The sequence below is a fragment of the Pogoniulus pusillus genome, chromosome 20 (assembly GCF_015220805.1).
Source record: "Pogoniulus pusillus isolate bPogPus1 chromosome 20, bPogPus1.pri, whole genome shotgun sequence".
In the NCBI taxonomy this organism is placed as follows: Eukaryota; Metazoa; Chordata; class Aves; order Piciformes; family Lybiidae; genus Pogoniulus; species Pogoniulus pusillus.
In genome coordinates this window covers 5,337,904-5,914,619 of record NC_087283.1, presented here as the reverse complement: position 1 = coordinate 5,914,619, position 576,716 = coordinate 5,337,904, and the positions used below count along the sequence as shown (strand labels likewise).

The 576,716-nt window shown below is 41.7% G+C and overlaps 1 protein-coding gene and 3 long non-coding RNA genes across 9 annotated transcripts; 2 read left to right on the top strand and 2 right to left on the bottom strand.

The window, feature by feature from the left end:
• Nucleotides 1-38,063: 38,063 nt before the first annotated feature.
• On the bottom strand, nt 38,064-87,798 carry LOC135184328 (uncharacterized). Its single transcript, XR_010305981.1, has 4 exons — nt 87,666-87,798; nt 80,956-81,079; nt 66,240-66,307; nt 38,064-38,173 (listed from the first exon to the last, which is right to left on the bottom strand). It is a non-coding gene; the product is annotated as an uncharacterized LOC135184328 (long non-coding RNA).
• A 52,041-nt stretch (nt 87,799-139,839) lies between these two features.
• On the top strand, nt 139,840-146,450 carry DYNLRB2 (dynein light chain roadblock-type 2). The gene is made up of 4 exons (XM_064159767.1): nt 139,840-140,055; nt 140,177-140,252; nt 144,078-144,245; nt 146,154-146,450. The coding sequence occupies exons 1-4, from the start codon at nt 140,047-140,049 to the stop codon at nt 146,195-146,197; spliced, it is 297 nt and encodes a 98-aa protein (XP_064015837.1). The 5' UTR covers nt 139,840-140,046; the 3' UTR covers nt 146,198-146,450.
• Nucleotides 146,451-152,069: 5,619 nt separating this feature from the next.
• LOC135184324 (uncharacterized) lies at nt 152,070-565,400 on the top strand. 6 transcript variants are annotated; one of them, XR_010305973.1, is made up of 10 exons: nt 152,070-152,131; nt 221,220-221,294; nt 303,122-303,208; nt 313,789-313,898; nt 327,482-327,607; nt 361,035-361,225; nt 425,531-425,623; nt 547,885-548,068; nt 564,185-564,234; nt 564,945-565,400. It is a non-coding gene; the product is annotated as an uncharacterized LOC135184324 (long non-coding RNA). The 6 variants fall into 6 exon arrangements; XR_010305974.1 differs by lacking the exon at nt 564,185-564,234; XR_010305975.1 differs by lacking the exons at nt 152,070-152,131; nt 564,945-565,400 and adding an exon at nt 207,105-207,204 and having other exon boundaries at nt 564,185-564,374.
• Nucleotides 433,776-436,234, bottom strand: LOC135184326 (uncharacterized). Its single transcript, XR_010305980.1, has 2 exons — nt 435,794-436,234; nt 433,776-434,685 (listed from the first exon to the last, which is right to left on the bottom strand). It is a non-coding gene; the product is annotated as an uncharacterized LOC135184326 (long non-coding RNA).
• Nucleotides 565,401-576,716: the final 11,316 nt, after the last annotated feature.

The following is a 576,716-nucleotide window of genomic DNA, read 5'->3' as shown; positions in this document are numbered from 1 at the left end:
CACCAGCAAGAAGTTCAGGACAGAGTTAAGGACTGTGCAAAGCAAAGTTGCAGAGGAGAGTAGTGAAGAAGAAAGAGACAAAGTTGCTTATGCAAGTGAATTTTATCCCTATCAGCAAGCGAATGGAAACCTATAGATTTATCTTTGTTATACTTTTTGCAGCCAACAGCCAATTATTTACCTTTTTACCTTTTTTTGTTTTCTATTCAGCATCTCTGGAAAGTCTATCTCTTGTTTACAGTTTGACACAAAAAACTAAGCTCAGCTTTAAAACGTAACAGAAGTAAAATACACTCAAAATAGAGCTCTGGTCCAAACCCTTCATAATGCTTAAAGCTCTCTGCTTCTCAGATAAGCTTTCAGTTTGTTTGTTTTTAAATGAATCATCATTTTTCCAAGGAAAGCCACCAATTTATGGGAAACTTGTATTTTTTTTTTTCCTTAGTAGAAACTCCCTCCTTTTAAAACCAGGTGCAGTCATCCATTTTATGGAAAAATGGAGGAAAGAAATCTTTTGCTTCCATTCTAGATATTGGAATGTCACCCTTGACTCAGGGAGTTAATTTGTGGTTCTCAGGGTACAGTGTTTCCTGTAACTTACTGGATCAGACCACTCCATCTCACAATGAGCAGAGGTCTGTCCCTTAATCCTGGTTTTCCTGTTTTCTCTTAACCTTCATCATCTATGAAAATTGTCCAGAGTCAATTCAGGAGCTTCTCCGAAGTGGTCTTACTTGTATCCAGCTGAAGGTCTTATGGCTTTTCAGTTTGCCAGTTCCAGCAATTATTTTCTGGTTTCTAGCCAAACAGTGATTCACACAGCTTATAAAGGTTTCATTCCACTTCTGTTTTCAGTTTCCAACTTTCTGGTGTTTTCCTGCAATTTCACTTCCAGAAGACCTACTCCTTTTTTCTTCCCTTATAAACTCCTGCTTCATTCCGTTGACCATCATTTGTCTACTTCTCCACCTCTTCCTTTCACGCAGTTAGAGCAGAGCTTTTCTGGACAGTTTAGATGCTGCTGCAGCTCATTTAATTCTTTGCTCTTGAAGATTTTTCACATTTATAATGGAATTTTAATTTGTCTAGAAGAATTTCTTCTTCCAACAGAAGACATTTTGACATGGAGCTGTCCTTTGATGCATGGTCCAAAGTATGCAAAAGAATGCAAAGTACAGCTCAGCTTTGCAAGATCTCTTTTACAAGGCCTTGGTACCCAGCAGTGAAGGTTGAAAGTAGTGTTCTTGAATAGCAGGACTACACTTCTTTACTTCTTCCCTCTGATTATGAAGCAGGGCTCACTCATATGCTAATGGCAACAAGGTGTTTTCAAGTAAAATGCAATGAATAATGATGCTTTTCTGTTCAGGAAACAGAACTGTTTTCTAGAATTGATAATGAGTCACAGAAGGTATTTTAATAAACACATCTGCTTCACTGTAGGACCAGAGCTTTTAAATGCTATGACCCTGCATTCTGAAGTAACATCTGATTGTCAAATAGAATTTTTACCATGAGCTAATTTTGCCACATTTTGTTGATGACTCAAAAGTGCAATATCAATCTCCCTTCCACAACCTGTGAGAAACACAATATAAGTAAACTGGTGAAGAGTGCTTATTTATACCAAACCATCTGACACTAAATTGCACAGTCTTTGGCAAAATAGCTGAACCTGACTCATTCTGAGTCTGTAAAACACTGAAAGAGATAAGTAGAGAAACAGCATGAAAACTTTAATCTGCTCTTTATATTCAGTGCTGAAAAGACATTTAAATAAATTAGTAAAGGAAGGAGTAACATTAGCTTATATTGCTGTATTAATAGCAAAATACGTTATTATTTATGATGCTTCTTGATATTTTGCTCCACCAAACACAGTTTTTTTTCCTAATGGTTTAAATTCCACCTACAAATGAAAATGGAAAGGGAAGTAGAGAGGGAAACTTAGCATTTATTGATGAAAATTTTTTTATATTTGTGTTTCTGCTGTCCAAATCTGCACTGATCTGTAGACCAAGCACAAGGGCTTAGTTGTAATTGATGTCCAGATGTTTAGTTGGATTTCCACACTACCATAAGCATAAGAATTCTTTAAAGAAGCCAGATATCTTCCTGGAGACATATATAAAGGAAGGTTTATTTAGTGTGTAAAAATTTTTTAGCTACAATTTTTTAAAATCCTTCTTCAAAGGCCTTTTTTTGTAGTCTCCCATACCAGTGTGCATGAATGATGGTGTGTAATTGTTGCCTGCTTATTAAACTGGAGTCTCTTTGAGTAGTGGTACCTTAAAGGCTGCATTCCTTCAGCTTTTTGCACTTCCAGAGTGTGCTGGTTTGAGCCTAGCTGGGATATTTTAGTGAATTAGATTATAGGCTGTGAAAAGGAAACAATGGTGATGTCTACTTCACTCATAGGCTTGCTGAGATGTATTAAAACAAGAACACAAACATAGATAACAGAGTTGCTCTCTGGCTTTGGGTGCCTCCCTTCTGTTCCTAACCTGCTGTCTAACTAATCCATGTGATTCCTAACCCCCAACCGATTCTCCAAACTCACCTTGAATGTAAGGCAAAGTCTGGGATAAGGTAGAGGGGTGGAAGGGAGATGGAAGGGTGGATGGAAGCCCCTCCTGGGAACTCAGGTTTCTGGGAGAGGTGTTGTGTTTCTGTATTACCTTTGTAACTTGTATATTTCTGTATCTATTGTAAATATCTGCTTGTATTTTTTGCTAAGCTGTAAGTATAAAGCTTCATTCTAATTTCCTGCTCGTCTGAGTCAAGCCTGGGTGATTTTTTAAGGGTGTGAGGGTGAGTAACACCTAAACCATCAGAGGAATTGTGATATGCAATAATTTTTCACCCTTTTGCCCAAGAAATATACGTGTGTTCAAATGTATATCTACTTATATATGTATTATAGTTCATGACTCTTCTCTCCAGTCTTAGAAAGGCAGGATTCATAGAAAAATCTGGATCCCTGTGAGATTTCCTGCTGTTTTGTGTCATTGGGAGAAAAGAAATGACAGAATGTTGCTCTGCCCATCATTATTTCTTGAAAGTAGGAGTTATTAAACCCAGAATCTTGTTCTGGAGGTCACAGTATTGAAGCCTGTTCTGGTACTCCAGCATTAATTTTAAAAAGGACAAACCTCTGCTACTGGCTCAGTGCCCCTGCATGTCCCATCTCTGTAATGACTCACCTCAGCTCTCCTTGTTGTAGTCAGATTGCATCACTGATGTGCTGGAATCAGACACTGCAACACGTGAGCTGACTGATAACAGACATTAGCCACAATTTACCTACAGGAGTTACTACTACTACAGTAGCTACCTACTACTTGCTAGTACCTTTGGTGCTTTAGCAGTTATTTCTTTGCAGTAAGCATTTGAATTTCAGCTGAACAAGAACCTAATGAAACGACTGATTTTGCTGAAAGATTTAGCTTAGGGCCTTGGGAAGCAGTAATACTTTATCAGACAGAGCAAATCATAGTATGAATTCAGTCCCCCACAGAATGACAGCAAACCAACCACAGGCAAGGGTTCCTGTGACTCAGGAGCTCTCCTCTCACTGTGAATTCCCTTTTTTTTGTGTACCAGAGTCTGGACTGAAAGTACAGTATTTTATGAATTTTTAAACAATGCATTCTTTTTGGATTGCAAAGAGTCACAGGAAAACTGACTTGTGTGTGATGAAACCCATTGGAATGATTTCCTTCCAAGGGGGATAAAAGCAATATGTGAGTGAGGAGAGCTTGTGGGTTTACTGGCATTAATTATATGGTAGTGATAGTTTGTGTGTGACAGAAGAGTGAAGTCATGTTTTGTCAGTGGCATTTGTATTATATTCTTTTTTTTTGGTTGGAGATACATGGGTGACAAAATGTTGATGTTCTTTATTGCTTGATTGCAACATTGATGTCATTAACATGCCGTTGTTATGCTAATGAGTTACTAGGGTTTGTGTCTCAGAGGTTTGTACACAAAGCATACACTGAATGGAGAAAATGTAGGAAGTGTTGTTGGAGTTGCTTCTGTCGTGTATGTGAGAAGCTGCTTTTCTTATACACTGATATATGTACATAGGTCACAAATTCATACAAGCATTGTGAGGTGCCCACTCGACCTGTGAATTTTTCCTGTGAGATGGAAAGAAGAATCCATGTGGCAATTTTTGGTAACAGAGTTTCCTTGAGGTTGCCATTGCATGTTAGTTTTCAGTAAATACATTTATTGCCAGACGAGTTAGATATTAATGAAATAAACTGGATGTCACTAGAAGAATTCTTAAGTCTTTCCTAATGTAGTGTTCTAAAGGGCCAGCCTTTGCAGGAAAGTTTCCACTGCAATGTCTACAAAGCACTGCTGTTCTGTATGCTGGTAGACTTCTGGAGATGGTAGACAGAGACACTGGATGTGGCCTACCTTGGGTGTAGTAACTTCAGCAAAATACTTACACTGCAGACCACTTCTTGGTTTGATTTCTTACCACCTTTAGAACTATGATCCTGATACCTAAAGAAGAGTACTGTAAATCAGCAGCCACTTTCATAATATTTTCAGTATTTCCAATGCTTGTTTGAAATATTGGCAATATAGGTTAATTAGCAAAACTCTGTAATTTGTACTACCTGGTGACATTCCTGAGTTATTTTGCTGAAGGTGATTTCCATTCTGAGATCACTGAAAGCAGATTACATCCAATGCCTGTAAGTTGGGCTGGAGCATCTCTTCTATGAAGACAGACTGAGAGAGTTGAGGCTGTTCAGCCTGGAGAAGAGAAGTCTTTGGGGACATGTAATAGCAGCCTTTCCAGTACCTTAAGAGAGCCTACAAGAAAGCTGCCAAGGGACTATTTACAAAGGTCTGTAGCAATAGGGCAAGGGGCAATGGTTTTAAAATACAGAACAAATTAAAACAGATTCAGCCTAGGCATTTAGGAAGAAGTTCTTTACTGTGAGGGTGGTGGAATGCTGGAACAGGTCGCCCAGGGAGGCCCCATCCATGGAGTCATTCAAGGCCAAGCTTGATGGGGCTCTGAGCAACCCGATCTAGTTGGGAATGTCCCTGCTTACTGTAGGGGGGTTGGACTAGATGACCTCTACAGATCACTTCCAAACCCCAGAGCATTCTATGATTCTATGACTCTGTTTCACTGCTAACATCAAAGATAACAAAAGTATATGAATTTTTCCTTCACTTTTGAAGAAGTGATTTAGTTGATAATGTGAATCCTAAACTGACTTTCCTGTTCTCTTGCGGCATTTTCATAGTATCTTCCCACCTACCATTTGACACTTTTTGGTCAGTCTCCTTATGATGCTCATATGCCACAGAAGAGAATCCTACAAATGCTCTTGAGGCAGGGATGGAACAGACTAAACAATGATTGACAACCTGATCAAAGAGGTTGGAGAAGATTTTTAACATTCTCATCAAGTACACGGCCACCTGCATGAAAAGGAGCAAGCACAGAGGAAATACAGCTTTCCTCATCTGCCACACACGTTGCTCAAGCATCCCATAGTCCAGCTGAAGCCCAGTGAATTCCAATCAGCAGTTACACTTTTCTCACTCTTCAAGGTGTTCATTGTGACGCTGCCTGAAATGCAAAGCAGTGGTGATAGAACAATGCTGTAACAGAAGATCAAACTCATTCTTTCCACTACATTAGTCTAATTTTTGTAATGTCCTCCCATGAGCATAGATTCTTCATGCACAGAGCAATGTTGGCATAAGTTATTAGCTCTCTGCCCCAATTTGTTTGTTCATCCTGGATAGTCAGAAAATGCATTAGTTTCAGACTAAAGTCTCTGCTTTCCAGTTTGATAACAGTAAACTGTGTTCTGTTTGATTTGGTTTGTGGAGGCTTTTTGGTGTTTTTTGTTTGTTTATTTGTTGTTTTTTCTTTGAGAATATTTGAGAGAAGAAGCTAAGTTGTTTTGAAATTTTAAATTATCTTGTCAAGAATAAGGGTTTAAGATCCATTTCAAATACACCATCACAAAATAGAATCATAGAATCAACCAGGTTGGAAGAGACCTCCAAGATCATCCAGTCCAACCTAGCATCCAGCCCTGTCCAATCAACTAGACCACGGCATTAAGTGCCTCATCCAGACTTCTCTTGAACACCTCCAGGGGCAATGACTCCACCACCTCCCTGGGCAGCCCATTCCAATGCCAATCACTCTCTCTGGCAAGAACTTCCTCCTAACATCCAGCCTAGATGTCCCCTGGCACAAGAGAAGCTGAGGGAGCTCGGAGTGTGCAGCTTGGAGAAGAGGAGGCTCATGAGTGACCTCATTGCTGTCTACCTGAAGGGAGGTTGTAGCCAGGTGGGGGTTGGTCTCTTCTGCTAGGCAACCAGCAACAGAACAAGGGGACACAGTCTCAAGTTGTCTAGTTGATTGGACAGGGCTGGGTGCTAGGTTGGACTGGATGATCTTGGACGTCTCTTCCAACCTGGTCGATTCTATGATTCTAAGGTTTCAATAAAAAAGAAAGAAGGATCTGCACTGTGAAGAGGTTGTTTATCTGGAATCTTCCAAAGAAAGATGGGAAAATCTTTGTACTTTAGTTTGTGGGGCAGTTTCTGGTGCAGGTTACTCCATATGATGGTTGTAGACTCAGTGACAGAGCATTCCATACCTTAGCTGAAACCCACCTCAAGAATGAATCACTTCTGTCTAGGTAAGCATACGTTGCCCATTGTGACACGAGAAGGACTGAAGATGTGAGTAGGAAAGCAAAACCAAAAACTTGCTGTTGGCTGGTAGAGCTGGGATGAATCAGCTGGGTGTGGAGAATTCCCTCTGACCTTACACCCAAGCACAATTTCTGATGAATTTCTGATGCATTTCTGATGTAAGGAGCTCTGTGAAGTTGTTGCTATGAGTGAATTACAGAGTTTGATCATGCAGAAGGCTTTCAAAACATGAAGAATCATTTTCAACTAAAATCTTGGTTTCAGTGCTGCATGGGAAAGACTGATAATAGGTTTTGGGTTTTGATTTAAGGTGTCTTTTTGGCATTACAGGAATCATAAATGCATGAATTATTTTTTAGCCTCATCTCCAGAGTCTTGCATGCAAACATTGCTCATATGAGATCAATTTTACCACTGTGGTTTTAGCTTGTTCTAGAACATGAATATTATTTATTTTATTCTCATTTTCTTCCATTTCCCTACTTTGAAACAACTGTTCCTGAACTGCTAATCACCTTTTCCCATCCCTTGGTAGGATTTTAGGAATTTTCCACTCTTTCTGTGAATGGTTTGGATTCTGAGGTGCTGTTGGTGCATTTTAATTTGTCCACGTTGTTATTATTATGGGGATACTTCAGTAGGGCTGTGTTTTTTTTGAGTTTTAAATAACAGCTACTTTTGTTGTTAATATTTAGAGAAGACGGTTTGACCTGTAAGGCTGACTTTTGTGATAATTTGACCTATAAGGCTGACTTTTGTGATAATTTGACCTGTAAGGCTGACTTTTGTGATAATTTCTGGAAAAGTGTGAACCATCTGCTAGGTAGTTTAAAGGAGGGGAGATGTCCATAGAATTTAGGGAAGCATGACTGAAGTGTGTAGATCTGTTCCTTAACTTTTTACACTTAACATATTATTTAATAGTGTGTATTTCCTATAAGGGAAAGCATACCTGAGCTTAAAATTCCTGAAGTTCATTATGAAAACAGGGGTTGCCAATTGGAAAGTGATTGAGTTACTGTAAGAAAGGTCAGCCTTTGGTACAGTTGGTTTTGCTTTGCAGGCTCTGCTAGCAGTAAAAGTCCTTCTCATCTGTTTTGCCTAATGCTTTTGTGCTTTGGAGAACGTAACCACGGTTTATGCAGTAATTGCCTTCTTTGGGATATTCCCAGTGTATGAAGTACATCGTGCACAAATAAGGGTTTTCACATGCTGAGAGGAAATTGGCAAATAGTTTGAATACATAATAGGAAATATACTAAGGTTTCCATTAACTGCTCCAATAGAAAAATGTTGCGGTGGTCAAATATTTGGCTATTAAAGAGCTGGCTAACAACAAGCAATGTGATTCTGCTAGATATGACATTTCTGTATAACTGATGAAAAAAAATATAAGCCTGCTCACCAGCAAGCATAGAGCATGGCATTTGCCAAAAAATAGTGGGTTTGATTTAACTTTGCTATCTTGCTGGTAGAAGAGACAGTGACTTCAGTGTTAGCAGAATGCATCCAGATATGGAATTCCCTAAAGAAAATTACCAGGAAAAAAACATCAACGCCTCTAAAAGATGCAGCTAGTGTAAAATTACTTTTAATATTAGACTAATTTTGTGATGAAAACTATTGAACTTGAGCAAGAGAATATGTTTTATAGATAATCCATTAATTATAAAAGGTCACAATAACTTTGTATTGTTGAAAATACCCTTAAAAGGGTTAAGGTAAGTAAAGCACTGAAGAGAAAAGTGGTGAAACAGTCAAATTCTCACACATACTGAGAATAATTGTATTAGCATTTCTAAAAATGAATAATTATGCAAGACCTACTCTTTTATATTGACTCTTCTGTAGTCCTACTGCTTGGAACTCACCTCAGTGGAGGAAGTTAAGTGGGCTCTTTCAAACTTATTCTGCACCAAAGCCCAAAGCCTCCATATAAATGTCATTGGCATTTATAAAACATGTGAAAATGAGTGTCCTTGTTAGCTGATACCTGGCACAATTTTTGGAATGGATGCTGACATTCTGGTTTGTAGATTCCATTATACAAAGGGCGTGGGGTTTGGCCACAGCTGGCTAGAAGAGAAATCCTTTGCTTTAGGAGGACTCCCTGCTGCGGCTTCAAAGCTGGAGCTCAGCCCAAGAGCTCTATCTTTACTGCTATCTGCTCTGTCTTCTGCACCAGGTAGATCTCTAATGAAGCCAAAGATGTGTTTCTGATCAATAGCTTCCTTACTGTGTTCCTAGGTCTCCAGTATAATTTTAAATCTATAAAAAAGGAAAAGCAGGGATCAGAACAGTATGTCTCCTGTGACCTCACGTGTTTGTCCAGTTATGAGTATTAAATGTCTTATCTGGAATTATAATGCCAAGGTTAAAATAATTTCTTCATGAAACAGTCCACTGTGATGAAGTAGAGTTGTTCAGGAGACAGATTGCTCTGAGAGTGGAAGATGATTAAGTGCAATTCACTTTGCATACTGCTCAGTTCAACATTGCTCAGTTGAGCTTTTTTCAGTGCTGGGTGGTCATTCTTCTAGTTGCTTGGTAAAGTGAGGGGATTGGAATCAAATTCCATGCCGGTCATAATTCTTATGATACAGCTCAGGACAGTGTTGGCCTTCTGGGCTGCAAATGCCCATGTTAAGTTTCTCTAGTTAAACATGCTTTAGAGTTGCTGGCTACTGTATTAATGTCTATTTGCAGAGAGAAAGATGCACAACTTACCTTAATATCCTTTATTGGAAATAAGTAGCAGAGTTTGTTTCGTCCTCCTGTTGACAGAATGAGATGGCTCCATTTGAAAGAGTGCCTCCTTTGGAGTCAGGCTTATCATTTATGCTAGTAGAAGATGTGTCCTTTTACTTGGCTGTTTGCTGTTGTAAATATTAACCTACAAGCACTTGGCAGCACAATGAGACTGTTCAGCTGACTGATGCAGAACTGATATCCTGCACTGAACATATGGAGAGTCATCCCGTATTTGAGGTACCTCATGGATTTTGCTGCCATTTAGCTTTATCAGCCTTTAAAATAATGAAATCATTATGCTTGCCAGAAAATGTCTGCATGGGCAAAGCTTGCTAACATTTCTAAATGCCTGCCTTCTTTTGTGGTTATATGCTGGGTCTTCTGGAAGACTGTGTATCCAAAGACTGTGCCCTTTGGATTTATAAAGTTGTGGAATAACTTCAGTATAATAATGTACTAGGTTTCTAGGAGCTGAGGAAAAATCAGATTAAATGTTGGAGGTGTTTTCTTTTCCTACCACAGGGTCATTGCTGCCCTTTATATGAAATGCAGGTGACCTCTATGCAGCTGCAGAGGATTTTGACCTTCAAACAGTATTTTCTCAACAATGACTAGGCACCTTCCTTTGTTTGTAATAGACTCATATAAAATGATCACCTTAATTAAAGGAAAACTGTATGCACTTGGCCTTCTACTTAATTTTGAGGACCCTTTTTTCCTTGTAGCTTGAAGGTACTGTGTTTTCTCTGATACTGCAGTATACTCTGTTTAGTAACCCTTTCCTTCAGATTGAAATTATTCATCAGAGTCAGAATTAGGGAGTGAAGATGGATTTCATAAATTCATTACAATTTCTTCCTCTAGATATGATTGCATACTTCTTTCTTAATGAAAAATTGGCTTCAAATTCCATCTACAGACACTGTTTCAATTGTAATTCATAATTGACAGCTATATATTGAAAGGAAAGGGAAAGGGAAAGGGAAAGGGAAAGGGAAAGGGAAAGGGAAAGGGAAAGGGAAAGGAACATTTAATATGATTGCAAAAGTCCCAAACTGGCCTAAGTCAGGAACAGATAGTCTTGGGGAAGGTCAGTGGCAGTGCCTACTAAAAGGGTAGTTTGGGATACTTTTTGCTGTCAGTACTTACCAGCCTTTTTGTGGAAAATTCATTTAATCAGACCTTTCTCTCTGTTGCCCTTGTGAGATTAAGATGTGGTAATTGGTCTGAAAGAGTAGATTAAATTTTGAGAGCTTACCAAATGAAGACATGGGAGGTGAATGTTATTGACACTACTAACAATGCCATTCTGGGCACTAGCTGCTAAAGAAGCTGTAATTTATTATTTAAGTTTCCTCAAAAGAAAATTAAGGAGTTTCCTGCATTCTTAGTTGCCGGTTTCTATATTAATTTTCAGAGCCATCCTCCTCTTTTACAAAATGCTGTCCTCCTACACAATTTACTTGTTTCACAATTGTATTGCACAGCAGATAAGTTTCCTGTGAATTGACAAATACTGCAGGTCTTTGGTGTAATTTAGAACACAGCCTGGAAACCTGAACTTTTAGCCTCTGGGAAGATTTGACTTTTTGTGGAGGAAAATTGTTTGCTGACTTTACCTTTGTTTGGCAGTCAGGTGGCCAAGTATAGGGTGTTAAAAACCTGGCAACTTTAGGAATTTATTATTTCACACATTTAATTGCATTTCTTTGTTTAACTGTGTTTTTGAAGAAAGTTTGCATTTGGGACTTTGAATAGGCAGCAACTAAAATCACAGAGGGATCTTGCAGGTCCCAAACTTATTTTCCTTTTAACTTAGAGCAGGGGTGTATCAGAAGTGTCAGCACTTAAAATCAGACATGCACGTCCTCTTCTGACCGGGAGAGGAGTCAAGGCTTCTGCCAGGTTGCCAGCCTGCACCAATGGTAGACTTTCCTTCTTCGCTGCACTGACTCAGCCGCGGGTTGGTGTGCTGGAGGAAGCTGGCGGAGCCAGTGGCGTGACCCAGCCTTCTATAATTAGATCCTGATGTAAACCACGGAGTTAAGCCCTAACTACTCAACTTTCATCAAACTGCTTTTGTCACTGCTTGGTGCGTGCTGCTCTATTGGGCAAGCAGGTATCGGAGCTAATCCTAAAAGTGCATTGTTATTTTTACAGTGACCTTTCTAAGTAACCTGAAAGTGGTCATTTGGATCAAATCAGGGCTGTTGGTAGTTCATTAGGCTCATGTCACTCTGCATTTACCTCCAAAACATTTAATCAAATACCCCCAGCACTTTTCAATGTACTTAATGTAACATAGGACAATTTCTCACTGAAAATAAAATCATAATGTGTTTTGTCTTTGGCATGAAAAAAAGAAAGAAAAGGAAATGCTTAGATATTCTGACTTTTTAAGGCTTGAAATGGCAAGGTCTGTCTTCACTGGAATGGTAAAATCACTGTTTAGTTGTCACTTCAGATTTTAAGTATCCTAGTAGTACTTCTAATGATGCTGTAGTTAGTTTGAAGTTGTTTGGTTGTTTTTTTTTTTTGTGGGAGTTGAAAAGCATGTAGCAAACCCATGCATTAGTTACAGGAATAGCTTAAAACTCATAGTATCCTGAAACTAAACCAAGCTATCCTGCACTTCCAAGCAGTTTGATGATTAAACTGAAGATTTAAAGAAGTAGAAAAAAATACAAAGCAATTCAGAAAGGAAGTAATTTGTATAACTAGCAAATATTTAAATAGAACAGGACTATTTCCTGCAGTGTAGGATTCTTTGCAGAGTGTTTCAAACAGTTGAACTCACAACAGGAAGTAATTTGCTGCTGAAAATAAGATCACATGAAACTCAGTGCCTATAGTGATAAAAGGGAAGTACTTAGCTTGGTAAAGCAGCTAGTTAATGTGAAGGCATCAGAGCGCTGTGTTTGGAATGTTAGAGGCAGAGAAGACATGATAGTCACATGTAACAAGCATTAAATGACCACAGGTCTCCCTGAACAGCAGATTACATGAAATGGCTGTTTGAAAACATCAGAATCTTTATGGTAGGTGCCTGAAAGTGTGAAACCAATTAAAGAAGGATGTTTTAGATCTCTGCACTGTCACACACAGAAGTAATTGATGACAGTGAATAAAATACTTTCTAAATTCCTATGCAGGCCAAGGTATTAGTATGGACCTTTAAGTAAAAAATTAAGCACCTTGAAAACCAATTTGCATAGTTCCTCTACAGTGACCATGGGAAGGAAGGTGTTTGATGATATCTGGTCATGCACTTGGAGGCAGTAAAGTGTGGTGCTTTTCACTTGAAGTATTGCCCTTTTGGGTGGTAAGTGGCAATCTTTTTCAGAGGTTGAGTTGAAAATTCAATTCTCAGTGTTAGACAATGCAGGATTAAAAATCTTCTGTTGATGCCCAACATCTTGTCAGCTGTATCAGCTACTACCTCTGTCTAGTTTATTAATCACTTTGCTGAAACAGGGAATTTTTGTAGACTGTATTTGATTTTGTGTCTGTTTGGGGGATTTTTATAATGTCACCCTTGAAGGACCTCTGAGGTGCCCAGGTGGCCAAGAAGGCCAATGGCATCCTGGCCTGTATCAGGAATAGTGTGGCCAGCAGGACCAGGGAAGTCATTTTGCCCCTGTAATCATCACCGATTAGGCCACACCTTGAGTGCTGTGTCTGGTTCTGGGTCCCTCAATTTAAGAAAGATGTTGAGATGCTTGGACATGTCCAGAGAAGGGCAACAAGGCTGTTGAGGAGGCTGGAGCCCTACGAGGAGTGGCTGAGGAAGCTAGGGTTGTTCAGCCTGGAGAAGAGGAGGCTCAGGGGGGACCTCATTGTTCTCTATAACTACCTGAAAGGAGGTTGTAGCCAGGCACTCAGTGACAGAACAAGAGGACACAGTCTCAAACTGCACCAGGGCACACTTAGGCTGGATGTTAGGAGGAAATTCTTCATGGAAAGAGTGATTGCCCATTGGAATGGGCTGCCTAGGGAGGCAGTGGAGTCATCATAGAATCATAGAATCATAGAATCATCCTTGAAGGTGTTTAAAAGGAGGCTGGATGGAGCACTTAGTGACATGGTTTAGTTAATTAGAAGGGTTACATGATAGGTTAGACTCGATGATCCTAGACATCTTTTCCAACCTGGTTAATTCTGTGATTTTGAGACTTTGAAGACTGAAGCTGCTGCGTGATCCTAAAATATTTAAAGCAGGATTGTTGCTTCTCCAAAGCAACTTCTTTTCATAGAATCATAGAATCTTTTCTTAGGTTCTATGTCCAAAATTAATAGGAATTGTTCAGCAGACTTTGATAGCCCCTGCATCTAATTTATCATAGAATCATTAAGGCTGGAAAAGACCTTTAAGATCATTAAGTCCAACTGAAACCCAACTAACATGGCCGCTAAACTATATTCTGAAGTGTCACCTTTCCATGCTTATTGCACACCTCCAAGGATGGTGACTCTACCACCTCCCTGGGCAGCCCATTCCAATACCTCACCACTCTCTCAGTAAAGAGATTTTTCCTAGTGTCCAATCTAAACCTCCCGTGGCACAACTCAAACCCATTTGCTCTCATCCTGTTGCTAGTTACCTGGGAGAAAAGATCAACACCAGCCTCACTACAACTTCCTTTCCGGTAGTTGTAGGAGATCCAAAAGATCTCCTCTCAGCCTTCTCTTCTCCATACTAATCTGACTCTCAGTCACTCATGTGATACCCTCAAAACCCCTCACCATCCTCATTGCTCTTCTCTGGACATGCTCCAGGACCTCTGTGTCTTTCCTATACTGTGGTGCCCAGAACTGAACACAGTACTCAAGCTGTGACCTCACCAGTGCTGAGGGCAGGGACACAATCACTTCCCTGCTCCAGCTGGATGCACCGGTTTTGGTAACAGACCAGGATGCCGTCGGCCTTCTTGGCCACCTGGGCAGACTGCTGCCTCATGTAAATTAGCTTAAATGAATAATGTTAGATATCTTGAGTACATCTTTTAAGGGATAATTCCTAGAAAATATTTACCCTTACATTTTAAGTCTCTGGTACTGCCAGGCAGCATTCATTGTCTTTAAAAGGTAGCTTGGCCATTCAATAGCTCTTCTGCTCTAATCTGCACTTGATTCACAAATATGACAGTGTGGCATTTTCCTGACACATATATCTGTGCTAACCTACCCTTTTAAATTTAGAAGAAAAGAAATTTAGTTCAAAGCCTCAGTGTTAAACTACTATTATAATCTAAACTTTAATTAAATCCTTGCTATATAAACATGACATTTTAATGCTGTCAGTAATAAAATAGTATTTTTTTAAGTAAGTCACTAGAAAGATATTCTAATGGTTGAGAGCTAATATGTGTTCCAGAGGGGAGAAATTATCTAGTTTTCAGGTGTAACAGTGGCATGATTTGTCAGGTTTTCTGTACTATGTCCAAATATGACCATAGATGCATAGAAATAATTTGCATTTCTAAATCAGTCATCAGTGCTTTCTCAGCTGAATTGTTGCTTATTGTCATGTGCTTTGCCTTGCCAGGAGTCACATGAAACACAAGTTCTATGAGAAGAGGCTGAGGGAGCTGGGGTTGTTTAGCCTGGAGAAGAGAAAGCTAAGGGGTGACCTCATTGCTGCCTACAACTACCTGAAGGGAGGTTGTAGCCAGGTGGGGGTTGGTGTCTTCTCCCAGGCAACCAGCAATAGAACAAGGGGACACAGTCTCAAGTTGTGCCAGGGCAGGTCTAGGCTGGATGTTAGGAGGAAGTTCTTGCCAGAGAGAGTGATTGGCATTGGAATGGGCTGCCCAGGGAGGTGGTGGAGTCACCATCCCTGGAGGTGTTCAGGAAGAGACTGGATGAGGCACTTAGTGCCATGGTCTAGTTGATTGAATAGAACTGGATGATGTTGGAGGTCTCTTCCAAGCTGGTTGATTCTATGATTCTATGATTCCTTCATCTCACCAAGATCAGTTGGGCTTTGATAATGAAGTCAGTTGGAATTACTTGACCCTTAATTTGTCTTTGTGAATAGCTGTCTCCAGACAGCTGTGCAGGGCTCTGTGACTGGTGGGAAATTTATCAGCTTTCTTGGGATGTTGCAGTGCCAATGTCCTGTATACCTGTGCAGTGCAGGATTGCATGGCTAGGAACTGATACCACTCCAGAAGATGACAATGTTGGTGAACTGCAACCCAGACATAAATATTTTGTGCAATTTAAGAAGTACAGCTCTTATTTGTTGCTTTGCCCCAGAGTCATAAAGCAACAGGCTGAAAAAAAATGCATTATGTAATTATTTAAATCCCAGTCTTCTTGTACAGTTGAGACTCTCAGTAAAGTGAAGATTACCAGTACCTAGCTGAAGCTGTGTTTCCCACACTGCTTGCTAATTTTGCATCTTCTTCTCAAAATCATAGTCTTCCAAATAACCTCCTTTAATCACAACATGCCATGTTGACACAAGTTACTTAGTAAACATGTCTTACCTCAACGTTTATGCATATTCATGTAAACACACCAAAAAAGGTGGTATAAAAGTTACTTCAGGATCTATGCAATCACATACCCACTGATAATTATACAACTGTTTATTCAGCTTTTAAAAGGAGAAAAAATCAGTTACCAAAGCAACTGCTATATTATGTGTTACTAATGCTATTTTTATGATAAAGAGCATTGGTGAGGCACACATGTATCAGTATCTTTTAGGAAGAAGCACACACTTTGCAAAGGGGAGAAAACATCAGAACTAATATAATCACTGGGTTTGTAACAATAGAAGCACATATCAGTTTGCTAAGGATTTCCTTGTAGTTCACAGGATCACAGGATGTGAGGGGTTGGAAGTGACCTCTGGAGAGCATTGAGTCCAACCTCGCAGCCAGAGGCAGGACCATAATCTAGTGCAGGTAGCACAGGAACACATCCAGACAGGTCTTGAAAGTCTCCAGAGAAAGAGACTCCACAACCTCTCTGGGGAGCCTGTTCCAGTGCTCCATGACCCTTACAGTAAAGAAGTTCTGCATGCTGAGGTGGAACTTCCTGTGCTGTAGTTTCTATCCATTGTCCCTTGTCCTATCAGAGGGTGCAACTGAGAAGAGCCTGTCCTCTCCCTCTTGACACCCAGCCAGTTGAGTTTTATCACAGTTTTTACAGTGTTGTAAAATATCTCACATGACTTTTAGGTAATATTAAGAAAATACCCCAAAGGATGTAATGATTGGTGACAACAAAGCCTCCATGAAATATGTTTGCCTCCAGGATGAGTCTGGTAGATCAAGCAGCATTTGCAACTGGAAGCCAAACATTTATGTCATTGCAGAAGAAGACTCAATAGAAATAAAAGCTGCTGGTGATAGCTTTCTTCCTTTCTTTTCTGCTCAGACAGTAGAACTCTCCCCTATCACTGCTCTGAGAGTTGAGAACATTTTGTGCTCTTGTATTCCTTTGCACAGAGCAAATGCTTGGGACAGAAGATGTTTGCATATCACTGTTATGGGCTGGACAACTACAATTCTGTGTCATAGTGGAAAATAATAGCACATGACATAAGCTTCATAGATCCTATTTGTCTTATGTGCATTCATAAGCAAGTTGCAGACTTTTTAAATGCCTGTTTCTACTCTTCCCTTTCTGGCAGTCCAAAATAATATGATCAGTTTAGAGCTGAGTTTTATTACTCATATTTTCACTTGTTTTCTGTTAACTGCCTGTCCATGAATGGGCTGACATTTACTTGATTCTAGCTGCACTTCAGAGTTGTTTACAAGATAATAGTTACCAGAATTGTCCTGGTCCATGGCTCACTATAACCACTGTATTGTGAGTGCCTAATGCTGATCAAAGTCCTTCAGATGAGATAAGTGATGTTAGCCTGAATATTATGATATGATTCAAATGCTTTTTGTAAACCTGTAGGGTTAGGAGTTTGAATGTAGCTTTCTGACACTGTTAGCTAAAGATCTGGTTTTAGAAGCCCCGGAAAGCTTATTTTGAAGAATGCCTCCAACATAATTGTTCCCTGCAAAACCTCATGCCTTAGAGCAGCTGAGACAAAAGGATAGTCAGACTAGAAGAGACTAGAGCTACTCTGATGGTCTAAATGATAGTTAAGACATTCTGAAACAAGCATTTTGCTCATGAGGAAAAAATGCATTATGTGTGATTTGCCCAAAGTCAGTCCTGCTTCCTGCCTGCAGAAAGTCTTGATGCACCTTTTTGAAAGACCAGACCATTGCATGACTCACTTAAATAATCACACATGTGATTTAATAGCTCAAGAAAAAAGATAATTTAAGAAGTGACCATTTAAGTGGTGCAATGTAGGAACCATCTTCCTGCCCAAAGGAAATTTTCTGTTTCTCATGTTGCGAGCTGAATAAGGCTTCAAATTGTCTGCTGTCCCATTTGAAGAATAACAGTAATGTCTGTGTCCATTGCTAATCCAGTGTTAGCCATTTCATCATTCAGGTGCAGTACCAGTGTCTCAAGTTCTTGATTCAGGGGAGATCATCTCTGGATAGATATTTTTGCAGGAGCATGAGCCATGGATTAGTGCATGCATCCTCTTTGTGGCTCAGCTTTGCAAAACACTGCAAGAGGACTTTCCTCTCTGCTATCAGGACTGAAGTGCAGAGCAGGCAACTCATCCAAGTCCGTGTAGAGCTCTCCATTTCCTCTAAAAATTGTACAAATCCTGTTGATCTCTGATGGAAAGTAAGTCTGAAACATTCAGAGGCACTTCATTGCATTTAGTATGCCTCTGCTGTAGTGGAAAGGGCTAATCTGTACCAAGAACCCCAGGAGTGCATCACTTCCAACAAAGAGATGAAGCCGAGAGAAAAGATGTGAAGAAAAATGCGTCTGTTTTAATTTGTCTTTATTCTCTCACTCTGGATACTAAGGGCTTTTCCTGGCTCCCTCTGCTGGCTATGAAGCTGGCTTAGCATTTTTTTTCCCCCACTACAGTATGGTTTTTTTTGCTGATTATAATAGCTATGGCAGGTCGTGTCTATCTCAGCCTCCCATCCCCCATTATCCTGCTCTACTCATTCTTCTGTGCTTAAATACACAATCATGTTTATGACTAATTCCTCTTCTCTCTTGTCAGATTATTCTGTGATTCATTCTTAAAACTGAATCCATCCTTAAAAAAAACACAACAACAAACAAATAATAAAGAAAGGAGCAAAAAAAGGAGAGGAAAGCCCCATGAAGTTCCTAAAATATTAAGCAGTAATTTCCAGTATGAACTTTTTTGCCAATGCTGAATTTAAATAATGAAAGAAAATAATAACAATGTAGCAGCAGAAGCTCCAGCCAGGAAACGTTTGTATTATGCTTTAGACAGTGCTTCCCTTGCAACCTCTTGAGGTTTGAAATGCTGCATCTGCTTTATAGTACTTAAGCAACTGTAGTACTTTGGCCTGACATAGAGTTTTCATCTCTAGAATATTTGAGGGTGAACTGATTCCATCTGACAGTTCTCCTGTAGAACAGGTAATAACTACTAGTGCACATAGATCTCAGAACATCCCCAATTCACACAAGGGGAGTCTAATCTGTTAAGATTAAGCAAAATATCAAGATAAAGATAAAAACAACCCTTTCTCACATATGACCTTTCAACTCTGAATTCCACCATCTAGAATCTAGTTTTCTAGATTGATCACAGCTGGTCAGTAGCACACCTAGAGTCATGAGACTTATGCATGATTTTGGTATCTGAATGAACAAAATAAGAGATTCATTTTAAAAGGCTGTTGAAAGAGCAGCTACATCAGCTGATCTTGCTTCTAGGCATTGAAGAACAATGAGCACAGAGGCCACTGCAGGAAGGACTGCATTAGTTGAGCGGGACAAAGCAGCTGAATACACCAACTGCCTCCATGCTGCTGGAGCAGAGCAGGCTAAGGGTATCTCTCAGTTAATCCCAGCCAAGTCACCACTTCTCTCCCAGGGGACCTGCTTCTGCCTATCTCTGTCTTTTCTGGGCTGGAACCCAGCTGAAGTCCTTTGTGTAGGAAACAAGCTTTTGGGCTAAATTTTTTGGTATGCCATTTTTAAAATGCCTTAGTGACTCAGCCCATATCCTGCAGGAATTCCTAATGAAAATGTTGCCTTCTACCTGCATTCCCAGAGTTAATGGGTAGATGTGGTGGTGGTAGGCAGAACATTCCATTAAGTTTCCTGCATTTCTCTTGCTGCTATAATATATGGATGCTGCAGGATCTTGTCTGTTTCTAGCCTCCCAGCTTCCCGCTGAGATGCTGTTATTACTTGGGTTAAAAGCTAAGTGGCTTTGTGCATGTACACACTCCAGTCAAATATACCATTGCTAATAATCTGTGAGGCGTGGATGGAAAAGCATTTCAGGTGTGTTAATGCAGAACTTCACCTAAACTGGTAACTCACATCTGGCCTTAGGAGATCTGCTGCAATCTGGGTTAAAATTTGCACTGTCTTATTCAGTTTAAATTGTTGTTCTCCTTGGACTTCTTGGGTTGTTTTAATCTTCATTACCAAATATAATAAACTGGTAAATAGAAACTTAACCTTGAAAGTGCTTCTTGAAAATTTCATGTAAAAAACTTTTCTACATGCAAGATTTTTTTAAAGTGAAAATTTAAAGTTCTCAATGCAGTAATTGGAATAAAAATTATCAAAATGCATAAAATTAAGGAAATAACCTAAGAATTCTATATTTTCATTTTACAAAAAGTCTACATTTGTAGTGATCAGAGTTGAGAGAGAGAAGACAGCAATTCTGACATGTTCTAGCTAACTTCTCTTTGAAGCATACTTTATATTCTGAGCTCTAAGTTCTCATGATATTATCAGCCATGTAAACTGATGCATGTGGTTTAACCCAGTCACACAAAGCCACAGAAACCTCCTGGTTGGAAAAGCCCCTCAGGATCACTAAATCCAATTTATAATCCTACTCTATAAGATTCATCTTAAACTATATCCCTAAGCACCCCATCCAAATGACCTTTAAATACATCCAAGGTTTGTGACTCAATCACCTCTCTGGTCAGCTCATTCCAGTCCCTGACCACTCTCTCAGTGAAAAACTTTTCTCTAATGTCCAATCTAAACCTACCCAGTCTCAGCTTGAGGCCATTCCCCCGTGTTCTGTCTCCAATTACCTGTGAGAAGAGACCAGCAGTAGCCTCTCCACAACGTCCCTTCAGGTAGCTGTAGGCACCAATGAGGTCTCCCCTCAGCCTCCTCTTTTTTGAGCTAACCATCCCCAGCACTCCTCATAAGATTTATTCTCCAGGCCCTCCACTGGCTTTATTGCCCTCCTCTGAACCTGCTCCAGCACCTCCACATCTCTCTTGTATTGTGATGCCCAAAACTGAACACAATACTCAAGATGTGGCCTCACCACAGCTAAGTACAAGAGGACAATTACCTCCCTGCTCCTGCTGGCCACAGCATTTTTAATACAAGCCAGGATGCCTTGGCTGCCTGAGCAAAGTTGGACATTTTGGACCAGTCATAAAATGTGAGATTTTGATCTGATCCTGCAGCCCATGGTTAAGGAGCTGGAGTGGAGTTAGCTCCACTGCAGCTGGTCTCCAGGCCAAATTCACTCAGAAGAGTTTTGAAAACATACATGGTGATGTTGAGACCTCTATGAGTTTGACTTTCAGAAAAAGAACTTGATCTCTAGATTTTCAACCAAGAGGACAGTGCCACCAGATCTAAATAATCACTCTCCTTCTTAAGTGACTCTAAGTTTTTCTTATCTGACCTTTCCCGGGAACATATCACTTAGCAGAGGAAGTGACTTTATGCAACAGAGTCCTCTAAACATAGAATAAATATCCTAAATTCATGCTGCTTGCACACCAGGACTGATTTTAACAACTCATTTGGAATTTGATAATTATCCATCTACGTCACACCATAAATCAAGTTGAAAATATCAAAGCAAACCCAAACTGTTTATCATTGAAGTTACCTAGATGAGTTGTTACTACTGTACCAATACTCATCCTTTGATAAGTTATCCACCACTCTCTCTGGTTGCCTTTACATGTTGATTTCAAGTATTTGCTGCAATAAGTTTTGCTGGAGGAGCTCTTTTGTTTCCAGAGCCAAGGTAATAGGATCCTGTCTACTTAGGTAATGAAAAACTGCAAATTCATGGCAATTTACATAGAGGCCATTCCCAGCAGCATCATAACTGGTGTGCCCTCCATACGATTTATTTCCTGAAAAGGTGAATAAAGAGCGATTTTGTGTTCGTATTTCATAGAGTGTTTCTAATGCATCCTTCCTGTGCCTCGAATTCCTTGCATTTTTTGAGCTTCTTATCATATTAAGAGCATTTCTGATGGAAACAAGATGGCTGATAGAGATCAAGGGTAAGAAGAGGCTGTCTCTTAGTAAAGTGACTTTGTCTATATGCATGTGTGGCTTTTGTCTTATAATTCATCTTCATTCAGAAGGGGGATCTCTTAAATCTTAAAATACAGCTCCTCCAGCTGCTGAGCTTTTTCTGCTCTTCAGGGTTTTTGTGTGTGATAGAGTTGTCTTTTCACCAAGGCTTCTCATGTGACAGATGATCTCCATGTATGGCCCTGCTGTTTAATGCAAAGCAAATGGGATAGCTTATCTAATGTGACAGGTACAGTCCTCTGTTGTCAAAGCTGTGACAGTACTGACCAGGATTATCTGGAAGAGCGGTCATCTCGATGTTACAGCATGGAAGGTGGGGGCCTCATGGATAAACTGCAGCAGTGCAATGATATATATGGCTGTTGAAGTGGAAAAGATGAGGCAGACTGCATGCTAATGTGATGTATAAAGACATCAGAAGCTGATGAATAAAATTAAGATAAAGGCTTTGGGGGTGTAGTGGGGGAGGTATGAAATCCATACCTCTTTGAAAAGCTGGTAGACATTATTTGCAGTTGAGTAGGCTGTAAGTTCATCTCTGTGCAGTTAGGCAGAGGTCTGTGTGAAGTGTTATTCAGCATTACTTGGGAATCAATGGAGGATCCTTCCAGTGCTTAGACTAATAGAGGCAAGTGACCAACTGGATGAGATATTTTCCTAAGTATAATTGTGAGCAAATGAACCAAACATGCCAATAATTTAAAAATTGGTTTATTACATGGCCACAGGGAATGCAGCATTGTCCAGCTTGAAATGAGAGTGGCCTCACAGGAGCTTTGATGGAACATGACATCTTGCCATTACAGCTGCAAGTTTCACAGGGACCTACAAGTGCTGCATTTATGACATTCCTTGGGGAATTAGCTATTGCAGGAAAGGCAAATAAATAGTAAACAAACAGTATCAGAGCTTTAATATGCCCAAATGTTGAACCTCAAAGGGTAATTTGTAGAACATGTTGATGTGGGTGCAAACCAATAGGATTTTGTAATTCATATGGTGAATGAGCTTTTCAATCACGGAAAAGGCAACTGGTGACTTGCTTCTAGGAACACGGCTAGAGAAAATCATCACTGATCTGTTTTCCACAACAGAAATCAGCAGAAAGCAAGAGCTGAACATGCTGATACATCTACTGCTGCATGGCAGAATACACTCTGTGCAAGCACAGCAACCCAATAGGTAGCCAAGTTTTATCAGGTGGCCCACTGTTTTCTTAAGTCCTCATCATCTAAGCTCATACAAAAATACAAATGCCAAAGGTTTTGTCTACAGGAAAGTTACCTAAATTCTTCTGTGGAAAAACCTGCAGTGTTCAATCCATCAGATGTCTTTCATGACACTTAAGTGAGTACTGCGATCCTGACATCCTTTTTCCAGTGGGTTGGATTGGCAATACTGCTATGGTTGAAGAGTGCTTCCAAAGAGCATCATTAGATACCAATGTAGAGACATTCCTGGATTGTAAAAGGAAAAGTCCATGTGGGATATTCAGACAAATGGTACTTCTGCCTGACCTGACTAGAATTTACTACATCACAAGCCACTCAACTTTTCTTGGAGAAGAAGGCTTTAAAAGGAGCCCCAGGATCCATGCTAGTGCTTCTCCCTCAGCCTGATCAAGCCTTGCTTATCTTTAGCAGCTGCTATTTCACTGTAGGTGAGGTCCTGGACAGGAGGAAAGTGTGGGTTGCAGCCACTGCCAGCTTACTCTTCTGCTAGTTAACTAATTTTACAGTAAAAACAATGTGATCATTAAATACAACTTCCTTATACCTTAGTGATTAGAACAATGTCAGTGAGCTGTGACTGTGCAGGGGAGCATCTGTAGGGTCTGAGAAAGAGAGATGAGATGAGATAGCTCTACTGTTTTTGGCACCAATTCTTGGTATTTCTTCCATTTGCAGACCCTCTGTGCCATTTTCTGATGACAAAACTAATCCCTGAGGGCACAATTGATATTAATGAGATGTAAATGACAGATGAGGTGACAGATGACAGTGTCATCAACCACAGAAATAAAGAACAGTATCATGAATAAGCACAAAACACTCACAGGACATGTAGTATTGTTTAACAGATTTTTAAATTTGATTTGATTTTTTTAAGGTAATGCATTGGAAAAAGAATAATCAGAGCATGAAATATTAGCATGAAATGACTCTGCCTATTCTAGCTCTTAGCAAACATTTTTTTTTCGAGATATGTATTGTATAGGATTGAGGAAGAGAAAGATGATTCATTTGTTTATTTAAGAGTGACAGTGAAAGAAGGTGTGTGGCAATGGAAAGCAGGTATGGAAAGCACTTTTTGTTTGTAGCAGAAAGGTTTAATGCTTTCATGGGTCACCAAATGAATAAAGGAAGAGAATGAAACATGGTATTTAGCAAAGGTCATGAAAGCTTCACTCTCGAAGCCTGTAGCATGTGTCTTGGTATGTTCAATAATCTTGAAGCCTGTTAGTGTATGAAATTTTCACCAGGATTTTTTTTTGTTGATGCTTACAGACTAATTCATTCTAATTTTTCAATAACTGAAACATGTAAAAGCTGCTCTCCAACTTCCTAGTGCCTGTAGGAGCCCAGACTTGATGAGCTGAGCTTGTGAGAATTGGCACATGGATAATTAATTTCCCCCCTCATTCTGGCCTAGATTTTCCACACATTTTGTCACAGTGGTTTTTGATCTTTTTTTTGTGGCTGATAGCCCTTTGGGTTTCTGCAGATTACTGGCTTCAACTCTGTGTGGCTGGAGTTGCCATTAACCCTCCCTCCTCTCCTCACCATGGTACTGCTGTCTGCAGAGAGCTTCATTTTGGAAGCACAGCTGGAAAAATTACCAGAAATTTAACTTGCTTTATTTAATGTGTGCTGTTCTGTCTCACTAGGGGATGAATCACAGAATCACAGAATTAACCAGGTTAGAAAAGACCTTCAAGATCATCGAGTCCAACCTATCACCTAACACCTTCTAATTCACTAAACCATGGCACTAAGTGTCTCATCCAGCTTCCTTTTAAACACCTCCAGGTGACTCCACCACCTCTGCAGGCAGCCCATTCCAAAGGCCAATCACTCTGTGAGGAACTTCTTGTGAGAGTCACTTCTTTCTGTGAGAGTCACTTCCCTAGAGGGATGTGAAGCAGGGCTTACCAGCTGAGCATAACCTCTGCAAGAGCAGTTCCATGGCTTTGGCTTAAAAGCAGGTTTACATCTGAGCTGTTTAGAGCATAGGTGGTGATTGCTCATGTGTGTCTGTTAGCATCTTCATAAGCTACCCTTAGCTACAGGTGGCACCAGTGACAGTACTGTTTGATGGGACTGTGATTCACCTGAGATCACCAGCAAGTTTCCAGTGGCTGTAGTGGGATTCTCACTCCCCTCCCATTACAGAATCACAGAATCATTGAGGCTAGAGAGACCTTTGAGATCATCAAGTCCATCCTAAGATCTAATGCCATGGCATCAGCTAAACCATGCCACCAAGTGCCACATCCAATCTATTCATAAAGACCTCCAGGGATGTTGACTCCACCATTTTCCTGGGCAGTCCATTCCAGTGCCTAATCACCCTTTCTGTGAGGAAATCTACTTTGTAGTAAAAACTAGAGAGCAAAAATAAATTAATAAAAGTGAAAAAAAAACAACCCCAAACAAACAAAAAACAAAATAGGAATTCTTTTGTCCCTGTCTTCTCTTATTCCTTTTCCTCTCATCTTGCCTATGGAGGATATTGCTTCCCATGAGTTGTGCAGTAGCTCTGTGGTCTTGGTTGTAGATGGTAAAGTAGTAAGCTGTTGTTACTAACAGCAGCAGCACCAAGCTTGTAGGATGCTCTTGTGTCGATGATACAATACATGGAAATATCATTTACATTCATTATTTTCTTCATCAGCAATGACTGTCTGCAGCACCTCAATGACACTTTTGGAACAGCTCCCTGCTTTTAGATGCTTAGCATTCTTTATTAAATTCCTCTTCAGCTGAGACTTCTGCGTGGTATCAGTTAATGTGAATTGTTTGGGAAGTACCAAGGTACATCTGGTTGCTCTATATATTTTTGTAGTGTGTGAGACACAGTAATTTTCTGTTGCATAAATAACTTGCAAAGTTCAGAATGGGGAAAAATTGATACAGTTGCTATCATGTAAGTTTGTGACTCAGTAGGATTTATTAAGGCCTTGTGAAGTTTGGACACCATTTGTGGCTCAGCAGAATCTCAGTTACTGCTTTTAGCCAAGGTGCTGCCATTCTGTTCTTTCTCCAAGAATGCCATCAGCTAGATCCCCCTCCTCTTCAGTCAGCTAGCTTGAATCAGCTGGATCAATGTCCTTTGGTGTAAGTAGGAGTTAGAGTAGGTTGGAGTTGCATAAATTGCTACATGTGGATGACAGTGGAAGATGGAGTTTTAATTTGCTTTGTATTTTTTTTTTCTTTTGAAAACTAAATAAAAAGATTTAAAAATACTACCTCATTAAAATAAAATATTTTAGTGTCAGAAAAAATGCAAACCATGGCTCATTAATCCTTGGTCTGCTGCTTGTCAGGATTCATTGTTTTTATTTGGCACTTGAAATTAAATCTGTATTACTTGCACTCACAGGTCACACCAAATATCTCTGATTGGACAACTGGAAACTTTTAGAGACTTGTTTCTGATGTGAATACTTCAATTAAAAATTCATAGTTCACTTTCCTGGGATGCTGTGCAACGTTCCTTTAGAATTTGGTGTTCCAATGGGCAATCTTCGTTTGATACAATATTCATGGGAAGTAATCACAGAAGGTTGCAATGCAGTCAGAGCAGATTTGTTTGAAAGTTCAGTGGCATTTGTTTGGGAGTCTTTGCTGAGTGCTTGTTCCTCACAGCACTGCGCTGTGGTAAATTCCCCCATTCTGCTATTCCTTGGCATGTTGAGCTACTCTTAGTTTGCTTATTCTGCTGTTACCATGTGTTACTCAGCATCCTGAAAAACAGTCCTTTAAAACTTGTAGGCTGAAGAGATTTGGCTTTTCTTGCAGTGTATGGAACAAAACCAGTTTGATTTGATAGGACAATATTTCACCAGGTAACCTGGTTCCTGATTCAGTTCATGCGTCTGTCACTCTGTGTGGATGGCAAAATGACTTGATTTAGTTGTCAGGGGTTGGATTAATTCCAGAGGCTTTGGTGTTAGTAATCAATTCGGGTGCAAGTATTTATCTAACCTGTGTTCTCTGGAAATCTCTTTTGGCAGGTGGAAGGAGGAGAATAGAGCAAAATACTCTGTTTTTTCAAAACATCCCTTGATCTTATGAAATTAGTTTTGAGAGAGTTTTGTTGTGAGCCTACAGAATGAAATTGGCAACTCATCCTCAGTTCCCTTAGGGTAATATCTTCAGTGATTTATGTAAAAGTCTGTGTAGCTGAATATATGGGGAGATTATTTTTGACATTCCTGGCTTGGAGGACTGATGCATTTTGAGTGGCTGGATACAGTAGTTCTCAGCTGGCACTGATTTCTCCCATGTAAGAAAAAACAATAGTTAATACATGTTTTCACATTTAATTATTTAAATTGTATTTCAGTTTAGTTTTTTAATCAGAAATATCATTTTCTTGCTACTTGAATTTAAGTGATTGTGAGCAGTTTCAATCACAGGTGTTTAAAGAACTCAGTAAAGTTGAAATAAATTAATAAAATGGAAAGATTTATTCTGTTTTTTCTTCTCTTCTGTAGGAACTCACTTGCCTCATGTGCTGGAGCCACAGAGATTTGGCTGGGAGAACCTGGAAGGACATTGAGGTAAAACCTGATTAAGTATCTAGAAATGATAGTATGGTTGCCTAAACCAAGGCTGAACTCCAGGGCATATTTATCTCTAGATGTGTGTTTATCTCTGAGACTAGGAACCAGATTATTTATTTGAAGCCAGTATTTAGGCACAGTACAGTTCTATATTTTTTTTCAATTAGTTGTTCCTTTTCTGTTTCCTTTTGAAATAAGTAGCATGGGACTTCCACCTTAACCAACAAAAATGATTCAGCATTTCAAAGCAGTGTTTTCATTCATACCACTATATGTGGTACACACAGGCATCTAGAAACTGCTCTGCCTATTGTCATTTGAAATTGTCTTGAAGCCTTCTTTTACTGGCTTGCTAGCTACATCATCCCCGTCCCTGATTCTTCAGAGACTCCTGTGCTCTCATTGGGTTGATTCCATGATCCCATTCACTTGGTGGAATTTCTAATAATGCCATCTGATTTCGTGTCCCAGTACCAGGTTTTTTCCCCTCTGACACTCATTTAATTTCCTTTTAATCACTATGTCATGAAAGGGGTCTTATAGCTGAGGAACAGCCTATTTCCTGCCCTCAGTGTGAATTCACCAGAGTTCTTTGGTCTTCTTTGACACCCACCTACTAATCCCACTCCTTTACTGTGGTTCCTTCCTCATGGAAATATCTCCTCGAACTGAATACTCAAACGTGCTCCAGGAGCTCTGCTCTCCTGGAGGAAAATAGCTGTAGCAGGGCCATGAATAAAACAGGCTCTGAGTTGAATGGAGTGGGTGCTTTTAGGAGAAAGCAGCATTGCAGTGCATTGCAGAACAGCACGATTTGTATGAGGTAGAAATGAGTCATTTAAAGCCATTCCTTGGTTTTGTTTTCTCTGAATTGAATGTAATTCTGAGCTGAGAGAAGAAATGTGACATAAACCTGGAAAGGAGACTCCTGATCATTGTGGCACTGCAGAGTTTCATGTGTGTGGCAGGCTTATGATATGGTTGCTTGACAGTTAGGAATAGGGTTTTCTTGGTTTGCCTACACACTTGAAACTGAACCAAGTCACTTTCCTGTTTTCTTAACACATGATCAGCAAACATAACTCTTGTTACACTACAGAAATAATTCCTGTAATACTGTCAGTTGTGCCCTGACATAATGTATCAGGGCACAGAGGATCATTTATTCAGTAGACATAAGCTGGTGGGGATGGAGAGGTATTCTAACAGCCTGGCACTGGCATACCAGATCTCTTTTCTCTGCTCTTGAAACAGAAGAAGCTGTGCTTGTAGGAGTGTTCTGGACAGGTAGTTTTTAGGTAGGATGGAATATTAGAAGAGATGCTGTTCTGTGTCTTGGAACAGAGAAAGTAGATATGGAGGAAGTAGAGAGACTTCCAAGGAAATGCTTCAGATGGGTTTGCATAATACCTATTTATTGGGGAGAAAGAAGTCCTAATGTTTCTTGCTCTTTCTCTTCAGTTGGAGTCGTTTTCACTTTCCAGTATCAACTGCACTGACCAGAGTAATGGATCAGCATTAGTGTAGCTGTCAGAGGAGTGCAGGATACAGGCAGCGTTTGCTAGATGGACTACAGCAGTTTGTACAGATACTAAGATAAGAACAGTTGCGAGAGTCTCCAGCTGTAATTGTGCTAGGCACTGCACAAATGACCAAGTGGAAGTAAAACAGGCTGTTTCAGACAACATGCCAAGGACAGAATTGCAAGGAGAAGGCAGCTTTCTCAGCTCCCATCTCCCTTGAACCACACTGTCCTTGCCTGTGAACAGTGACCGCAGAAATAAATGTCTGCAAAATACATGGTTCTCATACTTACATCTTTAGAACTGCTTGCAAAATAAGGCTTTTGAGATCCTAGTAGACAGACACACTCTTAATTTTAAACCAGAAACAGTTAAGATTCATTTTGCCAGTAGATTATTTGAGGGGATGATTTTGCTGTGAGTATCCTGGCTAGCAGTGAGGGCTGCAGCAATGCCTTTGAGCTCTTTTGGCATGAGTGTGTGTGTGCTGCCTGGACAACTCAGTTGGGATTTGCTGGCTTTTTGAGAGTGTATGTGAAGTCCTAAACCACTTGACCATGATTGGTTTGGTTATGTAATATCTAGAATAAATAAATCCATTACACCACACTGATTAGTTATTGATTTTTTAATATTGGGGTGCTGGTGTTCCCTTGGTGGTAAAGTTTGAGAAAGGAAAATGTGCACTTCTGACATTGTTTTATAGTTTTTAGAAAAGAGGCTAATGAAAATGAGTGGTATCTGGTGGTAACAGAAATATTAGTGTGCTGTTCAAGACAAGTTAAAACAGGGAAAGGGAAATGATAGCAGTGAGTCAGCCTTTCAGGGCAAATAACTAGTACAGACCTTTACTCTGGGTGACACTATCACAATGCACTCAACTAGAAAAGTACTCGACCAGAGGCCTTTTCTGAAGATGTCAGAGAGATAAAAATACTAAATGTAGTAACCATATATACTGAGAAGGATCAAGAGAAGAGCTAAGAAAAACTAAAGAGCTGAAAATCTAATTTCAGCTGTGAGGAAAATGTTGGACCCATAAATAAATTATAGCCATGGAGCATTTAGAACTGTAGAATTAATTATATAGCCTTGATAGAAGGCTGAGAGCAAGAGCCTGCTGTGAAGGCATTGCAGGCCTGATCAAGGCCAGTCCTGGCAATAGAACACTTAACTCAAAAAAATCCTGGGTTTGAGTGACACATGAAATGCTGTTGCAGAAACCTAGCCTGGAATTATGCAACCACACATACAAAGCAAAGCCATGTGCCAGAGGTCAGGTACATTTCATCAGGTAATTGATCAGTTAATCACACTAGCTTTATACACAACTGTTTTAAAAATCAGGCCTATTTCTATGGAAATGTTAAGTTCAGTGCTGTTCTGCTGACATGTTTTCATGTTTTTACTGTCTTTTCAGTCAAAATTGTGCTTCAGATTGGTCCTTATGAAACTAGTGTGGATTTATGTCTTGTGTGAACAAATTGCTTTTGGAATGTACCGCCAAGAGTTGGGGGATAAATGTAAAAGCTGATCTGTTCCAACCCATCTGAAGAGCAGAGTCATATTTTTTTGAGTTAATTATTTTCTATAAGCAGGAGAAGAAGTATTAAAAAAGAAAATACATAAGGTTTGCAAACTGGGTAAGATAATGTTTTTCCAAAGTGTGAATTCAGTTATGGTCTGTAGTAAGGAGTGTGATGTTAGAGATATAACTGATAGGTAATTTGTCAAGGATACAGTATTCACAGATTTGCTGAGACCTTCTTTCATCCTGCAAGTACAATATGTTCTGATGTAATTTTACTCAAGTGACCAATTTAAATTATAAGATTAGGAGCAAATAGTCATCTGTGGACAATATTGCTGTGTCATACTCCCAAAGCTGAGATCAGGGATGGGATGGTGGCAATGATGGTTAGTATAATGATGGTTCAGTTCTGCTTGTTTATTTGTGAGGAGGTTAAATGACCACAGACTGGCTGGTGTCCAGTGAAATGGGTGAAACAAGGATAGATGAGGGACAGACTCATCAGTGAATTTAAAAATAAATATGGGGTTTAGTTGAGCATACTGAAGGTGGCATCAAAGCTGATGTAACTCAGTTGTCCTCTTCCAGCATTTAGCAACATCCTGTGTTTGTCTGAAACCATTGTTGTGATTCTGTGACAAACTGCCACAAAGAAAATGCTGTAGGTTTTGTCTCTGCAGATAACTGGAACAATGCCATAGTGCTTTTTCTTTCCTTTTTGCTTGAGAGTTGGGAATCTTGAGAGTTGGAAGAGTAGAATGTTTGGATAGCAATTGCTGAGATTACATGCCAGTGCTCACAGCTAAAACCAATAATGAGTGGAAAGCATTTCTGGTTCTAACTGCAGGAGAACACCTAGTCTGAGATACACACTTGTGTACCGTGCCCTGCTCTGTGTTTTTCTCATTTTCTCAGCTCACATCTGTAAATAACTCTCAGCCTGTCCCTGTTGGTTCCCCAGCTGCTCTATCTCCCTTGGTGCTAATGTTAGAGACAGATGAATCTCACGAGGAGTGTGAGAAGGCTGGAGCAGAACTACTGCAGATGCCCACATAGCAGTTGGGATGTTCCAGGTGGTCACCAGCATCCTTCTGGCATCCAGAGAGTCTAGAAGTTCATTGAGATTATACAGGTTTACTGAGTATCCATCCTGAACATTGACAGATGGACAGATGTACTGCGTGCTCAATGGTAGATCATCTTCCTCTTCCTTCTTTGATAGCACTTCCTCTCTAAGATTTATCTTCTACTTGCTGGCTTCAGTAGCAAAATTCAAACTAGCTCAAGTGGGACAAGGTCAGTTCTCATGACAGGAGAGATTATTGCAATAGGGTGATGATAATCTGACATTTGGTGGTGTAGGTAATGATAGAATGGTATGTTCAGGGTGGTATTTACCTAGGAGCTCTCTCTGAGCTACTGCCTGATAACATTTTCCTCTGTGGATGTGGAATCATTCACATGCTACACATTTGCAGGCTGGTGGTCAGTAACCATGAGTGCCTGTTCCAGTCTGAGCAATGGGCAGTGCAAGAGCTGATGGTTAAATAAATATGGCTGTCAGGCTGGTCCTCAGCTCTTTGGGAAGTGGTCACTGTCCTGGTAACTGGATTAAAGACTCTCTGCAAGGACTTGGTCTTCAATACCGCAAGTGTCTTCTGGGTTGAAATGGAAATAATCTCTGAGAAAGGGAGCAGTCACAGGGAGCTTTATCTTGTTGATAGAAGGTGTATTTTGTGTGTGGAACCAGCTTAAAAAGAGGAGAAATTCCAACATAAAAAGGAGAGCAGAAGAAAAGGAGAGTTTGCAAATCAGAGATGAGATATACATAGGAGAGGAGATTCATGTGCTACAGAAATGCCAAGGTAAAAATGGTGCTTGAGCCCCCTTAGGCCAAGCAAAGCTGAGACATACTCACCAACACTGGCGGGTCCAAAACCATTAGGTTCAGTGATGGTTGCTGCACAGCTGATGTATGTGTGCAGAGTGAACGTGACACATCCCAGCTGGGACAGACATACTGCACATTTGCACGCAGCCTCGGTAACGTATGGGCAATGAAGTTGATGCAGTGATCTCTCTGCATATGCTGCTCAGCGTTCTGGTGGAGTGGCTGTTTGTTTGGGATACTCAGCCATCCAGCATTTGGACAAATCTATTCAGTCACTGCTCAAAGCAGCAGAGAGAGACATTTCCTGCTGTAAGCAACAGACTAGTCTCCACGGTAGGAGAGCTGGCAGGGCTGCTGAACGTGCCTGGATCCAATGCAGTTGGGACCCAAACACAGCTGTGTGTGAGCTCTACCAGAGAGAGACAACAATTTAACAACTCCCAAAGTTTACAACCTGCACAGAATAACAAGGCTGGGTATACAAAGCCTAGTCCTCTTAGCTGGGGAGGCTAGAGGGGAAACCAGACATTTGGATGAAGGTCAAATGGAGTAATAGTCCATTTATCCTTACAGGTACCTTTTATTCATTCACATTTTGTGCTTTCAGATTTAGTCCTTATCTTCTCTCACAAAATTGGCCATTCATCACTTCCAGCCCACCTGCTCCAGCTTTGCTCTTTCTTATTCCTTTCTTTCTGGTTTCCCCTTCCTCTGTGTGTATGTAGACTCCAGCTTCTCCTTTATAGTCCTATCCCACGAGGCAGTATTTCTGCAAGCTGCATTCCATACTTAACAGGATTTATTTTTTTCTTACTACCATGCTAGGAAGGTGAATCCCAGTGCAATTAGGGATACACATGTTGACAACTGGCTCTCATGGAAACTGCAAAGCTGGAAGTTTGCTACATCTGTGTTTTATTTTGAGCATTTTAGTATCTCATACAAGTTCCTGTGAAAAGTCAGGGTCTCAGTGCTTGTCTTTGAGTTTCAGGGACACGTGGAGTTGTTTGTGAGACTGAGTTCTGTAGTCAAAGTTCCTGGGTGAGTAAATAATATATCATTTAATAAAAGGTGAAGCAACATGGAGAGTAACCAAAAATAATAGCACAGAGCAAGTTTTCTGGTCTTCATCCAATAGAGAGTGAATGGGATTTTTTTCATTGCTTCAGTGGGCTTTTCAAGTCTATTGAGAATACTGTACAACTCCCCTCTTCAGACATCAGGCTCTATCACACATAGTGTGTAATGTGAGCTAATAATCATCACAAAAACCCACTGTGCTGAAGCCAAAGGCCAACGGAAAGCAGATGTCATGGAAGGCTCAAAGGTTATTCAGGTGTTATGTAGCTGGTGGAGGTACCTGGTTCATGTGTAAGACTCTCTCTTTAGCTGGGGTGGCTTCATTCCACAGAGTGCTCCTGAGATTGCAGTATTTCTTCAAGAATGTCAGGGTGTGATGAGTTCCCCAAATGTGAACTCAAATGGAAGGTGCTTGAAATGACTTAGCACTGCAGTGACATTGAAAAGATGCCCTCATTTTCTAGCTTCAGTGTTCTTCTTCATTAATGGAGACAAACCAGAAAATCTGTCAGAGTCATTAGCAACAAATTATTTTCCAAAGCATTTGCAAGATGCTAAATATCTTGAGATGTTTTTAGAGGCATAAGCAAATACTGAAAGCAAAGTAATGGAAATCAAACATTTCCTTGCTCATTCAAGATTAATGATGATGTCAGGGTTAATAACTGCCATATAAATACCCAGATAAATAAAACAGATGAGGCAAGTATTATCTGAGTATTTGCCTGGCTATCTGGCTTCCTCAAGTTCATTAATAATTGGCTTTTCAAAACCTCTTTCTGATTGACTTTAAGTTCACAGTATCATAGAATAATTTCAGGTGAAGAAATGTGTGGCTTTTTTGAATAGCTTACTTTCTTTCCACCAGATGCATGTGACACAGAATAATCACCCCCAGATCTGACATGCAAGAAATAGGAAGTAAAAAATGGACATGTTCAGTTTAATTAGTTTAGAACCTCTGCCTCTAAATGACTCCTATATCTTTTCTTGAGAAGAGGTAAGAGTTTAATAGAGGCATCTTCTTTCCAACCTCTTCTACAAGCTGGAAACCAGCATTGCCAATGTCTAAAGTAATGAGCCTGGAAGAAAGGGTTACTTACTTTTTAAAAGACAAGAAATAGCCAGTGGTAAGCAGAACTCTCCTGCTAAGCATTTTGCATACATTTTCTGTTTATTTAGCTGAAAATTTCAGTCTGGTAATCTTATCTTAGTGCCTGGAGATGCCTCTGCAGCATGATGTTCTAGGTAACAAAACCTTCCATGTGTGATTAGCTACATCTGCAGATAGCTCAGATCCTAGTCACTTTTGAATTTATGCTAACAGCATAAATAAACAGCCTTTCTTTTAGCTAGAATTGATGATGCTTTTGGAAGGTCACATTGCTGCTATTGAGAAACTTCTCAGGAGATAGAAAAAAAGTGTGCCAAAGAGTTTAAAATACTGCATATGTAGGAAAATGCTGATGCTGGGGTCTCAACATGCAAGCCATGCTAAAAAGCCCTCTTTAGGTGGTGTGTGCATGTGCTTGTGGATACACATGGATACAGAGGAGGTCATAGCTGGTACAAAGTAAAAGTACAAACAAAACTAAATTAGTTTCCCACAGTCAGACAATGACTCAGTGACAGAATGGATAAAAGAAACCACCAGCCCTGATGAACACAAACTGTGGCACAGGACTTCTACAGATGTAACAGCAAAGATAGCAGGGATGCAGATGAAAAGCGCCGGTCTGGTCTGCTCTTCTCCAGCTCACTTCAGCTGGGACTAAAAAATGCAGCAGAAGCATTCTGATGTTGCTCCTAGCCTTCCTGGTGGTCTAGAATTAGTATCTGTGAGTCACTGAGTCACCTCTCTGCATTTAACCTGTCCTGTGCTCCCCTTTCTGTACATGTGCATAACGAAATAATGGGAGAAGGAAAAAGATGGAGGAAGGAGAAGGAATGAGTGTCAGGGACAAGCCTCTCACTGCCACGTGCAATATACTTAAAGCCCCTCTAAGCTGCGGTAGAACTTCTGTAGTTCTTCTAATTACACAAAGCTGCAGTGTTTACAGATCATTACTCATATTTACATTAAAATAGGAAGTCTTACTTCAAACTACAGAACAGATTTTGTGGCTTTTAGATGGTACATTGAAGCATCAGGTACCATTTTGTAAACACAGCAGACTGGGTTTTTGCAGCGCCGAGAAGTGATTCACCCAGCACATCTTTCTGTTCTGCAGAGATTTTGCTGTAATTCATTTCATGATGTCTGTAAAATGTCACTAATAAAGAACTGGGAGGGTGAATTAAAACTGGAGTTTCAAAGAATCAACTCAGTAACAATTACTACTACCACTGAATTAATTCATATTAATATTTCATTAAAAGAAACCCTCTGCCTCTCATAGCTCCAGGTAACTTCTGCCACGAGGTGCTAAGTGGAAATAGCAGATCTTAATCAGCAGATGCGAGTGTTTCTTGTGGCATAAAATTAAGCTGTTCAGATAACATGGTGAGTGGTAACTTAGGAAATGTTATTCTTCTGACAAGTGGACAGTATTTAATAAGGTAAAAAAGTCGATCAAGTATCTTTCTTTTTAATGAAAAAACCCAATTCTATTTGCTACTTGATAGGACCAGGCTATAACTTCACAGTTTCTTCCAGTGTGAGTGCTGCTCCCAGTACAGGACCTAGTCCTGCTTCCTTTTCTTCTCCCAGAGAAGTGGTGAAACACCTCACCCCCACTTTCTGAAGCAACACATTTTCTTCTGGGCAGCTACCTTAGACAAGAAATGGAGACTTTGTTTTCCACCTTGCCAACTAAGTTGTAGCAGAGTACTTCTGGGTGAATACCCTCTACTTTCCCTCCACAGCTGTGGTTAAACCAAACTGGTGAGTGGTTCTGTCCTTTGGCATTGTGTGACAACCTCCTGAAGACCAGTGCGGATGCCCCTGCAGTAAGATACCGACTCAGGCTGCGTGGTGATGGCCAAGTGTTATTGAAGGGTCTATCAAATTGACCTCTCCATGGACTTTGTAACTTGACTGATACAATGCAAATTCAATTGTTAAAAATCTGATTTTGTTCCCTTCCAAACCAAACAGGCATACTGAAAATTAGTACATGGTACTAATTAGTACATAGAAAATCAGTACATAGTACTAGGGGTATATAGTACTAAGAGACTTGCTGCCTCTTTTCCTATGTCACCAACCCTTGCAGCAGATTATGCTGTCACCCTCTCAGATGTCTTGTCATGCCTTTCACCCATCTCTTTTGCTTTATCTGCTTGATAGCATCTCACCTGTCTTAAACACTTAGGCTGCAGCTTTTCCTGACAGTTGTGCCTGCTGCTTTTTGTAAGTTGTATCTGCTCATAGCTTCAGGATGAGTCTCTTCTGTCCACCAGCAGAACTGCTGTTTTATACATACTATTAACTCTTAAAAAACTATATCTCTCACCAATTGTCCTTCACACTTCTTCACCCATTTCCATTGCCCCTTTAAGGTTTTATTTTTGTGATATTTATGGCAAGATGGCATACAGATGCTCTGTCCTGCATATGTTTTTCTGCCCATTCTGTTTCTTCTTTATTGTACTGGATTTAATCAAGTATTGCTCCATTATTCATTCGTATTTTCCTCTGGTAAAATATGACTTCCTTTGCAAAATAAATTCTTGTCATTGTTGTTCTTTTGTGTTTGCTTTGTGTTGTTTTTTTTTTAATATTTTTGTGTGGGTTTTTTAATATTTTAAATTTTTTTAAAGTCTTGTGTTATCCTGCTGAAAATTCACTTTACTCGATGGAGAATTTTCTTTTTTTTAGTGAACTTTTTGCAGTTTCTTGAGCAAAAAAATCCAATACATTTCACTGAAAAGAAACTTCCTTTACAAAAAATAATGTGCCTCATTCAGTAACAGTATTTTCTGGTGTCCTGTATAGAAAAGTTTCATCAGTAAATAGATGTTGATTAATTGCACATTGTGAAACCATCCCTTTTCCCTCCAAGTTTAAATTAAGAATGGCTGCTTGGATCAGCAAGTTTAATCTCCTGCGTAACACAGGTCATACAACTCCCTTCTCTTTTGCTTCATATCCACTGACTTTTCTTATTGTTGGAAGGAGACCGTATGCCTTACAAAAACAGTGCTGGGAAATCCACCACAACATAGGTATGTGTGATGGTTTGGGTGTTACCCGCAACCCCCCCCCCCCCAACTTTGGAAATCACCCAGATTAGACCTATTCTTTTTCCAGTCTTTTAGCCAACCCCATAGAGCATTGGCTACCATCCCTGAGTTGGTGTAGTGGTAAAGGATAGGCCAGTTTTTGCATTCGGCCACATTAAGAGCAAGTTGGACAGCTTTTACCTCAGTGAACAGACTGGATTCCCCTTCTCCATCTCTCGCTTCAGTAGCTCTCCTGGTAGGACTCCAGACTGCTGACTTCCATCTTCGCTTGTTCCGGACAAGATGACAGGAACCCTCTGTGAACAAAGCATAGTTCTTTTCCTGATCAGAGAGATCACCATAGGGAGGAGCTTCTTCAGCACGGATTATTTTCTCCTCTGGAGGTTTGGTACAGTCTGTGCCTTCTGGCCAGTTGGTGATCACCTCCACCAGGTCAATCAAGATTACCCATTTGTGCTCATTGGGTTATCAAAGCAATCCATTTAGACCAGGTTGCATCTGTGGCATGATATGGTGATGAACCTTTGCCTTTGAACTGGCAATCAAGGAGCTAAAAGCAATTGTGACTCAGTTCCAATCACTTCAGAATCTGCTTTCACTCCTTCATAAGCTGCTAGTATCTCTTTCTCTGTTGGGGTGTAATTTGCCTCTGAACCTCTGTAGCTGCGTCTTCCAAGCTGTTACCTCTCATTGTGCTGAGAGCTGACATTCCTGGCAGGATGGAACTGCAGCTCCTCTTTTCTGAAATCTCAAACCTGTGCACTCTTGGTGTCTTCACTCACTTGAGTACCACCAGGTCCCTTCCTCCTCTCTCTGCAGCTCTAGGATAGCCATTTCTTTCTTTGTTGAATATGGACTGGCCAAGCTAAAAGAATTACATCCTCCAAATTATTTTCAGTTCTTGGAATACAGGGCAGTCAGAATGGTGGAGAGTGGTGACAGATCAACTAATGTCTCCTCATTTGGTTTGGGACCAGCATCATACCAGATAGTTTTCAGAGAGCAAACAATGGAAGGTAGCAGCCATCCACAAGCCTCCATGTAGCTCAGGCTTTGAGCTTCTTTGTAGCTGCTGTAATATGTATGTATAAGTACATACGTAGGATGGATGTGTTGTACTTATCTATGTGTTATACACACATACAAGTGTGTTAATTGTGCACACATTTGCATACATACCTCTATATATATATATGTCAAAATAGCCATTTATGGTAAAAGCAGTTTAAACCCCAGACTGGTGATAGTTAAAATCTTTGAGGATTGGTTATTCATGGAAAGCAGGTATGCTGCACACTGCAGCATCATAGAATCACAGAATGCATTCAGTTGGAAGGGACCTTTAAAGGTCATCTTATCCAATCCCCCTGCAGTAAGCAGGGATATCCCCAACTAGATTGGGCTGCTCCCCTTCAAACCTGACCTTTTATGTCTCCAGGCACAGGGCCTCCACCTATTCCAGTATTCCACCATGTTCATAGAACTCCTTCCTGCAGTTCAATCTAAATATACCCTTCTTTAGTCTGAAACCATTGCCCCTCATCCTAGTGCTATATGCTCTTGTAAACAGTCTCTCCTCAGCTTTCTTGTAGGCCTCTTTCAGGTACTGGGGAAAGATAGAAAGAACTCATTTTTGTAAACTCTGGAGAGTAGAGAGCTGGCTGATTGGGAAAGCTGTGGCTGGATCTTTAATTTGTCTTTGATATCATGGATATATAATAATTACACTTGAAAAGTGAAGAAACTAACTTTGTCAAAAGGAAATGCACACAGGTCCACATTCTTTAGTATTGAATGACACCTTTTATGTTTAGTTTTTTGCCTAATTACATGACAAAAGGGAGAAGGTATGTGTAAAACAGTAGTTTTAGTAGTAGTAATATGTCAGCGTGCTACAACAAATGCAGTCTTTCTAAATCTTGGACAATAAACTCCTGAAAACTACTTTTCTGTTAAAAAATGCTTTTAGAAATACAGCTGTAAATTAATAAAACCCCTCATGAATAGTCTCTTAATTAGGCAATATGGATAAAATAATTGAAATACAAGCATAGCAAAAATGGCAGCCTAAACATGAATAACCTGTGTAGCACTGCTGGAGAACTTTAAGCAAAGTTTTCTATTGAAAACCTCTCCAACCTCTCAACTTTATACCTAATTAAGGAAAATTAAATTTACCCTTTGGACTGTTTGTAGGTAACACTTATAATAAGTTTTATATTTAGCAGATGATAGTGCAGTTATGGTGGTCTCAGCCTGCCTAATAGAGCTGTAATAGGTACATTTTGTGTTTAATCAATATCAATGACTAATAGCCTCTCTTGATTAACTCCAGTGCCACCGTGGCTGGTTGTAGCTTGCACTGTAGGCATTGCTGTGTCTCGTTTGACAAAGATTAAGGTATTTGTCTTTAAATAATCTGATAGAGCTGGTTTTTTAATCAAGACTCTTTAAAGGTTTAGTGATGGCTTATTACACAGAACCACAGAATCCCATCTTTCTGATTCCTGGCTTCTCAGATGCTGGGTGCTATGGAGATGCCGGAGTGGCTGATGTATGCTGGTAACCCTTAGAAGTCTGCTTGCCATGATGCTGCATGGCTGAGCACGTAGATGGGCAGGAGCCTGGACAGGCTTCTGACAGAATTCAAAACCTCCTTGGCTGTCATCAAAGCTGTGCTGAATTTCTGGCTATGAAACATTTGAAGGTGGATTGCTTGGCACAGTCCAACCAGATGGTTTCAAAGCAGCATTGAGCAGAACTTGTTGAAGACTGTATAAAAGCTCAGTACAATTTTCAATAGCGAGAGTCTCCCTCTAAAAAGTCAGACCAAGACTTTGCTCATGCACACAAACACAGTGTAAAATACTGGCATATTTTAAATACAAAGATTTATTTTAGCCTGCCAGTGAGATTTTTGTCCAGTAGAGATTTTCAGAGTCCTTATTCACACTGACAGTGCTGTGTCCAAGAAGCAATACTTTCTTGCATAAGTGCATGTCTGTGGGCACGAGGCATTTATGGGCTGGCCAGGAGTAGCTGACTTAGCCTTGTTGTTAGGTTTGATTCTCATAATTAAATAGGAGGCAAACTTTGTTGATTTACCATTCTCCCTTTTCAGAGTGGTGAGGTATCACTGTCCAATCCCTGTCTTGAAAGCCCTGGCACTAGAGATCAAGTCAGCTGGCAGATCCAAAGATCACACAGTATCACACAGTATCACAGTATCACAGTATTATTAGGATTGGAAGAGACCTCACAGATCATCAAGTCCAACCCTTCACCACAGAGCTCAAGGCTAGACCATGGCACCAAGTGCCACGTCCAATCTTGCCTTGAACAGCCCCAACAGAGAACATGAAGCTGCTGGAAATCTGCCAGTGTTAGTGTCAGACCCATTCCTCTGCCTGAGTCTCAGCTGATTCTTCATGGATGGTGTGAGGATCGGGACAGCCAAATTTATAGGCACAGTTTTAAATTACTGCAATTCCTATGATCCATTCCTTGATCTTCAATTTAGCTGTAATGATTGATATACATTCTTCTTTCAAGAAATTATGCTTAATTTAGTGGAGGATGAAAGAGGAAGTCTTTGAGATTCTAGCTTCATAATCAGTTTAAGTGATGCTGTTAGCTGTCTTTCTAGTGTGGTGTCACTCACCTTATGGGAGTCAAGCCTGTGATGTGCTACCTTTGTGCTTCCTAGATTCCTGTCTAAGGCAGTCCTTCATATGACCGAAACGGCAGAACTGATACTCTGTAGCTGTCCTTGCCATTGCTGTTAGCAGCTACCACATCAGTGGAAGGAGCAGCATTATCTGGGTGAAATGTGAATGTCACAAGAATGGGCTGTGTCAGACCATCTTCTAGTTCACAGTTTTAGTATTCAGACAACATCCCAACAGAAGGCAGGCATCTTCCATAACAGAGCTGTTCCAGTTGAAGCAGAAATGCTGATGTCTTAGTGATGTTCCGAGGATGTTTCAACTCACATCTCTTACATTTGAACTTGGTTTTCCTCTTTGGTTCAAAGGCAAATCCAAGTTGAAATTTTTGATTAAAATATTGCTGAAACTCCACATCATTTCCAGTACTCTCTGGATGACGTAAAGCTCATGGCATCAGTAATTAATATGACTCCTCTTATTAGATTATTGAAGAACCAGAGAAGTTTGGTTTCATTTTATTTAGAACCTGTAGGAAATAACTTTGCTAAAGCACTTTTCATTGAAGCTCAGAGATAGTCAATGTGCTATTAAGCCATTTGTGGTTAGGTCTCTACAGTACAATAATGCATTCTGAGATAAGTAAGACTGAAGAGCCTTGGGTTTAATTCCTTGTTTCTTACAGATTTCATGTGTGATTTTGAGGAAATCACTTCCTCTTTTGATTCTTTCTGGAAAGTGGTGAGAACAGGTTTTCAACCCTCACAGGCATACTGTAAGGATATCAGATACTGTGGTGGTGATGGGGTTACAGAAGAATGTAAAGCAGACAGATGTGTTGCTGCTCTTCAGCAGAGAATAGCATACTCAGGCTTTCTATGGGACTGTGTGAATGTATTTCTTGCCTCCCCCTTTAATAAATAAATAATAGAAAAAGAACAATAGCTATACTGAATCTCTGCCTTTATTTGCATGCATTTGCAAAGTGGTCGCAGCTTGAAGGATAAAGCTATGAGAAGATGAAAGAGAGCAAGATTTAATGTGATTTGAATTCTGATAAAAGTGGACATGCCTCACATTCTCCTTCACCTCACTCCCAGTTGTCTCCTGTGGCAGTCTCCTAGCATTGAAATCTATTGATGAGAAGCACTGATACAGAGGCATATTAACAGATAAATCACAGGGCATAGCACAACACAGAATATAGTAACCAAACATTAAGCCCATTGCTAAGGAGAAGAATTCACTGAGAGCTAACTCTTAACAGTCAGTTTTAATGATCAAGATGGGATTTCTTCCAACCTGGTTAATTCTATGATTCTATGATTTGTTTATCGAGGAAGTTGGATCCCAGATCATCCAACCCACGGCTTCTCAAGTTACTTTAAATTGCAGACCATCTCTTATCAAAAGGTCCTGTGAACTAACTCACTTCAGTGCTTGCGGTTTTGAGCCCCACCTCTGACAGTCTCAGGTCCACAGATGTGCTATTTGCTCTCTGGCTGCAGAGAAAAATTATGATGCCTTCATCTACCAAGTGTCTTTACTTGACTTTGCTGATGTGGAGAAGATATAGCTGTATGCAACAGCTAGCTCTTGTGGTGACAGCTGGTTTGAGTTGGATGGTGGTTGAAGGCACCTAGGAATTGAACAAAAGGGGATGATGAATATAGAGGCAGTCATGAGGGATGGCTTGCTACAGTCACTTTCAGCTTGATCTTTTTGCTGTTAAACCTCACCTCCTGTGATACTCCTGTGTGTGTTGCACTGTGTATCCAAGTATCTCCCAAACACGTTCTTACTGGAAGCTGCCTTGTTTTTTCATACTTATCACTGGTGCTCAGTAGTCAGGCTGGAGTCTAATGAGTAAGCATTCTCCCTGTGCTGTGCTTTCTCTCCTCTGATGTTAGTAGTAAATATTTGTATGAATATGATTATTTGTACCTATGTTGCCAAACCAGAGGCGTGCTGGTGAGTGCTAGACCTCCCAGACACGAAGTATGCTGTCTGCACGTGGCAGCGGTGACAGCGGTGTCAAGAGTTGCAGATTTCATTCTGGTGAAGTAATACAAACTTACATTATTTTGTGTGAGATTACAAAGAAAGATTGGGGTGTTTTATTACACTGTCAATCAGCTGGCAGCCCAGCTCTCATCTGAGTAGCAAGCCCTCTCCCCTCTCTCTCTGCAAACAAAGCAAACAGAAAGCCACACAGTTTTTGAAGGTGTTTATCGTGAAATGCATGGAGCATGGCGACACCTCCAAATAGAACAGAAAAGACATGCCAAATCAGTTCTATTGTGAAGTAAAGAGAGCAGGTGGATTTCATGAATATATCTGTGTATTTACAGGGCATGGCAGAGTGTTCTAAAAATGAAGATGGGAGGAAATGAGTACAAAACAGGTGGCAATTGAATGGATTTCTTCAGAACAGAAGTTTTTATTGGAGAAACATACTAATTAGTTTCCCTAACCCATAGCTGTAGACACTGACTCTTCTGCTTATGGAATACACTGCAGATACTGGCTGAAAAAGAATACAGAACGAGCAGAGGCACTGATTAAAGGGTGCATTTTTCATTGACTAACTTTTCTGCCTGGAATATTCTCTTGTGTTACCTTGTTTTGTTTACCAGCGATTCTGGGGGCGGGGGAGGGTGGTGCATGGCATGCATGGGCAATTACTTTACACACTCATTTCAATCATAATCCATTCAGAATGATAAAAATGAAATCAAATGTAATTTATAATCTAGAACACTGCAGCTAGAGCTCTTTAAATACTCCAGCTGCAATGTGATTTGCCATAATCCCTTACAATCACTCAGGCTCTTTTAAAACCAAAACACATTTATCCATAAGTGACAATTACGTTTCCATTTTTCCTTCTGAAAATTGTGTATGTTGTTGTAGTTTATAGGGAGGAATCTTATGTATGTAATGATTGCACATCGAGCTGGGTTATTTGACTGGATGATCTTGGGGGTCTCTTCCAACCTGGTTGATTCTGTGATTCTATGATTCTATCCTGAACCTGTTCTGTAAACTGTTATTTGCTTTATGCTGCTAATTAATATGAAATACTGTGCCACTCATAGACAGCTTAAAAGAAGAACTTCAAATGGAGCTTAGTCAGTTGCAGTGCCTGTCTTGTTAATACCATCCTCCTGTGCTCCAAAATGACACTAAACAGTAATTCCACTATGTAAGTGTTGTGATATGAATGGCATTTCATTCTGTGTTCAGAAATCCCAAACCAGCAGGAGATGATTGTATAGCCTTCCTCTGCACAGAGAGAAGAATTCCCCTAAACCTGATGTGGAGTGTAATTTCTTAGTTATTGATCTGCTTTATTTCCAAAAAGAGTTGTGTCAGAATCCCAGTAGCCTGATGCTGAAATACAGCTGTAGCACATTTTTGAGCAAACTACTGGCAATACAGTTTCTGTTTTGCCCACAGAAGCTGATCTCTTCTGTGTGGTTAATTGCCATTATCTTGTCTCTATCTCTCACAATCAGCAATGTTTAGCTGTGTTTTTCCTGGTTTTGTAAAGCACTGCAGCATTATTCTCTTTGGCAAAGAACGTCTGGGTGTGCTGTGCCCAAAGTCGACAGTCCTTGGAAAGTGTAATTTCAGCAGGCTCTGGATCATGGCTCAGTATCTTTCTTTTCATGCTTTATGTCACCAGCTGAAAGGCCTGTTTGCTTCTGGTTGCAGTTCTCTGTCCTTCTTAAAGCAGCTTTATTTCTGGTCTGGTGTGCTTCTTAGTGTTGTGTGATCATGGCAAATTTCCCCTTGGAGGTTGGTTTGTCTTAGTTGCATGTTCAGGCAAGTTCCCTCTCCCTCCTCTCACTTTGACTGTGACTTCTTCAGGAAGAAAAATGTTTTGCATTTTATTTGGAGAGGAAAAAAAAACCCACTTGACCTTCTTCATGGAGTAAATGATTGCTTTCAGGGATATAGCAGTGGATCAGAGCTCCCCAGCTGGGCTTGAAAATGCCAGCATTGATGCAACGAGGAAAGCCCAATAGAGAAGTAAAGCAGAAACCACAAAGCTGGGAAAATACCAAGAAGTAGGAACTCAGCAGGAGGTAAAACAGGGCATGTTCTTGGTATTGCCAGCCTTCAAGAGATTAAAAATCTGGAGTTAGAGATTCCAAACCAATAATCTTTATTTCTGAAAAGACACTGATACCTTATTATTTTCTTTGATGTTTCAGATCTCTGCTGATTTCTAGTTTTCTAATCTTCAGAATTCTAGTGCATCAGAGGCATACTGTTCATGTGTCCACATACTTTGAGAGCTGGTTCTGGGGGGCTGCAGCTGGTCTCATCACTTACATCTGCTGCTCTGAAATATTCACCTTTATGAAGTCTAAATCAGACCTGTTCCCATGGGTGTTATGTTACATGTGCATAGCCCTGAGACTCTGGGACAGTTGTCTCCTAAACCCTTGCTCCTTCAAGCCTGTGATCATCCATCAGTCCAGTCCTTCATGCTTGTCTCTGAGTGTCTTTGGATTTTGTCTCCAGACTTAGGAAGGTCAGCTACAGAAGAGGCCCTTTTTTCCTGCCTTTTTCTGGCCTGTTCTTAAGAGAGGGCTTAGGAATAAAAAGCTTCACCTACCACTTTTGGTTGTCGACAAGGAGTGGAATAGACTTCTTGTCCCAGGAGGCATGGAGAAGTGGAGCAGGCAGACAAAAAGAAGGCTTGAGAAGACATGAATAGAGCTGCAGAGTAGTTAACTGTACAAAGAAGGAATGGGAAGCATCTAACATGTCTTTTAGATTCACACAGGCCAGCAGAACTCAGTTTACAGGGGAGCCTGACAGGAGACAGTCGAGAGCCAGGCTTTCTATACTTAAAAGCCTCAGGTGGGCTCTGAGTTAGTAGTGCTGCATTGAGCAAGGAAGAAGTAAAGAGGGGAAAGATGCTGGAGGGTGTACAGATTTGTGTTACTGTGGCTGAACACAACACCTGTCAAAATGGAGCTGATTCAAAACAAAACACACAGATAAAAACATAATAAAATTACTTTACCATTGCAAGCTGCTTAAATTTGATGTAATTCTATCTTCTAATTAGATCCAAGACTATTCTTAATGAATTTGATAATATTGAGATTGATTTTCTTTCTCTTATTCAGTTGGCCTTAATGCTGCTTTCTGCTCCATATTTGTTCATTGGTACATGTGTCTTTGGCAGAATGTAGCACAGCAGAAGATGGTAAGAATGAGAGTAGGAAAGGAGACAGAAATAAACTTCACCTGCTAATGTAAGTCATGTTTTCTGGCTTCCCACATGGTGTGCTTAACTTTCTAATTTGATCAGATTTTAGCAGTTTGAATATTGTATGAAATGGTTTGCCTGAAAACACGAGAGCGAAGTTAAGTGTAGGTATCATATAATTTGAACTAGTTCAGTCTAAAAACTCTGGTTTAGCTGATGACATTGAGGGGTTCTGTTATTTTTCAAGTTCTTTCTGTAGGAGAGTAAGGCAAGAGAATTGGGTTTAAATGATTTGGTGAAAACACTAGGTAAGTTAAAAGCAGCAGGCCTCCATGAGAGCCAGTGACATCCTGGCCTGGATCAGGAACAGTGTGGCCAGTAGGACAAAGGAGGTTATTCTTCCCCTGTACTCAACACTGGTCAGGCCACACCTTGAGTACTGGGTCCAGTTCTGGGCCCCTCAGTTCAAGAGAGATGTTGAGGTACTGGAACATACCCAGAGAAGGGCAACAAAGCTGGTGAGGGGCCTGGAGCACAGCCCTGTGAGGAGAGGCTGAGGGAGCTGGGGGTGTGCAGCCTGCAGAAGAGGAGGCTCAGGGGGGACCTCATTGCTGTCTACAACTACCTGAAGGGAGGCTGTAGCCAGGTGGGGGTTGGTCTCTACTGCCAGACAACCAGCAACAGAACAAGGGGACACAGTCTCAAGTTGTGCTGGGAGAGGTCTAGGCTGGATGTTAGGAGGAAGTTCTTGCCAGAGAGAATGATTGGCATTGGAATGGGCTGCCCAGGTAGGTGGTGGAGTCTCAGTGCCTGGAGGTGTTCAAGAAAAGACTGGATGAGGCACTTAGTGCCATGGTTTAGTTGACTGGATAGGGCTGGGTGCTGGGTTGGATTGGATGATCTTGGAGGTCTCTTCCAACCTGGTTGATTCTACAGTTCTGACTGGATACAGCTGGTAGAACCACATCTCAGTAAGCTGCCAGAATAAACTGAAGATGTCTGCTCAAATGATCTAGGGATTTTTGTGTCAATGATCTGTAGAACTTTGGTTGTTTGTACAAGCATGTTATTTGGCTGTGTACAGAAAACGTGGAAAATTGACTCTTTTAAGTGCAAGTATAACAATTTAATGCATGTGTTGATGTGTGGATGAATGAATGTCACCTTGAGGATTGTAGGCTACATGCCAAGTGTGAGAGGTTGGGTGCTGCAACATGTAGCCCTTGTGAAACACTTCACAACAGGATATTGGGAAGACTGAAGGAATCTATACAAACAAATTTCTGCTATCAAGATATCTCTACCTTTCCTGCTAGAGTAGTATATCACATTTTCTTTTGTTTCTTCCTATGTTTCAAAATCAATATTCTTTCTACAGTTTCACTTTTCTAATCTGGTGTATCTTATCTGCTGTCTTTGTGGAGCTGAAAAACAAATTCAGCACTGACCAGTATTTTGAATGAAGAGTTTTTTTTAAACAATATAGTTTTGGATGAGCATTGGAAAATAAGTACAGGTCATTTTATGAGTCAGTTTCAGGGTTCTCAATTTAGTCTGAGAAAAAAAAATCACATTGGTTTTCTCTGCATTTTTTTCCATAATACTTTAGTGACAGACACCTACAAAAGGCCATTGAGAAGGATTTTATTTGTGTTTTGTGCTGCTGTTATCCACTAGAGAAGCCCTAACAATTGCACCTGAGTTACAATAGGTGCTGTATAATCACTCCAAAAAAGGTAACACAGAGAGGACAAAGGAATGTTATTTTCATGATTTTGTGGATGGAAAGACAGGCACAAAGAGATTGTGGATTCCTCTGGGTCATACAAAAAATACGTGGTGGAGTTTAGAAACAGTCTGAGGCTGGCTTGAATTACAGCACAGTGCCTCAAGCCAACAGTCTTTGATTATTTGCAGCAAAAATATCAAGTTGAATTCATGTCATTGTTTTCCAAAAAATATTTAAGAGAGAACTCAGACAGAGGATGTACATTAAAACCAGAACAGAGGCAGAAAGCAGCAGGGGATTACATCCCCTGCCTTAAAATGTGGAAAATACTTCTCATTCATCACAGGTACAGAATTGTGCTCTCTGTGTGCATGCCATTTGTTTAGTAAACAGGGAACAAAAAGGGCTTTTAAAATATGTCTTCAAAGGCAGAATTCCATTGCTTTGCTACCAGTTCCTGCGTCCTACCACCTGGGTCACCAGACACATGGGTGAAGTGGGATGTCTTGGAAGAGGTGTCCACGACAGGGGAGCTCATGCAGGTATTGCATGTGGAAGGATCTGGGCTGAGTCAGCACAGGACTGAAGGTAGGCTAAAAAGCTCTACTCACAGGCTCAGTTATTAGCTCGGGCACAGCGTCAGACTGATATGGCTTTTGGACTTGAATCTCCACAACAGCCTTTGAGCAGGGGCTGGTGCCAGTGAGGCCATCTCTGCACTATGCTTCATTGTGCAGAACAGACACAGTTATAGCTTCTTGTCATCCCATGCCTTGGGTGAGTGACAGAGAGAGCAATATCTTCTGAGAGGTTAGGCCTAGTTTTGGCAATAAGCTTCTCGATCCTGAATTATTGCATATCTCCTACTTTTGGAGAGATGCTGAGCACTTACACCTTCAACTGAAGACAATAATGATGCAGGTGCTCAGTGCCTCTCAAGCCAATTTATTAATTTAATCAGTTCTTGCCAATTTTTAGCACTCAGCTTCCCAGGACTGCCTTCCTAGCATGTCTAGACTTATTCACAACCCACACCTTTGAAGATCATTAGCACTACTGACTAGACATGTGGGATTAGAGGTGGGTATTTAATGAGAATGCTCTTGTTTCTCCATGCCTTTTGGGGGCTGGGAGAAGACAGGATTTAGAAACCTGTATTTTAGAAGATGATCTGTGTAAAACCAGTCTCTCTACATACATTGAAGGGGTTTTCTGAAGACACTTATGTCTCGGTGCCCATGTATAAGACAAATTTAACAGAAAGTGACACCTAGGAGGTATAGGCTGGAAGTTCTTCACAGAGAGAGTGATTTGCCATTGGAATGGGCTGCCCAGGATGGTGATGGAATCACTCAAGAAAAGACTGGATAAGGCACTTAGTGCCATGGTCTAGTTGGTTGGATAGGGCTGGGTGCTAGGTTGGACTGGATGATCTCAGAGGTCTCTTCCAACCTGGTTGATTCTACGATTCTATGATTTAACGTGTTTTGGCTGACTAGCAGCTGACTTAAAGTATAGGAGCAAATTTGTTGGGACTTAAGGGATTTTAGAACCAGTTTTAGTAATTATGCAAAGTGTTTCTCCTTGGCTTCAGGATTAAGCCAGCTAAATCTGCCTTAAGATTTATTATAATTAGGTGGACTAATGCAAGAATGCTATTTTTGAACTGATCTCTGGTTGATACTTCAGATGCGACTGAATCAAGGCTAGGGTCGCTTCTTCAAGGACAATGTGGTCTCACTTATGTAAAAGCACAAGGAACAAGAATCAAGCAATAGGAAGCAGAGATGCTGAAAGATGGCTCTGCCAGAAGATTCTGTTTAACCTGAGGCATTCAGGAAACAAGGCTGCAAACCTTCCAGCCTGATCTCTTTTCAAAAACAGAGATGATTTTGGAAAGAGTTGTTTGTGAAACATTCTCTTGAGCATTTTCTAGCTCCATTTCTTTGAAACTTATTCTCAGAATGTATCTCCTGTCTTACTTGTCATTAGGAGAGCCCATACTGGTGAATAATACCTATGCTGCTTCTAGACAGGAAGACATAGCTGGCAGAAGTCTGATGAACTGAAAGACTTTTTTCATAAATGGGATACATTTTATATCCTATTCCTCCAGTGCTTTCAAATACCTATTCTGGAGGTTCCAGACTGACTGTGTTTGGGTTTTGTTTGAGCTTCTACACAGTGAATAAGCTATGGAGCAACCCATGATAAAATTTTAATGAGCAGTAGTCATACTATCCACAGGCATAGATCACACAGCCCACGTTAGTGGTTAGAACTACACACGTCTAAAACAGATGCCTTTTTCATCATTGTCTCCATGTTACTCTTCTCCAGGGATATAAAATAGCATTTAAGAATCCTCCCAAGGGTGCATTCGTGGAGCAGATAAGACAATTTCTTCAGCTAGATTGCAGCTGTAATTCTTTTCAATTGTAATTGCTGGCTGGAGAGGTGCCTGCAGGCCAGAGGGATGCTGTTCTTTACATTAGCTTCTTTGCAAAGAAAAGGAAATATAAACTTGATGATTGTTTCTAAGATTTTTTTCCAGGTGTCACCATGTGAGCTCAAAAAACCAAAGCATCTTAGTAAAATAGCAAATAAACAGCAACAATAATAAATCCACCATGGCTTACTCCTGTGACAGTCTCTTTAGGGCTGCATATTTGTGTTGGGAAGGCTGCCCCACATTTTAGATGCTTGTGTTGCATTCAACTGTTCCTCATCACAGTATGCTCTAGGTGAGATGATAGCAGTCTTTCTCCCTTAACTGCTCCTTTATTTCTGTGTTGCTTTGTTTTCATGGTGAAGAATGAAATATTCTCTCTCCAAACATTCTGCCATTTGGCAGGGACTGAGGAAGGAAGTGCTGTACCAAAGCAAATCTCTGCAAAAACTGCAGAGGACACAGTGGTTTTACTTCTTTGTCCTGAGAAAATCTATGGGATGATGGAGTCCTGCTGCAAGTCACTGTTCCAAAAAGTGGCCATTTGTGTAATGACAAGTGGCATCAAATAAATTAATGTTGTGTAATTTAACAGTATTTAACTTAGCAAAACTGTGGTGTGCCAGATCTACACTGCTGTAGATGCTGCTGCAAAGATCTGTGCCAGTCCTAAGCAGAGCTGAGGCAATGAGTGGTTAGTAAAACTCTTGCCAGTTACAATATTTATTGATTTTGCACTTGCTGAGGGGTAGCTCTGCAGCTTCTTGCTGCATCACACTGTTTTCAGGCAATCTGAAACCAGTTGCACGCTGCAGGACTTGCACTGAAGAGCCTTTTGTAATGTTGGATATTGAAAGGGGAAGGGCAAGACTGCTGTGCAGGCATACAATGCCTCATGAGAACCGTGTCCTGATGTGAAGGATTGACAACCCCTTTGGCTTTTCATGTTGTAAACCAGTGTCTGGATTCTGGGCTGTACAGGGGTATTTCCCTAGATCACTGCCACGTTGTTAGGCTAGAGGTAGGACTTGCTGGGTAGATTTATGTAGACTGTGTTAGGAGCTGATCAGAACTTCCTCTTCTGCTCATGGAGTGTGAAAGGATGTATGACACTTTCAGAAGTCCAAAAGGAAGCCCAGATTTAGGCTCCTTGATAAAAGGCACTTTTTCAAGAAAAGCCAAGGATTTCACATGATCACAGGATGTCAGGGGTTGGAAAGGACCCAAAGAGCCTAATCCCCTGCCAGAGCAGGACCATACAATCTAGCTCAGGTCACAGAGGAACACTTCCAGATGGGCCTTGAAAGTCTCCGGAGAAGGGAACTCCACAACCTCTCTGGGGAGCCTGTTCCAGTGCTCTGTGACCCTTATAGTAAACAAGTTCCCCCTTGTGTTGAGGTGGAACCTCCTGTGCTGCAGCTTACGCCCATTTGCTCCTTGTCCTATCCCAGGGAGCAAGTGAGCAGAGTCTATCCCACCCCATCCTGACACATCCTCAGATATTTATAAACATTTATTAGATCCCCTCTCAGTCTTCTCATCTCTAGACTAAACATCCCCAGGTCCCTCATCTGCCTCTTCTCATCAGGCAGTGTTACAGTCCCCTAATCATCCTCGTAGCTCTCCATTGGACTCTCTCAAGCAGATCCCTGCCCCTCTTAAACTGTTAAAATTTCTCTTTCCCCTTGCAGTCACCGAGCACTTCTGGCCCTCTGCCCAGTTTAAATTTGGGGTTAAAATATTTACACATTTCTATTTTTAATAATCTTTGTTCTTGTAATGACTTTTACAGTAGCTGGAAAAAAAAACAGCAACACAACAAAAATATCAAACCTCAAAGCTTTGGAGGAGATCAGTTTGAAATTGCTGATTTGACAAAAGCTGCTTTCCCATAAAGATGCATGATGTGAGTGTGGTTAAATCCAGAGGCCTTATCCTGGCATGAGAAGCAGAAGAGTGCACATGGCACATCCATTTCACTCACGGCCTGCGGCAGCCAACCACTGGCTCATTAATCCACAAATACATTTTCCCTGAAAAATGAGTCTATGTAAATTTTAGAACTCCAAAGTACAATTCACCTCTGAAACCAGCCTGAGCAGCTTGAGAAATTCACATTGGTAGCTTGAGGAATGAGGTGAGTCATCGTTCCTTAGAGAAGAGAATCTTTCTATACAGTTTTCTCTTGCAGTGGTGTTTTGACTTTTCATGGAAATCAGCAGTCATCTCGTTTCACATACAAGAGACTTCTTCAGGAAGGTCAGAGCTGTGAAACAAGTGTGAATTTAGCTCACAGAATGGTTCTGGGTGTGCCAAAATGAGGATTTTTTTACACCTGACAATATGGAATTGGTTCAGTTGCCTCTTAAGAGATCTTTATTTGCATGATCCCAAAGCAGTGGGCTGGTTTGCTGAGTGTAGTCTGGATTCCTAAAGACTTGTGAGTTAAAAAGAGTGATTAGAGGAAGACCCAGAGAATTAAGAAATGCACAATGACCACGAAACACGATGCTTTCTCAATCACTTTTTCTCTCAAGTAATTGTACATCATTCAGAACTGCCTCGAGCTGTCCATGTCCATAGCCAAGCCCCCTGGAGAATGATGCTGTTATACACAGTGAAATAGTGTTCAGTTGGCTCAACAGTTGTCTGGGTGATACTTTAAAAGGTGTGGAAAATGTCAGTGATACCCTGAGGAGCAGATGCAGTCTTATAACGTAGTGGGTGCCACATGGGTTCCTAGAGCCATCTTTAAATATGACATGAAATTGAGATCCTGCTCTCAATTCTATCAATCCTTCTATTGTAAGAAAAGTCAAAGTTTGAGATTAGGTAGTTGCTTCCTTTAGTTTACACCCTGCATAACTGATGAGGAGAGAAGGGAATAAAACAGGATAAAGAATAAAAGTATGAAACCACATTAATACAACTTAACATGAAATTTGTACCCTAAATTTTCAAGGAAAAGCTTAGCTATAGTCACCAATCCCTATTGATTTCATTGTGGGCTAGAGGAAATGGAAGGGATAAATTCCATACTGCTCTTTGGAGAATGGTAAGATTTTTATGTCAGCTGGATGTGAGGGGAAAGCAAAAAAGTCTCTACCCGTTTATACCAGCAGACAATGAAAAATGATTCTCCTTCAAGTAGATAACAACCTTACCTCATCTCAGCAATGGTCTGGAATGGCTTTTCATTATCTAGCTTACACATCTGAAAAATGAAAGGCAAGAAGAACAGAAACAGGAAACCAGCTCCTTTTGATGGATGCAGTCTCACTTCTAACAGCACTCTTGAAATTCACATTCTCAGACACATTTGCCCAATAATTTTCAGAGCACAGTCCTTGGGGGGATTTCCCAAATGACTGCTACATGCATTAGGAGGAACTAGCGCTTTTCTCCCTCTTCTCTTTCCTGAGGTACATATTTGTGTGCAGATGCTTTGCCCAGATCCTTAGATGCTAGATAGGCAAATACATACCACAGCTGAAATTTGCCCTGCAGTGACTCTCATCTCTCTGCAAACTGCCAGCAGAGCACCTTATGTTGTGGAAGGCCAATTTTAGGTCCTTAATGTGGTTCTTCTGCTGTACATAAGAATTTATGGAGATCATTCCACTGGGGTAAATTTTCTTTATTTGCAAACAGAACAGCTTCTAATTCCATTCCCAATGCAATTGCAAGCCATGCTTAAGAAAGGCTACACCACATACTGCTTTTATAGTTCAGAAAAGACTTGTGTCATCTTATCTTGCCTTTCATTATTTCTGCCTTCAATTGAACGCATGGCTGTGGCTTGGCACTGCCGCTCTCCCAGGTTGTGATGACAGGCAGTGTGATGGAATGGAGATATGAGGCTCCTAGGAGAGGCTTCTCTTTACAGTACAGACTCCAGGCTAATGGATCATCTCTCAGAAAATGTCTAAATAGTCCTGTGGCTTCTCTGACACTGGTCAAAATCCAGTGGAGGTACATGTTCACCCGAGGGATAAAAGAGGCAGTCAGAGCTATTCTTCAGCTCTGGGTACATCCCAGCAACATGATCTCTGTATTGGAACAAAGAAGGGGATGGGAAAATAACAGAAGAAAAACTTTCTAATAAATTATCTAAGTCTTTTGAGCTGCAAGAATAGCAAATGTGTAGGATTTGTGTGTGTGTGTGTCCCCATACTGCTATACTGCTCATTGCAGAACTGCAGAGAAGCCCTGCAGAGCTCTTCCTGTGCATCATTTAGTGCCTAAGTGCACCTTGATCTTGTTTAGGAGCTTGGAGTTCCTCTGAGTGCTAAAACTTTGAATTACTATTAGCTTTATTGACTTCAGACACAAGCTTTTAACATGTTTTCTGGTCTTCCATTCAAACTTAATTATTTAAATGCCTAACTTGTTTATAGCTTACAAACCCATTGTTTCGGGAACATTTTATTGAATAATAGGGCAAAACAGAGAAGAAGTTTATTTAAAACTGTGAAGATTTGGACTGTATCCAACTTCTGAGCTTAGTTTGCTTGCTTAGACAGAGGATCAGCAATAACATGCTTCAGGGTAAAATACTGTGACTTAACTGCATCTGTTGTGTGACTGATGATGCTCTAAGGTTTGACAAACATTGGCTCGTTGTCCTTTATTTCTTTAATGCTTCATGTGTTTTTCAAATCATATTAACAAATGTTGGTATCTGGAAGTTCAAGGACCACTTTTATGAAGCCTGTGAGATACCAGTGATGTATATATATATATTTAAGGAATGGTGTGGAAATCTTGAAATGATCTGAATTGCTGATCTGAAATGATTGTTGAAGGGTGTAAAATTATTGCAATTAATGCCACCCTTAATAGGTTTATGTAATGTTAGTGTTGTATGTGTGGAGCTGAGGCAACTTTTAGCTTTTGAATCAGAAGTATCATTAGGCATTTATAAGCTTCTAAGGTCTTCTGCATTCCTTTACCAACCTATTTTGTGTACTGTGCCTCCCGTGTTGCTGCCTGTTTGATGTGAATGATGCTATGAGAGAAAAGCATGACCTGCAAACAGTGACTACCAGGCTTAATGTTACAGTGGGTGTTGATATAATAGAGAGCAGGCTATTAAAAGAGTCTGGACAAGGTATGCTGAAAACACAGAACAATGAGAAAATGCACATGACACAAATGGTGATGTTTCCATGGAGTCATGTAGACTGCAAATGACAGATTTGATCTGCAGAGGCAGAAGGGTTCAAATGATTACAAATGTTAAATGCCTCCATTCCTGCAGATACCTATCCTGCCAAGCCTTCCAGATCAGGAGAAATTCCTTAAACTTCCCATGACAGATGGAACCTGCTGACACCTGGAGCAGTTCTGATGTATTTTGTGCTTGCTGTTGAGGATGGTGAGAAGAGGTCTTCACATCTACTGGTATGTTACAATATGCCTTAGTTTGCTGCTTTCTGTGTTGACAGAGAGAGATCAGAAGGGACAAATGACAGACTTCATTATCTCAGACGAGTGGCTGACAAGCTTGTGCAGGGCTTCCTGTGAGTCTTGCCCTTCCTCACAAACAGAAAATGCTGTAGCTGTGCCACTGTTTTCAGTTGGAGGAGAATTGGGATCCAACAGAGTGTGCGATCCATTAGACAGTTGTTAACGTGGCAAGTTCTGTAGCAACATTGAGCTTCTATTAGTCTCCTTGGGCACACAGTGTCTCTAATGGTAGAAGCCTAGGGAGACCTGGCTTTGAAGTGTCTGAAAAGTGACCATAAAAAAAGACATATTCCTCAATTTCACCACTTGAAAAACTTCCATTCTTAGGCTCCAAGAGCATAGTTACTGCCAACGTGACAGACATTAGGTGGCAAAACCACAGGCATACTGAGGTGTAGTGTAAGAGGCCCACAAAGAACACTGGCCTTGTTTGCAAGTAATGGAAAAGGTCAGTGCCAAAAGCAGCTCAAGTTAGAGTTACAGCAGGGAAAAGCTGGCAGAGAATCTGCTGACTCTTGTTTTACAGTGCTTAGCTAAGAAGCTTGGAATGATTGAGGATCACTTCCCAACACGATTGCAAGAATAAATGCTGTGGCCACAGGTGATAGTATAAATTCCACATTAGTGACAGTAGAGTAAGTCTTCTGCCCTGGCTGTATACCTGAGAATCATGAGGATCGAGGAGTCAAGGCTCTACAACTCAAAAATAAATAAGTGCCACCATGTTCCCAGCTAACAGGTTGAAAACCCATCCATTACTGAAAGTTCCTGTTGGAAGATTGCTGTGGATTCACTGCAACCACAGACCTTTCTTTCAGGTGGCTGTCCAGCACTCCACTGATAGAAATCTGGTCACAGTGTTTTTACATCACCTTGCTAAATACAGGTGTGATGTGAATGAGTATTCAGTGTTTTTTTTAATCTATAAACATTTCTATCACTCCAGTACAGAAATATCTCTCAATAGTAGTGACAGAATGTCACATCTTCCATGCCACGTCATCTTCCTTGCCAGCATATTGTGAGTTGAAACATGTCACAACTGAGTTTCCTCTTGGCAGGATTTATGTCACCTAATTTTAAATACCTACAGCAGAGATGTCAATGCAAGAGCGCATTATCCAACTCCCTCTGCAATCAGTGGAGGGAAATGGGCATTTTTAAGGCTGAGCTAATCAATAATTCCCCAAAGAAGGTGAGGGAAGATACCTTTTTTCATTTGTAGAGTCTCAGGGAATCGATATGCTGGATGTGAGAGAGTTTCCAGTCTTTGTGATGTATGCCTCAGGACTCTAATTCACTTGTTAGGTAGATGCAACTCTTTCAACATCAACATTAAACCCTCTCCCCAGAATTAATAACAATGGTATCATTATGCTATATAAGCAGGAGAATGCCTTGTTTATGTTTTCATTGCATTTAGAAGCACCCTTTCAAAGTAATGTGGATAAAACTGTATTATAAAATGAGCTGGTAGTTCTGCTTGTAAATATTTCTAAGGGCTGTTATGCTCTTTTTAAGGCTTAGGGTAAATAGACACTGCTATTAAAAAGGGAGCATCATGGTTAAACAGTGGAGCAAAAGGAGGCTTTTATAAATCAAAAAGCATCAGGCTCAAAATAAAAGGTGGAAAAAGAGCATAACCTTGGCTGGTTAAATATAAAGCCAGACCATATATATATATATACATATATATATATATATATATATATATAAACCCATGAGGCAGACCTAAGTAGCTTTTGAGGAACAACTTGCCAGAGAAGCTGCACAGCCAATAGTTGTGTAAAATACACATGCAAGAAAAAGGACATGGCAGAAAAGCTGAATGAATTATTTACATTGGTGTTTGATTTTTCCTTTATGGTGCCAAGACTGAAGCCCTGTCTTCTGCTCAGGTGCTGGTAGGAGAGATATTAGAATAAACAGGAATGAGAAACAGAACAGAGCTGAAATAAATGTCATTTTTCATTAGAAAGGGAACCGGTGCTGTCCTCCAGACATCTGGGTTGGGAATCTCTGCTGTTTAATATATTCATAGCTGAGCTAAGGAAATGACCAGGTGGAGTGAGCTGATCAGGCTTTCTGGTGATAAATTGTTTTTGAAGATGTTAGTCAAAATTGAAGCTGTGAAAAGCGTTCTGAGAATCGAATACAAACAGTTCCCTGAAAAGGCTGTCTTGACTCTCTGACTCAGTGGAAAATGCTAATAAAATACTGGGAATTGTTAGGAAGAAAATGAAAAAAAAACCCCCACACAAAAAAATTGCTCCAGGCCAGGGTGCATTTTGAATATGATGTGCAGTTCTATCAGCCTTAATCCTAAAAAGACAGTATGGAAGTAGGGAAGGCAGGGAGGGTATCAGGAATGCTCATGTATGAGTGGCCATGGAAGAGACTCTAACAGTCTGTCACTCTTTGGTGGGGAAAAAGGGTGCCCAGAAACGATGGGACAGGGTTTCCAATGGCAAGACAAAGGTGGAAAGAGCATTGAATGCTCTGAGTACAGCTCCTACCAGGTGTTGGATGAGGTGGTTGTGCTGCAGGCTGAGAGTGAACAAAAGGAAATTCTCATTTTGCACAGCACACAATTAAGTCATGGGATCCATCGCTACAGGATGTTTCCTATGCCAAAGTATATATACATTTAAAAAATGATTAGACAATTCATGAAAGAAAGGTCCATTGAGGGCTACTAAACAGGAAGATGCTGATGTAACCTCCAGCTCAGGAAGTCCCCGGACTGCAGATTGCCAGGAGCTGTGAAAGTTACTGGGGGAATGCTCTTAGAGTCTTTCTTTCTGCATCTGTTACTGGTCACTGCCCTCTGGGGAACAGGGAGCAAGCCGTGGTTATTTTTTGCTGTGGTTGTTGCATGCAGCTGGTGACACACTATATTTTGGAATCTGTGTCTTAGGATATTAAAACTGAAAGAAGAACTGAATTGAATTTTCTTTGTTCCTGCAGTTTGTCTATTTCATGCATTTCCCTCAGTTTTGGTGATGAAACTGGACCGCTCCATTCCCTTTCAGTTACAATGTGTTCAGTTCTCTAGTTCTCCAGTGCTACCAAAACTGTACAGACTGGGGATGCCTGATGTTCCTGGACAGTATTGCCAAAAAAGAGCAAAGAAACTACCAAAATATATGGAGCCAAACAAAATAATAAGGATATTTCTATTCATGTTGAGTTCTAGATTGGTCTTCTACTGATGTCTGCATTTGAAATGTCAGGAGTTAACTTTGGTTCCTTGTTCATATCTTAACCCAGCACCTATTTTATCACAATGCAAATGCCCATTCCTTGGGAATTCAGCACCTTTATGGGAGTTCAGTGCCTGTGTCCCTTTCTGGCAGGGGTTTTGAACTCTTCAACTGCAATTTCTCATAACAAATACAATAAGTATTCCTTCTCCCATGTTGGGAATTGTTCCTTAAAGGCAGACTTAGAGCAGGAAAGAGCAATTATAAGAGTTCTGGTTTGGGGAAAATCAATCTAAATATGAGTTACTCAGAATAAAACAAGTCCCCTTTGGTGGTAATAGCCAAGTGTAATCTTTCTATCAGATGGAAATGTAATGGGAAATCAATGACTGGACCACTCTTTGCTCTCTATATTTTGCTGCCACACTAATGGAATCCCTGAATTTACTCAGCCTATCTGCCAACTGCCATGTCCATGGAGGAGCAATGCAGCTGAGGAAATCTAACCCCAGAAGAGAAATATCAGATGTAGCACACTGGCACTTACACAGTCCATGGCATATTATGGAGATCTTAGGAATAGCTACCAATAACAAGCAAAAGAGCAAAGAATTAGTAACGACATAGTAAAGACAGACTTTTCATTGATGCAGAAAACAGAGAATTTCTTATTAAATGAAAACTTTACAGTTTTGTTGTTAGAACTGTGGGTTGATGTCTTGACAATATATCATTTTCCTTAAAAAGATGTTCAATTTAAACCAACATTTAGAGCATTAAATAGCAAATGTTGTACTTTCCATAGCAATATATTGTTTTTAACGCTTGTAAGCCAAGTAGTGTGCTGCTGAGGAATGCTGTGATCAGCTGAAAAGATCCCACTAGCTCACCTTAGCCCACACATTATCTTTTAGTAGATACTTCTATACTTAGATGGCTGAATAAATAAATAAATAGTCTCTTTGTTGGTACCATTTCAGTTCAAATATAGATGAAGTTGATATTTCAAGCTGAGGGCTTATGTATTTGAAAGGAATGGAACTGGGAGCACATTTGCTGTAGGAGTAAGTGTAACTCATTGTAGAAAAATAACTGTGGAGCTCAAGAGAGGTTGTGTCTTTGGGTAGTTTTTTAATTTTCCAAATTGCTGCAATTCTTTTACCTTTTTCCTATGATAAAGCTACCAGTACATTCATGTTCATTTTGATAAATTAGCAGCTACTCTTGTTTGTATTTTATGGTGCACCTCTTTGCTGCCAAAGGCCCATTTAAAAGCTCTCTAGGCTTCTCCTCTTTCCATTACTTCAGTTAGACATTTGTTTCAGGATGTCACTGATTATTAGAAATGGCCTTCGTATTTCTGCAACCTAATTACAATTAATACTAACATTGTCTTTTTGTTTAAACATCTTTTCTTCCTTTCTCATATTTATGGCTGGAAACAGTAGCTGCATGTTCTCAGCATTTGCTTTGCTTAGGTCAAAGAAGTCTTTAAGAATACTTAAGAACACCTTCAGAGGATCATTTGCCATGCCATCCCTCTAGGCAGTTTTTCCTTTTCCCCATTGTGAGTGTTTTGGGTTTTTACCTTCTTTTGAGAAACAGACAACAAAATTAACCATTGCCTAGATAAATTCTGTTCTCTGTTGTGTGCCTACAGAGCTGGTGTGTTCATCTGACTCCTGTGTAATGTATTTCTTCACATGGTTTTGCAGAAGAAGGTTGAAGTGCCTTCACTGCACTTTTCTCAAAGTTGTGTTTGAGTGCCCAGATAGTTCCTAGTTAACATGTTTCAGCTTTGTAGCAATTATGTAGTGACAATTAGCATTTCAGATATTTCTGTATAATCCTTTGACAGTCTCTGAAGTTTCTATGGAAAATAATGATTATGAGCCCATCAAAATAGCTTATAATTGCTTTCCTACATCTCTCTTCTTTTTTTTTTTTTTGAAGGAAAAAGTATAAAAAGCACCATGATGCATTATTCAAGCATACTTCTTTATATTCTAAACACAGAGTGATGTCCATCCTCTGAACTTCTGTTGTTCTCGTAGAATCATAGAATTGGTTTGGTTGGAAAAGATCTTTAAGACCATCAAGCCCCAACCATCAACCTAAGACCACCTAAGACCACCATGGCCATTAAACCATGTTGAGATACTGGAACGTGTCCAGAGAAAGGCGACAAAGCTGGTGAGAGGCCTGGAACACAAACCCTATGAGGAGAGGCTGAGGGAGCTGGGGTTGTTTAGCCTGCAGAAGAGGAGGCTCAGGGCAGACCTCATTGCAGTTTACAGCTACTGAAGGGAGGTTGTAACCAGGTGGGGGTTGGTCTCTTCTGCCAGGCAACCAGCAACAGAATGAGGGGACACAGTCTCAAGTTGTGCCGGGGGAGATATAGGCTGGATGTTAGGAGGAAGTTGTTGCCAGAGAGAGTGATTGGCATTGGAATGGGCTGCCCAGGGAGGTGGTGGAGGCACCATCCCTGGAGGTGTTCAAGAAAAGACTGGATGAGGCACTTAGTGCCATGGTCTAGTTGATTGGACAGGGCTGGGAGATAGGTTGGACTGGATGATCTTGGAGGTTTCTTCCAACTTTATTGATTCTATGATTCTATGTGTTTTGAACCCCTTCAGGGATGGTGATTCCACTACTTCCTTGGGTAGCCTTTCCAATGCCTGACTACTCTTTCAGGAAAGAAATTGTTCCTAATATCCAATCTAAACATTTCCTGGCAAAATTGCACAGACAACTGGGTTATCTCCAAAGTGTGTCCTGAGGCTGTTCTTGGTCTGCGCACTCAGTTGGCCAATAATCCCATATCAGTAGTATAGAATAGAATCACAGAATCATAGAATCAGCCAGGTTGGAAGAGACCCCCAAGAGTAATATGATCCTGAGTCATTTTTATCTCTTCTAGGTCATGCTCAAATCTTGGCTGCTCCACCTCATATTGCTATGGATTGGCCTTTTTTAGGGCAGGATGCCTGGCAGGGAGCACTGAATTGTGGGGTTTTGCTGCAGCCATGAAAACCTAGACTATGCCTGTGGAAACCAGAGAATCTATCAGTGTCAGGCTGGTCTGCAGTAGCCTTATTCAGCTCTGGGCCCTGTGCCAGATTTCATGTCATTTCATTGCTTCTTACTTGTAATAATAGCACTGCTGTGACCAATTCAGGAGGGTGGGAGTTATTTTTAAAGTACAGGCTGAAATTCTGCCACAGGATCAGAGACACTTTAGATGGTCAATTCTGTTATGTTGTGCCAAGTCAATCCTGGATTCTTAACCTTACCATGAAATTCCCCATAGTTGTTAGTTCATATGAGAAGAGCAATAAGTAATGATGAATTGTTTTAGTAGGCAATGTCTAGATAGTCATATTACTGATTTGCACTTTGCTATGCACAAGCAGAGGCCATCTCTTCTTTATGGCAGTGTTTTTCTTCAACTTGCCATGCCTATCCAAATTAAAAAAAACCCATAGGTATTTATATATGAATGTTTGGAGGTTCCCCAGACCAGGCCACAAACATTTCTTAGAAATAAGGTGGGAATATCCAATGTGAGGCTCTGCACCAGTAAGCATGAAGCCTGGCAATATTTCCATCAGTTTTGGAGAGAGCAAATGATGCAAGATTAAGTGATAGTAAGTGTAGTGCATATTTGGATTCCAGAAGAGATGGAAATATGATAGAGATATTTTAAGGTAAACATTGCTGAATTTTCAAGAAAAGCTTTGAACTTCTCTGGTATTTATTTATCTTTCTTCTGGACTTCTACCCAACATCTCTCCCTGTTACATGTGCTGTAAGGTGTTGAAACCCCACACACTCATGGAAAGGAGACTATTTTCTACCAAGTTATCAGGTTTTCAGTGCTTTCTCTGGAGTTATCTCTGGTAGCCTCGTGGTGTCCCTCTTACAAACTTCTATGGGACTTTCTCCATGTGGGAACTGGCCTTTATCTCAGCTGTTTGCTTTTTAATTCTCTTCACTTTTCTTTTATAGTGCTTGTTCCTCAGGTAGTTGCCTGAAATTCAGAGCTCCAGAGGGATGTTTGAACCTTTCCTTTAGTGAGCCCTCACAGTCACTGCATGAGGAAGTTTTCTTGCCTCAGATGAGTGCAATCTCCTTTCTGTAGCAGCACATAAGTGTCCTGAGCAGGTGAGGGCCCGGTGATGATGTCCACAGTGCAGTTCTGCTCCATGTGGCAGCTGAGCCAGCAGCCAGGTGTCATGCCACAGACCGCTTTGCTGACTGCATTGTGATCCTGCTGGAGCATAGCACAGAGAGCTGAAGTCAAGTAGTAGGTGGGGTGTTGCTTTACACAGTGAAGGAGTTACTGATATAATTTGTGGACAGAGCTTTAGCCAGATGTTATCTATGGTGTCAGAACTACAAAATGCAAGAAGCAGAGCTCTGCAGTAAGGGTTAATGCAGCCATACCAAAATCCTTGCTGACCTCGGGACAGCTGAGCAGGGACAGTCTCCTTGCACAGTCTGGAGCCACTCTGCTTCCTGAGCCTGCAGGGAAGGGAGGGGAGGGGACGGGAAGGGAACATGACTGCCAGCACCTTCTCCTGGGAGGCTGCCAAGAGGAAGGAGCTTTCATTTCTGTGGAAGGTTTGTCAGTTCCTAACCATTCCAGCCATCTTTCTGGGAACCACTGTGTTGCTTCCAGGCAGTCTCAGGAGGAGAAGCTGTGGATATCTTGGTCTGGGTTGTCCTCTTGGGAAACATGGCTAGTAGCTGCATGGAACTGTGTTGGACCCTAGTGAGAGTATCTATACTGAGATGCATAGCACTGATTTTATTTTGGGCTGTTCTTTTGTCCTTGGTTATGTTTTTACCCAATTCTTGCTGGTTTGTTCAGGGGAGAAAGTGGCCATGTGGTGACTGGAGTGAAACGGAACTCTGGCAGATCCTCACTTCCCTGGAGGGTGACAAGAAAGAGATCCTTGGGTCCTTATAGTCCAAAGTTGTGATTTATTAAAGTAAATTACTTCTTCTTCTTTTTTCATTAGTTTTTGAGTTATTTATTATTACACTTTAGCTCAGTTATCAAATTGGAAGCAAATGGTGGAAGAATGTAAATGAGAAAGAGTGAAGCTACTTCTCCTTGCCATGGCACTTCGTATACAATTTCTTTAAGCCCGAATGGCTAATCTTTCCATAATGAACTCGAGGATGTCTTTTCACATGAGTAGTTTCAGTGAGTTTAGTGAGATTTCATGCATTAATAGCTAAGTGAGATTTTACCTCTGAGAGCATCAAATCCTTTTGGAAAAATCCTATAAAGTTTAAGCAGAAAAGAAACCGAAGAATTTATAGCAAAATGACTCAAGCCTACAGAACCTAAGGGAAGGTTTTCATAGATCTTTTTAAACATCTGGTAACATTTTGCATTAATGTTTTGTTTACATGGGGTTAATAAACTGAGCAGCAGTAACAGGGATTACAGGGAAGTAAGCAATGTTTGGGGGAAGAGGCAGTAGAAATCACCCTTATTAGCAGTCTATTAAGCAGTTGCTCTCAAACAGTTGGTAACACTTTAAGAATGCTTTAATGGACATCTTAATCATTATTCTTCTATATAAAGTATTTAAAACTGGAGTCTCCACATAAAGCATGGCATGGTCATGTGTCCTGTTACATTTGAGTGCAGCAATAGGATATTTGTTCCCTTCTTTAGGGTTTCTCCAGTAAAATAGCTCCTCTTTCCTATTGTGTCTGCCAAATGTGTCAACCTAATCAAAAGAATGTGGTGTTTCTCAGGCTATAAACACACTAAACATCTTCTGTAGAACATTCTGCAGTCATGGCTTGGGCAACTGTCCTGTAACTCTGGCAGAGAAGGAGGCACACTACCTGTTTAATTACCTCATCTAGGTAATATAAATGAAAAGCTTCTAACTCAGTAAGACAGATGAGAAGTTAGATTTTTAAAGAGTTAAATAGTTTTTATTAGGAATAAACCTTCACTTCAGAATTTGACCCTTCATGGGGACACACGTGGTGCATTTCAAAGTGGGTAAGTGTAAACTAGGAAAAGCAAATGATCATGCTTCTAGAAAGTTGTTTGTCAGGGGGAATGAGTTTTGGTGAATTATTGTTCTGCTTGTGCAGAACTCACAGAACAAATACAGGGTTCTGAGTGCACAACTGCTGTTAGAAGAGCAAGACCTTGTTTTTCCTCTCTCTGTTACAAAAATGAGCAGATGTTAGGGCATACTTCTTGATTTTATGACAGAGATTTCTAAAGGCTAGCAATATGTATTGAAAACGTCATGATATCTGCTGGAGACTGATAAAGGAAATTAATGACATCTAGAATGATAAAGAAAAGTTTAAAAATGCTTGATTTAAAGCAGCAGTCATAAGAGGAAAATCAACATGCAGAACATTGATGTCTGATTCTTGAGGTGATGTATGGGTGTTGTTGTAAGTGATTAACAATGTGTGAGGAAAGGGAAACTTGATTTAAAACAACTGAGTGGGGAAACATTATATGAGCCACTAGGAAAAGAGGGAGAAATTCACTTTACTTTTGAAGTGCAGCAGTTCAGGCTACAATAATAAGAACTTTTCTCCAAAGAATGAAAATTCAAATACCTTACCTTTGATATCCTCTCCTTGAGCAGTAATTATGTGTGGTTTCTACAGAAATGCTCTTCTCAGAAGCAGTCTATGAATATAAGAAACTATCTTATTAATTTTTTCACTCTTTGTAATGTTTCTAATCATCATTAATGGCTTTCATTATTATTCAGTTATTCCATTTTAGAAAAGCCTGCTAGCTATGCCAAATCACAAGATCACAGGATCACAGGGTGTTAGGGGTTGGAAGGGACCTCTGGAGATCGTCACGTCCAACCTCCCTGCCAGAGCAGGACCATATAATCTAGCGCAGGTCTTGAGAGTCTCCAGAGAGGAAGACTCCCCAACCTCTCTGGGGAGCCTGTTCCAGTGCTCTGACCCTTACCATAAAGAAGTTCTTCCTCATGTTGGGGTGGCATGTCTTTTCCTGTAATTTCATAGGATCATAGAATCAACCAAGTTGGAAGAGACCTCCAGGATCATCCAGTCCAACCTAGCACCCAGCCCTATCCAGTCAACTAGACCATGGCACTAAGTGCCTCATCCACTCTTTTCTTGAACACCTCCAGGGACAGTGACTCCACCACCTTGCTGGGCAGCCCATTCCAATGGCAAATCACTCTCTCTGGGAAGAACTTCCTCCTAACATCCATTGCCCCTTGTCCTGTCACAGGACATAGCATGAGAAGAGGCTGTCCCTTCCTTCTTGACATGCAGCCTTCAGAGATTCATATACACTTATTAAATCTGCTCTCAGTCTTCTCTTCTCCAGGTCTCTCAGCAGGAACATGTGAGATTCTATGGGTTATTGCTTTGCCAGATTCTAGAACGCTAAGTGATGCTAAAATGAATTGTTAAGAGATTCAGACCACTTGATGACTGGCCAGTAACATCCCAGGGTGTACTTGCAAGCAAGAACATTTCAGTCACAGAATTATGAAATAGAGACTTGAAATTATATAAAACACTATTCTGGGCTTTATAGTTTTCCCCCAACTGTTTGGTGTGGTGCCCAAGCAATCTGTGATTAGCTTTGTCATAAAGACTAAATCCATGGGCTTATCTTTAAATTCTCCCCCACTTTCTAACCAGCATAGTTGTGGCAATTCCTTTATGAGATGAATTTTCATCTTCCCCACTCCCAAGCAGATACCCCATCTGGGGACCTGATTTAAATGGTTATCAGTGTCACCGAAACACACACTTGCCTTTTTTCTCACTGGCTGAGGATATGCTGTCCTTATTTGCTTAATAAATGGGCATTAAGGATCTTCATTTTTTATGCTTGCTGCACATTCATGTTTTATTATTATTTTATTCTTTCTATTTATAGATTTTACATTAACATTTGATGAATTTTCCACACAAATGGCAATGCTTGATGTAATTCATATCACTCTTAATATGTACAATTTGCATATATTATCCCAAGCAATGACCTAGTAAATGAATTAAATAAGCCTTGGTAATAAGAATGACATATCTGAGCCCATTTAGACAACAAAAGCCAATGCCTCACCAAAGCAGGGCAGTACTGAGAAAATACAGGCACCACTTCAGAATGCACTATATATTCTAATTCATCCCAGCCTCTGGTGCAAAGACACAAGTACCTTCAAAGAATGAACCAGTGACTGAAATAGACTAGTTAAGGGTAATATTTTCAGTTCTTCTGGTGAGCAAAATGTAATTGTAACACATTCTTGAAGAACAAATCCTCCAATGAGTTGTATGAGGTTTTTATTAACTTTGAACCTAAAAAACATTAATTATATCAATTATATAAAAGCAGCATTGAAATAATTATCATTGCTTGCTTTGTGAAAGCCATGTTGGGCTCTGAGCTATTCTTTCTGGAGGAGCTGCCACAAACCAACCATGTACGGAAAAGACTTGCAGACATTTAGAGTGATGGAGCAGGAGTGTTAAACAGTTTCTAGGTAGTTTCCTCTATGCCTGCTTTACCTGATAACATTCCTGCTGCCATCCATTACACTGGGTAACGTCACCCAGCTGGGATAGATGCATCTTCTGAAAGCTGCAATGGGATCCATTTGGATTGTGTAGCTTCCATATTATTGTATGACTTAATATTAGCAGAGAATTTATTCCTTTAGTGATAATTTGGTATTAATACCAATTTCAGATATTATTCAATCTCTCTGTTGTGGTCATGCTTTTTCTTTTTCTGTTCTCAGTGATTCAGATTTACTTTATTGGACTCAATTCTGGTTTCTCACAGGTTCTTACATTTGCTTCACAGGAGCTATTTGTGATTTACATTAATTTCATGCTATTGGAATTATTCCCAGTGATCTCATTGTGAGGGTTTTTTCCTGTCCTTACAATTGCTCTTTGCTTTCCCTCTGGCAGCTGTGGAAATCTTTGGCTTTGCCTACATAAATTAATGATTCAAACTAAATTTCTTTGTTTGGTGAGAAAGTTGTGCCTGTACAGTGAGGCCACATAGCTGGAGTACATGAGAAAATATGTCTGTATGTTTATGCCAGTATGATTTTATTTGGTGAAGTAACTTCAGTGTGATGTGCTATGTCTATTTTCATTAGACTACCAAACCTTCCAACACCACTCTGCACCTTCTCAGTTAGATCATTGACTGGCAAGACACATTTACTCACTACAAGTCATATCTGACAGGTGTGCCAATCTATTTCCCTCTGTGCTCTTGATCAAACTTAAACCAAAAATGCAACCAAGACAAAACAGGTAATAGCTCCCTCAGATTTTCAGGGGAACATCATGAACACCCTTTGAAAGCCAGCATGTTGGGTTTCTTACTAGTGCTCAGTTCCACATAAAGAGCCAGCTTGTATTTGAATCCAGTTCTTCTCAACCATCTAGATGGAGAGACAGCCTACTCTGGAAAGGAACAATCCCTAGCTATTTTACAGCAAAGGCAGAAGCTTTTCTGCAGCTAAAAAACCCATATGGAGGACACTCTACTGCCAAATTTCTATCTATGAAGTTGAATAGGATCCAGCATATGTGGCTCCCTTGATTACACTGCTGACCAAAATGTGCAAAGAGAAATGTGTTCTTTCAAATGGACAGCTCCTAAGACAATTTGGGCTTGAAGGCTTTTAAAATTCAAATTCCACCTGGACAGATGTAGTCATCAAGGGAAAAAACCCTGAGCTCTGCCATTTTCTGCTCCTGGTAAGAGGCACTACCCACCCAGAGTGTAAAGCATTTGCTGCATTCTGCATTAGCCAAATTCTCTAGCTCATTTAAAAGTGTAATTTAAGCCTCTCTTTTTTTATCCTTCACTATGCCTCTCTGATGACAAAACCAGTTTTCTTACTCCCAGCTGCTGGTAGGGTACATTCACTATACACTCCAGGGAAAGGTTTATGTTATATATTAGAACCCAGATCACTTGGTTGCAGGTAGCACCAAATTGCCCCATAAAGGTCAGCTCAATACAGGCTGCAAAACCTACCCAGGAAGCAGAGTGGATACCTGTGGGAAGCTGACCTTGACCCACACAGCAGCTGTAGTTGTACTCAGAGGAGGTAGCTTATAGCTGCATCTGTTCAGTCTCCATGCACACCTTTGCTCATACTTGACTAGGTCACTGCGATGAACAGCTGCTGTTATTGGAAAGCCCCAGCTAGTTTTGTCATCTCTGAACCCTTCTTACAGGATCTCTGAGCTGATGAAGAAAGCAATCCAGAATCAATGTCTTAACTAGAATTTAATAGACAGAAGGAAGGTAACCAGTTCCAGCAGCAGCCTAACACAATTAGGGAGCCTTTATGGGCAGTTTATTGCTGTCTCTGGTTTGGGAGAAGTCTGTACATGCCAGCAATGCCACAGAGTAATCCAAGACAAATTCAGATGACTTGGTAGCTCCAGCAGGGCATTTGTCACTGTGTGTACATTTTGTTGGTGTGAAGCATTTGGTTTAATAGTTGGTCTCACTCAGCTAACAAGCCCTGTCTGAACAGTGGCACCTTAAGTGTTTAAGCTTTGCATTGATTTTAGGCACTGATTTAAGATATGGAGAACATTGAGCCAGACAGGTACCTATTTCAGATCAGTGTGACAGCCAGCAGCAAACAGACTGACTGTGACTAAGGTGTAGTTCTTAGAAGAGGATCTTGAAAAGCTATTCCAGTGTCCTGGCCAGTTTAAAGATAGGGTGACACCATTCTCCTTTATAGCTACTCCAGTTAGAGTGTCAGGTGTATGGAAAGTCTTTGAGAATCAGTAGGATGTAGGCATTTAACCTGCTTAAGTACTTTTGTAAATCCCTTTGGACATCCACCTAAACTGTTAGGCAAGAGAGCTTTGCATTTTCAAAGGCAAAGTAAGGACATGAAGTAATTAATGCTCACAACATTGCTGTGGGCTGTACCATCTACATGGGAGAGGAGACAAATGAAGGAACTAAGGTTACATGGGGATGCAGAGAAAAATGGGATCTCTTGATAATCAACCCTGTGGTTATTTCCTTCCTGTTATTCTGCCTTACTGTTGCTTGTAGGTGATTAAAGTTGGATCCATAGACTTCCTGCACAGATGAAGTCTCAACTCTGACTCACCTGCCATCCTATTAATAAAATATAATAGAAAATGAGGACATACCCCTTGTGTTTTCTCAGGTTCCAATTGTTTCCAGAGGCCCAGACAGCATGGAAAAGTGTTAGTAATGCTCTAACACAGGACAAAATCTTTCACGAACCATGTGTCTTTGAAAGATTGGGTTTTGATGTGCTGTGCAAAAAAAGTTTTCTATTTTATAACCTTTTTCTTTCTTTCTTTTTTAAAAATACATTTTGAATCTACCTGACTCTGTTGACTAAATTTCTACAATAAGAATGTAAGTTTAAGGATTTAGGTGCAAAGAGAAGAGCAGCAGTTAGGTAGCAGGGTTTTTTTTTTAATGGAGAAGTGATTAGACAGGTGCCAGCTGGAAACAAGTTTTGAATCCCACTGTATTTCAGATCTGCATTGCAGCCTCAGTCAGCTATAGTCTGTTGGGTTTGGAGAAAGGCTGGAGAAAGACAATAGCCATTACTATATATATGTGCTCTGAGGAGTGGCTGCACTGGCCTGTGGCAGCCCCATGCATTGAGAGCAGATGCTAAGGCCTCTCTCCAGAGTTTGTAACGAAAGATTGACCAATAACTGCAGAGATCAATGGCTGCATTTTCCATGGTGGATGTTCTCCAGACACCATTAGTGAAGTCACTCAACAGCATGGGATACTGCTTAGCAGCCCTGATATGCCAAGTCACCAGTCAGATGGCTCTGGACTTCAGTGGAATATGCCAAGTGGCTGGCTAAGCTCTGCAAAATGTGGAGCCAAGACTGCTAAATTCCATGTGCCTCCAAGGCAGGCTTCAGTCACTGTAGGCACCTACATGGATCAAGACAGTGGGAGAAATCCCACTATAAAACTGAAATGCCAGCTGGAGATGCTATTGCAAACTGTAGAAAGCAAGCTGCATGGTGGTCATTCCTCAGCTTACAGCCATAAATGCCAGGTCCAGAAGCATCCCTAATCACTGTGCACTCCAGCTTAAGAATACAGTTGGATCTAAACCAGATTACATTAAAAAAGACTAAGCCAAAGACTATTCAGCAAGAAGTAAATTAAGTTTTCTTCTATTTTTGGGATGGACTATCAAGATACTTGACAGATTGAAATAAGCAAATAAAAGGCTTCTCCTTATAGAAGGGACACCAGAGTTTGGTATGTGTTCTGTGTAGTCTTGAGCTCAGCTTTAGTAGCTTAGTCAGAGCTGCATGAGTATTCGTTGTGCAAAGGTGTGAGCAAAGCTAGACAGAGTGGGAAATACAGTTAATACTTGTCCTGTCTTTTTCATGAGCAATTGATACCAACAGATACTTCATGAGTAGTTTTAAGTCATGGAAACTCTGTTCTTCCTGTCTCAGCTTAAAGAACACCCTAGATCATTTAGTGTGAATTATTCATTTTTAATAATTTGTCTGCCAAGCCTTTATTTGTTGGGCATTGTACATATGAATGGGCTGCCCAGGGAGGTGGTGGAGTTGCTGTCCCTGGAGGTGTTCAAGAAAAGACTGGCTGAGGCACTTACTGCCATGGTCTAGTTGACTGGATAGGGCTGGGTGATAGGTTGGACTGGATGATCTTGGAGGTCTCTTCCAACCTGGTTGATTCTATGTTCTATGAATAGAAGATAGTCACTGCCTTGAAGTATGACACTGAAGACAGAAGTGGTTGTACAGCCCAGGAGTAGCAGCAACAGAACTGAGTCCTAGTTCGTTGCTCTAAGCACAGGGTCAGGCTGTGTTTCCAGCCAGAAAGCTCAGAATTACTTTTTTTCTAATGAGTTATTCTCATATATTGCATATGTGATACTCCTCCGAGTTGAAACGTAGTCTGTAAGATTGAGGAGGTTGTTTTCCAGCTTTGCCAGTCTACTTTTACTGCTCCTTCAGTCTGGAAATTAATTTTCCCAAGGATTTTGCTTTGGACTAACTTCAGGTTCAGAAAGCTTAAATTTTAGATTGCTTCCCCTCCTCCCCCTTCCCCCCAGTTATCCCCAATTCCTGTGCTTTCCCATGTTGGACTTGCACTGGCCCAGGAGAACCAGAGGAAGCTGGCTTTTCCTGAGCCATCTGTGCAGCAGCAGTAGATAATAATGTCATCAGGACACTCATAGTATTGCAGTACCTTTCATCACTTAGGCAGTGTCTGTTCAATGTTCATCCTGTGCTGCGTTGTCAGCTCTAGGCACATGACCTCCTTGGACTCTAAGCACTTGCAGAATGTGATCAGGAAATAGCTTTGTGGTTTTCTTGATATGGTCATAATGTCTGCAAGTGCTCAGCAGCTTCTATTGGGGTGTCCTGAACAGAATTATTTGAAGGAGAGGTGGAATGACAGCACATTGCTTCCACTTCTTCATTTTGTTAGTGAAACAGAAATAGTGCCTTAGATGAAACCCTGACATCACCAATGTCAGTGACATCAGGATATACTGGATTAATCCTAACCACTTCCATGGGTGACATCTAGTAAGAGCTGATATCATACTATTTCTTAAGTGTTAGTAATTTGAATGTCTAAAAGTTTTTCCATCAAACCTGACATGAGGATGTCTCTGATTGAGATCTCTCATGCATAGTTGTGATTTCAAATGGACCTACTCGACCCTACTGCTGCATTGATAAGCAGCGGAGGAGAACTTTGAGAAAGTGATAGCTGATATCTGACAGCCACAACATTTGCAAACATTACATGAACAGACCCATATATTTTTCTGCCTGCCATTTCAGACCCATGAAACTTATCTGAAAGGTTAGGAGACAAGGGACTGAAAATGAATCTATTACACAATTGCTGCAGGGAATTGCTGAGCACAGTAATTAATTGCTGGTGTATTCATTTGCGGCAGGAGGAGCAGCAGAAGGAGAATATCTCATTGAATTTAGAATTGTATTTATTCATGTATGCACTGTGGTGCTACAGCACAATTATTATCTGACACGTTGGAAGCAGACTTGTGCTCTGTTAGTTGCTTGAGCTATGTGCTGTTATTGGGTGATCTGCTACAAAAATGCACAAAACATTTGTTTCAAGAGGTTCCTTTGGGATTGTAAATGATGCCTCATGGATCTCGGCCTGGCAATCTCAAAATCCAGCAAAAGACATAGGAAGATCAGCTTGGCATCGTGTATGGTTAGTCTACAGCCCCTAAAATGCTGGTGTGTCCACAGGGGAGGGAGGAGAAAATCTTGAGTTCACAGGTCAGCACTCTCTAACCAGGAGCTCTGGGTTTTTTTCTCTGTCTGGAAGGAGCCACGGGTGCAAGCCTGTCTGTGCTGCTTTCCAGTTTCCAGTGCAGTGTTGGCACCAATCCACAGGCAGCCACTCATCCAGCATTCCTGGCTAGAGGATCGTTTCAGCAGCTATATAATACATCAGCCAAAAGGAAGCAAGAAGGAAAAGGAAAATGGAGTTATGAAGTTAAAATCAAGAAAATAAAAATTCCAGGCTGCTGTAGTGTGGCAAGGATTGCTGGTGGGCTAATAGGTTTATTTGGTGAATCTGCTGCATGATTACTAATAAAACCTCACTAATCCTACTGGGAGATTTTTGCCTCTGGACTGTACGTTATTGTTTGCAAAAAGCTTGTGAAAGCTGACATTGTAACAGCTGATGTAAAGGTTTATACTTTGGATGGGTTTTAAATGAGTAAATATGCACTAAATGGTGAGTGTAGGCAGAGCCATAACAAGGACATGATGTGCGAGTGCCACATCCCAAGAATGAGAGGAATGCTGTGTGCTTTGCATGCCTTCAACCTATGCTGATGTAATCCCAACCCACCAACCTCAGCTGTGGAGAGCATTGTGGATGGAGCATGTGCACCATCTCTACCCAACGCAGCAAATGTAGCATCCAGAAAGAAATGGAATATAGCCAAACCTGTCACTTCAGAGCAGGGTGGGGGACCAGGCTCTTCCCAGCACACCTTCTGTTCAGAGTGTTGTGATGAAGAAGAGCATGGTCCTGTCCTGTTGCTGCAGTGAGCAGTGCCTTGCTCTGGAGGAGCCAAGCTGATGGCTTATAAGGTTGCTCTACACAAAGGGGTAGAAGAATCAGGTTTGGAAGTTCTTAAAAACAATCCAACTGCTTCCTCCAGTCTAAATGAATGTGAAGTTTTAACCTCTCTTTCCCATTGGTCCGATGAGAGAAACGATTGGAAGCGATGACAGGATTCTATTGCACTATTAATATGATGGATTCAAATTTGTGAGAAGAAGTGAACCTCATTCAGTGCTTTATTACTTTCAGAAATTCTAAAATCAATGCAAGATATGCCATAAGCATCATTCTTGGCAGGCACTCATTGAGGTAAACATATAACTCAAAGATAGCTTGAACTGAATTCTGACCAATTTAGCAAGTAATAAGCAAGGCAGTCTGTGATAAGAACATTAAAAAGAAGAGACAGTAACAGAGTTAGGAACAGATGGTAACCATAAATAATTTTGAAAGAATAATAATATTTTAAATTTATATATGATGTCTTTCAGTTGGGGAAATCCCACAATGCTTTACAAAACTGAATTTCAAAGACAAACTTAAACCCAACTGCAGCATTTCTGGTATGAAATATGCCAGTCATTGCAGAGTCCAAGCAATGCCAACTCATTTGGGACAAGAAGAGAAGAAGAATTTTGGTTCATTGCTACTGCAGCAAGACCCTGGCTTGATTTTTTTGTCTTTTCTTTCCTCTCTTCTAATCTATTTAATATATCACTGATCATAGTAGCTGGATATCTTGCCATAATACATCACTATTATCCAGACAGATCACTCTCCTTACTGTTAACATTATCAGATACAATATTGCTCTTAGAATCATAGAATCAAGCAGGTTGGAAGAGACCTCCAAGATCATCCAGTCCAACCTAGCACCCAGCCCTATCCAGTCAACTAGACCATGGCACTAAGTGCCTCATCCAGGCTTTTCTTGAACACTCCCAGGGACGGTGACTCCACCACATCCCTGGGCAGCCCATTCCAATGGCAAATCACTCTCTCTGTATTACAAACTCAAAACAAGCAGCAATTTGGCTTTATCCTATGCAAAAGTAAAAAAAAAAATTACATTCTCAGCAAAAATGTCTCCCAAGGCCAAGTAGTGACAGTACTTACTACATCCATGTGTGGGGCATATTAAGTCCTATGTCAGCCTAATTCTGAAACCTTTGTCTTTCCCTGCAGAACATAATTGCTCCTTCCAAGCGCTTACATAGATCAGCCTAACTTGAGGCAGTCTTCTGATCTCAGATAAACCCAGGCAATCTTTCTGGCTTTAGTGGAATTAGGCCAACATAAGTGAAACTAAAATTCACCCCATGCTATATGAGAGCTGATAGGTGTATAAGGCAGTGTGTGACGTCTGAAGGCTACAATGGAAAAGTGCTGGAGGACGATTGGGAAGAAGCAGAGGCTGTGTACACAGAGCAATGGAAACTATTCAAAGCAGCTCCAGCCCTGAATATTCTGTGCAGTCCCTTCAGAGGGAGAAAGATGTTACATGATAGCCTGGGTGTTTGAGTGGATAGCCTCTGTATTACAGAAATAACATAAACCAGAAAATGCTGGAATCTTCTGAGTGGCAAATGACACAATCTGTTTGCAGGAATGCTGAATACAAAGTGGGAAGTGATTTGGGGTAAAATTACTTCATCTTTAATACTTTCCTCTTCAGATCTGTAGGAATCATAGCATTTTCCCCTTCCAAGCTCACATCTTGGATAATGGCACCTGCATGGACTCTTTATGTCAGATGAGTTTTATATCAAGTTTGTGGTAACTGTCCTGGAGTGGTAGAACTGGTGCAGGGTACTGAAAATGGAGGGTTTCCTTGTAAAAGCAGATAAAAAGGTTGGTGGCAGAGCTTTACCTGAGATTAACTTTTTAACCCTTCTGAAAAGTTATCCTAGCTTGCACTCATTGAACATATGTAGCTCTCTAAAAGCGGGCTGGGTGTCATTTTCTTTGATGCATAGGATCCCTATGCTGGCACTCCGTGGTACCTGTGATGGCTTCCATGAGATGGTGCAGACCTCAGGTGTGAGCAGATCTGCCATGTGTGCGCAGAGAATAGTGACAGCCTGCCCCAGGAGGTAATGCAAAACCAGCACCTGTGTCACTATTTTCTGTGGTCAGAACTGCTCTTGGCAGAGCACTCAGCCTGCATTTTGATGCAGATGAAATTTGGATAACAAAATGAGCTGATGTGTTGTACAGTAGCACTCAAGGCTTGCTGGCATCTCCTGCAGTAAGAGTGAGTAGCAAGGTCAGTGGAGTGGACTTTGCTCAGTACTATTTGTTAACATGGACTGGGTAAAATCTTCTTTCCTGGCAGTTAGAATAACTCCTGCTGGTTTCACTGTATCCAGGCTCACTTCTACTGTTTTTCAGTCAAACCATGTGGTTTTAGGGTGGAAGGGATGTAGAGGAATGCAACTGCATTGTCACATGCAAAGCAAATATTAGCATTATTAGCATAGCTATAGCTTCAGGTTACTGAACAGTTGTCTTGAACATCATAAAAAAATAGAGTCTCATAGTTTATTGTGTGTAAATTACACATTGAAAAGTCACAGAACCACACAATCAGTCAGGGTTGGAAGGGACCACAAGGATCATCTAGTTCCAGTCCCCCTGCTATGGACAGGGACACCCTACCCCTGACCAGGTTGGCCAGAGCCTCCTTTAGGAGGCTTGCCCTTTAAGACCAGCCTGGCCTTAAACACCTCCAGGGATGGGGCCTCAACCACCTCCCTGGGCAACCCTTTCCAGGGTCTCACCACTCTCGTGGTGAAGAATTTCCTCCTCATGTTCAGTCTGAATCTACCCACTTCCAGCTTTTCTTCATAAGTCCACTCAATCCAGCACATACCTGCTTTTTGGGAAAGATGAGTGCTTGGTTTAACTGTGGCAATTTGTTCAGGAATCCCTGGACTGCAGCTTAGGTGACAGACTGCAACTCATACTTGCAGGACACGTGTATAAGCATGCACACCCCTACCTGCATGGGCTTATTACTGGTACCTGAGACTACTGCAATATTGAAAAGGTTCCTTAATTCTAGACCTGCTTCTGTGAGACACTGGGCAGTCTTGTGTTCATTTGGTTTTCATTTGGGATTTTGCAGCAGAGTGGATTAGTTTCCTGATTTTCTGCTTGCAGTTGCCTATCTGCAGTCTATCAGGCTGTGGTTCCAAGGTTAAATTAAAATGAAATTTAGAAATAGACAAGATTGCATGCATCAGAGTTGACACTCTTGTCAGGCTTCATATCCTTGAAGGCTGTCACCACTTCATATCCTGGAAGCTGGTGCCTTGAACTCTCCATATATGTATGTTCTGTACAGTAAGTCTGGTGGCCTGTCTGCCTCCTGATGAGCATGTGTCCATAGCTAGAAAGCCTGTCACTGTAACTGACATCCTTATCTGCAGCCTGCACAGGGGGCCTCAGTTTGGAGTGGACATGGAGATACAGCACATCTCTGTGCCACCAGCACAGAGACAGGGAGCTGGCACATTGTGACCTACTCCTGGATGCATCAGGCTTGAGAAATGTGGTCCAGGAAACACCCTCCTGGCCTTCTAAGAGTGGATTTGCATTCAGGAAGCTGCTTGTACGTGGAGTTATGTCTCTGCTAACATAACTGCACCCTACTGTGGAGATGTACTGCCTCAGGGTGACCCTATGTGCTATACTCCAGGATTCTGACTTCTTTGGAATGTTTCAGGGCTCAGTTTTTGTCTTTTCACCTGAGTTGAGGCAAGAGGGGAAAAAAAAAATATCTTTAGTTTATCCTCTGTTCTACCTTTCAGGCCTGTCAGTGCAGTAATATCCTCAAATATTACTAAACACACAAAACCTCCCAATTTACATAAATTTTAGTCCATCTTATAGGAATTGAGTCATTCATTAGCCTGTTAGTTGTGTTTCTTCCACATCCTTATCTTTGCCACACACACTTCCAGATTGCAGGACACAGGTTTGGAGGTCTGTCTACAGGTATGTCAACATTTCTGGCTGTTTTAAAAGCTCAGTACCTGCTGAAATGAAGAAAAAGGTCTGAACACTAAACACCCACTGATGCTAACTTAACCACTTTACATCCATTCCCTCTGGATGATTTCTATTTGCTGTCTTCTGGAGGGTGACCTTTTGTGTGCCTATCAGTGGCGAGACCACAGTGAGCTGGCTGACCACAGTAACTGCTGCACATCGCTCTGCTCGCTGCAGATTAGGAGCATGGGAGCTATCTCTGGCTTCTTTTGACTTCCTTTCCCCCCTGTTTCTCACTTGTAGAACAACTGAAGAAGAACAAGGCTGAGGTATTTCCTGAATGCTGCATTGTGCTTGGCCCTGCATGGTGCGCAGAGGAGGCAGGGAGAGAGGTTAAAAAGAGCCATTGGACTAGCTTGACTCTTATGTCAACCAACTGCTTAGAAAAGAGAGGGTCGACAGAGCCCAGGGCTTCAAAACAGTGAGGCTGGGGAGGCAGGGCTGGCAACCTTTCTAGCATCAGCCTGCAGAATAGTTGCTGCTCCATATGATTTCTGTTTCTGCCAGGAAATGTGCTCTTGACAGTAGGAAAAGCATTCTATAAATACTCTGTATTTATTATTTTGCTGCAACTTTTTCACTATGCTGAACTTAGATCAATAAAATCAGAATAAAGGAGGAAAAATATCAAAAAGATAAAAGCAACCCGGAGAGCTGTGCATTCCAGAATAAACACAGCACTCCTTAACTTGGTACAAGGCACTGTTTGTGCCTGGCTTCCCAACAGGGGTTCTTGCACATCCAGTAACTTTGTTTGTATTTTGTAAATTAGCAGATGGTTCTTTGATACAAAGGAGAAATTGTTCCCACATCAGACGAGTATCTCTTTCCCCCTCTCTGATATTAGATAAATCATAGAGGAAGTCACAACCACAATTCCTCAAAGTAAAGGGGAGATGGAGGAAAGAAAAAACCCTATGTGTATGTTAGCTATAAAGTACATTTGACACTGACTATAGTAAATCCAAGCAGGTAAGTGGATGTATTTTCATTTCCAACATGTCTGAGATGTGTACCAGGACATCTAGGGTACAGCCAGGTTGGCTTGTGTGATCCTTTTCACTGTTTCCTTCCCGGAGAGGCTGCCTGAATCTCATCAGTTGAGGAAATTACTCAGATAAGTGTGTCACTGCTTTAGCTGGGGAGTAGTTTTGTACTTTACATGTAACCATTTTATAGAATCACAGAATCATTTAGGTTGAAAAAGCTTCTTGAGATCATCCGGTCCAACTGTTGACCCAGCACTGCCAAATCCACCGCTAAGAGGTGTCCCTCAGCACCACATATTCGACATGTATTTAAAATACTTGCAGGGGTAGTGACTCCACCATAGTGACTGTCTGTTCCAGTGCTTGACAATCTTTTTAGTGAGGCACTTCTCCCAAGTATCTAACCTAAACCTCTGCTGACACAACTTGAGGCTGTTCCTCTTTGTCCTCTTTGTTCCTTGGGAAAAGAGACTGATCCCCTCCTTGCTGCAGCCTCCTCTCAGGTAGTTATGGAGAGGGAGAAGATGTCCCTGCAGACTCATGTTCGCTATACAACTCCAGTTCCTTCAACCATTCCACAGAGAACTTGCTCTCTAGACCCTTTGCCAGCTTCATTGCTCTTGTTGGAAGCTCCCCAGTGCCTCAATGTCAGGGTGGAGCGGGTGCCTCACTTGGCGATGTACGTAAGGCATAGTGCCTATTTACCAGAAGCTGGGCTTGATCTTGGCTGGAGCCTCAAGGAAGTAATTTCAGTAATGCAACAGCAATTCAGTAAGACATTTACAGACTAGATCTAGCTAAAGCATATTTCACATTGCTCCAACATCACCACCCCCTCCCCTCATTCCCTCTGCCTTTTAATTGCTAGCCTGGAAATTTTACTGCTGCAATAGTCAACTCTCCCCTTGTTTACTTGAAACCTTGTCTGTACAGATACTACAGTGATAAACTATCACATGTTTCTCCCTGCTTGTTTGTCTAAATTACACAGCAGAGAGACTGTTCTTTGGGACAGACCTTCTCTTTCTGACTTGTGTTTGTATAATACTTAGTATTATGAGTCTGTGGTTGAGCCATACAAGCATGACAGTTCTGTAAAGAAAATAACTCTGGAGATAAGATTCTATTTACCTGCTGCCCAGCATTTTTCCATGCAGGTCTTTGTCTAGAAGTCCTGCAGGAAAAAGAGATTCCTCTGCTGTTTCCAAGTCTTCTGTGCCCTTGTCATAGAATCATCCAGGTTGGAAGAGCCCTCCTGTTGCAAAAACCTGATTAGCTTGCTGTGGGAACATGATCAAGGCCCTCACAGATCAAAGGCAATACCACATGGACTCCAGACTATTCTATGTGAATTATGCCGGAGACCTTTATTAATCGTTTCAGCTCTCAATATATCCCCTCAGGGCACAAAGCACACGCCTACACATTAGCATAATTAGTCAAGGGCAACCCACTCCATCAGCATGAACCACACCTTGTTTTTCTCATTAATGAGGTGTCCATTATCTATCCTTTCTGAGATAAGGTAGCCAGCAGCTGGTCAGCATCTGCCTGTTATTATCCTTCTTCACTTTGCATTCCCACAACCTCCAAGATCGTCCAGTCCAACCTATCATCCAGCCCTGTCCAATCAACTAGACCATGGCACTAAGTGCCTCAGCCAGTCTTTTCTTGATCACCTCCAGGGACTGAGACTCCACCACCTCCCTGGGCATCCCATTCCAATGCCAATCATTCTCTCTGTGAAGAACTTCCTCCTAACATCCAGCCTAGACCTCCCCTGGCACAACTTGAGACTGTGTCCCCTTGTTCTATTGCTGGTTGCCTGGGAGAAGAACCCAACCCCCACCTGGCTACAGTCTCCCTTCAGGTAGTTGTAGACAGCAGTCTGGTCTCACTGAGCTGATTGACAGTACTCTGAAGATTCATCACTGGCTGCAGTGTACTGGGCCCAGTACTTGCAATGGTTCAGATCAAAAGAGAAAATGCTTTCTCTTTCTGAAGCTTTGTGGCCAATGTAGCTTGTGGCCAAAGGTAGAACAAATTATGGTGACTTTTCCCACAAACACTAGGTTGCAATTATGGAGAAAATCTGTGGAAGTACTCATGCACAGATTCAAAAGGTATGATTAAAGCAGAATGGATTTAATGCTCATTACAACTACTAATATTTAAAGCAGAAGGAAAAGAAATTGAGACAAAATTTGCATTATATATAGGAAAAAATATGTACCATGGAAAAAATACACATCAAATGCTAAACATGGGCACAAACCCAATCCTTCTGATTTTATAGTCATTGAGAGTGGCTCTGTTTACTTCCTGGGGACTCGAATGGGATCCAGTTCCACATCTAACTTTCTTAATTCGTGAATGCTCCTCTTGAAATTGATAATTTTTCTCCAATTAGGAATGTAAGACAGGTTTTGGGTAGTACAGCTCTCATGCTCAGTACTTCATCAGAGACATGATTTGAGAGAAAGCCCTTGCAAGGTAATGCCTGTGACTGACATGTGTGAATTTATAGTGATGCTTTCTTCTGTTTTCCAAAGATGACAGTCCTAGGACATATACAAGGAGATAGTTAACCTATCAAGAGCAGTATAAGGAGTCACCAATGTTCCCAGTGCTCTAAATGTTCTCAATGTAAATTAGAGTGTGCAGAGGAGATAAATCACACATTAGATTCATTTGTTCATTGTGACTGCTTGATGACTAACCCATCCATGGGTGCTTCTTTGTATTTATCACTGAGCATAACTGGGTAGTTATAGGTAGGAGGTAAATCAGATCTGAAAACTGAGAGCACACCTCTGCCCAGTGCAGCTCCATGTCCTTTGAGCAGTGCTGCTGGTTGAGGTGCTATGGTTTTGTGACAGTTTTCTCTCTGCTGAACATATCAACCCTTTTCACTGAATGCACTGTGTTCAGAGTTAAAACCTGGGGTCTGACTGTTCTTTTGACGTACAACTGTGAAACTCATTTTCTGCAACACAAAACCACGAACTGTGTGAAAATCTGCATTTTTCATCAATATTCATGTAATATTTATAATTATTTTAGTCTTGCTCACACACCTCCCTTGTTTTCTACTACTCAAACCAGCTTTTTGGTAATTAACTTGACTTTCAGTCCTCACGAGTGGCATCTCCTCTGAAGCCTGTTACAGACATTGTTCTAAATTGCATAATAAAATAATTGTTTAGAGCTGTGACACACTCAGCAAAATGGCTCCACTTCTGTTTGACAGGGTGAACGCCTATAAGCTTTTCAAAGCAACTGGTTTAGCACTCTTCATTTACAAAGAAGGAAGGGAGAGGAGAGAGAAGCGCTACTCTGAGAACAGCTTGTCTCGTGGTGACCTACTTTCTCCACCAATCTGCGTGCAGCCGGAGCTGCTGTTGTATTGACACTACATATCCAAGCTAAAGCAAACCCAGCAGAATTCATGGCCTTAGAGATTGGCTCTAGAGAAGACAAAAGGCCTTCTGGGTTTGTTATGACTCTTGGATGTGCAGGCACTGCAGGACTGAGATGGAGCAAGCTGATTTTCACAACCGAGTCTTGTACCTCCTCTTTCCTGTGAGATCTAAAGTAGATTATGCTCACGTAATGAGGCCACTTTGTGCCTAATCTCTCAGGTCAGGTACATTTATGTGTAAAGCAGATGTTGTTGGTCCAGGGAGAGTCTCCTCATCTGCATGGGGAACTTGGGCAAAGATCTGAATTTGCTCCTCATCAGCATTTTCTCTCTCCTGAAAAGGAAGTCAGGAAAACAAGAGAAAAGGGATGTGCCTAGGAGAAATGCTAGGGTGCCCATTTGTCATGCCTTTGGCTCCCTTTTAGCCCCTAGAGATTGCTTGCAGACAGTGCAAATCGGAGTAGCTGTAGAGCAAATCAGAACAGCTATGGAGCTGCCCTGTTCTCCTGCAGAGAGTTCTGTACAGAGCTACAGACTAGGAAATGGAAACTTTTATCTGCGTACCCATGCAGCGGTAAACACTTTGTTATCTGTTCTGTTTGGAAATTACTGGGTCATGAGGTTCAATTAATGATCTTTGGGTTTTGCTTCTCACTTGCTATCACTAATTTTTGAAAGGAAATATTTTTTAATGGGTTTCATGTGTGTAAGTCCTGTTGCAGAGAGTGGGAGGAGGCACTGTGAGTAAAAAAATACCTTGTGTTGATACTCATCATCACATCAGTTTGACTGTTTCAACCAATGTTTTCATGAAAGCTGATCTGTACCTCACAAAGCAACCACTCCTCCTTTGCCCCTGAAAGTCTCATGTCCTTTAATGGAAATTAACACAGTTTCATCTCTTAGCAGCTTGCTGCAGAAAGCTCCAGTAACGTCACTCTTCACCAAAACCTCCTCTTTATGACTGGTTTTAACTTAGAGCAAGAGCCCTGTTGATTCTGCCAAGGAGAAGGACCATAAACCTTTGTTTCCAAAACATGGCATTTCTTTTATACCATTCTGGAGGTTTCCTTCTGCAAGTCCTTTCTTTTGCATCTCCTCTGATGATAGTATTGTTTATAGGACAATGGCAAGATGCCTTAGGGTTTGGGTCCTAAAGAAAGAGAGTTGACCTGAGTTTAGTAGTACAAGTATAATGAATCAAACCAGAGCCTTTAAAAAGACCTAAATGAGGTCTAGTAGAAACTACTTATTGTTAGGTGAAATGTTTCTGGGACTTTCTTGTACCCTATTGCTGGAACCCTTGTGGGAAATTATAGGCCAGTGCAGAAGCTGAAGACATGAACTGCAGTAACTGCTGCACCTTGCCTTGCTCTGTGGCACGGCCATCCCACATCAGGACTGCCTTGTCGTGAGCTGGTTTAATCTGCTTTTAGAGTGGATTAAAGTGGACACTTGTAGGGTGGACTAAGAGAGTCCGTGGATAAAGCCAGTGTAGGACACCAGGTGCAGTTATTACACTGAACTTCTTCCCCACTGAGATCAGGGTGTTTTAAATTCACTTGATATAATGGATCCCACTCTTTCTAGGAGCATACATGTGGGTGAAAGTTTGGCATCTGCCATTCTGCTGAATTTGTGTTTTTGGGGAAGTGGTTTCTCTCTCCATCCCATTAAGATTTCTCTGCCACCACTACCTATTGCTAGATGTTTCTTGGCTACCTGAATTTGTTCTCTCATAAGCCACGTGGGCTACTGGGGCAGGAAGCTTCATAGGCTGCTTTCATTGTCATGCTGCTTGGTTTTCAGAGGCTTGGCTTCAAAGGGTTTGGTTTGCATTGAGCCTTTTGCTTTGGGAGCAGTGCTGAACCTCACTGCCTTCTGGAATCATGCATGTATGATCCAAAAGTTCCTGCACCTCTGAGCCATGGCAGCCAATGGAGAGCTCAAAGGTGGTAGGAGCTGCTCTTATTATGGTATTCAAAATCTTGAATATTTTTTATTAAACTGCCTGAACAAGTTGTTTGATTCCTCATTTGGCAGAATGCCTGTGTCACATAATTTCAATCAGGCAACAACAGCTTAAGCTACAATTCCTTTTGTGAGGTGACTTCCCAGTGATGTGCTATGGGAGTCTGGCAAAGCCAGAGTTGAAGAGGATGAAATTGTAGGTGTACAGGGTCAGTTTTACAGTTCAGAGAGAATTGCAGCCAAACAGACTGAATCCCTACACCTGCCATCTCTTTCATGCGTGTTACTGCTTCACATTTCCCTTAATTTAAATGAATTTTCTTTTAAGTTTTTGATATTTAAACTACTCTTGTAAACTACAGGGCCACAAACTGAGCATCACAAATTCTAGTCCTAGCTTTCCTTCATATCCATTTGGGGACGTCTGAGCTCGGGGAGCCAGGACACTGAAACAAGATCTGGGAGTACACATCTCTCCCTTTTCTATCTTTACATCTTTGGAAACCCACAGCTGAGGAAAAGCTTCAGGTTAAGGCAGCCAAACCAAATGGGTTTCTGTACTGAATGATCTAATTGCCAGGACTGTACTGTGATGAGTGTAGATATAGCCTGCAAAAGCCTTTGTGAATGTGTTCTGTCCTCCTGCTTCCATTTACTGTGCTGTGTAAATAGTTGTGTTCCTCAGTGACTAGCACAAGGATCAATTCCTTAACATCTGGAAAGAGATTTGAAAACCTAGAGCAATGATTTTATAATGATGCTCAATCAGTGCCTTTAATGTTAATGTCATTGTATGAATGTTCATTGACAAATTAAGGATGCATTTTAAAACTGCCTTAGAAAAGTCAGTAAAGATAAAGTCTTTGTTCATCAGTCTGCAGTTTATAATCCTGTTACAGCAATGTTCTGCCCTGTCTTTTATGGAAGTGTACTGGAGAGATGTGGTGCTTCAATGACTTCTCAATCAGCAAAGTTTACAACCTAGTTCTTTCCTAGCTCCACATGTTTGACTTGACTAGGGTGGTCTTACTTCTTCTAAAAGCACAATCAATGCCTTGCATTGTCAACACCACAGAGATAAATATGTGCATTGCACTTCCCTCAGAAGGAGCAGCACTTCCAGCAGGAGGAGAGCAAACAGACTTTCTTGCTGTTTTACTTGCAAGTGTATCCTCTAGGTCCCTTGGGAGGTTAATTTTTAAAACTTTTATCAACAGAAGACAAAACTGAGTTCATCAAGTGCCTTTTCAAAGCCTCAAATGAAACACAGGCTCCCATCCTGCTGATCAGGTCAGCTGCTGCATGGGGACTGCATAACCACTACCAGCCTGCTAACCTGCCCTGCTGGAAAGCTGCACTGCACTGCCTAAAATTGTCCATGGTCTGCTTGCACTGTCAAGCCTCAGCTGTTGTTTCAAGCAAGGGATATCTGTGTAGATATCTGGCTTCTGCCCAGAGCCCAGCATCAGGCATTATCAGGCTCTGGTTTTGGGGTGATGCACATGAATTACCCTGCATTGCCCTTCTGCCATGCTGAAGTTGTTCTGGACACTATAAAAGCTGAGGCCAAGTGCAGCTCCATGTAGCCACAGCTAAAACCATGCTAGAGATGTGCATTCTGCATGTAAAGTTATTAATTCCCTTAACCTCTCCAGTAAATCTCTTTCTGCCACAAGCACGCACTGATTGTTACTCCTCCCAAAGAGAGCTATGGGAGAGAATCAGTGTCAGCAAGGTTAAGTAACTCAGTCCATAATTGCAGGGACTTGTCCATAATTTCACATTCCCTGTGCAGAAAACGAAGGCTTTTCTTTCCCTCAGACCCTGTGGTTAAAGGCAGACAGGCTCTGGCCATTCTGTGCACATCTTCTAAGTGTAGTAGGCTCCTCATTTGACACAGATTTCCAAGCCAAGGTGATTAATGACTCATATATATTTATATATATGATGCTACAGTGATTCTTAAAATAAACAACATTCCTTGATTTGAAAATCCCAGGAGATGATTTTTAATTTCTCTAACCAGTCTGGGAATGTAAAAGACTTTCCTGCAGTGCCTTATTGATATAATTTGACCTTGCTCAGCAGTGAGGCTCCCTGATGGAGGTGTGTGTGGGGAGGAGGGGTGTGGGCACACATGCAAAGTGCTCTTACTATGCCTGTATTCAAATTCTAATTCCATATTCTTGTAAGAAGGATCTCACTGGGAACCAAAAATAGCACAGACAGAAAATATTCTTACAAGAAGATTGTCACACAAATAAGAACAGTTTCTCTTTAACCCATTCTCTTATCAGCTAAGCTCTCTGCAGGCTCCTGATCCTCCACTGGTGCTTTGCTTTAGCCATTGGCCAAGAATCAATTCATGAAAAGGACCAATTTAATAGTAACAAAATAACTCTGTAGCTGACAGCATGCCACCGAGCAGGATTAAATGAAGTGTGCTTACCTCGTTTAAACAAAATCCAGGTATTGCTTCAGCGATGGTAATCTGCCACCTTTGTAATAGGGGGTGTGTCTGAATGTTGGTGGCTCCTGCTGGGTCCTTTCTAGATTTGAACATCTTCTAATGCTCTGTTGCTTTCAACGAGCTAGCACAAAATGCATGTCTGACCCAAATTCTTCCTTCCAATCACAATTTCCTGTATAGAAAGAGAAGATGAATGAATGGTGATGCCTTTATTTTTATTACTGCAGCACCCACAAGCCTCACTTTGGGAAGAGACTGGGTTGTGCTAGGCATTATAACCACACAGAACCAAATGACTGTCTTTTCAGAAAGCCTATCCTCTAAGTACAGGAGGGAGTGGCAGAGGATATGGTAGAGGGTGCAGGGAAACCATGAATTTGCTTCTCCAAAGCTCCAGCGAGTGGTGCGACTTAGCAGAACCTACGCACCCCAGGTGGAAGCTGATCAATGCAGGAAATAGATCCATTGGAGAGGGTGCCCACAGGCTTGCAAAGTGGTGTCTTAGAGAAGGGGGAGGTGGCATGGCACTCAGAGAAGAAGAGGCAGAGGAGAGTTGATCCTATGGATCTCCTGGGTTTTGTGGCTCATTTTGGGGCAGATCCAGTCTGGAGAGTGTTACCGGCAGTCTGTGAGTGAGCCGATTGGTCAAGTCAGCTTTTTGCAGCAGTGTGTTAATTCCCCAGCTTCTGTGACAGACAGCTACAGATAAATAAAAGCTACCATCCTCTTCTTTTATTTGAATTTGTTTATAGACCATGGAGAAAAGCTGATGGTTGCATATTTACCATACAGCAGATGTTCATAGTTCTCAGGCACATCATCTGCCCAATTGCCCATGGCTTTGTCTATTCCAATTATTTTTCCCCATATGTACATATTGGGTCACATTCCAGCTCAGAGACAAAGAGAGTTTTATTTTTTGTTCCTCTCCACAACTACTGAGATCCTTTGGGCTTCTCACAGGGGCTGTCACATCCTGAAGAAGAGCCCTGAAAACATGCCCATGGCAGTAACCTGTGAGAGAATGATTGACAGGCTCTCATTCAGCAGGTCTGGTGATACCTTTGCTATGAAGCCTTCCATTTTGTGCATGATCCTCAGCTTGGCCTTGTTTCTGTAGCCCAGAAAGGCTGTTCTACCTTGGATGTTCCAGCAAGACTCCCTCATACTGGCTGTGAGAAAACTGGGAAGAACTGACCCATGAAGTTGCTGCACTGGCTAAAGAGGGTAGAGTGCATGGGCAGAGTCTGCAAACAGGAACAGTGCAGTGCTCAGTTCTGCCCAGACAAGAAAAAATGTGTTTACTGTCATAAGTAGCTGAAGAATTGCTGCCCTCCCTTCTTGTCTGTCATGATAACCTGAGATGGACCTGGCTTCTCTGTGATACAAGGTGTGTCTCTGTGCAATGCTGAGAATGAGTTGGGAGATGCACCTCCTTAAGGAAAGAAGATGGTGCTGAGGACCTGCCTGGTAATACCTTGGCTCTTTGTGAAGCAGGGTGACTGAACTGCCTTCCTGGGATCTGGAAACAGGCTCTAAATGTCCTGCTTGCATGCTGAGCTAGTGTGCTGCTCAGCTTCCCTTTCTGATTTGGTGTCCTTGGCAGAAACCTGTTCTGAGTTGCACCTGACTATGCCATTCCGGTGTAAGCGCAGCAAGATGTCTGGGGCCAGCTCCACTCGTAGCTGAGCCCTGAGTCACAGCAGCACTGTCCTGCAGGGAACTCGATGTCCCCTGAATGCAGAACAGTGCTGTGACATGTCGTGTGGAGCAGAGAAAACACAAGGACCTGGGAGCAGCCGCGTTTGACATTGGGGAGACGATCAGCCGGGCAGAGTGTAGCCAGCCTGGGATAATCAGCCATGCTGAGAGGCAAGGATAATTAGGCAGACACAGAGATACCCTGCAGATATCTTTGTGCAGCTCTTAACTATTCTTAGAAAAAACTTTTCCTAATAGATATCTGTTATGGAGCATATATATTGCTCCCTCTGAATTAAATGAATGCTCATGTTAGCTGTCACATATTCTTGTTTACTAGGTTGGAAGCTCCTATCGTATTCTCCTGAGCCTCCTCTTTTCCAGACCAAACTAATGGAGATGAAATTAATCTTAAGTTTTGGTAAAATATGGTATTCCAGATTGCACCTCTAGAAGTTTCACTGATGCTTAATGAAAAGGAATAATCACTTCTGATATCTGACGTGCACCAGTCTTATTAATATATCATTGAATGAGCTTCACCTTTTTTTTGTTGCAGTGTGTCACAGTGTTGAGTCATATTCCACCTGGGGTTCTCCATAATTCCCAGCACTCATTTTGCAGTACTCTTAGTTAACCACTCATCCCTTAGTTTTTATTTGTTTGTTTGATTGCTCCTTCCTTTGTTTAGTACTTTACACATGCCTCTATTGAATGTCTTGGCTTGATTTAAGACTGTTTATTCAATTTATCAAGGCAGTTCTGAATTCTGAAAGAGTCTTTCAAAGTATTTGTAACCTTCTCCAGCATCTGTGTCTTCTGCACTGCCCTTTCTATGAGCTGAGTCATTAGTAAGAGCACTGAGTCAACCTGGCTTCAGAACAGATCCTTAGGGGACCTTTCTCGATACATCCAGATACGCTCAGTACCTGTGGGAGGAAGAACTGCGGTTTGAGCATAAGCTGTGGTCTTTATTCGGCAGCAGCAAGGCATCAGGACGGTTCATGTAGCCATTTGAAGTGAAGCCTCAGCCTCGCAAAGGCAGAGCAGCAGGAAAATGCCCGTGTGCTTCGTCTGCGGAAGCTGTCCCATGCCTTCCCCCTGCCCGGCATACCAATGCCAGGCACTGCCCTTGCGCCGTGAATCCACACAGCATCTCAAAGCAGTTATAAATATACATCCTGCTGCAGTTGGAGAAGGAAGAAGAGGATGCAGATGGGTGAGAACTGTTCCAGTCAAGCTCGCGCTCTCACCCGGAGCATAATGAGATCAGAATGCAGGCAGGAATGTGTGGAGGAGTGGAGCTGGCAAGGATTCACCAGCCTGAATTATCCTAAGCCTATTCCATCCCTAATCAAACCTTTGTGTGTGTGTGTGCAAAGGTGCTTTATGGAGAGGTTTCTGTTTGAACACAGAATTGAAGCTCTTCTTACTACATGAGCAAATTGCAGTTGACAGGATTTTGCTCTTTGGGTGAGCTTTTGGTGTGTTGGGCTTCTTATCATAGCTATGGTTATTTCAGAGCACTTGGCATTTCTCTGCTATGTAGCCAATTTGCTGGATGCTGGAAAGTATGAAATTGGATCTTTAGAGGGATCCCAGATCATTTTCGATGCTAATATAAATCTGAAAAAACCCCAAAGCAACAACTCAAACCCCAAAGAGAAAAGGGAGTGGGCAGAGCAGGATCACATGAGTTATCCAGACTTGTTTACATCCTGATTTGCAAAAGATACAGCTGGCCCCAGTGTAACCTTGAAATCTACACAGGGAGAGGAAATACTATGTAAATGAGAACAGCCAAGACAAAACAGGCAGACAGAAGCTGGGTGTAGAGAACAAGCTGGGAAGGCAGGCTCTGCAGACACTTCTCTAGGAAGAAGAAATGTGCACGAATTCTCTTCTTCTTTTTTTTCCTTGGGATGTAAATGGCTGTGAAAAATGCTAAGAAAAAATGGCAAGACCAGAGCCATTTTCCATTGCACAAGAACAGCATGTTTTCCCACACCAACCATACTGCAAACCTTCCCCAGGAAGTCATGCCCTAAAGAGGATGGTTCAGAGTGCCCAGGATTGTGCTTTTCTGCCCAAGCTTTTTCTTTTTGTGGTTGTAATCTAAAAGGATGTTAAAAGATGACAGTGATGTCCTGGGGATCCTTACCATGGGTGCAAAGTAATGCATGTTGCTTATGTAATACTGATTAGCAGTGAATGAATGCTGGTAAGCAAGTCTTGTGCTAGCCTCCTGTGCTGGATAAAGAGGGAGAAGTGTACCAAAGGCTGTTGTTCATGCAGGAGTTTTCATCTGTGGTGAGGCCATGTGGTTCACTGTCTTCAGTTCTGCTCTGATACACATGTTTGTGTGGCTGAACCATGAAGAGACTGAGAAGCAGTTCTAGAGGAAAGATAATGTCATTTTTCCAGTGAGTTAAAAGCTTTCCATCCCACTCAGGTTTTTGTCTGGGCTTCCTACACACGCTCAGAAGATGCTTGTGTTGGCAGAGCTGGGGGGGAGGGGGGGCGCTGGCAAAAGTGGCCCAGCCTCCTGAGCTGGCAGAAGCACAACCTCCACTAGCACCGTGCTCCCACTCCTGAAGTTACAGCTGTGGCTCCGCCTCTTCATGCTCTCGGCGCTGCCTGGTTTGTGCTCTCATGGGCTGATGGTGCTGCGTTTCACAGAGCTGAACCACACGAGGACTTCTCCTACAAAGCCATCGTCTGCACTTCCAGCTCCCTCGCAGGATCTGGTGGCACAAAGGAGGCCGCTGGATGACAGCACCTGTGCGAGCACCCAGCTGCAGTTCGTCGCCGTGGCCCCTGAGCATGTCCAACAACGGCTACACCGGGCTGCTTGGTGCCTGTGGATGCAGCTTCCTCAGGCATGAGACCATGATAAGAGAATGTTCTTCCTTGCCTTGTTATTTGGAACTAATTTCAGGAGAGGGAAAGTGGTTCCCATGCTGACCTCTCTTGGTTACTGGACCCACAACACTGTTAATCTCTGGAAGGAAGGAATGCAGCAGTTGTGAGCAGTGTTTTAAGCTGGATGGAGTACAATTACCTTGCCTACTGTAGGCAAGGGCAGAGCCCAGCCATAAGTTTAGCTTGTGGCTAGAAACATGTTCACAAACAGCAAAGTTTAGGAGGGATCAATAAGATAAAATTGAAGCAACAGAGAGGTAAGTGCATGCCCCAGAATTGCCAGTGTTCTTCCTGAAATCTCCACGAGACAAGTTCTCAGCTCCATTGCTTGGCTGAAGTGACTATGGAGAGCTCTTACCTAGCATGAGCATTGTACCATTCCAGGAACAGCATTTTTCTTATGCCAAACAATGTCAAATTTCTTGCTCTTGAAGAAATGAGAGTTGTCCATGGAACAGTATTGACCTAAGCTGTTGCACTCAAAAGATTTCAAGCTTCAGATCATCCTGGCCTCACCAGGGGCTCTGTTCTTCAAGCCTTTCTCAATATGATGTGAAGAGTCTGTTTGGGGTCAAGTGCTATTCAGATGGAATAACGGTACCAGAATGTGTTCAGGTCATTGACAAATACCAAGTGTGTAATCATAGAATCATAGAATCAACCAGCTTGGAAGAGACCTCCAAGATCATCCAGTCCAACCTATCACCCAACCCTGTCCAATCAACTAGACCATGGCACTAAGTGCCTCATCCAGGCTTTTCTTGAACACCTCCAGAAACAGCGACTCCACCACCTCCCTGGGCAGCCCATTCCAATGCCAACCACTCTCTCTGAGAAGAACTTCCTGTTAACATCCAGCCTATACCTCCCCCGGCACAACTTGAGACTGTGTCCCCTTGTTCTGTTGCTGGTTGTCTGAGAGAACAGCCCAACCCCTCCTGGCTACAGCCTTCCTTCAGGTAGTTGTAGACAGCAATGAGATCTCCTCTGAGCCTCCTCTTCTCCAGGCTGCACACCCCCAGCTCCCTCAGCCTCTCCTCATAGGACTGTGCTCCAGGCTCCTCACCAGCTTTGTTGCCCTTCTCTGAACATGTTCCAGTACCTCAACATCTCTCTTGAGATGGCCCCTCCTGAATTGAGTGGCCCAGAACTGGATATCTGCTGGACTTGTTATAGCCCTTGGCTGCCTGCTGGCTCCTGGTTGCCCACACACGTATGCAGTGTACAGTGTTACTCTCCTTTGTCAGAATACAAACCTCTATTTAAGTCTGAAATGGCATTTTGATGTTATATATATATTCAAGCAAAATATGTTTCCTTGATTTAAATGCATCAATTGCAATCCTAGAAGGTTTCCTCAGCTACTGAAATGTGTGCTTGTGCAGGAGAAATGGGAAAGAAAAAGCAAGTCTGGGAAGAGGAATGACTCTTTTAAAGCAAAGGGAAGAACAGAAGTTAGGGAGATATTAAGGCAATCAGTGTTGTCCTTTATTCCATTCCACTGTAGGTCCATGAGGTTTCAGGAGCGTGTAGACAGGCAAAAACACAATTCCAGGGGAGTGTTGGTGGCCAGGCCTAGCTCTCACCTCCAGTGTTGCTCTGTAGCAGCACTAAATGTGAAAGGAAGCCAACTGAAAAACAAACATCTCTCCCCAGTGGAGACCACAGGGTTCAGTTAAGTCTGGAAATCTGGCCTTTTAATTCATTCTGGTTTAAAAGTTTGAGCATGTGGGAAATCTTTATTCCTACTTGCACAGAAATTTATGAAATAATTGGGAAATGTAACTTCTTAATATTTAATTTGCTTCTGATTAAAAGAAATTAGTTTCAACTACTGAGCAGTTTAGCAGACCTCTGCTGATTTTTGTATGGAAATATTTGCCTGACTTCTGTCTGTGAATTTGCATGAAAATAATAATTATTAAATCTTCTCCCATCTGTGTGCTTTTGATAAAGACATTTCTGATGTGAATAATCAGAAACTGAGTCACAGGATCACAGAATGACAGAATGGTCTGGGCTGGAAGGCACTTCCAAAGATCCAGCCCCCTCTGTAGTCAGCAGGGGCATCCTCAATTAGATCAGGTTGCCCAGTGCCCTGTTGAGCCTCACCTTGAATATCTCCAGGGATGAGGCCTTAAGCACCTTCCTGGGAAGCCTGTTTCAGTGTTACACTACCCTCATGATAAAGTACTTGTTCCTAACATCCAACCTAAATCTACTCTTCTTTAGTTTGAAGTCATTGCCCCTTGTCCTGTCACCACAGGCTTTTGTACTCAGTCTCTCTGCATCCTTCTTGTAGCTCCCCTTCATGTACTGGAAGGCTGCTATTAGGTCTCCCTAGAGACTTCTCTTCTCCAGGCTGAACAACTCCAGCTCCCTCAGCCTGCCTTTGTAGGGTGCTCCAACCCCCTGATCATTTTTGTCTCCCTCCTAATTAAATGCTAATGCATTAAGTGCAAGGTAGTCCATACGTCACAAACAATGTGTGGCTTGTGAAGTTAAAAGAGTAGAATGACAATGCCTGAGAATAGTTCAGATAGAAAATTTACTTTCAGCTTTTTGGAGCAACCAGGCAGAATCAGGAACTTAATTCAGCATTCACCTAAGCCTGTAGATGTTTAAGCTATGTCAATGTACAAAGCTTTTGGAGGTCTGTGCCTTTTAAACCTTTAGGGAAGAACAGAACTTCACAGAATCACAGAATCACAGAATTAGCCAGGCTGGAAAAGACCTCTAGGATCATCGAGTCCAACCTATCACCTAACTGTTCTAAGCCATGGCACTAAATGCCTCATCCAGCCTCCTCTTAAACCCCTCCAGGGATGGTGACTCCACCACCTCTCTGGGCAGCCTTTCCAATGCCAATCACTCTTGCTGTGAAGAATCCATCAGTTTCTTGGATATCATATGCATATGGGAGTCTGCCAGTCTCTTTCTGGTGTCTTTGGGTTTCTGCCTCATCTGTTACCTTTTTCAACTAAGCAATATATTGAGTATGTTTTTGATCTTGCAACAAATAAGATAACCATGACAAATTTAGGCAAACTAAGACTTCACATGTGGTTACATGCCACTTGTTTTGAATATCTTAGAAATATCTGTCACTTGTTGCATCCCCTTGGTTTTGAGGCAGCACTGAGATGATTTACGGTGATAACGATGTCACTGCAGAGCTAAAGGGAAAGACCTTTCTCTTGGCATGTGTGTAATGAAAAGTGTAGTGTTCTCCAGTGCTGAATGGCCAATGAATCAATATTTCCCCACTGTTTTTCAGCTGTGGTATGATAAAGTAGTCTTTCAGATGACTGATTTCACGTTTGGATTACTCATTTTCATCACACCTTTATCAGTAAGGCTTTAGTTATTGCTTTTTGTTTTCAGTACACAAACCTGGTAATCTGATAGAACTTTGGAGGCTTAAGTCTCATTCTATGAATACAGCTTTGGGCTAAAAATTATTTCTGGTTTGGACAGTTTCCATGTGATTTTCATTGTTTGGACCCACCACTAAATTATCTCAAAACACTGTACCATGGCTAATGGCTAAATAGGGTCTCTCAGAAGTGTTTAATTCTTAGGCAACGTTTATTCATACATGATTTAATAAGGCAGCACAAAACCTAAATGAATTTGAAAAATGCAAGTGGAAGGAGAAAATTATTTGCTTTCCAGACAGAAGCAGAAGGAGTATCTTTCTGACTGCCATTTTCTTTGCCTTCCCTGTGGCTCATCATATACCCCAGTGGAGAAGATAGAGTGGTGGTGACTCAGCTGCAGTGTTGAAAACCACCACAACCAGAGTTGCTTGGGAGAGGTATTTATTGCTCAGTAACTGTAGGGCTGAGCTGGAAGGAGACTGCAACTGAAATCAGGGCTTTTTGTGGTGCAGCCTGCTCAGACTTAGGCTAACAGGTACTGGCTGCCTCAAGTGCTAACAGGTGAAATGACATGGTAATTTATAGGTGGACAGACTTTCTTACCAGATGGGGGAGTCTAGAAGACCCTTAAAAGAGGCAGAAACAGGGATTTCTTATTTGTAAGCCATTGCTGCAAGACTGTCTTTTCCCACTAGTAAATCAAGGAACTAAGAAGGATGTAATTTTTGTCTGAATTCTAGTGTGTAAACAGGTTAAGTAAAGACTGTGTAGAACACACAGGCTCTGTCTGCACTACCATACTGACATTCCCCAGAACTGAGCTGGTGTTGAGCCAAGTGATTCAGGTTCTGCTTGGGCTGGAAGTAGAGCAGTACAGGTCACAGTGTGGGCTGCAAGATCTGAGATGCTGGTTAAGGGCTGTGCTAGCAGCCCAGCTCCTACAGTGTGGCATCTCTTGCAGGTGAGACCTACTTAATGGAAAGAAACCTGGAAAAGCCATAAGCAAACTCTTGACATAGTGCAATGGACCTTGCCTACAGCAAAGGGCAGGTTTGTGCTGCACTGGGTCTGCACCACCTGTATTGGCCAATACCATTATTGATGCCTTATATTAGCTAACACATCCTCATTGATTTCTGCTTCCCATGTTGAGAAAGACTTTTAAAATCTTCCATTATGTGTTTTGGTTTAGGACTGTAGTTGCACCTACACTTCTGCCCCCAAGATGCTGCGTGCCCAGGAGGTTGGGTCATGCCCACTCTCTCCCATCCAGAAGGAACATTCTGTGTATGTGTATTTCACTGTAGAGGAACAGCATGAGCAGGCAAACCCATAAAGAACTTAATTAGGTGAAGGATAAGTTCAAAAGAGGATATAACCCTCTAAAATGTAGACATAAACAGAGCTTGCCATGGGGTATGTGTGCCCTTCTGCTGCTGCTGCGGACACTGCAGAGGCAGTCCTTGGATTCTGTCTTAAAGACACTGTGGGACAGTGATCATAGATTGCAACAAGTTCTAAACTGCTCTGCTCTTTCAGGCTCTACAATTGGGCTTTGGCTGCTTTGGTTTTGTTTCAGTTTGATTTTTTCCTCTTGTGAAACAATAAGGTTTCGCTTTTACTTTGGACTTTAGCTCAAATTTATGTTGACCATTAGTCATAGCCAGAAATATATCTATAAATAAAAAGCAGACTGAAACTGTGCCCTCTCCTGCCTGCCAGTGTACTACATGCTACAATAAAATGCTTCTCCAGCAAGCTCTTGCTAAAGAGTCTGACTCATGTTTTCTGGTTAGGGAAATGGGAGTGGCATCCTGCAAGGGCAGCAAAGCCCATGCAGCTCCATGTGGTACAGTAAGTGTACAATATGGAAAGGAAAACACAGTTGTTTGCTTAGCTTTATGGCTGAGACATAATTAGTGTCCAATGGGTCAGAAGTATGGATTCTAAAATCATAGTATAAGTGAAATTCATGCTTTAATAAAGAAGTCTAATGTAATTTTTTTAGTGCAGGGCTACTAAAAAGCTCAACCCTCTAGTCCGATGACTGAAAAAGTGCAGACATGTGGAATATTCTTATAGTTTCCAGCTTGTTTTCATTCCAATGTGTTTAGAATAGCTCCATTTTATTTTAAATGTTTGTTTTCTTCTGGGAGTTATTCCTGGTTAATAATATTCCCCAAATTTTCTCATAAGCACAATCAAAATATTAAGATATTTAAATTCATTTAAGTATTTCAGTACCCATCTCAGAAAACAAAAAGCCAAAAAGCATGAATTCTGTCAATACATTTTAAGAGGAACAAAGGAACATTTGTGAGAATTCCTCCTGCAAAATTATAGTAATGACAAATGGCTTTTGTTAATTTTCTAGGAGTTGTTTTCTTTCTATGTTAGATTTTTGGTCAAGCTTCTTGCTGCAAGAAAAATATCCCAGAAAGATATGGTTCTTACTTTGACATCAGGATAGAAACTAGTTATCTAAAAGAAGAGCAACCGACCTCTTGCACTCAGGTTGCCTGATATCCACTATAAAGGTCTGAACATCTCTTTGAGCAGCATTACCAACTCCACAGCTTAGAGCAATCCCATATACTTAGCAAGGGAAAGGAACTCAAGAACAAAGAGAAAAGCAAGCCTCCAAGGTTACTTAGTGGCCTGTACTGGTCCAGTGCCCTTCCATTCAGATTTAACCGAGCTGTGAGATGTTTAAAACTCACCATTTCCCTTCTCTCTCAGGAGATCCTCAGGGAAATTCAGTCTACTAAGATCACTGAACTCTGCAGAGCCCAGCATATGTTGCCAGCAGTGCAGGAGCATTGTCCTGAGCATGCCTGGGAAGTCTGAGGAGGAGAGTAAGGTGACACCATCCTTCTTGTCTATCATCCCACGTTCATCTTACTCAGAATCTGGTCTTTTTATTCTGTAAGCCCACTTTTGGAGCACTGTATGAGCCAGGCACATGGTGCTAAAAACTTGGTACAATTATTTGAAGATAATAGCCTTCTCCTCTTGGGAGCTGATGCATATTTTGCCCTGCTCGCCAGTGATGGGAACCTGTTTGAGCAGTAAGGAATCAATACTCCTCATGGTATTCATTCACAACAGAGCGAGCGTGTTAGAAATTGCCTATGCCACAGATGTTTTCTTTAGTCTGAGTGTTTAAAAATTCAGTCCAGTAATTACTCTTTGGGAGATTCCACCCAGAAGTAAGAAGAATTTCAGGACTATGGTGATTACACAAGCTCTATTCATTTCCAAGCATGTGGATATTGTCATCTTGGACTATATGGTCACATTTTGTCTCTGACAGCCTGCCTGCCACAATGTGCAGGCTGGGTGCACAAGGGAGACAGATTAAGATTGCATGTGTGGCTGTGTATGTGACACTTGGAAAGTCTAAAATGGAATAGAAACACCATTGTTTGAATGTAGATTTTTGGATGCATACAAATAAGTTTCTGGCTTAGGTTCTTCTCTCAGGTGCTGAAGCACCTCTTGTAGTGAGGTGGGGATTGGCCTCTTCTCCCCAGCTTCAGGTGACAGAATGAGAGGAAATGGTCTGAAATTGTGCCAGGGGCAGGTTTAGGTTGGATATAAGAAAAAAAATTATTTAGTGAAAGAGTGCAGTAGGTTCCCAAGGAGATGGTGGAGTCATAATCCCTGAAGGTGTTCAAGAAATGTGTGTACATGACACGTGGGGACACGCTGTAATGGCTGTGCTGATCTTAAGTCGATGGTTGGACACAATGATCTTAGAGGTCTTTTCCTACCAATGCAATTCTATGATTCTCTGATTCTGTACTGCCTGTCCCATCATGGTGAAAGGAGAGATGGAGGAGAAGTGGGAATGACATGGTTTACAGCATTGTTGGACCAGCTGTAGTCAGACCTCACAAGTCTTCTTGTTTATTTTCACCTGCACTGCTGAGGAGGCTTTTGCATGCTCTAGAGCAGCCATAGAGCTGTGCACAATCTGTTACTGCTTTCTTCAAACCCCAATGATTCCCCTTCTCTATCACTTAATACAAGCTCAAGCAATACCCCACCTCGTGCCACAAAATGCATTACTAAGGTATGCAGTGGGGCAATTGTTCTGTTATTTTGATTGCATTAAGAAGCTGCACCTGGAATAAGCACAAAGATACAACAAATATTTCCTGTCCTCTGTTACCATGACTGTTGTCTGATTCATTAATGAAGATACACCATGGAAAAAGAAAAGAACATTGTCTGACCATATGGTGTCAGCTCCAAACAGGAAGTCTAAACCACAGTGATGTAGTGATATGACAAAACCCAAAAGCCTTTTACCACAAAGTGTGACTTCTTTTCTTCTTTTTTTTTTTGAAGAAGGTGCTCTTTATCCCAGAAACAACATAAGCATGACATGATGTGGCAGTTACCATGGCAACTAATTATTTTTTATTGAACAACAAGAATAAGCACAATAGCTCTGCAAAACCCAGCATATCTTGGCAAGCAAGTTAAAATATCCCAGGGCATTCTCAACATGTGCAGTTGTCATTTTTAGTTTGTTTTTTTCCCCCTTTTCCTTTCAGAGAGGGGTTTTTTTCATTATTATTATTATTACTATTTTTTGAATATGAACAAATGCATTTGATTCTGGGTCAGAAAAGGTATGTGACTTTCTCATCTGACTTCTTCCTTTACCAAAACCTCCTCTCGACATTGTGGTCATTTAAGTTACAATAGGAGATGTCTGCCTTGGTCATGCACTTGAATTGATGAGCCCACATTTTCAGAAGCTGCCTGAGTAAGGAGTGAAAGGTTGACAATTTTGCTGACAGGAGAACATGACAAGGAAAAGGGAACAGATGGGGGCCTTGAAAATACCATTCTCTAGAAGTATATGGAATCAATTTAATCCACAATAATAGTACAATGAAGAATCTTATTCTTTAATTACAAGGCTGAAAGAGGGATGGTTTTGATCCAGATATTATTGATTTAGTAGACTGTGGTTAATAAAGTAATTCAGAAATTGTAGTCTCTGATTCTGGCCTGGCTGAATTCAGCTGCACATTCTTTTATTTAGAGACCCTTTTAATAAATGGGAATGAACTTTAATGAACATCACTCTGAATGCAGGAGTCAAGGGCGATGTATTGATGCTACCAAAGTTGATGGAGCTTTTGCTGTGTTTGCACAGTGTTGCTCAGACAAAGAGGCAAGGAGAAAGACTATGACACTCTTCTTCCTTTGACATTCAGAAGTATGTAAGGTTGGGATAGATTACTTCAGAAATACTGATGTTTGCAATATTAAATACCACAGTGAGTGAAGATTCTCATCCTATGTTAGTCTGCATGTATATGATTCAGTTTTCGTAATGCACTATGCTAAATCCATACTCTCACTCCTCTAATTGCAGACCATCTTGAAGGCAAGTATAATATTAGCCTCAGTAGCAGTATTGCTGCTATAGTTTTAGTTAGGCATTCAGGCTCATCTGAGGACAAATCAGATATACTGCCAAAGCCAAAACATTTCAGCAATTTTTCCATCTCCATTTGATATATCACCATGAAAGAAGAAAATCTCCCATCTCAGTTCTACCATTTAGGATGGCCTTTTAACTGAGTATCACTGGTTTAATTCTAGCTTCAATTAGGAGGGGAATAAATCCCTCAACCTCAAAGTCAATATTTTAGTTTGGTTTGAGACAGGTCTACTAAACCAGTTAAGGTCAGCTTTAGTCTGGAGAGGCTGCAAAATTACAGGATCAAATGACAGGATGTACTGTGAAACTGAATTGCGTTAGAGGTTGCATAAACAGGATTAATATTGCTAAATATGGCTTAATATGAAGCAGTAAGAAATCAGAACGAACATGATTGAGAATCCACATCTGGAGTAAAATACAGCTTTGTGATGGGAAATTGAACAAGACCAGCCAACAAGAGCACCAAGTCTCACAAGACATGGTGCTCCTGTTGAAGAGGGTCTTCTTCTTTGAGTCATGGCTGTGGGTTAGGATGAATGGCCACTGAAAGGAACAGGACAGAATTTCTGTTGCTGCAGTGTTGCTGCTGGCTGTCTTCTCACTGAGACACAAGTGACACTTACTTGTTCACTGCTATTGAAGATCTAGTGCTTCCTTTTGTGCAGTTGAGTATAGAATCATAGAATCAGCCAGGTTGGAAGAGACCTCCAAGATCATCCAGTCCAACCTAGCACCCAGCCCTATCCAGTCAACTAGACCATGGCACTAAGTGCCTCATCCAGGCTTTTCTTCAACACCTCCAAGGATGGTGACTCCACCACCTCCCTGGGCAGCCCATTCCAATGCCAATCACTCTCTCTGTGAAGAACTTCCTCCTAACATCCAGCCTATACTTTCTCTGGCACAACTTGAGACTGTGTCTCCTTGTGCTGGTTGTCTGGGAGAACAGACCAATCCCCACCTGGCTACAACCTCCCTTCAGGTAGTTGTAGACAGCAATGAGGTCACCCCTGAGCATCCTCTTCTCTAGGCTAAACAACCCCAGCTCCCTCAGCCTCTCCTCATAGGGTTTGTGTTCCAGGCCTTTCATCAGCTTTGCTGCCCTTCTCTGGACACGTTTCAGCACCTCAACATCTCTCTTGAATTACCTACTTAAGTGCCCCATGCCAGTTCTGATTGAGATAAGTTAATTGTCCTGACCCAAAAACGCTCCTGAGAAGATCTGTCCAGCTGTGTTAGTGTGACTAAAATGTAAATTATGTACTGCTGATGTTGGTTAAGGCCAGTGGAGCCAGTTCCTGAATGTGGCACTTAGTCCCCAGCAAATGTCTGTTTGCTTCTGTGACCTGGGTACAGAGGCAGTAACTTCTGGGGAAGGAGAGAGGTGAGACAGCTTGTAGGGTTTTGGCCATGCTCGTGTCACTTCAGAACAAGTCACTCAAGTTTCCCACTAGTTTTGTCAATTGCAAGATTCTGGAGTTGTTAGTGAGTGTATGTAACGAGCACTTGAGTTCTCCCTGGTGGTAATGGAGAAGACCTGGTTAGGTGAGCATCAGGGCAGAAGGCAAGACTGGGAAGTTGTGCTAGCTGGAAAACTAAAATGCTGACCCCCCCTCTACCTGCAAGTACTTGTAAAATATATGTGACTAGTCGACTTTTCATTTGTAAATGCCTGTATTTAGGTATCACATCTTGATAAACACTGAATGTTAAAAGGCAGGAGTACATGGTCCTGTTGATCTGATTTCCTGTAGAAAAGCCTGGAGTGCTACAAACTGTTCTCAGAAAGTTGCCCAGTCCCTTCTGAAAACCATAAAGGGGTGGTGGCCTGCAGAGGAATACTGGTTTCATTCATTCATTCAGCATTTGGCAAACTGATGCAGGAGACACATAGTTCTGTGATGACAAACTGTAAAGATAAACTGGCCTTTGTGGGGTTTGCAGTGAGAAGGAAACGTTTGTTAGAAAGATGCCTGCTTTCTCAAGCTTTTTCATTTGCTTTCTGGCACTCTGTACCAGGTCCTCCAGACACTGTGAACGCAGCAATGCCTGGGGGAGTCTCTGAGAGCTGCAGTTGCGGCAGGAGGTGCAGGAGGCTGGGCTGTGAGGAGCTGTGTAACTGCAGGGACACACACCAGCTGAGAATGTAATTCCAAGTGCAGATTGATTTGGTCATAGCTCAAACAGAAATTTATTTTTATCATTGAAATAAAGCCATGCAGGCAGCAGATGCCAATGAGTTCACATCCTCAGTCATCACTCATGAGAGTAATCCCTATTCATGTGGGTGCACTAGGGAATGCAACTCTCAGGCAAGTACAGGTTGTGGGTCAGACTGTTATTGACTTCTTCACTTGCCTAACATGATTATGTTGTATCAAGGAGTGGGATGCTGACAGCATTCTTTCATTGCTGCTGTTGGAGGACAAGGACAATGGGCTGCAAATTAGAAGTTCAGGGCACATCAGTTATGTTATGTTTAAACATCATTTTGAAATGGAATAAAATGTGATGTAAAGTTATAAGGAAAGATACTTGACTGCCCAGTCACGTTTATATCATGCTGGCAGGGATGGGGCCTTAGAGGTGCTGGAGTGTGTCCAGAGAAGGGCAACAAAACTGGTGAGGGGCCTGGAACACAAACCCTATGAGGAGAGGCGGAGGGAGCTGGGGGTGTGGAGCCTGGAGAAGAGGAGGCTCAGGGGTGACCTCATTGCTGTCTCCAATTACCTGAAGGGAGGTTGTAGCCAGGTGGGGGTTGGTCTCTTCTCCCAGACAACCAGCAACAGAACAAGGGGACACAGTCTCAAGTTGTTCTGGGGAAAGTACAGGCTGGATGTTAGGAGGAAGTTCTTCACAGAGAGAGTGATTGGCATTGGAATGGGCTGCCCAGGGAGGTGGTGGAGTCGCAGTCCCTGGAGGTGTTCAAGAAAAGACTGGCTGGGGCACTTAGTGCCATGGTCTAATTGACTGGATAGGGCTGGGTGCTAGGTTGGACTGGATATCTTGGAGGTCTCTTCCAACCTGGCTGATTCTATGATTCTATATTGTGTTACGTTTATGCCCAACTCAATATTCTTTTACAGTACCACAAGTTTAAAGGTGCTTTTGTTGTAAATGAGAACCAAGAATTGAGATGTTTTTGCTGATGATTTTCTTAATGACTTTCTCCTTTACTGAGCTGCCAAGAACACGATATCCAGTGCTGTGTTACATACAGCTGACTTCCTTACAGATTGGTACCTGCCTTTGCATTTATCAGAAGAAATACTTGGCTTTATCACACAGACTTTTGGTTAGAGATTTCATTCTGTAACTAAGTGGCATGAACCTTATATCACACTTATCATTAGTGTAAGAAAATTTTAAGTGTCTGCCATTGCCTACAATTTTGTCAGAAGTCTGTGATACAGTTGTATTTTTCTGATGATAAATATGAAGCTATAGTTATGAAGGTAAGTGGTGTGTAGGAAATTACTGCACTCCTGCTGTAAGACCAAAAATACTGTGTCATCATACCACAGTTTTAAACAAAAATGCATCTCAGAATGTTGCAACAAAAGAAGGAAACTAGAGCAGCATCATGTAAGTCAAAGGTAAAATAATAACACAATACTTCTCAATGAAACATATTCTGTTTCCCTCCCAGCCTGGAATCTTCATTTACCACAAACTTCTCTCCCCTCCATATGATTTTACATGGGAAGCAGCAATAAGAAATGTAACTGAAGTATGGTAAAAGAAACAAGTGTGAGCTTTGGTGAATATATGCTCACATCTGCTTGAAAGGCTCCTTCCGACCCTTGCCACTGTATGATTCAGTGAAAACTCTGCTGAGTATTATTGTTTAGACCTGTTTGGCTAAACTGTGTTGTGGATATATCTATAGAACAGTGTAGTGGAAAATACCCTAACTAATGTTAACTACTTGCTCACATACCAGTAGCAGTCTAGCCATGGACACACTTAGCTCCAAGTACCTAATTAGCTGACACTGAGCTCCATGCTGCTTCAGGCAGAGCACTGTGGATGCACTGTGGATGCATTACCTACATCATTTAGTGGTAATTCAGGAAACTGCATAATTGCAGGAGTAATGGCAGTTGTAGGCTGTATCTTTTGACAGCCATGTATTTTCTGAAGCAAACCCCTTTCCTGAACAGGAGTAGAGGAAACTGTTGATTATCCCTGTAGAAGAGGCATTTGCTGCTAGGGAAGGAGCTCTTCATGCTCTCATACTTGAAAGTATCTCCATTAAAGCCTTCAGTTTTCTTTAGAGATCTATAAAGTAGCCCTTCTGGGCTTGTGTGTGATGTGAAACTTCCAGTTGTTTCTGATAAAGGCATTGAGTGCCCTCCAGCAAAAGTATGAACTGGCAGACAAATCTCATGTTGTTAGCACTTGCTTTACTTTTCAGGAACAATAACTAGGCACTCAGATACTGGGGTGATGACTATTCCAATCTGGATAAAGCAGCACAATGAATTGCCTCAGTAGCATGTTTTGAAGGAGTAGCTTTTCCTCCTACCCCTTGCCTCCTACTCTGAAGTTTGTAGGAGATCCTGTGTAGATTACAGCCAAAGCATGGTATGCACTGATTGTGCTGAGGGAATTTTCTCACAGGCAGCCAAAGGGTTCTTATTTCCCAAGTACACTTCTGTGGTGACTTGTGGACAATAGTGGAAAAAAAAATCCTCTTTCATCTGAACTCACTGGAGTCAAAGCAGTGAAAGATGCTGAGCAGTCTTGTTTCTGCCTTGTAGAGTACTTAACCATATGCACAGGTGGCAAATTTGTGTACAGTCCCCTTGACATCAATGGCTCTTGTACAGCTGTGCTTTGCAGCATCTAAGCCAGTGTATTTCCACCTAGCAGGAGCAGGCCTTTGGCATACAAATGCTTTTGCTACTACCTAAATATGAGTTAGGAAAGCCCACCACAGCTGGTCCATTTGTCACTTGAAGAGCCAGACAATGTGTGCAAAAAATGAGCTTCTGTCTGCAGTGAAGACCTGTGATACCGAGCAGTGTGAGTGGTGGCATAAACTCAGGTCCTCCTCAGAGGTGATGTGATTAGTGCAACTAATTAGTGATGGATCTAATATGTGGTAACATTCACATGGACAGACACCCCCTTTCCATAAGGCTCTTTGGGAACTAGTACTGGATTAATTTAGAAGATGATTATCATAATCAGAAAGACTTCTTGGACTGCAGAATTTGGCCTGCCAGCTGTAGTTTACAGATAGCATAGTATTAAATTGAAATGTCATTTAGTGGAGAAGCTCTCAAAAACAGCTTCTGAAGTTACAATGTTTGGGAGAGCAAAAGCCAGTCTAGAATAGTTATGTGGTCCATGTTGTAGATGGAGGTTCGAGGCTGACATGGTAGCCACCCATAAAATTTGTGCAATCCACAGAGACTCACTGCAGTAATCACATCCAAGTATGGTGTGCACACCTCTAGCCTTGTCCTCACATGGCAGTGGCAGTAGAGAGATTGCTCTTCCTGCTCTGTGCACTGTGCTTGGGATGAACTCCTCTGGCAGGTTAAGAGGCACATTCCCCCTGGTAGGCTCTATCTGGAACTTCCTCATTCCTTGCAGTGGGTCCATAAAGCATATCTGAGTCCTTAGCATCTCTTTGGTCTCCTATGAGCTGGGCAAGAAGGCATGGACTTGGCTACAAGCACAGGGTCAAACACAGAGGAGATGCTGTTTCAGTGTTAATCCTGTAGATGAGAGTTACAAACTAGAGAACATCCCACAGCTGTTGCACATTTGTAAAAGTAAGATACATTTAGAAATGCACACACAGATGTATAAAAATGCAATATTTATTTCATTAAGGACATTCATTGTCATCTTGAAGCACTGAACATCTAACGCAAAGCACTAAAGGAGGTTAGGAAAAGGAACTGTTAGTCCTAGTGTTGTTGAAGCATTTCTTATCATCTACTACTTCAAGCATTACAAAGGGTCAAGAGAAGAGCTCAGGATCAGCTGTATGCTTAGAATCTTCTTGGCAGGATGGAGTTGACTGAGCACTTTAGCTAAGCAAGGAGGGTGGGGGTGTCAACATGAAAAATTGGAAATGACGTATCTGGGCAGCCTTAATGAGACACATGCAGGCGTGGGTCAATTCTCTTGATGATATATCAAGCTCAGAGTCACATGGATCCAAACCCCAGTGTATATTGCTTGTGAGTGTGGAGTTTCAGATCGAGTTTAATTGCAGTTTAGCAACTTTTAGAACATTAAAGAGTAAGGCATGTTTCTACGTAGGCCTGGAACTGATAAAGCAAATGACTAAGATCAGTCTTCCCTTTCATTAGCATAGTTGTCTGTGTGATATGATACAGCAATAACATGTAAAAAAAACACCTCAGAGCATAAACATTGCACAAATTATAAATGAACAGAAGAAGACAATGTAATTATTTGCTCAGTTTACTCACACCTCTTTTCACACTCTGAAGGAAATAGGTAAAAGATAGTGAGAACAGAAATGTAAACTCTTGGAGGCCACAGCTGTAGTTAATACCCACAAAATCCTTACATTTCAGCACCTAGTAAAATGTTACAGGCTACTATGCTTTTTGTCATCAGTGCATGTCAACAGAGCATGTTAATGATGTGCAAACTTCTTACAACTAATAAGCAATTATCAGCCTATGAAGGAAGTTGTACAACACTGAGGAGAGTTTACTCATTTGGTAGACAAATGCATTGTCAGCCATTAGGTGTTGGTCCTAGAGAGAGTCCTTTGGAGAGGTCAACATACTTAGAACAATGAAATTTACCCCACTGCTGACAGAGATTAACCCCCAACCAGACTCTCTCAGTGATGGAAAGGCGCACCTGCTAGTTGAAAGACACAGTTCAGGGCTCCATAAATTCAACAGCAGCACTCATGCACTCTTTGGAATCAATGTTTGAATAAGCAATTGTCACATCTGCCACATCTGCCACTGCTGCATTGAGTAATTGAAAGCCATTCGTTTTAAGGGGCTCCACTGGCAACAGAGTCAATGTGCATTGATATGCTTTCTGTATTCAATAATGTGGCCAAGAGTCGATCTTCCTGGCTGATAAGTACAGCTGCAAGTTAAAATGAGATTATTTTCTTATGTTTAGTATATGCAATTTCACTTTTCATGGAAACTAGGTCCATATGCAAAGAAGGATAATGATAAAAGCATTAGAGAAACAGGTTCTGTTGACATATTTGCTAAATCTTTTGCTAAGGGTAAATTTAACAGCAGATCTTCCCTGGCACACTATGAGCAATAAAACAATTACTAGAAAGAGTGGCTCTTGTGTGATTCAAAAAGAAAATAAGAGCAGACGAAAAAAGCAGTAGGAAACCCCATGTGGGGAAAAAAAGCCTTGTGTTGTTGATACACTGAAGTGTTTCCTTCATGCTCTTGTGGAGATATGTTTAATTTGGGAACAGTGTTCCTCAGAATGGCTAAAACCCCTCTGCGGTCCATCTGTGTGCAGTCGCAGAGCAGCTCTGCCCAGGGGCAGGACAGCCAGGCTCTGCCGTCAGCTTCAGCAGAGCTCCTGGGCTGCAGAGCTCAGTAAAGCCTTCCCAGCTGAGCAGTGGCTCGTGGGGCTCTTGGTGGCTTGCCTCACCCAGCAGTCAGATGTGGAAACACCTCCAGTTGTTCTTGGCAGTTCCCTGTGTCCCTTGGCCAAAGCTGCAAGTCTCTGTTTTGCTTCTGATTCCCTCCCTGGCCTGCCCAGGCTACGCAGGCTGTCTGTGATCCCTTCTGCAAATCCTCTTGTACGTGTACCCTGGCTTCCTGACCCTTCTCTTGCCTTCTCAGCACGCTTTCTACTTACCCTTCAGCTCAGTAGTTTTGGGTTTCTTGGCCCAAAGTGGGAGCATGTTTTCCTCTTTAAGCCCTTGACTGGGCCAAACTCTTTTTTTGTCTTCTCTGGTTTTGGGCAGAGGTAGGTCTCCTTGTGTATCTGTGCTCTAGCCTGGCCTGATTGCCCATATCCTGCCAGCCACTCTGCAGTATTCTGTAAGATCAATGTGAGGACATAAAAGGATCTCTCTGAAGATCATTTCGAGCTTGTTATAAAAGTAGGCCATAAAACATGGTACCTTTGGACAGATGTGGCTGTGTCTATGCTGCTGGCTTAAATATTCCCCATATATAAAACATGGTTTATGCATTCCTAATACCACTAATGCTGCTGCAGTCACTGGTTACAAATGCACTTATCTCTTGTTAGTAGGGGTCAGGTGTAGTTTAAAGTCAGTCAGCAGCACTTTAGGGAAAATATTTTCAGGTATCTTTCTAAATGAGAAATGATTTCTCATATTGCTTTGTAATCTAAGTCTTCATATAATGTCCTATAATGATATAATACCCTCTAACTCCTCCAGTGTTGCATGCATGCACTCACATTTTCTGTAAATAATGGAAAGAAAAGCACCCAAAAAAGAGAGGAATCAGTTGCTCTCAATCAGCATCACTCTCACATGCTGCAAAGAGCTCCTGAGCAGAGGATCTGTCACCCAGCACAGTGAGTGTCTCCTATCACAATCATAAAACTTCATCACTATTTCAAGTGAGATTCAAGTGACATGTGGGAGTTGTGCAGGTGTTGCCCACAGATGGCTGTTTGTATTCATCTTCCTGAGCGCAGCTGCAGGTACAGAGGGAAGAGCTGGCTCTTGGGGAAGGCCCTTCCAGTGTGGTGGCAGAGCAGGCTGTCCTTGGCTTGCCTCCAGATGGGAACAACCTCTCAGGAGAGTGCTTTGGCTTCTGCACACACTGGACTGGGTGTATTTTGTTAAAGTGAAGCTTGCTTGGCTGTATGCCTTGTGCTAGGAAGCTCTCCTGTTCATTTTGATGGTCCAAGATCTTAAGATGATGTCTATGGAAATAAGGATTTTTTTGGTACTGGAGATCTTAATCTTGATCCTTATGTGTCTCTTCCAATTTGATACATTTTATGATTCTGTGATCTTTGTCATTGACCAAGATGACAGCTGAAGTTGGAGACTGCACACAGGACTATGTTGAATGCATCATGGATCAGGAGGACAGCAGCAATCATAAGTGGTGATCTGCCATGGATAACGCCACACAAGTCAAAATAACCAGAAACTGTGTCTGCATTGAGTCATCCATAAGATGAGGGTTTGATGTGCCAGATTTTGAAAGCATAAGCTGGAGGAAAACCATGCTCCCTATAGGCACAAATTAAGCTGTTTCACTCTGGCCCTGTGGCTCTGTTGTCATTTTTGTGCATTATTTGAGCAAGAGCCTGTTCTGACTCAGACTTTAATTTGTGAATGTGTTCTCAGTATTCCCCTGGTACAGCACAGCACATATAGACAGGTCTGTGCTACGAAGCAGAGTGACGACATGTAGCCCAAGTCCTTGCATTTAGGCTTTACATCTCTTTTTTACATGGTCATTTTCCCAAGATGGATTTTTTTTTCCAATGGAATAACATCAAAGTCCAGCCTAAGGTTTCTGTCATTATCTATATCTATAGAATATCACATGTATGCCGAGTGCAGGGGTTTCAGGGACTGGCATTTGGATTGGGTTGAAGTTTAATAATGCAAAATAGTAACTGAAAGCTAAATAATGCTGGAAGTAAAGAAAAAAATGGATTACTTTGAAGTATAATTATATTACATAAAAATAAAATGCCAGCACTAAGTAACATTCATGAATTAGGTTTACTAGATATAGCACTATGAACTGGAATTGCATGGCCAGCCTCAGAGGTGGATGCAATTCACAGCTCTGGTGAGCTGACTGCAGTGCTTTAGAGAACTGTCACTGCTGCTGTCCCACTCACCCCTCTTCAGGTCTCCATGTATCATCAGCAATGGTTTAAAGTAACACACTGGGCAATAAACTGCAGCATCTCAAGCATAACTACATCCCATTTGGCTGACATTAACCTCTGGCAGAAGGATGAGGCAGAGACCCAGAAACACTAATTTTTACACTGCCATTCCTAAATCTACTAGAGCCTGACTCACAAAGTTCTTTCATCTCTTTCTGACCATTGGAAAGCATCTAGGCACATGTAGGATGACTTGATATAGATGCTTAGGCCTTTGCAGCTCAATCTCAGAATAGATGACAAGAGACAAGAATATTGTGGATGAAATGTGCAGTAGACTTCAGAATCCAATGACATTGAGGGGCTGTTTTCAGCTGACTGCTGTGAATTTTAAATTCAATAATGTAAATATGTACTTTTTTTGAATATAAAATGCTCCAAGAAGTAAATAGAGTGTTTTGTGAAGAGCCAGACCTACATACTTGAAAGTGAGAACATTACCCATACTTATTCATACCATAGAAAGTAGTTAATGCTTTATCAAGGAAAAAGTTTGAGCTTATTAGTCTACAGAAAGATTTCTTTTACCAGCATAAACTGGATGGAAAAATATCTTAATAAGAAAAAGAGAAGATTCATTCCAGGGATTGGTGATGCTATGAGTTGTTATGCTCAGGGTAACACTTCAGGGAACTAATAGATAAACAACTTGGAAAACTGAAAGTTAAGAAATAATAATAATAATAACAACAATAAATATAATAAATAATCAATGCTTTAATGCAAAACCTGGTTTTGCATGTTGTTAGAATTAGGCCAGATCCTTCTATCTTTGGCTTTACAGTACTACTAGATGTCACACTTTTATCATGAATGATGAAATACTGATGTTTGTAGAAGCTCATCCTTTAAATAAGAATCTTAACTCTTGCTTTAGAAAACAGAGTTATTAAATACCCCCAACTTTAAATATTACCAGCATTTATACAAAGCCAGATAAATAAATCTAGAACCACACCACAGAACCTGACCAGTCATATTTATATTTCTTGGTAATTCACTAATCATATCTGAATCTTAGTATTAGATGATCAAGACAAAGATAAGATCACTAATTTCTGATGGTTATGTCCAAGTTCTGTGCTCAAACTGTGCTCAAACCAGTCCTGTTCAATATCTTTATTGATGATCTGGACCAGGGGATTGAGTCCAGCAACAATAAGTTTGCAGATGACACCAAGCTAGGAGCAGGTGTTGATCTGTTGGAAGGTAGGAGAGCCCTGCAAAGGGACCTTGGCAGGCTGCATGGGTGGACAGAGATGAGATTTAACAAGGCAAAGTTCAGGGGTTGGTCTCTTCTCCCAGGCAACCAGCAACAGAACAAGGGGACACAGTCTCAAGTTGTGCCGGGGGAAGTATAGGCTGGATGTCAGGAGGAAGTTCTTCCCAGAGAGAGTGATTTGCATTGGAATGGGCTGCCCAGGGAGGTGGTGGAGTCACCATCCCTTGAGGTATTCAAGAAATTTCTGGCTGAGGAACTTAGTGCCATGGTCTGGATAGGGCTGGGTGCTAGGTTGGACTGGATGAGCTTGGAGGTCTTTTCCAACCTGGTTGATTCTATGATTCTGTGATTCTATTTGATGGTGGGAGCAGCTGAACCTTGTAGCGAGCTGGGAATCTAAATGAAGGCTGTGATTTGTAGTCAAGATGAAGGAGGAGAGAGTGGAGATGCTAATGTACACAGCAACCAAACCAGGTGAGCAGGAGATCAAAGTCCACCTGAAGACAAGGAAATGGAGATGCCTGTGAAATGCCCAACCAATGCGAATAGCAACAGCAGAATGGGAGGCAAGGCCAAAGACAGACAGTCCCAAAATGTCAAAGTTCTCATGATTTTGAAGGGATTGGTTTGTGATTCTTATGGTACAGGGCAATGCTCTATTTAGGTGACCAGTTATGCTGTCCTCCAAGTCAGTATAAATGTCATTTTCTTAGGGGACAACATTAAACATTGCACAGTAGACTATGTCTATGACTGCTAGAATAGCTTCCTGCACCAACTATGATCTGAGGAAAATGCCCCTTTTCATATTTGCCTCTTACCTTTTGAGACAGACATTTCTTGTGCCTGAATGTTTTTATCCCTGCTTGTTTTATGTGTGGTGTAACTTGTCTGGAAGATGAGTGTTTCTCTCCTGATTGTCCATTGTCAATTTTAAATCTGAACAACACATGCAGAGCAATTTGTCCCTGCTTATGGCAGCAGATTGTCAAGAAGGATTATAAAGGATTGCAGTGGTTTATGTGGGAAGAGATATTCTACTGTTTAGGTGAAATTATTTTATTAGCTTAAGAAACTAATAATTCATAAATAATTGAAGCCTAAACTCAACCCTACAATTGGGTAAGGTTCACCATCATGAGAGATTGTTCTCTGCTTCAGTTTTGTTGCTGAGGGCTTGATAATGTACGGTGTAGCTATCAAAGGGCTGTCAAGCAAGATTTCTAACAGGCTGAGTGCATTGAGAGAAGAGTTAGTTAAAGTCTAAGCATGAGTGATAGTGTTTGCATAGTAAAGCAGTGATTATAGCACTGCTGGACTGTAAGGATATGACTAATGTTATACTGAGCTGGTAATGCTTATGAAGCTTGGAAAAAAAATGTACAACACAACTTATTTTTCTCTCATAAAAATAGCATTTGAAATCTACCCAGAGAAACTGAATGGGTTCTTGCATGAAGCCCTCCAGGGTAAAAAATACATGCCAAAGGCAGGCTGGAGGGAAGTAGAGTTGTTCATAAACATATTACTGCTGCTCAGCTTGGCTTCCACTATGTACTGAAGGTAGCTGCCAGAGGTTCTACTTGTTGGGTCTTCAGGGCATCCATTTGGCATTTCTGATCTGAACTGAACATTTGCCATCGCTCCTGAATCCTCAAGGATTTTTAATCTAGAGAGAGGTTAAATAGCAATTTTCAGGTGAAAAAGATGAGTTGATGACTTCTTTCCAGTGAGCCTTCTGTTGAGGAAAGGACCTTTTCCTCTTTCTCTGTGCTATTTATAGATTGTGATTGCTACCAGTAGTGAAAAGTAAATTTCTTGTAAAGAACTGTAAGCCTTAAAATGATGCTTCAAAAGTGTTACACCTGCATGACTTTCTTTGTCAACAGATTTGAGATCAGTGAGAGAAAGGAAAATGAAAAGTACTAAATAAAGGACCATTTATTGCCAATCAATATTTTGGCAGCCTTCTATTTGCTCCATAGTTTTATAGAAAAGTGGTTGGCTGCTTTATGTTTCTTTCTACACCTACCCTGACTTTCAAGTGCTGTTTAGGCAATTGGAGTAGTTAGTGAGCCCCTGCAATACAACTACTCTTGTTATTGGGTAGGTATAGATGAAGATGAGTCCTTTATGAAGATGGTGTGCTGGGAAGGAGAAAGTAGGAAATTGTGAAGCTTCACTGGTGAAGTGCAACAAGATTTTTCAAGTGTAGTTAATTTAATCTGTATCCCTTAAAGATAATGTCAGAGGAACTACTTGGGAGGCTGGCCCAGGTCAAAATTTCAACTCTTGTCAGGAGTGATGATGAGACTTGGATAAGATTTTGAACAACCTGGTCTTATGGAAACTGTCCTTGTCAACTGTCCTGTTGCTCTGGGATCTAATCAAGCAGAAACTCCTGGTGCATTTTTCCTAACTGGCATGCAAACCTATGAGGTGGAAGGTAAGATAGTGTCTGAAAGACATTTATAATGCAAGCATTGCTATCTAGAGTAGAGAAAATGCTATATACAAAGCACTTGTGGAGGTGAATTGCCAGCTATGCCTCAGCTTCTATAAGGAGACCATCCAGGAGGTCTCCTTGGAGAAAAGTTTTGAAATGTCTGGTGTGTTAAGACCTGTCTGATTTCCTCAGAAATGCTGTTTTCTTGACTTCTGATGGCTTGTGTGTGTGCCACACCTTTGAACCTTAAGACCAGGAAAGAGAGGAGAAATAGCATTTGCCTCTTGAATTTTGGTTTTGAAATAAAAGTGTGTTTTAAGTCAAGAATACCTCTTCAGGACAACATCATATCACAGGCAACTCGAGTTGGGTACAGATGTTCTTGGCATGTTGCTAATCTGAGAGCCTTCAGTTTATCATGGAGCTGGAGAGTCAGTGCTGAAATTCCCCAACCATCTGTATCAGAAAATTTATTTCAGATAGAGTTGTTAGTAGGGGTCCAGATTTAGATAGCCTTAAAACCTGACATCTAAAAGGTGTTATTTCAAGTATGTTCAGCAATTATGCCTCTGGAAAGCTTCATTCCTGCATCCTGTGATCATCTCGCTTACTTTGGTGGGATTTGAAGTTTAGTGCCATTTATTTATGTGTGGGTTTGGTTGTCTGACTTCTGTCTTTTCTTGGTAAATGCCCACAATAGAGAACTGCTCTTCCTTACCTCAAAGTGTTTTGCCATATGCTCACAACCTGCCTACAACCTGCCTACCTGGCCTTGAGTAATAGTTGCTCCTTAACCATTCTATCGCTCACAGAAATCACACAGAAACCTTCACGGTGGAAAAGACTCTCAGGATCATCAAGTCCAACCAATATCCCTGCTCTACAAGGCGCACCCTAAACCATATCCCCAAGCCACTATCAAGAGAGAATTATTACTGAGGATTCACACATGCATTCTGTTTCCCCCTCTGCACTTGATTTATCTTTGTATTGGTCATGAGCAATTTGAAAGAATTTTGGGGGGGATTGGTTGTATTTTTTTTCATCCAATCTCTTCAACTCTGAAATAAAAATATTAGATGGTGATAGCAATTAAAGGGAGAATCAATATCAAGATGAACTATTTTAAGTTCATTAGTAGATATTCAATGAGGTATTTTATATTAGGAGTAAAGAAGAAAAGTGTTTTCTTTTTTTGATCCCAGAAGAAATACACACCCTTTTCATTTTTATTTATCTTCATGCCAGACATATGTAATCCAATCTCTTCTGGAGGCAGAGCAATTCCTTTCTACAGCCCCTTATTCACTCCCAGATAAAGCAGCATGTAATAGAGTCCTTCCTTCATAGCATATTTAGTGTGCCAAAGATAATGTCAACTTGCAAACACAAGTGCCTTTAGAAGGATTGTTCTGAAGGAAAAAAATTAAATCCTGGTGCCTTTTAAAACACATTTATGGGAAGGCAACCAATGCATTAAGACTTACTTTTGTTTTAAAGTTTTGGCCTGGAGCTTCACTTCTATTTCGCTCCCAGATTGTACATGTAGAAATAGAGGAATGTACTAAGGGTTTACCCCCACTCCGAGTTTCTTTTGAGTTGAAGCAAAGATATGACCATCAGCACAGTGCCAGAGCCGTTGTATAGCATGGGAAGGTCAAAGCAGGAGTTAAAGGATGTTAAATATCCCATATCTGGTTCCTGGAGCATCGAGTGGGATTTGAGATACGGCTTTAAGGCTGTATTAGAGGAGGGAGAGCAGCCGCAGAGACAAAACTGCTATGTGCAGCGTGGTCAAAACCTCCCTTGGGAGAAGCTGTGTGCCTCTTACCTACAGCTTTCCCTTGGTGAGATCTGACTCCTCTGGGAGAAAAAGAGACATCTATGGAGGACTCAAAGGGAACAGTGCTCACCAGAATGGCTAAAATAATCTTCCCTGCGTGTTGTCCTTGAAAGCTTATCTAAACAAACAAACCCAGCCCTGAGTATCAGGGAAAATGCAAGTTAGGTAATGCTTTGGAACGCTGTTCTGGAGCTCTCTGTGGGTATCACAGCAGGATCAGATGCTATGTCTCCATGTCATTACATACTGTTAGTGTCCAGGGAGGTATTTTTGCCCAGAACCAAGCTGCCAAGAAGTCTGAAGGAGATATCCATTCCAAACACAGTGTTTTGTCATTAGTTCATACAAATCAGCACAGAAAATGAGCACTGACCTCACTTTGAGTGCTTTTGAGAATAGTCAACTACCTGGTGCACAAAGGAAAAACACCTGATTGTCAATGGTGTTGGAAAAAACAGTTTAAAGCAATTAATTTTTCAGGAGCAGACAGCAGCAGTTCTCCTCCTCCTCCTCCTCCTCCTCCTTCCCATGGAAGTGAAATACTCTAAATATTGTATGCAAGTGGAAGGCTCCATTCTACTCAACAATCAGAGGTACAAACTTGATATATAGAGGAGCAGACAAGTATCTCAGAGGTGGCTTCTAATCAGCCATAAATGCTTTATAACCTGCATAATGCAAGGAATATCAGTCTGGACCTTAATAGCTGCACTTGAAAGTGTGCACACTTAGTGCCATTGCACAATGCCAAACTCTATGTGCGTGTTACTCACTGATAGTAAAGATGAATGTCAATTAGTTACCCTCTGCACAATCTGACCCGTGCAGGACTTCAGCCAGCATCTGCCTGCAAAGAATGATCTACTCATGCCAGGCCAGTCTGTAGCACTGGAGCCTTTATTACCATGCAGATAATTACTATAAATTAATATAACTACTGCCATACAAAAAAGAAAAAATCAATCAGAACCTACTCTATGGCATTTTGGAAAGGCTGGATTTGAATAGCATGCATAATCAGTTTGGCTAATTAACTAGTGAATACCAATACAAAGGAAGGATGCAATGGGCCTCTTTTCCATTGGTACTGGGAGCCTTTTATATCAGTTGTTCAGCAGGGAGTTGTTGTTCAAAGTTGCTAAAAAGCACTCCAAACATATTGTAGTGGTTTGGGTGTTACCTGCCCCCCACACTTTGGAAATCACCCAGACTAGACTCAGCCAGCTCTGGAAATTGAATGAAGCTTATATTTACAGCTTAGCTCAATGTACAAGCAGATATTTACAGTATATACAGTTATAGACAGAATATACAAGGTAAAAGGTAATACAGAAACACAACTCCCCTCCCAGAAGCCTGAGTCCGCAGGAGGGGCTCCCAACTGCCCTTCCACCTTCTCCCACCCCTTTAGCCCAGACGTTGCCTTGTGCCCCAAGGAAAAGTGGAGGGTCGGCCAGGGAGGTTAAGAAGCAAGTGCATTAATCAGGGAAACGGTGGCTGAGGTTAGAGAGAGAAATGCCCAGAGTTCAGGCAGTGCCCCCAAGTGCAAATACCTTATCTATGTTTATACTCTTGCTCTTATACATCTCAGCAAGCCTATGAGTGAAGCAGACATCACCACTTGTTTCTCTTTCACAGCCTGTGATCTAATCCTTCTCACTAAAATGTTCTAGCTAGCTTCAAACTAGCACACATATCCCTGTGTTTTCATACAGCTGCTGCTCACTGGCAAGCTGAGCAACTGCTGTACAAATATCTGCAAGCACCTAGTCAGCATTGAAAATTAATCTGATGAGCCATATTCATGCCTCCTTTGGATTCTCTTTTCCAGGAGTACAATCAAGATGGTTTATTCTCTCCAGTATCAGGTGATAGAATGAGAGCAAATGGACTGAAATTGTGCCAGGGGAGATTTAAATTAGATATTATGGTGTGCTGGTTTGAGGCTAATTGGAATATTTTAATGAGAAAAATTAGATTACAGGCTGTGAAAAGAAAAACAATGGGGATGTCTAGTTCATTCATAGGTTAACTGAGACATATGAAAACAAGAACACAAGCATAAATAAGAGTCTGTGTGTCTCTCTCTGTCAGAGTCTGTGTTTTCTCCCTGTGCTTTTGTGGCTGTGTAAGCCAATTAATCATTTCTGCTTCTACCCCCCCTTGCCAATCCTCGCAGCTCACCTTGCATGTAAGGCATACCCTGGGACAAGGTAGAGGTGTGGAGAGAAGGTGGAAGGGTAGTTGGGAGTCTCTCCTGGGGACTCTGGTTTCTGGGAGGGCAGTTGTGTTTCTCTATTACCTTTAACTTGTATGTTTCTGTATATAGCTGTATATATTATAAGTATCTGCTTGTATATTGTGCTAAGCTGTAAATGTAAAGCTTCATTCCTTAACTAGGAATGAAATCTGGGTGATTTCATAAGGGGAGGTGGGTAACTCTCAAACTGGAAGAGTGGTCAGGTATTGGAATTGGTTGCCCAGGGGACTGGTGGAATCACCATCCTTGGAGGCATGAAAGAAACAAGTGGGCATGGCACTTTGGGATATGGTTGAATGGCCATGATGGATCTTAGGTTGAAGGTTGCACTTGATCTTAGAGGTCTCTTCCAACTGAAACAGTTCTGTGATCCTGTGATTCTAAGATGCCCATGGACACTGTTTGCATGTTCAAGTGTTTGTGGGGCTGGAGCTGTAAATTTGTGTGCTCTGATACTGATCAGGAAAGAGTGCTCCCTGGGTGCTTAAAGGTATCCACATCTCTTTGTCTCCTTGCAGATTTGGCTGGCTGAATTTTATGCTTTCAAAATACACACAGAAATTTTATCTTTCAATTAGTTTTCTATGAATATGTGTTTGTGTTTGGAAACTGACTCTAAAGCTGAGTGAAGTGTATTGCAGAGCTCTCCTGAGCTGCGTAGTGGAAAAGCATATTAGTCTATTGTTGTCATAGTTAATGAGGGACTTTTAGACAAGTTTCTGGAGTCACTAAATGACACTTAGAATTATCAGCCTTTGGTTATTTGCAATTGTGAAAATAAATGAATTGCATAAAGTGAGATAAATGCTGATTTATTTTTGGAATATAATGTGTTACAGTTGAAGGTCTGATTAGGGTCAATTTACACTAAGTCTGCTCTGAAACTATTATATAACTGAGGCAGAGTAGGTCACTATGTCCTGCTCTGCATACAAAAAGCTCCCAGACTCAGTGTCTAAAAATAAAGATCCAGCTAAACCAGACAAGCAGCTTGAGTCTAATATTGGGAAGACCATTTTGTGCTACCTTCTGCAAATAATTACTCTGGAGTCCAAGCGAGAAAGGAGCGCCCTATCACCTGGTGTATGCCACGCGTACAGAGGGAAAAGATGATCTTTTTGCATTCATGGTAGCATTAATAAATAACCATTCCCAGATCATTGTAAACTCCAGGGCTAAAATATGAGCCAGAGGAGTGGGCGACGTTAGGTTTTTATAGACTCATCCACTTACCTACCCTAGTTTGTGTTGCAGTGCCAGAAGACGAAGTAGCATGGTGTGGTTTATTTGTGAGATGCTGTTGCCCTAGTTACCAGCCTCATATCAGGGTTAAGGTTGACATTGTGGGCTCATTCCTTAATCTCAGCTCAGGTTGCTCACAAGGGAAAAGGCTTTAATGTTAACTGAGCCTGTCTTTGGCTTGGAGAGTTAGGCCTTTAACAATGCACTGGGGAATATTTCTTCTTTGCGGCTGTCATAGCTTGTCTGGGGAATGGGAAAGGCAATCTCATGGTGGGGGAGGGTGAACCTCGCTGCAGTGAGGCTTATTAAATTATGGAGGAGGGGATTATTGGTGGGAGCAGGGTTGTGGGCTCAAGCAGTCATCAGAGGAGCCTTTTGTGTTCTATCCTGGCAAAGGACAGGTTTTTGTTACAATCCCCTTCTACGCAGCTCGGATAAGACTGCTTGGTGGCGCGCGCCGTATGGCCGAGGAGGCTTTCACTGCAGCTGGAGTAACAGAAGAGGGTGCCGAGGTTGGCTGTGAGATGGCAGGGGTATGCAAATATACTCTCCTGCCTGGAAAGTGCAAGGAAAGATGAGTTTCAGAGCTGGTCTCACTCCCAGCTCTTCCAGTGGGGAATGGATTCAGGCTAAAATTGCCATCCTGGGTAGGCACTTGCTCTGCTGGAATTAACTTTGTAGCTCTGGAATTAGCTCTCTTAACTCTCAAATTAACTTTTTTTTCTATATAAAGTTCTCTGCAAGACACTTCTTATGCACCACTCAGAATCTGTGATAATCCAAGACATCATAATGTGTTGATGAGACTGAGCATCTGGGCCTGATCTGTAATGAAGTGCCTCTACATAGCCACATCACCTGGGTGACTTTTCAGGGAATCTGTATCACACTGATTCACAGAATGACAGGATCATTTTGGTTGGAAAAGACCTTTAAGGTCATTGAGTGCAGCCATTCTCTAACTCTACCAAGGCTTGTGCTAAAACCACATCTCTGTGACTTTTAAACATCTCCAGGCATGGGGATTAAACCACCTCCCTGGGGAGCCTGCCCCAGTGTCTGAGCAGTGAAGAAGTTTCTTCCAACAGGCCACTTCCTTTCATCCTATCACATGTTATCAGGGAGAAAAGACTAATGCTCAAATCAACTGCATTCCAGAATGTTGCTTTCTTTAAAGCTTGGCAGGGGGCAACAGGCATCCCAGCAGCAGCACTCTTCTCTTACAGTAGCCTAGTGACTGAGCCATAGCCAGGCTGTTGGAGCTTCCTTCTTTACCTGTGGAAGTCTGGATTTGTGTCTCACTTTTCTAAGTCTTAGTTATTAAACTAGACCATGTTGGAGGCAATGACACTAGAATCTAACCGAGAAAGGAAAAGCTAGGCTAAATTTTAGGGGCAAATTGCCCTATCAGAGAAAGGCACTAGAACAATCAGAGATCATTACTGCCCTGTGGGGCTGTGCTGTGCAGATCTTTCTTTTGGTATAAAAGATCCTTTGTGCTATCCTAGCTTATTCCATGAGCATTAATCAATGCTCATGGAACCATAACATCATTCTATAGCTAAACATATGGGAGATACAGGCCGCTAGGTGGGGAATGTTTAACTGAAAGAATCCATGGTCATGTCCTCAGCTCATCAAAGTGCCTTATTAATTTCTTTTTGAGACATTAATTTTACTAACCCACTGTTACTTGTTTTCAGTCATCCATTATAAGGAAGAGGATATTTGTATGCTACCATGACAGCTATTTCATACTTTTTACTGTTCTGTAAAGATAGTGCCATGAACAAATCACCTGAAGATAAGACCCTCTGTGCTTGATAACAGTTAGCCAGGGACCTATAAATCATCCATGCAATTGGTTTTTATAGATTCTTTTCCATATGCTAGTTTTAACTGTGGAGTTAAAGCTGTTTGCAGGGAACAGGTTGCAGACTGTGGCTGAAAGTGTAAGAGGGCAAACCTACTGGCTGTGGTCTTTGCACTCTGTGTTTACTTTCCTCCATCTCTCTTCCTTAACACATCCTTTAAGTTTACACATCAGGATAAGGTTTCCTGTCAGGCAAATGTAACCCAGCATCTGATAATTAACTTGTGTTTTGCTTCATACATCAGCAACCACAACCAATACTGGGCTGAAAACTGGAACTGTTGCTGACTGCTTTTGCAAGAGATGCTTGAGGCAGAAATGGAGCAGACTGATTATTGCACAGCTTTATTTGCTCCAGCTGCCCAGGCCTCCCTTTGGCAGCCTGCTTTTGTAGATTAAGGACCTGGTTTGCAGGGTGTATAAGTCATTGGAGCTGTGTTGAGTTCAGCAGAGGACCTTTCTCTTTCTTCCCCACATGCTTGTATGAGAGTTTGTACCCTTTTCCCCCTGTTTCTGTTCTTTCTCTTCAATAGACCAGAACTGTGAGGTCCCTTCTATGCTAGCCTTATGAGCTGAAGTAGGGACAGCATGCAAACAACATTGGAGGATGCCATTTGTACATGCAAAGTGGAGTAGCTACGTATTAGGTCTGTTATGCCGCTAATTAGCTGTGTGCATTCACAGCGACTGGGCACAGAACAGCACATACATTTCTTAAGATGTATTCAGAAAGTCAATACTGAATGCCTGCCTGACAGAGGGAGAAGCAGCAGGGCCAGGTTGGCTGAGCTGAATGAACTGAGCAGCCACAACGCATAGGGAGGTGAGAGTTGGTGCTTAGGAGCAGAGGAGATGCATTTGGCCCAGCCTGATTTACTTTGCACACTCCTAAATGCACTTTTCATGCCTTTTCTCTCAATATGATGTATAATTGTTGCAGATGGTGTCTAGGCTAATCCTTGATGAGAACTCTCTTAAGTTCCTAACAAATTTGAATCTGCAGCCACGTATCACATCAGGAGTGTTGAGGCATCTCTCTAACACACAAATGCAAAGGTGTGTGGCAGTGGATGGACAGAACTGAATCGATGCTAACATGCCACATTTTAATAACATCAAAGAATGAAAGCTTTCCTATTTGAATTATTAAGAGCAAACATAATTGATGAGTGTTATTACCACTAAGCACAGTTTTCTTACCTAAGTGCTATTAATAGGCCATCAGATAATGGGGTAGACAATAGAAAGGGATGCTACAGAGCCAGGACTTTCCACCGTGGAGTAGGTTAAATGAGGCAGGTGATAACAGCAGTAGCCCTTCTCTCTAAGACCACAGTAAAACTTGGCCACTGAGTAACTCTAATATTGGAAGAAACTCTCTCTGTTTTGACTCAGTACAAATTCTTACAAGGATAACACACCTTACTGCAGGAAAAAAAAGATCTGTGGTTTTCCTCCAAAACTAGGTGGCCACAACTCACCAGTTGTGAATATTCTCCCTGGACACTCTTAAACAGTAAGAATCAAGCAGATGAATTTCTGCCCACTTCAGCCTTAATGAACATCTGAGTGATATTAAGCCACTAACTGACTTGTACTGTAGGTCAATGAAGAAGTGAAATCTGCAGTTAATATCTGTTTAACTGTGTCTTGCTGAAAGCCTGCATCAGGCCAGGATGCTCTGAGGAGGCTGTGGTATTGCTGAGCAGCCTGCAAAAATAAAGAGTTTCATACATTTTAATATGACTTCATTGCTCTGGACACACAAACAACATCTGGCAAATGGTGCACAAGCAGTTACATGGATGACAGCCCATTTAGTATGGTAATAAAACACTGAGAAAATATCTGTACAGATCAATATTTTCCCTGGTAGGCCTCATTCTAAGTTTAATCTAAGATCTTGCTAATATATGTGAAGTGGTGGTTTGGATCTTCTGTTACAAAGGGAGTAAGTTCCTTCTTTCAAGGATGTTTACTTCAACCATAATAGCACTAGAAAAAAATGTGGCTTGTTTCAAGAAGCTTGCTACTCCCTTTATTAAAATATGCTTGCCATTTATTAAAAGAATCATTGAATCAACCAGGTTGGAAGAGATCTCCAAGATCATCTAATCCAACCTATCACCCAGCTCTAGCCAGTCATCTAGACCATGGCACTAAGTGCCTTAGCCAGTCTTTTTTTGAACACCTCCAGGGATGGTGACTCCACCACCTCCCTGGGCAGCCCATTCCAATGCAGATCTCTCCCTCTGTGAAGAACTTCCTCCTAACATCCAGCCTATACTTTCCCTGGCACAACTTGAGACTGTGTCCCCTTATTCTGTTGCTGGTTGCCTGGGAGGAGAACCGACCCTCACTTGGCTAAAGCCTCCCTTCAGGTAGTTGTAGACAGCAATGAGGTCACCCCTGAGCCTGCTCTTCTCCAGGCTGCACACCCCCAGCTCCCTCAGCCTCTCCTCACCAGTTATCTGGGGTGATCCCACTGAAGTCAGAGCTGCATTGAGATAATTTGGCCACCTTTTTTGCCTTGGGCATCTATTTCTTTCACTACTGCCCTACCACTGCCCTGTTGCTTTTTTAGAGTCTCCTGTCCACCTTCCTTACCATCTCCTTCCTGGGCAGGAGAAAGAGAAAACCTTAGGAAACCATTTACATGTGGAGCTTGTTCCGTCCTGCGCTTACTTCACAGTATCATCAAGGTTGGAAGAGACCTCACAGATCATCAAGTCCAACCCTTTACCACAGAGCTCAAGGCTAGACCATGGCACCAAGTGCCACGTCCAATCCTGCCTTGAACAGCCCCAGGGACGGCGACTCCACCACCTCCCCGGGCAGCCCATTCCAGTGTCCAATGACTCTCTCAGTGAAGAACTTTCTCCTCACCTCGAGCCTAAATTTTCCCTGGCACAGCCTGAGGCTGTGTCCTCTTGTTCTGGTGCTGGCCACCTGAGAGAAGAGAGCAACCTCCTCCTGGCCACAACCACCCCTCAGGTAGTTGGGCTCACATTGTTCTTTTCAGACCTTGGCTTTGGGCACTTAGAGTAACAAGAACCTTTTGTGCTAATTCTAGCAAACAGGTTTCATACTGAACCAGAGCAGAATGTGTGGACTGCATTCAAATCCGTGTGAAACATTGATCACACTTTTAACTGCAGTAATTCAGAGAACTGTGACTAAAGGAATTCTGTTTTTTTAAAGGATCATCACGGAGCAGTTCTCAGAAACATTCTCATCTCCCTCCAGCTGTAGTTAGTCCTGAGCAATTCCAGGGGCTTCAGTAGTGGAAGGTGGGTTTATACTGGAGCATCTGCTACCAGATTCTGGCTCATCAAATGCTTAAAACTCCTGCAATATTTGGATGTTGTCTGTGTAAACAAAGAGGCTTTGGAAGATCCACATCTGGAACACACCTGCTTTTGCCAAGGTGGCTCAAACTCTTTCCTGGGCATTTTATACTGGCACTTCTGCTGACAGGTTGTCTCTACTTCAGTTGCTTCGTTTTCTGTCTCATGCATGAGAAGATGGGATTCAGTCATTTGAGTTCATCTTTTCTCATCTCTGAAATTTAGTTCCCAAACCAATTGTCCTTGCATGCAGAGGATCACAGTGCTGTTTCTGTATTGTCCCTGCCATCTGTCTTTGCTGTGTGACACTTTTCTAGGCAAGATCTTTGCTCCTTTTTTTTATACCCATGAAACAGAAGGGTCCTCACTCGAGGAGGAGACACATGGCTCATGCCTGATGGACACCCTGGTCAGCGTTGAAAGTTCATGGTACTAACATTCAGGTCTATGTTTACATGAGAATGAGTGATTCTGTAAGCACAGCAATTGCATATACAAGCAAATGACTCGATGTGGGGTTTTGACCAATATCAAGCTGTGAATGCCCAGCATATAAATTCTAAACACTTGCAAGCAGCAGCTCCCAAATAACTATTTGTAGGAGGTATTTGGCAAAAGCATTTAAATAATGAATCTAGCTAAGATGATCATGATCTCCTTGCAGACAACACTTGCAGACAAGTGTAACTGTTATGAATTATTCAGCCAATTCTATTCAGAATGATATATATTTATTTTAGAACTAGAATTAATGATCCATAAGAGTAAGGATGAGACACACGAACAAAGGTCTATTCTGTGCTACTTCTTCTGAAAGATTAAAATGAAATGCAGACAGTCTGGAAACCACAGACCTCCTTTTAGAATTGTCTTCTCTGTTTACTGACAGTGACTTTTGCTGCTTGTTTACTGCAATTTACTTAGTTACAGCATAAGTTACACATGATTATCTCCTCAATATGACGCTAAGCTGACATCTGTCAAGTTTAAAAGTCGTAATGGGTGCCGTTAGTCATTGAGATGATCCAAAGGCACAATGATTGGTGTGACAACAAAACCACATAGGTTGTGTGTTTGTTATTGTTGTTGAGATTTGTTTTGTTTTTTAAGGCACAGGAATTTCTAAAGAGAGTTTTGGGGGGGCTCTACCTGCTCAGAAGTGAGACAATCTTAGCTCCCTAAAGGCTGGCAGAAGCAGAAGCAAGGGAACAGTGTGCAGCTGGTGTTCATGGAAACTGTTATCACGATAACATCAATTGACTAAGCAAAATACACTGTTTGTGTCCTTCTTGTTCCTTTGCTACAACACAGTGGCAAGTTTAAACTGTCTGCTATTTGTGTTAGAAACTTAATTTCTCATGGGTTTATAAATCAGCAGATGTTTCAAGCCATACCAAGCTGAAATTTCCTTCTGAATCCTCAGCTCTAATGCTAAGGAATATTCATAGAATCATAGAGTCTTTAAGGTTGGGAAAGACCTCTAAGATCATCAAGTCCAATTTTCTACCCAACACCTCCATGACCTCTGGATCTGTCCTGTAGTGCTGCATCTACTTATTTTTTTAACACCTCCAGGGATGGTGACTTTACCACTTCCTTGGGCAGCCTGTTCCAATGCTTCTAAGAACCTTTTCATTGCAGCCTGTTCTGATGCCTCTAAGAACCTTTTCATTGTTTAAAAGTAGTTAAAAATAAAAATTGAGTGCTTGAGATGCTTTTTAAATGTTCATTTAATGAAAAGGCACACAGTTAAAAGACTTTTAATTCAAGCTCTTAAAGACTTGAGGCAGCTCCCAGTGAAGCCAGAGAACAGATTTTCTTTGAGTTTAATAAGAAAATGGTCAGCAAGGCACCAGTTTGCCTTTGGTGCCTGGAACAACTGTGGGGAAGGTGTTATGGATGAGAGATTAGATTGCTTGAAGAATCACCATCAAAATGATGATCTCTAGTATATGTGTGTGCTTAACCTGAGTTTGTGAAAGTGCCACTTGAAGTTTGATGGCAAGGTTCACTTTATTACTTATTGCATGGAAAAAACATACAAAAGAAAACTGAGATAGAATTGATTCAGCATTAATTACACAGAGACCAGAGACAATATGGTAAAGGAGACCTTCCCATAGGGGCTGAACTCCCCTATGTACTCCAGACCCTGGACGAAGGAGAGGAAGCCTGGAAGAGGGAACGCTCCCCACTGGTCAGTGCAGGCTGGGTTAGGGATCAGTTACATAAATTAAACATTCACAAGTTCATGGGCCCTGATGGGATGCACCCAAGGGTGCTGAGAGAGCTGGCTGATATTATCTCTCTACCACTCCCCATCATCTTTGCCAAATTGTGGCAGACAGGAGAGGTGCCTGAGGACTGGAGGAGAGCCAGTGTCACTCCAGTCTTCAAAAAGGGCAAGAAAGAGGTGCCAGGGGACTATAGACCAGTCAGCATCACCTCCATCCCTGCAAAAATGATGAAGCATCTCCTGTTGGAGGGTATCTCAAGGTATTTGGAAGAGAAGAAGGTTATCAGGAGTAGTCAGCATGGATTTACCAAGGGGAAGTCATACTTAACTAACCTGATAGCATTTATAATGCCATAACTGAATGGGTAGATTCAGGGAAACCAGTGGATGTAATCTACCTTGACCTTAGCAATGCCTTTGACACCGTCTCTCATGACATTTTAGTGAGCAAGCTGAGGAAGTGTGGGATGGAAGAGTGGACAGTGAGGTGGGTAAGGAACTGGTTGCAAGATAAGAGTTCAGAGGGTGGTGATCAATGGTGCCAAGTCCAGCTGGACAGCTGTGACCAGTGGTGTCCCCCCGGGATCAGTGCTGGGGCTGGTACTGTTCAACATCTTCATCAATGACATTGATGAGGGCACAGACAGACAGAGTCTGCTCAGCAAGTTTGCTGATGACACCAAACTGGGAGGCTTGGCTGATCCAGATGAAGGCTGTGAAGCCACCCAGAGAGGCCTGGACAGACTGAGAGCTGGGCACAGAGGAACCAGATGAAGTTCAACAAGAACAAGTGCAGAGTCCTGCCTCTGGAGAGGAATAATAAACTGCACCAGTACAGGCTGTGGAGAGGGACCTGGGGGTCCTGGTGGATAGCAATGTGCCCTTGTGGCCAAGAAGGCCAGGGGGATCCTGGGGTGTATTAGGAAGAGTGTGTCCAGGAGATCAAGGGACAGATCTACTCTGCCCTGGTGAGACCTCATCTTGAATACTGTGTTCAGTTTTGGGCTCCCCAGTTGAAGAGGGACAGAGATCAGCTGGAGAGGGTCCAGCAGAGGGCTAAAATGATGATGAGGGGACTGGAGGGCATGGCTTATGAGGAGAGGCTGAGGGACCTGGGGCTTTTTAGCCTGGAGAAAAGAAGACTTAGAGGAGATTTGATAAATGTTTATAAGTATCTGAATGCTGGCCAGGAGTGGGGGGCAGGCTCTGCTCACTTACTCCCTGGGATAGGACAAGGAGCAATGAGTGTAAATTGCAGCACAGGAGGTTACACCTCAACAAAAGAGGGAACTTCTTTACTATGAGGGTCACAGAGAACTGGAACAGGCTTTCCAGAGAGGTTGTGTAGTCTCCTCTGCAGCCTTTCAAGGCCTGTCTGGATGTGTTCCTCTGTGATCTGTGTTAGGTAGGATTGTCCTGCTCTGGCAGGGGGGTTGGACTCGATGATCTCCTTGGGTCCCTTCCAACCCCTAACATCCTGTGATCCTGTAATCAAGTCATGAGGCTCAGAATATACCTTCTTGTTTTCTAAACTCCTGATGCAACTTAGCTGTGGCCAGACTCAATCTTAGTACCAGACTTGGCCAACAGTTTATGTGTAGTAGAAGAGATACAATGGGTAAGGAAAACATCCCATTGAGTCATGAGTTTTGGAAAGGACTCTCTTGCTTTCTAAACTCCTTCTCAGAGAGGAGTCTAGCTACAGCTGGATCCAGCCTTAGTCCCAGACTTGATCAGTGGTTTATGTCTAATGGATTTAGACATGGATTTCATTAGTATCAATTCAGCATGCTCTCAGTCACCTACTGGGGATCTGTCATGTATAAGAGGTCTCGCTGCCTTGGGTAAGGAAGGATCTTTCAGTCTCAGGTAAAGAATCTCAAACCATGAGAGGCAGCCCAGATTAAGGGGAGATCACCATCATGCAGCCACACTGCCTAGCAAGGGGAGCTCAAAGGAGGCTCACTTTGGCTATCACATTTATGGAATACAGTGGTTGGATTGTAGTCAAAAAGCATACAATAGGAAAGGTATACACATGATTCCTTGTATCTAAAGCTTTCTTTGTTCCTTGATAAAAGAGTCCTGGGGAGCAAAGTGCTATTCATTAATGGTGTGCTTGGTGTTCCAAGCTTATATGCATCAGTGCTTACTGAATCACTCTGCTCCTTTGTGGATTTTCCAGAGTTTTTGGCCCAGTTACAGCTCAGGCCTTTACTTCTTTGGAGCTCATCCCAAACTACAGTGAGTTTGGTTAAAGAGGGACTGAGTGCCTCTGTCACTGGAGGAGAGAGTCACAACAGTTCTCTGTCAGTGTTTGAAGCACAATGCTTTTCCAGACTTCCAGTTTGGCCAGCAACCCTTAGCACATCTGGCTCTACATAATGCATATCCTACATACAAACTACATATTCAGGTGGATGATGACAATTAGAGATAGGTTTAGGCCTAGGTTAGGTTATTAGGGTTAGGGTTTATTTAGGGTTAGGTTATTAGAGCTAGGCCATTAGGGATAGTGTTATGGTTGTGATCAGGCCAATAGGTTTAGGGTTATACTTAGGATTAGGGTTAGGGTTAGCATTAGGTTTAAGTTTAGGATTAAGGTTAGGACAGTACGGTTAGGCCATTTAGACCATTAGGGTTTGGTTTAGGTTTAGTGGTTAGGGTTGTTTGGGTCAGGGTTGTTAGGGTTTAGGGTTAGGTTTAGGATTGGGATTGAAAAGGGAGGCAGTGAGGGTGCAGTTCCACTCCCTTGCTTAGGCAGCTCTTTAGTAGGCGAGGAACGTCTCATACTCTTGAGAAATTGTGCCATGGGGAAATCGCTCACAGTTCACATGAGACCAATTACTTCATTGCAGAGATTGATCTTGAGTGTGGAAATCCTCGAGAATGGAGGTTAGGATGACACTTTCTGCTTAAAGTTGAGAGCACCTCACAGGGAAAGGAGGAGGAATGGCTGCTACGTTTTGTTGTGAAAGGTTTTGAGTTGCTGCATTCTGTGGTTTGGGAGACACAGGGAAGTGACATTTGAAGGCCTCGTGGATGCTGTGCACGTCATCGTTAGGGGTTGTGAAGTGAGCTAATTTAGAGAGCAGCAGCATATTCCTGTTGATTTCATCAACTCAAGGACACAAAGCACAGCAATGCTTGCTCCGTTGTCTGCCATCTAATGGCCAGACAAGAAAGCAAAGTAGCCTGGTTTCAGCCTACGGGTTAGGAATCCCTGGGGATTCTGGAGCTAAATATACACAAAAACAAAGAGAAAGGCAAGCTTTTGCTCACAGGTTTAAGAGTGTTACTCAGGGGCTTATGTTGCCGTCAAAAAACGGTGTGATGCCACCACAGAAAACTGCTGCAAAGCAGAAAAGAATTGCCAGCTTTGCCTGGAGAGAGTGTTTTTAAACATTGCCTATCTGAAAGCAAATACCAGTCTGTATATGGCTGGAAGTGCATAATTTAAGACTATTTCAATCTTCTTCTATTTACTTACTGAGCAAGTGAATAATTCAGCTCCTCCTTCTCTTCTCCGGCTCTCCCCTCCACTGGCACGCACAGCCCCAGCACATGCAGTATCTGAGATCTCCGGCTGGCAGGGAGTGTTAACACACACCTCTGCCTCTTCCTCTCGGGCAGGCCACAGTGGCACCTGCAATAACTGACACCACTTCCACGGCATGGAGAAAGTGCTTGAGGTAAATCTCTGCTAGAATAACAAAGAAGAGATGGGGAGATGTTCTGCTTTAATATCCGCTCCATCTTCCTTATCTATATTACAAACGCCTGCCACTAAGGGTGTGAGGAGAGCTGAAATTACCAAGCACCTTCTACATTCTTTTATCTCCTGGAGCAAAATTAATACTTACAAGCAGTAAAGGGTACTGAGAGAAGCACAGACCATGCCTTGTCTCTGCTGGTGCATTTGTTTAGGAAACCTGCTTTTTAATTTCATGTTATTTGAAATGCCTTTCTCTGCTCTGAGAAAATATCCTCTTTGGTTATTCTTTGTGAGACAGAAGCTGAAGATAGCAGGCTTGCTCACAAACCCCCCAGTTCGAATATGCTAATGCTAATTTAAGCATTCAGTTGCCAAATTTTCATGTCTGCATGTTTAATATTTGTATATGCATTTTTCCCTGTGCTTATCTGATCCACAGGCACACAGCAAATATTGTCTTTGAGCAGGATCTACAAGCAGAAGTCAAAAAAGACACTGTAGAATGGAATTCCTCTTCTTAAATATAGATCTGCCTTTCCCTGGAAATTTAGGGAACCTAATTCCATACCTAAATGGTTTATGAATTTTTTGGGGGCATTGATACTTTCAATCTAAATAATACAAATTAGAGCAATTTCTGACATGGCATCTGGCTGAAGTAATGGTGTGTGAGTGAATTCCTTTCTCCTTGTGGCTGTGCTTGCTCTGAATGCAAATGGTGCAAGTAGATGTTAACTCCTTCAACAGGAAATGATGATCAATGGAACACTTAAAAATAAATTTCTGAGTAATAAAAGTGACAATAGGAAAAAATTCATACCTTATCTTACAAAACATCAGCAGAGGAGGGAAAAGAGGTGAAAAGCTTAATTATGACTTGCTGAAAACAAGATCTGAAGTCTTTAAAATGTGTTTTCTGATGTTCTAACCCAGTGCAGAAGGTGAAATGTGTTACTTTAAGTGAGATACTGTGGGTGTGAAATACATGAAAGCCCAGTAAAACATCCCCACTTTGCAAAGAGAAACCTCTCTGTTAGCTCCCTACCATAGTGCTGACTTCACTGAGCTTCCAATGCATGATGTTTTGCAAGTCATAGCCAACAACTAGCAATTGGTAATGGTGCTTAGTCTTTTCAATAGGCCAGTGGCTTCAGAGCTGCTCCTTCTGCAAGCCACAACCTAGCTCATATCTTATCCTCACAGAGAACCTATGCTAAGCAGCCATGCATTGCACTAGTGCACTAGCACAGACACCTCTGCAACAAACGAGGGAACCCAACCCTGCTGGTAGCCAAGGGAGAATTACAGTGGTCTTATTAATGGATTGTGGTGGGGTGAATAAGTAGAAATTGTCTGTGGTTGCTCTCTTTCCCCAAAGGAAAGGAATAAAACTGGTTGAGAAAAATGCAGTGATGTTGTGTGGGTACTAAATTTTCTTGACTGTAACTTCTGTTTTGTGGTTTACTGAACCATGAGTCTTCCTTTTATTTCTGAAATGCTTTCAAACTGGAACACACAAGGGGAAAGTAAAGCTTGCATGAATGCAGAATCATTTCATTGAAGTCAGCAAACTTATTCTGCTGAAACACTGACAGAAAGAAGAAAACTAGTTCAGCAGACTGTTAGCCAAGACCAAAGATGGGTTTCTCATGTGAGACAGGTTATGGCAAGTATATTGTGAATAACACCCTGGGAAAGTCTGCTTGGAATATTCTACAATTAACAATAATCTGGAATTGTAAAGGTCATGGATTAGTCAATCTCATTTTTATTTAGATTATGGTTCAGCTATAAGCTTCTTTTAACAAAATGTCACAGCAAATAACATCTTTGCTTAACCAGTCTGCTTCTCACTTTTCCCCATCTATCTCTACGCTTTCACTTGCTTGGAGATAAGAGCATTTCCAGTTTCTTCTTCACAGTCCTGACACGTGCTGGCAGTCACACAGTTGGCCAATACTGAGATCTAGACTTACAGCCACGATTTTGTGCAGATGAAAGGGTAATTCCAGTGATGGGCCTTCTCTCTTATAAACCACTAATTAGTAAATTAGAAAGAAGCTGGCAGCTTTTCACAGCTGACACTAAGAATTCCTTACAGAAATGGTACAGCTTCATTACTAATTTAAGTATCTTATCATTATTTGTTATTTCTATTTGACTGTGTTGTGCAGGGGTATAGCCTGAACCAGAGATTGTCAGCTACTGTAAGACTCTCATGGCTCAGCAATCTTGTGGAAGATGGCTGTGAAATTTCCAGCTGGTATTAGCAGAAGAGTAGGTTTGAGTACTTAGTTCAGCAGTCACAACTGTATGGTAGGCATTGTACTTTAGTGTATAAGAAGGAATACACTGCTTCTAAGACCAGATTCTGTGGTAGCCTTCGGCAAACTTAGCAACAAGTTGGACAGCAGATAGATTCATTGGACAAATGCATGTTCCCCTTAGGATAGAGGGCAAGAGGGGGAAGGAATAATTTACTGGAACCCAGAGCCTTCTTTCCATGGCTGAAAAGTGATTTGAAATTGTTTAACTAGTGCTAATGAATGCATCCCTTGTTGTCATACTCTGCAGTCATCTTCATGGATGTAATTATGGAGTTTGTATACATAAAAGTACCAAAGAAAGCTGAATCTTTGCTTCTCTTCTAGCTTCTGTGATATCTGAGGTTCTTCAGTACAACGTTCTTCTCTGCATTCCTAGAGTGCTTTGAAAGTGCCATTAAATGCTACTCAAAAAGGGAAAAAGAAAAGAAAAATTACAGAAAATTCTCTTAGCCTGAACCTCTATTTAACTATTTCATTCCTTGAAGTCATGGCCTTTGAACAGTACTTTGTAAGCCTGTTGCCAGCTGGTAAATAATGCTGACTTCTAACAACATTCTAGTGCAGTTGTCTCCTGCCTCAGGATCTTTGAGATTTCTTTTCTGACCCAGCTGGCACAGACTCAGGCTGATGGCATCTTCTCTGTATTATTTTAACTGCTTGAGATAGAAGCAATTTCACTGATGCCAGTGGTGCAGAGCCAGGGCAACTAAAAGGGTACTCAGGGGAAAAACAGAGCTACACGTTTCTGGAAAAGAGGAAGAATCCTCCTACCTACAGCACCACCCAAAACAGAGCTGAGAGCCCCATAGTAGGATGTGGGCAGTTCTCCATAGTAGGATGTGGACAGTTATAACTCACGACCTCTTGTTATGCATCTACTGTGAAGAATTTTGACTTCAGTGTTGCCTTTAAAAATACTGTGCCCTGCTCGATGTACTCTTCAGAAATAAATCCTGAGTGCTTACATCATTATTTAAGGATAATTTGCAGAGATGGCTGAAAATTGCAAGTATTTGGACAAGCTGATTTTCTGCTTGGTTGCATTCTGAAGGAGAATTAACCTTTTTCCTCTCAATTTGTCCACAAAGCTCAAGGAATCAGTTCAGATCTCTCTGTGACCTTTACTTTCCTGCTAGTCACTGCAGTTTACACAGGGGTCTGTTTCTAGTCCCACTGTGTCCCCAAATGTGAATGTCCTGAAATTCTGAGACTCAAATCAATGCCATGATCTGAACAGATAAATGATGTACCTCTGCTGTTACACTTAATTACCTTAGGCCATTCTAGTCTCTCTCTCCAAGCATCAGTCTTCCTTCCTCCCATGGATACCGTGAAGTCCCGCAGTGAACCTTATTGTTATGACCTAATTTTTCTACAAACTGAGAGGTTTAATTTGTTCAAATGCCAGGCAAAGGGAACAGAAGCTTGGAATTCTCCTGGCTACTCTAATTTAGTTTCCTGAGGTTTGAAAAATCAATAGGGGAATTATCTTGCTGCCTCTAGATTGTAACTTAATAATTAAAGCATAATTAAAAGGATGACATCAGTCTACTTAGGAAAACTGCGGCTTTTTCCACAGGTCCACCTAAGAACCTACATCCTGCTGATTTGAGACTGAACTGGAATTGATTCCTCTTGCTAGGAAACCCCTTTGTTATGGGAAATGCTGCTGTCACCAGTTCCAAAAGCAAGTGAATAACTCTTAAAAAAACCAACATTAGCTCCTAACTGCAATTTCAGATGACTGAAACATTCTGCTGATCTGCCCTTTTCTGGTTCACCGTTATTAACACTTAGGACCAAACAGTTCAGAGAATCCAGCATGGTCCAAAAAAGCACCTCTCAAGAAGTTAACAGTAATTGGATGTGCTTTATATACATACCTACCTATGTGTGTGCCCATCATAAACATAATACTGCTGTATGCAAAGCCTTGTGTCACCAGTAAATCTGCTGTGCTCCTCACTACAGTGATGTTGGCAAGTACAACTAAGCTATGACGAAGCACACAGGGTGGTCATTCGTTTGTTGGCAGCAGGGGAATTTCATATTAGCATCTTAGTGCTCCCTAGGTGAACTGTGAACATCGTTAATGAATGCTGTCCACTTCAGACCACTTGGACATAATGTTTAACGCCACCTCCTCCCTCACAATTATACTCCCTTCATAGAATCCTGTCACAAGAATCCCCTTGCTAGACCTGACCAAATACAAAACCAGGCCAAATACAACTTTTCACAAGTGACAGCAGCTCTGCAGAACAGCGAAAGCTGCAAAATAGTATTGGCCATTTCTCACCCACGTTTCCTATTCATCCAAAGTATAGGCCAGCCATTGATTATCACAGTACTCCACCACTTTTGTGGCTTTACTGGGAGGTCCATCAGCGCAAAAAGATGATGTTCCGTTGCCCACCTGTGAAGTCCCATGTTGCCAGTATTCTCTACCATGCTGCCATCATGCCAGCTTCAAAATGAAAGCACTGGCTGGAGCAAAGTTCAGATTGTAACATGAGAGGCTTCCTGTTCTGGTTCTGCTTTCTGGGTTTGGGATGTTGGTCTTTTCTGCTGGGCAGGCTGCAGGCCAGAGAGTGGGGGAAGGTTGCTGGCTACTGATGCTGCCTATGCATTTTGCTGAGCTGTACTGCAAGCAGGTGCGCCAGGGGAAATTTCGGCTCGAGGTGAGGAGAAAGTTCTTCACTGAGAGAGTCATTAGGCACTGGAATGGGCTGCCTGGGGAGGTGGTGGAGTCGTCGTCCCTGGGGCAGTTCAAGGCAAGGTTGGATGTGGCACTTGGTGCCATGGTCTAGCCTTGGGCACTGTGGTAAAGGGTTGGACTAGATGATCTGTGAGGTCTCTTCCAACCTTGGTGATACTGTGATACTGTGATACTGTGATACTGTGATACTTGTGCACTGCGTTATCTCTTTATATTCCTTATCGCAATCCAGGGTTTTCTTGTGTGTCACTTTCCCACTTTCCTTCCTGTCTGTGTGGGGAAAGGGAGGCTTCCAAAAGCAGGTTGCAATAACCCAGGACACTAAATATTATGTCAAAATAATTACAGAATAATAATGAAGTCTTATTTTAGTTTTATTTTGTTATGTTTGTAAAGATTGTGTGCTAAGAACGGACTCTATGTTTTTAGCTACTATATCATGCTATCTGCTTCCACCTAAATTCCTTGTAGACTGTTTGGCTAGAAATAAAAGTATAGAAGAAAGAACCAGCTGTGCAGTCATCAACAGCATCACTACTGGTCCTGTATGAGTTCGTTCCACTTCACAGGCCAACAAAATGGAAAGCTTCCAGAGATACTCTGCAGCATGGGCAACAAAGCTATCAGAGTATCTGGCAGGCTTTTACAGTTATGTGTAATCAAGATTACTGGCTATAAAAAGCAAAGTTCTTCCTGAATTGAATTGATTTATGCTATTTCATAATGGCTGGCAGCAAATCAAGATTGTTTACAGCAGCACAGTGTAGCTCAAGTCCCTCAGGGTTCTCCACTTCCTACCTCTTCTTGGGTCTCAAGTCTGAAGCAGCAAGGAAGTAAAAAGAATCTTATGTACTCACCAGCAAAATCCTCTTCCTAGTTTCTGTACAGAGAATGACATCTTCTGTCATAGTGAGAGGGAAAAAAATCCTAACCAAAACCCAACAACAAAATTAGTTTATTTTCCACTCTTTCAGTTGACTTTCCCCCTCCTCAATCTTATCTATGGATGCAGAAATTAGCCCAAACACCAGAATACGAGTGCATGCACTGGGAGTTTAAGCTTCTCACTTGCCAGTCTAGTTCTGGGGGTAGGATCAACACTATTTCTTACAGTGTTATCTTATGGTGTGCTGGTTTTACTTGGACTGTAATAGCAAGGATCACATCTCTTAACCAGTGTTATCCTATGGGGTGCTGGTTTTACCTGGACTGTAATAGCAAGGATCACATCTCTTACAGTGTGTTATCCTATGGGGTGCTGGTTTTACCTGGACTGTAATAGCAAGGATCACATCTCTTACAGTGTGTTATCCTATGGGGTGCTGGTTTTACCTGGACTGTAATAGCAAGGATCACATCTCTTACAGTGTGTTATCCTATGGGGTGCTGGTTTTACCTGGACTGTAATAGCAAGGATCACATCTCTTAACAGTGTGTTATCCTATGGGGTGCTGGTTTTACCTGGACTGTAATAGCAAGGATCACATCTCTTACAGTGTGTTATCCTATGGGGTACTGGTTTTACTTGGACTGTAATAGCAAGGATCACATCTCTTACAGTGTGTTATCCTATGGGGTACTGGTTTTACTTGGACTGTAATAGCAAGGATCACTCCTGTGGCCAACAGCAGGACGTAGTTTATATTGTATAACCTATGTTTCCATTCAAGAGCATCTACTGCCTGTATTAAACCAAAATTACTCAGCAGATGTTCCAGCCAGATTCAATAATCATGCACTAGTGCTTTCAATTGTTCACAAAAATGAAAAAAAAAAAATCTCTAAAGATACCTCATACTCAGAAATTCAGGACACCATCCTTCTTATTGTTAGAAAACAGCACAGGTGTACCCATACAAACCTCACTGCTGGCTAAACTCTTCACAGGTGAACCACAACTCACACAGCTGAGGCAGTGACTCACAGCACCCATTATCAGCTCTGGGCACGGTGTTCCTCACTGCCTTCCATAGCACATCATAAAATGTTGGGTTAGCTCCTAAAATAGCAGCTTTTGGAATTAGCATACTGGTACTTCTGATCATTTCTCCCTTCCCTCATTAACCAGCCCTTAATTCAATTATACACTAATCTGAAGACACAGCAACCTCAGTGCTTCTGATTTATGCTGGCCTCTGCCAGTCTGAAACTCAATAAATGTCTAGAATAATATTGTTGCAGTAGATAGGACAATCCCACACAACAAAGTTATTTTCTCTCCAACACAGGACCATAAACCACATTAAATTAGGCGCTGATTGACTGCCACCAGTATCAAACACAATTAAGCCTTTAAAGAGCTGTAGATTAATAACTATTTTGTTAATTTGCTCTTCAGATCTATTAAAAAAAGGCGAGGGGAAGAGGGGGAAACTGCTGGCTTCCTAAAACACTACACATTGTAGGAAGGGTGATTCTATAACCAGTGTGGTAATTACAGGAGTTACAAGGATTCTTTTCTTTCTTCTCTGATGCTAATATTTCTAGAGTTCTCTCTAAACTTTCTTTCATTAGTTCCTAATGCAGTTGCACAAAATAAATACAGCATTTTCATCAGAAGAATATAAATGTGATGATTAAAATCAGCTCATATCAGGTCTAGCATCTTTCAAACTTTCAGTAATTGACCCTTGTAAGTAGAAGGAAGCAGTGAAAGTGTGGTGAAAAAATATTGTTCACAATATTAGCTAACTCTAAGCTCTCAGAGTCTTACAGGCATGGGTTCTCTTTTTATATATATATATATATATATATGTATGAGCATATTTGTAAGCATGTATGGGCTGGATGTTAGGAGGAAGTTCTTCACACAGAGAGTGATTGGCATTGGAATGGGCTGCCCAGGGAGGTGGTGGAGTCACCATCCCTGGAGGTGTTCAAGCGAGGCCTGGATGAGGCACTTAGTGCTATGGTCTGGTTGACTGGATAGGGCTGGGTGCTGGGTTGGACTGGATGATCTTGGAGGTCTCTTCCAACCTGCTTGATTCTGTGATTCTAAGGGTAAAAGTCACTTCAGTGACAAAATCCCAAGGAGCTTCCCATACAACTCAGAAGCCTCAGCGAGACTAACTCCCTTCTCTTAAAAGGCCATAAAATAGTGTGGGAGACTTCTGAATCTATGGCAGTGTTTAGTGTGTGCACGGAGAAGGCTTTTCGGACGTCTGGCACATGAAGTTTGTTCCCCGCCTCCTTAGGCAAGAAATAGACAGAGGCAGGTGACTTCGCTTGCACTACCGCATTGTACCGCTCGGTCTACTCCATTCGAGACGCCTGGCAAGCTAAGCAGCGCACCGCGCTCCGGTGGTGGCTCAGCTATTTATACTCCGAGATCACAGCACAGCTAGGCTGGAGAGCTTCCCCTGCAGACGAACGAGCTCTGCACACCCACACAGTGTGTGACACTCGTGACGAAACGCAGCAGGCAAGGCGACGGGCAGAAGCGAAACATTCCTCTCCAACGAGAGTGGCTGAACTGCTGTCTGGGATTTAGCCCCATCGTTAAAACCAACACAAACACCTCGCTGCCCCTGGGCCGCGCTCCAGGTGTCCCTGCCCGCTGCTCGCTGCCCGCTGCTCGCTGCCCGCTCAGGACGCGTCTCCCGCCTGCCTCTCGGCCGTCACCTGTAGGTCCCCGCACAAGCTTGGGAGCCGCAGTGAGGGTAGCGGCCGCAAGCCGCCGGCGGGCGGAGGAGCCACCGGCACCAGCCCTGCGGGGTCCGCCCTGCCGCGCCGCGGCGTCACTTCCTCCGCACCGCACCATAGCAACGGCGGCAGGGCCATGGCGGCGGTAATGGGGCTGCGCCCGCCGGGGAGCGGGGCGGCGGGGAGCGGCCGGGGCCGCTTCGGGCGCTGTGAGCCCGCCGGTGGCGGCAGGGTGTGTGGTGACCGTTGGTCCTTTCTCAGCACAGGCTGAAGTGGAGGAAACGCTAAAGAGGATTCAGGACCACAAGGGGGTTGTTGGAATGCTGCTTGTAAACGCCGAAGGTAAACCGTGCCCTGCTCTCTCCAAGGCACACGCTTGGTAGCAGCAGTGGCTGCGGTGGCTCTTGGACACGAAATGGCAGGTTCTGAGGTGCCAACACCATCTGCTTGCAATGGTTTTTGAAGGTGTGATGTCCAAGAGTGTTTGTTTCATCTGGGACATGAATGTTTGGGTTCTGTCAATTCCTTGGAGCTCTCCATATGAGCTGTCTTTTAATTCAAGCTGATGAAAGGGCAGAAAACCTCCAGGTCTTTGCAGAAGTCTTCTCTGAAGAAATAACTGGAAGTATCATAATCTTCACTGCATTTGTCATTTGTCCCCATACTTTCTTTTCAGAAACAGGTCTTAAACATCTCTTGGTAGGTTACACAGAATCACAGAATGATAGGTCAGAAGGGATCTCAGCCAGAGCAGGTTCTCCAGAGATGGAGGCTCCACTATCTGTCTGGGCAGCCTCTTCCAGTGCTCTACCACTCTTTAGATGGAATTTATGTTCAACTTTGTGCCTGTTGCCCTTGTCCTGCCACTAGGCACCACAGAAAAAGAGACTGTCTCCATCCTCCTGACACCCTCCCTTTCGGTATTCGTAAGCACTGATGAGATTCCTCCCTCCCCAGTCTTCTCTCTGAGCTAAAAAATCTGAAGTCCCACAGCCTTTCTTTGTGAGAGAGATGTTCTAGTCCCCTAATTGTCTTTGCATCCCTTTGCTGTACCTCCTCGAGCAGTTCTCTGAAATGAAGAACTCCTGGCACTAAGGTGGGGAAGGGTTATGCATTTTTTTAGTCCAAAAGTTCTGCATGTAGTGCAAGAAAGTTCACTAGCACATCACTCCCCCCTCATCTTCTGAAAAGTTGTGATGCAACAAAAACATCAGGAGAAAAGTATCTACTAAATAAAGATAGTTTTCTCCCGTGGGAGCCATGCCTTGGTCCTGTTAAATATTTGTAACTTCTCTTAATCATGCTGTGGTGTGTTGTCATAGGTTGAAAAGAAGTTTCATGTCATGGAACCTTAGAGTGTTTTGAATTGGCAAGGACCTTAATGATCACCTAGTTCCAGCCTTTCCTGCCATGGGCAGGAACAACTTCTACTAGACCAGGTTGCTCCGAACCCATCATGTAGTTGACATCCTTCCCTTTTACAGTCCTCCCAAAAATCTATTGTGCTAGCAGCATTTCAAGCAACAGGAGGCAAGAACAGTAAGAAGGAAGCCTAACTGTTATCTAGTCCTTGGAGATTGGAAACAATTTCATTTGTGTGCCTGGACAAGTTAAGTAAAATGTGCCTTTGTTCACAGAACAGATGATGCAGGTCAAGAGAGAAGTGTGTAGCCTGGCAGATAGAAACTGAAAAGCTGCTTTGTGCCTGCACGTGCTCGTGTCTAGATGTGGCTATTTGCTACTCTGAAACGCAGCCTGGTTTCAGAGCAAGCTCCATTTCAGCCATTTCACTTTTCTGTTTCAGTCAATAGAATGAGGCATTATCCAATGAGCTCTTGGACTAAATGGCAAATGAGAAATGAACAAAATCAAGCACTTGGATAACACAAATTCATCCTTTTTGTGCATGCACAATGATACATTTCTCAAGGGAAGACTACCAGTGTAGTCTAAGAGAAAAATAACCCAGTTTTCTTGTGTCCTGTTACTTGGAACAGTTGACTTGGCACAGTATTGGTCAAGTATGCTTTCCCACTCAGGTGTACCACTGCAGTCCATCTTAAGCTGTGGTCATTGTATGGTATGGATGGAAAGCTCTGCAGTTATGAAGAGCATGGGGTTTTAAATGCAGTTTTGGATTCCTTCTGTCTCAGTTTTTGTCTGCAAAGGAGGAAGAACATTCCACTTCTTTTTTTTTTTCAGACTTTAGACTCTTCATGGCAAGGGAAAAAGTCCCCATCTTGTCCTGTTCGAATTTTATCATCCTCACAAACCTGTAGAACGTGTGGCCAGACTGAAGCTGACAGACAAGACCAGTGCAGGAATTTTAGGTTTAGTTTATCATTTAGAAACATTTCAGCACCAGATGCCAGGTGTGAATACAAGGCAGTCTGTGCTCTGTGAGAGTGATTCAAGTTACCAAAAAATGAGGTCCACAAACCAAGCCTCAGGAGTGTAGTTTTGTAACATCTTCAAATATCCATAATTAGCACTGACCAATCTGTTTATTTCAGATCTTTCTGTAGAAACTTTCTTTTCTCTCTATGCTGAAATAGTTCAAACAGGTGTACAATTTTAATTGATCACAGTAAAAAAATACTTGAGCCAGTGGAGCAGTAGTTAGGTTTCTTGGGCTGCTCAGGTCCCCCTCTCTTCTTCACTAATATTAGCAGATTTTTTTTTTAGTATAGGTACACTGAGGTGTAATAATATGCAGATGAAATAGCAAATTAAAGACTCCTGACACAAACATTGCCTGTCATTTATTGTAATGCTCAGAGCTGATTTGTTCACTGAGACTTATGCTAGGTGTAGCACCTTGTTTATCTGGCAAAATCTCATAAACTTGCTGCCCTTCACAGCTGAGAATGATCAGACTGCAGGATTTCTAATGAAGGATTTATTTGCCTTTCTCTAATTTGGGTGGCAGAGGCAAGGAGAATTTGTCCTAAAGTAAGCACAGCTCAGCTTTAGTCTAAGGATGTCACTGGTGTCAACTAATTTTCATGTTTTTATTGGACCTTGGAGGATCATTTAACATTTACCATTTTCATTAAAAGTGCTGTGTTTGTTGAAGCAATCATTTAGATACAAGGTCATGTAAACCTGACACTAACTCATTGCTACTTTTAAGTGACTTAGTGTTTAATGCTGTGATTACACAGACAATCTCAGGCTTATGGTGATGAAGCACCATAACTGGTAAAGTGTTACAGAATGGAATCTGCCAGGTATTGAAGGGCTCTCAAAAGCAATTAGGCTCATGCAGAAATTTCATAAAGCAGAGCGATGTTTATTTGCTACTGATTAATATAAATTATGCTTTAAAAAGCATATAGATACCTGAAATCGTCATATTGGAGAAGTCCTGGTGGTCTGGTGGCATTCCCACTGACTGGAAAAGGTCAAATATAATACCCATTTTCAAAAAAGGGTATTATTAAAGAAAGACCCAATGAACTATAGGCCAATCACTCTCACCTCAGTGCCCGACAAGATAATGCAGCAGACTCTGGAGGCTCTGCTAGGGTCCATGGAAAACAAGGAGGTGCTCTTGTGAGACCCCAACCGGAGTACTGTGTCCAGCTCTGAAGCCCCCAGCACAAGGAGGACATGGATCTGTTGCAGAAGGCCCTGAAGATGATCAGAGGACTGGAACACCTCTCCTACAAGGACAGGCAGAGGGAAGCCATTAGGTCTGTTCAGCCTGGAGGACAGAAGGCTCCAGTGAGACCTTATAGCAGCCTTCCAGTACCTGAAAGGGGCCTACAGGAAGGCTGGAGAAGGGCTGTTTACAAAGGTGATAGGATAAGGGGCAATAGTTTTAAATGAACAGGGTAGATTTAGATTGGACATTAGTGTGAGGGTGGTGAGACACTGGAATGTGTTGTCCAGAGAAGGATGCTTGGAGGTGTTTTAAGACCAGGCTGGGTGATGCTTTGAGCAACCTGATTTAGAGCAAGGTGTCCCTGCCCATGGCAGTAGGGTTGGAACTAGGTGATCTGAGGTCCCTTCCAACTCAAGCCATTTTGTGACTTGAGGAAATCAGTGTAACTCCTGGTTCTGTTACAACCCAGAAAAACAGTGAAATCCTTGTTTTATCTCTCATGATCTGCTGTATATGAAGAATGTGCACTAAATGATTATTAGAAAATTAATTGTTTGCAGGAATTCCAGTAAGAACAAACCTTGATACCTCTACAACAGTCCAGTATACAGAGCATCTTCGTCAGCTCATCACACAAGCTTGGAGTGCAGTGAGAGATCTTGATCCTCAGAATGATCTCATCTGCCTTAGGATCAGAACAAAGAAACATGAAATTATAGTAGCTCCAGGTATATTTCCATGAAAATAACAATAGAACTGTGTGTCCTTTTCATCTTCTTTCAATTCTTCATGAATAAGGTTACCAGAGGAAAAATAAAATGTGTACTTGTTTTGAACTGAAGTGTTTGCAAATACAGCCATAGGTTAACCAGGTAACCAGGTGTGTTAGGGGTTTAGTGTACAGGGTTTATAGTGTTCAGGCATGCAGACAAGCAGATCTAGGTCTGATTAATGTTCTTGCTTCTGTTGGTGTTCCCACAGGAAAGCTGGACAAACATGTACACCAAGTAGTGTGTGTATACAGAGAATTAAAGACAGCAGATCCGTTGTAGCTCCAAACAAATGCAAACAGTTTTATTTCTGTTTTTTCTAGAAGATAATTTTTGCTTGGTGTGGCATCATCAATTCCTAGCCATAGGCAGGAATTGTGTCACAGACATGCAAACATGGTAACTGTGATACAGTTATTTTCTTTAAAACAGCCAACCAGTTTCTCACTCATGTTAAATGTAAGAGCATATGATTTGTTTAGTTGTGTTTCTGAAAGAGTAAACAAGACCAGATGAGCTATGGTGAAGCTGTGGTCAGTAGAAGGTGAATTAGACAATGTGGAAGTGATTGGTTGGTGCAAACTGAGAGGCTACTGCAAATGCAGGACTTCAACAGCAATAGCCAGTGAAGGCACACAGAACTGAGAGGAAGCTTCAGAGATGTCCTCAGTATAGCCACTATGGAGGAGATCAGTGCTGAGCTTGTAGCGATGGACAGCCTTCACTGGGGTGCTGCTCTGCTGCTGGCTTCGTAGCAGATGTGGAGCAGAGGTATGCTCTAAGTGTGCATTACCTCTCTTCACTGGAATTATTTGTAATGCTGCTATGAAACCAAAGCACTGTCATTAAGTTGTTAGCATTAGTCATCAGCTGATACCCAGATTCAGATTTTAGCTTGACTTCTATTTTGGAGTGTGAACCTAATGCATTTTTTAATAAGTTTGGGTGTTTTTTTTTACCCTCATTGATGTAAACTGCTGCACTTGATTCTTATTTTGCATTTGTCCTTCGGTTATAGTTCAGAGGTGATTTTTTTTTGACTGGTAACTATTAAAGCACGTTGACCTGAAAGTTGAGTGGCATAAAATGGGAAGCCTTTTTGCTAACAGAAATGACTTATTCCAAGGCTTGACTATATTTTACTATAATAGAAGGTGGCAAGTGAACCACCTGGGATTTATATTAAGTTGCTTTTGAATGAAAGTGACAATGCAGAAGTGTGGCCTTCTCCAAAGCAGATATGGCCCTACTAAATTCACTGGGTACTTTCACCAAATGTTTTATTTAAAACAGTTAATGTTAAATTCTGTCCAACTGAATTGTTTCCAGAACTTCCCCATGCTTTTAGAATTAGTAGGCAAAGTCTGGCATGCTTAGAGTTTATTCATAGTAGGAATCTATTCAGATCTTTTCTGCTTTTTTTTTCCCCATGTCTAAATAGGGTTCTCCATTTTGCATAAACTAGTCACTGAACTGAAAGAAAGTTCTCTGCACCTGCAGAAGAGGCTGCAGATGTCAGAAGTTTTGTATTCTAACAAGTGCTGGCTTCCAGGTGCCTGCCTTGTGACTTTTTTCATCTCGTTTAAATGTCTTTACAGCTTCTTGAAAGCAAGTCTACTGCTTACTAAATAGTTTTCATACAGTACAGTTAAGCTTGGTGACAGATTTACTTTTTTTAGCCTGCAGCCTCAGATTTTTGTACAAAGTGCTTACATTTCCTAAATGTTTCTAATATAAATGTCAGTGCTTTTACTTGTGTTTCATAAACAGATCAGAAGTTGGAGAGGAATAGATGAATAAAGAGTATTTATCAGGAACTAAGGTGAAATATTTTAACTAAGCACTTCTATATATTTTTCTTTGCAGAAAATGACTGTCTGCTGATCGTTATTCAGAACCCAGACAAATAGTCCTACTGTGGCAATATTTGTAGAGAGTGATGTAGTTCTACTTGTTAAACTAATATTGCTTGTTGACGCCTTGTGTGAAATTACTTAATCCTGTGCTTGATATTAAGTGTAACTCTCATAACTGAAATGGTACCAATTTAAAGTTGTCTCAGTTTCTGTTGGAGCAAATCATAATGCATGTATGAAAATAGTGTTTGTTTATCTTGTCACTCAGAATGGCAATAATAAAGCAAAATGCTTGAAGCTCTCTTTACTGGATGTTGAAGCCTGCACTCTAATGCAGAGCTACACTTAATTTGTTGGTAACAGCAAACAGTGATTTTTGTTGACTACATTAGAGTGCTATCTGGTAACTACCTAAGCCTTTGGATTCAACACACAAGCCACAAACCTTGGTGACGTGGGACAAAAAATGGATTAAAGCTCAGAATGTTTCCCAAGTCAGATCCATGTTTATGCACCACAGATCCAATCTGTGTTGCTGAGTGCCTTTAAAAGAGGTGCACTGATAAAGGCCACTGCAGGTTAAGCTACCTACAAATCCATGCTGTTTGGAAGACAGGCTGTGTCAGTGCCTTGATGAGTCCCATGGCTGCTGTGCCTTCCTGGCTGGGTACAGCACCCTTGTTCTGCCTAGCTGATTGCCTCAGCTGAAAGTAAACATGGCTAAAGCTTTCATGCCTGTCCTGCCAAGCTTTGTGTATGTGGAAGCAGTGTGACAATGCAGGAAGTCTGAGATGACCCCCTGCTTGAAAAAAAATGCAGTTGTACTACAAATCATCTCAGGTTATTTGATTATATAGACATATTATCAATGAATTATTTAAACTTTCAAAATTCAGATGTCTCCAGTTGGTCACAAGAATGTGATTTTTTCTAGATATAAGAAGGAAGAACAACAGATGTGTGGAGTGGCTCTGAGAATGAAAGGAGAAATGAATCTGTTGAATACTGCTCAGGGATCTTTGTAGTACATCATATGAATTGTGGTTGAGGTTATGAAACTGATAAATCACTGAGTGTCTCAGTGGATATGGAGTCAGCAATCTGCTGGATATTTGGGCTATGTTATGTATCATTCAAAACTTCCACAAAGGAGAGTAGCAAAACCTGGTGGTATGTTTTTCAGATCTCAGTGTTTGCTCTGACTCTGTGACTCTGCTGAACAGCTTAGAGAGGCTGTATTTCACTGAGCTACCTGGGAGAGATGGTCCCGCTCTTGGGATCTGAAGGTATCTGAACATTTGAGATCTAAGGGGCTGGCAGCCAAATTCCATGCCCTGGTAGTCGCAGTGGGGACCACAGAAGGTTCATTGGTGCTGCATATTGAGAGGAAACAAACCCAAAAGTTCAGAGGCCCAGAGTGATGGAAGTGAAGCACAGCAATCCAGCTGGGCAGGGCTGTTCAGAATATAAGGATATGTAAGCCAACAGGACATTGCAGTCAGTGTTCTGTACCACTGCAGGGTTATTAACTGTGCACTGGAAAACAGCCATTTTAACTTGTGTCTAGAGAAGCGATATGTTAGCATGGTAATGCTGGAAACCCCTGTGTTTGTTACCTTCCCTGCTTCTGCTGTGGTCATTTAAAAGTCCATCTATTTATTGCTATGTGCATTAGTGAACATTTATTCTCCCCATATCCTGTCATGTCAAATGCCTACCAAGTCAAAGCCTCAATTTTTCATTTTAGCACATACCCAAAACTATTGCTTAATTCCAACTGCTAATAATGGGTATTTGGGGCTAAGGGATTTGTTTCTGTAGTTTTCTCTAGCAGCATTAAATTCTGTGGAGGTTTTCCTGTGTAAGTTCACAAAGGTGCCAGAATTACCCTTCTCTGTTGTCAGAAGTAATACCAGTGTTGCAATTTCCAGCATCACTGAAAAACATCCCTTGGCCCACAGAACACAGTAGTGCATCACAAAGAGAAAAGCTCAGTGTCTGGCAACATTTTTGTCTTTCTGGTGCACGTATTAGTTCCCTTTACAGACTTTAATCCAATATTTATTAAGCAGCTGATGATTGCTGTAGCTTGATAAAGCACTTCAAGACATGCTTAAGCCAAATCATTAAAATTAAACACATGCTAAATCATTTTGCTGAGAAATGTTTTTATATGGGAAAAAAAAACTTTAAGCAGATGCATGTAGTTCTCCAAGGGTCAGATGCTGTGCACAAATTAGTTTCTTTCTCCTTTCCTAAGAGAGGCATAGCTGCAGCTAAGAGGACAAAGTTTGGCCTATTTATACTGGTGAGTGCAGTAAGAAATGCTGTGCAACCAAATGGGATGAGCTGTGCTTCTGCCAGCTGCTCATACCAGGGCAGTCTCTAATCAGATTTCCTTGAAAGCACAGTTTTGGCAACATCTTCACTAGGGAGGATAAATTGAAATACCCCATTTCATTCCCTGGTAATTTGTTCCTATTTTCTGTTTGCAAAGGCAAGCTGAAAGACTTAGGTCTTTCAGTAGGAAGTGGTAGTAATGACAGTCAAGTCTAACAGTCTTGGTAGAAGACTCTGGTCAGCACACTGATCTGGCCAGTGGTGGGCCATCGAAAAGGAACCCAGACAAAAGAAAGGGACATAAACTTTTAAGTTACTAGAGCACAACACAAGTGTTACACCAGGTTGTTTAAGCTGTCATTCATGTGAACCAGTGAAGATTGGACTGGATGATCTTGGAGGTCTCTTCCAACCTGGTTGATTCTATGATTTTTACTAGTTAATAATTAACTGGGAGGTTGAGGATAAAAAGTAGTATGAAAGAGATTAATTTCATAGATGATGGTTTTGTTATGGGAATGCTGAAAATGTCAGGAATGGCTTTAGTTCATTGAAAGGCAGTGCTCGGGTTGAGTTGTGTCATGCTGGTTAGGCAGTCAGCCAAGGAATAAATTATGTCAGTATCTTGTGTTTGTGGTCCTCAAAAGAAAACAGAAAGTTCTCAGAGAGAACACTTTTAAAGTGCCCTGGGCTTTCCTTAGTATACTGTATTTCAAAATGCATGGACCCTCATGGGACAACAGCCTTGGGCAGCTGATTGAGTCAGGGCAGTTGTTCATTCTGTGTTTTGCTCATCTGTCAATTAAATACCTTGAAATACTTCACTCTAACGCACTTTCTGTGAAGTTACTTGGCATATAGACATGGAATTGTCATTTAGTCCACATCATTTAGTTCACATCAGTTTAAGGGCAACAGGGATCTGCTCAATAGAGTCCAGTGGAGAGCTATGAGGATGATTAGGGGGCTGGAGCACTGCCTGATGGGGAGAGGCTGAGGGACCTGGGGCTGCTTAGTCTGGAGGAGAGAAGACTGAGAGGGGATCTAATAAATGTTTCCAAACATCTGAGGGCTGGGTGTCAGGATGGGGAGGACAGGTTCTGCTCACTCGCTCCCTGGGATAGGACAAGGAGCAAGGGACGGAAGCTGCAGCGCAGGAGCTTCCACCTGAACACAAGGGGGCGCTGCTGTAAGGGTCCCAGAGCGCTGGCACAGGCTGCCCAGAGAGGCTGTGGAGTCTTCTCTGACGCCTTCCCAGGCCTGTCTGGATGCATTCCTCTGTGACCTGAGCTAGATTGTGTGGTCCTGCTCTGGCAGGGGGGTTGGACTGGACGATCTGGCATCCTGTGATCCTGTCACACCTTCAGCAGCCCTGGATGGTAGGTTTTTCAGTTAGCCTTTCAGCCTAACTCGGGCTGTGTGCAGAACTGTGGCCTTGTGCCTCTCTGTGTGACTTTGATTCCTACGGGAAGGCTGGAGGGAAACTTTACCTGAGAGTGTCTTGCAGGAATGGTTTTAAGCCCAGAGTAGGTTGAGTCTGCATCTTAGGAAGAAGTTCTTCTGTACAAAGGTGGTGGGACTCTGGAATAGCCTTCCCGAGGATCTTGTGGATCCTCCCTCCCTGAGGCGTTCAAGGCCAGGCTGGATGAGGCCTTGAGCAGCTGAGTTGAGAGATGTTGTGCTTGCTCATGGCAGGGAGGTTGGGGTAGGTGATCTGTAAGGTCCCTTCCAACCTAAGCCTACGACTGTGTGAGTGTCCCGAGTTAGCACAGCCTGCTCTCACAAGGCCTCCTCTCCCCACAGGGGAGGGAATGTAGCACAAACCCAGGAGAGGTCCCTCAAGGCCTCATCCAGCCTGGCCTTGAACACCTCCAGGGAGGTTGTGGAGCACAGAAGCACCCAACGTGATCTTTGATCACGTTGGGTGCTTCTGTGCTCCACAACCTCCCTGGGCAACTTGTGCCAGTGTCTCACCACCCTCAACCTCTGCCAGTGTCTCACCACTCTCAACCTCTGCCAGTGTCTCACCACCCTCACTGTAAAGAACCCTTCCCCAATATCTAGTTTGAATCTCTCCTCTGCCAGTTTAAACCCATTCCCCCTCATCCTGTCATTAGAACACCTTGTAGATAGTCCCTCCCCAGCCTTCCTGTAGGCCTCTATCAGATACTGAAAGGCCACCATAAGGCCTCCTGGAAGCCTTCTCTTCTACAAGCTGAAGACCCCCAACACTTGTAGCTGGTTGTCATAGCAGAGGTGCAGCATGGTGGTGAATATCAGCAGCAGATTCAGCTCAGCCCATGACACTGAGGGAAAGAAAAGTACAAATTGCATTCAGGTATGCAAAAATGTGTTTAATGCAGACTGTAAGCCATGCTGTTAGCCAGTCACATATTGACCAGGGAACAAGAGCTAGTTTGGATTTCTCGCCCACAGACTCCATGCAGCTGATCACATTCTGATTATTCTCACTTCATTCTGAGCCTTCCAGTCCCTCAGGATCTGGCTCATTGTTTGACAGAAGTAAGCAAAGGACTGAACTTTGCTATCTCCAGAAGGCCTCAGGATTGGTAATATTGTTTTGTGGTAGTAGCAAAATTAAGTTGTGGGGCAAAGTGTACTGGGGCAAAAAGTAACCAAAGCGAGGGTGAGGTGTTTGTGGGTGGAAAAAACAATCATCAGGGCTCCAGAGTTGTAACTGTCCATCTCTTGCACTGAGCAATACCTTGTTGTCAGCACCTCCTTCTATGTGTGAACTAAAATGTCTAGTCACTGTTTTTCTAGTTAAAAACCTCTTCCCTCTCTCTGACTGAAAGCTGCCTTTGGTTCTGTTAGAAAGATGAAAATTAAGAGAAAAAACTGGGTAGAGTTAGTCATCCTTGCAGGGTTTTGAGCCAAACTGTAGGAGGGTCCTGCCTTTCTCCACCTGAACGCTCTTGTAACAAGCATGTGCCCTAGAGTAGAGGAGTTGAATATCAATGTAAATATATTGTTGTTATTTCTCTTACTCCCATAAATCCAAGGATCATGAACCAAGAAAGTATTTTAAAACACCTGTCCTGTGGGCATGTATGAAGCAATGTTGAAGTTACTCTGTAGATAAATGTGGAATGAAAGTTTGCTCAAAATAGTGGTTTGTTTGTTTTGTTTTGTTTTTGTTTTTGTTTTTGTTTTTGTTTTAATGAAGATTTAAGAGGAGTTTCCCAGGTTGGTTTTTTTTTTCCCGCTTCTTGTGTGAGGAATTTCTAGCTCAAATCCTCTAGATGGTGCCACAGCTACAGCTCTTCGCAGGGCACTCATGGTTAGGTTTTATGCCTTGCTTACTGAGATGCTACTTCAATCCTGTATTGTACAAAACGATTTACGACTTCAGCTCTGGTACTGTTTTCAGGTTTGTGTAGCATAGGTGGGTTACCTACAACTTTTCATTCGAGATACAGTAGTGCAGGAACTGTTGTGAGGTCGAATTATTCCCACATCACTTGAAACTATGCCTTCAGTGCTGACAAGGGCAGAAGTGGTCAGCTGTAGCCTGTGGTGCTGATTAAGTGATAGCAATAAGCCTCTTAAAACTCCCAGCAGATGTTGCTACTTTTGTATGCTAATGGAAACTTCAGGAGCCATTTTCTCTTCCTTCTGAGAGCAGATGTAAGTACATGAAAATTGCTTTCTTATATCCAAACCAAATTGATAATAACCTTGGTTTGATTGTAAGGCAGAAGGGGTAGAGGCACTGTGTTTGATGACTGAGGAAATGTTTTATGTTCTAACTTTACTTATACTGAAGTAGTTAAGCAAACTGTGAATTGCAAGTACATTGCTACCTGGGCTTAAGCCATGCACTCTGGCTTTCAGACTGGCATATCAGTCTGGTCCACTACATTGTCATCTCTGAGATGGCCACTCCCCTCTTGTTTGAGTGGGCCAAGATTAGTCAGAACAGGCATATCTGCTTGTTAATAGTAGTTCTGAGCTTTTAGTGACCTAATATGATGATTTGAGTGATCTGCTGTGAGTATACAGTAAAGAATTGTGCATCACAGAGTCTTGCCTTGGTGCCCACAAAGCAGTAATAGAGAAGAGCACACTGATGACTGAATTGTGTTGAGGTTAGAACTGCTGCTGACAGTGAAGGGTGTTTGTGATTAAGTTGTATGGAAACACTGGGCTCCAGAAGTGTGAAAACAGAGGAGCATAATCTGGGAAGGGGATTAACTACCCTGCCTTTGCTATAACTGAGCCATGTTTAGCTCAAGAGTGTAGAGTGTCTCCTTTGTAAGACTAAGAGCTTGACTATCTTTGCAAGACATTTGTCTGTTAAAGATATTTTCAGTCAATGTTAAGGGAGTAGACTGAGTCATGAAACTACCTTTACAAGCTTCATTTCACTTGGATGTTTGCATCCTTGAGGCCTATCTGGATGTGTTTCTCTGTGACCTGAGCTAGATTATATGGTCCTGCTCTGGCAGGGAGGGGGTTGGACTCCATGATCTCTGGGTCCCTTCCAACCCCTGACACCCTGTGAACACCTTGCATTTTAGACTCTTCTGTTAGCATTTTCTAATTAGTATATATTTTAAGTTGCTTTTTTGGACTTCTCTTTTGTGAGCTGAAATACTGATGTCCTCTCTACCTGACACTGTTAAAACATCAATTTTGTCTTTGTAGAGTAGAGATTTTGCCTACTGGCCAGGTTTCATTTTGGGTAGCAAGACTGTTCAAAGGCCAGCTCTAGTTTCTATTACATGTTGCAATAGTGATTCTGAGGTGACTCGTGACAGCAGCTAAAGTTCAGTGGTTTTACTTCCTGTCCTAGACATCTATTTATTGTTATTTGACCTCTTTAAAGTACAGCTGTCCTTCACTCCAGAAGGTAAGTGAACAACCACAGCATCTGTAGTTTGCGTAAGTATTTTTTGTATTACCAAGGCATTTCAGCTTGTGAGAGCTGAAGGCAAAACCACAAGCTTCTGTACCTCTTTGGGGCGACAATTGTGCATAGCCACATCCAAAAGTTCAATCAAGATAGCCAGAAACTAGTTGGTTCCCTGCCAGTCACCAGTTAGGTGAGGTACTGAAACAGGCTTTTTAACTATCTGAGAGCCCTTTTCAGTCTAATCCAGCTCCTTTTCCCCTCCTTGCTCTATTTTATTAACATTTTCTCCAAATAGAATGTCTCATTTCCTAAATGTGAGTTTTCACAACTTACTGACTAGAGGAATTTGTTTCCTTTGGGAAGCTCTCATCTTTAGAAAGTGACCTTTCTGAAACTGACAATTGTCAGAGTGGCTGAACAGGTCACAGGCAAGGCTAGTGTATCCTGATGAACTCTTGAGCTCAGTAGAAGGAGCAAAATGGGAAATGGAAGCACCAGAAGATGATGATTCTGTCCTGTGACAGGATAGAGTCTGGAACACAGGAAGTTCCACCTCAGCATGAGAAAAAGAATTCTTTACTGTAAGGGTGCTGAAGCACTGGAGTAAGCTGCCCAGAGAGGCTGTGGAGTCTCCTTCTCTGGAGATTTTCAAGACCCATCTGGATGCATTCTTGTGTGACCTGCCCTAGGTGATCCTGTTCTGACAGGGGTGTTGGAATTGAGCTCCAGAAGTCTCTTCCAACCCCTACCATTCTATAATTCTTTGATGTCCTTCCTTTTATCCTAACATATTCCCTGGATTTTATGCATTATCCAGGTTCAACTCTTCTATATTTGAGGCAGATTTCCCATCTTACAAGGATTGCCTTTAAACCTATGCGGTGCCTTGTGTTTAGCCTGACTTTTTCCCAATCTCTTCTTTTGTTGTTGTTTTACTTTGACACAATAAATATTTAAGAACTCTTTCTTTTAAATCAAAGTTTTCTCATCTCATGCAGTGAAACTGCACATGACTGAAGATTCCAAACCGTTGCCAGCTTCCTTAGGCACAGCAGCAATTGCAGGAAAATAAATGCAGTGGCAATTCAGCGTGGAACTGTCACCGCCATTTGTAAGTGATAGCGCAAGCGTACTGCTATTTACAGATCTTCAGCCTGCGATTCCTTGATCAAAGAAACAATCTGCCGTGGTCTGAATCTGTTTGACAGCATTTGTCAGTGTCTTCTTCCTCTCCTCTGACAAGTGAGTGTGAGCACTTGCAGCTTGTGCAGCCCAAGGGTTTATGCTGAATAAACTCTGCTTGGAGATTCATGTCAATATAATAAACAGTTTTGGTTCTAGACTTGAAATCCTTTTGGAAAAAAAATGCCAGTGGTGGCTGCCCAAGTAGTGTTAAAGGGACACTGGAGAGAGTCTTTCTTTCTCTCTCATCCACATTCCAGTAAAATGTTATTTCTGGTGCCAGGCTAAGCTCACTGGATGTAAATGAAGGTTTGGTTTCAGTGTGTTCACTGTGCAGGTAGGATGCAATGCAGGCGAGCAGGATGTAGTTGTTAGTCAATGTCGGTGTAGTTTCTGAAGAAATAGTAGTAGTAATAATAAAAAAAGTATAATTTTGTTCCTAAGCTGTATCAGATGGATATAATTTTATTTAGGAAACCATCTTTTGACTCTTTAGGCTGGCAAACTGTATTCACATGTTTACTCTGAGCTATGCCTTAATCCTGGGAAGTCTTAGAATGGTTCAAGTGTGCTGACTTGACTGGCTGTAGTTTTGAGTGAGTGAGAGTTGGGAACTGGCTTCAAGGACTGCCAGGACACCATCTCAGATATTGATCCTGGCATGTGCCTACTCAGCTGCCCACAGTGCCAGATAAACTCTGTAGCTTGGGTTGTCTAAAATATTTGATGCTGTACATCGAGCATGAGTCTTGTGAGGATTTTTTCCCTCTGCATACGGCGATGCAGCAATCGTTGTCCATGGCAGCACATTGCTGAGAAGTGTGATGACACAAGTCCCTTAACTGCAGAGTGGTGACATTGGTGCTTTAGGGATGATGCTTAAATAGTGTTTATTTGTCAAGCAAGACTGATGTGATGTGGAGCCATGAGGAGGTGAGTCTAAATTGCAAACCTAAGGAAGATAAGCAGGGAGGTGAGGCTGTAGTTTGGCCGCTGGACATGCGCCAGCAGTCAGTCAGTTCCTTGTTATGATCCCTTTGGGTGCACTCTGGCTCCTGATTGAAGTTGTTTCCTCTTGTGTAATCTCAAAAGCAGGTTTCTGTACCTCACCCCTCTCATCCTGCGTTATGCTGAGTCCCAGTGAGTGTTCTGTGGCACAGCTACCACCATGCCCCTCATGCCTTCAGTGTACTTGACTCCTTGACATGATGGAGATGAAACAGATGTGCAGTCCTCAGGAAAATCAATACTTTGAAGACAGTTCTTGCTGAGAATTTTGCAATTTCTGGGAAAGAACTATGTAGTGGTTCTTGCAGTTGACTGAAGTGCTTTGAAGTGACATTAGAAAGGGAGCCTTTTAGAATGCTTGCTATTTCATGAATTACATGCTTGATACATTTTTGTCTTTGGTTAGAAGTACCTTTTAGTTTGGATTTAATCAGCCAGTTGTGCCACAATGATGGAATCCTTTCCCTGGTCTAGTTCTTGCTAGAATGGGCACTACATTAAGTCTTAAGTGTCTTAACAACTTCAACCACATGCCAGGTTTTCTGGAAAGCAAACAAAAGAACTAAAATTGTAAACTTTTCATACATGTGTAGTTTAGTTAACCACTTTTTGGGAGAGTTAAGAGCTTTGAAGCAAACATGGATTTTTCTGTGAAGCCTTTTAAATCCTAGCTGGGGCTAAATGGACTGTAACAAGCTACATACTGAAGATAGTCTAGTACAGACCCTCCACTGCCCCATCATTTAGACCTTCAGAACCTCTTGCAGAAGTTGTAGTAATTGACTTTGTAGTTTATTAAGTACAACTGTTACCACTTGCAGGACATTTTCCTGCTCAGATTGTAGAGAATAGCATTTCTTTGGAGCTACCCAGAATATACCACTACTTTGAAAACAGTGTTGTGCTTGCTGTGGGATTTGGTGCTGTACTGAGGAAGGGAGGATAGTCATTTGAGACAGTCGAGCCATACAGTACTTGTAAGGCTGAAATCCCAGTCTCTTTGCTTTGTATTTTCCTGTTCTCTTCCCATTCAAATGGCAGCACTATCTGGTTTTGAGAATGGGTGCACATTTTTCTTCCAGGAGGGTAGCAAATTGATATTAATATTTATAATGCCTGAAGAGGACTGAATATGATGTAGTGGAGATGAACTGAAGATTGGTAGTGTTTGCTAATGCATACAGAAGCTCTTTGGTCAGAGCCTGATCCTGAGATCTGCCTTAATTTTTGAAGGCTAGATGGAGTATCAGCACTTCCACAGTGAATCAGAGCTGTGAGTACTACAAAGCAGCATCTTGTCTGACAAAATTCAGTATATTTTGGTTATTACAGGCAGGTGAAAGGTGTTTTGTTACATGGACATTGAAAAGTATCATTTTTCTGTGCTAGGAGTTCACCTCATGTTGGGGATCTTTAGTTCCTCAGCCTCCTGGAGAACCAGAAGGTCTTAGCTTGTTGATGATGTGTTAAGTGATACTGAACAAACGACTTCGTTGTGCCTCTGCCTTCCCTCCCCCTCTTTGCTCAGTTTTCCAGAGCACAGGCCTTCTGCTGTGTGCTTACTTAGTGTCTACTATGGTGGGGCCCTGATCTCCGTTTCTACCACTGTAGAGAGTAAAAATAATCCTCACAAATAGGGATGCAGGCTGGGAATTTCAAAAGGGCAGAAGAACGAGTCAGTTTTCATGGACTCTAAAAGTCAAAGCTTTATGCTCAGAGGCTTAAGGCAATTCTCTGAGATCAGTCCTGTTGCTGTTGGCTTCAGTGACGGAGGACAGCAGAACAGACTCCAGAAACCTTCCATTATATCAGTTTAGCTTTTTAGAAGTCACAAGGGAGATTTTTAGAGCAACAGATTGAGCCTCAGATAAGATTTCATGTTGTAATTACCAGTGGGATTTATTTGTCCAAATCTTTAAGCACTGAGTGGAGAAATGCACGTACATCCCTTAAGAAAATGTGGGCTCATTCTTCCTCTCTAAGCTAAGCAAAAAATAAGGTGACATGTAAGCATGAATGGGTAAAAAGATGAAGTTATTTATCCAAGCAAATATTCAGGTTTTCCCTGTACCTTTCTATAAATATTAGGAACAGTGTTAGAGAATAGCTGTAAAATTTGGAGGTTTTTAGGGTTTTCTAGCTGTAAGTGTAAGCTAAATTAAACTGATAGTTTTAATTAAATCTGAATTGGCTGTGGTATTACACCACTTGAAAAGCCACTGGAGACACTCGAGTTGCATTTAAACCCCAGCATTATAATTATTGATATCTACATTTATTATTGTGGTAACTGCACTTTAATGAATGTGTTGAGTACTAAACAAAGCTGCAAAATCTAAACAGCCTTTTAAGAGCATGTTCATTTCAGCTGCACTTAATTCCCTTGGTCACCCACTCTAGGGGATCTGGGGTACTAAAACTAAGCTTTAAATGGTGATCAGGAGAAAATGTAAAAGTTAAGGGACAAAAATGTAATACTTCCCCTTGAAGTGAGATAATTGTTTGCAGATGAAATCTTCTGGTTTTGTCTGCCTGCCACTGTGTCTAAGGTGCTGCTAATACTTTGCACGCTTACCAGTTTGTCTTGCAGTCTCTGATGTGTTTTCCCATGTGGTGTCCTAGAAAGAGGAAAGCACAGTTGGAGTCAAAATCAGGAGTTCTTAGGTGCAGCCTTATCTTGTCATCTGGTGGACTTAACTGTCTGACTTTTTTCAGCCCTGTGGAAACCGAATGCAGATGTGATGGCAGGTGTATGTTGTCATGTAGTCTGACCAGTGCAAAACAGGGTGAAATGCTCTGCTACCTCAGACACCTCTACTGCAATGCTTTGTTCCATAAGGGAGTGTTGTTGTGATCTCCTGTATTCATGAGGCTGCATCCAAGTCACTTTCATTGCTTGGGCCTCACTTGGGATTTTCAGGGCATGTTATTTACCTGGGAAAGAGTGGACTGTGTCCTGCTTTCTGTGTGGTTGACATCTCTGTATCTAGTTTCCTATTCAGCTCTCAGGAGTGGCAATGTTTTACCAAATTTAGGCAGGAAGGCTGGCACCGTTGTATGACTGCTGAATTGGCTGTGATCTCCTAGTTGAGATAAAATTCCCACATTCATTCTATGGGGTGTTAGACTGTTCCAGAGAAAAGACACCATCTCAAATGCAAAGCTGAAAAGCATTTAAGATTTTGTTGTAGTAAACTCTTGGAGAGAGGTTCTTGGCATAATTTGGTGATACAGCTTAGCTAGGAACCATCCTTGGGTAGTTGTAAGGACTGCCTCACTCTTCGGTTTCATGCGATCCTCTTCCTCAGATGCAAAACAAGCTGCAGTAAGGTCCCATAAGTGCCTTCATGGGAGACTTTCTCTGCAGTTGTAATCACCACTTGAGGATTCTGTTATGCTGCTTTGACCATACAGTGTACTGTAGAGGGACTGAGACAGGGGGAGAAGAGCTAACTGCAGGTTTTGGAGTAATTTCTGCAGAACCATATTGATTTCATCTCTATTAAATTTGTTGAGTTTTCCCATAAGGGCTCTTTAATTTAACTGTAGCTAAAAAATGCTGCACAAATTACCTAGCAAGAATGCTGTGGAGTTATAAGGCCTTCAGGCAGTCCCTTAAAGGCAAAGCAGTAAAGTTGGGTGAACTATTCACAGCCAGGAGTGGTTTTATTCAATGAGTTTACCACTTTGTCTGTTCACAGATTACTGACAAAAAGCCACGGAGTTTTTATGAATTTGTTCATTATCCCAAATTATTCAATGCCTGGTTTATGCAGTGCAGTTGTAGCTTCAGGGCTGCTGGCAGACTGATCCACACATACAGTTTGAATACCACTGTTTGTAACTTGTACAGAAAAGCCCTATAAAACTCAGTCGAGGCCTGGTGTTTTATTTCTGGGCACATCTATAAAACTTAGCAGAAAATTATATCCTAACCATAAAATTCTACAGCTTGGTTTAGAGTACTTACAATTTTCTAGTGATTTCTGTATGGTTTTAGTAGCATTTATGTAAACTTCTTTCATCACTCCAGTTTTCAGAGTTTCAGAAAGCAGAGAGTTCATAACATGGATGTATGCAAGTTTTTGGGAATTGTCTTTTTTAATTCTGAGATTGGTTACAGTGCATCATTGGACTCCTTTTTGCTATGAGAGTGTAGATGAGTATCTGACCCTACTTGCTTCTGTCCAGCATTAGTACTAAAATTAAAGCCAAGCCACATATGTTAGATGTCTTGGTCCTTTTGAGTGGAATTAAATATCCATGTCTGTGGTGACTCCTCAAGGAATAAGGTTTCATTAGTGAGAATCAAGCTCCATTCAAATTCCAAGATACCACTGACCTTTCTTTGGGTTCAGACATGCACTTTTGAAGCAGTAGGACACTTAGACTCTGCTAGAGACTGCAGCACCAGTGTTGTTCCGCTGAGATAAACAACTTTGGCTCTTTGCTTAAATGATATAGAAATCTCTTTTATTAGGCTCTGTTGACTTGGATTTGTTATATTCATACTACTTTTAGAACATGATCCCCACAGACTATTTTTAGTGTAACAAGAAAAGGTACAGGTCTGTAGAGAAGGAATTAAACCTCTGAAAAATTTGGTAGTCAAGGCCGTTACAAAGCCTTTGATTTGCAAGCCTGTGAGGACCTGGTACTTCACCTGCTGGCTTTCAAGGTATCTCCTTCTCATGCAGTAGTGACGTTATTAAATATCTCATCATCTCCTAGTACTGTAACCAGCATGGTTTTTGTAAACCTCCCTGGAAGCCCTGCCTGGGTAGGGAGCTGCATGTCACACACAGTCTGCCACTACGTCACCATATGAGAAGGACGAGTTGCAGGTTTTGCTGCTTTTCCTTCTCATACTTGCCAGTGTTTCCCACCTGAAATGCTAACTTCCAGTGAGCTGTTGAGTGGAAGTAGGATGTCAGACTACCTGCTACCTCTGTTGCTGTGGAACAGATGTCTTTAGCCAGCTATAAAAAGAAGGAAAGCGTCAGTAGATGACACTTCTATAGCGTGTCGGTGTTCCTGTAAGACGTAATAAAATATTCAGTGTTTGAACAGATGGCTCTAGCCACAATCCGTCTGAAGCCGTTATTTTAAGGATGTGGATTAGACTGGATTAATAGGCCACTAACTTGGCAGAACTGAGTTTTTTGGTGCTTTAACTTGTAGAGCTAGCTGTAATTTCCAGTGATTTAGCTGTGAGTTACACCATTTACAAAAGATGAAAATTGACTTCTAAAATATGGATTATTTTTTTTTTCCCCTTAATGAAAATTCTATTTCTAGATAATTCTAAGAACCTTAATTCTTTTAACTGCCAAACTGTTTCCTCTGGGCTAAACTTTGACAGATACTTAGGATTATCAGTTTAACATGTAATGGATAAAAGATGGTGAGAGGCTGTGGAAGAGAAAGCTGTTGTTAATGAACAGCAATTTTCAGCAGTGGGCTTTTCTTGATCCATCTGAAGATTTGCAAATCTTGACACCTGTGAAGGAAGTATTACTGGCCATGATAAATCATGCAGTCTTTAAATGCAGTACTTAGCAACACCAGGATTCTGATGAAGTTAACTGTGTCTTCTTGGTTGATAAGAAGGAATAGAGCTTGTGCTGCTGCCTCCAGAACCCATAACACAAAAAAAAAATACAAATTATGGTGTCTATTTCTTGATTTAGTTTTAGAAGCTGGCACATATTGCCTCAGTTCTTCTCCAGAATAAACTTGAAAATTGATTAGAAGGACCTGGCATGGTTACAGGAATCCTCCTTTCCATTTTAAAGAAACAAGGCATATGAAGGAAAACTAACATCTTTAATTAGCCTGTGCCATTAAACTGGAGAAATTCTGACTGGGAGCACCAGCATAAGTCTCTCATAGTAAAATTCTTCAGAAAATCCTTTTGAGAACTTTTTGGTTGTTGGCATACTCTCTGTGTGATCATTTCTCTGCTGTTCAGAGCGGGGCTGCAACACTGCTAGGAGGATAGGCTGAGAGAGCTGGGGTGATTCAGCCCAGAGAAGTGAAGACTCTGGGGGAACCTTATAGCTGCCTTACAATACCTGCAGGGATCCTACAGGAAGTCTGGAGAAGGACTTTTCTGAAGGGTGTCTAGGAGCAGGAAAAGGGGATGTGGCTTCAAGATATAGGCTGAATCTGAGGAAGAAGCTCTTTAGTATGAGGGTGATTAGACTCTGGAATATGTTGCCCAGGGAGACTGTGGATGCCTCCTCCCTGAAGGTGTTCAAGGCGAGGCTGGACGAGGCCTTGAGCAGCCAAGTCTAGTTGAGAGGTGTCCCTGCCCATGGTGGGGAGATTGCGGTAGATGACCTCTGAGGTCCCTTGCAACTTAAACCATTCTATGATTCTGTGTTCTATTATGACACAGGAAGTGAGATTCATCTTAAAGGGAGAATGCTTTTATGAAATACATTTTAACTTGCTGGAAAACAAGTTTAAGTGGATCAATTTCTTACCCACTACAATTAAAAAGAACTTTAAAGAGATTTCATTAGCCTTAATGCACACCGTTTTTAATAAAGTTACCTTTAAAATCTCAACAGTCACTATGCAATGCTATTTGAACTGTCACAGTTACCTTTTACACTTAGCATGGGCATAACTGCTGCATCTCACACCACAGTGGTGCCCATGTTCTTGAGAGCTGCTTTGTCATCCTTGAACCTGTTCTGTTTGAGTGTTTAACAGTTAGAGTGTACAGACATGTTTGCTAATCTGATAAATGGATGCAATAGAAATATGGTGCCTTTCCCATCACATGGTTGTGAGAACTTGCCTTAATTCATACTTAACAGTAAAATGGTTTCAGAGATACCAGTTCTGGGGTGGGAGGAGAAGTAGCCATGGCTCATTTACATGGTTGTACATAAAATAAAGTTTTACTGCGTAGTTAATGCTTCTGAAGTTTAATGTGTATTACCTTGGGAAGACTGCATAGACACTTGAAGAAAATCAATGAAATGACTTAATCTCAAATATTGATCTCTTGAGATCAGAAGATGATAATGCATAGCCAAAATATGGTTTCTCCATGACTGACCTCACCATTTCATCATTCCATATCTTATCCTGTGAGGGATTTACTGATTCTACTTTTGGTTTTAGGTATGACTAAATAAACTTCTTTCTTTTGCCTTCCTTGTTTTTGTTTGTTTTTTTTTTAATGGGGATGTTTAACAAGGCTGAGGTGTTTTGCAGTTTGTGCCTTTGCTGTATTAAGCTAATTGCAGACCTGTACTTGGCCTTGAGCCAGGCTTTAGTGAAATGTCTGGAAATAAATGTGTTCAAGACTAATATATTTCTGTCAGGGCAATCTTTTACCACTTGTTTTTTCCACAGTGTGTTTTGAACTACATCTCTACTACATGCTGCTTCAGGTATCCTAACCTGAAATCCTGGGGCTTGTTGAAATGTTTTAAAACCCTCCAGCTAAGCTGCCATTGTGATAATCTTACATTCTCTATCTGTGTATGTGTCCTTCAGTGCTCAAAAGTGACTTAAGGTGTCAGTGATAAGGATGTTTCATGTGTACTCAGCAAAGAATTCTATGTGCCAATCTGTAGGACTGCTCCAGAACACCAGTTAGTCATCTTGCAGTGCCTTAAATGTGTGAGATGCTGAGTGTTCAGTATTGTCAAGGGGTTACCAAAAGTGAAGAGTGTAGTAGGAAAAGTGCCAGTGCTTTGTTTTGCTATTTTTTTTTTTGAGTCCTTGAGGAAGATTATTTACAGTGTCCTTGTGTTCTCTTTAGCATCTCTACATGATCTTTTGATCAGTTTTGTCAAATTAATATGCCTTTTATTGAAGAGTGTCTTTCAGCCTGTGTTAATTTTATGGTAATGTGGAGCTCTTGGTGGGACTAGCAGACAGCACTTGGAAGCGATATAGAAGTACATTGAAAAGGTTGAAGACACCAACCCCTTCTTTGTCCCACCTCAATATGAGAAAAGAAAAATTCAGCACTTGGAAGGCATGATGGCAGGTCTTGAAGTACTCTTGTGAGTTATGACTGGTATTGCATAGCAGGAATGCCAGTGGGGACTGCCATCCTGCCAGCTCTGTCTGTAATAAAGAGCTTGTCGCAGGAGTGTGACATCGGCACAAAGGCGATCGCATTTTAACAGCACATCTGCAAGAGTGCAGCAGAAAACTGCCTTTATTGCCTTAGCCTTTTCCCTCTGCTTTCCACACGCCACCCAGCAAGACTTCTTGGTGTAGGATATATTTCACTTGAGAACCCAGCTTACGTATCTTCCATGAAAACACCACTGCTTCTGCCTCTGGGCTCAAGCACCACAAAAATGTAGGCTCCAGGAGTGGATCTGATAGAATAATTTTGGGGACCTGTGGCACTGAAAGGATATAGTGTGCAGCTAGCATCTGTGTCTGATTTAGGTTAGCTGAGCCCACAGCACCTCATCCTTTGGCTCTAGAGCTGGTTGACTCTATGTGGTCTCTTAACAGGTGCCTCCACTGGTAAAACCACTCACCAAAACTAGCTAACCCAAACCTCTAAGGGCCAGTCCTCCTCTCTGAACTGCTATGCTGACTGCTGAATTGATTCTCTTGTGTTCCCTCCTGCTGTGTGCTGGTATAAACAGGAAGATCAGGCCTTGTGTGTGTTCACTTGCATCTCTTGCTGGCTTTGGCTTCTTGTGTGCTAGCACAGTTTGTGAAATGTGTTATTGCTCTCCCCGGCTTCAGCTGCTGGCTGCTTGTTTTTGAAATAGAAACTGAGAAACAGTTCATCAGTCCATCACTTGCCATTCCAGTCTTTATTGGAAATTGAATCCTCCTTTTCCCTTCACCCATCAGCTATGGAACAAATCCAAATAGATTTTAACTCACCATTGTATCTTTCCTAAAAACCTGATCTATCTCTGCTGCCCTCTCATGTGCCTTTCTGGCTGTACAAATTGTTCTTTTCTCCTGAACTCTGTGACAATGGAATATTGTGAAGTTAAACTTTATTCCTCACAAAATTTCTAAGTAACTGTAACTGATTTATCCTGCACCTTTATTTATACCTTTCAGTGTCTTTCATCTTTGCCTTCTTGTCCTTTACCCATGTGGTTTTCTCTGGAAATCTCCCTGCTAAGGAAGTAAATTCCTGGTGAGAAATACTGAGCAGATTCTACCATCAATTTCCTCAGCTCCATACCTTAAAGAATCCTGACTCTGGGACTGGTTTCCAGAGGACTCTGTTTTTTTCCTTATGGACATAATTTGTCAGAAAAGCTTTGTTCCTATTTTGACACTGGAGTGATTAGTTAGCCAAGCTTTACTGGAGTGCTTAGTTAGCCAGGCTTTTCTCAAGTGCTCAACAGACATCAGAGAGTTCAGCTCTTTTATAACCAGCATTTCTGTACCCATCATGTGAAAACTTGGGCTCCTGTTTCTAACGGACTAGATGATGTAGATGGGGATGTATCTGGCAACTAGTAAGTGAGTCATCTTATAGAAATAACTTCTATCTAAGTTGACACCACCCCACTCAGAATATACTTGTGGTAATGCTTCCTGCAGAGAGACATGCTAAGCTTCTGGAAATGCCTGTTCATAGTGTGCCTCTTGGAGCTATTTATGGATATAGAATTAAGTTATATTTTCATTCATTTTGCAGTTTGGAAATCTCAGGCTTGGACATGGTTGGGAAATTGATTAGAGAAGTCCATGCAAGTTCCTTTTAAGTAAGGAAATGTTGATAGAAGATCTTCAGGAGTTACTTCAGTATCTGTTGTTTGCATTCAGGTTCTGCTTCAGGTCTGTGTGTCAGGCACTGAAGAAACATAATCAAGGAAAGCCGAAGAGCTTAAAATCTGAGTCACGCTTATGGTTTTCTTTTTCTCTAGTCTTTGTTAATTAGTAACATTCTTATGAATGTGAATCAGCATTAGAAATGTTTTCCTTAGTGACCAAAAGATATTGTTTATACTTAAATTTTTTTTTTCTGTTTAAAATCTTCCATTTCTTCAGAAAAGTGAAACCAACTTAGATGAAATAGTCCTGAGCTATAGGAAACTTTATTAAACAACCTTTTTGACATGGTTTCTGCTTATTCTCTTTCCTAAGTGCAGTTTTGAAGAGTTGTAATCATCAAAGATTTGCTGTTTATCAGGTAATGACATTTTATTCTGTTTTGAATAAAAGGAGAAGTCGCAGTCCTTCAGGGGGCTGAAGAAACAAGTTCATTTTCCAAGACAATTCAGAATCTTCTCACTTGCATATGTGAGCTCATGCCAGTTAGGAAAGCTACTACATAGTGTCAGTCAGTGTGAAAGAAGTTTCACTTCTCTATCTGTAAGCCTCTCAGGAAATGCTTGGACCTTCTCAAACTGGAAAAAGTATTCCCTGGAATACTTGACAGAGATCTGAGGTATGCTTGAAATCAAGACCTATCAAAGCAGAATCTGCCTCACATGGAGATGTTGAGGTTTGTATTCCTATAAGTATGATACATTGTTATGTGGCTTTTAAGGGTAGAAAAACTTAAGTGGCTGAGTTTTCTGTGGAGTTTTGTGTTCTTTCCATACTTTTTGGAAATTGACTGTTGAGGAAAAGGTACAGTCCAAAAAAGTTCAAACTGACACCAAATTCTCTACTTCAGAGTGTAAGACTGATATTTCCCCAAACAAACCTGACACAAGATGCCAAATGCAGAAGGTATTAATCATCTGAACCTTACCTCTGTGAGAAGCCATCTTCAAAGCAGAAAGGAGGAGAATTTTACCCTCTAGAGATAAATGACATATCGTAAATAGTGCGAGGCACTCAGATACTGTGATTATGAGTCCTGTAGAAATGCCTATAAATAATACTAAGAGATGCCCAGATACTACAGCTTACATAGAAAAATAAATAAACCACACAAAAATGTGACAAGAAGCAAGCTCCTCTCCCATATGAGGACACTTCACTTTCCTTTTCCACTTTCTATTCTAAGAGCAGGACATCTTGTGCAGGAACTAGATCCTCATCCTTAACTTGCGGTTCCTTGAGGAGTAATGAAATAAATCATCAAGTAAAAGCATCAAGAATGGAAAACATTTCAGGCATGTTTAGCTGAGTATCCTCTCCAAATTTTTAATCTACAAAGGAAAGAATTGCAGCTAAGTAGGAACTTGTGGAATCTAGACTTTGAGAGTGTTTGAATATGAGATTGCAGATTGTGTTATGGGAAATAACAGGCAGGATGTCTGCTGACTTCAGTGAAAGCATTAGACAAAGGTTTAATAAAGGTGCTCATAGCAATAATGCATGATCTTCTGGTGACCACCCCTCTTACCTGCTGGAGAGCTGTCATTCATTAGCAAGATCAATATTTACAGGAAAATGGCATTGATTGCAATTGCTCCTTTTTGTATAGATTTTTTTTTCCTCTGAGCAAGTTTGAGCTCTTCTAGTTCTGGTTAGTTTAAATGTCTCATCAAACATTTTGCTGTTAATACAATTTTTTTTCCTGAGAGGCTATAGGTCATTCTTGATAACATTTATATGATGAGCAGGTTCAGAAGCTTTGAAGCACACAGTTTGTGTTGGTGAGATCACTGAATTAGCCCAGTCTGTTTTGTGAGCCTCACCTGTGGGGAGATTGGGTTGCAATGTGGATACTTAAGAAAAACAACAGAAAAAAAGAGTGCTGCAGTGAAGATGATAATTTTTAAATTTCAAATATGATTTGAACAGAGATTTCTGTCTTTGCCAAGCCAAGTGTGGTGTGCTTCTTGGGGAACTCAAATCACACTCCTCAGCTTTGCCTTTTATAAAATGACCGATGCTTTGCAGTAGATTGCTATGGATTTTTTTTTCCAGTAGTCTTAGCAAGTCTCTTTATTTCTGTGTTCTGATAATCCACTGTTTCATTTGAAGAAAACATTAATATTTAATCAGCATTTAGAATGTTTTACATTGTCATTTGTAAATGAAGAACTAAGGAAATGACCAGTGCACAAATCCAGTTTCACTGCTCTTCTTGGTGTTCTGTATTTCTGGAGCATCTTGGAGGGTAGGATTCCTCTTAGATACTGCTCTGGAGCATCCCAAGAGCATGTGTTCCATATAGATATGGCACTTTTAAAACTGCTGACTTTTGCTTTTACTCCTCCAGCTTTAAAGGTGATGAGTCCCTTAGGTTTTGTAGAAGGCAGCAGGCATTTCTGAGAAGATTAAGTTTTTCTTTCAGTTGGAATTAAACTAGGTACAAGTGTAAAGTATACATGGGATTAGATTGGTTTTGTGGCACACTCACTGTGGGTTTCTTGTTCAGGATGCAGTGCTTAACCCATAGTCGTGTTCTTCCATTTTTGCACTCACTAGACAGCATAAAGAACAGAGAGCCTGTGCCCATTTGGTTTACAGGTGTGTAGTCTGGGTGGAAATTCAAGCGAGATGGGGAAATTAGAGCTTGCCAAGCTTTCAGAGCAGGTCTGTTTGCAACAACTTTGCTTCTAGAATCTGTCACCATCAGAGTAATCCAGCATCCTGTAGTCTATGGGTAAGCTACTGCTGCAAAGAACTTCTCTCCTGATCTTTATGTCCAAGATGGTAGGTGGTAATTCACTAAGGAGAACTAAGTGGTAGGTGGTAATTCACTAAGGAGAACTAAGTTTCCAGTTCTGAAGATCTGTTCCATCTTTCCAGAGTAATTGGTTCACTTCGACACTTTGTATGACTTGGTACTACTGAACAAAACTTATTGACTCCAAATACAACTCCTTGATCCTATATCTTAATCCTTTTTTTGTTGGAGATGACTGATGTCTATGGCAGTGCTCACATGCAATCTGTGGATCTTCTATCACCTGGTAAATTAATGAATGTTTTTCTCTTTCCATCTTTCACCTGACTTGGCTCCACTGTGTGCATGGAAGTTGACTTGCTGAGTCCTTTTCAGAAGTAATGAACAACTACAGGAATTTAGGCCAAGTACTGGAATTCAAGAATATTTTTGTATGCAGTTATTTAGGTACAGGGCACTTAAGGCTTGTTCACTGTTTCAAGTATCCAGTATGTGGTTTTTGAAAAACAAATAAAAAATGAAGCAACACTGGCTCACTGAAATATTAAATATTCTATTCCTATAAACTATGTCATAAATCAAGGGAGACTTTGAAAGCTGTAGTTTGCTAGCCTATAGATGGATTGATTGATTATACTTGTTTTAATTATATGTATAAATGTCAAGCAATTTCATTAGGAAGTAGTCTAGTGGGCATTTATTATGGCCAAATACCTACTTGGAGTAGCTTACAGGCTTAGAGCCATCATTCTGTGTCTAATGGGGACTGTCAGGGCCTTTGCCACAGACTCTTGCTGTATCTGTGTAGTGGAAGTGTCAGCTGAGCCATGGGTTCTCTGTAAGGTGACAGCAGATGCCTTTGAGGGGAATGAGGTCCCCAGGAGTGGGCCAGCTCTCTAGACCTATGTGTGTGCAGCTGTGCACAAACCTAATAATTACAAACACAGTGCGAGATCTTTGCTGTCATTTGCAAGTAGGGCTCCCACAGGTGATATTTGCATGCACTACTGATAGATGCGTGTGTGGGCCAAACAGGATAGCTTTGTGCTTCAGGTTTCTGCAAATGTGGTCTCATGCTAGGAAGCCTGAAAATGAAGTAATTTGTATGTTAAGTTGTTCTACTCTGTGGGTGTGTACAAATCTTGATTCGTGCTATTGTGAAATAAGCCATCAAGTTCAGGGGTTTAATGACACAGAGATTTCCTATGTAGTATTCTTTTTTTCTGAACTGCTTATTGTTAAGAGATGATGATATTTAGACATTGCTGGTTTTCTGCTCTAGTCCTCAGTTAAGAACAGTTCTTAAGTAAGGTTATTGCTGTTATCTGCTGAAGACTGAAAAGCCACGCTCCTATGAATTGTTCCCATCATTGGTTTCTAAGAGCAAGTAAAATTGCAATAGAAAGAAGTGTGGAGGTTCTTAATCTCTGATTAAAGATATTTCACTAGCTGGGTCAGACTGTCAAATTGCTTGAGTGATGCTGTAAAAACATGTGAAAGCCAGAGAAAAGGTTAAAAGATTTTCTGGAGTCTCTGCACATTGAATAATCATCAATTCTGTTACCAGAATGGCTCCTGAAATGTGCCTGTAGATGCTAGTGAGAACATGGTCTCTTCTCTAATTAAATTCTCATCTTTGCCCAAATTGTTGAAAGGGCAACTGTCTTAAACCTTTGAACTTTATTTGTAATACAAAGCTTCAATTAGATAAAAGACAATAATTAGCAAATCTTTTATCTTTGGGCATAATTAAATCTTTAAGGAAGGACATCTTAATCAATGACTTGTAATGACAAGTTCATAAATAAATTAATTCTTCCAATGAGTGCCTGGCAGAAATCAATGAGTGTTAAAAGAGATTCAGGATGAGGGGACACCACTTATAGAAACAGTGTAGCTCAATTACACTTGGTTTAGAGATTCTCCTCTATGAAGTATTAGCTTGTTCAAAGGATGAAGTATTATTTGAAGAGACATCATTAAAATATTAACCTCTAATTTTGTAATGCATTTTCTCTGGAATTCCATCTTCACATATATATATTTCACCATGGTTTATGATTAGCTTATTCCATAGGTTCTCTATCAAAATATATAGTCAGTTTGATTCTCTCCTTGTTGAGTCCTGGTGACAAGTCTTGTTACCAGAAGTTAAATTTGTTTGAACAGACTAGACTCATGCAGCCTCACTTCTAAGGATCTCCCACCTGAGTGCTAACATAAATAATTAAGCTCAACATGCTTCAGTATTCTTGTTCTAGAGATCCCTGCATTCCTCTTCTTCTAACATTCTCCACTCTAGCAAAGTCCAGAAGCATTAACTCAAAGGATTTCTATTGGTGTTGGAATGGTAAAATGAAGAAACAAAATGGGTTCACAATGAGATGTACTTTGTTTCTGAGAGCTCTGGAGTTGGAACCAGCTGACCTTTAAGGTCTTTTCCAACTCAACCCATTCTATGATTCTTTTGCTGGAGGGAGTGCAGCAGTGGCACAGCTGTTGCAGAGGAGTCAGAGGCAACTAGACTTCTAAAACATTACGAACAGTATTCCCAAATAGCATTAGTAAATAGAGCATTTTGTGTCCCATCTCCCACTTACACTGACTTTCTGGGTTTAGCTGCCTAAAAGTGGCAGCCCCTTTGCTCTATTTTGCTCATGTGGTGCTCTTACTAAATCCTGCTTCTTTCTTTGAGTATCGCATACAAGTTTGTGGATGTGATGTTTTGGTACAGCATTAGGTATCTCACTGCCTCCTTCCTCTCTCTTTAAAGTTGCATGGCAAATATTGCCAGCTGAGCTGCTTTGTTTTCTTGGGTTTTGCAACATTTTGAATTAGAGTATCTCTGAAAATAACTTTTTCCCCTCCAGTTCTAATGTTCATGTCTGAGGTGTGAAGATTTTACTTGTTTGCCTTGACCTTCCTTCTCTTTCCTTCCTCAGCCAGTAGTAGGAGTTTTGATACATGGGAGTGGAGAGCAAATGTTGTAGTTTTGTAATAAAAGGTTGTCACCATTGTACAAAGGGACTGCAAACTGACAGAGTAGTTCCTAAATCACTATTGTTGAAGTTCCCCTGGTTTTCAAGACAAGAATTCTGAATGAGCATTTTCTGCTGTGTATTTCTTTTCTCTGCATAGGATGGGCTCCCTTATTAACAAGTGCAAATTATCTTAAGCACACTGAATTTCTGCAGCAAGCCTGGACTGCCAGCAGGTTGGAGGCTTTAGTCCCCTGGCTGTAGTTCTTCCTAGCTGGGAGACCTGCAGTAGCTGAAAAGCTGCTCTTGTGTTTGGTTTGCCTGCCAGCCAGGAGGATGAGCTGTTTGGCCAACCTGTACGTATAGGTCTGGTCTAGTCACATCCAGTGTTGCTCCTCTCCATCTGGAAAATGAAGCAAAGCTAGACTAAACATGTGAAAACACCATGGTGGAGACAAGCTGGGAAAGAGAGCTTAGAGTGTTGCAGTGGAGGATCCAAGACATGTCAGAGCTTGAGGCTACAGAGATAGGGAAGGAAGGCAGAATAAGTAGAAATAGAGGAGAGGGCAGACAAAACCATGGAAAACTGGGCTGTGTTAGATTGCTGCTTTGATCTCTGCCTTTAATTTAGGAACCTAAAAACTTTCATATGTTTTACACAGCCCAGCAGTATTAATTACAGTTTCTCCTAGTGTAGCAATAAGCTGCACTGCAAATTTGTTTTGGTTTTATGTGGTGAAAATAGGCAGCTTCTAGAATGAATTTTTTTTCCTGTATTTTTTTCTTCTTGTCTAGGGCACTCAGTATCAGATGAAGTTGAAATGTTAGCAATTTCCGATCTGAAACTTAGTCAACAGCACAACAGATGGAAAGTTCTGTTCAGGTTATGAGTGTCCAGATCTGTCACTGATTAAAAGAGGGTAGCATATGCTGGTGACTAGTCTTGATAGATATCTCTCTACAACAGCAAGACAGATTTCCCATCCACATAATCCAGTAGCCCTGGCACTGACAGGCAGTGTCTGCTGCCCCTCATGCGTTGTGAAGATCAGTTGCTATCTGTGTGGAACTGCATTATAGCTCAGAGCATCTTTGGACAGATTTCTTCACAACCTGGATGCTTTCTGTTCTTCAGAAAGGTGATAGGAATCGAAACCTCTTGCCTCTTCAGATATATTCTGTCTTCAGAGCTGTCATCCAGGTTGTCAAAACTTATCCTTAGCAAGTTTCAGCTTTAAAGGTCCTCTTATCAACACCACAACACTCCTGCCTGTCCCATTACAGCTTGTCAATGAGAGTCTTTGCGTATTTAGTTTGAAGCATCCTAGGAATCTTTTGCTAAATTCCTTCAAAGGAATTTAAATAGTCCTAATGACCATATTACCTTACAGGCTTTTAAATGTTTCACCAGCTGCTTGATTCAATGCAGTATAAATTGTAAGCCTTTCTGCAGTAATCTCAGCATTTGTTTGGGAGTTAAATATTAGCAGATTTATTTTTTTTCTCTTGACAGTAGGCTCTTGCACCTGCTTAATTCTCTGCAGGGTTTGACAGAAGCAAATATCGCTTTCCTTTCAAGTGCTCTGTGTTTTGTTCTCTGTATGTGCTTTACATGAGGTCAGCTTGAAGAAGACCTAAAGTGATGGACCTCTGTACCTCTCGCAAACGCTTTCTGTCTCAGTAGCTATATTGCTTGGTGAAGTAGGTCCAAACTACATAGGGAATATTCCAGCTCAGGAGTGATTTTGAGGCAAACACTGATTGAGTGTGGTGTCTTTTATTGGGCTGTCTGTTTTTTCCAGCATGCTGATACTTTAGGTCATTCAAGAAGAGAGGAGAAAACAAGGGGGAAAAAAATTACAAATGAAAGGATCAAGTTAGTTTAGTCAGTCAGATGTGTGGGCTGAATATTAAAAGCAGGGTAAGTAGTTAAGCCAATGCTGCAGATATTTTAGGTATTTGTCATTTAAAGACAAAGATGGACTGCTCCCACGCATTTCAGAATGAATCACAAATGTATTTTTATCATTTATAATTATTTCCATCACAGAATAATAAAGAGATTTGGTGCCTGGGGTACTTAATGTTCTGTGATGGGTATTGTAATAGCTATTATAAGCGAAGGAAATACCCTAATAAGAAACAGTTTGCTGGTGTGCTGATCTAGTTGATTCTTATCACAGCACTCAGTAAAATAATAATTGAAAGATATGACAATGGAGATGTCTGATTAAACTGTTAAGCATGAGATAAAACTTGGGCAGAGTTAGATCACTTCAATTGTTGTTTTGTGTTTTTGGTTGGCTTTTTTCTTCCTTTTTGGCTTTGGTTTTGTTTTTTTTTTTAACCAAAACACTCTGGATGCCTACCATTTCTTCTTTTAAATGATACTAAATATAGCAGTTGCTGGATTAAAGTGCTCTGAATCTAAGTTTAAAAAATCCCAACAACTCCAAACATCTTAAATGTCCTTTAATAAATAAATATATGGGGATTTGAAACTGTGCTTTTCAAGGAGCATTTAAAATGTCTGTAGATTAAATTTTCTGAAGTAGGCATTTAAGTCATACAGAAAAAAGTAAGCTTCTAAGTAATTTTCCTACATCTCTTGGCATTTCCTCTCTAACCTCTTCTTTTGCTTCCCCCTCAATTTGGTGATGAAACTCTTTAGTCCATAGTACTTGGTGTCTTTTCTGCTGTATCTTCCTCAGCTTTTTCCTCCTTCCCTCTATATACCTGCATTCCTGAGCTTGTTAGGTTTGTCTGCTTGCTCATGGAACTTGATTTGGTGTGTCTCATGCAATATTACCTTTCTTCCTTGTACTTACACTTTCCTGAAGGATTTGTTTTATTACGCTTTTTTTTTTGCAAGCTCCAGTCCAGCAGAATTCTTCATTAGAATCCAGTCTCATTCTAGATGAAGCTACTCCTTTGCAGTTTTCTGGGATTCATGATCATGAATCCAACAGGAGAGCTGTATTTTGCTTTTTAACTGCCTGTCTTAGTAAGATTACTCTTTGTCACACCTATTATCTATTATATATTTCTCCCCCCCTTACATTTTATTATCTGGTAATTCGTATTTGTGTGCATTGGTTCTGGTTTTGCTGTGTGTTTTTGTGTAGTGCTCAATCTCTTCCATTCTATTTGGACTTAGTTTTTCAAAAGCAAATGCTACGTTTGCTTTGAGGAATTTTATGATTCTGAGCCTTCTCACTTCAGCTTCCCATATCCCAAAGATCTCCTACTAGCAGTCCTTACCATAATAACCCCTAAAATTCTGATTTGACTGGCAATGCACTTTAGTTTTTCCCAGTGGGTTAGTAAGGAACTGCATCACCCTGCTGTGAAAAACTGACCACAGCATTTCCAAAACTCGCTGCAACACGTGGGCCAGGTCATACTTGGTGCAGAGTTTTAAATGTCCACTGTTAAAAGTTTTCACAAGTTTTTTTCCACAAGTGTTTTGAACCAGTTTTCAGGGATTCCCTTCTGACGTTTTTCTTGAACTGTCAACTGCTGATATTATACTGAAAATTTGGTCTTGGTACTGGAAGGTTAGGTCTTGCCTGATACTGCAGTTAAAATAAGCTGTGAAGGTGAGAGAATCTGATCCAGAAAAAAAAAAACAACCTTATTTCTACTTAGAATCATAGAATCAACCAGATGGGAAGAGACCTCCAATATCATCCAGTCAAACCTATCACCCAACCCTGTCCAATCAAGTAGACCATGGCACTAAGTGCCTTATCCAGTCTTCTTGAACAGCTCCTTGGATGGCGACTCCACCACCTCCCTGGGCAGCCCTTTCCAATGCCAGTCACTCTCTCTGAAGAACATCCTCCTAAAAAATCCTGTTCACCTGGGTTTTCCAAAATTGGGAATGGTCTCAGAGTTTATTTGGTCTAAAGTGAGCATTGTAGAAACAGCTCTGTAAGTTTTTACTAAGTCTATTAATCAGAATAAATCCTGAGGGTTAACTTTCTTCTGAAGTCTCTTTTCACAATCTTTAATTCTCAGTCCTTTCCTCACCTTGAGGACCTTGGTTCTTAATAGCTTCTAGATACTTTGGATTTAGGGGGTGTGTGTGTACTTTGTTGTCATTCCTTCTAGAACTAAGGATTTCTGTCTCTGCAGTCAGGCTGTTGGGAGAGCTGAGCACTGAATGTACGAATGCCGGTGGTAGTCACTGCACCAGTGGCATCGCTTCTGATGAACATCAGGGAGTTACTTTCCTGCCAAGTCTTAACTGAGGACTCAGTTTTCATTTGTGAGTGCAAGGCTCTGGGGCTTTTCAGGGATGTCATGTGCTCTCATTTTCATTTGCCCAGGATGGGAAATCAGCACTGCATGGAAAGAGCAGCATATTTAGCATCCCACCCCCCTATTGCACTGGTGCCAATGTAGGGGAATCAGCTTAAATATATCCTCCTACTGACTACTGATGGACTGGTGCTAAATGTTTATTTTGGCTTAAAGGGACACTGTGGAGATGTAATCATAGGATGATTTTATTTCAGATTTTCCATTCATTTCTGGCTGACTTGCTTGGCTGTGTGTTTCAACAGATATATGTATATACGTGATTGTCCAGTGGTCTACAGACAAAAAATAACATGATTGCCTTTGCACATTATTAATATGCATTTACAAGTGAATAACTTAAACAGCTCATTGCAGATGATACTAAATAACTCTGAGTTAAGAAGACGTGGGGAAAAAAGCTGAATTTACTACAATTATTTATGGCTTTTGCTTGCTTTTTAAGGCTGCTTTCTGGCTTTAGGTGCATTCTTTGCTTTTGGCTCTCACAGTTGTGCAGTGGTACTGCAGGCTAGCAGTAAGTCATGAATACAGCAGAATGTCTTCTTTTTTAATGCCTACAAAAGTGTAGTATATTCTAGAAGAGAAGAACTGGTGGCTGGTTGGACGTGTAGCATTTTGCTGTTCTGCGATGGCCCTCTATATTACAACACCACCTTCTGGCCTTGTAAAGTTATTAGGGTTGGGTATATCATGCTTGTCTTTGGAACAGCAGGTTTTTTGAACATCAACAGCAAGGGTGGAAGAGAGGTTATCTTCTGTAACATTGAGAAGTCATGTTTCTCATGAGTTGGTGTGTTCATCTTCAAGCCGAGCATGGCAGTGAGCTGGACAACCTGCCAATACATCAGCCGCAGCTCTGCTTAGAAGGGTACAGGTCAAGATTCATAAAGCACATAAAGCCAGAAGGTTTTGACTTGAATTCTTCATTTAGGATCTAATTCTCTTAGCACTCATTCTCTTCAACATTGAGAATTGAAAAGTAAAGTTGAGACATCCGCATCTCTGTCTTTCTATAGAACACAATCAGACTGATCTGTCATAGTGAAAGAAGTCAGAGTCTCAGGTGACTGGCATACAAAGAGTATTCACCATAAGCAGATGGAGATTGTTAATTGTAATATTTACCACGGCAGGACCCTACCTTACTCAAGATTTGAGGCAGCATGAGGATAAATTTATTATCTGCATTACAAAATATGCACCTGTATAAGGAACCGTAACATTTAAAAGTAGAGCATGTAGGTGACAACAGTACTCTTGAGACTGAGAAGATGGAGGAACACCTGACTTCAAAAATACTTGATTCAATTTCAATTTTCTTTTTCAAGTGTTGATTATATCCTTGGCCATCTTGCAGTCCTTCTGCCTAGTTTCTGGTAGAAAAAACAGCCTGAGCACGTGGGAGGAAAGGATGAATTGAGAAGAAAACTCTCTCTTGTCTTTTCTTGGGCAAAGAATGTATCCATTCTCACTTTTGAGCCAACCAGCATTCTTTTCCTAACCATACTCTTCATGCAAGCAATAGTATGGCTACCACTTGGCTGCTCTATAATTGCGAGGTGATGATTGCATGATGCCAACTGAGCGGTAGAAATAAGGTTAGACAATGCTGAATTGAAAGGGAGTGGTAGGCTGATGCAATCTGCTTATTACCTTGTAGCTGGTGAAGTGAGGTAGCCTCCTTTGACAGACCTGGCTTCTTGGAAAAAAATGTTGTTGTGACTTTCCAAGTAATAAAGATATCAAGAGCTAGGTTTGGGAATGATTGCATTAAGTTTGCTTTTCAGTACAGCCCTGCTTCTTAGCCCCAAGTAGCGACACCCTGATAGAATCATAGAATCAACCAGGTTGGAAGAAACCTCCAAGATCATCCAGTCCAAACTATCGCCCAGCCCTATCCAGTCAACTAGACCATGGCACTAAATGCCTCATCCAGTCTTCTCTTGAACACCTCCAGGGATGGTGACTCCACCACCTCCCTGAACATGAAGGAAGCCAGAAGTTGCCAGAAGCAGAGACAGTAGCTTCTGCTTCAGGACTAGGTTTATTTTCAGATGTATTGCTAGTTCTTTGGGTTCCTCTCTGTGGCCAAATATGTTTTTATGGTATATTTTGAGTCAAGTTTAGTAGTTTGTTTTGCTACAAAATATTTCTGTACCAAGCACCATCTGAAAAGCTTCTAATGTTCTTATAGCTGTGCCTGTGAACTAGCTGCATGTCCAGCAAAAGGAAAGGAAGGGACTTGCTTTTGGAATTAAAAAAACCTCAACAACTAACCAACCAAAGGGGAAAAAAAAATCAAAACCAACCAAATGAAAAAACCCCAAACTAAAAAGTCCCCAAACAGAACCAACCAACCAAAAAACCCAAAGCAAAACCAACACCAAGCTCAGGGAGGAAAGATATGGACAGGACTAGATGCACATTCCCATCCCAGAGACCACAGGAGAACGTACAGGTGCTTATCTCTGAAGGAGGTGCTGATTTAAAGCCATGTATTTATGCATGTCCCAATCATCTTGGTATCCTATACTAACAGAGCTTGTGTATTAAGTACTTCCCTGCCACTTTGAAAGATCTAGAGGCCAGCTGAGCCGCTTTGGATTTGAAGCACTGGTAAACTTCATGAAACTTGATGCCTCTAAACCAACATATTAATCAAATTAGAATTTAGGAAAAAAACAGGACCCCAAAAAACCTAACCAAGAGTTGCTAGAATACATAAACTTTCAAGATCTGCAAACCTGAAGATCTCTGATTTTATGGGCTCAAGCCAGGCACAGATGCAGTTACTGCATCTGTTGAAGTGGGTCCAAGAATTCATTACTTGGGCATGAAATATGAGCACATAGTTTAGGTTGGGGATCACTGATTATAAAATTTACAGTTAACGCTACATCCAAGTCTAAATTTTGGGATTTGGCTCAAATATACTCCAACTCTAGCAATAGTACATAAATACTTCAGGAAGTGAGCTGGTGATAGAGCTGTAGTGCTGTAAGCTAAAATCCTGAGAGTGGGACTGCTGCCACAGACTTGAGTGGAGCCAGAAAGTATTTCCTCATCATTTTACATGATAATTAGGGTTGACCATGAAGTCAGGCCTCCATCTGTATCAAACCTTGGGGCCTACACAACAAAGCCAACCATGTATATGTGGCTCTTGTTACTCCAGAGTGGTTCTAAGATGAACCCCAGGTGCATAGTGGAGCACTCAGTTGCTAGAGGAACTGGTCAGTCTTTCAATCCTTGTATATATTTTGCAGGGAAGAGGGAAGGAAGCACAAAGTGTGTTTGGAGGTGGTTGATCTGGAAGTGGGCCATAGCAGAAGTTGACCTATCTGGAGGATTTCACATCTTCCAGGGCTTGGGCTGCTACAGAGAGCTGTGTGTTGGAGCTTATGATTGGTCTCACAAGCATGATGTTGGCCCTTGCTATCAGCAGTGTGTGCTGATAGTGGATAGTGCCTGAATGACTTGCGTGTGTGAGAAGCTGGTGGTGATGCTGCAAGAACAGCTTTAGCTGAGGTTGTCTGGGATCCTAGTTTAGTGTTATAGACCCTTGGCCTCACTGCCTCTTGCTTTCAGGCAGTCTCTTTGTCAGTGACTCCTGCAGCTGGACGAAAGCTGAATCTGCACACAACTGAGCTACATTTTCATGCTTCTTGTTGCTTTCTGAAAACCTCATAGGTTGTGACTTTTTTTTCCAACGAGTAACTAGAGATGTAAAAATCAACAAAGGAAACAGTAAATAGACTTCAGGGCAACCCGAGGGCCTTGGCTCCTACTGCAAAATATTAACGGCTGTAATTTGACCTCTTAGCCAATTAATTTTGGCCAGTGTAAAATTCCATACACTAAATCTGTTTACGATACTTCACTATTCTAGGCATCTGATACTGTGCCAAGACCTTAATATGTCTCTGAACAGAGGTCAAGTCATGGCCTTAAAATGAAGACTTGAAATATAAGCTGTGTGTGGGTGGGTAGCCTTATGTCCCGAAGGGACTTATGAGTGCCTTTTCTATTGCTGTACAGTCTGAAACTCTGGGAGCTTCTCTCTCTATTACCTCCTTGCATTTGTTAATCAAAATAAATCCATCTTTTCAGTTCAGAAACGAGCTCTCTTCCTTGCAATTTGTCTGTGTCTTTGGTTTTCACACATGGCTTTAATTAAGTGTGCTAGCAATTGTCTGTTGTCCGTGCTGTACATCTGTTGAAAAATTCATCTTAGACTTCTGTGATAAGTCTAAGTTAGATCCATCTTGTGCTTTGAGGTGAAACAGTTGTATCCTGGTCATTCTGCCTCTGCTATCATATCATGCTTTGGTTTTGTGTTGGGCCTGCATTTCCTTCTCTTTTGTGAATGCCAGTGAAGTTAACTCTTTTAATTAAACAAAATCTGTCCTGTTCTTCCTTCAATTTTGTGCAATACCAAGCTGTGCACAACTGGTATTTGGTTATGAATCAGGTGAACCAGTATGCTTAAACTCATGCTGTATGAGGAGGCACAACACCATGTTAGCAGTGCTGTACAAATGTGCATCTCACGGTAAAAGACTCAGGTTGAGTAAAGTCTTAATTGCATCAAATCCTGTTCAAGTTGCCTGACCTCTAGGTAGAGGGCTGGACAAGTGCTGTCTTTTTAAGAAGCAGTTACCATGTGTTTTATACCCTACTGAAGGAACAGTTTTCTGAGATACTCTGTACTTGTTTTATTGAAGTCTGCTGTTGGCATGTTCTGAACAGTCTTTTGTGCAAGTTTGAAATGTTGTGCACGGTAAGTTAAAGGTGTGCCAAATAGCCTGACTATAATGAAAGCATGAAGTGAGTGTCTGCTGTTCCCCAGACTTGGATATATGAACAACCATTTGCCTGAGACCTTGAGAGGCTTCTGTAAAAGGAAACAAAGCCCACCAAAATGATACAAGATGGTGTCCAAAATGTTTGAATCTTTAGATAATGAAGTAAAAATGTGTCTTCCTTCTTGTTGCTGTTTGGATTGTCTTCCAAAGTACTTCTGGTGTGTAAAAGTGCTGAAAACAAATGGTAATCCAACTGGAGTCACTCACTGCAGAATGCAGATGAAGGTTAACTCAAGGGTAGGAATGGCAGGTGACTGATAATTACCTGCCAAGGATTAGTGTGCCCCAGTTAAATGGCAAAAGAGTACATCCATCAGGGACTGGCCTAGATCTGCCTGTACAGCAGGTACAACTACTCCTCCAACAGCAACTGCTACAACTTTTTGTCCGTTGGACATTACAGAAGATATTGTTTGAACGATAAACTTTAAAGGCTTCTAATGAAGGATTCCAGCAATAAAACACCATGACCTAATATGAGGCAGTCAAAGGAATTTGAGAAACGTGGGATCATAGAATGGTTTAGGTTGGAAGGGATCTCAAAGATCATCTAGTTCCAACCCTCTGCCATAGGCAGGGGTACCTCCCACCAGAACAGGTTGCTCAAGGCCTCATTTAACCTGGCCTTGAATGTTGAGACGAAATCCTTGATTTGCTTAAACCTGCCTTTATTGGAATTCAGTGGAGTTAAACTGGTTTGACAGAACTTTAGCCCTTGACAGAAAGTAGGTTTTTCTTTGTGGGATGTGGGAGGATGGTAGAGAGGGATGGGAAGTAAAGACACCAAAATTAAAACAGCACAAGAACAAATTGCCTAGTCATTTCCATTTTGAGTTTACTTTGCCATTAAAACAAATGAGATTGTCTTTGTCTATGATATATAGCTCCCAGCTGATGTAAAGGGTATGAAAATAGTAAATGGCTTAAAGAAGAGAAACAATAGGGTTTTATATTATCTGAGGAGATTGTCTTTGTAAAGCTGTTCCCTGGGAACCGACAGGTGGTGGTGAATTTGGCATACCTTGTATACTTGAAAGAATAACATTTTTTAGAAGGAAATAAATTACAAAATCCTGTTGTTTCTTAAAGTGGAAAAAGTTAGTCAAATTTCCCTGAATCAAGCTACATAGTGTGGATGGAGCAGCAGCAGAATTAAAGCTGGATAAACTGAGTCACGTATCCTGTGGGAAACTGCCCTTGTGGTAAATCTGTTTGTTTTGGGGGTTATTTTCTAACCTGTCATGACAGAGCAGCAATGAAATTCAGTCTGGAGTCTGCAGTCTTGTACTTCTGAGGGGGTTTGGGAGGAGTGTTTGAGCTCAGCCGCATCTGTTAAAGATGCTTCTGCCTTGCTGAAGCATTGCTCATCGTGTCAAGGGACAAGACAGTTTGTCACATGAGGCCAGTTTCCCCCACCTTTATAACTTTCTCTGTGGTGGGGTGAGTGCAAAATGCAAGCCAAAACTCTGTTGAATAAGGCTGTACAAGGTATGGACTGTCCCAGTATTTCAGGATAAGATTTAATCAAATATTTTCTGTGGTGATGGTGTAGGAGGGGAGAGAGAGATTATGCTTCTTTCATTCACGTATTTTGAGCTTTCTACAGTTCTAGGGAAAGAAACTGGATTTTCTTAAGGTATTAGGCCATGAGGACACTACATTGGTGTCTGCTCTTTTTAACGTAGACGTTTTTTCTAAACAGCCCACCAGATGGTAGTGTTTCCTTGCTAATTAGAGCTGTAAATTCCTAGAAGCCACTACTGCTCGCATAGGTCACTCAAGGACTGCTCAATTTGTGGCAGAGCTGGAGAATTGTAAGTGAGGAGCAATGTTAGTTAACTAAGCAAAAAGGAAGGTGGGAAGCCCATCTGTAATCTTCAGCCAAGTGGAGCAGAGGCTCATGTCCCGTGTATTACAGATAAGCTGCTTGCCTGGAATCACAGGGCTATTGCAGGTGATTAAGGCAATAAGCTATGATAGCAAAAGTTCCCTTTCATCTGCAGTGCTTTTCAGAAACGGGCCACAAGTCTATTGTTTAACTGGGACAAAGCTTTGTGGGCAAGTGGACAGAGCACAGCGGTGAAAGATAATAGGTCAGCGTTAGCTGGTGGTGTCTAGTCTTGGGCAAGTCTCTTTGTTATGCTGTGCCATGCTTTTTCATGTGAGGACAAGATTACTGAAACATTGTCAGGGTCTTAAAGTCAACTAATATTATTTGGGAATGTCTGCTACTTCACCTGCATCTGGCTGCTTTTGCCTTTCTCAAGTAATGTTGGGCTCATTTTGCCTAAGTGTTTTGCAAATCTTCATTCTATTCATCCTTAGAATTGGGGAAAAAGGGTACTACACAATGTGAGATTTCACAGGGGTGTGAGAAAGTGATTTTAAAGACAGTCCTAATGGAGAACTGCATTTCTGGACAGAAAGCAATGGAGAAATACTGCACAGGGTGAGAGTATGTTTATCTTTTAAAATAATCTAGATCTGTGTATTTTCATTTGGTTTTGCTTTATTGGAATGCTCCTGCAAACTCTATCAGTTCTAGGACCTTCATGGATACAAAAGATATTTGAGATGGTATTTACAATTACTGTGCCTAAAGAGTTAAGGTGCAAGTCTGAATCTGTATGTGATCATCTGCTTGGAACAAGGGAAATAACTGGAACCCAACCTGTCTCAACATCTGGGTGTGAAAAATTCAGATGGGTAGTTTAAAATGAGCCATTCAAGCAGTGAGCTTCAAATTTAAAGAAGGTATTTGCAGATTTACGCTGTGTGGGGAAGGGGCTTGTATGCAGGGGAAAAAAGTTTCAGGTGATTTACCTAAAATGAAGTAAAAACAGGAGGAGACAGAAGTCTCACTTCTTCGGATGAGGTACTCTCATTGTCACAGACAGTGCCAGGGGATGTGTTTGATAAGACCTTGATTATTTTCCTAGAACAATATCATTCTGTCTAACATAGGTTGTCAGAAAATCTTGACCTTAACTCACCAGGGGAAAACCCCACAGTAGGTCTCTGTCTGTTGAGCTCCGAATCTCTCCCTTGCCCTTCTGACCTGTTCTTCCCCCATCCAGAATTTCCCCTCTCCTTTAACCCAGTTGACTTTTATTCTCTTGTCATGGTTCCTAAAAATCCTTTTTTGCCTGAGACACAGATGCTTTTGCACTGGAAATGCTTTCTGCACCTGTGAGCATACAGACTGTAATTTCTGAGCTCTGGGTCTGCACTGTGTGGATTTTCCTGTGCAGTGCTATGCAGGTGAAAGCAGAATCAAATCGGTATCACAACATCAAAATGGTTTGCTTTAAATGTGATGTATGCTTGTGAAGTAGCATCCCACAGCCTTTGAAGTGTGCTGCTAATTACAGAACAGCAAACTTGCTGCTGAGTTTGCTTTTAAAATCTACACTGGGGATGTTTAATATCACTTTAATGTCTGTTATGCATATGGGGATCCAAAAGGACACGTTTGGATACTTTCCAGGATCAACAGAAATGTTGCTCACAAGACTATGTGGCACTCTAAGATGTGCATAAATGGGCAAAATCTAGACCCTGGGACTGAACTCTTACAATGTTTCTGAATTCTGAAAAGATTCAAAACCAAATCAGCAGCAACTGTCCAGCAGAATGAGGTTGAGAAGTGAGCAGGGAAACTCAGCAGTGAGAACATGTAGCATAACTGGAACTCACTGCACTCCTAGTGGCTTCTGTATCAAGTTTCATATATTCTGGCTGTGATTACACAGAATAATTCTGTCTATGATACACTTTGTGCATCATTTTGAAACCACTGAAAAATGAGCTGATGGGTACTGAAGTCTTGCAGAACAGAGAGCTGATCCTCCTACCAAATGAGAACTAAATAACACTATGAGCATATCTGCCTTTAGGTTATTAGGAAGACTTTTTAGTTGTGTTTAAAGAATCTGGTTTCAAGCTGCAAATGGCTCCTATAAAATTTTACTGACATAACTAAAGGTTATCTTTTGGTTCTTAATTCCAGCACACCTCACCCTTTGAGTAATCATTTTGATTTTATCATGTTGTGAGTTTGTCATTCCTCATAGTTTTAAGATTTTGCCAGCATCTGTTTCAAAATGCTTAATCAATCCTTTGTTGGATGCATGTAGTTGGACGAGATTGGGTGATAGCTTGGACTGGATGATCTTGGAGGTCTCTTCCAAGCTGATTGATTCTATGATTCTAATAGAGAACATTTCACCTGAAAATTCAAATCCTTTGTTACTACTGCAGTGCTACTTTTGACACTATTGTTGTTCTTTAAAAGAAACACTGCAATACCAAGACCTTAGTTAGGAAACTAAGAGACGTTTTTTACTTGATTTGCTATTTTAAATGTTATCAGATCAATATTTATCCATGTTTTTTCCATTGGGCTACCCACGAATCATAGACGGTGGAAGTGTTAGATGTAACAAAAGACAGAGATAATCTCCACTAGACGAGCAGTGAATCTTGTTTTATCCTCTAATTTTCCAGTGTGTGTGAAGAACTCAAATTACTTAATTTTAAACGTTTTCAAAACGTTTTGCATGTTGCTGTTCAGGAGCTTCCAGTTCTGAGTAGGCCAGGCTGACATTTTGCTTTAGAGTTTAGTATGCATTGTTGAAACAAAGACACAAAGGAAATTGTAAGGGAAGATCCATAGATAAAATGCAGTAAGCAGTGAATACTGGACCTGTAGCTCATGTTTTGATTAAACCAAACATCCTGCATCACTGCAATGCCATATCTCTATTTTTTTTTTCCTTTGCACTTGAAAGCTCCTAATAAGAAGAAAGAAGTTGAACTGGTGTTGTTTTGTGTATCCTTTATTTGTTTGTGTGTTTAAATTATTTTTCTGGTGGGTTTTGGTTTGGGTCACTTCATTTTTCCTTTTGCTCTTCTTTTTTGTTGTTGTTTTGAAGTGCTCAGTTGATAAAGTATACTTTGATTCACACCCTCTCCCCCCCTTTTCTTTTCTCCTGTCAACATTAACCATCTGAATAGGACCAGAAAAAAAGAAAACAAACATCTTGTTTTCATTATTCTTTCTTTTTAATTCTATGCACATCTTTGACCTGTGACTCTACCTCTCATCCTCAAGTGGTGACTTGAGACTGACACTGACCAACAAGGTGTTTTTTTTTTCCTCCTGTGAATTCTGAGGAAGGGTATTGTGATGTTGCCTTCAGCTGCCTTCTTCCTGTCTGAATCGCTTTTCTCAGGGATGTACCTCTGTATGGTTTGCATGTGGAGCACACTATGATATCCACATAGCTCCTCAGGTGAACGAAAGAAGGAAGCGAAGTGTTAATATTTTGCTAACTTTACTTAAACCAGCAGTGACCTTAGAATAAGGGCACAGCAAGCACTGTCCCTGGCCAGGTTAAAATGACCCTTCTAGATAATTTTAAATCCAGAATTCCTTATCAGTGATAAAAGTTCTTAATAAATGCTATGAAGTGGTTTAGTGTTAATAAATCTGTGGATAAGGAAGGGTAGAGTCATCTAATAGTGGTAATAACAGGCAAATATTAATATAGTTCTGGAAATCTCTCATACAGACCTGCATCCCCACTAAAATAGGAGGGTATCTTGGAAAGGGAATTTACCATCATCTCTGCTTTGTGTTGTCTTCTTAGGGGGAGACAGCAAAAGAATTGCTGCTTCTCGTCCTGGGACTCTGTGTATGGTGAGGATCTCAGTTACTGCGCAAGCCAATTAAGCAGGGCTGCATTTGTGCGTGGGGAAGGGAAGGTGGGTGTGTGAAAGCAGGCTTTTGCAAAAGCACTCAGTTCCATTTTATTGTTCTGTCATCTTTGGACATACAGTTACAACCCAATGGGAAGTAATTGCTAAAGTTTCCACAGGAGGAGCAGAAAATGGAGGTTTAGTTGCCAGTGTTGGGGCGGGGGGAAATAAGAAATGTTGGTTTTCTTTTTCTCATAGGCTGTTTGAATAAGCAGATCGTGACCATTGTAGCTCATAACTCAAATTACACAGATCCTTTGCAAGAGTCAGCTGCGAGGAGGGACCCCAGGAGGAGCTGTGGTCAGGTCAGCTGGCAGAATTAATTTATGCTCATATCTGTCACAAAAAAAGTAAATGGCATTTGAATTTGATTCTGTCAAAACCTCTTGAGATTGATCAGTCAGAATTCAAGCACAATGGGAGAGCCAGTTTCCAGTCTCTCTTGCTGCCTTCCGACCCGCTGCTGTCAAAATGATCCTCCTTCTTCTTCGTGTTTTTCTTCGATGCAAGATGTCCATCACAGGCCTCTACCTTAGAAATACAGATTTTTTTATCAACTAACCCTCCTTTATTTTCAAATAAGTTCCAGCTGCTGTACACATTTGATTGGTGCTTTTCCCCAGCAACCTAATGCTCAGTTTGGAGTAATGGGAACACAAACCATTAATAAAAGATTAAAGAGAAAGCAAAACACCAGGATTTAAAATTCCAAACATATCTCTGTAGACTGCCTTTATAAAAGGCAGTTTCTTCAGCAGGCATTGAAATGCAATTCTTTCTGTGCATTAAATAATAAAATCAGACATGTGAACTTTGAGATTGCTGTGCTGCACAAAATGAACCTAGTTCTTTTCAAGTCCATGAAAGTAAGGGAAATCACATTTTGAGAACCAAGATCACACTTGAACACAATTGGAAAACTACAGCATGTTACCAAAACCTCATTAAGCTGTCATAGTCTCTTTTGTGCATTTCCTTTCCCAGTCTTTTTGATTGCCAAGATATTTATGTGTAAATACTCTTTTCTAACTCTATTCCCCCTTCTCCTTCTGTGATACTGTTTGTGACAACACGGCAGTTACCATGGGGATTGTGACGTGTGATGTCATAGACAGCAGTGTGACCTCGGTGAGCCAGTGAGTCTGGTGAAGGATGGAGATGGACAGAATAACTAAGGCAGCAAAATCAGAAAAGTATGCAGGAAAGATGAATGAATTTTAATAGGAATAAGCCACTAGTGTGTGGGGTTGGTTTTGCTCTTTCAGGTTCACAGTAGAATGCACGTCACGGCCATCCAAAGCTTTTCTTTTTCCGGCCTGAAGCTCACTGCTTCTGCTTTTGGAATAAAAGCTGTGTGATAGGTAGCGAAGGAGAGATCTTTCCTCTACCAGGGCAAGCAATATCAGGTAAGCTTAAAGTGAAAATTGTAACCCTACTCCAGCTTCCAGAAAAGGGAGCCTTAAATCAGACACTAGAACTGCTTAGCGTCTCTCTAATGCTTAACACATGGAAATGTTATTGAATCTTCACAACACCCCAACGTGAAAAGTAACCAAGTGCTGGTATCTTCAGTTAAAAGTTGGTGAATGTGTGATAGTCTAAACAGTAAATGAACTCTCATGAAGTGACTCATCAAATCATTGGCAGCAAAGGGGTAAAGATCCAGAAATTCCTATCTTTGTAGTCCCAGGTTTGTTTCACTGGATAAGATTTTCCCTTCCACTGAAAACACTGTTTTGAAGCTTGACCTGTTCAGTTAAACCATAGTCTCAACCATATCAGTATTACTGTATTTGTTTTAGAGACAGGTGAGCCTGGACTTAGAGCATAATCCATATTTGTTAAATGTGCAGAAGCCTATGCACAGGACTCATGCAAAGGTTTGGCAACAGATTTGTGAGCTGAATGGAGCTGATATGGGCTTACTCTTGTACATGTGGATGTCTGCAAATTCAGCATGGTCTAGACAAAGAATCCTTTTTTCCATCTAGAACCTTGAATCTCTCCCTCTTTTAGTGCATGCCATGTGTGCACCATGCCCTATATCACTTCAAGTGAAAAGAAAACTGGGGCCTGGGACTTCTGAGTCTCACTCAATGCTAACTGTAAAAGTGTATTTTATAGTGCAAATACTGACAAACTCAGATATCTAACTATAACATGATAATAAAGATATGCTTTACTGCATATCAGTGGGGGAACGAGGCTTGTAAAGGTACATACTTTGGCAAGGAAAAGGTGTTTTCCAGGTCAAAGTTGTTGCTCTAAAAAAGAATGCAGCAACAAAGTAACATAAATATTGAGCAGCTGACACCTTGAGTAGAAGTTATCAACTTGAAAGCTTAACTGCCAAGTTACTGTGTCTTGTGTTCATGTATCAAACATAATATATCTGCACGCTATTAATCTGATGTCAACAATATTGATCCTCTATGCGTGTAACTCCCATTGAGATCATTAGCAGATCTGTTTGTGAAAGGACTACAAGGCACTTGTATCACTAAACTGTATGAAGTTCATATTTGTTGGGAAGTATTTCACATGTGGAAGATGAGTAGAGTTTATTTTCCATCTATATGTCTTTTTTTCTTGGCCCGAATGTCTTTTGCTATCTACTTCCTCACTTTCTGTTCCTCCCAAGAGCAAAACAGAGGCTTATTTGCTGTAGTGACATCTCTGAAAATCTGCATGGCAGCATCACTGTTGCCTATGGAATAGTCATCATGTTCAATTTTGTTGATCCTGTATTTGTTTGCTGGAAAGCAAATCCATCTATTTATCTTCAAAGTCTATTTTCCCAGGTTTCTGTTGCTTAAAGAGCTCTATCCAACTAGAGCAGAGTCCTTGACTGCAAAAGCTTATGATATTAATGTTTTGCTCTGCTGTTCTAATGATCAGTGTGATGTTTTGAAAGTGTTCTGTCTTGTCAGCCCTGTTGTTTTTGCAGTCTGTGTTGATTTGGATGTCAGCTATGTTTCCAATAAACTTCTGAACTCTGAGTACTTTCTAGTGGGGAAGAAAAAAAGATGCTTTGTTTACCATGCTGTGAAAATTAAAGACCAAGGACTTTCAAAAATAGGAGCCTACAGTTAGGATCTTTTGTCTATGTTTAGATTTCTGAAGCTTGGCCTAATTAAAGAAAAAAAACCCAGCATCCAGGGGCTCCTATTTGGGGTCAGTACTCTCTGGACAGGCTTTCAGATACTCTGTGTGAGGAGGGTCTAGTCTTTAATACAGGTTTTGCTTATTTGCAGATTGTGAAGTACTTTTAAATTCAGGTTTACCTGGAGTTTTGGTTGAGTGGGGTGATACAGCACAGAACAAAATCACTACACAAACACAGCATAGTAACTGCATCCTGCTGCTGCATCTCAGCACAGGTATGATTCCCTTTGCTGGTCTCTGTGCTCCCTGTTGTGGTACTGAGTGTCTCTGGGACTGTCAGTTGAAGCCAGCTCAAGCTTGTTCTCTTCTTGAGAGTTCTCTTTTGTCGTTCAATCTTATACTCTGGGCTGAGACACATATGTGTTTGCTGTGCTGCTCTGGTTGGTTCAAGAGGACAATACTCTATTGATTATTTTAAGGAAGTCTGTTTGCCACTTGACACACTCAAATGTCTTTGTCTAAATCAAAGGCCACCCTCTGACTCGTTTGTGTTAAGTTCAGTTGCCTTGAAGAAAGCTGCTCTTCATTTTGAGCTTTGTGAGCACACCATCGTTGCCTGTCTTCTCTGAGCCACCACAGTAGAAGTTCATTGATTGATCACAACCTCAGTTTTCAGTGTGAAGTGGACTGTGGCAGTTCCTGCTGCTTTATAGTGTGCAGTTGGCATTTCAAGGACAACTCAATAGCAAAAACTGTAAATGTTGGCTGTGGACTTGGTTTGGATTGTACATCTGGTTTGTTCATGCTTGTGGTATTTGGGGAGCCTGGAAGGAGAGGAAGAATATTTCCTTGGCTAAAAATTGGTTTCTGTTTTGAAGAGAGCTCTTGCATATTTATTTGGAATAAAATTTCCCTTCTGTGTTTTTGGGCAAGAACATAACAAACCAGAAAAACAAACAAGCAGAACTCCAAAAGACATTGGAATGAATTACCTTCACTCTGATGAGCATCAGCTATGGAAGGAATTTTGGCATATGAAATTTGAAGTAAAGTTTCTGTGGTTGTATTTTTCAAGCAGGAACAAAGCAAACAGAATAAGTAGTTGGAACAAACTGTTTTGCTTTCATGTCAAGGGTGCCAGAGTGAAGGGAAAGAAACTTAAGATGCTTCTGACTGAAGATTGCATTTTCATTTATATATATGGAAAAGAAGATATTGGCTAATTCAACTTACAAGACAGAGATGAACACATACATTTAAAGCCTTGAAGGACTAGTGAAAGGTCAAATGTGTATTCTCAGTTCCTGGGCTGCAGCAGGATTTGAGATTTGTCAAGGTTTACTTGACCATCTCCAGCTCTTCAGGAGGTGCCTGTGTGCAGAAGAGAAACTCTCCTGATTTCTCTTCTGGATGTTTTCTGGAACTTTTGACTAAGGCAGCCCCTATGGCTTTAGCTGTCACAACAAAATTCACCTTTTGAGGAGGTGTATAGTAGAGAAATCCTTGTTCTGGACCCACTGGGCTGGAAATCATAGAATCAAACGGGTTGGAAGAGACCTCCAAGATCATCCATTCCAACCTAGCCCAAAGTCCTATCCAGTCATCTAGACCATGGAACTAAGTGCCTCATCCAGTCTTTTCTTGAACACCTCCAGGGACAGTGACTCAACCACCTCCCTGGGCAGCCCATTCCAATGGCAAATCACCTGCATCTTCTGCTGGTCCTGCATTGCTTTGGGACTTGCCCTGAGGAGCACCAGAGGTTGCAGTGTGGCATGGGCAAATCCCCAGAGCATTCCCCAGGATCTAACTCCTATGATGTATTACTATGACGTATTTACCTTTTGAAAAGTGTAAAATGAAATGGTGTAGAACATAATGGACATCTCCTGGATGTTTTAGTGTCTTTTTGTCTTTCTACTAGCAGCTGCAACCCAACTTGCACTTCGCTATTTTTAGTGTAGAGGTCAGTCTTAGAAATGTGTCCTCAAGTGCTCTCTGGCAAGCCCATGCAGCTGGCTGTGCCAAGGGGTAAGCTGGGTTTCCTAGAAGTTAATGAGAGCCTAAACGAGTCACCTAAAAGTCAGTACCTGAGATAGGAAAGCAGCTGTGGAGCCCAGACTGCTCCATCTCTTGCTATAAACAGTAGGCAATGCTCCCATTGCTAATATAAGCAAGAAGTTCAGAAACAAAGTGTGGCTATTAGCATAATCTCAAGAGTTTCCTAAGACTATCCCAGTTTAATACATTTTATTAATAATGAATTTATTTTTTAACTCCAGCACGTGCAGCTGCCATTTTGAGCATTAACCTTGGTCAGAATATGCCTGTTGGGGATGTTCCTGTTAATGAAGTAACTCGCTGCAGAGATGCCATAATATCCTGGCAATCTGCATACTCTCTGGCCAAAGTACTTAAAGTTTAAGCTTCTTCTTGAATATATTGGTTGGAAACATGCCGCTTTTAGAAGCTAGATATTTCTTATTGGATTTGATAGGAAATATAAATTGGGTTTGGAAAAGGGCTCACCCTTCAAGCCCTCGATTCTCCCTATTAAGATTTTCCTTGCAACTTGGCCTCTTTTAAACTCCCATCTCGTGCATACTCTTTTCTAATCTGATACCTCAGTGTACATATCTAAACATGATCAGTGACAGTTTTAGCTGCGGGGTGAGACTTTCTGTGACAAGGGCAGTGAGCTCTGATTTGAGACCATTCATTGCAAGTGACTTCAGCTGTCTCTTCAAGTGACATCCAGCTACTTGAGGAATGGAGGATGACGAAAGTTCTTTGGACAGAAAACTTTCACTGACAAGAAGGTGACAGGTCCTTGCACAGCTGGTCTCTGATATGCCTTGGAAGAGGCCTACATAGTTACTAATTTAAGTTTATCGGTGGCTGCAAGCATGGAGCAGACAAGTTCTTGTAGATTTGTAACTCATCTGCAGGAATGACAGGAGTTGGAGCTACACTTACGGTGCTTGCGTTGTTGTGTAACGTTTCCAATAGCCCATGTTTATTTAAAGTGCTAAGTAAACTGAACTGCAAGCTCCTCTCATTAATGCTTCTTAACGTGTAGCTGCACATGGTGTATTCTGTTAATTTGTTCATGTGTCTAAAGTGGACACTGACCTTTTTTAATGGTCTGTCAAGTCAGAGTAATGGGCTCTCTCAGGGCTGTCTATTTTCTACCTTTCTTTTTTTTCCCTCCCTGTCCTAATTTTCCACAGTATCTCCCATCAACTTTTCAACTCTAGTGGTGCTATTGAGAATGAAATCTCTTCATGCGTGGGAGGTGGGTGGCTGTTATTTTAAAGGGACCTCTTGCCTTGCTCTAGACAAACACATGCAACTCCTAAGTGGCTGTGCTGTGTGCTCACTATTGTTCCTGATGCCAGTAACACTGGAGGGGAATCCAGAAACCCTTCCAAACCAGCAGAGTGATGTGGTGGCCAGAACACACCCAAGCAAACTTTTTGCAGAGCATAAGGTGTAAAAGTGCTGACCACTCCACAAGCAGCTGTGATGCTGTTGGGTACCTTTGCTGTCACCTAGTTAGGAATGTGGGTGTTTTGATTCCTGCTCCACTTTGGCCTCTGTCGAGTTGTTATACTATGGGCACATACATATCTGTGTGTATGCAGCTTTGAGTATGGCCAGTGCCTGCTGTGATGAATCCACACCTGGGAAAAAAAGTGTCTGCTTTTTGAATATCAAGTGGCACTTGGAATAAAGTATGATGGAAACCTCAAAAATTTGAGGCTCTTGAGGCCAACCATAACCCAAAGAAATGAGGTGATTTGTTACCTTTGAATAATGCCATTAGGATAGATCTGATTTCAGAGGCTTTCCCAACATCACTTCTGACTCCTGTTCCCACCACCTACCCTTGCTCAGCTTGTTGTGTGGTTGTGCTCCAAGTGTCCAGGAATTGCTGTGTGGTGTTCTTGAAGAACGTTTCACTTACTTGGCTTGAGCCTGGCCAAGGAAATGGTCAGATTGACACAAGAAGGACAGTCACTTCCAGTGTGTGGCAGTGGAGGCGTGGGTCAGCCAAATGCATTAGGGTGCTGCTGACAGAAGAGCCATGCTAGAGTGCTATCTGAATGGGCTGTTAAAGGGAAGAGAGGAGAAGTGAGACATGTGAAGGAAGCAACGGAGAGCACAGCAACATAAACACTGGGTGGTCTTGAACTGAGCTCTGGGGGAAGTGTGGCCGTTTACACCGCTCAAAAACTTGTCCTCTTCTGTGTATGGGGAGTTTTTTTCACCTTATCAGTACAGTTTCAGCTTTCCAGTAAGGTCTTTACTTTCTGTGTCTATGGCCTGGTTTACATTTAAGATTTCAGAAATATAATCTGTTTCTCAGCAGTTGTGTTTAGTCCACAGCTGGTGTAAGTCAGCAGAGCTCAACTGATTGCACAGGAGTTACACTACTTGAGGCTTTGGCCCTTGGTAAATAAACACCAGCATGCATTATTGCACAGATTTGACCTCATTTGTTTTGGCTTTTTCCATTTCCCTGACACATCATTGAGCAAATTGTCACTAGAGCGAGGGACTAGGAGATTTGATAATTAAATATTGCATAGAGGATAATAAAGTGTGAGTAAAATTAGTTCTATGGTTCAACATACATGTCTTTTTATAGTGATTTCTTTGCTAGTTGGGAAAGATGAGCTCTGTGTAATGCCACATCAACAGTTTGCTGTAGAGTTAAAAGGACCAAGTGCACCTCTTATAAGATACTTTGTTGACAGTTAAAAAATTATGTATCTATTATTCATGCTGAGCAGTCTGACAGGTGGAATGTTGCCCTAACTTTCGCATGGCAGATGAGGAAATTGGGAAGCATTGCAGCTTGTAAAGGCGGTGGGCTTTGTTTAAAGGAACCCTGTCTTCTTGGGAGCCTGATTTGTGATACAACTGAGTTGCAGCTTGGTAGGCTCAGCACTACAATGGCAAAACTTGATTTCAGCAGGGCTGTAATTTGGCTTTCTCATTTACAACTAAGGTCACAGGTGCTGAAACTTGATGCAAGCAAGGAATTAATTTTTTTTGCTGTAAGTCACTCTCTGTGAAGGAATGAGTGATGATTGTCAGTGACTCATCTGCATGAGCTGATAAAACACAATGTTGTGAAGCCCCTTCCTGGAGGCTTGGCTTAGCATGATGTCATGTGAGAGATGCTCAGCAATGAAAGAAGAACGTTTGCAGGTGTCTGGGGCTCTTCTCTTCCTGAAGCCTCTATGCTGCTCTTTAATCAAAATTCCATAGATGCATAAATTAACAGTGTGTTGTGAGATGTCTGCTTTGCACTTGATGATTGCACTTTGCTTGCCATTGGAATGTGGTAGTTGTATACCAAAGGAAACTTGTTTCCCTTTAACAAAGATTACCTGTACATGAAAGATGTTGCAGGGAGCACATCTTACTTAGAAAGCTGACCATAGTGGAGGGTTCAGTCCTTCAATCATTAAGATCTGTGTGATTTTTGTTGTCCAGCTGCTCTTCTCTTGCTTTCAAGTGCACATCCCAGGCCTCTTCTGCAGCCACATTTGTCCTATGTTTCTAGGATATTAGTCAATATGCCTAATGCAGAGGTGCATGCCAGTGAGAATTTTTCACTTTAGCCTTGCAGTGTGGAGGAGTAAGATGCTGGAGACAACCCTAGAAATTAGTGGTAGCAGGGAAAGGATGTCCCATCTAGGTTTGATCTGAATAAAGCTTGAGGTGCACTCAGTTCCTGGGGGGGTAATACTCATTCTCAGCAATCTTGGGATTCTTCTGCAAGGAGCCAGGTAGCAATTCCATTTAAAGTGGATGCTCATCATAGAGGCAATGGCTTGGATTGTGCCTTGGGGATCAGAATCTGTCCTTTGACTTAGTGCTGAGCAAGCACATTTAAAAATAAAAGAAATGGAAGCAGATGAGTCCAGCTAATAAACTTTTTACTAACCTCTCTCATACTCTTTGCTCTCAAGCACACTTTTGAAACTGAGGTGACTCCTCTGAAAGTGTGGCAGGGTGTGCTGTGTTTCTCCCCATTGAGGTGGGCAGCCTGCTGTGGGGACATCAGAGCTTCTGGTGGTGTATGAGCATGTGCATGGAGATGCTCAGAACACTCTTTGCTGTACTTCATGTACCTCATGTAAAACCAGGTGCGCTCTACACCTGCACATTCCTTAGTCTCTCCAGGAGGATGAAGGCAGGTACAGAGCAATAAGGAAATACCTCTGTAAAGTGTTCATCTTGCTTGATACACTCTTTCATAGGCCCTAGGCCCTCAGGCTGGTTGGGTGTTGCAGTTAACTGTGGTGTCGTAGACCTGAATTCCCTGGGTTCCAAGGACAGGCCTAAGAAGGTAGATTGTGAAGGGAGCTGTTTAGTTAATCTGCACCATCCAATGGTTGCACATTGTATGCCTGTGAATGCTAACCCAAGACCTGTCTGTGGGTGAGCCAGAGAATGTTTCATGACTGCCTGTGCTAAAAAAGGCAGTGAGGAGAAGTGTGGCTGTGGTATTGCCCAGGACTGCATCAGGGCTCTGAAAAGTAGAACAAATTGTGCAGGACAGGGGAATAGCACAGTCTATATTTTTATCCCATCTGGCAGGACTCTTGGGAAGGGTTTGCATCCCTTCAGACCTAGTGTTCTGTCCGATGATGGCTGGAAGTCCCAAGCTGAGCCAACAACATTTCATCACTGTGTGATTTCTGTGGTGTGGAAGCAGAAGTGCCTGAGGCTTTGTATTTATCTGTGTCTGGTTTCTCAAGAACTCTAAGCATAGATTTATCTGTATAAGGAAATTAATTTCGTTCAAGGGAGAATCTGAAGCAGAATGCAGAAATTATTCTGGAATAAGGCAGGTTAAGTTGTTAGTTAAATCAGTTCTCTCCCCTGTGACAAATAGATCAAGAAGGTGGACAATTTATTGAGTAAATTGCCCAGAGATGTCTAACTTATTTGCAGCATCATTTTCACTCAAACCTGAGGAATGTGAGGCTAGATTTCAGCTGACTATATTGCATTCCACTCTAGAGCCAGAAACAGGATCCTCGCTGTTATAAATTGATTAATGAAGCTATTGTTATTTAGATGAGACCCTAAGGCTTGTAATGCCTGAGTTTTAGCATAAATGACCAACTGAGCCATTCTTTAGGAGGAGAGCTTTAGAAAGTCATTTGTCTAGTTCAGAAGCAGAAAATATAATGACTTGCATTGTTTTGGCGCTTTTCATTGTCTGCGTTGCCTCCCAAAATGACTGTGCCTGATTTACTTTTTTTTATCTCCTGCTGAACCTGTGTGGCATCACATTAGCATGGCACATGAAGATCCTGAGGTGAAAATAAATCCACAAAGATAAATATCAAACTTTGAGATGCTATTCCATGTAACTGAATGTTTATCTGAACTTCACACACGGCATCCAGTTAGATAATTTGCCCACAAGGCAGGTTTGTTTCATTTTTCACAATGTTCTGCTACTTGAGATTGTTTATTCACTGCAGCAGAGCTAGGGTCTAGCCTGACTTGTTAAGCAAGCACTGTGAGGTTAGATGCTGCAGTGCCATCTTTCATGGAAAACTCGGAGTGAGAAGTGATGAACCATTGCCCAGTCCATCGTGTTCCAGGACAGGCTAGAACAACTGGTGAGCATGCAACTGCAGAGGTAAGAGAAGAGTCCTCCCTTGTGGAATTATCTTTTTCCTTGGATCCCTTCTGCTTGCTCTGTAATAACCTTACACCAAAATTCTGAAACTCCTGATAGAATATTTTTTATTTATTAATTTTTTAGAAAGAAAAAAAGACCAAGATGAGGGTGAATGTATCTGCAGTTAACCTCCTGGATGTGTATTTAATTAGTAAAAGAGAGAGGATAAGATATTTATTCCACCAGTAAGCACAAAAACCTTATTTCAGGCTTCTAATTGAAGTTTAATAATTAGTATTAGATGCTCCTATGTTAGATGTTTCTTTACACTTAAGAATCATCACTATATGAATTCGCTTGGCAAGTGAAGCAGAGCTGATGTGCTGCATTAATTGCAGTACATCTTGAAAGGCACTGTCGCAGGAGTCCTGTTCCTTTCCACCTCTCTCTATGTGGAGTTAAACTGTCCACTGAAAATTTAGCAAACTTAAACTGCAGCCAAAGAAAACATCTGCTTTGGACATGACTTACTTGTATTTTCTAGCAGGAGGGCTCCATATATCAGTGCCTTGCCTTGTCTAATTTCATTAACGTGATCTTGTGTCCATCCTGTGGCAGTTTAATAGCCATTATTTGTGGCCTTCATCAAATAAAGCGTTGACCATAAATCCAACTTCACGTAAATGAAGATATAAATGTCAATCTGCATTACTCTGCAATATTTATTATTTTAATTAAACAAAACTGATTGTGACATTTATTAGCTCACAAGTTCCTTGTTAATGACAATGAATAGCAAAAAATCCTTTTGCTTAGTTTAGAATTTAAAAAAAAAAGCTGCTTATTTTTTTTATCACTCTTAGATATTTTCATAATGTTACTGTCTTAAGTCATCAGAGTTGGAAGTCTGTTTAGTACACAATGTTTGCGCTTCTTTTTGGGAGCTAAACTAGTTAGTGATGCCAAACATGACAGGAAGGAACAAATGTGTTAGGGAAATGAACATAGTGCTTTTGTTAATTACTTCAGAATACAAGTATTTACTTTTAACCAAGCCAATTACTTTCTTGTACTCTAGCAGAAATTCTCCACTCTGAAGTCAGGTATTCTAGGTTTATGCTTTTAGTACTCAAACTTTCTTCAATATGAGGACAACAGCCTGCATCCTAAATGATTTAATTTCCAAAGTGAAAGATACAAGATAATCTATAATTTTAAGATAGCAAAGTCCAATCCTGTGTAATTTAGCCCCAAATACAGAAATCCATTGCAAATTAGAGGCTCTTCTTATTTATTCTCCTTTGGTTCTTTTGTTCATTGTGCTTTTAATGTACCAAAAGAAAAGTACATGTTATTGTCATGGGATATAGGTAAAGATAATGGATCAAAGTCCATGGTTTGGATGCTGCCAGAATGCTTTAATGTGGCAAATTTTCTATGTCAATAAGAAGTGTAAGAATGAAGGTTTGGTGTTTTATATGTTCTTTCACTTATCGGGAGTCAGATTCCATCAAAACAGACATCACAGCAGCCCTGTCTAGGGCAGGAACAGCTTTTTTTATGTGAGAATGAAGTCATCAGTTTCTTACCAAATAGACTATTTCAAAAAGTATCTGCATAAAGGAGATGTTAACTCTTCTTTAGGAAGCAAAACAACTGAGCTACAGTTTATCTTTTTATATCAGAAAATAGCCATCCTGTTTCTAATGAAATCAGTGGGAAAATGCCAATTAACTCAGCTGGAAGTGTGGAAACATAGGAAATAGGGATTAAAATGAGAGCTCATCTTTCTTTGTATAAACTTCATTTGTATTTGTGTGTTTCTTCCCACAATGTTTCCCTGAAAATGAATGGAAATACTCTCATTGACTTAAAGGGAAACTGATTCAGATCTTCAAACCTCAGTTTTCAGAACAGTTTCAAATGTTTTCTACAGATCTCTATCACAGTGAGGCTTTCAGGCTTTCAAGCAGGAAAACACTAAACAGTCTGTATTTCAGGTCACTTTTAAGTAAAACTGTTTATAGTGTGCTTGTAACAAAGCTGGTCAGGAGGTTGCTGTCTGGATCAAATCCTATTGCTCAGCTCGAATTTAATTCCATTAAAGAGGAGAAAATACTGCTCTGGAGTTTATCCTTTTGGCCAGTATTAACCACATGTATTCATAACACTCTTTAATTACTAGATATTATCTTTTCAAGCTGAGTGCCCAGCACTATATGGCATGACATACAAGAAAAAGATTTAGCAAAAGCACAGCTGAGAAGCTGGTGCAGAAGAGGCTCTGGAATTGGAGTAAAAGACACTGCGTTTTTCAGGTACCGCTCTCCTGCATTTGTTTCCAGGCTTAGTTCCTGTAATTAAATTACCAAGAAAATGCTTTTTCCTTTACCAAAATCTAAAGCCCCTTAAGTAAAGCCAAGAATACTTCTGAAATGGAGTCTTGAAGTTAGCAGGTTTATTTTCAGCATCATTCTTTCAAAAAGTACTGAAAGCCTTTTCCCACCTGATTCTGTATGCAGCTGTGTAGGTATATTGCTACATAACACTGTGGTGTTCCTCCTGAGTTTACTGTCATGTATTTTCACTTAATTTTGTTTGTGAGAGCAATCTCTGCCTGTATAGATTTGTAGTATTTCTTTTAAGCTTTTCTAGCAGCATCGTGTTCCACGGGGGAGGTGAAAACACTCTCTTCTTTTCTTTTCTTGCAATGACATGAGATATGGCAAAGTCAAGATAACCACTGACACAGTGCTCCACTTACTGCTTCCTTCCAACCTGGTTTTGTGCTCTTGTTGGGTCAGGAGCTTGTGAGAGATTTTTACATTTGCACACAGAGAGAAATAATTTACTCTCCACATGCTGATCCTGACAACGAAGTTCCATTTGCAGCATCTGCCCTGATGCCTCATCTGAGTACTGCTTAGTCCTTTGCTCCAAAGTCTTGCTGGCTGTCAGATGAAAGTGACTTTTAGCCTGCTAGAAGTTCAGTACTTTGCAGCACGGTTGGTTTGCCCTGTTGAAACCCTGTAACACAGTCAAAATGAATTAACTTCTAGAGTTGTATTTTGATATTTGGTCATATTTGCTAGACAAGATCTTTGTCTTGTTATCATGTAAAATAGGAATTCTTGTTCTCTGAAGCTGCCTTGGATTACTTTTATGTTTTTTCTTCTATGTCAAGACTGCTGTGACTGCCTGAAACTCTCCTAGGCATCCTGAGTTTCATGGCCATTTCAGTGTCAGATTAGGTTGTGTAATTCTCTGATACCAAAATGGCTTAGAAGGATTCAGTAACTACTTGGCTTGTGCTCTAGAAATTGAAAGGAGTCTGTGCCATCCCTAAGTCTTACCAGTCTTCAGTCATTCTGATTTCTTGATTCCTTGTTCTAACATGAATTTCATTTCCTTCTGTGTTTGTTCTTCCCCTGGGAAATTAATCTGAGTTCTGACATGTGTTCTTGATCTTCTTTGTTGAATCTGAGGCAAATAATTGATGTTGTTCTTCATAGTGGCTATGCGTCCTGCCAATAAACTATACTTCATGCTGCTTTGAGGCATTGTCTTTTCTTCTATTGATAGTTCTTGCTTTTGCACCTAAAAATAAACTACCACTTTCCAAGAGAGTGGCATTTTGTTTCTTTCCACTTCTTGTGCTCTCTTCAGTTTGTATTTAGTGTTCTCTGCTGTGGCTGATTGACCCTCTCATTCCATGTGCATCTTTGCTGTGCAAAGTGAGAAGGAGTCTGGCCTTCTAGGCTCATTTTCTGAAGTGTCACTGATTTGTTCTGTTACTTTGGGCAAGTCACTTAATCTCACTGTGGTGCAGTTTATCCACTATAAAATAAGTCTAATAATCCTTGCCCGCTTTGCTGAGCCCTGAATCTTGTTTGCCTTCTTTACATGTGCAGTCCTAAGGGTATTATAAAGCTTCAATTATTAATGTTTGGAAAGTGCTTTGAGATCTTTGGATGGAAATCCCTGTATAATCATATTTAGCACTTAGCATTTCACAGCACAGTGCAGACGCTACGTAATCCTCGGAATACTCCTGTGAGACAGAATTACCTGTCAATACAATTATTATCCTCACTTTACTGGATAGTGAGGCAGAAGGATTAGGACCTAATCCTTCTTCTCTTCAAATAAATGGAAGCTCTTCTCTGGACTTTAGCAGGAGAAGGAAGAAGTCTTCTGTGCCGCATCAAGTTTTGAGCTCAGTCTGGCATACCAACCTACACTCAACCTCCTAGAGCCTCCTTCCTTTCTGTAGTACATAGTTTGGTATTTCCTGCTCATGTTACGTAGACTTACATGAATGATTTTTTAACCTTCCTCCTTAGAATTCTGGGGTTTGCCTTTTATATCATTTTATTGGTTTTGTGATTATGTGGTTTTATATCTTTCCAAGTGCCATTGAGTTGACTTCCTGATGCTGCATTTAACCCTGGGACATCTATTGCTGGTCATGTTTTTCCACATCGCCTTTGCAATCCTCTTCCCTCACTGATATACCCAGTTTTCATCTTGTGGCTATTGTACATACTACTCTATCATGCTTAAAATAATTTCATGGCTGTGATTATGCTAACCTGGCCTTTATTTCCTCACTGTTATTTCATTCCATTCCAATATTAGACAAGTCAGTCCTGTCTCACATTGCGTGGATGCTCAGGATCCACAGCCTTCCCCTGGAAATGCTAAACAAGGCGGTGCTAGAAAAAGACTACAGGAACAAGTCTTTAAAATGTGAATAAAAAATATTATAAGAAATCTCTTAAGTGAAGGGGATTTTGGTTGGGAGGCCATGGTAAGGTCATTCTTCACAGAAATAAGCTCAGCTCTAAAACTTGTTTGTCAAAAAAAGACAAATCAGTCTTTGAGTTGCATGATGCAAGCATGTAAGAGAAGAAATTCTTTCTTAACATCAGATAGTGACCACACTATTGAAGGATCACCAAAATGAGCAGAATATGGCCTAAAAGAATGAGACAAAACAGTTTATCATCTTTGAAAATGGTGTTTCTCATTGTGTTGGCTCCCTTTTGTTCAAGGGACCATTCTGGAGTATGCTACTGCTCAGTGTAAAGAAAGATGCTTCCATCCATACTGATTTGTTTCTGAAGACACTCTCAGTTTTGAGTAGAGTCTTGGTGCACCTGGAACTGGTGTCTGTGGAAGAGGATTCAAGGCTGGGGCTTGGTCGTAGCTGCTGATGGTCCCTCTTCCTTCTTCAGCTGAGAAGTTCTGTAAGACCTTCTTCCATAGCACCTCTGTGCAGTGCTGGCAAAGTCTTTTGGACAGAAGCCGGGTTCTGGGCATTGCCATAGGCTCTCAGGGGGACAGTAATAACTCTGGCCAAAGCAGTGTTAAGCTAATTAAATCCATCAGCAGTAGCACTGTATTTCTAGCAACTTCTTTGCTTGGAATGGCTATAATTGAGCATTAAAGGTAAAATCAATTCTGTAAGGGTAAATACTTTTGTAGTACTGTGACCATGACCTGTAAGATAACAACCTGACACTAATTTTTAGGGATCATATATTCACATATGCTGTCACTGTAGAGTGAGTAACACGATTGGAAGTAGGCCTGTGCATTTTTGAGAATGCATTTACAGTTTAACATGCTGTTACAAATGTAAGGAGCCTCCTTCTCTCTCCCTCTAATTTTTTTTTCACCAGCTTGACAGTTTTTCAAACATATTCACTGTCAGCCCTAACAACCTGTCAACAACTGCCATTATGTGAAAATTGCAAAGACTTGCTTGAGCACTGTGAAAACTGACAGACATGCCACAAGGATAAGTTCCTCAGAAAGAGAGGGCTAAAACTTTTGAAAGGTGCTTCAGCCCTTCCAAGGCAAAATGAACAGTCAGATATCAGGGAGAAAAAAATATACACTTGTCACATCTGATATCTATTTCTTTCCCCCACAAATTGAGGTGTATGTGAAAGAATAAAACATTGGTAAGTCACACAGTTTGTCCTAATCTGAGTTGGTGCCATTTTCCTCACTGTCAAGCATATATGCAAGAAAGGCCAAATTTATCCACTGTATAAATCCATTGTCTGTTTGACTGGTACAAATCCCAGGGAACTGGGATGGAATTCACCTTTAGAGAAAATCTTTCATAAAGGAAATATTCTTTTTTTTTTCCCAGTGTGTCATTTAGTGTAATGGAATTTAGTTATTCTACTGAACATTATAAATAAATATGCTCAGAAGTGATCCTGAAATGCTTTGAGCATCCTATAGGGCTCATTGTTTTGTTTTATGTGTGTTAAACAGCTACAGTTCTGCTGACACTCATGAGTTTATTGGCTTTTGAAATTGGTATAATAGTAAGCATCTGTGGTGAGCATCTGTGTTACCTGTTGAGCAGATTTGTGGACGAAGGACAGTGTTAGAGTGTGTCTATTCTGTGCACTTGTGCATTGTGTGTGAGTAATACAACCACTGAAATCATAACAATTCTATTACTTTATGATTGGAAAAGACACCTAAGATCATTGAGTCCAACTGTCAACCCAAGGATGCCATGGCCATTAAACCGTGCCCTGAGGTGCCACGTCCCCGTGTGTTGTCACCTTCAGGGATGGTGACTCCACCACCTCCCTGGGCAATCTATTCAAAAGCCTGACCACTCTTTCAGCAAAGAAATTTTTCATAATGTCTAACCTAAATCTCCTCTGGCACAATTTCAGGCCACGTCAATCTCTGGGATTCTGCTCTTCAAACAACTTGGGGAAAGGTGGCATCTGAACTCTTTAATAAAGCTCTTTAATAATGGCACTGGGAGATGTTCAGGATGGTCAAACAGCCTGAGAAATTCTCAAGCTATGAATTTCCTGACAGTTACTGTATCATTGTAGGCATTGTTCCTAAGTCATGAGCAGTCAAGAGCCACTGAAGATGCTGATTCTCAGCGTGTGGATTGCTCCTCTGGTGACTGTAACGGATGGGCTCTCAAGTTGTATCACTGTTACATCTATTTCTCATTTGAAGCCCCATATGACTTTAGTAGAAGGGCTGTGAACTGAACTTAATTAGAAAATTCATGTACAGTTAGCTTTGAAATGTTCCCCATGGTGCTGAGCTGCTGAAAGAGTTTTAAATCCTAAACTGCCTCCCTTTTTTTGTCATTTACCATCTGTCCCATGGGAACGTATTTGTACCTTGATTTATGCGTTGATTCTGGTGGGATTTCTGAACAAAAACCCATGTGAATATACCTGTTCCTTTTAAAGAGAAACAAACCCCCCCAACCCTCCAGTGACACTGAAGTTTCTTTTGCTGAATGTATATGAAATGGGGCACATATGACTATATGAAATCATAGGCATGACTTGTCTAGATTGCATAGGAAATCACAGCTAATCTTAGGGAAAATGGAGCTGTAAAATAAAGTAATGTTTATATTCTAGTTTCTAAGATTTGACTTTCATACATTTGAATGATCATAGGCTGGAACACCTATCCTGTGAGGACAGGCTGAGGGAGTTAGGGTAGTTCAGCCTGGAGAAGACTCTGGGGACACCCGATAGCAGCCTTCCGGTACCTGAAGGGGACTACAAGAAGGCTGCAGAGGGACCATTTACAAAGGCCTGCAATGACAGGATGAGGGACAGTGATTTGAAATCCAAGGGTATCTGTGGTCTGTGTTACATAGTATTGTCCTGGTCTTAGTATTGTCTTGCTCTGGCAGGGGAGTTGGACTCAATGATCTCCTGGGTTTCCCTTCCAACCCCTAATATCCTGTGAGATTTAGGCTGGATGTTAGGAGAAAGTTCTTTACCATGAGGTTGGTGGAACACTGGAACAGATTGCCCAGGGAGGTATTTGAGTCCCTATCCTTGGAGGTATTCGAAGTCAAGCTTGACAGGGCCTTGGGCAACCTAAATTAGGAGGATGTTCCTGCTCACTGCAGGGGGATTGGACTAGATGGCCTTTGGAAGTCCCTTCTGACCCAAACCATTCTATGAGGTCTACCGGGGGACTTCCATTGTCACTGAGTCCCAGAAGATGCTCAGCACCTTGCCAATTTACCCATCAGAAACTATTAGTGATAGTGACATGTTCTTGTGATGCAATGATGATTTTCAACCCTTTTGTAGCCACCATCTGTGGCCAAGGGTAATTAATTCAGTGCTTTCATCTGTATTTCCCACATGCAGGATAGCTTCCTGATACTTGTTTTTGGGAGCTGAGAGAATAAAGTGGGAGCTGAGGCTGCTGAGATCTTCCAGTGAGGAAGTAACAGTAATGCTTAGACAGGCATCCAAACAACCCAAATGTCCTATAAAAAAACCCCCAACACATCCAACTCAGAAACACGAACAAGAAACAGCTACATTCCCATTCCCTGATAAAATATGGCTAAGGTCTCTTTGGGTGCGTGGGCTTCTGTGATTGCCTGTGCTCATTACCAGCATTTTCATTGTTGAAAATGCTGTAATGCCAACTTAAAAAAGCCCTTCAAGAATCTGCTTATTAATAATCATCCTGCAGCACCTCATTTTGCCTATTGTCAACTTGAGTAAGAGGAGCTTCTCCTCTCTGTGTGTGTGTCTGTGTGTGTGTATATATATTTAACAGCTTCTCATTAGAAGATACTTAATTGTCCATTAACCTTAAGCTCAGAGCTGTGTCATACAGTGCATTGTGGTCACTTAGAACAATGTTTCCTGTAGGAGAAGACACCATAAGGGGCCTAAAATAACACAACTCTGAAAGATAAAGAACTTTTATATTTCTGTTTTAATGTCTTCTATTATTTCTTCCCCACACACACTTTTTTCATTGCAGTGTAAGTGTGCCAGGGTCTAGTTGACTGGATAGGGCTGGGTGATAGGTTGGACTGGATGATCTTGGAGGTCTCTTCCAACCTGGTTGATTCTATGATAATGCTCATGGCATAGTCTTTCTGGGTAGATATTCTTTGGGTTGAAAGGTTGAAAAGAATATTTCAAGCACTTAGCAGCACAATAAATGATGTTTAATACAATGCTTCTTTTTTCTTGTAACCTGTCATGTTCATTTTCTATAGAGACACAATCCTACTAGTTCTTTCCTTTCCTGAGCTACATAAGCAAAGGGTATCCTTTGATTTAATTCTTACCTGGTGATCTGATCCTGGGTCACAGATGAGCTTAAATGAAAACTGCAGTGATATTGAACTAATTGACTCTAAGCTGTGGCAACCTGTTGCAAGATTGCGGTGAGACCTGAAAAAGCACTCGAGTTGCTCCTCAAATCCTCTGGCTGCAAGGGGTTACCTTTGGTCTTTTCCCTCAATTTTGTTGTTGTTCTTAAGATGGAGATCATTCAGGTAATAGAGGGAACTGAAATAGGATCTGGCTTTTATTAAACAAGAGACTGCCTGTGTATTTCGAGCGTCTTTCAGTACTTGTGGGAATATGTAAGGTTATAAATCAGAGAGAGAAAACACTGTAGCACTTCAATAAAACATCCTGCTCTAGAGTGTCTGGGACAGAGAACATGAGCATTTCACTACTTTCATGGAATATAGTAAGTCACTCAGAAGACAAAGTGCTTGTAATTTCTTGTTCTAATGTGTAACATTCTCGGGCAGGATGCCAATCCAGGGCTGCTACCTAGAGGCAAAGGACCTGGCGCTTCGAAGTAATGTCCCTTCTCTGGAAAGCACTCAGGGTGGAATTCAAATCTTGCCCTGTATCAGGAATGTTCTTGGTTTTGCTATTCAGCATTCTGGAAAGTGATTTTTAAATATGTTAAAAAAAAAACAAAAAAAAAGCTGCCTTGGCCAAATTCTAAGTACTTTCCTCCTAACCTGCACTTCTTTCTAATCAATTTCTATGGTCCTACATTCATATGGACTTGTTCAATCCACAAAAATATTCCCACCACTCTCTTTAAAACTACCTGCAGGGTACAAGACCTGCCTAGGACCAGAAAAGGACTAATAAACATTTCCCAGAAGGACTTTTCATTTGCAGAAGACAGGTTTCAGTTGTCCATCTTGGCACATCTATGAAGAAATATTGATTCCAAGGATTCCGAAGACATCAGATGGTTTCAGGAAGGAAGGCTCATGTTTTTTTCATCCACCACCATTCCAGTTCATCTTTTTTAAACCCTGCTGTGACTCTGGAGTTCAGGCACCAAGCATTACTTGTCTGCCTCAGCCAGTCACTTTTGACATCAAGTGTACTTGATCTGGGACTGGTAGTTGACTTCAAACATTGTTCATGTGAATGGGTCTGGCAGCTGGGAGACTGCAAAAAAAAGTGCAAGAACAGTGATTCTTGTTTTCTGTCTTCAAAACAGATCTATTGTACTGTTTCTGCTGGCTGTTTTGAAGAATCTTGACTTTGAAGCTGGAGAGAAATCATTATCTAAGTTGCATTCATTTAAAGTTGAGGCCAGTGGTCTTGTAAGTGATCACTCTTATGAACCTACTCCGTGAAAGGGTGAGGAGAATGCTGCTTTATTATAAGGCCATTTAAATAAGAGGGGGAAAAAAGTCCATGCACTCTGACTGCACAGAGTATATTGCTTGTTGTCCCAGCTCCTAGCATTTGATTACAGAGCATAACTATTTCTTTCCTTTCTTCACCTCCTTTAGTTTGTGGCCTCATTCTCTCATTCCCTTAATGTTGCCACTGTTGAAAATACTTGAATTTTCTTCTTGTTGTTGTCAGGTAATTGTTTGGGCTTAGTTGCTTTTTTCTTGGTCCTGTTTTAAAGGACCTGTTTGAAGTTTTTCAGACCTAGAAATTGAACTGTCTTGATGTTTATTCTTTAAGAAAGAAATGACAACTCATGTTTGTTTGATTTTTAAATTTGGGTGGCAGATCTCCTTCTAACACTTGGATCTCACCTAAAGCTTTTTCCTAAGGGTGTGAAAATGCCTCTGATAAAAGGGAAATCCCATTGTCTCAATTAAATGCAGGGGAAACTGCAATGCTGAGTGTTTGGTTTGGAGAGAGAAAGTGGATCAGAGGAAGCACAGGCACAGAATGGTCAAGTGTAGTAGTATTCAGCCACGTTTGAGAACCGTTAACAGGGGGCAGTTTCCATGCTAAAATTGCATTAGGACCTGGACCATAGCCTGGTGATTACAGCTTGAAAACTTTTCTCTTCTGGGATTTGATTAAAACAATTCAGTAACAGAGGTCAAAGTGGCACTAGATTTGGGTAGACACTCAGGGCAGAGGGTAAGATCAGAGCAGGAATGGAAAGGGATAAGGTGGAAAGAATGTGGTCGTGTTAATTCAGTGCAGCTTCATACAGGCAGCACAAAGAGATTTATAGGAGTGTTTTTGAAAGGGAAAAGTGGGTATGATAAATGGGGAAAGTCAATGACAATTTGTGAAATTGCACCTTTGTGTGATAGTCTATCAGTAATTTCCTCTTGCTGTATTTGGATGGTTTTCCAGTAGCATCAAAAGAGATCGAATGGTGACCAACCCACCTTTCTGAACTGCTAATTTAGGAAAGTAACGAAAGACAGGGGCTGTTGTGTCTGAATCATCCCCCATAAAGGTCAGAAATTACTGCCCATTCTCTCTCTGCTCTAGCCAAAGGTCCTTGAGCTTTTTAGGAACGGTTAGCAAACCTCTTTCTTGGTGCGTTAGGAGCCCTGATAAAATTGTGAAAATGCCAGAACACAGAAGAAACAATCTCGAAAATGTCCCAGGCGACTGGGGACAGCTGAGTGTTGGTAACGGTGCTGCCCCCGCAGCAGCCAGCAGCGCCTGCAGCCCTCTCGGTTTGGGTGCCGGCTGGAGCAAGGTGCAGGAGAAGACTAACAGAAACTGGTGCGAGTTTCTTAAGACCACACAGCAGGTCAGAACACAGGCCCTAATGTCAGCACCTCTTCCTTTGGCCGTGCCTTCCCTCCAAGGTGATGGCTCTCAGCCTGCTGTGTGTATTGAGGCAAAAGCCCCTGATGCTCTGCAGCTCTCATTCACGTTTAAGGGGTGTGAAGGACTGTGTGTGGAGCACTGTGAATGCATCTGTCTTAGAGTGCTGCACTGTCAATCTGTTAAATGTGAGCAGTTTGGGGGTGAAATCAATGGAGATACTGATTCTGGTGCAATAATGAATGTATCCCTGCTCACTTTTGTTGATTGCCTATTGTGCCTCATCTGGGAAGAAGACTCAGCATGGGACTCTAGTTTTGATTTATTTCTTTTTATGGGTTGTTATACTGTGTGGAAGTTGATCTCTCTTTAAAACAAACAAACAAGCCAAAAATGTATCCTAAAGCAAAAGACTCTCCTCTAGGGAAAAAAAATGAGAATAGGCTGAGAGAACTGGAGGATGTTCAGTCTAGAGAGGAGAAGATTCTGGGAGGATGTAAAAGCTGCCTTCCAATACCTGAAGGCTTCCTACAGGAAGGCTGGAGAAGGACTTTTCATATGGATGTCTAGCAATAGGATGAGGGGGAATGGTTTCAAGATGAGGGAGAGTTGGGTTAGATTAGATCTTGGGAAGAAGTTCTTCAGTATGAGGGTGGTGATATTCTGGAATAGATTGCCCAGGGAGGCTGTAGATGCCTCCTCCCTAGGGATATTCAAGGCCTGTCTGGATGAGACCTTGAGCAGCCAAGTCTAGCTGGGAGGTGTCCTTTTTAATGGTGGGAAGGTTGGAGTAGATAATCTCTAAGGTTCCTTTTAACCTGAGCCATTCTGTGATCCTAATCTGTCTGATTAATGGATACAGAACTATGAATGTAACTCAGGCAGAAGTAGTAAGCTTTGTCTGGCCCAAACTGCGGTACAGTGCCAAGGAAGGAAATCTCAGAATCTCCAACCCTGAGACTGAGCAGAAGACAGGGTCTGACTGAACCCAGGAGACCTCAATACTCAAAGGTGCTTATTTATGTGCCATATGAAATAGGACTTTTTCAGGCTTTGAGGGACTCTGCTGGCTCAGCCCATATGGCGAGTGGCAGCCTTTCGTTTATGAACAACCACAGGAAAGTATTCCAATGCTCAGAAGCATATTGGGCAGCAAGGTCATAGGAGGAAGCCCAATATGCTATTAAACAGCTGTCTGGACTCCTGTTTACAGGAGAATGATGAGATTAAGAAAAGGTTTGTCTTTTTCTCCAGATATGTGCCATTTCAGGGTTTCCATAGACAGCCTGAGATCTGCTGTCTGGTCTGACAGACTTGCCTGTTTTGCTCTGTGTGGTTGGGGATGCTTTGGGGATGTGTTTATTTTAGCTTTTTAAACTTGCACTCATGACCTGTGAGGTGCCTGCTTGAGATAAGCTCCATTGCTTGTGCAGGGCCACTCAGCGAACTGAAGATGCACATCTAGGAGCTTTTTAACACCTGTGAAAGAGCTCATGTCCTCCTTCCCTTCTGTTACTGCAAGGACTTCACATGGAAGGAAGATCATCAGAAGAGCCATGTGGTGGCCAAAACTGGTTTCTGACCTCTCTGTGCTTTCCTCTTCAGAGCAGCTCTGAGTGAATAGGACAGCACAGAGAGGCATAGTAATAGGTGCATCTGCTGTGTCCTGGAGGCTACTCTTAGACATACTTTGGCTAAGTTTATGCATTGAGAACAGGGATTTTCCCCCAGCTGTAGTGCTGTTCCTGCAGGCAGGTGTTGATTACACATAAGTCTGGGGACCACAAACATTTTCTCCACCTGAAGTGGCTGGGAGTGTCGTCGCTTGCACTGATAGAGGCAGGATTGTTGTTCTGGTTGTTCCATGTATGCTTATAGTTGGTTATGTAAAATACTATTGCTAGTCCTACAAGTAAAAGCTGTAATTTGGTCACCATTAATGCTATAAGTTTGGATTTAAAAAACAAATCATACAAAAATTAGACATTGTTTGGAGAACCATTGTGCATTTTTCTATTTACCAGATTTCATCTTGGACCCCTCACATTTAAAGCATATCTCACTGGTAAAGAAAAGCTGAAATTCTTGACTGTCATAGGGCTCCAGGAGCTAAAACTTTAAGAATCATCCTCTATGGCAGAATCTCTTCCCCAGAAGCTGCAGAAATTGCTGAGGAATTATTTTGGGCATATGGTTGCTTCATTCCATTTCCCTTTTTATATTTTTCTAGTAATATCAGTATTGACCTCTGTGTTTTGTTGTTAGGAAAGTCTTAATTTGATTGAATATTACAATAAACAGAATGCCTAAAAGTAAGAACTCTATGAACAATGAATTTTTTTCAGGTCTTGATATTAAGAGAAGTCTATGCCCATATCAGCCAGTGATAAAAGCCTTCTCCCTACAGGGCACTTCCCCAGTTAGACCTATTTTTCCAAATGGATTATTTATTTTTGTTTTCATATTGGGCTTTGTTTGGGAGATACTTCTTGAGGATTTGTTCTGTCTCATCCCTTTCTTTTCTTTCCTTTCATAGAGTCAACCAGGTTGGAAGAGACCTCCCTTCCCTTTCTATTTTTGCTACAAACAGGGAGATAAGTAACCCTCAGAAATGTGGTAACTTCAGTTACTTGATTTTCAGAGACTTCCATCTCCCAGTGCTGCTTAAATGTCCCATGGAGGAGGCTCTATTGCTGTATATTTCAGTGTGGTTCAGGCATAGCCTCATGTCTTGGGGAGGCTGGGAGGGGACAAGGCAGACATAAGAGACAACAGAGTTTCTGAAAAATATTTTTGGGATGTTTGTCTGGATTATTTGTAGTTGGATTCCTGAAAGGTCTCCTACATGGTTCAAATACTAATGCTTGAGTTCTCATGTTCACTGAGTTTTCAGAAGCTCTGAGAGGACATTTTTTGGAGGGGGGGGGGGGGTGTGTGTGTGTCTTCAGGATATGTATGTTTCCAGAAGGACCTGGACAGGCTGGAGAGGTGGGCGCAAGCCAATCTCATGAGGTGCAACAAGACCAAGTGCAGGGTCCTGCATCTGGGTCAGGGCAATGCCAAGCACAAATCCAGGCTGGGCAGTGAGTGGCTGGAGAGCAGCCCTGAGGAGAGGGACTTAGGGGTGCTGGTGGATGAGAAGCTCAACATGAGCCAGCAGTGTGCACTTGCAGCCTCGAGGGCCAACCAGAGCCTGGGCTACATCAGGAGAAGTGTGGCCAGCAGGTTGAGGGAGGTGATTCTCCCCCTCTACTCCACTCTGCTGAGACCCCACCTGGAGTCCTGTGTCCAGTTCTGGACCACTCATTACAAGAAGGATGAGGACGTGCTGGAGCATGTCCAGAGAAGGGCCACTGGGATGATCAGAGGGCTGGAGCACCTCTCCTGTGAGGACAGACTGAAAGAGTTGGGGCTGTTCAGACTGGAGAAGAGGAGGCTCCGAGGTGACCTTATTGTGTCCTTTCAGTTTCTGAAGGGGGCCTATAAAAAAGCTGGGGAGGGACTTTTTAGGATATCAGGGAGTGACAGGACATGGAGGAATGGAGTGAAGCTGGAGATGGGTAGGTTGAGGCTGGATGTGAGGAGGAAATTCTTCACCATGAGAGTGGTGAGACCCTGGAATGGGTTGCCCAGGGAGGTGGTTGAGGCCCCATCCCTGGAGGTGTTTAAGGCCAGGTGGGATGGGGCTGTGGCCAGCCTGATCTAGGGTAGGGTTGGAACTAGATGATCCTTGTCCCTTCCAACCCTGACTGATTCTATGACTGTAGCCCTGGCTGTCCTTCAGTGGAATGTCTTACCCTGATTACTAAAATTAGTTTTGGAGAGAAAAAAAAAAGTAAATGTAGTGTATACCATACTTTAATGTTAAATTAAGCCAGCTTTTATAAATATCTAAGGCTGCAGGTATCAGCTTTTAATGTCATTGTGTAGCTAATCAAGACTTGTAAAGACAACTTTGCAACCAACACTCAATTTAGGGCAGAGTGGAAAAAAAACCAAACCCCAGTTTCTATCTTCCCAGTATTTTAGGACTGTAAAGAGCAGGACTCCAAAGGGAGATTGCAAAGGTCAAGGAAACAGTTAAAGCACAGTTTAAGACAGCAGTCGTGGTCTCCTTATTCTGTTTTTGTAACCTTGTATTTGCACTTATTTTTTCAGCTGCTTTGCTTTAGAATCCCTGAGATAAATAATAAGAGGTGTAGTAATATCCCTGCTGTTAAAACAGTATCAGCAAATAACCTATGTGAGCCCAATTCTTTCCACGTAGAAAATCCAAGGTTCAGAGGATAGCAAGTTTGTACAGCTCTGTCACTCATCACAGCAGTTCCTAGCTGTGTGCACCTAGAAAGATGGAATCTGCATCTGAGATGAGATCCTATTTGGGCCTGACAACACAACGTTTTTTCCCTCCTTTGGGGATCTCTGCAGTTTAAGTAAAGAAAGCAGAAGCAAAGTGCTCTGATGACCAGCAGTTGAAGTGTGGTAGAAATAATAAATGAATTAATACATGGATGCTGTGCTTCTCCAAGCAATGGCAGAATTCTGCTTTGGAGGCTGCACTGGGATTTAAAACCATCAGTGGACAGCCCTGAGTTTCAATGGATATTTTTTTAACCACTCTCTTTATTGACAGGCTGTCATAGTGTGAAAGGGGAAAGTAGAGAGCCATTGTTAACAGCAGCAAACCTTAAATACACTGCTGCCATGCTCTGGGTCACTACTACCTATCCGGTCCCTGCAGATTCTTGGAAAGAATGGAAATAAAATTCCATGTGATTTGGCTAAAGCTTGGGAACAGGTAGATCATCGTGGACTTGTGGAGCTCATTGCAGCCATTTATGAGGAAGAGATTGTTTTACAGCTCTGTGAGGAGGTAGGGGATGCTCTGTCAACAACTGAGAGAGCAAAGTCCTTGCTACGAGAAACTTAAGTTTCAGTCAATACTTTATCTGACAAACAGGATGTGCAGATGAAGTTAACCTTGTATGGATGGGTAGCTGGGAAGAAGAGGGTGGAAGTAATGGATAGAGAATTGACTAGGAAGGAAGGTAGGTGTTGAATTTCTTCAGCAAAAGCACACAATGGTCATGAAGAAACTTCTGGTTTTGTTGGCTTCCTGCATGCCTCAGAACAAGTGAGTTCTCAGAAAGAGTTTGATTAAGGCTTCAAGAGTCTCCAGGCAAGTTCAGGAGTGGTTTTGCAAACAGAATAGTGTAGGGAATGTGAGAAGATAGAGTTGGCAATATTTGGCACATTATATATAGGAGCCATGCAAGCCATGCTCTTTACTAGCAGCATTTACTAATATGCCTGGAGAACATGAAGAACAATTCTGCAGTCAATGTTCTGTAGTTCCAGTAATCAAGGAATGCCAAAGTTGGTAATGAAAAGTTCTATTAGTTCATTGCCCCCTATAAAGGGATATTTCCTTTGTTATGTATGATAGCAATTAGCTTTGCTTGCAAGGGGAGGAAGTATGGAACAGAAGAGATTTAAAATAGTGATGGAGAGCCCAGAGGTGGGAGGATGGGACCGCAACAGGGGATTGCGGGGACTGAGAGCAATGGTTTAGCACTTTCCAACTCCAAAACATTGCATAGATATTAACCAATTAATCTGCACAAATGAGCCATGAAAATGATCAGTGGCTTTGAAGTCCAAACAGAAGGAAATCATGTTTCAGCTGTAGCACTTAATGTTCATAGTCTTATGGCTTAGACAGGAGAGAGTTTGAGATTTCAAAGGGCTGCCATGACTTTGAGTATCCAGGACCATCGTTATGTTGCCCAGGGGTGTATGGCTGGAAGATCCTTTCACAGATGTAAGAGCAGGAAGGACTGCCTACTCTGACAGGTCACATAAGCTACCGAAACTCCTCCTTGTTTGAACTGAAAAGAATAGATTTTCTCCTGCTTTTTTGTTTTAAATAGGTAGTAAATGAGAGATCTTTAAAGATTGGAACAATCATTCCTACCTACATGGTTATAGAGCTGGGTTTTGTTGCACCTCTACTTGATTGAAAAAGCCAGAAATAGAAATACCCTGCCCTTGAACGTTTTCCAAATCTCTTTGGTACAACCCAGAAATATTTTGGATTCTCCTAGTATTTTTAAGTCAGTTTTTCAGTTGTTATTCTGTGGCTTATGCAGCAAATAACAGGTGTGTGTGTTTTCAATTCTGGGATTTACTCTTGGAGAAAAATAATTAATGCTGGCAGGAGTTTGATTGCATTAATTCACAAAAAGAAACACCCAAATGATAAATCCATAGTGGGAGAACTGCCCATATGTTACAGATTGGCTTAACATGGATGAGGCATTAAATAAACTAAGTCTGAAAAATAAAAACCTTATCAGCTTTATTAGCGTTGAACTCTGTGGCTTCCACTGGGGCTGACACACTTAATTAAAGATGCTCTGGTCTAATTAGGTTGCACATCAAAAATACAAATACAAGTTGGGTTTTTTAAAAGACCTGTCTGAGTTCCAATTCCCAACGTTGTGAATATTTTATTCAGTTAGTCTCCACCTAGAGCAAGTGCTTAGTGAACACAAAACTGCAGAAGCAGTGGTATTTAGATGTCGTTTGCCGAAGGAGGCTGGCTGGGATCCTGGATGTCTGTGTAGCTGAGGAGCACGGGTGTGGGCTAGGGAGAAAGATGACTTCATTTTGAATTGTAAATCGTTATCTGATTCTGTTTGACTGGCTTCATTCTATTGGTGACTAGCTCATGAAGAAATCCATTGCCTTCATTTGTTTTACTACCTGTGGGATTGATTCCCTGGGGGGTGCAGTCCAACCTCTACTGAGGTCAGTGGGAAGACTGCCATTGATTTAATAGAAGATGGTTCAGAATCAATAGAAGATGGTTCAGAATCAATAGGAGTGCTGCATGGCAAAATGGACATGTGCTCCTTCTTTCTGCCATCTTCAAACCCAGAATTCTTCTGTCTATTATGCAGGGTAGATCTGTGGTACATTCCCATGGCCTTCTCTCTGTGGGCAGGGTTCAGCATAGAAAGCTTTGATTTAGCCTCTCTAGCTCCAGTATATGATTCTCTTTTTGTTGGAGCTTTATGGATTTGTCAGTTTTTACTTCCACTTTTTTTTTTTTTTTTTGGAAGCTTTTTAAATTATTATCATTATTTATTTAATCTGTAGCTTTCCTTAATAGAAACTGCAGCCACATCTGACATGAATGGTTTCATATGCTCTTCTGTTCAGGACAGCAGACTTTGATTTAGCCCCTCTAGTTCCTATACATGGTTCTTTCTTCAGATGGATGTTGGAGCTTTATGGATTTGTCAGCTTTTTACTGCCACTTTTTTTTTTTTTGGCTAGTTTTTTGAACCTTTTTTATAATTATTTTTTCTTTAATTTGTAGTTTTCCTTAATAGAAATTGCAGCCACTTCTGACATGAGTGTTTTCATATGCTCTTATATTCAGGACAGCAGGTCTGAACTGAACTTCCCACCTATCAGCGATAATTTTCACTGCTGATGATGGTATTTGGGCAATTCCAAATCACAGTGAACAAAATGCCTCTATTTCTAATGCCTTTCTAACCAGATAATTATAGCTCAGCTAAACACACATTGGCTGGCAACAGGTATAAAAGAAGAGCATTTCTAAGCCTTTTCATTAGTGAAAACCACACACCCATACATAGCATTTACCATCCATCATTGACTTTTGGAGCTGTTTTGGTAGCTCTAAATGTGAAGTGACACCTAGACTGCCCTCAGTGACAGAAGAGTTGAGATGAGCAGCAAGAGGCCTGTGTCTCTCACTGATTTTAGTCAGATTGTGAAATCTGAACCTGTATGCTGGGAAGTGGCCACCTGGACAGAAATGGTTGGCCACAGTTTTAAGTCTGGCCTCATTTACAACTGTGAACACAACCATATTTCCCAAATATTATCCCTGTCACATCCTACTGTGGAGCTATTCTGTTTTTTTTTTTCACATTCAATGTTAACTAGATTTTTTTCTTGATGACTAGCAAGTGCAGAGACTAATTTCCTTTTGCAGTTTGCTGTAGCAGGGTTAGTTACTGGATTAGGATTCATTGAAAACTATTTCTTGGAGAAGAGAGACAGACAATTCTGATTTATTAAGAGTGACTTAGTGTTAAATAGAGTGCAACTCCAAGCTGCCTTGAGCCGTTTTGGCTTTGTTTCCTACTTTGCTCATTGTGTGTGTGTATTGGTGTGCATACAGCCTTACAAATTCAAATCTCACCCCAGAGCTGAAGAAAGCAGACCTGTCTCCTTGCTCAGTCAGTGATCTCTCTACACATACCTAAGTACTGTAAGTAGATGTGATGTCTTAGTGGCCTTTTCATAATTTCTGGTGAACAAGTCTACAGCAGTGATACAGATCCACAAGCCAGCTTCATGTCCTGGGCCCCATAAGCAAGAGTAATTTCAGGATCCACATTCTCTGTCATCTCCTGGGCTAGTGACATTAAGACAGTTGCAGTAGGCCCTTAGAATCATAGAATCAACCAGGTTGGAAGAGACCTCCAAGATCATCCAGTCCAACCTAGCACCCAGCCCTAGCCAGTCAACTAGACCATGGCACTAAGTGCCTCATCCAGTCTTTTCCTGAACACCTCCAGGGATGGTGCCTCCACCACCTCCCTGGGCAGCCCATTCCTCCGTGATGGCAGCAGTGAGCAGAGAAGAGATGTGCTGATACCAGGACTGCTCCTATTGAGACAGTGGTTACCGTATCTGGGTCTGGCCCAGATATAGCAACCCTGACACAGGGCAAAGACTACCTGTGTGGTTAGGTGATGGAACCTGCCAACCTATTTGCTATTGCTGCTTCTAAGATTGTTTTTTTTGTGCATAGCCCAGGCTGCTGATTTTATCTTTCTTGCATTGGATAGCAATGAGTGTAATCTGCAGTGTGATTTGTTACTTTTCTCAGTGCACTGCTGTCTTCAAGCTCTTGAGAAAGAAAAGGTTTGGTGCATAAATTGTGAACCATGACAGAAAATGTGGCCTTGTGTGTTTTACTGTTAGTATCAGCCATCTCAAAACGGAGTGGCAGCTTTATCAGTGGATATCTGGCAATTTTTTTTCAGATGGAGTTAGACATTTAGGAATAGATGCACCACTTTCTACTTTCTGAACATACATTTTGTTATGACACCTTACAGAGCTCATTTTAAACCCTGCTTCAGGGCAAAAATATTTATGGCACACTTTAAATAAAACATATTACATGTTTTGTACAAACATATGTATCATTGTCCCCCTAGCTGGAGCTGATATAATTCCTGACACCAAGTGCTATGCCTCATGCAAAATTCATGGCATGTCATTGCATAAGAATGAATGTATTCCTTTAAAATACAGGCTTTCTAGCTATGATAACCACTTGGTTTTCAGTTTCAGGAACCAAAATTCTTCCTTACAGTGTTTCAGTGAAACAACATGTCAGTGACAGCAGCCTCAGAGCCTAGGTGGTAGGCTGATGGTGGCTGTCTCCTGCAGATGCTCTTTATGGCTAAGTCAGTCATATTTTTGGGTCTATATTCAACATAAATCACCCCTTAGAGTAGCTGCACCCCTTAGAGCAAGCAGTGAATGCTTTTCTGACTCATGGATATGTGAGAACTGTTTTATTTAACAATAGCTTTCAATACTGGAACTTTTCAGTTTGTTTCTTATAGAGAGGAAAAATAGTTCTGTCAACAACATGCATGTGGTGGGACATTATTATCAAGTCATAATGTACTTGCAGCATGGACGTTAGAGGCATGGCTAAAATCTGCTTTGTGCATCTGCACAAGCATCGTGTAAAAGTGGGCCCCAAATTCATGGATGAATGAAATAAATAATGGGACACAGAGATGGCAAGGCAAAACCTGCTGATTTAGGGGTGGGGGGGATGCTAAAAAGAAAAAAACTAACCAAAAAAAAAAAGCCCCAAAACTTCAAGGGGTGGATGGATGGAAAATAGCTGAGTAGTGCCAGGTCTTGTCTTCTGACTAATACTGTAAAACACCTGCAGTGACCTGGGCTCCTTTGCTGGCTTCCTAGGAGTGAGAGGCAGCAGCCTCAGCTGGGAAGTGGTGGTCTCTGATCCAGTCTCTTGCCTGTGGAGCCAAGGAGCAGTGTTTAGGAGGTTCTTCTCTGGGCTCTCTCAGCTCCTTAGCAGCTTCATCTCTCTGGAGGGGGAGGTGCTGGACATTCTCCCCTAGAGGTGACTTAGAGGCCACAGAAGAATAAGATTACTTTTTGAACAGCTGAGGGGGCAATTAAAGCATAGCTTCAAAAAGGAAAATTTAGTTAAAAATTAAAGATTAGAAAGTAAGGAATAAAAAAGTTTAAAGGCAGTGTTCACAAACTGGCTGTGCTGTCTGCAGAGTGTGCATGGAGCTGCGTGGCAGCTCCTGCAGAGACCTGGCACACAGCTTTCTGCTGGGGGAAAGCAGCTTCCCCCGTGGCTGTGGTGAGGTCTGGCTGGCACCGTAACCCCTGCACGATGATTTCTGAGGCTGGTTTGTAGCACGTTGAAGGCCCAGTACTGTGACAGCTACCACCCCTTAAAACCATGCTGGGATGTGGATGAAGCAAGGCAAAGCCTATTATTGAGTCCTATTAGTTATAAAGCCTGGGGAGTGTTGTCTCTTGTATTAGCACTAACAACATCATCTGGTGCAGACGATCAGTGCTCTGCCACACCTGGCTCCGTCTCCCTGCCATTAAACCGATTAATACAACAAATGCTATTCCTCTAACAAATATGTGTCACTCCCATGGTTTTAACTGGTCTTTTGAGTTGTTTCCCAGTTTATGTTGTTTAGACAGACTGATTTAGACAGTTAAAAATCCACTTAGCCATGATACATTGTGGCTGCCTGACAGACGATAACATTGATATATATGACTAGATGAATGGCTAATTAGATTTTGGCAGCACTGTCGCAGGGGAAGTTTCCCCAAGTACTCCAGAGGAATTATATTTTATGCAACCTCTTGGAATAAAGGCCATTTGAAATTAAGTAGGTCCCCTCCAAAGGATGTTAAACTTCATGACATTTTTTTTTTCCCCCTGCTGGCCTTTGCCCTTGCAGTATCTGCCCTCTCAAATATACTCTTTGCTAATGTGACTTAAAGTGTATATTTCAAAAAGTACATAAAGCAGGTAAAAACAGCTGAAAAATGATAACTGAGCCTTGCCCTGAATGCTCTGTGTAAAATTAGTTGTAAGCATGGAAGCAGCAGTCATTTGATAGATCATTATTATTTATATAGTTGAGGGGAAATGTAATTTAGAACCAGAGAATGATTATATGCTTGCATAATAATATCAATATTCTGTAAATCTCAGCCTTTATGAACACTTCAAACTAACTATAGAACAGAAGAGACCATTAAGCAAATGGAAAAAAAAAAAAACTATTTCCAATAACATCTCCTTAAAATACTTCAGGTTAGTTTCAGAGCTGGAGAGGGGCTGCTCAGAGCTCTCCTAGTGCAATATAAATGTGAAATGAGAGGTCTGTGTAGCTCTTCTGCAGTTTAGAGATGTGCAAACCTGCAGTGAGAAGGGTATTAAAATCTACATCACTTGACTAAACACCTGGCGTGTGTCAAAGGGTTAGGTCTGGGCAGGCCACCGAATGAGTGACAGATGCTATTAGGCCTCTCCCTTCCCAAAGGGACAGAGAAAGGGAATAAGGGAGAGAGACTTAGAGTGGGAAAAAACCCAAACACAACAGCTAGAACAGCTTTAATGAAAGCATTAATAATAATGAAATAAAATGTGTGAAAGAAACAATATCAAACCAAACCACTCCTATTACCACTGATGCAGTGGGCAGTCACTAAGGAAGTCTCACACTGAACCTGTCAGTAGGTAAGAACCAGATGTAAGGACTGGATTCTGGAACTGGTTTCAGGAACTTGTGCTTCAAGATCAAAAGCAGAATGGACAGAGTCTTTGTGAGAAGGCAGTGAGCCTCTACTCGCTCGTGCCCTGGGCTAGAACAAGGGGCAATGGATGGAAACTGCAGCACGGGAAGTTCCACCTCATCATGAGCAAGGATTTCTTACTATAAGGGTCACAGAGCACTGGAACAGGCTCCCCAGAGAGCCTGGAGACATTCAAGTTCTGTCTGGATGTGTTCCTGTGTGACTACATTAGATTATGTGGTCCTGCTCTGGCAGGGAAGTTGGACTCCATGACCTCTGGAGGTCACTTCCAACTCCTAGCATCTTGTGATCCTGCGACCTAGTCTGCTCAGGCCTTTCTGTGGGTTTTCCTTTTCCAAGAAGTTAGTGTGGTACTTTCAAGAACAAAGGCAGAATGCATCCCATTGGTGTCCTGAGTGTTTGTGGTGCTCTATAAAGCCAGAGTTAGGCTGTGGCTTATTTTGGTATGCAAATAATACACATGAAATTGAAGTGGGAATTTACTGTTCCCATTCCATCTATATGAATTCCAAAAAATGAATGGCAACTGCAGCATTTGAGAAGACTGGCTCATCTCTCATGCCAGCAGCAAGCAATTCTGTACCAAACTATCCTTTCCACAAAATTGATCAACACATTTATTTCATTGCAGGAATGAGCTCTGTGGGCCTTGTAACATGGTGTGATCAGCTGAAGTACTAAAGACTCCAGAACTGCAAGAACGAAGGTAACTGCTTTGTTCTGGGTTACTTTGATTTTGTTGTTTTTGCTGTGATTGGTTGGTGCTTTTTCCACATTGTAGTTGTTTCCTAGCAGCAAATTTATCTGGAGGTGTGGTGGTCTGGGTGTTACCTCCCCCACACACACACTTATGAAATCACCCAGACTAGACTCAGATGGCTGGAAGTTAAGGAATGAAGCTGTATTTACAGCTTAGCACAATATACAAGCAGATATACACAAATGTTTACAGTTACATACAAGTTAAAAGTAATACAGAAACACCTCTCCCACAACAGAGTCCCCAGGAGAGTCCCTGACCCAAAACCTCCTCCCTCTTTCCTTCCTCTCAGAAATAACCAGATCAACCTATGTGTATCTTACATGATAAATCTGAAGATATCTGAGGTGAGATGTCAAAAAGATGACAAGGAGGTTAGAGGAAAAAGGGTTAGGTTGTATTAAAGAGTTAAGGCAGAGACAGCCACACAGACCCGCCAGAGAGAAGGCACAGCCAGAAGTGAGAGCTGTGTGAGAAGTGAGTGTCTTATCTATTGTCTTGGGTTCAAATGCAAGTTCCCAGAGACTCTTATAAATTTAGTAGACCCAATGACAATTTATAGAATTTATAGAGCGCCCTCCCCTCTTCCCCCTCCTTTCCCCAAAAGACAGGGAGAGAGATAAAGGTAGGGACACCCAAATAAATCAATCTCACTCGATTTGGAAGTTAAAAAAGGAAAAGTTTAACAATAACTTAGAAAAAAGGGATTGGAGGTAGGGGAGTTTACAAAGGATAAGGAAGGGAAAACAGCAAAATACAAACAGGGATGGATACAACCCGAGTAGTGTGATGGTGTCTCTGCCTCGTGGCTGCCACGTGTTGTGCTGGTATGCAGTATCAGTGTGTGTGTGATCATGAACGCAGGAAGAGAGAAAGAGCAAGAGAGAGAGACAGGGAGGTCCTGTCTCTTTTATACCACAGGAAGTGGGGGGAGTGGGCTAACCATCACCTGGAGTGTGGCCCACCCCTGAGGAGGGGCCAAGACCCCTAGGGTCAGGTTCAGGGTCACTCCCCCAGGAGTGTTAACCCTATACATCTATATTTTGACTAGTTGTTGTTCTCAGCAGAAGAATGGGCAATATATGTTTGTGGTTTTTGTCCTTCTCACAGCTAAGGATTTGATTTCTCTCAGTAAAATATTCCAGTTAGCCTCAAACCAGCACAGGAGGTGTTCTAGTTCATGGCATCTCCCCCTCTCTCTCTCTCTTTTTTCCCCCTTTTTTATAATGCATTTGGCTTTGTACTAGTATTTGGTGAGATTTCCTTAGCAAATTTGAGTGGAGGAGGTTTACTTAACCGCTGCTGTCATTTGTGAGAACAGCTTGGTTAAGATCAGCTTCTAGCACCCAAGCCAACAGAAGCTTTCTTAGCATGATCTTTAGGGGAGTACGCTCAGCACCTACTAGCTTAGTGCTGTCATAGTGAGCCTTGCCAAGAAGAAATACACCCTCCAGTACAGTTTCAGGTGACCATTTCTGGGATGTTTAGCTAATGTTCTACTCATGCCTCTCTGTCTCCCTCTCAAGCTCTAATTTTATTCACTTAGGCATTTAAGTTGCCTTTGAGGGTAGAAACTTACTTTTCCTTCACAACTCAAATTTGCCTTAAACAGTAAATCTGGTATCTTCTCTACTAAAGAAAAAGATAGGAGGCTGTTACCACTGGTGCTATTTATATCGTGCTAATAGATTTTAACCCTCTTACTGAGCACTGCTGATGGCTTAAAATAATGACTAGGCAATAAATTTTTACCAGGGACAGGTGTACAAATAGTACCAGAAAGAGAGCACTGCTCAGGGTCAGGCTATGAGAAGAATGGTGTCCCAGATTATAGTGCAAGATGAAACTGTTTCATATGCTGGTAAGACCTGACAACACATGGTTTTAGCTTTAGCCACTAAGACTTATTTGCTAGCACTAGGATCCACATGCATCTAACATTCAGATCTGTCTGAGTCATAGACATCTCATCTGTTTTCTAAACTGTCCATCTTAAGACAGGAGTGTCCCTAAGAACCATTGGCTTCAGTGGGAACCAAAGCTGAAGCCAGAAAAATCCTGGTCATGCACTAATTATTGCAAGCCCCTGCCATTTCCAAATCCTTCATGAGATTCATGGAAATGACTGTCATGGCTGTACCAGATGTGGGTAACGGGAAGACAATTAACCCTGACTTTAGTCTGAGACAGCATTGCTTTCTCCTGCAAATCAACCATGATGTCCACTGTTACACTGAATTATTTGACAGCAGTGTATCTTTCCATCAGTGGAGACAATGTTCATAAATGCTTTTCACTAGAGTATTATAAAACCCCAATGTTTTATTTTCCATCACTTAAGTTTTCAGCTCCACACTGGAGTTTTCTTCCTACAAAATGTCAGGTTTTATTTTTACCATTGGAAAAATGCCCACCCTTAGCCAGCTCTGATGTTCACACTGCAGCATCTACTTTACAGCAAATCACACCAGGTTATTTTTCAGTAAATGAATAAAGTGTATGGAACAGAGGGTGGAGAGCAGGTCAAGTTCACCTCAAAAATAAAAAGCCATGTTAAAAATGTGGGGGATGATTTTATAGTTTTTTTGAGTGTGAGCAAAAAGTTAGGTCCTTTTGAGCTAAGTTGTTCATCACCTCTTGAGATCACTACCCAAGCTTCAATTCCTGTCCCTGGGTAACACCCTACTAATATTTGCTGAGTTCATGCTGCCCATTTATGGAAGAATCCAGCAGCATTTGTTTGTTCAGCAGATAGAGATTTTGAGTTGTGCAGTCAAATGGGACCTATTACAGCCTTGCTAAACGATAGCTTTCAATATGATACAATCAAAACATTGTATACTTTTGCTGCAGATACAGGCTTTACAATGCCACTGCTATGTTTGAATAGTAGTCTTAAATACTTGTATTGCATACACTGCTTTCCCTTGGGACACCAGGCCTGTGAGATAATACATACAGTACTTCAGAATGTAATAAAACACTCATCAGCTGTCAAATGTAGAATTCACCTACCCTGTGCTCTAGTGTGGATTTATGCCATCTGATTTGGAGAAGCAATTAAAAACCTCTCAAGCCAGCAGTCAGATCATTTTATTCTGCACTTAGTTATCACAGTGTCAGAGACAGTCCTCCAATGGAAAAGATGTCAGTTTGGCAAAACATATAGTTTGCCTCTTGGAAGCTGCACTGCTTGTATGTCCTTCCAGATATCTTTTCTTTTGTTTGCTCTGTTATCACTGTACAAGAGTGAGCATCACATGACCAGTGTTTGATTTGATTATAATGTTTTCTCTCTGCTGGTTAAACTGTAAAGATAAGAGAATGCTCAGTCCAAGGTCTTGGATTTTAGCTGAGCAGCTAAGCTGTTCCTTCATTCTGCACTTCACACCTAAACAGCAAAGTATGAGCATGAAAAAGGAAGGGATCTTTGTCAGCAAATAGGGACTCCAATTGTAACTTCTGTCAGAGTACCTGGCTGTTATAGAATACCTTCTACTCAGTTCAAATGCCACACAGATACTTCCATTTTAAGCTTCTTAGCATTCTCATGCACTGAGGAAACATTACTTTCTCATCTTGCAGTGGGTGTACAGGAGAACAGAATGTGGAAGTGACAGAGTAGTTTCATTGCGTCTGGAGGATATCCTTGGAGTAGGCAGCTGGTACAGAAGACAAATGCTAGGATGTTTACATCAGACTCTGACTCCTTGTTTTGTTTAAGCAAGGTTGTAACTGGAAGTATAGGTGATGAGAAAACAGGTCTGTTCTGAGCAACTTGAGATGGAAAGACACAGCCAAGAAAAAAAGAGCTGCTTGAAGTGGCCTTACCAACTTTAATCCTCCTTTCCCATCACAGTCTGATTTGTCTTTTTTTTTCATTTCAGAAGACATTTTTCTTGAGGGGAAATTGGCAGGAAGAGAAAGAACAGGAAGGGTGCAGCTGTTTTCCTCCTTGGAGAACCATCTTGGCATCAATATAAGGGTGAAAAGAGGATGACAATAAAGCCTATCCTTATGGCTGGCGAGTGTTGGCAGTGTGGTGGTCAGGGGATGCTTTCCACATGTGTACGTGAGGACAGCAAGGATCCTAGAGCTTGTTTTTCTTCTGTGTGCAGCACAGCACGTTGGCCTAGATTTTATTGCTGTGACCTGAACTCATCTCTGTACCATAGGGGAAATACTTGCCGTGCTTTACAGATCTCAGAGACAGTCTCATTTTCTCAGCACAGAGCTAATATATCAAGCTAATTTACTGCTGTGGTGTGTTGCAAAGCCTATATAATATTGAGTAAACATTGTTGGCTTATACATTAACTGTAACTAAAACCCTGTGCAAACTTTATTCTGGCTTCAGGATTTTCCTTGAAGGAGTGACTAAGAAAAGAAGGGTAGAGGGGTTTTTTCTTAGTTGTTGGGGTTTTTTTTCCATGTTCTTTTTGCTGTGAGGAAACTCTACTCTTGAACTTGGCAGTCCTGTTAATTCTAGGTTAAGTGGCAGGCATGATTAGGAGCTTTCTGCATGGATCACTCAGTTGACTCCTTTTCTTTGTCAGAGTCCCTTAACTAATGTTTAATGTGGTTTCTTTTTCCTATTTGGTGTGCAAATATAACTGAAGAAAATAAGAATCTAGATGTCTGCCTGCTTTGAAAAATTAGTAGAGCTGCTCTGCCTTAGGATTATAATGTTTTGGATGATCTTCTAAAAAAAGAAACCAAATATTTAGTTCTTCAAATTTATGTGGGCTCCTTATCTGAGGATTGTAATGTGCTTTACCAGCAGGAATTAATTAGAAAATAAAGCACTCATGGAAGGAGTACCCTTTAAAAGAGAGACAGGGTACTAGCAAGATAGAATTTTATTTGGTGAAAATAAATACCAGGTTTTGTCAGTATATAGATTAAAATAACTGCAATTATTCTGCTTTAATGTCTTGGTTTTTTTTAACAAAAAGAACCAGTTGTTATGGTTCTCAGTGCTCCTTCTGTACAGACAAACAGACTGAAGTTGTAGCTCTTAAGTAACTAGCCTGGTATTGAATCAAAGGACGGATGAGCTATTTGGGAATTAGTAATCCTGGTTCTTAGAGCCCAACCTGCAAGTGCTTTCTGGATGCAAGGTGCAAAGATAATACTTAGTCATGCACCATTCATCTAATGGATGTCAGACTCATCAAGCAGTGAGTGAACTGGGGGATCTACTGAAGGTATTGATTTGATGCAGGCAGGACTGAGTGTAGCCAGGCTGCTCTGGTATTAGAGGTGATCTGCTGAAGGTACTGATGTGATGCAGGCAGGACTGAGTGTAGCCAGGCTGCTCTGGTATTAGAGGTGATCTGCTGAAGGTACTGATGTGATACAGGCAGGACTGAGTGTAGCCAGGCTGCTCTGGTATTAGAGGTGATCTGCTGAAGGTACTGATGTGATACAGGCAGGACTGAGTGTAGCCAGGCTGCTCTGGTATTAGAGGTGATCTGCTGAAGGTACTGATGTGATACAGGCAGGACTGAGTGTAGCCAGGCTGCTCTGGTATTAGAGGCGATCTGCTGAAGGTACTGATGTGATACAGGCAGGACTGAGTGTAGCCAGGCTGCTCTGGTATTAGAACAAAGCATTTGTATGGATTCTTGTTCAGATACCTTTGTAACCACTGGAGTAGTGAGGGGCTGCTGAGAGAAAACAGCAGGGGAAAGGATATGTGAAGGAAGCTCATAAAAGCAGCCTATCAGGAGAGGTGGTAGAAACACCATTGCTTTGGAAATGTAAGAGGAGAATGGTTGCTCTTGTAGAAAATGTACCTGAGGGAACCTGTCCTAGAAAAGTGTAGGCAACAATATTTTTCAGTGTGCGGTTCCTATGAAACTTTGTTCCCAGTGTCTGTGCTTCTATTATTTACAGCAACCATATGTTCTACTTTTACTGGGACTTTCCCAGGTTCTCATGTGATACTGTCCCAGTGTCCTGGGAGCATGAAATAACATTAATCAAAAAATGTGAGGGCTTTATTTGTATTCAGGGCATACTGCTCTGCTGTGTAAAATTCATGCTGACTTAACTGTGAACAAACTTTCCAGTAGATGAGTGTTAATCTTATTGAACAGAAGTAGGAAAAAGCAAAACATATTAGAGCTGTTGTTTTGCTCAAAGTGAATATTAATGTCACCTATTCTGTGTTTCATGATAAACTCTGGTGGTGCATCACCAGGAAAAATTCTCTCCCACGAGGAAGAGCCAAATGTTACTACAAAGATAGATTCTGACAGTAGGGACATCAACATTTATTCTTGAAAAACCATCTCTTGTGTCTTCAGCAGGAGCCTGGCAACCCCAGAGTGAGTCACTAAAAAGCATCCTAGTCTGTTTCTAAATTTGAATTACTTTTAATCACTCTAAATTCTACTGCATGGGGACAAAATATTGGTGGAAGGAATACTTAACTCTCAACTCACTTTCCTTTATGTTGTCTTCACAGGAGTTTGCTACTGCTGAGGCCTGATTTGAAAGTGTCACTGTCTGTAGAGTATGGGCTGTGATGCTCTTTGAGTTTCCCACAAAACAAAAGGTCATTTCTCACTGTTATTCTTGCACTAGTGAGGAGGGAGGCAAGCAGCCTCTGGATTGTTTTCTGTTTGTTCTTCAAAGAAAGCCAGTTGAATCATGTTTTTGTTTTCTATCCAGTACAGTCAAGAGGAGATTTTTTTACTGGAGGATAGGTAAACAAAAATAGGTTTCACAGAATCTCAATTTTATTTCTTTTTGAGATATGAGTCAGACTCGGACCTGAACTTTGGTATTTTTCTGTGTGCTACTTAATTTTCTGATTCAGCCTTATGTTCAGAATTCAACAGGGGATTGACAAAATCTATTCCTAGCTAAGCCAGGAACAACCCAGCTGTAAACCAAATCCTGGAAGAAAGATAGTTGTTAGTTTCAAATTCCATTACAAACTGCAAATTCACTGCATTCTTTCTAGATCTTGCTTTTGGAAACACTTATTATTTTGTAGGAAGGATATAGATAACATTTGAATTGTACAGACAACACTGAAACAAATACTGTACTTAGCAGCAAGGAAAGAGAGACGAAAATAGCTCATTACATGCAGCTATGACTCCGTTACATTTTCTCCACTGGGACTGCTGAATTTCAGAACAATGAGTTTCCTGTGCTTGGGAATCTAAGATTTCCTATGATTTTCTAAGATTTTTACAAAGTTCAGGGTTGATTCAAGTATTAATTATCATTTCCTTGCAGTGGAAAATGTTCATGTTGAATAGCTCACCCCAGTATCTCAGAACTCTTGATGGGTTGGAAAGGACGGTTGAAAAACTGAGACACCCAGCGATGGAGCTGGAGAGTAACCCATGTGTTCTCTTTCCCTGCCCGTGGTTTTACTCATTCAGCCACCATTCTGCTCATCATTTCATGATCAGCTAGCAACCTTTTTCAATGCCAATTGGATTTTTCAGATAAAGCCACTAGTTTCGATTGTGCAATAGAAATCAGCTTTCAATGGTATTTCAATTAACCTTGCTATTAAAGAAATTGCTTTTTGCCAGTACTCAATGGTTGGTTGCCATTCAGAGAACACATGAGTCCTTTAATACAATCTGTATCAAAAGCAAACCTGCATTTGCTGTCTTTACCCAAACTACGAGGAGCTGGTTCAGTTTTCCATACAGCTGATGGACAGCAGACTGAGCACAAGTGCACTGAGTATTTGGGTTAAAAGCTTTCAGACACTCTGCTATATTCTATTCCATTTGGCCATACTTCACGTGTATTGCACATCCTTTTCTTTTGTAGGTGATGTAAGTGATTTATTTAACCCACTGCTGGAAACAATCCCTGGATCCGAAGGTGCAGACGAGCACATAGTAAGACTGCACTGATGTCTCTAATCTTTTATTGCTGGTGGAGGTTACAGTGGGGCAGACTTGGTCAACTTCCTTTTCCAGCATGTTACTTGTTTTGGTGTGCAGTGCCAGGCTCGGTGCCAGTTTGTGTGCTGTCTGTGCTTAGCACAGGGAGGAAATAAACTCTGTTGGAGTCTTGCCAGAGGTTTTTAATTTCAAGTGGGGTGGTCCCCAGCAACCCTTGTTAAGAGCCACCTTGTTAAGATTTGCTGACGTACCTGTGCAGGGCATCATGACCACATAGTCTGGCAAGACTGTTTTTCTTGGAGCAGTGGAGGTTGGCTGCCTTCCCCTGAAACATTGTTCGTGGCTGTCTGAAGGCTTGGTGGCTCAGCAGCAAGCTGGGGTCACACAGCCCTTGGAGGAAGCACTGCCCACCTCAGATGGGGACATTTGTGCAACAGAGTTTCTGCTGCCTTGCACTGGTTAGTGCTGATGCATTCCAGAGGCATGAGGAAATCAGAAATCCTACATGTTGTCCCTGATAAAGTGACACTGCTATAGAAGTGACCTATAGGAAGTCAACACTATCAGTGCAAATCCAGGAAAATTATATGGCTGAACAGATGAACAAAGCATTTTGGCACAGATGCTGTGGTTTTTCCCAGCAGAAAAAAAGTTCTGAAGGGTGCAGGTGTTGGCTTTCATACCAGAGGATGGTTTTTGTAAGCACACTGTAAATTCTAATCATGCCTTGTAATGAGAGATAGTTGGGGTGTATTAAATATGGGGCCGCAGACTTGAGATGATTCCTTCCCTGTGCCCATCATTGTCTTTAGTATGGCATGAACCATCTGGTTTTTGTGGGGGTTTGGGGTTATGTTTGGTTTGGTTGGTATGTTTGTTTTCTTAAGGTAGGTGTTTTCTTTAGCAAAATACTGAATAATTGGGGTAAAGTGCCCCCCATGCCCATATTCTGCTATAGCCTGTAGCCTGACTTTTAAATACCCATATGTGCTTTGAAGAAAAGGAAGCACACAGGACCTGACCATAGGTTGTTAGGAGTTGGAAGGGACCCACAGAGAGATCATCAAGTCCAACCCCCCTGCCAGAGCAGGACCATACTTTGTAGCTCAGGTCACAGAGGAACCATCCAGGCCTTGAAGGTCTTCAGAGAAGGAGACTCCACAACCTCTTTGGGGAGCCTGTCCCAGTGCTCTGTGACCCTGATGTTAGACATTAACTCATGCGAGCCTCTGTTTGTAAACCACTTGCAACAAGGTTCAGTCTATGGTTGACTCTACCAAGACTGCACGTATGAGAAGAGAAAAATGCATGTGGAGATGGTGCACATCTTGCCTGTGAGCTTGTTCACACAGGCATCTGCTAACGTGGTTCAGATAGTGTCGAAGGGATTTCTAGTTGGCATCCAGCTAAGTGGAGTTTATCGGTTGTGTCTGAAGCAGTTAAATGTCATTATTTGTTTTCAGACAAGAAGCCAAGCTTTTTCTTTCTCATTCCTGAAGACCCCAAATGTTAAAAACATTCCAATCAGAAGAAGTGGGCTTTTCTGCTCTTTCCATCTTGACCTGGAATCTGAGCCAAAAGACCTTGCATGTATTTGAGAACTTGAATTAACTGAGAAGTAAAGACCAATCTGAAATTACAGCAGATGAGAGAATAGAGCACTAAAGAATATAATGAAATAATAAAAAAGAGACAGCCAAGTTGTCAGCAGCATAACAGTATTTTAGATAATCCCCTCTGGGCCATTTTCTTAACAGCAACCAGTTGTGTTTATCCAAAGATTAGTGCAGAGACTTTTGATTTTACAGTGCATGTTCCTCATTTACTTTAAAAAACCCAATATTTATATGCTTCTTTATATATCACTTAGTATTCCATGTGAAGCACAGAATACCACATCGCTTTAGGTTTTATTGACAGCACATTTAATGTTGGGGATGGGGCCTGAAGTACAGAGAAAGCAAAATTCTTTGGTCCTGTAGGCTGTGTAAATGAAGAGTGGAGCCAAATGTTTGGCTCCCAGGAAATGGGCCAAGCCTGGATACTCACAATGTCAACTTGCACTTAGAGTGCAGAGTTTAATATTTTAGCATGACTTTATTTTCAAAGAGGTTGTTTGCCATTTCAGCTGTGCTCACAAGACAAGAAATCAGCTGAATCAGTTAAAAATAAAACTCTTCCTCTGGCTCAGTGTGACAGTAGAGTTTTGCCCAAATAACAGTGTGGATCTACCGTGCTAGAAACAGGGAGATGGAGAATTGGAAGAAGATGGCTTTCACAATGCTGCCCAGTCCTGTTCCAAAAAGGAGGAAAGCATTTGCCAGCAATTGCAAACAGAGGCCTGGGTTCCAGCTTGCTCTTAAGACTTTTCTCTCATTTTAATAAATGCTTGAATAAAAATCACAGAAGTGAGCTGTCAAAATGGGTTATTAGGTTTGAATCTGATTTAACTTCAGTTAAACAGGAAAGTTGCATTAAAACAGTGGAAATCCTGAAGTAAGAGTGGCTTTATCTGAACTTCTTTCCTGGATCAAATCCTTGATCAATAGGAAACAGGTGTAAGCTAAAATGAAGCAGGAGTGTTCACACTGAGATTGGTCCAGGTTTAATTAAATTGATTTTCAGATCAATTTAAATTGAGCTGATGCAATTTGCCCTGTTATTTAAATTAGGCCTGCAGGAGTAGTCTTAGACGGAGGGCCTGTGGCCACTACCACTAAGAGTATCTGAATCAGGACCATTATTATTATTATTTACTGGAATCTGCTTCTCAATTAATATTTTTTTTTTCAAATTAGGGGGTAGCAGCCACAATAGGCCACTGGTGTTGGCTCCATTGGTAATGATACCATTTTTCTCCTTTTCATAATTGTCCTAGTATGAACTGTGCTATTTTAGCAGAAAGTGTTAATTATTTTATCAACAACTGGCAGACCCTGCTTCAATTTACTGGTTTCCCTTGAACCAAAACAAAGCTTACAGGCCCCGTTCCATGGCTCAGCTGCTGAATCTTCACTGAGAAACTTGGGAACCCCTTTCTCCTGAAACACTCTGTAAAGCTTTAAGCACTCTTTGAAGCTGAGTTGTATTAAATGATAGACAAAAAAAGCCCTCTGAAGAATTGGTGCTTAATTACAACTTAATTAGCATAATTATGCATGCTAATAGCATCTCAAATGAATAGCAGTTGTCAGGAGGTTGGGACCATCTGTAAGAGTGTCGGATTAATACATCATTTTTTATTTCTAACAACGCTGTAACTCTTTCCCTGAAAGTGATTTTCATTAATCAAGTTCATTTTTATTATATAGAAAATTTGGCATTTTTCATTATGGGCCATTATCCGTTTCCCCGTGCAGTCCTAATACAATACTAATGAGACCCCATGTGGCTACTCCACACTGACAATGGTGGTACAGGTGTATTATTATAATTGTTACAAACAGCACATTGTACCTCAGGACTAGTCGAGTTCTAATCTCAAGGTATCAGGGTTTCCACTCAGTACCTTCCCTTGGGCCCAGTACAATTTCCAGAGCTTTATGAAAAACATACATGTTTGTGGTTGTGAGGAAGCAGATTTAAAGACATAGGAGCGTGTTTGTTTTAGAGCTGGAAAACTTGCAAGTGGAGTAAGCTGCTTGGGAGATTTTCTTTCTTTTACTGGCTCCGCTAAGCTGTGAGCTTAAATGAAGTTGCTTGCTCCAAAGAGCAGCTGAGGGGGCTAGGGATGATGCAGTGAATACTCTGAAGGCATCGTACTCTGCACTGGTTAGACCGCACCTTGAGTACTGTGTTCAGTTCTGGGGCCCCCAGTTTAGGAGGGACATTGAGATGCTTGAGCGTGTCCAGAGAAGGGCGACGAGGCTGGGGAGAGGCCTTGAGCACAGCCCTACAAGGAGAGGCTGAGGGAGCTGGGATTGGTTAGCCTGGAGAAGAGGAGGCTCAGGGGTGACCTTATTGCTGTCTGCAACTACCTGAGGGGTGGTTGTGGCCAGGAGGAGGTTGCTCTCCTCTCAGGTGGCCAGCACCAGAACGAGAGGACACAGCCTCAAGCTACACCAGGGGAAATTTAGGCTCGAGGTGAGGAGAAAGTTCTTCACTGGACACTGGAATGGGCTGCCCGGGGAGGTGGTGGAGTCGCCGTCCCTGGGGCTGTACAAGGCAAGATTGGACGTGGTGCTTGGTGCCATGGTCTAGCCTTGAGCTCTGAGGTAAAGGGTTGGACTTGATGATCTATGAGGTCTCTTCCAACCTGCGATACTGTATTTGCTTGAAACTCGTTGTGAGAGTGTGAGATTGAATTCCTAAAGCATTATTCACTATCAAATTTAGTAAAACAAAGGGGCAGGAGAACACTCGTCCTGGCTGTCTGAGTGTCTGAGCAAGCAATATCTGTAGCCAAATAGTCAAGTAGCGGTACCCAGCATGTAAATGGAATGTGGCTTTTGAAAGTTTAGATCTTTTTGCTTTTAATCAGTTGCCCAGCCCCTGCTGTCAGACATGCTACTGGAAATCCAAAGCATGATGATTTAAGTCTATGGACTTAGTTCAGATTTACAGTGCAGCAGCTTAGTGCATAGCTGACCTTAACACTTGTGTTTTAGCTTTAACTAATTGGTTAATGTTTGCTTTGTGGAGTCAAAAAGCTCTGTGTAAACTCTAAGGATTATTTTTATTTAGTGGCCTGTTGGTATATTTGTGCCTAATGTTTATATATATTTTTTTTTCCCTCTGAATCCATTCTCGTTTTTTCAGATGAGAATTTCCCAAGGGATTTTTTTTTTCTCTTATTTTCTCCAAATTGCCTTCTGAAAATGAAAGACCTTCCAGTAAACTCTGATTTTCTTGTGATGATCTGACTATCAAATGAACGAGGCAGTTTTGGAAATGCATTTTTAAGGAGAGGGAGTGAAAGGGAGAGGAGAGGAGGACAATCAACAAAGCTGCTGTGCGTGTATTTATCAGGCTGCCAGTGGGAGCTGCACGGTTCAGACTGCACTTCTAATCAACCCTAAACAAAAGAACATTGAAAATAGCTCAACTGACACAGTCCTCATCATAACTCAGGACTCAGTGGCAGGCCCCAGTAAATCCTGCTCTCCTGTTGTTGTTTGTGAATGTTTTTGTGCATATAAACGCCACTTCAACACCTACCAGGGTTAGGCATCTCCATGGAACAACCCCATCAACTTTTCCCCCACTGTTCAATCAATCTAGGCTGGAGACAAATGCCTTGTGGATTAGGAACAGGTGGAGGTTGAGAAAATAAGGCTTGGCCAGGGCCGAATGAAGATTGCATGTAAATTAGCAGCATTAATATGTAAAACAAAAGCTCAGCAGAGAGTATTTGTCCTGGTGTACAGCTACTCAAAGCAGGAGGCAGACCCTGGGTGAAGACATCAGCAGTGCCTTAAGATTAAGCCTCTCTCCCAATGTCTAAAGTGCTTGAATGTCATTGTACACTGAAAACCCAAAGTAAACAAGAAAGATGGTATTTAAATAGGAGCTAGAAACTGCTAGGGTAGCACCACAATTCTTGTATCTTACTGCTCTGCTCCACAATCTCTGTTTCAGAGTCCTGGGCAGGGCAGTGAAAGTATTTCTGTGGTTCAATCCGGCCACATGGGATATAATCCTATTATTTCTAAGGTACCAGCACAGCCTTTCTCTGCTAACTCTCATTATCTGGGGTGCCTGGTTGCTACCTTAGCCTGGTAACCACTAGTTTGTTACTGTGAAAATCAAGAGAGATGATTCCATGCATGAACTCAACACTCAGACAGACACCAGTGGCGTCCACAGCAAGGTCATCTTTTAGCAAGTTAGAATCTGCATCTGCTCAGAACTCTTTGTGTGTGTCCCAGCACAGGGAAGCATGAGGATCTGACAGCTTACTCTGCCCTGAGCACATGCTCTCAGTACTGGACATCTTTTGTTCAGGGATTTTAGAGCAGGCTTAATTGTATTGCCTCGGATAATGTTTTCTGATGTCATTAAACATCTACTGGAGAACTAAGAATAGAACTTCAAAGTAATGTCACCTGTAACATTTGCACTCAGATTTGCTGAAGAGAAACGTTAATAATTGCTACAGTCCCAGTTACATTTAACTCTGTATTCTCTGAGAATGGCAAAAGGGTGAAGTACCTTAAAAAAACAACAACCCCAAAACCAAACAACTCACAAACCTCCCCCAGAATATTGAAAGACAGAAACAAGTATCAGGAAACAGTCTTCCTTCTTTTGCATTGACTTCCCCCAGTGTTGGGTTTAATCATGGATTTCTGTGGGAGAAGAAGATGTATATTAAGTTTTTGTGTCTAATTGTTCAAGTTTGACTGCTTTGTGCTCACGAACCTTCTCCACCAGTTGTGTCCTCTGCAGATTTGGAATATTATGCATCCACCAAATTGTGTACAGACTGCTATTGTATAGTCAGCACCTGACCACACAACAGAACCAGGAAATTATTACAACTTAATCTGCAATGTGGTTTGTCGAGTGAAAGAGTGCATCTGCGGCTTTGCAAATGCAGTTCTTATGTTGCTGCAAACTGTTGTGATATATAACATGTGGGAAGCACTATGTTATAGGCAATATATAGTACAGAGAGTAGATAATATGTAGTACAGATAGTAGATGTGCTGCAGAGGTGGTGAAGCCTGTCTGTGGAGCGATCTGTACCCTGAAGTGCTCTTGAGCAACTTGGATGGCACCTGCCTTTGATCTCTGGTGTCAGCCTGAGGGTGCTCTCATTGGAGCTGTGGCATCTCATGTCATTTGGCTTACTGCAGGGTAGTAGAGGGTGCGATGTTGCCTGTTGTGTCTGGGAGGAGGGAAAGGAGAGGAAGGAAAAGGAGACTGCCAAAGAACTTGGCTGTGTCTTAGGGAGATATGACTTATTTATCAGTTGGAGTGTTGCTAGCTGTTTGTTGGTTTGGGTTTTTTTCTGTTGGTGGTGGTGGATTTTTTTTTTTCCCCTGATGTCCTCTAAAAGATCCTGACCCTTAGCTCTAAAAGATAATCCTGGAAGAGTTTGTCTCTCCCCTCTTTCTGTGGTTCTTCCTAACCTTTTGCTCTCAGGCAAAATGCAGAGGGATTAATTTTCACTGAGAGCACAAAGTCTTATGTTGGGGGAAAAACAAACCAAAGCTTGAGAAGCCTGATGCTGCTGAAATCTTAGATGGCAAAACATCACTCTGCCCAGGCCTGCTGCAAGGGAGCAGCTTTCTCTGTTGTCATCTGTTAATTTGCTTGAGTTGGCTTCTATATGTGAAGCCCAGGGTATGCAATGACTACAGCAAAGAAGGGGTGCAGTGGTCCAGCTGCAATAAAGTCCTGGCACATGGGAGCTGGTTATTAGTTTGTAAGGAAAGAATCACAGGGTGGAGGTCATAAGTGGGAGCAAAATATGTGCTGCAGATGGCTGTCTGTTGACATTGCTATGGACAGATTATGCTTTCCGGAGACAAAAGACTAATCATAAACTGGATGTCCTGCCAGGAGAGTATATATACTTGAGTAATAGACTTGGACTATGGGGTTAGTCTCCAAGTTCATAGTAAGTATGTCTTTTCAAGAAATCTGTGGATTCTCAGATTCAGTATTTAGTTCATCATAAAAAGAACTCCAGGCCATGAAATTTGGGCTCGAGTCCAAAGTTTTGCCAGATTTAGCAGATTTGGAAACCAGCATTTCCCTTTCAAGCTGGACTTTCCTTGCTGATGGTGATTCTTAAAGCAAGAAATCATAGAATCAACCAGGTTGGAAGAGACCTCCAAGATCATCCAGGCCAACCTATCACCCAGACCTATCCAGTCAACTTGACCATGGCACTAAGTGCCTTATCCACTCTTTTCTTGAAGATCTCCAGGGACAGTGCCTCCACCACCTCCCTGGGCAGCCCATTCCAATGGGAAATCACTCTCTCTGTGAAGAACTTCCCCCTAACATCCAGCCTATACCTACCCCAGCACAACTTGAGACTGTGTCCCTGAAGACCCATCTGTTGTGCAGGATGTGTTTCTGAGGCACTGCTGTACTACCTTGTAGTTGAGTACTCTCACATGTGGTGTCTGTGAGCACCAGGTTGGTAGGGTCAGAAGAAAATGATGAGTAATACCTGTTCTCTTCCTTGCTGGAAACATAATTTTTGCTGGTCATGGGGACAAGAGAAGACCTTCCCAGGCAAAGGGTTTGGTAACCTCTTTGTTTTGCTCCATTCTTTTTCAACATCTGTGCTGAGATTTTCACCTGGTATGGTTTGACTCAGAGAGCCCTTAAAATGTGGCTTTTGGGCAAAACCCTGCTGTACATGATTCTATGCAATACTTGTCTAGCATTAGTGGTGTGTTTTAGCCAGCAGATCCCTGATACCGCCTTGGAAGTTCAAAAGGTTGCTCAAGTGTTTGAGTGCATTTGAAAGAGTTCTCCACAGCTGGGGAAAAGCACACTTGCTGGGTTTAAATAAAAGACCTTCTAGTTGTGTGTTTAACAGCACTCTTACTAATGCATAAAACTTCCATTGTTTCTTAATTTACTTGAAAGAGTTGTTTAGGCTCTTAATTGCCTTATAACAATATAGTGATAGTAAGTTAGATTTCAATCAACATACTCATGAATTGCCAGTATTTTAGCAATAAATTGCTAGCTAATAAACTTGGAGCTTCCTTTTGTAAATGCCAGCTAAGGGCCTAAACATTCCTTGCAGAGTTAATTGCACATTTAGTGCTCATGTAATTTTGAATTAATTACATGCCAAATGAATTTATGTTGTATGTACTTAATAATCCCTGGTAAGTGCCCTTTTAACAATCAGTTGGTATTTGGGATCCTATTTGTGTGAAAAAAATGACTTAGGAGACCAGGTCCTGATGTTTCTACCACAGGCTTACATACCAACTGCAGTCCATGGTGGTTGTATGGAATTCAGAACCAGAAGCTGCAGAATTAAATGGTGCGGGTGTGAATCCAGTGGGGGCTTGTGAAGATTTACTATATCTCAGCTTGATCTCAAAGTCAGGAGGTTGATGATCTATGAGGTCTCTTCCAACCTTGGTGATACTGTGATACTGTGAATCTATACAGGGTTCTGTGATCCAGACCCCACTGGGGTGAGCAAAATGCTTGGTGCTGGGTTTATTTTAGCTTTGGGCTGTATTGCAAATGCAGAACAACTCTGACAAGAGACAGTGCAGCGATGGTAAAAACCAGTGGCAAAACAGAGCAGCACCTAACACCCTGCCAAAATGGAAGAGAAAATCTGTACCAGACTGCTTATTCCAAACCTTTTGTAAAGTGTGGCTTTGTCAGCCTCGAATTAGTTAACCTATGAGGAAATTTACTTTCTTTCCTAGCTAAGTGTTTGATATGTGGCATTTTAAAAAGCATTAAGTCCGTCACTGCGAGTAGCACAGACCTACATTATAAACACAAGAAGCATGGATGCTTAGGTAAATAGACAGCTAAAGTCATTTCTCCATGTGAAAAATGTTCCCAGGATTGATCTTTTTTTAGGCCTTTTTGCTGCTAAAAAATTAGTCATCAAGACATTAACTCGAAACCTTGTGTATGTGTTGTCCTGGAGTTCTGGGAGCTTTGTTTTGCTCTTGACATGCTAGAAGGGGTGCACAATGCATTTTACCTTCCGCCTTGACACACAGAATCATAGAATCAACCAGGTTGGAAGAGACCTCCAAGATCATCCAGTCCAACCTAGCACCCAGCCCTATCCAGTCACCTAGACCATGGCGCTAAGTGCCTCATCCAGGCTTTTCTTGAACACCTCCAGGGATGGTGACTCCACCACCTCCCTGGGCAGCCCATTCCAATGCCAATCACTCTCTCTGTGAAGAACTTCCTCCTAACATCCAGCCTATACTTTCCTTGGCACAACTTGAGTCTATGTGTCCCCTTGTTCTATTGCTGGTTGCCTGGGAGAAGAGAACAACCCCCACCTGGCTACATTCTCCCTTCAGGTAGTTGGGTAGTTGTAGACAGGAATGAGGTCACCCCTGAGCCTCCTCTTCTGCAGGCTAAACAACCTCAGCTCCCTCAGCCTCTCCTCATAGGGTTTGTGTTCCAGGCCACTCACCAGCTTTGTTGCCCTTCTCTGGACATGTTCCAGCACCTCAACATCTCTCTTGAATTGAAGGGCCCAGAACTGGGCACAGTACTCAAGGTGTGTTGAGCACAGGGGCAGAACAACCTCCCTTGTCCCACTGGCCACACTGTTCCTGATGCAGGCCAGGATGCCATTGGCTCTCTTCGCTACCTGGGCACACTGCTGGCTCATCTTCAGCTACTACCTACCAGTACCCCCAGGTCCCTTTCCTCCTGGCTGCTCTCCAACCACTCTGTCCCCAGCTTATAGTGCTGCTCGGGGTGGTTGTGGCCGAAGTGCAGAACCCTGCACTTTGCTTTGTTAAATCTCATCCCATTGGCCTGTGCACATATGGGTGCTTTCAGGATTTTTGTTGGAGAAACAGCAACCTGCTGGAAGACTTTGCAACCTTTAGCATACAAATGGTAAAAATTTGATTGTTGACCTTTATTTGTTTTCTCCCTCCTCTGCAGATGACAGATCATGTAGTGCATTTTAATATGTAGAGAGTGCTCAGTAATAATATTTCAAGGAGATATGGCCATCAGACTGCAGTGATGTTCATGTGACAGGAATTCCCCTTCAGAATAGCTCACCAAATAGCAGGTTTTTGCCCTCTTTACATAGAGATAAAGGCTGAGCAACTTGGGAATACAAAGGCAGGTCAGAGGGAAGAGAAAAGGGCAACAGTAAAATGAAAAAGCAGTTCCTTAGGGCCCAAAGTGGAGTTCTGCATAAAACAGAATTGCAGAAGTTGTTCCAATGCTGTGAAAATGTCTGATTTACCTTGTTGTCAAGAGGTCAGGAAGGCAGGTTTACAAGCACCACATAACTGATGCAGCAGCATTACTAGAGATGTTCCTTCATTTTGTCCTGCTTGAATGTGCTCAGTGAAACTGTTACACTGGCAGACTTGAGGTATCTGGGAAAATGTCATCTTTAACCTTGCTGGATTCTGCAGCAGCATTACTAAAGCTGTTCCTTTGTCCTGCTTGAATGTGCTCAGTGAAACTGTTACACTGGCAGATTTGAGGTATCTGGGAAAATGTCATCTCTTACCTTGCTGGACTCTGCAATAACTGAAGTACAAATGTACTATCTTTCTGCTGGGAATATAGTTGCTGTGCTTTGAAGTGGATGCACATCAGACCGTGAGATGTTGGTGGCTGTGGCTGAGCAGCAGTATGCCATGTAGCAGTCATCTGTGCAGCATAATAGACTGTGCCACTAGTTAAGCATCCTGAGTGGCTCAAAGGTGGGAGCAAACTGCTAAAATCAGTGCTCGTGTGTTAATGCCAGCTCCAAAGCAAAGCCAGGATATCAGGGGTTGGATTTTGAGTAGGAGATCTCCCTCTACATGTGTGCAACTCCAGCAGTTACGAGTGAAGGAGGAGATGACCTCTTAATGGTCTCACAGCATACGTTTTTAATGAAATGGGTACATTTGGCTTAGCCTGCTCAGATACAGCCTCCATTAGAGCTCTGAGCTCAGACTCATGACCAGGATTGATTTTGCTTTTGCTGTACAACATGGAGAAGCAGGCATATTACATATATTAGTAACCACTTCTGCCCATCAGGGAAGCAATGTTGCCAACCCCAGATGCTCAAAGAACAGAAGATAGAGTGACAACAGTAATAACAAGCATAGAGTTCTGCTTCACTCTCACATTTGTAAGCATCTTCCTAACATTTTTCCTGTCTGAGTCTCTGTACTCAAGTGAAGTAGAAGTTAAGATCCTCTGGAGTTGAGCTGTTGTCTTGAGTCTCTCCTGAGATGCGTGAGAGAGTTGCAAACCTGATGCACTGTAGCTTTAATACTTTTTAGTCATTTTCCTAGAGGCTTGCTTTATATTCCACCTAAGTAAAGCTTATCAGTTAAAAAACACTGGGCACTAATCTCCAGGACCTTTTCCTAGCCTGCTTACTGTGGAGAGCAGGAAGACTTATCTGTCTGCTTGTCTCTGTCAAGTGCCCTGTGGAAGGACAGCTACCAGCCTCTCCTTAGGGTTGCTGTTTTCCTCTGAATGTTGCCTCCAGAGGTGATCATTAACTAGAGAATCTTCTTTATCAGAAATGCTATTCTTGCTGCATTTTCCAAAGAGGTAGGGTGGGAGTCCCATAGCTGGTGGGCTGTGTGTCTGTATATTACACAAGGTGCATTTTAAGCTGTAGAAAAATGTTTCTACAACCCTTATTTGCTGCTCTTGACAGCCATAGTTTTAGCTTTAAGGGTTTACTCTGTTTGTATGGAAAGAGTTTTAGAACACTAAAGCAATTTAGGTTTGGGACACAGTAAAATCCTTCCTAGAGAAGCTTTTCCATCTTCTTTTCCAGAAATGTGTTATTCCAAAGAGAAAAAAAATCTACTATACTTTCAGATGGGGAAAAAAATAATAGGAAAAATTCTGCCTAGGGTGTTGGGTTTTTTAAAAACAAAATGGTTCTTGTTCTGATATTTTCAGAATAAAACTGACTTCCCAAGCTGCCTTTTGTTAGTAGAAAAAGCAAACTGAGCAAAACCCACTTCAAAACCCCTACATTGGAAGAGAAAGTTGCATAAAAGGGCTAAATATTTTCCATCGTTCTCAAGTAAATTATTTTCTCTTTGTTTGCTTCATTCTGAAAAGTGACTCTCCCCAGAACTAATGCAATGACAAAGGTCAAAGAATTAACTAGTGCAGAGGGAAATTTAGGGAGAGAATAAAAAATGTAGGACAGGCAGTGAGGTGAGGAGATAAACAAAACTGTTCCCTGGATGGCAAAGGTTTTACAAAGGGCCTTGCATTAGTTGTTCTGGGGTTATGCATAGAGGTTTAAAGAGAACCCTGCCAAATAAACAAGAACACACTAGAGTATGGGCACTGGAGGAAGTTCCAAGTTGTAGTAATTATGCTTGCTGATGTAAAGATGAGGACATTTGGGTCAGGTTTAAAATGTAAACCTGGTTGAATATGCAAATACTCAAATACATTCTCATCTGGAAGCAAATGGAAGTGCTTACCACCTTACAGAACTGAAGGGCTTTGAAATGCACCACACTGGAGAAGCACCAGCTCGCTAACCTTCTGTACCTGAACCCCAGATAAGACAAAAATGGGAGTTTCAAAATCTCCAGTTCCACTTCATTACTGCTGTTTTCCTCAGTGGTTCTCCTTGTAAGTATGCTTGATGGTTTTGTTTTGGTACCTGGTCAGTGTCTAAAGGACTCGCTCTTTGGCTGGGCACATCTGTCACAAGTATTTTCTGTTCAGAAAGTCAAATTCTGCAGCCTGTGGAGAGGCTTTGCTTCGGTGGAGCTGTGCACAGTGTCTCCTTGGTGATTAATATAGATGTATTTGTTGTAAGAAGAGGAAGGAGACAAGTCCCTTTCCAGAAGCACTTCTTTGGGCAGGATCCTGTGTTACAGCAGTGTACACATGACTGTGCAATGCCTTGTCTGGTGTGGTCCCATCCCCAGCAGTTACAGGCTGTCTCTCACTTTCCTCATCAACCCCACAATTTAGCCAGTGTAGGTCTCCCAGGCACTTGGCAAGCAGAGGCAACTTTGGGTACTGCTCTGGATCTCGGGGACCTTGGATGTTTTCATTTTAAGGTCTAATCATTACAACCCCATGTATGAGCTGATCTCTCCTTGAAATCCTTGAGAAACCCCTCAACTTCCTTCTCACTGGCATGAGAAGAGCTTGCATGTATCATGTAATTCTCCTTTGCTAAATGGCCTAGAACAGCAAGGGATATCACTTCACAAAAGTACACTTAAAATTAACAAGGCAAGGTCCTGCCCACGAATTGCAAATGCCAGCCAGAGCCCCGGCTGCAGCTTCCTCGGCTACTCGAAGGATTGCTCTCTCTGTGTGTTAAGTTACTTGCATCATTAAGTGTTTGCAGGAACAGTCTGAATTTTTACATCAGCAGCCTTTATAATCTTGTTAGCCCTGACCCCTGGAGCTCTACTTTGTGTTCAGGTGTCAGGCTCAGTAATTTATCCGATGCAGGCACTTCATGACCCAGTTGTGTGATGTTCCAACTTTTCTCTGCTTAGTAAGAGCCGTTGCATGCAGCAAAATGGTCGAAAGGTGACAAGGGATGAACTCTTTGTATGCTGGATGCTTTCTGCTTCTTGCAGCCAGATCCAGACTGAGAGGAGCTGAGGGCTCTGCTGGCCTCTCAGGCTCCAGCTAACCTGGCATCTCCAGATGGTCTTGGAGTCAGACTTTTCCTGCTGAGGCTCACTGGTAGATCAGAGAGGACTAGGTCATTTTCTCCTGTATCGGTATGGAGGATTTTAGAGAAGTTGTTCCCTTGGTGCCTTCAGCTTGGGTTTCCAGTTTAAAAAGGACAGGAGAGTCCAGCAGAGGGCTACAAGGATGATTAGGGGACTAGAGATGAGGAAAGGCTGAGGGACCTGGGGCTGTTTAGTCTGGAGAAGAGAAGACTGAGAGGGGACCTCATAAATGTTTATAAATATCTAAGGGGTGGGTGTCAGGAGGGGGGGGACAGGCTCTGCTCACTTGCTCCCTGGCATAGGACAAGGAGCAAGGGATGGAAGCTGCAGCATAGGAGGTTCCACCTCAACACAAGGGGGAACTTCTTTACTGTAAGGGTCACAGAGCACTGGAACAGATTCCCCAGAGTGATTGTGGAGTCTCCTTCTCTGGAGACTTTCAAGGCCTGTCTGGATGCGTTCCTCTGTGACCTCAGCTAGATTGTATGGTCCTGCTCTGGCAGGGGGTTTGGACTCCATGATCTCTTTGGGTCCCTTCCAACCCCTGACATTCTGTGTTCCTGTGATTTCTAACACACCACATCTCTGTGCTTCTTTTGAATGTACTCCAGGCCAAACAGAATGGCCATGTATCTTAGTTAGAGGATGGAAACAAGCAGCAGCTCCCTTGTCCATGGAACGGCAGATTATAACCTCATGTACTTGTTTTGTCATCACTGCAAACTGCGCAGCTTTTTTGACCCAAAGATCACCATTTGCAGAACATTTGAGCAAAAAAAACTTGTATTTCAGATAATTTCCCTTTATTCATACTTGCAAAGTTTAGTTCTATAAAATAAGGCTTGGATTTATTAGTCAGGAATTATAGCCACTGATGTGGAGCTTTGAATTTTGAGGGTTTAAAGTTTCTCTTTTATTATTTTTACCAGCTTCATGCTTTTATCATTTTTTCTGTTTTTATTGTGGTAGTCTCTCTTTTAGTGGGCATCTCTCCTGCATCTCTTCCCAGTGACTTCTATTTTGGGGCCCATTTCTCCAAATTTGACAGATGACATGGTTAAACTCCTTGAACTTTTGCAAAAAACAGATGTGTGGGTATGCTCAGCCCTTGCTAGATGCAGGAGAATCCATTCCTGAGCTCACATTTGAGACCCAGGAGATGATAGAAGTTAACTGCCTTGAGTTCCAGAGCTCACAGGATCACTCGACTGAAAGTGTTCCTTTGGGACCTGTAATTCTCCAAAGCTTGCTTTGTGACAAAGCTTTTTGTGGCCTAAGAAAGAAGCCAAATGGAAAAATAAATCTTGTACTTTGTGAAATTATCATATAGATATGCATGAGGATGCAAGAAAGAAAGTATAAAAAGAAGAAAGTAGGGAAAATGCATTTTCACTCATTTAAAAATTAAAATAGAGGGGAAAAAATCATCTGGACGTTTTTCTGGTGGCAAGTACTTTTTTTCTGGTTTGCTGAGAAAGGGATAACTGAATTCACATTCACTGCAGACAGCTTCTTCCTCTGCTTTTGACATTTAACCCTATGCTAAGGGGCCCAGAGCCTGCTAAATCCACAGCCCCCACTGTTAGCACTAACACATCGTATCAAAATTCTTGACTTCTAGCAGCTGGGGATTAAAGCGAAGCAAAAGTTGGAGAGAATGAGTTTCTCCCCAGCTCTGCCTTTCCATTCCATTCCAGCCACACTTCCTGCATCCGCTATAAATATTTAAAGCAGCAGTAGCCAACGTTTAAAGATTGGGACGGAAGCAGAAATCTACCCCTGTCTGCGCCTGCCTCTGCAGCGCGGCAGCTCCGCGCAGCACATTCAGCCAGAGGTCGTCTGCATTCTTAATGAGGTCATCTGCCCTCTGCTTCCATGCGAAGCAACACGAAACTTCAGTGCGAGTTTTAATTGCTACCCGTGGTTTATAGCTTCGGATGAGTTGGAGAAAGCTTTGGAATAATGTGCCCCCAGCCTTGCCAGGCAATCGTGCTGATAGAAGAGGCTGTGATGAGTGAAAAGGCTGGAAAACGCTTCTCTGTTTCTACAGCCTCCATACAGTACATCCTGGTACAGTTTCTCAATCTGAAGTTTACTTTTTTCTCTTTTGGGTGCCTGCTACTTCTGGAGTGACAGCTTGAAAAAAGAAAGAGAGCAAATACTAGGAAGACAGAGTGTTTAAGGATAAGTTCCTAGCAAATTCAAGTGCTGAAAAAGGTGGAGCTCCTACCTAACGTTCCCAAACTGATTGATTTCCTCCCCCATTTTGAAACCCAGTGTCTCTTTTTCTTCTTGTAGAACACTTAGTGATTTTCTGAGAAGTTATTTTGGGCATAAGGATTTTGCTGAGGAGTTTAAGAAGTCTATGACCTCTCCTTCAATTTCTCAATAGCTGCTTTGGAGACAACAGGACTTTGAATTATGTGTGCATTGTGGCACTGGTTTAGAATAAACCAACAACTTGTCTTCCATGCACACTGAAGAAGCATTCCCACAAATAAGCACGAGTGTCTTGTTAAAACATTACCTGCTTTTGTCTTTGCTTAATGTCTTGGGATTCATTTATTTGAACATCTTGAAGGGGAAATCCTGCAGTGCTGCTTTGTTTTTTCCTCATCACTGATCAATGATTGGACAAGGAGGAGAAGAGAGTGAAGTGGAGAAGAGTGTGCATGTGTGCTGCAAAAGAATTGCTCTCATGCATGTGAGAGGTATTAGAAAGGAAACTACTGTTCTTAGAGGTTTTGCACTCCTTTTTAGTAAACCACTTAGAAATGAAAGACTGTTGTTTGAGTTCTGATGCCCTGGTATGTGAGGTATGAAATGGGACTGTTTGTGCCAAGAGAATGACATTTCCAGGTAGGTGTTGATCTGTTGGAGCATAGGAGAGCCCTGCAGAGGGACCTTGACACGCTGGATGGGTGGGCAGAGGCCAATGGGATGAGATTTAACAAAACCAAGTGCAGGGTTCTGCACTTTGGCCACAACAACCCCAAGCAGTGCTACAGGCTGAAGACAGAGTGGTTGGAGAGCAGCCAGGAGGAAAGGGACCTGGGGGTGCTGGTAGATAGTAGCTGAACATGAGCCAGCAGTGTGCCCAGGTAACGAAGAGGGCCAATGGCATCCTGGCCTGCATCAGGAACAGTGTGGCCAGTAGGACAAGGGAGATTGTTCTGCCCCTGTACTCAGCACTGGTCAGGTCACACCTTGAATCCTGTGTCCAGTTCTGGGTTCCTGAATTCAAGAGAGATGTTGAGATACTGGAATGTGTCCAGAGAAAGGCAACAAAGCTGGTGAGGGGCCTGGAACACAGCCCTCTGAGGAGAGGCTGAGGGAGCTGGGGGTATTTAGCCTGCAGGAGGCTCAGAGGTGATCTCATGGCTGTTTACAACTACCTGTAGAGAGGCTGTAGCCAGGTGGGGTTGATCTCTTCTTCCCAGACAACCAGCAGTAGAACAAGGGGACACAGTCTCAAGCTGTGCCAGGGGAGGAGGTATAGGCTGGATGTTAGGAGGAAGTTCTTCACAGAGAGAGTGATTGGCATGGGAATGGGCTGCCCAAGGAGGTGGTGGAGTCGCTGTCCCTGGTGGTGGTCAAGAAAAGACTGAATGAGGCACTTAGTGCTATGGTGTCCCAGGTTGAGGCTATAGGGTTATAGTTGATTGGATAGGGCTGGGTGCTAGGTTGGAGTGGATGATCTTGGAGGTCTTTTCCAACCTGGTTGATTCTATGATTCTATTCTTTGATAACCCAGATCCTTGTATGAAAGACATTTGGTGTCATACTTCTCATCCACAGTGCATACTTAGTAGGTGGTTTATTAGTACTTGTAAGTGGGTCTAAGATATCTATCCCTTAGGCCTTGGAAGAGCTCACATGTGGGCAGTATACAATACCCAGGTCTTAGAGCTTGATGAAAGTGAGCCTTGCTCTTGAAAGACTGTATTGACTCCTGTTGTGAACAGTGCTACTGTGATTTTATTCTGGATGAAGAGGCATCTGTAGTAACTCAGTGCAGCCTGAGAGAGGCTCCTTAGGACTTTTGAAGATGACATTTGGTTTGCAGCCAGAGTATCAGAGTTCCACCTAGAAACACACAAGCTCTTTTTTTTTTCTTCTTCCCCTAAAGGTCTCTTTGGGAAAGGATTGTACCATAAATGATGTGAAGCATTTCCTAGGGCATTTAGTAATATCTTTAAGAACCTGATTTGACCCCCTGAGAAGTCAATGGGAATTCTTTCTCTGACTTCAGGGTGCTTAAACAAGGTATTTTTTTTTCATGTTCTTTAAAAACACAAAATTTTCTGACTATTATTTGTATTATTTTTCCTTCTTTTCTTTCTCCCACTATAACCAGCTCCTCTCTGGTATTATTCTTTTAATCTCCATAGTGGGGGAAAAAAGAATCAGAAAAGGAAAAAAAAAAGTGCTGATAAGTGGAGAGTGGACAGCAGATACATCAGCTCTGTGATTACTCTACTATATTTGGACATTGAAATGGAGAAGTTGCTGCCAATTGCAGGCAGTCCAGGGGGACTGGTGAATTCTGTCAATGAATGTTGTTCGATTGCTTTTTTTACTAGCGGCTGTCGCTATCTTTTTGGACCTACTAACACCCAGGTCGATAACTGAAAGGCTCTGTGGAAACAGACATTTCCTCTGCTTCCCAAGTTGATAGCAGAGGTTATGTGTTATAAATCATGTGCCATTATGTGATGAATCCAGATCATAATCCAAAGGAGACATACAGCTGGTGTACTTTTCTAAGCTGCCCTACCTGGATTAATTATAGCATGTTTCGAATTGATGCTTTTCAGAAAGAAGAGCTGAGAGATAATTCCTCTTAGAAAAACATTTGACCCTTAGCCCTCAGTTGTGTTTTTAGAGCTGAATGTAAATCAAGTGGCATAGCTGTTCTGCAGAGAAAACCCTCAGATTGGCCCAGGATCCATCTCTGATTTTGGAGAATTCACCTAAATGTTTCATTCCGACCAAGTCAGAGGCTTTATTTAGGCCATCTATAAAGCCAGGTACATTTAATTCAGGGCAGGACTGGGAGTTTTTACCACAGTTCAGGAATATTTCTGCACCCACACACAAACCTCCATACCAAACTGCTTGTGCAGTTCTGTGGGCAAAGCTGATTGAATTAAACCTGAGTCCTTTCACACTGTCTGATACCAGGAGTTAATGAACTGTTGCCTGCGATGTTTAGTGCTGTGTGTAATCAGCCACTAATTGTAGAAACAACTGATTTCAGGGAGTTCATGGCAATTATGAAATGCTTCTAATGGCAGGGGTGTGCTGAAACAAAATCAAAAAGATATGCTTTTTTTCTGGAGCAATACAGCAGTGAAGTGGTTGGGGTTTCAGGGAGGAAATAAGGCTTCTCTTTGACATTTAGCAGAATCAGAAAGTTTATGTTAAAATATTTGTCTCAAAAAAGTCTGTGGTTGTTGCTTTGCAACTAATGCTCATCTAAAAATGTTTGGAGGGAATGGGGCTTGTTTTCAGTTTTTAAGGGCCACGAGGATGATCAGAAGGCTGGAGAACATCTCCAGTGAGGACAGGATGAGAGAGTTGCGGGGCTGTTCAGATTGGAGAAGCAAAGGCTCCAAGGAGACCTTATTGTAGCCTTTCAATAACTGAAATGAAGGGGGCCTACAAGACAGCTGGTGAGGGACTTTTTAGGGTGTCAGGTAGTGATAGGGCTGGGGGGAATGAATTCGAGCTGGAGGAGGGAAGATTTAGATTAGACCTTAGGAAGAAGTTCTACACCATAAGGGCGGCAAGACACCGGAACAGGTTGCCCAGGGAGGTGTCCCTGTCCCTAGATGTTTTTAAGGCCACACTGGATATGGCTCTGGGCAACCTGATCTAGTGGAAGGTGTCCCTGCCCATGGCAGGAGGCAGTTGGAACTAGATGATCCTTGAAGTCTCTTCCAACTCTGACAAATGTGTGATCCTGTGGATTTATGCTTCCAGCTCACCTGCTGGCACGTCAGAGTATTAACCTGGCACTGGGGGGAAGCGATGTGTTAATTTCCGTCCCTTTATGAGTCGATCGATAAACAAACTGTAATGTCACTATAAATCTTACAAAAACTGCCTGCTAAGAAGATGGGAACATTTTTATGCAGTTCCTGCTTTCAGCAGGTTGAGTAAAGGACAGCCCAGGAATATGCTAAGTCTGAATGCTAAGGTTGAATCAGCAACGTAATCAGTCAGAGTGGCGTTGCAAAATGAATATCACCATAGGATCTCTCTGTCTAGCCGTGCTGCCTGCTGACAGCACCTCAAAAAGGTGGCAAGGCAGCACATGCTGCCTGAGCTCCACTGGTGCCCTCTCTGCATCTGTTTGATACAGATTTATCACACTAACAGGCTAAATCTCACTAAGCTACAGAGAGCTTTTAAGACAATTATAGTGCAGTGTCCCCTTTCTGCAAGTCACAGTCGTAATCTCACTAAGCAGCAGTGGAAGAGTAAGTTGGATAATTAATCTGCAGTCTTTGCCTTTCATTCATAATGGCTTACTCACTTGCTTAAAAAAATGCAGTGCATCTCCTAGGTGGCTTGCCTTCTTAATGTAAATCCTTGATAGAGTATAGTTTGATCTCTGTTTTTTTTTGTTATGATTATGGGTAACTACACCTGTGCTCGCAGGCCTAAGGGCAGCTGAATACATGGGGCTGTGTGGTTGGTGTTTCCAGACCTGGGATCATAACTGGTTTATGCAGTTCTGGGTGAGGTGTTCAACAGCCTCCTGGTGTGCTGAAGTTTGCACATCCTAAAGAAAAGTGATATATGGGAACTTCCAGCTCAATGAGAAAAGCTTGGGCAAACCCCTTCTGTTTCCTATTCCTCACCAGCTTGAGCAAATTAGTGTTCAAACCCAGCCTGGAGGAGTTGTTGTCATTGGCAGTTTTAAGCACAATTCTCTGTCAGTGGAGATGTGGGCAAAGATACATTATGACCTTAGATTATCATGGTTAACCCAGTACTGCTTCACAGTTGGTTGCCACGTTGCAAAGCTTCTCTGTCCTGACCGCATGCAAAGCTTCATGCAATATCTTGCCAGTTAGCAGGAAGGACTTTTGCCTGAAACAGAATGCTATGGAGTCCCCCCACAAGACAATGTGCTTCCCTTTCAATAAGCTACATCAGAAGAGTAAATTTGTGAACTGATTCATACTGGGTTAACAGGAGACAAGTTAAAAACACTGAGCTGTTGATGGGTTTCTGTCAGCCTGCTAATGCAGGGACTCATATCCTAGCTGTTGTAAAAATTAGTAAGAGAAAGAGAAGAGCTCATAGGAACTGAGGGGCACTGTGCCTGTGCTATTTGTGTAGGCCAGTTGTGCACATGACTGATGCCCTTTTGTTGGCAGGCCTGGCTTTGCTGTGTCTTTCAGTTCTCTTGGGCAAGAGCTTTGTTGCGCAAAGTGCCGGCACAGCTATGACAGTTGCTAGAAGCTGATGGGGTGGTGCTCCCAGATTTTGAAGTGGGTTGTTGCATAATAACAATAAGCTGTATCCAAGAGCTTGTTCTTCTAGTAGCACTTGTAGAAAAGAAGAAAGAAAAGGGAGAAATGTATTTAAATCCTTGAATTGAGTTTATTTGGCATCCTTACAGACAACATCAGCATATGAAACCGGGCAAGAAATACATTAGGTATGTTCTAATGTAATTTCTCAGAGAAAATGAAAGCTTGTTGAAATCCTCCACTTTTATTCCTTTTTCTTCTTGAACTTACAGCAAGTCCTCAGCATTTGCAGTGTTGGCAGCTCCAAGCATCAGTTAATGTTTTCGAGGCTGCGTTTATCCAAACCGCTACTAATAATTTTATTAGACTTCCTGTGAAAATGTAATCAGTGAAGAAATGCAGAAAAACCCCAAACAAAACATGTCTTCTTGCTTCTGCACCACATAAAGCAGAGTCCTTCAACACACTAAAACTATTGGATTAGTTTATGGCTGCTGAACCCCTGGCCAGACTGGGTAGGGGACCCTGAGCTGTGTGTCGTTAGCCAGGGGTGGGTGTGTGCCAGCACTGGGTGCACAGGCACGTGGGCTTGTAGGACACTCAACAGCAGGTGTGGACACACAGATCAAAGGTGGTTTTCCCTTTTCTTGAGTCTCACTCATGCCTGACTAGCGCTGTGGAGCAGGGTTTGCAGGGGTGAAGGGGCTGGAGCCATGTCTTTGACGTGTGTGTGCATTTGCAGCTAGGCTGAGGTCAGAGCAGAAGAATGCTGCTGTAATTATGGCTGCAGGCAAGGGCTAAGCATAATGGGAATCAGGGTCTGGCTCAGCCAAAGATTTCCTGTATGATCCTGGTCAAGTCACTTAATTACTTTTGCCTCATTTCTCAGTTGTACAGTGTATATCCTAAGGCTTCAGTTACCTGCCTTGTCTATTTAAATCAAACTCCCTTTGAAGCTAGGACTGTACAATGAGACTTTATTGTTAATTGGAGTCTCTGGATGATAGTGCAATTGTGTGTAGTCTAATAACAACATTTTCCTGCTATTTGCATCAGCTTGGCTACTGAATCAGACCTCTGCAGTGCTCACAGTTTCATACTGCTCCTGTTGAATATCAGTGCACAAAACTTAATGCTGGCCCGTTAAACGTGGGCTAATCTCACTCAAGAGACTTATTGCTGAGTTCACTCAAGTCTAAGGCAGACTTCTCATTTATTATTTTCTGGGGCTGGGATTTCCCCCTAAATCCCTTCTTGTGCTGGAGAAATGGAACAGGAGGCCTGCTACCGTGCCTGCATGTGGTGTCTCTGCATCCCTGGCTGCAGGTGTGGTGCGTGCTCTAACGTGGGAACTGGTTGTCCAGCTCGGTTCCAAGCAGTTCTTTGGGTTCAGGGTTAGACCTGCACTCACAGTGGGAAACACTTCTGCTATCTAACAATTTGAGTCAAGGAGTTCAGAAGAAATTAAAGCAACCCTTGTTTTTTTCCCATTAAGAGTTAGTGTTCTCAAGGCTTTCTTGCAAAATAAGCACGTCAAGTTTCACTTGATTTTAAAAGAAACAAGCACACCACAAAATTAGTAAACTAACCTTTGCCATACAACTCTTTTTTTTTAGTGACATTTCAAACAGCATTTCATGATTTGGGATGAGCTGTCCTGACAGCAATTGGTGTTTTGTAACTGTAAATACTGCTGAAATCCAAGCTTATGTAAATATTTTCACATGGGACATAGACAACATCTAATGCAAAGTTTAGACTGATTCTGATGGCGATTGGATCTGCTAGAGTAACTCAGCCAGTGGTGCTGGGGTCTGTGGCAATGGGAACTGAAGAGAATGGTTAAGAATGGATTGTTTTCATAATTCTGAGTAGCAGAGTGCAGTAGGGGAGAAATCCAACCCTGTGTAAGGCCCTGCAGGAGGGCTGTGAACCTCATGTATCCCACTTAAACCCCTCAAAATGGGGCTTAAGTGGGGGAATTAATCAAAGAAATCAATAGAAGGTCAAATGGTGTTTGTTTAGCCCTGGAATAGGCAGGAGAAATAAAATAATTTGCAGTGGAAGTCTGTGAAGTTGAGTGGGTTTTGCTGACTTTCAGGATGAATCTGGCTGGGAACCCAAGTGAATAATGAGTAGAGACAGATTAAGAAAGCTTACAGTTTTTGTGGCTTTCAAGCCAAAGCCTCTATTTTTTTTTTTTCCAGCACTAAAAATGCATAGGAGTATTCAGGATCAACATTTCCTTTGTATTTTTCTGAATAGGAATATTTAATCCATCAGAGGAGCCACAGAATTCCTCATATTTGAGCATTTAAAGTGCGTATGTATACTCCTTTCCTCACCTCAAAAGGAGGAGGTGGAGTGGTTTTTTTTTATGGAAGAGAACCTGGAGAATGAGACCAGTTTTTGCCTGTTGTGAAATGCCCCATATCAGCCTGCATACACACTGGTTAGATTCTTAGCTGTTGTCTAATATCTGCTTCCTGCATCTGTTTAAACCATCGGAGAAAACTCTCGCAGTCTTTGGTGGTGGGTTAGCAGTTTCAGTCTGAAAATGGTATCCTGGAGTTTGCTATGGAGAAGATGGGATCTAAAGCTGCAGAAACTTTGTAGCTGCCCTTAATCTGTGAACTACTCTGCCTGCATTGTTGCTACTTCATGAGAACAGTTATGGTAAAGATTCTTCTATCTCTCTGTGTGTGCATACATAAAATATACATGTAGAAGCAGCTAAGAATTTGCCAGGTGCACCTTCTGTTAATAGCAGGAGAGCACATACTCCTTCAACACAGCCTTCAGAGAAAGGAGCTTAGCTACTCCTAAATAGTACCAGGAGTACATATGAAATAACACAAGTGAAAATCTAAGTGAATGTGAATTGAAGTGCATGTGTAATCCACTAAGAGCTGTGTAGTGCTGCCCCATGTGTTTATATGTGCACAGACTCATATCTAGACAGTATGACAGATTTCATTGCAGTTGTGACTTCCTAAGATCAAGCTGTGTGCAGAGGGAAAAGTGCAGCTCTCTGTTGCTAACTCTGAACTTTGGTTTATGAGGTTCCTGTTACAGCTGATGAGGGGAGGTCAGTGCCACTAGAGGATAAACCAAAGTGCCTGAACAGGTTAGGCTATTAACTTCTTTTTTTTAGCAGCTATATTAAGTGGTAAAAGTATTCTCTGAATTTCAGGTATGCTAGCAGTGGTCCTATTTATATCTGCATCATCTGAAAAGGTGGTCTGTCTGCTGCAGGATGAGATGGGCATATGGCAGGACTTCCATCTGCTAAGTTCACTAAACCCTTGACTTGACTGAACAAAGTACTTTAGTAAGTGTGATAAAGTTTGGAGTCTGTAGCTTGGAATTTATTCCTTCTCTCCAGTTACACTAATGTGCCTAATAAATTAACAAGGACAGGGATAACTGAAAGCCAAACAGGGAGCCACTGCTTCATGCAGTCTATTGATACCTGTAGGTGCTTTCGATGTTGGTAGTTTTGCTCCTGACTTGGACAGGGCCAGGATTTCCACTTCTGGAGCCCTCATTATAGGAAGGACATGAACCCAATGGAGCAGGTACAGAGGAGGGCCATGAAAATCACCAGAAGGTTGGAGCAGCTCTGCTACAAGGACAGGCTGAGGGAGCTGGGTTTGTTCAGTCTGGAGAGGAGGAGGCTCTGAGGGGACCTACTAGCAGCCTTCCAGCATCTGAAGGGGGCCTAAAGGAAGGATGAAGAGAAGCTGTTTACAAAGGCCTGCAGTGACAGGACAAGGGGCAATGTGTTCAAGCTTAAGAGCAGGCTTAGATTGGATGTTAGGAACAAGTTCTTTACTATGAGGGTGGTGGAGCATTGGAACAGATTGCCCAGGGAGGTGGTTGAGGCCCCTTCCCTGGAGACATTCAGGGTGAGGCTTGACCTCGTCCCCCTGGTCTAGTGAGGATGGCCTTGCTGACCACAGGGGGTCTGGACTAGGTGATATCTAAAGGTCCCTTCTGGGACCATTCTGTGATTCTCCTGAGGAAAGTGTTCCATGAATAAAAGCCAACTCGTGTGAGTAAGAGCATCTGGACTGACTTGTATGTGTCTTTAGACTCCCTTTCAACGCTATTTGGATGTCCCTAGACACAGAAGTGCCGCCGATGCCTTCATGTCCTTCTCAATTTGTGTAACACAAAACAATGGTTTCCACTGGCATTGTGTGATTTATGTTTCCATAATGCACAACTGCTGCTTTGACAGCCTGCAGAGAAGAGTTTCTTGGACACGGTAACACCGATAGAAAAATGCTCTCTCTGTTTAGACATCATGACTGTTTTCTTTTTCAAGTGAAAATTCTAGTGTCACATACAAATGTTACCTTTTCCCCTGATTATCTTGTACAAAGCTAATAGTTTTGGAACAGATACAGAGTTTTTTAATGCAATGCTATGGTTCTGGTTTATAGAAAAATGGATCAATTACCAAGGCAGGCTTCAAAGAGGGAGACTGCCCTAAGTTATAAATGGCTCAGTCGCTTAATTCTGTCATAATCCTATTTGATATATAGTTCTCAGTGCTGCTGAATCCTTTTAGGGCTCTTTGATCAAGTGAGTACTTTCAAATATGATGCCTCCTGTCATCTAACCCCCTAAAAATAACACAACTTGCCATTTAATTTCTGGAAACATTCGTTTTCTCTCCTTTTTTTGTGTGTGTGGTCATAGTAGTAGAGAAAACAAAAAGCCTGGCTTTCATATTAGCACATTTAAGGGGAGCAAGAAGGACTACCAGAAACAAGACTTTTATTTATCTATCAAAGGTCTGCTCTAGTATTCCTGCTGAGGCTGATGGCCTGATCTCTAGCAGAGACAGGAGCAGATCATTGGTGCTTCTGCATCTGTCGTTAGATGCTTGCGTTTTAGGCTTCACTGAGGACTTAATTGAGAATATCAGATGTATGAGACATGCCAGAATATCCCAGGAAACCTGTGGTTTCAGAAGTAATGAATGATTTGGCATTTATTTGGGCACATTTTACTGCATGTCTTGAAATTCAACTCTAAGGAGCAGGTCTCTATACAGTGCCTCAGGTCTGGCTTTTTTCAGCATCCTGATGAGTCTTTCCCAGCTCAGGTCATGGGACTCATTAGATGTGCATGTTTGACATGGATCCTTTTCTTCCTCCTCATTTTTAAAAGAACACCAGGGAATTGTTCAGTTACTAAGCCTGAGTTAATATTTTTTATGTTACGGCAGTCTGGTGCCAGAACTCCTGCTTTTCTGTTGGGCACTGCAACTGCTGGTCAAAATCCAGCCCTGTAAGGAGAAAAAATAATCCATGCAAATGGAAGATTTAATATTAGGCAATGAGAAGGTTTTTGTTTTTCTTCTTGTTTGTAATTGCTGCCACCAAGTTATATTCAGCATTGGTACTCTTTCCTTTTGAAACCAATATCCAACCAGATAGGCAAATCCATTGACTTAAAGGCAACTTGAGACTGAGGGGTTGTAGGATCAAATTGTCCAGCCTTGTGCAAGGTTTTCAGTTCTTCCAGTTGGAAGTTGGCAGCTCACTTCGCAGTTTCCTGTAGCAGGAGAAGCTTGTTCTGGGGGACCAGAATCCCAGGAGGCAAATGTAACTCATTGCACACAGGAACAGCTAGCTCAGCACCTCCTTTTTGCCCAGCCAGTCACATTTTCCAACAGATCATTTCTAACCTGGAAAGGGAAAACACTGGAGGAGTGAGCTTGAGGTGTCTTGCGAACCTCTTACCAATGTGAAATGGATTTGAACTTGTCACTCTTGGAAGCTAATGGAACTGTGGGCTCCACGGGGAGCCACGGTTTGGACTACGCACACCCAGCAGTGGCAGCCTGCAGCATTTGGCTTCTTTTCCATCTCCGCGCCTCAGCTCAAAAGCCAGTCTGCTCTTGGCTTTCTTACGTGACTGTGACCTGTCTTCCTGCAGGCATCTCCCTTCAAAGTGTAAAGAGGATAGTTTAAAGCTTCAATTTCATTGTAAATACTCCTAAAAGATAGATTAAATGTCTCTGTCTGTCCCTTAGAGCAGTTAGATTTGCATGCAGCCTTCCAAATGAAGTGATGAGGGCACACCAGCCAACTGCTGTCATGATGGAACTAGGCTGGCTTGTAAAGAGGTCTGCACAATGATGCAGCTGCCTGCAGCTGTAGAGGACTGGATGCTTTCTCCCATAGAAGTAGATTGTCCCAACCGATCCTGCATTGCTGTTTCAGACCAGCTCTCCTTGAGCATTTAACAAGTAGAACAGACCATCCCAGACATAATTCCAACCTGTTCAGATGTTATTCCGCTTCTGCCTACAGGTTATTGTATGTTCAGCTGGAAACCTGAGCATTTTGAACTCCTGAACCACCATCTGCTCAATCTATGCAGTCTGTTTATCAAAGGGTTTAAGTGCACTGCAAGGTCCAAATCATTTTATGGAGCCCTGCCAGCTGAAATGAAATATTAGTTACTGTATATTTTGAAAAACTATTGCTTTGTAGGCCAAAAGAGCTTGGAGATCTCAGCTGGTAATCAAAGAGCAATGTCCCATTTTTCATGGTCAGGGGCTCCACTGGTCTCCCAAGTACTTTAGAAACCTAACTGATGAATTAGCCAATGAAATTTAGATCTGAATTAAATCCAAAACACCATTGCTGAAGACCTGTGTCACCAACAGTGACAACCACTGCAGAAAGCCAACTCTTGTGAAAATATACACAGAAAGCATCTATGCAGGATACTTAGCTTCATGTTCTTTTAATCTTCTCTTAGAAAACAAAAGCTCAACTTGAGTGTGACCACACAAGCACTTCTTTCTAGGTAGAGATGTCCTAATCCGTCACCGTTAAGGTCGGAAGGGAGTTGCTATTGATTTCTGTAGGTTGAGTGCTGGGGCTCCTCTCATTCCCTCCCAGTCCACAGGGCAGATGACTGTGGATAAGAGGGAAAGCAAGCTTTAGCAGGCTTCACTCTTTAGTCCTGTAATGCAATTAGTGGCATTTAAATCTGATTTTGCCTCTTACTCAGTGCTCTTGCTTGACCCAGTGAAGTCTGTGTTCTGAGGTGTTGCATGCTGCTGGAATGGGCTGCTGAGCCTTAAACCTGGTCTTGCATCAAGTGAGGAACTTCCTCCTTTAGACATTTTGAGCTATCAGTGTGGCAGCTGTGGCTTGTGCCAGCTTGGGACTCATGAAAGCCACTTGTCTGAGGATGAGTCTGCTTGAAAGCGAGAGCAAGGCAGAGGTGAGCACTGTGTAGCTAAGGTGGAAAGTGCTTTCTCCAGCATCTTCCTAGTTTGACAGACCACATGTCCTGAAGTAAGCATCTCATGGTAGGTCCTGAGAGGTGAGGATTGGGCTAAATAAGGGAAATTGCAGCGCACTCTCCTGTTCTTGTGTGCTGCTTTTCACTGTGGCTAGCCAGCCCGGAGCATATGATGTCTTCTGCTGTGCATAGCCCTGCTGACCAGAATGTCTCTCCTGGAACTTGGCAGGACCTCTGCAAGACCGAGCCCTGGGGTTTGGAAAGAGGGGGAAGGGGAAAGCAGGATTACTCTTGAGATGAGCTCTGAGCACACAGCTGTCCTAGCTGAGACACTTGCCAGCCTTCTAAAATAAACCCACTCAAGCCACTCTTTTCTGATCAAAGAATGAAGTGGCTTAAGCTGGATAAAGCCTGTGTTGGTGACAGACTTCACGGCTAGGGCCAGCCCGTGCGTTTCCTTCATTTAGCAATGGCTTTTAAGGATTTTGATTTAATTCTTTGGGTCTTAAACATAAGCAGAAAATTCTTCTAGTTAATCATACATTTTTCTTTTAATTATGGAGTTTGGCAGCTTTAAAACAGAGCACCATCCCTGCAGTCTTCCCTGCAAAACCTTCTGTTAAAAAGTATTGTTCTCTCTTGCACTCCCTTTCCCCTGACTTTAGCGCAGGGTAGCTAAAGACACTGCAACAGAGAGCAGTTTGCTCGTTACTTTTCAAGGAGAAGTTGTTTCGAGTGAATATGTAACCTCCAGAGCCCCAGCACACATCTGATTTCCCCTCACCTCTGCTGTGACTCATCCCATGACATGGGACTATCGATAATATGTGTATCTTCTTACTGTACTGCTCAGTACATTCTCCTGTAGGTAGATCTGGTTGGAAGGCACTTGAAGTTTCCTTACACATCTCCACTTCCCCAAGGGATCAATGTCTTGATGGATCACATTCAAACACATTCAACATCTCACGGAGGGTGTGCGAAAGGACAACAGAATCACTTTCACTCTATCCATATCCATTTCCTACTGCACTCCCTGTTTTACAACTATTGGCATGCCAGGAGGGAACAGCATTTCTCAAGGGCAGAGGAGGTGGAAAACAGCCGCTGTCAGGGCACAGAAACTTCTGAACTGGGACAGCAAAGGCACGACCTTTTTCTGACTCCAAAGAGAAGTCAGCAGCGTTTATTGGTGGCGGCAGTGTGTCTGTGTGCCCACTGGGGTCGTGGTGGGCTGGGGATTTTTTAGCCTTTGCAAACAAGAGCAGATGCTTATTTTAAAGGAGGTGAGAGCTGCGGTTTCAGAGCAAGAATACTTCCCAAAATTTCTTGCTTTTGCACTACGGGAGTGAAGGGGACTAAGAATCCAGCCTTCTTGCATTTCACCCTCACTTTACAGTGGGGTCTGTATGCTTACCTTATAGAAACGCAGTGTGGTTTAGGTACCCTGCACCTGCTGTTTCAGGGAAGTGGAGTGGCTTCCTTGGAATTAAAAGGGGATTCTGACAGACCATAGCTCGGGAGTATCTGGCAGTTAACGGTCAATGATGAGTTTTTACTGCATGGGGAGGGAATTAAACCAAAGTCTTCCACACCCAAGATGAGAGCCCCAGGTGTTTGATTTCAAAGAGAGGAGGAAACACATCACTTCCTTGCAGCCTTGAGATGGAATATCAAGTCCCCATGAACATATCCTAGCAGAGTCTAGTTGAGATGATGGATTTTAGATCTGCCAAAAGGAACATTTGTCCTTGCTAAAGCAATTCACTTCAGTTCTGTGTGTTTGAGTGTGAATCCAGACTAGGCAAGTGCAAGCAGCATCCCATGAGGTACCCAGTTACTGATGGAACTTTCTACAACAGATTTTCCTACATTTTTATTCAAATACAAGGCATGATGTATGGAATTTTCTGAGAGGAAATTTCATCACTGTCACAGAAAAGAGTCATCCTCCATTGGGGAACACAAGTTAAATATTTAGTTTCCACTCAGACTGTTCAAGTTTGTGGTTTTCAGAGCCAAATCATGGGTTGGGTCTAGCTGACATGTAATCTGTCTCCACCCCTGCTGCCAGGGTGTCTTATGGGAGTTGTAGTTTTCTAGTCGTGCATGTACCAGAGTACCAAACTTCATAATGTAGAGAGCCTTAATCTTCCATGATCTTTAGCTGAACTAGTGCTTGTATCCCAGGAACCCCATGGCTGCCAGCTGGGCAAGGGGAATCTTTTAACTCAGGCTTAGTGTCTGTGTGCCAGAAAGGTTGCATTAAACAGGGAACAGCTGATTTTGCTCTGCAAAGACCTGCAGATTTCATAGCCTTGTAAAAGCAGGAACCAGATGTATATTTTAATGAAATTTAATGAATTCAATATTGGGCTGCCAGCAAGGGAGAGAAGCAAAGATGATAGGAACTGAAGTGAGGTATTTATTCGTTTCTTTGCAGAATTTATTGGGTCAAACCCAAGAAATATTTAAGCTGAGGTTTTCAAAAGGCTGTAGGTTCCCAGCTCCCATTGGCAGTCTGGAGCTCCAGGGCATACTCTTTCTTGAGTTTTATTTTTTTCTCTGCAAAACCTAAATGGCCTCAATGGATTCCACCCAATGGATTCTCTCCCCTTTCTTGTCCTTGAAATGCTATGTGTGCAGGGCTTGTATGTGGTGAGTAAATCTTTCTTCCCTGAGAAAGGTGTTTCGGATAATGCATAGCATTGTGCATAGTGCCCTTGATGTGCCAGTCCTGGAGCTTCTCAGATGATTCCTTAGCTTTAGAAAGTTGCCAGACAGAGATGTTTGTTTCTCCCATTTTACAAGTGGAAAACCAAGAAGCAGAACAAACCATGTGTTGATCAGGGGTGCAGGAAGGCATCAATGGAGTGTGATGTCACTAGGGAATTAGGGCTGGGTGTCAAGAGGGAGGGGACAGACTCTTCTCAGTTGTGCCCTGTGGTGTGATAAGGGGGCAATGGGTATAAACTACAGCACAGGAAGTTCCACTTCAACATGAGGAACAACTTCTTTACTGTAAGGGTCACAGAGCACTGGAACTAGCTCCCCAAAGCAATTTTGGGGTCTCCTTCTCTGCAGGCTTTCAAAACTCATCTGGATGCGTTCCTGCATGTGACCTGAGCTAGATTCTGTGGTCCTATTCTGGCAGGGGAGTAGGACTTGATGATCTCTGGAGGTCTCTTCCAACCTCTAACATCCTTTGATCACACAACTGGATCAGAATTTTTTTTTCACTTCTTGTCTTGGCATTGGCTTAAATTTATTTTATAGCAGTGATAGTGTTTCCATCAGCACACAGCTTGGGTTGCAATAGGTTCCATACAGATGAATGCAGAGGTGGTGCTTCTGCAAAGGCTTTGTAGCCTGGAAAGATGACTGCTTGCCATATTTGCCCAACTTAGACTTTTTTTTTTTCACTTTGCAAGTGATATTTGGTAAATATTTGTCCATTTGCCAATGTTTGTGCCTCTTGCAACCTTAAACCTTGTTACTGTTAGTGAACGTATCTGCCTTTCATGGCATCTTTTCATTTCATTCTTAGGATTCCATATATTTTTAACACCCTAAACATAAAATCTTCTTACTGCTGTCAATTCCACTGCCCCTTGTATCCTTTTACCTCTCACCAGTTTTATACAATTCTTACTTACTCATTTTTATTTGTAGTTTTCAATTCTCTTCCTCTTTTCACCCTTATTTGTTATCTATTTTATTTATACATACTTAGGATCCATAAATAGCTGCCTTTTCTTTTTTAATTTTACTCACTGGCTCTTTCTTTCCTAGTTGTGTCCTTCTCAGCTAATTAGGAATGCTCTCAGTATCAGTCACAACTTTCTGTTTTCATTCTGTCTGATACTCAGATGGCAAGACTGGGTTAGCCAATAACTTCACAAAAGCAGCCAGATCCAGGGCAAGTGAAGGGCCAGGATGAAAAAAGAATCTAAAAATGCCCTTGACATTTGACTCAACTCTTACTCCATCTGAATGCCCTAGGATGGTGGCTGACAAATTTCCACTTGTCCTTAGGATGACTGAGGTAGATATAAATAAACCACAACACGTGACCTAGCAAGGAGCATGAGGGGTTGAAATCCCATTCCAAATAATCAATCCCACTGCAATTTCCTAAGTAAGATTGGAGAAGGATAAGAGTCAGCTGTACTGAGCAGCAGTGATTAGCCTCTTTCACCCTCAATTGCCTAGGAATGGCAAGGTTGTATAAGTGACCAGCTGGGCAAAAGCATTGGAGGGAGGGGATGGACTGACAGTCTGGGTTTGGATTTAGGTGATAGAAAGGAGTTGGCTATGAACTACACAACTCTGGAGTTTCTGTGCAAATAGCTACTGGTTCATCACCTGCTCAGTGCAGAAATTTAGTGAATGACAATGGCATCCTCTTGCTCACCAATTGACTTTTCAGCTGTTCTGCCACACTGTTACAACAGCCATTGCTTGCTTTCTCAGAATGGGACCTTTGTGATCCTGTGTTGAGTCCTTGCAAGCAGAGTTAAAAGCACTCTTAGATTAGACCAAGACTAAGAGAAGCAGGGGACACCACAGCCTGATCTCTGGGGTGTTGCTGGCTCACCTTGTGGATAAGTAATATATGCTTTGGCTTGAGGAACAGGCTCACATTAGAGGACCTGGCAGCAGAGGAGCAGGTGAGCTGCTCGCCACAAATGAGTTCCCCTGGCAGCGCTGCATGGGGGATGTGTGCCTACTGCTGATGAGTACTTCGCCTGGCTTGAGCTCATTCTCTCAGGCTTTGCTTTTCTGAGCACTTAAAATCAATACAAATTAATAAAAAGAAACCCAGCAGCCCATAAACAACATTAGCTATGGAGCTGTTAAAATGCAAGCAGTCAAACTATATTTAATTCCCTTTCTCACATTAATGCTGTGCAAGGGTGCATACTTAAAATGCTGCTATTAGATTGGCAACAGATGTTGCTCAAAGGAAGCAAGAAAGGATTCTTATGGAGAGTTATTTTGGAGCAGGCTTCTTTGGGGCCATCTGAAGAAGTCACCACTTGGTGCAGAGTGACTGAGCTGCATGTGCACTTGGGCTTGACACTGGTCTCTTCCTCTAGGCCAACTGCATGAAGCAAGGCAGCTGAGCTGTGCAGGTACTCGGAGCAGAGCCATCTGGCATCTAGCTGTTAGGAACCACCTTCCCAGTTGTCAAAAAGGGAACTTAATCTCTTTATTGCTCTGAGATCCACTTGTTTCTGACTTGGGCCCTGTCTAGCTTCAAGATGGCATCATTGTAGCTCTTAGAAGTTCCCCAAAGATGTCCATGCTTGTGGTGGTTTGGGTGTTACCTGCCCCCCCCCCCCACACACACACACTTTGGAAATCACCCAGACTAGACTCAGCTGGCTCTGAAATTTGAATGAAGCTTTGTATTTACAGCTTAGCTCAATATACAAGCAGATATTTACAGTACATACAGTTATAGACAGAAATATACAAGGCAAAAGGTAATACAGAAACACAACAGCCCTCCCAGAAACCTCAGTCTCCAGGTGGGGCTCCCAACCACCCTACACCTTCTCTCCCTCCTCTCAACCTTACTCCAGTCCCAAGGAAGAATGGAGGTTTGGCCAGGGGGTTAGGAAGCAAAGTGGATTAATCAGAGAGGCGACAGAGAGGCTAGAGAGAAGTGCAGCTCAGGCAATGCCCTAAGAAGTGCCTTATCTATATTTGGATTCTTGTTCTTAAACATCTCAGCAAGCCTATGAGTGAAGTAGACATCACCCTTGTTTGTCTTTCACAGCCTGTAATCTAACCCTTCTCACCAAAACATTCTAGCTAGCTTCAAACTAGCACAGTGCTTCTGATAAAATAAATGTTTAATATTGAATGATGTATCCATGTCCTTTGGGAAGTGTATCCTCTCGTAGGGTTCATTTCAGCACAGTCTCTACTTCCAGTGTTACAACTTCTTCCTGCCTATGTGTGTCAGACTTGTCTGGTCTGACATAATTGCCCAGTTTTAATTATTTACGACTTTTGGCATAATCTAGGACACTGCTGAAGCATCTCCTTGCTGCTTTACTTCTGAATGAAATGCCATGGAATGATCCCCTTTCCAGTAATACGGCTTAGCCTGATGATTCAAGTTCCAGGGAGCTTCTGGAAGTGCAAGTCTCTCTATGACTCAGTTGCAGCAGCCAAAAACTGACTGGAAACACTCTTCCTTTGTGACAGAAAAGAAATACTACATTTCTGTGTAGACATGGAGTGGAGCATCTGCCCTGTAGCTTCAGTGTCACAGGGTTGGAGGGGGAAAGAGGAAGAAAGGAAGGATATGGATGTACTTCATACCGCTCTGTGGAGAGCTTCCACAAGTGCTTCACTTTGACACAAGATACTCATAATCTTGCTACCATATCCTAATTCAATCCTAATGTATCACAGTATCACCAAGGTTGGAAGAGACCTCATAGACCATCAAGTCCAACCCTTTACCACAGAGCTCAAGGCTAGACCATGGCACCAAGTGCCACATCCAATCCTGCCTTGAACAGCTTCAGGGACGGTGACTCCACCACCTCCCCGGGCAGTCCATTCCAGTATCTCAGTGAAGAACTTTCTCCTCATCTAGAGCCTAAATCTCCCCTGGCGTAGCTTGAGGCTGTGTCCTCTCGTTCTGGTGCTGTCTTGACTAGTTAGGACCTCCCTGTACAGAAGAGCTGTGTAGCCATCAGGGAGACACTGAGAACACCTATCAGGGCAGCAGATTGAAGCAGAAACCAGGTGTTCTAGTCAAGAGCCTATGTTTCAAGAGAGCATCCTTCCTTCTGCTTCAGATAGACAGACACATGCATATTTAGACCTCTCTTCTTCCTCTGTGTGTGCTATGTACATATGAACACACCTATGTACTACAGTCACCACACAGCCCTCTTCCTATTGTAATGTCATTTTAAACAGTTGTGATTATACAGCACCTTGTAAAGAATTAAGAAGTTCATAATTATTTATAAAGTTAATACTTCTAATGAAATGGTTGCACTTTGATGTCTGTATATGTTTTCTAAGCTAGGATGACCTATATTGTAGAGGTATTATGTATACTAGGTGATGCAGGGATTGGCTTGGGAATTACCCATGTTTAATGAACACTAAAATTAGAATTTGACTGAAATCCACATAAATGGCTCGACAGCAAGTTTGACTGCCCCTGGGGAGCTGTGGGCAGCTCCAATTTACCCACAGGCATTTTTGAAAGTGGTTTTTTTTGTTTTTTTTTTTTGAATCAGCATAGTGTGCTTTTTAGAGCAGAGAGTGCAGCTTGTACTTCAAACTCCTCTTCACCTTGTCCCCCATTTTGGTGTTGAAAAGCCTTCCACAAAAAATAGAACATGAAGTGTATTGCAGGTAATAGTATGTGCTACTCTGATGGTTTTTTGCATCAGCACTTCCAGCTGGAAGCCTTCTCCTCCCCCTACTCAGTAGTGTCCATTGGACTTGAGCTATTCTTAATTTCCAAATAGTTGGTCACTTCTGTAGGTGTGTGTGTGCTTTGGACAGTGCAAAGCCTGGTTTAGCTGGCTTATATCTTGCTGTCCACCACACTGCAACTCTAAAAGCATGCAACCACAGTGAAGCCTAGCTTTCAACAGTGAGGACTCTCTTTGTTTTCATGTTAGAGGCTTGTTCTCTAACTTTAGGGAGAGATAAATCTACCTGCTGTGCCTTTCTTTTACTGTAGGGAAAGAGTTTAATTATCCTTTAGGAGGTCTGCTTATATCATGACTCCACTTCCCAGTCACTGAAGGATAAAAGATTCCTGAAGGAATGATATACTGTACTTCTCACTTTGCACAAGCCTGGGAAAAAGGGCCACTCTTACTTGCCTGGCATCACCTTGAAAGTGTAGACAAGAATCATGTTATTTCTGTTCAGGGTCACCAGATGCAGACAGCCCTTTGCTACTTTTGCTTTGTCTCACATCTTGCTGTATGGCACCAAGCAGTGCCATATCCATGACTTTGGGGTGTCTGGTTGGTATATGGCAGGACCACAGACCCCACAGCTTTTGCTGCAGAGCCAGGCAGAGCTCATGGCCTCTTTAATTCCCAGCCCAGTTGTGCAAGTGGAAAAATCTTGCAATTAGAATTGTCGGCTGCAGGCAGGGTGAGAATTCTTCATGAGATTCAGGGAGAAAATTGCTGATTTGAGGAGCCAGCGTTCTTCCAGAGGAAATTTTAAGGAAAAGTAATGCCCCAGCTCAAAAGAGGAACACATCATCTTATTGATGGGTTCATCTGCATTTTGTCTTAAGAGACACTTATCTCCTTCTAGGCTGTACCTTGAAGGAAGTTGCAGGTAAAAGGAGAATGAAAACATTGATTTTGAGCTGCTTTGTTGGGGTCTGCGATGAGACGTGGCCTGCAAACAAGCCACTCCATCAGTGCTTTCTTAATTAGCATATTCTGGACTTGGGTTTTTTGCAGCTTCATGTTCCTAAGCCTGGGCTCCTAGCCCAGCTTTTTAAAACTTGTGTGCATTGTTGCCTTTTTTCCCCCCTTTCTTCCTTTCTTTCCCTCAGTTTTGTCTCACGTCATAGCTATCAGATGTTGGCTTGGCTGGGAACAGACAAGCCTTTTTATTTCTTTTGACTTCTTCTGCAGAGCTTGATGGGGAATTTACATAATCAATGAGGTAACCCTGTCACCCCAAACATGGAGTCTTTGAAGAGAATAGTTTTATGCAAATTAGTTATTGATGGTGTAATGATTAATTGGCCCCAAGCCTTTGTTAATATGCAATTGTTGTAGCGTAACATGCATTTGTAATTATTTTGGTTTGGTTCTTCAAAGGATTGGTGGGCATTTAATTGCTTGGAGCAACTGAAGAGCCAGAATATCAGAGAAGAAAACAAAGGGCTGGTTAAATAAGTTATCTGATAAAATGTTAGATTGCCTTTGTGGATATTGTGTTACAACAGTCAGGTTTGTAGGTGATAAAAATCAGCGCAACTCTTCGGAGGATATAGAACTCTCCTGACTTCCAGCAGCTGAGGCTGTGATTTGAAAGGTTCCTGAAGTCAGCTTTCAGTGTTGTATTTGGTGTTGGTCATCTGGGAGTTGGAGTGGTGAACTGTGTTGTTTATTGCTGTTGGCTATTATTATTAAAAAGAAACCACTTTGGTTCCAAAGGTTCCAATGAGTTAAAAGCAAGTGTTAGTGAGAAGCTACTTGGAAGAGCAAACCAATAAATATCTGAACTACTTCACATTCTCCAAGGTGCTTATCTGCTCCAGGTGGCTTTCCAGCTGGTTTGATAACTGCCATTCCTTTTGCCTCTGGAGCTGCATTTAGCAGGAAGGGCAGGAAAGTCTGTGTATTTGGAGGTTAAGACTTCTGCATCTCTACAAAAGTACTGAAGCTACTGACTGTGCCAGCTTTCTCTAGCATAAGAGTTTGCTACGTTTTCACTTTAAGAGTATTTTAAATTTAAGAAGGTTGTTGTTTTTTTTTTCCTATAAATGAATTTGGAGGGAATAGCAGAGAGTTCACCTAGGAACAGTGGACAAAAAGGAAGCAACTGAATATGATTAAGATGTTCTAAATATCAACTCTGTCAACAATTATATAAACTCCACAGAATTATTTAACTGTCGTTATATTATAGAGTTATTATACCTACATACCATGAGGATAAGTCTTGAAGATAAAAGCTAAAACATAGAATAGAGAATGGGAGGGAGTAGAGTGTTACAAATCCTGTTTGACAGACAGATAGCAAAATATTATTTGACTCAATAACAGCAAACAGAATTACTTAGGAAGGACATGTAATTTTTTTTCCCCTTTATTCCAGCAAATGAGACAGTGGGAGGACCACAAATGTTCTGTGGGTAGGACTTGGTTTAGCAATAGTGTACTGTTAGAAGGTTGAAGGTGCAGTCTTTTACACCCCTGTGTGTAAAATTGTTCTGGGGAGCAGATACAGCTCTTGCTTGATGATCTGGATGAGGGAATTGAGTCCACCATCAGTAAGTTTGCAGATGACACCAAACTCGGAGCATGTGTTGATCTGTTAGAGGGCAGGAGGGCTCTGCAGAGGGAGCTGGACAGGCTGGGCAGATGGGCATAGTCCAACGCCATGAGTTTTAACAAGGCCAAGTGCCAGGTTCTGCACTTTGACCACAACAACCCCATGCAGCACTACAGGCTGGGGACAGAGTGGCTGGAGAGCAGCCAGGCAGAGAGGGACCTGGGGGTACTGGTTGACAGCTGACTGAACATGAGCCGGCAGTGTGCCCGGCTAGCCAAGAATGCCAACGGCATCCTGGTCTGCATCAGGAATTGTGCAGCCACCAGGACCAGGGAAGTCCTTCTGCCTCTTTACTCAGCAGTGGTTAGGCCACATCTTGAGTACTGTGTCCAGTTCTGGGCCACTCAATTTAAGGTAGATGTTGAGATGCTTAAATGTGTCTAGAGAACAGCGACAAAGCTGGTGAGGGGGCTGGAGCACAGCCCTGTGAGGAGTGGCTGAGGGAGCTGGGGGTGCTCTGCCTGGAGAAGAGGAGGCTCATTGCTGTCTACAATTACCTGAAAGAAGTTCGTAGCTAGGCAGGACCTGGTCTCTTCTCCCAGGCACCCAGTGACAGAACAAGAGGACACAGCCTCAAACTATGCCAGGGCAGGTTTAGGCTGGACATTAGGAAGAAGTTCTTCACAGAAACAGTGATTGCCCATTGGAATGGGCTGCCTGGCTAAGTGGTGGAGTCACCATCCCTGGAGGTGTTTAAAAGGAGGCTGGATGAGGCACTTAGTGCCATGGTTTAGTTAATTAGAGGGGTCAGGTGATAGGTTGGACTCGATGATCCTAGTAGGATCATCAACCTGGTTGATTCTGTGATTAGTGCTCCAATTTTCTGAGGCTAAGGCCTACTAAGAACACCAACCTGATGCAGCATTTTTAGACCAAATGCAATATATATCTGTAAATTACATCCAGGAAAGGATATAATAAACATGTCTATCTCAGACCATAATCTGTAAAGAATCCACACTCCTGACTTAGAGATACTCCTGTACCTCTGAAAAAATGCTGTTGGAGTGCATCATGTCTTCTCAGTTTACACTGGTCCAGAAAAACTAATCCACAGTCTTTATTCTCTCTAACATTGCCCATATATTTAAAGTATAATATATCATTTAAAAGTGTATATTATGTATCCCTCAGAATGTTTGTAGAATAAATAAGAAATTTGCATGATAAAGCAGACAGACAATCCAGAGATGTTCTGGTCTCCTGCGTAAATTTGAATTTAAGCAGGTTTTGTTATGCATGTTACAGAAAAGTACACTGAAAGAAAAACTTTCTTTATTCTATCAATACCCCAGAACAGTTCTGGAAGTGTAAGCTTCATAAACTGCTTAACTTGTGTTTTCTTAATGCTCTTGTAGTTTAAAGAAGCTGAAATGTTTTCTTCTTCTTTAAAATCACGTTCTCTTCAACTTCACCCAACTTCAGGTTGCAGAATAAACTACCAAGTAAATGTTTTTCAGTGGAAACATGGAGACAGTATTTACTGTGTCAGTAAGGTACACTCAGCTTCAGTGCTGCAGATGGAATCAGAATGACAGCACCTCACCTGCCTGGAACATAAGGCACGAAGGTGCCAGCTCTGTCATCAATCTTTGGTTATATTTCATGAGAGCAAGGCTGTTGTCTGTGCTTAAGGCAGTCTAGAGAACTAGAGTAATTATTCAAACAAACCATCATCTCTTGCTTTCTGCTAAAAGGGCAGTGACAAGTTTCCATGCCAAATCAATCTCAAGATGAAACAACAGAGTCGTTATAATAAAAGGAGAAAGATAATCTAAAGAACTGATTGTGTGAAGGTGGCAAAGAGAAATGATCCTTTCTCTTCAGGCTCATAAGTATAGCAAATGTGTGCAGTGTGTGGTCAAATTGCTTAAAATGCCAGACTGTCGTCTCCCTGAGGCAGGCTGTTGTGTCTTTGTTGTTGTCACTGTAGCTATTAAAAGGCCTATATAGCCTGGGGAGCTAATGAAGACGAGAGCATTGTGAAGTTCATTGTGGCAAAGACCCACAATGGTAAGAAAAAGGATGAAACTGGGAGTGGGAAGTGAATTTTTCAACTGCAGTTTGGTGTGGGGCTTTTCCCCCCTTTGTTTTCAAATTCGCAGAACTGAAGTTACATAGCTGCTTTCATCACGTCCCACTGACCACTAAATGCTGCAGCATGGAGCTCGGAATGCTGTGATTGCTGAGCACTTTGTGGCTGCCTTAAAGAGCAAGATCCTGCTGCTCTGTGTAGAGCATTGCAGAGCAGTGGAAGCAGGAATGACCTCTCAGGTTCTGGGACCCCTGTGTGCTGCTTGGAGCAGAAAACAACGTTTGGAGCACTTTTAGTTCATTGTCGTTTTCCTGGTAGGTAGAAATCCAAAATGACTGATTTCATCCATGTTCCATGGAGAAATGGGAGGAACAGCAGTTCAGGCAATGGATACAGCACTAACAGCACATGTAGAGTGGATTACTTTAGCTTTTGAATAGGAGACATCCTCCTCAGGGCTACCTTTCACAAGCATAACAGTGTGAAAAGCTTGTGTTCTGTGCTGGGGTGTGCTGTATCCCTGTGCATTCTCATACAGCACTTTCTCCCTACTGGTTTCCCACTGCATAACATGAGGAGATTGAGAGTCCTTCAAGCTTAAACTGTCTCTAAATCTGGTAATTTACCCAGCTGTACACCTCACCTTTGGTGGCATCCCTAGGAACTGGAGTCAGTCCCTGTCTTTCACCACTGGCAAAGGGCTTGAGGAGCATTTGCTGTGGCAGGAAGCTCCCGGGGCAGAAGCACCCACTTGTTAAACACCAGTGCAGACTCTGCTGGGAACACAGAAGATGGGCACATCATTGTGGAGTCCGTCTGCAGTGATTTGCTATCGCTGGGGAGAAAAAAATGCACCTGGATCCATTATGGTGAACACAGGATAGGAGACTAAGCATTCAGTTTCTGATGGATGGCTGTGTACATGTGATAAATGTTAGAATGGTTGCAGTAATAATGACTGTGTGTTGTCCAAGAGGTTGCATTAATTTAGTGAGATTTGTAGTGGAGTCTGAGAAGACCTCCCTCTACACAGTGTCTTCAGCAGCCAACAGGCGCTGGAGGTGTAGGAGGGAGGAGGCAGCAGTGGGGGTCTGTCTTTTTTTACTTTGTAGACAATAAATTCTAGATCAAAGCAAAAACAAGCAATGCTATGTGTAATTTTTTAACAGAAACTCTATAAATATTCAGTGCTGCTGTTTGGCTACATTAAGAAATCTCTGAAAAATGCAGTCATTGCTAAATGTGTTCATTTGAGAGGTTTGCTGTTACAAATGTGAATCTTCAAAGGCCGTGAAACTTAACAATAGCTTCTCAGTATTAGACAGAGAGTTAATTATAACATCTATCACCCAAGCAAGGTAACTAAACCAAATCTGTATACCTCTTTAGTTTTCAGCTTGTTGAGTGAATGCTGTCAGAAGGAATTTGCCTCAGTGCATGTGCTTGATGATGTTATCAAAGTGTCTGTCAGGGAGAGCGCTTTAATGCTGTTCAGAGGCCTGAGCGAGCGCGCTGGGATTGGCAGAGACAGCGACAGAGGTGACTACGGTGGGTCCTGACAGTTTGAATACCGAGTTATATAGTGCAGTGACAAAGTGCTCAGTTTATTTAGACTGGGGACCACGATCTGCAGGAGACAAAGGAGAAGCAAAGAAAAGGTTAAGTTACCGAAATTTTAATTGAGCTCTGAGTGACTGTTTTTGAATAATTGGTTGTGTCAAAAAGTAATGATTACCGGCTTGGGAAGCTGCAGCCTTTCACCCTTAGGTCACTGCCTCAAATCTGGACTGTGCTGCTTGTAATGACTGATGTTCAATACTGGCTAATGTGAAATGAATTGCTGATCTCTGCCCAGCTTCCACTGGATAAGCATCTGCATCACCAACAGTGTGTGCTGGGAGTCTCAGCAGAGGAAGCACCCAGAAGTAATCTCCTGCTAAGAATTGGTTGTCTGGTGTGTGATACTTTGCACCATTGCTATAGTAGCTGTATTAACGCAGTGGAAAGATGAGAACTTTGCTTGTCAATGTTTCCTGCCTCTCAGCTTCTATGTGCATCCAGTGAAACCTCAGCAATCCTTCACGAACTGTAAGGAGCCCTTCACAGCGCTAACAGAACTACTGGCAACCAGGGCATCAGTATTAATCACTGAGAATTGCTCTCAAGGGTCTGGGCATGGTCATTTCACTCTGTATTTAAGAACAGTTTTGAGTCTTTGTCTTCCAGAGACAGGGAAATAAAAATAATAGGCACGGCACAGACAACATTAACCCACACTATCACTCCCCTAGCTGTGTTGTGAGGCATTTATTCTGCTTGTGGAGTTAGTGTGAGATGTCAGCAATGGCTGGAAGTCTCTCAGAACACACTGAATATTTCTTAATACACCTGTCTCTGTAGAGGCCCAGAGTCATTCCTCTTGAAAATATGCCATCCTGCAGGGAATGGCAGCTTGGAACCTGGATTTGCTACAGCGTCTCAGTAGCTCACAGCAATCCAGAAGGCACTGTGGTTTGCCATCTTACGTGAACAAGCAGTAGATGAAAAGTTCATTTGTGCCTCCTGAAATAAATTGTGGGATGGTACCTCTAGGCTACCAGAGTGTTTTCCATGAATGCAAGTTGGCCTTTTCAATGGTCCTAAAATGACTAGGGATTATTGGCAACTTTGGTCAAATTCCACATCTTCCAAATAGGCAACCCAGAAGAGGAAGACTCTTAAACTTTTAAGTTGATGTCTTTTGTTTCCAGTGAAACAGCTCTAGCAGCTGAAAGCCATTCCTGGCTTATGTGTCCTGGGAGAAATACCCTTCCCAACACACTTCTGTCGTTGATTTCAAAAGCAAAAGAGGTTTCTCCACCGTCTCAGCAGCCCTGGAAGGGACTTGGATTCGATGTCAGCTTCACGAGTTTGTGAAATCTTTTGTCTTACTACCTGAGTTATTTGGGAGCGAGTCACTACACTCGTCAGTGAGAATGGAGGAGGGTATCAGGATGCAGTTCTCTGATTTCCTATTCCACTGCCTTACCCAAACAGCTGGATCTCCACACAGGGTCTCGTGGGAATGGCGAAGGTTGTGAACCAAGCTGTTTAACTGGTTCGTGGGCCCTCTCCAGACACACTCCTGCCGAAAGCGCTGGCATTTGAATGAGAGAAGGTCTTGACATCTTAATTCTGGACCAGCAGATATCACTCCCCATGCAAATATAATTTCTTAGAGCGTGAGCAAGTAACATATGTCCAGCCCCCGCACTGTAGAAGCCCCAGGGAATGGGCAACTGAAGTCCAAAAGCCAAACATATTTCCTGATTAATTGGGCCCTTGAGGCTTTTAGGTGACATTAAAGAATCTGCCACTCATTTTCCCCCTTCTCACCTCTTCTTTTAGATAGTAATAAAATAACATAAAATCTGCTTTCAAGACCTCATTACAATGGGGCATATCATTCCAGATGCTTTGTACCTTCTGTGAGACCTCATCCTATAAGAGGCAGGATGTGCATCTTGAATGCCTACTTCAAGTCAGGAAGAACACAAGCTCAGTTGCTCTTCTTCTAGCCAGGTTTACTGGCTTACACGGCGTCCACCATGTTATGAAACTGATAGAATGAGGAGGCAGCTTTTGGAATACAAGGGCAGAATTGCAAAAGGAGCCTTTTTCTAAAGACAACTCATCTGCAGATTTAAGAGGTTAGTGGAGTGTTTTAAAAGTGTGTTTCTAACTCTCTGTGGCTCACTTCAGGGGTAACAACCTTGAGATATAAGTGCCTTGGCACTCAGAGGTCAGGGAGAGCAGCAGAGCAAACATTTCATCTCCTCTGGATCTACAGTGCACAGCATGAACGCAAGGCAGACTGCTGAGTGCCTTCCATCTTAGGTCAGCAGGGTGGTATGGGTGAGAGATAAATGACCTCAGCTTCAAGGATGCAAATGCCATCATTTTTGGGGTATTTTTCTTACATAATAGATCATTTTCTCTGTGTGGTCTGGCCCAGGGGTGGTGACTATCTAAGCAACTATTCCATGTTTGGAAAGAGTCCTATATTTTTAACTTGTAAAGGTGGCATGGTTGCTTCAGCCTCTGAGTGCTTGGCCTTTTCCCACCCAGGGTGAGCCAGTAAATCCTAGCAAGGTGTCAGCAAGGACCGCGTTTGTTTTTTCTCTGCTGCCTTTGCCATAAGATGCAATGAGGTTTTGCACCATGCATGTGAGGAGAAGTTCCTTCATGAGCATAACACCAGCAGGCACCGCCGAAGTGACAACCTCTTGGTATCCTTGTAAAATTCCACCCTGTTAAAAGGAAGTGGAGAGGAGATATATGGCTGTTAAAGTAAAACATAACTGCCTGTCAGGGGAAAGTAGTGACAACATGCACCGAAAGCTCTGCCACCTAATGCCTGTCAGCAGGAGTGGGTAGGTTTAACATCGCTCATATTCCTCAGCGAACGTCCCTGAATTGGCAGAGACAAGGATGGAGTTGACACGGGCAGGTTCTGTCAGCTCAAATCCAGAGGTGAACTGTGTGCATCCAAAACCTTCTCCTGACAGCTGCATTCAGGCTGTTTAGGAAGCAAGGAGCCACGGGAGGGCAGGGGAGATGCCAGTCGGAGCTTCACCTGCTCCCAAAGAGGCAGTGTCCGCTTTGAGCAGACAAAGAAAGGGGGCAGGGAGAGAGAAGGAACAACAAAAAACAATGCCTGTTATGTTTCATGTCAATGTTGCTGTCATTAGGTAGTCGGAAAGATTTCGAGCAGATAAACTCCCCTTTGGGATGGCAAACCGCCTTGGCAGCCAATTTTAGGCCTTGATTTGATTGATAAACTCTTTGTGACAAGGAAGGATAAAAGAGGCCCCTAGTTTGGTACATATAAATAGGAAATTAGCTGGCAAAGTTGTCAAAGATAATTAACTCTCTGATTCTGTGTGTCTATTCAGGTTGACATACTGAAATTATTTAGAAATGCACATGTCAACGCTCTGACAGAATTTGGTGCTGATCAGATAAACAGTTTTTGAGATGCCTGATTGTAAAATGATGTAAGAGCTTAGCTGGTGGTTTTATCATTATGCATTCTCTTAGCAGCAGCAGCAGGTATCAAACGGCAACACCATCCTTTAATGTGCTAGATTCAGAGATGGGGAGACACAGTTAAGCACACTGCTTCACAGCACTTAGCTCCCTTGTTTTGTTCCTTGCCCCTAGGTGAAAAAAAAAATAGCAATAATGTGCTAAATTCCTGGGTGTTCAGCTGCTCCTCATCCTTTCCCCAGGCACAATTGGAAGCAAAAAAGATAAGGGGCTGTGAGATAAGTGGTCTGAAAGCCATGGCATTTTGTTACTTCTTCGGAAGAGATAAACTACTCACTGCTATAATCCCAAACTCAAAGATTGGCAAGGTTAGGAAAGTGCAACAGAAAAAAAAAATCGGTGACTCTGAACAGCATCTTTTTAGTGGCTCCTATTAAAACAATGATGGAGAAAACCACATTTAGCATTGCAAACTCAGCATCTTGCCCACTGCTCCTTGTTCGCATCTTGTCTGGAGTGGCTGGTGTCGTGGTACAGTTGCAATGTGCATCTGGAGTGTACCTTCTGAATGGGATTTGATTTCTGTGTCCCATCAATGTCCTTGGAAAAGTTAAACTCCATGTGTGCGCCTGTGTTGTACAGCAGATGTGAAGGCTCTGTAGTCTTTCACAGTAACTTTGATTCCTTCTGAGATTTCTTCCATCTGAAAATGTTTTTTAGCCTTCAAAACCAGCTGTTCCTTGGCAGTGTGAAGATATGGGCACTGTAACGTCGGTATTGAACACAGTATTGATGAAACAGAGCTGGCTTTAGCTTTTCTTACAGCAGTAGGAGCTTTGTGCAGGTTGTAGGTAATGACTGGTGCCAGAAACCACCGTTACCCTGGATCTGTGAGTGAGCAGTATGGCAGCCTCTGGTCAACTCACTATGCCACTCTCAGAAGACTGGGATTTTAAAGCCTCCAGATCCTGAATTCAGGCTGGACACTTGCTGTCAAGTCTTGCAGTTTTCTGTCATATCTTGAAAACTGGCAGTCAGTCCAGGATTTTACCCTGGGATCTGACCCCTAGGTAGACATTTTTGCTTGTATGCTTGCCTTTCAAGCATCTTGTCCAAGGTATGACTTGGGAGGCAAAATGGAGAAGGAATTGGAAAGGGCATGAATAAAGGGCTGGAATGACACATCATTACATTTATCTAGAAGATAAAGGAGGCAATGCTGCAAACCCTTAGAAAAATAACAGGCATCTTACATGCATGCTCTCTGCCTTGTTTTGTTTGTAGTGTAAATAGCTGCCCCCATAACCTACTGTAGCTACCACTGTGTACCTCCTGTCCTTGTGTTTTTCCAACCACAGCCTTACAGACAGTGTGAACATGTGAGATGTCTCTGCCGCGCAGAAAGCATGAGCTGGCACATTCAAATCAGGTCTCTTGTGCCTCTGCCAAACCTGCTTTAATATACACAAGCCCTGCCTTTGATCATGTTGTCAATGAGGAGCTCCAGGATCTTCTAAAGACCTACCCCCAGAACATCCTTACATAACCTGCCAGGGAATTCACGAAGGATAGGCACAGGTTCTCTGCAACTCAATACTGATGAATACGCTGCTGTCCTCAGTGTCAGAATGGCAATGGCAGATGCATTATTCTTCCTGAGCGCCCTACAGTTCCCCTTTATCATATTTTACACTCATTTGTACCACCAACAATGTCTTGCCTCCCATCACTTGCACACCAAGAAGCTTTTTGTCTGTTTATAAATAGGGTCTCACTCGACATAACACAATTCATGATATCATTTCCTCATCCATAAGCATCTGCATGGTGTTCATTTCTGCATTTACATTCTGCAACTATCCTGTACAACTAGGCACCCCACAGGCCAGAAATGGGGCTGTAGCAGTAAGGTTTTATTTTCCCCTTTTTTCCTATTCATCTTAACAAGAGAGTTCAAGAATGATGAAGGTGTGTGGAGGTTAATAAGGGAATGGGTGCAGTTACCCATTCTAAGTGCAGTGACAGGCAAGTGCTTTATGAAAAGATGTCCTAAACACTGGTGCCTTTGCTTTATTATGTTCATCACATCTAATTCATACCTCCCAGCACATGGCAGTGGGGGTCTGTTCATAAAGAAACTGATATTCTCATGTATAATGCAGCATTACCTAATATTCCATATAGATATCTGTTGTAGGATAAGTTAGAGCTCATGCCCCTATGTTGTGTCATATCTGTCTTACAATGAGCTTGTAACTTATCTCAGTTGAAACCAAAGGAATAAACTGAGAGGAAATGCACTTCTCTCTTGAGTGGTTCTTGTTAGGGCTGAGTTGAAAGGTAGTATCTTACAGAGGCTCCATTTAGACACAATTTGATGATGAAGGCTCTGCTGCAGGCAACCTGGAAACATGAAATAGGGCTTTAATCATAACACTTCCACTTTGCTCCATTGGGAGCTGGTGGTGTGCAGCGCCATGGAGTGGCAACCTGCTTTTGTTGTGATGCCTGATATGGATTTATGTGCCTGGCCTTGGATATGCAGATTTGAAAACCAATGTCTGTGTGTACCAGAGCTACCTAGAAGCCAGAGATCTCATGGAAACACCTAGGGCTCCTCATGGATGACAATCTGGACATATGGCAACTCTCTGCCTCTGCAGCAAACAAGGCCAACAGCATCCTAGGCTGCATTAGGAGAGCATTGCCATCAAGTTGAGAGAAGTGGTTCTCAGCACTGCTGAGACACAGCCAGGGTCTTTGTCCAGACCTGGGTTTCCAGTACAAGAAAGACTTCGGAATACTGGAGATAGTCCAGTGAAGGGTTACAGAGATTATTAAGGGAGAGGCAAAGAGCTGAGCTGTTCTTCCTAGAGAAGGGAAAGCTCAAGTGATGTCTTGCCAGTTTATACCAGTATGAGATGTCAGATTAAAGGAGATGGAACCTGACTCTGCTCAGTGCTGCACAAGTTGACATAGAGGAAGTTCTGCTTTCTAAGATTCTTTTTTTAAACAGTCAAACACTGGAGCAGGTTACCTAGAGCATGAATGGAGTCTCCAGCATTGGAGATACTCAGAATACCACTGGATGTGATCCAGAGCAACCTGCTGTAACTGACCCTGCTTGAACAGGACTTGGGCTACGCTACGTCCAAATGTCTTTTTCAACCCCACTCTTCCGTGATCCTGTGAGTATTGCCCAAAGGACTGGAAATACAACTCACAGTATGGAGTTGTCTCTTGTGGAAAAGCATTTTTCTGAGGAGAAGTGCCTAGGTTATTATGTCCTGGAGCCGAAGTAACTTCCTCATAACTTGTTGGCAGATGTTTGACACATCTGTTTGCTTTAGACTTCCACCAAAAAGATATTTCGGTTCCTGCATCACATGTGTCAAATTCGGCTTCTGGGGAAATGTACAGATGTTCACACACAGCAAGGGAAAAAAACATGCCACAGGAGCATGTCATGGTCGTTGATACATCATACAGTGTTTTAACAAGGAAAATATGCTTCCTTTAATTAAAATGTTTTGCTCAGGCTTAAGATACATTGTGACTTCAACAGGCTTTTTTATGTGTGTGTGGTTAAATAACACATTGGATGTGTGTGTGTGTGTGTGCAGGCATGCTCAGATGCTACTTTTTCCATCTAGCTGTAAGAATGAGCCCAGTGTTGATGGTGAGGTTGTTGTGGGGATTTTCTTAGGAAACTGTATGCCAATACTTCTGTTGACTTTCATCTGCTGCTTCTTTGTGTGGCTTTGCTCAGGAAAGCAGTTAGAGTGCTTATGGAACAGTCTGCTGAGGAGTTAGAGGTGACAAATATCTGAAAACCAGTGTAAGTGCTGTGAGTGCCATGAGGGCTGGGAAGCAGTGGGGTATTCATGGAAATAAACAGGATGAGAAAGAGGTTGCTTGCTTGCCTTCAATTTGTCGTTCTTCTGGAGCTTGAAAAACAGTAGCTATTCCATTTGATTTCCATATGTTGGCCATATGATTGTGCCATCTGTGCATATCCTTTCCCCCTTTTCCCCATACTTGATTTCCAGGCAGAATTTCATATATTTCAAAGGTGCAGTGAATTTTATGTTAGTGGCTTTGGGAACTTGAGTCTTCTTTAACAGAGTATGTAATTTCTTTTTTTTTAAAGCTGGTTTCAGGCCTGACAACCTTCCTACCTGCTTTCCTCCTCTCCTTTAAGGCCAAGTTTTCTTTCTGCAGCAATAGAACAAGCGGACACAGTCTCAAATTGTGCTGGGGGAAGGAGAGGCTGGATGTTAGGAAGAAGTTCTTCACAGAGAGAGTGATTGGCATTGGAATGGGCTGCTCAGGGAGGTGGTGGAGTCACCATCCCTGGAGATATTTCAGAAATGTGTGGACATGGCTTTTGGGGACATGGTTTGATGGATGTGATGGTGTTAGGTCGATGGTTTGACTCAATGACTTTATATGTCTCTTCCAACCAGAACAATTCTATGATTCTATAAAATGTGTGTTCTTGAGTAATGTCAGCAGGCAGCCTCTGACTGTTCTGCTGCTGCAGCCACACTGTCATCTGAGGGCTTGTGGTCTTCGGTACATGAGGCCAAAGTAGTTCCAGCTGTGAATAATTCAGTCTTTAGGTACTGAGATGCCTACTACTGAGAAAGCGAAGGGCACCCTTGTGCTATCTGATTTCAGTATTATATGTGCCAAAAGCATGATACAATTCTAGGGAAACTGCTGTCCGTTTCCATGCTCCACAATCAGGACCCAAGTGTGAAACCCCTCTTTGACATAACTTGCAGCCATCAGCTGAAGCACACCTCACTACCTGAGATACAGCTAAATCCTGTTCCCCCGAAAAGACAAGTCTGGAGGGATTTGAGTTACCACACTGGTAACTTGGCACACACATTACCCTAAGAATTCTGACTCACATTATTGCAGAGGGAACAAAAAATCTCAGAGTTCAGGGCCCACATCTGCTCTGCAGCTGCAACATCAAATTTATCATCAGCTTTCGTGATGCAGGGTAAACTATGGCAATCCTGTCTTCTTAATTAATGAAAGGGCTTGGGACTATCTCTGCTTGAGAAAAGGAATGCAAGAATGGAAAAAGGGAATGACTATGGAATTTTTTTTTACAGAAGGAAAAAATGAGCCATAGTAGCAAAGAAAGAATAGAAAATAGAGGTTCCAAACTTCTTTTAGCTAACAGAATTACAAAATCAATGGATAAAAGGCAATTTGGTGGATCTAGTGATGATTTAGATTTTAGTAATGCATTTGATGTGGTCTCTCATGACATTCCTACTTGCAAAACAAGTTTACACATTGGTTTTGGTATAAACATTGTGTTGTAAGGACTGCAAACTGTCTGCAGGATAATTATTAACAGCAGCATACTGTGTTTTGGGGAGGTGTTTAGCAGAGATTGGCAACAAGATAGGACTGATGTTTATTCTTAGCTACTGGTACTGGGGGAAATCCATGCTAGTAACATTTTTAGATGGTAGACACTTGGGAGACTGGACAGTGAAGCTGCCCAGGTATGTCCAAATAGAGCTATAGAGGATGGGCATATGAACAGAAAGCAGCACGCAATGTGGAAACCAAAATGGTGGCACGTGAGGAAACCTCATTCCAAGGGAGAAGCCTAGAACATTTTGGTGACAGAGAGCTGAGATGACAAGAACGTGGAAAACCAAATGTAAATCTGTGGTGCAACAGCATGGCAATGAGAAAGACCCAATGGGGTGGTGAATAGAGGCAGGAATTTTTGGCTGAAGTTATAATGTTTCAAGACAGTGTGCTTTGTTTTGGATACCTCAAGACTCATCTGGGTAGAGACTGTAAGAAAATGATCAGGTTTATGCATCCATATGTGGATGTGTTTATGTGCATTTAAGTGATAGTGACTCAGTCTTTGAGAGCTGCTGAAACTGAGGGCAAGAATATGAATGGGTAGTGACTGCGTGTAGGAATGCGAGAGGCATAAACACCATGGCCTTGGAATTGAGGGACTGCTAAGAGTAATACAACTGAAACTATCAGCTAGAAAATTGAAGCAGGGTATTAATGAAAACATCCTGAATGAATGAGATAATTTAGACTGGAACGTTCTTCTCTGGGTCTTTTAGTTCAGTTTGGGGAACACACTCAGCGCAGCACTGTGGGGATGCAGTTCTGCCTTGGTACTGGAGGGTGGGTGGCTGAACTGTTTTGTAGGTTGTACAAGCTTCTCAAGTCTGCAAGATGCTGTGCTTCCTTGGTTTGTACTATTTGAAGTTTCCCAGAGCAAACCCTGTGACAACTGCAAGTGAAAATTCTCACCCTTTGGCCTGAGGCTTCTGTGAGTTACCTGCTTACCAACATTGCAGCATCTACGCTTTCAAAGGGCTGTGCAGTGGCTGAATGGTACAAAAGTGTGCGGGACAGTGTGGCCCTTCTGCACATGGGTGTGCACACTCAGAGGCTTACATGTCTGCTGTGTGCAGAAACACAGGGCTGTGCAGACAAGTCTGAGGGGGTGTGGACAGCCAGATTAATGTGAATTTGTGCGGTTCATTGCTTGTGCAGAGCTAGAACAATCAAATCTCTTCAGTTCACTCTGCTAACTGGATTGCTTATGACAAAATCACAGCTTTTTCTCCAACCCTTTTTAATCTCCATTTTGAAAAAAATTGGAAATGACATGGTAAAGTAAGACCAATTAACATTAACAATTGCAGTTTATTTGCTTCCACTGTTTTACAGCATGCAGTGTGGTAGAGCAGCATGCACTGCTGTTTTGGAGACATCAAAATAAATAAGTAAATAAATACATAACCCTGTGGGCTTACAGACTGAGTCGAAGAGCAGGAGATTATTCCTGGCACTGCACTCAGAAAAAAAATGTTGCCTTGGAAAACACCAGACACTGACAGTTTTGTATCAGGACAAAAATGGGAGAAGGTGGAATCTCTCCATTCACATTGTGCCAATTCAGCAGATGTTCAGATGATTCTGGAAGGTAAAAAGAAATGAATAGAGACTAGAAACTAAAATCCAGGATCCCTTGAGACAAAGGTTACTCTTTCTCCTCTTGTCAAGTCATCTTTCTATGTAGTGAGATTGGTTATCTAAGCATTTACATTTGTATTTTAGTGCTGTGTAGCACTTTTATATAGAGAAGATGCCACAACTCTTAATGAAGAGGGTATGTGTCATCATCTCAACTTTACAGGTAAGAAAACAGAAGCATACAAAGGTGCTAAGACTTGCTGGCAAAGGAGACAGTAAACCACAGCAGAGGAAAGTACCTGATAGATGATCCTGTGTGTTTACCTTTGGGCTATGTCATCTGTCATCTTAATGGTACCAACATTTTGGATTAGTTGCACTGGAAAAGCAGTGGACATAGGAAAAAAAAAAAAAAAGCAGAGGACTTAGGAGAAAAAAAACCCAGAAAAACCACAAAGCACTCTAGAAATCTGCCAACTAAAATCAAAACATCTAGTTAAAAAACTTCTAAGAAATAAATGTTGTCTTATTGTTCTCTGTGAGGGAAATGCTCTCAGTTACAGCTTTATAAATGCTAAGCTATGGCCACCCTCATTCTACAAATTAAAACCAGCTAAACTTGAGAGAAGCTACTAAGAAGAGTTAGTAAAAATACCAGTGATTATTCTAACATCTCTCATTCTTTTACCAAAACAAAATAACACAAGCTTGGAGACTGACTGCCTTCTATCATAAACATTAACATGCTGTGCTCGGACCTCTTGAGATCTGTCGAAAACCAAAATGTTTTGTCTCCACTTAGGTTTCTGCTAATGGATTTTCCATGCATCCCTTGTTTCAGTTTCTCTTACCATGTGTGGGACTCAGAGACTCTGCAGCTCTGGGCAATATTCCTTCCTGCTGCTACCTTAAAAACATCAAGGGACTGATTGCACATTACTTTTTTATTATCCAATTTATATTTTCAGAGGAGAAAGGAACACTGTTTTCTACCATTTTAACTTCATGTTCTGAGTGAAAAAATATACCAGACAAGGAAAGAGCAAGTTTGTCTTTCAACCTATGATGTGCTATGCGCTGATGTGTTTTAAGTGTGCTCATAATAGTGAATTTCATCCTTTATTGTGATAGTCTACTTGAATTGTATTTAATACTTTGATACCAAATCCTTGATGAGTATTCCACTGCACAGGTTTCTGTAAAATCAGTGAGGGAAAGGGGAAAAGAAGGGCAAAGAAAGGCAATCACTGCCAGGGGAACTTCAAATCTTACTGTAATCATTGTCCTTCCAGAAGACCAATCACAACATTTCTTCTTTCAACTCCTATACATTTCAGCTGATCAGTTTTCAAATAGTGCCCTTCCTGTTCTCAATTAATTTGTATTTAAGTATTACTTGTGTTTTAGAAGCTTCAAAGAGTAAGCAGAACACTGCCTACTCATATCATAGAATCATAGAATCAACCAGGTTGGAAGAGACCTCCAACATCATCCAGTCCAACCTAGCACCCAGCCCTATCCAGTCAACTAGACCATGGCACTAAGTGCCTCAGCCAGTCTTTTCTTGAAGACCTCCAGGGATGGTGCCTCCACCACCTCCCTGGGCAGCCCATTCCAATGGGAAATCACTCTCTCTGTAAAGAACTTCTTCCTAACATCCAGCCTATACCTACCCTGGCACAACTTGAGACTGTGTCCCTTTGTTCTATTGCTGTCTACACAGCACAAGTAACTGGACAAGAAGGTAACACAGTCTTTGTGAAACATGGAACAAATATTCTTCCTTCCTTAAAAGAAGAACAGGTCTTAACTGCTGCATCCTCACCTTCCTACAGCCATGCTAACTGTAGTGAAATTGCCTCTGATTTGCACCTGAGACAGCTCTTTGCAATCTTCAACACCCTTCCTTTGCGTGTTAAATTTTGAGTTAGAAACATGTTTTAAAATCTTTCGTTCTATTTGAATTTAGTATTTGCTTACCCACCATCTACCAGGAGTAAAAAGAGTAATTATGAGGTTTGTTTCAAATTGTTGCATCTTTTTACCTAAAAATATTCACACAACCTTTGCCAATTTTTCTTTAGTGCCATATAGTCTAGAAATTCAAACTTAGTCAAAAAGCAGCACAAAAACCACCCAGCTGCATTCTTGTGTAGACTCTTAAGCAACAATATTAGCTATTGTAAGACTCAACAGAATGAGTAGAGGTTGCAACATAGAGTGGAGGGAGTGGCTCACCCGTTTTAAGTTTGCCTGCCTCCCTGAAGTCAGGAGAGCTCAGACTTTGCACCACTTGACTCATCTGTCCCAGTACATTTTGACTTCAAATTTTGGTTGGTTTTTGTGGTATTGGTTTTGGGTTTGGTGGGTTGTTTAGGGTTTTTTTTTTGTGGGGGTGTGTTTTTGTTGTTGTTTTGTTGTTTTTTAAGAGAAATGGTTGACATGTGGCTGTCTGGCTTACATTGGAACTGGAGAGGGAGAGGCTCTGTTTTCCTTACAAGTAAAATACCTTCTGAAGCTTATACAAAATGTTTTAAAAGCAGTGCACAAATGAATAGAATAACACCCAAAAAAGTGGAATCAGATCTTCTATAAATGCTGCATGATAAAGTGCTTGTACATCAGATACAGTTATAATTACATGTATAACAGCAACATGTATCCCCTTTCTGGGAAGGTGAGGACTCTGGATAGGTGAAAGTTGTTCTTCTGTCCAAGGTGGAGCTTGAGAGCAATCTAGAAGCCTGGAGAGTTGAGCTGATGGTCTGGAAGTCCTGGTGCAGCTAAGGAAGCGTCTGGTCTCTAACTGACCCAGTTTTCACACTGACCACTTTGTGGAACATAGAGCCCCCATATAAAGGAGTTCTTCCTTGCTGGATTAAAAGTGCCACCTCCCTAGTGCTTTGCAGACCACTTCTTATTAGTTTTACCACTTATGCCTGCTGTTAAATATACACAAAAAGCCCCAACCTTCACTGAAGCTGTGAAATGCAGTGACACAGGAGGGTTTTTGGGTAGAAGATTCAGGTGGAAGTGGCATGAGTTGCCATAGCTACTATGTTTGGTACAGGCATGAACCTTATTTCATCTGACTTGTAATCTTGCTGTTGGTTTGGTTTGACTGTTTGGTATAGTTTTTATTCCTTGGTATAGTTTCATGGTTACTCTTGGATCTGCAGTTTTACCAGCAGGTACTGTACTCTGATTTAAAATATACAGAATATTTGCAGTGTGCAGAATGCTCTGTACTCTAGAAACTTTATACATCACTCTCTTTTACTGGGAAGGTTTGAGCCTGAGATTGTCACCAAGCAGAAGTGGAGAATATTACCAAGATAATTACCAAGTGGCTATTAATGCCACTCAATCAAATAGCACAGGTATATTTGTAGCATATTAATGGGAAGTTTTGCCAGTTGTACTTTAGTCTGATTTTTGCCTTACTCTCTGAGAAACCTTATGAGAATTAAAGGTTCTACTGGCATTTGTGCTAATCTGTGTAAGCAAGGATCCAAGAATCTGACCTTTAATACTACTAATAGTTTCTGGTGTAAAAACATGTCTTGTTCCAAAACCACAGCACCATTTACAAGATAACTGTAGGATGCTGCTCTATATGAGTTAGGTCATTTGAATCTATTCCTAAATACAGATTTTTTCCCCAGTATTTGGTTGTCATTGTTGTCAGCAGATACACACCTGACACCTTGTGCTCTGAGAGGAAAGCTGATCTACTTGGTTTTTTTCCTTTTTTTTTTTTTTCTTCCTATTTCAATGCCTTTTTGCAATAAATGAACAATGAGCTTTTCCTCAGACATCCAAGCCTAGCACTGTGGCACCCTGCTCACTGCTGTGAAAAGAACAAAAGCCAATAAGCAGTGGTGACAACCATGTAATCCAGTGTTTCACAACCCTCTATCGCAGGGAAAAAGCTGCATTCCAGTGCCACTCCAGCACAGGTGAATGTTTGCTCCTGTCTAAGGCTCAGCAGGAGGCAGAGATACTTTCAGGATGACTCTTATGCTTTGCTCTTTACCTGCAGTTATGGTCAGGCCCTGCAGTATACAGCCAGACAGAAAGGGACCTGGGGGTAATGGTAGATAGTAGCTAAACATGAGCCAGCAGTGTGCCCAGGTGGCCAAGAGAGCCAATGGCATCCTGGCCTGTACCAGGAACAGTGTGGCCAGTAGGATGAGGGAGGTTATTCTTCCCCTTTACTCAGCAGTGTTCAGGCCACACCTTGAGTACTTTGTCAAATTCTGGGCCCCTCAATTCAGGAGAGATGTTGAGATACTGGAATGTGTCCAGAGAAGGGCGATGAAGCTGGTGAGAGGCCTGGAGCACAGCCCTGTGAGGAGAGGCTGAGGGAGCTGGGGTTGTTTAGCCTGGAGAAGAGGAGGCTGAGAGGTGACCTCATTGCTGTCTACAACTACCTGAAGGGAGGCTGTAGCCAGGTGGGGGTTGGTCTCTTCTCCCAGGCAACCAGCAGTAGAACAAGGGGACACAGTCTCAAGTTGTGCCAGGGGAGGTCTAGGCTGGGAGTAAGTTCTTCACAGGGAGAGTGATTGGCATTGGAATGGGCTGCCCAGGGTGGTGGTGGAGTTGCCATCCATGTAGGTGTTCAAGAAGCAACTGGATGTGGCACTTAGTGCCATGGTCTAGTTGATTGGATACAGCTGGGTGATAGGTTGGACTGGATGATCTTGGAGGTCTCTTACAACCTGGTTGATTCTATTAATATCCAAATCAGAACAATAATAGTTTTTCTGATATTATTTCTCATTAGAGGGAGGAGAGAAGCATCAAGATCACTTTCTGGAGAGCACATACAAGGCATGTGTGACGTGTTGCTACTTAGAGTAGAGGGAACCTGGTTCTTCCTAGCTGTGCAGTCATTTGCTCTTGGAATAGAGCACAAGCCTACCTAACACCTTATGTTACCAGTCATGAAAAGCTCAGATGCAGGAAGAACAGATATAGAACCAGATCAAGAGAACTGATCAGGGTCTAATGCAGGAAACTGGTAGCAATTCTGATTTTTCTTGGGTTATACTAACACTGTTTCCATCTTATTTCAGTGATTCTGCTATTGGTGAAGTGTTTCATGGTTATGATTCTCTGCAATCCTTCTAGAACGTGGTGCCTTCCTCTCCATTAATCTTTTTTATTGTTTCCAAATTTCTTTTGCTGTCATTATCAGCACAAACCATTGAAGTGCAGCCCTCAGCCAACACCTTAAAATTACCCAAATAGCAGTGTGGACACCTGGTCTTTGAAAGGATGATGCCAGTTTCTCCTATGAGTCTAATTCTAGATGTTAATGCATTGATCCATAAGAAAAATGATCCCACATAGCAACTGCATGGTCAAAGCTGCCAAAGGGAGCAGTTAAGAGAAAGATGCACTGCATTAGCTTGGTGCTCAAAGTGCTGCGTAGCTGTGAGACATCTCAAACTCCTCTCTCTTTTCCATGTTGCTGAATTGCTGTTAGGTCTAACAGTTCTTCTTTGTATCAACCTATAAATACAGCTGTGTCTACTGGATTTTGCCCAAGGGCTCGTTCATCATAGTTTGCTAAATTTTAATCATGCTTATGTTTGCATTTGAGCGGAGTTCACATGTCCCATAAAGCCCTTAATCCTCAGTTTGCCATCCCAGGCAAAATGCCCAGTCTCAGCTGAGGCCTCCCTAGCAAACTGCTCTGACTCCATTGACTCCTCACCACATTCTCTAATGCATTATGGATCTGATAAGAGCTGTGCTACAGATCTACACTCCTTAGACCAGCAATATAAGCTGCTGTTGATACCCTTGGTTAAGAAATACTATACAAGCATTCTGTCAAGCAACTGAAATTCATCCATCTCTCCTGGCAATTTAAAGACAAGAAGTATCTCCCTATCAGTGTGCAGGCACGCTGACAGCTGGAAAATATTTTAGCACAACTGCATGGAAACACTGAGCTTGTTCAAAGAGGTTTGAAAAGCACATTGTAATTATTGTTTGACTCCTTTGTATACAGTGTTGCAAGATTACTCCCTTTTAAAAAAACCCAACAAATTAGCTGTGCAGTTTGCATCCAATTCCTGCATGCAATTACCATGATTACGTGTGCAGTTCACATAACAGCACACAGAAACTGTCAGAATTGTCCTCTTGGATATGCCAAGCGGAAGTGCTGTTGTCTTCAGCATGCACTGGTTTGGCAGCTGATTTGCAAGTCTGCCCCTACTTGTGGCCTGCTTTCCAGAGCAAAGGACTTGTTTCAATTGAGGTAAATGGCATCCCTCAGTCATTCCTTAAAGTTGACAATTATAGACTGAGGTTCGTTTTTTTTTTTCCTTTGACAAGGACAGATCTTCTCCTAGAGCAAATTATTCAGGGGCCTTTCATTTGTTGTTTCTCTTTGTTTTTCTTTTTTCTCTCTCCCCTACTTCCCCCTCCCCCCCTTTGGTGTATGGTAGTACAAAGGAATTCAGGACATGGCTCTTCAGGAAAGAAAAACTGAAATATCCTATGGGCAGCATTTTATTCGTGTGTAGTTCTATTCACAAAACGTTTCTTGAAACAGTTGCAGGCGTGCTTGTTAAGATTTACATGTGCTAAGTGCAGTAAACTGGAACTCTGACCACAACAAGTTTCAAAGTGAAAACATAGCCTCCTCATGCACAGTGCTCTGAGGGACATACATGCAGAAATTATGTGCCCAAACCCAGGAGCTGTCTCTGGAAACAGAGAAATTGTGAATATTATCACTTTTGAAGCTGTTAAAGAACCAAAACAAACCAGCTAATGACATTTTATAATTTCCACTCTGGTTTGCCTTTACTTTTATATTATAACTTAACAGCTTCAGGCTGCAGCAGACACTAAAACCCTTCAAAATATGAAAAGTAAGAAGAGAGAGCTTTCAGCTCAATTACATCTGAAACTCATGTGAAGGCAATCTATGGCTCAAAGAGAGACAAACTTCATCGACTTCACACCCCAGGCACACCAAGCCAGTGACAAAGTCAACACTGGAAATTAGGTCTTCTGGCTTTCAGTCTTTTGCTCTTACCACTGGCCAATATAATAAGATCTTTTTTCCTCCCATATATTATTATATTTCTATGTTCCTCTCCCTCTTTTTTTCATGTTCTTGTAAAAACTTTGGGAATTATTGATGACTTCTTGAATTCCCTTGGAAACCTTCTTACATCTGCTTATATACCAGCACCTTTTATGCTTACATCCCCTAGAATGTTCAAGCCATCATGATCTTCATCTATAGCTCCAAAGGGAACTGAGGGGGCTGGGACTTTTTAGCTTGGAGAAGAAAAGATGAAGGGCTGACCTGATTAACGTTTGTAAGTATGTAAGGGGTGAGTGCCAGGAAGATGGAGCCAGCCTCTTCTCAGTGATGCTCATTGACAGGACAATGGGCAATGGGTGGAAGCTGAGGCATAGGAGGTTCCATGCGAACCTGAGGAAGAATTTTTTCACTGTGAGGGTGGCAGAGCACTGGAACAGGCTGCCCAAGGAGGTTGTGGAGTCTCCCTCTCTGGAGGTACTCAAGAACCATCTGGATGCGTCCCAGTGTGATCTGCTCTAGGTGATCCTGGTCTGGCAGGAGGGCTGGACCAGATGATCTTTTGAGGTCCCTTCCAGCCCCAGAGCCTGGGGATATAGGTATCACAGTTAGAGCAAGCAAAATTTGAGTTTCTCAGTCAAGGTGGTACTGGATGAGGCTCCACCACTGAATGTGGTGAAGAAAGTACAAAACTGCAGAAATGCTTTCTGCCTGCTGATGCTGCTTTAAGAGCACTGGCAAAAATAGTGTGTCTATCGACTGAGCAAAAATGGAAGGGATTATTTTGGATCCTTTGAGTCATATACCAAAATTTTCACATGATCCTCTCTTAATATATCACATTCCTCAGATCTGAGGATGTGAGAGCTTTGCATCAGAGATGGGAATGGCTCCTCAGAGATCTCTCTGCTCCGCTGTGGGGCCATGCCAGTTTGTCCCTGACTGGGGACTCAGAAGGCCCTGGCAGTATGGCTTTTACACACAACTGTTGACAGCTTTCTTCCAAACCCTTGGTCTAACACGGCCTCGCTGGGTCACACAATGAAGCCTGCAAGCTGTATTTCATCTACTTCATACAGTGCAGCTAACACAGGTTGTCCTTTTGCAAAATGTGCTGTTGAGGAAAAAGAAGTTTGCAGTGATGCCATGTTCAGAACTTACTGTGTGACTATTTTCTTGGTAGCTAAAACAAGGCACAGAGCCTCTGAAGAAAATATTTATTAAGCCACAGATGGCAAAGCTGAGCTTCTGATTTCCCTAAATCCTTAAGAGGATTGTGGTAGAGCTTATAGGAGCATCTTAGTGGCTGGATGCTCAGCTTCTTATTAGATATGTCATACATACATCCACAGTGACTTGAGCAGAGAAAGTGTTTGCATTCCTGCTTTGCTAATTACACACCTTAAATTAGGGTAACAGATAAATACTTCTCCCCTTTGTTTTTGGTGATGGAGTTTTATTTTCATATATATATTTTCTAATGTTTGTGGCTGTCTCGTACAATATGGCAAATGGCAAACCTGTTTGGTATGTCTGGTTTATAGGTAGGACAAGGGAGGTTATTCTTCCCCTGTACTCAGCACTGGTCAGGCCACACCTTGAGTACTGTGTCCAGTTCTGGGCCCCTCAATTCAAGAAAGATGTTGAGGTGCTGGAACATGTCCAGAGAAGGGCAACAAAGCTGGTGAGGGGCCTGGAGCACAAATCCTACGAGGAGAGGTTGAGGGAGCTGGGGTTGTTTAGCCTGGAGAAGAGGAGGCTCAGGGGTGATCTTATTACTGTCAACAACTACCTGAAGGGGCATTGTAGCCAGGTGGGGGGTGGCCTCTTCTCCCAGGTAACCAGCAATAGAACAAGGGGACACAGTCTCAAGTTGTGCTGGGGATAGGCTGGATATTAGGAAGAAGTTCTTCACAGAGAGTGATTTCCCATTGGAATGGGCTGCCCAGGGAGGTGGTGGAGGCACCGTCCCTGGGGGTCTTCAAGAAAAGCCTGGATGAGGCACTTAGTGCCATGGTCTAGTTGATTGGATAGGGCTGGGTGATAGGTTGGACTGGATGATCTTGGAGGTCTCTTCCAACCTGGTTGATTCTATGAAGAGGCTATGAAGAGGTAATGCTGTATGTATTTTCCTCAATTCAATTACAAACTGTAGAGGAAGTGGTTATAGAAAGCTGAATGATCAGGATAGTCACACCTCTGTTTTGAACAAAGCATAGAAAAGCAGAGGATCATGCCAGGTAAGAACAGGGAAATAAAGGAAAGGATGTCATTACTTTTATTGATATGTCATCTTTCCTGAGATACTATTTTATGTGCCCTCCTTTGTTGGTCCCTACATTCTCTGAAATGTCTTTTGGTCTGTTTTTATTCATCATTATTTCTTCAGATTTTACACTAGTAGAGAGATGAGGACTGAAAACGTGATTGGGGAAGATCACAGTAATCTGTGTCCAATCTTGGCACAGACTGCATTTGAGTCCTGTCTCAGTTGTCTTCATCATGCTGTCTTACACACTTTTGAGAGTCTTCTATTTCTGCTGGTGTTGCTAATTCTGGCTTTTCAGCAATATGTGCTTGGCCCAGACGGTTGACAGCATGCTATGATTTTGTTGAATGCTTCTTCACTCAGACTGTGACTTTTCTAGAGAACTCAGATCAACTTTTCTAGTGAAAGATGTGAGGAGATGATGGTAAATGTAATTTTTAGAGAAAAAGTCAGTTTGTAGACGAGGGTAATTTGCACATTTCCTGAATCAAAGAAAATATGGACCAATGTGAGAAGTGAGGAAGAGAGAAAACATACAGCAGCCTTAGATGCTACCAAACTGAGCAGAAACAGTTATGCTTTTCTGCTGGACCATGTGTTTCCCAGGTTAGTTCTCAGTGCTGGTCTCTTGTTTTCCATACATAATTTTATTACTGAGAAAGAGTTTTTGAGCTATGTGCTGCCTGGAAAGGGGCTTAAAAGTTTGGCCAAATAAACCATTTTCACTTACTTAATTTCTGCAGCTTCAGGGAAAGAAAACTTTGTATATTGCTTGACAAAATTAACTGGATTATAGGCAAGTAACACTTGAGTTTACATTAGCATTAGCTTCACATCAAATTTGGAATAGTTTCCAAAGTGTTTCTAGCATCCAGCTCTAAGTAAAAGAGGCTGCTTCATAAGCAATCATGCACTGGATTTTTGACAAATTGCAGTTACTTTTTGAATTTCACCTTTTGCAATAGTTTCTCAGATGAATTTTGTGTTATCTCCTGAAAATTCTAACACCAACTTAAAGCATCTGTGCTCTTGTTTCTTCTGTATTCTGGGGAGATCAAATAACCAAACCATTGCAGGGATTTAGCACACTCTGGTTGTTCTGCTCCTAGAGACAGTCCAGTGCAGGTGCAGGGTGAATGACAACAAAAAAAAACAAGATCTTGGATGTAACAAGGAGTGAAGAAGACAGACAATGTGCACTGAGTGCTAGGAGGCTGGAGCCAGGATCTGCTTGGTAATGCCCGATGACAGGACAAGGGGCAATGGGTGGAAGCTGAGGTGTGGGAAGTTTCATGTAAACATGAGGATGTTTTCACTGCGAGCATGACAGAACACTGCAACAGGCTGCTGCCCTGGAGGTTGTGGAGTCTCCTTCTCTGGAGATGTTCAAAGCCCACCTGGACATGTTCCTGTGTGATCTGCTCTAGGTGATCCTGCACTGGCAGGAGGGTTGGTTGGACTGGATGATCTTTTGAGGTCCCTTCCAGCCCCTGACATTCTGTGATTCTGTGAGAACTAAAAAATTCAGCTGTGAGAATGCCTGTTTTTTAACTGCTGTGATACTAAACCAAACAGTAGCAGAGACAGTGAAAGTCATACATAGCTGAAATCAAGTGAGATGGTATAAAAGTAAGGTATACTATAAAAGGTTTAGGACCATTTTTCCACTCTACAACGGAGACACACCAACCAAACTGTAACTACGACAGAGGAAATATTAGTTTGTTAGTGGTAGATCAGACTTCCTAGTTCATGCAAAACAGAGAAATACAAAGGGGAAAGTTTTGGGTGTTGCCTTTAGGAATACATTCAGTTTTTCACTTGCTGAAAATCCACTGGAGAATGAGTCTGACTGCCCTGCCTCAGGTATCATCTAAAATACTTTGGCTGTGTGGAGAGGAAAGCAAGCACTGCAAGGCTCTGAATGGCACAAGAATGTTGTGGTTTCTGGTTAGCTCTGAATAAGCCATCAAGGATGAGTTGTTCCTTAATACACGATCGATTATGTCATGAGAAAATAGAGTATGCCAGGCAGAGATCATCTGCGATACAGGGCAACCATGCAGTTACCACATTGAACTGTGCTGTGAATGTGGGCTGCTTTGCCAGCTGAAGGGGAGAGGTGGTGGAATTGAAAGGCTGACTTGTGTGGTGGCAGACTTGTTCTGTTGAATAATCTGCACTGTAGAAAAACCTTGGAATATTTATTGGTGGTTGCAGTGATCTGGAATTGATAGGAGGATTCCTAGATCAGCTGCTTTTCAGCTTCACTTCGAGCTTTTTGTGGTTTTGGGCAACAGTGTTCCAGAACAGCTGGGTGAAAGCAGAGTGCAGATAGAAGTTTTGTCCCTGGCAAAGGTGCTGTTGCAGATCTGCTAGAGACTTTCCTCTCTAATTAAATGGGCGTCTTCCTTGACTTTGATCTTATGAGTCATTCGTGTAGAAACCACTTACGTTCTGCACAACATCTCTGAGTAAGTCCCTCAATTTATTTGTATCTGTAAGATGATTTAATACTAAGTTAATGATGTAGGGACCTATCTGATTCCCAGAAAAGCCAGTCAGAGACTCTCACTGTCCCCATCTAACCAACTGGGTATAATACCTACTTACATTTAAATAGCGTTTACATTTCAACAAAAGAATTTATATTGCTTTCTAATACCTTGGATACAGAACTCTTTGTAGATTAGTACCCCATAAATTGCTAATCCTTACTTTTAAAGATATCTTTCATTAGAAATGGAACAGAAAACAAAGGTACAAGTATAGATCTAAACTTTTGCTTTTTGATAGGTTCCAGATTTGGGTACCTTGAATATAAATTTCATGTCGTGCCTTTGGTCTCAGATTAAACAGAAAATAAGCCTATTTTCAGGTTTGAATTTGAACATATGGTAAATTCTTAGGAGACTGGTTGGCATGATGGGTTTGTGACACTGGAAGAAGGTCAAAATCAGAAAAGGTAATTTCCCTGATCTCTACTGAAAAAGAAGTAAAATTGATTTGTTGCTGATATTTTAGGGAGATTTGCTTCTAGAGGCAGCTGAGAAAAGCTAATTCAGCCAGAAAGTGTTCCTGTTTTCCAAGACAAATCTGTCTTTTATTCTGTGCTTTGCCTTTGCCTTCAGCAGGTGGGGAATTAGTAGCCAAGGAGCACAGGAGCTGCTCAGAAATTCTGTCCTTGACTTCAGAAGTCTAATGCATGGAAAATTAATTTCTGACTTGGGAACTGCTAGTTTATGTAACCACTGAGAGCTGCCTGCTTCATGAGGGAATCTGAAAAGAAACCTTGGGATATCTAGAAGAGCATCCTGTGCTGTGCTAAGCAGATCTGCTCACCTTGGCTGCTCGTGTCACCAAGGCATCAAGTTCCAAAGTGTGTAGTATCTGCCTTGCAGGAGTGGGTGCAGAGCTGTAGTGATGAAAGCTTGGCTTTCTGATAAACACATATGACAGCAAAGATAATAATTACTGCAGAGGCATCTGGTAGAGCACCTAGCTCACAGTGAGGACAGTACAGAGCCATACCACCCACGAGGGATCTCTCCGATGATAACTTAATTGAAAGGAGTTGCTCAAGCTTGTACCACACCTGGCACAGAGTTAGAAACTTCTGCTTCAGGTAATGTTTTAACAAGTTGTTTTATTTTTTCTCTTGTTACCTGAACCAGAAGATTCTGGTGCCTGCTTATTGCATAGATACATTTCAGGTTAGACACAAAACCTGTTTGTTTGTTTTCCCTTTGTTTTGTTTTTTAAACCTGGTTACATTCCTGTGCTCAGACATTTTCCACACTTCAGATCCCAATGCAAGCAGTAAGTGGGAGGATGCAGAGAAGAGCCACCACGACTGCACAGATGAGAGGTGGAGTGTTCTACTTCATTTCAAAGAACAGGAGTTATATCTGGTCAGCCAGGCTTTTATCCCAGCTCTAATTTGAATGGAAGAGTGTGTGTGTGTATATATATGTATGAACAAGATCATTCAAAGCTGGGCTCCTAAATCTAAATCCTAGGTGCTGCTTTATAACAAGGATCAAAAGCCTGCACTTCCTTATTGACTGTGATTTAAAGTTAAATACAAAAAGTAGCAGCCACAGCAATACCAAAGTGAAACAGAAAAATGCCCTTCCATGCTTTGCCAATCCTTCTCTTTCAGACACCCCTGCCTCTTCTTCTTTCCTCCAGAGGAGAAAATTGCAGCGTATCTGGGAGAATAACTAATTTAAGCTATTTTGGATGAAAATGAGAGCATCAATTCCTGTAATCAAGGATCTGCAAAGGACACTGAAGTTTCTAGTCTTAAGTATCTTGGGGGTGATAAGAGTGCACCTGAGGGATGGCAAAGGGCTCAGGTCCAGCCAGCACGGGTTTAGGAAGGGCAGATCCTGCCTCTCCAACCTGATCTCCTTCTATGATCAGGTGACCCGCTTGGTGGATGTGGGGAGGCCTGTGGATGTGGTCTATCTGGACTTCAGCAAGGCCTTTGACACTGTCCCCCACAGCAAACTGCTGGCTAAGCTGTCAGCCCGTGGCTTGGATGGCAACACTCTGTGCTGGGTTAGGAACTGGCTGGAGGGCCGAGCCCAGAGAGTGGTGGTGAATGGTGCCACATCCAGCTGGCGGCTGTCACTAGTGGTGTCCCTCAGGGATCAGTGCTGGGCCCCATCCTCTTTAACATCTTCATAGATGATCTGGAATGAGGGCATCGAGTCAGTCATCAGCAAGTTTGCAGATGACACCAAGCTGGGGGCAGATGTGACTGAGTTGGAGGGCAGAAGGGCTCTGCAGTGGGACCTTGACCACCTGCACAGATGGGCAGAGTCCAATGGGATGGGGTTCAATAGCTCCAAGTGCAGGGTGCTGCACTTTGGCCACAGCAACCCCATGCAGAGATACAGGCTGGGGTCGGAGTGGCTGGAGAGCAGCCAGAGAGGGATCTGGGGGTGCTGATTGATACCCACCTGAACATAAGCCAGCAGTGTGCCCAGGTGGCCAAGAGAGCCAGTGGCATCCTGGCCTGCATCAGGAATGGTGTGGTCAGCAGGAGCAGGGAGGTCATTCTGCCCCTGTACTCTGCACTGGTTAGACCACACCTTGAGTACTGTGTTCAGTTCTGGGCCCCCCAGTTTAGGAGGGACACTGAGATGCTTGAGCGTGTCCAGAGAAGGGCGACGAGGCTGGGGAGAGGCCTTGAGCACAGCCCTACGAGGAGAGGCTGAGGGAGCTGGGATTGGTTAGCCTGGAGAAGAGGAGGCTCAGGGGTGACCTTATTGGACGTGGCACTTGGTGCCATGGTCTGGCCTTGAGCTCTGTGGTAAAGGGTTGGACGTGATGATCTGTGGGGTCTCTTCCAACCCTGATGGTACTGTGACACTGTGAAGTAGGTGATGGGCAAGAGCTGGGACAGTTTGGGCGCTGGGCACGGTGTGTCTGTGGTGGCCTGAGATGTGTGTGCTGCAGCTGAGTTGTGGCTGGTCTGGTGTGATCTGGCTCTGCAGAGGGACCTGTGGCTGACAAGAGTCAGCAGTCTTTGCTCCACGTTTAGGACCCAACTGACTTCAGGTTTGGATTGGAGACAGATCACTGCATGAAACATAGGTCATGGTGTCCAGCAGGGAGGAAGAGTATTTTATGTCACTGCTGGTGACCCAAATAGAAGCTGTGGGAAGATCCCCAAGAAGTGAACTGATTTCTGCCCTGGTCTGGGGCCAGGGCTGGGGGACAGAAATGATATTGACTCCTCTGGGGAGTAAAACTAAAAGTGCTGCACAGTGATGGAAGCTTAAAGCAGATCCTGTTTTCAAGCCCACACGCACAGAAGGCACTGGGGTAGAATGAACACATTCACAAGCTAGGCCAAGGCTGTCAGAGACTCCTCCACCCCGTCCAGCCTCAGCAAGCCTGAGAGTAGGCCCAAAGTGCCCTCCGGGCGCAGGCCTGCAAGGCCTCAGCAGGCCGCATGACGCAGCTGGAAATTCGCTGCCGGCCAGGCGCAGCCTCCCCAGCAAGCGTGAGGTGAGCAGGGAGGGCGCTCTGCGCAGGGAGCAGGCACGGCAGGAGACAGAGCAGCGTCCCCCGGGCACTACGGAGCGAGAAACTGGGGATCTCATCAGGTTGTGTTGTGACAAACTAGGTGGCAGCCGGCCTTCAGTGCCTGTGGCAGATCTTAACGCAAGCCCTCTCTGCCTGCTGCTCACAGTTCGTAGCACTTCAGCCCTATCTTACCCTGCCTGCTCAGAAAAAGGCACAGGGCTGTCATCCTGGCATTCTCAGAACTGGCTCTCTCCTGCTGCCGAGAGCTCGGTGTGTGAGTTTCATCCAGGGATCTGCAACTTTGTAAAAAGCCCTCCCAGAGCACAGAAGAGTTCGCAGTGGTGTGGAGTGCAGACAGGTGAGCAGCTGAAGTGGGGACAGCAGAGAACCAGCGTTTGTCTTTATGCTGCTTTAAGAGGTCGTCAACCGACACAGCATACCCTGTGCTATGCACATGCTGGTGTTGCAGACATCCAGAGGCCAAAGTGATCTGAGCTACTGGCATGCTGCTGTTTTCCGAAATGGGGAATACCAGAGGATGTTTAAAGCAAATGTCCTCTGTTCCTTATCTACTACTTGTCCAAAATGAAATCGCAGACCTATTTCTTCAGAGGAGCAGGCAACATGGTTTCATTCAACAGACCCGGCAGTCTGCTGCCCAGCAAGCTGACTCAAAGGTAGGCTATACTCTGCCTAACCACTTTAGGGCAAGTTCAGCTCTGCTGAAAGCTTTTGGTTTTGAGCAGGGAGCCTCCAGCAATCCATTAAAACCCACTAAGCACAGAGACTGAGGGGGTCTGGCCGCAGCCCCTTGTGTGTTAAAGCTGCAAAATCTCCGAGTACAGTCCAGTTGGATGTAAACAGCATTCCTCTACTGGGGTGGCATTCAATACCTTCCTCCCTGCTGGGCCTCAAGATGTAGCCGAAACTTGTTTACTCTGTAATTTAGAGTTCATTGTAATCTAAATGGGAGTTTTTGCAATGCAAATAGGGCTGTACAGAATGTAATACATTTTATTTATCGCTACTGCTTAATGTGGCTGTATAACTTATCACTCATCACACAGACTGGATTGCAAAACACAATCTTTCAAACACACTTTAACTCTCAGATCATGATCGGTAAGGAGAATGTAGTGTGCTTTTAATATGCTCTTTCCCCCACAGTGTTTTAAGTGGCCTGCATAAACCCTATTTTGCAGAAATAGAGTCTGAGAAATTAAAAAAAAATTAAATCTTCACTCTTGTGCAAAAGGTGGCATCAAGTGGGAAAATGGGTCCTTTGATTTAGTTTCCTCTAGTGTCCTATTGTACTGGCTGGTACACATAAGTGGAGAATCCTCTTATGAACCCCCAAATTCAAGGTGTTTGAAGATAATCTCCCATAATGGTCTGATGTGGTCTTAAATAATTGCAGTTCAGCATAGCTAGAAGTGTCTGCTGGGTTCAATGACCTTTAGAGGTGGAGAAACTAGAATAGAGGTTCAGGAATAGCAATATTCATGTGAAGGAAGTGTCTTCTCTTTTTTTGGCCTGCAGGAGGTGTTCTGAGTTTGCTGATTCTATAATTTACAGCCTGTCATAAACCAATAGTCAGGCTCAATTAAAAAAAAAAAAAAAAAAAAAAAAAAAAAAAAAAAAAAAAAAGCACCCAGTGAAGTGGGATGAAGTGGTTAATGTTTGTTACGTACCCTGATGCTGGACCTTGATCTTCTGACAACACCCACCTTTCCCCAGGTGACATTGCAGATAAGTGATTCTCTTCAGCAAGGAAAACAAGTGGTGAAGTGATAAATGCTTCAGTCACTGTCAGTGGAATACCAGGCTTCTTGTGCAGGTCAGAGATTAGAAATACTTTATTACCTGGTTACAGTTCTAAATAAATATATTTAGACTATGTCTAAGAAGCCTGGTTCTGTGAGCATCACTAAACTACCTGGCTCCTTATGTACACCACTGCATTTAAGAGGACAGTGCCGCTGAAACAGATAACCCAGAGAGACTTGGAACTTCCATCCAAGGAGGCTTTCATGATTTGGCCAGATGAAGCCAAGTCTGATCTATGGCTGGCACCTGCCCTGCCCTGGAAAGAGGGTGGAACTAGATTGGAGCAATAGATTTCATCCAATCTGTCCAGCTTCTTCCAACTCTCTAACTTCAATAATGCTGTGATAAGTGCTGATGTATTCTAGGTCTTATGCAGAACTCAGCACCATCATATCTGAGACTCTGGTCTGTACTGCAAGGGCTGCAAAGGCAGTACTGTGCCAGGAGAAGCTGGTGCCTCAGGCATCTATTTAAGCTCCGATCCAGCACATGCACCTGGGTTCCTTCCCACAGTAAAAAGAGCAAGAGGATTAAGCTGTGATCAGTTTCTGGATTTTGGCCTAAAATGGAATTGAGGGCATAGTTGAAGAATATGAGGAGATGAAGGAACTTCTACCACTTCCACAGTTCAGATGCAGCCCAGGTGCCTGAGGACACTGCTGAATGTAGCCGGGTTTTGTCACAATAAGTTGTTTTTCAGCAATGCTGTAGTGGTGAGAGTGGTCACTATGAGAGAGTAGTGATGGAGTGAGACACTCAGAAATCAATGCGGCTATTTGGCAGACTGGAGTATCTGACAGAGTTGGAATTAGCAAAGCTGTTTTAGCATTTCCTCTGCCAGTATCCACTCTTGTAAATAAGAATTTTGGTTTTGTTGATACAATTGCAATCAGCAAAATCTTTTGTAGAAAGAGAGGTTCTGTGAATTGTGCATTTCTGCAGTGTTTTCTCTGATACCAGAAATTCAGACAGGACGTGACATATTGTACTGCCTTGACTTTCATTTAATTTGAGCAATATGGTAATATTGAAATAATGTAAAAGTGCTAGCAAGTAGTCTGCATTTGAATAGATTAGCTTAGGTCTCACCAGCAGCAGAAGTTGCATTTATGTAGATAAATGGTAGTATAAGAGCCACCATTACTGACTATTCCATAACATAAGTAGTTTTTCACGGTCTGTGTATAAGAGGCAGTGCTTTGGAACACTAGCAACAGCCTGATTTAGATTTTTTTTTTCTTGAGTAATCAAAACACCTAACAACTCCAAAAATAATAGTCACTGTGGAGTACCTGGTGGTAGCAGTAAAACTGTCAGCTTTGGAAATACCATTTGAGAACTTTCACAATTTATTTGCTGAATGATTAGGGGGACTGTCAGAACGTTCAAGACTTGGAAGTAAACTGTCCAGTGTTCAAAGCTACACTGCCTGACATAGGACCAGTTACACTGCAGCTGAATCCTTGGTGGTGTAAATATCTATCAGCTCTCAATTAAATAGGGATTGCTTTGTGACAGTGTTTTGCCCTACCTTTTAGATAAGTGAACCTATTGTTTTCAGTGCCAGAGCAACTACCAGTGTACAGGATGCTGCTCATAGCAAATTGCCTGTACCAGCTGTTTTCAAGGCACAAAGTATTGAACATCAAGAGGAAAGAAAATTCCTAATACTTCTTCCTCTAGCTGAGATGTATTGCTGTACAAGGGTCAGAAAAAGTACTCCTGGCTGAAGTGCAAGCAGGGAACAACCTAGCTCACCACAGCCAATGCCCAAGGGAGGTGTGTCTGGCACTGATAGCCTCTGACTCAAGTTTACTGTTGCTTTACTGTGGTACCATCTAGTAGCACTTCTGTGATCTTGGTTGAAAAGAGGCAGATTACCTTGACTGCTTCTCCGTCCTCTATTTTTATCCTGTAGCATGTGTCTAATGTAGTCATGAACTCAATTAAATATTTACAACCACATGCATGTGCACAAGGCAGTCTGGATTAAAACATAAACTGAAGAAGCTTTACAGTACTTTTTCAAAGAATCCAATTAAAAAAAAATGTTCTTTCCATCACAAAGATGCTATCAACCTAAAAAACATACTTTATATTCCCAGGACAGATCATTAATAGTATTTCAATCAAAATTTTATTATGATAATCCTAACCTGTTTAGTACTAGCCCTGCAGAGACTTTTATTGCTTTATCTGGATGAAATAATACAATGCCATCATCAAAAAAGGTAAAAAAAAGGAGATGTATTTGATACTGAGGTAGTTTAAAAGCATTTCAGCAGAGACAGCATACTAGGGGCGAGTGTTTTTTATAAAGCTGCTCTTTCTGAACACCAGTGTTTATGAAAGTCACATCCACTAAATCTGTGGGTTTTTCTCATGAATGTTTTATCTAATTCCAGCTTTGCTAGCATGTCAGAGGGTTGTGCTTTTGGTAGGTTTCCAGTTGTCTGGTAGAAATCCAGTTCTTCATTCATGGATGAAATCTGAACAAGATGGAGGATACTGCAATGAGTGGAATTACCTTTTGGCTTTGATGAGCTGCTCTGGAACTGGAGGGAAAAGCAAAATTCTGTTAAATATAATTTTCCCTCTTCAGTTTTATTTATTTCCTTTCCCTCCACTCCATTCTTGCACTTTTCTCTGGGTTCTTGGCAAATCCACAAGTGTTGTTAATGTTGCTCCTTGGCTGAACATTAAATGCATGTTTTTGAACACAACTGCTGACTCCTCCCTATCTTGCACCTCACTGACACACCTGGATTCTATTGACTCAGCACCTAGGACTGTACATGTTCTTAGAATATCCCAAGGGAAATCCCATCAAACTTCTTGTGTTCACATGACCTAATGATTGTTTGGAAGTGCCTGATCTTGTAGCTTCTTTCTTTTAACATCTGAGTTTTAAAATTCATGTATTTTGTTAGCATTGGGAGAGCATTACTCTGACCCAGGTAACTTGGTTTTGCCTAGGCATGAAACATTTTACTGGAAACTATGTCATCTTCATGTAAATACTGAGATATAGTTGGTCACTGGACCCTTGCCTTAAAGACAGAATACAAACAGTGGAAATACACCAACTTTTATCCCACAGTCATTATGTGTGATCCTCCATCAGTCATCCTTGTGCAAGGCGTGGTTATTTCAAGACAGGGATTTTCTTCCCACAGAGTTAAAAAGCAGAATATTATAGCTAAAAAACAAGGTTGTTTTATTAATTTAAACTGTGCTGTGAATAATATGAACAAGTGTAAAAAATCCCGCACGCAAACTAGTCAATACAGGATATTTTTATCTGCCATTGTAGTCTACGCTACTTCTTTACTAACCATCTTAAGCAAAAATATGCCAGACCATTTGGGTCTCAGCATAATGATGTTGTGATTTATTGCACTCCTCATTTCTGTCCTGCAGCAATTACCAGAAGAGCTGATAATGGTCTGCAATTTGTTTTCCAGAACTGGGAGAAGCTGCCAGTGAGAGCTGCTCACAGGGAAAGGCAATGGCTGTTTACCTGTGCTGCTTAGCCAGGCTGTGGAGGACAGGTCAGTGACAGTTGTCTCAGAGCACACCACGAATACCAACCCACTGAACTGATAGCAGCTGCGTCTTCCAAGATGGTGCAGTGAGACCCAGTAGTATAAAAACCTGACTTGGTATTAAGTTTCTGTATAGAATATGAAACCTGACTAAAATAATGTCTCTCCTCAGAGGTAATTAGTGATAGAACAAGAGGAAATGGGTGGGTTTGAACTAGATATTAGGAAAAAAAAATCACAGAAAGGGTGGTCAGGCATTGGAATGGGCTGCCCAGAGAGGTAGTTGAATTATCAACCCTGGATGTGTTTAAAAATAATTTTAAACACGTGATGCTTGGGGATATGGGTTAGGGTATACCTTGTAGAGTAGTGTTATTGGTTGGACTTGGTGATCCTGAGGGTCTTTCCAACCAGAATGTTTCTGTGATTCAGCAAATGGACAACATGTCTGACTTTCTCCTTTCTGGGTCACTCATACTGATTTAAGGCATGTCATTGATTGCATCAAGTGACAGACACCCCCCAACCCTCTGTTTTTAAGAGCTTACAGCCCTAGCTGTTGGTGCAGGTTCCCTATAATGGAATTTACTGTAAGCACTGATTATAGTTATAAGGAATCTTTATGGGTTAGAGATGCTTCCTGTTTCAAACTGGGTTTTTTTGATAACCTGGGAGTCAATGTATTGGGCCACAAAGATGACTGGGAAGCCTGCCACATGAGGAGAGGCTGAGACAATTTGGTTTGTTCTGCCTTGTGAAGAGGGCTTGGAGGAGACCTTATCCCTATGGTGGAGACTCTCTTTTTACAAAGAGTCACAAGAGCAAGATGAGGACTAATAGGTACAAGTTACAAAGTCAGTGGGATTCTCACTAAATTTTCGGTGACAACAGGAATATCAATGACTGCAGGCACTTGAATGCTCTTTCATTTTGGCAAGGAGGCATAAATATTTTCCCACCATCTTTCTCTCCACTATCACCAACTTTTTTCTTTACAGCTTATTTTGCTCCTAAACACTTCCAAAAGGTTATCCTGAAGTCACTTTTCAGCAAGTAACCAAAATAATCAGGTATTAATTATGGCGAAGAACAAGGTCCAAAGTATGATTTGTTATAATTCTTCAGTTCATTTAGAGTAAATAGGAACTTATCTGTGGGACTGCCTGGGTTTTTTACTTCAGTGCTATCTGGAAAGTAAAGCTCAAGATCTTAGAGGAAACTTTGTACCCACAATACTAGTTTAAACAGGTTTGTGGCCTTTGGCTTTTTAATCTTTTCCTTGGTTCACTGTTAGATTTGAGTGATTGCCGAGTAGCATAAAAGCCTGAAAATTGGATATTAATCTTGAAACTCTTCTTTGGATTCTTTTCCCAAGGAGGATGTTACACATTAAACATTGCCTATCCAGCTGGGCACAGAAGAATATTTTCCACTTTTATTTCAACACTCATTCTCAGTGTGAATGGAAGCAGCTCTGTACTTTGGAAGAGTACACAGCAGAGCTGCAAAGCAATATGAAAATGTAATTGTTTAAATGTCTGTATGGCTGTGTACCTATGCTAAGCCTTTCCAGTAAAATGTTCTGCAATTTATAATTCATAAAGCATATGCTTGTGTCTTCTTATTGTGGTTTCACAGAATAAGCTGTACATCACATGGTGAGAGATCATGATATTTAAATGTATCAACTGGCTTAACAGAAAATATTAATCATTTATCTACTCTGTTATTTTAGCCACTGTTACATTTCTACCATCCTTTTGAGGAAATGGCAGGCTGAGTAATGATTTCATGTAGGCTTGTAATGTAGAAAGTGGTTTAATTCTGAACAGATATATGTTAGTAGTTCTGTATTTTCTGGAGGAGAATCAAAAAACCCTCAATTTTCCTATTGAAGTGCAGCTCATTAGTCTTCTTGTGCTTTTGAAAACACCACCTTGCACACTAACCTTTCAGTCTTTTGCACATAGAGCTCCTGTTGGCTTAAGAATTGCACCAAGTGCTCAGCTGATATAAAGCCCAGACAAATACAATAAATTAGTAATACAACTGGTTCTTCCCATGTATGTATGCATGTAAAAAATAATGCTTGAGATTTATGCCTGGTGGTGCTTTTTATCTTCATCTGTGGCATATGGAGCAAGTTAGTAGTAGAACCAAACTGGTAATTTAACTAAATTTCTTTTATGCCTGTTTATGTAAGTGACCAAAAGTGGTGTTCCTATTCAGCCACAAATAGATGCAGTATCAAGGGTTTCTCGAGGATTACAGAGCCTTTGAACTTCTAGTTTAAGGGCAATAACCTCATTTTTCTTTTCTGAAAGACTCTAAAGAGAGCTATCAGTGATTCCAGTGCATTGAGTTTGGGCCCAAGTCAGACCCTTATAATTGCTATGAGTTGGCCACGCAGTACAGCCTGATGTCGCTCATAACTTGGGTAAACACCAAAAGTTCAGCAGGGAAACCTGTGGATATCTTGAAGGTGATGTCTTCATTTGGTGCAAGTCACAGAGTAGGTTTGATACAATTAGAGTTTCCTTCTTGATTTTTTTGAGCCTGTGCTGATCTACCCTATTTGGTCTGACTCTTTGCTCTTGACAGGCTTGCAAAGAGCAAAATGTATTTGCAAGTCTAATAATGTGGCTGAAACTGGTAATTACTATACATACTTTTGGAAGATCTATAATATAATTAGCAGCTGTTGTGAGTTGCAAGATGACAATAAGAGAAGATTTATGTGCTTCCTTTTAACTTAAGCATGGTTTACTTCAATAAATGCAATTCTGAGATAAGGGTAAATGCATATTGCATTGGCCAATCTTTCCTGTGACACTGAGCTATGTATTACCTCTTCCCTCCAATTATCCAAAATGATGTTGCTTTCCCTTTTTCTTTCTTTGATTGCCTCCTTAAGTGTTCTCTGCCTCCCTTGCCAGAACAGTGCAATTATCCCTACAGGTTAAACCTCTTGATTTTGGGCGGAGAAATTGTGTAAATGTGTTGCCAGTGTGGCGGCTCGGTGAACCAAATTTTCTGCCCTTACATAACTTCTTTCATTAAGACTCTCACCTGATAGCTGGAGGAAGCCTTGATTGTTTGAGTAAGAAAATGACTGAAACTAGTGAGCAAGACAGCTCTTACTGGCCTAGGCTGTATGGTCCCTCGCCGTCACTGTGCTGCCAAAGCTTGTTTCTGGTCTGTCTCTTTCTGTTTCTGATGTCCACAGCACAGAGACAATGTCCACTATATATAAGCCTTTGGGCAACCATTTTCCATCTCTTTAGACTCCATTAAGAAGAAACTGGCCTAAAGTACTAGGGAATGAACTGTGACCAGGGCCTTCCCAGTCCTTGAGACTCAAGGCAGAAGCCTAGCTGACAAGCTCTTTTTGTGATGTCTCAAAAACCCAGAGGATTCTCAGCTTTTAAAGGCCAGCTCCACCACAGCCAAGTGCACTTTCTGACAACATCTTAACAAAAAGTTCCATGAGAAGGCCCTCACCAAAATTTCATACCTTTCAGGCATCCTATCCTCAGCAGCACCAGTGACTTAAGCTCTCCTGCTGACGTTTAGGATTGCAGAGTTCGTTTCAGGGGTGTACACTCTCTGTTGAGGGTCTTTCTTGATTTCCACATCTCTAATATGGTGAAGACAGATTTACTCTATTGCCTTTCAAGCCTTCTGTGCTCAAAAGAGATTAAGATTTACATCTACTGCCCCCTCAGAGAAGGTGGAGTGAACATCAAAAGAGTAATGCAAGCTGAAGTATGACTGAAGCTGATAAAACCTCATTCTCTTGAAACATCCTTGTTACTGAGCTCATTGCATGAGGAATACATCTGTAACCCGCCAGCCTTTGGCTCAATTGTACTGATGCTGTGCAGTTCACTGAGTGGAAACAATACTAGATGCACTTATGATAAACTCTTTGTTGGACCTCTAATCTCTGCATGGCTATGCTTATTTGAAATGTGAAAGCAGCCTACGTGCTGTGCAGCACTATACATCTTGCTTAGGTAATAACTAAAATGCCAAAGAAAAGATCATGGCAATAATAATGGTGGTGATGATGATGATGATAAAAACAAAATGATGTAATTGGAAAATCTCTTGGGTTACCATTACTTAGTGTGAGCAATTTGGAGAAAAACACCCGGTTGCCAAATGTTGGATCAGGAAAAAGCTCCCAGACAGCAAAACTGGAGGCATAGTTATAATTTATGTAATAATGGAGGGTTTTGGGGTTTTTTTTGGGGGGGGGAAGAGAAAGATTTAAAGATCTAAAACATTAAAGTTGTCTGAAGGACAAAGAGAGCAAAATGATGATAATGTGGAGCTCTGGGTTTGACTTTTCAGAAGTGTAAGGGAAGTAAACACTTGCTGTTTCAGCCACTTATAAAAGCATCCTTGATTTTTTGATGAATGTTTCCCAAACACTACAATTTTACTCCCAGTTCAGAAATAATGTAACTGTTTTTCAGAGAGGGATTAGAGCTAATGAAAGCTTTTCTGATGATTTTGATAGGATTTTGAAAAAAAACTCAAAAGATAATAAGCTCTAACCACTATATTTTCTGGTTTGTTTGTGTAGCAGTAGCACTGCTTTCTCTAAAAATTGCAGGATGATTTGGGACTTCATCCAACTCATGCTGAAGTCTTTCCACTCAAATAGAATCCTTGGTGAAAAAAATTAGAGGTGATTACTCAGTAAATATAGCACATTGTCTGGTATGGCTCTTTCAGTTACTCCTGCATTTGTTCCAAAGCCTGGTAGAGGATGCTTAGGGGGAGTGCACGGTATTACAGGCTCTTGTTTCAATTCTATCCATTTTATTTTGCAGATTTGAAATATATTTTCTGATGTGAAAAAAAAAAAGGAGCAGGAAATTTATGAAAATGCAGGCCATGTCAACATAGTTCAATTTCTCCACTTGTCATCTTGTCTCAGTTCTAACTGGAAGAGCCTGAAGAAGGCCCTATGGCCAAGTTGTCAGCTCTAATCTCCCTTTCTGCTCTTAGTGGATATTTTATTAACACTTTTTAGGACTGTTTTTTATTTATTTTGCAGACTACATGCTGAGGCAGCAGCCAGTTTGCTTCTCTTCATCTTTCTTCTTGCTCTCTGCTGCATGAGAGAGAGGTTGGCTCTTCTGCCATCAGAGTCCACAAATCACAGCAAAAGGGATTGTTGCAGTTTTCATAAATGTGGTGTTACTTGAAAATTATAGACTGCAACTGCTTATTGCAGTTCTGTGCGATGGCTGTAAATTGGGCCCTGTATCTTCCTGGTGACAGTCATTCCGGCAACAGGCCTTTTAGGAAATTGGAAGGGAAATTAAACAAGAGCAAGGGGTAGCTTTCCTTTTATCTTTGACATGCCTTCCTGAAATCCTTATCTATCATATTCAGGCAGAGATGTTACTGAAATGGCAGTGGATTTAGATGTTGTCTGTTTCTGAAGCTACAGACTGCTTATTCTGTGTGTTCTTCGAGGCAGATCTGTTGGCAGGGTCTAGGTACACAATGAAATCATATGAACGATGGACATAGATGACATGGCACTAATGGAATGTAGAATTTCTCCATATTCACTGTTTGATCATTTTCAAAGCAGCATTTTAAAGGGCCTATGGTTAGGAACCTTAGAAAGGAAACATGTGCAGAGAAGGCTATGTGGTGGCTTCATTTCCTTTGCACGGGAGACAAATGGACTGAATGCTCTATTGTCCCCTTTGTTTGTTTTCTGGACCATGGATTCAAGCATGCAGGGGTAAACAACTCTACTTGCTTGGTTGCATTCCTTGCAGAATGGAGACAAGATCCATCATTGTCTGCTCATCTTATCCACTGGAGTAATTGCCTGAGCCAGTGCACAGGATGGTAGGTAGTGCACAGAAAACTAGTGAACTCTAATCCCATCTTCCTGTCCCATATGAGGAAGGGAAGTGCAAAGGCAAAATGTGTTTTGAGACTCAATGCCTTCTTGAGGCCATACATCTTACTCACCACTCTGTGTGCTGGGATGTGCCCAGTTCTAATCCAGCCCTGCAGTCTTGGCCTTCCTTCAAGTTTGGTTTGATGGGAAGAGCTCTTCACCTAAATTTACCTTTCTCTTCACCACAGAACTTGCCTGAAATGAACTCTGTGTTGACACTCATGCAAGCAAAAAACTCTGTGTCTGGAAAAGCCTTTTTATATCTGTTCTACAGAACAACACGTGTTAATTCTGGCTATGGCACATCCTCTAGACCCACACCTCTGACACACCCATTATAAAGAGAGTTTAAACAAGCACTTACCCTTAAGGGTGGGAGTGATGCTCAGTTTTATCACCTCACCACACCCTAGAAGCAGTTCTAGTTTCCTCCAGGCCTTGTTACAGCAATCAGGTTCTCTCCCTGTGTGCTCCAAGTGGCCTCTGAGCTGTGGTGTCTCACTTAGCAGTCTCTTGGTCCATTGTACTCTACTGCAAGAAAACAGTTGGGTATAAAAGCACCTTCTCATACAGGCTGGAACTGATGAATTTAACTCCCTCCTGCTTCTCCAACCAAACTGGAACCCTGACTGAAGCACCTGTGCCTCTTCAGCGCTCCTGGTGTCAGTGCCAGTGGAACACTGCTTTGCCTAAAACTCAGCATGACAAACCCTCAAATGTGCCTGGTGAGAACTGGCACAGATCTGTGGTTGCACTAACTGCTCTGCCAGGGCAAAGCTTTTCTCCCTCGCTATGCCGTGTTTAAACAGGCGTAAGCAAATTAAAAGGCACAGTTAAAAGCAGCGATTCCCTTATCTTTTCTATTAGTATTGCTTTTGATTATTCTGAATGATAGATCCCAGAAAGCAGATTCACTTTTGATCTTTAATACCACATGCTTACTCCTCACTAAGCCCGAACAAGGAAAACCTGTAACTCAATTCCACTTTTGTCTGTCCCCTCTTTGTTTTCATGTACAAGCACAGTGCCGCAATATTCAGGCTTTAGATGATGCCAAGGAAAATTGAAGTCCAAACCAAGAAGCTGCTTTCATTGTTTGTTTTTTTTAAAGCAAATACAGAAACCTTTCTGTTGATTATTTCATTTTTAATAAATCTAAACTTTGGGTCAATGCAACCTGACAGTGCTTAGCTAAATAAAAATGCAATAGTTATTGCAATGAGAGACAAACTTTAGATCAGACGAGGAGGAGTATTTGTCTAGGAAGAAGGAAAGTGTCTGAAGCAAGAGGATTTGAAGGTCTTACCAAGTTCCCACTGAAGTGGGTATAAATTTTATCAGTGCCTTTGAAGCAAATGGAATCAGACTGTAAATTAGTGATTCTGAATTACTTTATAATGCTTACTCAAATCTAGTGCTTCTAGCTAACTTCAGTTTTTAGCTGGAGAGCTAACTGGAGGGGTTATTTGGAGTTGCCTTAAACCTATATGCTGCTAAATGATTTACTGGATATCTAGATACCTATAATCCTAGAATTAGACCTACTGGGATATAAATCCCTGAAGCTCACAAGCAGTTGAATAAGAACTAACAGGAAAAAAGAAAAACCATCTAATCCTTTCCATGCTAAGGTATATAATAGCACAAAATTGGAAAAATCCATCTTCCACACTGAATAAAGAGTGATTACAAACGAAGGCAAGAACATTATCCAAAAATATTAGGAGCTGGCAAAGTACTGTGATGAAATAGAACAACAAACTATTCCTGAAAGGAAGGGAAACTACATAAATATTCAACTATGTGTTTTAAAGGCTCTGCACTGACACTAAGTAGAGCTGCTTTTGTAAGCACTTCCATTAAAATTCTTGGTGGACCTAATTCCATCCTTTTAGTACTAAGTTTTCTTTTTTTTATTTGGGATTGTGTGTGTGTGTGTGGTCAGGAGAGCATATACAAAGCTCTCATAAGGAGAGTGAAACCGTGGGCTGGATGCACTAAGGCCTGCAAAATTTTTCTGCCTTGTTGTGAGCAAATATGGACTGAATGGCCTGAGATGGAAGTTTAGCAGTCTGCCTCCAGGGCTGGAGAAAAATACCTGAGGACTTCATTGGCCTGAGAACCCAGCCCTGTTAGTACCCTTGTGGCTCTGCATTTTCTGCTGTAGGTGGGCTGATAATACAGTTCTTATTTTAGACAACCAAACTCGGGAGTGAGATCCACAGTTTTGGTTGTGTCACACAGGTGAATTGACCGCATATACTTTGCAGAGATAAATACAACTGTGAGTGAGTCATAGAGTCACAAAAACTGATTTGGAGGGACCTCTGCATGATTCAGTGCTGATGCAAAATGATGCATGAAACTGAAGGGAAGTTCAAGCTGATAGAATGGTCCTTTGCGCAGCTGTTGCTGAGAGGGGGCAAGTGATGTTCCTCTGATAGTGTGTGAGGCAGCATGCACAGCAGTATCTCTTAGAACAAGGGTTATTGTATTCACTGCAGTTATGGAAAGGAAGTAATATGCTTCCATCCTAATTCCTGAGATGTTCCTGGAAAAGCCAACTGATTAACTGTGGTACTTCCAGTGCCTTGGCTGGTCATTCTGAAATTGATTTCACAAATATTTCATGTCTGTCAGGTGAGCTGATGAGGCAGAGAAGAAATCTAAGAACAATTGATTCTACTCTTTCTCTGCTATATATCCTTATCACCTTAATATTGCAGAAGTCCATCTGCATCCCACAATTCTGAGGCTAAGTAATTAGAAGCAATTCCCTCCATAAGGAGACTTGCATGGAAATAATGACAAATACTGCTGGGTCTGGCCTTGCACCACTCTGCATAAATGTAATTTTGTACAAATAGTCACATTCATGTGTAACCAGTGGAGGTATTACTTTGATCATTGAACAGAACGAGCAGAGGCAGGTAATTAATTGTGGGCAGTGTTTGCCCAGTATTCACAAGTAGGAGCAGGTCATTGTTATTCTGCCTCTGGGGCTGTCTTTGCATAATTTCCTTTGTTTGGTAACACAATGCACATTCCAGGCGCCGGGGGAAGAGTCATAGATTCCTTTTATAGTGGAACCTGTGTGAATGTATTCAATGGCCAGTTTCTGCCCACTGACCTGAGTTGTGTATCGCTGCAGGAAGAGCAGTGGGCACCTGCCCATTTCAGGAGCTGGCGCTAAGCTTTCGCCAGATGTAGTATGCTAAAATCCTGCTCTTCCCAAACTGTTCCAAATATAAAGGCAGTTTCATGTGTGTTGCCCTTCAGCAGATGGTTTACGTTAGTGAGTTGTGGAGTCAGCATTTGCCTTGATAAATCTTACTCTACGGTAGACAATATTGAAATAGAGAAGTAACTGGGTTCATGGACCAGAGTTCCTTATGTACCCCACTGTGGCCTTAGTGTTATTCTTTAGAGACTATTTGGTGAGCCTGACGTGCAGCAAAGCCACTACTGACTCCAACCCTTCTGAAACTTGCTGATAGGTCAAAAGAAGTTCCTTAGAGGTTTTCTTTCTCTTGGAGATACATATTTTAAGTGCTTCTCCAACAAATACCAACTAGAGCAAAAGCAGATAAATGTTAAGCTTCCTTTGCATTCCACAAGAGGTCCCAGCTGGTCTTTCTCTTCCAGCAGCAACCCTGGGGCAGAAGGCAATGCTTTTTATTTCCTCTCACAGTATGCAAAACAAAACCTTAATAAGGCTTGACATAGCCATTCTTCTCCGTGTGTCATTCAGGGGGTTTTCCCTAAAAATCACATTAGATACTGGGTGGCCTAAAATTTTCTAAGTGCTTTGGCTGAAACTCTATTCAAAGTTTTATCACAGGGCTTTGCACGTGAATGAATTTCAACCATAGTTTCTGTTTCACCTCTATTACTGATTTTTAAGGCCAGCAGAAACCATTATAATAATCTTGGCTGACTCCCATAAGCCAGAGGGTTTTACTTAGTGATTCCTGCATTGAGCTTGTGGTAGAACTTTAGCACATGGTTTATAAATACTTTCAACCTTGATTTAAAAACTCAAGTGACAGGGAGATTGCCCTGGATAGTTTACTACCCATCCTAGCTTGTTCTTGTGGATCAATTATCTGGCCTACAGAATTTCAGCTGTAGAAGGAAAGGAAGCAAAATATAAGTGGTGTCTCCCTCCACAATCTCTGAATCACCTCAGGAGACTAAGAATTGCATACAGAGGGATTCATTTTTTCACAAACCAGTGCACAAAGATCTTCAGCATTTCAAAGAAATAGCATGTTAAAGCCAGACACCCTGAGAACTGAAGCTGTTGCTTTAAAGTACTTGTGGTGAAGTTCCTATATGTTACTAAAAGTGTAATTTTTCTGGCAGCTGAAGTATTTATTTATATATGTGGAGATTTGATTCTAGGAAACAGTGAAGCTGAAAGAAATTGATGCTGTTTAACATGCCAGTGCAGAACTAGAAGTTGACAATTTCCTTTCCAAGAAAAAAAACTTGTATTATGTGTACTGAAAAAGCAACTTTATTGACATTGGTTGTGCTGCAGTCAACCTCTGCCTCATTAGACCTGTAGCCTTGGTATGAAGTCAAGCCCCTTTGAGCTTGTCCTCCTGGAATTTTGTTGAGACCATTGCACTTACTTCTGTTTTGACAGATGGGGTCCCAACATTCAGATTCCAATTTCACATTGCATATTTTGCTCACTGTGGGAACATACGGCATGAATGTGGAGCAGCGGTCACATCTTTGCTCACTGCTTTTTTGGTAAGTAGCAATGCTGCAGGCAACACCCCCTTTTGCCTTCCTTATTGACTGGGACCACTGTGGAAGTGTTCACTTTGGTCACAGAGCGTGCTGAAGGGCTCCTTGGGTGGCATGCTTGAGCCATGAAAGAAACTCTGTGCTCTCATTGCTAATCGACTTTTGACTGTATAGAGGGCAGGGTACCAAAATGTTATGTAATATTAGACAAGTCCAGGTTAAGGTCCTGTGATAACGACATAAGTGCAGCCCATACCAGGAACTGCTCTCTTTAATTGGTGTTTTTTTAATGTCTTATCAAAGTTCAGAAGGGAAGCCTTTAGTTACATGCACAGGGAAGAAAACTTCATCATCTGGAGCCTAAGTTAATATTTGCATATTTATTTAAGACTTTGCTTGTGGATGCGGAGAATAATTGCATCAATAATAATTGATTAGCCATTAATATCTGTAACAGCTGTTAAGCCACTGTGAACTTGTAAATGGGATAACTGGTATAAAACTGACTGAGGGCAAATAGTCCTCAACAAACTATAGAGAACCACCAAGAGTCATCACAGGGTGTTAGGAGTTGGAAGGGACCTCTGGAGATCGAGTCCAACCCCCTCTGCCAGAGCAGGATTGTATAATCTAGTGCAAGTTGCACAGGAATGCATCTAGCAGGTCCTGAAAGTTGCCAGAGGAGACTTCATGACCTCCCTAGGGAGCCTGATCCAGTGCTCTGAGATCCTTACAATAAGAAGTTCTTTCTCATGTTGGGGTGGAAGTTCCTGTGCTGTAGTTTATATCCATTGCCCCCTGTCCTGTTACAGGGCAGGAGTGAGTAAAGGCTGTCCTTCCCTTCTTGTCACCCAGCCTTCAGATATTTATATTTGTTTATTAGATCCCTTCTCAGTCTTCTCCTCTCCAGAGTGTTCTCCTGCAGGTGCTGTTACTGCATTGGTATGACATGCAGAGCCCTTAAAAGGAAAGCCAAGTAGCAAAGTGATTTCCTAAATTTTCCCTGTATCAAATCATGCAACATTTGTGATTACAGGAAATGTGCTGAAAAAGTGTATGAGCCTCAATTTAACTGGACTATCCAAACTTGAACTGAAGTCAAATGTCTTGGTGCTTCATTAGCAAGAAATTAAAGGAAACAAATTACATCCTTTGTAGGTTTATCTTTCACTTAAGCATCCCATCTGTCAATAATTAGCAGATACTGGGACTAGAATGTTTCTGTGTCTTTAGTAAGGAGCATTTTACATTTCACGTAAAGCACTTGCTTTTAAAATACTGTCATTCTTTAATACAGTTGTTCCTATGCTTATATTAGAGACTGTCTGGATCACCATGAGGCTAATTAATTTTTCATCAGATGTAAATGTCAATATACATCTAGATTTATGTATGCAAAGGAGTCTCTAGGACAAAAAGAAAAAGAAACCAACAGATTAATCTTAGGTGGCTGGTAAAAGAAAAAAACCTCTTCATGTGAAAATAAGATATCAGAGGGAAAGAAATCCTCTCTGCTTTCAATTTCACGACTGATGTATGTCTTAGATTATGTAAGGGGAAGATTTTATTGCCTCTGACAGTGTCCACCGCTGGCAACAGAGAGACTTATCCTCAAGTGCCACAACAAAAGTCCCTTTGACACTAATGGGACCATGATTCTCCCCAGTGTGTGCTGGTTTGCGAGATACAAAGTGCAGCTCTTCTGCAGGTGTGATTCTCTCTGACCCATTCAAATGACAATAAGTGAGAACTGTCTCAAGGCTCCAATTATTTCCATCTGGTAAAGGAAGGATGCACTTGACACAGGTGTCTGCTGGCCTTTTCAACTCTAAATGGCCAACAGCCAACTGGCTCAATGGTAAGACTATTCACACAGGAAGAGGAAACTTCCCTCTGTGCACACTTCCTTTCACAGCTCATCCTCATGCCTCAAAGAACCTGTCTGAGATACTTGAACATGCTTCAGATTCTTCTGCTTATCTAGAGGAAAAAAAGGTGGATGCCCATATTTGCAGCCCATTTTATCTTAACCTAGAAGAACTAGCTACTATTTGCACTGAACTCTGAAATCAGTAGTCCCAGAGCAGCGTCCTCTAGTTCTAAGTGTTACATTGAATAAAGCCCAGCATGCTCTAGCTGTGCTTCTCAGGTTTTGTCCTTTCATTTATTTTCTTTCCTAACAGGGAAAAGCCATGAGCACAGGTGGCTGCTGTGGTTCTTTATTTCTGCTGATAGCTATTGACCTGCCAACTGGCTATTCTCTTGGTAATAGTAAACAGGTTCCTAATAGCTAAACTTCCTTCTATTTAAATTCTGTAGTCCAAAAAATAATCTAGTATTTTACTAGCCAGGGAACATATTATTAAACACATACATCATTCTTACCAGGCTGTACCTTTGTAAACCTAAGTAGTTTTTTAGTCAATATTTTAGCTTTTGTTGAATTTTTTTCCTCCTACAAATTTAGAGTTGGGACTCCAAATAATGGAAATTAAAAAGTGAATCAAGGAATCAGTATGTAAGTAGAAGGTCTGGTAGCTAGAAGCTACACACACTTTTGACAGTGTGTTTGAAGCTGCATGAGAGACTATCTGACAAGTAGCAGACTCCTTGCTGGTTAAGATAGACTCAGAAGTCAGGAGTTGGTTTCCAGGGGTCTATTTCTCTGGATTAGCTTGGTTTCGATGAGTTACAACACCTCGGGTTGTTTGGCTTTTTAAAATTCATTTTGTGCTATTTGCATTAGCTACATTGTAAAAATCCATTATACTTCCTCAGCTGTTAAACTCAAAGTCTTTCTGGAATCAGCTAGATGAGCTCTTGAGTTAGCTTATTATGAAGGTATCAGAACTTTCATATGTTAATTTGATCTGGGCAAGACCTCTTCTGGTATAGCCAAACCATATGGAATTTCTATCTCAGTCGGTACATGGGAAACCCCCAGGATATAGTAATGCTCTCATTGACTTTCTGAATCTTTATGAATGAGTGATAATGCTCATGGAGCTGACAGCCTGCTATCACAGGCTGGGCCGAAGTACAATCCAGCAGGCTCTGGTCAGGCTCTTGCACACTCTGCTCTGCCAGAGGACTTCAGTCTTCACCTACAACACCCTTGTTTTTCCATTACTAAGACTTTCCTGAACAGAGAGAGCCAAAGAGACATATTAACACATGCATACACTCCAGAAGGCACAGTATGTCTCTGTGACCAGGAAGCACACTTGTTATTTAACAATGGATAGAATTATCTATGCTTGTTTTTCACCTGAGTTAGTCTCAGCCACCTCAGTTAATACCATTTAGGCTACCAAATACTTCATAGAAGTGAACTGTAACTGGCTGGCACGCTCAGGCTTCCTTTCCCCACAATAATGGGAAAAGACAGCTTTACTTTTCCTTTCATTGCTTGATGTGGATATCACACAAATATGATCCTGTTCTATTGTGCTCTTTTAGAAAGGTCTGTGGGTTCAGCATCAATGGCCCCATACATCTGGACATACCTTTGCATAGCCAAAAATCCATGCCTTATTACAAGCACTAACTTCTACCACTCACATAACTGCTGCTTCTCTCCAGTGAAGGTATCATTTCCTTTGTTTTTCAACTATGTCCCTATTGTGGGAGGTGTATTTTCCTACCTTTATATCTACACACCCCTCTCAAACAAAAAAATAAGAAAATTAAAAAGAGGGGGGGGGAAAAAGGATTTTCTGAATTGTTTGGTTCTTGAACAAGTGTCTACAAATGAGTAGTCTCTTGTTTCTTAAGAGGGAAGTCATGTCAATGAAAGGCAGTAAACTAAATGGCATGAAAACCAAGTGGCCTAATCTAGGAATGAGATCTGAGTCAACACATGGTTGTTCTGTTGTTTTTTTTTTCTCTTTAGTAAATTGTAATACCAAAAAGCTGCACATTCTCAACCTTTCTTGTTTTCTGAAAAATTTAAATGTCTTTGGAAAGTTTCTTTTTTCTTTGTTCTTTGTCAAGAAGTATTTTTCACAATCCAAACTTTTTAGTAATTTCAGATACATTCCATGTAAAACTTAAAAAGTGTTATTTCTGGCTTTTTTAGTATAAATCCAAACCGTTCAGGCCACAGGAACTCTTCTTGTGAATAATGAATGCCAAAACCAATGTGGAGAAGTAAAGAAGAAAACAAACATGGACATAGTTGATTCTGGGATGGGAGGGCAGCAGTGGAGAAAGGGCACTACTCCAGAAATCTTACTCTTGCCAAGTCTCCCTGTAGCAGGGCTCTTCCTCATGAAGCCATCCATCCCATAGCACTGTTTTTCACTTCTTCTCTTGAAGGGATCATGCTGGGAGTGTCCCTCACAGCTGACTTGAGGAAAGTAAACTCAGCGTTAAGTTACATGGCTTCCACCTTAAAGCACACACCATGGAATTTGGGAGCTCTGTGGGGCACTCAGTGCTTCTTGTTAGCCTGTCCTTACATCTCAGCAGCAGCCTGGCCAACCCTTTGCTCTTTGTGCCTTTGCTATGCCCCAAACACCACAGGCACAAATAATTTTGGATAAGTCTGTGCTGTAGTTTGATTTAATAAATCCCTCTAATAAGTGCAACAAAAGAACAGAAAAGATCCTTTTGGTGGCTGAGCCAGCTTAAATGAGCAGAATGCTTTATAATTAACAGTCCAGTGGTTCACTTGGCATGCTTGGCTTTATAAAGGGCAGAGTGAAAAATACTTTATTCAGAAAAATCTTTCTTTTAAAGGAGTATAGAAATGCTGTTCTACCCACTGACCACCAGCAACCACCATAAGGCCATGGAGCTCTAGGTCACTCTCACAGGATGGTTGCCAATATTCCCTCAGCAAACTCTCTATCGATTGCATAAATACAGTACAGTACCCATGAGGTAGTGTTGACCTGTCACATAGTAAAGATGTGGCAAGCCCCATAATTCATTACCAGTTGGAAATAGAACATCATTGGAGAGATAAGGATAACAATGACTTTCCATCCAATGATAAATTACTAGCAGCTGCATTATTTTCCCTCACTTATATATGGCCCTCTTTATTGAATTTAGCTTGAGATAAATAAATGATCTGCCAGGAGCCTGGTTAATATTACTTCTCTGGGACCCATTTCAGACCCAACTAGGCTTTTGCTGATAATATCTTTAAGCTTTTCAGTAGGGAGAGACATAACATTTGTTTCTGACAAGAACCCTGTGTCGCCTTATCTGTTTCATTTGAGAGGCCGTCGACCTCAGCTTCTTTAGTTAAAATGAGAGCTTTACTGTAGAGGCTAAGTTCTTGAACTTGACTCTCTTCTTACAATGAGATTATATGTCCTGGTTGTAAATTGGAAGCAACACATGATATACAGTAATTCTTAGCATTTCCTGTTGATCGTAGGGTGCTATTCATTGCCCCCGCTTTTGAATCTTTCTCCGATTGGTTTGGAAAGGAATTCCTTCTTTTTTTTTTTTTTATATTAGTATTTTTCACTCCCCTATAATCTTGTGAGAAATATATAGAATCATGTTTGATCCGATCAATTCATGGCAAGAGGTCACAGACAAGGAGGAAGGGGGGGGGGGTTTGAATGAAACTGCGTTCCTGCTTGCACCACCATTGCAATAAGCTTAAGATAAGAGTAATTAGATTGACGAAGGAGGGAGGCATGTGGAAGAGATAGTCTTTTGCATATTTAAATGGAAATGCAGTCCTCCTGGTGCCACCTTTTCTGTATGAGCAAACAGAAGAACCAGGACTTTGAAGTTCATGAGAAAGACACTTAAGCAAGACCCCTTACTTCATCAAAGATTACCAGAGGGACCACCAGATAAAAGGAGATGTGTGGAAGAGACATCTCACATTCCTAAAAACTGATAAAGAAAACCCAACCTTTTCTTAGAACTTAGTAAATATGTAATAGAATAGGGTATAAAAAGAGAAAACTGAAGACAAAGGGTGTGCATTGGGGCAGATCAGAGTCTCCCCTCGTACCCAGGCCTGATTGCTTGATTCCTGCAACTCTATTAAAGCCTTAACTTGCATGAACGCCAGTTTATGCCTGTTATTTATGACAATCTGCAAACTTGTCAATGCCCATTTATATTTAACTTCATGCATTTGTTCCATTTGAACATGAGTGGTTTTTTTTCACAGTCTCTCTCTTCTCCTTCCACCTTAGAAAAGACACCTTAACAAACATATATTCACTCAATTAAAAAATAAAAAGGCTAGTCTGAGAACAAAAGATTAACTCTTTCTGTGAAGCAGGATGCCAAGGAAGGCACTTAAACTCCCCAAATTCTTTTTATTACCGTTAATAATTTATGCACTGTGTCAGGAATTCTGGCCCTTGCAGATACTGCTGGAAGAGATGAGACGGGGAGAGCATGGAGCAAAGGTGAGAGGCAGCAGACATAATCAGCCTGTGCTGCACTCCCACAGTAACTGTTTGGATGCTTTGAATGTGGTATTTTTGTTATTTCTGGGAAGCCCTATCATCAGGTTATAGATTAAAATCAGACAGTTGCCATTTTTCTTACAGTGTGAATTAGAGGAAATTAAACCCAACCACTTCTGATAAATCCTCTCATAAATAAACTAGCTGGCGGTGTTAAATGTGAGTCCAGCCACACTTTGATTCACAGTACGGAGAACAAAGAACAAGTTTTTTCTGTTTTAACACTCCATCATCATTACTGTTATTTACACTCTAGTAATGCCTAAAGGCTCCAGCTGAGTTTGGAGCCCCCACCTGCTAGATGCATAATCAGATTGTCTTGAAGAGTTTGCAGAAGGAATAAGGCATAATGAAAAGGGGGAAAATGGTTATACCTTCCTGCGCCTTTTCTTTTGCAGTCAAGAAACTAAGGCATAAAGGAGCAAAGCAGTTTGCTCAAGACAGTGAGGGGAAGTCTTTAGTAAGATTGGCAACTCCTAGAAGATCATCTCAGTTTCTGCCTGCTGCCCTGATGTAAGATCATTTTCTGCAGTGTTTTTAGGGGATCACCTGTCTCCTTTGTGCTTTCCCACTAGGCAAAAGTTAGAAGATAAAATGGGAATATGATAATAAATCTCTTTTATCTGATGTTGGAAGAATTCGTGGTTAGGAAAAAAGGCACACCCTAAATAGCATCTTGCATAGATTTGTGTAAGGGAAGATATAATCTGTGTGCATAGTAATGTTAATTTGAAAAATGTCTCATCTTGAAATAAGGGAAATTTGCCTTTTTATATAATAAGAGAAGTTTTGGCATGTACTGGCAGTTTCCCATGTCAAATCAGAAGTCAGAAAAGTCTTGCACAGCCTTTCCTGAGAGGCAGAATGATTAATATTTATTAAATCAGAAAATCAGGATAGTCATGTGACACACAGTCTGTGTCAGTTGGAACCACCTCTTGTTTATCTTGAGAGACTGACAGAATCTTCTTACCAATAATTATTAGCTAAACTCTTCAGAAATTAATTTCACATGCAATCACAAACACAGCCACAAGGGGAGAAAAAAGGTGGAGGATATCAAATACATTATTTGCTTGCAATGAATGATAATACATTTTCCACTTTTGCATTGCTGCCATTCTAATGTTTCCCCAAGTGCCCTGGAAGTATCAGGATGAGATTCACACACTCGCACAAAGCCCAATTAAAGAGGCTTCATGCAGAGCTTTCTGCAGAAGAGTGAATTAACTCTTGTGCCCTGGCGTATACATGATGTGTGAGCAATGGGAGAAGAGAAGGACTGCGACAGGATGCTTATGTTGTAATAGTCCCCAGAGCAAGCTGAGACAATGTTTCCAAAGGTTTCTGGTCACCATTTCTAGTAGCTTTGTCACCAGATTACTTTGCTCACCAGATCTGGGGGTCAGTCTCTTCTCCGACGCAACCAGCAACAGAACAAGGGGACACAGTCTCAAGTTGCGCCGGGGGAAGTATAGGCTGGATGTTAGGAGGAAGCTCTTCACAGAGAGAGTGATTGGCATTGGAATGGGCGGCACAGGGAGGTGATGGAGTCGCCATCCTGAGGTGCTCAAGGAAAGACTGTATGAGGCATGGTCTAGTTGATTGAACAGGGCTGGGTGCTAGGTTGGACTGGATGATCTTGGAGGTCTCTTCCAATCTGCTTGATTCTATGACTCTGTGATCCTCTATGTGACGGCCTACTTGGGCCTGGTGCTGCGTGGATTGCTTCTCAGAGGGGTGAAGTAGTCAGATGCCCCTCAGTTCTAGCCCAGCTATGGCACTGCAGCAGGAAGTGGCGATATATATCACTGGAAGAGTTTACTGTGGTGAATCATTCTTACTAACATCCTTGTGCAGCGGTGGGTAAATGCAGCTTCTCCATTTTTTGAGCCGAGAAACAAGAATGCTGAAGTAACTTGACCAGCCTCTAGGGAGGTTCAACTGGGAATTAAACCCATTTGAACTTCATTAACAGAGCACTCTTCCTTGCTAAGAAGTGACTGTTTTTTTCCTGTAGTATGGGCACTGACTCTCTGTTACTAGCCATGTGGCATTCATCTGTTGCTCTGTACTTTTTTTCACTGTGCTGTGGAGGACTCTTGATCCTTCTTGCCTTTTCCACAGGATTGCTTTTAATACACAAGCCATGCCTGTTACACAAAGTGATTTCTTCATCTACTGTGGAGCTACCAGAGAAGTTAGTGTTTAGTGTGCTGTTGAGAGGTTTTACAGCACTGCTGTCAGTACATCTTTGACAAGGATCTTCTGCAAACTCTGGCAGAGGAAGTGAAGCTTCTGTATCTCCCTCTAAATCTAGTTTGGTTCATCTGAACCACAGACTCCTTGCCTTTTGACACTTAAGTCAGCTCTGTCCACCTGTGTGCAGGAACACTGCAGTAACTTCCCTGTTAGTCATCATATGTCATCCTTACAGGTAATTGTACCCACACTTAACTCTTGTCTTTGGTGATTCTTATTATCTCTCCTGGAGTCACCACCTTTACAGCTGATTTGCAGTAACAGACCACCCCAGTGTTCTGCAGTTCACTTCAGTGTAAAGTGTGCCAGTTTAATGTGCCTTTTTCAGTGGTGGTTCAAGAACAGTGGTCAGGTGTTAATCTTTTGAAGTGCTACTATTCACAGGGGCCTGGGCCAAGGCCAACAACCCAGTTCATGTTAGCTGAGGAAGAAAACTGCCACTGACCTTGTCATAAATCAGCAGCCCTTGTCCCTATACCACCAGCTGTCCAGATCAGTCCTTTAAAGACCAATTATGTCTGCATTCTGGCTGCTGAAATTGTTTGGGGTTTTGTTATTTCAACTCTGTGGTCTCAGAGGAGCAAATTCCTCCATAATTTTGCTTTCTCATCAGCCAAAGGCACCACTCTGCGCTATGCAGTAAGAAAGCTGGAGGACAAGACTGTCTTTAAAGGAATAAGCCCTGCCTTTTCCATGTTGCATTCATCCAAGTTAAGCATGACTTCTTGCTTCTGTCATTCATCCTATTAAGAAAACCTCAGGCTGCCAAGTGCAACCTCATTTGCCAGTTTCCAAGGGATGGCAAGCGTTTATACCTGAATCATACACCCTGAAGGAAGGGCCTTATCTGATGTGGTACACCGGGCTTAATGGGCTGCTATATGCAGTTGCATCACCTTGGGTAAGAACTTCAACAGAGCTTCTTATAAATAGCACACCTGATGCTACATGCTTCATGCTGAAAGACACAGGTGCTTGTATTTACACATTTAACTGCTTTAAGAGCTTCTTTGGTGGTAGCATCTAATTGACCAATATTCTAAGCTGCTTTGACTCAGTTTGAAGTTCCAGCTCTGCAGCAAGGTTTTAGAGCAAATGCAGTCTGACCAGTTATTTTGGTCCCTCAGCCTTACTTGCGGGATGGAGATGTGTTTATGTGTTGATGATGTAAGAGTGAAGGAGGACTTTCTTCACTTGCAGCCATTGCTGCTGAACAAGTTGTTCTGATGATTTACCCAGAAAGCCCCAAGTGTCCTTATAACTGTAAAATCTCCTTTTATTTTTTTTCCCTTGAGCAGATGGGAGACTTAGATGGAAAGGAATAAAAACATAATTTGCCAGAACCCTCAATTAATCATAATCAAGTTTGTGCATGTTATACTCTACAAGGGTAACAACAATGAAACGCAGGGAGAAAAGGATGCTTTCCTCAGGCAGTTGTGAAGACATAAAAGCAATAAAGAAGCATACTTCAAAATAATGTGGAGATATATGACTGCACTAAATAAAAATGCTTCTTGAACGTACTGTAGAAATAAAGATGTTTAGTTAGATTTATCATTCTTGTTACAAATGCAAATCCATCCCCTGGACCATGCCATTGACTCTGAAAGCATCCAAGGGATGGCAAGGGCCCACTATTTTCTATAATTAATTAATCATTGTTTCATTTTCTAAGAGCTAGCTAGGTGATTCCTTCATTGTACCTCAAGGTATTAATATATGGAAGGCATTCATCCAAGAGACAGAGATTTTTGACTTTTACACTACATTTGAGCCATCTTTCAATTTGGTACAGTGAGAGGAGTGGTTTTTATAGTAGTTTGCATGAGTCATATCCAAGCCTGTGAAAATATGTTTTTTAAAACTAGTTTTACAAATAGCAACACATGTTAATTGAAAGCAGCCCCACTCCCCAGATCTTGACTTGATTGACTTGGAACATTCAAAACCAGTGAGATTCATTTCTGCAGCCTCGTTCAACCACGGCAATGAGCAAATGAAACAATTGTTTTATTTGTAAGAGGAGATTATCCCTTGAAGGCAGATAGAGGGATACTGCCTACAGAACCCCATTTGCAGGCACAAAGAGTGCTTAGTCAATTTTTGGCAGTAATACTGAAGCTATTACTTTTGGATATGAGTTCACCAATCTACACTGCTGTAGATTTCCAGTTAGTTCATGAAGGGCCTTTAAAATTACACACAGAGCTTCATTAATTGCCTCAGAAAAACAGCAAAAAAACATCAGGCCCTTAAAGTGTGTGCACACAGAATGGCCATTGATCTCAGTGAGTATTCCCCACTGGAGGACTGATCCTGTGTCCTGGGAAGGCAATCACAATTTTCCCAGTAGCTATGTCAGGCACTGCCTCAAAGTACAAGGACTTTTGCAGGATGAGGCCACATTAGCTGCTCTCTGGCTATCTCATCATCTATATACATAGCTTACATACACAGATGCATATATATAAAACTCTGACTCAGTGTGCTAAAGTGAAACAGCTATTGTTTTAACTCAAATTGGAGACCAGTAAAAGATCCCAAAGACTGAGTCTTTCAAGGTTCTTTTGTCCTTTCTCCATCTGGTAGTGTCTGAACACTTGTTCTCCAAACAGCTACCCAGAAAGAAGAATTTCCTATGCCTTCCTTACAAACAGCACAACTCCATGTGATCCTCCATCACAACAAATTGATTTATTTAAATAAAAATAATGATCTTCTTTCCTTTCTCTAGACCCAGCAGCAAAATCCCATGTAACCCTGATCAGCAAATTGATATAGTTATCTTCTTTTGCCCTCCTTCCTTGAACCCAAACAATACCACCCTGATCCTCAAGTAATAAGAAAATGATTTATGCAAACAAAAATAATTATCTTTCTTTGCTTTTCATCCTCTAACTGTATAATCTCAGCAGCTCCTTGTTTAACAAATTGATTTATTTAAATTAAGCAAATGGTGATCTCCTTTTGACCTCTGTAGAACATCTCTGTGGCAGACTCTTACCGCTGCCACCACCTTACTCATATGCTTAAAATATAACAGCACTTCTAAGTAACCTTGTTATTTTAGGATTATTCTGTTCAAAGCTCATGGAATTACTGTTACTGTGCCATCAAATCAGGACACATCTGAAAAATAATAAAAGTTAAATGTACTTTCCTCTGTATTTTTTATGTCAAGGACAGTTATTAATCTAATTTCCCAGGAGAAATCATAGAATGGTTTAGGTTGGAAGGGACCTCAAAGATCATCCAGTTCCAACCCCCTGCCACAGGCAGAAATACCTCCCACTAGAACAGGTTGCTCAAGGCTTCATCCAACCTGGCCTTAAGCACCTCGAGGGAGGGAGCATCCACAACCTCCCTGGGCAACCTATTCCAGTGTCTTACTACTAAGTCTAGGGAGGATGGCTGTATATGGTTTTTCTACACCAGTCTCTCCTATTGTGCTGCCCTTAAGGTTTTTTGCAGACAGAACTGTACCAAGGGAGGTCTAGGCTGGATGTTAGGAGGAAGTTCTTCACAGAGGAAGTGATTTGCCATTGGAATGGGCTGTCCAGGGAGGTGGTGCAGTTGCCATCCCTGGAGGTGTTCAGGAAAAGGCTGGATGAGGCACTTAGTGCCATGGTCTAGTTGACTGTCTAGGTCTGGGTGATAGGTTGGACTGGATGAGCTTGGAGGTCTCTTCCAAGCTACATGATTCTATGATTCTGTGTGCAGCCTCACCTAGAACACTGACTGAGCCATCTAGTGCTGGCCTGCTCTGTGACAAACACCAGGATCACAATCTCATAGAGGATTGAATTCATTATGTTTTAAGGATGTGTCAAACCATAACTGGTATTGTAAGGACTCTGGGCCTGGCAAAACTTTCACAGGCAAGAAAAGAGGCAGAGTCCTGTCTCAGAACCATTGGCATGATCTCTTTGTAAAAACATTGCCTGCTGGATAGTCCTAGAATTGCAGAATTGTTTCACTTGAGAAAGACCTAGAAGGTTATTGAGTCCAACCATCAACCTAACACCACCATGGTCATTAAACCATCTCAAAGTGCCAGGTCTAGATGTTTTGTAAACATTTCTGGGGATGTTGACTACACTACTTCTCTGGGCAGCCTGTTCCAGTGCCTGATCACTCTTTCAATAAAGATTTTTTTTTTTCCTAATACCTAAGAGAAGAGACCATCACCTACCTCACTGCAGTCTCCTTTCAGGTAGTTGTAGAGAGCAAGTAGGTCTCTTCCCAGCCTCCCTCCAGACAGAACAACTCCTGCTCCCTCAGTTGCTCCTCAGAAGACCTGTTCTCCAGGTCCTTCAGCAGCTGTGTTGGCCTCCTTTGGACATGCTTCCACAACTCAATGCCCTTCTCTTAGTAAGGGGGCTATAGGTATATTTCTGTGTATATTTTTTTACTGTACTGGTTTAATTTAAGATGGCATTTTCTGTGCTGTCCAACCAGTATCTCTGTTTTGTGCAGCTGCTACTTAAAACCAGTCATTTTGGCATTATGCAGAATGACATAATTATATCTCCCATAAGCAAAAGTGCAAATAGTCCCACTTAACACCTAATCATATGATATCTGTTGTGAAATGCTGGCAAAGGAGCCAATAGATATGACTCTTACTTTGCTATTAGCTCTGGTTCTTCAGAGGCAAGTACAGACTGCAGCTGGAATTTGGCATAGATAGAAGAGGTCTGGAGTGATAGTGGGAGCCTGAGTGTGTTGCATATAAAAACATTCTTCTTCAACCAGTTTCTATGGTGTGTAGTACTCTGAGCAGGACATTGGTGTTAACCAGTCTTCCAGATTTTTAGATGCTCTGCTTTTTTTCTGCAGTTAATTCACACTATGTGTCTGTTTTGGTTCCAGACCCACTTGTGTTCTCTGACAGAAGACAGTGACATGACATGAAAGATAGCACAAGGCTCTTATTGTTACATTCAATAATTGATTCTTCTGAATGGATTGTGACTTCCTAAAGGTCCCCAGAGAGAGGTAAGAATGATTGTACAGCATCATAAACCTTAGTTTCTTCCAAAGCCACAAAGTTTTCACTCACTCAAATCCTTCCCCTTCAAGGTCTAGCACTCTTTGTGACTCTCTGGAAATGCATGAGAAAATCATTAAGAGATGGGGTTTATTAACAGATCCTTTTCTTCTTTCTTTTTCAGTAATTTTAAATGAGTTTTGTAACGTTGAACACTGAATTGGGAATCACTAACTGAATATACTTAGTTGTGCTTATTTCTGTGATTGCCTCCAACTCTCCATAGGGAACCCAGCTGAAAGGGGAAACCCAGCCTTTTCTTTATTCTTTGTGAAATATACTTTTGGTTCTTCCCAAAGGCAAAATAATGGAGGGGTTTGTACCTGAACACCTTTGGGGATACAGTCTCAATATATTTGGATATTCGCTACAGAACATTCAGCTTGCTGGAGCTTTGAGCTCTGATCCTCACCTTGGATTACCTTTACTCTGGTCTTGCAAAAATCAAAGTAAAGTGAGACTCTGACTATAGGATTATGCAAAAATGTTCCCACAAAAGAAAGAATAATCTCATTCTGAAATTATACATGGAAGATTAGAGCTGCTGCCTTTTAAAGAATTTGGCCCTCTGTTGGCTTGCCAGAGCAGCAAGTATTTCTGCAGGTGGCTTGAAATTGGTAGAACATGAAATAGTGTCAATGGTACTGGTAAGAGGATTAAACAACAGTTGTGATGTTATTGAACGGTTTGCAGAGACCATATTAAACAGCCACAGCAGTCCACAGGTCAGCCCTGCAGTTCTTCCGCTAAGCAAACACAGATGTAGAGTTCCCTTTCATGGTCATCATTTCATGCCTTTGACATAAGTTAGACTCTAGAGACTAAATGGCATATTTATAGCCTAAACATTAAAGATTCCCCTTCTTTTTGGATTATTAGTAGACACTGATGTTTAAAGTGTTAGGAAAAGGAAAAAGCAGGAACTCAGGACACTGTGGATGGGCTCCAGTGCAATGCAAACACATAAGTGAAAAATTAAGCGGCTAGAATGTTCCCCAGTGAAACACTGGGGGCTTTTCCAGTTGCTGACAAAAATTCTCCTTAAAAATCCAGTTGGATTTAAATCTCTTTTTCTTTTGGGCTGATCTTCTCTGCGTCTTGCCAAAGCTGCCTATGAAGTTGCAGCGGTTGAATTTCACAAGGCGAGAGGAGTTCAGTTCATGTCAGCACTGCCAGGCCTCTGCGCTTGTTCAAAGTTTGTGCAAATCTGCAGGGACTACAAATTGGCTAGAAGAAATTGAGGGAACAGTCTGTCTTAGAATATTCCTCTTCCCTTTCTATTCCAACAGGAACTTTGACAGTTCTTTAACAGTTTCCTCGAGTTGTTTTTTTCATTTGTTTGTCTGAAACCAGGAGTCAGAAACAAAGTAAATAAATAAAGCAGATATGTGATAAGTGGAGACTTTCTTCATACACATATAATGCATGTTCTTATGTGTGTCTAGTGAGGATATGGTGGGACAGATTCTTCTTATTTGTCTGAATGGTTGTATCTTGTTTGATCCTTAAAACCTATGCAGTTTTCAAATAATTAACCTTACCCCTATTTATGATTTTATGTCAAGATAGAAGAGCTTTATGTAAAGGTTCTTGAGAAAGAATTCTTAGAGAAGGGAGAAGATAAATCAGCTGATAAATTACAGAGCCTTTGGTCAATAATGGTTGAATATGATGCAAATTTTAAGTGAAATTTGCAGCATGCAACTGCTCTGCATGTAGCCGCTTCTTCCTGCTAAAGGAAATAAACATGTAACCAGAGAGTGTAGCAATGAATTACATTCAACCTCAGAAATGCTTTAGCATGTCTTCAGAAGCAGCTGCCTGCTTCAGTGATGGATTATAACTTAACATGGGATCCCACAGGCATGGCAAGGTATTTATGTAGTGTTCTGATTGCTCAGACACTTGGAACAAATGTAGAGTCAGTGCTAACAGAAATCAGAGTATCACTCTCTCCCACTTTATTTCATTTATTTACATTTAGCAAGTGCTGGGATATTACAAACCACCAAGCGCAACTGTAGCTGGAATGTAGCTTCCAAAGCTTATTTACAGTAGCTCTTACTCACAATGGGTAATGGTATATTACTCCATAAGTAGTTCCATTGATTTCAGAGGGTCTGTTAGAGAGAGGTTCCATTCCTTGTATAGCTGAGTATCTCTCAGTCTTATCCCATGTTTAAAATGCAGAAAGAGCTCCTTTAGTGCTGTGTTCCTACATGCTTGAAGAGTTTGAAATAAGACCAACACCTCAACCTCACCAAAGAGCTGATAGAGGTGCAAAATACTGCTGAGGCTGGTGAGATGCTGGGTTTGCAATACTTCATTGCAGTGCTACGTGGCCTTCAGTTAGTGAAGAGCACGTGGATGTGCATTCTGTGTGCTGTTTTCAGCTCTGCACTTGAAATTCCAAAGAGAAAAGAAAAAGCTGAGGTTCACATCAGTAGCAAAGAACATCAGGTGATGTGGATTTAAAGAAAACATTAATCAATCCAGATTTGCTTGGAGCTGGGCCCAGGTTCACTCAACAGGTTGGTGAACCTTAGCAAATCCTTCTGTGAACCTGTTCTGTGTTTTGACTACGTAATGTGATATGAAATCATCTGAGTTTTGTGTGGTTTTGTTTTGCACATTTTGGAATGCTTGTGGGGCGAATCCAGGGAGAGACAGAGACGTTACATTTTGCATGGTACAGTAAGGTAAGCAGTATTTCACTCTTACTGACACTCCCTGATACCAGATTGAAGAATGGTTGAAGCTGTCAGCATAGTTTTAAAGAAGGGATGATCACTGTCTGTCAGTGTTCTTGTGTCTACAGTAGTCTTTATTTCAGAGCCAAGACATTGTATCCTAAATAACGATATCATGAGGTCTGAGCTGTTATTTTCCTTTTCCCTCTTCCTGGTAAATGTCAGATTTTTTACTGCATGGGCAGGTACTGGAGTTGTGAAGACTATGTTAGATTTCTTCGTGTGTACTGGTTTGGAGAAGTTATATAGTGCTAGATAAAAATAGGATTTTGTCTGTGGATGAACAACTTGTCTTTTAACTCCACTTGCTTTGTATCTGAATTCATAAATAGGTGTACCCAGTCTCCACAGGTGAATGTAAGGTATTTAAAATGCATCTACCCCAACGAGGTGACATTTTCTGTTCATTTTATTTCTGGTCTAAGATAGACCCCCAAAGCAAGATATGTGAGAATCTCAGCATAAGAAACAAAATCAGATCATTCATCAGAGGATGTAGTTTTTTTTCTTTCTGTTTCTGGGTAAACAACTGAATAATTTTCCTAGAGTTGGGACGTTGGAGAGAAAGGCTGGTGGGAGGATGTATTTGTTTTCCAGCACTGATTTACTGTCTTATCATTGAGATACAATTGTAGATCAGTCTTATGACAGGTAGCGTACAGGAAAAAAGAAGGGTTCACGGGCCATAGTTCAGAGAGTGTAGCTTCAGAGTTGTAGCATATATACTTGGTCAGACTAGATAATATAACTCTCTCCTCTGGCCTTAAACTTCAGGAATCCCTGAAGAAGGGAAAAAGCAAAGTCTCCAAGGGTAGTAAGAAAAAATATAACAGGCTGGAGGTGTCCTTTAATGCCCCTGAGGTTTTGCCTCCACTAACCCATCAAACAGCCTGTGGTACAGCCACTAATTGAATGGTCTTGTCAGTCCATTCGGAAGTACAGTAGGAAGGCAGAACAGTTTGCCAGTAATACTCAAACTGAAGCTGACATCTTTATTCTTCTGTGCAAGAGTTGTGTTTGCACCTGCTTGTATCATTGCAGTTTTCCACTAAGGTTGTCTCACTTATTTAACCTGACACACGGAGCACCCCTCAGAGGTCCTTGAGATTCAAAGCAGCATTGGAAGTGACAGCTCAGATAACGGAGATAATCATATCGGACCTTGTGGGACTGCACTGACTACCTTTTAATTGATAATTCCAAGTTTCTGTAATAAATTTATTTCTTAATTACACACCCTCATGTCATACATGGTCGCTAATGATTACCACTAGTTGAAGTTTGCAGCCTAGAAGGCATCCTCCTCCCTACTGTATAATCATGATCTTCCTTCCAAATTAAGATTTTCTCAGGAAGAAAATGAACAAAACCTGCACATTAAATCCAATTCCTTCCAAATAAAAGAAGGTAAATTTAGGGTACTAAATTAGGTGATTTTAATTAGCTGATCATTTCAGGAATATCATAAAACATTTAAATAACACTGAAGTTATGTATATTTAAGCAGTTTTATGGAGAATTAAAGTCTCAAATGATAAATTTAAAATGTAAATACAAAAGTTGATGGAGGAATGTTAATTGCTTTTCCTAAGTTTCTCACGTGGCCTGAGATGTTATGAGAGGTATCAAGAATTACATTCACAGGAATAAAGTGCCTAGTCCAAAGCTTATTAAGTCCTTGGAAATTTTCCATGGATTTTAGAAGTCATTGTATGAAAATAACAAATGCTTCTAAATGCCTAACTTCCAGTCCTGTGGAAGTCACTTATATGCCAAAATTATATATGTGATGTCGATATTCTAAAATAGCTGTAAATCTCTAGTTTAAGCTTCCTTTTAGAAGCCAGGAAATTTAAACTGACCTTAAGAACATACCCAGTTCCCTTTTAAGCAAATAAAATTACATTTACAGTAATGGACATTTTACACCATCAGATTAGTTTGCAGCTTACATAGCAGGAGAAGCTGCTGTGACTGGACAGCAACGCTGGATTATCATGGATATGAATTCTCACTTGCCTGTCCAGGCACTTACATGATTTTTGATTCAAATAGATCAAATTAAAACTTCATTTTACAGTTTGATAATAATCAAACACCTAATGTTTGAAACTAATGAACATAAGTTCAGGAGTAGGAAGGCTGGAAAGTCACGATGCATGCTTTTGTTTAAATTCCTCACTCTAATCCGCTTGGAAATTGATATCCCATTGGAAGAAGTAGCTCAGAAAGTGGACTGCAGCAGACTGTTTCCTTGGCTGCCTGAAACTATTTGGTCTTCTGGGAGAGTCTGGAAGAGGCATGGCTACATTTCTTTCAATGTCAGGATCTGGATGGAAGTGGTAGCCTTACATACAAGCCTTTTGCCCCATGTAGGCATCATATAGGTAATAGAGGTATCATGTTGCAGGAGCAGCTTTTCCACCAGTAGTAAGGTGGAAGTGGGGTTGGCATCACCTGCATCTCCTTGTGACTATATCCTTGTAAGTGGTATGTGTGAGAAGCAGATAGATTAAAAGCCTGCAGTTCCCATTGCCCAAGGAATGAATCAAGAAGAAACATTTTTTTCTCAAGAAGAGATTCACCTCCACCCCTGGAATGATTTATTTCAGAATGGAGAGTCAATTAGAAAGTGCAGCACTACTTTTTATTTGTTCAGTAGTGAGACAAGTTTCACTGCTGCTTTTTTTAAGTAAAAAGAAGTGCTGGTGCAGATGTATGAGCCTGTTCCATCAGCAGGTAGATGAGGTGAAGCAGTGCCCACCTGTCTGATGTCTCAGTGTTTGGCAGAGGTAATGCCTGACCTGAAGTGTTGTATAGAGCCACCACCAGCATTTCTGGGACAGGGATGTGTGTGTGCACTGATACTTTGTGTTACGGAGAAGCCGCCCTGGCTACGTGAGAGAAGGGATGAAGCTACTGTCTGGTTTTGTTTGTTTCTTTTCTTCAAAGCATGTAACATCCACCTTATGCAGAATCTGTGGCACGTGCTCTAGGATGTTGCTATGCCTCTGTTTCTTCAGCTGTTGGATGGGGATATTATTATGCTCTTGCTTTGGATGCTGAGAGGGTTAATTAATTATGTTTATGAAACCCTTTGAGATTCTCAGATGAAAGGTGGCTTTAGAATTGTTAGGTGTTATTATAAGAAAAAGGAATGATTTTATTGCTTCATGTTAATGGTTAACATCTGCACCACAAAACCTGCTTGATCACATAAAGATTCTGCTAAGCATTTAATCCTAATTTGCAGGCTGATGCATATTCATTTTATTTAGAAGATTAATTTAGTCATCAAAGGTTAATCTGCCTCGGGTTTGTAATTAGACAGAGCAGTGACTTGGCGTCTGTGGGCTCACCCAGGTTGCTCTGGGTTTTCTGAGTGGGCAGGGCTGTAACTGTCACCAGTTTTCACTTCCAAGTAGTGCTCAGAGAAGGCTTAGTTTTTGGAGTAGGTAAATGTTTAGTGGTAAAATCCTTGGCCAGTTTGCAGATTGAAAATGAAAGAAGCATGAGAATATGGAAAACCCACACAGCGAATCTCAGAATGCTGGTTTAATTCATCCCTGGCAGGTTTACTCAGTGAAATGTCAGGGGACTGAGCAAGGGGGTGTTAATTTTTGTGTATGAAAAATGATTACCAGATTTCACAATGCTTTGTGGATGAATCCTGTCCCTCTTTCAAAATGACTGATTAGCAGTATGCAGAAAGTTTCTGAAATGAAAAACTATAAGGCTTTCTGAGGAAAAGATCAGATTTTAACTTTCAGCTGATGCTAGGAGACACTGTTAGAAGGCTGTACACTGTGACCTGTAGCTGCTTGTCCCCCTGAAAATTAAACCTTTTGTGCTCAAGGTTGGCTCCTTTAATCAGAAGTCACTAAAGAGAATGTGGTCCTTGTGGAGAACAAAAATGATGTTTCCTTTGCAGGTACACCAGAAGGCATCTTTAATTACTGTTTATAGAGCTGGCTGTTAGTTAAGTGTGCTGGATTATTAGTGGCATGGCATTGTCTTTTGAAGTAAGGAAGAACAGTTGCTGCTTCTTTGTCATGTCTCCACCTTTTCCCTGTGGCAAAGTAGAGGAGGGTAGCACAAGAGGATATGTACTGCATGCTGCTGTGCTTCAGCAGCATTGTTAGACAAGGAGGTGGCTTTCAGCTGCAGACACAAATTGGGTGATGGGAGGCCAGTGTGACACAGAACGTGCTCATCCTCACTGTTCTAGTGTGCCTGTTAAAGTGCTGTCAGCAGAGATTGGGCTGTCAAAAGGCAGCTGTGTGACCTGGGATTCTAGTTCACACTGGGTTGGATGTGGGAAGTTCAGTGTGGTAGATAGGACTGAGAAAGGGCAGATCAAAATCTTGCAGAATGAAAATTTGTTTTTGAAATAGTGGTTTACCTCATGTGAAATCAATATGTGCTGCAAAGTAAGTACTGAAAATTAAAATCATGCTACTAGAAGTTAGTAAGTTGGCCAGAATTTTACATTTTGGTGCAGCTTGGCTTTGATTGAGTTCAGAATTCAGATTCCAGAGGGTTTTGCTCTTCTCCCTGCCACCCCACCCCTCCCAACCCTCCCCCCACCCCAGTTCTCACATCTCTATTATGATTTGCCAGTTTTCCTCTCCTCTTTCTGGTGCAGAACCTCAGAAGCATCCAAGAATGGATTCTGGAGACCATAAAGAGTTCTTAATTGAGAACAGCCCCAAATCAAGTTGAGTTTCAGCTTGACTATCAGCGTATAAATGAAACTCTTTTATTAAAGCATTGTATTTTAATTATGATGATGAACATAATGTGAAAAAGCTTTTAACACAGCAGTTATTTGGTTGATAGCTAAATTAATTTTGGAGGGATGATTACAGCTATGGCTAGTTGTCTTCTTTGCTTTCATTTCTACTTGATCTAATGACTCCTCACTGATTTTCATTTGGACTTGAGGTGAACTTCTAATTCATTTGCTAATCAGCTCACGCTGGTTGAGGCCTGTTATTGAAATCAAATTTGTTATTTCCAGTTTAAAAGGACAAAGAAGTTGATGTGTTGAAGGAAGCTGAAAATGTTTTTGGCTAATGATATGCAAAGCTAGGAGCTGTTTGCAGGGCATCTATTATTAGTCGACTGTAAGCATTTGTCCCTTTCTTCTTTGTAATGAAGATAATGAGCCATGCCTTGAGAGCACTGGTGACAATTCACTACAACTGAGGGGAAAAAAAAGCCCGAACAGCAAGAATATGTGGCACTCTAAGCAGATACTGAAAAACAATGTTAGTTACTGTTACGTGGTTCAAGCCCTTCCCTTCTAGCCAAGAGACTGAAAATGGAATTAAACACACACATCTGCCATAGATTTTAAGCTGTTTCTGCTGTTTTAGTTGTCTCCTTAACCCAAACCTTTAGTGTCTTCTCTTGCATCTTAATCCTGAGCTGATTTGTATGAATGCACGATAGGTACCACAAAAATGTGGGTTGTGAGCTTCATCTGTCATCCCTGATGCTGTATCATTGACTTCAGTGAGCTTCCAGAGGAATGAGTCTGGCCCACAAGAGGATGTGAACTGTCAAGAAGACAAACCTCTTTCTCATCCATCTGAAGTGTTTGTGGGAAAGAATGCCCTAAATATTTAGCAGGTTGTGTAATTTGAGAGGCAGTGCAGAGTTTTTTTTAATTTTATTTTTCTACCTACCTTTCCATTTTCTTTATTAAATAGAGGAGAACCTTGCCTTAGGCCCAGCGTGCTTATGACAGGGAAAAAATATCTGCCAGAATCTCCATTATTGCTCAGACCTGTATATATGGTTATTGCTCTTGTATTTGTAATAGCAAAAGGTGCCTATGCTTCTTATGAAAAATGATGTTCTCTGCACCTTCTCCAAACTCAGCACGATCTATAAAGAATCCAGGAGGGTTTCGGTTAATCAGGTTAATCAGCAGGGCCTATAGCAGGGGATCTGTAAGGACTGGACATGTGTGCAGTAGCTGGGCATTGCAGTGGCATGTTTGAGTGATGCAGCCCTAGGAATCGGGAAAAGCAGAGATGTTTTAAGTCAGTTTAGCTTCCTCTCCCTTGCACTGTTTGGGAGTCAGTGCAGTTGCACAGACAGCATCAGTCAAATCTATTACAGCCCACCCTAGTTTCTGCTGGACAGAATACTTAATGTGCAGCTTCAGAGCTGCTGGGAACTTTAGATGTTTCCACTAAGGTCCCCTGTTTCAGCACTGCTGAAAGGCAGCCAAACCACTTGCATCAACCACCAACAAGGATCTTGTCCCTTCGTATTTCAGCTGCAGGGAGCTGCAGTGAGTCAGGCTTGGGTGGAGAGGGGGAGATCCTCCACCCAGATTGCCAGCTCAAGCTTGCCGCTGGTTTATGTTGTAGTCTTAGGCAATGTGTTAAGTTCTGCTTCTGGAAGACCTCAGGGTTAAACTCTTACAGCTCACAACCATTACATATTAATGGCTGAGTGCTACCTGTTGCAGTGCTGTACGTACTAGGGCCCTGGGAGGACCCCTGTGTGTGTATGTTAACCAAAGTGTTTTACATTTGGTACGTAACAAGGCACAGCACAACGCTCATGAATAATGCTGAGTATGGGAATATTCTTGCTGCACTCAATGGGGCTGCTCATATGTGTGTGTAATGGCAAGTGCTCAGTCTGAGCCCCTCTGCAAAAAGTTCACAGCTATGCACTGCTGAATTTGCATAGTACTAACCATGAAAGTCAATATTTTAAGGCTGTTAGAGCAGTCTTCACATTCCTCCCTTGTGTGGGATAGTTCCGAAGTAGATTCTTGTTGTCCTAGGACCTTCCAGGCTGTAGGTCCCTGGTAGGGCTGTCTTTCTCTCAAGTAAGTATGGCAGCTCCAAGAGTTGTGTGCTGGTACCTTTGAAGGATGAGAAGTCAGCAACTCCGTTGGCTGGCAAGGCCTCTGCACAGGTGAGTGCTTCGTTTTCCCAGCAGAAAGGACTGTGCTTTCTGCCTTTGCCTTTGCCTGAGGGTGACTTGTCTTTATCAGTTACCCTGTGGGCACAGGAAGTGATATTGTATGAGAAATCATTTTGCAACCCTATTTCTACTAATCATTGCCACTCCTACCGTAATAACAGACAGATGCAATAGGCACGATTCATGTTTCTATTATTTTTCTGCTACAGTTTGCATGTGTTTTCCATTTAATTACAGTATATGAGTTTCATATCTCTCATTTTTTCCCCTCTTGCATTCAAAGTTGAATTTGATGTCTGTGATATATAGATAGGCCTGTGGTAAATTGTTTGATGCACTTTACACTCTTGGGCCTGAGTCTCTGCAGATCTCTTAAGTGCTCTGAACATTTTCTGGGTTTGCTGATGGCGCAATGGTATCTGAGATACTACTGTAGTAGTTTCTGCACACAGCAGAAGAGTAGCATTTAGGGCCTGTATTGATAGGATAAGGGGCAGTGGAGAACAGTAGATTTAGGTTGGACTTTAGGAGGAAGTTCTTTACCACGAGAGTAGTGGAACACTAAAACAGGTTGCCCAGAGAGATAGTTGAGGACACAGCCTTGGAGATATTCAAGATCAGGCTTGAGAAGGCTCTGAGCAACCTGGTCTAGAGGACCAGGTCTGCTCATTGCAGAAGAGTTAGATTAGATGACCTTTTGAGGTGCCTTTTCACCCAAACCTTTCTTTGATTCTGCATTTAATGAAACCCAACATAACAACAGCAACAACACCAAAACCAATCATAACCATAAAATGAGTGAATGCCTATTTAGTTCACACACAGCTCGTAAAGGTTTTGAAGGCTTGACATACTTTGAGTGAGTAAATAAATATAAATAAAGCAGATTATTTTTTAAAAATCTTTAAATGTGCATTACACTATCAAACTATACTGTTTGGAAAGAGCTGAGGTGTTTGGTTTCAACAGCTGCCCAAATACATATTTACACATACTTTTAGATATACACAAAGATATCTTTATGGCAACTTTTGGGCCCCACCAAACTTTATTAATCATTGTTTGAATGTAGCATTTTAGTTGCTTGAACACCACAAGTAGATGGGAGGCAGCTAATCACAGGGGAAAATGCTGATTTCTAGGGAGGAAAAATATGAAGATATTTTTGAACTTAAAGGTCAGGATATTTAAAGTCACTCACAACTTACTTATCCCACAACCAACAGTACCAAATCGTGTAAGAGTGGTGTGGGATGTATGGGATATATCTGTGTACTGAGTGGAGAGAGTTTTGTAGGTCATTATAGGCTTTTAGTACCTGGTTGTTCAACCAGGTGAATAAAGAGACGTTTCTCTTGATGGGCCTTTCTCCTGGGCAATTCCATATGGAGTTTGTACTAAGGCTGCTATCACTGAGGTGTGTTTCATTACTTGTGTGTCATCTATGAACTGCAGATATTTGGGGATGCCACCTTCCCTAGATCTGGAGTATTAGAGATTTAGAATATTAGTGTCCTAATTCCAATTCAGTTCATGAGGATCAGGATCTCTGGGCTGCTCCTGGCTTCGATGTTTAATGTGATGTTTAGTGTGATACTTGCAAGACCAAATTTCTTTACATAAGAAACTTCAGAGTAGGGACCTTACTTTCCTGCTTGCCTGTGATGTTATCAAGCAGTAATCCTTGTTAAGTAAGGATTAATGTTCAAACATGATCAAGCTGGTTAAATGTCTTTCTGGCTGCAGAGATCTGGCAGGCTCTCCCTCTGTCTGCCGCTGGATTATTGTATAGACCTCTTTAACATAAGCCAGTTTACCTGAGGGTCTGTGTGTGGGGTCACCAGCTTCTCCCACTAGCACTGAGGAACATGAGACACTGTCTTGGACTGAAATCTCACTTGCATCCAAGAACTATGCCCTACAAAAGCATCTTTTAGATGTAAAACTCTTGGAGCCAAGTTTTCTGACTATCTGCTGGAAAATTGTTCTGGATTTCACCAGCTTGTTTTATCACATGCTAGAGGGCTCCTGTATTAAGACTTGTCTTAAGCAATCCTCTTAGTGATCCTGTGAGAGGTGCTTGCATTTTAAATGAAGTCAACCTGTTGTCCATCTCTTATGGGCAACTTGATCAGGCCCCATGGGGCAAAGTTAATGAAATCTTGTAATATTCTGAAAAAACCCTTTACAAGCAGCACTCTTTACTTTTCAGTTGTGCTGCTGATTTGCAAAACTTTCTAGGCACTCCTCTGGCACTCAGATTTCTTTATCTGACTTGTTAGGAGTGAACATGGCCCTTAAGGACTCCTCTACTTTTGGAGTGTTGTCAATTTTACCAATTCAAAGAACGTCTTTGGATAGTTATCAGAAGCTGGAGCTGAAAGCATGTTTGCAATTACTGATGACATAGCTGTTTCTATTTGCTGCTCTCTCTTTTAATTCCAAAAAGTGATATTTTTTCATTTGGCAGTAGATATGAGAAAATATGTCACTGTGTATAATTACAAAATGCTGTTTATTTCTGTCTTGTAACCATGGGGGGTTAGTTGGTACAATACATTTGGTTCGTTCTTGGCTCACTCGTATGCATGACACACATTTAAATGTATTATTAATTATCATATTAATATCCATTCTTATGTTAATTTCCATGGGATCATATAATTCTACATGTCTCCAAATTGATATTCAAGTGTATATGGAAGCATGAAGGAAATAAACCAAAACACAAACGATTGAATGATTTACTGGGACTTGCCAGTGAGCCTTAAATAAAATCATGTTCCTTAGGTTTTTATCCAAGAGACCTGTTTCTTTTCAACAGACTTTAACCCCACCATGATATTTGCTACAAGACAAGATTCATTGCTGTGAATGGGCTTTGCACAAAGCTGCTTCAAGTGTTCCTTGTGCTTTCAACCAGATTCTAAATAGAAACCTGCAGTACTGATTTCCTAGGTTGCCTCTGCTGTCTCACCAGAGTAGTCTGACTGCACAGTGCACTAGGAAAACCACACAGTATTTCTGGTGGCTTGGATTTTTCACTTGATATATAACAAATACATGAATAATGGCTCTATCAGTATCTGTGAGTTTTTCAGTAGGTGACAGATTGTTTTGCAAGAGAAAATTCTACTAGAAACAGCAACTTGGACACAGGAAATGTTAGGGATAAGAGGCGAACCTCAACTTAAGTGCCTATTGCCCAGGGACTTAAAGGGCTTGATACAAGTGTTTTGTGCTCTGCTTCCTGTAAGCACAGACCATCCTTACCTGAAGACTGGTGAAACCAGTGGGAATGTTCAATTCCATGTGCCTGCATGAGAGAGAGTGCACATAACGCCTGGAAAGCTTGGGGTTTTCCCCAGAAAACAGGCCCATCCAACTCAAACCTCCCCATTTCTGAAATCACTTTTGTTTCAGAGGGACCGCACCTGCTGCAGCTTGCAGATTGTTGAGTTCTTTTATCTAATCCTGGTGAAGTTTTAAAAGGTTTCAGATACATTCATTATCCACTTTTACTTATCTTTGAGAACACACAGTGTTCAGGGAAGATAGAGGGTGCCTTTAGCTTCTTGATTTAGCTGGTGGTTGTCACTGCAGAGCAGTGTCATTGCAGGGCAATGTCATGAAACCAGGGTGGGGGTCACAGCCTTGACATTTTTATCATAATGTAAGAATAGCTCCCTGAAAAGTCCCTGCAGAGCAATATATTTCGAGGTCACTAAGCTTTACAATCATCTCAAAACATGCATGTAAATAAATTGTGTGGGCTTAGCTCTGCTGCCATTGACAGTTTTCCCCAGGTAAATGGCAGGGCTGCTGTGAAGAAAATTCCACTGAGTAAGAAGCACCACACCTGAACAGACTTAGAGTTACTCTTCTCAGCTGGGATTTAGTAGTTTTGGTTCTAGGTGGCAGCATAGTCCTTCTCAAACCCTCTGAGGTTCCTGGGGTACACCTATCCTCTGTAATTAACTGCAGAGATTCTGAGTTACTTCTGCATAGGCTGGCTCTGGAAGCAGCAGGGTCACATCAGGCTGTTTGAGAAGCAGAGCTAGTAAAGCAGGGACACTGCTGCACCCACAGGTCCCTGCTGCTTCTGGGGTGTGAGCTGGTACCTGTGTGAGGCTGTGGAGATGCATCTGCCTCTTCAGAGACAGCTTGTTTATTGTTTCAGAAGTTGCATGCTTTTCTGTGCTTCAGTTTCACTTGCTAGGGTAAGACTCTTGCACTTTTGGTCTAATAGTATGAGCACTTCAGAGCACAGATGGACAGTCATTTCTATATTACCTATGACAGTCAGCTCAGCTCTTGTGAGAGACACCATTATTCTACACTATTATTATTATTAACAACAACAACAAAGTGTATTCATAAACCATAAGGCCTTATTTTAGAATATCAGACCTCTTTGAACTCAGCCATTTAGAAGTCTGAGGACTAAATTAATGTATTGAAAATATGTTAGGATCTACTTGTTTTTAAGCAGAAATGAGTGTTTTATCTGGAAATAGTAATGGAAAGAAAACTGTGTGGTTCACTAAGGCATATCATTTAGACCTGATGATAGAATAATTGTTTTCCATCAAGCAAACCAAAGAAGAATCCATAATAAAATTTTACAAGTTAGCTGCCACCAAGAATAAACTCAAGAGCACTATATGAAATGAATCGAGTGTTTTAACTGAATCTTCTCTCAGGACAATAACTCTAATGTAGAGCCAAGGTCTGAGGAGGTCACCTGCAGAAAACCCTCCTGGGGCATTTCAGAGGAGAAAGGAAATATTCTTCTCCCTGTCAGGTTCACTTCTTGTCCTAATATGTCTGAGGATGTGCACTGAAAACGTAATACACAGCCACCATTCTGAAGCAGGTTTAGATAACAAGGGTCATTAAGAAATCTCTGAGGATGACAAACTTAACCCTGTGTGAACTCAAGGATCATATCCAGCTACTAATGTGAAGAATAGGTCTGGTTGATTGTAATTGTGACTGAACTAGAATGTCACTTACCATTAGAATCAATGTTGGTTACTTTAGATTACAGCATTTCTCTAAAAAAGTATGTGAAGGATCATAACTGGCATCTACTGAACCTGGTCTGTAGTGATTTTTCCAGTCCTCTGTGAAAGAACATCTGGATACCCATACCTCTCCAAACACCCTATCTAAGACTGCAGGAGCGGGGTGTGGCAATTCAGTGGAGGATCCCAAATTAAGATACCTATTGGGAAATGTCTACATTTGTCATCACAAATATGTTCCTAACTCCACAGCTTCTGCTAAGGCCGTTTGGGTAAGCCAGGGTGTATCAGGACTCTCTCTGAGTACAAGGGATGGTGCGTGCTTCCTGAAGCACCACAGTGCTCCTGGTTACACGGAACCCTGGCGTGTTCGGCTGCAAGCACAAGGGCAAGGTGCTCCAAGCACGTTGGTGGGAATTTTCCTGCTAGCTGTGTGCTGAATACAGCGGAGAGGGGCTGGCACTGCCCTGCCAGTGTGAAAGGTTCCTGGCTGCTGCCACCATGAAAATCATTTGCTGAGTGTTCTCAAAATGGCTTAATTTAAGTCTGCCTGTATCAAGCATAGAGGCCTCTGTGATTTCCCTTGTCCAAATCCCACACGCTGTCCTACAGGCATGCTCTTGAGCCTCAGCCCAAGTAAATTTTTATAGCTCCATTAACTGGGATGTCATCAATTTGAACAATTACAAATTACAATGATATTAAAGTATCCAAGCAGCACTTGCCAGAAGTCAGCAAGAATGGGAATTATCACATTCTTTGCTCTCCAGTCATGCTGGGGCTCTTGCTTGGTTTCTGTTCCCCATATCTTGCATCGGGGAGCCTGCTTATCAAAGGTCTGATTTGCATTTTTGCTTCCTTGAACTCCTAACATTACTCATACCAGTGAAGGAGCTTGGCTCAGCAGAGAGTTTTTAGTATATTTTGTTTACTTAAAGGGATTTAGGTTCTTACAGAAAACACTGTGTAGAGACAGACTAACTACAAGGATTACAGGTGAGGTTTTTTAGCTCCTCTTCTAACTCGGTTCAATTCAGTGAGGCTTTTTGGCTTGGTAAGGTGTGGAAGTTTTTTGTTCGTAGTAAAAGGGAAAAAAAAGATCCCTTGGGTATATTTCATGGATGAGAATGATAGAAAAGGAGCCTTCTTTACAGCAGGTTCAATTCTTTGTGCCCATTTGTCAGCAGTGTCCATCTCTGCACCTCTGAGTTACTGTCAAGGTGCTGTGTACAACAAAGCCATCTCCTCTCCCCTGGGATCAGGCAGAATTTTTGTCTCATTAGATTTTCTTCTTGGAAGCCTTTTTTGATTCGTGCTGATGAGATGAGCTAACTTTGTAGCTCTTCCCCTCCTCCCTCCCCTTCTTTTTTGCTCTTGTTTTTGGTCACGGGAAACATATTAATTTTCAGAGTAGTTCAAACTGGTAGTAACTAATTGAAGGCACTGTGCAGCATAGTGTCTTTGGGATGCTAATAGACAAATATTCACCAGGGAGGGATAAATTCAAGTCCTTGGGAAATGGGAAGCCCTACTTTTTGGAGGACTTGTGGTCTTGTGATGGAGTAGACTCAGACTAATTCTCTCAGTACGATAAATCAGTAGTGATTTCCTTGGACTAAAAAGGAGTTGCAAAGAGACAACACTAGTGACAGAAGAATCACTGCCCTTCTCTCTTAAGAACAGGCAGTTGGTTAAATTCCTCTGCTTCTCAGGTAGGGTGGAATGCCATGCAAGTGATCATTCAGTCTGTGGGGAGTGGGACACAATCAGGATGCTAATGTGCTGTGAGTGCAGCTGTTTCTTCCTTAGTGTCACTGTGGTTTGACTCACCTTTACTGCCAAAGTATTCATTCACTGCTTTTCATTTGTAACTCAAATCTATCCTACACACATTTGCAACTGAGGTTTGTAAGAGACAATTTTATGCTTGAAAAGGGAGAATTACTTTACAACTGTACCTGTTGTCTGTGCAAATGCTTGACATCCTTGCAAGATTTCCTTTCACTCTGTGCCTCCCGTTCTCTGTCAGTAAGAAACAGAACATGTATAGTTCTAAGTGCTGAAAAACAAACACTGCTGTGATATATTAGCTTCTTCCCTCCCTAACCAGTGTTCTAAATATGGCTCTACTTTGAAATTAAGTGCACTACAGAATATTCGGTTGCAGCACATTGCTGGCATACAGTTTATAAATTGTTAGTGTTTGGCAGCCCTTGGTTTTTTAATTCCTACTGATCACAAGTAGCTGGCACTAATCAGCTCCAATAGAGTTATGGTAGTGTGTACCTTCTTAAATGGCTGAAGTGGAGATATACATCTAAAACCCCCATATATAATAGCCACATGCCAGAAACACTTTACTTTGAGCAGGGTTTTTATTTTACTTTTTACATCTCTCACATTTTACATCTGGTTCAACAGTTCTGAAGGAAACTACATCTGATGTGATAGCAGGAGATCTATATCACACATCTCAAAACCTGCCAGAAATGCAATTTAAATATAGTTTTGGACAGAGTAAAAAAGTATTATTGGTATCAGATGTCTGGGCAGTGAGAAGTTGAGCTCCGTCTCGGCTTGGGTTTTTTTCATGCAGAAGGAAAGCATAAGGTGAAATCCTAGTTCTGCTATAGCTGGTGAGAGCTGTGCTGTTGATTTCAGTCATCACGAGTTTCACCTTGCAGCTATAAAGTAACTGCCAAGTTCAAGCCAAACCGTATAGTCTGAGCAGCAAAGGCAGACCTAATGCGGAGATGAGCAGGGCTTGGACTGGTTTGCCAGTGTGGATGTCATCTGTACCATGTCACAGACTTCAGAGAGATCATCTCCAGTGTTTGGATTCACCAGAAGTTTGGGAACAGAAGGCTGGTTCTGGTGTGCATCACTTCAATCCAGCTAGTTTTTGTGGTGCAAGTGTAGAAATGTCTGATGTTTCAGATAATCCAGTTCTAATCAGTAGGAGTTTTATGCCTTGGCCATCTGAGAGTGCATATACCAATTGAGCTGAACTTTATGCCAATTGAACTGAACTTTTGAAGTTCTAGGAGCCATTCATTGGTAATGGATGGAAAATGACCTGCTAGCTGCGTCTGTCACAAATTAGCACCTCCCAGGGCTGGCGTCTGAAGGGGCTGCCTGCACGTCGCCTGCACATGGCAGTGGGTTTAGTTGCTTGGAAATAAGATAGCCTGTACGTTCAAGAGGTATAATTTTAAGACTGTTGGTACTTGGGGTTTGCGGAAAAAAAAGGCCTCAATGATCCAGGACATTGAAACCTGCTAATAAGAGCTGTCAGTCAAAGGCTTGGAGAAGTATTTCTCCATTTATGTGTCAGTGATATGCCAAAGCACCTATGCTAGCAGTCCACATGCATTTCATTCTTGTGCTGGGTTTGTGAGATAGGTCATTGTGCAGAGTCTGGGGCTCTCTGAAGAGACAAACCAAGATTCATTTTGTTACTAAGATCGTAATTGTTATTATTTTAACACTCCGGAGCCCTAATGAAGGACAGGGGCCCCAGCGCGATAAGCTCCCTGAGAAGATGAGCTCCAGCTCTTGCTTTGAAGCACTCTATGTTTTTGTCTCATTACTTCTGATCATAATCCAGCACCAAAAGAAATCAAAAGCTGCCTCTGAATTCAGTGAGAGCTAAGGGCACACAAAAGCTCTCAGGAAATGTTCAGTGCATTGTCAGGATCAGGCCCATAATGTGTAACTCCAGCCTAGAAAACTCATTTCCTTTGAAGCTCAGTTGAGTGTTACTACTACACATCAGCATGTTGCACCACACAGAGTATATCAAATTTGATGTCATTTTTTTCGCCTTCCTTTTTCCCTGGGAACCTGTAAATATCCTTTGGTAGCAAGACCAGAGAGGAATAAATTCTCCTCAATGTATTTACAAATGTGAGAAGCTTTTCAAGTTGTATTTGCAATTCTCTTTCTTGCAATGACCTCTATTTTCATAATCCTTCATGGAATATCATGGTTTAAAGAGCTTTCTCTCCCTGCTGTTTTTGTTAAAAGGTTTTTGGTGTGATATTTGGAAAGTAAAATTCTGCATTTAAATGTTGTATTTTCACAGATATAAATGAAAGAGGCCATATTTATCTTTTTTTTCCTCTCTTCCCCTTTTCTCAGAACATCAGGCAATTCCACTGTTCTGCATGTATTGTTAACTAAACCGTGAGAGCATACAGCAGCTTTAATAGTAAAGCAATTGTGATTACATCTTGCTTGTAATTACATTTATTTCCTCACATATGTCCAAAAAGGCAAGCATTACTTTGGCCTGTAGAGGCATGTGCTAATGGCAGGAAAATCATCTGGCAGCTTGACAGCAAGGAAAATAGCTTACAGTCACTTAAAGTCTTTCATGTCATGGACACTTGCAAAGACTCTGAGCACTCAGTTCTTTGCACACATGCTTTTAAAATCGATTGCATTTTGAGAGAGAGGGAATTTGTTATGTGCTGTGGATTTGCATCTAAATAATCAAAATGCAGAGAGGTACAACTGGCAAGGTATGGGGATGTGCTCACAAGTATGAAAACCTCAGTGATGGACTGTACAGAAGTGATACACAAATAGCCATGGCCTCTATGCTGCACTTGGTGTTGGACTGGCAGGAGCATCTGCAGCTGTTTGTGGAAAAAAGGTGGGCAAGTAGAGACCCCTTGTCATAGGATGGGCTCTGAGACTCCCGTGTATGCCACATACATTGACTTAACTGACTCTGCATGTACTGGATGGTGTCATTGAGAATGACCTACGGGGTCATGAGTTGTTCCTGATAACACAAGGCTTTGCCAGCCCCTGTGTTTCTGACACAAGGTGGCCTCAGCAGGAAGTGTTCCTTGTGCTTTTTAGCAAAAGTCTGGCTTGAAGTTTTACTGATTTAAATCACATGCATATTTGCAGTGAAATCATACATGTAGTTTTGCTTTTAATTTCATCCAGAAAGTTTGCAAAGATCTTCAAAAGCTGTATATACCATTCAGCTGAGCAGTGGCTGTGTGGGGAGAGGATTTTACACTGTTCATATAGACCACAAAAGAGACCAAGCTGCAACAAGATCTTCTGAAATTAGAGGAGGCATATTTGCATCTTCATCCTGGTCTGCTTGCCTTCCTCTACTGTGACTATCAATCTTGACCAAGTTACTGGTTTTCCTTTGGATTGAGTGCTCAGCCAGCACAAGAAAGCTCTCAAAAGGCATGCCTTGATCCCGTTTTAGATCTTTCCCAGACTTGTGGGCATAGACAAGACATTTGATTGGCAATATTCATGGTCTCTATGGAAGCAAATTATGGCCAAAGCTGTAGAGAACATTACTGAAACTTTGTTCAGGAGCAGGTAAACACATGAATAAATGTTAATCTGCACACTCAGTTCAGAACTAATCACAGTCTTGCAAATGTGTCCAATTTGGTATTTTTCTTGCTTAGGTAGAGATGAGACATGGCATAAATCCTGTAGCTCGATGCCAGATGATGAAACAGGCAGACAGACACACAGACTGAGCTGAACTGGTATAAATACACCTAACTTCACTGACAGGGGCTGGCAGTGACTGTCACAGATACTAGATGAGGAATCAGCCCACTGTTTCCCTTTTTTTTGCTGAGTAATTAGGCTGGCCAGCCAGGGTAGCCAAACAAAAGCTCAAATGAAACTGATTCTGCCCTCCAGGCAGCGTGGACAAAGAAAGAGCAAAATAATAATAGAAGTTGTTTACTAGGTATGTTGCTGCTCTCTACAAGGGTAAGGCATTTTCCAGTGTTCTTGGGGCGATAAAGCTCCTAGCAAATGCTGGGCAGGCTTCTACTGCCATAGTTCTGATCTGCTTTATAGACATCTCTCATCCTTTAGCTGCTCACAATACAGGCGGTCATTAAACAGAATTTGTGAGGGTAGCTGAGAGCCACTATGAGGCTAAAACCCAGATTGTTAGGTTTTTGTTTGTTTATTTGTGTTTCTCTGGTTTTGGTTTTTGGGGGTTTTTTTTTGTGTGTGTGTGTGGTTTTTTTTTCTTTGGGTTTTGGCTACTTTGTAGCTTTACTGTGTTTATTGTTCCCTGTCTTTCAAACCTTCCATTGAGATAAAAACTTTAAATAGCAAGAGCACAGAGTTGCTCAACATCTTTTTCCAAAATTTCTTCTTCAAGCATTAGAAGCAACAGTAGGACTATTATTTACCATGGCAATGGCAGGAGAAGGAGGCAGAAGCAGAATTAGTATGGATACAGTAAGAAAAGTGCACGATCTGTGTTACACTACAGAAATGAGGCTTGTCTTCTGGCTAGAATTGAGGTCAAATTACAACATCTGAGCACTGAGTGAAGAAAAGCAGAAGGTTGGAATGGAGTTTTGGTCTGTTCCCCCGATAGAATTTAGGGAGTGCTGAGAAATCTGGCTTTAGATCTGTTTCTGGATTTGTATGCTGTGTCTCTAAGAGTTATGTTAGCTTTTTCCATTCTGCCATCTGAAAATGTTAATATTTAGGGGATTTTTTCATAAAACCAGCAACAACATGGAAAATATTAACAGGAAACATTTTAGATGCTGCAGGAAATTACAGCTGTGAAGAGTGTTTCATATTGTATTAGCTAAAGATCGAATGAGGCTTCTTCCCATACAAACTTTCAAATCCGTGAAAAGGAGAAATACCTTTGACTCCATGTACCTGCTTCTAAGCGGTGTGAAATCTGTGAGGAACTGGTGTTATTGCCTGCTTTGCTTCCACTGGCCAGGGAATCAGCAGATCTACTCACCTTTTAAGACAGCTGAGTTGCATGGTTCTGTGAACTGAATGCAGAGGACTACATGTACTCTGGTCACAGCTGACAACTTGCTATCCCTGCTGGAGCCCTCCACCGCCAGGGGTGTCGTCTGTGGGACACGTGTCTGGCAGGCAATCCCTGTTTGGTACTGCCTAAGATTCTGCCTTCTGAGATAGAGGATGGTCTCTCTGTCCTTTACATTAGAAAGGGCAGATGTTATTTCAGAGCTAGCCTTCTGATACAAGTGAACCTCCAGACCTGGCAAGTTTGGAGTAAGCAAGGAAGCTGCCTAAACAACTGGGTGAATGAAGCGATGCTGAACTTTGTTTTGTTAACTAGCTACCTTAAGTCTAGCCTGCTTCTTTCAATATTAAATTTGCAGTTTCGTAACTTATATCCCTGGAGCATTATTGTGACTCACATTGAGTGACTGGTTTACTCTCAGATCCTGCCCATGTTCCTACACATGTGGTTTATTTTCTGTCTTGGCTGACCTAGAGAGAACATTGCTGTTGGATGAGCCTTTCCGTGAGAAGACCTGGGCTTGCTTCGTTCTGGTCAGAAATCTCCCTAGACTTAATGCACAAAATTAGCTACAACAACCACAAAAGTTAAAATTACCTTATCTTGAGAGAAATCCTCTACTTCTGGAAATGCACAAAATCAGAGATAGTCCCTGCTGCCAGTGTGCCTATCTTGATGCCTGTGTGACTGCAGGGAGTCAGCAGCAGGGTGCCTGCGAACTCAAAAGCTTTGCTCCATTTGGAGCCTTGGACCCGCCACTGGCCTGGAGAAGTGCCCTAGCGATGTGGGAGTGTGTACCATTCTCATCAGGATCGCCTGCCCTCCCTGCATATCCACTTCCCACACCCACAGGATGGCATCAATTCCACATGCACTCGTATCCACAGAATTGCTGTGCTCTGCAGTCTGCAAGGGGTGCATACACCTGATCTGCCTGAAGCTAACAAATCCCCCTGTGCTTGGAAATACAGCAAACCTCAGAAGGGGGGAAAGTTCCCACTTCTGAGATGATCAGACTCTATAATACAGTTTCTTTTGAGCCATATTCTGTTGGGCAGACAGCTATTGATGTGGTCCCCGTTGTCACTTAGGTATTTGGTCTATTCATTATTTTCATTTATATTGTTTATGTAGAGCACCTAGGGGCCTGTGATAAGCAAATTTCACCAAATAAAATAAGCCAACTTTAGTAGGTCAATTAGCATTCTCCAAAGATCATGCATTTTAGCAGGGAGGTTTGCAGTTTACTGCTGTTGTCTGAGGAGAAAATGGAACATAGCCCCCTCCTCACTTCTACAGTGTCAAATATCAACTCTAAATTAGAATGTTACTTATTCTTACTGAAACTGGGAATTCATTGTATGAGGTGAGTAATCACAATGCCGTGCTCTGATTTCATTTCTGGAGATCATCCAATGAAAACAGCCTGGTTTTACCTACTGGGAAGAAATAGGCAAATACAGTCATGTCTGTAATATGTGTACACAGTATATCAGTACTTTCCAGGTTGCTTGCTAAATGCAGCTTAAGAATGTTCTAAGATACAGACAGGGAGATTTGTAATGAGACCTAGCCAATGTATTTCTAGTGTCCGCTTTTGCTTCATAGTGGCAAAATCAACGAAACTTAGGGGTACCAAAGTGTATAAGTAACACAGGCTGGTGGAAGTGGGTTTGATGGTGGATTTATTTTAGATTTAAACGTTATGAGCTTCTTTCTTTCCCTGTTACACAACTTCTAGCTGTTTTATTGCTCCCTTCCCTTCACTTAGCTGTCCTCTTGAAGGAGTCCTTTGAGATGCTTTTTTCTTCTGCTTAAATTTTCCTTGTTTTTTTTTCATGATGCCTACGTGTTTGAAGCTCTTTGCTTGTTCTAGTTATATTTTGGCTATGATTTTCTCACTACTGAAAGTCCCGACATAAAGCAAATTAATCTAGTAATATTGCCTTAGAGAGATTATATAGCATTTATATTTTGTGTGCCATGCTAATATCGTGTCTTTTATCTCAGTTTACTATGGTCAACCTGCTTAACATTGGCTATATAACTTTATAATTCCTCATGTGAGTAAGTGGTCTGTCTTTTACTCACGATTTCACTGACTTCTAGTACTAGACTTGACAGAACCTATAGATGTGTTTCTGATTGCGTAATTTGGATTTAAGCGTCTTGTCGTTGTCAACCAGAGCAAGCCATATGAGCTTTCGGTCTTCACAGTCTGCCTCAGGTCTACTCTTCCTCTGGACTGTATTTGTGATGCAAACCTTCCCAGGAAACAACCTCAGAAACTGAATTTTGTTTATTTCTTTTTCTGACTAAGCTTGTTCTGCCCAAAAGGACACAGAAGAGGTGTATGAGTAGGAAGAGTGTCTAAGAGAGAACAAAGAACAGTAGGATTGCTGCTGTCTGGACTCCTGTATTCAAGATTCATCATCCTGGGCAAATTCCAGATACACACAAAAGTAGGGTGTGGGAGACTATGATTAAACTGGTCTGCTGGAGATCAGAGATTTAGAGTCTAGAATTAGTGTAGGCTTGCCTTAGAGATTTCAGTGTAGGTGGTCATCAGGCCTGCATGTTAAAGAGAGCTTTATCTTAACTCAGGCACTGCAGAGGCGGCCAATAATTCTGAGGCCTTCAGCCCAGGTCCTGAAAGGTGTTTAGGTCTCTGACTGTAATTGACTTTGTTGTTTTCTGTAATGATGCAAGCATTAATTATTAATGAACCAGTGAATTTAGCAGAGTCCTTGTTGGTCAGAATAGAAGAAGAAGCTGAAGAAGGAAAGCCACTCTTGCAAAGAGTGTCCTGAATGGCTGTGTTAATGCGGCAGTGTGAAATATTAGTTTTTCCAAGAATAAGGATCGTGAATACCTAAAGCAGTTCTCACCCCAGCAAAGCCATTTGATTATTTTCTCTTGGTTGTTGATGTTCTTCATCAGCCTAGGCATACAATGACTATTTCTCTAAACCAGAACTTTTCCATTACAGTCAAGGATATTTCCGCTCCCTATCTCATTTGTTCACCAGTCATGCAAAAGGCATCATCTACTACATTGCAGTCCAAATATTCCGTCTCTAGTGAGAATGCATAAATTATCTTGATTTGTGATTGCTTTAGACTCTGGAAGCTTGTCCTTTGCTCGTGCCACAGAAATCATCTTTAAAGATATTGCATACTACATACAGGTTGAAAGGTCAGTTTTGGTGGTGGCTTCAGAACTTAATGATTTTCATCAGTGCTGAGAACCAAAACAAGAATATTGGATGTGTAACAACAAGCTAGAGCCTAGAAACATCAGCTATATCCAACTGCTAATACCATATTGATAGACTTTTAATCCCAGTATGTAAAATACTCAGCCCAAATCAAAACAAAACAAAGACCAAGCTACTACCCAAAATCTAGTGAGGGTTTATCTAATTTTTTTTTTCCTGGGATATAATAAATTAAACATAGTATGAAATGCAAAAAGGTTACATTGAGACATATAATATTTGAAAGTTTAATTCATTTTTCCAGTGTATAAGACACAAGGCTATTAAATTTTTAAAGCAGTGATCTCCTGAAGTCCCTACTTTATGAGGGCTTTCTTCATAAAGATAAATGGTTTCCTTGCCAAATCAAATGCAGATTTGAAACAAATTAAGTTAATGTTCAACAGTACAAGGTAGAATGGATGGGGGAACTGTTTTATTTTGCATTGTAATAACCATATACACCTAAATCAATAGCTGTGGAAAAAAAAGGCAATAATATCACGTAACTGCAGGAAATGAAATATAGTGAGATGAAGGGGGGAGCGGGCTGCAGAATGAAAGGATTTGTATTGGAATAATGACATTTCATTAAAAAGGGAAGGAGTGCTATTGAATGTAAGTCCATACCAGTAAATTCTATTTCTTCTAATAACGCTTGAGATGAGTTAAAGTTGCCCAAGTATTGTGATAAAGCATCTTGCTGGATTCCTTTCTTATATTATGCTGTAATTTTATGTTAAAAGAGAAATTTGAAATGTTAAAGAGGCAGTGCATGTTTTGTAAAATGCTTTCTATTTCTCCTAATGTTTCATTTAACTTGTTATATTATCCTCTGCTCCTACCATCTGAGCAGGAGGAAGTTTATCAGTTTCGTTCTTCTGTAAGCTTGTGTTAAAGAAACAAAACAAAACGTGAATCTGGCAGTAGTGAACAGTATAGGATTGAGAGTGCTGGGGATTAAAGCCCTCTATTTATCTGCAGCACAGGGCTCAGGCTGGTGAGTAACAAAGCAGACAGATAGCAGAATGAATCTGTTCTGTCTGCAGCACAGAGGATCAGATTCTCAGCTGGTGTAAGTCAGCAGCACCAGTGAGGGTACACTGGTTAACATTACTGGAAAAGACTGGCTGCAGTCTTCCTAAAGCATCTTAGAAAGAAATCCTGGTTCCCCTGGACTCAATGGCAAAAATTCCATTGATTTCAAGTAGATGGGAACTTTAACCTTGTTTTTTTTCAGTGTCACCCCTGAAAGCACAGAAAATATGTACTTCATTTTGGCTGTTTTCCTTGTTTCTTCCTTCTTTTGAGATTGCCCACAAAGGGACCGGCCCACTGACTGGGCAGCTGAGCAATGCATGTGTCTGCTAAGAGTTAAAATGATGCCACACCAGTTATGTCTCATGTGTCAGATCAAGAGCAGCTCACTGGATGGACAAATTCATTTTGTTCTTTTGCATGAAGAGTATCTGCCAAAAGTGTGTGGGCATCTCTATGAAACCTCTGCCAAGCAATCATCTGCAAAATCACTTGTAGTACTAAGACATGCATAGGATTGTAAGGAAAGTAAGATTGACAGTGTTGTAATACCTTTACATCAGTGATGCAAAGGTTTTGGATCCTGGATGTCAGACAGCTGTCTCAGAGCTCCTCCCCACCATCTCTCATATGATGTGTGCAGACAACATGCTATGGTTATTGGCCTTCTCAGCAGTTTTTGAACCCTTTCTTTTACAATACATGTGATAAAATTTCTGTGGCAGCAGGGTCTGTATCAGATAGCAGTGGAGCTAGAACTATATTTGTGTATTACAGAACAGAGGTTTTGGACTCAACTCTGCTTTACTGAGTCGCCCTTTGTTGGGGGCAGATTACTGAGGAGCCCATCATCGTGAGAACATGGTACCTCTTTGTATCAGTCTCATGTACACAGTATCAAGGCTTCTATTTCCTGTGGTGTATTTTTGCTAATTACAGAAATGAAGCAGTGCTTCATTTATGATTTCCTGGCCTCTTTATACAAAACTGCTATGGTCAGAAGTGTGTGAAAATTCAGGGAGCATTAGTGTAAAACTTGGCTTATCATTTAGGGCCTTAGAAATGGTGTCTTGTCACCACCTCATCATAGAAGACACATTTTTGTGCAGAGCTTGTGACTGACATTCTTTTCTGCAGGCATTTGAACATGCCCCTCTTCACAGTTAAAGGAAGAAGCCTGTACATACATGCACAGCTCTGTGTCCTCATGTCCCCGGTCCTATTCATGCCCTGCACAACCAGTCAGCTGTCCCTTTGTGCGAGCCAGTGGGGGGGCTTGCTTTGAATTATTTTTGTAGTGGTAATTAGCTGTGTGCTTGACTTGGTGGTTCATTTGTTTAAAAAAGAATGGGTCAAGCTTTCTCAAGCAAATTTCAGACCTCATTCAGTTTGAAGAGTCTCATCCCTAAGAGCACTCTAAAAAACATATGTAACCGTACTTGATGTTTTCTTTATGCTGCTTCAAAGTAAGATCCAGGGGGGAGCTTGCTGGAGAAAATCAGCTTTTCAGAGCCACATGTTCTGAGATCAGTGCCCATCCCTATCAGAAGGAATTGTTCAGTATCACTGAACATCCCATGGTTCCACTGGTCTTATATGAACGTCCCTTACCTGAGCACATCACAAGCTGCAGTTTTGATGCAAAAAGGTCTCTGTTTCATGACCATTATTTATAGGTCTCCTTTTATAAGTTCATCAGCTGAGGTGTCACTGTTTTTTACCAAGGGCAAATTGATTGCATCTAAGGGTTTGACTGTCTCCCACTCAGGAAAAGAGTGAAATTGATGCTCAGTGGAATGAAATATTTTGGTAAAAACTAACAAATGGCAATCACATATATCCAGGCTCTCATGTAAAATGCCATAGGGAGCTCCATTTTTGAACATGTACAAGTAATCAGGCTCTGATTTGTGCATTGCTATTGCATTTTCTGGTTGCTGTGTCTTCTGGGTAGGACACTTGGGATGTGATCCTTTCAAATTGGCTTTTAATTTTACGCCCCATGAAATTAATTATTGACAGGTCCTAGAATATGAGCCACTCTAACCAATTCTTCATGGATTCATCATGTACACTTAACCAGTAGAATTCAAAAGTCACACTGTACTATAAATTCTAGAAGTCATTTGGAGAACAGAAACAGTACTGCATAGTTTATCTAAATAACAAAGCCAGTTTTAGTGGTAAATGTTCACTGAACTTTCCAGCAACATCTTCTAGCATAAAAAAATTACTGTAGAAATTCTCAGAGAGTGAATTTAGGTAATGGTTAAATTCAAGAATTTCACTGTGCTGCAGGAACACTGGGGGAAAAAAGATGAAATATATTGAATAAAGATTTTATTGTGAGTTATTTGCTCAGCTCTGTAGCACCATCAATTTTTTCTCCCTATATAAAAATAATGAAGTCAATAAGCATGTTTAGGTGACCTCTGAGACTTACAAAAAGGATGTTATGAGATGGGTGAATACTGGATACAGTATTTCATTCTGATGCCGAACAGCTGTTGTGGTAGACAATGCTGGCATCCTATTTTTCACCATGGATACTAATGCAGATTGGGTTTTGGTTGTATGTATAGTCTATCATATTGCAGGATCATGAAGCTTGGTGACCAGTATGAGAGCCTGCACACAGATTTGCCCAGCCATTGCTGACGGACAGGTTTGTGGCTGGATTTGGCTGTGGCCTCTTTTCGTAACCCATTGGGCTGTGTTGTCGTGATCGTTTCAGCAGGCGTACAACAGACTTCTACTTGGAGTTCTTTCCCTTGGAAATACAGATTTTGTTCAGATGCATTTATGGACAACTGGACACTATGCTGACCCTGACACCAGAGTTGTTCATTGTTCCATCTCCTTTCCAAATGAACAATCCCAGCTTGCTGCACACCATGTCAGATACTAGCATGGGTTTGTTGTGGCACCAACTTGCCTGCACATGTTATGGGAGGTCTCCCATGAATCGCAGTGTGAAGAGGTGACACAGTGTGCTTTCCTTAGATGTGTGGTGCTCCCATGAAGTTGTCTGCCTTGGTACCTGCCTGGTCATCAGTGTTAAGTGCTCACAGAAACCAGAAAAATATTTTTCAAGGAAGCATACAAATTAGCACTTTAGGACTAATTCCTATGTAGATGTGCTGTTTGTACCAGTCGTGCCTTTTTCCTTTGCGGAATGATGAACAGAAGAGAAATGACTCATTAACATTAACAATTAACAATATGATGAGAATTTTGTGTTAGCTTAACTGCATTTTCTATGCATTTTCTCCGAGTTTAGTGTTTATTTCCTTTTTCAGTCCAACAGCTATTCAAAAGGAGGTGTACACCTTGTCAATTACTGCATGACCTCCTTTGTAAATTGACTGAGAGTGTGTGATTTGCCCTGGAGCATCTTTTTTAAGTAATTAGTGTAAATCAGTCAATAGATCTGTGTTAGCAACACCTTAAAAATTGCAGTAGTTTGAAAAATGTTGCACTCTATTGTATGTTACCTCTTTTAAGAGCCATTGGTTTAAAATGGGAGAAAATTACCTGTTTTCAAAAATAGATCAGTAGTACTTTGATTATGCAGCCTTTGATTTAGAGGGCTTTGTGCATTTGTTCAGCAGTCAACATGGTACCTGCAGTATTCTGCTTAAGTAAAAAGTACTTACAAGGTATTGATCCATAAACTGCACAGGCTGAAACTAAGGATATTGAAAGACTCCCTCCAGAACAGTTGCCCACACTCTGGGGTCTTCCAGTAGTTCTGCATGATATTTCCTTTACACACTGATCCTCTGCTATTGCTGAGCTCTGGTAGAGGTGATCCAAAGTCTTTCTTCTTAGTATGGGATGCAAGAGGAAGGTGCTAGTTGTAAACAGGGGAGTGAGCTGAGGAGGGTATTGGCTGCAGAAGGAGTTTGCTTAGGAGTGAGGGATTTGTTAGTCAAGACAAGTTCCAACATCCATTTTGGCATGTTAGTGAGTCACTCATGACTGCCAGACACCAGTGGCTCTTCAGCTTCTTGGATGCAGTCCCTTCATCCACAGTTCATGGATACTTCTCTTTCCTCAACCAGTTCTTGGCCTTGTGCTGAATTGTAGCTTGTGAAGTCCAGCCTTTTAATTTTTTTTTTTTCCTCAGGGGAGGGAGATATCATTTTAGTCTCTGCCTTTGTTAGATTTTGTGGTTTTGCAACTCTGTGTTTGTTTTCTTTTCAAAATAAGTCTGCCCTTCAAAACCACAGGGAGACTGACTCCAGTGAGACTGACTGCCATGAGAAGTGCTCTCAAAAGTACATCTAGGAGCCTTCATTCCTTCATATTAATATACTACAGTCCTCTTATGTTATTTGTATGAATAATTAAAAATGAATCTTTTCAGTACTTTAGAAAATTTGAGGAGCAAAACTGAAAATAGTCTTAGATCCTGAATAGATACAAGCTTTGGAAGTGCTGACCACTCTAAATCCATCATCCCCAAGATGACCCTTGCCTGATTGTCTAGCCATGCACAGCAAACAAGCTGTTTACAGCAAGAATGCCAGGGATTTATTTATTTATTTACTTAGAACACTGTAATTAAGCAGTCATAACAGCCCTTTAAATAAATACAGCTTGCATGTACATTTGAGCATGCACTTCTGGTGTTTGTTTAATTTTATTTCTTCTTCACCCCATTTTAACGTGATAGAAAATCTACAGCAGGCTTTCTGAATGCTTCCACTCCTCCAGCCTGTCACAGCCTGTGTGCTGTTCATCGGAGCCCTCCAGACTCAAGCTGGCAGGATGCCTAACGTTGTCACCCTCCTAGGAGAAGTGGGTTTAAACTGAAAAGCCAGCCATTTAGAAAGATGCATTGTCTTGCCCATCCCCAGATCAGAATCTTTTAAAGCAATTAAAACTTAATTGTGATCAGAAATCATGTATGTTTGACTCAGACACTGGCTGTGTAAAGTTCAACATTCCCTGGAGTCAGAGATGTGGCTGGTTTTACAGAGGAGCTCAGCATGCACCAATTCTTGTTGAGAACAACGGGGGTGCTTCTCCAAATGCCTTTGAAAATCTGATTATGTCACTTTATTTATTTATGTAGATTTCTGTATGCACAAATATATACAACATGCCCAGAAGCAGGCACGCACACATACATGACAGCTCTAGGGTCTGGATTTTCAAAGGCGCCTGGGAGAACTCAGTGAGAGATGGGTGCCTAATTAAAATTCATATCCTTCCTGCCTTTGGCATAACTTAAACCTACAGCTAAATTAATACCAAAACATGGCTAAAGGGCAGCAGGATAATTCAGTAAAACCCACAAGAAGCAAGCCAGGCAAATTAGCCTCCTTTCACCAGCCTTACATTTTCCCATTTCTTATTTTCGAAGATGGAGGGAAAATGACAGTGAATGCCAAATACTGGCATTTTAAATACTCTTTAAAATACTGCCCTTAGGTGGGATCCTTTAGGTTGTCTGGGGTCAGGACCTACCTCTGGTTATATATTTATAGAGACAGCAAAAGGAGTCTCATTTTTGCTGAGACTTCACTGTACTGTTGCACTGTTGTATGAAAACCATAGGCAGGTAACAGAGCACTTTGAGGTGCTTGTAAAGTCATCCTGTAAGCTGTAAAGTCATAGCAGAGACAGACTTGTCTTTCCCCTTCAATATACTGCCAAACAAATGTACAAACGAATAAACAACCCCCTTGGTTTCAGATTCCCCAGAATCTTGTTCCTTATCTACATGTCCAAAAAGAAGATGCTGCATTCTGGAAGATGATTTACCAAAGCAATAGTTTTTACGATAGCGCACAATACAGTTTACATTCCAGCCTTGGTCCCAGGAGGGAGGAGGGTACCCGAGTTCAGTGCCTAGCATCTCTGCTTTATCTAATGCATATTCTCTAGACAGCCCACCAGAGTAGAAAATGGAATACATCCATATGAAAGGCTTTTACACCACCATGAATCTTTGCTGCCCAGGATATATCTTCAACAGGTAGTTTGGAGAAAGTATAGAAGATGATAATTTTTCTTCTCTTGAGACTGCTGCCGGGAGGGAGGGATACGAACGCCACTATTTCCCAACCCGGGTGAGAGCCAAGTTCGTTTGTAAACTCAGAACAGAATTGCTTCTCCAACCACTGAATTTGAAAGAAAAGTGGCTGCAAATACATTTTGCAAGAGATGCCATCTCTCTCTGTGTTCCCTAGAAAAGGCTGAGAGGATTTGGCCCCTAGGGAATGCACAAGAGGATTTCTAATTCATGTGTCCTGCTCAGATTTAGTAAGACTGATTCAATCCTCCTGAGCTGATACTTGGGTATGCACAGAGATGGAAGTCGTGGTAAGGGGTGACACACACAGGTAGATGTGACTTTGGTGCCTCTGACTGGGTCTGTGGGACCCCTGGAAGAAGATGACTGCCTGGCTTGCAATTTTTGACTTCTCATAGATTCTGCTTGAGCGTGGGGCACTGAACCCTGATGGAGAACAGTTCAGAACTGCTAGGTCCAGATATTTTCTTCCCTGTTTGACGGTGGCTATGCTTCTCTCTGTGACCTGCTGCTTTATGGACTTAAAAAGAATTAATCCAAACCACTTTCTTTTCCATAACTGGTCAGGTTTGCTGTAGTTCTCTGACTTGTGCTCTCAGATGGTACTGACAGTGGAGAATGGATTTTTAATTAAAGGGAAAAAAAGGTATTAACAAATACCTTACATCAAAGCAACTGGTCTCTTACCTAACTCGCCCGGGATGCTTGCCCCTGCTAGGCTCCTGGACAAACACACTTCACCACTGTGATCTTAAGAGGCTGAAGTATCTCTCAGACAAGCTCATTCCTTAGACTTAATTAAAACCTAGTTCACTCCTTTATTCAATTTATGAGGCCTAGCCAGTAGGATTAAGCGATTACAGGCAAAAAGCCCCATTTGTGAAACACTCATAAGCTCAAGCTGCTAGACTGCTCAGTTGTACTCCATTAAATTAATAAGGAATGAATAGACTGATCCATTATGAATAAAGCTGTGGGGAGCCTCAGCATTGCCTCAGACTCTCTGCACACTCCTTAGAGAACATTTGTGCAAAATGATTATGTTCATATTCATTCAATTGGAATTCTATAAAAGTGGAATGCATAAATTACTCTAAAGATGGGGAGTTTATCTTAAACATTAACTATGTGTGTGAATTAATAAGACTATTATAAAACCATTAGCATTCAGTGTATTTACCTACGTATGCTGCATACCTAAACTAAATTCAACAATTGCTCCTAATTGCTATTCTTGTTGTGTGATCAAGCTGTGGTTCATTCTCCCTTGTAGTCATAATATTTATGAATTACAGTCTTTCCTGTTAAAGCTCCTGAGTCCATTTTCTTCCCCCTCTACCTTCACATTTGTTGCTGCAATTTTTGAGACTATAGTAAAGCACTGAGCCATTAATGTATGGGGAAGTGAAGGATCAACAGATGCTAACAGATGTTTTAAAATTACAGCAAAATTCAATAGCACCTGCAAGCATGCATGCTGTCAACCAAACCTTTGTCTTTTACAGAGTATCAGGTGAGGAAGGATGGCAGCAGCTCCTGGGAGAGCCTTCTCTGCATCTACCGCTCTTCTGCAAGGCCCAAGAGAATCCCGGTTTTGAAATACAGAGGGGAGCAGAACTCATCCAGCAGCCTTTGCCGTGTTGTGGACATGCACAGTCCGTTTCTTCTGGAAGAACTCGGTGGAGTGGCTTGAAAGGTAAAAAAAAAACAACAAAATGGAACAAACCCAGAAACCCAAGTGAGAGGGTGGGTTGGTGAAAGAAAACCAAACGGTAGAGAGTTTGGCAAACAAGGAGTTAAACCAGCTAACACAGGTTAGTGGATAAGGTTATGAAAGCAAGTTCCCAAACTGCGAGTAGCAGGGGTATGCTGCAGCATGAGAGAGGGGCTCAGGGCTCAGCTGCTGGGGCAGCCACTTTGAGCAGGCAACTTTTCCTCCTTCTTTTCCCTTTCTGTCCTTTGACAGAGTAACCAGAGCAGCAGGCTCTATGGGGTTATTTAGTTGGTTTGCCAGCGACTAGGCTGAAGTAAAGAGGGCTGCATTATTAGGACTGATTTGATGTGATCTCAGTGCCATGGCAAGGAGGGATATGGAGGCACGGTGTTATTTTCAGTGCTGTTCCTGAGTAGAGCAAGGAAGTTACGTGTTAACATAGGTTAGCTAGCACTTCTGACCTTCATTGTTCCCAGTGGAAACAGTGACAGTCTATTAGTCCTCCACAAGGGATATCACTGTCTCACAGCAGCTCTGAAAATCCCCCAGGACACTCCTGGAACAACAATAATTCAGCAAGAGTTCACACAACGTTAGAGCTCTGTGAAATGTTTGCAACAAATCTTGCCTGGATGGAGAGGGGGATGTGGTAGGAAGCAGGAGAGGAATTGGTTTGAACTTGACTGTGTTTGAGAGGAGACACTAACCTTGTAGGCAAGGTGGACCAGGTGGGTGTTTTGCAGTGGGAAAATCTTGCTAATTCATTTGAAATGAAATAGGCAAAAAGATGAAAAATGTGGAAATCTGTTTTTCAGCTCAATTTTACATCTGAATTAGATTATCAACCTCTAAATCTGAATTTTAAAATGAAAGACAAAAAAATTATACTAGGAGACTTATAGGAGCTAAATGCCCAAGAAGCTGATTTTCAGCTGAACTCTTAGGAAATGAAATGACAGAGTTTTAATGCAGCTTAGAGAAAGTAGTAGTTGAATTAAAGTATGATTGCCTTTGCTAAGTAACTCTATGCATGGGTAAATAAATCTGTACTTTTTGACACACTGAGTGGCTGCTAAAATCTCTTCATGGTTGTACTTTTAGAATAAAAGGGTAGGAGTGAAGAAACGCTTAGATTGGGTACTGGACTTCTTAGACCTGATCTCCTCATCTTCAGTTTCAGTATCTTTCTAGCAGGTTACACCTTTTAAATATTCCTGTACTCTTAGACCTTGTAAGATCTTTGTGTGGGGTGACTTGGCCTAAAATGAAGCACAGCCACTCAGTGTTTACAACAGGATGTGCCTGTGCACAGACATCCTGATCCAGGTACCCTAGGAGGACTCCAGAATTCAGTAAAGACACAGCATGGGGTAACCTCACCTTGCTGCTTTGGAGATCTTTCGATCGGGAGGCGTATCTCAAGACACAGTTACTTGATGTCACTAGGGCCCCTGGATGGCTTAATCCAGGCTTGATCGAAAGGATTAATAAATGAATTCTTGACTGAGCCTGCATGTGAAGTCTGTATTGGAGAAAGGCTTATTCTCTGGCCCAGCTCCAAGAGAAACTAATCATCATGAACTTCATGCAGATTTACGATTATTCTTGCTATAGAAAGGGTTTGCCAGCACTCTCTGGCAGTCATGAAAAGCCTGCAGAAAAGGAGAAAGCCAAACATACCCCGAACAAACATTGCGTACAGGTTTGTTTCCTTGAAACCCTTCCCTTGGATTTTCTACATTTTCATGGAAAAGTGATGCAAGAGCACTATCATGTGCTAGACCAGATAGAATCATTATACCCCTCTCAACTCCAGGAGACAGAAAGATCATACACTCTTATTTTTCAGGGGAGATGGTATCGCCAAATAAAGTGATAAGCCAGACAGTTACCCTGATAGCATGAAATATGTCCACTGGCTGCCTTCAGCACCGTAATCTTTCACGTTTAAACTATTTCTCAAAGTAGGGATTATTGAAATGCTGCTCTTCTGTGGCCCTCTCTTGGGTGATCTATGGATGCCTGCAGAAGTCAGTGAAAAAAAAACCCTATCATTTCTGCTTGTTCCTCAAAAGAAGTGTTAATAAAATCATATATCTATGAAATATCAGTACAGGTATATACATGTATTGGAAATACAGTACAATAGCAGGGCTGTAAAAGGGTTCTGTTTCATAATCAGGTTTCTAATAAATTCTTAGGATATGCAGGGAGGATAAAAAAAAAAGAGAGAAAAAGAAACCCCACAACCTGCTCATCCAGGATTTTGGCTTTTCTTTAAATTTTTTTATTAAAAGCCATCTGAAAATGCTTTTGTAATCTATTTCCAACGCTGCATTTGCAGATATGCTTGGATTTTTTTAGGTTTTATTCTACTCATAGGATTTTGCTAAACAGGACTGTGGAATAGTCGTTAAAATAAAACCCAAAGCTCTGTCCCAGAGTTTTTCCTTGGTGTTGAGATAGCTTTTTGCTTTTTCTTTTCGATGCTAAATTTTTCACGTTAAAATGTGATTTTCCTGCCTCTTACACAAAAAGGATACAATGAGGGGAAAAAGATAAGACAGGGGCTGCAGAATTCTTTCATATTATAAGGCGACAGACCAGTGGTCTGTAAGATCTGGTATCTATCCCAAAAGAAGATTAAAACCACTTGGCCAGCCAGGCAGTGCAAGATGGCAACAATTCTTCTGTGATCCTTGCACGTGATTAGTGTGTTTCTAGAACCATGGGGACTGTTAATCCTTGTGACTTAAGCTAAATAGTCTAGCTACAGATGTTACCACTTTGTAGATTCTGCATTATTTGGATCTCATTAATGTGTGACAAGGTTTATGAGCTACATGATGTGTGATGTGTGAATGGGTCTACAAGGACAGGGGAGTGCTTCCCACTTGTGGGGCTGTGTAAAGGCTGAGTTCATTCTGTGCGTATGTGGTAAGGGTGAGTGTAAATCTCCTTAACTCAGGAGAGTTAGGAAATTGCTTGCTTCTAGCCTGGCCTTTCTTTAGAGGCAAAATAGGGGGTGTGATTAAAGCACAGCAGTAGCTGATTTTACATTGCTGCTGCTAATACTCCAGCTGGTTGATGGTTCATGCTGATCTAGCTGTGCTGAGGCTACCAGATAGCACCTTTCTCCTGCATAAAACTCTTGTCCTGATGCTGACAGCGTTCTGTGTAGTGCAGAATAACTGCAGAAGTGTTGAATAATAACCAGTGGAGAGGAATCTGACAGGTAATTGAAATTGGAGGAGGGCAAGCATCTCTGAAATCAAGACTGTTGGGTCTCTCGGTCTAATGCTCAGTGAGATGCTACAGTGATGCATCTGTGAGGGGACAAGTCCCTCTGCACTGCTTGGGTCCCCTTGTCCAGGCAGTCATCCTTGCACTGGAAACTGTGGCAGATCTTCAGGTCTCAGATCACTGAAAGAGCAAATAGTAATTTAACCTCTGTTCCTCTGTCACAGACAACAAATACTTCATGTTAGTGTAGGTAATCCTAGCCTGGATATCATTTCTCCTTGATGTGAAATGTAGTATTAACTTTTTGAAAAACAGGTTTCATCCCAGGTAATAGTAGATACTATAGGTAATGCCAACATGAGTATATATGTTCTGGGATATCCCTTTTCCCCATGTTTCTCTGGTGTGCCTAGAACCACTGCTTCCACCATGACATGGAAACAGAAGGAACCATTGTATGTGGAGCTGATGACACATATCCTCACATATCCAGAATAGGCATTTATTTGTCAGGCAAAATGAAGCAAGGTGATGTTTCTAGTGTTGAGAGGCAGGAGAGACACTTACTTGTTCTGTTACCTTCTATAACCTTTTTGGGCAGTACAGATCACTTGCATTTCTTAAGATGCTTTGATAATATGTTCCTGTTCACCTTCCTCAAAGAGATTCCTTCCTTGTCTTAGTGAAGCAACAGGTAATGATATGGACATGCTTACTGGATTTGTCTTAGATGTTTGCATTCCAGTGTTAATGTATCATATAGATAACTTCCCCTTGAAAACAAGTAAAATGCCAACGAATAGCACCACCCATGCTTTAACATCACAGAGTCCCAAGGAGGAAACATCAGTAATAATGTTTGCTTTCTTGGATGTATACATTTAACTATATGATTAGCCTGGGAAACTATGCAAGGCGTAGAAAGTCAGACCAGTGGAATGAACCCCTCTCCGAAATGACAGTCCTCATGAATGCAGGCTGGGGCTGAGATAGAAGCATTTAATGAGCAAGAAGCCAGTAGGATTGTCCTTTTTTCTCTGTGACATTCACTCTAGTGCTTACTGAAATGCAGGTCAGTGGGAAGAGGGTATTCAGCCCTTTCCTACTAAAGTGGGGCTGGAGTGGCTCTTCTAATAAATCAGCTGCCCTATTCAAATATAATTCTCATGAAAACATAACCCTCCTAAGGCTGAGTGGACTGAAGGTCAATTTGATAATGAATGACAGCTGTATAACAATCTGAAGTTTTCCAAAGTTTGAATAGGGATAAGTGGCCTGTTAGGTAATTTTCCATTTTCTGTAGTATCTTGTCTGTTTTTTTGGCCAATTAGCCCTCTCTTTCCGTGTGATTCTTTGGCCAGTCTGCCTGTTAGAAACTCAGCATGTACTGAATTCTGCAAACCAGATGACCAGCTAACAGTAACTTTCCAGCTTCCATTGCATTTAGCTCTGACTTCCCATGGTAGCAGCAGGATGATCCTGGGTACCCAGCATGTCGCACCAGTCCCAGCGTGGTGACATTCTGTTGTCCTGTGGCTGTATCACGAATTAAATGTTGAAACTGCACTGTCTCTTTTGGTCTGCAAGCATATAATTCCAATGAGCAGTATCCCCCACAGGGTAATAAACTCTTTAATAACAGTAATGTAGCAACCACAATAATGAAAAAAGTGATTACATTCTACATAAAAATATAAAAGCTCATTTGATCCTAAGGTCCCCAGTGGCACATTACCTGGACTTCTATTTAAAATATAACATCACTTACATCTTATTCAGATCCTTTGTTAACACTAATATAAAACACCAGTAAAATTGTCATTGGAGGAATGTAATAAGGAGTGAGTATCACTCAGTGATCCATGTTGCTAATTCAGAGTCCTTCCATGCATCTAACTTAGAAAAAGCACAATATGCTCTGCTGTGATGTTTCATTACTGGACCCCACTTTGCAGTTGCAAGGCAGGTAAGAAGATCCCTTCTTTAGAAGTGTGGCTCTTTCCTCTCCTAAAATAGAAATGCTTCTACAGGCACAGAAGTTTCGTGAAATGCAAGAGTCCCTTCTTTGACTTGCTTTTTATTCATGATCGTTTCCTTGCAAATCCCACCCCTAACTCCAGGGTTCTAGAACGTGACACTAGGGGATTTTCATCCATGAGTATGTTAGGGGTTCTGAGAGCAGAAGGTGTCCAAGCCCCACTCTATGATCTACCTTTCTGTATTTCTCTTATATCCAGTTTTGGGAGAAAAGCAACCCTGCTTGATGTTGCTTGCCTCCCAGTGCAGATAGCACAGACGTTACTGAGCCTGTAGGCAGACTTCAAAAGAATGAATTCCAGCGGCAGTTTTTGCGCTGTCCCTTCTTGTAGTCTGTACGGATGAGCAGAAATATATTCAGACTTTTTCCATTTCCTCCTGTTTCTGTGCATAGCACATTATTTCTTACTGAAGGCTCTAGCCTGCCCATCATGTCCCTGAGGAATTAATCCCCTGAGCTGTAAGTAAGAACATATGGCAAGCCATTAGTCATCAGCCTATGCGATGGGCACCGTTTTGTTCTAGAAAGTCTGCTGGCCAAGATAGAGAGTGGAAGGATGGGGGTTTTGGTAGGAGCTACATTCTCAAACCAGAGGCAGATCTGCAGATTCAGGACGTGCACTAGCAGGTAAAGAGCATTAGCTAATCCTCCTGTGATGTCTAGCAGGGGCATTGTGGTGGACTTTGAGGTTGCTATGTGAAGTAAACTTCTGTCTCCTTCTGTATGGAAGCTTTCTGTGTTCTCAGAAGCCAAAGGTCTTCTTTCATTTCTAAGTGTGCAAATTGCTTTCTGTCAAATGCAAGCACACTGATTTAGGTAAAGAACACACTACTTCTCATTTTTCCAAGTGAACAAATGATTAGTCATCCCAGGAACTCCTTCAAAAATTTGTATGACCATTTGCCATCATCTGTACCTCTTCCTCGCATGACAGCGAGCCTCCAGCAATTGGTGAACACACAGAACCTGTCTTAGATGTTGCATCCCTCTCTAACCATGGTCTGACTACCACTGTTGGATCATATCCTCTTGTGTCATTAGATGTGTATGGTCAATCACTGCTCTAGGGCAAGGATTGCCTCTTGGTTTGAATATGCACGTAGGCATGTAATCCAACAGGACTGGTGTTCCTTAGCTGCTCATGCAAAACAACAACCTTATGGTAATCAGGGCGGTGGACTGCCTGAAATGGATGTGATACAAGGCAATGCCTTTTCACAACAGTGTCTGCCAAAGATCCTTTTACCTGCACAGAGGGTGAAGAGTCCTTACAAAGAGAAAAGTTGCATTGCAAACCTATCTACTTTTCTCTCCCCGGGAGCTGACTGCAGCATCAACTGAGGTTTTAAAACACCTTTGTTTTTGAAGTGAATGAGCCTTTAACACATAATATTGCATGCTTAGCCCTAGTGAATAGGAATTGAAGGGAGATGTGCTACTATGCTTGTTCTCTTACTAGTCATTGACTGGAAATGCTCACAAGAAGAACGAAAAGGACATTTGCCTTGTTAATACAATTTGTATTACATATTCATAAACCATTTTATAAAGCTCCCAAGGAAAAATTCAATTGTACTGAAAGCACATAATGGTAGAGCAGCCATACAGAAAACAGGCAGCATGTTACAGAATTAACTGCACAATGAATGAAATGCTATGTCTGTAATAAACCCATTCAGATATAAATTATGGGAGAGCAGATGAAATGTTTGTTAAGCAATAAAGCTTGCAACCGTACATGTGAAATTGAATGGGATTTATCATAAAATATTGTGGAGGATACAGGCTGAATATGTGTTACAAATTGACTGAATTAAAAATAATCCAAGGAAAGCAAGCTTTTGGGAGACTGAAGATTTTAGGAAATGAGTTCATAAGCTGTTTAGCTCTGACCCAAAGTCCCTTGGTGCCAAGAAAAAGAGAGGCAAGGAAATAAGAACAGAATAATTTCTTAGAGGACTGCAGTTATGTTGTCTTAATTTTAACCTCCTAAATTTTGTCGAATAACCAGACTCCCTGTTGAACAAACAGCATCTCACTGGAGCAGAGGGTAGGGAATTTGGTCCAGCAATGTTTGGTTAGTATGATTTACAGTGGAAGATTTTTTTTTTCTCCCCTGAACAATTTATCTCTGTTGTACTGAGGGCAGGATAGATGATATTTTGGTTGGACCTTAAAGAGATATGTGGTATGTTTTCCCAAAAGACCTTACCAGGTATCTCAATACAAACAACAGAGTTGCTAAAGAACACATTCTGTGGGATCCCACAGCAAGCTTGACTTCTCAAAATTATATAGCCTGTACTTTTGCTCTTGTTATTCCCAGCAATTGAAAATACTTACAGTTGTTATGTATTATACTTATGAACAACTACCAAAAATCACCCAAACCTAACTTAGGAGTACTTTTAAAATTCAAATAGCTGTTTATGGGAGAGGGGGATAAAATGTGAGTGGATAATTTTCAACCACCAATAACATTCATGGATATGGAAGTGTAGAGCAACCTAAAAAAAAGATAAAGAGAGAAATCAGACCTGCAAAGTCTGTCCTTGAGAAGATTAAGACCATTACCCATTTTCTTAAGCTTACCTAGATGCTTTTTAGGTCATCTGTGTCCTTTTCAAGCAGCGAAAAATGACAATTTCTCCAAGTATTTAAATGTATACAAAGAAGTCTGGAATCCAGAATACAAAGTAGTGTTTCTGTAGGGTCTTCACGATGTTTGCTCTGATTTACAGACGGAGGATCCTGCACGTAGGCTGAAGATGAGTGTAGCCAAGGGCCACAGCCATGGCTGACATGGTCTTTGTGTTTCTGCTGACCCTAAGATCCCCGTTGCTGCAGGTGTTTTTCACTGTGGTGACATTCTGATAGGGTTTGTCAGCCTGAAGGAGTAAATACGTAGCATCCCCCTGATCAAAACCACCTGGCTAACCAGTAGATTTCCTTTAATCTCTTTGACCATGCAACCTAACAGAATCCTTTTTTGGTTTGCCTCTGCTCCCTGTTTAATAAATAAAGGGATTCTCCTCCTCCTCAGAGCCACATGTAAAAAGCACTTTGAGTTCTTATCCAGCAGTGTTTTAATTTCAAGAGGTAATGCTGAGCCATTTCAATGGAATGGGAGCTGCTGGACTATTATTGCAGAGCTAAATATAAATAAATGAGGAGAAATAAATTCAGGTAGACTCCATTTTGCTTCCCTGCTGAAGGGATGTAGTTTCCCACGTATAAGAGATTCTGTGGATTTTTTATACCTTTTTTTTTTCCACTGGAAAAACCACATTGAGTACAAACATACATCAGCATCCCACAGTGTATCCAGAGGGGTGGTAATCTTACCCTTTTAAGAAACGTGGCATGTGCCCAGCATTTTTTGATTGCATTTTATTCTTAGGAATACAGGCTATGAAAGCCCTCTTCCCTACTGAGGAAGAAAAGCCTGTTAACTTGTCAGCCTGCATCTGAAAGGCCAAGGGTTCAAAGCTGCTCATCAGTGTTGGTTGACATTCCCCCTTAGTGCCTTTGGAAGTATCAAGTTTGCCAGCTATTGACTGCATTGCTGAGTTATCTGTTGTATAAGCACAATTTCCATAAAGGACATGAGGCCAGGGACACGTTCACCATGTATTTTAAGGCATGGTTGGTATGATTTTCTCCTTTCTTCTTTTCTCTAAAGATATTTCTCTCAAACAGTAAATTGTAGCAACATTATTGATTATGTTATGTTCATGGAACAGTGGCATCTATTTGGCTTTTAGTTTTGGGGGTTAGTTTGGTTTTGATTTTCTTAATGATTTACTCAGAGGGCAGAAGGAAGTAGAGGAGGTGGAATACTTTTGTCCCCTCGAGATGAGGGCTGCTTTCCAATCAAGATCAGTGACTTGACAATACAGGATCTATCAGCATGTTAGCAGACCAGGTAGAGCCCCCTGAACATGAAATCTTTCCCTGCACCTTCAGGAAGAGATTCAGGACTTTGTATGTGGACCTTAATATTGAAACACCATGTTTTTCTTTAGTTAACAACTAAATTCCCACATGATTTGAATAAATCTGAGGGACAATTCTCTAGGAGCACAAGAATTGTTAAGTCAGTTGAGGGGAAAAACATGCCATATATAACCTGCCCCAGGCAAAGAAAATGCATCGGGGTTTGAAATGTGGAACGCAGGCAACTCAGCAGAAAGTGAATTCTGGACACAAATGCAGCATTCAGCTGGTAGAACAACAGCCAGGATGTCTCAGGCAATTCTGTGCTTTGACTGTTTGTTTTGAAGTAATATCACTCAGTTGGGTAAATGTTATTTTTAGCTGCATATGCATAATTATCAGTGACTTCATATATCTGAGAGAGAATTGATTTTGATAAGAGGTCTACCTCCTGCACGTAGGCCAGGGTCCTGCCAAATTTGGTTTGCAAAATCAACAGTCATTATCTGGATGAGCCAATCATGGGAACTGGATATTATTGATAGACCTTCAAGGAAATATGTCAAAGTTAAGTAAAAATAAGTAAAGCATGAAATTAACATGAACATATTCTGGGTTTTTTCTCCCTAAAGTAGCAAAATCTAACCATCAGGATGCAACCAATGTGAAGGGTTTGTAAAGAAAAGCAATTCAACAGATCATTATACACAAGAGGAATATCAGGATAAACTCATCTGCAAAAACTAAAATTATTCTCTATCAAATATTTGTCTATTGCAGGATGCACAGACCCGAACCAAGCATTCTTCTAAGGTTCATCAAAGTATTATAGTAGCTTTTCTGCCATTCTGAAACAGATCCTATCCTAAGGTGCTCCCAGGTTTTGTGACACATTGTAATAGGAGGGCAAAGGACTCTTGTGACACTTACTCAATGTCCACTTAGTAGGTGGGAGAAACAGGGAGTGCTCAAGCTCATGTGTCCAGTATGTGTCATGCTTAAATGCTGAGTCCTGCATCTCTAGAAGAGTCTTGAGCACAGAAGGAGCTCTCAGCTTTCTGACTCAGGTGGAAGAGTGCTTTGTGTCTTCCTAAATGAAGGTCCAGATGATGGTCTGGATGGCTGACGGTGGCGTGGTGTGTGCCAGAAGCTCTCTGGCTTTATGAGGAGCGGTAGGTGCTCTGCGCCTGCATGTCTCTGCTTGTTTACTCAAACAATTTGGCTCCCAGAATTAGCAAATGCTTTTCAAGAATTTTGTCCAAACGGTTTGCTGCAGTGAGTCAGTAGCAGAGGTATGAATAAAGCCCAGGGCTCCTCTCTCCTGGCCCTGTGCACTAACCACCAAGACCATTTACTTTTCTAGCCAGGGCCAGAGTGAAGATGTGAAAATACCACAGGCAAAATTTTATTTACCTTTTTGTTTCTTTTAATTTTCCACTCAGTTTTGCAGACTCGGGAAGTTTGGTGAGCTCTCCATGTTGAGCAAGAGGATAATAGTGGCTTTGCTTTGGAGTTTTGCACTTTTAGGTGTATGAAAGAGGAGTCTTTCCTCTTGCTTTCCCCACTGACCTCTGCTGGAAGGCGAGTGGAGATGTGTTTTACTTCTCCTTTGAAGAAACTGGTGCAGAAGGAGGAGAGGGCAAGGAGAGCTCAGCCCATTGGGGTGCTGGCCTCAACCTCTTATTGGCAGAGACAGCAAAGAGGATGGGAAGAACGAGGAGGCCAGGAATAGCAAATGGTTGACAGCCATGGTCTGTGCTGTTGATTACATCCTCCGGTGACCCAGCGAGGGGCTCAACAGGCCAGTTGTGCCCAGCCATTAATGAAAGGCATGTCTGTAATTAATGGCAAAGGGCCCGACACAATAAAGGGTATGTCTGCTTTCTGCCGCGTGGAGCCCGCATGGGGCTGCAGAAGACGCCAAAGAAAATCAATGTTAAGCAGCATGTATGGATTTGTGCAGACCTATACAGTGCCAAAGTCCAGACATATTTCTCATGGAGCTGAGCCCTCATATGTTTTATTTATAATTGAATGCTAAAATTTATGAAGGAGATGCATGGCAGAAGGAGAACCCATAAGCTTGCCATTTCTTTCCTTAAAGCAGCAGCTACTAGATCTGGGAAAGAATTACACTGTCTTCCTTCTCTCTGACTCCCCAGCATGAAATGTAACATGATGGAAATTTTTTGTCACTCTGGAGTTTGTTCTCACAGAATGGCCTGCACAGCTGAGTTGCCTGTTGCTTATCGTGCAGCAAGTTGTTATCAAAAGCACTAACTGCCAATCATTTAATCTAAACTAATTCACCTCAGATGTTATTCATCAAGCATGCCACGTTACATTATAGACTTTCATAACTCAGCCACTTAAGGTATGGAAGAAATTAATTTTCTGTATTGTTTTCCATAAACCCAAATAAACAGCACTAGGTGTCTTTTTAAAGTCAATCAGAGGATTGATTTTAAGTCAAATTGTATTTCACAATAGTTCAAGCACTCACCACTAGAAGCTGTAAACTTGGCACTTTAAGTAGGGGTACTGTAATTTCAGAATGTCACATGCTTTAAACATTTGTATTGAGATTTAAACTATTGCCATACGAAAATAACAAGGAGTGTACATAAAAGTGTATTAAACATGACAGCAACATTAGCAGCCCTGTTTCGAGGCAGGAATGGTTTTAGGAGAATACATTATTTACTGGGCTCTTCTGTATTATTCCACCATGATGTCAGGATTACATTTTCCCTGAAACTGTGGATCAGGCTTTTCCTCTTCTGGCATCAGCCACATTTGTATTATAAAGCTCAAATGAGATAAGTTGCAGGACTTCTGCTGGCATGTGTTCAACCAGGACCAGCACTGCAGAGCTAGCAATACTTAACTGTGTTGTATTGGAAACCTAAAAGGTAAGAGACTGCCAGGGAAAGAACACAGGTTCCTGTAGTGGAGAACACCTTTACCATGAGGGTAGTGAAACACTGGAACAGGTTGCCTAGGGAGGTGGTTGAGGCCCTATCCCTGGAGATACTCAAGGTCAGGCTCGACAGGGCTCTGGGCAACCTGGTCTGGTTGAGGATGCCCCTGTTTACTGCAGAGGAGGTTGGACTAGATGACCTTTGGAGGTGCCTTCCAACTCAGGCACCTGAATTCTATGATTCCATTGACAGGAGAACCTTGAAATGCTTTGTTCTGTTAAACTGCCAAGAACAAATAAGAGTCTAAACTCACGCAAGATTCCTAGTTAAGGATCCAAAAGTTGCATCTATAGTTGCATGTATTTTCTTATTCATTTGAATTACTTAAATGGCCTGGTTCAGCAGAATGTGAGCTGAGAGTCTCAGGGAAACAGCTGTCACATGAGATGTCTAGTTAAATCTAGTTAAACAGTTAAATATTACCACTTTTATAAGGGAAAAAAAAAACCTCCACCTGACCCAAAGCATCTCACGTTTTCTTCAGCAAAAACATTTGTTTCCTCTTTTATCCCCTCCCTTTCTGGTGCCATAAATATGTCAGTTGTTTAAAAGATGTGACTGCCCTTATAAAAGTATCGAAGATAAGCTAGGCTGTAAAGGATTCAGGTTCATGAACTGTGTTTATACAGTCTATTGTTTAGTACTCATGAATAATTGATTCTTGTCCTTCCTGCACAAATATTCAATCAGATACCATTCAAATTGATAGCAGGTGTCTGATCTAGGGAAAAATGGCAATGTTCTTTGACTGGAGATGTGATTGTAATACAACTCAACTTCAGCCATGGAGTACAGGAGGGTCACACATTTCAAATGGGACCTATGCAGAGAGTTTCTAATTAAAACAAGGTACCATGTAATTGTCTGGTACGTTTTGGGTAAGCAACCATCCCAAAGCACATTTATTGCATTTTATTTTTATGTGTATGCACATGAAATGGAGAATGGACCACAATCTTTAAGAATTGCTTGTTCTGATGAGAGGTTAGATTAAGCTGAGAGAAGAATACAGTTCCCTATAGACTCGAATTCCATAAGATCCTCACTTTCCCAATATGAAAAAACTGGCTATGATTTCACCAGATCATGTGATGACCAGGGGACATGGAATAATTGTATTATGTGATATGAGACATAGAATAATTGTATTATGTGATATATTATTTAAGATCCAGAAAGAAGGTGTGTGTTCCTTAAAGCACAGATTCTTTTCATATGAGTTACAACTTTCCACTACTGGAAGCTTCCTGTAAGTCACTTTATATACTGCAGGAAAACAAAATGTGCATAGAAAGAGAGCAGGGATCAGGACCTGCTTGTGTATCCTTGAACCTTGGAGCAGTGCTCATTTCTTGCTCAGGGAGGTTTGTTGACGTGAGCAAAGTTATGCCTGATACGGAAAGAGTAGCTGCAGAGTGAATATAGATATAGAACTGGAATTTTGCTCCCAGGCACGTGAAAATAAGTCTGAGGAGTCAGAGGTCCAATATGTTCCAGCTAAAGTAAATATGAGTTCCGTCATCGAATAAACCAAGAGAGAAATCATTTCTGAGCTGATATTAGGAAATGCAGGATATATTCCCTGTGTAGTTAACTGATTCCAGTAGGAATTCTTTCGAAGAGCCATTGAGGAAATAGGTAAACAGCATTGGTTTTGTGTGCATGTGTGATTATCATGCTTGAAATGTTCATGTGGAAGGCCTCACCTTTAGGAAGGGCATGGAAGAGGGAAGTGGTGCACCACTGCTCATATGTTTTGCATCACGGACCCAAAGCACTGCACAGTGAAGAGGCGAAGTGCTTCTTCTCATTCTTCTTGTTGCCCAGTGCAAGGCTTTCCTTGCTGCATTCTGCAAGGGTGTTCTTAGAGGTACTTTTTTTGCTTTGTTGTGCCTCTTCCCACACACCATTGACCCCTTTAATTTTAATGCTCAAAGACAGAAAATTGGAAGCTCTGGAAAGTACTGTCCTCTTGCTGCCAGTGAAAACAGTTTTCCGTGCTCCTTTATTTACAGCACTTACTATTCTCATCCTCTTTTCTACCAGATATTGCTTTGTAGGTGTAAAAAAGTGGTTGTGTTGTATAGCATTCCTGTCCATTCAGTCTGCGGCCATACACACATGACTATCAACATGGAAAGACGATGTTTATAGGTGGGATGTTTTTAGACCACAAGCATTAGATTAATGGATGGTCAACCATGTCAGGATAAGAGGTTTTTATAGTCTTCTTGGATTTCTACATTTGAAGTGGGCAGCTGTTTGACAGCCTTTGGCTCACTAGCTCACATGTGTTTCCAGAAAGTTAATTCAGCCTTGGAGCATTAACTCTCATTGTTTCTCTGCATCTTAACTGCAGCAGAAAATTCTTGAATGGTATCAAGTACCCTCCCCCACATCTCACTTAAACATTCAAACCTGTCTTACAGTGCTCTGTGCACTTGTTGCATCCAGCCCTCCAACACACTGAAGTTTCACTAATGGGCATCTTTCTGCTTGAAGTGGGGAGAGGGGGTGAAGTGCTGCATCCCCTGTACTAACTGCCAGACCCATGGTGTGTTTCAGAGACCTTTGCTCTTGTCGATTGAAAAGCCCTTTTTGGGTTGCTTATTTGGGTAAAGTATTTCTGCTCTAGACTGGCATAAGATGTAAAGGTTCTCTTTTCTTTTTTGAATACTAAGCAACTGTCTGTTTCTGAAGGTTCAAACAAATACTACAGTTATGCACTGTCTGCTCAGCACTCTAGAGCACAAAACCTGGTGTTTTTAGGGAGTGCAGACCCTGAAGCCAGTAGCACACTAAAATGCTCAATCTGCCACAAATATTACCCTTCCCCTGACCTTCCTTCATTTTCCATGCTGGATTCCACTTCTGAATCTATTCATTTTGAACAGGCAGCAAAATCCTTCCCTGGAAGAGACAACACCAATACACCTTGCCAGCTGTAGCAGTTCGTAACGTATATGTTATTGAAATATTGGCAGTGGCCTCTGAAACCACAAACAGAATTAGTTATACCCAGAGAAACATATTTTCTTTCAGTGGCTCGAGTAGCCAACAATTACTAAAAATATCCTCCTCCTTTCTATCATTTCAGAAGATAAGGTAGTATTTAGTGCACAAGTGACAACACATGAATCAGCTCCTCACAAAGACTTCTTTTTCTCATGGTATGTTGAAAATACTCAGATTGGGCAGCATGCAAAGACAGCAATTTCTTTCTGGTTTTTATTAAGAGCAGTTAATGCTTGCTAAAGGTTTCAGGTTGCCTGCCTTTAACAGCCACTATTAAAGCTTCTCTTCAGCGAAGCACAAACTAGAAACCCATCCTGAAATCACTTTACTCGTGTGTATGACCTAAAGCACAGGAGTAACTGCAGTGATGTTTCTAGCCTACTACTAGAAACACGAGGAAGTGGTGGCAAGGCACCACATCTCAGGCTTGGGTTCTCAGTACTGTCTCCTCTTTCTTGGGCTACTGAAGGAGAGACAGCTGTGTCTTCTTAGTGTCCTTACTGTGATGCCCATGGGGGACTGCAGATAAGGATAATTGCCTTGCAACTCAGAAAATGCCATCTGCATCATTTTTTTCTTGCAATTTCTGCACTCCTGCTTAGGAGTGGTCCATAGCTTGTAAATTGTTGCTTGGATCAGTGTGCTTAAACATTTGAAGACTAGGGAGCTGTCAGATGTACAAGTTCTTGAGTGTTTGTGAAGTTGTTGATTAATTATATGTATCTGCAGTAATCAAGTGATAGTATGAAGGAGCAGCCAGGCTGGGAATCTGATGGAAGAGATCAGCTAGATAGAAGAAAGCATCTCAAATTACTGCAGAAATGAGACTAAAACCCTGAAGTCAAAGCTTTTGGAGATCAGGACTCTGCTGGTATTTCTTGGCTTGAAATTCTTCCCTTTTTGTTGTTGTTAGTAAGACTGGCTACGGTGGTGTGTTCCCTGCATTCCTTGCACTCCTTTGGTGAGGTACCACTTTATAGGGAAAGCAGCTGCTGGAAGGAGTGCTCTGCTCCTCATTGCTCTGTATCATGACCTCTCTGATTCCTTGATGCTGCACAGTCTGACATCTCTAGAAAACTCTCTTCTCCCCCTCTTCCCTGTTTTTCTGACAATTTAACTCCATGAGTTCTGCTCATTCTTTACTTTGATGTGTAGAGTCAGGAAGCATAACCAATTATGTGGGACAGATTTCACCTATAGCTTTGCCTAGAGTTGGAAGTTAGGCTGCTCTATACATTCTAATTGGATTTTTAACTGTTTAGTCCTCTAAGAATGTCTTAGAATGAGTCCAGGAATTTATTAGGAATGAAATAGCAGCATGGATTACTGTTCAGCAAACATTAAATGATGTTGTGAGAATTTTTGAAGATGAGGGAAGCTCCAAAGCATGGGAGAAATGTAAACATCGTACCTTTGTTTTTAAAAGGATTAAAAAGAAGGGATCAGGAATTCATAAACCAGTCAGACCAATAGCTATTCCTGGAAATATCCTGGAATCTGACTGTTCAGTTGATAAGAAGGTTGTAAAAGATAGTGAAGTGATTTGTTCTCAGCAAATCCATCTGATTTATTTCCCTGAAAGAATAACTAGCCTGGGGAAAGGGGAAAGATGTTGCTAAATTACCCTGATTTCAGCTTTTGTTTTCATGTCACATAATGTGCAAAAAAATAGAGAGGAAAAAAAGTCCAGTAGAGAGTGCACAGCTAAAAAACTGCTTTGGACACCATATTTTACATATCAAGAAAACATATTAAATTGAGTGGAGTGTGACAGGAAAATCTGAGATTTATAGAACATGATCTATGAAGAAAAGTTGTGGGAACTGATAAACCTACAGAGAAATCATCGTGATAGTCTTTCCAATATGAGAACGTTACACAAAGGCTGGTGCTCATTGTTCTGTCTTCACTTGAGGGAATTCAAAAGAAACCAATTTAATTTTCAGCCAAGATGCATTAGGATGACTGGGAGGAAAACTTTCTAATCACAGGGGGAATTGAGTAATGATGCAGACTTCATCAGAGGGTTTCCAGAACAGGGTAGACAGATGTTAAGGGGGGTCTGGCACGACTAACCTGGGGAGGTCCTATCCAGGCCTATGTTATTACCTGTGAAGAGTGACCCAGGGGGAAAGAGTATAAGCTACTGCCAAGAGACTATGCATGAAAGGTGGATTTATCAGATGATGATAAATAGCTCTTTCTTAGAGATGGGGGGATGATAATCTTTTCTACAAAAAACAAAGCTCTTTCATCATGAATTTATGATGCTACATATATTTTAATATATATAGGAAATCACAGTCTCCTCCAACCTGGTTGATTCTATCATTCTGTGACTCTGTGTTATAAAGATGTAGCATACCAGTGATAGTCTATCACAGGCTCTGTTTATGTATTGTGATAATAGCCCCAACTTCTTATTTTAAACATCAGCTCCATTGTGATCTAATAAAAGATTAGGGTTTTTTAAAGTAACTTTTATTAGACTCACATACAGTATTAGTTCAAGTACAAACCTTTGTAGGCCTCTTGAGAACTTACAATAATAGGACAGGAGAGAATGATGCAGAATTCATTTTAATTTGCTTGTCTTGGAATGTCCTTTGCTGTTTATATTACAAATTTCAATATACATCTCAGAGGATCAGAGCAAGTATAAATATCTATACCAATCTAAAAATGTACCATTTTTAGAACCTGTCATATATTTTCTGGTAAGGCAAGCTATTCATCATCTTCTAAGGACCATTTTTCTCAGAAATATGTAAAAATATATATACAGCTAATGTACAGGATCCCAAAAGCTGTAGTTGGGAACATAAATTAAGCCCGAAGTGCTCAATTTTAAATATGCTTTCCTTTTCTACAGCACTTGGCTGCCTGGATCACAGAGTCCTTTTAAATTTGAATGAGATGATTTTCACAGAGTTCTAAAGAAGGTGGTAGTTATTATTGGGTTTATGCCTGTTATTTCATAACATCATCCTCCAGAGAAAATGCTGGTATTAAGATTATTACTCACCTTGCTTCTGAAGCCCAAACTGAAAATCTGGTTATGTCTAAGGTCACTTAAAAGTTTATTCTCTTTCTTCCCTGCCTCCTTACCTTCCATCACTTTTAGTACTGATAAAGAGAAACGAAAAAAGCAACAGAGGCTAGCCTCTAAGCTCAATTTTCAGGGAAAGGCAACAGGCATTAGTTAATTCCTTCTGTCACAGCTGTGTCGTACACAGTCCATATTATCAGAAGGGAGCGTACTGCCGCCACGTTTGTATAAAGCATGTCTGTGTAGTGTGCCAGTGCTCGTGGAGACAATGCCATTTCAAATACCTGCTTAGGTGTCTAGTATTCTTAGCATGTAGAAGTGATATAGCTTGAGCTGCAAAGTACACTTTGTCTTTTGGACAGATAGGTTAGAGGCACCACAAACAACACTGCTGCTCTGATCCGTGCCTCCCTACTACCTAGAGTAGAACAATGTTAGTACCCCAAGTTTTGGTGCACAGACGTTTTAACAGTTCTTGATCACTCTTGGTAAGTCTTTAGGTAATTTTAGAATCATACCCAGACAACATGTGCTGAGGAATTACTCAGTTGTAGGATATTACTTTGGTGTGCTGCCACTTGCCTCTTCTAATTTCCACTTGCTCATGGGCGGTGACCTACTGCAGTCTCAGCTGAGATGACTTTATCAATAACAATAAGAAGAAACAATGAAATTAAGTATAAATTGTTAATGGAGATCAGGAGTGCTGAATTTTTAGCTCACCTACTTACACAGGTAAATATTGCCATATTTGAAAGCTTAAAAGAAAGAAACCTTTACTCAATACAAAACATTTTACATTTCCTTTAATAAAAGTGTTTGTTTCCACTTTTATCCCCTACCTTTTTTTTATGCCATAAAGGTCATCCTTGGTGCACCTGTTGAGAACCCCAGCAGCCAAAATGTATTAGAGCTGCCACTAAGTAAATTAAATTGACTAAAAACATGTCAAAAATGGCTGGCAGACCACTCCTGTTGGCTTATTTTATGCTGTGCCACAGATTTTAAACAGTTAAGAAAACCAATTAGCATCAAGCAAGCGTAGAATACCATTTTGTTCTGTAATTCTACCTGTCACTTTTTTATTTCCCATTTCATTCTCATCTTTCTTTATAATTGGATAGAAAAATACTAAGCTGTAAGTACTTGTGCGAAGAAAGATGAGAGGCAGACCCTGAATAGATCAGTGTGTGCATTAGAAGCTGTGCATTGTGGAAATCCAAAATCAGTTGGAAAGTGATGATTCAACCAATAATATACAGCATGATATATGGAATGAAATGGGAAGCTAGAAAGAGCTGAGTTGTGTAGCTTAACTGCTCTACTAGATGCTGTGTTTTACAGACCAATGCTTGAACATCTGTATCAGGCAGTTTCTATTGAGGAAACAGCAGTAGCCATAAAATGCTCAGCAATATATAACGATGAAGGTTTGGAGACAAGGACACCAGGTTATGTATTTCATTCTTTTGCTTTACTGAGGTCTTGAACAACAACAGAAAGCAGGCGGACAAGTGACCAAGGTAATGTCTCCTTTGACACAGATTGCATTGCAGCATTTTTAATAACTCGTTTTCCCAAGGGTGGGGTGATGGGAATGATTTCAATAGTCCCTGATTTTGGGGGTTTTGAATTTAAAAGATAGGCTCCCAAGTTGCTGAGAGTCACTTCTTGCACCCAAACCCTTGAGGAATTCAGCTTATGAGTAGGTGTTGGCTAGCTGTAAGGCAGCAATTGCCAATGGTTCTTGTTTTAGGACAATGATCTGGAAATGAGCAGATGGTGGTGATTGCAGAGGCATGGCTGAGTGGTGGAAAAGGGGTGGACAGGCACCCAGCTGCCCCACTTAGACATTTTCCAGCACACTATAGACAACATAATGGTGTGTAGCTGCCTGTCTTTTGCACAACTGGCTCCTTAGCACTGAATCTGTGGCTTAGTTCTCACTGGCTCAAAGGTTAAACCCTGGATGACTTCAGTGTCCATGGCCACTGCCACTCCAAAAACCTACATAATTTTTACTTTTTAGATTTTTTTTTTTTTATGTGAAAGAATAGGAAGGGAGAAGGCTCTGTTTACTTCTCTGCACTTTGAAATCCTCAAGGCACATAGCTGAAGGCGCTTGTTTACAGGCATTATATTCCAAATACACTTTGCTGTAAGTCATGTTTCCCTGGGAAGTGAAGTATTGTGGCATGAAGTTCTGTTGTTACAGCTTGTTCCTGCAGTGTGCAACTGGTAGATTTCTGATTTTTCAAGGAAGGAAAAGTCCTTATTTCTAATAGAAAATGAAAATAATATCCAACATTCTGTTTACAAATATTCAAGATTAAGAGGAGTGTGGTACCTGGGTCAAACAGAATAGGAGCATTTGGTAGATTCTTATTATGTCCTTGTACTTCTTTAATCAAATATTTTTCGTTCCCATTTCTGCAGTTTTACTTCTCCTTCAGTAACTTGCACTGCATGGTGAAGAGGAGAACTCTGTCCTGTCCCCATCTAAATACCACAGTTATTAAATCTACACAGCTGTACAATCAAAATTAGGTACATAATCACACAGCTCTACTATCAAAATCAGGTACATAATCATTAGTGAAAAAGAGATTTCAGAGTTGCAAGGATAATGCCTGAGTTATGGGGAAGTGGACACTTGAAAACTGAACAACTCCTTCAGCTTTGTGCACAACAAAGTCTCTGCTGCTCTGGGAGAAACAAAAAGCTTACACAGCTCTCCTGACAGAGATTCCCTGAATGGCAAAACACACAGTTCTTCAATAATGGTATGGAAAGCTGCATCAAAATTATGGGGTGGGTGTGCTCTATCCTGTGTGTGCCACAGAGCTGGTCTTCTGGCTGGAGGTTCAACAGTTTCTGAGAAGGCAGGTGGCAGATGAACTGGCTCATCCAGGGCTTGCTGTGGTGAGGATGGTGGTAGGGTGAACACATGGATAGTAAAGCAAGGTGTCACTGGCAGGATTCAGGAATGGAAGTCAACAGGGGAGTTGCTATTGTATTAAAAAATATTTTTTTATATATATGTATGTGTGCCTGTGTCCTATTACACAAATTAAAAGCCTGAATTCCCATCATATTCCTTCAGTTGCCTCTTGGCAAATAGGTATTATGTTTGCTATCAAAAAGTATATTTATTTTCATGGAACCAGAAAGATTTAGCAGAGTTAGAAGTATTTGAGTTGAACCTATGAGATTTTGCACCCCCTTCCCCTAAAGCTGTTTGGTAGTTGGGAGTGTCTTTCTGCATTTTCATCAGCCTTGATGTTGCCTTTGCATTCTGGCTTGCAAGTATCTCTGGATCATTTCTGCTTTATTTAGAGCACTGAATTTCTTCCTTCCCATCTATCCTTAAACTTCACCTCTGCCAGGGAGTTTCATGAGACTGAAGGAGGACATGCTTTCCCACCATCAGTGTGGAAACTGGTTTATCCCAAATCCATTTTTGCCTTTTCGCAAACCTCTCTTCTGGGGCTGAAAGGAACATCCAAATAATAAGTCCGCTCTTTGGGTGATAAGATTTCCCTCTCTGCCTTTTCTTGCACATTGAAAAGTCTAAGCAAATTAAAATGAATTAAAGATTATGAAAATGGACAGTAAGTTATGACCCACATCCAGATAGTCTGACTGCAGTTGGTCATATATTTTCAGAGGTGATTTGCTGCTTCTAGAATTTCTTTGTCTCCTTAGCCAGTAGTGTAAGAAAGGGAGGGACAGAGTGACATAGTTGTAGCTGTAACTCAATCAGTGTAATTAATGTTATTTTGTAAGCAGCTTCTCATTTGAAGAACTCAAAGGCTGGACTCCCATTTTAACCAAAGTGCATAAATGTTCCTCACTCAAGTGTATAAAGTCAGGAGGCAGCTAGCAGAGTTAAGGCTAAGAAGCAGAGTTAAGGCTAAGAATGTACTTCAGTGTTTTCCTGAACTGGGGAGCACTCTTTTCCCCTCATAATATAATATTTTGCACAACCCAAACATGTAGGTCAAGAGGCCAGAAAATTAACACAAGCTGTAACACTCTTGTAAAAGGGGTAGTGGGCAAAAGCAAAACCCAAACCCATTCATCTGGTTTAAATGATTTCCCTTCCCTCCATCCCCGCAATGATACAGAACAGCTGGTCGTGAAACCTGGCTGCATATTTGTTAAACAGGAATAGATTACTAAATCAAATTTGTTGACCAATTTTCAAATATGTGGCCTTGAGATATTAAAAAAAAAAAAAGGAAGAAAAAAGGTTTTCATTGCCTAAAGAGGTGGGGTAATGGGCCAGTGGTACGAACATCTCATAGTGGTGAGATTTGGCAGGGGGGAAGGGAATCTAATCGCTAACTTTCGTGTGAGTACCCAGCTGAAACCTCAGGGAATTTTATATAGTGCATGTTGTCAGTATTTTAATCATCCACAGCTGTCAAAACTCTTGTAACCCGCCTCTTCTATTTAAAATGTGTCTTCTAGGCATAAAATAATTAAAGGTGCAGGACCATAAGGTAGGCTCAGAGCCGCTGCAATGTGACAAAACTCCACATATGAAAGGCATTATTTCAGGAAGTTTTAAATATAAATTTTGTTTTGTCAGAAGGCTGCAGGGCACACATTTTCTATACTGTCAAGCTTGATAGTAACAATATTTATATTTCAAATAAAAAGATTAAATTGCAGTCTTATGTGTTTCTGGTTTTCACATAGTTTTTACCAGTGTATCATAGTGTTCCACATCAGTGTGTCATCGAAACTTTTTTTTTTGCTGACACCAGTTTTGCTTTATTGTAATATTAAGTCTTGTACTGTCAGTCCCTGAATTGAAATAATGAGGGCAGACAGTAGTTTAGTTGACTAGCCTGTATCTTCCCTTTCCTCACCCCCCTAAATAAACCTGAAAACAACACAAAATGACAATGAATTTGTTCAAAGAGGCAATTTTAAAGGCAGAGATTTGGAGGCTGTGAATGTGAAATGCCTGTGTGTGTGCACACATGTGCACTCATGGGTGCTTGTGCCATCTCCCCGTTCGCTCGGTGACGTCCTGCCATTCAGGACCTCACCTTGCAAACTCACATTCATGTGCTCACCAAATGCAGCTGCACTTTCCAAAAGGATTAAAGCTTAGTGTGAGAGTACAGATGTAAAAGGAGGGAAGGGCAGCATAATTTATGAATATTTTTATCTTCTCTGATTATTTATTTCTATTAAAAGAACTAGCCCAAAGAATGAGCTTTGAGCTGTCCGGTTGGCAAGCCTTCTGTGCCACTGCTTGTTAGCTGTTAGTTGTGAGCTTTCTGTTAATGCCCATGGGCCCTTCGTTCTTCTTCGTCGGGAGCTTTGCAGTCCCATGAGTTTGAGTCCTGGGGTTGGGATGGTGTCATCTGTCTAGCATCAGGGCTTGACAGAACAATGGGGAGAAATACGAAGAGATTCTGACTCAGGCTCTTGTTGGAACTGCCAATTGAAGTCACTTTACCCTGCCATCTGGGGCTGGGTTTGCTCCTTTTGGGTTGAAATGTGAGTGTCTCATCACAGCCCTTTTGTGGCAGTTTCAAACAGGCAAGGACTTTCTGTTTGAATTGCCCTGCTTTTACCCTCTACGTGGTGGTGAGGATTTTCTCCCCGGACTCCAATGGTGCTGTCTGCTGCATAACAAATTCTCTGATGATGGTGTGTTTGGTGAACTGGGTTAATCAGAAAAACAACTCAACACTAGGGTGTTACAGAACTACTCCAGAACTTAGATGCCATTGTCGTGGAGAAGTTCGTCTGGGTTTTGGGGGAATGAAATATGAGGCCGAATTTTAAAAGGGTTTAAATAATTTAATATCATATACACAAGGAATCCCCCCCCCCAAACTTATTTACAGCTACCCCACACAAGTTCTTTGTATGCAGTTCCGAGATTATATTACAGAATGTCTGTGTACAGCAAATTGGGAATTTAGCAAAGGTTTGAAAGGATTTAGGAAGGGAGTCTGTGGCATGAAAGTGCCACAGGTAAGCTATTGAGAGTTTATGCTGGCTTAAATCGGGTTTCTCAGTTACTCACTGGCTGGAGTCAGTTTTGATGGTCCCAAATATCATGGGTTTGAATAATTCAGGGGTTATTGAGGCACGCTGTCTGGAGCTTCCAGGGGCACAGTCAAGCTGGGAACGGCGGCTGGAGCGGCGGCTGGCCAGGAGCGCCTTAGTCAGCTTCCCTGGGCTGGTGCCGTGGGCCATAGTCATGCAGCGGCGGTGGTCCCCGAAAGCGGCTAGAAGCGGCTAGGAGCAGCAGATGAGTGGTAGAGGGTGGCCAGGAGCGAGAGGCAAGATGCAAGGTAGAGAGGTAGGTAGGTAGGTAGCAGGGACGCTGTATTGTCCCCTTTTATGAGTTTTGACCCCGCGATTGATGGCCCGTGGGCCACAATTCTGTCCAATGAGGGCTTGGCAACAGGCCAAAACACACCAAATAAGGTGCAGTCCAAGGGTCAGGTACCCCCAAATAAGGAGAGGGCTAGGGTGGATTCTCCACCCTAGGTGCGTGAGCTTATGTAACGTGTTTACTTCAACCTTCGAGGAGGCAGCCCAGAGTGGAAGGCACCAAGGCTATTGTGTCCCATTGTCCCCCTTAACTTGTTTACCCCAAGTATAGGCAGGGCAACACACTTTAGGGGGGACAACATGTCCGGGCATGAATCATAGAATCATAGAATCAACCAGGTTGGAAGAGACCTCCAAGCTCATCCAGTCCAACCTAGCACCCAGCCCTAGCCAGTCATCTAGACCATGGCACTGAATGCCTCATCCAGTCTTTTCTTGAACACCTCCAGGGATGGTGACTCTACCACCTCCCTGGGCAGCCCATTCCAATGTCAATCACTCTCTCTGGGAAGAACTTCCTCCTAACATCCAGCCTAGACTTTCCTCGGCACAACTTGAGTCTGTGTGTCCCCTTGTTCTGTTGCTGGTTGCTGGGGAGAAGAGACTATCCCCCACCTGGCTACAACCTCCCTTCAGGTAGTGGTTTAGGACTGATCCTAAACTGAGTCAAAGGTTGGACTGGATCATCTTTGAGGTCTCTTCCAAATGGATATTTTTTATGATTCTGTGACTGTATAAAGAACGTGAGGATAAAATGTACTTTTCAATAAGAAGATTGTATTCACTGAAGATCAGCCATGCCTTTTCCATGCATGAGCCCATGCTTCTGCACATCAAGCTCCTAAATGCTTTGCAAAAGAAACCAGCCTGCTGGGTTAATCAAAGTAGGAACAATAGGGGAAGATATTTAAAAGTAAAGTTATATACAAATTAAACACTTCTGTATGTAACAGAAGACAACAGGTGGCACTACCCATTCTATACTCAAAATCTGATCTTGCTTAACACCCCCAACCACTCTTGTGTTTTGTTTTTTTCAGTTTGAACTGATGGATATACAAATCAGGCCCTTGCAGCACACACATTTCCAATGAGGGAGCCCTACTCCACAGAAACATCTGGTTTCATTACACCAGGTAACACCTGCATGAAATTACATCTGTGCCGAAAGTCCTTTAACAGAATTTAGTAATTAAACTGAGCCAATCTAATCAAAGAAAGGCATGGAGAAGGTGATACTTGAAGTTTCATTCTCTGCCATGCAAATAACCTGCATTAGTATATTGGGTCTTTCAAGAAACAGTTAACATCAACAGCTTGCAGTTGAATAGATTTCATGTTAAAACCAGCCATCCATACTATATTCACAATATATATTCTGATCTTCCAAACAAACCTCCAGGGTGCTGTTTGGATTTATTGCACTTAATAGTATATTGTTTGGAGCCTGCAATGTGTGGGTCCAACCAAGTTTTACTAGGATATTCTGTTGCTCAATTTCCTTTCAATATGTAACCATGTCCTTTTCAAACTTTGCTTTAAACCCTTTTGCAGTTGATGGCTTCAGTAGAAAAACTTTACTCTGTGCCTTACTGACTGCCTTCTAAAGTGTTATGGCTAACCTTGAGCTGAGCACCAGCAAGGAGCTTCCTCAGTGCAGGGACGCACCTAAGGGCTCTGCTGTAGTTGGTTTCTCTGCATGTTCTCAATGTGAACTGCATGGTGTCTGAGTCTGGAACCATCTCAAAGTAGAGTTTCTGCCATTGTTTCTTGGTTGCCCTGTGATTCTCACAAAAGGAGATGGTTTCCCTGTCTTGGAGTAGATTCTGTGCTAGCCCTACAGACACTTCTGGCTTTGTATGCATGAGATTTTACCATCTGGCAGTGTCACCTGGAAGGCATAAATAAAGTCATTGTTTCATGGATTCTATCAGGGGGTGCCTATATTTCCCTTGACAGAAAGTGCAGAATAACAGATCCAGCAGAAATAATAATAATTAAAAAATTACTACTACTGTTAGGAACTGATAAAGAACAGCAAATCAACAGTCCTAGCTTTAGGATGAGTTCCATCAATTCTTTATGGAGCTGACTGACATTTTTTTCCCCATACTTTTTTTCTCTGAATGCTTACTTTTTGGCCAGAGTAAAGAATTTGAATGCTAAATTTTCATCTTGCTAATAACTGCCCTTGCCAAGATTAGTAAGTTTTCCAGATCTTCCCTGGAGAAAGAATAGTCCTTGGAGCATAGCTGGAAGTCAAGGACTCATCTTGGAAACCAGCTTTTTGGTAGATGGTTTCCCTGTCTGCTGTTGAACAGCATATTGCTAATCACCTGACCTTTGAACAAATGGAACTTATTTGTTCAGGGCACTTTCATCCATGTTAATCCAGATGTGCCTTTTAAAGCCATATTCCTCCTGTTCATTGATTGATGTTCTCAGAATCCCTTTTCCATGTATGTGCCCTCAAGGGTGGGCCACAGAGCAATGAGGGATTTGGCTGAGCCACAAGGGAGAGGTAAGCCTGAGAGCTGAAAGGTCATCTTGTCAGAAGTAGTCTCTTATTTGAAAGGGAAATGTTTTAGGCTGTTTGGCTCTGTTAATTGCTGCTGCTTTCTCTTGCTACAACTGAGGACCAAACAGATCTTTTCATGTAAGCTATGTTTAGAGGAGAGCCAGGAGCAAGGTGGAATCGTTCCACTTGCTCTTGGGAATTCACCTCATACGAAAGTTGATGTGCTTGTCCACTGTGAGTCCAACACGTACGGCATCTCTCTTGCACAAGATTCTCAACGTGAGGCCATTTGATGCTTCAGGGCCCCACAGCCACATGTTTGTATGAAATTGTGGCTTGCACAATATGCACAAAAGTCTTTCCCTCCTTCTCTAGCATCTGTAAATACAGTTGAGGCAGTGTTCCCTGGCTCTTCCCAAAGGCAAAACCCCAAAAGGTGAAAAAAGAGAAGGCAATAGCAGTAAACTTTCTGCAAAGCTTTCGTCTACCTAAGATTTAAGGGATTGACATTTGCATTACATTTTTTTCCCTGCTCAGTCCTCCTCATTAGCTGGATATCTTTATTCTCTAAATATTTACCACCTAAACCAAATTTACAGTTTAATTTGCTGCATAAAATCATTTATTGACTGATAAAGCTCATTACTAAGGCCTAGCCAAAGCCATAGCCTGCCACGACAGTTTTAATTCTTGTAGCAGCGGGCTACTGCGAGAGAAAAACAATCCTGTCATGTTAGCGGCAGGGGTCTAAATTATTCAAATACACTAAATCCTCCCAGAACAGTTCCCCTGCTCATAATTTGTCTTTTCTTGCCAACAATTAACTAGCAATATTCTAAGTTAACAATGCCAACTCTTTTGAAATCTCAAGGAAAATGGAAACATGTACATGCAACAAATGTTTTTAGAGGGGAATACATTAAAAGGCCAATGCTGGGAGGCTTGGAAGGAGCACAGTCAGCTAAATGGATTCACTGCTTTTTCTAGTTCAGAAAGAGCTTGCTGGATATTTGTGTGTGTACAAATGGGTTTGAGACTGAGTTTTGGTGTCAGGTGGCATAAATTCATGGCTAGTTAAACCTGCCAATGGTTCCTTACGTGTCAGTTCTGTTGAACTCAGAGATGAAGCATCCTCTTCCATCTCCTCACTTCAGAGCTTTTGCTCTCTTCATTATTATGAGTTATTGTAATAATTGAAATACTAATGGGCCCATCTTGGGACAAACTCATGTAATATGCTATGACTACAATGAAGAATGAGAGACATGTATGGAGGTTGCTGCTACAGATCATATTCAAGAAGCTGGAGGTCTGAATGTGGCTCATCTAGGGGTCTCAGAGAGCTGTTTCTAAGTCAGGCCACTGAATTTGGGCTGGTAGGTGGTCTTTCTACAAGTTTCTAGTTAGAACAACTTACAACATCAAGAAAAAATGAGGCTGTCTCAGCTGTGAGACTGCTTCAGTTGGTCTGTCACTGCTCGGTTTCAGTTCTCGGCATACTGCTGAATACGAACACAGTGATTTCCTAAGTTGTACTGTATTACTAGCTCTCTTAGGTGAAGGACCCTCTCCTGTGCCCATGAATTGCCACATGTATGAGCAGGAACACTGAGAAAAGATGAGTTTGAGATCACTCCTGTGATACAAAGAAGCTATGATTTCCTGTAATGAGCAAACAGTTTCATTCTGCAGAGGACAATCCAATTCAGATTTGTCCTTCTGTATGTGTGGCAACTTTAGCCCATATATCACAGTCAGTGATGGGCAGCAGTAAAGTCTTTAGCGTTTTGGTGTCTCATATAAATATTGCTTCTACCTAGCACTTTACATTGTTTCAGAACCATAAGTCCATATTTCCCTTGTCCCATTCATTTTTTGTCCTCATTTTTTGTGACAGTTCCAATGCAGAGTAACTTCTTGTGCAAGCCTTTAAAGTGAAAATGATGGCTCCAATTTGTGACCAAATAGCTTTGACATTGTCTGTACATTTACTTGAGTTTATAGAAGACTTTGGTTTTCTTCTTTAATCCTTTGATGTTAGAAAACTCTGAGAAACCAGTAGTTTGTTCTGGTGTGCCCTTAGTGACATCCTGAGTTCTCCTGTCATTTTTAAAACTTATATAGTTGTTGTTTAAAACTTATAGAGTTGTATTATTGCTTTTTTTAAAACTTATATGTCTTTTTATCCCTTCCTGCAGTCCATCAAGTACTTTAATGCTACAAATCTTAGATCTCTCAAAATGTACATAAAGATAGAATGAGGTTAAAATATCTTTTCAAAAATAGAGAGGATTGTGCATGATTTTCTGTTTATCATGATCAACATTTCACAAGATGTGGGCCATAGCTCCTCTGATGATAATCTGCAAAATGACTGACATTCCCCTGCACTTCCATACACTTGTAAAGATATCTGTGTTTCTACCCCACACCTTGGGTGGTGGTGAAGTGGGCAGAAGGGCCTGCTGGAATTCCTATGTCTTTATTTGATCCGGTATCTGCAGTGAGGATTGTATGGGCAAGACCAGAGTCATACTGTAGGAGATTATGTAAATGCTTTCTAAGTAGCCATAACCATTCCTATTTATAGGCCCATAAAAATGGAACTGGACTTTGGTGTTCATGCTCTAAATCATGTGCTCTGTTGCTAAAGATAAAAAAGACTTATCAGTAGGAGAGAGGCTCCTCTCCAGTTTGCATTGACAATGTCAGAAATGATCTCCACGATGCATACTCACTCGTGTTGCCTCCCTGGGTGCATGTGCTGAGATTCAGCCTGGGTACCTGGGAGCAGCAGTTGTAACAGTGCAGCCCTGAAGCTCCAGGCAATGTTAGGTGTGCATTTGTATTGCACAATTCTGCCACACTTGCTGTGTCTTGTTATGTTCTGCAGACATGCTACTGTTGCAACTAAATCCATCCATCATGTTTTAAACACATCTGTGACAGATGCTAACTTTTGCTTTTCAAGTGAAAGTAATTTTAAAGCATCATCTTTCTCTCATAGGAGTTATCTGTGTTCATGGAAGATTACTTTCCATCTTCATCTGTTTACCTTCCTTATGTACCATATACATTTGATGACTTTCATTTCACCTTTCTGGAATACATGTGGTGGTATTCCTTTCTCCTGTAACAGTTTTATGGTACAGATGAGTGGACCTTAGACATCTGTGAAACTTAGTACCTTGTTCAGCCATCTTAGATCAGAATTTATTAGAAGACATTGCATGCACAGTTTCTGATACAGTCTTCTGGATGAGAGTATATTGGGATACCCTCTAACTTCCAATCTCCTGAATTTCTCTTTCTATAGTACCTAAGTAATTTTCTTGTATTTATTTCTGCTTCTGTTGTCTCGTACTTCAGGACAGCCACCAGATTCTTTATTTTATCCCTGGATGAAAGGAAGCATCTGTATCACATGCATCTGAGTGTTTCACCTATGCAGTGTCATTGGCCTCCACCAAGTTTGGAACTGATTGATCGAATGCTTGCTGGTATGAATCTGGGAGACCACAGCAAGTTCAGTAGAGCTGTGCTGATTTACACAGCCTTGAAGACCTGGTGATGCAGTCCCAGACTGGTTGTTTCAGTCTCCTTTTGACCGTCTGCCCCTGGTTGTCATAGGCTAGAACGAAGCTGTGGGGAGCTTGACCTGTGCTTGTTTATTCCAAGTGTACCCACAACTGCAATAAAGCCTTGCTGCTCTGAACGTGCTGTCCCAGCTCCTCTGTGTGCATGAGGCTTGGAGACTGAAGCTGGTTAATTGTGGCAACTGTGGTTTTCTGGGACATCTAAGGGTTATGTCACTTTTCTAAAAGTCTCTTTGATCTTGAATCAAAAGAAGGGGGTGGGGGTTTAATGTCTTAACTGTGTGGCTTTTACAAATTAAAAACCTACTAGAAGCTGGTTATACAATATGTGCTTGTGTTTCTCTAAGACTGATGAGACCACCTTTGACTCTAAGCTGCTTTTTCTAGCAGTTCATCAGGAAAAGCCTGGTAACAAACAGTTAGGAAAAGCTAGAGGGAGCTTTTGAAATAAGAACTGTGCTTTTCTCTGTATTTTGAGAGCCAAGGCTTTAATTTACAATAGGCACAATAAAAGTAGAAATGAAGCAGCTATTGTGCTGGCTCACGTCAGTAAGCAGAGTAGTAGGAAGAAATAGGTTTTCATTCTGTCCTTGTCACTAAAATAATTCCAGTCTTAAGTTAGTTAGCATCTAGAATCTGAATCACATCCCACTGATTTGGCTAGAACTTTTGATTAAGCTGTCTGTGCCTTATCACCTTGTAACTGCATATGCATTTATAGAATCTTAGGACTTTTTTTCTCAGTTGTTTACACCTTCTACACTGTGTACTGTGAGCTGGAACCATATGGTTGAGAAGGTTTTCAATTTAATGGACCCTTTCTTCTAAATCAAATATACTTAAATATAGCAAATGTAAGCCTTTGGATTCTAATCCATCATATTTCTGTGTAGATTCTTGCAGACATCAAAATATCTCTGAAGTACATCTGAAAACTACTTGTCTCATTTATACAATGGATTTTGCTGTTTTGAAGCCAAGGGCTGAAATATCTAAACTATGTTTGTTTTTATCCTATTTGAAAATCAGGTTTTATAGCTCTAGTATCTGATAGAATAGGCATGAAAGAGAGCCTGTGCTGCCCCCATTGTGCTGTCACTGTCACAATTTTATGATAGCAGGAGCAAAGGCGTTGATGAACTCCTGTTTTCTGGAAAAATGTGTTGGATGTTTCAAGCAGTTTGAGAAATCTGAAAAAAGGCAAAAATAAGTAAGCCCTCCTTGAACAATGGTACTTATCACTGCCCCTATTGTCTGGATGAAACTAAAGAAAAAGCGTTGGTGGCACCCAGCTTTATTTAATTCTTTCTTCCTTTATTTTTTTTGGTGAAGAAATGAGATTTCTTATTGTGTATATTCATATGATAATATGCTAGGCTGCTCTGAGCATAACGGATCATCGCTGTTTGGGGGTAAGTCACTTGCCAAAATATCTGCATACAGGAAAGACATTAAAATACCATCACTTCATTTTATTTCATTTCCTTGTAGGTGCTGTACTCACAACCGTAGCATATATTTAATTTCTCTTGTGTACATATGACAGAAAGGTTGCATATTTCCAAAGCAACAAGTTCTTTGGTATGAGGAGTGTTTTGAGAGATAACACAGTTTTATGGGATCATATTTGCAGGGATGTACTTCCCCCCACACCCCCAAATTCTGTGAAAAGTCCATCTTTTCATCAAGTCTTTGGCTTAGCCACACAGAATCATTAGTTGGTAAAGGCAAATTTAAGCAGCTGGATTTAAAAAACCCAACAACAACAAAAACATACTTCAGAACCCAATGGCAACTAATATTCTTCTGAGCTCTTTTGGAAATGCAGCTGTTTATTTTAATAGCTAAGCAGGAGCAGTTTTGAAGATCTGCCTGGAACTTTGCTGCCTTTGCTAATGTGGGAAAGTAGATGACCTGGCTCTGCACCACTTATAATGCCAAAAACCTCCTGGTCTTCCACTGCTTGGGATCTGCAAGCACAAAGTAGTGTTGAGATAAATGCCTGAGAGCAACTACCATGATCTCATTTTGTCTCCATTCGTATGACATACACTTGTTGGCTCCTGAAATCCTGTTTGACTCAAGGCTACTGTATACATCTCACTTCTTTCATGTGAGCTTTTAAAAGGCTCATCTGATAAGGTCTGAGTTGCTTATGTGCACTTCTACTTTACTACACCTAAAGCTTAATTCTTTGTGTCCTAAATGGAACTTTCCTGCCGTTTAGTTTGAAAGATACTTTGTGAGGAAGTTGCTCTTCTGCTCCTGTTATTAAATATGTGTGATTCTTCAGGGGCACATCACAGAGATTCTAGTTTTTCTTGGGTTGAATTCTGCCCTCGGATACAAATGTACCATTCCCAGAGTGATCTGCAGAGAATTAATCTGTCATTAGCAATATTGGGTGTAGTGCATCTAATTCCCATGCACCACCCTGAAAATTTCCACCACCCCCACAAATGGAAAAGAAAAAGAGGACTATTCCATTTATTCTTTTTTATATGTAAATGAGACTTAAAATAATTGTTTGATAATGACATGGGGTTTTTGTTGTTGTTTGGAAATATCTCTTGACAATAATTTATCCTGCAATTATTGTTGCTTAGCCCTATCCTTATAATTAAGGCCAAGAAAGTGTTGTTCATCCCCTCATTAAATGTTTTCTCTTTCAGGATGCCTGACTCTCTTTAACACAGCCAAGAGCTGATAAAGCCACTTGTATGCAGAGCTGGCTGCCTGCAGATCTTTGATCTTTTTTTTTTCCTTCCCCTTCTTCAAGAATATGACTTTGTGAAGTAGTTGGTGCTGCAGTTTCAGTTTGTTGTTTTAAACAGTTCTTGCTATAAATACTCATTCACTTTGATTTCCAATTGCCCTCGTAAGACAATTGGTTTTTTGTTGGATTCCCACTGAATAGATAGCCTGCCTGCCTTATTCTTTTTTTTACATGTGATTAAAATATAACCTTCTTTTTAAGCTTTTTCACAGCTCACTTCTTTCTGAAAAGGAAAAATTTCAGACCTAACCAGCTCCAACAACTGAAGAATTCTTTGCACTTGTGTTATGCCTTTTCCTTGGTTTTAATGATGGAAAATGGGGTGAAGGAAGTGTCCTGACTGAGGCCATGCAGAAATCAGAAACATCTATCAAATCTTTCTTAGAATTATTTGACAGGCATCTCAGGTCATTCTGCTGTACTTTTCCTCCTTGATGCATTTTTTGCATTGAAAATAGTCCAGTTCCTAAAATCTATTTCTAGAACCTTTTCTGTTGTCTCAGATATCAGTGGCCATACTCCTGCAGAGATTCATCCCCCTGCGACCGCCTTTGTGCACCTTGAATGTGCTGTCATCACTGAGGGTAGCAATTGTGAAACCTTAGTTAAGGGTTGAGGAAGGGAAATCTTATATATTTTTTTAATGCACGTTCCTTAGAGGCCCTTATGACCTACCATCCCCAAAGGAAGCTGTAAATGTGTATCTGATATTGTAATGCACACCTTTCTCGGCTCTGTTTTTCATAGTGTTCTGTCTTAGGATGGATGACTTCCAGTTTCTTGGCTCTTTCAGAGCTAAAAATGGGGGGACAAAAGAAAAACCTCTTTGTGAAACTCTCCAGAGAAAGGGAGAAGGGTGCATTCTCTTGCTGTTCCCTGCCATACCATGCTATTCTTGATATATTCATGTTTCGTTTGTTTCATACCTTACCTGGTGGTTTTCATTCTGGAGCTCCTTTTTGTCCCTTTCTCCACCACTTCTCCCAGATGGAGCAAAGACCTTTACAGGTTTAAGGGACACACAAACAAGATGACTTGGATTAGGAAGAGGACAGTCCACAGTTGTGCAAACATCCCATTGTGTACAGAGATAGGGAGGCCTTGAACACATCCCACACAAGATGAGTACATATAAATTTGTGTGGGGAATGAAGTACACTCCTCTGGGACATTTCCACTTCTAGACAGTTTAATAACAGAAGCTGAGATTATTCCTTACACCTCTGCTCCAGTTTACCCCATGGTAAGATAAAGAAGCTCATGAATTAATAAGCCCATAGTGTTTCAAATATATTTGTTCTATTTATTTATCTTTATTTGAAAAGCGCCAATATAATACATCAGCAATCACTGAGTACTTTTCAGTGCTTTGAATAACCTTCATCTGTCTCATTAAAATTGCCTATCATAGGTTTAAGACCGTGAGTCATCCTTCAATTTTTAAAGGGGCTTCTCACCCACTGAAAGTTCACTTTCTGGTTCAGGGATTTTGATCAATTAAGGCCTAATAACTGGGTGGAGTGAAGGGATTGTTTTCGTAGTGACGATGCAGGTAGAGAAGCTCCCGAAACCAAAACTAACGGCAGGCATTCTTGTGCTAAGCCACTTAACTGATTAAAATGACCTAGTGATTCATTTAAGTAAGAGATTACTTGCTCAGGCTTGAAGTGCCTAGTAATAGTTGATCTTGACTATTTGTTTAATCTAATCTAAGTGAATTTCAGTGTTACCACAGGCAGATGAGTTTATACCAGGAAGACTGTTGTTCAAAATAGAAGTTAAAATAAAACCCCATACGTTTCCTTCTTATGCTAAGGTAGTCATCAGACAGAGAAAGCTTAGATGGTTCTTCTGCTTTGATACAATGCAGCCTTGGAGCTAGAGAATAAAGTGAGATCGTGGTGAAGAAAAGAGAGGTCGCTTGTTTTGTGCTGAAGGAAAGGAGTACCCTTACACCAGCTGCCTGTGATGTCACCACAGTCTCCGGGGACTGTGCAAGGTTAAGGCCTTTTATATGGCAGAGGTAATCAGATTTGGCTCTGTTTGCCTCTGCTCATAGGGAGGTGCTCTTCCATTTTACTTGTTTCACCAGTGTTGTCTGCAGTTGACCCTGAAACATGATCCTTTAGGACTTCATAGCACTGCTGGTATGTGTGGCTGAGAGTTTTGCTGTGATTCGATTTAAAATGCCAGGAGGGAAGGAGTTGATGCACTTTTCCCCAGGCTGTCTGCAGCAGGTAGCTCATTCTTGAGAGAGTCTTTTGGCTGGAGGAGAGCTCTGTCTCCTGGAAGTGCTGGCTGTTGGTGAAGTCAGAATGGCTAAAATTGTGTAGTATGTGGTGGAATTTGATCCTCAACATTATGGGGCACAGTTTCTATGTGGCACACCAAGGGGCATGCCTGTCAGATTTGCATGACAATATCCTGTGGCCTGGGAAATGTGTAGGACATAGATTGAAATATGGCCTTGGGGAAACAGCAGTTTTGTCCAAAGAAATGAAGAGATACTAATTTTGTGTGATCTTTAAAAGGTGCAACTCTGGACCAAGAGCCAGTGTTTTCTTTGTTAGCTCCTGACAGTGGTGGTAAATCAGTCAGTGCAAAGACTTGAATTTCAGCTGGTGAATCCATTCTCCACTGCACCTGTGCTTTCCTTCAAATGCTCTAAATAGAACATGGCATGCTGGGTTTCTGTTTTCTAAAGGCAAGCATAAAGAATGATACACTCAGATAAAAATGAAATCTAAGTAACTATGAAACTGAAGTTTAGAATAATAACTTAGGTGCATATACTCTGCAAATTAAACATTTCTGTGTCCTGTGGGACACCTGTAAAGTAGGTAAACAGCAGAGGTACATGCCTGCTAGTCTTCCATTAGAAAAAGAGGGTGGAAATTCAGCCTTGTTACTTAGCAGGGTGGCTGGTGCTGCAGGGCATCTTTATTAGTCTGCTGCTAATGGGAACCAGGGCAGGAAACTGCAGTTCTCTGACTAAGTGAAAGATGTAACCTCAACTTTCATATATGGATTATTAGAGTGAAGCTGTTAGCCATTTGTCATTAACCAAACACATGTTTTGCTGATCAGGGAAAAATAATTAAACCATCATGGTGTGAAAACACGCCTAAAACCTAAAATGTTTTTTCTCTAGACAGCAGACACTAGGCAGGTACTGTTGGGGAAGAGTAAATCTTCTTCTATGTGGTTTTCATGAGAAAGTTGTTGTTTCCAATTGCTATTCAGCTCCTTCATTATTAGGACTCTTTCTTACAAACGAGTAGTGTGCTCTTTGGGCAGAGTCTGTGGTTAGATGCATAACATTTTCCCTTCAGCACTCAGCTACACTGCTGATGACCATTCACAGAGGTCTGCATCTTACTGTGATTATCCTCTCTGGGCCCAGGGCCCTACAGTAGTTGCTGTTTGACCAGATTCTTTCACCCAAAGGTGGTACCAGGAAGCTTTTAGTCGCTGTGCAGAGAAAGGTTCTGAACTGCCCTGAAGAAATGCCTGCCTTACTTCTCTCACTGCACTGGGAGATAAAGGATGAGCTGCTTAGAGCTGATTTGTGCAAGGCAAATGAGGTGCAGGGCATATGGCTTTAAGAAATCACCCTGTGTTGCCTTGAAAGGTGTTACCTGGAGCTGCTTAGTAAGTGTTTGTTTCTTTTCAACACTAATCTCTCACAAAACATTTGGCTTAAAACCTGTGGAGGCTTACAGGACAGATAGAAACTGGCAGAGTCATCTCAGGGCAGGCTTTCCAGTTGCATCTGCCCTGTCCTGGTGAAAGGGTGCAAGTGAAAAAGCTACTTTGGGGGAGACATGCAGTAACATACTGCTTTGTTTCTCTCTGGAACAACTCTTGAACTCAGAGTCTATCCAGCTCTGTGTGCCACAGTTTATAGGGAAGGAGGAAGCCTCTTTAACTTCCTTTGCAGTGGTTTTCTTTGCTCATTCAGGGTTACGTTGCGTTGCTTTGGATTCCCAGTTAGGTGTGTGTGGCTTGTCAAACCCAAAGTGAAAGCAGGAACGGAGGATCTGCCCAGCTCCCAAACTCTAACCCCCACCTATGCCTGGCGTCAGCTCTTGTCACTGAGCAGTAAAGCCTGAAGCCATTTGACTCTCTTTTCTTGGTGCCTTTGCTGTTCCACCACCCTCTGAACTGCTGACACCCCACAGCAGCTTATGTCCTTTCTGCTGCTACTTCTGCACAGTCAAACCTCCTCCACCAACCACTTTGTCTCCTCTCCTGTTGCCTTCCTACATCTTCTTCTTCTTATGACTTCAAAACCCTCCTGGTGTCTGATTTGTGCCTCTGACTGTCTTCTCACCTCCTCCTCTGCCTCCATGTTTTACATATGATTCAGCTATGTTTCAGTCCAATGATCTAGCAAAATGGGCAGATGGGGGTAGAGAGTAACTCGTGATGTGGCTCTGCTAATCTTAGATTTTCCCTGTCTTTGCTCCCATTGTTCATGGTTGCCCCTTACTGTGCTCCTGCGATTTCTAACACAGATGATAAATTAGGACAGTGGAGACTGTAAAAGATAAGGTAATAATAGAAATGAAATACCAGGCCAGGTCTTTAGCTGGAGTAAATCAGCTGCTGATCTAAACCAGCTGGGGATTTGGCCCACTCTAAAATGAAACTGTAGGATAGGAAGAATCCATATAATTATTCCCCAAAGAGCACTTTTGTCACAATGCCAGACTGATGTTTCTATTCTTGTTTTTAAAATGATGTATTTTAGTAAGTGATTGTCTCACTATTGCCCACCTGTGGTCACAATATTGGTTCTTTCAAAAGTGAACATGCCAAGTCCTTCAGGCACTCAGCAGTGGCTCTTAAAATGGCTCCCTTCAGCACCTGGAGTTTCTCTTAAAACATGCTAATCCAAAAAGAAACAAGACCTACACTAGTTTCACTGCCTAGGTCTCAGTGGCAGCAGAATGCTGTACCTCAGAGTCTCATGACCAACTTCTGCCTTAAATTGCAGCTTGTGGTTTTGAGTAATTTACCTACCTGCAAACTCACTTTGGTTTGGGTTTTGAATTTACACCCAGCCCTCAGCGAGAAAGAGCTAATTGTGAGATTAACAAAGATTTTACATTATAGGGTCTAAGCACACTATCAGTAACCACTAAGAAAGTCACATCTGTTAGGTGCTTGGTTCATAGCAGTGGTAGCCCAGGGAGGTGGTGGAGTCACTGTTCCTGGAGGTGTTCAAGAAAAGACTGGATGAGGCATTCAGTGCCATGGTCTAGATGACTGGCTAGGGCTGGGTGCTAGGTTGGACTGGATGAGCTTGGAGGTCTCTTCCAACCTGGTTGATTCTATGATTCTATGTGCATATGTTTACCTAGCGCACAACATTTGGGATGGGACTCTTCTTATTTTGGGGAATTTGTTGGAAGGCATAGAATCATAGAATCATAGAATCAACCAGGTTGGAAGAGACCTCCAAGGTCACCCACTTCCTTTTTCAGGAAAGGTGGCATTTATAATTATATCCAATACCACCCAAACCTTACTCAGCTTCAGATTATTTCTGTGTTTACTACCTTGCAAAACAGCCAAGGAATGAACCTGAAAGCTTGTCTCCAGAGTGCTACGATAGTTGAGTTTTCTAGATGGCAGTCTGAAGTCTTTCATTGCTTGTGATCTCTATCAAAGTGTAAACCAGGGAGATAGTCTTTACCAATCATTAACAGCAGGGCTGGCACAAAGGGCTAAGTCTGGTAATTGTGCTCAAAAAAAAATAAATTAACAATTCCCACTGTAGGCTCAGTTCAGCCTCACCAGCCATGACATGTCCTTTCTTGCACACAGCAACAAAAATAGACCCAAGTACTAAAGGAGAAGAAAAAAAAAAGAAAAGAAAAGAAAACCCAATTTGTTCCCTATTAAGCTGCTGAAAAGCTTAAACCCATTTCTATTCCAGTTAGTAGCTAAGTGAAAATGTAACTGCTTTATATATTTCACTAGAATTAAACTTAAACCTACAGAATTAGGTTTATTAATTTCTGTCAGTGCTCAATGGGGAAATAAGAGTGCCCATTCATTAAGGATACACAATTACTGCAGACAAAAATGAAGCACAGTGCTATTAACCATAATAAAAATGTTGAACACTGTGGAAATTTTCATTAAATAGAATCTATTCCTTATATGACTCTACTTAATCCTTTCTGTCGTGGGTTTTGGGTTTGGGTTTGTCTTTTTTTTTTTTTTTCTTTGTGTTCTCCAGCTCATTTTATTTTATTACCTACTTTTTATGTATGTTTCTTAATGTAATTATGATTAAATATTTTTTGGTAGTAAACAGTATTATTTCATTTTTAAAAAAATCTGTCCCCATGCCTACTTCAGTGAAAAGTAGTCCTTGGCAAACAATATCAGCATTAGGCAGAGTTTTATTATTATTTTAGCTCATGAACATAAAAGGGAAACCTACAGCAAACAAGAAAGCAAACTGCACCAGCCTGTGCACTAAAATGTAATTGACTTTGTGGAGCAGATCCATAGGTGGAGTACACTGGTGGACCAAAGGAAATCCATTTTAGATGGTGGCTATGGCAGAAAGCAAATAAATATTCTGGAGAGATTGGATGCATTTAGGCTTTGCCTAATTCTCAGATTTTCAGTACTTTCACATAAGACTTGGGGAAGTCCCTGTGATCCCTCACGTAGGCTCTGAATTCATTATAATAAACTGTATGTCATCGGAGGGACACAGCTTTAATTGCTTGAGAAGGATCATCAGTTAGTAACTGTGATATGGATTAGCTGATGACTTTAGCTCATGAAACTCTATTGAAGCCAATGGGATTATGATCATTTCCAATAAATAAAGGCTTATCTCCAGATGAGTTAAAACCAAAAGTGACAGTGCCTGGTTCAGTGGATGACCTGTATTTCTTGCGTACAAGTAAATGAATAATAAATAACTATGCCCTGTTGATCAAAGATATTTATTTAGCCTGAGGGCTACATTATTAAAGACCTCCTTAGAAATGACAAAGAGGATTTTGCTCATATGCTTGTACTCCAGAGTCCTGTGCAGCTTTCAGATCGCCAGTGCTGCACCCACAACTCCAGCTGATTGATAAGTAAAGCCTGTAGGCTTGGGGAGAGATTTGATCCAGTGGGGCTTGGGAAGGAAGAGGTGAGATGAACCTCAGTGTTCATATTAGGCAAAGGAGAGGCTGGATTTGAAAATTTTACATTGAACTTAGAATCATAGAATCAGTCAGGGGTGGAAGGGACCACAAGGATCATCTAGTTCCAACCCTCCTGCCTTGGGATCAGGCTGTCTAGAGCCTCATCCAGCCTGGTCCTAAACACCTCCACTTTTACTTTGGATGGGAGAAATCATTACAAGAGCTCACTTCACACAGCATTGGTGTTATTTTGGATTATCACTGTGCTTCAGAGCCATGCTCCAGAAGCTCAGAGGCTGCTTTTTACTGCAGTTGGGCCTCTATTTTGTCTGGGATCATTTAAATTATATGTCCTGCCATAGCATTTTAAGGAAATTGGCAGGAAAATGCATGATTCTACTGTATTTGAGCTCTGGGAGGCAAGTTCTCTCAGTCCTGCCAGAATATGCACCTTCTAGGGTAAGACTTAGGCTCAGTGAGGGTTTGCAGCTGACTGACTGTAATTGGTTGTTTGCACCATTCTGTGGGTGCAATCAAATTCAAGCATGATAGAATTTTTACCACCTAGCTGCTTTATAGGGACACATTTCTCTTGTGCTCACAGAAAAGGTGTTCTGAATGCTGCCATTTGCACTTATGAAGGACTGCATCAAAAGCCTTTTCAGAATTGGTAGATAGTTTATTTATAGATCTTTTTCTTGGATGACCTGATTGATGATATGCAGATGGTCAAGGGGGCATTAGCTTATTCTAAAGCCTTATTGTGTCCAGAGCTGTTTGAAGTCTGATTGCTTATTTCTCTCTATTAATAGCACCTTTCATTTTGGGCCTTGGTTTCAGGCTTGGATGTTCTGATAGCTTCTGTTTCTTTATCCCATCTCACAAGAGAGTGAATGGGACACTTGTTCAACTTTCTGGCATTCAAATGCTGGACAGAAAAGGCACTCTGAGATAGAAAATATCTATCTTGCTACCTCCACATCCACCAAGAGAGCACAAAACTCTGTTTCCATGCTACGGTCCTGTATTGCTGCTGCAGGAGTTGTTTCCTTGTTGAGATGTCCTCTGAAATTGCAGCTCTGAATCTGAGACAAATTGCCATGACCTTTCTAGTTCTTGGATTTAATAATGAAAAAAGTGAGGTGTGGAAACACACAGATGGATTACAGCCAAAATAGACTGTTTTCTGAATAGATCTGAACTACTTAGCATTCAGTAAACAGCTTTTAATACAGGACAGTATAAAGCTGCCTGTGCACTTATTACCTTGATATGGTTAACTAGTCAGAATATAAGCACAGAAATATGAGTGCATTTCAATAAACACACAAAATGGCTTCATTTTCAAAGTACAGTGGTTCCCCTAGGTATTCTAAAATCTATTCTTCTGTAGACAAATATTCATTTTCTCTCAGCATTAATTGTAGCATTGTTGCTGATAATGTTTCCTGCATTATACTCAGCTGCCTCATACTGTGGATAGGAGAAATCAGATTGAGAGCAAGAACAGAAAATACTCAGATTGCAGCTGCATCTCCTGGGGAAATTATTGCCATTTCAAATGTCATTCAGCCTGATTCATTATTAAGGGGGGGGAGCACAAGACACCTCCTGCTCGAAAATCGGTCTGCGCGGAAATGGCAAGCTGCTTTATTGTTACCATCCCAATGATGTAACCCTATCAAAATATGCTCAGGTTCTATTTTGTCTCCACTATAAGCACAACCTTTGATATCCTGGGTAGTGGCTAAATGAATCCACTCCTTCAGAACAATGCGGTTTCCAACCTGACAAAACCCTCCCGTTGTTAAAGAACATTTATCTGCTTTACTTTCATTTGCATTTGCCATAAATTGAGTAGCAGGAAGTGTGAAACACCTGAAGTTCAAAGTCTCTGGAATGCACAGATGTTGATTTTCATTACAGACTCCAAAGATTGGCTCCTAAGCAACACTGCAGATATTTTTGTGTAACTTAACCACCTTCCATTGGTGTGCTGGGACTCTGAGAACTCTCCAAAGAGCAATACAGCAGATTCCTGGAGGACTGGGAATGACTAGTGTGCCAGTGTGAGAACTGAAGTTATTGTCAAGTAACCTTTTGATTATCTGGTGGGACATTTCCTTAGTTTGATTTGGTTTCTTTTTCAAGTTGCAAAATATCAGCGTGGTTGTGTTCTTTGAGTACACCTCTGCCCAGAGATGTGTTAAGTTGGCAACTCAAAGTCTTGGGTGGTTGACCTCCTCCTCCTCCTCTCACTTTGGTGTCCGTAAGGCACAGCAGCATGTGTACTCCCCCATGCCTTTGCTTATGCTGTCTGGTCAGATTTTCTCCTCTGGCAAAAGCAAAGGAATGCAAACACCTTAATGTACATTCATTGCAAGGAATGTTGGGATTGTTTCCTCTGGAAGTTTCATGAATATTGTCCTGTTCATGAATAGACATGTGGCTGGCTGAGCCTGATTGAGCTATTCTATGCTTGGTGTTACGTAGAGCAGTCATGACACTGGTATTTGCAAGACTATGTAGCTTTTCTTTTTCACCCAGTGAGGTCAACTTTGCACTTCAGTGATCCTCAGCAGGTCGTTCAGGCCAACTGAAGTCTATGCAGACAGCTGGCAGTACCCAAAACCCAATACAGCACACAAGAATGAGTTTATTCTTTAACTCACAAAGCAAGGAAAGTATTTCCTGTACTTAGGGTAGCCAGAGTGGAGCTATATTAAAATTCATAAGCATTGGCAAATATATTTCTTTAGGTTGAAGAGATGCTAAATATGGTAAGTGCAAGCAAGTTTGTGTACTTGTCCTTTTCTTTCAAAACCTTGTCGTGATGATCTCGGTTACCTTGCAATGCTGTGCTGTTAAATCATCCAACAGGGAGTGATGCAACACCAGACATGTGCAAAACCTGCTTGAGTGGCACACAAAATTGCTGCGCTAGTTGGTGGGGATGAGTCAGAGAAGGAAGTCACTGGCAGAGTATTGCATGAAGCATAAAGAATCTGAGGTAAAAAATGTGAAGAAGTGTTAGGGGTGAGGATGCTGGATCTTTATATACAGTTAAAATAGTGCTGAAATGCTGATGAAGTGAACATCATTTCAGAGCACACGAAACCTACAATTTACATCAACTAAATGTGAAGAGGGAAAAGAACAAACCCAAGCCATTATGGAAACAAGTTCAGCCATATTTATAGAGAAGCAAATCTTGTGATGGTGTGTGTGGAGATTTTAGTGCATGCTCTGCAGTAAGAGAACATTTAGATCTACTTGCAAGGCTGCAATTTGCATATTTCTTCCAAATAATAACAGAAAAAAAGCTAGATTATAAAGTATTTGGCCATCTAGGTGGTTGGAGTTTTTTTTTTCTGTTGATGACAATCTGGAATTGCAAAAAGCTTCTTGCAGTAAGGGTGTAAGCACAAAGAATACTTAAGGTAAATTATTGCTTCAGCTGAATCTCTCATTTTGGGGCATTTTGGTAAATAGCATTCAGAAGAAAGTCAGCTTATGCAGAGGACACAGTTTCAATCAACTGATCTGGTGGTGTGCACAGGACAAGCTGCTGGAGATCCGGTTTGGATGTGCTCTTGCCTGTTGCGTGCTCCTGTTGTCTCTTGTCTCATTCAAATATTGGTTACTTTTGTGCTAACCTCTAGAGACTGTGCTAAACCAAGCAAAAGTATTATTTGTTTTTCTGCTATCATATTTTGCAGGTCAAAATCACCTCTGATTTGATTTCTGTGTTGAGAAGGGTGTTACTGTGAAAGATTTGTGTTCCCCTTGTCAGTGTGTTCAGCATGAGAGTTTGCCTGATTGGCTCCAAAGCAACATGGTCATTATAGCAATGAGAGCAGTGGCAAGGTTTACTTCAGAAGAGACAGAAGATGTCTCCATAACAGTTAAGGGACTTGGACACTTTTACAGTTATTTTTAAAAAGGCATTAAAACTTTGGGCTTTCTTCTTTTCCTGAAACAGTGCAAAACAGTCGTGAAGGTCTGGGACCAGCCTTTCCCCTCACACAAGAAGTGAGCAGCGTTATGGTTAAAAACCATCTACAAATCCTTCCTTTTCCAGTTGAAGGAAAGGAAATCCCAGTGTCTTCCATGTCACATCACATAGGACATAACCAGTGTTGAAGAGAAAGCTGGACTAATCAGGGTTATAAAAATCTCCAGAGGAGATGCTTTGTAGAACAGGTCTATGTTATCGGTGCAAAGGAGCATATCTGTTTCTGCAAGGCAGGATATTTACGAGTCCTACAAAATGGTAATGCAGTTTTCCCATGTGGCTGCAAGAAAACTGGAGCTGGCTTTAATTCCTGCCTGCCAAGGAGGAGATGCTTTTCTGGAAAAATGAGCAGTTATCATTTTCACAGCCTACAGCCAAGTGTTAGGAGAACTATCTGGGTCTGAAATAAATGTGAATGTTGAGTGTATACTCAGCTTACCTTGCATGATTGAAAGACAGAAGGTGAATCCATGTTTTACAAGCACCTCACAGAGGGGAGACCTAATTGCCACCTTCCAGTACATGAAGGGGGCCTGCAAGAAGGCTGGAGAGGGACTGTTTAGGGAGGCCTTCTGTGATAGGATGAAGGGCAATGGTTTGAAGTTAGACAAGAGTAGCTCTAGATTGGATGTTAGGAAAAAAATCTTTACAGTGAGGGTAGTTGAGCAGTGGAACATTTTGCTTAGAGAGGTGTTTGAGGTCCCACCCCTGGAGATATTCAAGGTGAGGCTCAACAGGGCTCTGGGCAACCTGATCTAGTGGAAGTCAGTCTCAGGTTGTGCTGGGGGAGGTGTAGGCTGGATGTTGGGAGGATGTTTTTGCCAGAGAGAGTTATTTGCTATTGGAATGGGCTGCCCAGGGAAGTGCTGGAGTTGCCATCCCTGGAGGTGTTCAAAAAAAGCCTGGCTGAGGCACTTAGTGCCATGGTCTAGTTGATTGGACAGGGCTGGGTGCTAGGTTGGACTGGATGATCTTGGAGGTCTCTTCCAACCTGGTTGATTCTATGATTCTGTCTCTGCATAAAGGTTGGACTAGATGATCTTCAGAGGTCCATTCCAACCCAGGTGATTCTATGACAATATGCTTTACCAGCAAACTGAGCAACTGCAAGATCAGTGATTCTACCAGTCACAAAAAGGGTCTTCATCTAATTCTTTTCACATCAGGCAAGAACAGGCAAGCAGCAAACAGTAAACAAAATAGTGGCAGAAATTTGAAATATTCCATGCTTTAGCTTGAGTTTTGAGGTAAGTTGGAGAATACAATGAAGAATTTTTGTTTGCTAGCTCAAAACTCAGAACTGGCAACAAGAAGGTAGCTAATATTCACATATTTTTGGAACAAAAGCTACAAGTGTTTCGCTCAAAGTTTAGAACATAATTTCAGTGTGATACACCTGAAAGTAATCTGCTTTGGGGAACTAGGGTGTTTATGGAGTATCAAGTAAAGTATCTGTCTTGATTTTTTTTTCCCCTGTGGTCACATTGTTAAAAAGCTTTTAAATTTATGTTGTTGTTTTGGCAAAAAAAATCTGGAATTGATGAAAAATTATGGCTGACAATGCAAGTTGGAATGAACAACCACAGCTATATGTTGATTTTAGCTGTTGATTTTGAATAGCAATAAATCTTCAATTCTACCAGCCCAACTTAGGGGAGGCTTTCAGCACAGTCAACCACAAAATGCAGTTGAACCACTCACACAGCATAATTAGAGCAGATGCTGATATAACATGCAACTGCTGTTCATGTGTTGTTGTGTAAAATCCAACCTTTCCTGTTGATTTTTTTATCTTTTGGTTTCTTTTTTTTTTTTCTTCCTGCCCTAATACTTACAAAGACAACTATTAGAAATGCTCCACTAAGGCCTTGACAGGACCATATTATAGGACCATATTATTTTATTTTTTATTCCAGGAGCAGCCCAGAACAGTTTTGAGAGTATAAGCATGTGTGTGATCTATTCAATATGAAGTTTTGTAGAAAGGAAAGCGATGTTTTTTGCCAGTGATGAGGGACATATAACTGGGCATCATCAGGAACAATGAGAATGATCATGGATACAGATGGCACTGAGAAAGACAGGTTTTATTTTCAGCTTCTAACCTGTGAATGAGACTGCCATAGTGCTGTTTTTCTACTACTAATCAGGGGGGACCTCATTGCTGTCTACAACTACCTGAAGGGAGGCTGTAGCCAGGTGGGGGTTGGTCTCTTCTGCCAGACAACCAGCAACAGAACAAGGGGACACAGTCTCAAGTTGTGCTGGGGGAAGTATAGGCTGGATGTTAGGAAGTTCTTCCCAGAGAGAGTGATTGGCATTGGAATGGGCTGCCCAGGGAGGTGGTGGAGTCACTGTGCCTGGAGGTGTTGAAGAAAAGCCTGGATGAGGCACTCAGTGCCATGGTCTAGATGACTGGCTAGGGCTGGGTGCTGGGTTGGACTGGATGATCTTGGAGGTCTCTTGCAACATGGTTGATTCTATGAATCTATGATTCCTCCCCTACTTGACAGGTTGGACTGTAAACTAAGCTGTGCAAAGGGATGGAAACTCCTTTTCCAGTACCTTGTGAAGCAGAGTGGGGCCCCAGTCTTGACTGAGACATCAAGTCAGTGCTGTGCTATTAAAAAAAAATAATAACCAGAATGAATCTAAGTTGGGAGGGGTCACAAATTCATCTCACTGAATACAAAGTGAGGTGGTTTTCACTGGGTTGTTTTTTTTTTTTTATTCTGGATTTGCTGCAAATGGTTTGGAATTGAACTCTCCAGCTAACAGCAGATCACTCAGCATTAGCTATTTAAAAACTTCCACTGAAATGGAGTGAAATAAGTTTGTTATTTATGAAGTTCATCTCACAAGTTCCCAATTTGGTGAAAACAGTTTTATTTTGCTTGGCATTTGAAACCTGCAAATAGCTGAGTTAATTTAACTAAAATGAGCATTCTTGAGATGACCTGTAAAGGGGGAGGGGGGTGTGTGCACGAATCCAACCCAACTGTACTTTAATCTAGAAACCGTCAAAGCCTTCTTGACACATGTATTATTGTAGGGCTCAGAAAAAATAAACAGTTTATGTAGAAGATTAAGAGACAGTTTGGATTTTGCTTTTGACATATCTTGTCTCCAAATCTTAGCTGAGGATTTATTAGAACACTATCATGTCAAAGCTACCTCATTTATATGATAACACATCTGTAATGTTTTACAAGTGCAGCAGTCCTCATTCAGAATGTTGCTTTTTAAGTCCTAAATTACAGTACCTGGAGAGGTATGCATAATTATAGTGCATGTTAGCAAATGATAGGATGCATTTTCCCCTAGGCTCTCTGCATTAATCATCAGCAGAGTGGGTGCAATAAAATCATAATTGCTTCTTCAAAAGTTATAATCTAACTTATACAACTTTAAGTTAGTTGTATGGCAATATGATATCGGCTGTCATGTAGCAAGCCTGTTCCCTTCATTTCCTTAAAATTAAAGTAGTGTTGCTTGGTGGTGAACTGTAATTAGCATCATTTTCATTTACAGATTCAGGTTTTAGTTCGTGAGTGAGTGCATGATGGTGTAAGCTCCTAGCTTGATGAAACGATGCTGATTTACATGTGTCGAGGGCCTCTGGGCTGCTCTCTGCTTATTTGTTAGGCTGCTCACCGTCAGGTTGGTGGATGATTAACCTCTTCTATCTTCTTAACTAGCAATTGTATCGGAGAAAAAGACTGTGTTAAGAAAAGGAGTTGTTTTACATAAGAATCCCGTTTAGTGTTCTCTCACTTGAATGTTTCTTTCAGGAGAGGAAGTTTAGCAGAAGGTTTTTCTGCAGAGGGCAGAGAGGGTTCTGCTGCCAGGGCTGTGCCAAGGTGCTGCTGCACACTTCCAGCGGCAGCGAGGACCGCGGGAGGCCTGGCACCCTTCCCATGCTCCCCATCTGCTTGCTCAGGTAGCTTCCTTGATGTCAGTCCTGATGGTGGTTTGACCTCATGGTGATTCAGTTCTGAGATTTACACTGGCAGGAAGCTGGATCCCGCCTCCTCTCCTTGCTTGAATAGTTTCGTGCTAGTTCTGCTTCCTGAACTCACTCATTTTCTTGTCAGATGAACGCCAGTGACCCTGTGCAAGGCTGTATGATAGGGAAGTGTGGGATGGAATCATTTAAAGATAAATTAACTGTCATAAACTCAAGCCTACAATCAAAGATCAAAGCAAAACTTTAATTATTTAGGAAACATCACTGATGTAATCAATACTCCTTACAAAAACAAATGTTTAGCTCTAATTCATTGCATCTTAAGCTAATGCCTATGTGTGCATGCATGACATGCATATGTACATGCTCACACACGTGTGTGTGTGTGTGTATATATATATATATGCATGCATACAGATACACACATAAAATCAGCTTTTTGTTCTTTGAAGTTTGGCCAGCTTTGCAGTGTGGTTGCAACAGCCATGCATAAAGGCATGTCCACAGGGCCTTGTGTGGCAGGGGATGTGTTCCCAAAGGACTCAGAAGGGTAATGGATGTGATAACAGAACAAGTTGTTTCAGTTTTACACAAACGTATTCCTTAAGATCAGGTCTGGAAATTAAGACCTAAACCTACATATCAAAGCAAGGTATTCTGGTTCCTCTTCAGTAAAGCAGATAGATATGTGTTTAAACATTAGATGTTATGGTATGACTTCAAAGGGGACTTGTTTTGCTCAAAATTAAGCATATGCTTAAATATTTGATTATGTATTTGAATGAGCTGTGTACGAATGGCTGAGCCACGGGTAGAGAGCTTGTTTCTTCACCCAACAAGTGTAATCACAAACAAAGAAACAAAGCAGAAGCCTCCAGCTTTTCTAAAGAGTGCTTCCATTGTTGTTTTACACTTAATTTGTACAGAAACACAGGAGCTCACACATCTTCCTCAGCCTTTAACACACAGGAGAATGTGCTCATCCTGATAGGAGTTGTAACATCGAGGTCACTGCAGGGGCTCCCTTCTCATTGCTGCCCTCAGCACTAGCAGGCTCCTGCTGAATGCGTCGTGTACAGCCTGTTCCTTTGCCATGGACTGTGGCAATTCTTCCTAATTTCCAGAGAGGCAGTTGGGTGTAAAGGTAATATTTATTTGGGGATATATAAAAATATCCCTGAATTGCAAGGCACGTGCAAGTTATACTCAACCACTGCTTACATCCAATTTTTCCCTTCTGTGATCCTGGTTTTATTAGCATGGCAATTACATACTTTAATACTTGATTTGCATGGGATTAGGCTGCACACTTATAAAATACCTACTGTTGCTAAACAACATCATACCTTAAAAGGGTTTAGAAGCATCCAAAAATAATCTGCTTCACACCAATTGAAATATTGGCTGAAATGCAGAAAATGGGAGCAGTTACTCTCCACTCCAGAGAAGGGCAACAAGGCTGGTGAAGGGCCTGGAACACAAACCCTATGAGGAGAGGCTGAGGGAGCTGGGGGTGTGCAGTCTGGAGAGGAGGAGGATCAGGAGTAACCTCATTGCTGTCTACAACTACCTGAAGGGTGGTTCTAGCCAGGTAGGGGTTGGTCTCTTCTCCCAGGCAACCAGCAACAGAACAAGGGGACACAGTCTCAAGTTGTGCCAGGGGAAGTATAGGCTGGATGTTAGGAGGAAGTTCTTCACAGAGAGAGTGATTGGCATTGGAATGGGCTGCCCAGGGAGGTGATGGAATCACTGTCCCTGGAGGTGTTCAAGAAAAGACTGGATGGGGCACTTAGTGCCATGGTCTAGTTGACTGGATAAGGCTGGGGGATAGGTTGGACTGGATAATCTTAGAGGTCTCCTCCAACCTGGTTGATTCTATGATTCTATGATCTTGTTCAGCTTTTGTGGGAAACTATCCTTCAAGACACAAGGCTTTCTGCTCTTTATGCCAGAAATACAAAATATAGAAAGCACAACAACATCCTACCTCTAATCCACGCTTCTTCATTTAGTTTTGTAGAGCTTTTAAGTCTCAAGGAGATCTGAATTTTGTTGCCCTCTGAATTGTTGGTGTTAATAACTCACTGCTATTAAGCAACCAAATTTCTGAAAGCTGAAAATAGTCTTTTATTAGCTACAACGTAGAGTGCAGTCATGCTTTTAAGTGCCATGTGCAGTTTGGGGGGAAACTAATCTTAATCAAAAAATGTTGACATCATTTTTGTAGACTGTAGAATCAGTGTTAAATTATTTTAAAAAGCATCCCAAGTCCCAGCAAGCTGCTGTGTGTCAGGGCACTCTGCCTCTCCAAAATCACGCTTGTCTTTACATTTTCCTTTCATAAACAGTTGGCAAATATGACATCAATTTTAAGCTACAATGACCACATTTAATTTTCATTTAAAATTTCTTCTGTTACTATATATTGGTATCCTGCTTGATGCCAAGTCAGCCAGCCACAGGTCTGTTTTTCATTTACGTACTGAACTTCTTTAGGTTAGACATGCTCAAGAGTCCTGGTTTAATGCATAACCCTAATTATAAGTTAGAATTAAGCTACTGCTGACTGCAGCATTTTAGGCAGGGAAATCAAAGAATGTATCTAATGGAAAAAAAAGGCCCACAACTCCACCCCTCACCAGTGCCTTATCTTTATACATTTTGTGTTACTTCTATTTGTTTATTTGTTTAGATTTAGTGCATAATGCAGCTAGAAAACAGCAGTTTAGATAATGTAGTCAGCCTGTCAGTTTATATATGTCTAGTCTGAGCTTAAGGGTTTTCTCCTTCCTTTCAATTGGGCCTCACTTCTTATTAAAATGCTATGAGCTTTTAAGAGATTGTAGTACTACAGACCAGTGATAGCTCAACATACTAATATATCATTATGCTGGACCTATCTCTACGTGCTATAAATTGCATTACTGTTGAAGCTGGTTGAAATTTTTTTGCCAAGTGTTTGGGTTTGGATGAGAAATACCTTTTCAACCGTGTAGAACTTTGATGAGGAAATTCCTGGAATGTTCTGATAAACATGGCTTTGGTTTTTTTATGGCAAAACTTCAAATACCCAATTCAGAACACTGCTCAGTGGAGGAAAAACTATTGAGGTTCCCCAACATTTTTACAGAAAGTGAAATGTTTTTAAAGACAAGCTCTTGTGGTCTCTTCAAACGTATCTGAATTTCATGGGTTGGATTGAACTGTTGGTAACTCAATAGTAGGGTGGTATCATCTGGGTCTCTTCTTATTAATAGAAGAATGTTTTTAGAGTGGGGATGATTAATTTAGAAGTGATGAGCCACACTGAGGGTCAGAGCGCAATGTGGCCTGAGGAAATGCCACAGTCATGAAAAGTCAGATAATGAAGAAGACTGATGAGCTAGGAGGAGCATCATGCTCCGGTGGGACTCCAAGGCAGCATTACTAAAGCTTGAGTGAATAGCTTAGATCAGAGCAGCACCACACAGGGACACCCTGTACTAATTTGAACAAAGCCAATACTTTCAGTACGCGATGGAGAACAACCAAAAGTCAACTTTGTGCGCCTGTCTCTCTGTTCTCCTTTTCCTTATGGTGCCTGTGTGCTACCACAGGGCCAGGGTATCGCTCTCCTGCTCTCTAGGAACATTTGCAGGCACCGCACCTATTTCTGCTCAGTTTCACTGCCTCCACACGGGGTACTACCTCCATTTCCTTAAAATCAGTTCAGATATAGGCTGGACCATGTGGCTGGAGATGACTATCCTTCGCCACTTGAAATATGAGACTGTGTTTTCATTCCTATAATGGTTCTTATGCTTGACTGCCATCCGTAGGAGGCTAGTCAGTAAGAGTTATATGCTGCGTGATAAAATACTAATGTTTTTCTTCTTTGGGAACAGAAAAATGAAAAAAATCTGGGTTTGTGCTAACATTCCACTTGTTCTGCGTGGGCTTTCAGCCCTACTGCCAGGAGCTGGTAACGTTTACGGTCCTGGTGTAAATGAAAGCAGACAGAAGCAATGGAGAAGCAGGCTGTGCAAGCCTAAGGGCTTGCCCGCACACAATAGTAGCATCAGTTCAGCTGCAAAATCCATTTAGCTAAACCAGGGTATGTCTCTGATTGGACACACCTAAATTGGTTTATAACCAGCTTACATCAAATTAGTTTAAATCAGGAAGTTACCATAATAGCTGCATCAACCAGCAGTTGTCTAGTTTTTGTGTAAGATGGTTGCAAACCAGTGGCCTTTCCTCCGTGCAGCCATTTGCACTGCTTTAGATCAATGTAAAAACTGTTGAACCAGTGCAACTTTTGAATGTAGGCCAGTCCTAAAACCCACAGCTGGTGTGACATGGGATGGGGAGTGCAAGAGGCCTCTTTGGTGGCTCTGTGCTGCAGCGTGTTTGCTTGACACTGGTAGAAAAGGAGACAACAGACACTTGAAAGCAGAATGGGACACGAGGCATTAATTTTCCAAAATGCTTTATTGCTTTATGCGGGGGAAAAATGTGAGGTAAAGAAGTTCTGAAGTCCTAGCTGTGACCTGGGGGTTTTAATGAGCTGCATTCGCAGGCATGGAGAGGTCAAAGACAAGATGTCTGAGAGCTGCCCTAAGCCAGTGTGGTTTGTGTTCCATTGCATGAGCTGGAGCAGCCTTGGGCCTTCCTAGGTTTAATCAAAGGATAATGACACCCAGCAGGCAGTGAGGCTGGTGAGACATGTTCCATCTCTTGACGGAGCTGGAACAGGAAGTGTTGCTTTTAATATATGTTAATGGCAGCTTAGAGGTATTTTGGAAAGGCAAAACCCTCTGGACAGCGAAGGCAGGCAGCTGAAAGTATGACATTGTGGAAACAAAGGCAACATGAGCATGACACCACAGGAGGGGTTATCTCAACATTTCTGTGACTAAAAATGGTTCCAAAACGAGCTTTTGCAGAGCAAAGAGAAAGCCTCTGATTTCAAGGGTTCCTAAAATACTTTTGGAACAAAACTCTCTGCAATGTTCTGTGGGTGTTGATCGCTGGAGTGCTCAGTAGTACTCGAGCTCTGAGTTCACACCATTAAAGCTTTGTCGGCAGTGCTGAAAGCGGTCCTCTAACACACTGAAGCAAGCTCAAGAGGCTGTATTTATGTTCTCAGGCTGACTTTAGGGCTGTTGCTGGCACGCTGTCAATAAAAGAACTTATTAGGCAGAGAGACAGCTTGGAATGAAGAGTTGTTTAAGCAGCTCACTTATGAATGGGACACAAAGGTGAACAGAATGAACTTTCTGCTTGTTTAGCAAATGGCAATACAGCGGAGCGGTTCTAGCAAGGTAACTCTTCTGAAAGCCCAGCAGTAAATATGCCAGATAGCTTTATCCTGGGAAGTGCTCCTCTAGGTCTGAAGCAGTGTCTGTTAGAAACTATTTTACCCTTTAAGAAATAGAAGGCAAAATTTGTTTTCTGTTCTTCCCTCTTACTTTTTTTTTGTGATGTGTGGAAGAGCAAGGCAGTACTGTTTTCTCAGCAGTGGAAAATGTGAGGGTGCATTTCCTCTGACTGAGGCTTCTGGATATTTTCACAGTGCATAAAAGTAGGTTGAGATGCCATGGCGAGGAGTATTGTACCCATCAGATAATCTTACTGACCTTGGGAGCAATGCATTGCTTCTGTTAAAGGGACATTTGCAGAGGAATAGAAATAGGTGTGCCAAACAGTGCAAATCTGAAGCCCAAAGAAAGAGCAGTTGAGCAAGAAGCAGTCTGCTTTTGTAACCAATACATTTCTTACAGTATATAAACAGTCCTTAAAGATTAACTAGCCCAAGTGAAAGCCATGTGAAAGAGTAGAAAATGAATGGACCCTGAAGAGATCTGACTGAAAACTGAATCACTGATTGTGAACATTTTTCCTTGACCCTGGGTAGTTAGGTTTTGGGCTAAGAGGAACCAGCTCACCAGTTTTCATATACGGTGGCTTAAACCCACAGCACAGCTAGAACACCTGACGAGTAGGTGATACTCAGCTTAGAAGAGATGGATGGCTTTCCAAAACCTCACTTAACATAAATTTTAGTCAGGCCACAGGTCTCAGAAGGACAGCAGATCTGATGACAGATGTACAGTTTCTGGATCACAGTTGTGGTGATTTGTTTTGTTTCACATTTTGCTAACACCGGTGGGGAGTCAAGTCTCCTGGGACCATACTAGGAATGACCTTGACCCTCTTTGTTTGCAGCAGGAGGGCTGGTTGCCAACATGCAGTTCTGAAGTCACATTTTCACTTGCGTTCTGTGCAATACCTCCCACATTTTGGACTCCGCAGTACTCAGTGTAAATGGTTCCTTAGAGCTACTTTGGCAGCCAAAAAGAGCAATATTGTATTTAATTTCTGGCACTGCCACTTACTGAATTGTCGACACAGCTGTAGCAGACCTCCAGGTCTGGATATATCTGGCTAAAGCAGAAGATCACTATGTTTCCTGATGGGACTCCATGTAATCCATGCCACTCAAGATCTGATCTGGGGCAGCCAAGCAGAAATGTAAGTCCTTTCTGCCAAAGGCATTTCAGCAGTGAATTCAGCATTGTTCTGGAGGAAAGGGGTGACAGAGGTGAATTCCTGGCAAAATTAGCCTTTATAAGGCATGGTGCCTTCTTCCAGTAGGGTCCACCAGAAAAGTCTGCTGCCTACAAGCCAAAGCTTTATTTTTTTTACAACATTGTCTGCAACTTTTGAGGAACAAAACCAACCCTGCCCCCAGCAACACATTTCTGCTTCCCCCTTGGGGCACGTACTGGTGTTGCTGTGGCTGGGTAATGTGATACATGGAATGATGTGGTTGAGATCTAATTGTGGATTTCTAATTTATTTTTTTTTCCACTGTGCACAAAGGTATTGCTGTGAACATGTTGGAGGCCTGGGAACCACTTGTTTCAGCAGCAGTAACCCTTATTCACCTTGACTTGGATCCTATCCCTACCACAAAATTAATAACCTAGCACACACAAAGAATGAAGCTAAGTAATATGAATAAGTACAGGGCATGTTTGCTATCAAGCTTCAACTTCTGCTTTCCTAGTGGTGTCACCGTGGTAGTAGATTTGATTTGTGTGCCTAATGAGCATTTGAGAATTTGTCTTCTAGGCAAGAAAGGCTACAGCTTTCAAGAGCATTTTCTATCCCTAGAAGCCATCCAAGGTAATTTATGGTGGTCCTCAGTAAATTCAACCAGACGTGTGAAATCCCTTGAACACGGGAGTCTCCAGGAAGAATGTCTCCCTTGACTTAGTCTGGCATGGATGGTGGCAGGCACTGTAATATACTGATGCTGACACTGACAAAAGTTCCTTAGAAGCCAGCTTTTAAACTACAGTGCAGCACATGCAAGAAAATTGTTGCTGGTTTAAAAAATACTGCACTGTTGGCAGTGAAATAAAATGGGTCTAAGCAAGCTTCATCATATTGCCTATTCCATGCTGGGCTCCATTTCACACGACATCAAAATGCCTCTAATTTCCCAGAGAGAACTCTCTCACAGGCTAAAGTAGCCTTTAAGACATAGCCAAGCTTTCACAGGAAAGCATTGGTGGGTTTGCAAGTGCACAGTCATGATAGCACAGTGTTTTGGGGCAGCAAAGCTATGGAGCTGAAGTGTACTGGAGTTACAGCAGTGCTCTACATGAGGTCACCTATCTGAACATCTTCCTTTGGCCAAAACGATGCCATATTAAAGTTTCTCTTTAGTGTGTTGAGAAGTGACACTGACAGTGAGTGTAAATTGTGCTGCAGAACAGCCTCTGCCTTGTGAATCATCTGCTGTAATGCTTCAGGGATGGACGAGCAAGAAACGGGCTTTTCTTGTGCTGTTCCCATACTTCCCAGCATATTCTGCCATGTGAATCTGCCCTCCTGAAATCCATAAAACCCACAAGCAGGCTTTCAAACATTTAATTTGAAAGATCTGTGTTTAAATCATTTTTGACTTGTGCCAGGGCAAGCCTGTCCTCCAGTTAATTACGTTCCAAGCACACAAAGAAAGCTAGTGAAAACAGTCACTTCATAACCATTTTCTTTTTGTAAACTCAGAGTACTTAGATCTGCATCATTTAATCATAATAGAGCCATATGCATGCAGCTTAACTTTTCTGGAAACCAAAATTAGCTAGAAGATATTTTGGCCTATTTCTGAAATGCTTGTGTATGGAGAAAAGTGCTTTGAGGACTCCAAATGGGTATCAGCTCCCAAACCTTGCATGAGTGGAGAAAAGCTCATGTCAGAAATGCTCCCCACCTCTGCAGTGCCTACAGATACATCCTCAGTGCAATTAGAAATAAAGCTTACTGTCTGGTGGGGTTGTTAAGTAGCAGAATGTAGGTAAAACAGGTACTAGGCTGCTGCATGTGGGGCAAATATTAATCTCATTTTGGGGCAGGATTTTTTTGTGTGTGACTATCTAATCCAGGTGACTAAAATTGAGCTGAGGAACATTTCTTTATTAGCTATTTGCACGTTTTTTGCAGATACTAGAAAAAATACATAATAGGCTTAATGAAATTCAGATCTATTTGCCTAGCTGGGCAGTGCTTTAATATGCATGTTGGTTTAGATGTATCTCTGGGTACCTTGAGAACTCTGGATAAGGCAGGTGCTTGAGTCATTGTCTTAAAAATGATTAGTGAACAGCCACACTAATGATTACATCCAGAGGAGATCGCTGCAGCACACCCACCAGACGCTGTCGGGTTTGGTGCTGAGCTTACAGTTGTGTTTTGCCGGCAGGACTTTGCAGCAGTCACAGCAGCTTTATTCCAGCGGGAGCGCTGCCTGAGTCAATCCAGCATCTTCTGGTGCTCTTTGATACCCAGCTGTGCTTCTTTGCCAGAGCCCCAGCTAATGTAGAAGGAGGATGGTGAAGCCACAGGGCATTCCAAAAAGTTCCTTAAAAGCTTTGGATAAGCTTAAGGAATCAGGGTAATAATTTCTGGATGAATGTCTTGCTACCTCCCCACTTTCTGTGTTAAAGCTGTCAAAACTTGCTGAGAGAACTTGCAAGAGAATTTGCCAATATAGGTTTAGTTTCAAAATGCTAGTTACTAACAGGGTAGATACTCTTGAGTGTTACGTGGATGAAACTATTAATTAAAGGTCACTTACAGAATGCTCTGTGGCTACAGAATTGCAACACAAAATCACAGAGGAAATAAACATTAAAGGCTGCAGCTCATCTTGCAGCCAGCTGTTGGCCACCAACTGAATCATCTCTTAGAGGGATAATGTGGAACGTACCTTGTTACTATTGAAAGGTGTGTTTTTGGGATTTCCTCATTTGGGTGGGATTCTACTCATTTTTGCAGTAATTCATTTCCCAGCTATTGGTTTAAAAGACTTAATAAACTTACTTCTTCACACTGTGGCTTTTTGTCATTCTAACAGCCTCCAGCTGGTGCTGCCAGAAGCAGGTATGGTGCTGGTCACACACAACTCTAACAGAGGGAATAGGTGACAAACAAGGCTTCTTGAAATGAAGGAGGCAAAAGAAGCAAGTGGACAGGAGGATGACAAGGGAGAGGAATATGATGAGAAAGGAAACAAGAGTAAAGCTGGGGAAGTGAAGCTGATTGCAAATACATTTATCCTTTCTCAGGAAATTCATCATAGGAGCAGCCCCAGAAGGTAGTGCTGTTAACTGATGCTACCTGGTCTAGGTCTGACTTGCTGTCATGCTGACACGTCAGGAAGTTAAGCCACCTCTCTCTTGCCACTGCTCCTGAATATTGATTCCTAATTCCACAGCCTGGCCATTATTTGAAACTAAAGCTTGCCACAAAGGAGAGTGCTAAAATACAACTCAAGGACAAATTTGCCCTCCATGCCTGCAGCAACTTACCCATTGCATTGTGAAAGCCATTTTGCCATGAATGGATCATGGGGTGAGGGGCTGGGAAGAAGCATATTCAGCATGAATAAAACATGACAGTGATGTGCTAGCAAACTGTGATCTATTTTGACTGTGATAACAGTGCAAACCAATGGGTGAGGACAAGATCACAGTACACTGAAACCATGAAGTCAGCTTAACATGACTATGGTCCACTCAAACTTCCCTGTCACTTCTGCCAGTTCTCCACAATGTATTGTGACTGTGATGTGCATCCAGTGAGAGTGAAGTGACACATGAATGTGGCGTGGCAGCAGTGCCAGAAAAGATTTGGTGCTTGCTTTTTTTGTGGCCAGTTAGCCATGTGAATGCAAAATGTATGGGGCAGTTTGTAAAGAGATGGTAGTAATCATTTGTGGGGATGACTGAAGAGCATTTGGGTTTGAATAGACAATACAGGTTCCACCTGTAGCAAGCCTTGATAAGCATTCAGTTGCCACAAATGCTGGCTGGAAAATTCACCTTATTTAAAACACTTTGTGATATTTGATGCTGTCCATTTTTAGTCTTTGCTTAATACCACGTGGTGAGTTGACCCTGGCTCAACACCAGGTGTCCACTGAGCTGCTCTATCACTCCCCTCCTCAGCAGAATGAGGCTGGGAGAAAATAAAATGGAAAAAAACCCTCAATGGTCACGAAAAAGGTAGTTTAACAAGGCAAAACCAAAGGCTGTGGACAGAAGCAAAGGAAAACCAAACATATATTCTCTGCTTCCCATCAGCGCTCGACATCTGGCTACATTCTGGGAAGCAGGGCTTTGGTAGGTGTAGCAGTTGCTCTGTAAGATAAATGCTGTAATAACAAATGGCCTCTGTTCCTCCTTTTTCTTAGCTTGTGCTGGTGAACATGATGTCATATGATATAGAATATGTGTTTGGTCACTTTGGGTCAGCCGTCTTGGCCATGTGCCCTCCCAAGATCTTGCTCACCCCCAGCCTACTGGCGAGGGGATGAGAGCCTTTGAGAGACATCCTTGATGTTGTGGAGCACTGCTCAATAGCAGACACTAACTGGGATGTTACCAACACCTTTCTAGCTACCACTGCCAGCACAGCCCTGTGAGGGCTGCTGTTGGGAAAAAATAACTCCACCTCAGCCAGATCCATCACATCATGCAAGAGTGGCAGCTTATTAACTGAGATACATATGAAGATCAATATAATATAAAGATCAACATGTCCTTGAGTTTAGTGCACATAATTTTAGAGGGAAATGTTTGTTCCCCTCTCAATTTGGCTTGATTATTCAAGAGTTCTTTAACCACTACAACAGAATCCTTTTCAGAAGAGCATTTTTCTTTCACCCGAGTTGCTATGAGAACATGAATCATCTCTTTAGCACAATAGCAACAACTGTAGTGCTTAAGTGCATCCAGTGATTTTTTACTGTTTGTTCTTTGCTCTCAACAAGATAAGCTGTTGTTATTTCTTTCTTCTTGAACAAGCGTAACATGATTGCTGAAGTAGCAGGAATAATTGGACCAAATAGTGAGGCGGGTAATGTAAACAGAAGAAATTTCCCTCTTTCAAGTACAGTAAATTGTCCTCCAAAAATATGGAAATCTTGTCTATTTCTTGTTGTACCCTCGAGCAAATTTTGTTGAGTTTGTTGTCACATCATTATTTTCGGACTCTGTGAAATTGCTAATGAGGAGCAGGCTGCTTTCACTGGAATGCTGCTGCATGTTTGAGGCTGTGATGAGATGTATGGAGACGGGGGCTAAATCGCTGGCACGGGAAAGGTTCTCCTTGAACTAAACATCTACCACAGGTGTCAGTAATCACCAAAGTTGTTGTCAGGATGGCCAATTGTGGAAGGCTGGTGCTGGCTTCAGCTGCACTGAATTACCCTCTGCAGAGAGGGTATAAAACAGGTAACTTAGAATAGGAGACTCTAGTAGGTTCTGTGGTCGGCAAGGATGAGGCCAAGAATTCTTTTGCTTAAACATTACACCCCTGAGCTACTCCTTTAGGTGACTTGTAAGCATGTTTTAAAGTTTCTTAAGTAATTGGTAAAAGTAGCTTGTCTTTGGGGGGTGGGTTTGGGTGTGCTTTCTAAATTAATTTCCAGGCTACTCTCTTGTTTGCTTTGTACATCCCATTTAAGGCAGTATTTTCACATTAAGTTTGCTTGAGTATAATGGCTTCTCTAGAGAAGCAGCCTTGAAAAGCAAAGGCTGATGGACTTTGATAGTCTTTTTGTATGTGCTAGCTGTTGCCTACCTCCTTACAGCCTTTCTTCAAACCTCCTAATCTTTAACTCCAAAGATACTTGTAGAAGTCTACGTTGTGTGTAGTTGAGAGAGATGAGTGTCTGTGTCAAGTGGAAATGAAATGTGTTCTAGATGGGATGAGACAAAAGGCTGTGAGAAGCTCCTGAAAGCGCTTAAACGATTTGAGGCTAGGGCCATGTGCTAAGGTATATATGCCTGCCTTAAGTGAGAAACTTCCCTTCCATCTTCATTTGGCACCTGTGGTCCATGTGATTTATGGCCCTTTTAAAAGACAGGGATAAATGCTATGCAAATATGTCTAGACAGGTGAGGTATGGCTAGTGATCAGCTGAAACAGTCTTCCTAACAGCTCTCCTAGATTTTAATTATTTATAGATCTATCCTATGCAGCTCTGTAGTGCAGGTGAAATACAACGGGGGGGGGGGGGGGGGGGGGGGGGGGGAAAAGCTTATATTCATCCAGTGTTTTCAATAATATCAAATTATTTTGCCAATAAAACATGTAAAATCTCTTCAAGATCAAACAGGCATTTGATGTGCCGATTCCGATTTGGAAAAATCCCAAACCAACCCTGAGTGATTGTTATCTGGTACTTGTAGCTTTGAATAGATAAAAGTAATGGCCCAGACCTTGGCTAAAGTAAATTGATACAGCTTCATTTACTCCAGGGAAACTGTGGATTTATACCGAGTGCTGAATCTGTTCATGCCGCTTGATAAAAATCTGGAGGTTAGGTTTCTCCATCAATTTTTGTTGAAGAACTAAAGAAAGAAAAGATAATGGGGCTACAAGTAGGGATATGATTCAGTATTTTTCTGATCTTAAACTTCTAACCTCAGGGGAGAGAGGTCTGAAGACTTGGCATGGATCTTCCTTAAGGTTGATGAACTGCTTTACTGCCGTATTTAATTGTTTGCAGCTAGTATTATATTGAACTGAACTAAGATTATATGCAATTAAGCAAAAGAAGAGTGTTGCATTGACTGTTTAGAGTGCCTCATTAATTTGTATTATGTTGTTAATGTAGAGTAATCCACCAACATTAAACATAAAAATACTTTGGTAATCTGGTAGACCACACTAAGCTTCTAATCACTCTATTTTTGTATACTTCCTGACAATAACTAGGACCTGATTAAGCTATTTTAATATGCTATGTGTTCCTGTTGGAGGGGAAAAAATGTCTTCAGTCTCCTATTGCCTCACCAGCAAGAAGACAGCAGAAGCTCTAATGCAGAGTCAAGCAGTGCTGTTAGAAATAAAGCCTTAAAGTTATGCTTTGAGAAATAATCCAGTTTCTTGGCATTAACTAGATTTTGATAGCTTAATCATAATCTGTGAAAGCTTACCTCAAATAAGCATAGAATCACAACGAAATCTGTAGATGATCTAGTGGAGTCTGCCATTGCTACTCTTGACTGATTATGAATCACAATTTACTCTCTGAGATATATGCATAAAAACTAAATTTGGGGAACTAAGTATATTACCCAGTATATTGAGTCAGGGTGTTTTATATCTCATGGAAATGAGCAGAAACTCCAGGTAGATTCCAAGGAAGGAGAACTCATTCTGATTTTTTCCTTCACAGGTAAATTCCTTGGGACAGGTCACACTTATATTCATAACTTGTAGGCAAAGCTGTAGCTCTGAGTGCCAAGTGAGGACTTGTGATTGAGTGCTATGAAACATATTCTAAGAAAATAGTGGAATCTCACAACCACTTCATTTTGTACATTTAAGAGCCATTAAATATGGCCATTTGGAACATTGTTTTGGACCTAAACCTTATTTGAGTGGTTCCTAACGGCCAGTCATGACCAATTCTTTAAAAAATTGTGTTAAATTATTGACTTACCTGATGTGCAGTTTCTGCATTCATAAACCAACTATCTCAATGTCTGTAAGAAAACTTAAATGTAATCTCAGAATATTATTTAACCTTCTTTTCAGTTATTATCTCCTTGTATTTGAACGGTATTACTTATGTAGTCTTGCTGAGGGCTGACACAAAGACCTTTAATCCAAGCAATGGCTTCAGTAGCATGGGGTCTTGTCCTGAGATTTGATTGTCTCCAGGCCCTAGGCATCCATTGTGTGCAAATCAATGGCAAATTGCTCACTGACAGGAGGACAACTTCTAAAGATGGCAGGGCTGGTGGAGCTTTCAAGACATAAGTTCCAGCTCCAAGCTATGTGGTTTGAACTTGCTCTTTCCTGGAAGACTTGCTGGATTTTAGAAATGCTTTGCCTGAAAGCAGAAGGTGAAGAGTGGCATCTCTGAACTTCCTTACTCGGCAGTGCTTTTGTCAGTGGGTGCAACTGCTTGATTCAGAGAACAGTGCTCCAACGTTGTGAGATTGCAGAAGCCTCTTCTCTGGTCCTTCAGATGCCTGTGCACATTGACTTCATTGCACGTGGCTGTAGTGATGTCATTAAACAGGAAAGAGACAAAATGTCTTAAAGGCTCCAACTAGTCCAAAAAAAAATAAATCTTGCTGATTCTGCTGCAAGAGGAGCATTAAAATTAACATAACCTTGCTATCAGCAGGATCTTAATTTGAGTTCTCTTTATTTTTCCCCCCTTTGCACTTTTTGAAGATGTGTTGATCTTTAAAATCTGCACATAATAATAGAACTGCTTTTCCCACCCCTTGTACATTGCATCACAAGACACAAAATAAGTTTCTGGCCACCTGAGTGTAATAATGAGGCAGCTGTACAGCTCACTTTGGTTGTTTATACCTATCTGGGCTCAGACCTGTTGCAGTGTCCTTTGGATGAACCTTTCTCATCTCAGACCCTGCAATTTGATGTCTGTTCCAGGCATTGGTTATAGACCAAATTTCAGCAGTTCATTTGCTGTGTGAAAATTAGTAGATTTAAATCATCACCTTTCTGGTGAAACATGCCAGTTTGAGGCTGAGACCTTGTGGCTTTGTTTTAAATAATGTCTGGGGCTGGGCTTGAGCCTCTGGCTTTGAAACTTGTCAGGATATTGCATAGGCTTGCGAACTAAATGAGTACAATTTATGTTATCATGAACCATTGCACATGGGGTTTATTTGAAAGAGTTAGGAGAATTAGAGAAGTGCAAATACAATGAGGTGTAGTCTCTTTCACTGTTTGAACTGGTACTGGCATTTATTTGAATCGTTTTCATGTACACCTCATATTTACTTCAGTGTTTTGTTTTTTGGCTTAGCTGGCAGTCCTTCCAATTGCAGAACTGGGAAGAGGGGTTTGTTCTACTCCGGGTCTCATGCTAACGTGTTTCTGATGAGTGTGCAATAACTTCAACCCATTAATTAATAGATATTCATGTAGCAATTCTTTTTGCTGTGAAACTGCTCCTTACCAAACTGTCTTTAAATCTCATGTGAGGCTCCTTTTCCTCTTAAAACTGAAAGTTCATTTTCATCCAGTGTGGAAACTGGCTTAGGTACTTAGCTCCTTTTCTTTCTTTTTTCCTCCTAGTGTTTGTGTTTTGAAGAGGTCAGAACTGCTCCTCGCTAGATTGTTGTCAGTCAGCATGACAGCCAGGAAGTTCTGCTGGAGAAATACTTTGAGGTACGTGAAATTGCTATCAGAAACTTGCTACTGAGCATGTCACTTCATATGCAGTATATCCAGCAAAATCATTCATTTACTGAAAGAACAGTGAACTTCCAGGATACTAGCCTGGGATAACTATAGCTTTACTGTGATACAATCTGACTTGTAAATTTTCATCCTGCAAACAAGCCCCCACATAGATGGATAATGTGTAACTTAAACCATATTATCACTGCTACGCAAGTTAGTGCTGTAAAAATGCAACTGAAGCTAAATTTAAATACATGCGTAAGCGCAAAGCACTCAGTTTCGGTAACAAAGGTAAAATTGGCCTCCTGTGATAAAGATACCTGTCCTTAATTTAGCCTGAGAAATCACTGAACTCATTGTGTTGATGGTATGACCTAAACTAATCTTCTGTCTGGATTTTCCAAGATGAAAAAACTCAGAAAACTAATCTAGCACAGTGCTGATAGCATGTGATGGCTGAGAGGTGACAACATTAGTTAAAAATATTATAATGGAGCTGATGTGGGATTTGCTGTAGTGCAACATAAGTTAGCTGCTATTTGCCTCAGACTGTATTTACATGGGAAAATAGGCTTAAAAAAACAGGACAGGTCTGTTAATACTCAAGGTGCAGGTTATCATAAATGTCGCTAATGTTTCTCTATTCCTGTATGGTTTTCTGCTATTACAGGGGTTTATGACATATATAATGTATGTGGCAACAGGAAATGTAATATCACCTGGTATTTTCCTTGTTTGATGCTGCTTTTCATTTCTCTAAATCAAATGAGAGTGCAGCAAGGTGCTCAGGCCCTTGAATACTCTGTTATACAGAGTAGTCTGCATAGACTCTAGAGCACACTAAAACTTCAATCTGCACCAGTAAGTGAATCTATTCTTAAAGCAACTTCAAAACATCCAAACAAACAGTTCTAGCTGAGGAACGCTGGAATGAAAGCCTGCTGTGTTGGTAAAGGTGCTGTGCCCAGTGTAAATGGGCTAAAATCTCCCTTCACTGGTTCAAAAAACATTTGTTTTTCTTGGACAGTTCTGGGGTCTGAAGCCTCTCCTGTGTTCAAGGGTTGTTTCTGCCTGGTTGTCTGGTGTCTGAGGAAGGGATTTGTTACTGAGGAGCAGTCTGTCTGGTGTCTTTGAGCATAATTTTTATTGCTTGGAGGATGAGGGCTACAACTCTTATTTGCAAAGGATTTTGAAGGCTGTTTTACACTTTTGTGTACAAGACTTTTTTTTTTGTATTATCTTCTTGGTAACTCTGACCAGATATTTTCATCTCATATGAATGTGCTGTACAGACAATTTGCAGAGTTCTTCCAGCCCTGAGAATCTTATGATGTAGCTATAAAACATAACAATCCAGGTAAGTGTGGCACTGGGAGAGTGAAATGGCAGTAGTAGTAATGGAGATCAGAGTGGAAATACAGGTTTCATTCTCAACCCCTTCCTGCATGCTGTCTTAGGCAACTTTCCAGCACTGACATTTCTGCTGTCATCCAAAACTTCTCCACAATTGATTGCTGTAGCCTCCAGACTCATCCTGCATATATCATAAGAAACCAAACTACCATATAATAGCATAGCACTTGTATGATTCCCAGTTTTTCCCAGATAGCATCTTGGGTGAACCACAAGAGATGCATCTTACAGCTTGCTCAGTAAACCTAGAGAAACTCCACTGACTATAGAGTGAAAAATTGAAAGGATCCAGAAAGTCTGAAGCTTTTTTGTGCTTTTGCACTTTTGAGCTGTTTTATTGAAATGATAAAGAATTATAAAAGAGTTTCTAGTTAATGTGCAGATTGAGAATACATACAGGAGATGAAAACTGAAAACAGTCATAACCTCTTTTGCAGGCAGAGTATTTTGTACAGCTGAAATATCTGCCACTGAAAAGTTGTCATTCAGCTGAAATACCACATCTAGTGTGGGAAATACAATAGCTAGTCAAGGGTAGAAATAAGTGTGCTGTCTCCAAGGACAGGCTTTTTACTACCTACTTTTATAGGCAAGGTCCATCTTTGTACAGTAGCCAACTCCTGCTTCCAGCAGGGCACAGCAAAGCAGAATCCAAAGGCAAAGTAGACAAAGCACTTCTGTTGAGACAGACGTTCTGGAAGCAGATAGGCATATGATAGAAGTCTCTGTTACTGCAGTCTTGAGCTTGGATAAGTTTAGGAAGACTAAAGCCTAAAACTTTTATAAACTTTTGACTGTGGATGGTTATGCTCTCCTTGAGGTTTTTTTGTTAGTTGACTGTGTATCCTACTAGAGTTCCTTGAACCAGTAAGTAGAAGCTTGATCTAGTTGTGCTTATAATGACTCTGCATGTCAGTGAATTAAATTTCAAACCACCAGTGAAGTTATCTGGAAATGTTTCCCATGTTTCTGTCAAATTAACACACTCTTTGTAGCAAGCTCTTGTCTTTTCACAGATCATTTAGTAGGACACTCATTCTAACATTGCCCCAAACAAAACGTTCATTTAAATGCCTTTCTCTTGTCACCCAGCTTGTACTTCTAGTAACACAATGAACAACAAAATTAAGACCAGTGAAAATCAACCTTGCCACTACTTGGAGACCATCGAAATTTCAGACTTTTCAGACAGATGGCATAAGGATATGCTGCGTGCAGCTGTGGAAGTGGAGCAGAAAGATAGCTCTCTGAGAGAGCCTGCCCACACTGAGAATTTTTCTACTGTGTTGAATTTCAAAGATACTTTTTCACTCTGATCATTGTAGTTTTGCATCTTTCTGAGAAGGCAGCTCAGTTGCCTGAGCCTTCCCAACTCTCCAAGATATCGGCAGTCTGAAAGACTTCAGTATAAAATGAAAAATGGACCGCTGCAGTTAGGATTTAACCACCTAAATTACACTGCATAAAAAATCTATTACAAGCCAATTGTGGTCTGGTGTGTAATTTCCACAACTGTAAAGATAAAGATTAAAAGGAGTGATTTCTGCCTTCTACCAATAACAAGTCTAGATCCTGTTCTCAGGATTACTACAATAATTAGATGCAGATTCTTTTTCTTGTGGCTGAAAGGAGACTTTGGGCCATCTAACTTCACGTTCTGTTGCAAAATTTATGTCAAAACGTTTTACTCTAAAAGTCTTAGATGTTAAAATTCTCAACAATACTTACAAAATATGGCTCCTATGCTGAGCTTAATTGAATTTGGTTATTTATTATGCAACATAAAACATTTATTGTATGGGATGTGTTCAAGAACATCTCCATTTACCATATGTTTTCAAAAGAGCTGTAGACAATGCAAATTGCAAGATAAATCTGAGGAGGGAAACCCAAGTCTTTGGAGCCAGACACAGATCAGCCCCTCTTGAGATGCCTACTGCTCATTTTGAGCTGTCCTTTTTCCCTCTCTGAAATTGTGTCCTTTCTGCAGTTTTTGTCTGTCTCTTAGAGTTTGCCAAGTATAACCACCCAGATTTTGTTCACAGTTGCACATGATTTTCTCTTTGCTCTTTTTTTCTCCTTAGTTGGCTGTTATGAAGTGTTCTGGTCAGTGCTGGACTAGCATGGTCCAGCTGTGTAAAAGACACTTTTCAATCACCGTCCATTTATTTTTTTGACAGCCTGTGAATGGCAGGAAAACCTTTGTGGGTGGCATAGCACCAACTCAAATTAGTCAAGGAAAATAATTTTACTGTTTCAGATACTGTAAATCAATTTACTGTTCCATGCAATTTTGCAGTTTTTGGCAAGTCACCGTAAATATATGGTCTCACTTTTGTTAGGAATCCAAGATCATAAGTATTAGCATTTCTTTAAATAGAGTTTTTGCTTCTCCTTTATCTTTCTCAACACTAGGATGAATTTTTGAGTGAAGGGGATGGAAGTCTTTTGCAATAAGTTGTGAATGTAAAACCGTACCAATTACAGCCTGGAGTTTCTTTTAAATCTTTGGCCTCTTATGTTGTCTTGTGATGGGTCACTGAATTTATACTTTTGAAGTGTCCTTTTTTTAAGGACATTGTAAGCTTTTCCCAATGCATTTGTAAAGCAGTGACTTCCATACTTAGCAAATCTTTTCTTATGAAGGCAAATAATTTGTGGTGTTAATCATTTATTTGTATATAAATACACATGTGACCTGCTTATTTCAGCAATGCTTAAAAGGAGACTACCTGGATGGGGAGGGAAATCCTATGCAGGGTTTCTTTTGTCAGATTTAGGTCAGTCATTTGCTAGTGAAGTAAATAAGAACAGGAAGGTTGCACATCCTTGAGCAAAATGTGACACAGCAGATAATAGAATCCTTCTAGCCATTGGCATATCTTCTGTTTCGATTTAGCCCTCAAATTTAACTAGATTAACCTTGATGAAAGTTCTCCACTAAGGCTTTATTTATGCTTGTACTAAAACAGTCACTTGGGTCAAATTGTGTTTGTTTGCTATGTTGCCATACAATTAAGAAAAATAATCTTTAAATATTTGATATTAATCCAGATGGAAATAAATTCAAGTCATCTCTGACTGAAAGTGACCCATTTCTCTGACCTAAAAGGTTATTTAGCTGTAGTAATGACTTCTGTTAAGTTTGATTGGTAATGGCTGTTCAATCGTGGTGAACTTGGAGTGTCTTAAACCAAAGATCAGAATGTTGATGTCTGAAATCTGGTTTTCATGTTTCTTTCTGTAGTATTTAATGGAATGATGGCTCAATACAACTTCACTTATGCTGCTGACCTTGTACAGCTCTCAGTTGGTGAAATCCATGTTTGATTTCTTTTGTTAGCCACGCGGCGGCAATTAGGTGATATGGGGATAGTTGTGGCCTCGCAGCTACTGTGATTTTGTGTGGTGCTGGCATGCTACGGTGAGCCTCTTGCAGCTCAAAATAACTGCACCAAGGCAAAAAGGCCACTTTCGGCTCTGACCCAAGTGGAAAAGGGATATGGTTCCGCTAAGCGGACGTTTAGTCAACTTTTCCATGAGGTTCTGTGTTAGCTCAGTGCTCTGTTGTCTCAAAAAAATGAATGTGGCAGGGCAGAGCTGCGAGCCCTTAGTGACTTTATTGCCTCAAACAGTGCGTGACATACCTGGTCTTGAATAGGGCTATGGCCTTAATAGCTCTGGAGGAGAGCTGCAGCTTAACAATGCAAAGAGGCCATTCTTGTGGGGGTGGGAATTCCCTCTTTAAAACCACGTGTAGTAGCACCAAGGACAAACATTACACTTCAGGGGCCTGGTGCAGCCTCTTTTTGTTTTGGAGAGACCTTGCACCCCAGCAACCAGCACTTCCAGGCAAAAGGATATAAAAAGACCACAACTCCAGGGTCCACATCTTGCATCTACAACAGAAGACTGTTCTGTGATCTGCACCTGCCACTGAAAGACTTAGACTATGACTATGAAAATGTCACTGGATCAAACGAGTGGTGATAGCTTTCCTTTTCTCCTACTTCTTGACTCTTGCCTTCCCTCTCTTTGTATTTCCCCCCCTTCTTTTGCTTGGCTTTTTCCTTCTGCTCCAGTTCATTACTGAGAGCTTTCATTGGCTCTAATGACCCAACTCAGCAGCCATTTAATGTTGGTTTGTTTTAATATACTCCAAAGGAATTTTTGAATCCTGGCATCACCTCTCCTGCTGCCCAGGGCTGGCTCAGCGTACCAGGTTGTGACAGGTTCCTACTATCAGGAGAGTGACTTGCTCTAGAAAATACTCCCACATTCAATTTATAACAAGTTTATAGAAATGTAAAAACTCTTTTCCGTAATGTACTTGTTCCCATAAAACTTGCTTTGGCTCAAGCCAATACTGAAATGTAGTGCTGGCCAAACAAAGTATCCCACACTAAGTTAGTGTAGTATTACATTCAGGCATTCTGGAATTGAGCAACAGAGTTGATGGGACAGTGATGACCCATTCCTAACAAAATAAAAACTGGATATTTCTAAGCTTGCTTGTTCTTAAAAGCCATCAAGAATGGCTACAGATAGTAGGAAAAGCCCATTTTACTCTGATGCATCTGAGGATTATACTTGTTTGTCAACCCTTCTCCCCCTCCCTGTAATAACTTCTCTGCTTACAGTACACAAGTATCCACATTAACTCACTAATTAACTCATTAATTTAACTCAGAGCTGCTAAAAGGAGCACTCCTTACTTTCTGATAGTGCTAGGGGAGCAGCATAACTCTAGTCTACAGTAAAATTCTGTGGAGTGTGCTTTTCCAAGTACATGGAGTATGAACCTGTTTGACAACAGGGCAAGGCACATCATAGTTGCATCAATTATTAGGGAAGTTTGGTGAATGCTGCACTACTTATTGGTCAAACATTTATATAAATGAGCTGTATTTTTCTTGAAGAGAGCATTAGGCATACATGAGCTGGCAATGTGCACATGTAGCCCTGACAGCCAACTGTGTTGTGGGCTGCATCAAGAGCAGCGTGGCCAGCAGGGCAAGGAAGGTGATCCTCCCCCATTACTCTGCTCTTTTTGGATGCCACCTGGAGTACCGTGTGCACTTCTGGAGCCCCTGACACAATAAGGATATGGAACAGTTGGAGTGAATCCAGAGGGGGCCATGAAGATGCTCAGAGGGCTGGAGCAGCTCTGCTATGAGGACAGGCTACAAGAGTGGGGGCTATGCAGCCTGGAGAAGAGAAGGCTTTGAGGAGACCTAATTGTGGTCTTCCAGTATCTGAAGGGGGCCTACAAGAAGGCTGGGGAGGGACTATTGACAAAGTCTGGTAATGACAAGATGAGGGGTAATGGGTTTAAACTGGAAGAGGAGGGGATTCAAACTCGATGTTAGGAAAGGGCTCTTTCCAGTGAGGGTGGTGAGACGCTGGCACAGGTTGCCTAGGGAGGTTGTGGATGCTCCCTCCTGGGAGGTGTTCAAGGCCAGGTTGTATGAGGCCTTGAGTGACCTGTTCTAGTGGGAGGTGTCCCTGCCTATGGCAGGGGGTTGGAACTGGATGAGCTTTGAGGTCCCTTCCAACCTAAACCATTCTATGATTCTATACCTTAGGTGTCTCTCACCCTTTCTCTTGACAGTTTTATATATATATATTAAAAAGACCTTTTAGATGACCAAACATGCTCATCATGCTGCTTAAATTACCTAGACTATCTAAATATCCTGAGGCAGCCATATCTGGAGTTCTATCTAATCATGAAATCGAGGGTGAGACTAATGGAACCAAATGAACAAAGAGCTGTCATTAGGAAAGCCGCTGGTGGTCAGCCATAATTGAAATAGGCCCATGCTGGTGTTTGAGGATCACCATACCTGTACTTCTTCAAGCAAACTGGCTTTACATTTAAAAACCTGGACACAGTTGGTAATACAAACCACAAGCTGATAGTGGCAAAGCCAAATTACTGAACCTTAGTATAGCGATAATTAACAGGAGGCAAAACAGCACCCAAGAAAGTTGAATTTCAGGGAAACAAAAACCTCACTGGTAGTAGAGGAAACAAAGCAGAAGCTTTTCCGTACAGAGTGACAATGGAGAATAAAGATCAGAAAGTAAAGATAAATCTGTGTTACTGTTCCTCTGGGGAAGGGATGAAAAGGAAGCAAAATGCTGTTGACATGAATAATGCCTTAAACAGTGGAGTAGCTGATAAATGTTCAAGTTCTGTGAACTTGAACAGAAAGCATTTGTAAAGTATGTTTCCCTTCTAACCTAAACCCAAGATGTCAAAGAGATGATAGATGTTCGTACAGCAGAGCACTGGTGTGGGGATTTGGGAACTTTAAAGATAGTCTCATTAGAGACCAAGCCATTTATGAAATGAGCTTCTCAGTGATTGTTTTTAAGGAGAGGCAGCTGTAGCAGGTGCAAGAGCCTTCAGTGCAGTTCCACAAGGGAAGGCTGGTGATCTGATTGCTGGTTTTATGCTCTGCTCTTAGCTCTTTGGTAGAGTAGTTTCCAATGGACTGTAGGGCCAGAAGCAACCTTATCTGAACAGACTGCAAAAAATATAAGGAAGTGTTACACCATTTTGTTTCTCCTGGTTAGGGACTGGCAGCAAAGAGATCTATGAATTGAGAAACTGAATTGTCTAGTTGACAGACTGAAGCACTGCTGCTTGTTGCACCATCAGAAAAACTCCTGTATTGCTATTAAAGGTTAAAATATCAGAGAATATTTCTGGAGACTGACATTTCAAGTAAGTTAGCTTTAGGCATTTAATAAAGATGTGTACATTACAGTTGGATTTTTCTATGCTAGAGATCTCTCTCTGTCCAGGTAGAGAACATGAGCTCTAACTAGACACTTGAAAATGAGACAGTACAAGTATACAATTATGATATGGTTTTGCATTTGAATGTCTGTGCAGTAAAATGAGGGGACCATCTTTAATGATTTCACTTGAGTTGATCTGTGAGTGGAAAGTTCACTTATGCTGAGTATGGAGCAACTGAAGCTGTGAAGAGCTGAGGTACTCTGGGACACCGGATGGCCTGTGAGGGTTCTCAGTCATGGCGTATGCCTTGTCTCCAGTGCATGGTTATCTGAAATTATGACTTCAGTTTTGCCATTAGTCCAACTTGCATCAGTGTATTGTACTTCCCATCCATATATTGTATCTGTGTGAAAATAGTTCAGAGGAAGGATGAAAGTAGCTCCTGTGAGCCAGCAGGCGAGAAGGACTGCAAAAGGTGATGAAAAGTAAATCCTTGTGCTGGGAAGGGTTGATAAATTGGAGACACCTACATTTAACAGTTCTCTTTAAAAGACAGTCTGTGAACTGTGGAAGCACAATATTGCCCTGTGTTATTACCCTGCAGAGAGTCAACAGAATTGTATTTCAGTCTTCATTTTGAAGAGCATTTGTGTATTCTGCTTGAAGCAATTCCTGATTTGAAAGAGATCAAGGTTATGTAGTTCTTTATTCCAAATTCTTCTTAAAGAAATAGATTCCCTGTTGCTTTTTGCTTCTCTCTTCATGACTAAATAAAAGAAGTATATTGAAGACCAGCAGAGTGTATTATTCTCTGTACAAAGTTATGGCAGAAGTAATCGATAAACATTTCTTTTCTTTCAGTCTCTAGGTTGTAGTGTGATTGCTGTAAAACAGAGCAGAGATCCATCTTTAATGCTGCTTCTCTCCCAGTAGAGCTTACAAGCCAATGCACACTGTTTACTCAGGGGGCCATATGCAGCTAATCTTTATGGAAATAGAGGATGGAAATATTCATATCTAGTAATATTTAGCTAACTTGTTTTCTCCCATCTAAGTAGGGCAGGTAAACTCTTCCCTTATATAAAATAAATCACTTGTTTGAGGGATTTTTATTATTTTTCCCTATTCTTTTCTACATGTCTTGAAATAAGAAAAAGAAATCCATAAAAAGAATACATTAACCTAATATAGGTGCACTGAATATCTGCTGGTACTTTCTGCACAGTGTAATTCTCATCCGATTTACTTCAAAACAGTGTGATCCCAGCAGTAGAACAGCAACAAATGCGACCCAAAAAGAATTACTGAGTGAAAAGCTGCCTTTTTTTAACCACATAAAATTGTGCTGTGCCATCTGGTCCCAGCCAATCTCCATCGACACCCTTCAGCAGGAGAGCAATTGATGGTTTTCAAGTTCAGCTTTTCAGAAGTGTGATCTTTAAAAGCTGGGTAAAGGCCAGTGTTAGACATAGAATCATAGAATCAACCAGGTTGGAAGAGACCTCCAAGATCATCCAGTCCAACCTAGCACCCAGCCCTAACCAATCAACTAGACCATGGCACTAAGTGCCTCATCCAGGCTTTTCTTGAAGACCCCCAGGGACGGTGCCTCCACCACCCCCTTGGGCAGCCCATTCCAATGGGAAATCACTCTCTCTGTGAAGAACTTCTTCCTAACATCCAGCCTAGACCTACCCTGGCACAACTTGAGACTGTGTCCCCTTGTTCTATTGCTGGTTGCCTGGGAGAAGAGGCCACCCCCCACCTGGCTACAATGTCCCTTCAGGTAGTTGTAGACAGTAATAAGATCACCCCTGAGCCTCCTCTTCTCCAGGCTAAACAGGCCCAGCTCCCTCAACCTCTCCTCATAGGATTTGTGCTCCAGCTTCAGGAGTTCAGGCAGTGACGAGAGGAGCCCCGACAGCTCCCAAGGAGAGCAGTAACAGTGTGTGACTTTGGGATGGGGAATCTCACCTGGTTCTTCTCATTACCTGTAACTTCACCAAGGAGAAGGCGAATGTATTTTCTGTAGTGCCGTGGGACTTAACTGCATGTGAACTGCAAAACAAATTCTCTTTCTGGAAGGAATGACCAAATATTTACTGAGTCAATAGGAGGTGACACTTTTTTCAGTCCCGGTGTCAATAAATAGAGAGGATGTTCTGAAGGAGATATTTGCTTTAAAAAACCTATGGGCTGAATGATCGGAAGGGTGGTAAAATTGAGTTTAAAAGGAAGGGTAAGCAAAGAGAAGCCTCTCTTGAAGTGTCCCGGATACCGCCTCCGTGGTTTGAATGGGAGGGGAAAGGCCGAAAACCTCTTCCCTGCGCTGCGGGCGTGAAGCTGGGCCGGGGGTGGGGGCCGGGGGGAGCAGAGGGTGCTGCCGGCACGCGGAGCGCCCCGCGCAGGTGCTCGCGCCGGCGCGGGCCGTGCTGTTCCCGCCTCGGGCTGCTCGCCTCAGAGTTGTGCGGCCTGCATAGCTGCTGCGGGGAGTGCCCTGCCGCTTGGCGGGACGAGCTCCTCGGGGACCGGCGGCTCCCCGCCATCAGAACCCTTTGTGCGAGCTTAATAGGCCTAACGGACGGCTTTTGAAAGAGAGCGAGCTGACAAGCATCTGGACCGCCCTATCTCTCAGCCTGCGTGGCCCACTTGTGAGTAAACTTCTTGCTCAGCCTGGTAGTGGGAAAGCTGTGTTGTAGATGAGCTTTTCCCCTTTCCTGACTTCTGAAATAGTCAAATGTATCTGTGGTATCCTTGTAAGATCTTCTCAGCCAAACCGAGTCTGCTAATTAAATTAATTTCTGTGTGTAGTTTGGGGTGAGGTTTCGGGAAAGTAGTGCTATTTCTATATACGTTGCTGACTGGGCCACGTTAATTCCCTGCCTCCACAGCATAAAGAACTAGATTTCCAGAGGACAGGCACTGACAAATTAATGAAAGCAATGAAGTCTGCTGCACTGAAAAGCTGTTGGAAAGGAAAGTGGAGGAGGCAGGAAATTTTTCACTAAATCTGTCTGGAATGTCTCCCAAAAACACACGAGGATGAGCTGCAGCCTTGCCTGGAGCTATGGCCGTCCTATGGGCTTCTCTGCTTATTTACTTTGCCTCTCTTCACTTTAGGCTAATGCATTTCCTGCAGGTAATGCAAAATCTTTTTAAGAGCCTTGTTAGAGCAAGCCAAATGCTTGCAATGAAAATTCAGAATTATACAGGACGAACAAATGGCTGAAGAGGAAATAACTGTCTTAGAGTAAAGCTATAAATGAGCCAGGAACAGGTGACCTTCACCCTTCTCTTAAAGGACCTCTGGACAAGCCTCTCTGCCCAACTGACTGCTGCTCCACCATTGTTTTTAGACAACACAGCTGTCCAGTGGGATGGCTTCCCTTCTCTCCTGCTGCTCTCCTTTTGTGCCTGGCTGCGTGTTCCTGTCACCTTTCCTGGGTGAGCACTGGCATGCATTGATCTGGCTAGCCTGGCAGTAATAGTAAAAGATTAGCCTGCATCTGAATTCCTTCTCTGCCATTGCTCGCCCTGCAGCCATCAAATACTGCTGCCTGTGGGAGTGAAGAGAGGAAACCTGGGCTTAGGGTGATGGGGTGTCTTTTTCACTGGAGATATATGCTGGTGGAAAGTCTTCATAGACTCATCTCTGAAGTGGTTCAACTGCTCTGTAAATGTGTGCTCCAAAAGGGTGGTGAGAAAATAACCTCTCTGCAAAGCTAACTGGGGAGGTAGAAAGTATAAGATGTGCAGTTCTGTTTGTTCTAGCCTGGCAAAATTACTCCTCATCTGATCCAGTCTCTTCAGAGAATGAATTTTTTCACTTGCAAATTACTATACAAACAAAAGGAACAAAAATGGGTTTAGCTGAGTAAGGAGAGAGTGCAGAGAATCCTGCCTGTAACACCATGGAAGACATCTTGCTTTTTTGGCTTTATCAGATGGATGACTATGAAATGCATACTAATCTATCAGAAGGGTAGGAAATAGGTAAATAGTTTTTAGACTTCATTTGGTTAATGAATTAAAATGCAGAAGAAAAAGAATCCATGTAGATATACCCACTTAGTCATTTATCACTGCAAGCACTCCTAGCAACCATGCCAAATTCAGGCTTCAGGTTATTCACTAATAGCCATAGGCAAATGAAATTAGCATACTGGTGAATACATTAATCCTAGTCCAGGAGAAACCTGCTGTATCCATATGAAGCACTGAAGTACAGCATTTCACACATGACCAAGATGTGGTCAGCATTATGCTAAGGCTTCAGGACTACAAGCTACAAACAATGCTTCAAGTGGTTCTGACCCAAACGTGCTGCCATTTGCCAGGCCTTTCTGGACTGCAGGGTGGTAAAGGGTTGGACTTGATGATCTACGAGGTCTCTTCCAACCTTGTTGATACTGTGATACTGTGATACTGTGATTTAGTGCAACAGTGGTGTTTGGTATTTCTTTTTCTTCATACATTGTGGATAATACAGCAGGGATGGAGAATGAACAGAATGTCAACAAGGTGACACCTGTGGGGTGTGAAATGGGAACCTGGCAAGTGAGTGTTGGGTGGGAAAAGATAAAAGAATGAATGTCATTGATCATCTTTCTTGAAGTTCTCAGCAACTGTTTGGATCTAACACTTAGAAAAGTAGATTATTTGAGACACATACCAAAAAAAAACCCAAAAACCCAAACCAAGAAACTATTTCACCTTGGACTGAAAAAACTGGGAGCTAATTCTCTAAGATGCATGTTTGTTCATGTCTCTCCTGTTGATAGCACTTAAGACCTAGTTTTAAGCCGTAAACAAAAACTGATTCCTAGTGCTTGGGTGGTGGGTTTTGTTTTTTAAACTTGAATTTCTGAGAAGCAGTCCTCAAAAGAGTATGCTGTGTAGTATCACTACAGTTTCCTATTACAGTACCTAAGTTGTGGTGAGGGGTAAAGTTGAGGACAATGTGCCTTCCTGAAAGGGCTGTTGAAACACTATGCCTTATGAGTAAAAAATGAGAGAGGGGGGACAAAGCAAGGAGAGGATATATTAGCCCTTGCAAATGTCTCTTGAAGACAATATTACCTGTAAATTATTCTTCTGTTATGAATATTTGTTGCCTTAAGTGTTTTTTAAGAAGAAAAAAAAAAATGACCATATCCTTTCTGTTAGGAAACTTGTTATATTTGCTAACAAGTGAAGTAAAACAAGGTTGATGTATTTGCTGCAGGGTGAAAGTCTTGCTTGATACTGGTCCAAGAAGGTGGATAAACCCTCTCTGGGCTTTCTGCTCCTTCCTTAACCAGAAGTATGCATTTGGTTGTTAATGGGTTGGGGTTTTTTAGACTTAGACAAAAAAGAGCACCAATCAAAGACTGTTAGAGCAGATGACTATGGTGTGATCTTAATGGATTTTTTTGTCTAGTGCCTGACTTTTGTTTGAGCTGCCAGATAAAGTACCAAGAAAAATTGCTTTGCTGTTTCATTGAAGAGCTGGGTACAAAAATACTGGTGTAGCACTTGTGGCAGGGGGGAGATTATCTGCCCTGAATGAGGCCCTGAGAATTTCTCCTAGCATATTTGAGGACTGAGGCTATAGGAAACAGGAGTTTTTGTTGGCTTTGCCCCCACAGTGTGTCAAAACTGGCTTTTCCTCCCCCACCTTAAAATTGCTTCTGATTGGGAGTACTTCGAGTTTTCCTTTTGCTGGGCATGGGGTGACAGCTCTGCTGCAAAAACAAACATTCCCCATGCAGCACAGTCCATCACTGTAAGCCACTCAGCACTGTTGTTGCAGTGATATAAATGAATCTCCATGCAATGAGATAGTGATTAATAGCAGGTAGAGCACAGTGTGCAAAGACATGGTACTGTATTCCTCAACCCCCCCAGCAGTTGTCATTTAATGCACTCTATCAGGAGCAGTTTTATATAATAGACATGGGAAGATCCATAAAAGTAACATCTGAGACTGCAGTAGGGCAAGTATTGATTTATTTCTTACAATAAAATTTTTGTCATTACTATGCAATTGCTCTATCTCTGGAAGAATTGATATATGTTGTTGGAAGCTGCAACCTACTGTGCAAAACTTTTTCCTTTTTTTTTTTTTTTTGTCTTCCATAATTTCCTGTAACTCTTCTAAAGAATCATTATTCCTTATTACGTAGGCCTGGCATGCCACCTATTTAGATAAATGCCTGAACAAGTGTGCAGTAAATATTCACAGCAGCTCATGTTTCAACTATATATGCCACTAATTAGATAATTTAGTGGCTCAAATGAATAAACACAAAAATAGATGCAGACCTGAAAAAAAGTGGGATAAAATGTACTGTCACTCTCATTCTGTGGACTCTTAGTCTGCACTAATTAATATTAGAGATGTGAAAAGTAATGAAGAAAAAACACTGAGGAGGAAGAGAACCTTAGCTTAAACTGAGTTCCCTGGTCATTTCCTATCCTACCTAGGTAATATTCAAAGTGTCGACTCCCCCCCATATCACATCTATCCATATGTTTTGACATCTTTCTTGCCAAAAGCTCAGGGAATGTGCCAAGCTGAGTGTACCCAGGATTTCAATATCTAGAGTCCTTTGTTTGCAGATATCAGAGCACATCACAGAAACATTCAGGTTGGAAAAGCACCTGAGGGTCACCAAGTCCAACTGATAACGCTCTTCTACAAGGTGCACCCTAAACCATATCTCCAAGCACCCATGTCCAAATTACTTTTGAACATGTCCAGGGTTGGGGATTCAACTACCTCTCTGGGCACTTGTCAAAGGCCAGAGGTATCATCGTTTCTCATTGACTGGGAGAAAAGTAGTGTGTGGCTCACCCAAGGTCGTGGCAGAAAGCTCCTAGGCAAATAAGCAGTTTTCTGCCTGTGTTTGCCTTTGAAGATAGATAATGCAGAGCATAAAAGTGCTGGCAAGACTCACAGTCCCACTGGGATGGGGACTTTGCATGCTACCTTAGGTGATGTGGAACTGATGCAAGAAATGCATTAAGTGCTTTTTCCATATCAGAAACCAATTTTCAGAATTTTGACCTGTTGACAGATTCACACTTTTCATATGATTTCCATACAGCATCATTTGTCTGCCTTGTGGATTCTTTAAATTAGGTTCTCCTTAGATTAAACCCACAGACTATGAAGCTGTTCAGCAGGATGGAGCCAATAGGTGGAAGTTTTGTTTGGAATCAGTACAAACCAGCAGTGCTAATACCTGTGTAGAAACACCTTAGATCTTTGGGTTCGCACAACTCAGTCTTGTTGATTATTTGAACACTGGATCTGATATGGTAGATGTCATATACATGTGAGCCATGTACTGGCTGTCACTTTCATTGCTGTTCCTGGTACTAATAAGGTCCATTTTTGCTCTTGCAATAATTGGCAGTCAGCATCCTAATTTGCTGTTTTCTTCTGAACTGTAGTTTTTTTAAATTAAAACCAGCTAGTAATTCTATTGGTCCTAGCATGTGCTCTGGCTAGACTGTGGATTTCCTTGTGTTCTTTCCTTAGACCTTACTCAGAAGTTTAAAAAGAGGGTATAACACTTTCTTCTAAGACTTTGCTTCAAAAGTTAGGTGTGTGGCTGGCATCTGTCAGTGACACAGAGATACATCACTCCTTTAAAAGTCACACAGGTTGTTCCTTTATATCAGTAAGGACAAAAGCAACATGCTTTATCTACTCTGAACTTTGTTCATAAGGCTCCAAGCTTCCCTTTAAGGGAACCTTTTTCTTCAGCGCAGAGGGTTCAGATACTGAGGTCTCCTAGTCTGATACCCACTCTAAATTTTGATGTTGAGATTCATGCTCACATTGCTCAGTTTAAGTGTTGGGGTTAGGACATTTTGTGGTTAAGAGGTAGGGATGAGCTTGCTTGGGGTGTGGATGAGAGCATGGGAGTTGAACTGGAAAAAGTTGAGGAGGAGCATGGCTTGAATACAGTGAGGGTCTGCTTTGGCTGATAAGGGAAGAAGAAGTAATGATGAAGGTGCTGTATGAGTCTTGCTATGTACTGATCTGTGCTAAGTCAGGAAGCTGCTCTTGGAAGATCCTTGTGCTGAGCTAGCAAAAATGGGGTACTTTAAGGACAGTATTTGAGGCTCAACTCTGTCTTTTATCATCTCAAGGGTTTTAAGGTAGTTTTAACATTGATTTTAATGTCTGAGTTTTTCCATGCTGGGTTTTCTTTACTGCTCACATAACACAAACTACAAATAGTTGTGGTTACCAATCAGCTGATGAAAAAATGAGGGTTGTGTGACTTTGTAGTCAGTTCTATCTGAAGATATTTAGTATCAGCTAAGCTTAGTGTCCAACAACAGCCAAATGAACACTTCAAGAGAGGTCAATGAACTGTAAATATGATCTCTTCTGGATTGTTGTTTTTTTTTTTTTTTTTTTTCAAGCAACAAGCTGCTTTGAAATGGACTTTAGATGTTACACAAAGACCCTTGGTAGCACTTTGTTGTCATTTGTAAGCTGATGAACACTGAATTATTTACCTGTCTAATGTTCATGCTTATGCTGCTTGATATATCAAGATAAAAACATGTTATATGCAAAGAAAAGATACAATTTTGGCTTTAATCCTCAGCATCTGGGTAATATGGTGCTTTTCAGTAGTGAGCTAATTTCCAGCTCTTCAGAGCTAAGCAGAAATATCATACCACATCACTAAACATTTGTGGTTTATATAAAAATATAGATTTCCTTTAAGTGCTTCACTTAAATCTTTGGTAAGTTGTATTTATGTTATTATTGTTTATGTTCCGAGAAGTCAGTAGAAGGGGACAGCATTGTTGCAGTTTATGTGGTTTCATGATTCACACTTGATGAGGTTGCTATCAAATGAAGGGAAAGGAACCATTGACAAGTTTATAGCCATGCTGTACTGTAGCACACATGGCAGGGGCACCGTAGTGCACTGTGGGGTTGGAAAAATAAAAGAGCAATTTCAAACATGTTTTGACCTGCTAAGTGCAGCCTAGCCAGGAGGGCATCGCTTTTACCTGAAATTTGGCTTGAACATACTCGAGTCATGGCAATCTAAATATCACCATCTTACAGCTAATAACACTTGGGATTTGCAATATTCAGGATTCAGCAGAAAGTGCTCATGAATCCTCAGTGGAGTATAACTAATCCTAAAGTGTGGGAGGAAGAGGAGGAGGTCATAAAAAGAAATGATGAATGGTGCACCAGAACCAGTTGGTGGTGATGTAATCTGGATCTTCTCAGTTACCAGTGTTTTGACTTTGACCTTCTGACTAATTTTTTTCCCATGCCTTCTGATTAATTCCACACACCCCCCAGCAATGTCAGGAGCTCATCACATTATCATGTTTTGTCTGCTTTGCCCGAGTTTCAAGAAAGTGCTTTGGAATCTCAAGGGAGTCAAACAAAGTGATGCTATGGACATTGTCAAAACAGACAGCTGGCACAGGCCCAGCATCAATCCCAACTGGAGTTCTTGAATCCAAGTTGTTTCTGACAGTTGGAATCACTTCTTTGATTTATGCTACCTATTTGTTCAAGATAACTTTGACTAGGAAAAAGGTCTTTTGCCCTGTTCAAGGCACTAGTTTGGATATCTGGGTGTTATTTTAAGTTTGTGTTGATTTCTGTATCAAGATTATAACTGTGCTTCCAGTTCTCCATCTGCCTAAGGTCAATAGGAACCAACTGTGCCGATGGGTAAAGGATGTAGTAGTAAATGACAAGCATTTCATGAAGGCTGCTGTGGTGACTGTTTAGTTTGTCCATGGGTTATTAAACATGATCTGATGATGTTTCTTTGTCTTGATTGGGCAATACTGGACTAAAAAGGAAGCTTGTAGCTCATCCAGCTGTACTGCCCCACAAAATATTTACTCCTTTGTGTATTTCAAGCCCTCACTCATTAGATTTTTTTAAGCCTGTACAGGAGTCTCTGGAGTTTAAGTCATATACTGGAAAACCCCATTCAGAGTATGTTCTATTCTCATAATCAGATGCAAGTGCTGTTTTGGGTGTCTCCAGGGAGGCTGTGGATAATTTCTATAAACTTCTTTCTAGAAATGTGTGTAGGTGTATTTGTGACATTTCACAAGGCTGATAAATCAAGGCAAAGATGCCAGGAAATTAATTTCAATCAGTTGAAATCCAAGTGCCTTGAAGTTTGTTTCTGCCAGCTTTACATGAGTTTTGGATCAAAACTACACTGGAAATCTGAAGTAGCTCAGAATAGAGCATATAAAACTACTGAGAGGTGAGCAGGGATTTATTTATGAACCAGTAAGCTAGCAGGAAAATACGTGGCAGAAGGAAAATATCTTTATCTCTTGTTTCTGTGATCAAAAAGGAAAATAAATTAGTGTAAGGATAACTTAAGAAAAGCAGGACTAGATCATGCAGTGCTCCACCCTCAGTCTGTCCAGCTTTAAGCTTTTGGGTAACGAGAGGAAAGGTGAAGTGGTTATGAAATGCTAGCCAGAGTTTAGATTTACACTGATCTGTGGGAAGGGAAAGAACATTTGCTTGTCTGGCTTTTGTTCTAACATTTGAGAGAGGCAAGGTCATTCAGCTGTCCCTTGCTAGACCAAAAGCTGAAGGGATGTGAAAGCAAGCCAGTTCTTGAAAACGTCTTCCTTTTGGCTCTTCAAGATTCTTCGATGTGTTTATTGTCATATAGATGCTTAGGGATCCCTGAGTGGGGAGTTTTATCTTAGACTGAGTTTGCAGGGCTTGAACTTTGCTCTTCAAAGCTGGTGTCAGAAGCACTATGCAGAGCTGAAGTGAACCATGACCATTTTGATGTTTTTCAACTTTCCCATTTGATATCTCCCTCTCATCTTTGAGGGTTTTTTTTTTTTATTCCATATAGAGAAAAACTTAAATACATATTTTTATAAGAGATTGCTGTCTAAATTTTCCCTAAGTCAAACCATGTGTTTTGTTGGAAACTTAGATGTTTATCTGTTTTTCTGGTTGTTGGTTTTTTTTCCCTTTTCCCTTTAATACTTTACCCTCTCCTTGGGGATCAACAAAGCAAAACACCAGTGTCTCATCCAGACAATATTAGAAGGACAAGAGATAAAGCAGGGTTATGTTTGCTCCCAGAAAAGTTTAAGGCTTCTGCTTGCAAAGCTCTGTCTGTGGATGAAGAACAGCTAATGTGGAGCTGTGCATGTCAGCTCCACAGGGACCACCACAGTGAAGCTCCTCTTTCTTCTCCTTCAGAGAAAGTGGGCAAACTCACTGTAAGCAGTACCAGAAGTACCTCCCGTTAGTAAAAGGATTGCAGCCCTTAAAATCTCCTTTAGTAAATGCTTGTCCTTTTACACTGTAAATGAAGGGCCTTATTCACGTTCTTGGTGTCTGTGAGTTTGGCATCTTCCAAGAGCACTGTATAGTTTCTGGGTTTTAATAGCTGTGTGCCTTAATAGAACAAGGAGCAATATCTAATATGCAACAAAATAGAATTTGAGAGACTAGAACAAGATATTATATTCTCAGAATGAATTTCTCATTTCCAGGCACAATTTGTGGAAGATGCTGTGAGCATCTTCTGCATAGCCATTCAGGCGCAGTGCTTCCTCAAGAGGAAGAGATGCCAGCTCTCTGCTAGTGGAGAGTATCTACACAAACACACCTCACACACACCCTCCTTCCCTTAAGGGTGTTTATAAATCAGCAATAAAATCAAATCTGTCTCACCAGTGTGTGTCAGGAGGAAGTCAGCGATCATAAACCAGCCCTGTCTTGGGCTATTCCCTGTCATATGAAGTTCCTTATGCTGTAAAAGCAACACTGCACTTCTATCCATTTTATTTGCTTAAGACTTATTCAGGAATTCTAAATCGTGATATATGATAGATGTAAACAGTCTGCATAACTGAGTGACTGTTTCATTTCTCTTGTCTTTCAAGATTGAACAACCATCTTTCCCCACCAGGACAAACATTCTTGATTTTTAAGAAAATTGTCTTTTTTTCAAGACAACTCTTTCTTTTTTCAGCTGTATACCCACCCAGCCAGTAAGCTTTGTCTGTGCAGCTTTTATAAGCTGGTCTATGTGGATTTCCAGAACAAAACCCCCATCTGCTGTAGTGAGGTTGTGGTGACAACACAGAACGAGCCTTAAATTTTGACCCTGGGTAAATGGGTGACACTCATTCAGTGGCATGGTTTGCATTGCCTTGGAATATTGGAAGTTAACATGAGAAATGTGTAGCTCACTTGTGGTGTAGCTTTGAGGATTATTAAGGAGGGTATTATTTTAAGTAGCTCAGGACTTTATCCAGGGAGGTAACTTAAAAGGAATTGGAAACAGAGCAAGCAGGAACCGATCACTGCTGGAGAAAATGAAGAAGCAGCTGGAAAGCAGGGCCAGCCTCATGTTCATTGTGCACAGCAGTGAGTGCTATCAGGAGTAAGTCAGGCAATAGTCTCCTCTTCCGCCTGTGGGATGTATTTTCTATTCCCAAAGCCCGAATTGTGATTATCACCCAAAGGATAGTTCTTGTACAACAGATAATCCCATTGTTTGGATGGCAGAAACTTTTACTGTGCTTTGGCAGATAGGAAAAACAGAGTGAAACTGAACTTCACTGTAAAAAAGAGCGGGTTTGGGGAGAGGGAGGATAAATTAGTCTCACTCCACTGAAGCAAGCCATGGTACAGAGCTTTATACTTTTGGAGGCATAGGATTGTGTTGGGATAAAATCATGGGAGTATTATCATTCTGCCTTAAACTACTGTAAAAGGAAGATTTTGTTTGTTGGAAATTTATGGTGGCATATAGAAGTCTTTATATGAACAGCAGAAAGAAAAGACATCTTCTGTAGTATTCTGACTATGCTTGCTAGGCTTAGCCTGATTTCCCTATGACTGAATTTTAAGTTCAGTCTATTCTGCCCCTTTGAAATATGCTTTTTTTCTCCCTAACCTCTGCTTGTTACTGTGTTAACAGTGTTGTGATGCATTGCAAGAAATGCCTTTTTAATTCATCTGTTTGCAAAGGACCATGTCCAAAATAGCAGCACAAATTATATGCAGAACATAAAAATGCTGTGGAGATAGATGAACTATATGTACACTACCCAGAGATGCAAATATATGAAGAGAGGACAAAGAAAAGGGAAGTGGAGCAAAAAGTTTTGAACTTTGGTCAGTTATTAGAACTGACCCTGTTAAGCTTTTTGAAGCTCTTTGCATCTCAGTTCTCTTTGATTCACTGTAATGAGTAAGGCACTCATAACAGATTATTTCATTTCTCAGAGGACAGTCTGCCCCTTCTTACCTCTCCTTATTGTAAGGGTAAGCAGCCACGAGGGATGCAAATTGTGTTTCACCTTTCCTTAAAGGGTGTGTGCAGGAATGGAGTATGGCAGGCTGCAAAAAGTCCTGGAAATTAATTTACTACCCCTCTATGTGACTTTCAAGGATTTCATCTCGGTTGCACGACCATGCATGCTGCATCTTGCAGGTGGGCTGGGAAGGGGCATATGGCTGGAGCCTGAGCTCAGTCCCTGCAGGGTAAAGCAGGGAAGCGTTACCTACAGTGCTTTTTATGTGCTGGGTTTAACTTGGCCTATAGGTACTCTGACGAAATGTGTACGCCTTTATTTCTAAATCCTTAGGTATATTTGACACCTCTTTTCCCTTTGATTTAAATGTCCTGGTGAATATTTATTAGATTCAATTGAATTTCAATAGCAATTTTGGTTGTCTGAAATAAAATCTTTATTATTATTTACATATACTTTGTTTACATACTCTTATTTACGTGAGGATAGCCCTATTTACATAAGCTTTATTATTAATGCACACATACAACTTTTAAAGTAAAGACAAAACCTCTGACTAGAAGGTACTTAAATGCAAGTGTTTGTAGGATCTCAGGATCTTAGGGGTTGGAAGGGACCCCTGAGGGTGTCCCTAAGGAGAGCATCGAGTCCAACCCCCCTATTAGAGCAGGACAATACTATCTAACACAGATAACAGAGGAACACATCCAGACAGGCCTTGAAAGGCTCCAGAGAAGGAGACTCCACAACCTCTCTGGGAAGCCTATTCCAGTGCTCTGTGACCCTTAACAGTAAAGAAGTTCCCCCTTGTGTTGAAACCTCTTTTGCTGCAATTTACACCCAGTTCTCCAGACGGACTTGGGACCATTGATCACCACCCTCTGAACTGTACCTTGCAACCAGTTCCTAACCCACCTCACTGTCCACTCTTCCATCCCCCACTGCCTCAGCTTGCTCACTAAAATGTCATGGGAGACAGTGTCAAAGGCACACTGCTAATATTTGCCAGAGAAAGCAGAGAACAGGAAGATAATCTATAAAGTGACATGTCTTGTTGCTATTCTGGGCTTTAAATTTGAAATATAGAAGGTTGGCATGTGTGGGGAAAAAAAAGGATTTTCTACAGCTGATCTAGGTCTACACAATGAATATCTAAGGAGCAAGCAATTTGTCAGGAGTTTTTCAGACTAAAGTTCCTATAGCACATGGCTTGTAGGGAACAGTGATTTACAATTCCCCGTGAAAGCTTTTCTGGGCTGAAAAGCTAATAGATGATGTTGCTATTTAAGTGCTAAGAGAATGTTTTCAGCCCTCAAAGGTTAGGATCAAATAAAAAGTTGTGTTCCCTCGAACACACAGGAGAGAGGTTATATCCTGAACTGATGTCCTTGTTATTTATCTGTTTGAATTCATTGAAAAGTAAATGTTTTCACCAGGGAAAGATTTTATTTTAGTACGAAGAGTCATTGAACACATACATCTGCCTTGGAACAAAATTAGCTGTGATATTAAAGTCATGTTCAAAGGTACATTGGCAAACATTCATGTGGAGTCCAAAAGCAATCATTACTCTTCTTTGATTCTGCAAAGCTGACACAGGTTTTCTGTGCTAATACCCACCCAGCTACTTGGTGAATGAGAAATGGATTTAATGCCTTAGAGATGCGACAATTCCTTGAGGACCTTAACCTGTCTGGAGGTGGGGGTCTTAAGTACAATTTATGAATTCTGGTTGAAGTTATGAAGTCACTGTTATAAAAAATGGTAGCATCTTGTATTGCTGCAGATAGTGAATCCATCATTTTCTCACAAGGTCTGTCACGTACTTTGGTATAATGGCCACGGAGAGTCACTCATCTTAAAGCCTGGATTCTGAACAATGAGTCAGGAGTACAGATATTCTCACATAATGTCAGGGGAGAAAAATAAGGACTTTGATAACTTCTTGGACAGAAGCAAGGAGATTAAACATGCATTGAAAAAAGTCATGGAGGAGCACAAAACCCAGATGTAGCTCTGGGGAAGGAAGAGGTGATTTCTTAAAGAAAAACCTTACCTAATGGCAGGACCCAGAGAGTTGGCAAGCTGGTTTGAAAAACTATTTCTGAAAAGGAGCCATGAGACAGCAGAAAAAAAATCTTCATCAGCTAATGAGCTAAGATTTGCATCCAAGGAATTCTCTAAAGCACTGTGAAACTCAAGAGAAGGAAATAAATATAAGCATAGTTATTTTGGCTTCATGATAAGTGATGGAGATATCTTGTCCTGGGACACAGATGCAGATATGTGAAGGGTCGTTGTTTTTAGAGTTTGCAGCTTCTAGTAGCAAAATCCTCTGGCTGGAGTGGATCCCCCTGATTAATAACCACTCACAGATGATACTTTATTTTCTCTTGTAGCAATGAGTTTGCTCTTTTTTTCATTGTCAGGGTGAAGGTGATCACTTTTTGCCCACGTGTCTAGTTTGCTGTCAGTGTTGCTGAGCTCTTAACTAGAGGACAGAGAACAACGGAGCATGGTTTGGGTTTGCTTTATTGCAAGCCTCTGGATGCAAAATTTCTTGTGACTGCCAAGTCTGATCTGAACCATGCCTTTTGATTCTGAAACAGCAGAACTTCCCTATGCTTCAGAGGTGTTAGGAGCTTGCTTTCCCACATCTGTCTAAACTTTGTAGATTTGAGCTGTGTTTGTGTGAACTTTCCCCAAATTCAGACTCTTTGGAGAAGTGCAGGAGGTGAATGAAGGGGTGAGAAGAGGCCGAGGAGTTGGAGACATTTGGGCTGTTTGTTCTATCTTGGATCCTGTCACAACCGTGGTGTCTTGCCCAAATATTTTAAATACAAAGTTTATTATTTTCCTGCAGTGAATGGAGTGCAGACTCTGCTGCCTCCCTCTTTGCTTCTCAATCAGATCTCACTTTACTCCTCAGCGTTACAGTCCAGATGGCACTTTTCCAACTGAATTTATATTTTGTAAAGCAATTAAGGCTCTGGCCCTCCATTCCTGCTTATCCATGCATTTCATGGTGATGAAGGATGCCTTTCCAGCACCTGTCCTTTGCGGAGGGGTGCATGGACAGGAGAGCTTTGCCTCACCTTGCTGTAGTGTGCAGCTCCTCTGAGGCACATGCTTGTGTGTGTACTGCTGTCACTGAGGCCAAGCACAGCTCCTGCTGAAACTGCTCACTGGTCATGCAGGAGTGGTTAATGGGTCTCAGAGGTAGTTTGCAGGGACACAGGTTAGTGATGCTGCTGTGCTTGGAAATCCTGCAGATGCTTTTGCTAAGAGAGGTTGCATTGTGTCCATCTGGGTCCCTGTGTCCCCCCGGACCACGCATGCTGGGTGGTGTAGATGCAGAGGTGGAGCTGTTCATGGAGCAGCATAGCCTGAGACTGCTGAGGTGGGGAAAGCTTTTGTTATTCCACTAACTTCATTTTGTCACCTTGCAGTCGCTGTTCCTTTTCTTTGCAAGTCAAATCACATTGAGCCCTGACAAGAGGACTTGCAACACGTTTTTGAACTTGAGACATGACGGAGACCTCCAGCACAGGGTGTAAAACGTAATTCCTGCCACTTTGTTTCTTTTCAGCGATAGCGTAGTGGAAAGCAGAGCTGAACGCATGCACGCTAGACTCACCTTTTCCTGTTTCTGCAAGATACCACTTTAAAATTAGGTGAGATGCATTGATTTGAGAAAGCCAGGAGCAGGCGCCAAAGGAGACGGAAGAGGAGATGCTGCTTTCTCTCTTACAGAGCTGTTTACTGACCAGCTATTATTTTCATCCTTTATATTACCGAGAAATTCATACATTGTATTTGCCTTTTGTGTACAGCTCTCAACAAGTATGTCTTTGTCAGCTTTACAAAGGGCTATAAACTCTGTGTTGCAAATAAGCCTCAGTAACTGCTGGACATTATGACTAATTGTAATGCAGCATATATCCTTGAGGACTATAAACCTATATTAAAAGACAATGGTTGAGAGAAAAGCTATTGAATTGAGATAGCACTCATGTAACCCCATGGGGGCTCAACAGACAACAAGGAGGCCATTGATACAAGCTCTAATACAAAAAGCCACATAGACAGAAAGCCATCCAAACCAGTATGGTGTGTGGATGACCACATAGTTCAGTTTAATGCTGCTTTTGTTTTGCTCTCACTTAGAGGCAGACAACACACACTGGAACATCAGAATTAGTTCTGTTTAGATTGCTGCAGACAGAACAAAGGGGCAAACCAGAAAATTAATGGAACAGTGCCCCTCTCACCTTCTCTTGTTGTGCACTAATGCTTCTGAAATCTGTCCCAGGGTAAATTTTCTAATGCAAGTGAAAGAAAGCAGACTATTGTTGGGTTGCTTTTGGTTTTAGTTTGGTTTTGTTTGTATTTAAAAGGAAAAAAAAACCAACAACAACAAACCACTGAGCAGTGTCAAAGCTGTTTGATTTTGTTGGAATTCTTTTCTATCTCCCCTTTTTTTTTTTTCTTCTTCTCGCATGTCCTAAATAAGTCTGGATCTCCTGAAACCATCATTTGACGTTAAAATATAAGCAGTCAGTGTTTAAAATGCATTGCCATTGAGACCTGAATTGAATCAGGGCTTGGGATTTCAGCTTGAGGAATCCTGGTCTTGGCATGTCTCTCTTGGGCTGCTTGTATCCTATGTTTGGTTTCATTTCTGTACCTCTGTATTGTATCGGGCACTGAATGAGCTGCACTAAAAATTGTTTCCCATTCTGCAGTGGTCATTTTCTTCCTTTGTATGGCTACAATTACTTGGATTGTAACCTGTGTCTCTGAATGCACAAACCCACAAATCTTTTCCTGAGACCACTCTGAGATACATCTGATTCTTGAATTTATGTTTATCTCAGTCTTTGTTCCAATGCAAGGAACAAGAGCTTCCCTGTAATTTAAAGACAGACAAACCTGTGGTTAGAACCTACCTGATATATTAATTAATGATGAACTCCACCCAGAAGAATCCCAATTTGTTGCTTTGCTGGCTTTTTCAGGAAAGCCAAGGAAGGATTCACAAACATTTCGTCCTGAAAGAGAAGAGTGAGGAACTACCTTCCTTTCATCTTTTCATTGTTTTAATTACAGATAATATCCTTTGCTAAATATTTTGTTTTGCTAGGTTCCAGTTTTGAATCACTTGGAACTCCTTTTAAATTCCACGTAAACTTCCTGCTTCTGAGAATGCTGCTTCAATCTGTGCCTGGCATGGATTTTTTTCCCTTCTTCTCAATGTGCTGCATCTACTTTCCCCCATCCTACTGGCTGATGGAATTTTGTCACTTTGGTTCTTTTCTATCCTGCTGTTGGAGACCTGTGTTTTGTTGAAGTATTTTGCATTTCTCCCCTAAGTCTTCCATCTCTGGACTCTTCTTTGGGATTAACGTGTGCTGATAGCATCTTCATGGCTTCATTAGAAATGCAGTATTAGCTGCACTGAGGATAAACACTTTTCATGGTTACCCTTTCTGTTAAATGGGGTTTGTCCTCACATAAAGTTAGGAAGGCTGTGTCCACAGCAGTAAGCAGAACAAGGCTGAGAAGCTGTAACTGATTTCAAATCCAGCATCCTGTGTGCAGAACCCACTACACTGAAAACAGCCTTCAAAAGTCAGGGATTTATTTTCCAGTTAATTTCAGACACGGGAATTTTTCTCCTTAATGAAGACCTACAATTAACTGTTAATCTGTTAATACCAGTCAAACAGATGAGATACCGGTATGCTCCCTGGCAGAGCTGTTCTTTTTGGATTGTAGCCCTAAAAAGGGGCTCATCATGAGAAGCTAGCTGTGGTAGAAATGTAACTGTGCAAGTGTTATTCACAAACACACCAATAACTGATCTTCAGTGTGTTATGCACTCGTGCTTCAAAGCATTTGCTGAAACAGTGTTGAGTTCAGCAGCTTGTAGTGTCTGTCAGGAGCACATCTCCTCCCATGGTCTGCATGTAAAGGAAAACAACTACCTTTTTGTGTTTCTCTTTCCCTCTCCCCCCCACCCCTCTGCCTTTCTTTATCCAAGAGAATAGACAGCCTGAGGATGGGATTTGAGAGATTTAGGCATGGTGCCTGCCAGGCCTGTATACTTGCTCAGTCCCCTGGGCAGATGATTCCCACCCAGCCGTGCCTGTAACGCTGTGCGATGGAATGGGCCAGAGATGGAGCTGCAGCCCTGTGGCATAGCCTCTGCTGCCTGCCTGACCATTTCTCCAATGGCCTGGGCAGGGCAGCCACGTCCATCCTTTCTGCTCCTCCTCTCCTATTCCCTAGCTGTTCCCCAGCCGGCCTCCACACAAACCTTGTCACCAGGCAAGGGCAATGGAGACCACCGAGTTGCAAGGCTTGAGCTTTTGTTTTGTGGTCCAGAGCTGGAGGTGGCTCTGCAGTTCATTTTGTAACATGGAGAGGGTCATAGGGTTTGGAAGTTTTTTCCTCTTATTTTTTTCTTTGTTGTCTCATCTATTTAGATGTAAAATATTGAGGGCCTTTGTAAATATAGTTGCTACCACAGTGAGTGTCTCTGCCCATTGCCTCAGGACAGAAAAATACACTTCTTCAAGAAGGCTTGCTTTAGGCCCATGCAGAATTCTGTTTTTCTCACTCTTTCATAGTACTTTTCCTCTATTGTGAGATGCCCTCTCAGACTTTTCTGCAGACTATTCTTCTGAACTTTCCCCCAGTGTGATTTTATTCCCTTCTTTTTTTATATGATGCTTTTTTGCCTGATCCCAGTTTCTCAGCAATGTCTGCCTGGCATCTCCATCTGCTTTTGTCCTGTGGAGGAATTGGCTCTAAAGAAACACCCTAAATGGGAATTATACTTTTATTGGAGCCAATATTTTACCCAGTGAATTAGTCCCAGTGGAATGAATGAGACGATTTGCATGCTTAGCATTAGGCACACTGAAGTCCTTCACTAAATCAGGTCTAATGTGCACATTGAACTTCCCCTGACTTAGTAGAAATTCTGCAGTCAAAAAAACCCTGCAATTTTAAGGCACCATGTCAAAACCTGGATTTGTCGTGGCCAGTGCCAAAGCTGTCTGTGATGTCCATGGAACTGAGGTGTCACCTCAGCTTTTAAGCCCTCAATGACTCCCAAGAATACAAAACTTGCAGTTAAGAGACTTCCAGCAAGCAAAGCTTGCCTTGTATTGACAGATTAGGTGTTACAAGAGTTAGGCTAAACACTAGAACACAGTAATTCTGTATAATCTCACTGCTTTTTTTTTTTTTTTTCTGTTTAAATTAATTTGTTTCTTTTTAAACTGACTTCAAGAAAAAGAGAAAGGAAAAAACCAAACGTCTTATTTGTTAAATTAGCCTAAAGCAAACAAACTAAAATTTCTCAATGTTAGCCACTGTAATTCATTATTCTGGGGCAGTACTTTTTTTTCCCCCTCTTTTTCTTTTCATTTTTTTCCCTTTTAAATTTTTTTCCTCCTTTCCATTGCCTGAATAATGTTCTTTGAAGACTACATCATCAATAAACCACTCTGGTGAGGTTTAGAGGGCCCAGAATAATGAATAACAATTAGGAGCATTTAAAAGGTAATATTTTTTTCCTGCAATTTGGGAATTGATTTATGAAGTTGAGGATCCTCCAATTTCATCAAATAAATGGTTTCTTAAACCAATTCTTCTTACCGTCATGGTAACACCTTTAGATCTGGCACAGTTTCCAAGCTTTCTTGCCAACTGACTGTTTTGGATGCAAATGAAGCATCTCTCAACTTGCACAATTAACAGAATTCTTATTTAAAAGCACAAGTTTCCTACAGCCCAGTTAAACCAACACAAAGTCAGTTTTACACCGGGAACCACTCTGTTGAGCTTCGTCTGTGTGATGCTGATTTCATTTTTAAAATTAGAGCCATGGATATTTTTCCTCATGACATTTCTTGAAAATGTGTTGGAATTTAAAGGCCTGACGAACACACCTCACAAATGGAGCACTGTTGTAGGCTTGAATAAGCAAGTAAATAGCACAACCTCTCCTGCTGCTCAGGGTTGGCTCAGGATACTAGGTCATGACGTTTTAATCATTGTTGTTGACAGGATACCCTTGCTAGAGGAAAGTTGCTGTTGAGACTTAGGCCTCTGAGGTTTTTCTCAGGGGAGAAGTGATACTGGAGAAGAGGGAAAAGTCTCCTGCACCTTTTTGTCTTGTTTGTGACCCCATGGACTGGGGATCAGCAGTTTTGGCTTGCAGCCCCCTACAAAGGGGATTTGGCAGTTTTCGGCTTGCAGGCCCTACAAATGGAGTTTGATAGTTTTATTTTTAGTTTCCCTGGAGGGGCTTGAGAAAAGGAAGGGGTTCAATCAGCTGAGCACAACTTTCCTGCCAATTGATTATGATTGCCCAGGTTCAGCTTGATTTTTATCTGCTCCCTCCTGTTAGAGAAGTTAAGAGCGGTGATCTTTGCTGTTTTAGGGGCAGTGCTGATGGCAGCACAGGAAAATAGGTGTGTTGTAGATGAAACAGAGAGGAGAAGAAGAGGGCATTACAGGAATTGGTTGAGGACTTGCAGGCAAAGCTTGAAACTGAGTGGGTAATGCGGCTCTGAGTTGAGATGATTGCAGATGGCCTACAGAGCCAGCTGAGCTGTGCTTTCATTAGGGAGCAAGAGCTGCACTTGACTAGGCAAGTTGTGGCAAGGGGACCTTGAGACTGACAGCAGACTCAATGTTATGGCTAAAGAGATGATTTTATTGCTCAGGAAGTGGCTTGTCATTATCCCTGGCCTGGAGTGGAAGAAGCAAAACCTAAGCAGGGAAATAGACTAACTCCTCAGCTTTGTTGTTTTCTTAAAACTGAGCTTCAGTACAACAAGAGCAGTGAGGATGTGCCAAAGATCATGGCAAAGGAGATGCCCTGTGGTGTGACTGAACTGGCAGAATTACAGGAAAGGTGCAGCCAGCTCCCTGAGGAGTCTGCGACTGAGTATGTGTGGAGTCTCTCTCACCTGGGGAGACAGAGTGAAGCTTGCTGGAGGTGAGGCCCAGGGCTGTAGGGGTCCCAGTATGTTACTGCCTGTGAAAGATGGGCATACACTCTGGTCTCTGACTGGTTAAGCTGTGTGTTGAACTGCAGGGCCAGACCCCTTGGAAAGAGGGAGGACTAGTGGCCATCCCCACTTTGGCATCCTGGCCTGCATCAGGAACAGTGTGGCCAGTAGGACAAGGGAGGTTATTCTTCCCCTGTACTCAGCACTGGTCAGGCCACACCTTGAGTACTGTGTCTAGTTCTGGGCCCCTCAATTCAAGAAAGATGTTGAGGTGCTGGAACATGTCCAGAGAAGGGCAACAAAGCTGGTGAAGGGCCTGGAACACAAACCCTATGAGGAGAGGCTGAGGGAGCTGGGCCTGTTTAGCCTGGAGAAGAGGAGGCTCAGGGGTGATCTTATTACTGTCTACAACTACCTGAAGGGGCATTGTAGCCAGGTGGGGGGTGGCCTCTTCTCCCAGGTAACCAGCAATAGAAGAAGGGGACACAGTCTCAAGTTGTGCCGGGGTAGGTCTAGGCTGGATGTTAGGAGGAAGTTGTTGGCAGAGAGAGTGATTTCCATTGGAATGGGCTGCCCAGGGAGGTGGTGGAGGCACTGTCCCTGGAGGTGTTCGAGAAAAGACTGGATGAGGCACTTAGTGCCATGGTCTAGTTGACTGGATAGGGCTGGGTGATAGGTTGGACTGGATGATCTTGGAGGTGTCTCTTCCAACCTGGTTGATTCTATGATTCTATGACAGGATGCAGTTAGAGCAGAAGTGGGAGGCAGGTTTAGTAACCACCTTGAAAAGTTCTCAGGATTGGGGTGCTAGCTCTGAAGGGAGTGCCTTAGTAAGGGGATACCCAAATAGGTGATGGATGTCCTTTCTGTTCCTAATGGGGAATTGTTAATGAAGATGTAGAAGGGACCAGATAAGGATCTGGGGAAAAGCAAATCGGTGCTAACATCACCTCACACTGTCGATAAATTAGCATCAACTTCATCCCAAGTGAGCAAGGGGACATGGGCTATGGATTCATTTTAGAAGGCTCACTGAAAACCCTAAAGGAGAAGTCACTAAGAGAATTTGCACCGAGAGGTGGGATTTTCATAATCACTGCAGTGACAGAAGTATTCATGTCTTTAAAAGTAGTTACCAGGAAGCTCAACCTGTATGGTGACAGAATCTCACAATGCTTAACTGACCTTCATCTCCAGCTCGGTGCCAGCAAGCTTTCTGCTTCGCCTTTAAACAACCAGGCCTTGGGATGTTTCCAGTATCTTTCTGGTGGGTCACCTAATGGAATTAAACTCTAATATCTTGCACTCTGCTGGGGATGAAAGTATGGATAAAAGATGCTGAGGCAATAGTCTTTTTCGCAGATCTTCAACCCTCTTTGAAAGTACAAGCCAGAATAATAGTTTTCTGTATGCTCTGTGTAGAGCAAATCCCAAAGGCAGGGTATATAAAATTTTGAAAACTGTGAGAATTTCCTCATCAGATTAAAAAAGAGGTGAAGAATGCAACTTGTAGTAGACAAATATTTAATGCGATACAACTCAGCTGCTCCTGATGCAGTTAGGGAAGGCAGTGTTAATTCGTTTTCCAAGCTGGTTTTGGTGGCAATTTGATGGTCACTGCAACAATCCCTTGAGTCACTTTGATGGTGGGTATAGATTAAATGCCTGGTCAGAAGGTCAAACAAGGCAGTAGGCTCTATCTTGCCTTTCTGAGGATTGACCAAGCCTTGACCAAGCTGAACTGTAGCAGGTGGCTCCTGCCTTTCTGCTCAGTAGGATCCAGTTCTGGTGGATAACAAGTTAATTATGGGACAGCAATGAGACCTTGTGGCCAGGAAGGCCATTGGGATCTTGGAGTATACTAAGAGTGTGTTCAGCTGATCAAGGGAGGTTCTCCTTCCCCTCTACTCTGGTGAGACATCATCTTGAATATTGTGTTCAGTTTTGGGCTTCTCAGTTTAAGAGGGTCAGAGATCTGCTGGAGAGGGTCCAGCGGAGGGCTAGGAGGATGATTAGGGGACTGGAGGGCATGGCTTATGATGAGAGGCTGAGGGACCTGGGGCTTTTTAGTCTGGAGGAGACTTAAAGGGGATTTGATAAATGTTTATAAACACCTGAGAGCTGGTCAGGAGGGGAGACAGGCTCTTCTCACTTGCTCCCTATGATAGGACAAGGAGCAATGGGTGTAAGTTGCTGCATAGGAGATTCCACGTCAACAGAAAGGGGAACTTTACTGTAAGCATCACAGAGCACTGGCACAGGCTTCCCAGAGAGGTTGTGAAGTCTCCTTCTCTGGAGACTTTCAAGGCCTGCCTGGATGCATTCCTCTGTGATCCGTGTTAGATTGTGTGGTCCTGCTCTGGCAGGGAGGTTGGACTCAGTGCTCTGCTTGGGTCCCTTCCAACCCCTAATATCCTGTGATCTTGTGGCTCCAAGGAGCCACTTTCAGGAATTTGATGGTAAACATGAAAAGAAATAGAAAATAGAAATATTTTTGTCTGTAAAATCTCTGTCAGTGTGTCTTAGAGAAAGCTGGACAGAAGTTGGGAAAGACCCAATAGTAGAAGAGAGGTGTGCAGAATTGTCAAATGAGATTTTTCAGTGTGGCAGTAGGTAGGCTGTCTGGAGAATGAATAACTTTGTGTTGGCTCAGACTGTTTTCACACATTCAAGCATGTGCTTTCAGAAAGAGAGGGAAGGAGAACAGCTTAAACCAGTTAATTATTTTAATTTAGATCTTTCCAAACATGCTCACCTAGAGAAATGGCCTGAATATCACAATAATCAACAACTTCGGTTAACTTAGCAGTGATTATGGAAGAAGAACTTCATTTTGCTACTTGTAAAGCGTGCAGTTGGAAAAGCAAAAGCTTTATTTTTCTTCACTGCAATTCTATAGGATGAATGCCTGTCAGTCCTTTTCATGAGGTCAGCCTGGAGCTGCTAAACCCTAATTCCATCAACAGACAACAGCCACAGTGCCAGGGAGGGATTGCCTGGGCTGTAGCTTCCAGGGCTGTAGCTTCCAGAAACATGTGAATCACCCCAGCACTGTGGAGCTTTTTTGTGCTTCTCTTGCAATTTCAGCAGGAAAATAAAAGTAATTAGAAAGCTCCATTTGGCACCAATGCTGCTGGTTTGAAAGTGACCTGCTAAGCTGCAAACCATTTTCCCCCCCTCTTTTCTTCTCCACCCCACTCACAATCTAACTCTGAAATCTCGTCATCTCTAGCATGGTGCTGTTTGGAACTGAGCTGCTGCAGTTCGTGCACATTCCTGTTATGTTTAGAAACTGTTGATAAAAGATCTCGAAATATTTATGTTGGACATCTCTCTGTATGTCAATATTGCCATGTCCTCACCATTGCCAAATTCTGTCTCCTCTTATTATTTTGATATATGGTGGGTTATTGTAGAGCACTTGCTTCTGTACTCCTTCAAATGCTTGAGTTATTCCATGGTTCCTCTCTGAGTGTCACTCTCGGCAGCTGTGACATTACTCATAGTTATCCCTTAACCTAATTAGTTGGGTTTATTTACTCTGGGAGAAGGGAAGGCAGGATAGAGAGCATATTGTGATACAGCCCATAATGCAAACTCTCCAGCAGAGGTGGGCCAGAAGAGTTCTCATGAATCTGATTTCAGAGGTCTTTGCTGCTGGAAGGAGGTGGGTATTTTAGTTGTTGCTCTTCAGAGGATTGTCCAACATCTATCTGATATAAACAGAGCCACTGAGAGAGAGAGAGAAAAGACGAACTAGCTGACTCGATGTTTGCCTGATTGGCAGACATAATGAAAGTTTTGCAATCCTTTGTAAGCAAGGGGTAGTATGATAGCAAAGGAACACTAGGGGATCCATTAGATTTGCATACTAATAATCCATCACAGGGATGAAATTAATTCAGTTACATCTTATTCCATGCTCCATATGATGTGAGAGTGAGAGAAATGCATCTAAAACTTGCCAAGGAAATCATAGGTATGCAAAGCACTTGAATATAGATAAAATACAGTAAAAAATGGAAAGACGTTTTTCCTAAAGAGGAGTAATAACTTAATGCTATCCAACACAACAGTTTTTAAATGTCAAGTCATCTAAATATCCATTTTTAGGACTTACACCTTCATTTACATGTCCAAGTATATCCAGCTCCCCAGTCAGACTTTATCTGATGAGAATGATGTAGATTTTTTTCTAACTATAATTGCAATATTTGTTTATTTTGAGGTAGATTTAATGTGCCATATAATTAACTGGTGCAGAGAATTAAGCTATAAAGCATGCTATTATCTCTCAGGCTTTTTTCAGGGCTGTGTGAGATTGTCACATATGGCACTGGTTGTTGATAGCTAACCTAATGAAATGATACCATCACATAGAGGCTGTTTCTCAGTATCCGTTCCTCCTGATAAGAAGTTATCTATCTTGATATTGATTTGACATCTATCTGCTCTGTATGTGACTTTGGAAACTAATGACTGAGGTTGTACTGAATATTCAGAGATAAATTTTCAGATGAGCAGAGGGCCAGCCTTCCTATTTCTCAGAAGCCTTTTTTTCCCCCTGCCTGCTAATGAACCGTGGGTGCAGACGTTAGCTCTGAGACAGCTTTTTTATGATTGAGGATCAGATCAGCTAAGGGCCAATATTTGTGCTTGCAATTCATTGTACAGGAGGCAACCAGGAATGCAAGTATCAGTGGGATTCTGGCAAAACAAAGGGAAGCTTTTTAAAAATGCTAGGCTCAAGATACCATTCCTTCCCTTAAATTACAGCCTGATTTCAGCTGAGCAAGTTGGTGAGCTGAAGATAATGAGAGAAGTGCATTGTTGTCATTGACATCCCCATGAGGGATCTAGAGCATTTGGAAAGGGAAGAACTGGTCTGATTTTTTGGGACCAGCAGGCCACTTGTATGTGCAGTGCCAAAACAGCAGTGAGGGAGAGAGCAAAGCATCCATTAGATCCACAATCATGTTTGAATAGGGCTGGGAGAGGGGAAAACACATCTTTTGGTGATCTCGATGTCCTTGCCAAGGGAAAGTTATGCTGGGGCATAGCCAGGCTGTTTGTCCTGCCTCTTCACTGCTGGCTGTGCTCTAGCTGAGGGATGATGGTGTTGGGATTTGTGCTGTGAATGCAGTGCGCAGAGAATGAATTTCTTGTGGTAGCCCTGTAGGCAGGGTAGGATTTGGTTGCGTCGTTTCCCCTGAATTTGCCCAGAGTGACTTTGGAGAGCATCAGAGCGGGACAGCTGGTGCTTTCTCACTGTACATACGGCTGTATCTGTCAAACAATCCAAGACATCTTTTGATTCTTATCTGGCACGTGTCAGGAGTGCAGGGTCTCCATAAGGCAGAGCTTTGAGGGAAACACCAGTAATGCGAAACTCCTGAAGTCAGTCAGCATGATTTTATAACATCTATTTATGCTGCCGAACAGCCAGCACCGAAAAAGAATGAGAGTGAAAAAGTCCTTCTGGTGGCAGAAGAGGGTAACCAGCATTCCTGTTTTCTCTCTCTGGAGAAGCCTGTGGAAAAGTCTCAGGAGCAGTCTCCACCCATTACAGAATTACATGGAATCACAGAATATAAGGGGTTGGAAGGGATCTCAAAAGATTATCAAGTCCAACCCTCTTGCCAGAGCAAGATCACCTAGAGTAAGCCACACAGGAGAGCATCCAGGCTGGTTTGGAATGTCTCCAGAGAAGGAGACTCCACAACCTGTCTGGGCAGCTTGTTCAGTGCTCCATTGCTCTCACAGTGAAAAAAGTTTTTCCTTGTGTTTAAGCAGAACCTCCTCTGCTCCAGGTTGCACCTATGGCTCTATCATTGGACATCACTGAGCAGAGCCTGGTTCTGTCCTACCAACGCTGGCCTTCACATCTTTATAAACATGAGTGAGGTCACTCTTCTCTTTTCCAAGCTGAAAAGTCCCAGCTGTCTTAGCCTTTCCTCCCAAGGGACATGTTTCACTCCCTTCAGCATCTTCGTGGCTCTGTGCTGGACTCTTTCAAGCAGTTCTGTGAGGTCTTTCTTGAACCGAGGGGCTGAGAACTGGATGCAATATATGAAGTGCAGCCTCAGCAGAGTAGAGGGGGAGGAGACCTCTATGGACTTATTAACCACAGCCCTTGTAATACACCCCAGGATGCCATTGGCCTTCTTGGCCACTAGGGCATATTGGTGGCTCATGGTCATCCTGTTGTCCACCAGGACTTCCAGGTCCTTTTCCCAGAGCTGCTCTCTTACAGATCAGGTCCCAGCCTATACTGGTCAATGGGGTTGTTTTTTATCAAATGCAAGACTACACTCCTCCCTGTAGGATTTCATTCCATTTTCCTGGCCAAACTCTCCAGCCTGTCCAAGTCTCTGCAGGCCTGGTCTCAGCACAGCCTTCAGGTGTGTCAGCCACTTCTAGGTTTGTCTCATCAGCAGACCTGCAGCCATTGATGAATACATTCAACAGTACTGGTCCCAGCACTGATACCTGAGGGACTCCACTAGATACAGGCCTCCAGGTAGACTCTGTAGTCCAACTCAGGTCTTCAGTACTTACAGCACAGCACTTCGTGCAGCCAGGAGCAGAACACTCTGTGCTGAGTTCACAGCGTTTGCACACAGCAAGAGCTCTTTGGTGATTGCAGCACTTCTGGTGCATTCCTGGGGTATGTCCTCTGGTTTCCAAAGGGGTTGTGTTCTCCAACACCACACATTCTGTTAGCCAAAGCATAGTACATGAGGACATTTGGGAGAAGGACTTCAAAAGTTCTTTCCTGATGTATGCTAAACTCCTAAGAAGGGCACATAGATCAGTGTTGGATGTAGGGGACAGGAGTATTTCCCTTTGGGTTCATACGCAGGGTCAACAAAATCCCAGGGGGTGAATAGGTGACCGATGTTTGCATCAGTGTCCATGGAGCTGGTGCCACATTAGAAAGCTCTCTTCTTGAGTGCTCTTGTTAGCTATTTAACCTTTCTGAACTGCTTTTGCCCAGCCTGCTGCATGTTGCATTCTTTCCTCAGTCCATTGCATTTTGTTTCTGTGTTACACCATTTTTTAGTGTTTCCATATTTATGTGTTCATCCATCTACAATAACAATTACAGTTGGAATGTTTACTTTGCCTGATAACATTTACAGTTCATCTACTGGGCAAATACTTCTTATTCTTTGGGTTTTTTTTTTTTTTTAATATATTATTAGAAGAGCTTTTGTAAAATTTAATTCATTCCTCCCCAAATATGTTCTGTTTTACACAATTGGCAGGAACAAAAAACAAATCAGAAGAAAATAAAGCAGCCCCTTTTTAACCAAGGGAAAACTTTAAAAAGTTGAGAAAGGTACCATATTTGCAAAGATAAAACCAAGACATTTAAGGATTTTTTTTCCTGGCACTTTCACAAGATGGGATGCAGATATGGTCGACTTAAAATTCCATTTTGTTTTATGTGGAAGAAAACTGACATTCCCTTGTTCTGGATCAAGCGCCCGATGCCCAAAGGTTGTTCAGCAACAGTGTTCATTAAAGGGAGTTTGTCTTCCCTGATGTGAATTAGAGCAGTCTCATATTGACATATGGGTGTTTGGAGAGCTAGGCACAGTGGTGCCAACAGCCTGTGCCTGCTCCCACCCTGGGACAAGAGAAGGGTGGGCACTGTCTGCTGGTGCCTGCCCACGGAGGCATCCCACCTTCACTGCAGTGGCTGAATGCCACTGAAACCTCTGGGGCTGTGCAGTAGCCTTCTCCACTAGCCCTGACAGCACAACCACCCTTCTGAGGTGAAACCCAGCCCCAGCAGTGTCCCAAAGTGCCAAGCAAAGGCCGTGCTGTTGAGAGGCAGGTGCAGCATTCTGTTGTCCGTGGAGGGCTGGGATGTGTGAAAGACTTCTCCAGCTGTGGCCTAGCTCCAGAGAGCAGAGCATACCCTGCCCTGTCCACCCCAGTGCAGTAAAACGGTTAATGCTCTGTGCAGTGCATGTGAGTTAATTTAGTGCAGATAGCTGAGACACTTGGTTTTAATGTGCACTGGAAGGATGCTGGCACACGTTTTTGGACTGCTTATTGCTCTCTGCCTTGATGAACTAAGCAGACAGTGTACCATGAAAGGGAAGAGGAAGCTGAAACTTGGAATAATGTCCCTGTTTGTCTCACAGCGTGCTGCTGCTCATGATGTTGAGTTGGCGACAGTCCTGCTCTGGTTGGAGAATGCAGCCGCAGGCTCTGGTTGCAGGAGGATGAGCCTGTTGTTATCTGGCAGCGTTGGTGAGAAAGGAAAGGAAGGTTGATTCTGGCCAGATGGGAGATACTTTCTCACTGTGAGAAAAGTGTGCGTGGAAGCAGATTATGTTCTGACAAACGCAGCAATGAGAGCCCTACAGTAGGTGTCACAGAGCGAGTTGCCACCAGCCAGGCAGGACAATAGGTATTGTCAGGAAACACCTGGCTCCGAGGGGAAGCCGAGGGGATCTTTCAGTGAATGGACATGCTTGTTATGAAATGTGCTTAGTGACAAGGTCTGCTAACGTCTCAGGCAAAGAGATCCAGCCCTTTGTGCGGAGGCAGGGAAGTCCTTCAGCTCAACAAACAGTTTCATAGATGGATTCTCTGGGGTTGGCTCCATGAAGAGACATTGCCTGGGTTAAGATTGTGTAAGTGGGGGAACAAGTTCACTGGATGAGACACTCAGTGCCATGGTCTAGTTGATTGGACAGGGCTGGGTGGTAGGTTGGACTGGATGATCTTTGAGGTCTCTTCCAACCTGGTTGATTCTATGGGGAGGAGCCCAAGGCTTGCACATTTTAACACTGGAAGGGCTGCTCTATACCTTGGAAGTGGAGTTTGACTAATAGGAGAAAACAAGACCCAGATATTAGTTTTCCTTGAAATGTTACTGATCTTATGAGCAGACAGGTAGTAGCAAATGGGTAATGGAGTTAACACAGGCCCAGAAGTTCTGCATGAAACTTTTAGAGAATAGTGAAGAAAGCCTCTTTTAATAAAAATAGGTGAAAGAATGCAGATAAGAGGGTGTGAAAATAAGATAAGGAAAGTAAAAGTGGAGAACAAAAGAGAGGATTGCCCAAGAGGTTAAAATAATAGCCAAGCCTTCCAAGTACACAACTAAAGGGTCAACAGAGAAGCCATCACCTTCTGACTGCTACACCGTTTGCTGATGAGGTAGCCAGGTGTCACTGTGGGTGCTCTGTGGATGTGGACCCTCAGCAGCACATAAATGGTGAAATCCATCCTCCAAAGTTCTTGAATTTCTGAATTTTTGAGTTTTGCTAAAATCTGTCCATAGAGGAAATTAGCTCAGACGTCTAAAAGTCAGTATATGAAAATGTTAGAGATTGTACTATGTCACAGATTATGGGCATGGAGCAGAGCGAGGCAGCATCACTGTTGTGAGGGGAAACCCAAATCTGAGACAGGAGGTTTGGTGCTCCACGCTTGGGACTAGATAAATTCGATCCTGTTATTTGCAAATCTGAGCTCACATCTCTGTGTTGTCCTTCAGTGGGCTCATGGAGATGTGACCTAGAGAGGACAGTATCGGGTCAGCAAAAGTCAGCTAAACTGCATTATTATTGTGTGCTGGTGGATTTAATGAGGAAGAAATAAACTGCATCGAGAAAAATACAAAATAAAAAGACTACATGAAAGCGGAGAAGGGTGAGGGAAGGTCACAGGGAACAGGCTGAGAGGATTAAACACAAATTGAATATGAGTGAGGACCAGAAAGAGGTTTGTGCAACCACCAAGTGACCCAGGCAGGGAAGGTGCAAAGCTGGCTCTACAATTATCTGCAAGCCCAAAGTGACTCAAGTCAGCCTTCAGGTAGGACATCCAATACAAGAACTGTCAACCTTTTATCAAACCTCTTTTGAGCATTGAAGTCCTCACTTGGGCATTTTTGCCTTTCCCTTCTTTGCTGCTGCTGTGATAATTTCTGGTAGTTTATATTTGTCTTGCTTTTCTGCGAAAATGAACAAGGAAACAAGAAGGGAAGCAATTTTAATTCCTCACTGTGTTTTGACGGGACAGTGAGGTAGGTGTGTAAGGGGCTACTTCCTCTCCTGTGTTGTGGTTTTCCTTTCAAACTGAAAATACTCTTCTCCTACATCTTCATTTAGAAGCATAATCCAGAATCAATTAATTCATCTAAAGATCATAGGCAATACAAATCATCTCCATCCTATCCTGGCAGAAGGAAATCAATTTTACTGCTCTGCCTGCACTATCAGATCTGCATTGGTGGGCATTGCCCAAGTCCCCACACGGTTTTCATCACTGCTAAGAAGTTAAATCCACCATGTCTTTACCATGCCAAATAGTAACAAGAAATCATGCTTTAAGTATGCACCTGTGTAAGCTATTTTTATGAGACAAAAAAGCTTCTTGGTCCCTTGTGGGAACATTTATATGATGGAAATAAGAAATATGTTATTGTTTGGCTGGAGGTAAAATTCCTTAATTACCTGAGGCATGTTCTATGATTCTATGTCTGAGTTATTTTGGAAAGGTTGTTGTGAACAGCATGGTATCGGCTCTGCAACTGTAAAGAACAAGAACCAATAGTGTAAGACCCAATTTGTTCTGGCAAATGACAACTTGGGTCAAAGGGGTGGGGGGCAGTAAATTGAAGAATTTACCCAATGACAAAGCTCTGAGTTTTTCTTTCCAAAACCACAATCTCAGCAGTGTGGGTGCTGAGGTGCTAGACATAATCAAATGGGGAATGGAGGTTCATGAAGTGGTTGTGCAGATGGTGGTGATGCTGGCTGCAGTTATGGAGAGGGGCACTGTCTCCTTGCCACCAGGGTGGCTGGGGCTGGGCAGCTGGAGAAGGGCTGGAAACAAAAGAGTTCTTCCCTCTGCTTTTGGGCATCCTTTTCTTAACTGGCTTTTTTCTGCTTTGGGTTTGTTTTTTTGCTACCTCTGGAAGCTGTGCTCATAGATAAATCACACCTGTTGGCTGTGAACTACCTTCTTCAGTTCCTGGTAGTCCTACAAAGCCTCTGTTGAAGTTGGCTTAATCTGTTCCAGGGACTGTATGGGTTTTGCACCTTTCACCTTTGCTAGTGGTTTAGTTGGTAAGAGAGAGATTAGGGAGATCTTGGCCGTGTTGTCTCTTTCTGGTACCAGACCAACATTCTTGCTGGGTTTTCCCAGGCCCTTTTGCCCTTCCAACCTCTCATTATTGTATATTTCTTTCCTAGCTGATTCTAAGACAAACCTTGCTCGTCTATGCAGCAGTAACTCACCACTATCAATACATTTGTGTAGAAAAAGACTGAAAAATGAAATCACCTTTGGTCAAAAGATTCTTATTTTCTAACAGGACTTCAAAATGAGGTTTCAAAATCGTGGTGGAGGACTGTGGACAGAAGAGTTTGTTTCAAGTGCTTCCAGTGATAGTATGACTGAATATATATGATTTATTTCATTTTTGTAAGAATTACAAAACTATGAATTTGTGATGAAAGGCTTGATGGCTTTATGAATAAGTGCTAGTTGATGCTATTTAAGTAGGATTCAATTAAATCTTCATAAAATGAATAGAGTGAAAAGGCTTGACATGAACTGAGGCCCAGGAAGGCAAGCTGCCATGTATGAACTATTCCATGGAAATCAGATTACTTTTCATAGCTGGAAAAATGTGCTTAGCTTAAACATATTGGGCCAAATTCTGTTCTCATTTATGCATGTGCAATATGGAACTAAGTGCAATATTTGGGTAAATCTATTTCAAATAATTAGTTGATAGTCTTGGAGGGAAAAGAAACCATTGCTAATTTAAATATTGGCCTATTCTATCTTTCAAACAGATGTTCAGACTCTTGTATTTTGGCATCCCAAGATGAAAAGATAGCGGAGTTGCACAAGAGGGTTTTTATGGAGACTGTCAAAGGAAATGAGAAAACTCTTGGGCCAAAATTCAAACAAGTTCTATACATAGTTATTTTCCCACAAAGTTCTGATCCTGAGAGCTGTAGGGAATCCCACTGACTTTAGAGGTTCCCTTCTCCAGAGCGCAGTTTGGAGTACTGGGGCCCTACAAAACACAACGCAGTTATCCTGGCTCTGTGGAGGTAGATGGCAAAATGCTTCTGGCACAAAGAAAATCAGGCATTGCACTATTGTCTCTTTCAGAGACTGAATTAAACCTACCTCCCCCCCCTTTTTTTTTCTAAGATAGTTCAGTTTACCAAGGTTTTCATTTGAAATCCAAAGTAATTTTTTTTACCTTGATATGCTTCTATAACTTTGAAATGTGCAGTGGAGCAGAGTAGATGCATTATTGCACAAATATAGATACTTGGTAACTGATTTGCTTAAAAACAAATCTGAAGTCTGCCTTGTATCTGTTTGCTTAATTTTATCAGTGTGCATCCTTATTCTGTGATTACTCCTAACATTTTTTAATACAATGAAAGTAGCATTAAAATCAGCTCACTCTTCTGAATTTGGTTGTAAAAATGTATTGGCATTTATTAAAGAAAACAAACCCAAACCATTTTCCTGGTAGAGTTTTTAACTTCTTTTTTCTACTCTACAAAAATCCTTAATGTTAGAAAAACATGAGATCAGCTTCATGGGGTGCTGAGATAGAATAATGCTAAAGGATTTGCCCAGTTACAGTGCCAAAAGTCTGCAGCAGAATGAGGAGTAGAGTTGCTATCTTATACTCCTAGTCCAGCCTCCTAGATCACCTTCCCCTTTTGACCTGTGCTTCAGATGAGACTATACAATGCAATAGAACCACTATTGCTTAAAATAGTAGTTCTCATTCTCCATTTACACTCCTGTTATACGGCCATGAAACAATACCAACATCAGAAAACTTCCTTTTGATTAACTACAGAGTTAAGAGAGAAGACCTATAGATTCAAATAGAATCCATGTCAGTTAAAGACATTTACACTATCAAGCACATTGCCAGCATGTAATACTAACAGAAAATGATATCTCGCTACTATTCTCTCTCCCTCTGGAAATTCATACCAAAATCCCTGTTTATCCAGTATCTTGACTTAGTATATCACCACTCTGCTTTCTCTGCAGCCTGCTAGTGAACACATGTTTTTTTGGTAAGTATGGTGTAATTAGACATTAAAATAATAAGGTAGAATACATCCAGGATTAAATTGCATGACTTCAGCTTGCCTGATGTGACTTCTCTTTACTTCGACTCTTGCCCAAAGCTCTGTGTTCTACTCTCCAGGAAAAAGTGACCTGGAAACAGCACTAATTGGTTCAGAGAATCTGGGCATTCAAAATATTTTCAACCAATTTCTGTGACCTTTACTTTTATCATTTCATTCATCTGTATGTATTGCTTAAAAGATGCAGTTCTCTGCTCTTAGTTTTAGTACACTTTTGTCTTCAATTCCTAAACTGCCTCCTCTTTTGTGCTACAATATTTGACTTTTCCCCTCAAATGCAGTGAACACATGCTTTAGCAGCTCTTCCTAACTGCTCTATTTCCAGAGTATTTTATGGATTGTGGTAAGATTTAGGGTCACATAAAATGTCTGGTTAGTTCACCTCTAATCAAGGCATTTAAGATAAAGTCAGGACATGTGCCTTCCAGTCTTTCATTGCCTTTCTGGAGTGTATAGCCTTTCTGCTGCCAGATTTTCAGAGTACTCCACATTTCAAAGTTCTCTACTTGAGCTGATTTTTTTTTTTTGTCAGTTCCCATGTGCAAATTTGTGCAAAAGTCTTCTTCAGAAGATCTTAAACCAGATGTTGAAAATGCCAGTTGACCTGCTGAGGTGAATTGTGCAAGGTTTGGATTCACCTTGCTAATTTTACCGAATTCACTCTGCTTTATTTGGGGCAATGGGCAACACAGAGGAGGGGACAATTGATTAATAGAATTTTGATGATGGGGTTTGTCTCCTATAAGAAAAGTTGGTCCCTGCTGAGTGGCCAAATCTATTTTTAGAACTAATAATAATAAAAATAATGCCAGTTTGGCAGCCCAGCATTGCACCAATTAATTCATGTTGACTTCCCTGAATTACTTGTGTCCAATCAAAATTTAAAAGCTAGAAAAGTCAATATTTAATTTCAGCATTCTCAGCTGAAAGGACTTTTCCCTGCAATTTTTACATGAAACGTAATCCAGAATGTTTTGTTCAGATGAGTATTTTTTATTCTTGGCCAAGAAAAAAACAAACAAACCCCACACCAAACAAAACCCCCAAAACAACTCCCTCAGCTACTTTTGTGTATTCACAACTGGATAATGCTCTTGGATTTGAAGGCTGAACAGTGCTGACTCCAACAGCAATTAGAGTAGGTCAGGTGCTGGGTGCCAGCCATGAAGTGGTTTAGCAGAGCTCCCTGGTGTGCTTGATGTCCTTCCTCTGCAGTTGAAGTGTAAGAAGAGATTCCAATGATTCAAAGCAGCTGGAGACTTCCCCATAGTTGGGGGGAATTCTCAAACATGCAGCTTCCATCTTCTTCACATGACTCAGTCAGTGTACAAGGGCAGCTAAGGGGGGAAAAAGAATTCTGGCTCAGGTTTGGTTTGGAGAAGAACCCTTGAGAGTAGATGCTTATATGAAGTTAATCTGAACCATCCTCATTTCTTGGACTTATAAATCTGGGCAGTAAAGTGTTCAAGAACAGGTTTCTTTATAAGATTTCCAGGACTTATTATTTCTCAGTGGGATGGAAATTGTGTGAAAAAAATGGCTTTGTTTAGGTATTTTGGCCCTCCTCCATCCTGTTTTAGAAAATATAATGGGTAGAATTTAAGGGAATTTTTCTGATCTTCAGTGCATTCTGAATTCCTTTTACGGTTTAGGCATTGGCTTGGGGAAGTAGTATTTGCTTCTGAACAATTTTCACACACTCCTGCTGATTTTATTTTTTCTGCAAAGGAAGTGAGTATGAAGGACACATTCATAGGTGGGCATTTGATAGGGACAATAACTAAATGCTGAATTCCATCACTTGAAAATGCTCTTGTTATTCAGCAAGAAAGAAGTCTCTATGCATTAGGATCAGACTGTTCCATGGCAAAGTTCATGAGTGGCCTCTTGCAGGGACTCGTTAGTCAGTATAATGCTAAAGATCTCAATCTAGGTAGTCAAGAAAGTACATCAAGTCAAGAAGAAAGAGCTAGAGGGTTTGGGGTTTTTGTCCTTTTGTAGACTAGATCATATTCTATTCTCTTCTATAGACTGCTTGGCTACCATGGTCCATCTAGCTCTGCACAGTTGCCAGATTTCAGCTTCCCTACTTCCAGTGAGTGGCAAGCCAGTGATTTGCTGCCTCTGCAGTTTTAGGACCCCATGAATTCTTTGATGCCACATTGCTTAATACTCAGAACTAAGTAACTTGTTGGCACAATGGCATCTCTTGTGCTGTTCATTCACCTGCCAACTTTTCCCTAGCACAGGCACATTCTCTCTCTCCTTCCATTAACGCACAGAACAAGACTTCTTGAAGCTGGCCAGAAGTCCCCTATGGACTGAAGGACTTGGATGTCACACAGCATCCTTTTCAGCTGCCTGAGATCAACAGTAACCTTACTGTATTTCCCCACCTTGCTGAAAGGCAGCTCACAAGATTAAAATAACAGGCTGCAAAAGCAAATGCGGTATTATACCACATTAATCCTCTGACACAGCATTCATCTAAGTGCCACAATGGCTGTGATACTCCTGTACAGACATGTGATTCATTCACCATTATTTGCCATTAATTATCTTGCTTGAAATGAGAAAGGATTAAGTGAAACTTGGTGGTCCATGCCCTTAAGAAAAGCAGTGGAATTTTCAAATAAGTGGTCCTAATCACCTTCTTAAGCCTTTCCTCATAATCTCTGTTTTTAGCAACAATTTATTGCAGTAAATGTTTATTACTAGCCATTTGTCATCAAACAGGCCTTTGATTTCCTTGTGGTTTATTTTGATGTCTTGAAAGAATGGCCATGTGGTTAGTTGTGTACTACAAATTATGATGGTTATAAAAGTTGTAAGTTACCTCCCTCTAATGTAAGTTGCTGTTCAGTGGAACTAACAGAGCTTGCCCATAATGGAGGCATTTGGACCAAATTCTGATCACCACTGGTTTTGATGTAATCATAGAATCAACCAGCTTGGAAGAGACCGCTAAGCTCATCCAGTCCAACCTATCACCCAGCTCTATCCAGTCAACTAGACCATGGCACTAGGTGCCTCAGCCAGTCTTTTGTTGAACACCTCCAGGGACAGCAACTCCACCACCTCCCTGGGCAGCCCATTCCAATGCCAATCACTCTCTCTGGCAAGAACTTCCTCCTAACATCCAGCCTAGACCTGCCCTGGCACAACTTGAGACTGTGTCCCCTTGTTCTGTTGCTGGTTGCCTGGCAGAAGAGACCAACCCCCACCTGGCTACTACCTCCCTTCAGGTAGTTGTAGACAGCAATGAGGTCTGCCCTGAGCCTCCTCTTCTCCAGGCTAAACACCCCCAGCTCCCTCAGCCTCTCCTCATAGGGCTGTGCTCCAGGCTCCTCACCAGCTTCATCACTGAATTAAAAAAAATAGGCTAGTCTACTTTTGGGTTAGCTTTAAAAAGATGAGATTCATTCTGTGCCTTTTCCTCAGAACTTGTCCTCTTTCTTTTCTGCTTCACATTTTTCCAGATTTTTTTTTTTTTTTTACCTGAAGTGACATTGAGCAAGCAAGAGGATTTGACATGAATATAATATATTTAAGAGCTGGGTCGATCAGGGGATTTGAAGAAAATAATTCTTAAGTCTATATGCAGAGTGATTATGACAACAATAAAAGTGAAAGAGATACTCAAATGCAGAGAATAAAAATATGTTAGGACCTAATTTCTCATTTCACTTAACAGTTTTGCATTAGAGTTACATATTTCTGCAGTACAGCTTTGAAAAGGCATGGGAGCCAGCTCTAAACCTGTAGTCAAATAGTAATAATCTCTCTAAGCTGCTTTTCACAACTGAAATACCATATGAAAACTCCAACCTGTGTAAAATACAGGTGGATATGTTATATTTTTTAAAAAAAAAAAAATCAGTTGTGGTCCAAAAGGGTATAAAAAAATGTGATTTATTTCCCATCTTAGCTCTGATGAGAGGAGAGACAGCAAAGTTTTTTTTTGTTTTTTTTTAAATGATTCTATTTCTCAGTTAATTAAAATACTGTTAAAATTGATTGTTCTGCCTGCATTAGGATAATAAGCTAAGATGAATTTGGATATTGTTGGGATCTCTCAGGTGAAGAAATGCTTCAGCAACATGCATAGGTGTTGCACAGTTCATATGATAATTGATGTGCCTTTTATTTCTCCATTCTGACATCTCTGTACTGTTTTATGAATCAGACCTTATTGATTAAGAAAAAGAAGACTTAGAAGAGGAGCAAAGCAGTCATGTAAACTTGGAAGCCAGGCATAATTAGTTTGCACAGGTCATCTTGTTCAGGTTTCAGGTATCAAATCAATAGAGTAATATTAATAATTAAGGACTTGGATAAATTTATGAAGTCCTAGATTAGAGCTTTGAGCTTTAAAATGCTCACATAAAAGGTTTTCCTTAGCACTTCAGAACATTTAGAGCCTATAATGTGACTTCTCAGCTTTGGGTTACTGTTAAGAAATACCAAGCTACTGTACCAGGAGACATTTGGGTATCTGCAGGTTGGGGAGTAGCTGCTGCACATGCAGGGAAAGAGCTGGCATCACTTCTGGATGGTTTGTCCTTTTTTGGCTGCAACTACTGGGGAAAAAAACATAAAACAGCTGGCAACAGGAACGCTAGCAATTGTAAGTCTAAGTGGAGAATGTTACTGAGGGTTTTTTTGGTTCTTTTTCCTGGTGCAAATACCTTGAACGTGGCAGGACACCAGAAAGCCATGTGGTTTCCAAAGGATCCACAAGGGACAAAGATTAGCCTGGCACCTCCAGCGTCCACCAGCATTGCAGTCCCCCTGTGACTGTTGTCCCTCAGCTTGCACAGACCAAGGCAAGAAGAGCTCTTCCTTTTTTCTCCTTCAATGTGAAGGCAAATGAACTCCTGACTTTGCTGAGTTTCTTCCTTGTGTAGCATAGAAGATACAAAAATAATTTTTCAAAGGTTGGTTGTTTTTTAATCATGACAGCCTGTAAGTCAGAAATAATATTAATTCCTCTTCTCCAAGTGGTTTCCTTTTCACCATACTATTTTTTATCAGATAATGTAAACCAGATGATGTAGTTTGAGGTAATTAAGTGGCTTTTGGAGTAAATTTGCTCTCTTCAAATTATCGAAATATATGTATCTCTTACTCCTTTGAATCCCTTTTCAGAGTTCCATTTGGAAGCACATCCAAACCACTTTTGAGTAACTTCAATTATTATTTAATTGAACATACTGATGACATAAACTGCCCAAAAAGCTGTGCTGCAGAGATGCTGATACTACAGTAACTGACATCACCATAACATTTTCCACTGGCATCATTTGTAGGAAGAGGGAAGAGAATTTTCTGTAGGACTTGCCTGGAAGGAACATAATATTTCTAATTGCTTTAATAGTTGCTAAGTAAGTAGGAAGAAGATGAGCAGGAAGAGCATAAAATCTGAGTGATAATATGATGATCTGCACAGCTGTACTGACATGGCAATCTGTGTGGATAAGAAAGAAAATAGATTATTTTCTTTCTGGGAACACAGGGGATGAAATTGTGCTAGACTGCAAAGTCTTCTAGAGGAGTGGAAAGGTCTGTATTCCTGCTGCCCTCTCCACATCAATGTGAAGTCAGTCAAATTTTGTCTGACTGCAAAGACAGCCAAATACCTGACTTTGCATTCAAGCAGCCAGCAAAGACTTGCATGATTCCTCTTGCTGGCTGAGCTGTGGGAAGGTAACCTCTTGCTGATGAGCATTCTGCAGCCGTGTCTGGACAAGATTACTGGTTTGCACTAGGAGTTATATGTGTGTTGTTTCAGATTGGAAGCGTGCAGATAAACTGCAACAAAGAGGATAGTGGAACACAGGAACTGGTTGCTTAGGGAGGTGGTGGAGGCCTCATCCCTGGGGACATTCAAGGCCATGCTTGGTGGGGCTCTTGAGCGATCTGATCTAGTTGGGGATGTCCCTGCTAACTGCAGGAGGGTTGGACTAAATGACCTTTAGAGGGCCTTTACAACCTAGTGCAGTCCATGATTGTAACACCTCGGACTGCTCTCTTCAGCCTCAATGGCTCATGGCCTTCGATCCTATGAAAAATATTAGGAAGGCATTCCTTTCATTAAATGGAAAACCCACCCCAAAAACAAAGTAGCTGGAGCAAAAAAATTGAGCCCTAGGTACTCTAGTGCCTTTTGGGCTTCCCTGAGTAACGTGTACATGCATTTTCTTCTGCACCATGTAGATGTCACTGTGCAATATGTATATATTCCACTAAGATCATCTGTGCCTCCATGGAGGTTGAAATGCCAATTCCTGGTGTTTGGATTCTCTTCATGGGAATCTCCCTGGTGAAGGGTATCATTAAGACATAAGGCCAGAGACTGTGAAGAAAGTAGATAGTCTTATCTGGCTCTCTCCATGTTTTCAGATATATTTTTAAAACAACAGTACTGCATGCAAAAGAAGCCATTTCTTCCTCTTAGTAGCAGAATCTCATAATCCTTCACCCAGGCCACCCAAGCTCAGGGGTTTGAGCAAAGCACAACAAATACTTAAAAAAAAGGCAGTCCACAGACTGAAAATGGATCCCAAAAAAGCCCTGTCAGATTTCCAGGCTACAGGAAAAGTCCAGTAAAACAGTAGCTGTTATCTACGGAGTTGAGGCAGCGCCAGATAGCAGCTGTGAATGCTTGTGCAGGAATGGATTCCTTCATGTCAAAGCCTGGGGTTTATGTGCATCTTTATTTCTCATCTGAATGTGGTCAAGTTGGAACTAATAAAACCTAATGGCTAGTTTAATTAAAACAGTTTAGTGGAGACTCCAAGATGCCTTCTGATATAAAAGATACCATTTAAACAACATAAGAAGATGGTCATTGCTATCCCAGCTTAAATTTAGAACAGTTTGTGGACACTCAGTGGATCTAGGCTCAGCCAGTACACACTGGAAACTTCCATTCCAAGCCTTTATTAATTACATTTATATAATTTACTTTCATTATCTGTATTTTTGACATCAGATTCTTTGACTTATTTGTACAGTGTATTTTTATTGTGGATTGTTGGCACAGTAGTTCAATATATTACCCTAGTCTATAATTTTGGCTTGAATTAATGTTTTATATACTGTATTTTAATGGCAAAACTTAATCACAAATCCACAGTGGACAGAACTGGCACTCTCAGCCTGCTTCCATCTTCAGCTCTGTACTTTATGTTGACAACAAGCCAAATGCTTAATGGCACACAATTGTAGCCTGTACGAGAGGTTGTGGTGGGATCAGGCAACCTGGTTATTAGTCCCCGATGCTGGCCTATGGGTCTAGGATCTGCCAAACACAACAAGGGGGAGAGCAAAGTAAGCAACTCTTAGTGAGGAGTCAGGGATGCAGCATCCCCTGGCTGTACCTACCACACCTACCCCACTCCCCAAAAATGAGAGAAGATAAAGAGTGCTGGAGTTTGCAGTATTGAGTCTGTGCTGGATGAGCATTCTTCTGTACAGCAGAACAACAAAGAGAAGAGAGGAAAAAAATAAACGGGCCCTTTTTTTTTCCTTAAGGTGAATAAGTACTCAATCGCATTATCAATCTCAGGAAATTTGGGTCCCTCCCATCTTGGTTTTCTGCTCTTATATGCCACTGGCTTCCATGAAGCTACTGCTGATTGACGTTGGCATAAAGGGAGCATTAGGTCTATGGTGTATTAAACTTAAGGGTCAGAACCACTTGTAAATCACGCTTCTGATGTGTTCTGTTTGTCTGCAGAAGAGTTACTAATGGGCAGCAGCAGTGCAGATGGCCCTGCCTGACCTAACCCTTACTTTGCCACATCAGTTTAGATTGGGAAAGAAACCGCTGTGTGCACTCACCCTTTGAACTCTCAGATGAGCCTTAATTCCTTCCAACTTCTTAATTTACAGTGACTGAATAATTTCACATATTTTTGTCCAAATCCCATTTGACAAACATAACTCTTTGGCAAAAGCATTCAGATTTTCCTCGTGGCATTGATCTAACAGAGTTCAGTACAACAGTGTGAGTGAGGAAAGATGTGTCGGAAGCTTTGTACTCCCTAAAGTACTCGACCAAGTAATATAATCTGGCTGAAATAATATGCAGTAACCTGCTAAAGATGATGTATTTGCAATTAACCCCTAGTTGATAGCTCCTGATGCAAAGCAACCTCTTTTTAACAGTGCTCTGTCTGGGTGTTTTATGATAGCAAAAAATTGTTTTCTTGTGGCAACCTGGTTGTTTGGATGGTGGAAATTAACTGCTCATCCCTGATAACCCACCACCTCTCAATCTTACCGAGAGAGTAAAAAATAACTTTGTCTGGGTGATTGTTTTGCCTGTATTCAGAATCCTCCCTGGAGCTTGTTGCTGCACTATCAATGTATCAGATGAATCGATGCCGTCGGTGCAATAATTTTAGGCAGAAGACAAAACCACTTCAAAGAGTATAATGACTTGAGAGTTTGTCAATAAGATGTCTTAATGTTTTTGACAACACCCATTTTGTTGACACAGTGTGTGAGGAAGCCTGACATCATTTATTGTGTCAAGTGAACAGATTTAGCTGCTGGTGAACCACATGGTAAATTACACTTTTCCCCCTTCCTGTTTGTGTGAGCTATCAATCCTGTTTTCCATTTTTTTCCCCACCAACTAAAAGACAATTTCATTATTTCTTGGGAAAGAAAAGCAGAGTAATTTCTGAATCCCTCTGGAAGGAGTCTCTGAAGTGTCATTAATTCATATTTAGCGAACTAGTTGAATAAGATATCCCATCCCATTGCTAAGAGGAAAAGTGAGATAGCTTTATTTGTAAGCATGGATCTTGTATAAGCTAAAATCTGTTTTACCATGCATGGCAAGCTCCCAGCTAATTTAAAACATTTAAAGTTATGCAAAACCACTTAGAGAGTTGAAAAATATGTAAAGATATGTAAAGACACTAAGTATCTTGTTCACTACTGTAATAACAGAAAAATCAAGACCATGGTTTTTTTTTACTTGGAATTTTATCTTTAGAGCTCGTTGCAGAAGAGGCTTTTTTCTCTACCTGTCTGTGAGTTTAGTTTCCTCCTCAAATATTTTCGCTTGTCTACTTAATCCTTATAAACTTTGATAGTCCTTCATAAAGATGAATATTATTCATACAGAGAAGTCCATAAAGATTGTTCATCAGTATTTGTCTTCAGACTTTGAAGTCCCCTAATTGCAGGAAGGTAGATACATTAAACAATTACCTAAATGCTCAAAAGGGAAAGAACAAAGGAAATACGGAATGATGTAATCCCCCAGGGAATCTCGTCCTCCAGGAGGAAGCTGTTCTCCTAAAGTTGGCAAAACTATTGGGACGCTCAGCTGTCACTTTCTTCTCACATTTATTCTGAATGAACACAATCCATCCATCAGTGCTTAAGGAGTTTTCTAACAGTACATTGACCTTGAATGCGGCACATTGATTTTCAGTAACGCATCGCAAATAGGGTCGTTACTGAGTCATCCAGCAGTGGATGTGATTGGGAACAGATTTCTGAAATTCCAATACTGTGCCACCTGCCTCCGATGATGGATCATTCTACTGCTCCCCATCAATCCTCACCCTCCACTAAAAAATGTGACACCTGTATGAAATTTATCATTATATACAACAAGAGGCAAAACCGAACCGTTACGGGGCTGGGGGGGCTTTTCTGCAGCCTTCACTCCTCTCACAAAGATGCTTTGCGGTGGCGTTTATTTAGCAGTGCTTCCAGTAAAAGGGCCGGGTGGCAATGGTGACAGAGATGTAAGCACTATAGGGAATTAATGCTGAACTGGGACTGAGCAATAGATAAAAACAGTCTGGATCTTGAGCTGTTAGAGGTTAACACTGGATCAATTAGGGTGATTGTTCTGTAGATCGTAATGGACAAATATACGTACACAAGGAGGGCATTAGTGAAATTGGGGAGGAAGAACAAATAGAAATTAACCGATGTTAAAGTAAAAATCAAACTGGGAAAGATTTTGTGTTCCTCTAAAATGCTTGACAGGCTCACTGAGGCTGGGAAATGGATCTTTCAGAATGATTCTCTGAAAGTACAGTTGAAAGAAAGGTGCTTGCATTTCTTCTGGAGTTTGGAAGGGCCAAATGAATTAATGACTTTTCCCCCCCATTATGCATCTAAATGAAAGAGTAAGGACAGAGGCCTGGATCCTGAGAATCTCTCAGGCCCCTGATATCCACTCAGATCAGGAAGGATTTGGGTACCCCTCAGAATTCAAGTTACTGCCTTCTGAAGCAGTAAAGGAGGAATAATTCTCCCTTTTCTTGAAACTGGCATTTGTTTCGGGCACAGTGGTTCTGTAACCAAGCTGCTGTGTTGATGTTTGCTTTTCATTTAAAATGGTTAAAAATTAACTACTGCATCGAGTAGGCTGGGGGAACAAATGGCCTGGTGTCTTGTAAAGTGGCAAATTTTACATTCCTCCTTATTTCACTCCCTTGCAGCTGATGCTGAGAATCTTGAAAAGAACTCAATTAAGTAGCCTGTTAATTTATTCTCTCTCTGCCTGTGGGTAATTTTGCAATGATTTTATTAAAAAATATTTGTAATATGTACTCCACGTGCAGAATAAAGCCTGGTACCAGAATAGGAAATAATCATCTGAAAATGAAATCTAGTTGACAATACTTCCTTCCTAGGAATTATTGCTCTTCTCTGATGTCTAATTCCTAGTTGAATCAAGAGGGCCTTGTTGGCCCAAGTACAGTGCAATAGATTGCTGTGGAAAGAGCAATCTATTTCACATCTGTTTTATAGCAAAACATTTACATCTTGCTCCTTTTCTTAGCTGCTGGTTCACTGCATTGACAAGATGCTCACACAAGTCCTATGCAACTTTTGAGCTTGTGAACCATGCCTCTTGCCAGGGGTGACATCCTCTTTGACACGATGGATTGTTTCAGAAATCGTCTCTAATCATCGCCATCATCTAAATAGAGTTGGTAACAGATAAGTTCTCCTTTTTTCGAAGGATAGTAACTTTTGGGCCAGATATGAATGAGCTTTTCTTGACATAGCTACAAGTTCTGATGATGTTGAGGAGCTTTGTCTAAAAATCTTCACAGGATCTGCTTTTTCCAGCCTATTTGTGCTGCTCTCATCTCCCATTCCCCCCACCCCCCAAAAAAAAATACTTGGCAGACACATACTCCAATTAAGTATTAGACAAAGTATGTGGCATATGACTCCAAGGTATGCATCTTCTTGACACACTGCACTCTCTAGGTAAACAGGTAAATTTGACCTGTGCTCCCTGCTAAATCTCACTATAAGCCACGACTATTTTAAGCATAGAAGAAAACAAAATGAAGATAAAATACAATCCCATGAGTAAGAAGAGAAAGGAGGAGCCTGTGACTCTGTCTGCTCCCAGCTCTCTTACAAGCATCACACACAGTTTTTGGATATCTCATTTAGTCTTACTGTATCTTGGATTTCTCTCTGGTAGAACTGGCATTGTAAAATCTGCTATTGTCAAGTAAGTTGTTTGATGTTTACCGCTGAGCAGTGAATCAAAGATAAAACAAGGAAAGCAGACATCATCTAAGCAGAGCCCAAGACACAGAATTCTCATCTGGATTTTAAAAACTATTTGGTGGGAAGAGTGAAGTTTCAGAAGCAGGTCTTCAGTTCTGGGTTTTGGACCTACCAAACCACTCACATAAACAGTCATTTTCTGTAGGAGGAAGAAGTCATCAGTAGGATTCAGATCATAGAATCATAGAATGGTTATAGGTTGGAAGGGACCTCAAAGCTGATCCAGTTCCAACCCTCTGCCATAAGCAGGGATACCTCCCACTAGAACAGGTCGCTCAAGACCTCATCCAACCTGGCCTTGAACACCTCCAGGGAGAGAGCATCCACATTGTCTCTGGGCAACCTGTTCCAATGTCTCACCACTCTCACTGTAAAGACCCCTTTCCTAACATCTAATTTGAATCTTCTCTCTTCCAGTTTGAACCCATTACCCCTTGTCCTCTCATTACAAGACCTTGCAAATAGTCCCTCTGTAGGGACTCCTGTAGGCCTCCTTCAGATACTGGAAGGTCAATATAAGGTCTTCTCGAAGTCTTCTCTTCTCCAGATTCACTTTGAGTTTTTTGAAGCGTAAAGGTTCTGAATATTTTCTTGTGGGTTAGAGCCCACAGCTGGTTCAATACAGGTAAATGTGTGTGCAGTTCACTGTAGTAATTGCCTTTGAATTCTACTAAGGATGTTATTGCTTTAATTATATGTTAATTGCCTGAGAGAACTCACTTTGATCTGAGTATTAGAAGTTATGCTTTATTGAAATAAAAAAAACAACCCACAAATATGTGCTGATATCAGGCTTGGCTGTCTGTAGACCATGCTGGAGGACGATAACTTGGTGAGAATTAAAGAACTACCTATACCATACTAATGGTGTAATATTTAAGGCCTGCTCTTAATTAGGAAGCCAACCAGAAATTAGTTCCTTTGAGCTTTAAAACCACTTCAGACCTTCTCTTTATCAAAACCAAACTCACATGTTAGAAAAGGGAAGAACATTTTGGGTGGTAGTATTTACTGCATGCCTTTGACTTGGTTCCTTGAGTTAGTTCCTATGCAGGGTTGGTGGGAAATGCAGGGTTGGTCAAGAAATAAACTGGGGTGTCTGAGGAATGCCTAAAAGCCCCCTTCTGCTGCCTGTACTTCAAAATGAGTATTTTGGGGAAATGCACAGGAAGAGAGCTAGTCTCAGTCCCCAACTGCTCTCACTAATGCCACTGAGCATTCAGGTTGGAAAAGACCCTCTAAGATCATCAAGTCTGACCATTAACACCAGACCACCATCACCATTAGTCCATGTCCTGAAGTGCCACACCTACTCAGTTTTTGAACACTTTTGGGGATGGTGACTCCTCCACCTCCCTGGGCAGCCTGTTCTAATGCCTGACCACTTTGTCAATAAAGAAATTCTTCATAGTATCCAAACTCAGCTTCCCCTGGTGCAGCTGGAGGCTGTTACCTCTTGTCCTGTCATTACTTCAGAGAAGCGGCCAACACCGGCCACATTCTCAACCTTCTTTAAGGGAGCTGTAGAGCACAGTAAAGTCTTTCCTCAGCCTCCTCTCCTTCAGGCTATGGAATCTCAGCTCCCTCAGCCTCTCCTCCGAAGACATGCTCTGCAGTTCCCTCATCTTTGCTGCCCTTCTTTGTACCTGCACCAGCACCTCAATACTTTTCTTACAGTGCGGTGCCCAAAACTGGGCACAGTACTCAAGGTGTGGCCTGTAGCAGAGCTGCAGCAACATGGAGATAATTACTGGACCTCTGTACGTCACCTACCTTCAACTATATAGAAGAAACGTGTCTGCTCTGATGGAGTTCTGATCTCATCAGTGGGCTGCTTTGCACATATAATCACACAGGATGACTCTCAGTCTCCAATTCCAAGGTCTCCATGACTGGACCTGGTTTCCCCTTCCTCTGTATGTGTGTGTATTCAATAAATGGCAGCTTATTTGTTCCACATGTAAGCCTTTCATTTAAATCCAGTTCATCATTGGGAACATCAGCTGAAAAATTGGCATTTACATGTTAGTAAGGAGGTGTTCTTTGCCAAGCAGCCTGAGATCTTACCGTATGCCTTACCTCAGCCATGTTGGCAATTAGGCCATCAATCCAGTGAATTAACTTCAGCAAGACATTAGTCATTCTTGGAAATTACAGTGCTTGTTTCTGTCTTTCGTATTTAAATGGTAGGGTTTTCAAGCATATTTTTATCGACCTAATTAATGCATGTGACAGGCTTCCATCTGATGTAAGGTGGAAGAAATGACAATTAAACATCTTGGAATAAGCACATTCCAGAGGGTGCACAAGCAAGTCTTTATGCAGGGCACTGTGGGAGAAAGTGCTCAGCAACAAAGCCTCAATGTGTTTTCATTTGAAACAACAGGATTGGAGCAAAAAAAGAGAAAACAATTCATTAGCATTTGTGAGGGAAGTTTGCAATAACCATCAATGTTTTGTAATCTTGTGGTTCTGTAGCCTTCTACAGAGTAACTTTTGTGCTATAAAGCGATCCTCATTTTAAGTTCTTACTTTGGACCCTGGAGATCAAAATGAGGTTAATGGCTGTGACACTGCTTAGCCACCAGATTTTGGGTTGTGTCTAAAGAGAAAGTTGCATTGCTGGCACACGAAATTCAAGGTGGACTTGAGTTTTTTCAACATGCAAGTCTAAGCTCTCTTCCCACCTTGTTATGTGGTCATATTCTCTCTAGCTCTCATCATGTTAGCATTTCGTCACATAACTAGTTCACCTGGCTAGGCAGGACTCTGCTCTAAAAGGAAAATGTCAAAGAAACCAGAGCTAATGTTACTGGAAGTTCTCATATTTCTAGATGTATCATCTCTAGAGTTTAATGCTGGCAAAAAGGTGATAACATAATGTGAGAGATTATACCCTCAGTCTTAAATTGTTCTCCAATCATAAAAGAGTAAAGGGGGACAATATATGATGTTTTAATAGAGCAACCACCTGGGTTAGAGAATTCTGGTGTGGGATATTGTGGCATAAAGTAACCAGCTTTGTATATTTTGACTATCCAGACACTGTCTGTTCAGGGCTTTTGCTGTTTTAGTTGTTAAGCAGAAGACTGCTGGATACCATGGGATTGCTGTGGGACTGCTACAAGTAAGTGAACAGATTTGTTTCTGTGGTGTATTTTAGGAAACCAAGTGCCAAGTTCAGGCTTTCTTAAAAGGTGTTGTCCTTGCTCCCTTGAAGGCAGAGGGAGCATCACCATTGACTCAGCTCAGGTGATGCCCATGGTTTGCCTTAGTCCAGCTGAGGTAGTTACCATGGCAAGCTGCTGTGGGCTGATAGGAGCCAAACCCAGGAAGTTCGTTTGTCATCTCCCCATTTTGCTCAGGTATTTCTGCAACCTTGCTTGTGTCTGTTCAGCAGTGAAGTCAGGACAGACAGTGGTTAAACTGCATTATCTCCCTATGAGCAGGCAACCGCAGTCCTCTAAAGCTGTTTACAGGGTGAGATAATTAATGGATTTAAACACAAGGAGCTCTGTGATACACGTGCTTCCTGGCCAAGGCCCAGCAGCAGCATGGGTCTAGCCTGGCTTCACAGTACCCTCCCTGTCCAGGAGAGCAGCACTTGGGCATGCTGGAGTGGATCTAAAGGAGTACAACAAAGATGATCAGGGGGCTGGTGCACTTCCCTTCTGGGGACAGGCTGAGAGACTCGGGGAGACCTTAGAACAGGCTTCCAGTACCTGAAGAGAGCCTGCAAGAAAGCTGTGAAGTGGCTTTTTGTGAGGGCTTGTAGTAATAGGATGAGGGGGAATGGGTTCAAGCTTGGGTAGATTTCAACTGGATATTAGGAAGAAATTCTTTACAGTGAGAGTGATGAGACACTGGAACAGGTTGCCCAGGAAGGTCATAGATGCCCCCTTCCTGCAGCTGTTCAGGGCTAGGTCGGACGAGGCCTTCAGCAGCCTGGACTGGTGGAGGGTGTCCCTGCCAATGCAGGGAATTTGAAACTAGATGGTCTTCAAGGTCCTTTCCAAACCAAATCATTCAATGAACCAATGAATCTATGAATCCTGTGAATGCATCAGGTTGCTGGTAAGGAGCTGCAGCCCTGATGGTGCTTGCCTTCTCCCCCTTGGTAGACTGCACTGGAGGAGCTGATGTTCATGGGAGGGGTTTCCTATGCTGCTGAGGTATTTCTAATTCCTACCAACAGTGAGCTCTACCTAGGAGCTCTGGCTAAATGACATTTTTAGCTAGCTGCAAGACAAGTCTACATCTTGCTTAATGTCTGTATGGAAATGCGAGTAACAGTAACTTTGACTTCTAGTACATGTATAGACACACCAAGTTGCCACTTTCTTGAGATAAGATTGTGCCTATAAAATGATTAGTGTTCTACTGATTGTTTTAAAATAACTCAAGCAGCATCTGAATTTATTTACATACATGATATTGCCTTTCATAAACACAGCTGTACGCAGAATGCCAATTCAAGGATATTTTTGGAAGTTCATCCACCAGTTCAGCTGGGATAAAGGCAGCTCACTAACCTAATCTCATGTTATCTTCCAAGGGCCATAAGGGCTATGAACCTAGTAGGTAGTCACCACCTCTTTGTTTCTGTGCCCTGAACACCTGAAGACATGAAGGGGCTTGGGTTGATTTACTGCGCCCATAGGGTTGCTGCTGCCAGGATTCTGGAGGATCTGATTGCTTCTGCTGTGAGAGGCCAGCCCATGCTGAGTAGTAAACATCATCCAGCCCACCTTAGCCCTTTTCTAAATGGCAGTCCCAGCCAGCCAGCCCATCTGTCCTGGGCTTGTGTGACAGGGCAATAGGCAATGGGGTCATACCTGTACTCGCTTCAGGAGCACTGCTGCTTCAGGCAGCTACTGACTTTGTTCACACCCTGCTCATATGCCGTCTTTGTGCTGTGAGAGCTGGCACTGAGCGACAGCAAAATTATGGATATAGGTCAAATTCCATTAAGACCACACCTTTAGCAGAACACATTCACCCTCTGGAATTTAATATTGCTCTTCGTTTAGCGATTTCCTTCTCCCCAGTTGTTTGCTTTTGAATTTAGGATAATATAAGTCATTATTTGAAGTAGGCTATTTAGAAAGCCATGCACTGTTATTATTTAGTAAGCCAGAGTTACATTATCACTGGCTTCAATCTATGTTTGATGAAAAGATTTTTCCTATTTAAGAGGCAAGGAAAAAAAAAAAGTAAAAGTCTTTAATGGTTTTTGTACCTATTCCAAGATCATCAACATGCAGTATAATTAGAAAGTTCTTGTCTCGTTTAAAATCTTTTTTCTGTCTCATGGGACTTTGGCATTAAAAATGCAAGATTTATGCATATCATATAATTATTTATTTGTAGTACAGCAGCACTTAGAGGTATCATTCAGTCTTGGGGCCCCAGTTATGTGAAACTCTGTATTAGCAATAGCATTGTTGAGTCAGACTAAGAAATCCCAAGCCGAAATTGTACTAAGTATTGTACAGATGTATTGCAATGATCACTGGCTGGAAGAATTTAAGCAGTTAAGATGGACAAATAGTTAAGACAGGAGAGAGGAAGGATTACTCACCCAAATATGTCAGATGAGGAACTGAAGCGTATCATGATCCAAGACCAGATTTAGGTATGTAAAAAATCAAGTTAGGGACATGAAGGTCTTTGTCCATCTAGTTCTCCTGAGCATTTACCTGCTTTTCACACGCAGCCTTGCTTGAGGTGCTAGCCTCTGAAGCTGTAAACCTTAGAGCCTGCTGCAGTGCTTCCAACCAGAAAACCATGGATAAGATTTTTGTTGCTTGCTTTTGTTTACTGGAGATTTTGTAGGTCTGTTTTCTGGCTGCTTAGAAAAAGACAACGATTTTCTGGCTAATCAAACCTGCATTAAACCTAGAAGGAATCCATGTCACTAGGCAGCCTTCCAGACTATTTTGAAAGCTAAGTACTAACAATATTTATTATGCCCTTGTGCTTCATTCTCTCTCTTGAAGTACTGAGTATAGCATGTGACTTTCTTTGATTATTCAGACTATTTACTCTTCATATTTTACATTTCTGAGTTAGGGTAATTCTTGGAAGACAGAAAAAACCCACAACATTTTCATAAAGACTGCTACGCAAAACTCAGCTTTTTGAACCACTGCCGAGAATACAAAGGAATTAATAAGCAGGAGAGGTTATTTTTTTGGCTAACTGACAAAATGAGAAGTAGATAGGGAAAATAGTTCCAAGATTTATCTTCCCAAACTTAGTGTCTGACCAAGAGACAGTGAGCAGCTGCCTTCAGTCAGGTGCAGGATTTGGCCTAATGAGTCCATGCACACTCACCAGAATAAGTTTAACTGGTCAGCTGGGAAAGAGACATGCTCACTGACCTCCTTGAAAGTCTCTGGAGCTATACAAAGTTCATATCCTTAAGAAAGTGAGTCCTTCATGGAAAAAACACAACTCTAGGAAGGCAGGAGGGGCAGGAATCTAACCAAATGTAGTTTCCAAATCTCCTTTAAAGATTTTTTTGACTGCTTTTGTCACTTGAATTCTTTATTTGAACAAAGTCCCAAAAGCTATAGGAGTGAATAACAAATTGGGTCACTTCTGATTCGTGCAGGGCTTTTGGAATTCAGAAGCAGATGTCTAAATTAATATATGTTTGTGTTCCTTGTATTAACAATCCCATTAAACTGTGCTGCCCTTCCCACCCACCCCCCTTTCCAGAAATATATCCTATCATTAGCTGCTATCTGGAATCGACAGCAGAGTAATTTGAACTCTGGCTCCCAAGGGCCTCCTCCTTTACTTCCTGCTCTAGGAATAAGGTGTGTATTGATTAGATATCAGGCTGTAATTGGGCTCCAATCTCTCTACTTCAAGATATATGATGGAGATGACAGGAAACAGATACCCTGTTGCTACTTGTAAATAGTCTGGTTGAACAAAATGGTTTGTAACCACTTCAGTGCCATAGTCTTTTATTACCAGAATGGGTTGCTTTATCACATAGTTTGATGGCTTTTCGAAGGGAAATGATATCTTTCTTTCTGAAGGAGCTAAAATAATTTTAAACAAATTGAATTCTTCTTTTGAGGAACCAAAAATAATTATCTAATAGTGCACAGCTTGGTACAATTATACAGTGAACATTTCACAGACATAAAATTAATTAAGTCCATTACCCAAATCTGGCATCCATTGACTAATTAAAAAAACCTAAATAACAAAAAGAAGAAAAGTGGTGTTCAGAACAAGGATGTCAAATGAAGGTGCTTGTGGTAGCTGAAAATCTGGAATTATTCATGGCTTATCCATTCCAAGATATTCTCTCCCATACATCAATCGTACCAGGCTAAATATGAATCTATTGAAAACAAAAGTGCGAGTAGTGCAGATGTCTTGCTTCAGTAGGTCATGAAAGCAAGTTGTTAAATAGTGGTTTGGAAGAAGATCTACACAGTCCATCTAAACTTGAAATGAAACCCAGGACTGTAATCTTAAAAGTATATTCTGATTGTGGGTGGATTGTCCTACAACTTGAGCAATATGAAGGTTTTACTGTTCATACAGAAGACTGAGAAAAAAAGTCCAAACTGCATGGGCTGAAAACCCATGGCCCTTTGACAAGTAACAGGCTTGGGTTTGTTTCCTGAACTAATCTTACAGGATTTCTTCTTTTTAATCCTACCAGAAAAGAATCCAGAATAGACAATTAGTTTATTCTGATCAGTGATTTATCTCTGAGATTCCTAAAGCCATGGGTGAAGGTTTCAAAGCTGTGGACCAAAGTAACTAATGTGTTGCAATAATATATTTAGTACATGACAGGGCAAACCACAGAAAAAAATAGAGGAAAAGGGGGAAGGGGGAAAGCACATTCCCTGGCTGAGAAGTTATTGAATGTTTAAAGCTTGAGAACAGATAGTTTAGGGAGAAGTAGATTTCAATGACTTTCACTCTGTAAATAAATTGCAAAATCTAATGCACCAGTCCTTCATTTCTCTCTTTCAAGCATGTTTTGGATAGCATTTGTATCACATTTATACCCTAAATGTAGTTTGATTTTTGCATACAAGACATTTATATCCTGCTGCTCCTCAGTGTGACCTTAGTGTGATTTATTGGCAAAAGGAGGTAGAGCTACTTCATTTTTTAGCAATAGCTGAAGGGAGAAGAAGAAATATTTGTAGTTTTTTAATAAGATCTATCATGCATACATATATTGTCATCTATGTTGCATATTACATGTGTTTCTGTTGTTAACGGAGCTGTAATTTTCTGTTTCCATTTCTGTAGTGCTTGATTTTCTTTTTATTTGCCCTGGTGTTTCAGCAGTGTAACTCCACATGTTTCATCTGGCTTTTTTTCTTATTAACTTCAACAGTGCTGAGAGATACGGTCTTTTTGTCTCTTCTCTCTCCCAGGTTCTATGTCTTTGCTATTGACACGTTACATTTAAATCACATAATGTGCCTCCTAACCAAACCTTGGAAAGTCCCATTTTTTTGTCTTTCAGTCAGAAAAGAAGCAAGGAAAAAATGACTTTCACAGGGATTGATCTGTAGTAGTGTTAGCCTTGTTTATGAAAAGAGTCAGAAAGCAGTTGTACGAGTTCAGTTCCCTGCTTTTAGATCTGAGGAGTTAGAATAAGAAAATCAATATGAGTAACACTGAAGTAGGAAGTAATGAACAGAAGGAAAAGCTTTTAGTGGTAATCTGCTTAGATCTTAAAACAAGGTGTCTAACCACAGCGAGGTAACAAGTCTGTAGAGCTTGACACATGTGGACTTGCTGAGCAGATGCTGTCATATACCAGGTTTTAATGTTCCCCTGCTTTTTCTCCAGTGGACCATTCTGAGTTGAAGTACATTGGAAGTGTGTTAGACTGTACTTGTAAGTGAAGCAAAGGTCCTGATTTATTTCCAGGTGAAGTGGTGGAGGTGCCTGATCAAGTCACTCCTGCCCTCCATGTCCCTGGCCACCTTGGTGCTTTCCTGGATGTCATTGCCTAAGTACCACATGCAACTCCTACTGGTCAAATCACTTCTTAGTTTGAACTACCAGTATTTCAGACTTATGAAATTCAACCTTGCAGAATGTGCCCCAGGCTCCCTTCCTGTGCTGCTCCCCACAAAAATTCCAACAAAATCCATCAGGCTAGGTTTGGCTGGGGCAATTCTTTCATGTCATGTGTTTATAGCATTGTTAAACAAAAATGAAGCAAGACAAGATCCACTTCATCACACAGTTAACCATAAAAGGTTAACGTTTCATGTTCACTTATACTTTACTTTGGTGCCTGAAACAAGGACCAAGGAGTGATCATTTTGTGGGCTCATACGGGCTTTGGTAGCTTTCCTAACCATTTGTCAAGATTGGTTTATAATGGTCAGTGCAGCCATGTAAAACACTCACACACAGACACACAAACATACCCAGGCAAGCACTGATATGCCCCTCAGAATGAAATCACTGTACTTTATCAAGCTGCTGGTATCTTCAGAAATCCCTTTTGGACCACAGAGAAGGTGAGGCAAATCTGTGCAAAGAGTACATTAGGAGACTTGGAACATTGGAATTTATGGATGTCAAAATTAATTTCCAAGGCTATAAATTATTGAAATCACGGCAAATACAAGTTTTGTTTGACAAAGAATGAGTCCTTATTTTCTGGTGTGAGTTGTGGAATTTCAGATTCTCACTTGCTCCCCTGCCTGATGCTAACAGGATTTCTAGATGGCAGACAAAACTGCATTACATTTTATTAGTATAATTACCCTTAAAGTAATTTGTGCTATTTCATTTCTTTGTCTCCAGGCAATTTCAGACAGTCAGCAGGCCAGTCAATTAGAGAACAGTAGAATACACATTTTATTATGAAGGATCAACTACATGCTGTCAATATAGGATATACTTACCGTACAGAACATGGCCGTACAGTTTGGTGCTGTCATAGCCTAGCTCCAAGACACTGGGAAATGAGCCAGCTTTGGTCAGGAAGCCATTTAAACACTTTAGGGTGTGAATGTGACTGCAGCAAAAAGTTTTGCCTCTCAGGTGGATTTGTCAGCATCTTCACGTTCTTATGCTAACATGGCTATGTGCCTCCAGACTAGAGCTGGCTGAAGCTCTAGTGGTTAGAAGTCTGGGCAGTTCTGACTGTGGTGTGTTTGCACCTGAGTGCAGGCACAGCTATTTCTTCTCTTGTAAATTCGGTTCTGTGAGAGTAGGTCCCTTTGCTTGATCTCTTTTTGTCACATAAATCAAGCTGAAATCAGCAGAATTAGGCAAACATAGATGAGATGAGTAAGCCATTGCTCTTCATCCATTAGGGCTGCTCACTTGAGTTAGGGCAATAGATACAGGCAAGGATTTGCAAGATAAGGTCTTTAATCACAGGAAACCCACATGGAAAAACCTGCTTAATCGAGAAGTCTCCCAGGGAACTGGCTGAATAGCCAATGATTCTAAATAGCTTTGATTCTTAATGGGGACAATAATTCTGTTTAATGGAAATATCTTCAGATGATTTAATGTTTCTTTGGGCATTTTATATATCTTGGTCTTATGCTGGTCGTCTTTGTTTGCTTTTCTACCAGGAGTGTTTGATGGTTTTAATGCTATGATATATGCAGTAGTGGTATGCATTGGAGCACCCCTGCCAGCTCCTGGCTGTTGGCTTGCTCCTTTCCTATCAATTACGCATGTCAGATTGCCTTACAAAGTGCTGCAAAGTTGCTATTGGAATGCAGGAGTTAACATTTTTAAATCTATGCAGAAAGTGGCTTCTTCTAACTGTATCAGCCCATGCAGCATCCCCAGAGCACCAACAGTGAAAATGGTGTGGCACAGGCGCTGTCTCATCACAAGGAGACACACAGCTCTGTCTCAGGTGTTTTGTTGTATGAGCTCTGCTCTATTCAGGTCAAATGTTGTTGATGAATCAATGAAGGGAAGTGAAACTGTGTCTGCATGAGAACATGCTGTGTCCCCAGACTAAGGAAATGAGATGGCAAATGAGAACGGAACCCAACACTTTGGCTTTTGTTCCCCAACACATCAAAAATATTCCTCCTGTGTTGAACATTGTGTGCATCTGTCAAAAGCCAGCTGTGTCAGAATAGATTAGAGGCAAATAAACTGGTGCAAAAATGAGCAAGCAGTCCTGGTAAATATGAAATTGACTAAGCTTATTGCCCCTGAAGAAAATCACATTGGCCCACGCTGCCACTGATCTGGCTATGTACTTTCTGCCTTTGAAATTTGGGCAGAACAAAAAGCCCAGAGACACATTGATTTTGCAGGTGTTTCGATGCCATCTGAAGTGCAAAGCTCGACTTCCTCCTCTGTCACCAAATTCCCTTAGTTTATCATCTCCTAGTGCAAATGCTATGACATTAACTCAAGAAAGCACAACATGATTAAAGGAAAAACTGCTTCTCTCCATTCATCCTTCCTTTGCTGTCAGTTTTTTTAATTTAGGAACTAGTCCTTGTGTCCATTATTGCACTGTATTTCTTCAGGATGCAGTGCTTGGGAGGGAGGAGCTCAAGGGATAGGACACATTGATGAAGTTCCTCTGTCAGATGCCAGGTTTTGGCTGGATTCTTGGAAAAATTTGCTCTATTAGCTGATGTGTAATTCACAGTACGGAGATATTGTGTGCTGGTTTCTGACCTTTGCCAGCACTAAATCATGAAAATATCTGATTTATTGAATTTCTCCTCCCTCCCCAGAATCTTGCCAAAGTGGTCATGACCACAATAAGTGAACTGAAGTGACTTTAGTATTTCTATCATATATAACATGTTTATTTTGGGATATAGTTTGTGAAAATATGAATGTGAGATGATTTTGGCCAGAATGAAGCTTATAAAGAAATACCATTTAATCATTAGAGACTGAAATGCACTCAGGCCGAACAGTGGTGTTCAGGATGACTTCTTAAATCAATTTATTCTATTTTGGTATTAAGCTTCAACCTGGCAGGGTCCAAGGGTTGTCCATAATTCTGTAGATTGTACTGTGTCAGTGTGCTCTTAAGTGCTGTCTGTAGCATTCTGTATTGGATTTATTAGAAAGTTACCATCCTTAAAAAAGTAAAGATTTTTTAATTCTCTCTTGGCTTGAATAGACAATAGCATATTTTGGAAGAATGATCCAGGCCCTTCTGCACCAGACCATCAGCATGTTCCTTCATCAAATACCTTGAAGGTGGTAGCCACTTGAATTAGAATATTGTGAATTAACCTCTTGCTGGGATGAAGTCTGTCTGAGTCCACCTTTGGTCTTGTAAGATATTAACTGTTCTGCTCAAGACCTAGGCCTACATATAAAATGTGCTTCAATACATGCACAGTTCTGCTTCTAAACCTCTTGAGTGCGTTGGGCTTTTTTTGGGGGGGGGATTGGTGGTTTTGTTTGTTGTTTTGGTTTGTTTTTTGGTTTTTTTTTGCTATCCATTTAATTCCAAAGGTAAATTTTTTACTGTTTGTTTGGGCTTTAACTAAATGTTAGAAGTTTTGCCTCCAAAGTTGTTGTGGTTTTGTAGTATCTCTTAAAATGTATGCCTTGCTCATAGTTTATTTGCACGTTCTCAGCCAGACTGCTTTCTGCTGAGCTAGCCAGAGCAGATAATGAGAACATGGTGCTGCAGACTGGCACCAGCCCTTACAAGAACCCTGACATGTTGGTTTGGGCACCATGGAATAGGAACAGTCATCTCATACTCTAGGGGAATTTTGCATTTGGTAAATGGAAACTGGGGAGGTAGTATCTACAGGTCAGGTAAGGTTAGGCATTGCCTGGAGTGACTTTCTTTTGCACAAACATTGGATCATCCATATTCTGAGGATTAGCTCTTTTTTTTTTTTACCCCAAAAAACCCTCTCTCCATTAGCCTTTTGGAAAATGATAATGTCAGTGAGGTCATTGTGGAATTAGATGTTAGGCAAACCACTGGATGTTTTGTTAAATAAAATAGTCCTTGCCAATATTTTGCAATCAGTCCTTTAAGTTTAAACCACATCTTAAAGTTAAAATGTGTCTATGTCTATGGACAGATAGATAAACTTGTGTGTGTATACAGTAAGGCTTGAGCTCCTCATTAATTACAGTTCCTTTCTCATTACAGAGAACTTTAAAACAGATAAACAGCAGTTCTGAAATCTGAACTGATGGGTGAAAAGCTTGATGTGTTTTTAAGATACTTGGAAGGAAACAAATACCAGGAGGTGGCTATTTCTTTGCAGGAAAAATGCCTTTAAAAATCTTTCCATAGTCCAGGTATCTTCTTCAAAACCACATCTGATAGGGTTCTAATCTCTGTGTTCAATAACATCAGCATGAAACATTAAGACATCACAAACAACATGTTTATCATTTTACCATTACTTTTCAGGATCACTTTTTACTGTCTGTAAAAACAGTAAAGGTCCTGTTCTTTCTTTTCTCCTTTTTTTTTTTTTGTTCTCTTTTCTCTTTTTTTTTCCTTTCCTGTTAAAAAAGATGTTTTGTATTCTATAAAAGGAGTAATTAACATCAAGTGAAAAAAATCAAGTGCAAATTTTGCTTTTAATAATTTCTGGTCATGGCTCTGCAAGGAGAGAAAAACCTGCATGGTTAAGGGACAAACAAGAAAAAGATGCTCAGAGTTGGCAGCAGTCTGAAGACTACATTCTAGGCAAGCTGTTACAGTGGAAGACAAAAGGGCTTTGGTTCATCAGTGCTCTGCATGTGGCAGTGAAACACTGCACATTGTCACACAACTTCTGGTTACACATGTCCTGTGTTCATGTGCTTTTCTTGAATGAAATGATGCTCAAATACACTTGGGTCACTTCTGAGTAGCTGAACAGCTTTTCCAATGGTCCATGAGCAATGCCAAGACTCTACTGCTGATGGAGTATTGAAGGGGGAGAGACAGGTGTAGGAAACACAGTGCCCTGGGCCTCAGCTTGGGTTAACTATCCTCCACAGCCTGACCACCCTGCCTCATTCCTCCAGGATGGAGCACTTGTCCTGTTGTTTTGGGCCACAAAGGTATTTTGGAGCATGACTTCTAGATAATGCCCTGATAATACAAGGTGATAACTGTCTTCCAGATTCATTAGATGATACCCTTTTACACAGGTGGCAGACGGTAGAGGATGCCATATGTCTCCAAGTAGTGCAATGGCATCTCGTCTATCTGTGTCTCAGTGCAAAAGGGCCAGAAAGACAAAACTCTCGCACAATGCCAGTTTGATCCATAGGAAGAATATGTTCAGGTTGTTTAAATTTTGGGGACATAAAACAAACTTTCGTGGACTCCTCACCTGGAGTTTTGGGTGTTTGTGTGCTGATTACACAATGGATTGCAAAGGCAAACACAAAACCTTGCAGCCTTTATAGCAGACGCTCTGAACTGATCTGTGGAAGCTGACATAAACAAATATACAGCTGTATGGGATGCTACATGTGGCTGTGGACTTGCACCGCTGTACCTAGCTTGGCCAAGCACATTCTGAGGCAGATCTCTGACTTGAGATGATTTCAAGGCTCCTGCTTCCTCCAAAAAACCTAAACATCCTCTGTGAGTACCAGGCCATAAAACATTTCACATTGAGGCTTCAGAAGTAATGATTTATTTTAGACAATTCTGGTCACATATTTCTTCATCTAGAGAAAGGAAACCTTTCTGAAGGAGGTCTGAGGATCATCAAGGTCTGGGCAAGCGAGGTCTTGTCAAACTTTTACAAACAAATGGGGTTTTTTAAACTGAATAGCTTGTTTAGTGGCAAAAGCCATTATTTTCTTATCTCTGGTTGTTCCTTTCTTTCTTTGCTAAGATACTGCTTTCCTGTGCCCTGTTAAATTCCGCATCCTCTTAGAAGGGGGGTGGGGGGGAAGGAGAGGAATACTGTGCTGAACTGCAAGGACATATTGTCACTGTGGTTTCCTATTAACTTTTTGCTGATTCCTGCTTACTTATCATGTGCTTTAATGTTCTGTTGCACTTTCCAGCAGCAGTGTGTCTCTAGCGCCTTGCCTCCAAAATACTAAAACTTACTGTTTGTTGCCTTGCCACTGTTGTCTTCATCATGTAAAATAGCCTTAGCATCAGAAGAACAACGGGGCCAGTTATTTTAATCAAATGATGTTTTTCAGGATCTGGAAAGGTTGCAATATCAGCCTCTGCTCTGACCCCTAAAACAGAATCACTTCCATTCACTTTATTATCTTCAGCGTGTGGGAAACAGCCAGAGTCTGAATATTCTTTTTATCCTCCCTCCGTGTTTTTTTCCTTTTTCTCATTTTTTCTTCTGTACTTGCACAGTTCCTGTTGAAATGCATCTAACCTATAAAGGAACAGCCTCCTCTGTGTTCATTCCCCAGCATTCTCTAAATAGTCACATTCTTAAAATACCATCTTCTTCCTTATTTTCTCAATTCTTTATTTGTTTACACTCAAAAGCTTCTTTGTAGCTGCCTACACTGAGCTGGGAAAACATATAGTCTAGTCCTCCATTATTTAACTCTGCAGTAGATTGTTGATATCTTTGTTACCAGCAAGCATTATCGAGGGCAAATCCATACACCAGTGAAATTGTACAACACAAATGTTCCCAAATGTATGCAATGATCTTCAGATTAATTGGATTCCATAGAACATATTCCCATCACAATACACAGAGGTTTGAAACATATAACTCCCCATTAATGTTAATGGAAGTCACATGCTTAAATCCCAGTACTTCTAGATAGGAACAGCATTGCCGTAAATGAAACCAGTGCCCACCATACTGTGAACTATTACAAAGAATTATTGCAGTTTTCTTCTATGGGTTGGGAAAGGAACAAGTGCACCCTCTAAAACACTTTGTACTGCTAAAGTGGCTGGATGAATAGCTAACTGCCTAAATAGCTTGTTACTGGAAAGTTTGCTGTATACCTGTTGATCAGGCAGCCTTAAAATAATGCAAGTGAGCATGAAACAGTATTCCCTTTATCAGAGCAAAAGAATCATTGTATTCCTTAGTAGCACACTCCTTATTTTTGTGAACTGGAAATCATATCTATAAATAACCAGGACATCCATTCCTTAGTAAGAATCCTACTAGCTTCTCACTGTAAGCTGTTTAATTGTTTTTTCCTAAACCAAACCAAAAATGTTGGTGGCAATTTTGTTTCCAGGTATTATCTGTTAATCATACAGTTCTTTTGCCACGCTGGAAATGCAGCGGGCATGGCATACTTGAACTTAAAGCAGTTCTCCAAGTGGACAAAATCATTTACCATGAACCATAAATAGGTAACTGGAGAAATTGCACTCATTAAGGAAGTTTTCAACTGCATTATGTCAGTCTTTTCAAATTAGTTAGTTCACAACTCTGTGTGTGTCAGTTAGCTAGTCACTTGTAGACCAGTCATTAAGGGAAGGAGTAACAACCTCTTCAGAGACTGCAGTGCAAGCAGGTAGACTAATGCTTTAGGTGAACGGCCTTGCATCTTCCTGGCCATCTGCATGAGCAAACTGTTCTCACAAGGATTTGTTCTTATGTGACTTGTGCCCACAAGACGCTGTGCCTTTGAAATCCTACTATGGAGTATGGAGAGCAGATTTCAGACGTCGCATAGATTCCCATGGAACTTGATTTTGTAGTCTCAAGGGTAGGACTATGTTTTGTTTGCAACAGGATGCAGTGGCCTGGGAAGGAGAAACCATTATACACCAAGAGCAGATGTAACTGCTAATGAAAATTACAGCCTGTTTCCTTATGCTTTCTCCTGTAGGAAAATACTCTCATGTTATGTAACCATAGGATAGGGTTTGTATTCCTAAAACCACTAGAACAGAGACAGAAGGACACAAAAAGGGGATAATTCTGCACAACATAATAGGTCAAACTGCTTGATTCTACTTAAAAAATCCTATCTCCTATGTGTGATAAATTGCCACAGGAGGGAGAAGAACATCATTGGTTTGCATGGAGTATGTGTTGGAGTGGCTGAGGAGCAGAGCACAAAATGCACCTGGTCTTCTCAAAAAGGCAAGCATTCTGGTGTTTATCTTGGAATAAGTGCCTAACCTCTCAGCTCTGTCTTCTTCAGGCAAATGTATGAGGAAAAAATATTTATACAGTGGATTCATGACATGGAGTTATGGTGTGGGCAGTCTAAGGGAGCATACCCTTAACCCCTAAAAATATTTCAGATGGGTTTTCAGATTTGAGCGTCTCCTGGTCAGTAGTGAACAAACTCCATTTCATCCTCCAATGTCATGGGGCTTTGGCCCATTCCTGTGGTTCTGTCAGTCCTCTGTTTCTCAGAACAGGGCTGTGCAGACAAGCAGTAGATCTACTGGTTTGTACAATCCTGTGTACAGAGAAGCGTTGGGAGATTGCTATCGCTGATCGTGTATAACATCTTCAAAACTAGGTATGAGCAAACTGTTGCTCAAATAAAGCTTAATTCCTTCCTGCTTATTCAATGCTTTGCTGTTTATACTAATTTGCAAGCTTTCTTGCTGCAACATCATCCTTTTTATTTTAAATTTTATGTTGATTTTCCTACTGATCGATTTATGTCTCAGAACAGCTCTCTCTGTTGCTTAAGTGAGAAACTATAATTTCACTCCAAGCTCAACACTTGTGGAAACTGAAGGCATTGCATAGCTGGCCCTTCCTACTTGTGCCTTTCCCTTTCTATTCCTTCTGTATCATTAGGTTGTTGCTCACTTGTGCTTCTGTGACTTCTGTGCTTGGAAAGAGTGAAAACTTTTTGTTTGTTTGTTTGTTTGTTTTAGCTTTCTTTCCCATCTTTTTTTCTTTCTGCATCTTATCAATAATTGATTTGTTTGAATGAGTCATGGCAGGAATTGAACATCTCATCTCCCTAAGCGAACACCTCCACTGTCTGTCCTGCCATGTGGGTGTCATACTTGACTCATCTCTCTTCCTTGTCTTGTGCAGTGGCCAGGAGTCTTTTTGAGACACTTACGCTGACTACTTTGGTAAATAAAGGGTTCACTGATACTTTCCATTAGGTTGGACTGTTCCTGGAATTGTAACAATCCTTCTTCAGCATCTCTGTCTATCAGATAGTGTATTTACTGTGTCCAGTTCTGGGCCACTCAATTCAAGAGAGATGTTGAGGTACTGGAACATGTCCAGAGAAGGGCAACGAAGCTGGTGAGGGGCCTGGAGCACAGCCCTATGAGGAGAGGCTGAGGGAGCTGGAGGTGTTTAGCCTGGAGAAGAGGAGGCTCAGGGGTGACCTCATTGCTGTCTACAATTACCTGAAGGGAGGCTGTAGCCAGGTGGAGGTTGGTCTTTTCTCCCAGGCAACCAACAACAGAACAAGGGGACACAGTTTCAAGTTGTGCTGGGGGAGGTCTAGGCTGGATGTTAGGAGGAAGTTGTTGGCAGAGAGAGTGATTGGCATTGGAATGGGCTGCCCAAGGGGATGGTGGAGTCACCATCCCTGGAGGTGTTCAAAAAGAGTGTGGATGTGGCACTTAGTGCCATGGTCTAGTTGACTGGACAGGGCTGGGTGCTAGGTTGGACTGAATGATCTTGGAGGACTCTTCCAACCTGGTTGATTCTGTGATTCTGTTCTATCTAGGCAGCATTAAACTGGGAAGGAATTAATTTAAGTGGTTTGAATGATTTGCCTGTGAACCAGGAAGGACACTGCACAGACCCAAATTGTGCCAAAGTGTTAAGTGGAAAGAAGAGGCAAAAAATATTTTTCTTCTCTTCACTGATTTGGCACACAGTGACACAGGACAAGTGTGTCCTTGTGGTCCAGCCAGATACAGAAATTGTTCCCTCTGAGCATCCTTGCACAGACTGCAAGCAAAAATGTCAGGAAGAGCAGCAGTGGGCTTACGGCTCCCCAGTACCAGTGGTGGCTCCTGTAGGCACAGTTCTCATAAGTGGAGTAAGGTTATGTCTTAGCCTATTTTTTCAGGCGCAATATATGACTTGAGTCTGAAATGAGAGATTTGAACACTGCTCAGCCTTCAGTGAGCAAAATCGGGACAAAAAGGCTATATCTGTGACCAAATCTTTTCTAATTGGCACTAACCAGTGCTCCTTCTCTCCTAATTTAACAAGTATAAAAAAATGCACTTCCGACTTTGTGGAAATAAGTACAGTAAGAGCAATGAATCCTCTCAGTTAAAGTCAGAGGACTGGTTGTACTATGAAGGTTTTGTAAACCAGTTAAGTTTTCTTAGCTAAGATGTACTGTGGGATTTTGAATCACTGTTTACTACAAAGTGACATTTTCTGGTTTATTCAAGATAGATAACTCAGTGCAAGACATTGACCACCTTGGCTGGAAAGGAAAATACTGACCTAAATCTCCTCTACAGGTCGTGGTTGGATTTGCACAAGCATAATAGCAACCAGAATCCACCTCACTGCTATTTAAATCTCCACAGGGTCCTTCTGACTCCTATGTACTTCCCAGCTCTAATGAGAGACCCCAGGCCCATTGGGCTTCGTTATGAAGCCAACAGAGCATGGGATAAGCACTGAGTGTGAATGGAGCATTGAAGGATTTATTGGAAGAAAGAGTGAGTTACCATCTTTGGTGACTGGAGACTGTGTATCTGAAAGAGGAGAGCAGAGGTGTATCTTTCTCCTGGGCCTACTGCTTGCTCTGTTCTGCTTTTTTAGGCCATGTGGTGATAGGACAAAGAGCAATGGGTTTCAATTAGCGCAGGACAGATCTAGATTGGATGCGAGACCCTGGAATGGGTTGCCTATGGAGGTGGTTGGATGAGGCTCTGGCCAGCCTGATCTAGAGTAGGGTGTCCCTTGCCATGGCAGCGGGGTTGGAACTAGATGACCCTTCCAACCCTGACTGATTCTATGATGCTATAGTTCTTTACTGTGCAGGTGGTGAGACAGTGGAACATGTTGCCCAGAGAAATTGTGCACACCTCATCCCTGGAAGCATTTAAGACCAGGATGGATGAAACTCTGAGCAGCTAACCTAGTGGGAGGTGTTCCATCTCATGGCAGGGGGGTTGGAACTAGATCTTTAAGGTCCTTTCCAACTCAAACCATTCTATGATTCTATAATGAATTTGCTTCTCCTGTTGATAAAAACATTATAAACTGAAAATGTAATAAATATAAAATTACATGGGAAAGCAACAAAGCACCTACCTAAGCTGTTTGGCTCTGAATATCTCTTTGTACATGTGTAAAACAAATCTTAACAAGATTCCCAAGGCTGAAGATTGATACTCCTTAATGATTTGGCACAGCTCTTTAACACTTTCTTTGGTCTTTCACAACCCCTCACCTAATACTGTTGGAAAACCTATTTGTGGAGTAAAGTTGACGATCACACTGAAGGATATCTCATCTTTATTCCTTCTAATCTGCTGTTGTCTGGGTGCCTTCCGTTGTATCACAGCTCCCATTGCTAGGCGTTGTAGTTAGGAAAACTACTTTCTTTTTTTAATTAAAAAAAAAAAGGGGGGGGGGGAGAAGAAAGAGCGAGGGTAAAAAAGGACTTGTGAGCCTATGGGGAACTTAATTAACAACGCTGGAGGGACAACAATAAAGTACTTAGCAGGGCTAGAGCAAACCTTACAAGACATGAAAAAGTCAAAATATTATTGACGTATTCAATTATTTTCACTTGTGGGGGTTTTGTTTTCTCTGATGACTCCTGAAAATAATAAAGCCCTTAAAAGTTGCACTTTGGCTTGGCTGACCTGATGCTCTCGCAGCAGCACAGTGTGTTACCCTGGGAGGGAGCTGAGCTGGAGCCAGCCGCGGGGCGAGGAGCGCTGAGAAAGCAGTACACGGAGTCCCTCAGGAGGGGAGCAGCTCATATCCATCTCTAGGGGCTCTTCCTGCCTGGCCTGTATTATTTATTTTACTATTATTAGCATTTCTGAGACACCAATCACTATGGTAACAGGGTGCCCATAACAGCTTTGCATTTATGCAGTTCTGTTCACCAACAGTTTCTCTGTACTCTGCAGTTGCTAATTACTTTTCACCCCATGTGCGTGGCCCGTTGCACTCTCTAGGTTTTCAAACCCGAGGTCGTTTTACAGCTGAGAAGACTGAGGTGCAGAGGGTTTAAGGGTTGAGTCTTTATGGGTCTTCTCACTCCTGGACCTGCATTTCCACAGTAAACCTTCATTTCAGCTTCTTTCCCTGGCTTCCTAGAAGCACATTGCAATAGGGACTTAAAACAACCCTCTAGAGGTTTCATCTTTCTCTTTAAATTGTACCCGTCGCTTGCTTTCTGCTTGCTGAGCCTCTGAGACCCAGAGCCAGCAAAGGCTTTGCCTGAACGATCTTGATGCAAACACTTCTTACAGCTTTTTAAGAGTGCATTTTGCATCCAGCCTTGCATAGAGGGACATTGTGAGCATCCGGACTGATGGCAAGGGTAAGGAAGTACTATGAGAGGACCTCAGCGGTCGTACAGCTCAGCTGTGCCCCCTGTCAGCATCAGGGATGCAGTCGGGCTTGGCTAGATGGTGTTCAGCATCAGAGACATTTGCTAGGGGACAACTGCTAGGATACACAGGAGCCTGCTGGCAGGTTAGCTGAGTCCACCTCGGAGGAGAAATCCTGGCACAGCAAAATTGTAGGGCAGCAGTCTCCTCCCCGCGTTTTGCTTGAGCTTTCAAGAGCAGTCAGGACTCTGTGGTTGCAGTCACCCACTGGCTCAATCGTGTCAGTTTTAATCCTTTTAATATTTCTCTTTTAAAAATCATCTTAGCTCGGGGGCCACATGGAGGCTGAATGGCAGGCAGCCTGTAAGCTCTGGGGGTGTGGAGGGGAAAGGCACAGTCTGCAGCAGTGCCACTAGGCGCATCACGGGAAGAATGATGGTTGATTTTCACGTATATCTATAACATATGTGTGGCTAATAAAATTGACGGAGTTTGTCATAATCAGTCTGTACTCTCCAGTGAGAGAATTATGTCTGAGCATTTGGAAATCTCATGCACAGGCAGTTACTGAGGGAATATGCTGTGAAGATTAAGTTGCTTCTGCATAGCAGTGGATACCCATGCTGAAACACGGTGCTCGCTTCCGTCCTGCAGTGTGTATCCTTAGATGGGGCACAGGTATCAGCTGAAAACCTAGACATTTGTGTAGGCTCCCACTGTCACACATGTGCATTTACATGCAAAGAGTTGCATTAGGGTAGTATATTTCCAGTGCAACTGAAATTAATTCCAGAAATGTTGCATTGAGCAGCTCAGGCCCCTAATCTGGGTGACAAAGGGAAAGCCCCCAAGAAGGCCATACAATAAGACAAGAGGAGGTGGTCTCAAGTTGCACCAGGAGAGGTTTAGGTTGGATATTAGGAAAAAGCTTTTCACAAAAAAGGTTATAAAACATTGGAATGGGCTGCCCAGGGAAGTGGTTGAGTCACTGTCCTTGGAGGTACTTGAAAGATGTGTAGATGTGTTGCTGAGGGACGTGGTTTAGTGGTGACCTAGCAGTGCTGGGTTAATGGTTGGATTCAGTGTTCTTAAAGGTCTTTCCCAATCAAAACGATTCTATGACCAACATAAACAACACTGTTCTGACTTCCTACCAAACACTGATCCAGCAGCGTGCCTGGCACTGCCTGTGCTGCAGGGTTGGCTCTCTGAAAGGTGTAAGCCCTTGCAGCTCTCCTCAGCCGCTTCTGTCAAGAGGACATTGTGCCTGCCTGATGCTGGGTTGCCCCACTATTTCCGCCCACTGCCTCCGTGCCTTCTAAAGTCCAACACCCAAAAAATGCAGGGGGTGGAATGAACTGAACCTCAGATCTCCTAGCCCTTCAAGAGCTGAAACATGAGACATGAGCACATTCTACAAAGTTATGACTTTGTGGAAAACCATACAGTAGCATTTTGTAATAACTTTATTTAGCGTGCTACTTGGTGGTTATTTTTTTGTCAACTGTTGCGATGAAGAGTTGGTAAAACCCATGTTCAGTTGCTGGATCAAATGTAATCAGCTGATAGCTGTCAGGTTCCCCAGGAAAAAAAATGGACAAATAATGCTGTGCTGACAAATTCTGGTCACATTCATTTTATAAGGCGAGATAGCTGAAGTTTCCGATGTGATGGATTGAAAAACAGTACTCAAGAGAGATTCATTGTTGGTAATGGGCTTAAACAAAATTGGTTTTGCATCCAAAATGTAATCTGAGTGCCTGTGAACACAAGAAGGCAGATGAACACAAGTCATTTGGGCATCCATTTCCTTTGCATGTGCATGTAAACATCTCTTTTTGAAATATTGAGGTGGGCAACATTTAGCAGTTTGTTAAAAATACAGCCTCTGATTTTTCAAGATGATGTCTTGGTTTGCTACAAGTCTGGAAAATGAATGTTTCTGACTCTGCCAGTTCTGGGTGTCCCACTTCTCCATAGCCCTGCCAATGCTGTGACTTAGTAAACCTCTTGGAACAGCAGCTGATATTGCTCCTTTAGATTAAGAAAGCATCCAAACCAAGCAAACCTCCTCTGCAACTCCTCTGTCTCTTTGGGATGGATATAGCCATTCCTGCTCCACATTTTGAGAGCATTTTGGGGCCTGACCCAAAACACAGACATTATTTTTGAGGATTTCAGATCAAGCCCACATTGCTGTAAGAAACAAGCACTGAACTGCCATTTAAAAGTGAGTCCAAGTCTTTTATTGTTTTAGATCCAATGATAATAAAGACAAATGCATTGGATTAATAATGCTCCTACCTTGAAATTTAATTTAAAATCCCTTGTAATGTAATCACATTTGGGTGTGCCATTACCCAGATGGAGAGAAATTTGTTTTGCTGAGAAATTACTTTAGCATAAGAATGACTTGAGTTTATTAACAGGGAAAAAACATGACTCCCCTCCCCAACCACTCCCCATGCATTCCAAAAATAAGAAACTCATTTCAACATGGACATTACTGGTTAAAAAATAATTACACATAATGAAATGTCATATTTCACACATACTCCCTGCAAACCACGCTTCTTAGCCTTCCCCAAAACACTGCAGGGTGTAACCAGCTCTTTCTTCCTCCTTCATGAAAAGAATATTTCACAATGGAATTGTGCGATGACAAAAAAAAAAATGATGCTGGAAAAGCATCACTACCCAGAGAGACATAAGGAATTGCCACAGGCCACTGCATATAATCCCACACAATATTAAGTAGTCATTGTATCTCTTTCCAAGGCTTCATCCTCCTTTTGTGACCTACAGCCTCAGTAAGAATTTTTACAGAAATAGAGAGCTATGGAACAGCAAATTTGAGAACTCTGTCATTTGACCAAAAAATGTTTGTCTTAGAATGTTTGTTGGTTTCTTTTTACTGTATCTTTCAGCTGCTGTCACTAAAATTAACTAACGTTAGAAAAGCATTTTGTCAATTACCTTGGGGACAAGTATAAAATATTGGGCTGTTAGAAGCGTGCCACAAAAAACCCAGAACTGCACAGCATGAATACTGTGTGAAAAACTTTTGTAGGTTGGTATTTGCAGGGCTGGATACTTGTCAGTGCATCTCGGCCTCCTTACAGGAGGGTTTCCACTGTGGGGACAGCTCTAACTTGTTGTGATTAGATCTTCACAAATCAGGGAGATGCTGTCCTCCATAAATGTTTATCCTCATTTAAAAGCAGATTTCTGCAAAGGTTCTGGTGCTGACAGTTTCACCCCAGGAGCGCTTGCAAAGCACCGATGCAGTACCCACATGTGCGCAATGTATGCAGCCCACGCTGTGCACCGAGGCCTCTTTTTGGGTTATTTCTTCAAGCAGGGCTTTGGTGGGCTGGATACTTACCTCGTTAAATATATCTAGCATGTGTACATTGCTCTGCATGAAGCTGAATCTGTGATTCTGTGAGTTGCTCCAAGTAATTCTGTGCCTGGAAACAAGACTATCCAGTGTATGCATTAATGCTGATTCATTTCTAATTATGTATTTCTTAGCATGGGCAATGCTGCATATCTCTGGAGATGATTATTGTAGTTCCATGAGCTTAGATTTGGATGGATAAAATTATTTTATTCCTACAATGTTCCTTTAAAAATATATAGAGAGAGATAAGCCTGAGATATTGCTAAGAAAGGAAACTGCTAGAGATTATCTATGATTATCACAACTGCAGAAGACTGGGATAATGGTGCTGAGTTAAAGTTCCTGTGGCAAGATTTTTGCAGATTCCAGGGATTTTTGAGCATAGCAAAAGGAAAACCAAAGATGTTTCAGTTTTCTTTACTTGTTAAATCTTCATCCTGAACTAAATAGATAGTAATGTTGGTAAGAATGAAAAGAAGAAAGCAGGCAGGTGAGGAACAGATTTGAAGTGACAAGAATGAAATCAAGACAGGAAAACAAATTTGAAAAAAAAAACCCAAACAACTTTTTAATTCTCTCCCCCCCACATAACTGCTTCATTTGAGAAAAAGAATGCTCTTTTAAATACTGACATTTTAAAAACCCTCTCATTTTAATGCCTAGCCTACTCCTGTCTATAATTAACAGTACTCAGTGATTGCACTTATTAACCCCAGTAACACTTTGTTTAAAAGTATATTTTGTAAAATTACAATCTGTTTTTTATTGCTGTGCTTTGCTGGATGTCTGGGCAAGGTTGTACAGCCACCCATAACCTGCTCCATCCTCAAATCCAGGCATGCTTGAGAGTCAGAGCTTTGAAAACCAGCTAAATTTACACCCTGCTTGCTCTGGAAATAAATCTGCTCATTTAGATGAGGTCTCATTTGAAATGGCTTAGCCCAATAATTAATCATTTCATTCTCTTTATATATTTGTGGGTATTTGAAAGAAGTTTGATTAGTTACCAGTGATTACACTTCCCCACACCCTGCAAAGGAAATAATAAAATAAAACCCATCAGACTTTTGGAAAGGATTTCTGGGACTGGATTTGGGCTGAATTTAATAGCAACTTACCAACCGGCAATTATTTGTCTGCCTGTAACAGGAACTCCATAATGAAAGAGGTTATCATCCAGGAGCTATACCGAGTTTGGTTTTTAAACCCTGTGATGAGGAGATACTGTGCTCCGAACAGAGCAGTGATGGCTTTCAAGTTCCTCCAGATTGCACTAGCATATGTAGTCGCTGACCCACCCTCTGTCTGGCCCCACAGGACACTCTGTCTCCTCCTGCTCAGTCATTTGGGCTAGTTCAGTAAATGCAAGAAAACAGACAAGCTTCTAATTGAAGATCTGTTGCTTCTAGGGACAGTAAATTATTTGAAAGCATTCTGAGGTTCAGATCTGAAGATGTTTGCCTAATCTTGAGGGTTTTGACTTGTGAGGAGTTGCAGAAGGGACAAGATCATGTTGGTCTGAGTAGGTGTTTCACGTCTAATGGTGCCCATCATTTCTTATCTATATTGTGGCCGTGGTGGAGGAATGTCAGAGTTCAACATACCCATGCTGTTTAACCTGATGCTATTATCACAATGACCTTAACCAGCTAGGCAGTTCACAGAGCAGGCACTAAACAGAGCATGAGATGAATTTAATGGATTACTAGGGAGTATGTTATTGCAAGGAGAAGCACCTGTGGAGCAACATATTTACCTCAGTTCCACTGAATGAGCATGTTGAAAGTGAATTGGCACAGCCTTCTGTTTTATGAAAGGAAGTATTTTGTCATTCTTCATGCTTTCATTAAGAGGATTTAAGGCAGAGGATGCTGAAATGGTTCTGTGTTGGCATCAAAAAAATCACAGATTAATAGCGAAGCTTGAAAATAGTAAAGCATCTGATTTTTGCTTTTTCATCAACAAGCCTAATAAACCAGGATGAAACTATTAACATACAAATAGACAACCTTCTGATTAAAACAGCAGCAGCCAGCCCAGCCTGAAAAAGACCTCTTCATGCAGAATGCAATTACGATGGCGAATGTTGTCCGATTCACTTCCATTTACAACAAACTTAGAAAATCAGAACGCAGCCAATCATAGTTCTGCAGGAAACATTGATGTTACTTAAAAACTAGGATGCTCCTGACTTTAACGATCACCATTGGCATTTTAGAAGCTTCCAAATCTACTACAGGGTTTTAGTCCTTTGAATTTCTTCTGTAGACATATAAATAAGGAAAAGTAAGCTCTTGGGATAAAGTATTGTGGGAAACTTCCCCAGTTAAAGGCTGAAATTAGCCTAGATTTCACTACTATAGTATCCTTACTTTCCTCTTCTGCATCTCCCCCAAGCTGTGGGAAGAATGTAATCATTGATTTAACTATCACTTAGTAATCAATCTCCTGATGATGATACTCTAGTGGAAAGAAGTGTCCTGATTTTTCAAGTCAAGCCTTGACAACTGACACCTCTAACCTATTTCAGTTTTCCATAAAAGAAATTTTGTTTTGTCAGGAGAATTTCCCCTCATTTCCTGTTTTCAGGGGCTGAGCATTCCTTGCCCAAACCATCACAAAAGCCTGTCCAGACGCTTGTTTGCTCCTCTGAGCAGAGAGGTTTTCCAGTAACACAGCACTGCCTTATGTCAGTTTATGCAAGCAGACTGTAAGTGGTAGAAAGCCTCACTGAATTTCTTCTTGCCCCTACTCAGAATGGGTGTAAATAAATGTCCAAGTCCTTCCTTGTTCGGAAACATGCAGAGACTCATCTGTATTTTAGTGTGTGTATGTAAGTACAGCTGATTTCTGAAGTGAATGCATGCATAAGCTGAGATTTATTTTTTCCGTATGTGGAACATCAATGCACTCTGCTCCTTCTGGAGGAAGGAGTCAAGATGCATTTTACCAGGCAGAGGTGGGAGTGCCTGTAGCATTATCCAGAGGAGTCCATTTCATTTCACCTGAGAAACAGCTCCCTTTAGAAAAAAGTCTTAACATAGTAACTCTGAAATGTTGATATTCTTTGGTATCTGTCTTGATTTTGATACTGAAGCAAGTATGCATTTAAGGAGTCATGGAATCAGCCAGGTTGGAAGAGACCTCTAAGATCACCCAGCCCAACCTAGCACCCAGCCCTAGCCAATCAACTAGACCATGGCACTAAGTGCCTCAGCCAGTCTTGAACACCTCCAGGGATGGTGACTCCACCACCTCCCCGGGCAGCCCATTCCAACGGCATATCATTCTCTCTGTGAAGAACTTCCTCCTAATAGGAAGGCCACAACAACCCCATGCAGAAATACAAGCTGGGATCGGAGTGGCTGGAGAGCAGCCAAACAGAGAGGGATCTGGGGGTGCTGATTGATACCCGCCTGAACATGAGCCAGCAGTGTGCCCAGGTGGCCAAGAGAGCCAATGGCATCCTGGTCTGCATCAGGAATGGTGTGGTCAGCAGGAGCAGGGAGGTCATTCTGCCCCTGTACTCTGCACTGGTTAGACCACACCTTGAGTACTGTGTTCAGTTCTGGGGCCCCCAGTTTAGGAGGGACATCAAGATGCTTGAGTGTGTCCAGAGAAGGACAACGAGGCTGGGGAGAGGCCTTGAGCACAGCCCTACGAGGAGAGGCTGAGGGAGCTGGGATTGGTTAGCCTGGAGAAGAGGAGGCTCAGGGGAGACCTTATTGCTGTCTGCAACTACCTGGAGGGTGGTTGTGGCCAGGAGGAGGTTACTCTCCTCTCTCAGGTGGCCACCAGAACGAGAGGACACAGCCTCAGGCTGCGCCAGGGGAAATTTAGGCTTGAGGTGAAGAGAAAGTTCTTCACTGAGAGAGTCATTGGACACTGGAATGGGCTGCCCAGGGAGGTGGTGGATTTGCCGTCCCTGGAGCTGTTCAAGGCAAGATTGGATGTGGCACTTGGTGCCATGGTCTAGCCTTGAGCTCTGTGGTAAAGGGTTGGACTTGATCTGTTAGGTCTCTTCCAACCCTGATGATACTGTGATACTAATATCCAGCCTATACCTCCCCTGGCACGATTCAAGACTCTGTCCCCTTATTCTGTTGCTGGTTGCCTGGCAGAAGAGACCAACTCCCACCTGGCTACCTCCCTTCCGGTAGTTGTAGACAGCAATGAGGTCATCCAATTTGCTTTTAAATTCATTAAATATATTTAAAATATTCCTTTCTAGCAGGATATAAAACTGGTAACTCCCCATATATTTAGATGGTCAAAAACCTGATCATCATGTATTATGAAAGAATTTAGGGTTGGAACCTAACCTAATTAGATGCCTCCAAATGTGCAGATGCTCTTTCGTGCTCCAAAACAATTGCATCAGCTATCAATCAAGTGGACAGATGATGCAGACAGGCAACTGAGGGTTTTCATTTGTGAGTAATATTAATTGTGGGTGTAAAATAAAAGATATCGTAAGTGATGAAGATATCACTCAGTACTTGGATGAAATGCTTTCTAAAGTGAGCTCCAAGTGGAGAGCTATAAAAGGACATTTTTATAAGTGAGTGAAATTTCAGCTCTGCACTGCCCGTTTTATGTTCTTGAAGAAATATAGAGAGATGCCCATTGATTATTTTCTTCGTGATTTTGGTTCTCAGACACTGTATTCTGGCTCACTGTTCATTAATGTGGAGTGATTGGGCTGGGAGAGCATCATTCAGACCTCAGTTCAATATGCAAGGCAAATAAATTATGCAATTATTTGATAGTCGCAGAGTAGCATCATATGGAAACAAATGGTGCCAAATCAAGACCACATTTTTTTAAGAGGATTAAGAACTTAAGTGATATGCAGCTAAATGTCATCTATTTGCAAAGAATTGGGGAATTTGAACAAAAAAAACAACTTTTGAAGGTTCTAGTGAGTATACTACTTGTAAAAACACTTGACAGGATTTTTCTGAGGTTTCTGTCTAGAAGTCTGAAGTTCGGAGAGAAATGTGTTCCTGACAATCCCTTCTGAATGAGATCCCTGATTGTCTTTCACTAAGGTCTGGTTGTTTAACCCCACGAGTTTTCAGATGTTTCAGTTATTTATAAATCATGCTTAAAAGGTGTTTTATTTCTAGAATTTCTTTTGTTTAGAAGGATTAAAAATCCAGACCATCTCAGAAATGTTTTCTACTTTCTTCTCTCTTTGCATTTATGGCATTTGATGCCCTACGTTTGTGCTGCCTTGACAAAAGACGTTTCTGTGTTCCCTGTCTAGATACTGAACAGAGCCTTTCACCTCATGTCTGTCACCGAGGTCTACATGTGGTTGCTAAGCCTCCACTATCACATAAAAGGGTGGAGACTGGGTAGCAGTTTTCTCTGGAAAAGAGACAGACGATCATGCCAAGTCGCATAGAAGTATTGGCAATAGCTGTCGTGGGGAGAGATTGAGGCAGCTTTTGACAGAAGCCAACACCCATTCTGCAGATGAAAAACGTTCATCCCACCATCTAACTCCTTAGTGTCTTCTGCAGCAGCCACTTCTCTGGGAAAACACCCACTGCTGCATGTCTGAGGGCAGAGGAGATCCTCTGACTTGCTCTATGATTTCTAAATGCAGAGTACTCACCCTGCCTGTACTTGTGCTCTCTTTGAATTGCATTTCTTGCCTATGTACAGTACTATGACAGACCAACTGGTTAAAGTTAAATGTAAGAGTATGAATGAAACAAGTTTCTCACTGCTTGTCATCTGTCTAGAGATTTTGTGGTGGTGTCTTATCTCGTTTGTCCCGGTGTCAGCCTTATCTTCATTTTGTATCATCTGGCAGTTTAGTGTCCCATCTGCAGGCAGCAGGAGACTAGTGGAGCTCTCAGCTGCTCTGCTTGGTGTGGGAGGGAAGAGAGGGAGCCCGCGAACAGTACGTGCGCTGCTAGTGCAGGCAAAATGGACTCTGCATACACAGATGATGTAATTTTGGCTAAATTCAGGCCCAAAGGAATCACTGTTTTCTTATGGTTTTGTCTCGTGTATGTATTTTTAGACTGACTATAGTTTGGATGCTAGTTCATGGAAGTCCTGTTCTCTGACTGGTTTGGATATTGGTGCTGGGGCAGGGTCATACGAACCTGTTTATTCAGTTAACTCTCAGCTGAATTTGAAGCAACTTGGAGAGGGCTGCTGTAGAGACCTGGAACATGTGGTCAAGAGGAGGCAATTCCCAACTCATCTAAATGTTATTGACAGATGCAACCAAGTAAATAGTTGGTGTTAAAACTTTTGTGTAGAAAACACTAAGGATCCCTATAACTGTCACTAAAATACACTTTAAGAGTGAAAACCAATGAGTTTTTCCAAATACACATTTCCAAAGAGATTTTACAGGATTGCCAGAAATTTTTGGCAGCCAAGGAGACAGCAATATTGGCCATTTAGATAAGTGAGCAGGAAACAAGTGCTGCAGGCTTTGGAAAGCCCACAGAGCGCAAGAATGAGGAGCAGAAGGCAGAGGTAAGGGAAGGGCACTTTGTGGGCTTCATTGTGTCCCAAGGCTCCGCATCCGATTTTCTACACTAAAGGAACACACCATGTTGGAATTCTGCAATAAGCAGGATATTGTGCAGGTCCTTTTCCTACAAAGTATTATCAAGGTTGATTTTTTTTGTTGTTGTTGTTTTGCTTTTAATTGAGGGCAGCAACAAAGTTCAGAGCACCATATACAGATGTTAGAGGGACACGCAAGAACAAGATAAGGTGCTTCCTACCACAGGAAGGCTATTTTAGCAGTTGGGTTTTAAGCTGATATTTACAAAGGAAGGGAAGTCAAAGGCAACAATAATTAATGTCATTGTTAAGGCCTAGATTTTCAAAGAAATGTAGGGGGATTGGGAGCTCAGTTGCTTCAGCTTTTCAGAAGACCTTAGCATAAGATTGGGCAGGATTTGAAAGACAGTGAGCACCAAAATCTAGGGTGATTGTTTTCCCTAGTTCTTATACAAAGAATCTATGTTCTGTTCAAGTGTATGGACTGCAGATGGGGAGGAGTGTTAACAAAAAGGAGGGTAAATTCACAGGCCTCGCCATCTTCCCTAATTAGTGGTTCTCAGCAGAACATGCTGAGCTTTGTGACTTTTTATTTATCATTAAAATAATTTTTGTTATTTGCTGAATGGTTAAAATTTCTTTTCCTGATAATTTGGGGAGGTAGCTGTTTATCATACAGAATAATAAACAAAAGCAGCGAAAGTCTTTTCAAATGGGTCGGCAGAGCTATGCTTCATGAGTTTATTTGCATCGTCAGTACAATCTAAACTAATTTAATTCATGGTAGGGAGTGCGTGTTAATGACTTCACTGGGCAGTTAAAGGTGGTGCACACCACCTCCCTTATGCAGTGGTTCTGATCTACAAAGCAGGTCAATAGATCAAACCCACACAGTCTCTCATGGGTGGTAAGGAGCCTGTGTGAACTGGTTTCATGGTGGCCATGTCATTCTCCCCTAGATGCTTCTATACATCATGGAAACTACTGGCATGTTTGCTGCCACACCACACAGTCTGAAGGCTGAGTTCGCTGCAGAAATGACCTGTATCCCTCCCCAGCAGAATGAGGTGCTGCTGGCCACTGGGAGAGGAAGGGAGGGAGCTCTGTTGTCAGCTGAACGGTGTTTATGCTTTCTCAATTTCCTCCCTTGCAAGCTTGTTCTGACTTTAACAACTCTCTGGCCTTCAGAGGCTTGGAAAACTGGATAAAGGAAGCAAAAGAAAAGGTATTTCAAGGAATGAAATAGAGAATTGTAAAGATCTTCAAATAACTAGTGTTTTCAAACTGGGTTAAAGCAGACTTAGAGTAATCTGACATGATGTAATCCTAGTGAAGTTGCAGGAAAGCAGAAATTAAGTATTTATTTGGGGGTATTACAGTGTCTAGTATGAGATATTGTTAAGTACTGTCAGTAACTCATTATATATTTATTTTAAAAAATTAAGAACTTAAAAGAAAAAAAGAAATTTCAGATTAGGATGTGGTTGCTGTACATGCATTATATATGCTTCTCCTTCTGTTCCACTAATGGATCCTGACTGCCAGAACAGTGAAACGAACCACTGAAATTAGCGGAACTAAGACCCAGATCTATTAAAAATTTTCATTTGCCTGCAGTGTGGAATTTCAGACAGATGCCTGCTTTCTGTGAAGCATTTCCAGAGTATCACAGCTATGCTGTAAAATGAGGTTTCTGTCAGATAGAACAAGCGTGGTGGTAGGAGCCATTGAATCTTCTGCTTCCTGATGGCCAGGCAGCAAAGAAATGAAAAACAAAGGACGAAGCTTCTCTAGTGGTTTGTCATTAATGCTGGTGGCAAGCTGAAGAACTACTGGGGAAAGAAACATCACTAGCAGAAAGGCTGAGATGAATGAAGGGATAGTCATCAGCTTGGAAATGCCATCTTAGTTATACCAGGTTCCAAAAGGAACTAAATCAAGGCAGATGCACTGTACTGAAAGCTGAAACTTAAGCAGAACAGGCTTCAGTATCAAGCAGGAGAATCTCAACTGTGGTTCCCTGACTTCACCAGAAGTGTGTCAGAAGTCAGTACTGGAAAATAATACCTCTTTCAGTCCATGGGCTTCACTCGGTCCAAGACTTTTCACATACTTTGAGCAGCTGGAAACTTCTGCATAGATATCAACAAATTTATTGGCTATATCAATTACTCTGTTAAGGGGAAAAAATATTGATGAAAATAACATTAAAACATACTGTAGGACTATCAAGGACCTGATCTTTAGCACAGAGCAGTTATCAGGAAACCTTGCAGTATTAAGTTATGCTTCATTTTTAATGCTGCCCAAGCATGCTCTGCTTTTGCCAAAATAATGGAAGCTTGAGCCTTTGCTGGGAATTTCCCTTCTTCTGTGGCTTTAAGTTATATCCTTCCATTTTATTTTTTTCCCTCTTTTTGGTAATGGGAAGTTTTAGTGCCTGGAAAATCTGAGACACCGAAGGAACCCAAAAAAATGTATATGTAGGAGAAGGTCTGGGTTTCTTCAGAGTCCTGGTCAGAGTCCGGAAAACAGAACCAAACCTCAGAACCAAAAATTCCTTCATGATTTTTCAACATTTCTGCTAATGCTGAGATCCAGGGTCTGGTTTACATTGGGAAACCTTGACTCTTGGCTCCAAAGGGTTCAATTAGTCAAAATGGTTGGCAGATGGAAAAAATAATAATTAAGTTCCATCCAGTCTTTTGTACAATAAAAATAGACTCAAGACACAATGGCCTTACCTTGAACTTTGCAGGCCAGCGTCACATAATGATAAAGAGGGAGTCAACTTTTAAAAGCTGGATTATCTACCAGCACACATACAGAGTGTCAAACTGGGCTGCAAGGGAAAGAGGCACCAGGATACACCAGACTGAGCCTGCAATTAGTAATTTTGATTTTTTTTTTTTAGCCCAGATTAAAGATGCAAACTCGGGCAAGGAGAAATAACTTAAGGTGGATATTATGAGATTACCAAAACCTCACAACAGTAGTAATAACGGTAATGATCTGTTACATGAAGAAATGCTGAAATGCGTGGAAATGTAAAAACATTTTTCTTAGAAATCTTTCTCCTAAATGCTTTGTCTTTCCTGAAAGTGACAGAGCAGCAGACAGATAGCACTTCTGACAAACAGCATCACAGAAACATCCAGGTTGTAAACGCCCCTCAGGTTCACCAAGTCCAACCTAGAACCCTACTCTACAAGATTCACCTTAAACCATATCCCTAAGCACCACATCCCAACAACCCTTAAACACATCCAGGGTTGATGACTCCACCACCTCCCTGGGCCGTTCATTCCAGTCCCTGACCACTCTCTCCATGAAAAACTTCTTCCTAATATCCAATCTAAACCTACTTAGTCTCAGCTTGAGGCCATTCCCTCTCATTCCGTCTCCAATTACCTTTTGATTTTAGGCTGAAGTACAGACGTAGATGCTCAACTTTGAGAACTTGAGTTTGTAAATACAGTTTTGGAGCAGAAATATAACCTGTGCCCTAACTTGACATCAAAATTACTTCTACTCCAACTATCTCATTAGATAGGTGGAGTACAGAGTTATGCCTGACATTGTGCAACTGATGCTTCTGAATAATGAATATATTCACACACAAAAAAAGGAGAGGCATGTAGGAAAAATTTGCAAATTGGGAAGCAGGACTTATTATGCGAATGATTTATTACAAAATAAGGTCTAATGAAAATTTCATGGCCACATGGATGTTTTAGAGAATAAACAATATCATACAGACAATACAAACTGGACATGGACATCTGGCTGTACGTGGGCTTAGAGGTTTATCTCTGAGTATAGGATGAAATTCCCAGCTGCTGGGAATTACTAGGCCCCAAGGAAGGTTCTAGATTTTAGTATTAATGAAGTTTTCCAGAAAGTTTGAGAGCTCCACGTATCCACACTTGTATCTCTGTGGTTTTGCATCTGCTCTTGGCTGTCACTCAGTGTTGGATGCAGCTGAGTACTTAACATCTAAAGAGATGGAGAAATAAAATTGCATTGCTCTCCATGCAAGTCTGTTCAAGCTCTGAAAGGTGAGGTAAGTCTGCTTCCTATTGCTCATGCCCTTCCTTCTCTTCCCCTAAATCTCCATCAGGTTTGATTGCCATCTCTTTCCCTTCTCTGAGGCTACTGTGCCCAACTTAGGTCTGTAGCCTCAATTGCCACCACATGTTTCTTCATGGCAGCAGGGCTGTGCTGTGTATTTGAGTGGTGGTGTTGATGCAGGGTAACAACAGGCGTACATGGGGAGGCTCCTGACATGGTATCACGAAGTGTTTTGGCAGCACTTGTGTGGTTGAACCACATGACTGGTGCTGCAATGCCAGCATTTTAAAGAAGTGATGTTCAAGTTAGTGATTGCTCTGATGGTTTGAACTGTTATGAGTTTACAGCAGATGGCCCCCACCTTTATCTTCAGGGAGTGTCTCATGTTTGTTCATGGTGATAGTCAAGAAAAGCCACTGAATCTACTCCGAATTGTGTGGTATTTAGAGGGATAAAGATGTTCAACTAAGCCTGGGAATCATTAGATAGCTGCCTTGAAGCCAAGGCTGTTTGGATTGGGCTCAGTTTCACAGCTGGCAGAAGGAGAAGAATCTCTTTCTCCTTCAACTGCTGAGACTGTCAGCAGCAAACTTGCTGAACTGACTCTGAGTTCTTGGGGGTTTGTGGGGTGGTGGAGTGGGTGCCCAGTTCAGTGAACTCATAAGGCATCTTTTTGGTGCATATGTGTGAGGGAGTGTCTTTGAATTTGGAGCCTGTTGTTTCATGGCTTGAGTTGGAGCACTGGATGTGTCTGACAGTCTCCTTGGGATAGCACTGGTGGATCCTGGTATTTGGAGTAGGGAATGGCAAGGGTGGAGGATCTCAAGAGGCAGAATTTTTCCTTTGAATCATAATATAAATTCACTCCACCTGAACCTCCAAGTGGCCCTGATTTCTGTGCTTGCTCAAGGGCCAAGCTCCTGGGTTCAGCTTGTCCCAAAGCACGTGCCGCTGACTTGACACAACTATCCTAAAGGCCAGGGAAAATCAATGTATACCCTTGTGTTAAACCCAGAGAGAATTAGCAGAAGGGATGTGTTAATGAATTCCATGTGAATATGCTGCTGCACTCCAGTCCTACAAAGAACAGAAATAATTTGGTAGAAGACTTGCATGATTTACTTTCCACCTTGAACTGGTCCCTGGACAGGCTGTTACTCAGAGCAGGAGCTATTCCCTGATATGCTGCTAACATCACCAGGGTGGTGTGAGGTGTGGTACCTTGCCCTGTGAAGGCAGAACTGGTGCTGCACAGATCAGAGCAAGCAGCTCATCTTGATGTCTACTGCGACTCATAAGATGAAGGCTTTGATGTATGTCCAGAACCTGGATGCTATGATGCAAGATGCACTACAAAACCTGCTTTTCTGGGAGCACATCCGTAACTAGGGGATCTTTGGAGAAAAAAATCTCATCCATCAGGAAGCCTGTATCAGTGATTGATCCTCAGGAGCTCCTGGAGAGGAGTTCCTTGTCCTAGATTTGACACTAGCATCCTCCACCTCCCGAGAAGCCCAAGCCTGTCTCATGAAGTTACGTGAACCACCAAAGAAAAGGCTTATGTGTTTGCTTCCAGCCCAAAAGCACTTCAGTTCCAGCATTGGTGCTCATGTAGAAAATGCTAAAATGCCTTTTTGTGTGAGGTTTTCACTTGTGAAGTACACTGCAGGTGTATTGCCTCCAGGTTTTCACTAGTGGAACAGCCATGTCAGCTGGGTGAGAGAAACTCGGGATAGTTTTTCTGTGGTTCTCTCTCACTAGCCTCAGATTGACTTCTTTTCATTAGCTTGTCACTCTCCAGCTCTTCTTTTTGCCAGTGCTGCTGGTTGCTGGCCATGCCCATGTGCCTGCATGCACACACGCCGGCTCAGGCAGATGCTCATAACCTGGCTTCACAATTCACCTCTCTTCTATGCTAACTCTAAGGGGAAAAGAAGGAAGGAAAAGTGAAAACAAAAGTGCTACAAAGAGGAATGAGGCAAAAGTAGAAATCCAATGATATGGTGGTTGTGAGGAATGCCCAGAAATTTCCTTCTGGACTCTCGAGTCTCTTTTAGTCATCTCTCATACTTTGCTTCACTGCCCTCCTTTCAGCTGCTCAGGCCAGGTTGCTTGGTAGACTTTTACTGCCAACTGCTATTATACCCAGGCTGCTCTGATCTTTAGCCAAATCTTAGGAAAGAAGTGGGTGTGCTGAAGCATTGGTGAGCCAGTGAGGGAACTCTTTACCGTGCCTGAAATGGCAAATACGACTGTACAAACGAGAACCACTAGAACAGGGCTCCAATGCTACTGTGGGGTCTGAGTTCAGCTGCAGGAAGCAGCAGCCCTGAACATGTAGGATATGTGAACGTTTTGCCTACAACCGACCTGATTTTAGCACACAACACAGATAACATGAACATCTTTTAAGGCACTGGGTACCTGACACAACTGTCTGGGCTTTGCTGACGTGTCCCCAGGCTGTGCTGACTAAGGGCAGATCCCCAGTAGGAATAACTGAGACTACACTGAAACTCGTGCCCACGCCATCCTGGAGAGGAGTCACCAAGTAGGTGGAAGGGCTCTTGCTAGGATTGTCAGGGCTGCACCCCCCATCCTCAGGGGCTCAGGGTGGGATTCACAGCTGTGCCTGTCTAGCTTTGAGCAAGGGCAGCTGGAAACCTGCGGCTGAAGAGAGACAGAGATCAGAACACAGAAGCTTTAGAAGTTCATCCTGCTACAGCACAGTAGAGAAGGGTTGAAACACTATTGAGGCATACTGATTTCTGCAAGACCTGGCTCCATTCTGATTATTAAAACAACTGTGTCTGAGCAGAAGAAAATTAAGCTCCAAACATTCTATTCATAAATGCAATGAGCTTGCTGGTTCCCAGACCTTACGCTGACTCTGTGCTGTACATCTGTAATAAGAGTGGCTCTGTTTGCTTAGCAGATGCGCTGGAGTCATGTAGAGTTCAAACTTACTGTCCCCATCAAGATGCAAATCCCAAATTTCATTTAGCATTGTCCCTTTGGTAAGGATGTTACGCTCAGGTCGGGATTCTGTCTCCCCCCAAGCCCTTTAAATGTGTTTATTCATTTTGTTTATTTTTATTTCCCAGTTTCCACATGTCACTCAGTCAGATTTTCTGTTAGCAAGGCTGAGAGACGAGTAACATATGTTACCCCACAACTGACCTTGAAGGGGAACTGAAGAAACCATCTTCCCTAGGGCTGAGATGTAATTCAGACATGAGCTTACTCTGTAGAGGTCCTTTTCTGAAAAGGAACTGCCAACTGCCTTGCAAGCCCTGGAAACATTTCTGCCTGCATCGATAGCAAAGTGTGAAGTATGTACCAGGGGGACGGTGAGGATTTAGCCTTCTGTGCCATCCCTCCCTCGGCTCTCACGAGCAAAGCAAACAAATTCTTTGTGTCTTAGAAGAATCGGATAATTCAGCCAACTCAAGTCGTTTCCTTGCAGTCTTGGCTTTTCACCTGAGGGAGTAGGTTTGCTGATCCCGCTCAGGTTAAAATGACTGAAAATCAATGTGGTTTGACAGCTGCAGGGAAAAGAAAAAAATAAATGGATGTACAAACTGTTGAGCAACAAAGGCTTTTCAAGCAGATACAAAATGATGCACAAAAAGAAACTGTTGTCTGTGATCTTCCTACAGGCTCTTGATTCATGGCAGTCTGGGCAGTCCCAGCCCCATCTGATAGGGTCGCTCTGCTTCTTCCACAGCGCTTCCCGCTCCCTTGCACACCCTGCTCAGGAAAGGCAGACACAGGCAGGCCACGCTCCCCTCCTCTTCCCTTTTGAGGCCAACCCAGGCATGCCAGACAGAGGATGGGTATGGCAGGGTTGCCTTAGCTTGATGTTGCAGACTGATTTGGTGATACCCTGTATTCCACTGGTAAACTCTCCTTGCCGTTGAAACAGCAAAATATGCAAGCCCTCAGCCAGGGAGCTGAGCCATGGAGCTCAGCTCCCGAGGACATCTGTAGGGGGTTGTTGTGGTTAGTTGTGAAACAGAGATGGTGTGAAAGCCAGTGCAGAGCTGGAGCATAACACCAAGTCTGCTGGTTTCTCACTTAGACCAGTGGTCCGGAACAAGGTCTGGAGAAGCAAGTCTAGGTTTACCTCAGAGTCAGCTATCTTGTCATACAGCTTCCACAGCCCAGTGGGATGCTCAGAAGCTGCTGAAGTTAGGGCCATCCATACTGCAGGTTCCTTCTCTGCAAACCTGCACCTGCCCTGGACATCAGATTTCCTGGTCCTGCCACCCTGCATCAATCCCAGGAGCACATGTAACTTCCCACCCTTTTCCCAGTAACTCCAGGTTGTAGTTCCAGTATCTTCATTCTTCCCCTTTTTAGCTGGGGAACGTGATCACTTATTTCCTGTTTTGTCTTTGTTCCAAGGTTCAGGCAGTTCGGGAAGGGGCAGCCCATGTGAGCCAGAATCATAGCCTTCCTTGGTAACTTGGTGTTAGCTTCCTGTGAAATTTTAGATCAAGACTCAATCACAGCTTTGATACAGAGAGAAGATAAATGTAACATTCAGCATGACACACAGAAACACTGAATATGTACCTAAAAAAAATCCCAAAGTCATGCAAATTTGAATCCCAAAACCTGCCTCTGTGGTTATCACTTAGTAACAACTTCATATAATTTTTCTTGTGTAATTAAAACATCTTTCCTGAGCCAAAAATGCAATTTTCTTTACAGCAGGCAAGTCTGACATAAAACTGGTTTTCTCTTTTTTCTCTTTAGTTTCTGTCAGTTGAATGTAATTTTTTTGTAGCTGTTTGGAGAAATCCATATTGTGAGGTGGCACATTTCTTATCCTAGTACTTCAGGTTTGTGGAGAAGGAGAAAAGTAAACTGTGTGCTTAGCTTTCAGCTGGGTCCAGCGTCAGCTGAGGTGCTAGATTCTGTGGCCATTTCCATGGGTTTATGGGTACTACCTAGAGCTGGCAATGTACCTAGGCAAAGTACTGCCAATGAAGCTTTTAGAAAGGTTTCTTAGTGCTCACAGCAGCCCAGTAATACCCCCTGTTATGAGATCTATTTTAAGAAGAGGCGAGCAGGGTCATGTACACATTTTCTTCATATTTTCATCCTGTGGCTGCTGATTTTGGCTGCTTTCACTTTTTTTTTCAGCTCACCCGTGACTCTCGTTCTCTTAGCAGTGCTCAGCAGCTCCTGGAAGAGCTGGAGCTTCCAAAGACCATCACCTTCTGCCAGTTTAGTGTTTAGAAATCCTCCCCTTCTTCCTTTCCCCCTTCACCTCCTCCCCAAACAGCTGTATTTCAGTTTAGCAGGCACTTCTGGAAATGTGGGTTCCTCTGATCTCTCAGATGTGCCAATGGGCTCACTGGCATTACGGGTCAAGATTTCTGCCACCACCCTAAAAATGGCCTTATTGGCAAAGGAACAAAGCTCAGAAAGTAATGTTTTGAACCTGTCAAGTCTGATTTACAGAAGCTTCCATGATCTAGAAGAACAACAAGCAATGATTGCTTTCTGCTCCACCCTAATTGTAATTATAAAAAATGCTAGTATACTTTTCCACTTGACATCCCTGTAAAGGAAGGGAGTTGGAGTAAATCTTCTGAATAAACTTATTTCTCAGACATAAACATGGTAAATCTTTTCTTTTGAGAAGCATATAAAGAATGGTTAACTTAAAATATGCATATAACAACATATTACTCACAGCTTCTCATGTTTAAAAAGATTCCATATGCTGGGAAAACCCATAAAATAAAATCCAAGAAATGCTGCATCCTCTTTCTGTTAAATTGAAACAGTCACTTAGTGGGGAAAAGGAAAAGAATTTTAAAAACAAACAACAACAAAAAAACCCAACAAACCTGTGGAAGAGAAATTTTTTCCATAGAAAATCCCAAACAAATCAGTAACTCCAACATTCCAATCTCTTCGTCCTGCTTTTAGTGGTGTATTAATATGTGAATTCAATACTCGTGTTGAAAACTAGCTTTGGGTAAGGAAAAATGATAGTGAATTCCAGGGTGGCCTTGCTAGCATTTCTGATTGGAAAAAGAACTTGGAAAATGGTTGTTGTTTTAGGATGATGAGAAGTGCTGCCATCTTTTGTGGTTTACCCAGGATTGTCCCAAGTTTGACTGTTGTCTCTCCTTTGGTTTAAGACCAGTAACTGTGGCTCCTTGTCTTCCCCTAAATCCCCACTTCTTCCCTCTCCCCCCCCCCCCCCCCCCCGGTATTTAAATGAGTACTTGACTTTAAAATAGTCTTGCTGGAGATGCTTGATGTTAAAATACCATGGATAAAAGAGTCTGTTGTTTTTTGGGGGGTTGGTTTGGGATTTTTTAGGAGGAGTTTGTATATCTAGAGAAGTCTGTTCCATAAAGTAGTAGGTTGTGTAGCTGGGATGGTCTAAGCTGGTGAGTGAGGCTGGGACTCAGTGGCACTTGGGCTCTGGGCTGGTTTTGTTCTTGATTTGGTTTATGAATTGGAGCAAATCACCATATTTCACTTTGTTTGTGACTCCCTCTGTGTTGTTTGACATGTTCACACAGAGAATACTTGATGTGGAGCTGCTGGCAGGGACACCCAAAACTCTTCCTCCAAGGAACGAAGCACAGTTTCAAAACCATAACATGGAGGTGTTTGTTGACTATTCTGTTTTATATCCCAGCCCAGTGGAGAGAACCCTTCACTGGGATCTGTTTTCAACCATCCGTGTGCAGTTTTATGTGTTTCTAGTTTCCATCCCTCACTGTCCTATGAACCTCTTATCTTTGGTGAAACATTGGCACAGATTTCTTTGGTGGAGCACTGGCCCGGGTTGCCCAGAGAGGTGGTAGATGCCCCATCACTGGTCAAGTTGCACAGGGTGCTGAACAACCTGTTCTAGTTGAAAACATCCATGCCCACTGCTAGATTACCGTCAAAGGTCCATTCTCTGGTTCTGTGATTCTATGACCTTTGGACTTTCTCATTGCAAGGGGTCCAGGATCCCACCCAGCAGCAAATTCAAAACTGCTTGAGCCTCAGAGAGGCCACGAACATGAGCAGAGCTGGGGACACAGCCTGGCTAGTCGACTTCGAGCACCGCTCAAGGAGAAGCAGCATGAACCCACACCCCACGTTTAGCACCTGCAATTAAACAGAGGGATGTTCAACCAGTCCCATGGCAGCCAAGCAGGCTCTTTCCCAATCCGGGCACCCCAGCTGATGGGGCTCACCTCAGAGCACAGAGGGAGAGGGTTAAAGCAGCTGAGCCCAGGGCTCCAGCTGTGAGCACTGGCTGCTGCAGGCTGTGGGGAGCTGGGCTGGGCCAGCTGCATTGGATTGAGTCATTCCCCCCAGTCAGTTAGAAAAGGGCTGTGTCTCTAGCACTGGGATTAGCACTGGGGGGAGGTAGGTTTTTATGGTAAGGAAGGAGGAGGAAAAAAAAAAGGCCTGCATTCAGTTGATTCCTTGCTCGTGCGGTGTCTAGGGAGGTTTTGGGCTATGCAAAAGCTGTCTTGAGAGGAGCTCTCTTGGCAGCGGGGTTAAGAGAAGCCTGACCCGCTGAGCTCTTCGTTTAGCATCTAGGCTGGGGAGATGCTCGTTGAGCTCAAAAGCTTGGGTGAGGCAGTCAGCTGGAGTTCAAGATCCAGGGACTTAATGTCCCATGACTGAGCGTAGCTTGTTTGACCTGTAGTGCAGATCTTGAGAATTAAGAGCAGAAGTATTTTTATGGTATGTGCTGAGCCTGCTCTCCCTGACTCAAACACCTCCTGGAAAATGAATAATTGAACATACATGTGACTACATATAGCCTCTTCTTCAAACACAGCCTGAAATGGGGCAAAATATCTTGAAACTTCATAGGCTTTTTCTTCTGCTAACTGCATGCGACTGGCTATAATATCTACAGGGACAGGGCTTTATAGCAGGGAGCAGTCTTTTCAGCCCACATTTCTGAGCAGTGGCATTCAATTCTGATTTTTCTGAGGTAAGCGATGTGATGAATTTCTGCCTTCTAACTGAGCTGGAATAGAAGGAAAAAAAAAACCAAATCAATTTTGATTTTTTAAATTTTAATCTATTTGCCAAGCCACACTGCTCCCTGCTAAAATCAGGAGTTGTTACTATTGGCACAGCGGGTTTAAACTCACTGCTGTGTTTTGCATGTTTTAATAAAGGAAGAAACTGATTGAATGGGTCTGTCTATTAGTTGCATTAGATCAGCAGTTTCCTCTTTGTAGTGATGCAACAGATTGTTTGACAAATAATACAGTAAGAATAGACTCAGCATGCAAAGCCCTGTGCACCGTCTGAAGAAAAAAGCTGTGTCCTTTTTCCCCCAATTGCTTCCAAGCCAGTAGCTGCTTCTAATATTCCTGTATCCAGTATGAGCCTAGTGTTGTGCATAACACACATTAATGTTTGTCCAAAGCTGCAATAGTTTGCTTGGGGAAAGGGATGCTGAGGAAAGCAGAGTGGAAACAGTGTAGAAGGTTCTGTGAGGAACCCCCTGGGCTGCATTTTGGGGCAGCCTGGTTCAGATCCTAGCTCTGCTATGTCCTTCTCATGTGATCTTGAGAAAGTCTCTTAGTGTGCTGCCTCAGCTCTGCAGATGTGTAAAATGAAGCACCGTCTTGTCGTCTTATAGGTAGTACGTGCTGAGTAAATTGCTATAGTATGTACTAAGTATATGCAGATAGAATGTACTAAAGTGGTAAAGCAAGAGCCAACTCTGCAAAGACTTGTGCGACGCCCAGGGCACAGGGTCCCGATTTCACAGCACAGCAGTTGCAGTGCGAAACCCAAATGAATCCTGTCCTTCTAATTGCTGCTGATGTTCGTTATCTGAATGCTAAGTTTGGGTAGATGCTTATTTTTAGCCTGCACGTTAGTGTGCAAGGGAATGAAAGAGGAGGCTCTCCCACAGCAAGCATTTTCGTTTCCATATAAATACCTGTCGCATAGTGTTACAGACAAGTAAAGAGTTCTTACCACTCACGAGGTGTTAGGGTAATCCTTCGTGGAGTCCTTTTAATGAATAAACCAGGGATGCTTCAGAAGTCGTTTATTAAGGGTTAATGATGTATCTTCTCTCTTTGGCATCATTCCCAGCCTAAATCAAGCCTGCTTCATCTCATATGGATATGAAAGACAAACTGTGCAGATTGAAAACATCTGTATACTGAGTGAATGAACCACATGGCAGCAGTGTCATGCAGAGATTTACTTAAAACTGTCCCCTTTTGTTTGACTTTAGAAGAACAGCACAAATAAATACAGTAGGTTCTGTTTAAATAGAGAGGACTCTGATCAATAGAGGTTTGTATAGCTTACGACCTTCAACTATAAACAAAAAAATGGGGTAAACCCCACATGTCTCAGGTCAATTGCCAACTTATTTACTTTATTACACCACTAATGTTCTAATCCCTCTTGCATATAAAACGCTCTTTACAAACAGCCTTGCTTGGCTTCTCCATTTTCACCAGAGATAAAAGGGAAGGTTGTGCTTGTTATTCAGAGCAACCTGTGAGTGTGGGTATGACTGTGACGTGAATTTTGAGTATCGGTGTAGTCAGAGAGCTCAGACAAACCAGTTCAGGCAATTTTCAAATTCCACTAAGTTTTGGCTGAGGTCTCCAATAGCTTTCTCTACTTTTTGAGGGGATTTGAGCATCCACAAAGAAAATGAAAATAGTTTGTGGCTCACCACAACCAGACCTGTGCATAAGAAACAAAACAGAGGCATTAGCAGATGGAACGTGATGGCTCTGTTCTGGCTGCAAGCAGGAGTTATTCCTTCTGCACTGACACTTGAAAATATTTGCAAATATCTACTAGAGACTGACCCTAGCTGTGAGTCTTCATTATTGTTATTTTTGTTCCTGTATCCCAGCGTGATTAAGTAATTCCAAATACTGAGAGGATGACACTCCTGCATGTGTTCTGCCCTTGTATCTCCAAATAGCTAAATGAAATTGTAATTTTTCTTCTGGCATGTTTTCTCTTTTTCTAGAGGGAAGGCTATTATAATTTTTTTTCCTGTATGTCTTTATCTTCTCTAGCTATCTTTTAATCCTGTTGGTCAAATTTAGCAGATAAGAAAACAGGGAGGGATGCCATGGTGGAAAATGGCTACACAGGTTTAGAAAAACAGACAGCAAGGTAGAGGAGAAGGACTCCAGTAACATCTTCCCAGTGGATGAAACTCAGCAGGAACCCTCATCAGGCATCAGAGCTCTTCAAGACACACAAAGCCATGAGAAGGCAGATTTATTAGCACTGCTGCTCAGTTATTTAGATGCTTTGCTGAGGGCATTCCTTTCCTATTGACTTTCAAATACTTTGGTGGGTAACAGGGTTAAGTCCCACTGGGCACACATCTTTCCTCAGAGCTTCAAAGATCTGGAGAGATATTTCTGGAGGTTGTTTGGGTTTGAAATTGTAAAATGATTTTTGGTTAAAAAGAAGAGAGCACCCAGGGTGCTTCCCTATCTGTGCTCTTGTTCCACTAGCCAGGTGAATTTTGATCCATGAAGCAGCGTCTCAGCTGCATACCTCACTGAGAGAAAATCTTACAGACGTTGACGTTTTGCAAGTGAAACAGTTGTGCGCTTGTCTTGTTTCCAGCATTTCTTCACAGTCCCCATTTAGGCCCAGAAACTAGAGCTGCAAGTTCTAGTCTCAGCAGTAACGTCTCCCCCATCATTAAATAATTGAGTTAGTCCTGCAATCTCCAGCCCAGCAGTCAGAGACACTACCTCATAGCTGGTGGGTTGCTGGCAACAGGTTTGACAAAAGCCTTCAGGGACGGCCAGTGGAGACTCTTTCCTGGCAGGTCTCAGCTTGGTTTGTTAGGTCAGTGGGGAGACAGATGGGGCTAACCACGCCACGCCCGTGCCAAGCCACGCCGGCCGAGATTGGTTACATTCTGCTGTACCTTCCAGCAAAGCCTTAGCAATAGTGAGGAGGAGGCTGTGGTCCTTCACTGAATACGGAAAGCAAATTTAGGTGTTGGAATCCTCAGGAGATGCTGTTTTGCTGCCCTCTAGGCAAAGATTAAAACTTTAAATGTGGAAACTACAGAACATGTTGTCCTGAGCACACCAAAGCAAAGCAAGGGATTGAGAAAGTTGCAAGACTTCATTAAGGTGCAAGGAAAAAAAATCTCTGAAAAGATCTTTGGGCTCAGATAAAGAAGATCCAGTGGTGTACAACAAAGAATTATCAGGAAAGGCATCATAATTATAAAGTACTTTTATATTAAAGTGATGTCATGTAATAGGTTGAAGAGCAAGAAATAAATAAGCTGTGCAGATCTCCTTTATCTAAATAATTGTTTTCTTATGCGTTAGGCTGCAGGCTTCTCATATAATTCCTGTCCTTTAATGGGGAAAATGTATTGCATACAAAGTCTATGAAACTAGTTTAACATTTTTCAGTAGTGTGCTGCTTCTTGAGGATCCTGAAGCACATCGCTGAAATGCACATCTGCTGAGGGAGCCATGGAAATAGAGACCAGGATGTACAATGAAGGCTTAATGTGGAATGTGTCGTTGCAGGGCTCTGAGTCCAATATAAAGCTCGTTTAAGTGTAGGAACTGTTGTATGAGGATCAAATATTTTTGTAATCACATATACAATGGTATCTCTTCAAATTTTGAGAAGTTTCTTGTAGATCTTTTTACCCTGGTATCTGTTCCTTGAGGATAAATCTTCATTTCTCCCATGTGAAGAATTATGCTGAGATCTGCCCGTGGAAAATTACGTTGCAGGAGCAAAAATCCCAAAGGGCCTCTGCTTTTAGACTTTTCTCTAAGAGATGCACAACATAATGAGCAAAATGGAATGAAATGTATTAACCTTTGAAGATAAAAAGTAGTCAGGACTGAACCATGCTCCCCATGGTTAGACCACAAGCTCTTGTGAAAGCTTCATGAACAATCTATGTGTCTGCCTAGGAAAACTTCTTCATTATTTTTGGGAGGGGGGAGAGATAAAAATAGTAGTTGATCCAGGAGTGTTTAAATCTCATCTCCTAAACCAAAACAAATGTAATGACTGTAGAAACAATTGGCTCTTGACTGCTACCCACACAGTGCAGGAAATGTTAAGGAGGTGGAAAATGAGCTCAAGTTGCTATTATTTGTGAATCAACACATTATTGTGAATGTTTGCTCCTCTTTTGTCTTTGTGGGCAAAATATCAAATTTTGCTCTCCTTTGAAGGGGGATAAGGGAATATTATGGAGTTGATTTGGAGAACACCTCAAGGCAATAATCTTTTCAACAGGGCTTCAGTGGTTTCTTTGCCAGTCTTGGGCACTGAGACAGCTTTCTGCAGGAGAGCTGTGAGCTGAGTGACCTTCCTCTGTTTACTCAGTGGGGGTATGTCTCCATGCTGTTGTTGGATCTTTTTATCTGCTTATGCCACTGGTGACCATGACCCTCTTCTTTCTCATCTGGGCTTGAGACTGACCTGCTTGACTCCTGAGCTGCATTAGATCTCGTTTGACTCATTGTATTTCTTTGGCTGACAGGACTGGGAAACCTTTTCATTCATACTTCTGCTTTCTTAGGTGACTGCTGGTTAGCTGCTGTCTTTTCTCTTGTAGTGTTACCTACCTACAGGAGCCATCTACATCAATTTCAGTATTTGCAAGTTTTTCAGAGCTTTCAGTTTGTGCATAATCTCGAAACGTACTTCTCATTCCCTGCAGATTTCTAGGCAAAAAGACATTAGAAGGTGCTCTTTATAGATATCTCCTGTATTATGAAAGGATTCAAATGTGCCTACATTTAATGCTTCCTGTGGCTTCATCACTTTGTTTCAGTGGGATGTATGGAAGTTCAAGTGTGGTCCAGTGAACCAGATGTGTGTTTTCAGAGCAGGAACGGCTTTGTTCTTCACTGAGGAGTTAGATGTTAATCAACTCACTTTGATAGAAGAATTTATATGACAAGAATGATATTAAGCTGCTCTTTTCCAGTGTCTGGGAGAATATAGGTGCCTCATGGGTAGAGAATACAGGATAAGCCTTCAAGATGCTGGAATGAAATATTATTTCTCCAGAAAATGTCTAGATCTTCCTAGGAACCAGGGTATGAAGGTATTAGTTAATTTCCAACATCAGAATGGAAATAAAACTGGAAGGAAAAGCATGCAGGGAGAGCTGCTGGAAACATTGAAGAGTAAATAGTCACCAATTCTGCTCAGAGCTCACTAATCTCTGTTCAGAAAATGTCCTCTCAAACAACAAAGTCTCTGTGTTTTAACCATTGTGCTACCAGCAAAGAAGCAGTGCTTACGAGCCAAAATTGACAGCCACAGTTTATAATTAGGAGCGTCTCTGTATATATGAACATAGGATGTTTCCTTGGGCTACAAGCATTGGGACTGTGCCCTTGGGGCTGATTTCTCTCTGCCTGCAGAGCTGACTGTCCTCAAGCGTACAAGAACAGCTCTGTGGCTTCTTGAGATAGCTTTACATGTTCCCTCAAAGCCTTGCTGTGCTCTGGTGTACATCAGCATTTAGGATATTTCCACTAGCACTCTGGATTAAGGTGTGTGGGAACTTTCTCCCTTCACAGGATTACAGGATATTAGGGGTTGGAAATGACCCAAGGAGATCACTGAGTCAACCCCCCCCCTTCCAGAGCCGGACTACACAATCTAACGCAGATCACAGAGGAATGCATCCAGACAGGCCTTGAAAGTCTCCAGGGAAGGAGGCTCCACAGCCTCTCTGGGGAGCCTGTTCCCTTATCCTTGCTCTTGTGAGCTGATGTTATTACTAATGATCCCAAAGCGATTAGATATCAAATTCTGGGAAGGCTGAATTTAAAGGAAAAAACAATGAAGACTGTGAAAGAGATACAGAAGTTTGGATATCTCTCAAGAATGATGGAGCCCATCACTTGCTTCTAGCCTGTAAAGGTCTTGGCACACATTGCTTGCTTTGGCTTTACTAGTTGGTTTATGCTTTCAGTAAGGGGTCATTGCAATGATGAGACAGTTCAGTCCAAATTGCTTTTACCTCAACACATATTGCTGTTTACCTGTTTGAAAGAGGACTCATCAGTACTGGGAAGTTTCCATAAAGCCAAACTTAGGATCTCTTTCCCCTCAGCTGCTGGAACCTGAAATCTTCCAGCACACCACACTTTGCTCAGAGAAGAGAAAATATTACGAGTGAATGTTTTTAAATCTCTCATTCAGCATACTGAGGGCCAGAGCCTGAAGTAAGGCTCCTGATAAATATGAGGATCCAAAGCTGGCCCTCTGAGAGCTATCATCTATTACACTCCAGCAAAGGAGCAACCTGATGTTAAGATCTGACTGCTCATTGCAAAGCTTATTTTGTTACATCAGCAGGCCACAGGGTTCAATAAACTATGTGGCCTTTATCTGTTCCATATGTACTGGCTGCCTCCTATAGTTCCTATGTATGTACACTGTATATGAGCTTTAAGGGAACCTGATGCTTTTAGACAGTAGAAATGCAGATAATTCTCCAGTTTGTAAAATCCAGTTTTAAATTTGATTCTGCATCAGAAAATAATGCCTGTAATTGCAATTTTTGGTTTCCAGAGGGGCTTGTGACTCAGAGAGTTTTATAGGCATTGAAATTTGATGGATTAATTGTTAATAAAAGTTAGATTGGGTAAGTGAATACAAACATCACACTGAGCTTAGTGTTTACATTGGCTCCCAAACATTTTTAAAGGGCAGTTTTGGACTGAGATGCCTTACAGAATGTTTTCGTTTTGTGCCTAGAAAGTTATTTAACTGGAGAACAATCCACACCATCAAACCCAGAGTTTTCTTCTGGCATTGGTTTTGTTTGTTTGGGTTTTTTTGTATCTTAGTGCCAGGGTCTAGTTGATTGGATAGGGCTGGATGATCTTGGGGGTCTCTTCCAACCTGGTTGATTCTGTGATTTTATCATGTTATCACTGTCCTCTACCAGTATCCCACTGTACAGTGGTGACCTCTGATGTAAAGAAATCAGGAGTGCCACTTGCAAAGCCTCCCATCTAATCTCACTGAGCAATTAGAAGCATATTCATCAATATGGAAAGGAAGGGACATGGTGTGCCTGTGTGCACACACACGTTCACACACAGACAACTGAAAATCAGATCATAAAACTGAAGAGCACAACATTGAAGGATCTGGAGCTGTTAATTTTTATAGCTGATACAGATACTAATATTTTATGAGGTTTGGAACTATCAGTATTAAAAATGTAATATCTAGCCTTACCCTTTTTGTTTTAATACAAAGACAAAACTATCACTTGAATAGAGCAGCATTATGGTTGGTAGACCTCCTCTTTATGGACAGACCTATCTTCCTGTTTCCTTTTGTCAATATTTATAAAAGCAGAAGGATATTTGCTCCTAATCCTGTCCAAAATCCATGGGTTGGTTTCTTTAACCAAGCACCTCCTCTGCTTACTTACATCTCAGGGCATATTCCTGTTACATAGCAGAGTCAAGTTGGTCCTAGCCAGCTTTTGTAAGCTGGAGTTTGTGAAATAGCTCCCTTTAAATTGCAAAGGCTGAAGCAACCTCAGGAAATTGGACAAAAGACTTTGCACTGCAAAACTTAGATGACAGTGAACATCTGACCTCAGAAGTGCTGTCTCTTTCCGCTAGGGATACATGAGAGGTGTCTCATTCGAGTGTTCTTCATTATTTCAGAGGGCTACAGCTAGCCCAGAGGGATCATAGGGGCCAGTTACACATCTTTCCCTAAGCTACAAGGTAGTTTTTGAGATCAGAGGAATGAATTGCATCAGGATGAACAGAAACGGGGGGAGTCCTGGCCCTGGGTCATGTGAGTTGTGCATATCCATGACTCTTTAGAATAAATAATAAATATTGCACCTTAGGGATGACAACAGAAACATTTATTTCCAGCTTACTCAACAAAAGATGCCAAAGATATAATACTTTGAAGAAATGGGATATTATATTGGATGCAGATTTAAGAAATATGTTAATATAACCTAAGCCTCTCTGTAAGATGCAGTTTATTTTATGTGTAGAGTAAAGGCAATCTCAGAGGCAGGACACTGATCACTCAGGTGATCCACCTTCTGCTGTCACACAACCACAGACTTCCTCCGTGTCTTTACCTATTAGGACAGTTTGACAGCCTTTAAAAATGTGGAAAAAAACCGTTTTGTGTGTGTGCTCCACAGGAATGTTAGATGGTAAACACAAAGTTTTCAAGCATTCATGTGATGAAGGTCATGCATTTATATGGCTAGATCAGATTCCTGGGAAATGGGACTAGTTAAGAGTTTGTGGCCATATGCTAGTCATTACGTCAAACATGTAGTAAGGAGGACATGACACAACTGAAGCTCTAAACTGTCCTGTGAGCTTGTGCTGTATGTTTTCTTTTAGAGTTCTAGCAAAACTGCAAAAAGCCTGAGATAAAAAAACAAGCAAACATATTATGAAACAATTATGCCTTTTAAAACCTTCAGTGATCCTTGTTTTGCAGCTTCTGGACGTTTCCAGAGTCACTGCAATCCCAGCAGAAAGGTTTTGGAGAAACACATAGGTTTAGGAAGTATTTTGATGATATGCAAGGTTGAGTGGATTCTTCAATATATTGAAAGAAAGATGTGTATGCTTTGTAATCTGAGTCCTGGCTGGGCATCAAGCTTCCCGGGAGGCTTTCTGTCCTAGCAGCAGCCAAGAGACCTGATTCCAATAATGCTCCAAGAATTCAAGGTGTTAGTTAATATTCAGCTATAATGAATGCAGCATGTGTTTTTGAATAAGCTACATGCTTGAATGAGGAGCTCTCATTCAGGAAGGTGAGGTGCATAGTACAGCGATTAGAGTTGGCAAAAAGCATCTCTTGTGTACAGCTGACACCAGCCAGCTAACTGTCACTGCTAGCAGCGCAGCTCTTCCAGCGTCACTCACTGCAGCAAGAGGCCGAGCTGCTTGCTTGTCCCAAGCTGCACCACACTGGTACACCCCAAGGGAGTGTCCTGGATGAGAAGTTCCTGCAGGCTGGCACAAATCTGCTCTGCGTTAGGGCACAGTTGTTTCACACTTCATGTATGCTGGGCTCAATGCTCAGCCTTTGTCACCTGGCTCGATCTGTTACAACTTGACCTGTTTCCTGTAAGCTGAAAATGGCTCTGCTTTCTAGAAACCATTTGTTTGAGCTTCAAAGGAGAATCAGCTTCAGTTACACCGTATCAGCCCAGTAACCCACACCAGGAATACAAAACTTTGACTCTGCGGAGATCTCAGAGCAGCCTTCCAGTGCCTGAAAGAGGCCTACAAGGAAGTATGGAAGGTACTTTTTACAAGGGCTTGTAGTCGTAACATGGGAGGGAATGGATTAAAGCTTGGGGAGGGCAGATTTAGACTGGATATTAGGAAGAGATTCCTTACAGTGAAGGTGGTGAGACACTGGCACTGGTTGCCCAAGGAGGTCATGGATGTCCCCTCCCCAGAAGCGTTTAAGGCCTGGTTGGATGAGGCCTTGAGCAACCTCGGCTAGTGGAAGATGTCCCTGCCAATGGCAGGGAGGCTGAAACTAGATGACCTTTAAGGTCCCTTTCAAACCAAACCATTCTAGAAATCTGTTATGGAAGTGGGGAGAATGGAACTGAAGCATTTCTCCTTGAGAGACCTAAAATTTGGTCTGAAGCTGCACCAGGGAAGGTTTAGGTTGGGTATTAGGAAGCACTTCCTCACAGAATGGGTGAGTAGGCCCTGGAACAGACTGCCTGGGCTGAGTTGGTGGAGTCATTATCCCTGGAGGTCTTTAAGACTGGATGTGGCACTTGGTGGCATGGTCTCAAGTTGTGCTGGAGAAGGTCTAGGCTGGATATTAGGAAGAAGTTCTTCCCAAAGAGAGTGACTGGCATTGGAATGGGCTGCCCAGGGAGGTGGTGGAGTCACCGTCCCTGGAGGTCTTCAAGAAAAGCCTGGCTGAGGCACTTAGTGCCATGGTCTAGTTGACTGGCTAGGGCTGGGTGCTAGGTTGGACTGGATGATATTGGAGGTCTCTTCCAACCTGGTGTATTCTGTGATGTCATGGTGTTAGGTTACAAGTTGGACTTGATGATCTCAGAGGTCTTTTCCAGCCTCAGTGAGTCTGCGATACTGTGAAAATCTCAGCAATCTCAAAAGCTGAGAATCTTCAAAGCCAGCAGGGTCCATCCCCTAATAGTCACTCAGGACTAGGCTATGGTGCTTATTTCTAGTGGTGAAGATGCAAGGGAGTTTTGTTCGTCCCGGTGCAGATTTGGGGCCAAACCAGCTTCTCAGTTGCATAATGGGGTACCTGGGTGGAGGCCCTCATTTCCATACTGTTCAGATGATCTTCTCTACACAGGGAAGTGAGATGTTCTAATACCCTTATCTCACCTTACATAACTCCAGATGTTAATCATCAAAAAAAAAAAAAAAAATCCAGCCCTTTTTAATATTAGGGAATGAAATGATAAGGCTTGACTTAATTTTTTAGTTTTCTCTTGATAAACCTTAACTTTGAGATGCCTCAGGAGGGGGATTCAGTAGACTCCTCAGTAAACTTCAGATGTGATTACATCAGTCTAAGCTTACATATTCCTCTTTTCTCCTTCTAAAACATTTTTGCATACAGTTTAGAGTGGAAATTCTTAAAGAATTAATTGGAAGGAAGTATTTTTGGTGGGAGGACGGTAATATTTTTAAGAAATAGCAATGTGGAAGACTAATCAAAATATATTTGTAGCATTGCTGCCCAGGGAGGTGGTGGAGTCGTCATCCCTGGAGGTATGCAAGAAAAGACTGGCTAAGGCACGTAGTGCCGTGGTCTAGTTGGTTGGCTAGGTTGCTAGGTTGGACTGGATGATCTTGGAGGTCTCTTCCAACCTGGTTGATTCTATTATTTAGTTTAATGAGTTTTCAGCATTTCCAGTCAACCAATTTCATCATCCACCAATACTTCAGATCACTTTCTAGGAGCGATTATTCGCTTTGGTACTCTTCCTCATTAAGAGCAGATGAAATACTTCTGAAAGCAGTGTGGAGAGGGTTTTCAAAGTGAAACCATTTTTTTTTCTTCTTTTTTTAAGTATGACTGCATATCTCCATAAAGTTGCTTATGGTTCCACTTTCCACACCCTATAAATAATAATAATAATGATTGAAAATAACAAATGCTTCCCACTCAGACCAATTTACTGCAATTTTCCTTTCACCATCTTATTCAGTTTATTTAATCTTGAAGCTATGTCTGAATTGCCTCTGGATTTCAGACAGATGTATGCAGATAATTAGCATAGGTGCAGATATTACACAAGACAGTCAGGCTTATCAGGCACAGGCATTTCTAATCTGTTACTCCTTTACAGCTCCTTTTTAGATTCCCACTTTCTAATAACAGTAGAAACTTCACAGAGAACATGCTCCTGGTCTCCCTTCTCCAACCAAAGCACTAAAATCCCACAAGATGGGACTTAAATGCAGAGCAAGCCCCAATCTGCATGCCACACCTCTGCCCTCTCTTGTATACAACGGAAAGCCCGTAAATGTTATTGTAAATCCTGACGGTTCTGTCCAGAAAAAAACTTATTTTGCACCTCATCTGGTCTAAATATTGAGTTTATGAGTGAATGTTGCTTTGCATTATGTGTTATAGATGCTTTATGTTTATTTAAGAACTCAGTTTGCAGGAATGTTTTCCAGACATGCGGTTTACCGCAATAGACAGTTGTTGATATTCTGATCCCAAGAGCATTAGAATATGTTTAGAAATTGCGACACTTTTAAAACCAGATGTTCTACATAAGCTACACACACACACACACAAAATAAAAAGGGGGTGGGGGAACAAATAGAACTGTCATTTGGCATGAAAACAGCCTGTGTTACAGCAAAGGCAAACACATACCAAGTGAAGTAAACGTGGTGAACTGCCCTCAACCCTTTCCTCTTTTTGTAAGTAACTATTTTAACAAAAGATGGAAAATCCCAGTTCCCAGATGGTGTGGGAAGGGAGAAAGAAGGCTTTTAGGTCCAGATCCATGTCTGAAGAAAGCTGCTAGATCTTGTTCCTGGGATGGATCAAACCAGAGTGACAGAGCTAGGCAACTTCAAGTGAGGAAAGAATGTTAACTGCGGATTCAAAACTCAGCACAGAAATTAATTTTCTGTGTTTTCTAAAGGTAAGCAATCATCAATGAGGAAGCAAAGACTATTATGGCCTCTGTGGTGAATCTCTACAAAAAAGGGCCCTCCCAAAAGCCAAAGGATGGTGACACATGCTGCACTATCCTGCCTTCAGGATGATTTGATAGAGACATTTATGCAAAGAGGTAGGGGATCATCCTGTTCTAGGCACAGTCTCAGAAACTAAAGTGTCTCAAAATACCTCTGCTGTGGATCTCTGGTGTGAAGGCACGACTGAGAAGCAGAACAATTGGAACTCACAGCCATCTCCAGTTAATGATAAACTGTCTCTTTCCAGTCAATCTGTTGCTATTTTGCTTCTGACTTTGAATTCTGTCCCTTGTTTATTGCAAAGAAGAGGGCACACACCAGCATCAAGTTGGCTTGAGTCATGTCACACTCTGAATTACTTTTCCTCTCATAATGCAAGTTAACATGCATTAAGGTAACCAGTGATAACACTGGTTTAGGTCCCGACTTATAAAACTAAGACAAACTGATAGCCAAAAAAAAGGGGCAAACAAGGTTCATCTGCTTCCTTTACAACAGCATCCCACAGTGATGGAAACATGTTACTATCACAAAAACATTGTGGCATAAGTAAACGAACTCTTGCCTGCTTTTGCCCAAAGTGTGAAAATGTTGTATTTGTAATAGGAAAGTAATGGAACATCTGACAGCCTTGTTGGAAAGCAGCAAAAGGAATGATGTGAAGAAAAGTGCTGTGCAAACGTGGTTTCACCTGCAGATTTCCTGAGTGTTGAGACTCAGCTTTTCGTAGCCTCCTGTATCTCTTCCGAGCAGTAGCAATGCCATGCTGCACTCTTCCTTATCCCTGTGCTTGCCTGCATAAGGATAGGCTCATTTGTAAGTCAGTGGTTTCATGGGAAGGCAATTTACTTATGTTAATAAAATGACCAAACTGCCCGACCAGCTTACTCATTGAACAGAAGACTCCTACTAACTTCAGTGGATGTTAGACTAGTTCATTAGTCCAGCTTCAAAGAATTAATGCAGTAGTAGGATCTGCCCACTGACTCATTCTGCTACTCATGAGTACCTGAAAAGCCAGCTCTGAAACTCTTACTACGTCTGCCTCACCAAAGACAATTTATGGCGGAAGTTCATGTACATATTTATTTTGTTGCTAAAGAGTTTGCTGGCATACTTCAAAGTGTGGGCTATTACCTGTTCAGGTTTATTGCCTGCTCGAGTGAATTATTGCCTACCTGAACAGGCCTGCTGAGCAATAGTTCAAATTAAAACGTGTCATTTATCATGTTCACACCAATCCAAAATGACCGCAAAACCCAAGGTGTAATTATTGCCAGGCTCTGACTGCAGAGCTATCATAGCAAGCTCCCAACCAGTGGGGAATACTGCTTGCTCTCCTTGAAGGAAATGTGCTTCTTTCTTCATAATCAACAAATACGACCCTACCATTAACAGCAATGTAATTTCAAATGCTGATATTAATCAGGCAAATCAACTTTTAAATATGGTGAAAGAATATCACACTGCTCCCACCCAAGATTAGTTTTTCTGTAAATTGCAATTCTAGACCCAAAGTTCCTCTTTAAAATTTTATCTGAAACCAAATCTTCAGCTTCTCACCAATATCCAGCCTGAAATGATGGTGATTTTTGAACTGTTACCATTTTATCCCAGTTTCAGAAAATAAATGAAAGCAGGATCTCAGTACCAGCATGGGCTGTGGATGTTTCAATGCACCTTCAGTTGTTGTAAACCAAGTCTGTACATCCACATTCTGCTCCATCTTCTTCAATCCTTATTACTTGCCATGTCATCTTTTCTTGTTCTTTGATAGATTGTGTCCCATTTTAACCTAAAACTTGTAGGGCTGCAGCTGCCTGTGGTATGTGTATGAAAGCAGTTAAGGACAGCAATATATATAGTGTGTGGTTCCCTCGCATCTCTCACCAACCCCTCTTGGCTCATCTAGGGCTTTTGAGCTTTTTCTGGATAGTGTAAAGCTTCTGCAGTAAGAGAAATAAACCTTTTGGTCTATATCTTTACTGAAACGTAGTAAAGTAAAGGCTACTCTTCTCTTTTTTTCCCTCTTTTTTTTGTTGTTGTTGAAAAGGAAAAGGAATAATCAAAGACCAAAATAGAAATCACAACCCAAAAGTGTCTGCTTTAATGAAAGAATTGTATGATAGATCTTTATTGTCTGTGCAAACATGGAGCTGGAAGTGCAGGGAATGGGGAGAACTCAAATGTGGCTTTAGGCTGATCAGAAAACTTCTGCACTGGGATTGCAGATGGACCAGAACTGCAACCTGTGGTCAGGCTGGCCATAATTCATACACAGACCTGGTTCTGAACATCTGATTCTTGCCTCACTTCTCTGCTAACTATACCAGGTCTCTGCAGCTAAACACTTTCCAAGTGATGAAGTTTGCATCCTGATGTGAATTTTGCAACTCAAGCCTACCTGTGGTTATACAGTCAGACTGAAAGCCCAGCAAGCCAAGAGCAACGCCTAGTCACTGACTTTGATCTAGAAATAGTTATTATCCAGCTATCTCCATTACAAAACATCCACTTTACTAAACCTGGGTTATCTACTGATTTGGCTTCATTTGATAGACAAGAGCAGGTCTAGCATGGGACAGCTTCACATCCTGAAATGATGCATCTTTCAAAAAAACCGATAAGTGATAAATCCTGCAAAACCTGTTAGTAGCAAATGACATTTCTGTCCACTTCCCACCTCCCTTTCTACAGTTTCTAAATAGCACCACTAGCACCTTTTGCAGATGAGATGGAAAAGTGAGCAAATTAATGCTTTGCCCTACCAGAGCTGAGACTCCTCAGTGGGCAGTGAGAGTAGATATGTGCATCTGATGATTAGTACATCAGGGCACTTGTGTGGAGGGTTTCAGTTTCTCAAGCTATAAGCTTATGCAGAGTTTTTGTCAGGGTCAAATGACTTATTTTCAAACAACTGATTTGAATTTCTTTTTCTTGGAAGCATAGTGGGAAGTTACTTAAAAATGAAGTCACTTTGAATTATCTTCTTTTCAGTCCAGATTAGAAGAAACTTTCCTTTTTCTGAAGAGTGAATTTGGGTCACAGTGCAGTAGCTTCCAGTCCTCATGCTGAATTACTTGCTGAACATGTGGTAGTGTTTTGTGACATGGTCTGTGAACTGGGAAGTAAGCTGAGCTCACCCAACCCATTTCATTTATGGCTTTACACAAGTAAATAAGTATGTTTTCAGCCACTCAACACAAGAATGGCTTGCAAATTGCAACCGCCATTGCCTGGCAGGTTAAAGGTTAAGCTTTTCAACAGGTCAGACTACAGCGCTAATTCACCTCAGTAGTGAGTCCCAGGCAGCCTGTAATGCATATTTGTGGTGGTTGTGTTTGTATAGCATGCATATAAAATGAAAACCGTATGACAGAGGTTAGTCCTCTTAAATGGTTGTCACATTGGCTTGGGTAAGTTTCATGCAGTTATCCATACGATAGCCAAGACTCTGGTGGTATTTTTGTATCAATTTTCTTGACATGGTGAACTAAATTGAGTAATTTCATAGCTATTACAATCAGCCAGTGGCTCAGGCAATGCACTGCTTTGTTTATCCTGAAAATGTTGCTAACTAGTCTGGCTAGGTTTGGCTTCCAGTGGTGGCCCTCTTCCAAATGTGGAAGCCCCCTTTTTCTGACACAGAAGGTTCAGACAGGCAATCCTTGTGTGCTCGATCCACAAGAGCACCGATGCTGTGGGCTGAGGGCTCAGCTCCTGCTGCCAGATGTATTTCCTGAATGTTACACAAATAAAGAGCTTGTGAGAGCTTCTTGAGTTCAGTTCAAGTTGCCAAAGCTTGAACTAAGGCCTGGATTAAATGAAATGTCTAAATTAGCAGCCTAATATATTCAGTGAGGAGACAGAAGCATTCCTCAGGGAAGTGCATTTGTCCTTTGTGGTGCCTGTCCATCCATTTGCTCTAAAAGGATCCCAAGGTAACAAATATCCTAACACAAGCCTCTTTGCTGGGCACTTGTGGTGCTATGCATCTGGACCTTCATAGCTACACATCAGGGCAAAAAGTCACCTCGAATTGCTTCTTCATAGGGCTTATATTAATTCTTTGATGACCTCACATACTACTTGGTGGACAGCCATTACACACAGACCTAATCCTGCAGATGTTCTGTTGATATTAGGCCAGCAACCCCAAAGATCTGTGTCTTTCAATGACCAGAAGAATTAATTTGCTGTTTTTAGTTGCAAGAAGTATTAACATTTCCTCCTCTGCAAGGCAGGAAGAGGAGACACAACCCTGGGTTTCCTCTGACAGATCCTTCCTGACCAAGATGCCCTTCTCCAAGGGAGGAGCTGTGACCTTCAAAGGTCTTGGCACATCAGGACATGCTCGTGTGTAAAGCACACATTTGTTTCTCTGCTAAAAAGCAGGTAACATTAAAAACTTAGCATGCAGGCCAGTTCTGAGAGACTTCTGCTGAAAGGTGAAATACATAGTGAGAGAAACATGTGAATGCCCAGAGGAGGAAATAACTGAGACATTTTGGGAAGCTCCCATTTCCAGCTCCCAGTGTACCTCTACATCCCTGAGAAAAGATGAGTGGTCACCATCTTTTGTGAAATGCTTGGTGGAGCTGGCACTATCACTCTGGTTTAACACTGACTAGAAGTGATGCTCACATTTCAACAGCATTTTTAAATAATATTTTTAATAAGTATTAAGCTAAAGGACTTACTTTGCACCAGGGTCACAAAGAGTTCACTAAATGTTGAGAGACTATTCTGTATTAATGGTGCTAAGCTAAATGCTTCACAGAACTGACAGAACCCTCTATTTAAACAGCTAGCACTGTATTTCAGAAGAGAGTATTTTTAAAGCTTTCCCTCCTGATAATTTGTCTAAAGAGAGGCAGATCTAATTGTTTATACTGAATCTGGAAGGCCTGGTGTTGGATTTGCTCAATAAGATGTGTTATGTTTTCATATCCATTTAGAGCAGTGTGTGACAGAGACCATTAAAGCATTTTGTTTCCTTTTTATTGAATGGAATATCAGCAATTAGCTTCTTCAGCTGATTATTGGATTTTATAACTGACTCTTCAAAAACAACTATGAGAATTAGGTTGAACCCTTACACTAAACTCTGGCTGAGGAGTTCCATGTGGCAAGAGGCAACTTGCTGTACAGGTCACAGTTTCTTCTCTTCAGCAAGGGGAAGGGTTCTGCAGCTCACTGGCATCACTTCATCTATAGCAGCAAGCTGGTAGACGGAGCTGCTGCTTATCCCTGGACTGGGATGTTTGTTGATCAGGCCAGGAGCTGGAGACTTGCACCTGGCTGTAGATTCTTACTACCTTGCATGAGTGATGCAAATCAAAAACTCGTCCCTGGCGGTATTTGTGCAAATTCCATAGTGGTGGTGGTTTAAAGTGTGGCACTCATTGGAAACCAGATCTTGTTACAGTCAGAAATGTGAAATGACCTTAAAGCAAAATTGCTAGGAAAGTGATGTAGATTAAATAATGGAAGAATCACTAGGGTTAACCTGTCAAGGTGGTACAAACCTACTAAACCCACGTTTGCACTGAGAATTGATTCCTTGACTTCTCATTGGAGACAAAATCTGTAAAGAACAATCTGCTCACACCTCCCACTTCTCCTTTACTGCTTCCCATTTCAAATCTACACAGATGTAGTGAAACTATTTCAAAGCAAAAGCCCAAGGACAATGCAAAGGAGCTTCTGTATTCTACAAGTCTTCTGTCCACCCATGATATACTAGTTTATGAAGCTGATAAAAATTAGCATGAAAATGTGAAGGCCACAAAAGTGTAATGTGTAATATGCAGCTAGGCAAGATTACTCTTTTAGCTCTATTTAGTTTAACAACTGTAGCAAGGGTCTACCCAGATTTTCAGAAATGTCCTTACTGCATGTAACATAGTTTAGTTAAACTGAACTCAGTGGTATCATTTGTATGTTTAAAATTAAGCACTGAACTTAGCTGTTGTACTATATCAGGGTCTAATAGCTTGTGCACCTACTTGCAAATTTAAGACAGTTAATGTGTTTATCCTGGATCCTTCCTGTTTCACATCAAAAATTGTTGCCCACAACCACACAGAGTAACTCAAGCTTGGGGTAACCCAAGTGTACAGCAGCAGCACAGCCTAGCTCTTCCTAAACCAGGGACAGAAGGATCGTAAGGAGATGAGTTATGTAAAGCAAACATGCACGGAGCAAGTTATCAGCAGCTCTGAAGCAGCAGATCAGGTTTTCCAGAGCCCTCAAGCAAACATCACTAGTTTGGGCCTTAGCCCCAAAGGCAGCAGAGTTAGGTCACTGCTGAAGGCTTTTGAAAAGTTTTCTTTGTTGGATTTGGAACAGTTAAGAGGAGCATTGTGGTTGCCATGCAGCTGTTGGAGTCAGAAGAGCTGAGCTCTGGTCTTTGCTACTCATGGTAGACTGAAGTGACCTGGGCCATTTCACCTGGGTCCATCTCAGTGTGTATGGAATGGCAGTCTGGGGATATTTAGGCAAAAATCAATATTCAAACCCACTAATGACCAAAAAATAAATCTTCCAAATGAGGTACTCTGCACCTTCTATTCTCACTGAAGTAAAGTAGTTCCTTTGGGACTGCTTTCACGTGTCTTTAGGGGATGTAACCAAATTACACAACATGAGAGCTGGTAATTTTAATGTTATGCTGTAAGGGAAAAACTATAAACATAACAGGAAAGACTGGATGTTTTCCATTCATATTTTTAGAAAGGTTGCTTCTCATCTGTACACATTAGTTTTTCAACATCTCTGTCAAGATTTAAATGAATTATTTAGCTGGAATTGAAAAGCAATGCTTACTTTTAAATTAAGGCAATAAAAGCTGTTGTGGGTTGGTGGGGTTTTTTTTATATTCTTAGAATATTACCATAGAAAATAAATATCAAAAATAGATCCAAGAGATGGTAAGGATTACAAAATACCCAATGGGTAGGAGATAGATCATTGTAGAGAAACAGCTGACTATGATCAGAAGTGTGGCCAGTAGAGTCTGGTGAATCCGTGAGGTTTCAGTCAGAAGGCTTTCCATGTTGTGTGTCAGTCTTTTGCAATGGAGAGAACAGGGAGTGTGGAGCCAGGAGTGGTATGGGGCTGTGTGAACAAGCTGCTGCTGCAAGAACCATACCAAGTTTTGTGCAAAACATGAGGGAAAACTGGGAATGTGCCTTGTGCAGAAAGACTGGCTTGAGTTCTCAGGGCTTCGTCCTCTGTGAGGTGAAAACCTGTAAAATATGGTGAGTCTGGACCCAGCAGATTTTCAGTTCAGAAACCAGCACTGGCCATTTGGGCAGTCAGGTGAGCTCTGCTCTGGCCACTCTGAAACTGAGGATGTTTTTACAAGCTAACTTAACCCCTTTGTGAGCAGCAAAGAGGTTCTGCTTTGTGTGAGAGGTGGTAGCACCAACTCCTCATTCTACAGCTGAAAAATTCCTATTTCTGTGGGGGAGTCACAGATGGAATCTACTTTCTGGAAAAGTCAATCATCTGAACTGTAGAGCAAGGAGAGTTTCTATGCTCGCACACCTCGTATCCCCCAGCAAAAAAAAAGCCATCTCTCCAATATTTCCATGCCTCCCCTTTTGCCATTAAGATGAGATTTTTTCCTGCAACTGAACAGTAAATGTTTCATAAACAGTTCTTCCAGCCTGCAAGGGGACCTTGAAAATTGATTATTTGTTGTTTGTTTCTTTTAGTCACCAAATGTTTCTGCCATTATAAGGCAGGCAGTTATTTTGCTAAGAAGGAATGTGAAGAATTAGAAAAGTTGAAAGCGATTAGTGCTCTGTCTTTTAAGACAGAGCCATTCACAAAGCCTGGCATTCAGCCTGCTTAGGAGGACCATCATAAGACACCCTGAAGCCTTGAAATCCCCATTTTAAACCCCATGGGATGGCTTTTGCATTATAAGAGTAGAGATGATATTGCAGAAACTAGTTTCTTCGTATTCTAAAGGTCTCCGAGTTAATATTTATTCTAACTAGATGTTTATTTTTTGATAGTTTTATTGTTTCTAGGAAGGCCATAAGGAGTTCAATGGTATGGAGAAATGGTTACTTTGTATTTATTGTTAAAGAAAAAAGAAGAACAAAAAAGAAAGTGCCAAACAATCCTGCCCCAGTTCTTTATTTAAGGAGACAATGTACTTTCCACCCATGCACAGGCAGTGCTTTACAGGCTGTATAATAAAACACTGTTCCAGATATTGTCTAAATAGAAACAGATTTAACCCTGCTGTTGTGACTTGCATTGCTGGGTAATGAAAGTTTTCAATCTGATTTTACTTTGTTTTATACTCTCTGGAGAACAGCACATGCACAAAACCCTGCATTATGCACAAAAACCACAGTTCCAGTGCCATCTGTTTGTGTATATAAGGTGAGCATCCCACGAAACAAAAAAAAAAACAAATAAACAAAACCACATTAGGATTGGACCTTCTCTGAGAGGTAAAGAATTGTAATTCATAGAATCAACCAGGTTGGAAGAGACCTATCCAGTCCAACCTATCACCCAGCTCTATCCAGTCAACTAAGCCATGGCACTAAGTGCCTCAGCCAGTCTTTTCTTGAACACCTCCAGGGACGGTGACTCCACCACCTCCCTGGGCAGCCCATTCCAGTGGCAAATCACTCTCTCTGTGAAGAACTTCCTCCTAACATCAAGCCTAGGCCTCCCCCGGCACAACTTGAGATTGCAACCTCTTGTTCTGTTGCTGGTTACCTGGCAGAAGAGACCAACTCCCACCTGGCTACAGCCTCCCTTCAGGTAGCGATAGACAGCAATAATTCATCCCTCAGAGTGGTATTTCTTGCAAAGACCACAGCCTATAGAACAGAATGCAGCGGTTTCATGTGAGGCTTGAAGGTGCTCATGACAATGAGGCAATGGTGCCTGTTGCTTCCTTTTGTGACAAGAGGTCTGAAACCCAAGAATTTCTAACCCTAAAACTCTTTGAGGATGAGTCAACTCATTTACCTATGTAGTCATCCACTAATGGCATACTCAAAACTGCTGAAAAGACTCTTTATTTTGGCTTTGAATATTATCCATTGCTGTGTTACCTAAAGCTACCTCCAAGTGTTTCTCCACAGGGAAAAAGACCTGTGATAAGAGATAGTCACTGAAGATCTGAGAACAAAAGATGGGCTGCAGCATATGCTTATCAGGAAACAGTCCATTACTCATTAATTGCTCCATTTCCTACACCAACTGGGGTCACCCTGTCACTGAGGACCAGAGAGATTATCACAGTAATACAAATACTGCTTTATTTACACTGTCTTACAAGAAAACAACTTTCCATGGTTATTATTCAGAGGCTGTTTTTTTTTTTTAGTTTCCACAAATAAAATTCTCTTGGAGAACAGTAGGAAGTTTGTAATTTGAAGCATTTTGCAGTGGGACCAGAGGCACATTTCCATGTGTCACAGAGCCACATCCAGCTGTTGGGGTGTGAACTAAGGATTAGAAGGAACTAGATTCTCTTTGCTCCCCTACAGATTTCGTGTATGACTTTGAACATGTTACCAAGTTTCACTGCCCCAGTGTACAGGCAGTACTCTATTATACTCTCTATAATACTTCATTTTTCACTCTTTAAGTATTTTATAACCAGAAGTCACCCTTGTTCAGGTGTCCTTAGCTCCTCTGCCAGCTACCTACTGTGGCTGCCTGCTCCAAAGTTGTCCAGTCGCTGAGCTGGTGCTGGGGGAGGATGGAGAAAGAACGCCAGTGCTGGGCTGCTGGCAGTGTGTGCTGGGGCTGCCTGGGGCTTGCCGGGACTGGGGTCACTGTGGTTTTCCCATCTGCAGATCAGAGGTAACAAGATGCACCTTCCGCATGAGAAACTGTGTGGGGGTAAATATGAGTGACACTAAGGGCAGGCATGATTATCATAATGTGTGTCTTACAAGTGCTTGAGGGAAGTGCTACAATAATATCCCCTAAAATTTGTGTCCACTTGAACTTCTCTGTCTCTGTAATTGCAGAGCAAGAACAGGCAGGTACGACTGATTCTTATCATCTAGGATTAAAACACAGCAATCACCCCAGCCCCCCTCTTAGTATTCATTTTACTTATTAAAGCTTCCCAACATGTCTCTGCAGTGATGTTATCTTCTAAATTGTGTGAGGTTTCTGATCATTAAGTGGATTGGTCTTCAAAGAGCTAAATGAAAATGCACAATAAATATCAGTGTTACTTAGGTCATATAGTGCAAAATGACAAGGAGACCGAAAGACCTTCTGGCGACTGTAGAACCAGCAAACATGAAATAGATTGACTGGAGCTTCTCGTGGGTTTTTAGAAAGTTTCTCAACACTTTCAATTATTTTTAAAAGCAAGTTGAAATGGAGAAGTAGACATGCCTTAAGGAGCTGGGACCCCTGAACACTCTGGATCTTTCTGTTCGGTTGCTGTCACCTGAAGTTGCATTCTTTTTCTTTCCTGCGCTATCTTCCTTCTCTGCAGAAGGGACATTGTAATATTTATGTGTGTGCTGGAGAAGGTATCATTATTATGGCAATTTCTCCAGTGCTTTGCACATAGACAGATGCGTTTCAGAAGGTGAACCTCCCGCTGGTGGGTGTAAACATGAGCTTGAAGTTTTGCACCTGCATTTGTATTTCCTGTATAAAACTGAGCAGTCATACCAGTAGCAACCTGACAGCAGAGGTAAATGAGGCAGCAGTGGTTGCAGTAACTTCTGCTCATCTCCATGCTTTCATTCACTTGGAAAAATAAACAGCCACAATTGCCAGGGCAGATTGTATCCTCAACCGAATGCTATGAAAATCTTCCACTGCAAGTAATGCTAAAAGGTTACATGATTTCTTAGATAGTATCTTAAGGATTTACTTTTACTCAGAGAAAAAAAAAGTAATTAAAAATCATTCAAAATGCTACAACTTCTTCTGTCTTTGTTACGCTTTTTAGTCCCTTTCCCATACTGTAAAATTATGACAGCAGGCACTGTGAATGGTAATGTTCTCCATATGTAAGCAGCCCAACTCTGTGAATTTTGCTCTAGTGAAGCCACATAAAACGTGGCAAGTGAGTAACTTTCATAGGAACAGCTCTGTGAGCCTAAGATGTCCATGAACACTCCATCAAATCAGGGACAAACTCCTCAGCTCATTACAAGTCCACTCACCCTATTCTGAAAGGCCAGAATTTTGCTCTAGCCAAGAAGAAGATTTTCCTTTCCCCTTCATCTGCTTTTCTCTTTCTAGAGAAGCAGTGTTTGAGAGGGGTATGATAAAGAATTTGTCATGTAGGAAAAATACCAAAGCTTGACTGTGTTCATTCCTTTGGTTCCTTTAAGGTCTCAGTTGTTGGGATGTCTTTCACGGTGACCAAAGCACTCAAGTGAAAAGTGGGACTATGAGAAAGAGGAGCTTCATTTCAAATAGAGTTGGAAGATGGAGGCAGAGAGCAATGGAAGGAAGAGTCAACTTTTTAAACAGGAAAGAAAGAAGGCCATAACCCAAGAAGCCGCAAGACTGAAGGTAATAGTCATTTCCTGTTTCTGTGTAGGCTGCTAGGGTTTCTCTAAAGGAAGTAGGGGGTGGCAGAGGACAGTTCCTGGTATTTTCCTCAGCTTAGAAAGCAGAGTAAGCCATCAAGCTTCCTACATGACTAAAAAGTACAGTTACGGAAAGTGTGAAATCCACTGTAGTGCCACCACGTTACACGGTAAGGGCTAAGGTACAGTGATGACAGCTCACAAGTAGACAAGAAATTGTTACTCATATTTGACCCTATAGCGCTGTTCCCTGTGTGTAATGGAAAGATTCTAGTTGGATGCTGAAATGATTCAGGGAAGAGTTAGAAGTGCCTTAACTCCATTCCTCCTGCACGCTTTTTTACACCTAAGGAGTGTGAGGTCCTCTGCAGCAGGACACTTTCCAGACACATCTGGGTGATGGGCTACAGCTGCCATGTTGTGACTGAGACCAACTAAAAGCTGGCTTCCTTTCCCTGGTGCATACAGAAATTATCCATCTGCACAGCAAAGGCAGGAAGAGGGGGCAACTACAGAGGTTATGGTTGCTCTTACATGATCAGATCTCTAGTGACTCTGGCAAGGACACAGGACCAAGTAGCAGCATTAGGATGAATGCCAATGGGTTCTGCTCCCATTTTCCAATTTGTAGGTATTCAGCTGAGATGGGCAATTCTGTACAGGGAACTATTCATTACATAAATATGTACTGAGGTAAAGCAACCCAGAAAGATGATAAGGAAGAAAATTCTAGTCTCAGGTCTCAGCTCTTACTGTATGGAATTCTAAAGCTGAAATGGTTTGACTTGTGCTGGAGCCTGATGTGCAGAGGCCATGTTTTTAAATATGTCATTCTGCATGTGTTGCATCGGTTAAGATTTACATGACCTTCTATGAAATCTGGGCCATAAATGTTGATTTTAAACAAAGACATTTCCATAGGATCTTTATTGTCTGTGTAGTGGTAAAGTGCTATGAATAATTTGTCCCAGGTGCTTAAACAGGTGGTGTCTTCAAGGAAGAAGGGCTTCTTTCATGTTCCCTATAATTTGTGCTGTCTTAAGCCTTCATTGTCAATGCCTTGAGTGAACGTTTATAGCTGTTTGAAATGTGCCTTCCCCACAAAGATGCTGGATACCCAGCTCCAGGATTGGAATATAAGTGTTACAGTTATTTATTTACAGGGAAGGAAATAACACAGTGGCTCTATTTGCTGCTCCTAAATTTATTTTCTCTTCTTTTGTGCAATGTAAAAATGTTAGTCATCTCCAATGGCCCTTGGAAATAAGCTTTCCAAATATATTCTCATACTCCATATAGATGCACTGATGACACTCCAGCAGTTCAGCAAGAGGAAAGCTGAAATAGTGGCACTAAATGACAGGGGGAAAAAAATTACTGGGAGAAAACTCTCCATAAAAATCTGAGGATGATTATGGAGCATTGGGAAATGCTGCCAGTGCTGGACTGCATACTCATTGAACCCTCATCTCTCAGACATCATTGATTAAAGGTAGATGGAAAAGTGCCATACAAAAGAGCAGACTCACAAGCTTCAGCTTCTGTTTCCATCTGCTTTTGGGCTGCAAATTCAGGGTCACCTGACAAGTCTTGTACTTAGGGCACAAGCAAATGGGGCTGGATTGGTATCATTAACACCTTGTGCTCATGAGGCTGTGCCACCTTCGTTAGGCGCTTGTGTTCAGAAATGGGAAGCAAAGCTGCAGCAGCCAGCTTTGAAAATGGGGATTGATTTGACTGCAAATTTCCATTTCTCCATTCAGATTTTTTGAAAGCCATAATACTTGCCCTCCTAAGAAACATGTCATGGACTTGGATTTATCAGCATGTTTAAAAGCAGTAGATGTGTGTGCTTGCTGAGATCCATCAATTATGAGGGCATATATAAGCTGTTTAAACACTTCCATGTGGTTTTGGGGTCTCTTTCAATGGTCTCCTATGTCCATCCTGTCCATGCTCATTTATTCTGACACGCACAGAATCCTCCATGACTGATGACATTGCAAAGGTGAGTGATTGACCTTTCCCTGGTGTATATGTGTACAGATTATTGGACAAAGGCACATAGGTTTTAGGGAAATGCTTGAAGGAGTTAATACTGTCACAATCCAAGATGCTAGCTGTTTAGCTGAAGAGCTCAAAGAAATAAGAAACAGAAATATGATGGTGTATGAAAATACCACCTCTCCTTCTCCAGCCACATGTTGATCATCCCTAGGATAATACCATGTGTGCATTTATTTGCATATCTTATATATATTTATGTGGGCATATATGTGTATATACAGCTTTTTTTTCCATTCCAGAAAAGAGCTGTGATCAGGCCATGTAACTTGAAGCAAACTACTGAGTATCTGTTTTGTTCCAAAACTCTGAAATAATTTTTCCTTCTTCCTCCTCGGCATTTTCCCAGCCATATGGATTTGCCAGTTCACTGCATCATTGCATGTTTATAACACAGCATTTCTTCAGCAGCTGTCACTATCTCATAATGCCATAGTACATCTTGTGTGCTGTGTTTCTATCAACATGATAGAAAACAGTTTACATGTGATGAAAAAAAGGCCCTCTCTTGACATCCATTTGGATGCTGGCCGTGGACTTAGAGAAGGCAGAGAGAGTACTAGCACTGTGTCCACTGTTCCAGCTTTGTGTCAGGGCTGCTAATTCACCACCAGTGCTTAGCATTTAGCACAGTATAGTTTCAGGTACATTTACCAGAGACATGGTGTTTTTTCCCCAGTGTGTGACACACAACTTGGCTACTGGCATGTAGCTGAGAGTCTGACTTGCTAATAGGTGTTTTCAGATGAGGGATGGGTGGAAACAGAGCAGGTGCATGCCCACACAAAAGTTGTATGTAGATTTTGGAGATTTCAATGAACAGTCTAGCCACAAAGATATATTTACTGCAGAGTTACAGCTGAGATGCAAAATATTAATTAATGTGTAATAGTCTTCCCTGTCCAAAGAATAAAGAATGGAAGAACTGTCCTAAAATGATGTTGTTTGGAAGGAGCAGAGAAATATTCAGACTATCTTCTGTCATTGTCATTATCTTCCTTACTCTGCAGTCCTGAGATGTAACAGAGCTGAGGAAATTGGTCTGTGGACTCTCTTTTTGTATCATTGCTTGCTGCATGCCCACTTTGGGCCGAAACACAGAATTTGCTGAGTATGTACATTCACCTGGTCAGGTGTGTGCTTGGGGTCTCAGGGAAAGGAGTCTCTCGCCCTGTTTCTCATGTAACCACTGAGAGCTTCACTTTGGTTGCTCTGGGACTACCCTAGCCAAAAGCTGAAAGCTTCTGATGCAGATGTTTAGGCTGTGGTATTTTTTTCAGAACTTTGATAGAGTGCGGCTTTCAGCTTGTGCTTATCATTTGACCATCACCAGACCAGGAAGACAGGTTTGGTTTGTGTTTGGTTGGTTTTCTTTTTCTTCCTCTTGGCTATTATGACATGATGGTGTGAATTACCAACTTCTAACATACTGCAAATGGTTGTTTCATGATATAACACACCTGGTCGTTTGATTGAATGTGGTCAGATAGTACTAAATCACCAATTTTCATTGCTGGCTTCTTTCATGTGAGCCTACATGATGAGATTTTACAAAAACCTAACACAATCAGGAAATATTTCTTCTTGTAGCCAGTCATTAGCAGAGAAAGAGCACTTGTACAGTAGTAAGATTATCCAGCAGTAGAAAAAATACCCTAATCCCAGACATGAGAGACAGGATGTCCATTAGGAATGGCAGCCACTGATCAATAGTCTAATTTAGCATAGAGGGGTTTTATTGCTTTGGGAGCTGGAAGAAGAGAGAGGTATTGCAGTGTCTTCAGTTCTAGTCCTGCCTTTGCCACTGATGCACCCCAAAGAAACACTGGCTGACTCCATTGCTTTTCCACAGCCACAGCATCAAGCAATAATTTTGAACTAGCAGAGCATTATGTATTTTGAATGTGTGTTTGATTATGTATGGGGCAGCACAAAGGAAGATAATCCATTTCTGACAGTGTCAGGAGTAAGCTGACATTTGCCTGCAGTTTGTTTCAAATCAAATCCAGCAAATTTCTATAAAAAATAAAATTGTTTTGAATGTCTTTTTTTTTCCCAGACATTTGGTGTCTTTTCCAGTTTTTCCATTTTATTTTTGTAATAAAAAACACAGAGAAAAAAATGGTGATGCAAAAATGTACCAAAAAAAATCTCCTAAGATGAAAATATTTTCTACAAGGTCTTTTTAATGCTTTCAGAACACCTCTATCCCCTTTTCCCCTCCCATGCTTCTCAGAAATGAGATTTCAAGCAGTGAGCTGATGAAGTACCTCCTGTTCAATGGTGAACTTGGCTGCCAATGGTTTTTATAACCAGGCAAAGGGGTAAAAGTTGCTATTACTACCTGAGCTAGCTAATTAAGAGCAAGCATTACCAGTAAAAACTTTATATGCTGGAATTTCTAGAAAGGTCAAGTACACCACAGCTCCTGCTCTGCCTCCTCTGAGGAACTGCTCCTGGTCCAAAGCTTAGGGAGGGTGTGCCTAACTTAACATGGGGAAAATGATAAAATAGTGGTAGCAGGGCCTAAAACATTTTCAAGGAGATTGAGCAAGAGCCATGGAAGGTAGCAGTGAGGTATAAAAAGCAAAAGTACACCAGGCCTCATTTAATGACCTTTTTTGCACTGCATCAATCGTCACAAACACAAGATTACACCTATTTTTACATCAGTGTTGGAAGGTAACACAAATGACATTTTGTGCACTGTCTGTCATTAGCAATTCTTAAAGTTTGGAAAGCAAAAAAAGGAAAGTAGGCTGCTCCCCTGACCTATTTTTCACCAACAACTTTTTCCCCTTTGACCTCTGAATCTGAATTTCCCTTATCAAATCATTGTGAGATTTCCTATAACTGTTCTTGCTTTCCTCAGCCCCCTAAGCTACCCTGATATTTGTTGTTCCCATGACCTTTCTCTTCAGCTGTCTCATTTTATGTGCTGGTTTGACAGCCAGTCATTTTTTTCCTTCCTACAGCATCCATAACTCCTTGCTCTCTGGTAATCTTCCTTCTTCTACAGTTGCTCTTTCAGCAGCTCCACTTGGTGCCTCCTGTGACCCCAAGCTCCTTTGCTGTCTGCTCTGTTGCTTGGTCCAGACCCTCACCCACCAGCTCTCAGTTACCCAAACCTCCATCTCTACCTTCTGCCTTCTCTCTGCTAAGGTCCCTAGGGCTTTAGGTATAAAAGGTACCTAACGTATGGTTTAATGATCACTTCTCATCCCAACAAGAGCAAAAAACAAATTAGGAAGTTAAATCAACCTGTTACCATGCTTGCATAATTATTCTTCCTGCATGTAGGGAGGTAAAGCTTCTGTATTATATGTAACTGTAGCAATTGCCTCAATGATGGCTCAGGCTGACTGTTGCAGCAAAACACAGTTTTTAGTGTTCTTACACTACTGGCATTGTGCTTCACTAGGAATTCCTTTGGTCTGAATTTATGGGAAAGGGATGAAAAATATAAATGCACAATGTTTTCTCGCGTGGAATTTATCCTGTTCTTCTCAACTCCCTATGCCAATGTATCAGTATAGACCCTGACATGTAACTCCCCTTCTTCCTGCACACACCTGTGATTGCTCTGGATTATCTCTGGCTTGGAGGTACAAACCTGCGAGTTTGCAAAGTCAGGCAAAATTCCAGGCTGGTGCATAGGATGCTCTGTTTTTCATGGGGGTGAAATTGTTGGACAGAAGTCTGAAATCTAGAAGATGACAGTTTCCAGTGATTTAACAGTACGAGATGAATCAGATCAGTCACAGCTCTGATACTGGAGGAGTGCTTAGGAATGTATCTTCTCACATTAACATCCCCTGACTGTGATCAGTCTTTATCACCCATGCCTCAACCTGAACGATGGACAATTGACTGCATCTGTTTCTACTTTGCTAATTTGATCTACCTAAGGAAACTACTCTTGCAGGAACTCTAAAGATGAAAAATAGCAGCAATTATATTCTCTAATACAATTGATTTCTAAGTACTCACGTGTATGTTTCTGATTCTATACAAGTCTATGGCCAATCCCATAAAAAGGGATTTTATGATGATCTGAAAATCTTCTTCTTTTCCAAGACTCTATAAACACACTCCAAAACCATATAGGCAGACGTTGAGGTGCTGGAGCAAGTGCAGAGTAGGGCAACAAAGCTGGTGAAGGGCCTGGGGAATAAATCTTATGAAGACTGACTGAAGGAGCTGTGGATGGTTAGTTTGAAAAAGAGGAGGCTGAGGGGAGACCTCATTGCTCTCTACAGCTACCTGAAAGTACACTCTGGAGGGGTTGGTGCTGATGTCAAAAGTACTTAGTGATAGAACAAGAGGCAATGGCCTCAAACTGTGACTGGGTAGGTTTAGACTGGACATTAGGAAAAAAGTGTTCACAGAAAGAGCGGTCAGGCATTGGAATGAGCTGCCCAGGGAGGTGCTAGAGTCACCAATCCTGGATATGTTTACAAGTCGTTTAGATGTGGTGCTTGGAGAAATGGTTTAGGGTGGACCTTGTAGAGTAGGGATGTCAGTTGGACTTGATGACCCTGAGAGTCTTTCCAACCTCAGTGATTCTGTGATTCTGTGAGATACTGTAGGTAAGAATAAATAAGGTTATTTATACACATATCTAAATTTTACTTGTGTATACAACAGTGGGTCAAATAAATGCAGCAAACCCACTTTTTGATTCTTGTCTTGTCCAGTTTTCCATGCCACCACGTGTGACCTTGGATGTGGTTGGCACTGAAGGCAAATCTCTGCTTTTACTACTGCACCTAAAGCAGAGGCGTTGGGAGTCAGCAGAGAACTTTCATAGGAAAAACAAAAAAGGCAGCTATGTCCATATGATATCTAAATAATGCAGTGTGAAAACCAGCACATTTTATAATTAACCACTGAAAAGTCACCTCTGGAACTCACTGACATCTTAGCAGAGCCTTAGCAGGGATAGTTACGTGGCTTTGTATCATGGTGATAAAAGTTCAGGGTGTTAAGAAGGACACAAACCTTGCTGTTTAGTTCAGAAAGCCAGGGTCTGGTTAGGCTCTGAAGAAATGTCTGCAGAAGGAGCTTATTCCATCAGCTTGGCACAGCAGGTATTTTTCACCTCACTCTGGAGAAAGGTGGGAGGATCTAGTAACTGATGAAGACAGGATACCAGACAAGATGGAGTGTTGGCTTGATTCCATATGATAATTTCAGTGTAATTGTTTTGCCTTTAGGCTGCTGTATCTGATTAGACCAGTCACTAGCTGATCCAAGGTTTGGATAATGCAAAACCACTGTAGTGTTGTGCTAAACACAACGCAGCCAGACCAAATAATCTGGGTCAGTTATCCATGCAGATCTGCAGATACAGGCACACATGCAGTTTTGCATGAGGATCATAACACACAGTAGCTCCACATTTGGGAGGAGAAGTAGTAATTTGCTGAGATAAAAGTTGTGGGCTCTACAGTAGGCTGAATAATCATCTAAATAAACATAAAAGTCCACTTTAAAGCAGCATTCTTTTAATACTAATTGGATGCAAAAATCTTATCACACTGGCAACCTTCATACCTTTATAATAAGTCTTTTATTGTATTAGCCAGCTTGGTTTTCACTAATATGATACGAAAGACTTGCTAATATATTAGGAAAGTCACTAACACTATTAATTTACTAGATAAATTACTTCTCTATCTTGGAACTTTAAATGAAATGGAATTCACTAATCCTAATTGGTTTGCCTTCTACCAGAATTATTTCCCATTAGTTCAGCATGTTTTCTTTTTTCATACTTGAACAGAAGAGATTTCTTAAACTCAAAGCCTTGGGGTACAGTATATGGGTTTATTAATTATCAGGTATTCATTCAAGGGGGTTAATTAAGCAATAACTTTCCATTGACTGGAATATACAAAGGAATAAAAGGCTTGACTTGTCCTGCTGATTAAAGCACTGAGGCCATTGTGTCATCATTTTGCTCCATTTGGTTGTGGAGGAGTAAAGATTTTTCCACTATTTAGCATAATTGGCCAAGAGCTCAGAGACCCTGTTCCTTACGTACAGGAACTTTTTTGGCGTGTTGGGTTTTGTCCTTTTCAAACCCCACCCCCCCCCAATCTCTGCCTGGTGGTGAGAGCTGTGATTCTCCTCACAGCTGTGGGCCTTGGTGCTGTTTCCCAAGTTTTTGTCACCTGAAGACTTGAGAGCTGCAATGCAGCAAAGGGAGCTAAATCCCCTGGGAAATGAGGAGCTGATGCTGAAGGCAAGCATCTTGCTGAGTAAGCGGGTACCTTGCTGTAAGCACATGACACCAATGCTGAGGAATTGGTACTTGGCTGTATATTGGCTTCCAGGCAGAGTTTATGGTGTTGGCTTGGATGCTTGGGCCTAATTCAAACCTCTTTGGAATCAGTGAAAAGACTTGCCATGTACTTCAATTGATTTTGGATCAGGCCCAGCAGTCTTGGAATAACTCGTCTGTGTGAGAGACACCATCTCTTCTCAGGGGATATTGCCTCATCCTTTGAAAGGAGCAGCATGTCAGCTAGAACATCTCTTTTTGGGAAGGAGAGTGAGCTGCTCTCAAGTGAGGACTTGAGAGTCTTGCAAGGGCTGCTTTGGTCTAGGGCTTATCCTGCAGGGACCTGAACATGTTGTTTTTTAGGGCATACCTTCAAGAAGTAGATCTTTTGAGGACACAACTTTAGAATAGGTGGAAGAGAAAGGCCGGGGGGGTGGGAGGTGGTGGTCCTGGAGCTTCCATAGATCTGACTGAACTTCATTCCATGCAACAACTTCCCCAGGGTCGTGGCAATCTGTTTTAATTAGAGAAGCCTCCAAGCATCTCTGGATTATGCTGAGGAATGGGGCTTCACTGAGAATTCAGCTGACCCAAGTTGTGGGAGCTCAAAGGCCATCGTTGCACAGGCCTCCCACGTACCCTCATTTGCACTGTGTGAGTCTTCAGCCTGAACCAGCTCTATGCCATCCAGGCTCTGGAATCCATTTATAAAAGGAGCTTGTGGTTGTGCCTGCGTGTTGGTAAATGTATATTAGACACTAGCTGGAGCTGGCTGGCTGGCTGGCTGAAACTGCCGCTCGCAATCAGCCGCGCATCACTGAGTCAGCGCATCCCAAAGCCTGAGCACATCTCTGCCCAAGGGAAGCAGGGCTGGGTCCCCACCACGCCCGGGAAGGTGGGGCCTCCGGGGACCAGTGCAGGAGCCCACTCGTCCCAGGCAGAAAAGGAGAAGGAGGTGGAGCTGCAAGCTGGAAAAGTGTGTGATATTAGAGTGGCTGGTGAGTTTATTCTCCAACAAGCGTTAGCATGCTTTTCTTGCTTGATTGTTTTGGTGATTGTGGTAAAGAGCAGATGTTATGCAATGGCAGGACTGGTAACACTGGCCACTGCCAACTATAGCGCCAGGAATCATTTATAAGCTTCACAGCAGCGAGCTCTGTCAGCACATGCTTCACCTCCTGTTACCATTGCAGGCACAACTACTCAGCCCAGCCGAGTTGTGAGTGAGACACCCCTTCTGTCAGTGAAGACTGCACCAGTCTTCTGGGAGAAGGGCTTCTTGTCCCCATGAAACCACTGTGCTGTGCCAACGCCACCCTCTGTTAACTCTCGCAAAGTGGCTCTTGCAGCTGAGCCAGAGAAGCTGAGATCCCAGCATCACCTTACCAAGAGGGACATCTTGGCAAAATGAAAAGATTTCGAAATCTCAACAAGGGAGGCTGTAAGATTGCCTTGAGTGTCTGAAATAATGTATGTATGCATATATCTAGGTATACCTGTATAACTGCATGAGCCAAATGACTTGCTTTGGCTTGCTTATCATTCTAAGACATAAAACAGGTAATCTAGCTTTATTTGACACCTACGATAATCGTCCAAGAAAATGAGAGGCTCCATAATGGAGGTCTATAAACAGGTCTTGCAGGTCATTCACACAGGCTGGCTCTGCACGCCTTGGCTCTATGGAAACGTGGCTATAAGCACTCTGTTGGATCAAGAGCTTCTCTACTGACAGAAAAGCCCAACATTAAAGCTGTACAAAGCTGAATAGGTCTCACAAAATGATTCATTCTCTTAATTAATTTTCCATTTTGGTTGGTGGAATGCCCTTAGGTGGTTGCAGTGGGCTTCAATTTCTTCTGTTTTTTTCTGGGCATAGTTCACCTCTGCACAGGGACTGGGAAACTCTTTCCTCCCACTCTCCACAGGCTGAGGAGCCCAGGTAGGATCCTTCAAGGGAATATTTTCCTTTACCCAAATCACTCTGAATCAGAGTGATTTCTCAAGGCACAGTCGCATGTAGCTCAGAGGCTTATTTAATTGCCAGCACGCTGGTATGCTGGGAAGCCTATAACCTTGCTTTGTTAAGCAATATCTCATTCTCATCTCACAGAAAGTATCCCCAAGTGCATCACTGAGGTTTTCTGTCACAACAGCCCCCAGTAAAAGCCACCAGAGATGTGAGCAGTCCTTCTTCCAAAGTTTGCAGCATTCTCCAGGTTCATCTCCTGGTTGCCTCCGTGCTAGGACTCTTCATTTGCCGAGTGAATCATGCACTCACGAAAAAAGGGCAGAGCTGGTGATCAGTCAGGCGTGTATTCCCTACCCATGCAGGATGCTGTGCTCTGCCATCTTGTACCAGAACAGCTGGAGCAAAATCATGCTGCAACACACACATTTACACACTGCTTTTATGTCAAGTTTGTGTGGTTGTTGAAGTTCAGGAGAAACAATTTTCTTTCTTTCTTTTGAATAATAGCAAATTGGAGGCTCTGCTCCAGCCGTTTCTTCCATGATTTATAACTGCATCCTTAGGCACAGTTTTCCCACTGAAATCCTTTACTCTGATCAGGAGATATGGTGGAAGGAGAGAAAACAACCCCCATGTCACACCCCAGGCCATCCTAGGGAGTGGATGGGCAATCCTGTGCCTTATCTCTCCTAGCTCTCCCCCTACAATACGCTTGGAGAAATGACTAAGCTTGGGAGAGGAGCTAGAGCAACATGAGATAGGTGCGTAGGAGGTTGCCAGTGGGGTTGTTCCAGCTTAGGCTGGGAGTCACCTTGACCCAGCGCTACAAAGGAAATGTAAAACTAAATTTCTTCTTTCCATTCCTGCCCCACCAGCGACACAGCATAAAAATGTATCACTTTCTTATTTCCAAATAGCATTTCTATATGCATTATTAATGGAACTAAAACCCAAACCTTCAATTTATCACTCCCTGGATGCTCACACTTAGAAATGTATGTTATATCATTGTCTGTTTAGAGATGGTGTTACGTTCTAGCAGAAAAAGAAAGGCATGAGCACCTTTTCTGAAAGGAATACCCAAGTCTCTAATTTTTCAGGACAGCAAAATAATGAAAAGACATGGTGCCATGGTCTAGCCTTGAGCTCTGTGGTAAAGGGTTGGACTTGATGATCTGTGAGGTCTCTTCCAACCCTGATGATACTGTGATACTGTTTTTCTCTATCCCACCAATTTGGCTGCTTCTGCTGTTGTGCCTGCATTAAGCAGTGATTTGACTGATCTCCCCTTTATTTTCCTGATAAACATCACTTTAAAACTCAAAATGTAGTCCACTAATAAATCATGGTTATTTTATTCTATCAAGCCTTACGTTTCCACCGCCCTGACAAGGACTTAGATTAGGGTGCTCCGTATGGTGCCAGAGATGGGAGGTTTATATAGCTGGGAGTTTCTAGCAAGTGGTCAGAAGCTTTAGGGCTTCACTTTACTCTTGAGAAAATTTGCTGGCAGAAGAATAAGTTTTCATAATCAGACTGGCAGAAAAATTACTGACACCTCTAAGAAGCCAGATAGGGACTCTGGTTTTGGCCTGGAGAGATCTCTGAAGTCAAGAATCCTATGAAAGCCATGTGAAGTCAATGGAGATATTTATATTAGTTTCCAAATGCTCTAAGGTATATCCCATAGGGTGAAAATCCTACATACTCTTCAGAATGTGAGTGAGGTGTATTTGAGCAGTAGATCTCTGTTAAAGGGAAAGGGGACATTCGTTCTCTTTCCTTCTGAAGAGGAGAAGCTGCAGAATGTTGATGTGTTGGCTTATTCACAATGTGACGTGGCCTCAGAGCACACATTGCACCTTGCAGGGAGTGATGAGGGATGTGTTACCCATCCAGCCATTGTCCTCCATGAGATCTCCCCAGTGGTTTTGCTGGACAGCCTGTGCTGCCATGGAGCAACCAGCACTTTGGATCTTATCGTGATCCATGCATGCATAGAGGCCACATCTTCTGGGGTCTCTATCTCTCTGCTGGACAGAAAAACAGCTCTTTTTTTTCACAATGCTGAAGGTTAGAAGCCAAGCAGTATTAGCACACACACCTTGTGGAGGCCTGTGCCTTCAGGCAGGAACAAGATAGTTGACTTGAAACTGGAAGAAACTGTTCCTGAAGCAGTGCAAGGTTTAATTTCCAGTGTCTAGAACCAGCATTCGACTGTGCTTGGGAGGGGCTGGTTGTTTAACTCAGTACTGTCAGCAGGGCCAGGATTTCTACCCATGTAATTAGCAGCTAACGTCAGGACTTCAGTGTGCCAGGCAGCAAAGGGGACCCTTCTCCAAACATCTGCCCCCAGCACCCCACTAGCAGGAGAAAAATATGAGCAGAGGGAATTAAAGTGACAACCCCCGTGATCTGGCATATGTCAGTGCCTCCGAGGCTGATTTAACTGGGCAGCAGGTAAAAAAGACAAATATTCACTAGAGGAGTAGGGAAAATGGAGGGAAGGCAGAATGAGATAAAACCTATTAGAGAGAGTGTTTTACAGTGCAATTCCTTGGGGGGGGGGGAAGAAGGAGAAAGCTCACCATAAATGGAAAAAGGCTTGTACTATAATTAATTTACCTTGTCTGAGCTTTTTACCACATTTCCACCGTATTTCCGTGCACCAGCACTCATGTGTTCTGTGTTTTTAAGTACACAACAGATAACTGTCTCAGAACAGATTAGCATGGCAGTATACTTGTTCAGTCTATATGAGAGATTATGATGGCTTTGGACTTCAGTTTCAGTCAAAATAATCAGCCCAGACTGAATGGGCATTTATTGGAAAGGCAGTATGAGAAAAGATGCTGCTGCTGTCTGAACTGCCTGGCTCCCACAAATTAACAGGCTGAAGGAGAGGTTTGCTTGCAAGTCTGTAGACCAGAACATCTTCATTGCTTGCACTTAACCAAATGGGCATCAGGAGCGGTGAAGACAATTCCCTTCCCAAAGCTGCTGGTCACTCAAAGTCAGTGTGGGGTGTGACAGTCAACCCAGATTCTCTCTGACTCATGCCTTACCAAAAAAAATGGCTGAGAAATCAGACATTATTTAACATCTCTAGTAACAGCTGCAGTAGACTCCAGCTCCAGTTATCAGAGTGGGTTCTGCAGGTAATGTAGGCCTGTACCAAATGCAATTTGTGCCTCTCACAGTGGTGTCAGCAACAGAAGAGACACTTGAAAGATTTGATCAGCCTGAAACCAGAAATCATATAATCGCTTTTGCTAGGTAGAACTAAAGCAGATAAAAATGACAGGATTCCAATGAAGGTCTGAACTGTCCTTAAGTTCAGGGATACTTAGATTAGGAGTTGGAGTCTGCTGGGAAATCAAGGCTAAGTTTTACACTTTCCCCTTTGCAGTGCCAACTGTACAGAAAAAAAGACATGGAAGGAAGCACAGTATATATCTCTATACTTCTGTGGCACAAAAGCTGCTTTCAGTAATGCATACTTTTATGTAGAACTCAATAAAATGCATTTACAAACATAATTACAGATGCAGCAATGTTCTCTAATAATGGATTGTATAAAGCACGTTATGAAATGCACTTATATCAGGTTCTTGGCAAATTATGCTACCTACTGTAACCAGGTGTTATAAAACCAATCATGAGCACACAGGAATTACTGACACAATGGATGCAGCCCTTAAGTAAAACAGAATTTCAGGTGGTTGTAAAACGTGCTGTAGAGGGTGGTGGAGTTATTTTGAACACACTGAAGCCAGCAGCACAGGAGGGGAAGCTGTTCTTGGGGAAAGCATGGTGATAAATGTTGTTTCAATGCATATCATCTGACTCTTGGCTCAAGCCCTACAGGTCGATCCAGCTGTCCTTATGTGCCACAATATTTTGTCCTGTTTTGTAGTCCTGTAAATTCCGATGTAGCACTTTGCTTGCCTAAGTAAGGAATGAAAAATAATTAAGACCCCAATCCTGAATTAATATCAAGCATTTATGATGTTGCAGGGATTCAGTTTGCTGTATTTCCACATGGAGGCTTTATGCAAAGCCTTTTCAGCTGAGTGGAAATGTGAATCATAGAATCACAGAATTAACCAGGTTGGAAGAGACCTCCAAGATCATCCAAATCCAACGTAGCACCCAGCCCTAGCCAATCAACTAGACCATGGCACTAAGTGCCTCAGCCAGTCTTTTCCTGAACACCTCCAGGCATGGTGACTCCACCACCTCCCTAGGCAGCCCATTCCAATGCCAATCACTCTCTCTGTGAAGAACTTCCTCCTAACATCCAGCCTAGACCTCTCCCGGCACAACTTGAGATGCTGTCCCCTTGTTCTGTTACTGGTTGCCTGGGAGAAGAGACCAACTCCCACCTGACTACAGCCTCCCTTCAGGTAGTTGTAGACAGCAATGAGGTCACCCCTGAGCCTCCTCTTCTCCAGGCTAAACACCCCAGCTCCCTCAGCCTCTCTTTATAAGGCTATTGAACTGGGCAATCTCTGGACAAAGTCTTGGTTTAATTTTGGCAGTTTATTTCTTTGGGGCAGAAGGGATGTTATTCTGAGTATAAAGTTATGTATTCTGCTGTGTCATGCAAAAAACAAATGGATTTCTTATTCTACTTCCTCATCACTACAAACAACTTCTAGTAAAAGATAAGCTGAACCAGTACAGATAAAAAGGAAGCTCCTTTCCTTTTCTCCCTCCAGTGAACCTTCACCCAAACTTTTTGTTTGGGTTTTTTTGGGTATGGTTCCTGTTGTTCGTATCTTTTTCTAGTTCTTCCTAGGACAGGGAGCACACAAATCACAATCACAGTAGTTCCTGCCATCTTGGTTCTTTGCAATTCAGAAAAATCTGCTCCAGTTGTTGTTAACAACAGCCATTTGGGTAGTCTGAGGAAGCACACAGTGCATGGACTAAGGCTACTACATCAGCAACCTTTCAGCTTAAGCATGCAGCTGCAGAAACATATCCCTCAATATATCAGATAAAACATTTTTGAGAATGTGAGGCATCATACAGCATGTCCAAAGCTCATCTCTCTGGATCCAGGGACCTGGCTGCAACTGAGTGAGATGCCCTCTCAAGATATTTTCCTGCATATTTTTCCTTTGAAATGCAAGGAGATAATGGTGCAGAACCACGCTTACGCAGACATGGGATTGGGATGCATCTGGGACATATGCTTAAGTATGGGAACTTAGATTTATTTCCATAAAAGCAGCTACACTGATAATTTGCAAGTACATTTTTTTCTCCAAGGACTCCAGGCGCTTCACAAATATTGTTGGAGGCTCAGAATGTTCTTGCACTTGGGCAGAACTTGGTCTCAGAGAGGTTAAGTGATTTACTTGAGGTTTCCCAGTAAATCAGAGGCAGAGGTAGGAAGTGAAACAGAATCATGACTGCAAATGACATCTTTTAACCTTTGGAGGTGCCACAGTGTGCAAACAAATGCCTGACCCTGCTAACCTCACTCATGTGAGCAGTGTCTCGAATTGAATGGAATGGCTGGTGTGAGAAAAGGGCTGCAATACTGTCCTCCTTGGGCTTTCATATTTCTCAAGAGATACTGCACGGCTTCATGTCATGTCAAAGTGTCTTACAAGCAACAACACCCAAAGAAATCTCATCTTTTTCCTCTAGTGCAGAAAAGTCAAGGCCCAAGGCAAGAGGTCTCTATGGGTAGGCACTAAGCCACCTGAAGACACGAGATGTTTCGTGGAAATAGGCTGTGACTTCTCTGCTTTTCTTCTTCACAGTGAAAGAAGAGATTTTCTGTCACAGTATGGACCTACATGTTTCTCCTCTGGTAAAAATCATGATCCGTATTTCTTCTTAGCAAGAGTTTGGCTCTACCCCAACTTCAGCAGTCACAAAGATGTATATAAGAAATACATGAGAATACATGACATAAATTTAAGAAATGCATTAAAAATATAATTTTAAAAAGTCTTTTATAAAACTAAGTGAGAAAGCAAAAATTAATTCTTCTTTCTCTGCAGCAAAAATAGGAAAACAAACAAACAAAAAGGTTTCTAGCTACAAGCCACTTTGCTGTTTAAGTCTCTGTACTTCTTCACCTCTTTAGCAGACTTGAAATGAAGGAAGAGGTAGAGCATAAGGGAGTGACACAGGTATTAAATTATGTAAGTTATATAAAAGCACAGCAATAGCAAGCAGATTTCAGTGCTCCTGCAGACAGAGGTTTCTAACATTAAGGAAGAAAGGAGGGAACCTGCAGCATCTGAAGAGAGATTGGCTGACTGAGCTCCAGCGCCTGCTCCAGCCTGCAGAGAGTGGGAGACTGCCACAGACTGGGAAAGTGGAAGCAACTCCTGAAACCTGCCCAAGTGACAATTCTCTGAAGTTTGAACTTCTGTGATAAAGGGAAAGAGATCATTAACTGCGAGTGAGGAGAGTCTGTGGAGGAGAGGGGGAAACAAAAGAGAAATAGAAAAAAAAAAGCCCAACTCTTTAATTCTGGAGTTTTAAAAGTGCCCTTGTTTGTTTTCTTGGCAGAGCAGCGGAGCATTTGGCACCCATCCTTGGAAGGTGGCCCAGCTGCAAAAACGCTGGGGTTGGCCCTTTCCATGCTGTTGCTACGCGGACGGCCCAATAGCCAGCAGGGCCCTCCAGACCCCACCCCGTGCTCCGGCCGAGCCAGGCTCCAGCCCGCCTGTATTAAAAGCCTCTCTTCTCCCACTTGCTAATAATAATAATTAAAAAAAAAAGCCAAAGAAGTGCCGAGTTTATGCAAGCAAACCCGAGCCAGCTCCTGCCAAGAGCTCAGCAGCGAGGAGCTGGGAGCACCAGCCTGTGCCCAGCTCCCACTGCAGAGCCCCGCGGGGATGGATGGGGCTGTGCAGGGCTGGATGATGGGGCTCTGTGCTGGGCTCCTGTCTGACTCGTTCTGCGCTCTCTCCCGCTCTGCTCCCACAGCCTCAAGGTATAGGGCAGAAACAAAGGGTTTTTTTCTTCCCCCTCCCTCTTTCCTTTTTTCTTTTTTAATAACTTTATCAACTGCAAACCCCAGGATGATTTGTGCCTTTCATACTCTCTCTGTGCTTTTACTCTTGGTTAGTATTTGGATCCTTTCCATTTCTCAGTTAAAAACTCTTTCTTTTTTTTTTTTTTTCCTTTTTCTTTCCCCCCAGTTGGTTGTGGTTTTGCATGAAAGGGCCTTGTTAACTCTTTCACTGCCCATTTGGAAAGGGCTGTCTTGCTTCAGCTGTTAGAGGCATTTTTGGAAGAGAGGAATAAAGTGCTGGGTTTCAAAAATGCAGCTTGGGGGAAAAAAAAAAGAGAGAAAAGAATAGCGAAGGAAAAGATTTACATTGAAACTGCTACTGTAGGATAACCCGAGCTGGAAAAGCAGACTGCCTATTATTTATTTACAAGAGCCCTGAGCACTTCTACAAGGCACTAGATGAGGCCTTTCCAAGCCGATGCTCAAAAGCAAGCAGCATAGCATGGAGAGGGAAGGTTTGGCACAGCATGGGAGCAGGAGGCTGTCCCCGTTGCCCTGTGTGGACAGGACATCCAGGCCACCTCATGTAGCTGTTTGCCAGGACTGACACCCCTCCTGGTTCAGTATGTGCACAAAGCCTTGCTTTTGTGGGCAAAATGAGGAAATCTGTGCTTTTTGGCTACCTAGCTATAAAACAAGCAGAAAGTGTGCACTTTCACCAGAGCTGTGTTAAATGGGGTGTCACAGCTGCCCACAGGTAAACAGGAGGTCCTTGGTGTACTGGAGATACTGCACAAAGCGTGGGAAGAGCTGGGGAAATTGTCACTGGAAGTTGCAAAAAGTGGAGGATTAATTTTCCCTATTGTCCATTGAGATGAAGTTGTCATCTGTCATTTAAAGCCCTTTTTTCCTCTTCATCAACAGTTGCAGCTGCAGAAAGTGGGTATCGGCTCATTCCCATGGGGAGACTGCCCCGGGTGCGCATGTGTGTGCTTGCATTGCTCACAAGAGCTTTCCCAGCTGAAGTCCTTGAGCTTTGAGTGAATGCTAGAAACAGAGATGACTTAAATACTTGGCAGCAGCTAGGATAAGTTATCTTTTTGTTTTGAAAAATAACAAGTTATGTAAGCAGCTTTTATTGTATTTGTGGGTATTTATTATCTCTTTTCGTAGATCAGAAAACAATCTCATTGGACCCGATGGGAATGTAAATGTAATGCTTCATGCTATATGTGAATTAGCTTAGACGTTTCTTGTGTAAGTTAGAAAAGCATGTGAAAAAAACAAACCCAACATTCCTATATTTTCACATCCTGTGGCAATTAGCACATGAGGATTTTCCATTTTTAGCCTTTGAGAAAGAAAAAGAAAACCAAACCCAACCCAACACATTTATACTGGTTAAAACAAGTGCACATTTTTCCAGCATCCTCCCCAGTATGACTGCCGTGCTTAAATATTTGTATGCGTGTTTGTGTGTATGTTTGCTGTGCCTCTTACTTCAGTTTTGTAGAACAAATGGAGAAAAGGAACAGACAGATTTTTAACCACAACAAGATTCTGTGCAGACAGGATTTTTGTTGGGGTTTTCTTTGTTGTACTGCTGTAGAAATGCAGGAGCTCGGAGGAAGAGCGCAGCGTGTAATTCTACATACATCACAGCCCTTTTTTCTTGCTCTTACTGCACCAGCTGAATGGAGAATTACAAAAACTATGTCCCTGATTCTGTACAGATTTTTAAAAGAGGCTTAACTTTAGGCATACAGGTAACTTCAAAGGGAGTTAAGTGAAAATGGAAGATGTGAGTGGTTCATGACAGATGGATGCATTAGGGAAAATGATCTACACAAAACTCGATCCAGAAGTTCTGGAATTACATTAATTGACCTTGGTGAGCTAAACAAAAGCTCATTGGAAATGTTGTTCAGAAGTTAAACCCAAGACTTTTGCAGAATAAAACCCAGTGTAATGGATATTCATATTATTGCATATCCACTGACTTTTTAATAGGCGAAGGGTGAAACCCCAGCGCTGTGGAAGGGAGTGGGAGTATTGCCATCAGTTTTACTGAGGCCAGAATTTTGCCCAAAACACTTACACTTCCTCTGGCTCTGAGGGGTTTTTATTAACTCTGACATCGGTTCCAGCATCTATGCTGTCACATTGCATGGGATGCAAAAGCATTTCAGAATTAACAGGGGGCTTGAGCTGCAGAGCACGGCTCGTTGCTCAGATCTCTGAATCCATCTCGACAAAGTTTGATTCTGTGTTTGGATCAAGCCTACCCTATAGACACGTCTCTTTGTATGTCCACAATTGTGTTGGCACACCTGTTGTAGCCCGGGTGGGAAATTCTGTGCATGTAGCAAATCCTGGTTTAGTGGGGCAAACTAAGCATCGATTTTATTTCGCCACGTCGGAGCAAGCTATGTCAACTACTGCACATCACTTTGTGATCATGCTAAAGCCACTCCGACAAAAAGCCACCTCAGCAAGCTGTCATTTTAATGTTTTATCCGTTTTCTTTTTGTGTGTGTTTGCTCCACATTTCAGTGAAGTCTCATCTCTCCTGCCCACCGCCATAGGCTATGAGTCTGCTGTAAAACTCAGTCTCAAACATGTCACATATAATGAAAAGGGAGCATTCCACCCAAAACGTTCTGATCTCTGGCTTTCATACTGAAATCCTTTCCCAGTCAGGAAGAGAAGAGGACAAGTGAGACCAGTGGTAGGTGACACTTGGTTGTTTGCTGTGAGGCAGGGGACAATGTCCCTATGCAACGCTTGCAGTGGGAACCTCTAGGTGCCTCACTGCTGCAGCCATGGGTGGGACACCAGTGTCCAAGTAGGCCAAGAGTGGTTCTCCTCCCCCTCTACTCTGCCCTGGTGAGACCACATCTGGATTATTGTGTCCAGTTCTGGGCCCTCCAGTTTAAGAGAAACAGGTGTATGTTAGAGAGTGTCCAATAGTGGACTACAAGGATGATTAAAGGAATGGAATATCTGTCTGATGAGGAAGAGCTAGGAGACCTGGGGCTATTTAGTCTGGAAAAGAGAAGACTGAGAGGAGATCTTATTAATGTTTACAAGTATCTGAAGGGTGGTTGTCAAGAAGAAGAGACCAGTATCTTTTCAATGATGTCTTGCCATAGGATGGGGGGCAGTGGAAACAAACTGGAACACAGGATGTTCCACCTCTGTGTGAGGAAAGACTTCTTTACTGTGAAAGTGATGGAGCCCTGGAACAGGCTGCCCAAAATGGTTGTTGAGTCTTCTTCTCTAGAGGCTTTTAAGACTCGTCTAGATGCGTTCCTGTGTAACCCACCCTGGGTGATCCTGCTTTGGCAGGGGGCTTGGATTCAATGATCTCTGGTGGTTTCTTGCAACTGCTACCATTCTATCATTCTATGATTTATCACTTCAAACTAAACAAAGCAGCTATATTGTTATACTGCAAATTAGAAGCCTTCTAGATCATCATTTTAAACCACTTAAGCTTGTGTTATCTTTTAGCTCTTTATTCATCCGACTAGTTAAGATTTTGAAGACCTAATCTAGTTCCCATTAAGACAAAGAGAATTCTATTTTTTTATGTGCAGTGTAACATTTTGGGAAGTTAAACCTTAGGTATCAGCCTTAGACAGTTGTATCTTACAGCCATTAGCGGCTCAACCTGTAGATTTGTCTCCGTCAGTGGGGAAGTTTCATTCTTATCCCCATTTTACAGGATGAAACCTCTTATTCAGTGAAGTATGTGAGCATGTGCCAGTTTCAACAGAGCTGGTGGAATCTTTCCAGGATAGACTGAGTTTGCCAAAAGTGCAATTTGAAGTGGAAAACTATTCACGAATTCAGGTTGAACGTAATGAAGACATTTGTCAGGAATAAAATCTGGGGAATTTCTTCTCTCAAGAAAGTTTAAATGTTTAATTTCAGTATTTTCAAAATAAACTAAGTGATTTTGATCTTTCTTAACCCACTGCTCAAAGTTAACCTGTTGTGTTCATTATTAGTTTGAAAGTAGTCCATTAAGTAGATTATTAGACTTCTCAGTAAGAGAGTGAATTATCTCTGCTTTAAGTTTCCATCCTAGATCAATCAAAGCAGTCTTAGTTGATCAAAAATTAATTTTTTGGGGGGCTTTTATCTTTGATCCACCAAGACATCGTTTGTTTTGGGTTCAGACTCACCTGAATAATTTTTTCAGCTTGCTGTTCAGCCACCAGACCAAAGGGAACACGTTCGTACAGCTCTGACTCCAACAGCTTAACAGCCCTATTGTTTTCGCTTGACTCCTGTGAAACTACCTGTTCTGGGAGTCAGCCATGTGGCTTTGAGGCACCCTGAACTGATGCCTAAACAAACTATGAGAAGTCAAATAGGGTGACAGGCAGAGCCCTGGTGTCCTGCTCTGAGGTCAAGACTCTTTTTCTCCTTCATGTGTGATCTCTGCAACACATCTGTCTTAAGGAGGAGGGGGCTGAAAAGGGAATGATTCTATACAGCTTTCAATGCATATCACACAAACTGGGGAAGTGTGCAAGTTGAGCAGCAAAGGAGAGAAAGGCTTGGGTGAATTTGAAACTGAAAACCGAGCTAAGTTTTTAGTGGTTCTTATATTAGCCTGAAATATTATCTTATGAACGAGACTGCCTTTAAAATAGCCAGATAGCTTCCACTAGTTACCAAGAGCTTTCTCATCTGTTAATAGCTCTTCTAATAATGCAAAGTAAGTGATAAAATAAAAATTAGCTGGAATAATCTTGCAACGATGACTTTAACCAATTAGTCTGTTAAGGGAACAGTGGGGAAAAAAACCAAGACATAAATTTAAACATACACCTTTAAATAGCATAATTGCCTTTTTTGAGTTTCAAGCTGTATACATGAGGAAAAAAGCACTTCCAGTGAAAAATGATCCAAAGGATTCTTACTACACACCATTTTTTTTCCCACCAAACTTAAGTTTTATTAAGTTCCCAATGCCATCTGATATGTATCTGTAGCTCACTCATACTGCCTCAATTCATTGCTCTGTGTGACAAGCTGTAGTCTGATCTAGCCTGACACGCTATGGTATGCACACTACACATATATCATGATAAGACAGTTGAAAACCAAAGACAAACAGCCCCAAAGACAGAGTTAAACAGCATGATCCAGCAAGGGCCTGCATCTGTCAGAGGGAGAGTATTTGAAATGGCACACCTTCTGCTTGCAAGTAAATAAATACTGATTGCATGCTATGGCTAGGAGCGAATTCAACCCAGTGTTCCCACGGATGACTTTGTTTCTTTTTCTCCTTGTGTATTAGTTAGTGTTCTTCATAATGATATCTATTTTATTAATGTGTAAGTGAGGAACAAGTTGCCTTGGATTCATAAACCACTGAAATGAGAAGGGTGGAGTCACTTGTTGCCTGCTGGAGCAAGAGGTGAACCGAGCTGCTGCTGTTGTAACATGATGCTCCATGAGTGAAGATCTCTTTTGTTTGTAAATGTACTGGTAATTCAGCCAGCTCTGATTTTGGCCAGTTTTTGGTTACCACTTTAAGGACACAAAATATTTCAGGGCTGTAAGTGAAGGAGTTTCATTGTGCAGAATTTCTCTGGTGAAGGGGATGAGCTCTTCGGTGGCTGCAGGTTTGATGAGGAGCTACTGCTCAGTTGAAGCAGTGTTAGCTGCATTTACATTACTTAAAAAATTGGTAGGAAACAGGTGACTTTTTGTTATGTAGTGAGTGAAGACATTGGTAATCATGGCAATGAGCTCATGTTGAAGGGATGGTTATAAAACACAGGAACAAAAATACATCTGTTTTGCTCCTTATGTCTCAGGTATCACATCTAAGGTGTTTCTGGGGTCCTGGGATCCAAAGTTCTGGAGCATTACATAGATCTCATTTTCATGTCTAGAAAACTGACCAGGACTAACACAATGGGTTTTATTACCTGTATTTGGGTAAACGTGGCAGTACTTTTAAGTAATTTTTCAGTGGTTTGTTTTATAAAGACTTTGGTGGTTGGATCCAGTGAAAGCTGCTTTCACCTAGGTCCCTTTGGGCTCAGCGTTGTCAGGGTCTAGCTGAGAAACTGAAAATTTCAGTGGTGAGTAAGGCTTAAAGTGTTACTAAAGCTGTGTCTGTAGTGTTGTGCTGCCTCGCTCTGAGTAACTGGGATGATGAACTGGGTAAGTGCTGTGTCTGGTTAGTGTTTCTACAGGCTGTGCAGGGTGATCACTCATCCAGAAACAGTTTCCACTCTATGTGAGCATCAGTGGAAATGCTGAGAGTGTTCAGCACTGTTCTCTTTTTATCATAGAAGAGTAACATTCTCTATGGACCTGCTCCAAAGCCTCATAGTGTCAATGAAAGGACTCCTATTGACTTCGGTGTGACTTGGAGTGGTTCCTGAAAATGGGAACAAAGCATCAGACTTCATAAATCTTCTGATGTGGTCCTTAAAGCAAGAATTCAGACCCCATGGGGCAAAGGTTTGTGATTAGAAAGACGATTTGGCCTCTCTTTGTTCTTGAACTGAACCATTCAGGTCTTACTGAAGATTCATTCTTTGAGAAAAATCATATGCCAGTCAGCGCAGGGGATAGTCACTCTGTTCAATTCTACATGATGCCTTTTACTTTTCATTATGGTGAGAGACTTGATTAAGGCAATCAATGACCCCGTGGCTAGGAACAGAAGGAAATAAAGTAAAAAAAAAGCCATCTGAGCCATAGGCTAAAATATGTTGCTGAGAAATGAAACAATCAAAGGTGTGGAGGAGGGAGGAATTATCACAGCACTGTTGGCACCGAAGTGGAATTGAAAGGCTTCAAACTGCCATAAAGCATATGCTGGCACTATTTCATTCTACACCTTTACCATAATGCAGACCCTCTTCTTGCCTGGCATTAGAGGAGAGTGGTACACCAATGCCCGAACTCCAAATTCATAAGCAGTGCTCACCGGCGGCTGCTGCTCTTTGCAATCCATTGCCTGGTTGCAGCTGCTTTCCTAGGGAAGATTTTAAAGGTACTTAGAAAATTGGCAGGAGTTACCTTTATTTCCCTTTGTGCCACTGACAGAGAACCACAGTTATTCCCTTTCCTAGTGGATATGACCTTTTCTTCTCTCCCTTTAGACCTACTGTATGTCCTTCATAACTTAGTGCTGCTCCTGATTATGTTAAAACACACTGGGAAGGGAAAGCCTGCTCGTGGTACAACTTTCTGTCACAATTCTTTCAGCATTTGACTCACAAGTGTAATTTGGCTTTATCACTCCCTAAGTGCACTCTAGATGCCTGATTTGCAAGGCTCGTAATACAGACCATTGTGTTACCGTGTGGAACCTCTTTTCCACACTGCTCTATATATGTCATTCAACCTTTTAATTTGATTAGGAGGTTAATTTGCATGGTGCTGTGTGGATTCTTTTACTGGAATATATATACTGTGAAATGTATGATGTAAGATAATCCAAAGCTGAAGAGGCCAATAAAAGCTAGTTCCTTAAGGAGGAAGAAAAAGAGAGCACAGCTCAATGGAAGAAAAGCTTGGTAGGAGTCCAGAGTCCTGACTCATTGTTAGCCTCGAGAGCGTCCTGACTAGCATCAACGTGTTCTGGAAGCAATGTGATTTTCCTACTGTATTAACGAAAAAATAATAAAATGTAATGCTAAAACAATAGGACATACCAGAAAAATTCCACTGAGGAATGGGGCTCTGTAATAAGCTCATGTCAGAGTGATTTCCATCCTCTTCACACAATCCGAGCATCTGGCAAAGTGGCACAACTTTGTGCCCACCATGGAAAAGTTAGGAGCTCTTTTAGGTGGATGTTTCTTCTATACCAAGTGCTTTAGAAAGCTGGGAAATGTAATATGAAATATATTTCTGTCCATGGGAGCCACCCAGTCAAGTGGGAGTGCTAGGAATGTGCTTTATAGCTGCAAAGAAGCACTAAGCCCTCATGGAAATCTGAAAAATGCCTCAATGGCTTTCTACCCTTGTCTCTCCATAACTATAATCTCAAAAATATATGTAATTTGGAAGTGACAGCATCCTGGAAGCTTGGCTAGTTTGAGCTCACAGTTATCTTTTATGTGATCCTGTGAAATAAATTACACACAGCAAATCCCAACTGCAGATAAATTCTTCTCCATCTGTTTTTCTATAAGAGGAAAAAAAAAGTACAATTACTTTCATGCCACAATCACACAAGCAAGTCATAAGCTTCAAGACAAAGGAGAAGAAAGTTAGAATGTTTTCTGGTTTCATGCCAAAGATTTTTAAGATTAAAATTCTCTGAAAACAACTGCAATAAACCAATCACTGTTGAGCTTAAACAAACCTCAGGTTAAGTTAAATTTAATTTCACTTAGATATTTCTTTGGAGAAAAAGAAAAGAGAAATACAGGAAAACAAAATCTTTATGTCTCAATTGTCATCTTTTCCCCACAATGTCTCCCAAGATGAAATGAGGCCATTTGGATTTCAGTAAGCAGTCCAAGTACAGTGCAAAATACCTTTCAAGGCAGAACTAGAGTTCACATCTCAAAAGCGAAGGAGTTAACAAAAACATGAAACTGGATGAGAAAGAAAGCACTCAATGCCTAGGGAAGTATAGTTTTACCTGTCAGCATCCGTTGCATAGACATAAACTAATCTCAGCAAGGGCTGCACGCAACCAAACAGCTAAAACTGACCAAAACCAGTCTAAACTTAGCAGAAAAGCTCAGAAATTAAACTTGCTCTTTCTTTTTTTTTGAGAAAGTTTTTCTGCATTTAAAACTAAACCAGGTACAATCTTGTAATTGTGTGAATCAGTAATGTTTGCAGGAGCAGTAACAGAATGTGCATATACAGTTATAATTATAGTTTGCAGGTCACTGAAATGCTTTGCATGGACAGTCCACAAAGAGAATATGACCAGATGCTATGAATAATGGCCTGAATAAGTAGGGAAGTTGTAGAAGCAAGGCTAATGAAAAATAAACATTCTTGTTGGGAAATGGAGAGTGACAGTAAGAATCAAAGGGATCCAGTATTTCAGGTATACAAGTGAGTGTACTGCAAACATTGAATATGAGTATCTGAGAAATCAGGAAGAGGTATTAAAAAAAATAGTGTTTGGTGGTTATGTCTGCCCCTCTTTAATCACAGCATGTTTATTTAGGACTTTGTAGGCAGTGAAGGTTTTTTTCTACTTTCAGATGTGATGTGTCTTCCAGTCTCTCTTAAATGTCTATCAGAAGTGCTTCATGCCCATGAAAATCCAAACCCCAAAAATGCATGAAGGAACATAACCCAAGTATCAAATGTAGTTAGTCAATCCATCAGTACAAAAGCAATGAAGCCACATCCTTCCCTTCCCTCTCTGGGGACTCACAGGCATCTAATAATAACCCACAACAAGCACATTAAGGAAAGGGAAGAGAGAAGGAGCTGCAAAGTTTGACCCCATTCTAGAAAACTGTCTCCAGATATTTTGGAGCAAGTGCATCAGCCCCAGTGTAAAAGTTCATATGAAGAATCTGATCAGCTGGAACATATAGCACTGCTTGCAATGTATATGAGCAGCTCAAAGGCTCTGGCAGCCCCACTCTGCAACCTCTGAAGTTTTCCTGCTGTCCTACAAGCATATCTTCAAATAGTTTTGCACTCAAGTCAGTACTGGATATGCCAGGAAAAAAAAAACAGAGAAGCTTTTCTTCTGATAAGATAGGCAAGACATCTGCTGTTAGGACTTGTGGTCACTGGGTCTCCACTGCCCTTGGCAATACCATCTACCCCAGCAGCAAGGGATGGTAACAGCACCCTTTTGATTTTCTTGCTGCCTGAATTCAAGTGTGAATCACACTTGGGACATTTTAGGGGAAAGCACTAGGTTTTCTGTTTACAATCTTGCACCAAGGACATCAGCAAAAATCACTCAAAATTACTTGGTGTGGTGGGTACAGGGTGAGGAGTTGTATGCAAACCTGAACATAGAAGATTTCACCTCAACATGAGGAGAAACTTCTTTACGGTGAGAGTGACGGAGCACTGGAACAGGCTGCCCAGAGAGGTTGTGGAGTCTCCTTCCCTGGAGACTTTCAAAACCACCTGCGTGCATTCCTGCACAGACTACCCGAGGTGATCCTGCATTGACACAAGGATTGGGCTTGGTGATCTCTGGAGGTCCCTTCCAACCTCTAATATTCTGTGATTCTGTGGGGAACTGCATCTGGAAAACACCATGGAGGGGAAGCGAAGGCTCAGGGGAGACCTTACTGCTCTCTACAGCTACCTGAAATGAGGTTGTAGCCATGTGTGGTCTCTTCTCCCAGGCACCAGAATAAGAACAAGAGAACACAGTCTCAAACTGTGCCAGGGCAGGTTTAGGCTGGACATTAGGAAGAAATTCTTCATGGAAAGAGTGATTGCTCCTTGGAATGGGCTGCCCAGGGAGGTGGTGGAGCCACCATCCCTGGAGGTGTTTAAAAGGAGGCTGGATGAGGCACTTAGTGCCATGGCTTAGTTAATTAGAAGGGTGAGGTGATAGGTTGGACTCGACGATCCTAGACATCTCTTCCAACATGGTTCATTCTGTGATTCTGTGAGTAATCCGAGTGAGCTGACCAGGACTGCTGGTTAAATATAGGCCTGCTTGCAGAATGAGGGGCTTTATGTGTTTAGAATTGGCATCCTCCAAATCTAACTTCCCTAAGTACTTTATTGATGGTGGGTTATTCCTCTGGGTGTGAATGTATTCTGAATCGGCCTGAAGTTGTGTTTTGCAGATGTGTTTGTTTCAGCCTTTAAGAAAGTTGTCCCTGCATGTGCTGCTGGGCATTTCTTTTGTTCATTTTCTTCTGTCGGAGGCTGACAGCACAGACCAGCTGCAGTTTTCATGTGATCATTCTTCAAATGACTGCATGCTTGGAGAAATGTGTAGGTGTTCTTTCTGTGTAATTTCTTCAAATGGTAAGTGGAACAGTGCTACAGGAATAAAAACAACACGCCACAAAAGTCTGTTCCTTTCCCCTCATTTTCATCTTCCATTCATCTGATGAGCTTATTTTTACTGCCTGTCTTTCATGCCCAGCTCTATATTAATAAGCTCTTCCTTGATTTCATTGATTCTCCTTGCCCACGGTGGCCTTTTTTAATAATTTATTCAATATGTTTATTCTTCTGAAAGTACAGACTGCCAGCAGTGGTTGTGGAATTGTCATCATTGGCTCAACTAGACAGCCATCTATTAGGGATTATTTAAGGATAAAGAAATCAATCCTACTGTGATTCAAGGGGAGGAAGGGGGTGGACTAAATGACCTGGTAGAA

What these genes read in the sequence shown, in the direction of transcription:
- DYNLRB2 (XM_064159767.1), top strand. An exon ending in GCTGCTTGTAAACGCCGAAG is followed by an intron (nt 140,253 to 144,077) that starts GTAAACCGTGCC and finishes AATTGTTTGCAG; the next exon opens with GAATTCCAGTAAGAACAAAC. An exon ending in TGAAATTATAGTAGCTCCAG is followed by an intron (nt 144,246 to 146,153) that starts GTATATTTCCAT and finishes TTTTCTTTGCAG; the next exon opens with AAAATGACTGTCTGCTGATC.